The sequence below is a fragment of the Chrysemys picta genome, chromosome 21, assembly GCF_011386835.1.
Source record: "Chrysemys picta bellii isolate R12L10 chromosome 21, ASM1138683v2, whole genome shotgun sequence".
NCBI lineage: Eukaryota > Metazoa > Chordata > Testudines > Emydidae > Chrysemys > Chrysemys picta.
Window position 1 is genome coordinate 17,216,470 of NC_088811.1, and position 516,657 is coordinate 17,733,126.

Here is a 516,657-nt window from a genome sequence, read left to right on the forward strand (position 1 = left end):
TTTGCACACACTGATTCCGTATTTCCACCCATCTGCGACTTAGAGAGACGGTGGGTGCGGTGGTATCTTTTATTGGACCAGCTTCAGATGGAGGTTACACAGAGCTGGTCTTCAGGCCTGGGAAAGGTACTGCAAATACCCACTAGAGGGCGATGTGAGACTTGCGCTTGAGGCTATGGAGGCGAAGCCGTAGCCTCCGAGTCAGTTTCCTTATGGATCTACTTTCAATGCCACAACATGCCTCTTCTGCAGATCTGAGCAAGATTAGAAGAGAGAAGACAAAGCTTTGGGGCCTGTACTGTTTGTAAATTCCTTTGGGGGCAGGAAACTGGTTTTTAGCTGTAAAGAAGCGTCAGTGGTTTCTGGAGCCTGTCTCCAAACACAGCTGCTGCCCAGTTCCAGAGTTTGTTTGCACTTTTTACTGGCCATATGACCTCGTCCACACTAGAGCTTGTAAAACTTGTTTGGAAACCATTTCCAAACACGGTGACCGCCAAACTGGGCCTGTGTCCACACGCAAACCGTTACAGCGGCGTTAAGAGGCTGTGTTAAGAGCCTGATCCACTCAATGGCAATCAGCGTTGTTAAACACGTTCGATCTAGATACTTTTATGTCGTTCTAATACAGATATTAAATATAAGCACACACAATAGCCAAAGTGGATCGAAGCAATGTTGTGCTTTGGTTATTGGAATGAATTATTCATTCATTAATTCAACATCACTGAAATGAGAGAGAATCGTTCTGATTTTGTCCCCATCACGTTTTGTCGAAATCGACACATTCCTGGGAAACGGTTTGATTTCGATAGTTGCATTTTCCAACGGACAACTGGTCCATCTCAAGCTTTTCAACCCGGCTCCGCCCTGGAATTATGATCCCCATCCTTGAGTGCCATCTACTGGCCTGTTAGCCATAAACTCTTGACGTATATACAGACATAAGCACTCTTGTCACAAAGGCCCCCTGACCTATGATGTTTCCTCTTCTGATTTGTCTCTTCCTCCTTCATCCCCACAACCAAAGTCTCTTGGTAGCAGAGCAGCCAGACTCCTGCGAGGTGGAAAACTTTCAAGCCAGTAACGGTCCCAACTTCCACTGACTAAGGAAGTGCTAAGCAGCTGTAGGGAGGTGCAATGCCCCACAGCCAGCTCAGGTGAGTCTCATTAGCTCCCATGGAGCAGAGTGCACCTCTCTGAAGAGGGCAGCGGTAAGAGAGGGACAGGGCAGCTTGCAAGCAGGTAGTTTTGTTCCAACGGGAATGGTTGGACGCATGGCTCCTGCGTACGTCCCTCAGGAAGCTGGATAAATGCAATGATCACGAAAGGGGTAAGAACCTGCCGTGCGTCGGTGCATTATGGCGCATGGCCATGGGGAGTGACGGGTATTTCCCTTCAGAACCCCGGCTGTGTTAGTGAGGGTTAGCGAGAACCCCGGGTCGGTCGGTCTGTCTGGCAGCCTCAGAACAGGCTCCCTTTAACGGCAGCCACTGCACAACCGCTGACGGGCGGGAGTTGGGAGTGTCTCCGCGGTGGCTTGCCCTGCCGCTGTCCCTTGGGGTGGGGGAGGTGGCCCTCACCATCAGCTGGAGGCCAGCGGGACAGAGCCAGGATGGGACTTTGGGAGGGGGGGAAGTGACCTGTGGGTGGAGCCAGTGCTGACAGGCAGGAGGGAATTGGGGAGGGGGATATGGGTTGCTGGGGTGGTGGGTGTGGAGGAGGGTGTTACTTTGGGTGATGGTTCTGAGGCAGGTTGTAGTTGTGGACGGGGAAGCCCAGCGGGGGGAGGGAGGGGTCTTCCCATTCACTCACTCACTGCCCTAGGGTAGGATTTTCAAAGGGTCTAAAGGACTTAACCCCTCAACTCACCCTGAAACTCAGTGGCTGCTCTAAGCTCCTTTTGTGAGGAAATGTCTCGTTTTGCTCATTCGATCCTTCAGGTTTGGAGCAAGCTGCCGGTGCCCGTTGGGCAATGCAAAATCCTGGGCAGAAGGCAAACCAAAGTCTTCTGTGCTAGAGTTTCCACCGGCATCTTGTCTCCTTGGAGCGCTGGGTTCAAATCCTCATTCGGGTTCCAATTAAAAAGACCCATGCTTATAAAGTCTGGCTCTGGAGTTGGGACCACCCCAACGTTCTAGGGAGCTCAGACCCACGTTCGATCGGGATGAGATGCTCATTTCTGCTTCCCTCGTCTCCAGCCTCGGTGCAGGGAACTTGCGTGAGGTTTAGGTCTGGCGGGTTAGTGGCCACTTGCCGTATCCTGCTGTCAAGTTCAAAGTCGGCCTTGTGGGTCTGGCAGCAGCCAGCCGGCCAGGCTCCGGCTCTGGTTGTGCACCCAGTAGTTTAATGTGCTTGCTCGCATCTTTTGTCAGACGATCACATGGAACGTCTAGACAAAGGCGGCAGCCGCCATTGCTAACATCAACGCCAAGGCCAGGCAAAATAAACAGCGAATGTTCCCAGGCCAGAGGGCCTGTCTGTCTCTCCCACAGGGATCTGTGGCGCTCTTTGTTCGTAGTTCGTTATCTGAGTGCTCAGCTGAGATTCAGTATCTGGATTTACTAGGTACGGGGAAGGTCCTGTTGTTTAAAGCCCAAAAGTGCAGACTCCTACATTCTTCTACTCCCAGCTCTGCCATTGACTTGCTTGGTGACCTGGGGCAAATTGTTTAGTTTTCTCAGTCTGTTACCCCGTTTTTTACAGATGAGGTTAGTCCTCGGCTTCCTCCTAAGGGTGGGGTTGTGAGGTTCATTAATGGCTGTAAAGCGCTTTGAGTGGCTTGGGCAGAAGGTGCTGCATAAGGGCAAAGGGTAGTGGTGGTGGACTTCAGGCAAGGGACTGCTTTGCTTAGAACCACAGCCCAGGCCGAATGGCTGAAGCCTCGCGTTCTCCACCAGGTCCAAATCTCTCTCCAGTCCCTCCCACCCTGTCTCCCGATAGACCCGCATTCTTCCCTCGTCCAAGGAGAGGAGGGGCCTGGCATGCTTCCTGCCAGCCGGCTGTGGGTGTCTGCTGTCCCCCACTACGTCTACACAACGAGCCGGGGTGTGACTCCTCTGCCCCATCGAGGCAGCACAAGGAGAAATAGCAGCAGCATCAGTGGTGGCACAGCTGATCTCGGCCAAAAAAATCCCACCCTGAAGCCGGTGGGTCTGTATTTTCTGCTGCACTACTACGGCTACCCTGCCATTTATACTCACTCTAGGTCAATTCGCATGGAGTATGTGTGTGCAAACAGGTGACTCTCGCCTCTAACCTGGGCCTCATCAGAATGGTTTGTATGTTAGCCCTGTACACACCACCTGTCCCCTCCTGTTGAGATGGTGATGGTTTGGAGGCCCTAGGGCTAGGTGGAAATGGTTTTCCTACACCATGCATATTTTCAAGAGTTCAAAACTTTTTGGGGATGAAAAGCCAGCCTCAAAACTATTCACAATCCGAATAAAACCAAAAAATGTTTACAGGTCAATTGAAACATTTTCATTTCGATTGTCACCCTTTTCTTCACCGTTTTTTTACATCCTAATTAGCTGAAATTTCCCAACAAAAGGCAGTTTCGGAGAGGAGAACTGGGATTTTTTATTTCAACAACGTCAAACCTTTGTTTTCTCAACGTCGTTTCAAGTCGGGAAGTTCGTTGAACCCCGTCCTGTTTCACAAATGGGTTTTGTTTTTGACGTTTGTTTTTTTTCCAATCAAAATTAAAAAACACCCCAAATTGTCAGAAAATTCTCACCCAGCTGTAATCCTGACTGGGACCCCATCACACCATGAGCCGTGCAAACACAGAATGATGGTGTCATAACTATAAAGGGAAGGGTAACAGCCCTCCTGTGTACAATACTATAAAATCCCTCCTGGCCAGAGACTCCACAATCCTTTTACCTGTAAAGGGTTAAGAAGCTCAGGTCTGGCTGACCCCTGACCCAAAGGACCAATAAGGAGACAAGATACTTTCAAATCTTGGTGGGGGGAAGGCTTTTGTTCGTGCTCTTTGTTTTGGGGGTTGTTCGCTCTTGGGACTAAGAGGGACCAGACATCAATCCATGCTCTCCAAATCTTTCTGAACAAGTCTCTCATATTTCAAACTTGTAAGTAACAGCCAGGCAAGGCATGTTAGGTTTATCTTTGTTTTCTCAACTTGTAAATGTTCCTTTTGCTAGAGGGTTTACCTCTGTTTGCTGTAACTTTGAACCTAAGGCTAGAGGGGGTTCCTCTGGGCTCTTTGAATCTGATTACCCTGTAAAGTTATTTTCCATCCTGATTTTACAGAGATGATTTTTACCTTTCTTTCTTTAATTAAAAGACTTCTTTTTAAGAACCTGATTGATTTTTCCTTGTTTTAAGATCCAAGGGTTTGGATTGGTGTTCACCAGGAAATTGGTGAAGTCTTTCAAGGCTACCCAGGAAAGAGTTATAGTACTTGGGAGGGAGATATTCTGGGGGGGAGGTAGACAGAGTTTCCCAAATAACTCATAAATAATTTGGGTGGTGGCAGCAAAACCAGATCTAAGCTGGTAGTTAAACTTAGAGGTTCTCATGCAGGTCCCCACATCTGTACCCTAGAGTTCAGAGTGGGGAAGGAACCTTGACAGAAGAGTGGCCTCTTCCTGAAAAGCTTGCAATCTCAAGACAAAATGCAAAGAGTGGGTTACCGATTATAACAAGGTTGGGAGGGAAACGGGAATCAAAACCAAGTTGTGGAGGAAGCTGGATGGTTGAGTCAGTTACCTTCTTTAGATGACAAACATCCGAAGTCCCTACTGGCACCTACCTGGCCGTGATCAGCTGGCAATTTTCCATAGGCATCCTGATATAAATGGTTTTTGTGGTGGTGATCTTGCAGCACAGAGCACTTGTGTTTAACAATTCAGCGATTGCATTGGCCAAACGTTGCATGGCCTTGCAGCGAGCCAGCTGTAATGGCAGCGGGCAGCAGCTCGTCCCCTCACCCTGTAGTCCAGGGACCCGCCTTTGACCTCTGCAGCCACATCCTTAAATAGCTGTTCCACAAAGGGCTTAAGGAGGGAATCAGAGGGCTGGTTTGGAGAGGATGTTCCATGCTCTTGGGTAAGAGAGTAGGCATCACTGGTGATGTGCAGAGGATGCTGATACAACAAGGTCCATGTGCAGACGTTATAGAACGTATTTGCTTTCTGTAGCTATGTAAGAGAAACATCAGTGTCATTGCAGTAGTGCCAAGGAGCAACGGTCATGGCCCAGACTCCCGTGGTGCTAGGCGCTGTACAAACACAGAACAAAACGACCGTCCCTGCCCCAAAGAGCTTGACAATCCAAGCAGATAGCAGCAGAACCAGGTGTGGGCTAGTTTATACTTTCTTTGGGTTCACAGTTCCAGGCATCTGAAGGTCTCTCAAAGGAATGCCCCATGGAACATTCCTACAGAACTTAATAGGAATGAAACCCTCAGGGTTCTACAGAAGTAACTTCAGAAGCCTAGAGAATGGTACCTTCTCACTAGCATTTTTAAAACAACTTACAGACTTGGATAGAGAGCTCCATCCCTGTTACAGAGCTCTACAAGGTGGAAAAGTTACCATTCTCTGTTAATTTCTTTCCCCTGGATGCATTCTGTGGTTTCCTTTCACCTTCCTCTAAAGCATCCCAGCTTAGCAAAAGCTGGAGATAGGAAACAGGACAGGGTGGACCAATTTTCTGAAACGATACAGAGAACCTTCTTTCTTAGATGCGTGGCTGATGTCTTGCTCATGTGTTTTGGGTGTTCCTCATGGCCAGATTTGAGATTGGGAAAGAATTCTCCCCCAGGTCAGATTGGCAGGGACTTTGGGTGGATTTCACCTTCCTCTGCAGCATGAAGCATGGGTCACCTGTTAGGATCATCAACCTTATCAATTCCAGCTTCCAGCATTGGTGGCACTTTGGTCTCTCCTGGTCTCTGCCTGTGGCACGCAACAGTCAGTCTCCTGAGGGCTGAAATGGTTTCATCTAACCCAAGTTAACACAGTGGTAACTAGGCGAAATTTAGTTGGGTGTGATATACAGGAGATGACCTAATGGTCCCCTTCTGGCCTTAAACTCTCTGAAATTCCATAGGGCTTCTTGAGCAAATGTGAGGTTAACTAGACTTTAAATTGTTGACATTAAATCTTAAGCTTTAATTTAAACATGTGCCTTTACCTGCTTATGTCTGTGATGTCCCCTGTTTTGCACATACCTTTCAGCTGTATGTATAATTTTCTCTGGCAACTCGCATCTTTCATTTTAGTATGCAGTGTGGTTGTAGCTGTGTCGGTCCCAGGATACTAGAGACAAGGTGGGTGAAGTGATATCTTCTATTGGACCAACTTCTGTTGGTGAGATAGACAAGCTTGCGAGCTTACACAGAGGTTGAAAACTTGTCTATCTCACCAACAGAAGTTGGTCCAGTAAAAAATATTACCTCCCCCACCTTACCTTTCATTGTGCACAGTTTTAAAACTTTTGTGTCGTTTGTTTTGAAGTCTTTATTTTTTCCAGTGAGAATAAAGCTCTCCTCCCTCACTCATCTTGGATTTTTCATCTTTATTACCGTCTGATGGCTGCTCTCTCGGGGTGCATGTGTCAATACATGTATGTCCAGAAAAAATAACCTTCCAAAATCAAAGTTATCACACTTCCTATTAGGGCTGTCAAGCGATTAAACAATCATGGAATACCATTTATTTAAATATTTTTGGATGTTTTCTGCATTGTCAAATATTGATTTCAATTACAACACAGAATATAAAGTGGACAGTGCTCACTTAATTATTATTATTTTTTCTTACAAATATTTGCACTGTAAAAAACAAAAGTAATGGTATTTTTCAATTCACCTCATACAAGTACTGTAGTGCAGTCTCTTTATCATGAAAGTTGAACTTACAAATGGAGAATTATGTACACAAAATAACTGCATTGAAAAATAAAACAATATAAAACTTTAGAGCCTACAAGTCCACTCAGTCCTACTTCTTGTTCAGCCAATCGCTCAGACAACCACATTTGGTTACAATTTACAGGAGATAATGCTGCCTGCTTCTTGTTTACATTGTCACCTGAAAATGAGAACAGGCGTTCGCCTGGCACTGTTGTAGCCGGCGTCGCAAGATATTTACGTGCCTTATGTGCTAAAGAGTCATATATCCCTTCATCTTCGACCACCATTCCAGAGGACATGAGTCTATGCTGATAATGGGTTCTGCTCGATAATGATCCAAATCAGAGCAGACCGATGCATGTTCATTTTCATCATCTGAGTCAGATGCCACCAGCAGAAGGTGGATTTTCTTTTTTGGTGGTTCGGGTTCTATAGTTTCCGCATCGGAATGTTGCTCTTTTAAGACATCTGAAAGCAAGCGCCACACCTCGTCCCTCTCCGATTTTGGAAGGCACTTCAGCTTCTTAAACCTTGGGTCTAGTGCTGTAGCTATCTTTAGAAATCTCACATTGGTACCTTCTTTGTGTTTTGTCAAATCTGTTGTGAAAGTGTTCTTAAAACAAACATGTGCTGGGTCATCATCCGAGACTGTTATAACATGAAATATGTGACAGAATGCGGGTAAAACAGAGCTGAAAACATACAGTTCTCCTCCAAGGAGTTCAGTCACAAATTTAATTAACACATTATTTTTTAACGAGTATCATCAACATGGAAGCATGTCCTCCGGAATGGTGGCTGAAGCATAAAGGGGCATACGAATGTTTAGCAGCTCTGGCATGTAAATACCTTGCAACGCCGGCTACAAAAGTGCCATGCGAACGCCTGTTCTCACTTTCAGGTGACATTGTAAATAAGAAGTGGGCAGCATTATCTCCCGTCAATGTAAACAAACTTGTTTGTCTTAGCAATTGGCTGAACAAGAAGTGGGACTGAGTGGACTTGTAGGCTCTAAAGTTTTACATTGTTTTGCATTTGTAAATTACACTTTCAGGATAAATAGATTGCACTACCGTACTTGGATGAGGTTAATTGAAATATACTATTTCTTTTGTTTATCAGTTTTACAGTGCAAATATTTGTAATCAAAAATGATAATATAAAGTGAGCACTGTACACTTTGTATTCTGTGTTGTAATAGAAATCAATATATTTGAAAATATAGGAAAAAATATTTAATACATTTCAATTGGTATTCTATTGTTTACCAGTACGATTAATCGTGATTACTTTTTTTGAGTTAACTGCGATTACTTGACAGCCCAAAGCCTGGAAGAAAAGATAACACAAACAGATCCTCCACTTCTGTGTTACTGAGGTAGGTCCTGTTTGTACAACCAATGTAGTATCAATTTAACACTAATGCAACCTCTATTGAGAGGCGATATGGATTATATTCTGCCTAGAGCTTGGCAGAAAATGGTTTTCCTCTCCAGTGAATATTTTCAAGCGTTCAATTTATTTTCCCCATCTCAAATCAGGATCAAAAGTCAAAATTTCAGATATTTGCAAAATCCAATTTTTCCCCCATTTCAGGTCCATTGAAATATTGGAATTTTGACTTTTTTTTCTTTTCAATCATTTTTTCAGTCTAATGGCTTACATTTCTAAATGAAAAGTCATTTCAAACTAGAAAATTGGAATTTTTTGCGTGGAGGACATCTTGACATTTTTTTTAAAACTTCTTTCCTCGTCGTTTTTCAAGGCAGGAAATGTGTCAAACCCAGCGTTGTTTCATGAACACGTCGGGGTTTCAGAAAATGGGCATTTTTTTAACCAAAAAAAAAAGATTTGTCAAAAAAAATCTCAGCAAAAAATATTCCTGCCTTTGCAGGGGGGTTAATTTAGTCTTGTGTTTTCTATTTTTAGGGGAGCTGCAGGGCCAAGTGGTTTGAGAAATGGAGTTGGGGGGGTTCTGTTCCCAGTTTTTCCTTGATTTTCGGTGCGACCACAGACAAATCGCTCCCCCTTTCTGTGCCTCAGTTCTCCCATCTGTAGAATGGGGATCGTATCCAGTTTTGTAAAGTACTTTGCACTGCTATAGTGCAGCAGATCTTGAAGGTCTGGGAACAGTCTTCGCCTTCTTACTGCAATGTAGTGCTGCTAGTCTGTGCACTGCCATCCTCTAACCACAAAATGGAGGAGCAGAGGCCCCAATAGTGCAAGCTCCCCCATGCTGCTCTGCCAGCAGGGCCTAGGAGGAGTGACTGGGAGGGATGCCTCTAGGCACTGAGGAGCGCTCTAGCATGGAAAGAGGAATTCCCTTCTGTCCTTGGCCTCTTTGCTCTCACGGCCAAACACTGAGAACCAAAGCCGACTTAGATCAGCCATTCTTTGGGGCAGGGTTGGATGGTGGTTTGGGTCGGTTTGTCCAGCACCTTGCGCAGTGGGGGTGTGGTCCATGGCTACCGTCCTAGGTGCTACCACGCTACAACTCATCAGTAAGAGTGTATTCGGGTGACAGTCTCTGGGGCAAGGTGCACACTGCACTGCCAGCCCAGACCTGTGGGAGCCACGCTCGTGGACTCGCGGTTTCCAGGCCTGAGCTCTGGACCCAGGCCTCACAGCTGTCTTCCCGCATCCCTACTGCGCTACACGCACCGCCTGACTCGGCTCTGCGGCTTGTCCCGCGTCCATGCTGCGAAGTGACAGGGCTTGGCTCCGAGTTTCAGTGGGACTCGGACGCTCACCCGCCCACCCGCAGCAGGGGCCGGGGACCTGAGCCTAGGGGCTCCTGGCCCGAGTTGGACTGAGATCTGTGTGGATGGAAGGGGAATTTGGGCCCAAAGCCAGGGTTTACGGTGCAGTGTAGACATACCTTAATTGACCTGAGCGGGACTTTGGAGGAATTATCATGGGGCCTTTGCTAGGTGCCTACTAGTCTGCTGAGGCCTGGGCTAAAACCACCAGTGTGGTGTTCCCACTGAAAAGCCAGTGAAGGGGAATGACTCCTGACCACCACTGTCCTGGGCTGTGTTGGCACCAGTGAGCCAAGGTGGGCGTGCTCTGCATCCCATTCCCATCTCTTGAGCGTCTGTTGTCAGTATTGCTATTATCTGCATTGCAGAAGTGCCTGAGAGCCCCCAATCCTGGATCAGGACCCCATTGTGCTTGGCCCTGGACAAACAAAACATCCAGCCCCTCTCTTCTTTCCTTGATCTCACAGCCACTAGGGTTTGAGGAGTTTAAAAAAATAACCCTGCAATTCAGTGACGGGCAGTAACTTCCATTTCTATTTTCCCTTTAAAGGCAGCAGGACTGAGAACGCGCTGGGTGTAGCATTAGGACCCAGTGGTGCCAGCATGTTGGAGGTAGGAGCTATTTGTCCCATTTTGGAGGTTTTAGACCAGACAGAAGAGATCAAGGCATTTGGAAAGGACCAAACCGGCACATCGATCCCAAACTGGTAAGAAAATGAGACGCGGCGAGAGGACCCCTTGGGACATGCAGAGCAATTCTTATAGGTTTCCTTTGATTTGGGGAGCTGAACACTTCCCAGCTGGAGAGGAACATCTTTGGGTTCTCCTTGGAGGGATGATTGTAGGGCATAGTTAGCGCAAAGTGAGGAAATGCAGAATTTCTCGGTTGAATAGAGGAAAAGGGGGAAAATCCCTTAATTGCATTTTTTCTTCTTGCCAAATGTGTTTGTGTTTCTCCACCCTAAGGTGAAGCTCAATTTGGAAAGCTGTTCTCTGGGCATTAAGCAAAAAGCAATTGTTCTGAGCGGCCAAAGTTTGATTGGAAAAAAGAGGCGGGGGGGTTGGGGGGGCATTTTTTAAATCTAGAACTAGACAATTGTAGAATTACAGATGTTTAGCCAAGAAATAAATTTAAAAATATCCTAACTTCTGAAGGAAGCTCAAACTTTTTTTTTCGCCCTGGAAACTAACTGTACAAAAGATTGTTAATGTCTCCCCCCAACCCCCAAAAAGTGTCTGCGGGGTGGGGGGAATTAAGCCCACTTCAGTGAGTTTTACCTTTGGTCAGTGGCCAAAAAACCCCTGAAACCTCTCTCATTCTCTTTGTTCTCTCCCTCTGGCAGCTGGATTGCTGTGTAAAAAGTTGGGGGAGGGGGGAAGCCTTTTGGAAGGTGGGGTTTAACTGAATGAAAGAGGGCGACTGTGTTGTTCTTTCTCCGAGATTGATTGTTCCCAGATGTGCATTACAAAAACATCTGGTTTCTTGGAGCGCTAGACCCCTGCACAGAGCAGAAAGGAAAGTTCCTCCATAAACTTGAGCAGACTTTCCCAGTGCATGCAACAGCCACATCTTTCATGGCAAAACCACTGTGCCTGGGTGCGGGGGTAGATTTAATGGGGTTCTTCCGCTAGGTGAGTTGAAGCCTGGAGAGCGGGGGCGGGGGTGTATTTCTTGGCGCCTGTTGACTGATGATATTCCATTGATCTGCTCCGAATGAGGCACTGGGATGCATATGGCTAGTGCCCATCTCTTGGGACCCTTCTACCACTCGCTCTTCGTGGGCAGCAGCGGGCGTGCCCAACGTGAATGTAGCAGCATGCCCCTGGGTGAGCTTCCCAAAGGGGGAAGGGGCTGTCAGCTGAAAGGATGAATTGGGGACTCGGGGCAGGGGCAGAGGGAGCTGGTGGCTCGAATGCAGCTTTGTGGAGAGTCAGAGCTCGTCTACACTTGGACGTTTTCCGGACTAAGAGTGATTTCAGTAACTTGCCAAGTGGAGACCGGTCCCAGCAGCTTGTGGAGATAAGAGGAAAAGCTGTGACGTTAACTAACCAGCGGTGGCCACCGTGACCAGTCTAAAGGCGCAAAGGGCCATCCTTTGTAATGGCCCTTTGTATCAGTAAACAGATCGTGCAGCCCAGGGACCAACTCCATGGAGCAATATTGTTTATTTTTGGACAGCAGTGCCTAGAGGTACCGACCAGATTAGGGCCCCGTTGTGCCAGGTGGTGGACAGACCCCGATAAGAAACAGTCCTAGCCCTGAAGAGCTTAGAGTAGAAACAGACAAGACAAAGGGTGGGAGAGGAAACAGTTACAGGGAGGTCAAGTGACTTGCCCGGGGTCACACAGCAGATCAGTGGCAGAGCTGGGAATGGAATGCCCTTGCCCATGCTGCCTCTCCTAGGCAGGTTGGCTCTGAATTTTGACTCCATTCCAGTTCGTCGCCAATCTTGGATGGCAGGGATGAAAACAGAACTAACAGAGTTGATCCGCGCTCGCTGCATGGGGAAGCGCATTGAGATAAATGCTGGCTTTTGAGGTGTAAGCGCATCTCAAAGAATTGATTAGAAAAAGCTGAACTGACCGGGCGTTGCCACCTGCTGTTTAGGGATACGAATGTTCAGACGAAAGACGTGAGCTCTGCCCCCGTCCGCAGTCTCCATCGCGCACACAGCCTCCCCACCTGAGACTGATTGATCCCTTTGCCAGCAGTCTTGGCCGAGAGGCTAAGGCCTGAATGGGCCATGGAGCCTGTACTTCCCTCTCGCTCCTGGCTGTGTGGATAGAGGACTTGGTGTGGCGGGTTGCCATTCTCCCCATACCCTATGCCCACCACACTCGCACACGCTAACAACCCAACCAATTAACATATTTCAACCCCGTAACTTAAAGAAAAAAATAGAATAACGTGACTTTCAAAGTCTGGCAAGTAGCAATAACTGGGGCCTGGATTCGATCAGTCAGGGGGGCCCTTCCAGGCCTGTGTGAATGGGCCCAGTTCTCCCATCGCCTTGTGAGAACTCCAAGTCCAGTAGGGTGGAATAGAAGCACTGCGCGGCTCAGGACAATGCAACCAGGGAGGCAGAAGTCAGAGGTGGGAGTTAGATGCACCCCCTTGGATCCACCCGTACGAGCGGTTGGGTTCTGGGGTAGAGGAGATACAAGTGCCAGGCTTGAGCCGTGGTCAAAAGCGAGGATGAGTCCACGTGTTTCTCTCGTCGTGGCAGGTCGGGCTAAAGGATGGGGCTCCAGGAAATGCAGTGACTCTTGGGACGCCAAAGGAAGGGGCACTGGGTCTATCTGGCAGTGGTGGGGAGCTGGGCAGGGAGGTGGCCCCGTTTTCCTTCTCAGCACCCCCAGTTCCGGCAGCTGAATTCCAACGTACCCAGCATGTGAGCTGACAACAGGGTTGTCTTCCTCTTCCTCACCTCACTTGCTAGAAAAGATGGGATTGGCCTTTTCCTTTCCCATGTGGACTCTGAATCTGTTGCCCTCTCCTTTATAGCCTGGGCGGGGTGGGAACTGACTTGGAATCAGACTCCAGATGCAGCCCGTGGGGGAAGGAGGTTTTTGAAACAGTGACCAGCTCCAGCAGGTCCCCCCTCCTGTGGATGTTTCCACCCCCCTAACCCAAGGCGGTTGCCCCTTCCTGTGATGCCACCCATGTGCCTGTTCTCTGGGCTGCCAGCTGTGGAGTCCACGTGCATGTGCAGAGACGTGTCGCATCCTGGGTGCGGAAGGCTCGGCCCCAGCACGTTGACTCTGGGCTCTTCAAGTCACAGCGTCCTCGTTGATTGTAGACGTCAACGGGAGACAAAAGCAAAGCTCCGAGATGCTGCAGGACCCGTGCTCCAGCGACAGTGCGGCGGCATTGCTGCATAGCTAGGGCACGGGCATTTTATCCACCAGCGCATGCTTTTGTGACGTGGTGGTAAAAACCTACGCAGGCGTCCTTCTATGGCCAGCACCAGTGCAGCTCTGCCATTGCTGGAAAATGGGCAAGAATCTTTCCTAGTATAGATAAGGCCTGAAGGAGCAAGGATTGGCCAACTGAGGGCTTCAAAGACTAGCACTGAAACTTTGGAGCTGGTCCACCACTGGCTGGAACGGTGTGTGCTCTCATCAGTGTGTGCTGTCTGCTGGGCTAGCTGAACCCCCTGTGAACCCCACATTAAGAGGCAAATGAGCCTCATTCACTCGACTCTCTGCATGATCTTGGGCAACTCTTTCCCCCGGACTGTGCCTCAGTTTCCCCATCTGTATAATGGGGACCATTATCCTTTCCTATCTCACAGGGGCCTTTGGAAGAGTGTGTGTCTGTAAAGCGATTGGAGCCCTTCAGACACGAGAGGCAGGAAAAGAGTTAAGTGTTTTATTAGGGACGGGCAAGCTCATTTGGCCTGGTTTCAAAGGCACTGGAACATGATGGGCTTGGAAGTTTTGACTTGGATTTATTGGCTTCATATGCCGCTCAGAGGCGAGACTGAGACAAGAAAGGGAGGAGGGACAGTGTAATTGGGAGGGGTGAGAACAGAGCCTACAGACCACAGGTAAGTCACCCAGACGTGCCAGTTGAGCTTTAGGATAATGGCCTGTCCCTAGCCAACAGCACAAGCTGCCGGTCCTGGAGCTAGGCCAGTGGTTCTCAACCCATTGTGGGCTGCATCCACTACTACCTGTATAGCCCTGAGGATGTCACATGGGCCGCAGCTCTGTGCTGACTGGGCCGCGGGTTGAGAATCAGTGAGCTAGGGAAATCGTGAATTTAAAATGTGAATGGGGCATGGAAAGTACCCAGGGCTTCCAGAACAAGACAAAAGAGGGTTTGCAAAAACCCCGGTGACTAGATGTTGGAGGATTTTGTAGTCCTTGCCATTCATTCGCCAGTGCACAAGACGCAAAATACCCCTTGACACAAGGACCATACGGGGAGCAGTCGAACTCTGTCTGTTTCGCCCCAGAGAGGGAGAAATCTTGCAATAATCTCTAGGTAATGTTGTGTATTTCACTGCCAGCCACAGGGGCTGCAAGTGTGGAGACAAAGCGGTGGGAGAGCCTAGGGTTGGAATAGCAGGAGGTGCTGGATATCTGGATTGAGGTGTAGTGGCAATGCTGTGGGTGGTGGAGGGCAGGACTGGAGTGCCGGGGGAAGTGGGAGGTTGCAGGACAGGATGGAGGTACGTGGGCAAACTGGAGGGGGAAAGAGGCAAGAGTGGACCAGCAGGAGGCGCTGTGTGGGGGGACTGAGGGGCATTGGCAGAGCTGATATGGAAGCTTCTGCAGCACCTTCCGCCTTTCCACAGTTGCCTACAATTAACCATCAGTTGTTTGTCTCTTAAATGCAATTCTCGAATCTCGCTTCCCAAAGCTATCGCGGCATTGCTTGTGCTTTGATGGGAGCCTGGCGTGACTTCTCCTAGGAAGGGACACACAGAGCCTTCCAAGGAATCCTTCCCAAATGAGCTCACGTCTCTGCAAACCACTGAAAGCCAAGCACGTGCAAATACCGAAAAACCCAGTGCCCAGACCCTCCTGCCTGGGGGCAAAGGCCCCACTCCCAGCCACTCCTTTGCTCAGACTGGGTCTCCCGGCACCCAAAGAGCAACCTTGTTGCAAAGTGCTTTTCTGGATCATTGACCTCATTCCTTTTCAAGCTGGTTGCATGAAGGGGGCGTTTGGCTCTGGATTAATTGATTGGAGGCTGGGGAGGGGCGGGGGATGAGGGGGAGAAGAGCATCAGCATGGGTAGAAATGGCCTCCTTCGATGCTCTGCACACGCAAGCAGAGTTCCGCAGCATTTCTTCAAAGGGGAGGAAATACCAGGGAACTTTCCTAAAGAACCAAGCGTGTTACGTCCAGGCCTGTTTAAGGACACTGTGCCCAGAGCATCCAGCAAGTATTTCCTTTCCAGTGAAGGACCTTGGCGGTGGGTAAAGTGGGGGGCGGGGAGCATTCCAAGGAAAACCGGTATGGTCAGAGGGGGGAGAAAGAGAAGAAATTCTCCCCGTCCCTCAGGAGAGCAAGTCTCTATTCATGCATGGAGAAATCAAAGGACGCTCGGAAAGAGCGGCTGGACGCATTAGAAGTGGGACTGTCAACCTGTACGCTGGCCCCTTAAATAGGAGGCTTTTGACCACAGTCTGTGCCAATTGCAGGGTTTGGCTGTGTGATCTAACTCTACACCCGCCCGCCACCCCTGTACCTCTGCTATTTCTTAAAGGGACACACACCAAAGCAGCCGTCTATGCCAGTGTATTTTTCAGTTCACATCAGTTTGGAAAAGATTCTTTTAAAACAGATCTTTCCCCCTTCCCTCCCCGTGTGATTTGCAGTTCCTGCAGCTCCCATTCTGCAAACACCCACACCGCACTTGACTCATACAGTGGCTACTCCCATGGGTTAAATTAAGCGTGTGGGTAAGTGCGTGGGGGAGCCGGGCCTTTGTTTTCAGGGTGGGGAGTTGATAAGGGGGAAATCCCCCTTTTTTAAAAAAAAAAAGTGTTTAGTAAAGATTGTGCAGAGGTGCTTGTTACGAAGGAGTTTTGGGAAATAAGCATCATACACTGATAACGGGGATGACTTAGAATAGAATCATAGAATATCAGGGTTGGAAGGGACCGCTGAAGGTCACCTAGTTCAACCCCCTGCTCAAAGCAGGGTCAATCCCCTGCTAAATCCGCAAATGGCCCCCTCTAGGATTGAACTCACAACCCTGGGTTTAGCAGGCCAATGCTCAAACCACTGAACTATCCCTTGGAGGAGGAAAGCAGTGTTTCACCTTGCACTGGCACTATCGCGACGCCGGCAGCAGTCCAAGCGGTGGATAAGCCGTCGCAACTGAATCTTTGCAAGAGAAGCCGGTAAACACATGGGCAAAATATACGGGAAGGGAGAAAAAAGACGTGTTTTTTGTTGGCACGTTACCACCCTCCCTTTACAAATTGCACCAGCAAGTCTTTTGGCTGGCAGCTGTTCAACCTGCAGGGTGTATTCGTGTCCGAGGAAAAGCTCTGTGTAGCGCAAAAGCTTGTCTTTCACCAGCAGAAGTTGGTCCAATAAAAGATGTGACCTCCCCCCACCTTGTCTCTCTAATATCCTGGGACCGACATGGGCTACAACATCACTGCGCACAACACTTAAACGTAAGCAGCGTCTGCTCTGATCCGTACTGAGGTGCGAGTTCTCCAGCAAGCAAGAGGCAGCGTCCTGCCGTCTGCATGAACCCGCTGCCCCAGCAGGACGCCAGGGGGCGCAACGCTGCTGGAGTTGCTTTGTCAGGTGACCCATCGCCGCGAGGTCCCTGCCGCTTGTAGCAGGGGAAGATTCCACAGCACTATTTCTGTTTGTTTCTTTATAACCTTTTCAAAGGAGTATTTGCAGATCCGCCTAAAACCAAGAAATTGCGAGGGGGCCACCCATTAATAATACCTAGTAATTATCTAGCACGCTTCATCTGGAGGTCTCAAAGCACTTTACAAAAGAATGAAAGAATCGTCCCTTTTTAACAAATGGTGAAACTGAGGCACAGGGCAGAGAAGTGACTTGCCAAGGACCCAGGAATACAACCCAGGCCACTTTTTCCTTAAAAAATAATAATAAATAAATAAAAAACCACCCAATTCACGTCATTAAATTGATCTGGACTCCAAAATGAAAGCCACTTAAGCTACGGTGTATTTAATGAATCGGTAGGAATTATGCTAGCTGTCCTTTCTTTATAGAATCTCATGTCCAAGACTGATTTCTCCAACCTGGGATTCACTCACTTAGTAACTAAGGGCACGTCTACACAGCAAAACAAAACCTAGCGGCTTCAAGTTTCAGAGCCCAGGTCTACAGACTTGGGATCGGTGGGCTCGCACTCCAATTCTAAAAATAGCCATGTGGACAGTCTGGCTCCAGCTGGGGCTTGTGCTCTGAAGCCTGGAAAGGGGGAGAGGTTTCAGAGCCCAAGCCGAAATGTCTACATGGCTGTGAACCCAAGTCTGTAGACAGAGGCTCGAAGACTCACTGCCACATGGTTTTTTGCTGGGCAGACGTATCCTAACACCTTGGCTTTCAGTTTTCTATGGGAAAAACCCAGGCTACGTCTTTGGTTTCGTGCCCAAATCTGAAGTTGTTTTGGTGTATTTGTTTGTTCTGCAAGGGATAGAGAACATCCATGGTTGGTCCTGGCTTCCCAGATTTTACTGGAGAGCTTGTTAGTTGTGGGAAACAGGGCTTTGCAGCGGAGCCCGGAGCTGGAGCGCGGAGCAGTGGAGCTGCAGGTTTTTGCCTGGAGCCGGAGTGGAGCCGGAGCACAGCTCCAAAGCCCTGGTGGGAAACGTTCGCTTCATTGCTAGAGCGTTCTGTACACCCATTGTAATACTGGTAGGTAGTTTAACATGCTGCAGTACTGGGGACCCTTCAGGAAATTTTTCCAACAAAACTTTGTCAAAAGTGAAATATCCAACTAAGTTATTTCTCTTATATCAGGATTTCCCCTTGGGCATTGGGGAATGACCCCGTAGCAAGCACTCCTTTTCCACTGCTTCATGGGAATTTTAGTTCGGTGGTCTCATGCCTCCATTTTATTCTATGGGCTAGCTCCCTGGTCAGACTACATCTCCCATGATACACCACTGTGGCCCTTCTTGTTGAGACATCGTGGTGTATCATAGCAGATGTAGTTGGAACCTGCCTGTAGAGGAGACTGGGGCCATGAGCCACCTGAACAGCGGCTCCCAGAAGGCACCACAGCAGCATTCCTGAATCAAATTTTTTCAGGTATTCGGTTTTTCGACTAAAAGTTGAGATTTGCAGTGGGAAGCAGACACTTTCCACGAAAAACCTTCTTTAATCTATGCCCCCATTTTCCATCAAATAAACCGTTTCCACCAGGCCTCGTGCTGCTGCACTCTATCGCACAGCCATGACGTTCCACCCCAGAGGTGGCTGCGTTTCAGTGGGCGGGGAAGAGAACGCTGAAGCGTGGGGTTAGTCAAGCTCTGCTAATGAACATGTGAGGATTGTGATGAGATAGCTACCATGTTTAAGCAATTCCCTGTGTGTTGAGAGAGGAGAACAGGGCGTTAAGATGAACATTGGGAAGCCAGGGCAGCTATTCAGCACAGTTGCGTGTCAGTGCTGACCATCGCGTGAGGTTTTGGATTGAGTCAGAGACCATCTTTGGAGGTGACCCAAGATTAGGGTTACCATATTTCAGCAAGCAAAAAAGAGGACGGGAGGAGCCCCGCCCTAGCCCCGCCCCTGCCCCTCCCACTTCCCGCCCCCCCAGAACTCCCAACCCTCCCCCCGTTCCTTGTCCCCTGACTGCCCCCTCCTGGGACCCCTGCCCCTAACTGCCCCCCAGGACTCCACTCCCTATCTAAGCCTCCCTGCCTCTTGTCCCCTGACTGCCCCAACCCTTATCCACACCCCCACCCCCAGACAGACCCCTGGGACTCCCACGCCCCATCCAACCACTCCCCACCCCCTGGCAGCCCCTCCCCCCCAGAACTCCCAACCCATCTAAACCCCTCTGCTCCCTGTCCCCTGACTGCTCCGATCCCTCTCCCCACTCCTGCCCCCTGACAGCCCCCCCCAGAACTCCCAACCCATCTAAACCCCTCTGCTCCCTGTCCCCTGACTGCTCCGATCCCTCTCCCCACTCCTGCCCCCTGACAGCTCCCCCCCAGAACTCTCAGCCCCCCACCCCACTCCTTGTCCCCTGACTGCCCCCTCCTGGGACCCCTGTTCCTAACTGCCCTCCAGAACCCCACCCCCTACCTAAGACTCCCTGTTCCTTGTCCCCTAACTGCCCCCTCCTAAGACCCCCCCCCAACTGCCCCCCAGGACCCTACCCCCTACCTGTACCCTGACTGCCCAAAACTTTCTCCACTCCCCCCAAAAAGCCCCCCCCCCGTTTCTTGACTGCCACCTCCAGAACCTTCCTGCCCCCTGGCCCCCTTACCCTGCTGCTCAGAACAGGGTGTTGGGCTCTGTGCCAGCCGGACAGGTGGCTGCGCTCCCCAGCACAACAAAACCCGGTCCCTGGCCCTGCACAACAAAACCCGGTCCCTGGCCCGGATCGGGCTGCAGGGGAGAGCTGCCCTTGTATCAGCACAAAGTGCTCTCGCTCCCGTTTGCTACGCTGCATGGCAGAAACCACTCCCAGTTGCAAAAGGGGAGGGCTGCACTTTGTGCTGATACACTTGCTCAGAATGCAGGGCAGATCCGGCTCCTCTACAGCTGCTCCGGAGTCCAGCCCGGGACTTCCCTGCAGCCCTCCCAGCCGCTCGGTCTGCTCTGCCTGGGGGGGGAAATCCCGGACATTGTGAGTGCTTTACAAATTCCCCCTGGACGCTATTTTTAGTACAAAAAGGAGGACATGTCCGGGTAAATCCGGACGAATGGTAACCCTACCCAAGATGCACCCAGGGGTACTACTTCGTTCTGCCTTCCTTTGAGGCTGATGCTACCTGGAGTCACTTCTCTGACTGCCCTCCACGTAGGGCACCATCCGTGATGCCTCCAGCTGCTTCCCCTTTGGACGTCTCCTGGCTTCAGATGATCCTGGTGTTAAAAACAGCGAAAAAACAAACAGCTGAGTAAAGTCAGGCTAAGCATTCATTGCTAACCATGGACAACCCTGGTCCTGTTTTCCCCACGTGATGGGAGGGGGATTGATGTTGTCTGGGCTGGTGTAGATCAAGAGAAATCACATTCTTGCCACTTGGACGACATTTTTCTGAACCCGAGTGGCTGAGATGAGATCCTTGCAGATGAGTTTGTTCCGCTCCAAGATCAGGTCACCATGCCTCTCCCGGGGAGGTGGAGGAGGAAGATGGAGCGAGGTTGCCTGCGTTGGCTTGGATTGAAAGCCATTTCTTTACTGAGTCATTGAAAGACTTTCCGTTTCATGTGAACTTAGGGGGAAGGAAGGGTGGACCTGTTTTTAATGCACTGGACTGGGACTCTGGAGATCTGGGTCCAGTTCCTCCCTGTGCGACCTTGGGTAAGTCACCTCATCTCTCTGTGCTTCAGCGCCTCGTCTCTACAGTGGGGATCGTAATTCTCCTACCTTTTCTGGCTTGGATGGAAAGTTCACTGGAGCAAGGACTCGCTCTTGCTGGGTGTATGTACCGCCCTGAGCACAATGGGACTCTGATCTCAGCTGGGGCCTCTTAGGAGTAGCAGGAAGTGAACGGTGCTGGATTGACAGGACTGAAGGCCTCTGTTTAGCCACAGGGTAGAGATCACACGTTGGCGGCAGTACAGGCTTTCTCCAGGTCCCTGCTCCAGCAGCGTGCCTCCATCCATCCCCAGAGGGACCCTCCCTAGGGGTCAGGGGAGAATTCAGTCTCCAGTGGTCCTTCACCTTGCTGCTGAAGCTGCTGGTAGGAGATGGAGAAGTAAGGGCCTGTCCCCACGGTGGTGGCTTTGTGATATAGACATCCCAGATCCTCCTCTCTCCAATCCAGCCTCCATGATGGGCTCTTGCCAGGGGATGTATTAGCTTGCTTCCCCCGCAGCGCTGTGACTCAGACAGACCTCTTGTTTGGGGAAGAAGGGTGCTCTCGCTCCCCTCCCATCAGCAGGACATGCTTGGGGAGATGTTAAGATCCGCAGGCCACTTGGCTCAGCATCAGCCAGCTGTTACCCTGTGGGGATACAGTAAGAACAAGGAGAGAATGTGCTTATGGCAAGTGACCTTTGGAAAAGGAGCCCAGTATGTGTTCTCACTTAGCCGGGCTGGGCTTGCCCTCCAGAAATTTCCATCACCCCAGTGGAAAGAGGCTGCCTGTGTGGATTTTAATTGGGAGCAGCCGGCATTCTGCACTGGGGTTACCAGTGAGCACGGGCCGCTGAGCGCGCCAAGGAGAGTGGCCGATGGCATTGCCTGTTTCTGGCTGGAGAACTCGGGTTCAAATCCAGCCCCGGTCACTTGTGCAGGGAGTTTGGCAGCATTGCTTCTTGGCGCGCTTTGGGTACGGCATTGCACAGTTCCCTCGGCCTGGCAGCCTCTGTTCCTCAGGCCCTGTGTAGGAGAAACCAGGGTATTGCAGGCCAGGGCTGAGCGCAGTGTCGGATGGGGAGCTTGGAACTGGGTTACTATGGGTCTTGCAGAGTGGGGCAGTGGCAGAAATATGTATAGGACCCAGGATGGGGATGGTGGATGGGTGGGGTTTGGGGTTTTTTTGCAAGTCAAGAACAGTCCCTCCCAACAGGCCTGGATAGGGTTGCCAACCCTGCCGGTTTCACCGGGAGTCTCCTGGAATCCAGCCCTATCTCCCAGAGGCTGCTGAAGCCAAACTGGGAGATTTTAGGTGGTTAAAAGTCCAGCGGGGCTAAGGCAGGCTCCCTGCCCCTGGCTCCACGCAGCTCCCAGAAGCGGCCAGCATGTCCCTCCGGCTCCTAGTTGTAGGGGCGGCCATGGGGGCTCCGTGTGCTGCCCCCACCCCAAGTGCCAGCTCCGCAGCTCCCATTGGCCGGGAGCTACAGAGGCGGTGCCTGCAAGCGGGGGCAGCGCGCACATTCCCATGGCCGCCCCGCCCCTAGGAGCCGGAGGGACATGCTGGCTGCTTCCTGGAAGCCACCTGAGGTAAGCATCACCCGGAGCCCTCACCCCCTCCTGCACCCCAGCCTGGAGCCCCCTCCTGCACCCAAACTCCCTCCCAGAACTTGCACCCCACACCCCTTTCTGCACCCCAACCCCAGGCTCAGCCCGGAGCCCCCTTCCACACTGCAAACCCCTCGGCCCCAGCCCAGAGCCCGCACCCCTGCCCCAGCCCGGTGAAAGTGAGTGAGGGTGGGGGAGAGCAAGCGACGGAGGGAGGGGGGAATGGAGGGAGTGGGGCAAGGCCTCGGAGAAGATGGGTGACAAGGGTGTTTGGGTTTGTGTGATTAGACAGTTGGCAACCTTAGTCCTGGGTTTCATGGGCCTGCCCTGCTTTGACCCCCAAAACCCCTGTCCTGGTTGAAGGGCAGTTTGCTCAGGGCCCCCAAACTGAGTGGGATACGGACCTAGTGCACAGGAGCAAATGGGGCAATAGAAATCCGAATTAAGGTGCATTGGCTGGTCAGTGATAGATGCTGTCTGCAGTGTTGTCTCAGAGCAATGAAATGCATCATGTTCCCCTACACGCCGTCTAAAAAAGAAATGGTGAAATATCGTCAGTTAGCTCTTACGGAGATCTCTAATGCTTTACAAAGGAACATTAGCTTCACTTTACTGACGGGGAAACTGAGGCATGGGGGGTGTCCGAGGTCATGCAGCATGTCAGCATCAGAGCTGGAAACAGAACCTGTCTCTTTTGGCTCCCAGCCCGGCGCCCTAGACATCTAGCAACAGGCACTGGGGACGCTCCTGGTAGAACTGTAGTCAGTGCAATCCTATGGGTGCTAGATCTCTTGTTAGAGCTTGGCGAAGTGCTTTCCGATGAGGCTTTCTGCCATGTGCACGGAGGACATGCTCTGTTTCCATCAGGAAGGGAAGGAATGCTGCAGGTTCCGGCGACCCACCAGCGTCAGTGGGCTTGGGTGGGGGCTTAGGCCCATTATAGGACAGCCCGGAAGACACCTTTAAAAAATAAGCTGGTCTTGGCAGGGACGCACACCGAGGGGCTGCTGATGGATTCCTGATGGGGAGGAAGGGATGGTCTTGTGGTTAAGGGGTGCGGGAGTCAGGACACATGCGTTCCACTCTCTACTCTGCCACTGACGTACTGGGGGGCCTTAGTTAAGTCGCTTAAATTCTCCAAGCCTCGGTGTCTCTGTGATGGGAGGATGAGCCTCAAAGGGGGGGAAGTTCAGGCCTCATTAATGTTTTGTCCAGTGGCTTTGAGCCCCGTGGCTGGAAGATGGCACAGAAATGGCAGGTGTTAATTCTCAGTGGTTCTATGTGGGAGAGCTGAGAGGTAGGTGTGCAGGAGCCATTAACGGGTCCGACTTGGCCAGCCAGCGACCCCAGTAATTCCAGCCCCATTGGCCTGGGAGACGAGTGGGGAAGCATCAGCAAGCGGAGACTGTAGAATGCCCCTTTGGCATCTCGGCAGTACCCCCAGACGGCACCTAGGGATTGTCCCTGTCGTGACATGGTTGGGACGACGTCCAAAGCCTCCTGCTAATCCCTTCTCCCGTCTTCTTTTCCAGACTTCCCAAAGCTCATCCAACTACCTCCTGCGCTGCTTCGCTCCTCCCCGCTGCCCCCCGTGACCATGAGAGCCGTCTGTCTCATCCTGCTGTGTCTGCCAGGTGAGTGCAAGGCATCCCAGCCCGAGCCCGCTGGCATGGGCAGGCCAGCATGGCATGCGCGTACCTTGGGGAAAAGTGACCTGGTAGAGTCACTGTTAGAGATCCACCCACTTGGTCAGTGATGGACCGAACCTGGGGGGGCGGAGGCACAGTCCCTCCCCCACAAATCCTCTGATCTAAGCAGACGAATGACACCGTTCAGGTGTACGATGCGCTGACCAACCAGCTCTCCGAGTGCAGCAGAGTTTTCATCTCCTGAAGCCTGGACTCAGATGCCTCTGCCGGGCTTGGCAGTCACTGCTCGGCCTCCCGGAAGAGGGGCGTGGAGGGGGAGGAGTGTTCGGAAGCGATTCAAAGGGGAGAGGGAGTTTGAACCCTTTGGGGGCAATGTGGCAGAAAGCCAAGAGCAGGGGGAGGGTCCAGAGGAAGGGGCTAGGCAGTCTCCATCCACGGGGCTTCAGGATTAGAAAAAAAAGGAACCGAGGACAGGACAGCCTAGAGGCTACAACAGTGGATTGGCCTAAATGGGTCTGGGTTCAATTCCCTGCTCTGTCACAGATTCCCTGTTCGTCACTTAGACTCTCTGGGCCTCAGTTTCCCCACCTATGAAATGTGACGGCAGCCCTTCCCTACTCTCCGGCGGTGCTGGGGGGCTGGCTGGTGCTTTGAGATCTGGGGACACTAGGTCCAATGTAACAGCAGATTATTACATCATTAATGACCTTTTATGTACTTGTCCCTCTTGGCTTAGGGGGAATAGAGGGGTGCCAGGGAGATGGCGTCACTCTTGATCGGTGGTTTATGTGGGCAATTAACAAGGCTGTAGGATGTCTGTCCCTGGAGCAGGGCAGGAGGACGCCAGTGGCTCTGTGAGGTTAGAATGCATGTCTCCGTTCCCTAGCAGCATTTGCAGCTTCGTGCTATTACATGAGATCTAGCAAGTGAAACCAGCCAGCTTAGCTGATCCTTGAGTGAAACTGAAAGAAGTGAAGTAACGTGAACAGTGAGAAATATGCACTAAATGTTCGGAGTAACCTCACGTAGAGTTTGTGAAAGAACGTGCTTTTTAACTTGGTGTCGCTTTAAGGCTGTGTGTACATGGGAGCTGGAGAGGAAACGGATTTACCATCCCATGAACATTTTTGAGATTTAAAAAATGTTCCCATTCCACGTCGGGAAGAAACTGAGGGCTTTCACAATTCTCCATCACCCACACACTGGGATGAGGGAGTCCTATCCCAGGTGAGTGCCCTACGACGCCACTGGCTAGCCTGGATCTTTCTCTCTCTGGTTTAGACCAGAAATTCCAGCCCGGACCTGCGACATCTCAGTGAACGTTTCGTCAGAACCGTACATTCCCTAGGAATCTTTTGACAAAATTGTTTTGACCAGCTCTAGTGTGTGCTTTATCAGGGAAATCTTGTTGGGGCATCGCCCCCTGCCAGCAGGAGCACTAGTGTAGACGGCACTCGGGCATTTTCGCCATCCTGTCATCTGAACCTGACAGGTCTATAAAATACCCGTGGCCCCGGAGGCCTGTCTACACTTGGGCTCTTGCTGCCACGGGCAGAGCTGGGCCTCAGATGATCAGTGGCAGCTGTGGCGAGCAGCGTAGTGTTTGGGTTCACAAGGATGGTAGCCCCGTGAGCACCTGGGAAGGCTGAGTGCATGGGCAGCGGGTTTCATAGGCTGGGGGAGGCTAAGCCTCCCCTAACCCAGCCCTGAGCGCTGAGGCCTGGTGCCCCCTTTCCCCCCTGAAGCCAGCAGGGGCTCAGCTTGGGCTGGCAGCCTGGAGCTGGGGCTCGACTAGCCAGTTGCTTCGGGGGTCAGGCCGGCACTCAGGGGCTGGAAGGCGGCCTGGGGGTTGAGGAGGTTTGGTGAGGGCTCCTCCAGCCGGGTGGGCGAGGCCTCAGGCAGAAAGGGCAGGCCTGGGGGACTAGCCTCCCCAAAGGGGGTGTTCGCGTGCTGCCCATGGCTGGGTGTATTTTTTCAGTAGTGCAGATAGGGAAGGGGCAGTGGGTAGCGCTTTCCACTGGACGTTCAGCCTGTGTTTGAAGTGTGTGTGACAGGGAGGAGACCCCCTGTGGGAATTTCCAGACTTCATGAGGGGAGGTGCATTTTCCAACCCCACCGTGAGACTTGTCTCAATTTCCTGCTTCATTTGCCAAGCCCTCGACTTCCAGTGCATCTGCTTTCCTAGCTGCATGTGAATGCAAATGGCTGAAGAGGCTAGTGTGCACGCATCCCATAAGCACACTAGGTTCGGGGGTATGTGGCCATCTGGACGTGGGTACCCCATCGGCACTCGGGGGGCTGTGGGTGCGACACGTGCTCTGCAGATCCAGAGGAGAGGACCTTAAATGTCCACTTTGCTCCGCGTCTGGCATTGTTGGTAGCTCAGCCCAGATTGGACCCCAGGGTGCTTTTAACTTGGATCCAGCCACACATCAATCCATTGGGCTGTCGGTCTGGACAAAGAATGAGGTGATTGTCTGTGCACCTCGGCGGGGACGCCCGTTTCTAATACTCTCCCTGGACTTGTGCTTGACGAGACAGATTTACCAAGCTGCTAGCCAGCTCCAGGCACTGTGGGTGTAGGAAGGGTGGGGACCAGGCTCCGGAGCAGCTCCCTCGCTTTGCAGGCCTGCCCCACGCTTGCTGATTTCGGGACCTAGCACTTTTCGTGCTCTCAGAGGTCCCTGCAGGAGTTTGTGGCCCTCGTTTGCGCAGTCTCTGTGTAGCACGCACCCTAGTTAGGGTTGCCAACGCTCCAGGGTTGGCCTGGAGTCTCTAGGAATTAAAGATTCATCTTTAATTAAAGATTATGTCATGTGATGAAATCTCCAGGAACCCACCCAAAACTGGCGACCCTAATCCTAGTGCTTGCGTACACGGCTGGACGCATCATCCGCGAGGTGGTGGCTCACAGCTGGTTCTCAACGCTTGCGCTCTTGGCTAATTTGAGGCCTCGTAAAGTTCCCACTTGCAGCGAGCAGGAGGATGTTTCAGGCAGGACCCAGATTCAAGCACACTCTCCCAGGCCCCCCACGAGTCCCTATCCAGGGGGCGGTGATTCCTGGGGTTGGCGTGGGGGCAGTCCACAGTCCGTGCAGCTGATCCCCTCTAAATCGTGGAGACGGAGAGTACTGGCCCGTGTAGCTCACGTCACAGCACTGTGCGGCTTTCGGGGGCGCCGCTATGCGAGTTCAGGCTGCTTCAGAAGAGCCATCGTGGGACAGGTAAATGTATCAGCCTGGCCGCCTGGCTCGGGCTGGCCCTCCTGTTTGTACGGTACGGGCAGTGGCACCATGGAGCCGGGCCCAGGCTCTGCGCCCCGAGACCCCGCCGGCCCTCTGGCTCCCCCCCTCGCCACCCACCATTTGCTCCTCTCCACCTCCTGCCCTCGCTCTCCAGCTTCTCTCTGCCCCTGGCCGGACCCCAGTGCCCCTCCAGCTCCAGCCAGTCTCTGCTTCCCATCACCTGCACAGCCCCACCTGTCTCCCCGGAGCTGAGCCGTCTGGGACTGGTGCAGAAGCCTGGCTAGTCTCAGCCTGGGGGGGCGGATAGTGTTGGGGGATTGGCTGGGCCCCCTCCAGGCAAGTGGATCCTGCGGGAACCCAGCTGGGGCAGGCCCTGGCCTGGCTGATCGCGCCCCCTCCTGAGGGGCCGGAGCGATTCCCGGCCCTGGGACCGGCCCTGGCTGCGCCCGGCAAACAGTCACCTCTCAGCAGAGCCAGTGAGTGTGGCCAGGAGGCAGGGCGTGCGGAGAGGGGTCTCTGGAGGGCCTGGGCGGGGGTGCTGGGCTGTGAGGGGGCAGAGAAGATCTCTGTGTGTTGGGGCACTAGGGAGTGGGGTTTCGGTGTGGGGTGCTGGGCAGTTGTGGGGCTGTGGGCAGCGGGGCGCTGGGCAGGGGTGGTGGTGTGCAGGGCACTGTGCATTTGTGGCAGGGTCTGCGGGGGCGCTGGGCACAGTGCGTCCAGGGGGGCTCTGGCCATAGGGAATTGGGGGGGGTGTTGGGGCACTAGGGAATGGGGGATTGGGAGGGTGCTGGGCAGTTGTGGTGGGGCTATGGGCAGGGGGGCGCTGGACACAGTGCGTCCAGGGGGGCTCTGGCCATAGGGAATTGGGGGGGGGTGTTGGGGCACTAGGGAATGGGGAATTGGGGGGGTGCTGGGCAGTTGTGGTGGGGCTATGGGCAGGGGGCGCTGGACACAGTGCATCCAGGGGGGCTCTGGCCATAGGGAATTGGGGGGGGATGTGTGTGTGTGTTGGGGCACTAGGGAATGGGGGATTGGGAGGGTGCTGGGCAGTTGTGGTGGGGCTATGGGCAGGGGGGCGCTGGGCACAGTGCGTCCAGGGGGGCTCTGGCCATAGGGAATTGGGGGGGGGGGGTGTTGGGGCACTAGGGAATGGGGAATTGGGGGGGTGCTGGGCAGTTGTGGTGGGGCTATGGGCAGGGGGGCGCTGGACACAGCGCATCCAGGGGGGCTCTGGCCATAGGGAATCGGGGTTGTGGGGGGAGAGGATGTGTGGCGCAGCATGGGGCATGCTGGCAGAACAGGGCCACGGACCATTGTTCATCTGACAACTGCCAGTTTGTAACTAGTGCCCTCGCACCGGGCTGGGCAGAGAGGGCTGCCCCTGCCATGCCATGCCCTGGCCGGCCCCTTGCTCTGGGGACCAACCCCCCCGCGCCATGCTCCGGTGCCCCCATGGGGGCCCACACATATGTTTGGCGCCGGGCCCACAAAAGGTTAATCCGGCCCTGCCCGGGTCAACCCAGAGTCCTCTCCCGAGAATTCCCGCTCTGCAGGCGGCCCTGGCCACACCCTGACAAGGGGCAATCACAGCGACTGAGCCGACTTTCCCAGCTGCCAGGATCAGTGGCCAGCCATGCGGCGTGGAGACAAACGCTGGCGCTCCTCGGGCAGAGCGTCAGGTCAGCTCTCTTCACGCGGCCGAGCCCTGACAATGAAACTCTCAGCAGGGAGGCCCCTGCCTGCCGGCTTCCAGGCACTGAACCCCACCCCCTCAAAGGAGCCATTGACATTGGTCCAGTATTCCCCCCTGGGGGGCTGGTGAACCAGATGTGCCTCCCTAAGGTGTCTGGTTCAGACCACAACCACCCTCGTGTGAACATGGAGGTGGAGTCCAGTTGTTGATTTCCAAGAGCTTTGCTATGCCAGTGGATTGGTGCTCTCCGAGGGCTGCTGAGGGTGTGGCGTGGGAGGTGGGGATTGAACTCACAGATACCTGGATCTTGGCTTGTGCCTGGGATGCTGGCTCCCCTTCTACGTGTCCATCCCACAAGCATTGGGAGCAACTTTTTACGCTGAAACTGCCCATTAGTCAAGGGGCAAGCAGTGGGAGCGGCATGGGGGGGGGCAGTTCTGAAAGGGTCAAATACTTTGATCACTCAGTAAACCACAATGATTTCTCTCTCCTGTGTTCCCAGCAGCGCTCCTGGCCCAGGGACAGTACGATCTCGAAGGACCTCCTTATCTTGACCAGCTGCAGTATTCCCAGTACGACCCTCAGTTAGGTGAGTGGTCCTGGTGGCTTCACGTATATATCTCCCCCCGCTCCATCCCTCCACACACACGCCTGCTCTTTCTGTGTCTTGATGAGACGGCTTCATTGCCTAACAGATCTCACCACCTGGGAGGGTTTTTTCCTGATGTTCAGTTTGAATGTCCCCTTTCTGAATTTCATTCCAGTTTGTCCCACGCCAACCCTTTCCTCTCCCTCCCTCATAATTACACCTTTCAGGTCCTTGGAGAGAGCTCCTCCCAACCCCTGGTCCAGTCCCCGTCCACAGATGTCGCTCCATTAAACTTCCCCCTAAACCAGTCCCTGGTAACGTCTGATGTGCTTCACTGAACTCTTCTGATTTATAGGGTAGTAGGACTGGAAGGGACCTCCCTGGGTCATCTCTGTGCAGGGGACTGGACAGGCAGGATTAGTCGCTATCTCCCTGGTAACAAGGTGCCCAGAGACAAACAGAAGCACCTCCGATTCTGTGTTCCAGGATGCAGTTGCCTTTAAACTGTATTAAATGTTTCTCACTGTCACATCGCCCAACAAACTCACAACAGATATGCTGCCCACGATCACCCCTAGCTGATAGAGAAGGTTGGACAATTTAGGGTCCTCCCAAGTAAAATAATCTGCCTTTTCCCATCTGGCAAAGCTAATGTATTCCATTAACAGGCGCTTGGCTAACTCGGGTTTCTACTTCCCCTGTTCAGAGTAGTTCATGAGGTGTCAGGGAAATTATTATTTCAATGTAGCAACTGAACTCTGGTGGTTCCTGGTATTCTGTTGTGCCAGGCTGCTTCCAAGAAGCGTATTCACTGCCCAGGAATCTTGATCAGTCTAGAAGAGACTAATGGCCAAGATTTTCAAAAGCGACTCGTGCTTTGGGAGCCCCAGCTTGAAACATCTTTCAGAAAGTGCTGGACACCTGACCTCTGAAAACTAGGCCTCTGTAGGGTGTCTTCAGGGCCGGCGCTTCCACTAGGCGACCCTAGGCGGTCACCTAGGGCAGCAGGATTTGGGGGGCGGCATTTTGCCACCCTTGGCGGAAATTCGGCGGCAGGGGGTCCTTCCGCTCCGGGTCTTCGGCGGTGGGTCCTTCACTCGCTCCGGGACCCGCCGCCGAAATGCCCCGAAGATGCGGAGCGGAAGGATCCCCGCCGCCGAATGCTCAGAGGAGGAGCGCTGCCGGCTAGGGCAGCAAAAACCCTGGCGCCGCTCCTGGGTGTCTTGATCATTCCACTAGTCGCTTTAGAAAATTTTGACCTACTATCTCAAACCATGTCTTCCCATACTGCAGTGGGTGAAAGTTTATGCCTTGATTTTTTTTCCCCCCACAGATCATAGAATATCAGGGTTGGAAGGGACCTCAGAAGGTCATCTAGTCCAACCCCCTGCTCAAAGCAGGACCAATCCCCAGACAGATTTTTACCCCAGTTCCCTAAATGGCCCCCTCAAGGATTGAACTCACAACCCTGACTTGAGCAGGCTAATGCTCAAACCACTGAGCTATCCCTCCCCTTAAGACATTTGTGACGGACACAAGATTTGAACCCAGATCTAATCATTCCTAGCCCAGTTCTGTAACCATAAGACCATCCTCTAAAGGATGCTGATCACTTATCTCTCCCGTTGACTTGGGCGATCAGCAACTCCGAGCAGACTGGTAAACCCTAGAGTGGATTGTCTGTACAATGCAACCACCTGGGATTCCATTGCCCTTGGGATTAGGAAATCTGTCGGTATCCCAGGTGAGATGCAGCCACCACTGAGATGACTGGGCGAGACAGGTTTTGTGCAGAACAAGAGCTGTTTGTTTCCTTCTTCCACATGCTGTGGTGGTCTTTGCTGTTCCTAAAATGAGACCTTTCTCTGTGCTTTGTTTTTTTTAGACAATCAAGATTACTATGACTATCAAGGTAAGCGCTTGCTCTGTGGAGCACTCATCCGCTCTTCGGAGCTGCCCTGTTTGCTACAGCTGGCCAGCACTGGCTGGAGTGTAACTAACGTGCCGCAGAGAGAATATGAATTCTGCCGTTCCCAGCCTGGCTTCCCTTTTGCCTTGATCTTGCAGGGAAGGTCTAGTCCTGCGGGGTTTTATGATGCAGTCTGTTGCCCCAGTTACTATGTGGCATTGATACGTCGCTGCGGGATTAAGGAAGCAACGGAGAAGGATCCAAACTGCAAAACGGGGAAAATGACCAATAAAACAAGGCTCCTGGGGAGGGAGAGTGCTGGGGTCTCTGGCCCCGTTTGGCGGGGTGGGGTGTGGGTGGTGCCCGATTAGTCTGAGCTGAACATGCTTGTTGTCCGTTGCAGATGTCACCCAGCGCACTCCCGAGGAGCAGTTCCAGTATCAGTCCCAGCAACAGACCCAGCAAGAGATCATCCCAGCGCCAACCCCAGGTGCGTCGTGGAGCCCTATTGTAGCCAGTATGTCTGCTGCCGTACACTAGCCGAGGAGCCGATCCGCCCTGTTTAAATGTGGAACAGAGGATAAACTCTGTGTGTGTGTGTGTGTGTGTGTGTGTGTGTGTGTGTGTGTGTGTGTGTGTGTGTGTGTGTTGCTTTCCTGGACAGTAGCACCTATCCCAGAGAGGGAGGATGGCCCAGTGATTAGTGCACTGGCCTGGGACTTGGCAGACCCATGTGCTCTGCCACAGCCTACCTGTGTGACCCTGGGCAGGTCACTTGGTTTCTCAGGGCCTCGGTTCCCTATCTGCACAATGGGGATAATGGCCCTCCCTGCCTGGCGGGGCGTGGGGAGGATCAATATATCCAAGATGGTGAAGCACTCAGAGGCGGGAATAACGGGGGGCCCTTATGTACCTTATAGACAGGAGCATGAGTTGTACCAGTTTGCAGCCCATTCCCAGCCTGGTGCTGTTTTCTCAACTCCACCTATTGTCTTTCCCCTCCAGATTTTCCCGAGACCGAACCCACAGAACCTGGACCTCTTGGTAAGACCCGCAGCCCATTGGTCTCTGACCCGTAGGGTGCCCCTGGGAGCTGCAGCTGCCTGAAGTCAGCTCTAAGCGGGAGGAAGGGCCTGCAGGAGGCACGGCTGGAAAGTTTAAAGGGGGTGGAAAAAGCTGCTCACTCGAGCGCTGAGAGAGGAGTCAGGGCACTGGTTTTCCCCCCTCCACCCCCGAGCACGCAGGCAGGACAACCTGGGGTGAAAGGTGAAGGAGACACCCCAGCTGGGAGGGGGGGTTGTAGGCTCTCTCCAGCTGGCAGGAGCTGCCTGGTGGATTTCTAGCTTTGATGAATCCAGCAGCGCTTCTCCCGGAATTGCAGGATCGGGCCCTTCCAGCGGATGCTCTCGGTGACACTTGTTTTTTTAACTGATGTCGGAGAGTAGCTTAAAGACCCTGCGCGGCGCAGCCCCTCCTCTGTGGGGAGGAAATGTTCAAACCCCAGAGAAAGCACAAAGTCCCCCTTGATTTCCCCCCGCGTGGATAGATTTCCGAGCCATGGTGCCCGGTGGAGCCCTGGAGGCTACGAACGAACCTTGTTACATTTAGCAGCATTTCTCTGGCTTTCACGCCAGGGCACCTGTTTGACTTTCGCTTTAGTTGTTCCGTAATCCTGCTTCCTCCCTCTCCCCGTCGCGCTCAGCTTCGGGAGCAGTGGGGGGCTAGTCTCCTCCGCCTTCTCCCTAAACTCTGCCTGCGATGCCGTCTGCCGTGCCTGCCCCAGAGTTAGACACGAACCAGCTGAGTCTGCAAAGCCCCATGGAGTTTCCTTCTCTTGCCCACAGGCTCTAGCTGGTTACCGCTCTGCCTTTGGGTTAGGAATCGGATCTGTGCGCGTAAGGGGAACGTTCAGTGGCAGAGCTAATGAGGGTGGGAAGCAACAGCCCCCCCCCCTCGTGGCCTCTAGGTGTATGGGGGTGCCTTTTGGGGGCCCTGCAGTCACCCAGCAGTGGCCACTCCTGTCCCGCCAGGCTGCACCCAGTTCCTCACTCAGGCATTGCAACATGGTGCCCGGGGTCCCATGGCGCTGTGACCCCATGCGCCACATCGCAATGCCACTCGCTCCAAGTTGGCGCAGCCGCCTGTCCATCATGCCACCCGTATGGCACTGCAACCCCATGCGCCAGCTTGTAACGCCCGGCATGGGGAGCCGGGCCCAGGACAGGAGCCCACGCTGCTGGGTGAGTGTGGGGCAGGCTCGCTCTGCGGCCCGCCACCAATGACCCATCTGGCTCCGCCACTGGGAGCATTGAGCTGTTGGGGGTGGACACGTTACTGAGAGCAGTTGGGGTTAGAAGTCGGCCGTCTCCCGGTGACGTGGTGTGGGGCTGCTGCATGTGCAGCTGGCTAACCGCCCGGCATTGCAGGGAGGGGGTGGAGGGACGGTGCAGGCCAGCGCTAGCGATCCTGCCAAGCGTGCAGAGACCGGGGCGCTCTGCTCTGCTCCAAGCTAAACACTCTGGCACGGTGTCGTGAAATCACATTTTTCCTGCTTCCGCCCCCCTCCCTCCCCAAAGGGAAAATCGAGATCACCTTCCAGATTGGACCTACTCCTGGCGCTTGCCAGCTGGCCGAACTAAAGGAGGCGGAGAACTCCTGCTCCCGGCCTAAGGAGGCCAGCTTTCCAGGAACTGTTAGCCGTCTGTCTTCTACCAAGTGCTGACTACCCTCCAGCCCCTGCAATTCAAGGCCCTTGCAAGATGTGGCTTTTAGCTTGTTCATTCTTCGCAGCAGGGGCTTTATCTGTGAAGCCCCACCCATGGGAGCAGCCCTGTATCAGCACCTGCCCTCTCACCACTGAGATACTAGCTGCGGGCGCACCCCCCCCCGTCCCCCCCTAAAGCCGTGCCAGTAGCAGGGTTTGCAAGCTAAGCAAGGCTCCGGCGTTCATGCAGTTGAGGGGCAGTCCCCTCTGACAGCCGGGCCAATGCCCCGGCATTCTGCAGGGGGCGCTATTGTGCTATTAGGTGTCGGTTAAAGCTGATGTTCTGGCCGCGGCTCTGTGCTCATTAAAGAACTCGCCACAAGAGGAAAGGCGTTAACTCAGCTGTCCAGCTCCAGTAACTAAATTCTCCTTCCCTGAAGTCCCTCCCCCCCAATCCAGTTTTCATTGGAGATAAAGTTCTTCACTTTCTGCCCTAAGCTGTGGGGCTATTTAAACAGTTGTGCTGTTCCGCCCCAGAGGTGGCTGCATTTCACTGCTCCTTACAGCAATTCCCGGGCACGTGGGTGCAGTCGTTCGGGATCTGACAGGATGAAAGGTGCAATAGAGAGAGGACATTCCTGCTCCACTCCGCTTGTGGGGCACTTCATTAACTCGGGGAACCTGGAGGTCCAAGTCAGCACTGGCATGGCACTCCCATTGAGATGGTGACTGGGCCCACGGACGATCTCCCCCCAGCCCTCCGCTGCCCCAGACTGGTCAGAACTCCCGTTGGGCTCATGCTGCCGGTGCAGCCAGTGCAGAAGAAGCAGGAGAGGCTGCTCTCCAGGAAAGGGTTAAGGGAGATGGGCGGCTTGCTAACCATGGGCTCTTAAATGAAATTGTGGGTCCCTGTTAAACACCCATCCCTACCTCTCCGCTTCCCCCATTGGCACCAATGCCAGAGCAAGCGCAGCTGCTCTGGAGTTTGGCTGATGTCCGCGGCCGGTTTAATGGGCTAGTGCTCTGTCCCCGGGGCATGTTCTCTCGTTGGGCAGATTGCCGGGAGGAGCAGTATCCCTGCACCAGGCTCTACTCGGTCCACAAGCCCTGCAAGCAGTGCCTGAACGAGATCTGCTTCTACAGGTAAGCGGCAGGCAGGGCTGGTTGGAGGGCCAGGCCCCGGTTTTTCATAGGCCATCCCAGGAGCAGCCCCCAAGACGGCCCAGTTTTGCATTTAATAAAGGAAAACAAGAAGTTCCATCTGGGTAGGGTGACCAGCTGTCCCGGTTTTATAGAGACAGTCCCCATTTTTGGGTCTTTTTCTTATATAGGCTCCTATTACCCCCCTATCCCCGCCCCGGTTTTTCACACTTGCCGTCTGGTCACCCTACATCGGGGCTGCTCCGAGTTCGCGGTGTGACGAACCGAGTTTTGGGGCTGCCCCTTTGCACGTAGTGAATTTGAACTACACGTGGGCAGTGGCTTGTGACCCTTGTCCTCACTAGCCAGTGAACCGGAGCTTGCAGCGTGAGTGGCCCCATTCACGCGCCCCGTGGCCACACACACAACCCACTCATGGTAACACAGGGGTGTGGCGGGGGGGAGATAGGGCAGACCTGGAGTTGAGCCTCCCTTGACAGCCAGAGCTAATATGGACATAGGCTAACACCACGCGGTAACTGAGAGCCACCAACACCTTCCCATGGGCCCCCCCAGAGCCCTGGCCCTGTGGCTTGTGTTAGAGGGGAGGAGTTCTCCCCCATTTCAACTGCATCACCCCTGCACAAATGATTAAAAAGAGCCCTTGTCTGCGGAATTTCATTCCCCCCAAAACGTGGCCCAATTTGACAGTGAAAATACAGATCACTTTGGCCCAAGCACGGGCAGAGAACGAAGAGCCCTTCCCCGACTCCATCCACCAGGGTGTCTCAGGCCGTGCGTTCTGTTCTCCCTTTCAGCCTCCGCCGGGTGTACGTTATTAACAAGGAAATCTGTGTCCGTACCGTGTGCGCCCACGAGGAGCTGCTCCGAGGTAAGGAAGTGACGCGCTGGCGTGAATTGGCCCGTGAGACGGGACGCGGCCTGGTCTCTGGAGGACCCTGGGAGGGGACATTTCAGCGGGAGGCTGGCTGAATGGCACTCTCCAAAAAGGGGGGGGAGGGAGAGATTTGGCTCACACACAGTGGGGACCCTACACTTGGGCAGTGGGTGCGAATCGCTCCTCGGTCAGTACAGAGGAGGGGCTGGTGAGAGGGTCCAACCACTAACTCCTTGCTCTGCCCTCCTAGGACAGGCCGACCCCTCTGCCCCTAAGATGCTAAACTCCTGGACACGGCTGCTCCGGAACTGATTTATTTTATCCCCTGGTGTGGGGGGGGAGGAGGGGACAGGGATAAAAACAAATCTTCAGCTGTAGAAACTTTCTGGCATTCTGGTTTTCAGTTTTGACAAAACCCTGAACCTTCGTGCTCCATCCCCCCCCCCGAGCTCTGCCCTGTTCCTTCATGGTTCTTCGCCTCCCCTCCACAGCTGACCTGTGCCGGGACAAGTTCTCCAAATGCGGCGTGCTGGCAACCAGTGGCCTCTGCCAGACCGTGGCTACCTCCTGCGCCAGAAGCTGCGGCGGCTGCTAAGGCTGGACGGCGGATGCCACAGCAGACCCACGGGCCCCGACTCTGCTGTCTCAAGGCCAGGCCAAGCCGAGCCAGAGGAAAGTTCTCTCCCCGGAGCGACCTTCCGTCTGCCCCGGTAGAATAACATTGTCATTGTGCTCATGAAATCAATGGTGCTAAGGAAACACGGTGCATGAAACAGCATAGACGTCCATTTTGTGCACATAATATAGGGATTTTTATGGGGTTTTTTTATTACTTTTTATTATATTGGAAGAGTCACCGGCAGGGGCTGGACTGGGCCAGTGCAGTCTGATTGGACTCAGCCGGCGCAGGCCAGCCCAGCCGGGCTGCTGGCTCAATTTATACGTAGAGAACAAGTGTAACGACTTGTCTGAATTTCTGGTCTCTCCCACCCACCCTTTTTGCTGCTTTCTTAGACCATTGCCCTTGTCTCTCCTTCCTCCTCCTCCGACTTCCCAGTGGGTTTGATGGCTGCTGCTTTAGTCCTTCGTTTGGACCAGGGTGCAGTTTGAAGCTTGTGCTGGGTGCTGGCCCAAGGGTCTATTTTGGGGGGCCCCGTCTGGCCCCAAAGTTGTGCCGGGCTTGTTCAACTCTGTAGCTTGCCACAATGCTTCAGGAGCTGGGCTCTGCCTGCTGCGTCCCACCCCCGCTCTGCCTCACGCCCCGGTCGCCTTGTGAACGCGCCAACGGGCTGAACGGCAGCTTGGCGTATGCCCCAATTCGCCTCGGCTCAAGCGTCCGCTTGTTACCTGCCCCACGGCGATCGCAGGGAGGGGAACAGCGGCTCGGCTGAAGATGTCTGAGCTGGGCCGCAGCGGGTATGCTGTGCTGCACGGGAGGCAGCCCGGGGCGTATTTTGACAGCTGGCAGGGTACTGCTGCAGAGATGGGAGACGCCCGTTCTCTCGGTGCAGGGACTTGGGATCCCCCTGGGGAGATGACGGGCTAGAGAGGTCAGAGCAAATAACATCCGCCCACTGCAGCCAACCTTCAGAAACTCAGGCCCTAGAGTGCCAGCTGAGCTGGGATGATGCTGGTGCCTGCTCCCACCTGGTCCAGGCCGTTCCTTCCCTAGAAAGATAATGACTCTTTTGAGGTAGATGCCGCACAGGTGGGTGGATGGAGGCCACTCGTACCCTCTCCCTCTGTGCTTTGCCAACGTCAGCCCTTTTCAGCTGTGGAGTTTAACTCTTTCCCCGTGCGCTTGCTCCTTCATCTCTCCGCTTCCTCAGACGGGTGCTAGCTCACCCGTGGCACCTGCAGGAGAGCTTTGTGGTCCACTGAAAAATCACTGGCCGTCTCTGCATCAACAAGCCAGGCATCTGTCACTCTTGCAGCTCCATACCTGATCCAACCGGGGGTGCCCTCGCCTCCTGCCCTTCGAGCCAGGTATTTAGGGTTACCGAGCTCAGCATTTCTATGTGTAAATGATTTAGGAACCTAAATCCCATTGACAGTCAATGAGATTTAGGCTCCTAAATGGCCATGCTGAGTGCAGCAACCGCTAAATAGCTTGTTAAAAAAACGGGGCCATGGATGGAGATGTGACGCTGACTGTGTGCGGTGAATTGGGCCAGGCCATTTTCCAGTACCTCTGGCTTAGAGCGGCCCTGAAGCGCTGCATTCTCCTCGGCTGGTCTGGTTTGCTTGCATTCGCTGTAGCTTTGTACGGATAATTCCTTTTTTTTTTGTACAAAACGAATGTTTTAAAAAAATAAACACCCCAAAAAGGTCACGGCTGGCTGCACTGAGCCTCACGGCTTGAGCTGGGGGAGGAACAGCCAGGGCTGGGCAGCGTAGCACAGACGTCCCGCCACCCGCTCTACTATGAAAATACTTCGCATTTCGCCACCGCGGCTTCCGCAAAATCCCGCCAGCAAAGAGCATCCTGTGAACGTTGTCCCGGAGCCAAATGCCGGAGTCCTGGTCAGTGCCTTCTGCTGCAGCTCCCCCTTTCCTCTTCCAGCCGTTCAGTTTAACTCCAGTAGCACCTCAGAGATACGAACTCCAGCGTTACAGACTGGCCGGTCAACCGGACACCACGTGAAACTGGAAGTAACCAATCAGGCAGCAGCAGGGACACACAGAAAAGCAAATCCTGTGTCTGTATTGCATCTCAAAGGTAGGCACATCTAGGCTGCCTGTCCCCACCCCTTCACCCCCACGCATGGGGCAGCCACTTACAGCAAGACCCCGGGGCTTCCAGCCCAAGGCGGCTGTGATTAGGGTGACCAGCCATCCCGATAAAATTTGGACCATCCCCATATTTAGGTGTTTGTCCCGATATTTCGCTCCGCCGGCAGCACTCAGTTTTTTTTTTTTTTTGCTCCGCTGGGGGACCCCCATGTGTCCCGATATTTTCTTCCTCTCATCTGGTCACCCTAAGCTGCTCCTGCTCTGTGTCCAATGCTGGGGTCCAGGCCACTTTCACACACCCCTTCTCTGGCTGGGAAGGGCCCAGCTGCTGCTGAAACCTGGCGTGGAGTGTCGGCTGCTGGAGCTGGAGCCTAAACTCGGCTTTGTTCTGAGTTCTGAACCATTCGGAGGTTCTGCTGGATGCGTCAATCTCTGGACGGCCAAGCAGGAGCTGTGATTAAGCAGCGGAGGCTTGTCCCTGGGCTCGGACCACACTCCCTCCTTGCCAGCCTAGAGAACCTCCCCCCGTACTGAGACAGCGCTGGAGGAAGCATTAGCTTCAAGCTCTTGGCTCGAGCTTTCCCCAGCAGCGGCAGGAGGAACATGCTAAAAATGGAAGTGGAGCAGCAGGCTAGCCTAGCTGCCCCCCTATGTATCTATGGTCCCAGCTGGATTGTATTCAGGGCAGCTATCCCCTCCCACCCCTGTGGGTACACTGCTATTTTTAGCATGCTCGCTGGATCAGAGCTAGTGCCGGTATGTCTCCTGGAGCCAGATCCTCCAGCTCCAAGTGGTGACATAACCTGAAAGTGACCATCCTTGTCAGTTTCACCACTGGCCTGAGGGGATCTGGATGACAGCAGTGAAACTAGGCACTCATGTTCACTCCATCACAAATTAAGTCAGGAGGTCCTTCCTGGCTTTATAATTTATGAACATGAATCAAATAGTAATGTGCTGCCGGGTAAGGCCCAGGTTTGGCTCTTGAGTTACCCACCAGCCCTATAATTCTATTCCAATGGCAGCAACCTCTTACAGGAGAAAATGAAATCACACACACTCCGTTGGCACACTTTTTTTCTTCCTGTTTAATGCAACTCTGGACCAGGTGCCGCTCCCTGACAGCAAAGGCGGGGAGACAGGCTGAAGCAATGTCCTGTCTGTAGTGTGATTTTTATTTTTTTTGAAAATCCCTCTGTAAAACATTTATACAAACTTTGGAAATGTTTAAAACTCTGACCCAGAGACACAGAGTTCCCTGGTTGGGCTTTCCATTGCCTCAGCTTAGAGGGAAGTGACCACCAGGGATTTCAAATGCAAGGTGAGCTAGACACAGTCTGACATTCCCCCGCAGCACCAACCAAGTGTGGGGCAAGCTCTCCTTTTTCCTCCCCCAATGTCCAAATTCATCAAAAAAGTACCAATAGAATCTATTAAAAAAAAAAATAAACTCTTCCTGGCATGATTGTTACACAAGTGAGAACGAAAGAAAAGTAAGAATTTCTAGTAGAAAACTTGATCACTTTAAAAACAAACCCATCCACCCACCTGTAGAAAAATCTTGTGCTAAAGAACCAGGATTTCACTAACGCCCTCATCGCGCTGCTGCTGCTGTAGGCAGTCAGCCTCTGCCTTTTCAATTTAGTGTCACAGACCAGCTGGGAGAGGAATGTTTCTAGGCGTGAAAGGACTAAAAAACCTACAGCCTGAAAGTGTGCTTTAAAAGGGGCCTGATCTCATGAAGAGTAACAGCTGCTGCTTTTTAGTGTGTGTGTTTTTTTATTAAGTGTTGGCTCCTGCAGGGCTAATACAGTGCGAAAGAGACAGCTGCAGTCTGGCTTCCTTGGGCTGTGTCAGAGCCGTTTGCTGAATTCCAATCAGTTACACCTGCGTCAGTGAGCACAGCCAGACACGGGTGGGGGGTCCTGCCGAATCATTAGTGCTGATGCAGGCGAGGGAAAGGGCCCAGGTTGACTCAAAGCCTCGAGCAAAAGTGAGGGCAGCTGACTTGTGAATGGAGCACAGCTGAGCTGAGCGGCTCTGCTAGGAGCAGAACTGTACTTTAATCCAGTGAACAGAGCCCAGTTGCCCCATTCTCAAGTAGCCAGCGTTCGTGGGCCCCAGCTAACCTAGCGCTTGGCCAGGCTTTCTAAGTAAACAGCTTATGCTATGGCTGAGTGAGCTAGCCTCACTTCTGCCCATGGAGTTAATTTGGCTTCCTCCTTTCCAACTGCACTGTCTAGCGGGGCTGCAGAACTCTGTGCTAGTGGGGGTTACGTTACACTAGTGCTGGGGGCTAAGATCAGAACATGCCGCCTGATGCAGAGTTTCTTCCCAGCCCTCTCGGTGCCTTTCTAGTTACCTTACCAAGAAAGCCAGGCCAGTGGGTATTAGAGAAAAGTTCCCTGCAAATGCCACCTCCACTAGGTGCATTTCCTTCTCCTGCTCTAATTTTACGGCTGCCCTTCCGCAGCCGATTCTCTCATTTGACACACAACCGGAGAAGGCTGAAGAGATGCTACTGTCATTAGCCTAGACAGTGCTGCTCATCAACCGAACTGGCAGAGCCAAGGGCCACTGGAGGAGGATTTGGGTCTGGGACAAGCTGGAATCGGCTCAGTTTCGAAAACCTGAGTGATGATGTTTCAGGTGCTGCCCCTGGTTCACAGGCCTGACGTTTAACAATCACACTTTCCGATCTTAAAACCCCCCGTAAAACAACCGCCACAATGAAACTGACTAAACACACAGTGCTGTCAAATGCACAAACCAAACTAAGAGTAAAATAAATTCTGATGAGCTTGGTGTTACCTGTAATAAGTTAAAACTTTTCAGCCATCAGTGCTCAAGTGGGCAGTGGCTCTTTAACGAGACACAAAGGCCAAGGCTGGATCAAGTACAGAGTCTGCTGCTAACTCTAAGGGACACTAATGCTCAACTCGTTGCTATGGTGGAAAAGGAACTTCTTCAGGTTCAGTTTGTCCCCTAACCCAGTTATCTTGGCTCTTCTGGGTTTCAGGGCCCTTCAGCTTTCCCCTCCCTGATAACTAGCGGTGCAATAAACTAGGCTTTGGCAGGCACAAAGAATGACTCTAGCTCTGAGGGTGGAGTTTGTTCACCTACTGGTTTCAGGAAGCAGCAAGGGGCTCAGGGTGTACTTAGAGCACATATTGCTTACTACACAGTCGTCCCAGTGTAGGCACTGGGTGTGAACAGGACGCTAGGAGGAGCGGGGGCCCTGAGATGGTATTGGACATACAGCGACACTAGGGGCACGTTCTCAGCCAACATGCCCATGCAGGGCATGAGGCTGCTGGCTACTGGAAAGGAGGAGCAAACATTCAAAAATCAACAGCTGCTTAGACTAGCATTCTGTGAAACTGACCCGTCTCTGCTCGAAGGGAAACCAACAGGGAGGGCCAGCATAGAGCAGAGCACCCAACTCAAATCCTTGATAAAACACATCTTCCCATTTTCTACAAAAGGTTCTGGGTTTTCTGGGCAACACACTGGCTAAACCAGAGCTGCAGAAGCAGGTTTCATACGAAGAGTTAGGACAAAGTCTTGAAAAGTTTCCAAACCCCTAGTAAAAACTGCAGTAGAAAATGACAGGTATCAAATATACATTCTCCTCCATTAGCATCTTACGCTTAGGAAAGTGCTGTTTTTAAAAAAAATGGAATGGCAGAAGTGTCCTTGCTGGGAAGGCAAACACTGGTTTTGCAGGACCTAGTTGAGGATGGTTGTAGATTTTTTTTTTTTTTTTGGTCCCCACCTACCCCCAAAATATATTTTTGCTTAAAGGGGCCTTTCAGGGTTAATGAAATAGCCGTGGGATGACACAGATCAGCAAACCCATTTCACTGGTGCCTGAGCCCATGTTCGGACTCCAGTCACCCAGGGGCATTCAGTCGTCGGCCTGTGAATGCACTCCCCTCTTCAGCGCTGCATTTTAAATGTTAGCCCCCAGCATGACCCTCTGGACAAAGAAGCCACTGTTTCTATTAAACTTAATAATATTGCTTACGAATAACCCCACTCCAGAGCACTTTCCAGCGGAGGATCTCAAAGCGCATCATGGTAATTAGTTAAGCCTCAGAATTCCTCTATGAGGTCAGTATTATTAGCCTTGAATTAGAGGGGGAAACTGAGGCACAGAGTGAGGCAATCATACGATGCATCAGCGTCAGGAATAGAACCCAGGAGTCCTCACTCCCCTGCTCTGAAGACTAGCCACTGTTACCTTCTATCCCCGCTTCAAAAGGAAGGTGGCTGCTATCCAGTGTAACAATTCGCCCGCCGTTGGAAAGATGCTACAAAAGGATTGAAGGTGGCTTCTGAGTAAAGCCACCCGGGGCCTGATTGCCCGGCGCTGGGCACCCCCAGCGCCAATGGACTGTGCTTTGAGCGGGGGGGTGCTCAGCGTGGCTGAAAAATCAGAGCCAGGCTGCCCGTTGTCACTGATTAGTTTCCATTCGTAGCGTATCCGCAACGATACACTCGTGGAGAAGGCCAAGTAGCAGCGCTGAGACGCTCCCCGATTCCCTGTCAACCCGACTTGACGCACACTCAGGGGAACGTGGGCGCGTGCTGGTCTTTTGTAAAGGGCTGGGCACTCAGGGAATCCACAGGGCCCTATGGGGAGGGTGATGGCAGGGGCATCGCCCCTCTATACAAACCCAATGTCCCTGCCACAGGGCTGGAGCATCAAGCCGGAGGGTGCTTAGGACTGAAGGCTCCTTGGTCACAGTGGCGGTAGGGAGAGGGAGGGAGCCTAGTTCCCCGAGAGGAGGGAGGAGTGAGAGTAATGGGTCTGGCACCGCCGCAACTCCTGCTGCAGCTGATCCTTCAGCGTGGAGATCTGTGAAGGAGAGGATTAAAAAAAAGGGGGGGGGGGATCCAGTCAGCACTTTGGCTGCACAGGGGTCCCCCGAAGCCGTGGCAGAGCCAGAGGGTGCAGCAGCATTTCGGGGCTATTTCCCCGGATCGGCAAAGGAAGCCGGGAGCACGGGAGCTGTGGAACTTACAGCTGCTCCAGTCCCAGCCTCTCCCAGCAGGGGGCGCTGTAGGGACCCTGGCGGCAGGGGATCGCGCGGCTAGTCGATGTCCAGCAGCTCACCTGCTCCTCCAGCCCCTTGACGCGCTGCCTGTGCGCGCGCTCCCTGGCCTCCAGCGTGCGCTCCGCCTGCAGCTGGGAGCCGCGCAGCCGCTCGATCTCCAGCTGCAGCTCCTGCCGGTGGCGGGTGGCCGTCTCCACCAGGCTCTGGGACTGGGTCTGCTCCATCTCCGCTACCTGAGCCTGAGCAAGGGAGAGGAGGGGGTCACACATCCAGGCTTCCCCGGGCAAGGGGCCATGCTGGTCTAGTCAGTCCTCTGAGGGCTGATTTATCCCACCTTGGTATTCCCCCCCATGCAAAAAAAAGTCCCCTGCACCCCATCTGCCCAGACAACCCCCTTGTGACCACATCACTCTGCCATCATTAGCCACCACCCGCCGCATTTCCTCCCGCTCCCCAATGACGCAGCCGGCGCCATCTCGCAGCCAGCACGGCCCAGCCCCTGCATGCGTCCTCCCTTGCTTGGAGACGCCAGGGACTGCCAAGGAAATGGAGGATCCATCCTACCACGCCGCTGTGGTTGACAAAGCGCCACCCTCAGAACTCAGGTCAGTAGAAGGGCCACCAGCCACCTTGGCGAGGGGGTCACCTCCGCCCACACTCCCTCGTATGCTAGCGCCTCCTTTTCAGCTCCAAGGGCCCTGCAGCAGCATCTGACCAGTGACCCTCGCCGGGTTCGTCTCGCTGCAGCCTGGGTTCTTCCAAGTATTGGCTAACGCGCTCTGCACAGTCCCTAGGCTTCTCTGCAGCCTTGGATGCAACGGATCCTCACCCCACTAGGTCTGGTGGATCTCAGCACTGCACTGGCTTCAAATTTAACCCTAACGTCAAAGCTGGTTGTGCGGCTGCTGTGTTATACGGCTGCTATTTTAAGGCCCCCAGGCCCCGCCCAGGTTCAACCCTGGTTCCGCACGCCCACGCACAAGCATCGTTTCGCCTTCCTGCCTGCTGAATGTTTTAATGCAAGCTGGTGGCCATTTTTTGACCAAAAAAATTTTCCTGGCAGAAACATGTAGACCAAAAATTCTCCACGGGCCAATGGCAGCGTTGATTCAGTGCTCCAAGCAGGACAATAAAACTAATTGTTTCAAAACTGAGCCAGCGTCACTTCGTTTCGGGTTTTGGAAACCAAGACGTGGCCCTTTTCTGTTGGGAGTTTGGGGTCCTCGTGCCGCCCTCCCTTTTGTGAAATGATCTCCCCCCACCCCCCGTGGAAAAAGTTAGAAAACAGAGATTGTGGGGCAGGAAAACCCTTTTCACACTTTCTTACCGGCTCCCAACTGGAAGATGTTTGCTGACCAGTTGGGGCTTAACACAGCTGGGCCACAGACAGCTTCACAGCTGAGTGGTGATGGAGCAAGTGCTGTAGTGTAGACAAGGCCCCGGGACTTTATGTGCTCACACAGGCCATCGACTGCATGGGTCTCCCTCCAGCTCCATTTCATAACCACCTGCTCCTGCCCGCACCCCCCCCTTACACCCAAAAACATGGGACAAAAACTCCCTTAGGGCTCAGCAGGACTAGAACAGGAACCACAGCGCAGCCTCAGAAGCCGAAGTCCCCAGAGCTGCACGTCACAAACAACCCCCGCAGCTTCTTGTCTCAGTTGCTGTTTGTGTAACCCACCAGCTAAGGCAGAGGTGGGCAAACTATGGCCCACGGGCCAGACCGTCCTGCCCGGCCTCCAAGCTCCTGGCCCGGGAGGCTAGCCCCGGCCCAGGGCTGGCTCTAGCGTTTTTGGCACCCTAAGCAAAAAAAAAAAAGGGCGGCCGGATTGTGCCACCCAAAGACTGACCGGAATGCCGCCCCTTAGAATGTGCCACCCCACGCACGTGCTTCCTTGTCTGGTGCCTGGAGCCGGCCCTGCCCTGGCCCCTCCACTGCTGTTCCCCCTCGCCCGCAGCCTCAGGTCGCTCACTCCGCCGCCGGCGCAATGCTCTGGGTGGCGGGGCGAGCGCCTGGGGCAGCGCAGCTGCAGAGCCCGGCCTGACCTGGTCTCTGTGCTGTGCGGTGGCCCGGTGCTCCAGGCAGCGCGGTAAAGGGGCAGGGAGTGGGGGCGTTGGAAAGAGGGCAGGGGAGTTTGGGGTGGTAGTCAGGGGGCGGGGGTGTGGATAGCGGTTGGGGTGGTCGGGGGGAACGGGGTTGAATGGGGGCAGGGGTCCCAAGGGGCAGTCAGGAAGGAGCGGGGGGTTGAATGGGGTGGCAGGGGGCAGTCAGGAGCAGGGGTTCCAGGGGCAGGCAGGGGACAGGGAGAAGGGGTGGTTGAATGGGGCAGGAGTCCCGGGGGGCAGTCAGGAAGGATGGTGGGGTTGGATGGGGCTGCAGGGGTCCTGGGGCAGTCAGGGGACAGGGAGCAGGGTTGTATGGATAGGACAGGAGTCCCAGGGGGCTTGGGGGGGCAGGAGATGGGAGGTGGGGGCTGGGACACAACCCCCTCCCCTAACTGGCCCTCCATACAACTTACAAAACCCGATGCGGCCCTCAGGCCAAAAAGTTTGCCCGCCCCTGCGCTAAGGAGTCTTGGGGCTTTCGCACAAGCTGTAGCAGTGCATGAAGGGCCCCGGTTCGATCCCCAGTGCGTCTTCAAACCGTGGCTGCTTCTACCCTATTCTCGGCTCCGCCATTGAAATGCTGTGTAACCTTGGGCAAGATACTTCACTGCTCTGTGCCTCAGTTTCCCCTCCCACCCTCTGTCCATACAGATGGTCACCTGGCAAGGCGGTCTCCTGTATGGGGCCTAGCATGACAGGATCCTGATTGCATTATTGTTACTCGTATTACAGCCAAGCCCTGGCCTGCTGTAGATTGGCTCTCTGTTAAGAGGGGGCGCGTGGTACGGGAGGGGCTGGGTGAAAGGCTCGGGCGCACAGGACTAACTACAAGCACTGAGCCAGAGGCGTGACTCACCCAGGAACACGTTAGCGTCCTTCTAACCATGCTTAGGTTCTCCTGCAGGGACCAGCCGCCCGACCAAAAGAGAGAAGGCAGTAAGCACACCAGTGAGCGCCAGGGTTCAAAGGTCATCGGAGCTAGGGGAGGGGGAGAGGTGAGCGAGGCTCCCCCCTCCCAGGAGAGCCAAGGATTCCAGGTGACAGGTTGCACGTGGGTCTGATCAATGGGCGTCTTTCAATCGACCACGATGAGCTTTGGCTCAGGCCCTGGGCACGGATACAGCTGCAGGGCCCCTGGGGGCCTTGTATCCGCTCAGTGCAGCCATGCCCAGCGCCTCTGGTGGCAGCAGGGCATTCTGGGAGTCTGGAAGTGTTCAGCACCCCGGGCCGGCGCTGGGAGGAGGGCGCAGGTGTGTAACTTGGTTATGGGTCTCAGCCCATGTAGGGAGAGGCTGTGGAAGGAGGGTGGCCTTGGGACGCGCCTGGCTAGAGCTGAAGGAAGGGGGTGGGGGGTAGCTGGGAGGAGTTTGGCAGCAGGGGCAGGTCACTGGCTGTCAATCAGCACAGCACTGCTCTTCCACCTCCCCGGCTCCCCACTATCCATCGCACTAGAGGGAGTATTAACCCTTCAATGCCGCTGCCAAGTCGAGGCTGGGTCCCCCCTAAACTTCTGAGTAGTTGCACTTCCACAGCACCTTCCCTCCGGAACCCAGCGTCACACGACACACGGCGCTATCCCCATCCCCGTGTTCCTACGGAGGCACAGAGCGGGGAAGCGCCAGGCCCCAGCTCACACGGCGTCCCAGGGGCCAAGCGGAGTGAGCGAGCCCGGATCTCCTGACCTACGCTCCGCCCGGGGCTTTAACTCCCAAACCACCTTCCCCCCTTGTTTCACACCCCCTGGGCTACACCAGTCTACTGGGGAGAGATGCCGTCACGTCCACCCCGCTCGGCTCTGGGGCTAGTCCACCCTAGCCGTCCTTCACACCCGCCTTGTAGATTGACCCCTCTCAGACCCACGTCTCCACCATCTGTGTCTCTTCCCCCCAACTCCCACCCCCTTTCATCTCCCACCTACTGTTCTGTCCCCTCCTCCCCCTCACCCAATGTTTTTTCATAGGCAAGGGAGCCTATGAAGAGGCCCTGTCGACAGCACTCTGACCCAGCAGCATAATGCAGAGCTCTGCACCCCCTGGCTCTTGGCTACGTCCTAACAGCCACGGCAGCGCGTGACGGAAGCTGCGAGCAGACCCGCGGGGTGTTTCCACCCCCAGGGGTCAGCAGGAACCAGGACTGTGCCTAGCTCTTTGGAAAGCTGCCCCGCACCCCGGCTGCTCAGGACAGAGCACTCAATGGGGAGGGTTTGACGGCTGACCTCGAGCAGCTGGATCTGTCGCTGAGCCTCTGCCAACTCCTGCTCCACCGTGTTGAGGGAACGGTCCAGCCGGCCCTTCTCCGCCGACAGCCGCACCGAGTCCTCGTGCGTCTTCAGCTTCTCCCGCTCCACCTGCCGGCCAAGCAAGCCCAGGGAGAGAGGGTGGGTCGGGCCACGCTGGTTATGGCTACACTCCGCACTACGCCCCGGCCCGCGGGAGCCGGGCTAGTGGACTCGGAGGTTCCAAGCCTGCGCTTGAGCGTCCACACTGCATTGTAAACGGCTGCACCCGGGTCTCACAGCCAACACTGCACCGCGCAGCCCTTATGAGTCGGGGCTGCGGTTTGCGCTACATCCACTCTGCGAAACCACAGGGCTTGGATCCACAACCCGGGTCCTGGGTGCTGGCTGACCCACGTCAGACTGATGTGTGTGTGGACGGAAGGGGGACTTGGGCTCAAGCCCGGGCTCAGCATGCAGTGTAGACGTACCCCATGTGATCACAGAGGGTACCTGGCGTTGACGTGGTCCTGCGCCCCCACCCCCACGCACTGGGCACCAGACTCCCACAGTTCAGACCCAGCACTTGCTCCAGCCAGGCCCAGGCCCGCGCGGCGTGGCGCTGCCGGGTACTGACTGATGAAGGCTGGAGGTTGGCCTGGTCCAGGGACGGCTGCTGTGGGAGTGAATCGGTTTAGTTCAATAGGGGGCTCTGAGAAAAACGCACGCAGGAAGGAAATAAGACAACTCAGGCCAAACCACCCGTGAGCAAACACTGGTGTGTCGTTACGGGACAATGGCAGGGCCGTGGGCTCTGAGGAGCCCAGCTCAACCTCTCCCTGAGCCCACAGCTGGGTTACACACGCAGGGCCAAAGCCAGGCACTGACCCGAGCAGGGACTGGCTGGATTAGCCGGGACACCCCCCCCCCCCCCCCTTCAAGTGAAGCAGTGGTTGCTGGGGAGCCGTTCAGACGAACCAGGCCCCTGCAGGGGTATCTGAAGAAGCTAGGCCAGGCTAGACCCCCATCACACTACGGGAGGGCTGGGGGTCAGAGAGCCACGTGCAGACTGTGGTTTTTAACTCCCCTCTCCAAACGCTTTGTTCCCACTGCTGAAACGAACCCCACGTTGGCTGGAAGCAGGATGTTGCTCACTATATCTGCCTCGGTGACACACTCCCACACGAAGAGCCCACCGGCCCGGCTGGGCGAGCCCAGTCCATACACATGGCGCCGGAGCCCGGGGCCCAGTCTGAGAGCGGGAGAATTGCTGGATTCCCCTGAGGGGAGGTAAAGGCCCGAGATCTGAGGGGGGCGCTGAGAGAGACCACGAAGGGAACAGAGGTGCCGCACGCCCCGCACCCATGACCCACAGCAACTTCCAGCGGGAAGGAGCCCAGGGCACTTAGAGCAGCATTTCTCAAATGTAGCCACCAGGGGGCTTTTTTCCGGCTACAACAGCCTCCAAAGCATAGGCAGAGATTGGCGGGGGGGAGGCGTTGCCTCCCAGAAACTGTATATGTTGATGGTGAGGGGGGCAAAATTTAAAGGTTCGGCCGCCCCTAAACAGCTTGGGCGGGTCCCCCCCGACCCTCAGTCTCCCCTCCCGGAAAGCAGCAGCCCCTCCCAGCTGTTGGTCCTGAGTAGCTGGTACCAAGGGCAGCAAGACGCGCCACCTTGGTGTTTGCACCGCCAGCAGGGATCGGTGCCCTGCAGCGCGCAGACTCCTCTGGGGCTCCGGGCAGCGCCTCTGGAGACACGTGGGGCCGGTGTGCACGGTGCTGGAGGCGATTCTTGTCAGTAGAGGCGGCTACGGCATTCAGTCACCGGGGAGCTCCCCTGGGCAGCTCCCCCCGTCCCACCCAGCCAGGCCTCGGGAAGTCTGAGACACCGCAGGCGGCCCGTGAGTTCCCGACCCGCCTTCCCCAGGGCGGGCTCTCGCTGAAGGCAGGGATAGAGAGATGGGCCGGCGCTTGGACACGTATATGTGCATATTTCGTTGCTTTTCCTAAAGTTAATTAAGTATTTTAGGAAAAGTTGTCAGAGCGGCCACCAGCAAGGGTTGGCGGCGGCACTCTGAGGCCACCAAAAAATCTGTGGTGAGAAGCCCTGCTTTAGAGGATGTGTAGAGAGCGAGCATTTCCCCCACTGCTGCAATGCAGTCACTTCTGGGGAGGAATAAGGCCCCCACTCTTCACCAGAGCCCTTACACCACAGCTTTCGGGAGCGGGAAACAACTCCAGGGCTGTGTCCCCAAGCTGTGCTCTCCGGAGGATTGCAGGCAGCTGCAGAGGATCATGGGAGTCTGGCTATGGGTCTCTCTGCGCTGAGTTTGCTGGCTCAGAGCTCCGTGCCAGACACCGCTTTATGGGGCAGTGATTGAATGTGGATCACGGTTGGGTGGGTTTTCCCCATGGCAGACTGGGGCGGGGTCACTCAGGGAGGGGCTGTCTGCTACGGCCAGTCTAATTCCACGGGTTGCCCGTTGAAATCGCAGGCACAGGAGCGTAAATGCAACGACCGAAGCACCACTGAATGGACGGAGGAGATTTCAGGCCGTTCCCGAATGTAACGCCCCATGATGCCATGGATAATACCCAGTCACAGCTGACTGGAAGCCAAGCTGAGCATTCACCCCCCTTCGCTCTCAGTAGAAATGCCAGTTCGGGATTCGAACCCGGTGCCAGACCCAGGATTCTGTGGAATTTTGCATCCCCTGCTCGTCACCCCCATCCTCTGTCCGAGATCAGGCAGCCCCCTGCCAGCCGGGAAGGTGGCACGGAGCGAGCGAATTCCCATAACAGGCTAACCCTAGTGCCGTTCCTTGGAGGGACCTTGGATAAGAAGCCTACAAATCAGCTAATACCATTCCGGCTGCGTGTGCCGGGGGGAGAGCACTGGGAGTCATCAAGCCCCATCCCCTGCTCCTCACCTTGTCCAGGGTCTTCTTCAGGGCCATCTTGTCCTTCTCCAGCCGCAGGGAGGAGCGCTCCGCCTCCCGCTTCTCGCTCTCCAGCTGGGCCAGGGCCCGCTGCAGGCCGCCCAGCCGCTCCTGCAGCAGGTGCTTGTCCTCCTGCAGCTTCTGCAGGCTCCGCAGGGCCGCGCTCTCGCTCTCCTGGCACTGGCGCAGCAGCTGGGCAGCGGGGGAAGAGAGACGTGGCTGAGCACAACGTCACAGGGCAGGGAGCCGCTCTAGTGAGAGGCGCGAGGGATTGGCCCGGTAGCCTAGTGGTTAGAGATCAGCGCTTCCACGGGGGGAGACCCAAGTTCAGTGCCTGGGCCCGGGCTCTTGCTCCGTGGCTGGGAAGGGGGTGAAAGCGGCAGGACGAGCTGCTGGGATTTGGGAGGTGAGCGGGGCAGGACTGGTAGCTCAGCACAGACCCTGCCGGCAGCACTGAGGGGTTAATGCTCTGGTTCTCCACAGCTGGAAGGGCTGAGAGCCCTGAGGATAAATGGGGCTTGGTGAGGGACCCCCCTGGGGGAGCAACTTCCCTCCCAGTCTGGACCCCCCGAAGCAGACACAAGGCTGTCGGCACAAAGCAGTGCCAGGGGCAGTGGGGGTTTAACAACCGAGGGGCTCAGCCCCCTGGGAATGCTGGGTGGTGGGGCAGGAAGGGCCCAAACCCTGAGGAAAGGCAGCTTCAACTCCCAGTGCCCTGGCTGGGGCAGGCAGAGCCCACAGATCCATAGGGAGCCCTGTGTCCAAATGCTCTGTGGGGAGAGCCACAAGTGACCCCCAGGGGGTGCTCCAAGGAAAACCTCCCTCCAGCGCCCCCACACACACACTCAGGAAAACCTCCCTCCAGCCCCCCGACCCAGCGCCGCATCCTCACCTCCTGCTGCTGCCGGACCTGCCCTTCGAGCTCCTCCTTCTGCAGCTCCAGCTCCGCCTGCTCGCTTTTCAGCACCTGGACCCGGTCCGCCAGCCCACTGTTCTGCTTCTTGGCTTCCGAGACCGCCTGGCGGGCAGCGTCCAGCCGCTCCTGGGACAGGAGTGGAGACGGTGACACCCCAACGGCACAGCGGGGCCAGGCTGTGCAAAACAGATCCCGGCCAAGCTCCCCGCTTCACGAGCTCGGACCGATTAACCCAACGCTAGCAGGACAGAGCCACCCGCTCACAGCAAAGACAGTGGGGAGGGGAACCAATCCCCGTGTTGTGTGGAAGGGCAGCTGGCACGGGGAGGATGGTGTGGGACTGAAGGAGGTGTCTACAGTCAGGCTCAGTGCCAGCAGTTTCCCCTGCAGCCCCCTGGCTAGGCCAGCCCTGGCCCATCCAAGACAGATCTACCAATGCGCCCAATCCTGACTTGCTGGAAGCCTTGGGGAACTCCAGTCCTGGCCCGATTCCTCTCCCACCTCTGCCAGCGTCCCTCAAACCTGCTGGAAATCTCTGCCTGGACCCTGCCCCCGCCCCCCTCCTCCCCCACTGCCTCGCTGCACCTTGCAGCCCCGGGCGACTCCCACCTGCAGCACGCGGCGGTCATGCTCGCTGGCTGTCAGCGCCTTCTGCAGCTGGAGCACTTTCTCCTGGGTGGCGCCGGCGCTGGCGCTGCTCTCCGACAGAGACAGGGCCAGGCCCTGCACCTTGTCCTTCAGGGCGCTCTCGCCTTCCTCGGCCTTGGCCAGGGTGAGGTGCAGTCGCTCCACGGACAGCTGCAGGGCGTTGGCCTTCGTCTCGCTGTCGGTGACCTGCGGAGGGATCGGCACAGTCCGGCAATGAGCCGGGGCCCAGGGCTGCATCTCCCGCGTTACTAGCCGATGGTCACAAATGCTCTGTGGTCAAGCCCTGCCCTTAGTGGCAGGGGCCGCACCAGGACGGCTGGAGCGGTGCCAGCCCTGCGGGCGTTACACAAACCGCCCTGCCATCAGGAATCCTTCGGAGAGGAACAGCCTGTGTGGCCGACTAGTCCGGTGTGCTAGGCCACACCCACTCAGGACAGCAATGGAGCGGCCCCTTGGAGATCGAATCCACCCCCCCCCAGCTCATGGGTCGGGAGCAGCGGCCTAGGGGCTGGACCATGGTGCTCACTCACCCACTGCACCAGGATGGTGACCCCCAGGGCTACATAATCACAGACCCACTAGCCACGTCACTCCCTGCTCCCCACGCTGGGGCAGGCAGAGTTGGCACAGAGCTCCGCTCTACGACACGCAGGGGCACTGCCCGGGTGCCCTGCCGCCCGGCTGTGCTGGGAGCTGGGCAGCCCGTCAGCAGCGTGGGGCTTTGTGCCTCATCACGGCTCCTTCCCCTCCAATGCCTGGCGCGCACAGATCCTAGAGGAGGAGCGGGCGCAGCCAGCGCCAAGGGGCTGCCATGGCCTCGGTCTGCCACGGGGCACAGGCCCGGCCCAGCAGCAACGGCGGCGCTACCTGTCTCTGCAGCGTGTCACCGTGTTCCTGCAGCACCTGGATCTCCATCTCGCGGTCGCTCAGCACCAGCTTCACCCTCTGCAGCTCCCCCTCCAGCGAGCGCCGCAGCAGCTCCAGCTTGGTGCAGCGGCTCTCCGAGGCGTCCAGGATCTCCTTCAGGCGCCGCTTGTCGGTCTCCAGCTTGGCCTCGTTGGCTTTCATCTTGCCGATCTTCTCCTGGGGCCCGGGAGAGCGGGGAGCAGAGTCACCAGCCGCCTCCCCTCTCCCCCGGCTACGCGCTCCTCTGGCGCTGGGGCCGGGCAGGGTAAGTTCAGGGCTCGCGGAAGATGAATGGCACGGCCGGAGTCCTGCGCAGGCCCTGCCTCAACTTCCACACCCAGCCCTGCTGCCGTCCGGCAGGAATGATCTGCAGCCCCCTGGCTAGTCCGGCCCCAGGGTCCCTATACAGCTCTACTGACGTATCTCCATTCTCGCCGGCACCACCCCTGTGAGTCCAGTCCCAGCTCAGCTCACGCCCCTCAGTGCAACCCTGCAGCATCCCCTGCTATACCAGCCTGGGCCCCCCCCAGCTCAGCTCACGCCCCTCAGTGCCACCCTCCAGCACCCCCTGCTATACCAGCCTGGGCTAACCCCCCCCCCCCCCCAGCTCAGCTCACACCCCTCAGTGACACCCTGCAGCACCCCCTGCTATACCAGCCTGGGCTCCCCGCTGCCAGCTCAGCTCACACCCCTCAGTGCCACCCTGCAGCATCCCCTGCTATACCAGCCTGGGCTAACCCCGCCCAGCTCAGCTCACGCCCCTCAGTGCCACCCTCCAGCACCCCCTGCTATACCAGCCTGGGCTCCCCCAGCTCAGCTCACACCCCTCAGTGCCACCCTGCAGCACCCCCTGCTATACCAGCCTGGGCTCCCCCCAGCTCAGCTCACACCCCTCAGTGCCACCCTGCAGCACCCCCCGCTATACCAGCCTGGGCTCCCCCCAGCTCAGCTCACACCCCTCAGTGCCCCCTGCAGCACCCCCTGCTATACCAGCCTGGGCTCCCCGCCCCCCAGCTCAGCTCATGCCCCTCAGTGCCACCCTCCAGCATCCCCTGCTATACCAGCCTGGGCTCCCCCCAGCTCAGCTCACACCCCTCAGTGCCACCCTGCAGCACCCCCTGCTATACCAGCCTGGGCTCCCCGACCCCCAGCTCAGCTCATGCCCCTCAGTGGCACCCTCCAGTATCCCCTGCTATACCAGCCTGTGCCCCCCCATCCCCAGCTCAGCTCACGCCCCTCCGTGCCACCCTGCAGCATCCCCTGCTATACCAGCCTGGGCTCCCCGCCCCCCAGCTCAGCTCATGCCCCTCAGTGCCACCCTCCAGCATCCCCTGCTATACCAGCCTGGCCCCCCCCCCAGCTCAGCTCACGGCCCTCAGTCCCACCCTGCAGCCCCCCTGCTGCTATTCCAATCTTACATCCCCCTGCAACTCTGCCTCAATGCCCAACCCACGGTGTCCCGCCTCCCCTGTCCAGAACTTGGGCCCACCCCCAACTTTGCTGGTGCCCCTCAATCCTGACCCGCAGCCCCCCTGTTATCCCAGCCCTAGACCCCTTCTCCCCCTGTGACTGCCCATGCACATCAGCCCTGAGCACGTCCGCTGCAGTGTAACGGGGACAGAGGGGGCCAACGTGAAATGAACCGTGCACAAGGGTGCACGAAGCCGCCCGAGGGGCGAGGGGGAGAGCAACACCCAGCCCTGAATCTCCATCTGCAGAGACTGCATGGCCCATAGCGAGCCCAGCTGGGCCCCATTCCACCTCCAGGCTCTGCATCCCTTCCTCCCCCCTTCGCTCTCATTCCAGGCAGGCAGGAGGCTGGTTACAATAAGGCAGGAATTCAATACAGCTCCAGCGCCACACAGGAAGCCCTGGCTTGGCTCAGCTGCTGCTTAACGCTTGGCCAGAGAGTCTGTGGGCTCCCACGTCCCGCCGTCACCCCGCATCCCGGCAGACGGCGGGGAGCAGAGGCTAACGAACCACAGTGGGGCTGGCTTCTCCTGCTATCGTGGCGGGGATAGGAGAGAGCCAGGCGCTGCAAGCCAGGGCCGAGGGGGGCTGGCAGCCACAGCCCGGCAGGTCAGCGCTCGGCCCGGCAGGGGCCAGCAGGAATCTGCGCTGAGCGGCCAGGGCTCAGCACTGGCCTTTGTGAGCCCAAAGCCTGGAAGACGCAGCAGCCTAGGGCCAAAGGGCTCTGTCCCTGCCCCTAGGAACTAAGCTCTTTGGGGCAGGGATAGTTTGTACAGCACCTTGCACCAGGGCATCCTAGTCCGGGACTGGGGCTCCTAGATTCCACCACAATACAAATAATAACCAGCAATAGTCAGCACTCTGCTCTGCTGCCCAGCCTCCTCGCCAAGTGACTGTCCCGCTTGCGCCAGAGGCCAGGATGGGGAAGCGATGCAGCGGACAGACACCTCTCTGTCCCCAGGAGAGCCGTGCATCAGCGACAGCACCGCTGCCACCAATCCGCTGGCCTCCTCCCCAGAGTCAGCTCAGAGCTCCCCGGGGCTTGAAGATCACAGCAACCCTCTTAGCAAGACGGGGCGAGGTGAACTCTCCTTGGGCTCCAGGGTCAGGCTGGTCAGGCAGGGGTTAATTCCAGGCTCTAGAGCGGGGTGCACGAGGGGGTGGTAGACAACACAGGATCCAGCATGCACTGCAACAAGGCCGGCCAGAGCAAGCCGCATTGCATGCTGGGCGCTGTAGTCTCCCCAGACCACAGGTCCAGCCCTAACCCAGCTTTAAAGGCACAAATCAACCCCCCCTCGCTGACCGGGGAGGAAACATGCAGAAGAAATTAACGCACAAAAAAGCGAGCTTGGCAGACGGACCCCAGCAGAGGAAGGCCCCTCGCTGTGCGCTGAGCAGGGCGCTGCCAGCCCTAGCCTTGCCAGCGAGGCTCTCGGTGGTACCCATCTGCCTGGCCTTCGCCTTAAGGGGTGCCCACAGCCCTCTTCCCTTTGAGTCCCCAGCCTCGGAAAGTTCTCCTAAGAGACAAAGATGCAGCAAGTTTGCCTCCTGCTTTGCAAGGGCAGAATGCAGGGAGAGCGGCTGTGGCCGAGACCCCTGCAAGAAAGACTGTTCCTCCCCTTCCCACCCCGTTCCCAAGCTACACGCTCAGCAGAACGCGGTCTTTGGCCTCCATCTGAGCCGGCAGACCCAGGCCCTGCCAGACTCCCAGCTTTGTTCCTTAATCCAAAGGGCTGGCTGGCCTCCAAGCCCGGCAGACATAACACACACAGCCCAGACACGGGGCACCCCCTGGGACCGTGAGCAAAGAGTTCCACCAGGCAGAGCAACCCGCACGCTGCCAGGAGCCAGCCCCACAAGGCACAGTGAAGGTGCACGCCCACTGCAGGCAGGGGATGGAGCAGACTCCCCTCCGGCCCCCTGGATTTAGCCCCAGTGCCAGCCTGGGGGCAGGGAGTTACTGGAGGAGTCTCACCCATCGTGCCCTGCCTGTTGCCCAATACCCTGCTGCATCTCTCTCCCAGCGCCTGCAATGGGCACGGAGCCCCACCGCCCGACAGATCAGGGGCAGGCAGCTTTGTCTAGGGGACAGGGTACCGGACTGGGACTCGGAAAACATGGGTCTGAACCCAGCTCTGCCACTAGCCTGCTGGGGGATCTTGGTCAAGTCACGTCCCTTCTCCCCCTATGTCCGTCTGGTCTATTCTGCCTGTAAGAGATTTGGGAACAAGGAGTGAGTGTGAGTGTGCAAGTGTCCATGTGTGTGAGTGTGTCCGTATCGGTGTGTGAGTGTGTCCGTGTCTGAGTGTACACAGGTGTGTGTCCGTATCCAGGTATGTGTTTGTCCATGTGTCCGTGTCAGTATGTAAGTGTGTCCGTGTCCATGTGTGTGTACAGGTGTGTCCATGTCCATGTATGTGTGTGTGTGTGTGTGTGTGTCCGTGTCGGTGTTGTGAGTGTGTCCGTGTCAGTATGTAAGTGTGTCCGTGTCCATATGTGTGTACAGGTGTGTCCGTATCCATGTGTGTGTGTGTGTGTGTGTGTCCGTGTCGGTGTTGTGCCCATGTCCATGTCAGTATGTAAGTGTGTCCGTGTCCATGTGTGTGTTCGTGTGTGTACACGTGTGCCCATGTCCATGTCAGTATGTAAGTGTGTCCGTGTCCATGTGTGTGTCCATGTGTGTACACGTGTGCCCATGTCCATGTATGTGTGAGTGCCTATGTACAGACACACACGCCCAGTGCAATGGGGCCCTGATCTTCATGGGTGCTACGGGAAGGTAAATCAGAGGTCAGGCAGGCAGATTAGCATGCAAAATGAAGCCACTTCCGAGTGGATCTGAACCTTGAGCCACATTCTATCCCACACAAACCTCGCAGAGAAGGGGGCCCGCCCCAGCCCCGTCAAGCCTAAGGCCTGGTCTCCACTCCCCAGTTAGGTCGACGCGAAGCAACTTACCAGTGTCCACACTTCATCCGTGCCCCCGCCCTCCCCCTCCCCGGCTCTTGGCTCCCCACCGGGAGCACGGCAGTCAACTGGACTCCAGGCCTTGATCTCCCCACCGGCGGCAAGAAGCCCCGGGCAGCTTTCTCCCGCTCCCAGCTGGTGAGAAGTCCAGGGGGCAGCTGGGCTCCTGGCAGGGAGCTGCGTGGGCTCCCCACACTGCCCCTCTTCAGTGGGGGGAACGCTGTGGTGAGGACGCGCACCACCGACAGTGTGGCCATCGGCCACCGCAGTAATTGCACAGGTCAACGTAAGATTGTAGCGTAGCCCTTTCCCCCAGCCCACTGCCTGAGGGCAGGACTGGCTCCTACTCGATATCCCGAGCTCAGAACGACACTAGGACGCGAGCGGCGGCCGCCGGGGCTGGGGGGCATTCTCATTTTCAATAGATACCCACCACCCCGGCTGGCGAGAGGGGGGCAGGGCAGGTGTGGTGCTGTTCAGGGCAGGCCTGGAGGCTCAGGCAGACCACGCAAACCACCCCGTCGGTGGGTGCCCCCATCATGGCTCCTAGCAGCCCCCACTTCCCGCCTTTCCATGCACAGCGGCAGGAGTTTTCTCCTGCCGGCCCACTGTGTGGAGCAATGTCCCAGTGGAGACACTGTCTCCGAGGGGCGATCCCAACAGGGGCCCTGCAGGGAAGGCGTCCCAGCCAGGAGCTGCAGGCACCGGGCATCCCCACTGCATCGCACAGGGTGTTCGCCGCCCGCCAGGGAGACTGAGCTGGGAAAACCCAGCTCCTTGCCCACCCAGGGTGAACCTGTAAGTACTCACTCCGGGGGCGGGTGGATCAGGCTGGTATTCAGTGCCCGTTGCAGCCGGAAGAGAGGCCCAGCCTGTGGATGGGTCACTGCTTCCCGAGGGGAGAAACCTAGAGCTGCCTATGCCAAAGGGAGATCCTAACCCTCAACGCTCACTTTAACCCCCGGGTGCCCCGAATGGCCTTGACCCGCCCCCCCCCCCCCCAATTCCGACCAACGAGCGCACACAGGGGTCACTTCAACCCGTCTGAAATGCCTTGTTCCCCTGGTGTCCTCATTCACCCTCTCTACGGATTTGCCTTCGGGTTCCATTCCTATCCCTGATCCAGGAGAACCTGCCCCCGGCCCCATGTACCTGGGTGGTTCGCCGGTCGCTGTCTGCCGACTGCAGGCTCCGCTCCAGCGCCGTCACCTTGTCCATCAATGCCTTGCGCTCCCGGTCGTTGCGGCGGAGGGTCTCCTCCTGCAGCAGGAGGGCGGTCTGGGCACTGCTCAGCTTGCCGTCCGCGCTGCGCCTCCCTGGGGCAGAGAACATGGGCGCAGAGCCAGTGAGGGGGCATGCGGGCACTTTGCACCCGAAGCCAGCAGCAAATAGGAGGCACAGGGTGCCTGGGTTCTAATCCTGGCTTTGACACTGATGCACCGCGAGACCTTGAGGCGAGTTCTTTAAACCCTCTGAGACTCAGTTTCCCCATCTGTAAAAAGAGGCTAGTGCTTGCCTACCTCAGAGGGTGAGGGAGAGAAAAATCCGTTACCAATGAAGATGTGAAGCGCTCACTCTCAGAGCTATGTTTTACTATGCAGCTTGAATAAACACTTGTCCCTGAAGGGATCATCTTCAGCACCTGCGCGGGGGCTGCCTTTTGGAGTCTCAACGTCTAAACCAGGCGATAGCCAACTTCTTCACACAGCCCGCGCCACGTCTCACAGCACTGGGCTGGGATCCAGGAGAAGTGGGTTCAGTTCCCAGCCCAAAGTGGGAATTTTTTGCAATATTTTTATGAATCCTGCGTGTGCCTCAGTTTCTCCCTATACTTTGCACTGTTACCGAGTCGGGGGGAAGGATTATGTCTGCTCTCAGGGAAGACTAAGGGCATGTCTACACTTAAACCACTGCCACTGTATCGCTTCTGCTTCGGGCAGGTCTGCACTGCAGAATTACTTTGGTATGTTGCTCAGGGGGTGAAAAATCCAGTTATTCCGACCCATGCATTGGGGCAGACAGCGCTATGTTGGCGGGAGAGCTTCACCACCTCTCGCAGAGGTGGATTAACGATGCAACAGTGGCGCAACTGCACCGATGCAGCCTTTTAAGTGCAGACGTGCCCTTAGACACTATGGACGCTGATGGGAGGGGTTCTCCCATTGGTGCAGGTAATCCACCACCCTGAGAGGCAGTAGCTAGATCGACGGAAAAATTCTTCTGTCCACCTAGCACTGTCTACATTAAGGGTTAGGCTGACAACACACCGTCAACCAGTGGAACTCTTTGCCACAGGATGTAGTGAAGGGCAAGACTCTAACAGGGTTCAAAAAAGAACTAGATAAGTTCATGGAGGATAGGTCCATCAATGGCTATTAGCCAGGATGGGCAGAGATGGTGTCCCTAGCCTCTGTTTGCCAAAGGCTGGGAGTGGGCGACAGGGGATGGATCACTTGATAAGTGCCCTGTTCTGTTCATTTCCTCTGAAGCACCTGGCACTGGCCACTGTCGGAAGACAGGACACTGGGCTAGATGGACCGTTGGTCTGACCCAGTCTGGCTGCTCTTATGTTCTTAGGGGTGTGGATTTTTCACACCCTGAGAGATGTGGCTATGCCAGTGTAAGTTCCCACTTATAAACCAGCCCTAAGAGACAGACATAGCCGTACCTCCACGTCTGGATGGGATGAATAGAGTCATTAAGGAGCTGTCTGAAACTGACCCAGATCAACAATGGGTCCAGAGAGACAACGCAAGCGCCAATGACTCATGAAGTGACACTCAGTCGGCTGGACGCTCCGGCCAGCATGGGCCCGCCTGGAGACCGAGCCGTGACCGGGAGAGAAGAAAGAGCCGACACCTGGAAGCGGCTGGGAGCTCTCGGACCAGGGAAGTCAGAGAGAGACAGAGCCTGAACATGGAGTTCACTACAGCTTGGCTGGTGAACTGCGGCTTGACCAGAATGGACGATGCTTTAGTGCTAACCTAAGGACTTCCTCTGCTGTGTTCCAGCCGACTAGCCCACTGCAAAGACTGGCTGGGGTGCATTCGTCCCCAAAGAGCGCACGCGTCCCTCCCAGGAGTCTCGCTCGGTGGGACTCGCTGAGCAGAGCTCACGGCGTGAAGCAGGAGGGCTGGAGCCCCATAGCTCAGTCTAGGAGGCGGTGACGGGCACACTGGAGGGGGCCCTCCAAGAGACAAAAGCCGGGGTGTAGCCCAGAGCCTGTGGATTTGTGACAATGTGTCTTGCTCCTCTCATCCCTGGGGGGATAATACTACTGACCGCCTGCCCCCTGCTCTTTGCCTGGGCTATTTAGACTGGAAGCCCTTTGGGGAAGGGGCTGAGTCCCACTACCTCTGTACAGCTCCTAGCGCGATGGGGCCCTGATCTCAGTCGAGTCCTCTAGTCGCTACACGTAACAATAAGAAGGATCAAGCGGTTTCGAAGCCCCACGTAAAAAAGTTTTTGCCTCGCCTTGTGGTTCCCCCTCAACCAGGGAATTTATTTCGATGCTAAAATAAAGCTTGAGAACGACTCGATCTGTACAGCTGGCTTTAAAAATGGCCCCCTTCCCACTGAACCTCAGAGGAAAGGTTTGAGGGGCACCGACCCGGGGGAGGGGAAAGCATGACACCCACAGAAGGGGAGAGGGCAGGGAATAACCAAGCACCCCTGAAATGCTGCGCTGTAGGAACAGGGCTCTGGACCCTGGGCAGAGATCGCTGTCTTCTCAGCTTTCCTAGCTGATGCAACTTAGAGAAAGGAGGAAAATGGATTGTCCCTTTGGAGGGGAGCAGCCCAGCACGAGGGCAGCCGAATGCAGAACGCCAGATCCGAGACACAAAACCCCAAGGGTCTGGAAATCCGCAGTTAAGGATTAAACCTCCAGTCGCAAGCGTCGGCAGGGGGCAGCCATACCAAGCGATGCCCAGGCTCTGCTGGGCGCTAGTGGTTCAAACCAAGGGCTGGTATTTCCTAGTGTTCCTTTCATTCAAAGTGATCCCCAAAACGGTATACAGGGATCCTTTCACCCACCACTGAAATGCAGCCACCTCTGGGGGGTGGGGGGAGAGGTAACGAGCTGTTTAAAACAGCACAAAGCAGCGATGCACAACAATCTAGTGCACAGGGACACGGTGCAGCTGCATGGGAGAGACGGCACACACAGGCTTGACTGAGAGGGGACTCTATGAAAATCTCACAAGCCCTGGCCTGGAGACTCACTAACAACCGCCCCCTACCATGTTGCCCTTGTTCTCTGAGGCTGTCCTTGCATTTCCAACGAGAGAGATGAGCCAGGGCCTGCTGCATGGTGCAATGGACCGAGCCTGCGTGCCTGCCAGCTGCGTATAACCTCTGCATGGTAGCCCAGCCCACTGGGATCAGAGCATTAAAGCACCGAGTTAACAAACAAAAGGTACCACTGCAAAAAATTAAAAATCCTGGAGCACCACTGGTAACGGCACGTAAATTGCCATGAAGAGACAGGGCAAGTAGGGGCTTCGAAGAGCAGGGGCCCTCACTCTGCCACTGGCCTGGGGCAAGTCATTTCCCCACTCTGTGCCTCAGTTTCCCCCTCTTGAATATGGGGCTATTAAGACTAACCTAGGATAAGGGGTCGTGAGGCAAAATGCATCCATCTGCACACCGATGCTTTGAGAAGGCCCTAGAGATGGGGCCAGCATTGCCAGGAGCACTCACCCCTACGCACGCCCCCACACTCAGCCTCACCTTCCTCGCTTTCAGTCACTAGCTTCTGCAGCTGCTGCACTCGGGTGCTGGCGCTGTCCTGCTCTGACTCCAGCTCGGCCAGCTGGCGGGTCAGGCTGCCCAGCTGGGCCCGCAGCTCATCCTGGATTCGGAGGGGAGGGCGAGACAGGAGGGGGCGGTCAGCGGTCGGGAGACCCACCAGGCCGCTCGCCCTTCGGGCAGAGCAGCGGGGGGCAGAAGTTAACCCCTTCCTCCCCACACCGGTACCCGCTCGCGCTGCGTCTCCCGCAGCTCCTGCAGGAAGTCCCGGAGGGCGGCCCGCACCACTTCAGGGTCGATATCCGCCACCAGCTGCTCGCTGCGGCCCGGCGAGAGGGCGCGCTCCGGAGACAGAGGGCGCGAGCTGGGGCTGCCGGCCCGTGGGGTGGGGCTGCCGCGCCCGTCCGTGGTGCTGTACGCGTTGTCACCTAGGGGGAGACGGGCACAGGGGAGAGATGGTGGGCCCCGGCTGGGCTCGCGGCAGAGCGGGAGTTAGCTTGATGGGGAATCAACAGGCAGGGAACAATGGGGAATCCAGCGCTAAACCCGTTAGGGTTTTCCTAGCCCCTGGCTCTGATCCCACAAGGAGAAGGGGGACACCTACTGGCAGGAAGAGGAGCTGCAGCCTGGCCAGAGAAGACCCTCTCCAGTACTGCAGGGCAGCAAAGGGCCCCTTCACCCCACCCTGAAGGGCTCAAGGCAGCGAACAGGGAGGAGCTGAGGGAGAAGCCACCGGACAGGCATGACGAGCAGCGCAGCCGGGGTCCGGAGAGGCCAACAGTTCTACCCCACCCTCCTCCAGGCCCTTCCACCTGGGCATCCCCAAGCGCTTGGCAAGCATCAGTGATTTATCCTCCCAACCCCACTAGGGCACCAGGGGCCTACTGTCCCCATTGAAAAGATGGAGAAACAGGCAAGGGCAGTGACTTGACTAAGGCCCCATGGCAGGGCAGTGGGACGGCCGGGAATAGGACCCAGGAGTCCTGGCTCCAGTCCACCAGATGCCACTCCCACACAGCGGGGCACTGAAGACAACAAAGCCCTCAAGGCTTGGGGAAGAGAGAAAGGGGCCTCCCCGAGGGCTCTCCTGACCCGTTACCTTTGGTAGGGGAGAAGAATCTTTTGGGGGAGCTGCTACGCCCCCTGATGGCTGGGCTGGGGGCCCGGCCGCCCCGGCTGATGCCCATGGTGCGCCTCAGGGCGGAATGAAGGCTCCCCAGCTTGAACTCCACGTCCCGCTTCAAACCCTCCACTCGAGCCAGCTCGGCCTCCAGGCCGTGGGCGCGGCCCTCGGCGGCGCTCAGCCGGAGGCTCAGCTCCGCCGCCTCGGCCTGCGCGTGCTCCAACTTGATCTCCAGGTTGCGGGCGTTGTCCAGCAGCTTCTTCTCGTTGCCGCGGGCCTCCTCCAGGCTGCCCAGGAGGTCCTTCTCCCGCACCCGGAACTCGCCCTCCTGCTCCGACAGCTTCCGCTGCAGGTTGTGGAGCTGGGGAGGCAAGAGCGAGGGCTGAAAGGCATTCTGGGTAGGCAGAGCCAGCCCAGGGAGGGCACAGCCGCCTCCGCGCGCAAGCCACATCCTCCTGGCCATGTGGCTACTCCAGAAGGACATGGTCTCCACCCCTACGGGCCACTCTCCTCCACTTTACATGCTTCTTCCTTGGCCTTCTTTGCCTGTCCCACCTGGCATGATAATCTCTCGGTAGTTCGAGCTCAGCCAGAAGTTCTGGAGGCAGGAATTACTGGGGAGGTTCTCTGGCCTGGGTTACACCGGGCGCCAGACTACAGCGCCGTAATGGTCCTTTCTGGCCTGAACCTCCATGAGCCTCTGTCAAGTTGCCCTGGAGGGACGCATCTGCTCCACACGCCCGGGCCATGTGGGCAGTACACACCGTGACCGGTCCCTGGCGGCGGCATTGTGATGAGCAAGAGCTGGGCGGCTAACAGGAACGACCAGGCGAGAACTCCTGGGTGGAGGCGGGAGGAGCCCCACGCTCACCTCCTTCCTGGCGGACTCCCTGCTGGCTTCGCTCTCCACGATCTTCTGCTTGAGGCCGAAGGATTCCCGCCGATTCTCCTCCTCCCGCTGCTCGTCCAGTGCCACCCGGGCCTGCAGCTCTGCCACCTCCTTGTTCTTCTTGGTGTTCTCGCTGTCCAGCATCTTGATCTGGGGGCACCGGAAGGGGGGGCGGGGGAAGCACATGACTGCGCCCCGCGGACAGAGGAGGCGCAGCACAACAGAGAGGCACCGAGGCTGTTCCGGGCCAGCGAGGGGAACGGCAGCTCGCCCCAGCGCCGGAGAGGCAGGGTCCTACACACCCACAGCCCCTCCTGAACTACAGATGCTTGGCCCCGTTGCCCCGTCTCTGCTACTCCAACCGTGCAGGTTGCATGGCCCCTGAGAGGCCCACACCCGCCTGCCCCTCCAACAGCGACTCGTCAGCGGGGGCTCGGGGACAGCTGGGCAGAGTCTCTCCTTCCCCGACCTCGCTAGCCCCTCGCTCAAAGCCCTGCTTCGCCGCCCGCCCCCCCCCACACACACACCTGTCGCCTCAGCTCCTGCAGCTCCCTGCGGGCCTCCAGCCGCGATCGCTCCACCTCCTGCAGGCTGCTCCGCAGGTCGGCAGCTTCCTTGCCCACGGCCGCCCGCGCCTCCTCCAGGATGGACAGCTTCTGCTCCTTCTCCTCGTTGGCCCGCTTCAGGCTGGGGATCAAGGCGGCGTCAGATCCCAGTGGGACGCAGTGACATAACCCACTCCCCCCTCTCCCCCCCGCAATGGTGGCCGCCGGCCGCCCCCACCCCTCACCTGATGCGGTCGCTCTCCGTTCGCTTGATGGCAGCCCGCAGCTCCTGGTTGGATCTCTGCAGGGCCTCCTTTTCCTTGGCCTCGTCGCTCAGGCTGCGCCGCAGGTCCAGGATGTCCTTCCTCTGGATCTCGTGACCCTCCTGGCTCTCCCGCACCTTCCGGTGGGCCTCGATCACGTCCCGCCGGATGCTGTCCCGGGCATCCTCCACCATGCGCAGCTGGGTCTTCAGCTCCTCCACCTGCGAGGCAGAGGACGGGAGCGGCCGCCTCAGATCCCTGCAGCCCCAGCGCACTTGGGGACTGGGTACTCTGCAGGAGGCGGCCCTGGCACCATCTCCACGCACCCTCCTCTGTAGAGGGGACGTGCAGCCCCACCTGCTATCTGCAGCGCAACACTGTCAAGCCCCACTGAATAAGATCCATTGAGGGTCAGATCCAAGCGGCCCAACTGCACTGCATGCTGGGATTCGTAGTCTCTGGGCTGCACCTCCACACGCAGGGGACTCTGCCCCATTTTATGCAAGCTCCTGGCTCCACTTCTGCCCCCGGTGACGCTCCCCTGCCCCCGCTTCCATCCCCGACTGGAAGGGGGAGGGTGGCGGTGGGGCCCAGCCCTCTATCCCCCTCCCCATGAACGCGCTCACCTCGCGGAGGGTGCATTCCCGCTGCCTGGCCAGCTCCTTGACCTGCTCCTGCAGCCCCCGGGCCTCCCGCTCGTGGGCCGCGACGGTTTCTTCCAACTGCACCCGCAAGCTCTTCAGCTCCGAGGTCAGGGCGTTGACGGTGCTCTGTGGGCAAAGAACGGCCCAGCCCTTACTGGCCTGCACCGGCTCCCGCCTCGCTGGGGTCACCTTTACCAGGGTCACCCGGCTGCCAAGGATCCGGTAATCAGTCAGGTTGACCCAGTGACACAGGAAGGGTAGGGAGTCAGATGGCCGTCTCCCGTCCTGGAGCACCAAAGAGAAGCTGATCCCTGTTCACGGAGAATGCCCCCTCTCTGTACCTGGTGGCTGCGTAGTGCATGGGGGGTGGCTGCAGGCCGGGAGTTAGGTGCACTGGCATGGCTGCATGGGGGGTGGCTGCAGGCCGGGAGTTAGGTGCACTGGCATGGCTGCATGGGGGGTGGCTGCAGGCCGGGAGTTAGGTGCACTGGCATGGCTGCATGGGGGGTGGCTGCAGGCCGGGAGTTAGGGCGCACTGGCATTGCTGCATGGGGGGTGGCTGCAGGCCGGGAGTTAGGTGCACTGGCATTGCTGCATGGGGGGTGGCTGCAGGCCGGGAGTTAGGGCGCACTGGCATTGCTGCATGGGGGGTGGCTGCAGGCCGGGAGTTAGGGCGCACTGGCATGGCTGCATGGGGGGTAGCTGCAGGCCGGGAGTTAGGGCGCACTGGCATTGCTGCATGGGGGGTGGCTGCAGGCCGGGAGTTAGGGCGCACTGGCATTGCTGCATGGGGGGTGGCTGCAGGCCGGGAGTTAGGGCGCACTGGCATGGCTGCATGGGGGGTGGCTGCAGGCCGGGAGTTAGGGCGCACTGGCATGGCTGCATGGGGGGTGGCTGCAGGCCGGGAGTTAGGTGCACTGGCATTGCTGCATGGGGGGTGGCTGCAGGCCGGGAGTTAGGTGCACTGGCATGGCTGCATGGGGGGTGGCTGCAGGCCGGGAGTTAGGTGCACTGGCATGGCTGCATGGGGGGTGGCTGCAGGCCGGGAGTTAGGTGCACTGGCATGGCTGCATGGGGGGTGGCTGCAGGCCGGGAGTTAGGTGCACTGGCATTGCTGCATGGGGGGTGGCTGCAGGCCGGGAGTTAGGGTGCACTGGCATTGCTGCATGGGGGGGTGGCTGCAGGCCGGGAGTTAGGTGCACTGGCATTGCTGCATGGGGGGTGGCTGCAGGCCGGGAGTTAGGTGCACTGGCATTGCTGCATGGGGGGTGGCTGCAGGCCGGGAGTTAGGTGCACTGGCATTGCTGCATGGGGGGGTGGCTGCAGGCCGGGAGTTAGGGTGCACTGGCATTGCTGCATGGGGGGTGGCTGCAGGCCGGGAGTTAGGGCGCACTGGCATTGCTGCATGGGGGGTGGCTGCAGGCCGGGAGTTAGGGCGCACTGGCATGGCTGCATGGGAGGTGGCTGCAGGCCGGGAGTTAGGTGCACTGGCGTGGCTGCATGGGGGGTGGCTGCAGGCCGGGAGTTAGGGCGCACTGGCATGGCTGCATGGGGGGTGGCTGCAGGCCGGGAGTTAGGGTGCACTGGCATGGCTGCATGGGGGGTGGCTGCAGGCCGGGAGTTAGGTGCACTGGCATTGCTGCATGGGGGGTGGCTGCAGGCCGGGAGTTAGGTGCACTGGCATGGCTGCATGGGGGGTGGCTGCAGGCCGGGAGTTAGGTGCACTGGCATTGCTGCATGGGGGGTGGCTGCAGGCCGGGAGTTAGGGCGCACTGGCATGGCTGCATGGGAGGTGGCTGCAGGCCGGGAGTTAGGTGCACTGGCATTGCTGCCATTCAGGTTTGAAGTGTCTCAGCAGAGGACCTGAAACAGGTTCTGCAGATACTGATTAAGCATCTATGGAGATGTGTAGGGCAACAAGAAGCAGTGTGGCCTAGTGGACAGAGCACTGTCCTGGGACTCAGAAGACCTGGGTTCTATTCTCAGCTCTACCACTGGCCTGCCCAGTGACCTTGGGAAAGTCACTTCTCTCTGTGCCTCAGTTTCCCCATGTGTAAAATGGCGCTAACGCTGCTTTGCAAAGTGCTCTGAGATTGACTGATGGAAAGCGCTGCCTAGGAGCGAGTCGGTGGTGTTATCTGCTTCCCGAGTTATGCTTCGGTTCAGCCGCAGCAACCATCACCCCCTCCACAAACGCTGCGGTGAAAGTGCTAACCCCCAGCAGCGACCGTCTCGGATGCGTGGGTAGATCTCACGCCCTCCCGCTGCCCGCACAGCACCCACACCAACCCGGTCCTGCTCCTGCCGGCTCATGGCCTCTCGCTTCTGCCGCTCCATCTCCACGGTCACGCTGGCGAGGCTGTGCTGGGCGCTGGTCAGCTTCTCCGACAGGAGGGTCTTCTCCGACTCCTTGAGGGACAGGGCCTGCATGGCCGGGAGAGAAACTCAGAGGGCACGTGGCGCTGGTGTGACAGGGGCGAGATCCAGGGGGTAAACTCGGGGGGCAGGGAGATCCCTGGAACAGCATTAAAGCCAAATGGCGATAAAGGCAGTGGGGGCTGGAGCCCGGGTTGCTGGGGAGTGGGTGGGAGCAGCAGCGGCTGTTCTGCCTACTGGGAGCCAGCACATGTGGGGTCCGGTGTGGGGCTGAGCGCCTGCCAGGATCCGGCCCCAGCTCTCGGCTGGAGTTAATGGGAGCCTCCCCCAGGACGGGGCCGGCAGCAATGCCAACCCCCCGCGCCCCCTCCCCTACCTGCTGCTTCTCGTTCTCCGCCTGCAGGAGGCTCTCGTCCCGCTCCTGCTGCAGCGCGGTGATCTCCTCGCTCAGCTCCTCCTTCTCCGCCTCGTAGCGGGCCAGCAGCTCCTCCCGCTCGTGGCCCAGCCGGTGCAGCAGCTCCTCCCGCTCCGACTCCAACTCCAGGCGCACCGTCTCCTGCACGGACCAAGCGGCAGACGCCAGAGCTCTAGGTGAAGGCTCCAAAGCCACGGCTTGGGCGCAAGCCCATCCCCGTTACCGGAGGGGACAGCAGACCTAACACGCGGCCCGCTGGAGGCGGGAGTCCAGGGAGGTGCACGTGACCCCTAATACGGACGCAGCTGATGGTGAGTTCCAGGGCTGGAGGCCTTTGTCTTCAGAGCTGTGGGTCCCAAGGAAACTAACCAGCAAACCAAATTGAGTTGATGCCCAAACCCATGCTAACTCCTCCCTAGACCGCAGAGGGAAGGCAGGCTCTGTGGCCCTTTCCAATTCCAGAAAACGGGACACTCTTGCCCCGCCCACTGCCCCACCCCTTCCCTGAGGCCCCACCCCTTCCCTGAGGCCCCACCCCTGCTCACTCCATTCCCCCTCCCTTCGTCACTTGCTCTCCCCCACCCTCTCTCACATGCTCATTTTCACTGCAAGGCCCAAACAAGCATATTTCTTGTTTTGACAGATGTATTATGCTAAGTTCAGGTTTTATTTGTTACAGGACGCTAGAGCTGGGATGAGGGGCACGGGGGGGTTGGGACGGGAGGGATGCAAGGTCGGGGGATGGGCGCGGGGGGTGGGATAGGGAGGAATGCAGGGTCGGGGGATGCGGTGCGGGGGGGTAGGACGGGGAGGAATGCAGGGATGGGGTGCGGGGGGGGGTTGGGATGGGGAGGGATGCAGGAACGGGGGATGAGGGTGCAAGGGGGTGGGACGGGGAGGGATGCAGGAACGGGGCATGGAGGCGTGGGGGGGTGAGATGGGGAGGGATGCAGGGTCGGGGCATGGAGGCGTGGGGGGGTGAGACGGGGAGGGATGCAGGGTCGGGGGATGCGGTGCGGGGGGGTAGGACGGGGAGGAATGCAGGGATGGGCACGGGGGCGGGTTGGGACAGGAGGGATGCGGGATCGAGGGATGCAGTGCGGGGGGGTGGGACGGGGAGGGATGCAGGGATGGGGTGCGGGGGGTTTGGGACAGGAGGGATGCGGGATCGAGGGATGCAGTGGGGGGGGGTGGGATGGGGAGGGATGCAGGGACGGGGGATGGAGGCGTGGGGGGGTGAGACGGGGAGGGATGCAGGGACGGGGGATGGGGGTGCCTGAGGGCAGGGCAGCACACGGACACCCCCCCGCCCGGCAGCCCCTCAGGCTAGGAGCCAGACATGCTGGCTACTTCCGGCCCTGCTGCAGCACCACAAACTGGAGCCGTCGGGATTCCTTTTTGACTGGTCGTTCCGGCCCAACACCGGACACCTGGTCGCCTAGGCCCACCCCTGGTCCTGCAGTCACCTAGTCCGCTGCTCTTTGCAGTGCAGAGCCCACCTCCTGTTTCACCGGGGGGAGGAGTCTAAGGAGACTGGGGCGGGGCTCTGCTCTAGGGACAAACAAGCAAATTCCTCCTAGGGGCTGGATGGGAGCAGGACTGGGCATTCAGCCAAGAGACATCTCCACAGGGGGGTTATTTTCCTGCACCAGAGCAGCTGCTCCAGTGCAAACCCCCAGCACAGATGCGCTGCACTGGGGTAAACCGGGCTGACGTCAGCGAGAGTCGCACGGGGCCTGTTTCGCACCCCCTGCGCCAATGCAGCTCCCAAGCACAGAACCTCCAGACAGCGAGCACGCACCAGCCAGGAAAGCCAATGGGACGGACTTAGGTACATACCCACTAGGGCAGCCCCACCGGTATGGACCTGAGCTAACCTGGGACCTGTCCCCAGTTTGTACAAGCATCTGTGGCTCCAGAATCCGGGTGCCAGGAACTAAACCGCCACCAGCTAGACACGGGAATGGCCAGACCAGATTCTGTGGAAGCTCAACACCCCCCCAAACAGCTCTGCCGAAGCCCCTAAATCTGACTCCCAGGCCCCGGCTATTCTAGGCCTAGGCTCCTCCCCAGTTCTGCCGGTACCCCCCAGTCCTGACCCGCAGCCCCCTGCCAGTCCACCCTTGGGCGCCCCCCTCAGCTCTGCTGATGCCCTTCAAGTATAGGTGCCCCCCCACCCCGACTCCACCCTTTTCCTGCCCCTGCCCTGCCCCGCCCCCATTCCAATCCCTTCCCCAAAGTCCCCCCCCAACTCCACCCCCTCCCTGCCCCTATTGAACCCCTTCCCCAAGTCCCTGCCCCAGCCCCACCTCTTCCCCGAGCACGCCGTGTTCCCACTCCTCCCCCTCCCTCCCAGCGCTTGCCACGCAAATCAGCTGTTTTTCAAGGCGCAAGCGCTGGGAGCCAGGGGGAAAAAGCGGGAACGCGGTGCGCCCAGGGGAGGAGGCGGAGGCGAGCTGGGGTTGGGGGGCGGGGCAGGGAGCTGCCGGTGGGTGCTAAGCACCCACCAATTTTTCCCCAGGGGTGTTCCAGCCCCGGAGCACCCATGGAGTCGGCGCCTATGTCTTCAAGCATGACCTGCAGCACCCCACCACTCCTCCGCTCGCCGAGCCCCCTCCTGCTACTCCAGTCCCTGCCCGCCCCTCGCCGTAACTGCCCAATCGTCCTGAGTTCCGTGACCCATGCAGTAAAAGATCCAGCGACCCACCCAAGTCACTTCCCTAGCAGCACCTACTCAATGCCACTCGCTGGGACAGCTCCTGAGTGTATCAGAAATATAAACGGACCAGCCCGTAGCAGTGCGGGCGTTATCCACCCCATTTCGTGGCTGGGAACAGGCCCAGCTCCGTGACGTGCCCAAGGGGGCCAGCGGCAGAACCAGGATCCCTGGATTCCAGCCCTGTGCTCAGAAAAACTCACTGTCTCTACCCCTGAAACCCACAGGAAAGATCCGTGTACTCCCGCTGCAGGGTCAATCCCAAAGGGCCTGAGCCGGCGCCATAGAAGACAAGGAGACGTTGCTATGGACTCGCTGGGATCCCTTCCCCTATCGGACTGAGCCGCGGGGGTACGTAACATGGCGCAGGTCTGAGTCAGACATGGGGCCTGCCCCCTGCCGTACCTTCTCCCTCTGGAGCCGATCGACATCCTCCTCGTGAGCCGCTTGCTTGTTTCTCAGCGTGACCTGGGCCTCCTGCTCCGCCTGAGCCAACTTCTGAGCCAGCAGCTCCTTGTCCCTCTCCAGCCGGATCACGTCCACCTCCCTCTGCTTGCGGACGCTGACCAGCTCCACTGGGGGTAGAGCAAGGAGGATCCGGTCAACAGCCACAGCGTGAAGGGAGATCTGCTACCTACAGCCCTTCCCGAGGTCTGGGAGTCTCGGCAGCATGGAAGGGACGGGGACCCTGACCATCTCGCAGCCCTCACCTAGAGACTTCCAGCCACACAGCTCACAGCCCATTACAAAGGGGGAGGGTGTCATTCTCCCCAGCAGAAGCAGGACTAGAACTCAGGGCCCCCAGTCCTGTCTCCTACCCACTGGACCAGCCTCCTTCTCCCTCTCAATCCAGCCACCAGAGCCTGGCCAATGGGGAGCGGAAGGAAATGGGGGGTGGGGCAGCCAGGCTCAGGTTACCCTGCAGCATCTCCTTGGCCAGGAGCAGGTTCTGGCTGTCGGCCTCCAACTGCTCCTTCCGGGCGTCCAGCTGAGAGAGCTGCTGCTGGATGTCAAAGAGGGTGGTCTCCAAGGCATCCTTCTCCGACCTGGGAAAGAGCGAGCAGAGCGAGCAGAGTGAGTCCTCCCAATCACCAGCCCCTGCCCCTGCCCTCATGCAGAGAGAGAGAGAGAGAGAGAAAGCCACCGAGGAAGTGATGAGGAAGACCCCCCACTCATGGAGCAGGCCCCCGGTGTGCTAGGCGCTGGACAAAGCCGGAACAAAATGGCCTCACGGAGCTGACGCTCTAAGACGTGAAGCACGTTGCTTTGGGGACGGAACAGGCACGCCGTGGGTCCTGGCACATGGCAGCACCCTGGCCTCTGAATCGGAGGGCAACCAGCCCTTAAAATCCCCATTGGGTCCCTCCAAGGAGGTGTGGAAAGCCACCCCAATGCACCCTCCTGCCATGGGCACAGTGGTGCATTTCAGAGCGCCGGGAAGTCGCTCCCTCTGCAAACCTCTGCCCTGAGGTCAGGAAGATCCGGCAGCAAGGCCTCAGGGACCCCCGGAGAGGCCCACACCGCTAGGCGCTCCCTGCAGATGCGCAGGTGTGGGGTCGTCCGCAGGGCAGCGGCGAAGGTGCCCACTCGATCTCACACCTCCTGGCAGAGCAGGGGGCAGCTGCAGTATGGCCCAGGGGTGAAGGGCCAGCTCCGTCCCAGCCAGGGCGGTTGCCCCGGCACAGATCTGACCCCAGGCCTGGGAAGTGCACGGAGCAGAGACAGGGCAACGAGGAGATGGGACAGGAAAGGCCGGAGCTGGGGGGAGACACTGACCTGCCTGGGGATTGCGACATGAGAGATTCCACCTGCTCCTACAGACCCAAAGCTGCCATTCGGCACGAAGCTCCGTGCTCCCCCACTCCCTGACCTGACACAACTGTTTGCAAACACTGCTCCCTGGTAACCCTCCCACACACCCACACAGGCAGCTGCCTCAGGGAGAGCTCGCTGTGCACCTGGCCCCGGAGCTCGCCACGCCTGCATCCAGCGGCTCCAGGAGCCTCTCTCGAACCTCACAGCTGGAGCAGCAAGGATGCAGCCTCCCTGCATCCCCGCTCGCACCCCTCGGCCTTGCTCCGGGCCCGCCTATCCAAGGGGGGTTGCCGCGGTTTCTGGACTGGTGCCAAGAAGTCGGGCCTCGTCTCCACGTGCAGCTAAGCCCCGTAGGCGGTCCCAAAGGCAGGGTGCCCATCGAGGGATCCCCATTCCCAGCACCCGTGGGGAGGGAGAGGCCAGGGGCTCCATGCGCCCAGCCGCAGGAGGGACCCTGGCCAGCCCGAACCTTACCGGAGCCCAGCGATCTCCTCCGCCAGCCCCCTGTTCTCCCGCTCCGACGCCGCCAGCTGCACCACCAGGCTGGCCTTCTCCTTCATCAGCCCCTCCTTCTCCCTGGTGGCTCGCAGCAGGGCCTCGCTGTGCCGCTCCTGCTCCCGCCGCGCCTGCCCCAGCTCCTCGCCGGCCGCGTTCCTCTGGCGGGACAGCTGGCGGGGAGGGGAGAACAGGCAGAGCTGAGCCTGGAGGGGAGGCCATGCCCTGGGCACCCAGCCCCCTACCACAGGGAGCCAGGCTCCAGCCCCTCTTGGAGAGACCCATCTCAGCTGTTGTGTCCACCTGCCTCCCCGGCTCTCAGAGCCTCCCAGCCTGCTCCCCACCCAGGCCCCCACCACCCCCCAGCCTCCTCCCCCAGCACCCCCAACTTGACCCCCAAATCCTAACACCCCCACAACTGCCAGCATCTAGCAATCACACCCCCCAAGCGCATGCCCTCCTGCGCCCCACCCCCCTACCTGCCCCAGCTGCTCCTGCAGCTGCACCCTCTCCTTCTGCAGGGCCAGCAGCTCCCGCTCCAGCCTCTCCCGGCTCCGCTCCCCATCCTTCAGGGAGTGCTGCAGGCCCTGCCGCTCCGCGTCCAGCTCCACCTTCTCCTGCTCCAGCCGGACCAACTCGTCGCGGATCGAGGTCTTCTCCTGCTCCACCTCCTGCTTCTGCCCCAGCAGGGCCACCTTCTCCTCCTCCAGCTGCCAGGGGCAAGAGAGGCCGTCACCGGCCTTGGAAACAGGGGCAGCTCCTTGTTCACCCCCTGCCCATCTCCTCCTCCAGGATCCCTCCCCGTGGGAAGGAGCCACGGGCCAGGCCGACCCTCCCTCCGTCTAGGACAGACCGGGCTAGGGCACTTGTCTCCCACTGAGGCGCCCCTGGAAAAGCAGAGATTCAAGTCTCCCCTCAGGCTGCCTGCCAAGGTCAATGTCCCCAGCCCGGGGCCACCAGGAGGCGCTGGGGCGCTGAGCCCCACCGCCAAGCCCAAGGCGGCACCGACCTGGCTGACGATCCTGTTGAGTTCGATTTTATCCTGGGCCAGCCCCTCGTTCAGGGAGCTCATCTTGGACAGCGAGTCGCGCAGCGAGGCCTCCTCCGCCTTCAGCTTGCTAGCGGTCAGCTCCAGCTCGGCCCGGCCCGCCTCCGCCTGCGAACATGGGGCGGGGGGCAGAGAGATGGAACAGCCGGTCACTGCAGCAACTTGGGCAGAGGAGTTCCCGCAGAGCGCCACAGGGAGTGGAGAGCTGCCCGGCAGGGGAGGACGCGGATGGAAGCCTGGATAAGCCAGGGGTGTGAATCCCCCCTTCACCAGCCCTGGGGCAGCCCCCTACTGTCCCAGTGCTGCATGCCTAAAACAAAGCAAACGGGCTGCAAGAAACGCAGCGCCCTCCAATGGTTACAGCAGGGACGGCGTCCTGGGCGCTATTCCCGGCTCTGTCACTGACTCACTCGGTGGCCTCAGGCAAGTTCCCTTTGCCCCTCTGCGTCTCAAATTAAATTAATGGAGATATCCTATCTCCTAGAACTGGAAGGGACCTTGAAAGGTCATTGAGTCCAGCCCCCTGCCTTCACTAGCAGGACCAAGTACTGATTTTGCCCCAGATCCCTAAGTGTCCCCCTCAAGGATTGAACTCACAATCCTGCTTTTAGCAGGCCAATGCTCAAACCACTGAGCTATCCCTCCCCCCACCCCCCCAAGCACAGTCTAAATATGAATCAAGGCTACGACACCTGCGAGGCCGGGACGGGTCCTTCTCCTGCTTTGAAGGAGGAAGCAGAGAAGGTCAGTGGCCTGCCCAAGAGCAGATCCGTTGTTAGCTAATTATTTGTATTACCATAGGCTCTAGGAGCCCCATGGCCCGGGCCCTTGCTGTGCTCGGCGCTTTGCAAACCCAGAACAAGATGCTCCCTCCCCCAGATTGCTGACAAGCTAAGTGCAAGACAAGAGCGAGCAGGTGGATACAGACAGACAGGGAAGCATCATGAAACAATGAGCCAACAGCGGGCAGCGTGACAGGCAACGGAACGCAGGAATCCTGCCTTCTGGTCCTGCGCTGTAACCACTAGGCCGTGCTCCCCCTCTAGCATGGGTGCAGCACCTGCCCATCGGATCAGGTAGTTGTGAAGCACAGTTTTGTCTGCAGGCCTCAGATGAGAGGCGCTAGAGAGGGGAGCCTCCTTAGTCAAGATCTCCTGCGGGAGCTGCCTTGAAATCAGAGCTGTGGATTGGAAGTGGCAAAACGAGCGATGCTACCACAGCATTATCCATCCAGCGCATTCATAGCAGCCGGCCCGAGAGCTACTCCTGAGCCCCCATGTAACACCCGACCCCTCCCCCCAATCCCCTACTGCCTCTCGTGGTGCAAAGCCCTACCTTGGAAAGAGCCTCCGCCACCTCCACCTTCTCATTCTCAGACACCTCCTTCTCCAGGGTGGCTTTGTTCAGAGCCTCCTTAACAAGCATCAGCTCCTTTTTCAGACTGGATTTCTTCACTTCCAGCTGCTCCAGCTGTTTGTGGCTGCAGGGCACAGAGAGGCACTCACATACACCGCCATTGAACTGTTCCGGCAGCCGGGGACCTTGAACACCCTTAGTCACTGGCTATCCTCGCAGGAGCACAACACAGGGCCTCTGAATAGCTTGTGAGCTAATTAGTCCAATGGGTGGAACTCTCCAGCCTGTCTTATACACGAGGTCAGGCTAGATGATCCACTCTTGGAATCTAGGCAAGGCTTAATTTGGGCTGGGGCTTGCCAAGGCTGAGCCCCGGCGCCTCCGGGCCTGGCAGTTCAGAGCCCCGGCGACCCGGGCCTGGCGGTTCAGAGCCCCGGCGCCTCCGGGCCTGGCGGCTCAGAGCCCCCGCGCCTCCGGGCCTGGCGGCTCAGAGCCCCCGCGCCTCCGGGCCTGGCGGCTCAGAGCCCCCGCGCCTCCGGGCCTGGCGGCTCAGAGCCCCCGCGCCTGGCAGCTCAGAGCCCCGGCGCCTGGCAGCTCAGAGCCCCCGCGCCTCTTTTTGCCTGAAAACATTCAGGACAGAAGTGAGGTTTTTGGAAATTTTGAAGGAAATGAACAGAGTCATTTCTGAATCTTTATGGCTCTGAAAAAAATGACCATTTTTTCTAGGTATAGCCAGAACACACACACAAACACACACTATATATGAGATTATTTGCAGCGTTGTAGCCGTGTTAACCCCAGGATATGGAAAAGACAAGGTGGGTGAGGATATCTTTTATTGGACCAACTTCTGTTGGTGAGAGAGACCAGCTTTCGAGCTCCACAGAGCTCCTCTTCACTACTACGAAACAATCTGTCCCACCTTGTATTTAGCTGGGACGCACCAAGTACCTTTCCCAGATCTGAAGAAAAGCTCCGTGTGGTTCGAAAGCGTGTCTCTTTCGCCACCAGACGTTGGTCCAGCAAGAGAGTTGACCTCACCTGCCTTGTCTCTCTGGATGCGATCAATGAGTGGTTTGCCCTCTTGTGGTGCTTTATAGAAGAACGTCTGCTTTTACCAGCCCTGCTCATCACTCAGTGCCCTCCCTTTGCACCACCTCACCGCCTGGAGATTAAGCTTAAACCAGCCAGGCAGAGCGTTCGGCCCAGGTGTCCGCAGTAAGAGAAGGGAAAACACCACGAACGGGGGTTGTTTTTAGACCAGCTCAGCTCAAGTGACCCATGGAGAAACGCCATCTCCCCTGGAAGCCAGGCAGCCTGGGTCTGCAGGACCTCAGGGTTGGGCCCCAGGATCAGGGCTGGGATTCTGGGCATGGGCACTAGCAGGGCTTGCCTTGGGGTGCTAAGGGGAGGAAGGCCTGGCATGTCGGAGCACCGGGCTAGGGTGCTGGTCACTGGAGGGGGGTGGCTACCGAGGAGCCTCTGCGTCTAGCTCGGTCTTTCCTCCACGCCTGCCCCGCACCCCCCAAGCTGGCCACGCTCCCCACACCAACCCGCGTTCAATCTCCTTCTGCGCCCGCTCCTTGTCCTTCGCGATGTCCTCCTTCTCGTCCTCCAGGTGCTCTCGCTGCCGCTGCAGGTCGCTGTTGGCCAGCTGCAGCCTCTCGCTCTCCTGCCGCAGGGCCTCCACGTGCTGCTGCAGGGCCTGAAGGCTTCGCTCCAGGTTGCTCTTCTCACTGACAGACGGGCACAGACAGACAGAGTTCTGGGGGCTGAACAAAAATCAACCCTCCCCACGTTCCAGGGCACTTGCTCTGTGGTGCAGAGCCTCAGAGCGGCTCTGCTCCCAGGATGCCAGCAGGGCAGAAATGCCCGCGTGACGCCCATCCTATGCTGGAGCACAGGGGGACGGGACGGGGGGAGCGCCCATGGAAGTACCTGCCCAGCAGGTCAGCCGAGGAGCGGAAGCGGCTGGCATCCCGCACGGCGTCGTCCTTGGCCCGCAAGGAGCAGTCGACGTCGTCCTTCAGCTGCAAGATCTTCTGCTCCAGGGAGCGGCGCTCGTGATCTCTCTCCGCCAGCTGCTTCTTCAGGGAGCCCACCAGCTCCTGGATGGCTTCGTACTTGCTGCGGATGTCCTAGCAGAAACCCCAAGGAGTCAGCTTCTCTCCCTCTACGGCACTGCCCCCCCAGCCCGGTGCACCCCCTGCCACCGGGGCTCCCTGCATGGCTGACCACACTCCACGCCCTATGGACAACCATCTCCCATGGGAATCCCACCCTTCCCAGAATCCTATTCCCTGCCAGGCACGAAAATCTCCCCGGGGTTCCCAGCCCAGCATCTACTCCGTCAGGCTCCTTCATCAGCAGCGCAACCCTGTTCCCTTCCCCCTCCCCTGGTGGGCGCCAGCAGCCCCACAGAAATGCAACCCCAAGAGCTATAACCCCACAGATGGCCCCATCCCACGCAGCCTTGCAGAGCTGGGGAGCAGGAGTACGTCTGGGTGCCCAGCCATGAAGGAATCCCATGGCCACGTGCTCTGGGAGGCCCCGTCCCCTCACCTGCACCTGCAGCTGCCTCTTCTGCAAGGCGGAGTGCACCACGGCCAGCGTGGAGTCGGAGAAGGCCGGCGAGAGGCTGCGCCGGGGCGAGGAGCTGCGCCGGGGGGAGGAGCGCCGGAGCGGGGACGGGGTGCGAAGGCTGGAGGAGAGGCCCCGCAGGCTGAATCCCGTGGCGTCGCTGTCCGAAACGTCCGTCGTTCGCTCCGTGCCCGTGAGGTGGATGGCGCTGTCGGCGTCGGACAGGACGGCCTGCAGAGGAGAGACAACGGCGAGCCACTGGGTACAGGCACAAGATGGCCAAACCGGTCTCTAGGCTCCCATCGCCACACACACCGCTAGCCGGGGGCTAGGCCGCCAGCCTCCAGAGGGCGAAGCAGCCATCACTCAAGGCCCAACAGGAGCAGGGCACCATTGTTCCAACAAATTGGTTTTTTTATCCATAGCTTTTGGGGCCCAGAGCTCCCCACCGGCTTCGGGGTGAATTCAACCACTAGCTTCAGAAAATGTACAAAGAGTCCGAACGTTTCCTGCCGACCATTTCGAAAAGTTTGGTTTTGACTTTTTTTGTTAAACTGTCGAAACTTTGAAGTTGAAACAAGGGGAACCCCCGCCCCGAAACTGAATGTAAAAAAAAATCATTTTGAGTCGACTCAAAACGTCTTGGGTGCATTCAAAACATTTTATTTTTGTAGTTTTTCGACAAACTGCGAAGAGCTTTTTGGTTTGGTTTGAATTGAACCAGATTTTTCCTCTGGATTTTTCAGTTCAGCCCCTGATGACTCTGAGAAAACGGCTTGTTCTTGAGGGGGCTGCCCCTCCGTCCAGGTGATCCATTCGCTGCCCTCCCCATCAGCTGGGTGATAGCCCGCGCCTCTCCCTGAGCTTTCCCCCTAGGTCAGACTGGCAGTGAGTTGGGGGGGTTCACCTTCCTCTGTAGCATGTGGGTGCAGGTCACTTGCCGGGATTAGCTGAGTACATCTCACTTGATCAATTTCCTGCTATTGCAGGAGCCTCCGGCATTGGTGCACCGGGGTCCCTCCCGTTCTCTGCCTGTGGCACAGAACAGTCTAGTCTCCCGTGGGCTGTGAAACCTTGGTCTTATTTCGGCTGCTGGGCTTACTGTACGGGTGCTGGCGGCTGAGCGATACAGGAGATCAGGTTAGGTCAGGGGCGGGCAAACTTTTTGGCCTGAGGGCCCCATCGGGTTTCCAAAATTGTATGGAGGGCCGGTTAGGGGAGGCTGTGCCTCCCAAAACAGCCAGGCGTGGCCCAGCCAATGCCCCCTATCAGATCCCCCCAACGGCCCCCCCAGGACTGCTGCCCCATCCACACACACCCCACTCCCTGTCCCCTGACTGCCCCTGGACTCCCCGCCCCTGACTGCCCCCCAACACCCCATCCAACCCCTCCTATCATTCCTGACTGCCCCCCCCCCGGAACCTCTGCCCCATCCAACCACCCCTTCTCCCTGACCACCCCCGGAACCCCTGCCCCTGACTGCCACCCCATCCAAACCCCCCTCCTTCCTGACTGCCCCGCCCAGGACCCCTGCCCCCATTCAACCCCCCTGTTCCCTGCCCTCTGACCGCCCCGACCCCTATCCGCACGCCCACCCCCTGACCACCACCCCGAATTCCCCTGCCCTGTATCCAACCCCCCCTGCTCCCTGCCCCCTTACCACGCTACCTGGAGCACCGGTGGCTGGCGGCGCTACAGCCGCGCTGCCCAGAGCGCCAGGACAGGCAGCCGCGCCGCCCGGCTGGAGCCAGCAATGCCACCGCACAGCACAGAGACCGGGTCAGGCCGCGCAGTGAACTGAGGCTGCGGGGGAGGGGGAACAGTGGGGGAGGGGCTGGGGGCGAGCCTCCCGGGCCAGGAGCTCAGGGGCCGGGCAGGAGGGTCCCGTGGGCTGGATGTGGCCCGCAGGCCGTAGTTTGCCCACCTCTGGGCTAGGTGATTGGGTGATTCCTTCTGACTGTAAACTCTATGACTCTGTAACTGCTCACAAGTGAGAGAACCTGCTCTCTGGGATATCCCACCTTGCTCACGGGACCCGCGCACCCTGTACCTGAGCAAGGTCTCGCAGCGTCTGCTGGAGCATCTCCGACTCCGTCCGCAAGGCCTCGATCTCCTCGGCCTCCAGCGCTGCCTGCTCCTGTGCCCGCGCGGCCTCCTGAAAGCAGAGACGTGTCATCAGCCAGGCGGCGCGTGCCCCCCATATCCGCTCAATGGCTCGTTTCTGGCTCCAGCTCTCAGCGGTGCCCATAAGGCCCCTCGGCCGGGAAGGGCAGGCTGACTGCCGGTGAGCCCTTCCCCAGAGCACAGGCACCAGAGCGGGCGGCTCTGCCGAGGATCAATCGCTGTTTCAGGTGCTCCCGTCTCCTCCGGGAACCAGCCAAGTCACGCTGAGTCGCTCACCAGAGTTTCCAGCTTCTGGGTCAGCGTCTCGATCGTCTTCTCCTTCTCCGAGTTCTGGGCTTTCAAGCGTTCCATGGTGGCCGTCGTCTCAGCGATTCTGGAGCAAGGGAGGGGGGCCGGTCAGGGCGAGCAGAAGAACGGCCAGGGGCGCGTACTATACGGCACAGGGCCAGAGCCCAGCGGACATGGGCCAGGTCAAGCGTTCGGAGATTCCTGGTGCCCCAGCCGTGCTAGAGAGAGGGTTACCGCTCCACGTTTGGTCCAGGGACTGAGACGCTTCTCTCAGCCCTGGAGCACATGGCCATTTCCTCTCCACTGTCACACTAACATCCTCCACATACACCATGTCCCCTCCCCACGGCGCCGAGCTTGCCCAGCTGATGTCTAGTAAGAGGCGGTGGGAGACCAGGCCACACCCCATGTCCTGGGCCTGGCACCTGGGGACCCAAAGGAATGGCTCTGCGGGGAGCCTCTGATCGGCTGGAACCAGGAACCACGTTACTCTCCAGCAGTGATGCTCAGACTCCAGCTCCGGAGCCACGAGCGGCTCGTTAACGTGTCTCCTGCGGCTCTTTGCCGCCCGCACTATTAAAACACCGCGGGATGTGATTATTGACCTACGCTATTAACCAATCAGGAGGCTTTTACGATGTTATTAACCAATCGTAGTTGATAAAATCACAACACTGGGTCAGAATAACCAAGAATATATAAACAGTAAATGAAACACTGAATCCCCACGACTGGGGCTCTTTTGGGTAATGCCAAGCGCTAAATTGGCTCCTGGAAAATCCGAGGCCGCCACCCCTACCCAGGCTTGCATGAGATTTGAACTGGCCACCACCACGTTCTGAGACCACTGCACTAACCCCCTGAGCTACAGAGCCAGGCCCCAGGTTGCCTGACCCATTGAGGTCTGAGTATCGCCGCTCTACAGGATTCAGCCTGCAGGGAGGTGGAAAGTTAAGGCTCCAGGATGGTCGTAACATGGGGCAGACGGGCCCCCTCTGCCCTTCCTTCTCCCACAAGCAGGATATGCTCAGCCCAGAGCCCCAGGATCTCCAAGGTTGCTGGTGGGGCAGCGCTCCCCGATTCCCACATGGTGCCTCTACCGGCCCGACGAGCTCCAAGCTTCAGGGCCTGGGACACTGGCCCCGATCGGGGGCATCCGTACCTGGTGCCGAGCTCCGCTTTCTCCATGTCACACCTGACCTGCAGCTGGATCATGTCGCGCACCTTGTCCTTCAGCTGTTCCTCCAGCTGGGCCTGCAGCAGAGCCTGCTTCTCCAGGGCCGCGCCGGCGCTGCTCTCCGACAGACGCAGGTTGCTGCTCAGGTTCAGGCAGGCGGCGTGGATGGTGCGGCTGGACCTGGACAGCGCGTTGTTCAGCTCCGACAGGTCCCTGCACCGGAGTCCCAAAGAGAGGGGCGTTTCCGGGGGCCCGAGCACCCCGAGGAGCCCACGCTGCTGGATCTACAGAACCCCACGCCCCATCACCTGCAGGGCATCTTCTTCCAAGGGGGATCTAAACCCACGGGGGCCCGAGTGTTCAGAACCTGCACCCCCCCCAGGGAGAAGGTCATTACAGGCCCCCAGGCAGGACACGCAGAGAAGCAGATGAACGTGGCTCCCAGGGCTGGCGAACGTGTTTGTCTGGGTGGTGCAGGGGAGATTGGGAGGGCTGTTCTGTACTCAGGTTGTTCTCACAGGGATCCTGGAGGAGGCGCTGTACGCCACGTGGGGCTGGGCAGCTTTCCCAGGCCTAGTTCCTTCTGCTTTTGGGAGAAAAAGAGCCCAGCAACCGCACCCCCCCTGCCCCCACTCCCCCCCTGACCTCTCGCTCATGGTCTTCAGCTCACTGAAGTGGCGCCGGAAGCCCACCACCTGCCTCCAGAGGGTCAGCAGCCGGCTGTGCTCGTTGCTGAAGTAGGCGTTGAAAGACTGGGCGGGGAGAGGAGAGGAGAAGCAGTGACAGCCGGATCCCCCTCCCCAGGCACCACCCTCCCCCCCCCCAGCGCTGCCAAGGGCCTGGCCAGCGCACCCCGGGGGAAGCACAGGGCACAGCAACGCACTCGCTGCCTGGCTGGATACAGAGCACCTGGCTTTGATCCCCCATAACGCCCCCACAAGCCCTGCTCCGGGGGGCGCCCTGCACTGCTCTCGCTATCCCGAAGCGCCGGCGCCACTGACCTCAATGGCAGCTCCAGGCAGGACTCTTAGCAACAGCTACGTTTATACAGAGCTTTTGATGCGGCAGGACCCCCTCCCCCCACCAAAGGGCTTGACCAGCTATGCACAGGCAGCACCACTGAAATGCAGCCACCTCTGGGGCGACGCAGTGACCGCTGGCACGGAAAGGCCCGGAGCAGAAAGACTTGGCTCCCACTGAGGGTAAAAGGAAGTTGCAGGGGAGGGGACGAACCACCTCTCCAGGGACTGGAGCAAGGGAGGTGTCCTATGGCCGGCTCCCAGCAATGTGCTACGTGGCCTACAGCCAAGGCGCTGCCTCTCTGGGCCAGCGGGAGCCGCCCTGGCAGCATGTGTGCAGATCTGTCTGTGCCCAGCAGGACAGTGCCCACGGGACGGGCATGCACCAGGGAGAATGACGCATGCCAAGCAGGGCATCTCTCCGGCCCTAACCTCCTCCTCTCGCCTCCACTCCACCTCCCGCTGCTCCAGCTCGTTGCGAGCTTTGGTCCAGTCGGTCGTCAGCTTCCGGATGTCCTCGCTGAGGGCCTGGTTGGCGGAGTTGGCCTGGTCCAGCTGCTCCCGCAGCATGGCGTTGACCTGGGCCAGGCTGGCGCTCCTGGAGACGGGGACCCAGCGAGAGCATCAGCACCGACCGAGAGAGCAGGGGCTGAGAAGGAAAAGAGGGGCCCGCGCACAGGTGGGAAGGGACCAACTCTGGCATGGGGCAAAGGGCCCAACGTGGAGGATGGGACCTGATATCGCAGCTGTGAGACACCAAACAACACAGATCCAAACACTTCCTTCAGAATAAGACAATCACTGCCCAAGTCGAGCGCCTTCCAGCCAAGCGCCTCCTGGCCCTTTCCAGACCTTAACTGACCCCAACATTAACTGACCCCATTGTCAATAAGGGAGCTACAGGGATCCGTTCACCCACCACCGCCAGGCAGCCACCTCTGGGGCGTAGCGTGGCAGCTGCACACAACAGGAAGCAAAAAAAGAGCCCATCCAATCCAATTTGCAGAGGAGATTTGGGGAAGCCCAACGTAATAACCTGCGAGGGAATTTGGCCGCGAGGCTGAAGTGAACACCCTGACTCATCCAAAACACCAAGGGACCAATAGTGAGCACTAGCGCTCAGGACAGCTTCACGCCGCAAAATACACGACACTTCCAAAGCGCAGCTGCTAGGGGTTAGTAGTGCAGTACTCGGAGGGGCGGGGAACGCCAGCAACACCACTGCCTACAGTAACCAGGCGTCCTAGGAGGTCACCTGTCCAAATATGAACCCAGCCCGACCCTGGTTAGCTGGGGAACCCGGATAGGATCACAACCCCAGTGGCTCGGCTGCAGGGAAATGCTGGGCCTACGTGCAGGCGATGCCAGGAGCCCAGACTCCAATGGTAGATTCCTGGCATAGCCCAGGCTCCAAGGAAGGTGCCCTCTCGTTCTCCCGGCCCAGCATGAAGCCCAGCCAGGCAGAAGGTGCAATAGAGGCCCAGAAGCATGGGGCTCCGAGGATGCAGCTGCCCAGACCCACCTGAGCCCCAGGTGGAGCCCCGTGGACAGGACCCCTCCCACCACTGCCCGTGACACACCTTTGCTGCTCCTCCTCCAGCCGGATGAGTGCGTTCTCCAGGTCGTTGCTGTGCTCTTCGTCCTGGCGCAGGCGCGAGTCCGTCATGTCCAGCCGGCTCTGGGGGAGGGAGCGGGCAGTGGCTGCTTAGGAGGGGGCCGGGGGCCCTGGAGAACCAGGCCGTCCCTTTGGCCATGGGATGGAGAAAGGCAGCGCCCCCCAAACACCACCCCAGTCCTGCCGGGACCCCCCTCCACGAGTCGGTCAGGCCTGCTGCAGTCTGGGCTCCCATCTATCCGAGCAGGAACCGGCCTGGGCCGGGGGGACAGGCTCATTCCAGCAGGTCCAATCAAGCAGGAACACAAGAGGCTCCGCCCACCATGACGGAGTCCCTGAGCCAGCCGGCCCCCCCGCAGGTGGGCAGAAAACAACGGCAGGTGTAACCCACCCCACGCCGCCCGGTGCCGTCCCCGGTAGTGGAGGCTGGACCATAGAGAGGCTGTTACAGGCTTGGCTCGGAGCTGGACCTTTCGGCTCAGGCAGCCACTGCTCTTACTGTTAGCTCAAGAAGTCGCCGGTTCAATCCGGCTGACAAGGACCCACCCAGGGACACTGTTTCACTAGTGGGCGTGGGGTCCATCCGGCTTTTCGCTGGCGACACTCACCGTGAGTCTCTGCTGCTCCAGCTCGGTGGATTTCTCCAGCAGCTGCTGTTCCACCTCCCCGCACTTCTTCTTGTACTGGAGAACCTGCGGGAACGCCGCAGCTCAGAGCCCGCTGCCGGCCCGGCTCCGCGGACGCACGGCAGGACAAGGAAAACACAACCACAGAGCTGGCCGGCCCTGCCACACCCACAGTGCCCTGCAAGGCCCCTCACTCCCGAAATCCTAACCACCATCAGCCGACCCCGGTGGCAGGCCCCTTCCACCCCACCTAGGTCGCTAGTTTGGTAGGGCCACAGCGCCAAGTCCCTGCAAGCGGAGCGGGGGGGGGGGGGGTGGCCAGACTGGTCTCCCTACCCCATAAGCTGAGAATCTTCAGCTATGTCCAGCAGGAACCTATCTCTGCCACAGCTAACCCCTTCCCCTTCCCTAATGCCCCACCACCCTCCATCCACTGGAGAGCCCTCGGCAACAGAGCAGCTCTTTGAGGAGAGACTAGTCCAGGACTCCAGGGAGGACTGACTCGCCTCGAGGCCGCTGCACTGAGCCCCCGGCCATTTTGGGGGCCAGGGGCACCTTTCCTTCCAACCCAGGCCCTGCCCGCTCTGCATGGATGTTACAGATCCCAGAGCACTTCGCCAGTTTTGCTCAGACGTCCTTAGCCAAAATATTCCATGCCGTGCCGGGTTGGCGGCCACTCCCCCGCCCCCCAGAGGTGGCTGCACATGGGTGTCGTATATACCCAGCGAAAGCCGCAGCCTCCAAACCCCAGCTGTGCAAATTCCAGAGTGTTCGAACACCGATGCTCAGAACGACCCCGCCCCGCTCAAAGCTAGTCCCTCGAGGGGTTTATTCACAGAGTCAGAAACCGCGTTTTAAACGGCCCTCAGAGTCTGACACCCAACAGTGCTTGTGGGGGAGGGAGCTGAGTGGGCAGACGAGCTTGGCGAATGCAGATGGGGCCTTCTCTGCACCGGCCTCAGGGTTCCTTGTCCTGGGTCAAGCAACCCCTTCCTTTCCTTCAAGCCACCCTAAGAAGTAATTCCTCCCCCCGCACCCCACAAGCCTCTAGGTACCTGTCACGGCAAGAGAACAGCCCCTAGCGGCTAGTCTCAGAGATCGCGCCTCCCTGGGCACATCTACACGGCCATCAGGAGGGGTGAGGGCAGCATGTGTAGACGTGCCCGAGCTGGCTTGGATCCCACTAGATCAGTGGCTCTCGACCTATTTACCATTGTAGGTTGCATATGCAGCTCTCTCTGTTAGGTGGGCCTCATCCACACAATCTATATCAGTAGTGCTCAAACTTTTGTCCTGGTGACCCTGTTCACATGGGAAGTGTGACCCCCCCCCATACATTAAAAACACTTTTTCTATATTTAACACTATTATAAATGCTTGAGTCAAAGCGGGGTTTGGGGTGGAGACTGACAGCTCATGACCCCCCATGTAATACCCTTGTGACCCCCTGAGGGGTCCCGACCCCCAGTTTGAGAACCCCTGGTCTATCGACTCCCTGTATGGCCCGGAGGATGTCACATGAGCCGCAGCTGTGCGCTGATTGGGCGGGTTGAGAACCAATGTGCGAGATCACGGCTTGCTCAAGTAGCCGTGGCAGCGAAGCCGGGGCCACCTGGGCTAGTCCTAGGTAGATGAAAGGTAGCTCAGGTGTGCCTGCTCGAGCTGCAGCCACCCCCCCTGATGGCAGTGCTGACATCCGCCCAGAGCCTTCCCGCCAGCAGACCCCGGCCTGCCCAGCGCAGGACACGCACCTTCGCCTGCAGCTTCTGCACGAGCTGCGCCTGCCGCTGCTGGCCCTCCTGGTAGGCCTGGAGCTTGCGTTTGTAGGCGGCCTGCTCCTCCTCCAGGCGGCGCCGCAGCTCGATGTTCTGCTGGGCCAGGCCTTTGTTCTCCAGCGACTCCCGCTCTCGCTCCCCGGTCTCCAGGCGCAGGGCCTGCTCCAGCTGAGCCCGGAGAGATGGGGAAACGGGTCACTGCAGACGCGCCTTCCAACCGGCCTCCTGCGCACGCCATCTGGCCCCGCGAGCCATCCCTTTCCCAGGTCCCATTTGGCCCCCAACCGAATCCAGGGTTTCCCGTCGGAGCCACAGTGCGCAGCGTCTTTGAGTTTGTGCGCTGAAGAAACCTGCTCCCAGGCCAGGGGTTACAGGGACATTATTTGTACTTGTTGCATTGCAATAGCACCTATGGGTGCAACAGCACCATCATGGACCAGCACCCTGCACAAACCCAGCCCCTGCCCTGAAGAACTTGCAATCGAAGCAAATATCCGGCAGCTGAGGCAGAGACACAGAGCTACAAAAGAACTAATAGGAACAGAAAGGGTCGGCGATATATTTCAATGAAAACAAGCTACGTTTGCACAGAAGGGCCCCGGGACCCTTCCTTTTCGGTCGCCTCTGCACAGCCTCCCTGATCCGACTGCACAGGCAATCTGACCAAGGAGAGTTCCCGAGCTGGGAAGGAATCTCGCACTCAACAGCCTTCAGGCTAGAGCAGAAGGCCTGGAAAGTGAAACTGACCAGTCTAGCCTCACCTTCCCCAGCTAAGCGCCAAAGATCAAAGCAGCCATTCAACAACGGACGGAGCTCTTAGGACCAGAGTATTTATCCTCCGCCATGGGTGTGAGCTTTGGGGTGCCCACTGGGGTCAGGTATAAATAATGTTTCTCTGCAGCAGAGGCCTCTCCGAGTCACATCACATTCTGATGGCGCTGTAGGTGTCAGCCTTCTTGCCCCAAACCCGGCTGATCCTCACGCCACCCGGCCTGCTCCGCACAGAGGGGCGAAGACACTTTGCTGCAGCTCTGATTAGCCACCCTGACTGACGGGTCTCCACCACCTCCAGCCTCCCACATGCCTTGAAAGCAGTCCCCTGCCTGCGGCTAGGTCTGCACTTATTGCTGGAGTCTGAGATACCCGTGCCTTCTTATCTGTAGATGCTACTGTAATAGAGAACCCAGCCGAGATCAGAGTCCCATCGTGCTAAGCACCGATCACACGTTTAGTACAGTCTCTGCCCTCTTGAGCCTCAATAGATCAGACAGAAAAGGTGGGAGGGGAAACTGAGGCACAGAGCGGCAAAATGATTTGCCTAAGGTATCACAGGCAGATCAGTGGCAGCATCAGAACCCAGGTCTCCTGACTCCCAGGCAAATGCCCTATCCACTAGGCCACACAGCCTCTCTAAATCCTTGATTTCCCTTCATCTTATCTAAGAGAAGAGACTCAATGTATTACAGAGCGGGTCCACTTCTGCTCCACGGCGGCCAACAGAACAGAGGCCATCCCAGGCCAACCCGAGCTCCTTACCATTTGGTTCCTCCGCCTCAGCTCCATCTCTTCCACGCGCGTGGTGCCCAACCCCCGACAGCTCCAGCGGATGGCTTGCTCCAGCTTCCGCAGCAAAAGACATTGCGAGATCAGTGCTTGGTAGGGTGACCAGACAGCAAGTGTGAAAAATCGGGACAGAGGGTGGGGGGTAATAGGCACCCATGTAAGAAAAAGCCCCAAATATCGGGACCGTCCCTATAAAATCGGGACATCTGGTCACCCTAGTGCTTGGGGCCACTCCACATACACAGCACAGAGCCCGGGTGCCACAGGGGCTGCATGCTGCTAACCGGGCATGCTCTTCCCTGGCTGTCAACAAGAAGAGAGCCCCGCGGCATGCACAGCAAACCCTCCCACGCGCGAGAACACGGCAACGCAAACCATGCACCGAACCCCTGGCTGGGTGAGAAAAAAAGTCACCGCCCTGTGATCCCCAGCAAAAGGCGAACAGAGTTCTGAGAGCAAAGACAGCAACTCTGCGAGGACCGACATCTGCATGCAAATTTAAGATCCCAGAGGACTTGGCAATTAAATGTTGTGCTTACAAAGAAGACTGCAAAAAAGATCACCTATACATAGCCAGCCTCCCGGGCTGCCAAAGCCTGAAAGGATAAACAGCAGCAATGCTGCTTAGCTGGTGGGGGGGGACCCTTCGGGGCAGCCGTTGTGAAGGCTAGGAAAGGGGTCTGGAATCTGTAGCAAGTGGCACACAGGGCACTTCGCACCAGGGCAACATCACGTCTTGCATGATACAGGCAGGCAGATTCCTGGTCTAATATCATCTGCGTTATCACATGACCCGAGTCAGAAACCAGGCTGGAGTGAACAAGACTCCACCTGTTTGCGCTGGGCTGGGGGGGAAGTTACCGAGCTAGTGGCGAGAGAACACGCCAGTAACACCAGTTCCCACTGCTGGGCACAGACCCCCCGGGGAGCTGCGTAAGCACAAGAGGACGTGGGACTGGCCGACCACTGAGAAACGTAACTTCTGGGGACTTTATGCCACATTAACAAGCATTAAAAATACCTGTCGCACATTCTAACAAGGGCAGGAAAAACTAGATCATCTATTTGGGGGGGTTCGTTAATTTATTTGCTGCGCAAGATAAAAGTCTCTCCCGTACATGCACACAGACCTCAGGCAGGGAGCTCCCACCCAGGAGCCATCCAACCGCCAATGGGGATTCCTAGTATACAGCAACGGTGACAGGACACGTAAGCCACGGAGCTTTCCCTGGGGATGTTACACACGAGCCCGTGCTGGGTCGGGGTTTGGGTCCTTCCATGAATGTAAAAACAGGGCCAGGCTGCTCTGATGAGGCAGAGGGAGCTGGGAACCCTAAGGTGTGAGTTACGAGCTACCATGCTCAAGGCTCAGCTGTGTCTCACGAGGGGCACAGGGGCCCAGGAGACGGGGGGCTCTCGCTCCTATCCAGTCAGAGGACGGACCACCTAGGAGCAGCGTCTGTAGGAACTCAGGGCCTGATCCACGCTGAAATCAATGGAAGCCTTTCCACCGAGTTCAGCGGGGTTTGGATTAGGCCCCTCCCAGGGCCAGAGTGGGTGTTAACTTGGCACAAGTCATCCCGTTCTGTAGAACTTTGTGGTTACGGGTTTGGCTCCCGCTCCGTCATGGGGAGGAGAATCCTGCCTTTGCAGGGATGTCGAGTGGGACATTCAGCCAGGAGGCAGCTGGTCCAAGCCCCTCGTCAGTTACTCCAATCAGAGAGGGGTTCGGCAGCGTGGTGAGCCGTGCACCCCAACTGGCCAGGGGGAGTGGGGAGGTCTGGAGTATTTTGAGGCACCCAGGGTCACAGAGGTGCGCTCGCTACCCATCTGCTGTACAGGTTTCATGCCTTTCCAGCCAGCAACAGCCTTCCGCTGCAGGATACCCACGTCAGCATTGGTCACCGGGTCCGTCCCCCTCAGGCGCAAGCTCTCCTCTAGCTGCGGCGGGGAGGCAGGTGGAGAGACAGAAAACAGACAACATGAGCACAGACCCCCGGGAGGAACCAGCCCGGCCCGGTGCCCACAACCGCACACAAAGCAGGGAGGGGAAGCACCAGATCTCCCCCGGAACGGTCCAGCCGAGCTGCAGGGAGAAGGCGCGATGGAGAACCCTAGGAAAGAGGGGGAGGGAAGGAAGAGACAGGTGCAGATGGGGGCCTTAAGAAAAGCTGGGGGAGGACTTTGGCTAATTTGGATGCGCAGCAGAATTTAACCCTCCCCAGCCCAGCCCCTGCAGCCCTGGGTGAGCCCAGCGCAGACAGCTGCCATCTCCAGGAGCCCCTCAGGCCAGATGCAAAGAGCCCATCCACCGGCGTTTAGTCACCCGGGGAATCCAGCTGGATTCGTTGTTAAATGGGCAGTAGACTCATTGGGTGCGTTTTTAGGGTTCGTTTAAGTCAGGTCCCAACAGCTGATTCGACAGAGCCTGCGCCAGCTTCGCCCGTGCGGCTCTGCCAGCGCGGTGCAGTCCTGGCCCCCCCCCCCATATGGCTCTGCCAGCGCGGTGCAGTCCTGCCCCCCCCCATATGGCTCTGCCAGCGCGGTGCAGTCCTGGGCTCCCCCCATACGGCTCTGCCAGCGCGGTGCAGTCCTGCCCCCCCCATATGGCTCTGCCAGCGCGGTGCAGTCCTGGCCCCCCCCCCATACGGCTCTGGCAAGGTGCTTCAGTCGTCACCTGCAGCCCCCTCTGATATTTCCAGTCCTACACGTTCCCCCACAGCTCAGCCGGTGCCCCTCAACCCTGCTCTGCTCCCCCCCCCGGTACCCCAGCCCTGGGATCCCCCCTCAGCTCAGCCGGTGCCTCTCAACCCTGCTCTGCTCCCCCCCCGGTACCCCAGCCCTGGGATCCCCCCTCAGCTCAGCCGGTGCCCCTCAACCCTGCTCTGCTCCCCCCCCCCGGTACCCCAGCCCTGGGATCCCCTCTCAGCTCAGCCGATGCCTCTCAACCCTGCTCTGCTCCCCCCCCTGGTATCCCAGCCCTGGGATCCCCCCTCAGCTCAGCCGATGCCTCTCAACCCTGCTCTGCTCCCCCCCCCCGGTACCCCAGCCCTGGGATCCCCTCTCAGCTCAGCCGGTGCCCCTCAACCCTGCTCTGCTCCCCCCCCCCCCCGGTATCCCAGCCCTGGGATCCCCTCTCAGCTCAGCCGATGCCTCTCAACCCTGCTCTGCTCCTCCTCCCCCCTGTACCCCAGCCCTGGGATCCCCCCTCAGCTCAGCTGATGCCCCGCAACCCTGCTCTGCTGTCCCCCCTCCCCCCGGTATCCCAGCCCTGGGATCCCCCCTCAGCTCAGCCAATGCCTCTCAACCCTGCTCTGCTCCCCGCCCCCATTATCCCAGCCCTGGGATCCCCCATCAGCTCAGCTGATGCCCCGCAACCCTGCTCTGCTCCCCCCCCCCGGTACCCCAGCCCTGGGATCCCCCCTCAGCTCAGCCGGTGCCCCGCAACCCTGCTCTGCTCCCCCCCAGTACCCCAGCCCTGGGATCCCCCCACAGCTCAGCCGGTGCCCCGCAACCCTGCTCTGCTTCCCCCCCCCGGTACCCCAGCCCTGGGATCCCCTCTCAGCTCAGCCAGTGCCCCTCAACCCTGCTCTGCTCCCCCCCCCCCGGTACCCCAGCCCTGGGATCCCCTCTCAGCTCAGCCGATGCCCCTCAACCCTGCTCTGCTCCCCCCCCCCGGTACCCCAGCCCTGGGATCCCCCCTCAGCTCAGCCGGTGCCCCGCAACCCTGCTCTGCTCCCCCCCCCAGTACCCCAGCCCTGGGATCCCCTCTCAGCTCAGCCGGTGCCTCTCAACCCTGCTCTGCTGCTGGCCCCCCGCCCCCCCGCCGCTCTGCAGCACCTTTGAGGCTTCTAGAGCTAAAACTGCCAATTGTGCCCATTGGGGGGTGGGGTGGCCAAACCGCCCACTAGGGTTAAGGTGTCAACTCAGCCGGCACAAAGAGGGCTCCCAAAATCATCCCTCTGGGGCAGGAAGCGGGTCTCGAGCCGGATGCCCGACGGCGAAAAGCCAAAGCTTATTGCAACCCCCGCGGTGGCGGTCAGCGTCCAGAACAGCAAGCCAGCGGCTGCCTCTGTGGGGCTGTGCACAGAGCAAAACCCTCCCCTGAGAGCCCACCCCACTGCACAGCAACGAGCTCCCACCACCAGCGCAGCCGGGTCCCACCACCACCCCCAGCAAGGCCTATAGCCGGTGGGGTCCACAGAGAGAGGAATGGATCGGCTCTCCCGGCCAGCACACTCCAGTCCTGCCCCAAGGGGTCACCCTAAGGTAGGGGGCCCAGGGATCTGGACTGTGGGCAGCTCATTCGGCACCCTGGGTCTATCCACCGACTGTAGGGGGCTCTTCCAGGCCAGAAGGAAGAGCAGGGGAATCACAGACCCTCTGTAGCCAGGAGAGCATCAAGGCAGAGCAGGGCCCCCCCGGGAGGGGCTCTGTGAGTCTGTTCTTGCACCCAGTGATGATCAGCTGCGGCTGGTAATGGCATGCAACTCCCCAGGCAATACCCTCCCTGCCTCCCCCCCCAAGGGTTCCCTCCTAGCATCCCTCTGCAAGGGCACACGGCACCCCCCACTCCCTCCCCAGCACCCCCCGCCCCAGGCATCCACAGGCCAGCCCAGCTCAGCCCAGGCGGTAGCCACTTGCCCGCTCCACTCGCTTCTTCACGTAAAGCCCAGGGGGGTTCTCAGGGGGCCCAGAGGGGGCCGGATCCTCAGGCTCCATCCTGCAGGCAGCGTCGCCAGACATCTGCGTGCCCAGATCCTTCCCTCTCCCAGCTCCGGCGAGGCACAAAGCCCCGGCGCCTTCGAGACACAGGCTACAAAATCCAGCTGCCGGCGGGGCCCAGGTTGTGCATTGTCTCCCCTAAGCCGCCCGGAGACTCATTCACATTCTAATGGGCGGCTCGGAAACGAGACACAAAGCGAGCATAATCCGTGGCCTGCCACCGCTCCAGCCTGCCTGCACAGGCCCAACCGGGGTCGCGTGACCAAGCTGGGGTCGGCGGGGGGTCTGCGAAGCAACCCGTTCGTGCCCAGCTGTAGACTGCTGGCCGGGGAACTCCCGGGTGTCTGCACCAGACATGGACAGACAGACACTAGCGCCGGCAGCCAGAGAGCGCTGTGCAGAACTCCCCCCCTCACCCCACCCAAGCGGCGTCACTACAGAGATTCAGAGGAGTTCAGTGATATTCCCCCCAGTTCTCCATCCTCAAGGGTCTCGATCCAGGACACCTCCCCTCCCCCGAACAAATCAATGCCAGCCTGAGGGGGTGGTACATGAGCAGGGTGCTCCCCCTGCACACACACCGCACCACGTTGCCTCTGCAGGAGGGCTCAGGACACAAGGAACACGTCAAGGATCATCACTCCCTGACATGCTCATCAGCCGTGCCTCAGTTTCCCCATCTGTAAAGCAGGCGCGACAACATGCACCCACCCCATACGGCGCTTGCGTGAGTGACGTGCTTCGAGGTGTCTGATGTCTAGAGACGGGGGAAGGGTTCTTATGGCTACTCCAGGCAGAGGCGTTTCAAAGCAAGAGGCGCTCCGGAGGACAACTTGCTAACGCAGAGAAGAAGCGGCAACATCTCAACAGCCGGTGGCACCGCCCTTCCAGTGTCCACTTCTGGGCACTTACAGCACGTGGCCCCGAGAGACGACGGGAACTGGCGCTTCAGAAACTCTATAGGTTAGAGAGACAGGCCACTCAGTCCCCGGTGAAGGGGCCGCAGGGCCAATCTGAGCCTCCCGACAGAGAAGAGGGCCCATTAACGGCAGTGCCTGTCTGGAAGTTTAACGCCCCAACTTCGCCTTCTTTAAAAAATAGAAGCGTTTCTACGCTTAGAAAATGCAACGGATTTTAGCCACACAGCAGCACTTCCAGTCCCAGGGGATCAGGCCGGCTTCTTCTCCAGTCAGATCGGGGGAATCAAGCAGAGCTGGGTTCTATTCCCAGATCTCCCAGTGACCCACTGGGTGACCTAGGGATTGTCCCTTCCCTTCTCTGGGCCTCAGTTTCCCCATCAGTACAATGGGGTTAATAATATGGGTCCATATTTGCAAGACACGTTAGAAGTGGAGTACAAGAGCTAATATTAGAACTGATTCATCCATTCCTTACCCATCCTGGCTAATAGCCATTAATGGACTTAACCTCCAGGAATTTATTCGGTTCTCTTTTAAACGCTGTTATAGTCCTAGCCTTCACAACCTCCTCAGGCAAGGAGTTCCACAGGTTGACTGTGCGCTGCGTGAAGAAGAACTTCCTTGTATTTGTTTTAAACCTGCTGCCTATTAATTTCATTTGGTGACCCCTAGTTCTTGTATTATAGGAATAAGTAAATAACTTTTCCTTATCCACTTTCTCCACATCACTCATGATTTTATAGACCTCGATCATATCCCCCCTTAGTCTCCTCTTTTCCAAGCTGAAGAGTCCTAGCCTCTTTAATCTCTCCTCATATGGGACCCGTTCCAAATGTCACAGTGTTGGGCTGTTGAGATGTTCTTCCCACCACAGGGATGTTGAATGCTATTGTATTATGGACACTATTTCCAAGAGGTCCTGTTATAATTACCTCTTGGACCAGCTCCTGCGCTCCACTCAGGACTAAATCTAGAGTTGCCTCTCCCCTTGTGGGTTCCCGTACCAGCTGCTCCATGAAGCAGTCATTTAAAGTATCGAGAAATTTTATCTCTGCATTTCGTCCTGAAGTGAAATGTTCCCAGTCAATATGGGGGTAATTGAAATCCCCCATTATTATTGGGTTCTTAATTTTGATAGCCTCTCTAATTTCCCTTAGCATTTCATCATCACTATCACCGTCCTGGTCAGGTGGTCTATAATAGATCCCTAATGTTATATTCTTATTAGAGCATGAAATTTCTATCCATAGAGATTCTATGGAACATGTGGATTCACTTAAGATTTTCACTTCATTTGATTCTACATTTTCTTTCACATATAGTGCCACTCTTCCCCCTGCCCCCCGCACGACCTGTTCTGTCCTTCCGATATATTTTGTACCCCAGAATGATTGTGTCCCATTGATTGCTCTCAGTCCACCAGGTTTCTGTGATGCCTATTATATCAATATCCTCCTTTATCAGGAGGCACTCTAGTTCACCCATCTTATTATTTAGACTTCTAGCATTTGTGTACAAGCACTTCAAAAACTTGCCGCTGTTTATTTGTCTGCCCTTTTCTGATGTGTCGGATTCTTTTTTATGTGAATGTTTCTCATCTGATCTGGCCCTTACATTATCCTCCTCCATCCTCTGCTCCTGACTATAACCTGGAGATTCTCTATCATTAGACTCTCCTCTAAGAGGAGTCTCTGTCCGATCCACATGCTCCTCTGAAGCAGTCGGCTCCCCCACCCACCCACCCCCCATCTCCTAGTTTAAAAACTGCTCTACAACCTTTTTGATATCATCTCAGCTTGGTGGAGTCTGGAATAAACTGCCCAAGAGGTGAGCCCGCCCCACCTCTCTGCTCATCTCATTATTAGTATTATTACATATTCCGCCTTTTCCAAAGGCTCAGGCCCTGGAATGAACAAAGTTTACCATCTCCCCTAGCAACTGCTGCCTTAGCAACCAGGGATTCCTTCCATTCTTCTGCCCCGTTGCCACGGACACCAGGGCTGTCGCTAGCCCAAAATGCTGCCTCAAAAGAAGATGAGAAACCGTGAGGGGGCTCGCGCCTCCCTGCCACAGCTCCTGCTCCCCCCCACACACAGGGTAGGTCAGTTTCTGGGGTCCAAGTGCACAGACGCCGCCAGGCCCCATAATTTGGGGGTCTGGAATATAAAGGTGCCGGGTTATGCTGCACAATTCCCCACTGACGTGCCGGCCCCTGCTGTTGCCCTCACCCCCGGCCCTGCGGCACTCAGCTCTACTCTGCCCTTGGCCCCTGTGCTGACAGCAGGGGCTAGTTAGCGCTGGCTGTGATGGTGATTTCATGACAGGACACTAATCCACTCAGAAATGGACAGAGACCCATCACCATCCCAACTGCTGTAACACAGACCACGGCAGTAGCACCAGATGGTAGCACCTGCCCATCACCACCAACCAGGACTGCACTTGAAATAGTGACTGAGAAAGGCAACATGTTCCTCCAGGGATGGGCTGGGCTAGCAAAGAGGAAGGTTGCCACTGGAGAGGCCAAGCGGCTCAGGCACAGGACTGGGACTCAGGAGACCTGCATTCTGTTCCCGGCTCAGCCACCGGCCTGCTGGGTAATCTTGGGAAAGTCACTTTCCCCTTCGGTGCCTCAGTTTCCCCCCCTGCACAGAGGGGATAATGATCCCGACTTCATGGGTTGAGATCTACCGATGACAAGCGCTATCCCAGAGCTGTGGTTTATTATTATTATTTCCATAAGGACAGACACACAGCCACCATCACTGAAGCGAACTATGCCAAGCGCTCCCAGGCCAGCGAAGCCAGAGATAACCGCCGCTCCCATGCTTAGCCTCGAAGGAAAGAATCTGCCGTCATTCGGACCGAGCTAGGCTCATCAATCACCGCCCCATTCCCAGCTCACAGCGTGTGATGCTCAGAGTTCACAAAGAGCTCCTCGCGCGTTGATCTACAGCGCCTGGGATCAAACCTCTCTCCGGCCATCTAGCCAGGGGAGCCATCTGCTGCTTTCTCTCTCCCCAGAGCCTTGTAGGAACGCCTTTCCGCAACGATCCCAGACTAACCCAGTGTGGCTGCTGCCAGAGCATTGCCGCAGCTGCGTGGTCACAACACACAGACATTTGACCTGGTCACCCCTCCGTACAGATGGAGGGGCAGCCAGGCTACATGGTGCTGCGACCGGGCGCCTGGGGAGTCGGTTCCTGCACTGCCCTCAAAAAATATCTGAATTGGTGCCACTGCCTTGTAGTGGTTGGTATTCCACTTTCACACCATGCAGCTCTCTCCTCTCCTTCATCACCCTCTGCCGTCAACCCCCCTCCAGCCCGCCCCACGCTGCTGAGATCACTGCCCCCCTGCAGCGCTGATCATTGCTTCTCGTGGGATCCCTGGCAACTCCCCCCAGAGTCTGCGCTTCTCCTCCGCACCTTCAAAGCTCTCCAGCCTGCCCGCATCTCGGCCTTGATCTCCTCCTGCGCCTGCTAACTAAGGGTACATCTACCCTGGAGCTGGAAGGGGTCAGTTCTAGCTCAAGGAGACATACCGGTGCTAGCTCCGATCCAGCTAGTGTGCTAAATATAGACACGTAACCTCAGCGGCACAAGGGGCTAGCTGCCCCAAGTATATACCAATGGCCGCAGACAGGGTCATTCTTGGGGCGGTGAGCCAAGTCCCCTTCCCCACTCCAAACTTTCTCCCTTCTCCCGCTGCCCCTCACTTGGGAACAGCCTAATACCACCCCGGTCCCCTCCTTCAAACAACTCCCAACCTCCAGCTCCCGCGATCACCCCTCAGTTGGGGTGTATTCTGCGATCTACTCATGCAAAGTCCTCTGCACAGCGTGTTATTAGCTGGGTGCAGTTCAGCTGTCATACAGCACTACAGGTGCTGTTTACATACACGCAATCACCGCCCACCACCCTCCCTCCCCCCCCCGGGGGCCAGAGCATCCGCCCAGCACCCTCCCTCCCCTGGGGGCCGGAGCCCACCAAGGGGCTCTGACCTAAGTGCTTTTCACAGAGATTTGTTACTGCACTTGGAGAAATCCAGCAACAAAACCTCCATTCAAGCAGCCCGACGGGCCGGAGTTGGGAGTGGGAGGGTCTCTCTGGCCCAACTTCCCCCTCGGGGCCTTCGCTGCGGCCGGAGTCGCACAAAGGACGGGATTCAGAGCTTCCATTGTAGCTGCTGGTTTGAAATCAGACGCTCAGTGTCACTGGAAGGGGCTTTTCTGTGCTTTAACCCCCGCGGCCCACCCGGCTGTGTCGGGCGCAGGTCAGTACCCCACCCCCAAGGTGAGTGCCAAGGACACCGACCGGCTGCTATCCCAACCACTAGCCACCAGGCCTTTTATTTCCTCTGGGGCAAGTCCCGGCAAGCCCCGGTCACATTCCCTGCAAGAACATGCCCAGACAGGCCCCTGATCCTGGCGTGGACAAGAACACACACAACTTCCCTCAGAATCAGCCAACCTGTGTATTCCACCGGGTCACTGCCCCAGACGTGCCGCTGTGCACGGGGGCCCCCGGCAGGGAAACACGTTGCATTGTGGGCTGCCAGTTTTGGTTGACCAGGTTCCTGGAGGTTTCATCACATGACATAACCTTTCATTAAAGATTAAGCTCTAATGCCTGGAGACTCCAGGGCAATCCTGGAAGGGTGGCAACTCTCTCTCAGTCGGCCCCCGCAGCACGTTCCCATCTTGGCACATCAATGCGAGAGAGCTGGGACTTTCCGCCCAGCAGGAGGTCGAGAGCAGCCAGGCATGCAACTGCACGGGCCCCCCTAGCGAGGCAGGAGCAGCCAAGACCCCAGCAACAACGTGCACTGGTAGAGAGGCAACCACCAGGAGCCCTCTCTCCCCACAGCACTTACTGGCGAGGGCTGAGTTGAAATGCTGCACAGACGCGCTACAAGCTGGAAACTCGACCCAGCTATCAGAACATGCTTCCCGGCCCCGCTGTAGTGCTTAACGCAGTGCCAAACGAGCGCCATTGCCTGGGGACAGCCATTCCCTGGTTCCTAACCAGATCTCAGGGCTCAGCTGGTTTCAATGTGGCTATCCCTCTGTGGGGGGAGGGATAGCTCAGTGGTTTGAGCATTGGCCTGCTAAACCCAGGATTGTGAGTTCAATCCTTGAGGGGGCCATCTAGGGCAAAAAACTGTCTGGAGATTAGTCCTGCTTTGAGCAGGGGGTTGGACTAGATGACCTCCTAAGGGTCCCTTCCAACCCTGATCCCCTATGAAGGGGAAGAATCAGGTTTAAGACAAGGCGAGATGTTCTGAGCACACCGGCCAGGGAAGAGTCCCGAAGCGATGGGGGTCACCAACCCCAAGAGACCAGACGCAAAACCAAATTGAACCCAGGAGATTTGCTGCCAAGCTAGAACACACAGGGCCCCATCCCCAGTGCATGGGCCTCCTGCACACGCACCCTCACCACCGGCACTGGAGGTGGAAGAGGCTCCAAGGAGACCCCGGGGGTGGGGAGGGAGGATGTTTCTTCAGACTCAACTGCCCTACTGCACCTCATTAAGGCCTGATGACTAGAACTGGGCAAATCACAGCTGGTAAGGCCAAAAAAATGGGGGTCTCTAGTTATTTTGGGTCACCTGAAAAAAAACAAGATTTTTCTAAATTTTTGGCCAATCGAAAAGTCGTGAAAAAACAATTGTGGCTTGAACGAAGAAAGGTGGCGGCTCGATGCTGAGCATTACGCGGGGGATGTGATAGAAGTCTCTAAAGTCACAACTGGTGTGGAGAAAGTGAATAAGGCAGTGTTATTTACTCCTTCACGTAACACAAGAACCAGGGGTCACCCAATGAAATTACTAGGCAGCAGGTTTAAAACAAACCAAAGGAAGGACTTCTTCACACAACGCACAGTCAGACTGTAGATCTCCTTGCCAGAGGATGGTGTGAAGGCCAAGACTATAACGGGGTTCAAAAAAGAACTAGATAAGTTCATGGAGGACAGGTCCATCAATGGCTATTAGCCAGGATGGGCAGGGATGGTGTCCCTAGGCTCTGTTTGCCAGAAGCTGGGAATGAGCGACAGGGGATGGATCACTGGATGATTCCCTGTTCTGTTCATTCCCTCTGGGGCACCTGGCATTGGCCACTGTCAGAGGACAGGACACTGGGCTACATGGACCTTTGGTCTGACCCAGTCTAGCCGTTCTTATGTTCTTATTTTCCCTTTAATGTTTTTGTCATAAAATTCGAGGGCATATCAGTGTGTTTCCCCCCGACACACACACACACACACACACACACACACACACACACACACACACACACACACACACACACACACACACACACACACACACACGTCTGCTTCAACCAAAACACTTTGGTGAAATCGACCGGAATCTGCAGAATGTTTCAGTCGACCTCACTCTTCACTTTTTTTTGCCAAAAAAAAAAAAAAAAGTTTCAGATGAAAAGTTGTGCTCAGCTCCGATGACGACCTCCCCTCCCTCCCATGGCAGAGCCCCATTTCTGGCACAAAGGACTTCTCCCTGAGCACAGAGCTCAATGGGAGCTGCCCCAGCACATCCTATGGTGCCTGCCTGAACACAGACCCGGGGGCGGGGGGAGGATCCACCCCCATCCGGACAGGCACGGCTTCCCACACCTACCCTCTCGCTGATGGCGTTGTATTTGATGGCCAACTCATCGCGCTCGGCCCGGCTCTGCGCCAGCAGGTCCTCGACACGGGACAGCTCCTGCTGCAGGATGCGGTTCTCCTCCTGGAGGGAGAGGAGCGACGACATCTCCCCAGGGCAGGCTGCTGCGGGGACAAGAGCGAGAGCCGTAGCAGAGCAGGGCAGGACGGGCATCAGCGCCCAGCTGGGGGCGCCCACCCCAGAGCCACAGGGAGGCGGCTGCTTGGAGAAGAAGCTGGCCCTGTGGCTCTCCTAGCAGAGCTCCAGATCGCCCCAGTTTAAGGCCTTGGTAACAGGCATGACATCCACAATACTAGATGCGGCCGCATGGGTGATCACCCACGTTCCACGTGACGCACCCGTCGGTGCCACAGAGCGAGGTGGGACCAGCCCAGCCCTGTCCCCTTCCTCCCGAGCCCAGGGCAGCGTCGCAGCAGGATTTCCTGGGAGCCCTCAACACAAGCCTCCCAAGCCAGCGGCCAGTGGCAGCACGAGATGTAGAGCCCTTTGTGGGAAGACGGAGGCTGATGGATACAGCCAGACCCTGGGCTCCAAGAGATGGAGAAGAAAGTGGGGCCGGGGGTGCTGGGGAGGGGGGAATATCAACTGAGGTACAAGGCAGCCGTAGCTCCAAGCCCCTCCCTGGGCCGCATTGCTTTGCTGCCTAAATCAGCGACCACCTTTGGCAGTGGACACCCAGACTGGGCGCTCCACCAGGGCAGAGTCCCGGGGCACTGAAAGGGTTAATCTGGCTGCCGTGGGTGGCCCAGCTCTCCCCTGGTTTGGTGGGCCCCACAGCAAGGGAGGTTTTGTTTGAGGGGCCACGAGCCTTTAAAGCACCAGTTTTGCACTGCATGGAGATGGGGAATTTAGCAAGGCAGCCGGCCTGCTTGGATCCACTCCACACCATCTAGGCATGGTCCTGAGGCTCCTGGCAAGCTACCAGCTCAGCCATCAGGTGGGCACAGCCTGGCAAGGACCAGGGGCCAAGAACCCGCCGAGAAGCTGCTCCTTGGTGGCTGTGGTTTGGCGTGGCCGGGCAGAACCCACGCACTCCCCCAGCACGAGGCTCAGCCCAGTAGGGTACGGCGGTGAGCGGGTTAGACTGATGGACACGGAGAACGGCAGGGGGGCAGGACTGCCACAACCCTACCTGGGCTCTCCTGCTGCGACAGGTTCTCGGCGACGATCTCTCGGATCCGGGCGGGCAGGCGGGTGGGGGGCGCGTCCTCAGAGCTGCCCCGAATGGTAAGACTCTTCCCCTCCCCTGAGGTCAGCACGCTGCTCTCCAGCTTCTGTGGGGCGCGAACACAGCAGGCTGAGTGCGAGAGCCAGGCCCACCAACCTGGCACTGGGTTTCTTGTTCCCCCTACGGACAGGAGCTACCCCAGGAGGTCTCCATAGCCCGTACGGCCTCCTCCTGGCCCTTCGTGGCCCTGTGCACCTTGGCAAATGCCTTGAACTCGCCCTGCACCTTCCTGGCACTGCAACTCCTGCTCCCCAGACAGACATACTGGGAGGCAGCCTGGTGCTGCTCAGACACCAGTCAGCCAATCAAGACACAATGCAAAGCCCGTCCAACCCTCCTAACCAGCTGTGGCTGGGATACAGGTGACTGACTGTGGAGAGGCCAATGACAGGAAGTTGGGATGCTCAAGACTCCGTCTAGCTGGATTGGACCCAGGTAGGGTTGTGGCAAAGCCACAGGCAAAGCCAACATGGAACCGGGGGATTAGCAGCCAACCTGCTGACCTGGGTTCAAATCCTGCAGGTCTGGTGGGTTTCACCCTATCACATATCCAGCCATGCTGTAACCTCACTGCACGCACCTGCTCAGGAGAGGGACACGCCTGCAGTGGCCCAGGACGGAGGAGTAGGGCAGAGATGAGGGAGGAGCAGCAAGAACAGCGGCGGGCATGGGGGAGTTTACACAGCACCTGGCTGCTCTACAGGTCCTTTGCATTGTGCTAATACCCACATTCACCCCGAACAGCAGAGGAAAGAAATGTCAGCAGGAGCTGGGAAAAGGAAATATTGGGGAGAGGGGGAGATTTAGTGGCCCCTGGCCCCAAGATGCTAGTGTAAGAGATCAGTGCCCCAGCACCCCCATGATTGGACTCAGTCAGGGACAAATAAATAAACCGAATCCACTGGACTTTATGACATGCCACAAAAATCCTTGGCAACACCCAGGCTGCCACCACTGCGGGTTCCATTTTCCACCCTCGTTTGCTTAAACGTGGCAGCATCTTCCCCAGGGAGGACGACAGCACCTCTAGGGTCCTGGTCACCACCTGCCTGTCCTGGGTTCAGATCACGCGGGGGAAAGTCCACATCAGGGTCCTGGGTCATTTCCCCTTCACTTGTCACCAGCAAGGCCGACGGATGGTTGTTTCAGCTGCAATGGGATCAACCCCACCCTTCCCCAAGGGAGATTCATGGGGCCAGGCCAGACCCAATAGTCCCTGGGGTCAGGCTGAGAACGAGAGGAGAAGAGGATTTTTACTGTCAGCCCCAATCAATGGGGCGCCAGATCCTAGCCTCCAGCTCCTGGCCCTGGGGAGAACAATCCTCACACTCCTGGCCCTGGGGAGAACAATCCTCACACCCCATCGCTCGCTTTCTAGTGCTGGGCTGACAACCCAGGAGGCTGAAGTCCTCAGGTAGCGCCTGATCCAAAGCCCGCAGAGGTTGATGGTGGGTCCATCGCGGGCAGGGCAAGCTCCCACCGTGACACCGTCCATTCAACCCTGGGCCTCACCGCAGAGGCAAAGGGGCCGGGGGTGAGAAAGGTTTTTGTGGGGTGTGGAAATCTGGGCACGAGGGACCTGGCTGGAGACCAACCCACTCGCTTTACACAGGCCACTGAACAGCCACCAGGATGGAAGCAACTTCCCATCGCTCCTGGCAGTTCAGACCCAAACCAAGAGCTCGGAGGCAAAAGGCTCCCAGTTCCATTACCAAGCCCCAGCCCCTCTACTTATCCCACGAGGAGCCCAGATTTGGACCCAAGTTACTCAGGGGTGCAGCTCAGAGCTGTGACACCCCCAGAACCCAGGAATGGGCAAAGCACTTTGCAAACACTTTCTAGGTGCAAGCTCCCCAAGAAGCCCTTACAAACACGGACCTAATCTCTCCCTGCCTCACCACGCCCGTCCCTGCCAGGGCAATACAGACAGGCATCCTTTACCCGTTGGCTCACCTCACACCCGAGAGCTCTACGGTATCTTCCAGAGAGGCTCTCCCCCTGGCCTGGAATGGGCTTGGGAGTCAGACCCAGCCCTGCCTCCGAACCCGGTTCCTTTGCAGCTTTCATTTCAGGGGATAAAAATAGTGCCCTAATACAAAGCAATCCAATCAGGTGCCAGCGTGTGCACCCGTTTTGAGCCTGTCAAGGGGCTGACAGGCAGGGCCGGCTCCAGGCACCAACTTCTCAAGCAGGTGCTTGGGGCGGCCGCTCCGGAGAGGGGCGGCACGTCCAGGTATTCAGCGGCAATTCGGCGGATTCGGCGGACGGTCCCTCACTCCGCCTGGGAGCGAAGGACCTCCCGCCGAATTGCCGCCGCAGATCGCGATCGCGGCTTTTTTTGTTTGTTTGTTTCGGCTGCTTGGGGCGGCCAAAACCTTGGAGCCGGCCCTGCTGACAGGTGATCTGCACAGGGGGGTAGAAGAGTTGGGCTTTTCTGCTTCTTTCCCTACTGGAGGACTCTGCAGCCAGGTGGAGAACTTCGAGGATGATGCGATTACAAGCATCAAACCCGAGCAACAATGTTTTTTTAAAACCCACGCATATAACGCCAATGTCTGGCACATGCTTGGGAGACAAACACTCCAGGATGGATTAAATTACACAGGCGCCCCTTTAATAACTGGCCCAGACATCTCCCACCCTGTCTCTAGCTGTCCAAGCAACAACTGGGAAGGCAAGATATAATATTCCAGATATTGTACGGTTTAAAAAACAAGGGGGGGGGGAGGGGAAGAAAAAAAACTTTCAAGCTTCACATATATATCCTAAAAATCTTCATCAGCTTAGCAGCTCACCCTTAATCCAAGCCAGCAGCATTTTCAAGGAGGCCTTTCAGGACTGGCTCACACACTGTTGCTACCCAAACAGTCAAGACAAAGGGCAAAGAGGGGTCTTTGGAATATACCAGGGGCCTGATTCGCCTCTCGTTGGCCCCAGTGTAAATCGCGAGCAGCCCCACTGAAATCAGTGTGAAACCGGTGTGAAACCCGAATCAGGCACTGGGTCCCCCAGCAATTCTCCCGGCCCTAGGAGGTGTAAAATGGCTCAGAAGTCGGGGCTGGCTTGAGCCACAGCAGGGAGAGGGGGAGTCGGTCGGTGCCACACGTACAGGCTCCGCTTGCAAGGCGAGGAAGCGCGTGAAACCCAGGAGTTTCCGATCCGGAGTGAGACCAGAACCGGGCGCTCCCTCCTCCCCCCAGTCCCTGCCCGGGTCCTTTCAGCCTGGCGCCCCGCAACCCGAGCAGCCCCTCGGAAAAGCGAAACCACCCCACCAACCTGGATCACCGCCTCCAGCTTCAGCTCGGCGTCCGCTGCGCGCTCGGGGGCGCTCATGGGGGGGTCCCCGGGAGATCCGCGAGCCCCCCGCCAGCCGGCCCAGCCCTCCCCGCCCCTCTTCCCGGCTGCTAGCGGCTCAGGGGCGTCCCATCGCCTGGGGCCCCCCGCGGGCCCTTCCTCGGGCAGCGCCCGCTCCGCACCCAAAGCGCAGCGCCCGGGGACTCGGGATTCGGGTGAAGTCCCGCTCCCCCGTGTGACCCTCCGGGCAGGGAGACCCAGGGCGGCCCGGGAGGCGGGCAGGCGGCCCAGGGATCCCGCCCCTTCCTGGAGATTTCATTCATGGCCATCCTCTCCCTGCCCTGGGGTCCTAGCGCTCCCCAGCCGCAGAGAGGCGAGACAGGGGCCCTGGACGTGGCTACGAGTTTGGGCTGGTTATAGCCACCGCAGGAGCCCTGAGTGCTGGGGGGAGAAAGGGGGGGGGAAAGTGGGTTCTACAGTTACAGGTGCCCCCGCCCCCAAGGAGTTTGGGGAGACTAGGATCAAAGGGTGTTAAAACACGTTAATCGACACGTTTTAAAGCTGAGTGTGGACAGGGTAAAGGGTTATGCTGAGGCCAAGAATTTAGGATTCAAACAGGGAAGGGACATTTCTACAGGGATGGAGAATATGCAGTTGCCATTACTGACAAGGAAAACTGTGGGATGGATATTCAGCTTCCGGGCTTAAGGCAATCTCTAACTATTAAAGATCAGGATAAGACCCAGTGTGGAGGGCAATTTACCCCACATCGGCCCCCTGAAGGGGAGGGGTCTTGAACAATGATGGATTAGCTACTGGGCCAATGGCACCCGTGCCCAGGGGCCCCAGCCAATTGGGGGGGGGCCTGGAAAAATGGGCATCCTAACCCGCTTCACCCATCCACCCTGCCAGGGAGCAGGGTCAGGGAACAGGGACTTGCCCTACTCTGCCCACCCGACGTTATTGCTGGGGAGCGGGGGAAGCCTGACCCCATTTCCCTGCCAGCAGCGGGGGGGGGGGGGGGGATTGCAGATGGAAGGAGTGGGGCAGGGCCCCCACTTGCTCTGGTCCAGGGCCCCACAAAACTGTCATCTGCCTCTGGTCTCGAACCATCTTCTGAAGCTGTCCACTGTCAGAGCCAGGATACTGGGACAGACAGACTGATCCAGTCCAGCACCTGCCATCCCCAGCATCCGGGAATCTCTCAGGCAGCATGGGCCTTCCTTTTACTAGCTAGTAGGGAACACGGATTCATGTGATCAGACTCCTGCTAGTCAAAGGCTGATGTGACAGATTAAGCCCCCAGGAAGGGTCCAGAAGAGAAATCAACCTGCTAGAAAACCCAGCACCTCTCCCAGGCCTGAGAATTTTGCGGTAAATCACACTATGCTTGAAAACATACAGCACTCTCAAACGTGCCCCTCCCCTCTGTGCCCCCTGCCACTAACGGCCGGGGAGAATCAGACTAATACTTTGCCCTTCTCGGGAGCCTTTTGCCCAGGAAGAGCCCAAGGCGCTTTACAGACTCATGAAGCCGCACAGCACCTCTGGCAGATGGATTGTATTAGACCCATTTTACAAATGGGGAAACTGAGGCACAGAAAGACAAAAGGGACTCGCCCTCGGTCACCCTGCAAAGTTGGTGGGAGAAGCTGGAAATGGAACTCAGTGAATCCGTCTCCCTGTGTCCTGTTCTACCCACTAAGTGACACCGTCTTGAATAAAGGCAGCTTCAACCTAGCCACCTGGTCTCCTGAGAAGCCAGAGGGATGGGCAGCAGGGTTTCCAGCAACTGAAGCAAATGGCACAAAAAGGCCATTATACTGCCCCAATCAGGTTACACTGCGTCCTCTTGCCTACCAAGGTATAGTGCATCTAAGGGATGTCTACTCTGCACTGGGTAACTGCAGCTCAGGTAGGCATACCGGTGCTACCTCTAACCCTGCTAGCACAACTAAAAACAGCAGTGAGGACACAGTGGCATGGACTCTGACACAGGCTGTACCTAGGGTTCCAGATGGGCTCGCACAGGCCACGCTGAAGCCCGTGCCACCGCATCGTCACTGATTTCTTTAGCCGTATTCCTAATGGGCACGCCTCCCCGAGCTGCACTCAAACCTCCGATCGCAGGGTAGACCTACCCAAAGACACAGGATTCACACCGTCCTTCTGGGCTCACAGCTGGGACCCTAACTTTACACTTCACAGCTGTCTCTTGCACGAGCATTTTTAGGAGAATCTCCCACGGTTGCACTAGCACCGGTGCAGCTCTGCTGGTGCTAGTGATACTGCAAACCTTAATGGGGGCCAGGCGTTGGTGTTATCACCACTGCCTCAGCTAACCTGCCCTCTGGTGGACAAGGCTCAAAGGGGACATCTCTGGTGTCACCAACATCATCATCTGAAAGCAAAGCAGGGTGCACTAGGACCCAAGAGTAGCCTGGCTTTGGAGCGGGGAGGAGGGGGGATCAAGCCAATGGGGGAGAGGGATATGATGCAAGATGGTGCTTTGCCCAACCCCTAAGCAACCGTCACTATGACAACTTCAAACCTCCATTACTATGGTAATACGAATGTGGGCAAACTCCATTGCTGAAGAATCCCGCCTTTTCAGACCTTGATGGGGCTTAAGCAGAAGCGAGGCCCTTTGATTTCAGTTGTTACTTTGCTAAACTTTCCTGGTAACTTATCAGTATTTATTACAAAAATTAAACAGTGGGTGAACATCGATTATTAACATCGAAATTAACAGTTTTCAGGATAAAGATCAGAGTTACTATGGGGAGACAGGAGGACAGTAAAAAAGCAACGGATAGAAAAAAGTAAAAAGTATTGAAAGTCAAAGCAGTTTAATACTGTGGTTTACTTCACAAATTGGACACTAACCATATTTTCACCCATGCGGGCATCTTCCGCTACATTGCCTTATTTTAACAGACTGCCTCGCTTTTAACACTTCGACTGACTTATTATTAACATAAACACTTTCACCTAATGTAGTGGATTGGATTTCCTTAACACACAGCATTTTCATGTACCTGAGTAGTCCCAAATTCGGCTGTAAATCAGTAAAAATGAAACAATCATTTTTGTGAAACCTGAAAATATAGGACCTAACCACATCAGCTACAACATCACCGGCTCGTTCACCTGCACATCTACTAATGTGATATATGCCATCATGTGCCAGCAATGCCCCTCTGCCATGTACATTGGCCAAACCGGACAGTCTCTATGCAAAAGAATAAATGGACACAAATCAGATGTCAAGAATTATGACACTCAAAACCCAGTAGGAGAACACTTCAACCTCCCTGGACACTCAATAACAGACTTAAAAGTGGCAATTCTTCAACAAAAAAACTTCAAAACCAGACTCCGATGAGAAACGGCAGAACTGGAATTAATTTGTAAACTGAACACCATCAAATTAGACTGAATAAAGACTGGGAGTGGCTGGGTTACTACAAAAACTAATTTCCCCCGACTGTTACTCACACCTTCTTGTCAACTCTTTGAAATGGACCACCCTGCTTACATTGGCCTCATCACCACTACAAAAGTGACTTTTCTTCCCTTGGTATTCTACTGTTGAGAACAGGCCACTTCCATCTTAATTGAATTGGCTCGTTAGCACCGACCCCCCCCCCCACCGGCCCCCACTTGGCAAGGCAACTCCCATCTTTTCATGTGCTGTGTATATATACCGCCTATTGTATTTTCCACTCCATGCATCTGATGCAGTGGGCTTTAGCCCACAAAAGCTTATGCCCAAATAAATATGTTAGTCTCTAAGGGGCCACAAGGACTCCTCGTTGTTTTAACTGACAATGAAAGGCCTTAAGTAGAAGCAAAGGTTGGAAGAGCCCAGTGTTCCCCACGAGGCCGTCCATAGAGAGGTTAGGTTGGTAAGAATCCTTCCCAAACAACAGATATTTTCATCTTAAAATCAGCCTGTAAACGGAGAGAATCTCATACAAATAAACTGAGAATGAACGAGGCAACAATTAACAGCTGCAGCTAAGCCCAGAAGTCCTGCTGTCTCTGCTTGTAAGCATGTCTACACTAGAAACACCCTTTTGGGACGCTGTTAGCACCAGCTATGTTGCTGTGCTCTACACGTAGGTGTCCCTTTAGAAACACACGACAGACAGATTGGTTCCGGAGCTGACTGCTCAGATCTCAAACACCCCAGATTTTATTGGCAGTCACTGGATTCGAAACCCCAAATCCAAAGGCCTAAATCAGATCTCAGGGCAGAAGAACCCGGATTTCTAGGTCCAATTGGCTCCCAGTCCAAGAGGGTGGAAAGCTCATGACCCAGCAAGATTTCTGCCATCTGAGGGATGTGGACGATGGGCTTTTCCAAGCCACCGGATTTTCTCCCCGCGGAGTCCCATCCTTACACGATGAGAGGCTCAGGTGAGCCTCCAGCGGGGTCCCACTGAAAGTCCATAAGGGCAGCTGGGCTAGAACTCTGCACGAGCAGACAAAGTGGGCAGAGCCCGGCCACCTCCGCATTACAGCTATGCAGCTCCGGCGCTGCAGCTGGGCCGCTGTAGCCTCGACGCCTCCCAGGTCAATGGAAGGGGGGTTTCTGCGGATGCAGTTAACCCACCTCTCCGAGAGGCGGTAGTTAAGCCGACTGAGGAATCCTGCCATCGATCTAGCTGCATCTATAGTGGGCGTTGGGTCGACCTCACTATGGCGTGAAATTTTCCCCAGCCCTGAGCGACATAACTCGGTCGAATCGGTTTTAAGATGTAGACGGGGCCTCAGTAAATCTATGCCAGGAGGATGAAAAGGCTGATTTTCACTGGCCTCTACTCGACCATCCCTATTATTATATTAGTGGTGGCCAGATCAGGATCAGGGCCGTAGCATACAGTGTACTGAACAAACAACATAAAGTCCCTACCCCAATGAGCTTGCAGCGGAAGGCCCTGATCCAGCACTAAATATCAGGCAAGTGTGCCATGGTGGCCACGCAGAACCATTCTGCAGCACCTGGGTGGGCACATTGCAAGACCAGGGCTCAGTGTCAGACAAGATGCAGCGAGTGCGTACGGCAGAGAGAGGGGTGCTCAGTTTACAAAGGGAAAACAATATTTCCCCCTAACTGCCACCCCTGCAGAATCACCCTGGACTCACAGTCAAGCTGGCCTCTCCTTCTCCGACATCACCAGGCACAGAGCTCCATCAGGTCAGGTCCTGCCTCCCCCCACAGCTGTGCCACGCCCACTGCTTGTGCAGGTGTAACTGACCAGAACTTAGCAAACAACGCACAAGGAATGAGAGAGTCCAGCTCCCCCCTCTGCCAGCCGCCTTGGCTCCTACAGGGAAACGGGAGTTAGACCCTAAGTGAGGGTCTAACAAGTGTGATGCTGAGACGCACCCGGGGCCAATCAGATGCAGGCCACTGCCCCAGATTCCCTGTTTAGAGGAGACCCACATTGTAAACAAGGGTGGTGCTCTCAAGGAAACCAAACAAGAAGCCGGCGACTTAAAGCCCCCCACAGAACGAGTACACGTGTCACAGACCCAACCCCAACCCTTCTGCTGGCTTGACCTCACCTCCTCTTCCCGTAGGGGGCTTTGTGGACAGCCCTGGGGATTACGGACAGCCCTGCTGAAAGCCCAGCCCTGCTGAACTGAGGCGGAGGTGCTCATGATATTGTGAGCTGACCCTGCAGGGCAGCAGGGCAGGCCTGAACCAGGGTGATTCTGGATCTGGACCCTTCCCGTGCTATCAAATATAGTTTAGGGAACCCCCAAGGCCCCCCCCCATCCCTGTCTGTTCCGAGTCACTCTTTGCAGGTCCCCCTCTGCCGGTGAGAAGCAGCACAACGATTCAGCGTCACCCAGACAAAAAAACACGCCAGCAGCAGATGGCTCAGCAGTGAGATGCGTTTTACGCAGAACAGACATCATGAAAGGAGGGAGCAGGGGGATTAAGGCGGGAGGCTTGGGATCGAGGCAGCCGAGAGCATCTGACGGGAACTGGGGAGGGTGGGGGGGAGGTCATGGGAGCTGGAAGATCAATGAGTCAGTGATGGGGAAGGAGACTGGGTTTTGGTAAATCTGGACCCTTTTTAGTCTTGATCCAGATCCCAGCAGCGCTTTGGCTGGGTGATTACTGTTCAGACTGTGCACATATAATCCCTCTGTGCAGGCCTCCCCTGCTTTCCGGTAACCAGAATAGTTCACGGCAGCAGGAACGCGCCCCAAGAAGCAGCATTAAGCTGGAGTCTCACAGGCCGCAGGTGTAAAGGGCCGTAATGTGGGATAGCAGCAAGCTTTTGGGGGACTGTGTTTTTGTCTTGCACGTGTGCTCTTCAGCAGTGTAGCCTAGGGGTTAGAGCAGTGGCGTAGGGCTTAGGAGACTTGGGATCTATTCCCAGTTCTGCCACTGGTCTGCTGAGTGACCTTGAGCAAGTCATGTCCCTGCTCTGTGCCTCAGTTTCCCCTTCTGTAACATGGGGCTAACGCTACTGAATCTTTGCAAAGCGCTTAGAGATCTGCTGAGGAACCGCACTAGACAAGAGCTAGGGATCAGCACCTAGCCCAGTGGCGTGCTGATCCTTGCTTGGGATCCCGCCAGAAGACATCGCAGATAACAGCGATGCCAGGTGTGTATTGCTGATTCTAGGATTTAACCTTTCACCTGCAAGTGTCCATCAATAAATCTATCCTCCCGACCCTGTAACGGGAGGGGGAGACGGGGGAGCCAATATCTTTGATTGGACCAGCTTCTGCGGGTGAAAGAGACGAGCGTTTGAGCTACACACAGAGCTCTTTTCTGCCCGGATGTGCGAGATGCCAGGAGTGCCACCGAGACAGGCGGCGAGGTCATTAGTGCCCTGCCTGTCACACGGATCCTTGTGTTCAGAGCCAGAGCCCCCAGCCGTTGCAGAGCGTTGTATTTACGTGGTGTGGCGGGAGCGAGCTAGGGAGGGGAAGGAGGGTTACAGGGTTACCAGTGGCTGGGCAAAACGCAGCTGCCCCCAGCAAGGGTCTGGTCCTGCCCTTCCCCCTTCACAGTCAGAGCCACAGGGCCTCCCACCACAATCCCCAGAGAGGGGGAAGACCTGCCGCTGGACACCCCACACAAATGGGGTGCTCTGCCCTGCTGTCCCCACAATCCCCCTGGGGCAGGGTCTCCCCACATGCTCCATTAGTGGGGTCTCCCTCCTTCCATGTCCCACCCCATGGGGATGCCTTGGCCCCACCCCACTCCTGCATCTGCCCCCCAGTGCACTCCACATTCTCCCCTCCCAAAACTAAGGGGGTGAAGCCCCTGCCCCCAGGGTCTCCCCACCACCCCAGAATGCTCCCACTACAGGCCACTCTTGTTTTCATGGGGTCTCGTCCCATACACCCATCCTCCTGGCTCTGTGCACCAGTGGCCCCTATACATGCATGGAGGACTTGGCCCCCCGAAGCCAGTGCAGCCCTTTGGTACCACAGGGATGCATGCCCCATAAAAAAAACCTATGGTAGGACGAGGCCAGTCTGTGTACTGGAATCCTCAACCGGGTCCAATCTACATGCACGGGGACTGGGGCCACCCTCCATCCACCAGCATCCTGGTCCAGCACCGGCTCCTGGCTCATCCAGAGAGCACCGAAAGCCCAATCCGTGCCTGGGTTTAACAGCAGAAGAGCACATGCCATTATGAAACAGTTGCCGTCTAGCACGCATTTCACCATGACTACTGTTGGCTTCCTTTAGTAGCCTGCTTAGCGCCCCCATCTGCACTAGTCAGTTTCACTTATTGGCTACCAGTCCCTCAATATCTCCTGTTGTGTTCGGGATGCACATGCTTCAGATTATTATATATGATTTGTATTATCCTAATGCCTAGGAACCCCAGTCACGGACCAGAACCTCACGGTGCTAGGTGCTGTACAAAGTTTCTGCCTCAAAGAGCTGACAATCTAAGCATAAGTCAAGAGACAACAGCTGGATACAGACAGCCTGGGGGAGTACAAGGAAACAGTGAGAGACTGTGACAGGCTGTTATTTAAAGCAAAGGTTCTCAACCTTTTTCTTTTTGGCCCCCCCCCCCAGCATGCTATGAAAAGTCCACGGCCCCCCTGTGCCACAGCTACTGTTTTTCTGCATATAAAAGCCAGGGCCGGTGTTAGGGGGGTAGGAAGCAGGGCTGTTGCTTGGGGGCCCATGCAAGAGGGGGCCCTGCAAAGCTAAATTGCTCAGGCTTTGGCTTCTGCCCTGGGTGGCGGAGCTTGGAGCCCTGGGCTTCAGCCCCAGGCAGTGGGGCTTTGGCTTTCTGCCCTGGCGCCAGCAGGTCTAAGGCCAGCCCTGCTTGGCAGCCCCCCTGAAACTTGCTTGTGGCTCCCCCAGGGGCCATGGACCCCTGGTTGAAAACCACTGATCTAAATCATTGATGAAGATATTGAATAGAACTGGACCCCGCACCGATCCCTGTGGGACCCCACTTGTTATGTCCTTCCAGCATGACTGGGAACCACTGCTAACGACTCTCTGGGAACGGTTTTCCAACCAGTTATGCATCCACCTTAGAGTAGCTCCATCTAGTACTCCATGGTACTTTCTATGTACTTACTTTCCTCAGCATTAAACAAAGGCCAACCTTGCAAGTACTCTTGAAATTCAATACTTTCTCACCAGATAACTTGATCACTATAGCTTGAAAGGCCTCAGTAACTGGACTAGGCTACGGCTGGAGGTTGGGCGTGCATGTTACATTGCGGTTTTAAAGCTGTTTAATCCTCCCAAGCTTCTGTCGACATGTAAGTGAACTTCTTGTCTCCCAAGCTTGGCAAATTGCTTCGAGCATCATGCACAAGGCAGATGTTAGCAGTTGGAGGCTGCTGTTTCAAGACCCATTTGAAAAAGCACTGGGCCATTCCTACTTAACTGTATCCTTCCCCTCGAAGGAGCCCAGGAGACCTGCCAGACTTCCGGGCATTTCCCCCTGGTCGGTGAGATCACTACAGCTGGTGGAGGTGTCAGTTACAAACAATGTGTTGGAGGATAGTCGCCATTTTTTCAGCTTGTTACTTTTCTGTTCACATCAGGTTTACAAACGTGTTTGCCAGGCAAAGCTATGTAACCAATGGTTTTTACAAACACCTGGACGCTACAGATGCTTTGGAGGAACTATTTGGCTGCTCATTTGATAGACAGAATTGACTATTTGAGCTGTATGATTGGTCAGCTAAGGCACATGGTAATTTCTGTCCCTCTGATTGGATGACAACTTTCATTTATCATCTACGTTTCCCTTCCACTCCAATAGGGTGACCAGACAGCAAGTGTGAAAAATCAGGACGGGGGTGGAGGGTAATAGGAGCCTAGATAAGAAAAAGCTCCAAATATTAGGACTGTCCCTATAAAATCGGGACATCTGGTCACTCTACACTCCAAACAAGTTTAGGTTCTCGATGAAAGGCATCTCAATGACACGCCCTGAATTCAGAGCTCGCAAACAGTTTACAGCAATAAAACTCTCCAGCAAGATATTAAGATTTTGGATACAAACAATGCTTTTCATTTGTAGATCTCAAAGCACTTTACAAAGCAGGGTCAACGTAAATGTCACCTATATTATACATAGGGGGTAACGAAAGCACAGAGAGGTGCAGAAACATGCCCAGGGTTATATAGCCAGGCAGTGGCAGATTGTTATAGAAATGTAAATAGTCAGTGTTCGCCCTAAAGGATTTGAGAGAGCTTAAACAATATACAGGAATCATTTCACATGGTGCAAAAATGCAGCCACCTCTGGGGTGGAATGTGGCAGATGTTTGACAGTCCACATTAACACTATAAAACAGTATAGGAAAGGAAATTTATAATGGTTTCCTCCCTGGAGTATTTAACGACACAGAATGTATTTAAAGGGACACCAGCTTGAATTTATTTGAAATTGACTAGCTTAAAAAAATAGGAGGCTCCTTATAGAGAAAAATCTGAAGGTTTTAATCTGTTTTCAAAAAGTGCATCAGTGCCTTTTTCTACTCCTTGGCTGATTCTCTGTCCAGGAAGGGAGAGCGCCAAGGCCTGAGAATAACACTATTAACGATGCTCAGGCCCCGCCCCACTCCTATCCTCTCCCCACTTCCCCATAACTGTCTGGTGGCCTCTTCAGCATCCGCGTGGAAGAGATGCGGAGCCCAGCATTAACATGGGATCTGCAAAAGAGACCCCTAGCTCCACCACAAGCTCTCCTTGCTCCATGCCTGCCTCCTCCCTGACTGCCACTGTTTTCTAGCTCCACGCGGGGGGCTAGGAAGTAAAGAAGGAGCTTTTCTTAGCCATTGCCCCGGCTCGAGGGAGGAAAAGAAGGAACTGTCCTGCCCACAAACTCCGGCCAACACCCAGCTGGGGAAGCCCATGCCGGTGAACCCCTTTCCCTGCTCCAAACAGTTTACAGTCTAAATAAATGTGTTCTAATTTAAGCCCTGATCCTACAATCCCAGAGCCACTGGCCAGGGCCTCTTGAAAGTTCATAGGGCTAAGGTAGGGTTACCATACGTCCGGATTTTCCCGGACATGTCCGGCTTTTTGGGCTCCAAATCCCCGTCCGGGGGGAAAGCCCAAAAAGCCGGACATGTCCGGGAAAATCGGGACATGCCGGGCCGGCCGTGCGGGTGCTCGGGGGCCGGGCCGGGGACCGCAGTGCTGGGCGGGCCGGGGGTGGTCGGCTGGGGGCCGGGCCCGGGGCCGGCACCCCAGGGCCGGGGCCAGCCTGGGCCGCGCCTCCTCCCCCCACACTCCCCCTTACCTGCTTCAGGCTTCCCACGACTCAAATGTTCGAGGGAAGCAGGGGAGGGGGCGGAGACTTTGGGGAGGGGGCGGAGTTGGGGTGGTGCAGGGCTGGGGGTGGGGCCGGGGCCCCGTGGAGTGTTCTCCTTTGGGAGGCACAAAATATGGTAACCCTAGCTAAGGACCTGTGCTAGTGGCAGCAACCCCAGGATGTGGCAGCAGAAACCAAGAGTGATATAAAATAGGGTTACCATACGTCCGGATTTTCCCGGACATGTCCGGCTTTTGGGGGCTCAAATCCCCGTCCGGGGGGAAATCCCCAAAAGCCGGGCATGTCCGGGAAAATCGGGAGGTCAGCCGGGCCGGCGGGGAGCCGGGTCGGCTGGGCCGGCGGGGAGCCGGTCAGCCGGGCCGGCGGGGCCGGGAGCCGGGGGGTGCGCCGGGCCGCCGGGGGCCAGCAGTGCTGGGCGGGCCGGGGGTGGTCGGCCGGGGCCGGCACCCCAGGGCCCGAGCCGACCCAGGCTGGAAACGCCGGGGGGCCAGCCTGGGCCGCGCCTCCTCCCCCAACACCCCCCTTACCTGCTTCAGGCTTCCCGCGAATCAAATATTCACGGGAAGCAGGGGAGGGGGCGGAGACTTTGGGGAGGGGGTGGGGTTGGGCGGGGCTGGGGGCGGGGCTGGGGGCGGGGCCGTGGGCCGTGGAGTGTCCTCCATTTGGAGGCACAAAATATGGTAACCCTATATTATAAAAATGCTCGTGGCACATGAGACAGGAAGCGAAACTAACGATCAATCAAACAGTGAAACTGGCTGTGCATGAAGCACTGCCCCCAAAGAGAGAGAGATCTTGCAGCACTGGCTCTAATCTTGTTCCCTTCTAGCCATCCAGTGTTACTTGAGAGCAATACACGACCCATTCTCAGACAAAACCGAGCCCAGGTTAACCAGGTTAGAATTTGGCCAAGACACGAGCGCGAATGAGCAAAACTCTTGCCAGAAAAAGAAAATAGTGTGTCTGTTTTTCACTAGCAGCATCTCATGTGTAAATCAGCCAAGCAGCCTACGTCTGGGCCAGCGGTAACTCAGAGGGAAGAGCATCACCTAGAGAATCACCAGGTCTCTCAGCCAACGGTTGACCCAAGCCTGGCCCTGCTTCGTTTGAGAGATCGCACAGTAGCCCAGCGCAAGCTGGCATGGCTACAGACAGAGCGAGATCTATACCCAGGGCTTGCTTTGCCCGGGCTAGCAGACTGCAGAACCGTTTGCCAATAGCAGTGCAACTAACAAGTACTAGCGACGGTGAAAATGATGGTGCGTAGACTAACCTCACACAGGGGTCTTCAACCTGATAGCATGAAACTCATCCCAGTCACTGGTCTTACACAATTGCTAGTGGCAGTACGGTTTTGGCAGGGTGAAATTCTGTAGTGTCAACGCCCCCTCTTAGTGCTGAACAAAGATCCATTTTGGTTCGGGATAAAACTGTATTTTAATTCCTTTTATTTTAGAAATTGCTGGAGGGGTTCGGTCCGGGATACATTTCTGTGCAACAGCCAAAAAGATGGACTAATAAAATCCTTGCTCTTGCCGAAAAGGCCTCCCCTCTATGCCTCTTGCCTGGGCTACACCTGAACTTCCAAGAACCCCAACTGTCACATGGTCCCACTGCTGGACGTTCGTACGCACTGTTCACGCACATTGTCTCCTCTAGATTTCACAATGGGAGATTGACACCCTGGCCAGTTTCCCTTCTGCAGAGATGGGTTAGATCCACTCTCCTCCCCAGCGTTGTGGGGTGACCCAGCAGACAACAGGCCAGTTGCAGTTAGCGAGGTCTGATCCTTGAGGAGAAGTGTTAACAAGACATCAAACAGCTGCAGCAGGAAGGGCAATGGGAAGTTAAAACTCCCTAAGAAATCCCTCCACTGTCTCCAAAGCAACCACCTTCAGAGCCCTTTCCCTGAGCACCTGTTCAGGAGGTGGAGGGAAGCTGAACTGGATTTAACCCCTCATTCACCAGGCGGCCCCTGCTCCCACCACAGCCCCAGAGCGCAATCAGTGTTAAGCCTCACGTACTCCTTCCCCCTTCATGCCCGCACTCACCTGCAGTGATCTCTCTGTTAGGTTGCTCTGGGGCTTGCTGGCGTGTTGGTTACTCTCCCAGGGCTGGTTACTATAGAGCTCGGCACATGCTGAAGTGCTGTGACATTCAGGTTAGGTCTCTTTTGTTGGACAAGGTCACTGCCTGCTCCTGCATGGCCACGCTAACCCCTTGAATTCCTCCTAGTAACCAGGTACCAGGAGCCCAGCCGCCCACACCATAACTCAGCCTGTCGTCCTACGTGCTGCCCGCCTTAAGCTCATTAGCTGCTAGGGGTTATGACTCCGCAGGGCGGCTGGTAAACAAAACCTGTCTGCCCCATCAGCCGCACGTTGCTAGAGCAGTCCGGTTTTCCCAGGACTTGCCAGTTTTTGTTCATAAATTTTGACTTGGCGGGAAGGATTTCTCTCGTCGCAGATGGCTTCGGTGAACCGGCCAGTGCTGCAGATTAATCACGACTGTGGCCATGAACGCGTCAGTAACGGTGCGGGATGCGAGCTGCTGTCATTGATTTGAAGTCTCAGGACGTCTGCCCTACACCTCCACTCCTCACTCACTGTTCTTTGGCCTTGGCCCACCCAGACCCGTTCCCTGTGCCAAGGAAGGATTCAAACCCACCCTTAAGACCCACAAGTGACAATTTTTTAAATCCCAAACTTCTAGTTGGGGGGGGGAGAAGAGGGGAGGGAAATGACACTTGCCAAGTGTGACCGCTTAGTGTCAAGGACTAAAAGATAATTCTCCACCCTCCCCGCAGTGCCCCCTGACACAGATGGCAATTTCCTGCAAAACCTTTGGGAGATCTCACTGTATGTTTATGCATGACTACAGGCCAGGGATTGTCAGGAATTCCCTGGGTGACAGTAACCATGACTCCCCAGGGACTAGGAACAGTGGGGGGTGATTGTCAGGTTGTAACACCTCCAGAAAGGCACCATTTCCTGCAGATGCTCACTTGTACTCAGGCAAACTGGATTCTCCCAAGTCCAGCAGAGAGGGGGCTTGGGGATAAACAGCCTGCGTTTAAACTGACTCGGGCGCTTTTTTCTGATCCAGCCAACAGACAGGACCTTCTCTCCCAGGGGAGGGCCCCACTCCTCAGTGGAGAGGTGGAAGGACTGAAATGGACCAGAGTCCTTTTGTAGACAGGAGGTGATTTCTGGTAAGCATATGAGCATGCACATAGGTTCTTGTATTGTTTTTAGTTTTCTCTGCCATGCTTTTACCTTAAGAATAAAGGCGCTTGCTTAGAAAAAACAATTACCCTGTTCATACCCTTCAAAGAGAAAGCAAAGCAGAGACACTGGGCTCTAAGCACTCTGTCCTGCTGGGTATCAGCGTAGGCAGGGAACGGCAGAGCGCAGAAAGACCTCGCCAGGAGGGAGCTACGGGTCTCTGCTCGAGAGGTGACAGCTTAAGGAGCCCCAAACCCTTAAAGGGCCACACCATATGATGGGGAGGGATGACCAGTGGGAAGTACTGCCCTTAAAGCGCAGATTACCCTGCCACCTGGCCCACTCACAGTTCACAGGTAAGAATCTCCAGGACCAAGGCTTTGGACTGTAAGCTCTTCAGGGCAGAGACTGTGTCTATTTGTACTGTGAAGCCCTCAGCAGTCTTGAGCAAAAATTGCTTTCACTTTCGGTGCAAAAGAGGGACAAGCCTAGAGACACTGCATGTGGTCTAAGACTCACTGGTATAACATGTCTCTAATAATCCAGCTGGATATCCAGGGCTCCAGGATTCTCCCAACCCTTCTCCCTTGCTCAACATTAGAAAGTGGCCTTTCCCTTCTGGCTTTATTAGCCAATTAACACAGCAGCAGATTAGCAGCAAGACGGGGATCATGACGGGGCAAGCAGATGGGGCAGAGGATTTGCTTGTCCAGTCAGTCCAAACCAGTGTTCCTCACACACTCGCTTTTTAAAAGCCCACTGAACACAAAGGGAGACTTTCCACTGGCTTCAGCTCAGGCCCTTAGGAGGCTGTGATCTCTCCCCAGCAGGAGGCACCAGCCAGATGACACATTTTTTTCCAAAGTTCCCATCTGTGCAGGAGTTTCACTTCTGCTCTTAGCTCCTTGGCAAGAGACAGGCGGCATTGCCCTCACTCTTGGGGGGTTTGACACTTTGAGGGCAATGGAAGCAGGGTAGGGTATAAGCTAGATCTATTCTACTGGTGGTTACGTGCTGCCTCGTAAACGCTACACCCTGAATGTTCCACCCAATTCATTCTTCTCACCACCTTGCCAGCCTTCACTCCAGCTGTTCAACAGACCCCATCACCGTGTCAGGTTCTTCGTACCCTTCCGTCCACTTGGGTGCTGCGTGGTCGTGCTAGATGTTAAGGTCATTGTTATCCAGCACTTTTCTACTGTGCCTCCCCCCCATGCCCTCAGACTTTTGGCAACTGCCTTGATATTTCAGTGCATATACTTCTGGTGCCCAGCTGCGCCCTTCTCTATATCAGGAAGAAGTAAGAAGATAAATCAGGGAATCACTTCCTACAATCACAGCGGAGCCTGTCTAATCCAGGTCAGGTAACTCTGGAAAACAAACAGGAATCATACTTACCCTCAAAACACTTTATTGTTAATTCAATGTTACATTTCCCACCTGTTTTTCCTAGGTGCTCTTCCAGTGGCTCAAAGAGGCAAAATTAAACACATTCTCAGGAATTTTTTTTTTAAATATCAGAAATCAAATCCTCATCATCCAGTTTGAAATAATAATTAAAAAAAATAGACAAAAGTTGGAACACTTAAAAAAAATAGCAGGACTTCATACTGTTAAAGGCCTTCACCTCGAAATAAATAGATAAGAAAATATTTTTTTGAAAGAGAAATCTTAAGCCCAGCTCCATAAAAAAGGCAACCAAAGCTCTGTCCTTCATTGCATCTAGCTATGTCAGAGACTTAATAGCAAAGCATGAAAACTTATAAGGAATTTCAGAGTTTTGCTTAGATGCAGCTAATTAACCAGAGTCGTCCAATTAACAGCTTTTCCCCATCAGAGTTACCTATTGTAGTTAATCTAAGTGCTCAGAAGCGACCAGGCAGGCTGTGAACACCTTCCAAAGAGGCACGTCTCAGTGACAAGGTGCACTTCAGAAGACACGCAACAATTTGCTGTTGAAAAGTCTTGGCAAGGACAACACTAGAACAGTTCTTGGCGGCATTAAAGGTCTTGCTGCCTCTAGATCAATCCCACTGTCCTGCCCCCTGCCAGACGGGGAGGATTTCTTCCACCACCACCCCAACAACAAACTATTCAAGGTGAGAAGTGCCCTGGCATACAGCTGAGGTATCTCATGGCAGTACCCAGCTGCCGTGGCAGGGGTCGCTAGTTGTCAGCCCTGCAGATCCCTTGCTGCACGTGTCATTCCACATCTATTGCATTGCATAGCCCATTAGCACATCAGACAGCAGCTACTAACAAGATTTAATCCAAACTGGAGTCTTCTGATACTGCTCTTCGCTCCCTCCTCACCACCAGCTCTTTAATAAAGCACCTGTTTGTTGAAGGGGACCAGGTCGAGCTACTGTCTTTGGCTATCCTTGGTTATGTTAGTCAACAGGCTGCAAATAAGGAGAGGGAGGAAGAAGCGATACGCAAAAGCATCCTTGTTGGAAATATGTAAACACCACAGTGTGCTGGTTTGGAGAAGTGGGGGGACAATCGCTCCCCCCCTCCAGGTTTATAGTCCTCTATGGTTTGCTGTGATCTCAGAGCAGAATTAAGAGCCCCAGCCGCTGCGGCTGCTGGTTTCTGTTGAGAGTTCAGAGTTTAAGGCATCCCTCTCCCACACTCCCCAGCGCTGGGGCACTTATTTCCACACTGCAGTCACAGGGCACTTTTTGGTTTTTGCATAGCTCTCACCCCTTTCTTGTAATGCCCAAGAAAGCTACAAAGGCTGCAACCAGTCATGGACTGGGCTCTCTTGAAGTGGCCTGTTAGCTCAGAGAGTAGGGTGCAGGGGGGCTCCCCCCAGGCTTTGGTCCACAGTGAAGAGAAGAGGTTCCTTCCCCAGCATCCACACAGGAAAGCAGACAGGGTGTCTGGTTTAGAACTGAACCCAGCCCGGGCTCTGCTGGTTCTGGTTAGACGCAGACCTGGAAGGAAACAAAACCATGCTTTGAGATGCTGAAGGTGGTTTGGGCTAAGGCTGCGGGTTGCCTCTTGAAGGGCTGGTTACTTTGTGAACGTTGGCCAAGCTGCCATATATGGCAGAGATCAAAACCAAAACCCCTCTTAGGGTCGGCCTTCGATGCGGAGTTAACTTGGGCTCTTACTAAGGTGCTGCCCCATCCCCCTCCCACAAAACCCTCTCACCCAAATCTGTTGGGGCTTTACACCTGGGCTAGCTGGCCTGGCTACGGGAGAGAGTTAGAGCTTGGGTGCTGCTTTCTCTTGCGGCTGGGAACCCCCCACTCTGCAGTAAGGATGCAGGCTAAATCACGCTGATAGTCCTCCAGTGCCTTCCCATGATTCTCCTGGGTGCCCAAAAGGACAGACAAGTTTGCCCACAATTCACTGGGAAAGAATCATAGAGAAGCTCAGCAAAAAATGATGGAATGTGTCCCCAGAAGTCTTAGCAACACGCACAGGGGCGCACAGCGCTAGTGAGGACACAGAAACTCGACGGGCCGCTCACTCCTGGGCTACACTAACCCACTACCAGTCACCCAGGCTAACTGCAGTGAAAACAGACCTTTAGTTCACACTCGGGCTTTACCATCACTGCTTCGAAAGGGGGGTTGTACAGTGAGAAAGGTGCGGCAGTTAGGAAGACAAGGCACTTTTTGGGCTTCCCGGAGGTAGCTAGGCAAGATCAACACTGTACCCCACACCCGGTGTTGACCGCACCTAGTTTACCTTGCGGTGCCCTGTCTCCTGTTCTCCCAGCAGGATGGCTGTGCGGGGTAGTTATCCCAGGGTAAACCCACCTTTTCTTGTTAGTGAAGACAAGCCTGTGGTTAAGATGCCCTGGGGGCCTGCTTGAGCTTGCTAACAGTAATCATTTGAACAGGCTGCAGTGACAGACAACAGGGATGTTAGGGGACAATACAGAGCACCAACAAATACAGGGGCACTCAGTCCTGTTTGTAATGAATGTCCATATTAACTCACCCCTCACCTAGCTGGCAATTTAAACAGAGGGGTCGAGGACAGCCATCCCTTCTCACCCGAGAACGGTGCTCTTCTAGTTCAGGGGAGGCGTGCATGGGGAGCACCCCAGAGGATGCCTGCGTTGCCACTGGCAAGGCTGAACTGGCCGGTGGTGATGGGGATTTGCTCTCCAGGGCTGCCAATACAATGTAACCGCTCCCACCCAGACAGCCACCCCTGCTCACTCAGCTACACACCACACTGAACAGCAGGAATGGCCTCACCCTGACGCTTTGGCAAAGTCTCCCCAGATTTCGGCGCTGGCGGCTGTGGTGGCACCACCGGGCTGTGGCCAAGACAAAGCGGCATCTGCCGGCAACCAGGAAAATCAAAGGAAGGAAAAGAAAAAAGAAAGATCAGATTTCACCCCCATCAGTTATTTCCCACCAACCCCAGTTCCTTATGGCCCCAGGAAGGCACCACATCTTTACCAATAAAACCAATACAAGCCAGATGGAAACCTAGCAAGCCACGTCCACCTAGCTCTTCTCAATGGCTTAGCTAAATTGTTTTTTAAGCCAATTAGTTGAACTGGTGCAATTTCTGGCTTGAGAGAGGAACGCCTTGAGCTGCTTCTTCGAGATCTCTACGGCAGACCAAGCAGCAGGACTGGTGGCCTCAGAAGGTGGAGACTGATGGCATTAGCCAAAGCCAAACGTAACGCGGGCAGGTTATATTTACAGCCTGGTTCCATGCTGAAAAGTGACACTACAAATGGCACCGATGAGGGGTCACAATTTTTGCCTCTGTCTAAAGATACAATAGACATTCCCAGCCTCACAGACCTCACACAATGCATCTGCCAGGCTGAACTCTTACCATCACAGTCTCAAAGTGCGGTCAGAACGAACCAGAGTTCTCATCCCCCAGACACCTAGGGTCTATTCCCATTTCTGCTACTAGCCTGCTGGGTGACCTTGGGCAAGTCACCGCTGCGTGCCTCAGTTTCCCCGTCTGTAAAGCGGGGAGGATACTGACCTCAAAGCACTTCACAAAGATCTACCGATGAAAAAGCACCAGTTAGGCGCTAGGGATTATTAATAAAAGGTTTTCCACAGTTAAAAAAAAAAGTGATCACAAGAGCTTGGCACTGGCACAAAACTAATCCCAGGTCCAGCACAGAGTTAGTGCGCCACAGAAGAGACAGGGGAAGTGAAATTAACGTGTTGTTCAGCTTCATTGAGCTTTGTCTCACAGGCCTGCTCCGGAAACACAGCTGCATAAACCCAAGTGACCATATTGATCCGACCTGAGCAATTCCCTTGGAAGTAAGATTAACTGGCTCCTTACCTGGATGGCAGAAGGTACCATGTGGGCATAAAGAGGTGGCCTCTTAAGAGACCGGAGACATGTCTACCATCTCAAGGCATGTGCAGGAGTTCCCCAGGGAAGTGATGTTTATAATCCATGCAGATGCAAGCCAGGAGGAGGTGGTAACAATCAGAAACCACACGATATTGCCACACGTGTTTGTTATACTATGAGTGGCCAGGATAGAAACCTCCGTTAGCTCCTATGCTGATGCTTTAGCCTCCCTTTCGTCACTGTGCTAAACGAAGGCTGCAATGTCTCAGGGAAAGAGGAAGTTTTGCGTTAACTTCTGCCATGACGGGACTGGGCCTGCCTAGTCTATGTGGTTTCCATTCACCAGTTAACCACCAGTGTGATAGCTGGGTGACGACGATTCAACTAGTCTGAGCGTATCAGATCTACTACCCGAGCTAGTTAGCCATGTCAGCTCCCTTCAAGCAGCCTCTCTCGAGTCTGCTTAGATCTAGCTGCACGACTAGGCGGAGAGGGATAGCTCAGTGGTTTGAGCATTGGCCTGCTAAACCCAGGGTTGCGAGTTCAATCCTGGAGGGGGCCATTTAGGGAACTGGGGTAAAAATTTGTCTGGGGATTGGCCCTACTTGGAGTTGGACTAGATGACCTCCTGAGGTCCCTTCCAACCCTGATAGTCTATGATTCTAACTGGCCAACTTCTCAGATCCTCAGAAGGGTTTTCAGCCGCCCGTCTCTTACAACACTAAAGTGATCAACGCATTTGTCACATCAGCACTATACGACTGCAATTCACATTACATGGGGTTGGTGCAGGGAGGTATCTGGACACTGCAGCAGGCGAGCAACTCACCATTTAAACAGAGTCAAAAACTCGTGAACCCATCACACCAGCCCCTTGCGTTGGCTGTGGGTTGAATTCTAGGATTAGTTCAAGACCTTTCTTCTCATCTTCAAAGCTCTGGATGGCCCAGGGCTGAGTTACTCAAGGGGCAGTCTTCTCCCTATGTTCCCCACCAAGTGCTACACTCATTTGGGATGCTGCAGTTGACAGAGGCCAGGTTGAATCCTGTGAGGCTGGGGAAAGGTGTAGGACCAAGTGAGTTCTGCAATCACGGAACAAACTTGCCAGCCTGATCCTGAATCTTGCCATGTTCACAGCTCACCACAAGGCACCTGTCTAAACAAGCGCAGAAACAATACCCAAACTGGAAGGAATCGGCACATCAGTGAAAGGAACTGGCTTAAAGGAAAAGATCTGTCTTTCCTAGAGGTAATTTTGATGTCTCTCACATTGTGCTGAGAAGTGCCATAGACATGCTCCCAGATACCATGGTAATGGGCACCGTATAAGCAGCACTGGCAGGTATAAATAGACCTAAAGAAAACGAAGCTTGCCCATGAACACAGACCTGTGTTAGCGGCGCTTGCTGGCTGGGAGTCCGCAGGGCATGTTGGAAGCTGCTCCCCTGGAGGAGGGATCAGAGCAGGAGATCTCCCTGCAGGCGGGGGTGGGAGCAGGCTGAGGCCCCCAGGCCCCGCTGGGCGCGGTTTGCTGTTCCCTGCTGCTCCTTCTTTTTTCTTCATGTTCTAAAGGGAAATGAAAAATTCACAACTTGTAACGTCAGCTTAAACGCAGCTGTTGTGAGCATCAGACAGTGCTTTGGCACAACTGTCTCCAGTTCTTATCGCCCATGGGAAGCCTCTTGCGTCTGCTGATTCTTTTATGCTGCTGAGCACAGGGCGGGGCAGGAGAGAGGCCGGTTCCCTTTGAAGTCCCGCTGCCATCTTGGCCATCACCAGGGACCTCCAGTGCCCAACGCATGAGCCGATACAGCCTGAGCTAGGGCCCAGTTCTGTAGTGGGGAGGGGTCACGGACTCCCATCCTCTGGGGATCCGGCAGAGGGGATCCACAACACACACACCCTGACGGATGCATTACACTAACATTCCTCCAGCAACCGGATTTCCAGTGCTTCCCCCCTGCAGCCCAGGCAGAGAGTGGGGAGGGAGGGAGGAAGAAGAGCTGCAGACTTTGGCTACCTCCACTAGGTAAAGCAGGTCATATTTTGCCCCTTACTAAAACTGAATTTAGCAAAAGAGAACAGGGAGACGGTCTGGAAACATTCCCCATCTAACATGTTGGTGTGACTGGGCACAGGGTTATTGGAATTTTAGCAAAACCCCATCACACTGCTACGACCTCATCAAAGTTGCAACCAATAAACTATCTGGCTTTGGCAGAGCCAGACTGATCATTCTTAGAGGGCTGGTACCCGGTAAGTCAGCCTTACGCACCTGTAAAGGTGAGCTTCCATGTGTCTCAAACAATAGACTCTACAATCAAACTACGTATGGCAAGACGAACGCTGGGATTGCCTCTAAGGAGAGTGCCGGGGAAGTTTTACTTGGTGGAAGCAGCAGACTAACCAAGAAAAGCACCTCACCGCAATGTTCAGTTTGATGGTCTGTCCCTCCTTGAAGCCCAGGTCTAGTTTGGGTCCCTGATCTGGGTTCTGGGCTTGTTTTGCAAGCTCGCTCTGCTGTTTAACCCATCTGCACGGGGAAAATGACAGGTGTAAAACGAGGAGAGAGCACATATGAGAGCTGCTCATGGCTAAGTGCAGTGCTGCTACAAGGAATGCAGGTCATTTAAAATCCATATTGGAAACAAGTTGAGTTTCTTACATTACCAGCACAGTCTTAACAACGAATTTTAAAAACCCAATTTGGTTTTTTTTGCATTTCTCTGGGCCTGACGGTTAAAATCAATGAAGCCAGTTTCACTTTTTGAGCCGTCAATTAGAGCGGGACAAAATTTTTACTGTTTGCCAAATTATGCATTTGGGGGGCACCAAAGCTATTTGTCAAATTCAGCAAAGAGTTTCTGCCAACAAACATCCTGGAAACATCAAAACAGTTCGTTTTGAAAAAGGTCAAAACAAATGGTTTCAAAACTGTTGCTGTGAATAGATATTCGAACAGTATCGTTTCTGCCTCACAGAAACTTTCAGTTTTTTGTTCCAGTGAGAAACCACAAAAGTTAGTTTCAAACTGAAAATGAATTTAATTCCAACCCCCTGGTTTGGTCACTGAACCAAAAACATTTCAATTATTCAGTCAGCTCTGCTGTTAACACACTGCATTGGTTGGAACGCACACTCTACAGGGGAAATCTTATTTGCTCAAAACCAACCTACTTATGCTGTGTATTTTTCAGCTAAATCACCAGGTTTTATAACAACTTATTTTTATAAATTCTCAGTTGGGGCTGTGATGCTGGCAGACCAGGTGCCAGCTCTTGCCAAGACTGTAGGTCACAGCTGGAAACCAGACCAGCTCACCTGTATGTTAGTATTGTTCAAGATATGTGTTAGACTTGTAAGAATGTGTTTAGATTCTAAGGGATGCTTGTAAGTTGCTGCATGCATTAATTTAACTCGTCGTGTCTGTATCCCAGGCTATAAGAAGATATGTAAGTTTTGCTTTATAACTGTAAAAATGACTGCTCTGAACTTGTGAACCCAGCCCAGAGGAATGGTCTACCACCCATCAAGAAGGACTATCAAAACTAAATGGGCCACTATGGAACATCACGATACAGAGACTTGGTAAATGGCCCCCGTCACGCGCATGAAGATGCTACGCACAAGAAAACCCAGCCCATCAGCTTGAAAGTTGGAAGAAGGGGATAAAACAGGGACACAAGAAAATATTCTGACTCTCACAGGGCTGGAGATGGGAACCAGAAGCAGAGATTCCCAGGGTCAACCTGGTGAGCCCTAAAAGACATTCAGTACTGATAGAGTATTACAACTCTGTCACCTTTTGGAACCACAGACAAACTCATTTGTGGGGGAGGGATAGCTCAGGGGTTTGAGCTTCGGCCTGTTAAACCCAGAGTTGTGAGTTCAATCCTTGAGGAGGCCACTTAGGAATCTGGGGCAAAATCAGTACTTGGTCCTGCTAGTGAAGGCAGGGGGCTGGACTTGATGACCTTTCAGGGTCCCTTCCAGTTCTATGAGCTAGGTATATCTCCATATATTATGTGGTAAATAACTCATTTCTTTTTCCTAGTTAATAAATCCTTAGTTTACTATAAGATTGGCTACAAGTGTTGGTTTGGGTGTGAGATCTCAGGTACAAATTGACCTGGGGTAAGTGACTGTTCTCTTGGGACTGGAAGCAACCTGAATCTTTTGTGAGCTTTGGTGTATGGCAACCAGCTGTCACTAAGTCCAGCTTGCCTGGGTGGCAAGACAGACTGGAGTGCCCAAGCGGATGGTGTGAGACTCCATGGTAAGATTGTTATTGTGCGTCAGGAGTTCACAGTTGTTACTGGCTTGGTGAAATCTAATTACAGAACACACCACCAGCTTGGGCTCTCTGCCTTGTCTGCCCTGAGGTCAGCACTCTCAGCTGTGACAGGGGCCATTTTGAGTTGTCCCTTTAAACAAATCTGACTTGCGTGGATTCCTGAAAGCAGCTCAGTGGATCCCCATGGTAACTGGCAGGAAAGAAAGTGGGCCAAAAGCCAGCAGGCTGTTTTAAGGGAGTATGTTACCAAGTTCATTTTTAAAGCCTGCCTGGGTGCAGTAGTGGCTCTTTCAATACGCTTATGTGGCCTGAGGACCAGCCAGCTGCAGTAACACACAGGGAAGCAGCGCAGAGAAAGCTACTCCTGCTATTCTAAGTGACTACAGCCCAACCGAATCAGCCAGCATGTCCGATGCCTGCAAGGGGCGGTTGCTCACTCACTTTCTCACTGCTCTGCTCATCCTGACAGGCCCGCAGCACAGGAAGGAGCAAATAACCTCCTTGGACTAATGCACAGCCTCATTTTCTGCTAGCGGTTAGAACTACATTCCAGCCTCTCAGAGGTGGTCGCTCACCCATTCTTCTGGCCACGGGACGAGAACAAAAATGGCAACCAGCGCTTTGGAGGAAGGAGACAAAGGGGAAACAGCAACCAGGGAGGAACCCAAGTGGTCTGGCATGTGAGGGCCCAGCAGGGATAAGTCCTACTCCCTCGCTGGGGGACTTGGGAAATTTGGGCAAGACAAAAATGTTCCACATTTGTTTCTCTGTATAAAGAAGGGAACTGAACTGGCTCAACTCTGCCCCGTGACACTCCCCTGACCATGCTTCCCCTCCCTAGTGAATCGAGAGCTAACAGCTTACAAGTGCAGCAATTTCGGAGAACACCGACAACTGTGCGAATGCCACAGAAATGACCCAGCCCAGAGAGCAAAGGAAGAGAAGAAAACTCACTTAAAGTGGTCTTGAATGGCTACATTGAAGTCAAAAGCATCCCCTCGGTCTACAAATCCAACTCCGATAAACGCACGGCGCCCTGGGAAACAAACGAGAGTTCAATAATAAAGTAACAACCCTCCACAAGTGAAAAGGAGACACTCGCTCTCCCTGCATTGTGGTTTCACACATTTCATAGCCCTGCCATTCTCTTAGGACTCAGGAGAGCATATTTAATAGCTGAATTCAATTTCTGGTCCTAGCCTCTGCCTTTGCTCAGCCTACCAGCTGGGGGCGTTTGCTTCTCCTCTACAGGGTAGTTGGATCAAAGGGCCAATCTATCCAACAACGCTGACCAATGTTTCCAATTTATCCTAAATGAAGATGCAAAAGCTGGCTTTCAGGTTGGACCTTTCCAGCGTCAGGATTGTCCCAAGATCACATGGGCTAAAGGCTAGATTTCCCCCTCCAAGGATTAAGGAGGTTGGAGAAGGGAAGTGGAGGCAGTATTAGATATCCGACATGAACTCTCCACTAGAAGAAGACACTGTTCAGTAACATCTAGCTGCACCTCAGCATCCTCCCTGGCCTTTGCCATTGGGTTTGTTCTGTGTGCGTACAGCACCTTGCACAATGGGGGCCCAGGTCTATAACTAGCGTCTCTAGGTGCTTTGGCAATACAAGTAAATCAGAATCCCTAGTAAATGCCTTTCTTTGGGCGCCCTCTGGCACCCACAGCCACCTGCAATAGGTATTGATCATCATTTGGTTCCTTTATGGCTAAAGTGAAGCCTATCCCCTCAGCCCTGAGAATATTGTTCAGCAGTTTAAATTTACCTTTCAGGACCTTCCACTGTTTGACACCCTTCTCCCCTATATTCTCTCACTCACACACTTAAGAGAAAGCAGGCTCTCCTCCCATTGCAATAGCCAACTCTCCACCCTGCACCAGAGCCAGCCTTTATTCAGGTTATAAAAAATCTAGGCCTGGAATCTTCCAACCTTGAGATGGTTCCATGAAACTTGTTTAAACAAGTGAAGTGGATTTAATATTGGTGAAGGGTGTTAAGTTGACAGCACTGGAGACAGAGCGTTTGTTTATCCACAGAAATGATAAAGTCTAGCCAGCACTATAGGAAACAGTACCTGTTTCCCTATAGTCTCCCACTTGCTTCTCACCCATGACCTGTGGCCTATTTTAGCCTTGGCCTCTCTGCTGAGAATGCTAATCAAGAATGCTTTCTGTATTGTGGCGTCACTTCCTACTACAAACTGGACAATTGCCTGGTCTACACAAAGTTGCCCTAGTTTAATTAAAGGTGCAATTTTAAACAGATTTCATTAAACCAGCGTAACTGTGTGTGAACTCTCTTATATTGGTCTTAGATCAGTTTATCTTCTATTGGTAAATTTACATGCATAAACTAAACTGACAACCAGTTTTAAACTAATATACATTTATCCACACAGGCGTTTGCACAGCTTAACGAAATTGTTTTAATTGATTCAGTGTGTAGACTAGAGTTGTGTGAAGGATGGAAACTCCATTTCACAAAGCATTCTGAAATCTGACTTTGTTTTGAATTGGAACAAACCCCAACATTTCTGAAATTCTTTGAAAAGGAAAGTTCTGAGAAAAAATAGTTTTGGATTGATCAAAACTATTTCAATTTAGATTTGTATTATAGATTTTATATATAATGCAAACATTTAAAAAATTCAAAATGAAAAGTAATTTCTAAACAAAAAATTTAAGTGTTTGGCACCAAGGATGCGGAAATGGGACGTTTTTACACTGTCAGAACTTTTATTTTGTTTTTTCTCAAATACTAAATTTTGACAAAATTGACATGATTTCGCGAAGTGTTTCAATTTTGATGGAACTCCAATTTCCGACATAACATGGTCCTGTGGAAGTTTTTCCGATCAGCTCTAGTGTAGCCAAAGAAGTCATTTCATGCAGGAGGTTGAACCACAGTCTGACGGTAACAATTTCTGATCATTATTGACTTTAAGATGGATCTGGACTGAAAGGCTTCTGATCCTGCCAATCTCCTGTGCACTGCCCTACACTTCTAGGCTGTACTTTAGATGTAATGTATATTGATCCCTTTCAAATCAAGGACCCTTCACATCAGAATAATAATAATGGAAACCAGCTAAAGAAACGTATTCCCCAAGATTTATGTGTGTCAGTTTGCAGAAGAAAAGTGATCTGAACACTGCCCATACCACTTTCATCTTCAACCCGGATGACAAAATATCTGCTGGAATCTGTCACACCCTCTACAGCGATGCTAGGAAACTGGTCCACAGGTGCCTGGGCAAAAAGTTCACCTAGAAACAAGAGTAGGAAACACACAATAGTTCAATACCCCAGTGTTCCCCCATTCTTCATCAGAATACAATACATACAGAGACAGCACTTTACACACAATGAATTAAGCGTGACAACACTCCTGAATGGTAGGTTTTATCCCCAGGACCTAAGGAATTCTCATTCTGGGTTCTAACAATTCGACCACATTTCCTCTTTTAGACTGAGACCCCTCAATTCTTCCAGCTTTAGATAACAAGACACTTCTAGCACAGCTACTGAGACAGAATGAACACACTTACTGGCAATTGGGGGTGGGGAGGGGAGAGAGAGAACGCTGTGTCTCTTCAGTGACCAACCCCCTTCTGACCTGAACTTGGTGTGGGGAGAACAATGGGGCTCCCGAGGCAGCCACATGGAGTGAGGGCTGCAGTGATGAAGGTCCCTGCCTGGGGAGGAGGGAGAATGATAATGAACACCCCAGCCTAGCAGAAGTGTTTCCCAGGATGCACCACTCACACAGTTGTGCTTTTGTGTTCATAAGCAGATGTACGGACCACATCGTTAAGCCACCGTAGCGACACTGAACGTTCTGCTGTAACATCCACTACCCAGGACGGGCTAGCAGCCTCCCTCTGGGAAGGAGGAGAATTACTGGGCTAGGGATATAGATGGAAAGTTCTTTTCTGCGGACTTCACAGGCTAGAGCCAGATGGGTTTTCCCACTTGTTGACCTGCAGCTTTTTACCGAGAGCACAGACCTGGCTCATTTCACACCGCAGATACTTCTAAGGCTTCCTTCTCCCCAGCCTCTTTATTAGCTTCCAAGGCACCTTTCAGCACCCACGTGAAGTCATTCTGCCACATGGGGACAACAGCGGCTCCAATCCTGCTACTGACGTGAGTTTTTCTCCAAGGCACCTCTTGCGGGGACACCCACGCACTGCACAAGATGAAGGAGCGTAAAAGCCCACAGCAAAGCTGCATGGCAAGTGGCAGCCCTCGCCAAATCATTACAGGACAGGGAAAGGAAGAAGCCTACTGAGCAGGCAGCCTCTCCGGCTTTAGCACCACTCCAGTGTGTAAAAACACTCCAGTTCCCAGTTTCCAATTAACGTCACCATACATCTGGGATCTTTCAGGTTCCAGCCCTGGGCATTTCTCTTTAAGATCATTCCTGACAATAGCTAACAAGGCTGGACAGGCCTGCCTGAGGTGGGAGCCCCTTCCTGAAGGAAACGGAGGGGAGAAACCCTAGGTGTAAAGTACATGAATGCTGTATGGCTTTCCCTTTACCTGAATTCTTATCCTCCAGTTTAATGAAAGCCATCTTCCCCTTGGACGTTATCCGCAGCCTGCCACTCCATGATGGCTGATCCAGCTGCCACTCCGCCGCTCTGTGGGAGAAAACGACTGTGAACATCAGAAAAGTCACTCAAATCTTAGGCTTCAAAACTCCCTCTATCATCACTCTTTGTATTGCAGTAGTGCCTAGGGCACCATAAAGGGATTTACTAGGCTACTATTATTAATTGTGCCGTACTACTGCGTAGTAGCCTAAATCAGGGATCACTGCTCCCCTGTGCTAGGTGCTGTACACACACAGAATAAAAAGAAAGTCTCTGCCCTAGAGCAGTAAGGACTCTACAGACCTACAAGAAGAGAAAAGTCCCTGCCCAAAAAAGCTTATAATATAAGGCCCTGATCTTGCAAACTGCTCCGCCCAGGCCGACCCCTTCACCCGTCCAGAAGGCCATGGGGTTCTGCCTGCAGGGAGCAGCTTGGAGGATCAGTGACCTGGTTACGGCAGGACAGAACAGGCAAATTAAACAAACAAATGGGGAGCAGAGCTCAGAAGCAGGACATAACTATGACTCAAGCAAATTACATTACATAATCCAGGCCAGGCAGCGTCAGGTTAATATGTAGATTTGTTTTGGAAAGATCTTTCTGCTTGCTTAACCTCCCTCCTTGGATTTTCCGCCCAATTCTCTCTGTTAGCTGAAATCCCGTTTGCACAGATTTTTGCTTTGGAAGACAGATGTGGTATTCATCGCCACCTAATGCCGCCGTCCTCGGCTCAGCATGCCATGGCAAAGAATTGCGTGCCTGTCCTCCAAAGCAGGGCTGAATACAATTGAAAAGACAGGCCTTTGAAAGAAGCAGTTGCACACCAGGATACTATTTGGGGGAAGGAAGCATTGCTTAGCAGTTAGAGCCGAGATTGGCAGGCAGGATTCGAGCTCTTCTCTCGGCTTTTTATCTGACAGTGTGAAATCATTGCTGTACCTCAACTTCCCCATCTGTAAGTGGGGATCATTTTTCACAGAAGTGCTGGGAGGCTTCCTTCTAAGGAGTTTCGAGACTGTTGCATTGTATAAAAGATGCTACCGAAATACATCATGTGACCACAATGCAGGTTTTACATGACCACCACAATGTGGGAGGTGAATCCCTGATGTAGTGAGTGAACACAGCCAGTTTGATGCTATTTTAGTGCTATTGTTGGCCCCTGTTAAACCAGTATACTGATAGAGTACAATAGACCTACAAGAGCCCATACGTTTTTTTCTTCATTTTTGTGGTTTGCAATTGCTGTTGCATTCTGTAAACCAAGTCGAGACTGGATCTAAAATGATCACTTTAAAGGAACTCATTATTATTTCTAAAAAGCAACAGAGGGTCCTGTGGCACCTTTAAGACTAAACAGAAGTATTGGAGCATAAGCTTTCGTGGGTGAATGCCCACTTCATCAGATGCAAGTCCGATGAAGTGGGCATTCACCCACGAAAGCTTATACTCCCAATACTTCTGTTAGTCTTAAAGGTGCCACAGGACCCTCTGTTGCTTTTTACAGATTCAGACTAACACGGCTACCCCTCGATTATTATTTCTTTCCATCTCTAACCATTGGATTAAAAGACCTCGCATTCCACAAGCTGAGAACATGATAACCTTCTATAAAGCAAGTCAGCCCAAGACTCCCAGAAGGGCTGCAAGAAAACAGGGTGAGGGGTCAACACCCTATAATGCAGTGGTTCTCAACCAGGGGTACATAGAAGTCTTCCAGGGGGTACATCAATTCCTCTAGCTATTTGTCCAGTCTTACAACAGGCTAGAACTAAATTTTCATATAGACAATGACTTGGTTATACTGCTCTATACACTGAAATATAAGTACACAGTATTCTGTGTCAGTACTGCGATTTATTTTGTCAAGTATCAGGGGGTAGCCGTGTTAGTCTGTATCTACAAAAACAACAAGGAGTCTGGTGGCACCTTAAAGACTAACAGATTTATTTGGGCATAAGCTTTCGTGAGTAAAAACCTCACTTCTTCGGATGCTATGCTTATGCCCAAATAAATCTGTTAGTCTTTAAGGTGCCACCAGACTCCTTGTTGTTTTTGCGATTTATTTTATAATTCTATGGTAAAAAAATGAGAACGTCAGCAATTGTTCCGTAACAGTGCGCTGTGACACTTTGGTATTTTTATGTCTAACTGTCAGCAAGTAGTTTTTAAGTGAGGTGAAACTTGGGGTGCGCAAGACAAATCAGACTCCTGAAAGGGGTACAGTCGTCTTGAAAAGCTGAGAGCCACTGCTATAATGCAACAAGCTTTCACTTCACTTTTCTTTGCTCTGTATTTCAAACCCAGTTCTACACAGCGTGACAGTCAGTTGTATTAACTGAAGGTTTCCGCACTCTCCAAACTGCCTGTTTGAATCGCTATTCTCTCCCTACCTTGTTACCTATTTAAAAAAAACAATCATATTACAAAATTCTCTGATGCTGTCTTGGGTAACGATTGCTGTGGGTGTCTGAAGCAGAACACGACAGTACCACTACACTAATGATGAAAATGCAGTCTACAACCCTGGGAAAAAGGAGATCCTTAGAAATGAATGTAGTTTGTAGAATAATTTTAATACTCAAAATTATGGAGAGGCAGTGTGTCTAATTGAGAGGCACTGTGTCTAATGGATAAACCACTAGACTAGGACTAGCAAGATCCGGCTTGTACTCCTGATTCTGCCACTGCCATGCTGGCTGATCTTGGGCAAGTCCAGGGCAAACATATTTGGCTGTTATCCTTCCCTCCCTGTGTCTCCCCATGCTCAGCTGGGGTCTCAGCTACCACAGGGATCAGCTCTGCGTTTGCTTTCCCAGTGAGGGTAGGCCACGAGATTTCTCCCTCGGTCACAGCACCAGGCTTCAAGGGAAGTTAGGTCTGAGCCAGTGTAACTCACATCTCCGGTGTGAAGATGAGTGGGGGCCATTCCCCTCCTTGAGCCTCAGTTTTCACTCTCCCCTTTATCAACTGCCATCGCTAGCCCTTTGGGGCAGAGACTGTCTCACTGTGTACAGCGCCTAGCACGCTGGAAACCTGCTCTCGGCTGTGACCTCTAGGTGCCGCAGTTCAGAAACGAGCGGGGAGATAAATGCTAGTGAAGGGGGGGGGGGAGGGGAGCAGACCCCGATCCCGGAGAGCGGGAGGCTGGAAACGGGGCTGGGGAGAGAAGACCCAGCCAGGCCCCACGGAGCTTCCCAGCCGGAGCCGGGCTCGCACCCCCCGGCCAGAGACAGGCGGGTCCCCGGGGAGTCACCGGGGGGGGGGCGGTGCCGCTGGACCCGCCACGGGCGCGCGAGGCTCAGTGGATCCCCGGCCCGGGACAGGTCCTGGCCCCGCCCCCGCCGCGTTACTGCCACAGAGGCCTGGGGCCCAGGACAGTTGTCCCCGCCGGTGGGAGCCGGGGGGGGCTCAGGCCGAGCGAGGCTCGGGCCGGGGGCGCAGGGCCCGGCTCACCTGTACCCGCGGTTGGAGGCCCGCGGCGGCACCCGGTACACGTGCACCTCCGGTTTCACGCACAGCACCGACTCGTAATCGCTGTCCGCCATCTTCGGCGGGAAGAGACCCGGAAATCCGGGGCCTTCGCTGCCCCGCCCACCCGGGGGAGAACTCTATGGCAGAGCCTGCAGGCTAGAGCGTCTCGGGGGAACGCTTCCCCCTTGGACTCTATGGCAGAGACTGCAGGCTAGAGCGTCCCGCAGGGGGCGGGGCTCTTCCCCTATGGACTCTATGGTAGAGCCTGCAGGCTAGAGCGTCCCGGGGGGAACTCTTCCCCCTTGGACTCTATGGCAGAGCCTGCAGGCTAGAGCGTCCCGCAGGGGGAGGGGCTCTTCTCCCTTACACTCTATGGCAGAACCTGCAGGTTAGCGCGTCCTATCCAGAAAAAAGGTTTCTTCCCCTCCCCCTTGGTAACAGACGGCCTGAAGCTAGAGCGTCTCCCTCCCTAAGCCCCTCCCCCTTGGAGGTCTGAGGCTCTGGGGGTGCTGCTAGGCCTTGGCCCATAGAGTTGGGCAGCTCCAGTGAGAGCGGCGCACAGTAATGGGGGGGGCGTGGTGTCTCGCTCACCCTGTGAGGCCCCTGGGCATGTATCCCATGGTGCTCAGCGCTGCAGTTGGCTGAGCCACTCTGTGAGCTCTTTCCCAGTGAATTGTGGGAGAACTTGTCTGTCCCGTGTGGCCGCATGGGCGGTGGTTGAAGTAAACCAGTTCCATCCATCCCGGCACCCCCCTATTTCCAGCTGTGGCCTTCGTGATGACTGGGGGGCAAGGCCTGGCTCCTCCCCTGAACAATGGCTTGTGCCGAACATGGGCACCCGTGCTGCTCCAACCGGGGAACGGGAGGCAGGTACAGGGCGCGAGACATGGTGGAGAACATTTCAGCAGCAGCTTGGTGCCGGGGAATTACAGACCAGTCAGCTTCACTTCAGTACCAGGACAGATAATAGAGCAAATAATTAAGCAATCAATTTGCAGATATATAGACGATAATAAGGTGATAAATAACAGCATGGATTTGTCAAGGACAAATGGTGTCAAAGCAACCTAACAGTTTTCTTTGTCAGGGTAACAAACCTCGTGGATGAGGGGAAGTGGTAGATGTGGTATATCTTAGGGTTACCATATTTCAGCGAGCAAAAAAGAGGACGGGAGGAGCCCCGCCCTAGCCCCGCCCCTGCCCCTCCCACTTCCCGCCCCCCCCTGACCTCCCAACCCTCCCCCCGTTCCTTGTCCCCTGACTACCCCCTCCTGGGACCCCTGCCCCTAACTGCCCCCCAGGACTATCTAAGCCTCCCTGCCTCTTGTCCCCTGACTGCCCCAACCTTTATCCACACCCCCACCCCCAGACAGACCCCTGGGACTCCCACGCCCCATCCAACCACTCCCCACCCACTGACAGCCCCCCCCCCAGAACTCCCAACCCATCTAAACCCCTCTGCTCCCTGTCCCCTGACTGCTCCAACCCTTATCCACACCCCCACCCCCAGACAGACCCCTGGGACTCCCACGCCCCATCCAACCACTCCCCACCCCCTGACAGCCCCCCCAGAACTCCCAACCCATCTAAACCCCTCTGCTCCCTGTCCCCTGACTGCTCCGATCCCTCTCCGCACTCCTGCCCCCTGACAGCTCCCCCCCAGAACTCCCAGCCCCCTACCCCCCCCCGCTCCTTGTCCCCTAACTGCCCCCTCCTAAGACCCCCCCCCAACTGCCCCCCAGGACCCTACCCCCTACCTGTACCCTGACTGCCCAAAACTTTCTCCACTCCCCCCAAAAAGCCCCCCCCGTTTCTTGACCTCCACCTCCAGAACCTTCCTGCCCCCTGACCTCCTTACCCTGCTGCTCAGAACAGAGTGTTGGGCTCTGTGCAGCCGAGCCGGACACGTGGCTGAGCTCCCCTGCACAACAAAACCCGGTCTGGCCCTGCACAGTGCTGCTGGACTGGGCTGCAAGGGAGCTGCTGGCTCAGAATGCAGGGCGGATCCGGCTCCTCTACAGCTGCTCCTGAGTCCAGCCCGGGACTTCCCTGCAGCCCTCCCAGCCACTCTCTGCTAATCCCGGACATTGTGAGTGCTTTACAAATTCCCCCCGGACGCTATTTTTAGCACACAAAAGGAGGACATGTCCGGGGAAATCCGGACGTATGGTAACCCTAGTATATCTGGACTTTAGTAAGGCTTTTGATACTGTCTCACATGACTTTCTTATAAACAAACTAAGGAACTACAGATGGAGCTACTATAAGGTGGGTACGTAACTGGTTGGAAAATCGTTCCCAGAGAGTAGTTATCAGTGGTTCACAGTCATGCTGGAAGTGCATATCGAGTCGGGTCCCACAGGGATTAGTCCTGGGTCTGGTTCGGTTCAATATCTTCATGAATGATTTAGATAATGGCATAGACAGTACACTTATAAAGTTTGTGGACAATACCAAGCTGAGAGGAGTTGCAAGTGCTTTGGAGGATAGGATTAAAATTCAAAATGATCTGGACAAACTGGAGAAATGGTCTGACTGAAGTAAATAGGATGAAATTCAATAAGGACAAATGCAAAGTACTCCACTTAGGAAGGAACAATCAGTTGCACACATACAAAATGGGAAATGACTGCCTAGGAAGGAGTACTGCAGAAAGGGAGTTGGGGGTCATAGTGGATCACAAGCTAAATATGAGTCAACAGTGTAACATGGGTGCAAAAAAAGAAAACATCATTCTGGGATGCATTAGTTTAAAGACAACACTGCTCTGTTCTTAATTAAAGAATAAAACAAGTTTATTTAACTGCAAAGGGGAAGATTTTAAGTTAGTACAAGCATAAGGCATTAAAGTCAGAAATGGTTACAAGAGAAATAAAGATAAAATCCTTCCTAGGACTAAAACTTAACAAGCTAGACTTGGGTCAAGATAAAATTCTCACCACATGCTCCCAGCAACAGGGCTGACCAAATTTCAGGTCGGGATCTCTCCCAAAGTCAAACGGGCTTGTTTCTTTTGTTGTCTTAGGTGAAAGAACGAGAGATGGATGTGGAGAGAGAACTTGGGATGTTTTTGTCCGTCACTTTTATAGTTCAGTCACCCTTTGAAATGCATTTTCCTGAGGGTTGTGCCTAGTTAAAGTTCATTCCTGCTGTGTGGATGGAGTCAAGCAGTCTGGTGGTGGAAGAGGGTCTATGCTGTTGTTTGCTAAGATGCCGATCTGTTTGTTCCTGCCCTTGCTCCTTGCCAAAGAATGGCTCCTTGACAGGTGATCGCCCATCAATTTTGATGCCCACTTGGCTAGATGCATCAGCTTGTCCTTTGTCTTTAAGAAACAGGTTCACTCCCTCCCCAGAATTGTCTAGCAAACACACTTCAGCCATGATTTCAACTTAAGTCCATAACTGTATTACACACTTTTCATCATATTATTGACCAGTGAGTTATTAGTTTTCAGATGATACCTCATAAGGCATATTCTGTACAAAGATTGTTACAATCAGGCATAGGGTGTGAACAGAGGGGTGCATTCCGTCACAAATACCTAGAACAGATGCAATGACGCAGATCAAGCAGTTGGGCCTGGCATTAAGGTTTGTGCCCGCCCTTCATTTTGGGCACACTTCTTGCTGTACAAATTATGTAAACACTTTCTTCTTTTCCTTGCCTCCCTTCACACAAATAAATGTGTCCATTTATCAAAGGGGTTGTCTCTATATTCTCCCTGGTTGTTGCCTTCAGCTGTTGTCCAAATAAAGGGCCTTAAAACTTTGCACTATCCTTGCTGGAGATGTGGTGGAGAGAAATGGTAGCCATGGATGTATAATTTACTTTGGGTATTAGTTGAGCCCATTTAACCTGCTAAAGACTACCCCTTTATCTCACGTGAGCCAGTGTCTGCAGGGTGGTGGTGGAACGACCCTTCATTGTTTTGAAAACACATTGTACATTTGGGCTCAAGAAAAGCTAAAGGAAGTTGCTGGAGTTGCCAACAGGTTCCATCTCCCACTGCATACTTCTAGTTCCCTGAGTTGTCTATCTTCCCCCACCACCTCTAAACGGCCCTTGGCTGGATTGGAACCAGTGACCTAGAGGTGAACAGCCACCAGCTCCCACCTTCAGTTCAGGAGTGATTAAAGCAGAAGAAAGATGGCGTAGGTATTAGGGTGCTCACTGAGAAGACCCATGTTCAATTTCGTGTTCCACCACAGACTTCCTGCATGACCTTGGGCAAAGCACTCCCCCACTCTTGGCCTCAGTTCCGATCTGTACAATGGGTATAATTGCCCTGCCCTGCCTCACGAGGCAAATACTGTCTTAGGGACAGCTTTAATGTAAGTATTTTGTCAGCAGTGCCATGTCTGGGTCCTGCTTGTCTGGCATTGTACTGGCTACATTTTGTAGTGTAGTTTCCCTTTGAGTTGTTGATGGCCATATTGGGGGAAACTATTCTGTTGTCTGATTTTTTTTAAAGCAATAAACAAAACATTTAAAACAAACTTCCATTGACCTCAGTGGGAGCAGAAGCAGGCCGAATGTTAGTAATTCTCTTGTTCAGGTGCATCCCAATCATCAGTCGTTAATACACTGTCCACAGGAGATGTGAGTTGTAGGGCCAGGCAATGGAAGGTACTGAACACCCCCAACTCCTATTGACTTCAGTAGGAGCTGAGTGTTCATCAGCTCCCAGGATCTGGCCTCACAACCACTCAGGTTGAAGTTGGTGGGAGTTTTAACACTGATTTCAATGGGACCAGGATCAGAGTCTTAATTTACCCCAACAGCGATTCAGTCCATTAGAGCATCAAGGAATCCTTGCACTGCAAAGTCAAGGGGGTTAATGTAGTTTGCTAGGCACCCCAGCACAGTACACCAGCCCTCCCCAGGCATTGAGATCAGCCTAGCTAGTTCCAACGGACTTTCTTTTTTGGGTTGTTGCTGTGTCATCCAAGATGTCCCCTGAACTCCGTCCTTCTGTGAAACGTTCCTGGAGCAGGGAGCCAGGTCCCAGATACAAGCAGAGGTGGTGAGCTAATGGAAGTTGCCAAGGCTCCATCAAAGCATTCCCAAGCTCCTGCGAGCGCTGAATCATCAAGGAAGGGAGGAGATCATGAGCAATGATGAGCAATTCCAAGGACCATGCAGGTCAGAAGGCGGTGACGCTCGAAGCAAGGCCAGTAATTAAATTGGCAAAGGGACCAGCAGGGATAACTGGTAGGTTTGCTTAGATGAATGTTTAATAAATAGGACATGACAGAACACACGTTACTGTGTTCTGATCATCTCATCCATGCATCACAAGAAGCCTTAGATGGCACCTTAATATTTAGGATCAGAGTTAAGATGGTCTGGTGGTTGTTCAGGATGAAGGTAAAGCTACCTGGGATGTGGATTGTGGAAAGGAGCTGGAGGCGAGATTGCAAAGGGGAACTAGAACTTATGTGGGGTGGTGTCGAATGACTCAACTGCTCTTTCCTGGCTGCCTGTAGTTTGCGTCGGTGGGAAGTCCAGGGAAGCAATCTTAGTATGTTAAAGTTTTGTCAGAGAATTTCCCAGTTTTATAAATGGATGAACATTGATCGTTCTTCCTGTGAACGGCCATGAAGACGGTTGTGTATTATTTCTTGGATGGCTCCTATGCCATCCTGAGCTGCCTGGTATGTCCTTCTCCCACCATAGAGCCGTTTCCCCTCTACTTCACAGTAACCCCACTGCCCAACTCCAGAACGTTTGCCCCCCCCCCCCAACATTCTGCACCTAGGCATTGCTGTAATACACAGTATTCCATGTCCTGCTGTTACATGTCTCAAGTACTTTGAGATGCCCATGTACAAAGTCCCCTAAGATAGTGTAGTTGCAGTCTATGCATGAGCTATTTATTGATGCTGTAACTAAGGTCAATGCAGAAGGCCACTGGCTGGCCCCTTGGCTTCACAGACAGCTGCAAGAACAATAGGTTTGCAGCAGGAAAGGCAAGTCTGAACTCACGAGAGCCCCATCAAATCCTATTCTAAAGCTTCCACCGAGAGTTCTCACAGCAGGAAATAACAAAATATCCTACTTGCTGCACTTCTCTTGCCACTGGACCCCAGCTCAAGAGTTGGACTAAGTGAACAGAACATGGGTTACCACAGCTACAGCATATCAGATGAGAGGTAGCAATTACGTCCTCCCAACAGTACTACAAGCAATAGAGGGAGTGAAAACTGAAAGCTCCACAAAGGAGAGCGGAGTTCTGTTTTATGGTTGCTCTTAGGAATTTGGTACCGAGCAGTCTGTCCTACGGCGCTGACACCAACCCACTAATCCCCAGCTACTGAAGAAACTGGTATTAACCTGAATCTAATCTCAAACTGTGCTCATTTTCCTTGTAGTTCCAGCCTTGATGCTCTCTATAGAAATCACAACTTTTGCCTTCTCTCCAAAGATAAGAAGATGGGATTATGAAGTAAATTTAGCTCTGGAGAAATCTAAATTGTGCCACATTGTATAGAGACAGGGCACTACGTTGTAAGAGAGCTGATAGCTGTTCCGAAGCTTGAGTGCACCAGTGAAGCTGGAGGATGTGATGTAGGAGGAGATCTAAATAGATGGTGATGGACCATTCCTGCCCCTGAGGTCACGGTCCAGTGATAGAAGGAAAACTCATCTCCCTCCACTCAGGGATGTGCACGCAATGCTGTCTAGCGCTCAGTTCAGTTAAGTCTCACCTAAGACTGTTTGCGCCACCACCCCCACAGCCTGGGCCTTGCACAGAAACAGTTCGTTTCTGTGATTTAGGAGACCTCAAAAGAAAAGGGAAGTGTGTTTTGCAGAACGGAGGCAGCTTTCCACCCACCCTGCTGCCTAAATCACAAGTTGTAAAGGAGCCACTGAAGGCCCCTCTGCTTGGTGTGTAAGTGACTTGAGGGTTCAGGATCCTACAGAAATGTTTCTGATTAGTACAAGGTGCCTTAGGACTTTTGACTGCTTAGCCCATTACAGTGGCTCTCCGACTTTTCCAGTCTAGATCACATGAAGAGAGCCTGACTAAGATCCATGATAACTGCATGAACCATCCTACCTCCATCCAGTTACTTCCCATCCCAGGGACAATTGTGACCAGTTACTTTGCTGGGATTACCTGTCCAGGTAAGCAAGGTAGCAGTAGCTAGGTTCTAGTGCTTGCTTACTTCCCCCTCCTTAATAGCAGAGCCAGCCTCACAGAGCAGCCAGAGCTCTGAACACCCCCATCCCCCGCCCTCCGAAAGCACTGTTGGAGCCCCCCTTTTAATTCAAGTCATTTCACATACATGGGAGGAGATCCTATTTCAATGACCTGCCCAGTACATTAAAAGCATATTATAGAAACCCAAACGAGGAAACTACATAGGAGTCAAGTAGTTTCAATCCACTCTCAGCAGGAATAAACCCCTTCTCCTCCCCTCCTGGTGTTGTGCCTCTTGGGTGTGTTCTCACTCCAATTTAGATTGTAAACTCCCAGGGGCGGCTACTAGAGCCCAATTTAGCCCTGGGGCGCTCCAGGAAGAGGGCACACGTAGTTTGAAAAAATAAAACGGCATTTTAAAAAGTTTAACACATTTATTTAAAATACAATTTATAAAATGTTTTTCTGCATACTTAGGAGCACTTCCATGGGGAGACAGGCAGCTGTGTCCCCTGTGGCAGACGCACACAGCTTTGCACTTCTTACCACCCGAATACACACACGCACACGCATACACACACACAGAACCATAAAGTGCCCCTAAGAACACACACAAAAAACCCTATAAACATGTATTAGAACAAGAGCTCTAGCCCCTCTGCAAACAGGGCCTTTGACTTATCCCAACACTGATTTCGGGACAGGATCACTGACCTACTGTCCACCTGGAAGAGGGGGCCTAGTGGTAGGTTTCTCCAGGAACATTGCCCCCCCCCCGCCCGCAGGTTGGAAGCATCCTGACTGACCATGCTTTAAGGATGAATAAGCTGGAGGGGGGTGCTCTGGTTAGCTCCCCCCCACATAATCTTATATTAGTTATGTGAGGGTGATGCTGGAGGACCGGATTTTGTCCTATGAGCAGCTAGCTAGGACGTTAAACCCCTGACATACAGGATACCAGGTGGCAGAAAAAGGATACTGTTGTCCTAACATTGGCAAGATACCAGAAGCTACATCAGGAGGCTTTTGCCAGCAGCTGGCCATCCAAAGTAATAGCTATTTTAATTATCGATTAAGGAAAGGCGTGGTGACTACACAGTTATTGCTAATGTCTTCTCCCATCCTCTTCTCTTCTGCCCTCCCCCATCCAGCTACTCTTCCCATCAGTTTCTCCTTGCTGCCATGAGGGAAAGACGTTCCCTGTGAAGCAGCTGCTCGTGGCTTGTACAGGTGCTCCTGCAGCACATTCCAAGCCCTACCTGAGAGGAAGTTAGGTAAACATCAGATTACAGTCTTATAAAACCACAAGGACTTGAGCCCAACTGCAGGCCTATGGAACATCTGTACACCTGTGCCCACCTCTCTGATTACAGCAGAGTAAAAAAAAAAAGTAATCCTTTAACAAGCATTCCATGGGCTCACTTGATTTAGGGAATCGCAGGAGGGCAGGACAGAAAAGAAATTCAGTTAAAAGATCAATGTTCTAGTAGATTTCATCTTTTGTACACAGGTAGTTTATTTTAACCAGTTGTTTGCTGTGTTTCTGTACATGTCTTGGTTTACTGTATGGGACTCTCCCATACAACTCACTGTAGGCAGAGGTTCTGGTCAGCTGCTTCCTTTCAGGCAAAAGAGGATGGGTTCAGGTGCCCACTATTCAACCTATTAAGCACAAACAGTGGCCCGTGTCAAATTGCACCTGTACAGAATACATCCTCCAAAACACCAACTGTGTGGAAAGGCAGCTTCTGGAAACACAGTGACGCAGACTAGCCCACGGTCCTGTTAGGTGAAGGGACGATCTAAATCCTTCTTGGCCTCTGGCTGCTGTCACAGAAAGATATAGTCTGTTTCTATGCCACACAGGCTTGTCTACAGTACCAGGTCCTATCGACATGCTGAGACATCTCTACTACTGGAGCCTTTCCAGCATACAAGATACATTCTTGTTGCCCCAGCAGAAGGAAGCTTTAGTGTTCATCTAATCCCTTGAGACAGTTAATATTAAGAGTTGATCATCTTCCTTGTTGTCTAATATACAGTTAGACAATGCAACAAGACAGTATAGGGCACAGGAGAAGCAATGGAGTAGCTATATTTGACAGCTTGCGACAGCTGACTTGGTGGTACCTTAAACTTCTCTTCCATGGCCAGGAACCCTTCCTCAGACCCCTTTCTTTTTCTGGGGCTGGAGGACAGAGCTTAGCGGAAAGCCATTTGTTACCACCAATGCATGAAAACAGGGATTTTTTTTCCAAGCTTTATTGAACATGGTTTGTTCCCGATGTCTCTGATTTCTAGAAGTAAATGCATCAAGTACAGCACTGGAATTGTACCATAAGCCATCGGTCCATCACAAGCCACTTAGGGTTCAAACCTTTGGAGCAGTGGTTGCTCAGCCTCCTGCCACTCAGCTTTCCGACAAGCACATGCTGCACAGAGCCAGGCTCATTCCCATGTTTTCCATGCACTAACCGGAGTGGACCAGTACAGTATTGAACTAGTCTATTCCTAGCTTGTAAACCTAGATGCAACAGAGCCCCGTTCCTTCACCCTGCTTTCTCTGCTGGAAGCAGCAGGCAGGCAGTAGGTGTCTCCATGGGATCTGTCTACATTCCCTTCTCCCCAAATACAAGAAATGTATTACTAAGTTTTTCCTCAAGCCAGCAGAAAACTAACCAAGCTTACGACAGGTGCAGTAAGTGAACTGGGCCACTGGACTCCACTGGTTTCTGGGCCCAAGGCAATTAGAAAGCCCAGGTACCTGGAAGTCCCCTTCCATTTGCTTGGCAGCAGTGGAAATACAGAACGAGAAGCTAAGCTTGCCAAATCCTAGCCATTATGTTGTGGAAATTCCTAGAAACTCCTTTTTTAGAACACTACCAACTACCTCTCTCAATTAAAACAAACTAAACAGTTAAAACCCTTCCCATGCACTTGGTTTAAAGTTGATCTGATTTACAAACAAAAAACAAAGATCCTTTGAAACAGAACTCGCTCAGAAGTGAGAGAGAGACAACATGCACATTTGGGGAGGCTTCCCATTCTTCTTTTCAATCCCAGGTTAATGAGTATGATAAACATTATTGCTGGCGCTAGCTTCAACTGAAGTGGCACACACGACTCTCTGCACCTGTTCAGAGTCCTTAACGTACCCCCCCCTTCCTTTTACAGTGACTTGGGACAGCCCTCGTCGGTGTGCCAATCACAGTGGGTGGAGCAGGGGGTCACAGTGCATGGGGTTCAAGGTCACAGTGGGCAGAGCAAAGGGATCACAGTGCAAGTAAACCAGGTAGTTCCCTCTGCTCAAGTCCATTTGTCCACCACGGCAGTGCAACCCGTGGCAGCGGACCCTGCTTTCGACAGCATGATCGCTTGCCCACATCTATCTGCGTTGTTTGAAGCCTTGTGAACCATCAGGACCCAGTGGCTGCCGTATCACATTATTGGATGGCCTGGAATCTTCTGGCTGGGAGATCCTTGTTGGCCTGCAGGAAAGAAATCAGTCTTAAAAAGGAAGACGACTTTTACCTTACCTCATGCAATTCCAACGAAGACCGGGAAGAGTCCTTCAGTGGAAAGGCACCGCCACGGTGAAAGAGCTGTTGTCAGTGCTGCTGCACTTTGCAGGGCCTCACAGGCAATTGAGAATTGACTAGTGCTCCATTTCCCCAAGCCCTGCTCTTCAGCAGCCAAAACCCAGGTAACTTCAAAGTCCAAGTCCCAGTCCCGACCCTACCCGAGTGGAATCATCCTGCTCTGGTTTTGTTAACGCCTTTGTTCACTGATGTGCTTTAGGAACATTTATCACTGCTCTCTTTTGTAAGAGAGCCATTTCAATGATGTGCCTTTTCCCACCCCAGGCAGCACCTTTTTTTTTAAATTGCAGTCCTTTGGTCTTTGGAAAGAGTGGCTGCTGTGTCTGTTCAAACGGGACTCCAGTTTAAGTTGGTCCCCCCCCTCCAAGGTTATGTTTAGTTGGAGAATACACTGGAAAAGGACTACAGAGCCAATGTGATGTAGATCACAAGGCAGGGCAGAACATACAATATGGGGAGGGAAAGTGCCTCTGGAGCGACTGGTCCGGCCCTCTCCAATGAATGATAAAAGCAGCATGGCTGCGGGGAACGTAAATTCAGCTTGTTCCACACCACGTGAGTCAGGCTAGCCAGCTCAGCTTGATATCCACAGGCAAGACTCAACTCGGTAGCCCCCTTGCTTGGGGAAAACAGTCACATTTTGTTGAAAGGTTACGCTCCCCGAGTAGACCGTCTCGGATCTGTGCAGAATTATTTCTAATCCTTTTGTTTTACTATTAAAGATATTTGTATGAAATATGGCAAGTCCTTCCTTGCAGAGTCAACCTGCTCCTGCTACTTATTCCCCTGGTTATGTCAGAGAAGGCTTTGTCCTCGATCTGTGTCTAAACACCTTTGCTTCCGATAAGCATTTGCTTTCATTTCTATGCCTTTGAGCTATACCGGATCACATGTGCTAACAGGATGCCCCCACCTCTCAGTGGGCTTTATCCTGCATGTCATGTGAAATATTAGGTATTGGCATGGCTCCTCTTCCCTCTGGAGGACTATCTGTAGGAAATTGTTTGCTGAAGGACTTCCTACAGGGGTTAGTTCAGGGATGCAGCTAGAATTGCTATTAAGCCCAGCCACTCTCACCTGTCTAGAATGGGTTTCTCCTGTTCCTCTTCTGGGCTTGCGCTGCCCAGAATTCGTTTTCTGGCTTCTGCGTATTCTGCCTCTCTCTGTGCCAGAGACTTTACCGGAAAAGCTGGTCTGCTCGCAGAGTTGGGGTTACTAAGCACACCGTTAGTTGTGGGCCTCTTTAAGATCCTGATCTGTGGAGGAGGACCTGAGGGAAGGCTGTCATCCTGAATGACAATCGGCACTTTGGGAGGAGATTTTGATTTTCTGCTGTTTAAGAAAAAAAGACACAAATATCTAATTAGTATCTGTATCCCACTGACAAAGTGTTAACTGCTGTGAACGGGAGCCCTGCCAGACGGATACCATCTTTGTTGCAAGACACCACCTAGTCATAATTAACCTTGTTATAGTTGCAACCCTGATACTGTAGTAGAGAGCATGCTTATTTGAGATTTGCCCACTCAAGTCAAACGTGCAGGAGGAAAGAAGACAGACCTGGTGCTTTGGTTCTTCTCCTTTAAAAAAAAAAAGGGGGGGGGGAGGGAGAGGGGGAGAAAAGGAGGGGTGCTAGGACACTGACCAGAGAATCCCACTTTCAACTGGGTGGGATGATTATTAGAGTTTTTTGCTACCAGTTCCAATCTTAAAAATTAAAGCTCAAAAAGTTTCTGAGTTGGGGTGTCCCAAGCTAGCTTGTGAATTTTTGAGGCAGGGAGTATTCTATAATTTCGAGAGGCATCTGGCCCATTCCCGAGTGCTAAAAAAAATAAAATGGAGGCACCTACAATTGAAGATGTATGAAGGAAAATGTACTTAAGTCATCTCAGGATTTGTTACAGCATGCATCAGCATTTGACAATCTCTCTCCAGCCCCTTACTTTCTGGAATTATGTCCCCACAACCCCACTTCACAGATTTTTGGTACAGTCCCTCTCCCACCTAAAAATCACAACAAACAAGTGTGTTAGCTTAGGCATTAGCTTATTGAACTACCAGAAAGCTGAACCAAAGACTGACACTCATCAGGAGTTTAGAATTTTGGGGGGAGGGAAGGGAGAGGTGGGGAGGGGAGATAGAGCAAGCAGGAAGATATAAACCCAATTCACATCGCTGAGAACAGTGACAAGTGATAGGTTTGCGGCAGCACGGGATGAAGTATGAGCTTTCCCTCTGTGTGACCCTCCCAAGCCAGAATCCAGGCACAGAAGTCTCACCGACAGAGCACAGCAGGTCAAAAAAAGGGTTGGTACATGAAGGGGTTACTTGGCTTTCACCCATTTCTTCATTCTACTGCCCAGTTTGGGTTTTTTGTTTGTTTTTTAAATGGCTTCCCTATAGGTGTGGCTATATCTGCTCTTGAATACCCTACTTCAGGGATCAAATGATCGCCAATCATCTTTCAGCTACACTGCTCTGGATTAGAGGTGCCACAAAGTGACATTACATAATACAAGCTCCCCATTTCTTAGCTCAAATTGGAGGTTAGTTACCCACTAAATTTGATGCATCTAATGCAATTTACCTCCTGTGCCAACTCTCTGAACCTGCAAGTGTGCAACTCCAGGCAGGGGAGCCTAGATCAAGAGAGCAACAGAGGGTCCTGTGGCACCTTTAAGACTAACAGAAGTATTGGGAGCATAAGCTTTCGTGGGTAAGAACCTCACTTCTTCAGATGCAAGATGCAAACCTGTGTTGCTTTTTACATATTCAGACTAACACGGCTACCCCTCTGATACTAGATCAAGAGAGTGTTTCAAACCAAAAGATCACCATTACCTTACCTTTCCTTTTGTGTAATCTTCAGTTTCTTTTCCAACCGTCTATCTATTTCCTGTAAGGGATGTGAGAAACACAGTGTGAAACCTCTCTCCTTTTATAGAGAATTTACAGATTCTACTTGAGGACACTTGTAATTTCTTTAGTCTCACTTTTTCCATTACAACAATACTCTTGCTTGCTTGCATATCACACACAGAAAGACACTAATCTGAAAAATAAAAAACCCTTATGTGAAAGGGTCATGTGCATTTCACTGTATTTGTTGGTATTAGCAGTAGGAGAACAGCAAAGCATTAAAGATCATTTGGGACCCATACTAATGGCTTTTTTAAAGTTTCATGGTGATAGAATGGCAGTTCATCTAATTGGAACAGCACCTTTGATCCCAAGGATTCCCCAAGCACTTAAGCCACCACTGAAGCGTCCTCTGGGGTGAAATGTGACTAACAACCAGAGTAACACTAAACAGTTTCACATATTATACACTGTTGAGGAAGAGGAAAAGGAAAATAGTGCTGAGGGTCTCTGGTACAGTTACACACAGACCACTGGGGTAGCTGCTGCTCCTGGATTCAGTCATGAAGGTGGTAACTAGCAGGACTCAAGGAAGTTCCAGCCCTCAGCCAGAATACCACCTGCTCAGCTTCCTGTCCTCCGCCCATTTGCTAGCTTACAAAGCTATTACATGAACTCAACTCAACCAGAACCATAGTGAACACTTGCCCCTAAGGAGAGAGGCAGTCTGCACTGCCATCACCAGCCACAAAAAGGCATTATCAGGTCGGAAGCTATGTGGGCTACTGCCATCCATTCAGCTATATGGGGTCTGAGTAGCAATTCCCCACTATACCAAGAACAGGGAAGGGATACAAGTGCCAAGTCTTTGAAAACCCTATTTGGTTCTATAGAAATATGGTTTATTATTGGTTGTGTGGTTCTTGGGCCACCAGCAAGTTGCAATGCTACACAGAAGGTTGAGGGTGTATGCATAAATAAAGCATATCAGAAGCAGCCTACTTCTGACCACCTGCAAGAACAGAAAGACTGCCTGGGAACAGGAAGTGGAGATGCAGCTGTCTTGGCTGGGAGCTAGAAGTCACCTGTACTGGCTGGTGGTGAATCGGAGGATCAAATCAAGGTGAAGGTGCAGACAGATGAGGCAGCTCAAGTCCAAAAGAGGTTATTTCCTGCTATAGAAAAGAGCTTTAAAAAAGAGTTGTGAAAGCCAAGTGCTTAACTACCTCTCCCCAGAGTCTCAGGGTAGTAGATAACTGGAAGGATGCTTCCTCACACATCTCATTAACAACTCTTATTTGGGGTAGGATGGGAAAAGGACAGCATCTCAACCAGTTTACAAGTTGGATGCTTTTAATTTACAGTGCTATTTCAGTGACTTTGAACACTACACAGTGACCAAGCTTCAGAATCAGTCTTGTGTCCAGAACATCCAAGCCAATCCTCTCCCACAATTCCTTTAAACAGGAGTCGAATTTTATAATCCCCTGCTGGGAAACATGGAAGACTAGACTCCTTGTTACACTCAACATGCAGCTAGCAGTAGGGAACAGATGCCTGGCAGGACAGCACAGAGAAAGGGGGGTTACATGTTTCAAAGTAGCCCCATGGAAATGCAATTGGAAGCTACAGAAAAAGTGAAGGGCTTATTGTAAGCACATGAAGCTTTACAATGAGTCGGGTTGGAAAGCCTACTTTGGTTTCTCTGACATGTCTGACTTTAGAGCATGACCGGGCTGAACCCCTTACAGAGTACTGGCTCTTGGGGAGAAAATAAAACAAAACAAAACCTGTGTTTTGGGGAACATCACTGAATAGTTTCTCATCACAGCTCCCAAATCTCTACTTGCCAAATGACACACCAAATATTTGCCTGATGTATTTATACCTAGTGGCAACTTACAGTAGCCAGTACCAATACCATTTCACAATTTTAAATAAAAGGACTAGGCAAGAGAAAAAACTAACCCATGTTTTCTCATGCAAGTACTGTCTTTAAGCTGCATCACATCACGTCTTCAATCTGTATCTTAGAAACAAGTCCCGTTCTCCAATAAGATCACTCTCTAGATATCGAAACTTAAGGTGGGGGCACCTTTGCTTTGCATCAGCAGAGATTCATTGGCACTTTGCCAGGTGTCTAAAGGCTTCAACCAATTTGCACATGTTCCAGATAGATGAAAAAATACAAAGCCATATTATTTGCTTGAGGGTTTTGCTTCCTTGACAGGAGCAGAAATTGCTTTTCCAAATTAATCAGTAACAAGAGTCTGGGACTGTTCAGCTGTCAACACCCTGCAGTCACACAGAGGGGGCTATGGGCCACATTTTAGGACCTCATAGGCGGCTTCATGACACACAGATTAAATTCTATTTTTTATAGCAGAGAATTCAAAGTATTCTGAAATCTCATTTTGGTGATGCTGGAGGGCTCCCACCTCCACAAACTCTTATTCTCTCCCTGCCCACCCTTTACTTTCTCTATCACCATCCTCAGAGAGCTAGTGCCAGAGACTTCCCCTTTCAGTCAAGTCAATTCCAGAGTTAAAAGCCACCTCTCTTGTAAAATTATGATGGTTTTCACATCAGATTCTTTTGCACACGTAAACACCACTTCCTTGGATGCACTTGGAATGGGAGACAGTTCCTTAATGCACTCAAACTGAGTACATCAAAGCACACTAAGGAACTTTTAGGGAGCTGTAGCAGCATCCACATGGGACATTAGTGCACGTTAAATCAGTGTGCTCTAGGTTCACACTGTGGCTTGCACTATACTAACTTGCTAGGTAAGCAAACCTAATGTCACAATTCCTCTTAACTTTCTTCTGACCAAACCTCTAATTACAATAATATTAACACCTGCAAGTTGCTCCTGACAATTTCTTTCATTTCCTTGGCTAGAACAGCCTCACAATCAGAGCAGAGTTGACATGAAGCAATATGCTGGTCATGCCACAAATCACTAATTAGTATTACTGGGTACTCTTCCAAGAGGAGATACTTCCTGTAATTGGAATAGGGTGAAGATGGGAACATTTTGTGATCACACATGATCCAATATTGGTGTCACATACTAGATCCAGCCCACTCAGTGTTCTCCCTTATAGCCCATGTCAGCAGCGACCTCACACATCTTATCCTTCTTGTGCCACCTAAGTCCTCAGTCAGTTTGGTCACATGAATCCAAGTGGGAGCAATTTTTGTGTGTGGGGAAGATACCACATGAAAATTAGGAAACAATACTGCATCTCAACAATCTTCCCACTGGACAGACAAGACCCCCATTTCAAAATAATCTATCAGTTTTATCAGAATGCCCTTCCAGACTCTAAGAAGGCCTGGGTAATCCACTAAGGACGACACTGCAAAGGGGATGACTGTATTGGAGGAAAAGTGCACACACATCTATGGTCCAGCTGAGCGCTCTGGATTTTCAGCAACTGATTAGTCATGCTTAGTCAACATGGCACGCCTAGTCATTTAAGAAGCCCCTATGATTTGGAGGCATAGCTGTTGCTCTAACTCAGATTTGAAATGGTTGGTCACAGAAGTCACACGCCAAATGTCTTAATGAAATAGACTAAGAATCCAAAGTGTCCTCCCAAACAACTGGCATCGTAGCCTATCAAAAAGTCAGTCAGTGGACTCTATACATTTGTACTCTGCTTAAGTGGTTCTACCATATATTTGCATTATATCAAGATTTAGTACAACAGAACTGATACTAGAGATGAACATAGTCAAAGAACCTATATAGAGCTGCTCTCTCCCACCATCCCTCCTATTTCTGTGTTCTATTTCTTTCCTTCTCATGACTCCTTGCAGTGCAATTCCTTGGTCAATGTCAGGACCCCTCACTGGTCCACTTCTAAAGCATGATATGGCCGCATAGAATCAGCTTTTCCCTACTGTTACCACCCTCACACCCTCTTCCTCTCCTTGCACCCATGATCCAAATAATCCTCACCACCACCTGTGTTGGGGTTCTAACTCCAGTCAGACACCCACTATGAACAGCAACAGACAAGTCAGAGCTTCCAATTACCTTTAGAACTCCAGTGGCTAGTACACCACCAAGGGGGTTTACCAAGACATTTTGTAATTCATGTGTATTTATGCAGATATTGACCATATGTTTTCTCTTGAAACAAACAATATTACCTCACACTCTTGACCTCTATTTGAGATTGTTTTTTTATTAGGTGTTGCTATATTTTGCACTCATGGTAAAGAAAATTCAAGTTAGTTTGCAGAATGTTACCTATTCAAATTATGTTGCCAACTTACTGGACAGTGTCCCTTAACTGGTCAGCAAAAAAATTCAGGACATTAGTGACCTCTCTTCCACATCTAGCAGTCCATAACATTGCATGCATTTAGGGCTTGAAAAGTCGATGCACCTCACAAACTTTGGTCTCAATACTTGGAAACTGAAGATCACTTTAGGGGCTCTCAGCAGATCTGTTTTTGTAGGTTGATCCTCAACCAACTTCAACTACTATCCTCACATGCGGCACTGTGTCACTGAGCCACGCAGATAACATGTTAAAATTAGGGTCTGATTTATGGCTCTTGGGTGCCAGAAGCACTACAGCAACTGGAAGGCACATGCTTACATGAGACAATCAGACTTACTATTAGAAAAATCTCATGCAGCACACACACTCATTAGCTGGGTTGGTCACACTGCACGAGAGCTCTGTTAATCTTTTGAGATTATTGGATTCCGTTATGGAAGGATACCTCCTCTTCACGATTTCCTATATACCAGGTTTACATTAACAATAGCTAAGGAAGTCCATTTTACATTCCCCTTTTCCCCCTGCAAAGGGATCCATGAACAGATTACTAAATTTAGTAAAGAATTCCTATTATGCGGTTTTTGTCTCAGTCACTTTTTAAGACTCAAGAGAATCCAACAGAAAGCACAGTGTTTTGCATATCCTTTGACATTAAAAGTCTGTTGTGGACAGGGGCTAACAGAAGCTATATATTTATCAAAAGCAGGTCTTTAATATCAAAATCTCCATCCATCTGCATTAGAGACAAATGCTACAAATCAAGACCTAGTGAAAAGTAATCTGTCACATCCACCAAGAAGGAATAATTCAGAACAAAAGACAAATCTACCACAATCACCATCTACAGTCACTTATCTTGGTTGAGAATTCCACTAATAGAGGACTAGTGTTCTGCAGCATGCATTAGAACATGTAGATGAACGGCGTCCATCTCCAAGGCAACCCAGAGATGCACATTCCAGGCATCTTTTGGTTGGAGTCTGCATCCACAGTTCAGTACAGAGCTAGACGCCACACCAGGTAAGCACGGTTCTCCAATTTGTGGTGAAGTGGTGGAAAGGGAGAAGAGCAAGAATTAATATATCCAGAATAGCTTAATTTGAGGTTGAATCCTCACCTAGTTCTCCTGTTCCCAAGAGACTAAAATAGTGAGTGAAGGAAATTCCCTGAAGTTCCCCAGTGGCAGAATTTCTGGAAATGTGCAAATAGTGGTAATTTGCCTTATTTCTGAAGATTTTTCTACACATGTACACTTCAGATGTACTGTTATTTCTCCTATATCTCCTGCATAGGCTATACTTTTTTTAATGTTAAACTTAGTGCTTCATCAAATAGAGGAGTCTCATTTATGTCTGAAATAAAACAGAAAGTTCATACCCAAGGTTACTGGAACTGAAAGTTAGCAAACAATTATCTATTTTTTCCAGTTAGTTTACTTTGTGAATTGCGTATTACTGTTGTACTATTTCTCCTGCATAGTTAACGTCTCCCTTGCTGAGAATGAGCAAGGGACCAGAAAAATCCAGGCAATATTCTCCTAAAACTATTAACTTTCTGAAAAAGAATTTTTTTTTTAAGTTGCTCTTTAAGAATGAGCTTGGACAGCATTTTTCGTCACTTTAAGGAACAGTAAGGGAAGAAGTCTAGTGAACTGAAAACACAAGATTGGAGTTATTTTGTGGAAAATCAAGATAAAATGCCAAACTTCCATATTGGTGGAGCAGGCTGTAATGGTCACCAAGGAGAGAAGTATTATATCACCTTAAAACACTGGAACATTTTGAAGTTATGATTCTGAACAGTAGCCATGCCCCTTTCTGCGCTTTGTACAAATTCCTGCTGAACACATAACTCCCCAAATCCTGCTCACTTTACTCACTTGAGTAATCCCATTTGAGCGTGAATAAACTGAGTGGGATTGGGCTTTAGGCGTTGACTCCTTCAGCAGTGATGTTAAACAGGGTCCTTTCTACTTATTTTTAAGGATGCAGTTAAAGCTCCTATGGCATTTTATGAAGAGTGGGGGATAACTCTGAGGATCTGGCTAGTATTCCCTTATTTAGGGAGAACAGGTTTTAAAATGTTCAAGGTTGCATGAGCCATTACTGAGTGCATAATGCAGCCATTCAAGCACCAATATCCAACGCATTGCTTCATAAGGTGCTTTGGGATATCCTGGAGTATGAATGGCATTACATATGATTAATTCTAAGAGACGTCTAGTTTGTTTCCCCATTAATTTCTGAATTAAACAAACATTTCTGAGAACACGGATTCCTAAGGCTGTTGGGAATTAGACAGTTCCATTCATTAATTCTCTAGGTTACTCCCATTAAATCTTGGCTGTATTTTGTAGTCAGTGCAAGGTTCACAGTCAAGACCACTTTCAGCTTCACTGGGGCTTAGGTTTTCTGAAGGTAGCCAATTCTTAGCAGCAGCCTGTGCAGTTAGACAACTGGGAAACAGGAAGTGCCACAGTTGTTCTGCAAGACTACGTTAAATCCTAAGCAGTGACTTAGAAACGTGTGTTCTGTGGCTTCAGAACAGCTAAGAATTTTGACGGGATATAAAAGCCTTTACATGGTATTTCACAAATTCCTTTGTAATCCTTGAAATCAAAACTCATCCGTGTACCTCATACATTTTAAACCTCATCAACAGCCTCAGATGTAAACCTTACACTGAAGCCATATTTGTATGATTCTTTGTTCCCACATTAACATCCCATTGTGTTCCACCAATTTCAATGGATAATTCTTTAATGACAAGAGGACAATGCAGATTGACAGTTACAGGGTCAGACTCCACAGCTCTTTAACATTTCCCCTTAGCTGTTGTGCTTTGATCACATTTCAGGTCAATTAGAGTTTACTGCAACAGGCTGGGAAAGATTCTAAATTAAACTCCATATGAATATAGGGAGGCAGCATGATTTAATGGCTGAAGCAAGGAATTGGGAGTCAGAAGAGTTGAGCTCTGACTGCCACTTATATGCCTCTGCTAACCTATTTCACAGTCCTATGAGAACCACAAGTGAAAGGTACAATATATAGCAAATGCAAAAAAAAGTACAGATCAGAAGTACAATCAGTACTCTGCTCAATCGCTCTTATGTATCCCCTGGCTGCTAAGAATTAGAAAAACTAAACTGTCTGCTCCCCATGGTGCGCCATGTAGCAAGATGCATCCTAGCCAAGTGGCCACAGTTCAAAGTCAACTGAAACTTAGACTCTGAACCGGGCTCAGTTTTAAGCCTTCACAAAGAGTCATTAGAATTCATCTTTTAAAGCACTACTCCTCGGTAGAAGCCACAGCACCATCAGCTGACCAGTACTACTACGATAGGAAATGGTTGAGCAAATCTGAATGTATCCCTCCCACTGCTTCCCGAAGAGATGTTACCAATAAGTCAGCTTATTAAGTTGCTAAATTTGAAGCCAGAGTTTGAAAACAAAAACAAGTTTCCAAAGAACAAAACAAAACAAAAAAACTATGCTTAGGTTACTATCAGTTTTTGAGAGAACACCTTTGGAAAAGAGCAGCCCGGCAGTACTGGAAGTGGCGGTTGGTAAGACTTACCGAAAGGATTACATTCATGTTTCTGTCTTCTACATGAAGATTCAACAGCTACGGTTTTTTAAAAGGACAAATTGGAATCAGTCGCTTCACCTCAGGTCTGTACCAACTAATTGGAATTTGGCTGACAGTACAGAGTCAGTTTTACGTAAGGATCGGAATTACATCAACTGCTAAAGTTGTGAAGAATATTATTGTCACTAATATCTCCGTTTATGAACGGAAACACTCATGCCAACTCCTTCTATCCCATAAGCAATGGCAGCTTTTCCTTCCTACCAAGTTCAAGTAATGGTGGCGTGTTCTAATAAAAGATGCTAAATTGTATGTCTGGTATACCATGTTATCAGAATTAAATTTTATGCATGGATTATTTTTATAGACACGCAGGCTTTCCTTCTGCCCTGTACTTTTAAACACCTACATTGTACTGAAGAGCAAAAAATAAAAGGTTACATTCCATACAGTATCTGTCAGAGTATTTGGCTCATGAACTCTGAAGCTGGAGGAACACATTTGTTGCTGTACTGGTCTTCAAAAGAAGACAGCCAAAGAGATCATTAGGATTTTATAAATAACTATTAGTCAGACCCAATTTACAGCTGCAGTTACCTTCACTCAGACTAGTAAACGAACAGTATACTCTGGAAGACTTCTAGCTGCGTGAAAACAAGCTAACACTGTATCAATACAAACCTATTCCTGTCTTGAGGCACCGATATAGTGCCTAATTCGCAAAATACCATTGATAAACAGTTGATCAAACCAACATAAAGCAGGCAAATTAGAGCTCAGGCTGACATACCATTGGCTCCAAATGACCCCTTTTCTCCACACTCCCCGCACACTTATAAGGCGGACATTCTAGCCTTGAAGTGAAGTCTCCAGCTTGAAGTCTACTCAGTTTCAAAAAATAGATTAAAAATGGTTCCAGGTGCTACACCTACCTTTAGGCCTGCAGCCAATTTGTTGTTGTTTTACAATTACTTTTAAAAAAATGTTACTCCCTATAGGTGTACAGAGGGACGCAAACAAAACAGAAAACTTAAGTTATATTAGTGGCTAGGATGCTAGGCTTGGACTTAGGGGAAGACGTGTGTTTGATTCCCTGCTCTGCCACAGACCATGCATGGCTCAGTTTCCCCATCTGTAAAATGGGAATAAGCAGTATTTTCCCTACCTCATGAGTGTGTTGTGAGGATAAGTACATTAATGATTGTGATTGTTCAGATACTACAGGAAAGGGGGCCTTAGACAAATGCACAAAGTAAACCAACGGAAAAAAACATTTGTTTCCTCTAGTCGCTCTGTTATAGTCATCGCAGGTGTTACTTGCAACAAAATTCAGAAGTCAGATTTAAATTGATATTTCTTAATTCTCTATTTCTTGATTTTTATTAGTTTAAAGGTGACCAGCAAAGAAAGGAGTTGGATTTATGCCTGATTTGCTTAAAAGGTTTTTTATTTTATGGTTTTTTTTGTTTTAACTTTTTCTGTTTTCTTTTACGTAAGAAATTAAAGTCTTGTCTGCCCTGGAAAACTCTGGGTATATTTACACTGCAATTAGCAGTGTGATTGCAGCACATGTAGACACACCCAAGCAAGCTTTAATCTACCTAGCTCAGGTACCAATACCATGAAGCCACAGCAGCATGGGCTAGCCACCTGAGCATGTGCCCAGGTTCCCTGGCAGGCTTGTACTAGGGCAGCTAGCCCGACGCTGCTGCAGCTTCATTGTGGTTGGTGCCCAAGATTAAAGCTATTTTGGGTATGTCTACACACTGCGGTGCAGACATACCTTCTGATGACAGGACATCACAAGAATTGAGAGGGAAAGGCCATTTCCAGTCAGCGTGTTTGAAACTCTGACTCCTGGGCAACGAACAACATTTTGAAGTTTCACCAACTCATTCTTTCAGTTCAGCTGTGAGAGCACACAATACATGTTTTCAGACCTCTAATTCCTCCAGCAAAACCAGGGAAGACCAGACTTGATATTCCTGATACCTTAGAGTATCAGACAAGACTACTTTCGGGACAAGCTGCAGCAAAAGGGAATACAAGGGCCCAATTCTTTAAAAATCCTTCATAGGTGATTTCCCCCCCACATATATTTATTACTTAGGAGATAAAAATAAAATATAAATGCAAATAAATCTACAAGTTCTATATTGCCCAACTGACAGAGTACCAACTAATGAGTCAATCTTTCCTAAAGGTATAATTAACAGTTATTCATAAAATTGCCCATAGGGACACTATCAAATTAAAAGTCATGTCTGTAGTTTTTTTGCTGGTTACTAATACCTTAGACTGATCATATGTTTAAAAAGACATTTACTTTTCACAGTTTATGTTCTATTTTTTGCACCATATTCATCTTCACAAATGACTAGTATGATCAATTTAACGGTCTAGCTCTCATGCACGAAGAGCAATGCTGCACTAAGTATACTGTAGAGGCATGTATAAATTCAAGTGAAACTTTTCATATGAAGTCTTAAAACCCACAAAGAAAGGTTTCTATTATTTTTCAGGTTTTTTTTTTTTTTAAATAAAAAAGAGGGTTTGTTTTTTAAAAAACTAAGCCCAAATTTCAAGCCTAAACTATTCAGCAGTACCTATTTAAAGAACGGAGATATTTTAATATTTACACATACGTTTTTAAAGGAATACCATTTACAGAATGGCTTACACATTTTTCCAAACCCACCCCTGTCTTACATGCCATGGTAGAATATTAACTACCAATAGTTAAGTACTTAACCTGTGTTGCTTCACCTGCCCATAGTGCTTCTCCAGATGGAAATTGACAAGCAGTTGCGCTCCACTGGGTAAGCTCTGCATGTCGTAGTCATTGGGGATGCTCTACGCCGAACAAAGTATAGGTGAAGGAGAGAGAGAGGAGAAACAATGACCTATCAGCAACAGATGATCAGGTCAGTTCATGGGCTCTTGCACATAGCTGTTCCCTCATGGTTCTAGGAGCAGAGTGATTCCACTAGGGCAGTTCTCCAATGTTATAGCCTGACAGCAGTTTACATGAAGAGTAAGCATGTCTATCTAGAGATGTTTTTAGAATGGAAGCGTTTTATCCTTTATGAAGAGTCACACTGTCTGCTTTTACCATCTCATCTCCCCCACCACTCCTTGTATGTTTCTCTTTTTCTGTGGGATCTCTCTCCACCACCAGTGGCCCTGGTCTCACTGGCAGCTCCTAGAGTCTCCAGTTGGTGGCTGGCATCTCCAACCTGAGGGTAGCTGCTGTTTCCTCTCCTATGTAGCAGCAGCCTCTATAGGAGGTAGCTAGGTTTGCTCCTTCTTCCAACTGCTGTTACAGGCATCAAGCGACTGGACAACTGTAGAAGCAGCTGCAAGTATGGAAGAGTTAGCACCATGTGGTCAGTTTGCTCTCCATTGAGCAGTACGAGTACTACTGCACTGAGGATTACAGCAGTTCCCCCCCCGTTGGACCCACTGGGAAAGCAGTTTAAGGAGTACCACAACTAAAGATGAGATTTTCCTGTAAGAGAAGCTTAGAAACAACTACCAAGGGTGTAGACCGGGAGGGGGGGGGGGGGGGGGGAAGAGAACAGAGGAAAGAAGAGACAGCGGGAAAGTGGGTGGAAGCCTAGAATTCCTACATCTCTTCAAGTCATTGGTCTGGGCCAAAATCACCATCAACAGCCCTTATGTATCTTCATGGAACATTTTAACGAGAGGGGGAATTAACACCAATGTTCTAGACAAATTCTAATAGCAATGATGATCACAGCATTGACAGACTGCCTACTTGCTGCTTCACTGGCAAACAGTATCACTCCACTCCTGGCTTATTTAGCTTAATGTCTTTCAAACAAATTGTAACCCAATATTCTTTTACAGAGAAAAAAAAAAACAGTTTTACCCAAATAATGATAGGGAGAAATGAATTAATAGGTGTAAACAAGGAAGTAGAGAGACATTGTCCAAGCCCAAATTCTATCTTCTCACAATTTAAGAGCTTACTGTTATTTAGCTTGGCCACTCTCTGAAAATTGAAGATGCTAGTGTACTTCTCACAAGAATAGTAACTCCCCCCTCCACCTCCATGTCACAGACAATTCCTCTTCCCTCCCCAGGCAGCTGTGTGCACCATACTGGTTACCTGCCTACACTACCACCCAATTGATGACCGCATTTCAGTGGTGCTGCAACTTTGGGATTCTTCAGAATGAAAGGCACTATAGAAATGTAAGCTACTGCACTTTAACCTGTCTGGCCATTCAATGTCAGACCTGCGGGTGGCTATCTTACAACAGAAAAACTTCAAAAACAGACTCCGAGAGACTGCTGAGCTGGAATTGATATGCAAACTAGACACAATCAACTCAGGATTGAATAAGGACTGGGAATGGCTGAGCCATTACAAACATTGAATCTATCTCCCCTTGTAAGTATTCTCACACTTCTTATCAAACTGTCTGTACTGGGCTAGCTTGATTATCACTTCAAAAGTTTTTTTTTTCCTTCTTCTTACTTAATTGGCCTCTCAGAGTTGGTAAGACAACTCCCACCTGTTCATGCTCTCTGTATGTATATATATCTCCTCAATATTTATTCCACTCTATATGTATCCGAAGAAGTGGGTTGTAGCCCACGAAAGCTTATGCTCTAATAAATTTGTTAGTCTCTAAGGTGCCACAAGTACTCCTGTTCTTTGATCTGGCTACTGAAGATCAAACATGGGTGACTGTTTCACTTCAAATATCAAAGGGAATACTTGGTAATACTAAAACCAGGCACATTATTGTCAAGGATATAGAGAGGAATCATGCTTCTTGTCAGCCTCTGGTTAGAGATACCAGCTCTTTAGCTAAGGAATTTAATGTTGCGCATTTCAGAGAATCAAGTACCAGCTACCTGACCAGCCACATCACCTGCAACAGGTGATGAGCCAGACCCCACCCATCATCACCACACTTTGCAAGTGTCACTGCATCTCTCTCTAAAGCAAGATTTCGTTGGCATCGGTCACAAGAGCGGGCGAGTCCTCTGCAAAACTTCCAGCACCTTCCCTATGGGTCCTTGGTTTCCAGCTACCTTTGGAGGCAGGAATCCGGACTCTAAGCCACAGCCGGAACTTGTATTATTCTTTGGCATGTGATGAAGATCACGCCCAGAGGCCCCGATCCGTTGCCACAGAATCCCGACACTTCTCGGGGGGGGGGGGGGGAGGGAGGGAGTTTAAAACGCGGTCAGAGGCACGTGCGAGTCCCAGCCCGGGCCAGCCCCAAGCCCCTGACCCGACACAGCCCCCCCCGAAGAGCTGGGGCGCGGGGCGGGCCCATCGAACAGGAGACACGAGCCTGCCCCCTTGGACCCCCCCAATAGAAAGGGGGGCGCACGTGGGCCCCCAGCTGCCTGTCCCGCCGGGCCGGGCGGGGCCGAGGAGGGAGGGACCGGGAGGCCCCAGCAGGAATGAGGACACGGCCCCTTTAAGGGGCCTAGCAGGCGCTCAGGGGCCCGGGCTCTTCGCTGCCGCCCGGCTGAGCCCACCTGGGCGGGGTCCCCTGGCCAGGCCGCGCTGCCTAGCCCGCCCCCCGCGCACGCGGCCGGGCCCCGGCCCATCCTCACCCCGCTGTCAGCCGCCTCCTCCCAGCTCTCCGCGACCTCCTCATCTTCCATTTTAACTCTCCTCCGCCGCCGCCGCGCCAGCCCGCCCCCCGCGCATGCGCACTGCCCGCGCAAGCGATCGGCGCGCCCGCGGCCGCTACCTCAGCACATGCGCGCGGGGAGCTTACCTCGGCCCCCTTTCTGCACGTGCGCACCACTGCCCGCCCCGCGGACATGCGCACTGGACAGCCAGCTGCCCGCCGCATGGCTGAGTGAGGCGGGGTGTGGACTCTCTGCGGGCAGCCGGCCCATGAACACACCTGCCCCCCCCCCGGCCCAGGAACACACCTGTTACCCCCCGGCCATAGGGAGCCGGCCCATGAACACACCTGTTCCCCCCCCCCGGCCCAGGAACACACCTGTTCCCCCCCAGCCACAGGGAGCCGGCCCATGAACATACCTGTCCCCCCCGGCCCAGGAACACACCTGTTCCCCCCCCAGCCACAGGGAGCCGGCCCACGAACATACCTGCCCCCCCCGGCCCAGGAACACACCTGTTCCCCCCCCCGGCCCAGGAACACACCTGTTCCCCCCCAGCCACAGGGAGACAGCCCATGAACATACCTGTCCCCCCCCCGGCCCAGGAACACACCTGTTCCCCCCCCAGCCACAGGGAGCCGGCCCATGAACATACCTGTCCCCCCCCCCCCGGCCCAGGAACATGCCTGTTCCCCCCCAGCCACAGGGAGCCGGCCCATGAACATACCTGTCCCCCTCCCGGCCCAGGAACACACCTGTCCTCCGTCCCCACTCCCCGCAGCCTGTCCCCCGGCCCAGGAACACACCTGTCCCCCCCCCCAGCCACAAGCAGCCGGCCCAGGAACACACCCGCCCCCCCCAGCCCAGGAACACACCTGTTCCCCCCCAGCCACAGGGAGCCGGCCCAGGAACACACCCGTGTCCCCCCCCCGGCCCAGGAACACACCTGTCCTCCGTCCCCGCAGCCTGTCCCCCGGCCCATGAACACACCTGTCCCCCCGCTAGCCACAGGGAGCCGGCCCATGAACACACCTATCCCTCTCCCGGACCATTAACACACCTGTTCCCCCCGGCCTATTAACACAACGGTGCCCCCGCTAGCCACAGGCAGGCAGCCCACAAACACACCTGTCCTCCATCCCCGCTGCCACACACCTGTTGTCCCCCCCACCCCCCCGCCACAGGCAGCCGGCCCATGAACACACCTGCCTCCCTCCCCCAGCCCATGAACACACCTGTCCCCGTCCCCTGCCACAGGCAGCCGGCCCATGAACACACCTGTCCCCCCCGGCCCATGAACACACCTGTCCCCCCCATTAGCCACAGGCAGCCGGCCCATGAACACACCTGTCCCCCCCCCAAGCCACAGGGAGCCAGCCAATGAACACACTTGTCCCCCTGCTAGCCACAAGCGGCTGGTCCCATGACCACCCCTGTTCCCCCTCACCTCCCCAGTCACAGGCAACCGGCCTATGAACACACCTGTCCCCCCACAAGCCACAGGGAGCTGGCCCGAGGAACACTCCTGTCCCCAAAGTAGCCACAGGAACATACCTGTCACCATGTGGGGAGGGGAGATAAATCTGACAAGGACTTGGGGAGTGGGAGGAGAACTGGGACTGGCTGGGCAAAGAGATAGAACAAGGAACCAGTGGGGATGGAGACTTTGCGTGGGGTGGTGGGTGAAAAGAGGGCTGTAAGGGGAGGGAAATAGATTGGACAAAGAGCCAGGCAGGGGGGAACTGGGACAGGCTGGGCAAAGAGAGTGGAGACAGGGAACCGAAGGTGTGAGCAACTGGAAATGGCTGGGGAAGGAGACTGGGACTGGGAGCCGGGCATAGATGGGGGCTGGGTGTGAAGGAGATGAGGATGGGGAGTAAGACTAGGACTTTCCAGGCAAGAGGTCTGGGAATAGGATGAAAAGCCTGAGGAGTGGGGACTGGGACCAGGAACTAGGGGTGGGGAGGAGACAGGACAGGGACAGGTTGAAGGGGATGGGGCAGAAGGGGTCAAGCTTGTGGGGAATGGACAGAAGAGTCTGTGCCCACTAGAGTGCACTCCTCTCTAGAGCCTAGAATGGAACCCAAGATTCTGGAGTCTCACCCTTCCTCTGCTGTCTGCAACTACCTGAGAGACTCACTGGCAAATTGTTCTATCTCCCTCTAGTGCCGGTCCCCATAGAAGATGACAACCTACTTCTGCTAACAGTTACGCCATTAGCTCAAATGGCAAAGGAGTGTGCAGTGACCCTGCCTGCTATAGCAAACAAGAAGAACAAAACTGGATGGAGCCCACAGAGACCATTGTAAAGTCTACATGAGCAGATTATCTCCAGACTCCGTTGGTGTTAACCTTAGCCAACAAATTGCTCTTATGTGAATCATGCCTCCAGCAGCTGCTGCTTTCTTGAGAGCACTGCAACATATTGCAAAGACCTTCTTTGTCTCACTCTCTAATACAGGTGTTACCGGCGCTGGGAATGACAGAAACCTTTGGTTTACCAGTAGTCATACCACCCTATCCTGGGGTACCCGTCGCCTCTCACAATGGAGGTAGGTTTGGGCTCGGCCAATACTTGGATAAGAGGCATCCAAGAAGCACGTTGGTGCTGCAAGATGGGACTGACAATTTAATAGATGGCGGGCGCCGGTCCTGTGTGTTAATGGAGAACTAGGGCCCCAGGGTATTCCTAAGAGATACTGTGGTGCTATTGGATGAGATGTAACTCCACAGTCCTGGCTCCTTGTGGCTGTTGAATTTGCCATGGCATTTTGTAAGAGCAGAGGTGGCCAAACTCCCATCTGCCTCCCTAAATTCCCTGATTTGCACTCTCAGGCCAAACTTCAGCAATGGTAAAGCACAATAGCTTCCTAAGTGCATGCACAGTGGCACTGACGGCTGTGCTGATCTGTGGATAGAAGGGATATAAAAGCATATGAGGTCACGGTTAAGGTTTTGTGTCACAGGGAGCTGGCGGATGTGTTGCTTTTGGGTGTCTGTTGGTGATGGACGGGAAAGTCTGATGGAGCGCTGGAGTATGTTATTGATAGCATTGTACTCAATGTGAAAGTGGGCACAAGTCTTTCCTCTTCACTCACTTCCATTCTTTCAAGGTGTTGGGCCAATCCCTTGGGACTGCCCCTTGATGCGGTGGGTGGGCTTGTATGTTCCAATGACGCTCAGAACTATGCCAGCGGGAATTTGAATTCCTGGCAGGACACCCCATGCCAGAGAGGTCAAAGGACAGCGAGCAGATGAAAAGCAGCCCAGGTTGGATTTCAGTGGTGGGCTAACAACGTATCCTCACAAACCAGGGAAGTTATAGAAACATAACAAGGTCAGTACTTACATGGAGCCTGGTTCGTGGGCTAAGTGACATTTGATGGCACGGAAAGGATTCTGTTGCAGAAAGTTTTGAGTTGGAGCGTGTCCTGCTGCAACCTTGACTTCTACTAATCCCAGCATTTGTTTGCTAGTTGTAACCCTTGGAGAGGCAAGGTGGGGGCTGTCACGTCTTTTATTGGACCAGCTTTAAAAGCTGTGACTTCCCCCCACCTTATCGCTCTAATATCCTGGGACTGACTCGGCTACAACTACACTGCATACAATAGGAATCCCTGTTAGTTATCTAATTCCTTTTAGTGTCCACACAAGGACCCTGCCCTAGTCTCTAAAGACCAGATTTTGAATGGTATTAGGCATATACGAAATCTGGGCTTATGCGCCTTGGTCAACAGTTAATTAGCCATGTCAAAAAGATTGAACTGGCAGCTGCTCCTCACCTCAAACCCAAAAACTTATTAACTGAAGATTAAATCAACCCAATCAATCCTACCTGTGATGGAGCTTACCCTCCCCCCAATCACCTGCAAGGTAAGGGATACAACTCCAGTTAGTGAAGGGCTGCACCTGATTAACTAATGGCCTCCTAGCCAGAAGAGACAGATAGGCCTGAGGGAGCTCAGGTGAAGTGAGTTTGTTCCTCGTCTCTGAGGAAGGTCTGGGAGAGGTAAACTAAGCAAAGCTATAGGGCTAGGACTGGCCACAGGAAAAAAGGGGTGAGATCTAGGGGAGACTGCAGAAAGGGCAGGACTCTCCTATGGAGGGAAGCTCATAGGGGGCAAAGCAGGCCCATGTGGGAGGGAGCCCTGAGATAAGGTTTGTAAGTGGATAAGAAACAGGGCAGAACAATTATTCAGTTTTGATTGGACTTGTTTCCGGGAGGGGCCTGAACTTGGGTGAAGGTCTGGGGCCGGAGGCTGGTGGCCTGCAGGAGGTGTTGGAGCTGAAGATAGAGGCAACATCCTGCCCTGACCCATGGGGGAGGATAACCCAGGGTGCTGGAGTACCACCACACCCCTCTTGCCACAAATTGCTAGCTTCTATTCCCTCCCCAAAAGACTGGATAAAGAAGGGCCTTGCAACCTTCCCTGAAGGTTAATATAGTCTAGCTACTTCTTGCCAAGGGAGGGCTGGCTCCAGGCACCAGCCTTCCAAGCAGGTGCTTGGGGCAGCAATCTGCAAGGGGCGGCAGTCCGTGTGTTTTTGCCCCCAAGCAGCGTGCCAAATTGCCACCGCAGACGGCGGGGGCAGTCCGTGTGCCGTTAGGGCTGCATGTTCAGCTGCCCGCGGCGGCAATTCGGCGCGCTGCTTGGGGCGGCAAAAACAGTAGAGCCAGCCCTGGCCAAGGGTGAAGGCTTCTCTTGGAAAATGCCCTGCTCTCTTATAGCGAGGAGGCTGCACCTTTGCTGATCCCAACTACAGCAGTGCATGGGGAGAGATTTCACCCCCTTTAAACTGAAAGAGCCAGGTCTCAGGCCAGATGGTGTTCAGAGGGCAATATGTTTCCTATCCTCAGAGATAAATAGCCAGTCAGTACAGCCCTCTTCAAACATCAGGTGATAACTAAGCACATGGCACTCTCTCTACAGGAGCATAATTGAAGCAAATTGAGAGACTCCCAAAGCTCTCATTGACTTCCCGATCAGGTTCTTTACTGCTTATCTGCCTTGCAGGGGTGTTGTGAAGCTTAATTACATTTGTACAATACTTTGAGGCCTTTGCTTGGAAGGTGTGATTTGACTGGAGTTTGGAGGATCCGCTCTCCTTTGAGTTTGAACAACAGCCAAAATTCTGGAGCAGAAATAGGGGGCGGGGGGAGAAAGAGGCTTATATCACTTGTTGAGACACCACTTTTTAAGCCACAAGGGCCTGATTTCTGCCACTGCTATAGGATAGGCATAATTCTCATTGATTTCAGTGGCAGCTGCTGCTGTTGTTCGCTGGGAGAATATAGATTACATTACCCCAGTGCTACACAGTTATCCAGTATCTTGAAAATGGTGGTGTAACTCCCTGGCGAGTATGGGTTACAGGGATTATATGGTGAAGTTGCCTGTGATGACCCAGGAGGTCCATTTCAGCCTGATGAGCTTGGTCCTCCTCTGTGCTGATCCACACACACAATGAGAATTGTCACAATCCTCGGCTACAGAGCTTTAAATCCAGCAATCGTAGCCAGGGCTGGCTCCAGGTTTTTTGCTGCCCCAAGCAAAAAAAAACAAAAAACAACCCCCCCCCGAAGTGCCTCCCCCAAAGAGCTGGAATGCCGCCCCTTGAAAAGGGCTGCCCCAAGCACATGCTTGGAACGCTGGTGCCTAGAGCCGGCCTTGATCGTAGCTCGTGCTTTGAACTCTAGAGGTTGGTCTGCGGTTCAATCCCCCCGGGTCAGCCAAGAGGGCAGTCGTCACACTGTAACATTCTACAAACCATTAATCCTTCAGTTTCCTGGACAGATAACCTATAAAAGCCAGGGAATTTATATTTACTTTGCTTCCCTCTGACAATGCTTAGTGGTGGCCAGGTTTCAAATGAGCCCTTTGAACAGTGGTTTAAAATTAACTAATTCAAACCGTGGTAACAAACCCGAACTCTACAAGTGCTTGGGCTCCGTCACTGGGTTAGGGTGTGGGGAGTGAAGGCGTTTAGGGCCTAGCCTCATCTTGTCAAGGGGCTGAATGTCTTCAGCTCCCAGTGAAGTCGAAGGGGAATTGGTCACTCAGCCCCTCCCAGCACTGGGCTCTCATGCTCTGAGAAGGCTGGTGTAGTGGTTCCATAGAGCGTAGAGTTCATCTGCTGTAAGTGCAGGGGACAGGACCCAATTTGAAGGCCCTTCTGTGCCTCCTGCTGTTATTTCATGGGATTAACCTGAACTTCTGGTATGCAGATTAGACATAATGGGTTGAAAAAATCTCTAATGCAACTCCCCTTAAATCAGTCATGTTACACTAGGGATGAACTTGGCCCATTACCTTTCGCAGGAGCTCCCACAAGTAAATGCCATGCACTTTTCCTAGCCTTATTTGTTACTGTGGACTGTAACTGCAAAGCAACTGATTAGCTTTATTTTCATTTTATTTATTTAGATTTACATCATAAAAAGACTCCTATGCAAGGACTCTAGGGCCCCCAACACTTAAATGTACAATATAATAATGCCCCCAGCAGCATTACAAAGCAAACATTCTTACCAGAACAATACCTCAACTTGGCCATCTACAAAAAGCTCCTTTTTACCTCCATCGTTCTGGGAACATCTCCCCGGCTCTCCCCAAAACCCGATGAAAGGCGACTGAATGCAATTACTGCAATGTACCAGCAGATGGCGCCTGGCATCCTACAAACTCCACACAGAGGAGGAGTGGGATGGGTGCTCTGCAGGGGGAGCGAGGGGAACTATTGAGACTTGGCAGAGGGGGCAACAAAACAACAATAACAATTAATGGAGATATCCCATCTCCTAGAACTGGAAGGGACCTTGAAAGGTCATCAAGTCCAGCCCCCTGCCTTCACTAGCAGGACCAAGTACTGATTTTGCCCCAGATCCCCAAGTGGCCCCCTCAAGGATTGAACCCATAATGCTGGGTTTAGCAGGCCAATGCTCAAACCACTGAGCTATCCCTCCCCTCCAGCCTGATCCTGTGTGCCGTGGTGGATGATCCCAGCCCCCCTGGGTCCCCCTTTTACCACTGCCCCTGCCCCACCACCTGCACACAGCTGACAGGGAATGACACCTGGGGTGGAAACACAGATCAGCCCCACTATATTTCGATTGCAGGGCACTAGCCCCCCAGTCCCATTCTGCCACTTCTGTGCCTTACTATTGCAGAGCCCAGGGCCACAGGGTTCCTCTGAGCAACCGCCCGTAAGGGCTATGTCAGTGGGTCAAGGACAGGATCAGGTGATCTGCTGCTGTACATGTTGTTCAGTTCTTCCACCACACTAATGGCCGGAACAGTCTCAGTGGAGGGGCATCACTGTCATGTCGAGGGCTTGGGAGCAGAATTCTTTCCCCACTAGGGATCTCGTCGCTGCCCAGCTGTGATACTTGGCCTGGGTGTGGAGGAGTGGTTACATTTTCTGTAATATTTGTATGAATCCTCTGCATGCCTCAGTTCCCCACTGTGCTTTGCATTTCTACCCAGTGGATGTGAAAGGATGAACACCAGTGCTGGAATAGTGCAGGGGGGGCATGAGGTGTGTGTGTCCCCCCTATCCTAGCTGTCTGGGTGGAATGACTGGGTCACTACTGAGCTGGTTGAGAACAACGCAGATCAATAGAGGATCCAGAGATAATGAGTCCCCCCCCCCCATGACTGAATAATCGACACAAGAAACCCTAGGACGCAGGACATGTGACCTCAGCTGGAGAACAGACGGGCAAAAGTGTCAGGCAGCTGGAGTAAGGGCTGTCCTTTGGAGGCACCCAGCAGTTCACACCTGGGACTAAGGCCAAAGAGCCAGATGGAGCTAATAGCAGCCTTCATTGCACTGGCTTGGCCAGGATGGACTGTATTGAACCTTTGCCTCTCTGTGATAACCTAAGGACTGTCAGCGTCTGCAGCCAAGTCACGAATACATTCTTACCTCGTTTTGGAAAGGCTGCCACTGCCAATTCACACTGAGAGCATTGTGCCCTGAAGGGGCCCAGGACAAGCCTCAGCTGCATTCACTGCAGGGAACCAGAGGGAGAAACAGGGTTTGCTGGGACCTGAAGGCCCAGTCTTGGTGGCCAGGGGCCTGCCCCTGCAGAAACATCTGTGTCCTTGAGATCCGGCACACTAAAGGGGTCATTTGCAAGGTACTGGTTACTGACTGGGGCATAGACCAGACCCTGTGAATCCACGACACTTGGCCTGGGTGCTGGGTTTTGGCCCTTGATAATTCTGTATAATAATTCTAATTTTAAAGAAAAAGAAATTCACACACCAAGAACTTTGTGAACAATAGGTTAAGGATGCTACATAACATTGCCCATTACAGAGACTACATATCACGAAAGATGCCATTAATAAAATCTAAGGGTTAAAGTAGAGAAATGAGAAACGCTGTATATACCCTTACGGGAAACATATTGGCATTAGGAAAAAATGCATGAAGATCCACCTTCGACATTTCAAGAACAATCTTAACATTCTCCCTCCTGCCCACGCCATAGCAGATGTGGCAGTGACTGCTGTAATTTAGTGGCTTGAATGTTTCCATTCTCACCTATTTTCACTTCTCAGGATCCTGTCCAGTCTCTGGCCCTTTGGGCGGTTTCCCAGGTGTGGTCTCTACCTGAAGCGGACTCCTTGTTAGCAACGGTCCCTGGGGTGTTTGTGGGTAGAGGCGGCTGGAGCAAAGCTCACACCTTTTCTTTGTGGAAAACCCTCTTTTACCTGCTCTGCACCCGGGAGGGTGGGAGAGGGGTGATCTGGGGGGAACAGGCCGGCATGCTTCTTGGGGACAGGGTCTCTATGCAGGATGCGGCTGAGCTGGTCAAGGGCCCGGCTAAACGATGCACCCAGGGTAGGGTGCAAAGGGCTGGGGGATAGGGTTACCATTTTTTAAAATAACAAAAAGAGGACACTCCAAGGGGCCCCGCCCCTTCCCCACCCTGGACCCACCCAACTCCACCCCTTTCCCAAAGTCCCCGCCCCAACTCCACCCCTCGCCTGAACGCCCCGCCCCCCTGCTCCGCCCCCTCCCCTGCTTCCCGCGAATCAAATGTTCGCGGGAAGCCTGAAACAGGGAGGCAGGCAGCAGGTAAGCTGGGGTGGGGGGGCGCGAGGAGGAGGCGCGGCCCAGTCCGGCCCCCTGGCCGAGCGGCTCGGGGCCCGGGGGGGCCAGCCCCAGTTCCAGCCAAGTGTGCCAGCTCCGGCCCCGGCGGTTCTAGCTTGGCTCGGGCCCTGGGGCACCGGCCGAGCGTCTCTGGCCCCGGCGGCTCCGGCCCGGCTCGGGCTCTGGGGCGCCGGTTCCGGTGGAGCGCGCTGGCCCTGACCCGCCCCGGCCCCGGCGGCTCCAGCTCGGCTCAGGACATGGGCACCGGCCGAGCGGCTCCGGCCCCGGTGGCTCCAGCTCGGCTCGGGACACGGGCACCGGCCCCAGCCAAGCGGCTCCGGTCCCGGGGCACAAGCCGAGTGGCTCCGGCCCTGGCGACTCCAGCTCGGATCGGGCCCTGGGGCACCGGCTGAGCGGCGCCGGCCTGTGGCCAAGCACCGCTGGCCCCAGTGGCTCCGGCTCCGATGCGGATCCAAGCACCACGACCCCTCCCTATTTTCCCGGACATGTCCGGCTTTTTGGAATTCCCCCCCGGACGGGGATTTGATGACCAAAAAGCCAGACATGTCCGGGAAAATCCGGACGCATGGTAACCCTACTGGGGGACAGGGCCTGCAATGGCACGTTCCCGAGTCTGCAACTGACCTTCCAAACATGGCGCCCAGCATTGGCACTCTCCCTCCATAACTGCCCTTTTCAACATGGCGCCCACCCCTTCCACGCCCCGCTGCGATTGCCCTTCCCAATATGGTGGCCGCATTCGTACTCTTCAGTGACCTTTCTAATATGGCGCCCTTCCTTGCCCTCATGCTCGACCAACATTTGCCTTTCTCAACGTGACAGCAACACCCTTTCCTGTGAGAAAACTGCCCTTCCAAATATGGCGCCCAGCCTGCCCTTCTTTCGTTGACCTTCCAATCATGGCGCCTGTCCTTTTTCATTTGTGTCCCTCCTGGGACTGCCCTTTATGGCTACTCGTTTTCTCCCTGCCATTGCCCTTCCCAATACAGTGCCAGGTTTGGTTTAACCTTACTACAGGCCTGTTTCCCAGCTGTGTAACCTCCCCAATATGGCCCCCAGACTGCTCCCCTTTGCGTGACCTTCTCAGTATGGCGCCTTTCCCGTCCCTCTTCTCACGTGACCTTCTGAACCCGATTTCCGCCGCTCCCATGTCACGTGACCTGGCCGGCGCGCGCCTGCGCGCTGCGCTCCCCCTCCCGGCTGGACTGGAGCGGTGGTGGCTGCGATGCTGCCGAGCGGAGTGAAGATGGCGGCGGCCGAGGGCGGCTCGGGCTCCCGGTGCCCGCTGCTCTGAGGGCGGTTGGGCAGCGCGGCTGCGGAGCAGGGGGACGGGCCCCGGTTCCCGCCTTTACCCGGGCCCTGCAGGGAGCGAGGCGGCGGCGGCGGGGAGGTGAGTCCCGCCGGGGGGGCGGGGCGCCGGCCCGGGACGTGGGGGAGGGGGCCCGGCCGGGGGGGCGACTGGCGGGGCCCGAGAGCCAGTGCGGGAGGGAGGTGCCCCCGGGGCTGCGGATGGGAGGGGGTAGGGTCCCCACGACGGTGAACCCCCCAACTGTGTGGTGGGGGAGGGGATAGGCTCTCTGGAGCGGGGGACCCCCATGTGTGTAAGGGGGGCTGGGACGCCGCCCCTGGGGCCCTGAGCAGGGAGGTAATTCCTAAACTTGGGGTGGGGGGAAGGGAAGGAAGAGAAGCTCTGCTTGGGGGGGGGCTGGGGTGGGAAGAACCCCTAAGCTCCCGGCCCCCAAACCAGGCTTTGATTTAGGGGAGTGGAAACCTGGAGCAGACGTGTTCTCTCCGCGCCTGGGGGGTGGGGAGGGGTCTGAGGCTTTATGTGCCTCCTACTGCCCCCCGTCGGGGGGGATGGGGGGGCTTGCAGCCTCTCAGCAGGGCTCAGAGAGAGGAGGTGATTGTGGAAGCACCTGCAATGTTCTCTGGTGTTTCCCAAAGAGGAACTAGCTCTGGGGTGTGCTCAGGAAAGACCTGTTCTGCTCTGGTGTGAAGGTGCCTGCTTTTAGGGAGGGAGGTCTGGAAGGGGGGATTAAACAGCAAATCCGGGGACAAGAGTTGGAGACACTGCTCATCCCATTTGTTAGAGAAGAGTTTGAGTTCTCTGTGTCTAACGAAAGCTGTTTATTTTTGCTGTTTTTGATACAATGCTGATGAGGGAGTTAGTTACACTCCAGATTACACACCGCAGCTCCTGCCAAAACCTGGTCAGTCAAGAGTAGTCTACATATAAGGCATGATTCTTTAAGTTTCTATTTTGATTGCTATGCTGAAGGGGAGGATGGTTCTGCTCCATCATAGCATAGTGCTTGTGTGAGGAACAATTGCGCTAAAATTCCCATTTGCTTTCTTTTTATTACTCACTAAATACTAACTTCTGAGAGGATGTCGCAACTTCACCATTTTAGGAATAAGGAAAAAGCTTGTTCCTCTTCTCAGTATATTCATTGTCTGGGATATCGTTAGCGAGAGCACATTCTGAGAACAGGGATTTCTTCCAATACATTCTGTTTTTGTGAAGGGCATTAAACCCTGATTGTACTAATGTCTTGGGACAGCCAAAGCTGTCATAAAATTGGGATTTCCTTAAAAAACACAAACTTCAGCAGTGCAGCACTAAGCATGAATTTCAGGTAACACAGATCCAGACAATCAGGATTGAGAAAACTTGTGTTCACTTGTAATCTTTTTCATAACAAGGCTGGTGTTATAATGAAGCCGCCAGTAGAAATGGCATTTTATATGTATAAAAATAAAGATGAGTCCAAAGAAAATATTTCGGATCCCTGGAGAACTTGGTGTGAATTCAGAATCTAAACTAGGCTCTGCATTTTGTGCCTTGGGTCTCTGTGGTAATATATATGTTGGATTTAGGAAGCTTACATTGTGTTAATGCTAGTGGTGAACTGACACCAAGTTGGGGGGAAGAGAGGGGGGTGTAACGCAACTCCCATCTTTTCATGTACTGTGTATTTATACCTGCCTACTGTATTTTCCACTCCATGCATCTAATGAAGTGGGTTTTAGCCCACGAAAGCTTATGCCCAAATAAATTCCTTGTCTCTAAGGTGCCCCAAGGACTTTTCATTGTTTTTGCTGATACAGACTAACCCGGCAACCCCTCTGAAACCTATAACGTAAACAGCAAGAGATGGTAGCATGGGTATTACTTGACATTATCCACCTTCTCTGGCTTTCTTCTGGGAGACTGATTCGCTGGTGATATTAGTGAAGAAGGGCTTTTTGTTAGAACGATGAACTGAATATAGTATTACTTCAGTGGAATTGTCTCAAAATGCATAGCTCTTACGAGGGTTACCTTGTATTGCTGTAAGCAAGATGGAACCGAGCCTCTTTGCCTGATGTATTTTGCACAGTGGAATTTAAGTTTGAAAACCTAACATATTCCATCTCTGAGAGTAGATGTCTTTTTTTCATGGCCTCCGAGGCTGAGAGTGGAACCTTGGCACCTTGCATTCCTGATTTTGTGATCCGATCTGTGCTGTTGGAGGTGTTGGGAAAAGAATGAAAGACATAGGAAGCCTGACTGTATTGAAATGTGTGTGTCTGTAGTATATGGTATCCGTTGTAACTATTTCCTGCTTATAAACTAGACCAATTGTGGGACTTCTGTTGCGAGGCTTTCTTAATGCCTGTTGATGGGCATATCACTTGCATTAAAATGGTTTCAGTCATAGTGAGAATTGTTTACACTGCAGGCCAATAAATGGTGGAACCTTGCAAAAGAAACACTGTTTATTTGGCTAGAGAAAAAACAGATTTGATCTGGGCATGGTCCTTTCTAAAGGAGTGGTTGATTGCACTTGAGATACCAGTACTAACCTAAATTCTAAACCGAACAGTAGCAGTATTCAGCCTTTAAGAGCCGCCTTGCAATCTAATGGCACCACAGAGCTGGAAAGAATCAGTATACGATGCCCCAGTATTGTGTGCATTATGAAGTCACATCTATATGATGACATTGCATTGTCATGACAAACTAATGCAACATCACAATACAATGATTATAATCAGGGCATGAAAACCTTATCTGATGTGCTAATCAGAAGACTAAACCTGTTAGCTAGATGCCATGGTTCAGGGACAGTATTTTGATGAGAAGCGATATCCTAACCCAGCTTCTGGGGAGGGAAGGATGCTGGGATTCTTACTAGGGTTTTGTCCCTGCACCTTACTTGGGGAAGGATAGGGACCTCTTTCTTAAGAAGAGATTACGTTGTTGCATATAGTAGTGATAGTTTTCAGTGCTGTGTGCACCATTTCTCTTTCATACGCTCTAACGGCAGCAGGTATAATAGTAAAACAAACTGAGCTTTCTATCATCCGTCTTTACTGTCTCTCGATAAATAAACTCTCTTGCTAGCACTCAAATGGTCAACTTCAAGAATGGATTTTTCCATTCTCAAAATTCAAGAAAGTTGTAAAAGAACCTTTTTAAAGAATGAGGCTCATGTGCAAAGTGGACACACACATTGTAGCTGTGGTTAAAATACAATATCTCAGATCATTCATTGGTAGTAAGTATCAGGGGGTAGCCGTGTTAGTCTGTATCTACAAAAACAACAAGGAGTCTGGTGGCACCTTAAAGACTTACTTGGGCATAAGCTTTCGTGGGTAAAAACCTCACTTCTTTGGATGCATTGGTAGTAAGGAGCCTGGATTAAATTTTACTTGGAGGATTTTTGGTAATTGGTATTAGAGGATACTACTTCCACTATTTTTGTTTGAAGTGGGGCATTTGTTTCTGTTTTTTGCTGGTGAGGTGCATTTGGCAGTCCTTTCGTTAGAATATTAAAACAGTCTGGCTCTGTATTTAGTTTGAGTTTCTTTCCATATGTTTAATGGAAAGAGTGACACGAACTGTAGTTGGCAGCGGGCAAGGTACACATTTCGTGTGGAGAGAGGAGGCTTATTATCAGCTCATTCCCAGACTATGAATGTTTTTTTTTAATGTGTGTGTTCAAAACTTCAATAAATTTAAATTGTACTTTAGTCAGCTGAGATAATTGGCAATTTTTGCTGCTTCCACAGCTTGTGACCTAGGGTTGCTTACCAAGGTTACCAGTCTATATAAAAACACCTTTGTGGCAGTGTGAAGTTTTCCCCCCTGTATTTGGTTATTAGAGAAATTTGTCAGAAGATATTGATTCATGTCTCTAACAAATTTATAAAAAGAACAGGAGTACTTTTTGCGGATACAGACTAACACGGCTGCTACTCTGAAACCTAACAAATTTATGACATTAATAAACACTGATGAATTTCATAGTCCCATTGGCTTTTAAAAGACAACATCTTTCTGATATTGGACATGGGCTTAAGAAAACAAAGTTTGGCATATTGTCTCAAATAGCTGAATTTAAATTTCCTTTCCAAAATACTTACGTATAGCCCAGTGAGACATCTGTATTGTTGTTAAAGTGGCAATACTGGGCTTGGTATTGTGCAAGATGCAGAAAATATTGTCGCTGCCCATAGGAGTTTACAATCTAAAGTGCCATGAATGTCCTAGAGCTTCAGTTCATTCCCATTAGATTGTTTTGTGGTATGTCCTCTTCCCTAGTTTGCTAGAAACCATTGATATATGTGTGCTCCTCTAGCATGGAGATGGACACCACCCAAATGCCTGGTACATTCAATACAAATTTGAATTTACCTCCCATCTAATGTGAATTGAAGTATGATTTATACTCCAACAGTCTGTATTGCTTCACATGACTTGGATGCATTTTAAAATGTTTGTCTGGTTTATTTTGTCCTGTGAAGTTCCTGAGTTCCATAGTGGACTGGGCATTCATTGGTTTTAGGTGGGTTCTTAATGTTACCTGAATTAATTTTTGCTTGCTTGTGCTATGTCTGTAACTGTACCCCCTCTGGCCGTGATCTTGTCAGATCTAGTAAGATCAGTAGTGTTAATCTGGTCATTACTTTGACGAGGGGCTTCTAAGGACAGCCCAGAGTTCTGCAGGAAATGGTGTTGGACTCAGAGAGGAAGGTGTTACCTAGTGAGTCAGGACTGAACCAGTGCCATAGCATGATGTGTGGAGGTACTGTGCTGATTGTGTACTGGAAGAGATGTAAAAGCAAGGTCTTGCTGTGAAAGACAGTCATTTTTCACAGCGGTAAGGATATGCACCTTGATGTCTTGGCAAAATTCAAATTTGGTAGGTGTACATTCTGCCTAATTAAAATACCCTCTGTGGATTGAAAAAATATTAATTTTGCTGGCACAGAAGGGATATACTGTCTTAGAGGTGGATGCATTTCATTACATATGTTCACCCACCTATTAGGATTCAAAGTGATTTGGGATCCTTCAGGATAAAAGCCACTGCATAAGCATAAAGTTTCTCTATGAAAGGTAGGGACTCTTTATTCAATATGTCTGAACATGAAAAAGCAGCAAATCCATCTTTCTGTGTACTGATCCGAAAAACATGTACTGGATTCAGGTGCCAAATTTTGTAAGTGCTTAAACAGTGATATTTTGTTTGCCGGGGGACCTGGTACTGTCTATTTCTAAACTTTTATCACACTGGCATTCAAACTAGGCACCATGAAAGAGGTGTTTTATAATGTGTCCAAAGTCCTCAAACTGCTCCTGTTTTAAATCATAACAAATTCTTACACCCTTCTAGTGTACAGGGGGAACTATGATAATACAAGTGTTTCATTTGTTTTTATAAATTTTTGTGAATACCCTTGTACTGAAATTTTCAATTCTTTTCTCTGTGAACTCCCAGTCACAAAGAAAGGGGCTGTTTGCATTTGGAAGATGAACCTTCTTTGAGAGGCTTAATTCTTTAGAAATAAGCTATATTTTCGGAAGGCCATTGGTTTACTCCTCTGATGTTTTGTGTGATCAGACTCCAATTCTAATGAGGCTTTTGCTTGTGTGAATTATGGTGGTAAGATTATTTTTTTAGACACAAGTGGATGGAAAATCACCAGTCTTTAAGTGTCTCTTGGTTGCTTTGTCAGTTAAATTTCTTTTTTTAGAAAAGGAAGGTGTCTGTTACATTTGAGTAAATACATTTACAGACAAGTGGCAGTGGCTTTTTTACCCTTTTTGCATGTTCCAGTCTATGGAATCAAGTATATGAGCTAAAATTATGAAGATTAAAGGTAGCAGTTCAAGGGATAAGTGGGAAGTTAACTTTTCTGTCTTGGTGTATTTGTACTGTACCCCTTCCGCACTCTTAGACCCCCCCGATCTGCTTCACTCTGGGGTAGCTCAATGATTGTAGTAACAAACCGTTATGAATTTGTAACTGTAGAAGCCCACTTGAGTGTGATGATTCTGGGCCAAGCATTAGCCTGTTCTGGGCGTACCAGAAAGTGTAACTCCGAGACCTATAAACTGTGTAGCAGGTGTGCGGGCTGTCTCCTGTCACTGATGCCTGTTTCAGAGAACATCTTTGACTCTTGGACTACAAACTTTTTAGATCATGTGCTGTTGTGTGCTATTAGATGTCGTCCTGTTTCGTCCCAGTAGTTGATGAAATGATCCCACATATATAGGTCATTGTGATTGTAGCCACCTGATCACCCTGCCTTTCTAACAATGGGGAGTTAGGAGTCAGGAGATCTAGTTTCTAGTTCTCCGTGCACCCTGGTTTGCTTCAGTTGAGCACTCTGTAAAATGGGGATACTTTGAATTCTTGAAAGATCTTTGGATGAAAAGTGCTAAATGCAATAGAAGACCAAAAGTTAATTATTGAATTTGACAATAGCCTGAGTAATTTATTTGTAGTATTCTTAAAAAAAGTTTCTCAGTGTGTTGCCTTTATAGGATATTTTGCTAAAATGTTATAAAAATAATCTAAACAAAAACAATTCTGAAAATAGTTGAAAGACAGGAGGGAGAGAGAGAGGCAATATATACTTGTCCAACTTGTTTGTTACATCTTTCCTCTTTTGACAAATCTAATTAGAGAAAACGAGCTATTATAAAACTCAGAATCTGTAAATTACTAATGAGAACTAGTGACCTGAAGAATAGCTCTGTGTGGCTCAGAAGTTTTTCTCCCACCATCAGAAGTGGATCCAATAAAAGAGAGCTCACCCACCCTGTCTCTCTCAACAATCTAACTAGAAATTTAATCTGTGAATTGTCTCTAGTATTGTACTGAAGCTGGATGTTTGTACTTAACTTTAATTTCACATTTTTGTAGATTTGGATTGTGTTGTTCTATTAACGGGCCAGTCATCTCTTGACCTGACTTAGTCACTGGGCTGCTTGTGTTTTTCCTCATTGTCCTGTCCTCCTCCCTCTTATGTGTGTAAAGATCTGATATAAAACTTAATGTCAGATCTGTGTGCCTGATCACAGGGGAATCCAGAAAAAATTACCACCTCATAATGCGGAATAGCCATTGTATCCCCTATAACTCACCACCCTTAGGGCCAATTTGTTGTACTCTTCATCTTTGTATGATGTTTGGCTGGCTAGCGAGCTAACGGGGGTGGTACTTATCCTTCTCTTCCCCATCTGCATTACGTCCTTAAGAATCCAAATGAATCCCTTCTGACTTGCCTAAAGTATATCAGCACTCCAAATGAAACCAGTGTTCCTTCTGAATCCTGTTTACAGAGCTGCTTTTCCTCCTGCATGCATGTGTAGAAATACCATTGCTAGTCATGTCAGAAACCTCATTTTTTAGCAGTCTTAAACCTCTAGCACTAGAAGTTTTAGCTCTTCCAACTTCTATCGCTAGTGCAGAGCTTATTGATGGTTAGCATAAGGGATTCCAGACTGCCAGCTACAGAGTTAATGGTAGCTTGGCAGGATTTGGATATGTAAGTAGAAATGTTGCCTTACAAGTCAGTCCAATATTTGTTAAATCGTAGTTTCCCTGTTGTAGGGACACATGGTGCAGTCATAATTACATGCATCCAATGTCTCTGCAACAATGTACTTGCCTAGTGCATATAGACCCCAATGAAGAGATGCAAAATATCTTCCCTTCTGAATTGCAGTATACTAAATACGTGTAACTTTTTATTTACAGATTAGCGATCAAAGTATTTATTGCTTCTTTGCACTCCCTGGTCATATCATGAATGAGAATGCCAGTGACAAATGCCGACACATTTGAATTTACATGTTAAACCCCTTTGCTCAACGGGAAGGCAAACATTTGAGTTCTCTGCAGAGTTCTGTACTTACCTTTCTCATATTGGAATCCACCAACCTTTCAGATTTTGCTTATTGTGTTTTTGTTTTTAGTTTAGTCCTAACTGTTCTCAGTTAACTGTCAGAAATATCAAACGAGCTCTCACAAATAGTGGAGTATTCATTTTAATATATAGAGAGGCAGTGTCGTAGTTTATTAAGCGCAGGTTCGGGAGCCAGAAATCTCTGAAATTCTAATCCCAACTCTGTCAGCAACTTGCTGTGAGACTCTGCTTCCGCGGGTTCCTTATCTATAAAATGGAGTTAGTTACCACAGTGAAATGTACAGAGTTAGGCAGTGGAGTACCCACTGTCTGAATGCTGTTGGAATTTATAATACAAATATTATTTATGAACTTTTTTTTGTAATTGAACAGTAGGTTTATACATATAAATGCTGTCTTTGAATGCAGTGTGGTTTGTTAATAACACACTTTTGGTGTCGTGCATTTTTTTCAAATTAGAAACTGAAAATTATACATGCTAGTGGTTTGTTGCATTAGTTTTGTCAGCTAAAAGAAGTAGTGCTTTTAAAAAAAGCCTTGTGTGTAGAAACCCCCCCGAGGTGATGTTTCCCTCCTCCTTTATCCTGGTCAATATGAAATTGAATGTTAGTAGGTGGTTAACATTGTACTAACTGATTTTTGTCGTCCTTTCCTTTGTAGCATGAAAGCTGAATGTGGCTCTCAACCTTTCCAGACCTACTGTCCCCCTTTCAGGAGTCTGATTTGTCTTGCGTACTCCCAAGTTTCACCTCACTTAAAAGCCACTTGCTTACAAAATCAGACATAAATATGGCACAGCACACGATTACTGAAAAATTGCTTACTTTCTCATTTTTACCATATAATTGGCATGGTTTGGAATGGTATCCATTGGAATATAAACATTGTACTTACATTGAACAATGTAAGCAAGTCGTATGAAATGTTAGTTTGGGCTGACTTCTCTAATGCTTTTTATGTAGACTTGTAAAACTAGGCAAATATCTAAATGAGTTGATGTACTTCTGCATACTCCCAGGGGTATGGATACTCATGATTGAGAATCACTGACCTAGTTCATATAACGTGATTCATGGGATCTATGTGGTTATGATTAACCAAGTGGATGTCATGAAGCATCTTTTTAGGACAAGCTTGGTTAGTGGGTCACAGTTCTTAACGGTATATGTATAGAATAAACCATTAATCTGAGTGGATATGAATCGTATACAGAGGAGAATATCTAGTGCAGGTGCTAAAATGGTATTGTCCATGACAAACTAGCATTATCTAGATTTTTATGCCATAGCTGCTAAGCAGAAAGATCATTGCAATAGCCAACTCTTCAAAGCAGTGCGTTCAAACAGCTTTAGAGATTGATTAAATCCTGAATGCTGAACCTTTCCTTTGCTTTTGCAGCAACTGTTGCTTTTTGATGGTAAGTGACATGGCATACCAGATACTCTTCCTACCTTCAAATTAAATGTCTCAAGGCTCCTTGTCATGTGAATTTCTTAATCAACATTGCAAGCTGGGTAATGGAGCATCATGGTTCTTAAGTTTAGGATGCAGTATAATTTTGCTTTGTTGTAAGTACAGAACTTGGATCTCTACAAACATCCTTTAAGTGTACACCTGCTTATTCAGAGACTAGTAGAACTAGAATCGGAAGATTTGGATGTGGAGTGAAGCAGCATATACTGTACTGCCAGTAACCCTAACTTTGGCCTGGAGTTTGTGCTGAAAACTACTTTTATTGAGGGTTTGAACTGGTTCTCAGAGGCTAGGCATGAATCTGGTGGATACTTGTCAGAAGTCTGAACTTTATTGACGTCTCAGTCATACCACTACACTTACTTGACGCTGCAATTAATTGCTTGACTTTGAGCATTAAAAAAGTGTACCAATATTAATTACTAATTACTTTTCTTCTCTCAAACCTCCATCATCCTTCTAGACAAAGCTATATCCGCCTCCATACTCCATTTAATGTACAAAGTCAGATGACAGTTTGTCTTAATTTCTCTCTCATTTCGTTTTTATTCGAATGACTGTGTCCCTAAGGTTACTCTGTGGAACTCAGGCTCTCTCAGCTGTTACTGGAACTCCGCATTAGGCCGGTATTTATCTTTCTGAAATTAAGGTTTTGAGGCACAGGCCTTGATGGCAGGAACTGGGGGCAAATTTCCAATATACAAAAGGAAACCGTTATTTTTTTTAAAAGTATCCCTGTAAGTTTTTCATGTATATAATTCCTGACTTAATGTTCCCAACTATAAAAGTTGTTTTTGGTGTTAGGGGTGCAGTACCCAGATGGTCAGTGTTTTCCTTTTGTGTTTGTTTTGTTTCCTTGTGGCCTGTTGAAATTTCATGAAGCAGGTGCAATCTAGCAGGATCTTTCCAGTCCCAGAATGCTGCCAACTGTATGGAATTGTCACTCGGCATGGGCTGCTGCTTTACTTTCAGAACAAGTGTAATTGACACGTGGTTATCTCCCTGACCTTGTGTGACAATGCAGTCGTCTTGCACTCTTTTCACTTGGTGTTTTGCAGCATTAACCCCTTTCTTTCATTGCCATTAATTTAAACACGGATGTCCTGCTGCTGAATTAATGCTGTCATGCAAATAACTGGTCTTTTTCAACTTGGAAATTCTTGTATTACTGCTGTGACCGGACGTAATATACCAGTTGTATATTTCTTCTCCTTTGCTTCTGTCCTCATTTTTTCCTTGCATGTGGCTCTCAAAACGTACCTTCTATAATCTTTTTGTCCTGCTCCATTACATGCTTCATGATTATTTCAGTGCTTGGTTAACTTGACCCCATTATTGGCAATTCCTGTGACTGTTGTTTACTTGGTTCCCTTTAATCTGTCCCATGTGCATGATCAACTCTGTTTGGTTAATGCCATCTGATGCTCGTTGTTGTTCTGGTTTTTCACTTTGATCTATCCAAATACATAGTTCTTCAGATTTACCACCTGTCCATTTGGACTACACAGGTTCACTTTTACACCACTCATAAATATTCTTTTGGCAGTTTAAAAAAGGAGAAATTGTGTTTGCCCTCCATTTTCCAGGTCTGCGTCAGTCCTTTTAAAAAAATCTGATTTATACAGCAAATATAGTTTTCAAAATTAGGATTAAATCCAAAAACATTTATCAAAATATATAAATAATTCCCACATGGCCAATTGCCATTTTACCTGTGGTGTGTATTTGGTGGTTGGCTAGCTTAAATATAAACAGGCTTCAGATGACCATTTGAGGATCAGATAGTATTTCCACATTTAAAAAATTAGGGACGATCCTAAATTAACAGTATGGCTCATGTATTGTTACTCCTGCATGAGATCTCTCAAGTAGCACATGTGTGTGTTTGATTAGCTCCTTGAAGAAACTATCACCTTTTGCATAAAATCCCCAAATGCGTTCGTTCACCTGATTGTTAAACTCGAATTCCAAAAAGTAAACCTTGAAAATGAACGTCTTTGCTTATTGTTGAGAATTTTTACCTTCATTCCTTGCTGATGTTCATTGTGGATTAGTCTATGCTCTCCTTGATGCACAATTTGGCTTTGTGCATCTGGGGGTTGGAGGTGTGGGGGAGGGACACTGAAGAGTAATGTACTGGCTACAGGGGGTAGGACAGAAGAGTCTATCAAACCTAGGTGTCAGTCATGTGAGTACCTGTTTCATAGTTTGTATTGGAAACAATGGTTCATATTGATCATGTGGTAGTAGTACAGGAAAAAAATCCTTTATTATAGTAAAAAAAAATAAGATTAATATGTTACAAGTGACTGTCTACTGCAGTGTAGCTGGAAAAAGCAGCCTCGAACATACCTGGGTTGCTTTAAATCAACTCCACAGTTCCTGTTTTTCTTCAGCAAAAACAAATTTTCAGTGTAATTATCCCTGCAAAAAGTATATTAATTGGTCAAATATAGGGATGTTATTGTATTTTAAGACAACACTGAACCAATTAGTCTCATAAAAATCTGCAAATATAGCCTCTGTTTTATGACTCTTATTAGTACTACACACAAAGCTCTATTGGTTCTAGAAGTGTAGCATATGTCTCCCTAATGACATAACTGTAGGCTTGATTTTATGCATCTAAAACCTACACGCAAGTTGATTAGGTTTAGTGGTCTTTGTAGGTTAAAAAATTTCAGACACCACAAAGAGGAACAGTCCTGCATAGTAACCTTGAGAGTTGACCTCTAAACAGTAGATTTAATTTTCATTTACTAGTACAACTTCACATGCTCTGCAATCCAAAATCCTGAGAAAGGAGTTGAGCTCTATTTATTTAAAATATCTAACTGTGACATGTCTTGTAGCCTTTATCAAATGTGAACTGGGTTCTTGGTAATAATTCATTTTAGGCACTTTTGGAAAGACACCCACATTCTTGCTGACGTTCCACAATTTGTTCGGTACAAATTCTGTACCACCATCAAAATAAAAGCATTGTACTCTGTCCTCAACTTATATTCGGATTGGAAAAAAGTCTACTTATCTTCTTAAATCTTCCAATACATTCTGAAGACTGAAAGCCATCTCTTTGTTAACTTGTGTCCTTTCCTCCTTTTTCATTTGGTGAGCATGCACTTCCCCTTTTATTTCTAATGGAGCTGAAATCAACCAACTTTTTTTTTTTTTTTTTGCCCTAGGAAAGCACAGCTCTCAAAAAGAAGAACAGGAGGACTTGTGGCACCTTAGAGACTAACAAATTTATTAGAGCATAAGCTTTCGTGGACTACAGGCCACTTCTTCGGATGCATATAGAATGGAACATATATTGAGGAGATATATATATACACACATACAGAGAGCATAAACAGGTGGGAGTTGTCTTACCAACTCTGAGAGGCCAATTAATTAAGAGGAAAAAAAAAACTTTTGAAGTGATAATCAAGATAGCCCAGTACAGACAGTTTGATAAGAAGTGTGAGCATACTAAGTAGTTTTAGTTAACAGCTGATTCAGAGCCAGCAGAGGGAGCACGGGAGCAAAAACATTTCCTGTGTGCTTTCCACTAGAATAACAGTGTCTTCTCAGTCTCATCAAGAACAATGCATTTAAAAAACAAATCCAGATACTTAGGTCTTGTCTGCACATGGAGTTGTTCCTGATTAACTTTCAAAGTGGTTTAAGTTAAACAGGAGCAAGGCACTTATTCCAGAATAAGTGTTCACATATGGCGTTAATCTGCAGCATGTGCCCACAAAAGACTCCAGAGAATTAGTCCACTAGATTAGAACCATTTCAAAATAGGGTCAAATTTGTATCTAACTTACTTGAATGTCCTTTTTTTAATTAAATCCGATTACACAGTTTGTGCCAATTCCAAGCTTCATTTATATTTGGCTCAGTCAGCCTGGATAGAATATCTTGGAGAGGTTTAATCTGATTTGAGAGCTGGAACTGTGGAATACACGCTTGATCTCAGTCAGGGTTTTAGTCCTGTAGTTAGGTGGCCACCCAGCGGGAATCCTGCCCAGCACACAGATTACTGATCCAGCTTTGTAACTATTTGACCTGCAGGCAAATGTATTTAATGCAGAGTGTGATTGATCCAAAGCTTGTTGGGCTAACAATATGCATTGTGAACTTCAGCAATACCTAATTACATGCCACAGAACAATTCCTTTAGTGCTGTTGTTGTCTATTATGACAGCTCTTCTAGGAGAGTTTTCTCCACTTGATTTTAAATAGGTTTAAAGAATAAAACTAGCATGCAAGCAGCTTCAAGTAGTAATAAAGCTATGAAACAAAACCAAAAAATCCATCAAATTTATTTGTGAAAGATATTTTATAGTTTGCCTAGGTATTAAAGGTCTAAATTGATTTTCTGCAGCATGCTGTATATTCAAAAATAAGTGGAGAGGGGCTAGGACTGAATGTCCGCTGTGGATGTAAAAGCTTTTGTGTTTTAGCTTTTTGCCTGAGTTTTTGCAGTAATATTTTACCAGCTTTTGTTTTAAAGGTTCTGGTATCTGACTGTGTTTTCAGTTTGTCACCAGAATTTGGTGACGGAATCAATTTTAATGTGTACGGTTGGGTTATGCTCAATATCGTCAATGATTTAGATCAGCGGTTCTCAAACTTCATTGCCCCAAGGCCCCCTTCTGACAACAAATTACTACACAATCCCAGGAGGAGGAACCGAAGCCTGAGCCTATTCGAGGCCTGCTGCCCTGGGCGGGCGGCCGACGCCATAGCCCACTGGCTTCAGCTTTGGGGGGGGCTCCTGTAACCTGAGCCTCGTTGCCCAGGGTGAAGCCCTCGGTCTTCAGCATCAGCCGAGGGCGGTGAGGCTCGGGCTTCAACTTCATCCCCAGGTGCCGGGTTTGGGTTTAGGCTTTGGACCCAGGCCCCAGCAAGTCTAATGCCAGCCCTGGCAACCCCATTAAAATGGGGTCTCGACCCACTTTGGGCTCCCGACCCAACCCTGAGTTTAGCAGGCCAATGCTCAAACCACTGAGCTATCCCTCTCCCCATCCCTCTCTCATGTATGTTCAGTGCTCTTCACCTGACTCCAGTGGACTTGGCAGTCTGTACAATCTGTTTTTGTAAATAGCTTTTCTAGCATATTTTTTACTGAGGAAATAGATTTGCCCGTTTTAGCACTAAGACAGACAAGTGAAGCTTGGATACCTCCTGTGGTTTTTGGGGTATTGATGGTGCTAGTGGCACAGGGATAGAATAGGTGAGGGTTGATTATCTTGTTTTGTTTTATTCCTAGGCATTTTTCCTTCACTTCAGTGCTACAGCATTTTGTTTGCTACATAATATGAGATTATGGTGTGATCTTCCAGGGGGTTGGTTCTAAGAAAAAATAGTACTTGTAGTGCAGGGTAGACGCTCTTAACATATGACCTGTCCAGTAACTGGTCGTCATCACCTGCATTGTCCCTGCACCACAGCTTGAGCATTCCCACTCTGCTCTGTGATCGCTGGAAGGACATGGCTAAGTACAGAGAAGCCAGCCATTTTTATTTACCTACCCATTGCATTTTTTTCCATTTGGCAAACATTCATTTTCCACTCTTGCCTCTTAATGGAACTGAAATTACTCCCGTGGTTCTTGTTTCCACCAGCATCCTTGGTAGTGCAGCTGTGGGCAGATAGCATTAGCTGTTAGTGCATGAAACAATCTGCAAATCCAACAAAAAAGTCACTTGAGAATTTTCTCTTCTGTTAGAGGTGATTTCTTTAAGGGGAAATAACAAAACAAAATCAACCCTCAAGACTTAGAAGCTGAAGAACCCCTCCCGTTGGATAAGTGGTTTTAAGGTAGGTTGACAATTTTAAACTGCTTGAGTGTCTCATTAAATGCTGACTGAGGCCATGTCTACACTACTGGGATGGCAGCGGCACAGCTATGGTGCCATAGCTAGGGTGGCATAACCCCATGGTGTAGATGCAGTCTGAAGTGCTGGAAGTTTTTCCCTTCAGTGTAGGACAGTGGTCTCTCACCTTTTTACACCCAAGATCACGTTTTGAATCTAAGGGCAACCCAGGATCTACCCTGCCCCTTCCCTTCCCCAAAGGCCTGCCCCGCTCATTCCATCCCCCCTCTCTGTCGCTTGCTCTCCCCCACCCTCACTCACTTTCACCGGACAGGGGGTTGGGGTTCGGGCTCTGGGCTGTGGCTGAGGTGTTCGCAGTGTGGGAAGAGGCCCTGGGCTGAGCCTGGGGCAGGGAGTTTGAGTGCAGGAGGGGGCTCCGGGCTGGGGCAGTGTGTTGGGGTGTGGGAGGTGGTGCAGGATGTGGGGTCTGGGAGAGGGGGTGAGGGCAGGGGGTTGGGGTGCAGGAGGGGGTATGTGGTGTTGGCTCTGGGAGGTGGGTCAGGGCTGGGGCTTGGGGTGCAGGAGGTTTGGGGTGCAAAAAGGGGTATGGGGTCCTGGCTCCATCAGAGGGCTCAGGGCTGGGGGTTGGGTCCAAGAGGGTGTGTGGGGTGCTGGCTCCAGGAGGGGAATCAGGGCTGGGGGTTGGGGTGCTAGCTGTGGGAGGGGGCTCAGGGTGGGGTTTGGGGTGCAGGAGGGGGTTTGGGGTGCAGAAAGGGGTATGGGGTGCTGGCTCCAGCAGAGAGCTGGGGGTTGGGTGCAGGAGGGGGTTTGGGGTGCAGAAGGGGGTTTGGGGTGCTGGCTCCAGGAGAGGGCTCAGGGATGGGGGTTGGGGTGCGGCCTCCTGCTTGGCAGCACTTCCCTCCGGCGGCTCCCGGTGGGCGCAGTGAGGCTGAGGCAGGCTCCCTGCCTACCCCGGCCTCACACCGCTCCCAGAAGGGGCCAACGTGCTCCTGCAGCCCCTGGTGGGGGAGGGACATGTGTCTCCGCAGCGCTCCTGCCCAATGGGCGCTGCGGGGGGCAGTGCTTGCAGGCAGAAGCAGCGCACGGAGGGAGACCCCCAGGGTGGCTGGGCTTCATTGGCTGCTTCCGGAAGCAGCGTGGGGCCAGGGTAGGCAGGGAGTCTGCCTTAGCCACAGCCACAGTGCGCCGCCGGAGATCGTGGTAGACTGGGAGATCCTCTAGGATCGATTGCAATCGACTGGTTGGTACCAATGCTGTAGGAACACCACCTCCCTAGGTTGATGGAAACATTCTTCCGTGGCTCTAGCTGTGTCTATGCTAGGGAGTAGGTTGGCATAGCTATGGGTGGCTCTGTGGCGTGGATTTGTTTTACACCTCTGAGTGATATAGCTACGCTGACCTAAATTTTAAATGTAGACCAGACCTAAAGCCTGGCCTATACTACAGCGTTCGGTTGAGATAAGGGAGCTTACGTCAACTTAACTCTAAGTGTCTATGATACAATTTTGCTCCCAGTGATCTAAGTCGCCCACTACACCAACCTAATAACTCCACAGTGTTCGTGTAGATTGAGCCCCCCAGGGCTGACCGCCCAGAGCCCCACAATGCCCCACGCTGCCAGTTAAATGACTGAAGTGCTCCTGGTGAGGACGTGCACTGCCCACAGAAGGAGCGTAGTGTGGACATGAAAAAATGATTCAGTTCCTGTGGTGGTGGCTGTATGTCAGCATGACTTAAGTTGACTTAATTTTGTAATGTAGATTTGCCAGGGGGTACGTTGGGCCTGCCTTTGCTTTGAGGGAAATGCTAAGCTTTAGGTAAGACGTGTAGGCCTTTTGTCTTAACCCTCTCTCTGAATGCTGCATTCCTGTAGATCGATAAATACCTTGTTTTGAAGAAGTTGTACTGTAGTGGTTCCCAAATGTTTTGCTAAGGTGACCCACCTACTCCATTGTGTCCTTTTTTGGGTACCCACCTTGCTCCTCATCCTCTCCCTCTCCCCAGCTTCACTCCTCCCGGCTCCATTGCTTTTGCTCTCTCAGCCCTACCCCCTCAGAGTCCTGCAGCCCCAGCTGCCCCCTCTCTCCCTATGGATGGGTTGTGATTGCTGCAAGACTGCCGACTGTCTGCTTGCTGGCTCTGGTCATTTCCTCTGCACTGCTACAGCTACCCATCTCCTGCTTCCAGTTCCCATTGCGTGGGGAGTGCACGCCAGGCGGCGGCAGCGTGAAGAAAGCAGCAAGGGCCAGCGAGTGGACAGTCAGCAGCCGGTGTGTGGCTTGGAGGCACTTCCTCCCCGCAGTTGCTGCCCAGATCCTGCTCCCTGCCCAGAGTGAGTGAGTGTATGGGGAGGTGCGGGGAAGCTCTGCTGGACTGAATCACTGTATATTCACCCACTGGTCACAGCTCCTGAAGGGAAGTCTGCTGCAGGCACCAAACCCAGCTGGGCCTGCTAAGACAGCAGAGTTGGTAATCGGGCGCTGTAGCCCAGGACCCAGTCTGAGTGGAAGAATTGCAGGATGCCACCCTAGCGAGGTAAAGGCTTGAGGCCGAAGACCTGGAAGGGGGTGCTTACCAGAGAGATTGGCTAGGGATACTGGGTAACTGTGACAGGAATGCTTTAATATTTATCTATAAGCAATGTAACAGTCTATGGTGGGTCTTATCAGATTTCAAGACAAGTCTAAGATCAAAACAGTAATTTTTTTTTGCTTTCATCTACTTTCCCCGCTGTTTTTGTTACACTGCAGTGAATGGTCACTTCAGCAGATTGCTAAAACCAGCAAGTTCTATTTTAAATGTATCTGGGAAGGGAGGGGAGGAAAAAATGAAATCCTACGAGAAAAGTAGTTCTAAAATATGTTGCCAGTTGCAATGACACAGCTTTTGGCGACAATCAGATACATTTGATCAGCACTAGCCTGATTTGAATTTTATTACACGAATTTGTTCAGTATCAGGAGGTAGCCGAGTTAGTCTGTATCCACAAAAACAACAAGGAGTCCAGGGGCACCTTAAAGACTAACAGATTTATTTGGGCATAAGCTTTTGTGGGTAAAAAACCCACTTCTTCAGATGCATGGAGTGAAAATTACAGATGCAGGCATTATATATTCTAATATATATACTCATAATATTATATATTCATGTGTCACTATATAATGCCTGCATCTGTAATTTTCACTCCATGCATCTGAAGAAGTGAGGTTTTTTACCCACGAAAGCTTATGCCCAAATACACCTCTACCCCGATATAACACGACTCGATATAACACAAATGCGGATATAACGCGGTAAAGCAGTGCTCCGAGGTGGGCTGCGCACTCTGGCGGATCAAAGCAAGTTCGATATACCACGGTTTCACCTATAATGCGGTAAGATTTTTTGGCTCCCGAGGACAGCGTTCTATCGGGGTAGAGGTGTGAATCTGTTAGGCTTTAAGGTGCCACCGGACTCCTTGTTGTTTTCATGAATTTGTTCATTGATCTATTATTTTAAGTGGTTTGGATTTTCTTTTTGGTGGGGTTTTGGAGCTAGTTGGTAAATGTTTTGAAATGTTCATGCTGCTTTGGAATAAAAACACTTCTCTCAGAAAACGAAATAGGAGAATATACATCCGGTGACAAATTAAAGGATGCTTTAGAGCAGTCCTATTGATGTGATCGTAAGTTAGAGTAAAACTGGGCTCCACTCTGTCTACACGTTGGGGGTAATTGAAGACTTGTCTGTACTTTTGATGTGGTGCCATCATATGACTTCAATATAGATGCACTCTTGATCTCGAGTATTAATGCTGCACGAATTAATATTTACAGCTTACCTAAACTTTATAATGTAAATAGTGGACACTCAAAGTGCTAGATTTGCTGATCAATGATGTCTGGTAGCAAGTCCTCCATTATCCAGGAAGTCCTGCTTTTTTTTTTTTTTTTTTTTTTCTGTGTAGCTGAGTGGATTGTTGGGAAACTTAAGTTCAAAATAAAACAAGAATCGTATTGAATAATTCCATAAGGGGAAGAAGGCAAGAATGCCCTGATCTGTTCTTTATTAACTCAGTGGTAGAAATACTTCCTTACCTAATAATACTCTCGTCTGCAGATGTCAAGTGCTTTATGAAGGTAGGCATCACTATTGCATTTTAGAGATGGGGAAGTTGATGCACAGAGAGGTGATCTGACTTGCCCAAAGTCATCTAGCAATTTAGTGGCCTGGGACACTGGTGCTGTTTTCCAGAATCTTTTTTCCCTGAATAACAGGTTCTTATTTTTAGTTTTGTTTCTCTGTAATAAATCTTCTGGAGTGGGATCATGACAATTTTTTTTCTAAGGTAGGTGGAATGGACTGTAATCCTACAACAATCTTATGGTAGCCACTCCCTGCCCACTGTAAAACACTGCTTCTGTACACAGGTTTTTCTGACAGTAACAAATCAATATAGAACTATTTGTATGCAGATTTTTGTGGAGTTGGAGTGTATTACTAATTTGGGGGCGGGGGGTTATATGAGAAAAATAACAGTGGAAAGGCTTGGAGGAATATTTGTGAAACTAAAATGTTTAGAAAACCATGAACTCGCAAAGTGGAATGAATCCAACTATTTCTAACGTGTCATGACTTTATACAGCAGGCTTTAATGCATCCCTGGCTGGGGTTGTTAGGTTCATTTCTTTGATTTCTGCTTGGAGAGTAAATAGGAATTTCATTGTTTCCATGTTTGAATCCTGTTGAGTGCTGTAATACCAGTTCCCCACCAATTTCAACTTCCTTTCAGTCCACTTCCTGTGATTTTTTTTTTCCATAAAGAATTTCAAGATTACACGGATGACAATTAGTGTTAAATATAAATGTTCATGGGGTGCATTCACTGGAACTCGGTACTTAATAGCCAAACTAGTTGGAAGCACTTTCTACTGTGCGAGTCAATATCATACAGTGCATCTTTATATACTGTACACCAGGGATCGGCAACCTTTCAGAAGTGGGGTGCCGAGTCTTCATTTATTCACTCTGATTTAAGGTTTCGCGTGCCAGTCATACATTTTAGCGTTTTTAGAAGGTCTTTCTATAAGTCTATAATATAGAACTAAACTATCGTTGTATGTAAAGTAAATAAGGTTTTTAAAATGCTTAAGAAGCTTCATTTAAAATTAAATTAAAATGCAGAGCCCCCCGGACCGGTGGCCAGGACCCGGGCAGTGTGAGTGCCACTGAAAATCAGCTCATGTGCTGCCTCTGGCACACGGGCTATAGGTTGCCTACCCCAGCTGTACACTTTCTTCATACAGTATGAGGGCGCTCTTTATGTAGTCAAGTGTAAACTAAATTGTGAGGATTTTAGTATTAGACCGGATTAACTGGTTCATTTGGGGAAAAGGGGTGCAGGAAATGAGAACGGAACAAGTGGAGCTGCTGACACTTGAACAAGGCTAACCCAGATGCTGATCACTCAGGCTAACCCTGCAGTGCTGACATGCTCTAAATGTCTGGACAACTAGCTTTTAGTTTCTCCACCCTGCTATTGGCAACTATTTTTCTGTGCCAAAGCCTGAACTTGCTGACTGCGCTTGCTCCCTGTTTGGAAAGTTTTGCTAGGATGATACTTCCTGAGTTTTTAGCCTATATAGAGAGGGCACCAGAATACCTGTTTAGGGGAAATGGAGTGCCTCACTGCAGCCTGATAGACGTTCTAGGCAGACATGAGACAGATAATGGAGTGGGGGAGAACATTATTGTTGTACAGAGGACTAGAGTAGCTGGTTGTAGGTGGACAGGAAGTCAGACTGGGCACCAGATGTATTTCATATAACAGCTGAAAAGGAGAGAAAAGGATAGTGAGATACATACCGAAAGTGGACTAAGGGCTTGTCTACACCATGCAGCTTTTAGTGACAAGGTTGTATCGACGCAGTCTTGTCGCTAAAAGTCAGCATGTGTAAACAGTCTCTTTTGGTGCTTTGTCTGCACTTTTGCTGAAAAAATACTTGCAGCGCCACGAGCGGCGTAAGTTTTGTCGGCAGGCGAGCACTCCTGCCAACAAAGACACGTTCACACTGCCACTTGCGTCAGCAAAACTTTTGTCTTTCGCGGGGGGGCTTTTTTAAGTACAGTGTAGACAAGCCCTAAATAGTGAAATATATTATGTCACTTTGGGTTCATGAATTTTAAAATTCTATGCATATGAAAATGGTGACTACGTTGGGCTAATTACTGGAAACCTGGTCATCTGAAATGGATACTCTATTTGTAATCATGCCCAATGTAAAGAGAGATTCTTTGAATAGAACCTGGCTGAAAATGTGTATGGCCGAGTTTTTAAGAACTAATTGCAATGTGGGTGGGATCCTTAAATAGAGAAGCAGATTTGTGCAGAATGTTATAAATATGACACCAAGAGCTCTGTGCCCTCTGGATAGGAGGATGAGACAAGAAACTGAGAGCAGGATAAACTACATACCTTTCTCAGTGGTGCAGTGTACCTGTCCACACTAGCAATTGAGTGTCAGAAGTGCTCAGACCTTGCTACGGTTCCTGATAGGGTTTTGCTTCAAACAGTGTTAGTGCTGCTGCAGTTGGATGTTGGTCACAAAACGGCAGTTTGGATAACTTAAACTAGTGTGGAAGGGTTTTAAATGGACCAATCATATGATCTGTTACGACAAATATTGTGATAAAACATGGACTGGTATTAGCTAATGGTCTATGGGCTCCAGTGCCTTCCTCACTTCTACTAGGAGTAATTTGTGTGAACACACAGCACTTTGACTCTGTTTCTGAAGCACCCTTCATGGTATCTAGGCACTGTATATAAATAATAGATAACAGGGATCCCTCCAAACAGGACAGGAATTTCTCTGTCCTGCTCTCCCACTGGAACATTGATTGCTTTTTTTAGAACACAACGGTGGATGTTTTATATCTTTGTATTTTTGGATAATGCTTCATGAAAGGTAAATTATGCAGCTTGATGGGAATATGGCAAGGACTCTTCCTGATCGCCTTGGGCAGGTTATTCCATAGTCTTGGTCCAACTATTTAGTCTCTTCCCCTTGAGTTTAGACTTGGGTTCTGTTAGCCATAGTGCACTAGGTAACTGTTGCAGTGGGTCCTGGAAGGAGAAGTGAACCTTCATTTAGCATGGTCCTCTCTCAGCAACTAAAAATGTTTTACCATACGTCTACTAGCCAGAAATAGACACAAAGGACAAAGGTAGATATCTGAGAAACATGAATACCCATGAGTACTCCATTACTGTTAATTTCTAGGTTTGCATTTGTTAAATTTTGGAGGCGGGTTAAATGTTTTTATCTGTTCCTGTCTAAGTATTATGCAGTTTGCTGATAGTAGCAGCAGTTATGTCAAATCATTCTGGTTCCAGGCATTCTTTGTCATAACATTGGCTGTGTTAGGGAGTAAAGACGCTAGAAGATTTTGAGAGCATCAGATGATGTGATAACTGTAGCTCTTAGCAATCTGTAAATTTGATTATATCTTTTTAACTTTATTTCAAAGATTTTGACAACCCATCTAATTTAGACGAGCTCTCCTAGAATTTTACTTGGTTTTGCCTATCAGAAATTCAGGAAAGAACCTAACAAAGCAGAAAGAACAGGAGTACTTGTGGCACCTTAGAGACTAACAAATTTATTTGAGTATAAGCTTTCGTGGGCTACAGCCCACTTCTTGCTTATGCTCAAATAAATTTGTTAGTCTCTAAGGTGCCACAAGTACTCCTGTTCTTTTTGCGGATACAGACTAACACGGCTGCTACTCTGAAACCTAACAAAAGTAGAGCAGTTCTGTTTAAAATTTACAATCCGTGCATGTTCCTAAAAGTTATACAGAACTTCTCTACTTCTATTCACGGGACAAGTTCCATGGTTCCTTTGTTGATTCTGTTTCTATGCAAGTTTATTGGTAAAAATAAGCTGCTGTGTTTCATGGCTAACAATGAAAATTACTCTTATTTGATCACCTAGCAACACTCATCATGCACGTGTAGGAGAATGTGTTGTATGAAATTACTGAACTTTGAAAGGTGACATGCATGTATACAAATGATGTAAGCTAGACACACACACTGGTCACCTGCAATGATTGTATTAGTTAATTGCAGAATGGACCAGCTATCCCATTTTTCACTTCATTGATTCCAGGAGCGAATTCTGTGGGGGTTGAATTCTTCCATGCTTTGTTTCAGCAATGGATGTTTTTTTAAATATTGATCTACTTGGTTACAGTCTTTCTGAACTAAATAGGTGAAAAATACACTATTTCCGGTTCCCATCCCCAGTCGTTTTTCTCTCTCACTCACGAAATGGCTGTACTTTCCCTCTTTTTGTGAAATCGAGGAACATCAGTATTCGTCCAAAATAGTCAGTCGTTATTATTGCAAGTCACTAACTCTAAATGACATTAATATTTTATATAGGTAAGACAACAGACATCAGAATACCTGTAACTTCATTTTTAATGTAATCTAAATATATGTCAAAAGAACATAAAGGTTGCAAACAGGGCTTTGGAGCTGTGCTCCAGCTCCGCTCCAGCTCCAGGCAAAAACCTGCAGCTCCATTGCTCCAGAGCTGCTCCGCGCTCCAGCTCCGGGCTCCGCTCCAAAGCCCTGGTTGCAAAGTTGAGCACTCAGGTCAGGTAACGCCCAAATTAAAGTTGCCCAGGCAGTCTTCATTTAGTCCTCTTGTGCGTGTACATTATGATTGATTTCTACTTATGCTGATGTATCTTTAAGTTAAAACACCTTCCATACTCCTGTAATTCTGGCCTTGTTCTAAAAACAGGATTAATGTGTTCCCCAGTTTCCAGCTGTAGGAAAGTTATCATCTAACTTTTAAAGAAACAACAACCCTTTTTATTAAGTTACAATAACTTAATTACAATAAAATGTTATCATACATTACTTATTCAGGATCAGGTGACTGTTCAAAGAACTTGGCTAAGGATTCCGGCTTACTGGCGGGGGAGCCCTCCTCTTCTGAGTACATGAAAAAGGATGACCAAATTTCAAGATACCTATCCTCTTTTTGGCACTCTTCTTGTATACGTACTTGGTGTGAAAGCTTTTTCAATTACAAGGACAGTCCATATTTTATAATACCACGATTCCATAGGAGAAGGAATCACATTTTTCCAATAAGGTGCAATACAAAGTCTAGTTGTTAAAGATAAAAATAAACCTTGTCACATTGTTTAAAATGCAGATTCTTTACTGGAGCATTAAGTAAGCAGATTGGGGAATGCTAGCAACCCAGCATTTTGTCAGAAGATGTATCTCTTTAATAATTTCCTCCAAAAACTGTTTAATTCCTGGATGTAACCACCACATGTACAAGTATGTTCCTGTATCCCCGAAAACCCTCCAATGGATAGCCTCCATAGTACCACAAATATGATGGCTCTTAACTGGAGTCCAATGCCATGTACACAGTAATTTATACATTTTCTTTGAGCTACCCAAATTGAAGATGTATATCCCCTTTCCCATATAGAGACCCACTTTTCCATATAATTTATTCAGATCCCTCTCCCATCTTTTCATCTGCTTTTCTTATCAACATATTTTTCAATCAGAATTGTATGTATTTTAGAAATTTTGTTCCAACTTGTTCCTGGGTCAACTCCTCAAATGTGGTTAAAGGTCTAGATAGAGCTGCCTTGTAGCCAGATTTCACAATAAAATGTTTGATTTATCAATACTGAAAATACAAGATTTTTATCTAGTTTATATTATCACATCTCTTGGTATGATTTCAAATCAGGGCCCACGAACAGCTGTCCGAATTGCGTCATCTCAGCTCTTACCTGCAACAAATAGGCACTTTAAAAACCAGGAATTTATTTTTAGGCAAGATCAATGAAAGGGTCTTGGTTGACAATTAAAAAAAAAAAAACTGTCCAAAGCCATCAGCGTGACGTAGATGAGTGGGTGATTTTTTTTTTATCTAAATTTCTTTTTAACCTAATAATTACAAATAGCCATATTTGGGCTCCTGTCCTGTTTGAGTTTTACCCAGTGTTTGGGTGGTCTGTCGTTAACCCCGTTGATCACGTTTTAATCGTGATGCATAATAAATCAAATTAGGGAAAGCTTACTTTTGTGTTATACAGAACTTTCAAACTCACCCTGTGTCTTTTATGTTTCCGTACGAATGTTGATAGCACATCCTGCCATGTTTTTAATGTCCTGTCAGGGGTGCACTGAAACAAAAATAATAACTTTGAGAGGACACTCAGCTGTAACAAAGGCTACTCTGCCTAACCAAGAAATATCGTATTCAATTTCTCCAAGCCTTTTATTATTTATTCCACAGGGGAGGGTAATTTGCCTTAAAATTTTTGTTTCTCCACAGTGTGTATTTCTAAATATTTGAAAGATTCCTTTTCCCATTTAAATTCATGGAGCTGACAACAGTTTGTTTTGACCTTTTTGGGAATATTAGTTCCTAAAATTTCAGATTTATCATCATTTTGAAACCCGATACTTGCCCAAATTCCAAAGTCAATTGTTCTGTAATTTTTAATTGTCTTCTGGATCCTGAAAATATAAGACGACATCATCAGCAAACAGAGCTATTTTGTGTTCTAATCCAGCAGGCGATTTGATACCCTTTACCAAGGGGCTGTTTTTCACATTTATTGTGAATGGCTCTATTGCCAAAACAAAGAGGGGCAACCCTGTCTCGTACTGCCAGACAAATTAAAAGGAGGGGATTAATGACCATTAACCGTAGCAGAAACTCAAGGATGAGTATATAGGGCTGATATGTCCCTATACAACTTATTTCCAAACCAAACCGTACCAAAATCTGCCTGAGGTACTCCCATTCTAGTCACTCAAAGGCTTTCTCAGCGTCCAAAGGAAGCAGCACTCAGGGAGATTACTAGAATTAACGTTACAGATGAAATTCAGAGTTCATCTGATATTGCCAGATAAATGCCTGCCAGCAGCAAACTCAGATTGGTCAGGGTGAACACATTTGGATAAGATGATTTTCAATCTGCTTGCTAAGTTCTTGGCATAAATTTTAACATCCACGTTAATCAGAAATAGGTCTGTATGTTGCACAATTGGTAAGATCTCTTCCTTCAGGAGTGACTATGCTTTTTGCCTCTTTCTAGGAATCTGGAATCTTGTTTCCTTGCAATATACCATTGAACAATTCAGTTATAACAGGGACCAGCACTTGCTCTAGAGCTCTGTAATGCTCCCCAGAAAACCCATCGGGACCTGGTGCTTTATTGGATTTTAAATTCTCAATTACAACTTCAACTTCCTTTGCAGTAATTTACCTATCAAGACCTTCCTCTGAGAGCTAAAGTAGTTTCACACTTCTCAAATATCTATAAGCGTTTGGATGTTCTGAAGTGTACAAAGATTGGAAAAAGTTTCAGAGATCTGTTTAATGCCTTTTTATTTCTATGGCTGATTATTTGTTAATTTTCTGGCTAAAAACATCTTTATTGTCCTTTTTTCATAATTTGTTTAATATAGCTGTTTGCTCAGTCTTGCGTATTTGTAACAGGTGAATCTTCCCTCTCATCATATTTGTTTTCTATACACTCCTTTAGTACCTGTAGATTCATGTCTACCTTCCAAAAACAGAAAGTTCTTTACCAAACTCTCTTAAGAGCTCTCATCCTTTTGAGATATAATGCTTCAATTATATGCTTCCTCCTCATTACTGCCTTTCCAGCACCCCAGAGAACATTTTTATTGATCTCTTCCATACAATTTCTGAAAATCTTCCTCCAACTTTTGAATTCTGAGGGAGTCGTATAACAAAGCTATTTCAACCACCAGGCCCTCTTGTTTTTTCACTCCGTCTCAGACCATATCTACACTACAAAATTAAGTCGACCGAACTTTCATCAGCATACAGCCACCGCAGTAATTACATCGCTTATGTGTGTCTACACTTCACATCTTGTGTCAGCGGTGCACGTACTCGCCAGGAGCGCTTGTATTGATTGTACTGTCAGTGTGGGGATATTGTGGGACAGCTTCTGAAAGCCAGTAACCGTCAACATAAGCAACAGAGTCTACACTGACACATTGTAGACCTAACTACATCAACCTTGGCTTTATCCTGCTTGTGGAGATGGAGTTATACCAAGTCAGCCTAGCAGGGCAGTTATGTCAGTGGGAACAAAATTTTAGTGTAGACACATCCACAATTAGGTCAATGTAAGCTGCCTTACATCGATTTAACTGTGTGGCATAGAGCAGGCCTCAGTCTTTTAATCGGATGTATGCAGGGACTTGTCAGACCAAGTAATAACTTCCAGATCTGCTTTTTTGACCAAATTAGCCAAGGTCCTAGAAACAAAAATCACATCCATCCTGGAATAAGATCCATGAATAGAAGAATAATGTGTAGACCCTGACATCTGGATTCATTTCCCACCGGATGCCCATCAGATCCTCATGGATGCAACAAATTTGCTCTTGCCCCTCCTGATCACCTGCTGTGTCTGTTATTTGATTGATCCAGAGTGGGATTAAGCATCTCATTAAAATCCTCCCCTAGAATAATATCTCTTTCCCTAAAACTTCTTAAGACCCTAAAAAAGAGAAGCTGCCCCTGATTGTGAGCATTTACACATTGGCTAATGTGAGAAGTTTACCTTTCAAGGAGCCCTTAATTAAAATATATCTGCCCTCTGTCTCTAAGTTGTGCAGAAACAACAAAAGGGAAGTGTTTAGCAGAGAGTATTGCCACCTCTCCTCTGTTAGATTGCCCTGGAGAGAAAGACAGTGTCTGTGTCCAAGAAGTATTTATAATTTTTCTTCAAGTGTTTCCTGTAGATACTGGGGAAATCCTTTTTCAGTGAGCAGAATACCCTTTTCCTTTTTGTTGGATTGCTCACCCCTTTAATAGTAACAGTCATGACATTAATAAACTCACCCATGAATTCAAGTCTGTTCTCGCCCATTATATTACCATTGGTTAAAAGCAGTGAACTCCTTAGCCAGGCCTCCATTACATTCGTGCCTCTTTAAACATGACATTTTAGATAGTTCCCATCATACAGTAATTTTAAAACTCCAACATATATTGCTTTCCCTTTTTTACACGTTGCTGTACCTGATCCTGAGTCTGATTTACTTTAAATTTAATTGAGCCCTGACATTTTTATTAATCTTTCTATTAAAACATAACAATATTTAATGCCTGTTTGTTCTCTTATCCTGTTTCCCTCCCTATCTATGCATTTCCCATTGTCGTCTGGTCCCCTCTGGTTGTGGGAGTCTGGGTTATACTTCCTCTATGGGCATTTAAATTCCCTGCTGGAGGGGGGTTTCGCTTGAGAACCAATCTGTATCTAATCTTATCAAACATCTTTATAATATTGGGTGTTATATTATTTATACCATCTTTGAGTTCACCCTTCTCCAATTAACATAAATGTTGGAATGTTTGTGATCATTCTAACTTCAAACTTTCTTCAGTAGGGGGATCTGGGTCTCCTGCTATTTTATTAACTTTGTGAATTTTATGTTGTGATTTATATTATAAACTAAATTTTATACCTATTAAGTATATTTTACCCACAGTTAAATATCCTGTCAGTTAAAGTTTTAATCTTTAAGCTCATTGTTTAGAAAAGGTACTTTACCTGTTGATTTTACCTAAATTCAGTGCTACTCTTCCAGCCAGTGATCGCTCCCCTTCCATATTACATTCTCTATTAATCAGATATTAGGTCAAGAGTCTTTATTTGAGAAGAATGACTATGTTCTGGCAACTGGAAAATGGTTCCCTAGCCCTCAACAGAACAAATACACCTCTACCTTGATATAACGCTTTCCTCAGGAGCCAAAAAATCTTACCGCATTATAGGTGAAACCGCGTTATATCGAACTTGCTTTGATCCACCGGAGTGCGCAGCCCCCCCCCCCCAGAGCGCAGCTTTACCGCGTTATAGCCGAATTCGTGTTATATCGGGTCGCTTATATCGGGGTAGAGGTGTAGTTGTTCAAAGTTTCTCTTCTCATTGGGTCCCTTTGTTAATGCTATTCTAGGTTGTTAGCTTCCTGAGCAAGTCAAGATCACCTGACTTTGGAGTTTCTCCTTCATTGAGGGAGAAGGCTTGGAGAGGCTTGTTAGTGGGCAGCTACCAAGTGCATGCTCCCAAGTCCATCTCGCGTTGTAAATTGGACTCCTTCATGCTCTGGTCACATTACAGTCAGACTACTCCCTCGAGTGGCTACGTAAAGATAATAGTCTCCTAACTTACTGCTTGCTATGTTAACGTATGATGGAAAGGTCAGGTCTGGGGAGAAAACAAACCGCTAGTTGTTTCCCTTCAGATTCTCTTCCTATTCCCAGGGTGCGTCGTCCCATCCCAGTCTTTCTCGAATCTGTGCAAGAGGGTAGCAGTGTTCTGAATGTCTCATTCCTGGCTCTAGGAGCCATCAGATGTGCCTTGATAATCCAGCAAAGTTGTCTTAGGCTGATCAATTTGTTGGAAGCGCTGAAAAAGATTGATGCGCTTTGTATCGCCTGCAAATCAACATTTATAATTTAGCACATTGTTTAAAATATATCTTTACATAAAAGGAAATTTGTTGCTTAAATTAAAAAAAAAAAAAAAACCCTCCCCTGGGAGTCTGGAGAGATATTGCTCTTCATTATGGTATCATTGGCATGAACATTAAAAGCTGGTTTGAACTAGCAATGAGCATGTAATTATGGAGCAGCTGCAGCACAACCCATCCCACTGATGCCTTAGCCTGGCAGCTGTGTGTGTGTGTAAACTCAAATTACCACAACTCTTCCACTAAAACGGGATTAGTCATTCTCCTGGGAAATGGGGTTTGATGTTTTTAAAATGACTAGGATGGTCTTAATGAAGACAGAAACCTGTGTACCACATTGGTTGGCAGAATTGCCTGCAGCGATTGGTTTAAGACAGCAAGCACTTCCTAGTCTAGCACTATTGTCACTGTATTATCCTATTACTTTTAGTCATATCTAAATAGCTGGAGATACTGACAAAGGCATGAAGGGCCATAAACCCCTACTTTGCCTGCTGTTTTCTTCTCCGTACCTGCTGTGGATAGACAGCTGGACACGGGTGGTATTCAAATAACTTTTTACTTATTTCTTTTTGTTTAAACTATAGCGACTTACTTGTAAGCCATCTAAGTAAATTATCAAGTAAGTACTTTTCTATCTAAAACTCTGCAGTTAATGTAACGAGTAGATTAAATGATGACTCGCCTCCTATTTTACGAACTGGATCTCTATTTTTGTCAAATATGAGACTCCATTGTTCTAGCATACGCAAGAGAAAATTGTTCATGTGGCTATCGGTGTAGTAAAAGCTAACACAGTTAGAGCTATATTCAAATTAATGTTAATTCTACTGCAGGATAAGCTAATAAAATGTTCCTGAAATCTGTATCAGGAGCAAACTCCTCCTACTTCTAAACATATTTTAAAGCCAATCTTTATTTACACAACTGACCTCTAAATGAAGCTTTTGATTTGTATTTGTGATGGGAGTTAGGAACTGTACAAATTAATGATGGACAATAATGGAAATGATGAGAGGCTGAAAGACCTTCACTAATAGAAAGTTGTTTTTTTTTTTAATTTCTGGCACTATTTGGGCAAGTTGAGGATGGTATCTTCTGTCATGAAAATCAAATGGTTTATAAGGACACCATGTTCTTTATCTGATTATATAGATAAAGGGGACTATTTCATTAAAAAGGCCTTGCCGGCTAGTTTTGGCTCCAAATTTAGGTTCTATTTCATGTTTTTATTTAAAAAAGCTTTCACACTTTTATAAATATAAATAAGTTATTGATTTGGGTTTCAAACTAGGAAACATTTAAACCCAAACATTAGAGCACAGGGATAAGAAAAGTGACTTGACTGTTACTGTTTTTATTGTTCAAACTGAGTGAAGTGAAGAAAATGAGTAGGTGACAGCAAACTGGTCTTTTCGTGCTTTCAGCTTCACTAGTCTGTGGTGGCACAGGTAACCATTTGTCATTAACAATTACTTTTAAGCAGCCATGACCTCTGAATACTTTAGACTGGCTGCGTTTCATTGACATGCACAGCTTATTAAACCCTTCCCTTGGCCATAAACACAAGCAGTGGAGGTTGAGGCAATTGCTTGAGGCCTCGCTTAGCTCCATGATCCAGTCTCCTCCTTTGCTTTCAGCAGCAGGCAACTCCCAGTTCAAGTTTTAATTTCCCCTTTCTCTCCTTCTAGACCCCTGTCCCAAAGGGGGGGGCCTAGAGGAGAAGACCCTACCATTGTTGGGGCCCTGTGGTGAGTTCCTTGCTTGGGGAATTGCAAACCCATTCTTGATTACATTAACAGATGATATGGAACTGAATTTCTTCATTGTGGTAATCTCTAGATCTATACCTGGAGAGAACCATTAAAATGAACATGGGACATCTTGTCAGCCTTAAAACCTTAACTTTTAGTAGCAGTAAATTTCTTTTAAAGGCTTTTAAACATTAATGAGCCTCTCTAGTCTGAAATCACCAATTTTCTGTTTTTCCCCTTATCAATAAAACTTAAACCTGGGGTCATAGCCCCAGATAAGCTGGAACATTGTCGCTACAAGTAGTATATTGGCTGAGATCCACATTAGAAATTGATCCCACGGTCATGGTAATAGACTTTGTAATATTGTGCATAAATTAAATACACTTAAAATTACCCATAAGAAGAAACTCTGCAACAGTTTTTCACTCTGGTTTTATTAAAACTCCCCTTCCCCTTAAACAATCATTCTGTTTCTGGTGACCACTTGTGGTGATGGCCTCCAGTGTAAGTCTGGTTCCACTGATTACTTTGTGCATCTTGCTCACTTGAGCATTGGCCTGCTAAACCCAGGGTTGTGAGTTCAATCCTTGAGGGGGCCACTTAAGGATCTGGGGCAAAATCAGTACTTGGTCCTGCTAGTGAAGGCAGGGGGCTGGACTCGATGACCTTACAAGGTCCCTTCCAGTTCTAGGAGATGGGATATCTCCATTAATTTAATTTAATTTAAAGTAGGCCGCTTGTGCCATTGTCCTGCATTATCACTGCCACACTTAGCAAGGGTGTGGTGCTGACCACATGCCTAGGCAGTAGCTCCTTTAGCTTGTTTCTGTCATGTTGTGAGGTGTTTGGGAGGGCTAATCGTAACATAGCAATCCATATCCATGCTACAGCTAAACTACGGGCAGGTCTTCACTACCCGCTGGATCAGCGGGTAGGAATCGATCTATCGAGGATCGATTTATCCGCGTCTAGACAAGACACGATAAATCGATCCCCGAACGCGCTCCCCGTCGACTCTGGAACTCCAGCTCGCGAGAGGCGGAAGCAGAGTCGACGGGGGAGCAGCAGCGGTCGACTCGCCGCCGTCCTCCCGGCCAGGTAAGTCGACCTAAGATATGCTGACTTCATAGCTGAAGTTGCGTATGGTAGGTCGACCCCCCCACCCCCACCCCTCCCAGTGTAGACCAGGGCTAAGTTAAGAGAGCTTTTGTTGTAGGGTTTAAACATGATTCTTTAACGCTGTTGCGAAATCCTGTAGACACGTGTGTAGTGGTTCCAGACTGTTCACCAGTTTTAGGCAGCGTTCTCTCTATTGCTGTTACAGCATGGACAAGGCTACAGGCCTCTGAGCACAAATGAAAGAGCTGGCAGTGGAGCAGAGGGGGCTGCCAAAGGGGAGTGTTGGACAAAATCCCCTCCTAGTCTTCCACCTCTCTCACGTTCCCTGAAAAGTTATCACAGCCTGGAAGGAAAGTTGCCTGACTGGCAAAACACAGGGTTAGCAAAGAGGAGCAGTGAAAGGAATGAGAGTCAAAGGCTATCCTTTCTCTTGTTGCTTTTGAAGCTCCGAGGATCCCTGTCCACCTTGCCTTCCCGCCCGTGCTCTCCCTCTCCAACGTTCTGTGTGGCTGCCAGCCCTCCAGCCAAGAGAAACTGGATAGCCCCCTCCCTTGGGAGCCCAGCATTGAAGAACATTAAAAACCATTGAAGAAAATTGTTGATGCCCGTGAGCCAGTGGAGCTGGGGATGAGGGGTTTGGGGTGTGGGAGGGGCTCAGGGCTGGGGTAGGGGGTTGGGGTGCGGAAGGGGGTCAGGGCTCTGGGCTGGGACCAGGGATGAGGGGTTTAGAGTGCAGGAAGGGGTTCCAGGTTTGGGGAGGGCTCAGGGCTCGGGCAGGTGATTGGGGTAGCGGGTTGGGGTGCGGACTTACCGCCGGCGGCTCCCGGTCAGCACCGCGGCCGGGGTGCAGAGGCAGGATTCCCGCCTGTCCTAGCCCCGTGAACCACACTGTGCCTCAGAAGCGGCCAGCAGCAGGTCCAGCTCCTAGGCGGAGGCGCGCAAGTGGCTCCGCGCAGCTCTCGCCTGCAGGTACCACCCCTGCCTCAGCTCCGGGAACTGGCCAATGGGAGTGCTGAGCCAGTGCTCAAGGTGGGGGCAGCGCGCGGAGCCCCGTGGCCCCCTTGCCTAGAAGCAGGACCCACTGCTGGCTGTTTCCGGGGCACAGTGCGGTGTTGGAACAGGTAGGCACTAGCCTGCCTTAGCTGGGCGGCACCACTGACGGGACGTTTAACGTCCCAGTCGGCGATGCTGACCAGAGCGACCCAGTGCCTTACATGCCACGACCCAGTACTGGGTCGTGACCCGAACTTTGAAAAACCCTCACCTAGAGGAGTTACTGTAGAGCAGTGATACTCGGACCTCACTGGTTTGGGAGCCAGATTAGCAATCGTTACCCCAAAGAGCCACAGTCGTGTGAATTCATTGTTTCATTTACCAGTACTATATATTCCTATGACGGGAAATATTTTGTGTGTGCGCGCACATATATGGGTACTGCTCTTTGAGTAGTTTCTCAGGCTGCTGAGCGAGAGGAGAGTTGCATTAGGGTTTTTTTAAGTCCTATTTTCAGGTTTGCCATTTGAGCTGTAATGGGGATCTCTGGGATAGAGGGATAAAGAACGAGTCTCTAAAAGCGCTGGCCAGTAAAGGAAGGAGGTGGCTTACTCACTTTCCAAACATAGACAAACTTTTTGCTTCAATGATGGCAGCACTTAAGCATTCGTTTTGTAGGGCGAAGAGACGTTTGAACATTTGACCCTAAATATAGATGACCTTTGCCCAGAGCCAGACTTTGGGCATCACAGTTCAGAGGACTGAAATATCAAAATATTTTGCCTTGCAGTTTATTGAAGCAGAACTTGGTGTAGATCTGATGTCTAAATCCACGATTGAGGCTTTTCTAAGCACACTATTTCTATATAATGTTAATGTGAATTTTTTTTTCCCGCCCCCCTTCTTGAAGCTGTGGAGTGGAATGCCATGGCCAGTTCCTCGGACAGTGAAGATGACAGTTTCATGGCTGTGGACCCAGAAGAAGCAGTGGTGGAAGGACCAATGGAGCAAGACGAGGAGCCACGTGCTGATCTGGAGGTTGAGGAGACCAGGCATAACCGATCGATGTTGGAGCTGCCAGAAGAGGTTTTAGAATACATCCTGTCCTTCCTCTCACCATACCAGGAGCACAAAACCGCTGCCCTTGTCTGCAAACAGTGGTATCGCCTCATCAAAGGTACAAACGGCAGCAGTGAATTCTTTTTATCCTTTCACTGTAGCACCGTATTCATTCCAGGGCTCACTGTCTAATGTGGCTGCACATATTGCTGCATAACTGTGGTCCGGAATCTAAGCCTTCATGTGAAAACAGAATTAAGTCGCTGGCTTTTGTGGTTTAGAAGATAAACTTCATAATATGAACTACATGTAAACTGATGGAGTAATATCTGCCTGTGTCTGCAGATACCCTAGGGCTATGAGCTACTCCTGTTTACCTCAATGTAATACTAATTTTGAAGCATAATACGGATGTTTTAAATATCAGCCAGGGCCGCCCAGAGGATTCAGGGGGCCTGGGGTCTTCGGTGGCGGGTCCCGGAGCGAGTGAAGGACCCGCCACTGAATTGCTGCCGAAAACTCTCGTGGGGGGCCCTGAAAACTCTCGTGGGGGCCCCTGCGGGGCCTGGGACAAATTGCTCCACTTGTCCCCCCCTCCCCCCCGGGCGGCCCTGATATCAGCATTCTTTCAGTGTTGCTCATTGTAGCAGAAGCATCCAGCAAAAGTGCTTTATCGTTCTTGGATGTACAGGCAGATATTGGATAAGGTATAGTGGGAAAGCTAGATACTCTCAGGGTTTGCTGGGATGATGATAATGAGGAATCCAAATGCAGAGAATGGATGGTCTAAGGATTAGGTTGCTAACCTGGGTTCAGTCCCCTGCTCTGCCACATGCTTCCTGTGTGACCTTATGCAAGGCATTTAGTCTCTCTGGGCCTTAGCTCCCGCTCTGTAAAATGTGGATAACTGCACTGACCTGGTTGACAAGGGTGTTGGGAGGAGAAATACTCTAAAGATAGAGACATTCAGATGCTGTAGCAATAGGTGCCCTATAAAGTACAATGAATTAGGTTAGACCCTCTCCCAAATTTCAATTCACCTCTGTCTGCCCAGAACGAAGGAGAGAGGATGCTTCCCCTCCCCAGCAGCTGATGCCTCAACCAATGTCTTGTTTCCAAGAAACAAAATGCTCCCATGTCCCCGACCACTACCTGTATTTCCTGTCACAAGATGCTCAGATACTAGAATGATGAGGACTGGCCAGGAGTGGATAAAAATCAATTAGTTTAAAAATGATTTTTTTATTTAAATACAGGTTTATTATTAAAAACAAACCTATTTAAAATTAAATTTGAAATTTACAACCTAAATTAAGTCTTAATCTTACTATAATCTGATTAAAAAGTAATTTAAATAAAAAAATAGTACATATTTGCTGTACAAGTTTTAAAGACAGATTACTGAACTGGTGGAAGTCACTGACTAAGCACCTGGAACCAGAGTTTGTCAAAATGCTAAAACCGCTTTTGACAACAATAGCCTCTCTTGCTGGTGCAGAGAGAATATTTTCTTCATTTAGTTTATTCAGCCAGTTCAGTTCAATGAGCAGTTGTTTCAAAGTAAAACTAATTGGGAGCTGTAAAAGCAGGAAAACTACATATGAGGTTGAGATCCGTTAGTTCTAAAATCCCAAAGGACATGGTGACCAGAAACAATCAGTTCAGTTCACTAACTACAGATAATACTGCCTTTGTTTAATAAATTGGTTTTAAATTCAAAACATGTTCTGATAAACTTTTTTCTTATGTATCCAGCACATTGGAGGTAGTTTTTTTTACTTTTAAAAAACAAAACAAAACAAAAAAAACCCCTAAATGCTGTTTGTGCATTTTTAATTCTCAAATTTTCATCCAAACGGAGCCTGACACAAAGAAAAATATTAATCTAGTAAATAAGAAATGTAGCATTCACTTCAATTTCTAATTCAATTCATTTTCTAATATAATAAACTAAGACTCTGAATAAGTGTAGGTTAAGCTACAAATTACTTTAATACATCTCATAGATATAGCGTATCTGCCTGTTAGTGAAAAGAAGCACCAAATTTAGTGTAAAGACTATAACTGAAAAATCAAAATGTTTTAATAGTTATCAGCTAGTGAGAATCGGCCTTTCTTTAGGAAAATAACTAAAAAGTACAAATGCAAAACAAGATGAAAATCAATTATTTAGATCAAGGTTTCCTGCTTGATATTTAAATTGCCTTGATTTGCCCCAGGGTGGACTGGATAAATGCACCGAATCCTACAGGGCAGTTGTTTTCAAAACAAAAATATGCGGCATAGTAAGTTGAGGGCAGTGCAAAATACATGGGAATTAATATCAAACAGTAAATACTGTACTGATGGAATTGGATTTGATTAGGGCTGAGAGCTGTCAGGGGAGAGAGACCTGACTTATAAAAGGCAAACTTGCCTTATAGGACACAGGGTATTTTTATTTTCCTTGCATTTTTTCCCCTGGTCACACCTGTGGGATGTGTCTTAGGCCTGCAGTTGCCGTCGGTGTCCCGTTCGTTAAATGACCTGTGCTACATTCTCTGAGCAGGGAGTTCTACACCTTCTCCCACATTATCTGGCAGTTTGAAAATGTCACCTACTTGGTCTCCTGGAGGTGAGGGCCACTGAAATGCAGAGGTTTTCTCTCTCTGCCTGGAAGCTGTTGTCACCACCTGATATTTCTGTAAAATACCTAACTTGCAGGTAAAGCACAAATCCCCATCGCTCTGTTTAAAAGATTTTGAGTGGATGGGGAGGACACATTGCTGCGATTTTCCCTCAGCTTACTTCTACCCCCTTAAAGAACAACCACAACAAAAATAACTGTGCTGATTCATCCCGATAATCATTAGCTTGTTTTATCGCTGTCCCAAACCCTTCATCTGTGTTTTTTTTTTAGGCTGTGTCTACACTGCCACTTTCTGCGCTAAAACTTTAGGCGTTCAGGAATGTGAAAAACACACACACACACACACACACACACACACTCCCCCGAGCGACAAAAGTTTTAGTGCTGAAAAGTGCCAGTATAGACAGCACTTTATTGCTGGCGTTTAAAGCTACCACCGCTCGTTCGGGGTGGTTATTTTTTATCGCCGTGAGAGCTCTCCCCCGGCGATAGCGTGACTACACTGCCCATGTCACAGTGCTCCCGCGGCCGCGCTGTAACATGAACAGTGTAGACATACCCTTAGATTAAGCCCTCTGGGGCAGGGGTTTTCTGTGTCTCTGGAGCTCTGTGTGCTGGCCGTTGTAGTATGCAGATTGGAGCTTAACAGCAATGTGCAAAACTTACTGCTGGCTCTTTGCTGGCAGGAAAAGTGAAGAAGGTAGGTGTACCTGAGTTTCTAGTCTTGGCTCTGTGGGGAGCCTGGAAGTCACCTTGTGCAATCTTCTTTTGTAAAATGGGGTTGGTACTTGCCTACCTCATGGGAAGGTCGAGAATGGATGTTTGCCGAGTTCTTTGAACATGTAAAGCTCTGTATCGCTTCTGAGTATTCTCTCCCCTGCTCTGAGTTTGACAGGTCATAGTTCAGATGGAGCCCTTCTGGAAGTGAACAATGCAAAATTCTTTCAGCACATCAAGTTATGGGAGGTAACAAACCCTTCTCCAGCACTCCTAAAGCAGCACAGCATTTAGCCCCTTATCTGAAACTCTCACCCTCTGCTGCTCTGTGATGTGGAGTCACCTGCTTGTTTGTTCTTGCAGTTCCCATGGCTTAAAGGTATAAAGGAGAAGCTTGGAATGAAGTAGAAATTAGTGATTCACCCGGAAAAAGAATGTGGGAGAGGCGTACTGTGTACAACAGGGATGAGTGTCTTTAGGCAGCATGCATTTGAGTGACTAGTTAGTCTTTAACACTGGGAGTGTGATGGGGGGAGTTGTTGTTTAGCAGGCATGTCAGTTTAGCAACTACTATAGACTATAGCAGAAGCAGTTGCTCACCTGTACCCTACAGTGCAGAGAGGGTCACTTGAGGTAAATGCTTTGTTCGTTTTCTAATGCTTAATTTTTCCTGTTTGTCAGGATATCTCTGCTTTAAAATCATATAATTCAGGTTACATTTCCGATGTGGCCTCCTGGGGACCAACTGTCCAGGGACCTAGGGCTTTAGTTTGACATTTTCCTGCCACAAATCCCAGAGTATGATACTTAAGGGTTTTTTGTTTTGTTTTTTTGTTTTTCCCCAGCCCAGGGCTTTGAGTAAGAATTTTGGGGAAAATCTCTTGTCAAGTTCTAGAATCTCCACTGTCTTAGATTTCAAGGCCAGAAGGGACCATTGTCTAGTCTGACCTCCAGAGAGCTTTCCCCCAAAAATTTCTAGAGCAGATCTTTTAGAAGAATATTCAGTCTTGATTTAAAAATTCTGTGATGGAGAATCCACTACAACCCTTGGTAGATTGTTCCAGTGGTTAAAAAATTACACCTTATTTCCAATCTGAATTTGTCGAACTTCAGCTTCCAGCCATTGGATCGTGTTATACATTTCTCTGCTAGATTGAAGAGCCAGTTATCAAATATTTGTTCCCCGTTTAGGGGATTATAGATGGTAAGTCAGTCACCCCTTAACCTTCTCTTTAAGATAGATTGAGCTCCTTGAGTCTATCTATCACTAGAGGGCATGTTTTTTCCTATCCTTTAATCATTCTTGTGGCTCTTCTCTGAATTCTCCAATTTTTCAACATCTTTCTGGACACCAGAACAGGATTCAGTATTCCAGCAATGGTTGCACAAGTGTCAAATACAGAGGCAAAATAACCTCTCTGTTCCTACTCAAAGTTCCCCTGTTTGTGCATCCAAGGATCTCATTATCCCTTTTGGCCACAGTATTGCACTGGGACCTGATGTTCTGCTGATTATTTACCATGTCCATCAAATCTTTTTCAGACTCACGGCTTCCCAGGATAGAGTCCCCCATCCTGTAAATATGGCCTACGTTCTTTGTTCCTAGATGTATACGTTTAGCTGTGTTAATACTTGCATGGCTTGCTTATGATCCAGATCACATTGGATCAGTGACCTGTCCTCTTCATTATTTACCATTTCCGCCAATTCTTGTGTCATCCTCAAACTGTATCAGCAATTTTGTTTTCTTCCAGGTCATTGAGAAAAATATTAAATAGTGTAGGGCCAAGAACTGATCCCTGTGGGACCCCCCATTAGCAACCATACCCACTTATTTCCCTGTTTACGTTTACATTTTGAGACCTATCAGTTAGCCAGTTTTTAATCAATATGTGCCATGTTAATTTTATATTCTAGGTTTTTTAATCAAAATGTCATGTGGTACCAAGTCAAATGCCTTATAGAAATCTAAGTATATTACATCAATGCTACCTTTATCAACCAAACTTGTAATCAAGTTAGTTTGAGCTCTGTTTTCCATATACTTGAAAGAAATCCTTCTTCTTGTCTTTAATTCTCCTGGCTATAGATTTCTCCTAGTGTTTCTTTACTTCCGGTATCAATTTTCTACAATTCCTGTGCCATGGGCAGTATGGAAAAACGGTTCAATAAGTTGAAGAATCCTCCTGTTTTGTCTGGAGATGTGGACCCAGGACAGCTCTCAGGGGCAAGGTTCTAATATCAGGCATATCTCTAAATCGCTGCTGCCTAAATGCAGGAGATAGAGGGTTGTGACAAAGTGAAAATTTTCTGAAATATCTTTTAATCCTATGTGTGCCTCAGTTTCCACTATATTTTGCATGGCTACCTAGTAGGGGGAGAAAGGACTAAGGGCTTGTCTTCACATACAGCGCTATAGTGGCGTAGCTGCATCGGTGCAGCTGACAAGAGCGCTTCTTCCATCGGCATAATCTTCCATAGAATACCAGGGTTGGAAGGGACCTCAGGAGGTCTAGTCCAACCCCCTGCTCAAAGCAGGACCAATCCCCAGACCGATTTTTGCCCCAGATCCCTAAATGGCCCCCTCAAGGATTGAACTCACAACCTTGGGTTTAGCAGGCCAATGCTCAAACCACTGAGCTATCCCCCAAGAGGCGGTAACTGTGTTGATGGGAGAAGCTGTCCCTTCGACATAGTATTGTCTACACGGGTGGGGTGGGGTGAGGTTAGGTCGGTATAACTTCATCTCTCGGGGATGGATTTTTCACATCCCCGAGTGATGTTGTTATACCAGTATAGATCTGTAGTGTAAACCTGGCCTACACTTGCTCTCAGGGCAGGCTAAGAGATGGTGTCTGTCTGTCTGTGTGTGTCTATCGTCCCTAGCTGTCATAGCCTGAATGGGCCTTTACAAAGGACTGGCTGAGGCCGGTCCCCTATCAGTGGAAAGTCTGAGAAGACAATGGAAAACCCAGTCATCAGGACATTGACATCTAGCAACCAATGACCCAGCAGGAGATGGGCTGAACCAAGGCCCCAAACTGAGACCAAAGAGAGGTGGGGGATAAAGTGTTGGCTTTTGGAGGAAGCCCGTGGGGTTCTCACCTGGAAACCGAGCCCTGGTCTACACTACAAACTTGCGTCGGTATAACTACTGTAAAATCTACACCCCTGAGTGACACAGTTATACTGACCTAACTCCCGGTGTAGACAGCGCTATGGCAACAGGAAGGTGGAGTACCTATGCTGACGGTAGAAGCTCTCCCGTAGGCGTAGGTTGTGTCTTCGCTAAGCACTACAGTGTCGCAGCTGTGCCGTTGCAGTACCGTAAGTGTAGACAAGCCCTGGCTAAGGAGGTCAGACTGAGAGACAGAACCTGAACATTGGGTTTGCTGCGGCTTGGCTGGGCCTCTGGGCTAACCAAGATGGACTGTGCTTTAACCGTTATTTCTGTAGCCTAAGGACTTTCAGATCGTGTGCCAGGTGACTAATAAATGGTTACCTTGTTTTGAAAAGACTGCCTGTGTCACTGTAAATACTCCCTGGGCATGTCTACACTGCAGTTAAAAACCTGAGTCTGGCGTGAGCTCGTGGGGCTCAGGCTGTGGGTTTGTTTAACTGTGGTGTAGACTTCCAGGCTTGGGCTCTAGGACCCTGCAAAGTGGGAGGGGCCTCAAATCTCTGACTGCACGCCCTGCGAACCCGTCAGCGGATGTCTAATTGCAGTGTAGACCTACCCCCTGAGAGCATTGTGCCCTGAAAGGTCACAGTACAAGCCTCCAGCCGGAGTCTGGCTTGGCTGGATTTGCTGCACAGAGCCATGAAGAGAGATTGGGAATGCTGGTGCCGCCAGCCCAACCTTGGAGGCCACAGGCCTGCCCCTGTTGAACAGTGTGGGTCCTTGGGGCCTAGCAAACTGAAGGGGTCACTCTCAGGAGACAGTCTGGGGCATAGACCAGTCTCCATGACAGCAGTGCATAACTGAAGCTAGAATCCAGCTCTCAGTGAGCTATTTCCTTGGTAGGCAAATCTGGTATTTGTTTGCTAACGTTAAGATTCTCTAAGAGCTAAATCCTCTCCTCTTGTATCTGGCTTAAGTATTGTGGCTTGGTACAGGAGGTTTTGTGAATGCTGGCAGGAGCAGATGTTTCCAGGCCTTGGACCATTTGCCAGGCTGCTCTGTGACAGCTACTGCAGCCCTGAGGCTTTAGTAGACACTTCTCCTTCCACTGGGGGCAATGTCTGGTGGATCCCCAGAGCCCCATCCCAAATCCCTCAGCATAAATCCGCACCCTACATACAGAACCAGCAGCTCTGGTTCTGGTCCTGCTCTGCCTGGGGGTCTTTGTGTCCACAGGCAAAGAGGCTAAATTTCCCCTTTAGTAATGTGAGAAATGAACAGATTTTAATTAAGGTATGTTCTAATAGGAATGTTTAATTGTAAATTTATTTTAAAATCATGTTGCCAATAGCAGCCAACATGTTCGGAGAACTTCATTATAATGTATTGTGACTCCTCAAAGGTTCATTTCAACAAACAGGCAGATGCTCATCTGGCAAAGAAGCAGTTGTGCACAGACGATATGCGCGGTGATTAGGACACAACAGACTTGCATGGCAACATAGAACACAGGCATTGTCTATCTTAAAACACCTACACCTCTACCCCGATATAACACGAATTTGGATATAACACAGTAAAGCAGTGCTCCGGGGGGGCGGGGCTGCGCACTCCGGCTGATCAAAGCAAGTTCGATATAACGCGGTTTCGCCTATAACGCAGTAAGATTTTTTTGGCTCCCGAGGACAGCATTCTATCGAGGTAGAGGTGTATTTTCTAATGCCCCAAAGTGCACTAAGCCCCTATTCACCACCAATGCAAAAAGATATTTATAGACGCCAGACATCTCTGACATCCATCTCTCACCTGGTCTCTCCAGCGTCTGGCTCCTGCTGGCAGATGAAGTGGTGTTGCATTGTGCTTTGAGAGAGGTTCATTGGGCCTGCCACTGTTACACTTCGCTTCTTTGTCAATACATTTGTCTCTCACCAGCCTGTATATTCCCCCATGTTTCACCTCTGCAGAGACCCTCCTTAACTGTAGTCCAGGCGTTTAGCACACTGACCTATAATCCCCCAAAGCTCCAAATTCTCACTGTCTTCAGCTGTTGAGCCCTCTAAACTGTTTCTGACTCTAATTTAAGCACTTGCCTCTGAATCAAACTCCTCTAGAACATGGTAAGCTTACAGTGCTGGTAATTTACCCTAACTAGCTGCAGGTTTTGGACAGGAGAGGCTAACCGATACAGACACTGTGTACGTGATTAGATTGCACAAAAGGGTTATTCTGTCCTCAACCTGTTGAAGTCTTAAAAACAGAAAAATTGTGCAGATCATTTATAACCAGTTACCCCCTTTGGGCCCACTCACTGGCTTTGAATTGTCTGTCCTCTCCGCTCTTGAATCCTCTGGGGGCCTGCAGTGGAGCAGTTATAGTCCTTTTGTCAGAATGCAAGGACTTGCCTTCTGATCCCCAACCACCTCTTACACCTTCCATGCTGCTCCTCCATTACCAGCCTTATGACCTCCATTCATTAAACTGCAATTATTAACCTTTCTTCCCCGACCTGGAATTGCAAAAAGAAGTCAAGTATGCATGGCTTCTAGGAGAAATGGATACACTGTCATTTATTCCTGTTGCTCCCTTAGCATTTGCCATACTGAGTTGGACTATTTGTTCATCAAGACAAGTGACTTAACCCATGCCTAATATAGGAGTATTATGGGTTTTGTTTTCCTTTGGGAATTGTGCAATGCCGATCACGGAGGAACAACTCCTTCCTAGTCTTGTGACAATACGTTTGTGCCAGAAGCAGACTAAAGTATTGTTTTCTCCCTTTTCTAGGTGTGGCACATCAGTGTTATCACGGCTTTATCAAGGCGGTCCAAGAAGGAAATATTCAATGGGAGAGTCGCACGTATCCCTATCCTGGAACCCCAATCACACAGCGCTTCTCACACAGTAAGTACACATTTAGAAAGGAAATATGAGCTCTGCTAATCCAGTAATTCAGTGTGTTCCACCCCTAGCAGCTACTGTCATGTTTGCAGAGAATTTATAATAGTACTTTGACCCAAGATGTAGCAGTAGTGCACATCCCTATAATTGGGTAAAAGGTAAATGTATGTGTAATATGCTGTTCTGACAACACAAACAGTATACAAGTAAATAAATAGAATAAAATTTTAATTTATTAATTAAATTGTAATTAATTTTATTTATTTTTATTTTATTTTTAATTAATTTTATTTACAAGTATAGATACATGATAAACCATTTGTTGTGGTTAACACTCTGATGCGAAGTTAAGAGGAAAAGTGACTGAGTGACTTAGGAGCACAACTCCTATTGAAAGTCAGTGGGATGTGTGCTCCTAAGGCATTTGGGCACTTTTAAAAACCCCAACCTTTAGACTTAACTAATTTTCTTCTTAAATATTCAGTCCCTCTTAGCTTTCTGCAGTCAAAATGACCGAAGCTTCAGTCTAATGACTTCGGTGCAGTGACATGGGTAGAGCTAATGAATTGGAGCCTATACATGGCAGCTGGCTTGGCATCTGCGGGTTGCTGCAGTAGATAATGTTTACATATTTCTGCATTATTTGGAGGAGGCTAGGCTATATTTTACTGCATATAAAGCATGCAGGATTGCAGATTAGAGGTACTCAAGCAATCACATTTTTGATATTGATATGACTTGTTCATAGAGGCCAATGACTCAACTGATGTTGCTTAGTTTAGGAGTGAATCTTTGCTTTCTACCTCTACATTTCTCTAACAAAATTGAAAAATGTTCACATGCGGGGACGTAAATCAAATGACAATTCATTTGTATTCCCGTAGCTCCTAGAAGTTCTAGTCATATTGTGCTAGGCAATTACAAACAAATAACAAAAATTCAGTCCCTATCCGTCTACATCTCTGGTTCTGGCCCCTCTGGGAGATGGCTCTCGGGAACAGGATTTCATTTTAAAAAGGTAAATATAAAGTGAGTGGTAGGATTCTGAGCGTCGTCAGTCATAACATTTTCATATTCCCAAGTAATAATGTATTAAGCGAGTGATGCACAGAATATGGAATTTGTATGGACCCACGCACACACCCCTCAGGTTTAAGTACCAGTGCTAGTAAACCACCTGAAGATGACTTGCACACTGTTCTATTTACTAACTGCCTTTAGTAGAAAGGCTAAGAGGGCAGCCAGGGAATTAGATACAGATTTCCAGGTTTGGGTGAAACTTGCCAAACCCAATAAAACCCCCTGCCAGAGCAAAAATTTGAGAATATTTTACTAAAAATAAGCTGTGAAAATCCCCACAAGTTCCTCTTTTTCAGTGCTGAAAATTGTAGAGGTGTCTGTTCTGGTATATTTGGGGTGTAGAGACACACTGTGGCATCCTTCATCTAGGAAGTAAATGGATAGCGAGTTTGCTTCATGAAAAGGGATCTCAGCCAGGCTTGGTTAAAAACACTGGAGAGAACTTTGGGAGAGAGAAGCTTTGTTAGTCAGGAGGATAACTTGGTAGTTATGTTTAGGCTTTAGAATGCGGGTTGTGACATTTTATACATAACCAGTAGTTCCCATCTCTCTCTCTCCCTGCTTTTTATTTGAATCTCTATTCTTTCTTAAATTCCTTTGTTATGTAACTGAACTCAAGTGCTGTGCATAATACAGGAATGATGGTCTAAGGTAGAACTGGTACACTGTTCCTTTGGGAGCAGAGGATCTGGGATTTCTGTGGGTATCCAGTGATCAGGGGCTGGATACTCCAGGGGGACACTTTGTAGGGACATGGGGACTGGGGCGCATCTGTTGTCAACCTGCCAGGCAAAGAGGGCTGGTGTAGCCCAGAGGAGAATGTGTGGGTGACCGACGTGCTGGTTGTGCCTAGCTGATTAGGCAAGAGTCCCTCATGTAGGAGGCAGGTGGTAATAAAGTGACTCTCAGCCCTGGGTGCCCCAGAAGAGTCTCAGTAGTATCTGTTTAAACTCACATCCCACACACCAATCTAACCCTCAGTGAGTTCAAAGGGTTTTTTAAATGATGTTTTGTATTCAGAAAAACTGTTTCAAATTAAGTTGTTTGGTTCTGTCCTTGGTCAGATTTTTGGACAGTGTCTCAGTGTGGTGAAGAGACCTCTGGTTCTTGACTTCCAGGTAATCAATTGTTCCATATTTTTGAAGATTCCTACATTAAAGCCTGGAGGGAAAAAAATGCATGGATTTTTTTTTTTTGTTTGTTTTTAAAAAGATTGTGCAGGTCTGACTTTTGCCAGGTGTATTATAAAACTCAAGCAATCTTTAGTCATACTGCTTTTGTCTTGATCAGAATAAATAAGAACCTATTATACAAATGTAGTACAATCTAAAAATATACAATCACAATAGAGCAGTGACTCATCTAGTAAAACACAAGTGGCTGATGCGGTCTCATAGCTACATCAAAAGGTCATGGCAAACAGCAAAGGAATGTAATACGTTATGCCAGAAAAATTGATCCCTCAATGGAATACTTGGTTCTGCAGTGACTTATAAATGCCGAATCTTTTTTCTCAGTAGTAAAGCATGTTACCAGAATACTGGCTAATAGTTATATTAATCGGGAAAATTCTGAATAGCTGTCAGCAGTCCAGATGGTATGTTCATCCCTGGGTATGTTCACACCTGTACAAGGGCACGGGGAGAGAAAAACTCAGAAAAACATACCTATAGTGGTGCTTGCTTCAAGAGCGGTCAGATTGGCTTTCACCCATATGGTGACTTACTATAATAGGAACAAGACCAGCTATGTCTTTTTTCTTTGTACGTAACATTATTAAATGTTTCTGCCTGTTGGCTTTCAGTTGTGTTGAAAGCTTGGACTGAAGATAGCAGGCAAATACAGTTTTAATATATAAAGTAAAACCATGGGAATATTTTCACTGCAGACATTGGGGCTGGGGGGGGGGGGGGGGGGCAAAGCAGAGGTATGCAGGATTTAGTTTCTTACGGTCTGGAGCAGTAGTCTGTACTGGCACTGACATGATATCAGTTTAAATCTATTCCTGCTTTTGATGTAAGTAGTCCAAACAGTTATTGTAGGTCCAGTGGAACATACGGTTTAATTTGCAGTGTTACCACCCGTTGCTGTGGTGCTGTCAGCTCTCTTAAGCTAAGCAAGGTCAGGTATGGATAAGAGAGCTCTAAGAACCCCCCAGGTGTTGGAGGGAGTGGTGCTGGTTATTTAGTGGATAGCATTATTTCCTCTGAGTCAATACTGAACCACTGCTGCAGTGTGTTAGGAGTTCAGTATACTATTAGGAAGGCAGCCTTTCACGAGAGATGGAAACTGATTTTGATGACTTAGGGTCAAGGAAAAACCCAGAGATGGTTTCATAAGCGTAGGGGTTTAGGCCTGGTGACTTCACTAAATTCTAACTCTAGTAACTGTGTTTTGCTTCCCTAAATTTGTGGTGGTGGTGGTGGTGGTATTCATTTCCTGTCCTAAACTGCAATGCCATGTCTATGTACTGTTAAATAGCTGCTGTATTGCACCTCAGCAGTTGCAGCACTGCAAGGATGAGTGAAGGGATCTGTATAGATAACATATACCAGTTTGTTGTTGTGCTTTGGGACCCTTCACTAAGGAAACCATTGTATATAAAGGTCCTTACACGCCAATAGTCAGGTCCACTAAGGAGACTTCACAAAGAATTTGCAATAATATTTTCATTGGGAAGGTGGTGGGGAAATGCAAGTTGGATATAAATAGAGCCCGTTTCTTTTCCTTCCTCTTAAGGTGAGACAGAAATAAAGAAAGTTTCTGACCTTTAAGGTAACTGCTGTACGCATACTCAGAGTTTTGTTGCTCTTCGTTGTATTTAGTAAAGTTAACGAGTTGACCACTTTCCTTGCTCTGAAGGGATTTCTGTATTGAATCCAGCCTTCTCAGTTATAGTCCGCTGATCTTATGCTGGCCGTCTCAGACTACTGTATAAGAAGCTGTGATGTAGCATAGAAGTAATAGACAAAATTTAGAGAACACAAATGTGTTTAAAATAAGATAACTTTGAAATCAGTGCTGTTGATCGTCTCTCTAGGTATTCAAATATAATGGAGTGTTTTACAGTGTTTGTTTTATTTATGGTGATAGTGGTGATGGTGGATTTTAGGAGCACAAATCCTCTTGACTTTCAGTGGGACTTATGCTCCTAAATCTTAGTTGCTTTTGAAAAATCGACCCTTAATTCTCAAATTCTCATACCATCTGCCCAGCAAAAAGCTCTAAGCACAACTACTTCCAATGGACCTCATCTTCAATCCTACTTGGTGGATTGATGCTGGCCCTTTAAATATGTACAACTGGAATGTTCAGTTGTACTGTCATTTTTGCATAAATGGAGCTGCCTTCCTTTTCCAGAAGCTTTAAATGGTTTGCTAAAGAGAGGCAGGAAAGCGCAGTTTAAATTATTTTGGTCTATGATTAAAATACATACTGTGCGGACGTCATGGTGCCTGTCTGGCTAGCTTGTTTTTAAAACCAAATAGAGGAGAAGAATGCTGCCACCTCCCTTCAAAAAATAATAAATTGGCTGCACTATGATGCTGCTTGAAAGCAGCCGTTGCAAAGAGTTTGGATTGGGGTGGAGGAAAGCGTTTCAATAACTCTTAACCTGCCGCTATTAGCAAATGATTGGTTTGCAGTTTGGTGGGGAATCCTTCAGGCTGCCTCGAATGCTTTTGTATTTTCCCATTATCTCTTTGTATGTGAACAAGCTGAAGTTAAACTTGTACGTGCATCTAATTGATTGAAATCCCACAAGCTGTGGGAGGCTAGAAATTGATCTAGTGGGCTAGTACGCTGGCCTTTCACCTGTAGAGACTGGGGTTTGAATATACATTGAGCCACTATGTGAAAATGAAATGTGGTATTAGCCTAGTCCTTATCAGATATGTGCCTGCATCACAAACCACTGCAAACCTTGGCAGTCTCTGCTTAGGGAGAGGCCCAGGACTGTAGAGCAAGCAGTGCTGTAGCTTCACATCAAGGTGAACTGCCAGAGCTTGGGAAATGGTACAGACACAATATAATGCAAGGATGGTGCATCATATCACCCACCCTAAAATCTGTTCCAATACTAGTTCTGTTGTTGGTAATTTAGGTTTGCGTGGGTGTGGTAGATGTTAAGCCCTTCTGTTCTTTTTTAGAATAGGAGAAAAAGGGAAAATATTTGATTATACTCACTGCCTTTGAACACGCTGTAAGCATGTATATGCATATAGGTATGTGTGTGCCAAATGATCATGCTCTGTGTAAGATGTTGACTTGGACCATTGTCCTTCCGTGCTCTGTAGCTGCAAATCCCCAGTTCCTGCTGTGTGGTCAGCTCATGCACTGGACTTTTCTGTGAAAGCCAAGGGCATTCGAGCTATTGGCCTTTCTGTGGGCTTTGAATAGAGGAAGCAGGTGATCTGCATGACAAGTCACAGGTCAGACAATGAGGCATTTCTGAAAGGAGAAGATGGGTTTCATTGCTTCCCCTGCTGAGAGAAGTTGTCAGTGGTTGAATGTACTGTTTTATTACATCTAATTCATTCAGACCTAGTGGCTCTCTTTGGTGGGATGAATATGACTGGTGTGCCTATGGGTGGGCTGTGTTAAAAAAGGGTCATTGACACTACAAATATATCACTGAGTTAAAGAATTATGGCAGGAGCATTTGATCAGTAAAATCCAGGGACATCCTTACCCTTTTACTAGTACTGAATAAACTGACTTTGAGTTCAGAATAAACCCTGTGAACAGTGACCTTTGGTAACAGCGACCTACCCTAAAGTATTTCCCCTGGGCCACCAGAGTTTGAGCATCACTCCACTTGCTCCCTTTAGTCCACATTTCCCTTTATTTTCTGTCACTGATATTTTGACTCCAGTTACTTCCATAACTTGTGATTTAGAGGACGGGAAGGGCTGGTGCAGTTTCCAAATACACTGTGTCCTCCTTGAGTTTTACGTCAAAGGAGAGCTAATATCAGGGTTCATCAAAGCTGCGAAGACGGAGCTCTAATATTGTAAAAGGTGCAGCTCCAGTGAACTCTGACAACCTTAAATTTCCTTTTCTTTTCAGCCTTCTTTCCTTCCTGGGGAGATTACCACCCTCCTGTCCGCTATTTCTCATATAGCTTTGCTTGTCTTGCAGGTTATTTATGATGGTGCTTGGTCTTGAACTTCCACATCTGTTGCTGAGGTTTTGTTTGCATAATTAGAGCTACTCCTTCACTTCTGTGTTAGGCCATTAGCCACAGGCTGGTCTACACCATAGGCTCATTGGCTGAACGTTGACATTCTCATTTGTTGTTCTCCTGGTCTATCCCCGTCCCTGACAAGGACAGTGGTCAGTGCTCTCTGCAAACCCCAGCGGATGCCCTTTAGTTTTCCCAAGGCTTAGAACACTTCACTCTTGCTGTACATACATCTCTTTTTGTGGGGGTGCGTGATTTACAACTTGCTCTTTTCTGCTAGGTTTTATTTTCCCTTAGAGATTCCTTGAACTAAAATAAAGATACATTCCTATAAGCGCCACCTCAGGGGGACAGTTCTGTTTTATGTTTATATATTTAATATTAGTATTAGCATTGCTATCACTTTGTTCAGCGCAGTTCTGCAGAACTTTGGATTTTCTTAATGGTTGGACGTATCAGTACTAATATGTATTCAATCAGTGAATCCTGATTGAAACTTAAGTGCCAGTTCTCAATGCCCTCTGTTTTGGAGAGGGATGGTTTTGCTTTTTGAAATGGTGTGTCCAAAATGTAATCAAGCTTTGGAACAGCAGATGGGCATGCCAAGCCTTTACTGACATTACAGGCCATCTTCGTGGGCTGATGATTCAGCAGAGAACAGAACTAAAGAGAGGATACTTTATTAATCCTAGATTCCAAGGCCACAATGGACCATTGTGATCATCTAGTCCGACTACCTATATAACACAGGCCATAGAACTTCCCCAAATGAACTCCTAGAGCAGATCTTTTAGAAAAACATCCAATCTTGAGTTTAAAATGGTCAATGATGGAGAATCCACCATGACCCTTGATAAGTTGTTTCCATAGGTAATTACCCTCATTGTTAAAAATTTACAACTTATTTCCAGTCTGAATTATCTAGCTTCAACTTCTGGCCATGGGATCGTGTTATGCCTTTCTCTGCTAGATTGAAGAGCCTGTTATTAAATATTTGTTCCCCACGTAGATACTTATAGACTGTAATCAAGTCATCCCTTAACCTTCTCATTGTTAAGCTAAACTGATGGCGCTCCTTAAGTCTATCACTATAAGGCATGTTTCAGGAGTGCTGGAACAATTTATATAGTTCAGGTGCTTACAGCCATTGAATCAAACTGTAAACCCAGTATGTGATGGAAACCATTTGAAGGCAGGGGTGTGGCATGTTTACTAACCCTTTAATCATTCTCGTGGCTCTTCTCTGAACCCTCTCCAATTTATTGCAGAACTCCAACTACTTGTACAATATTAAAAATACACAATCAAATGCAGTAACCTGTCTAGCCAGGCCCTCAATCACAATATAGATTAAATATCAGGAAATAAACTTCTCCCCCACCTCCAGCCATGCCATGTGCCTCTTGCCAAAGCTCCGAGAAAATAGATGAACTTTGCAGCATACCTTGAAGGTTAAAATTTTGGAGCTATTTCAGATCAAGGCTGGATTGAATTCCTGGGTGGAGGACCATTCATGGAGGACATCCCTCCCTTTCAGACCAGGGGACTGACAGCTTGATTGCAGTTGTCAGAATTGTTCATCGTGAGATGCAGTCTCTCTCCATAGATCACAAACCACTTATAGCTTTATCGTCAAAACCAACTCCTTACATTTCACCCAGAAACTAATAGTAGCCAATGCGGATCATGGCGTGCTGGTATAACGTGCTCTCTGCTTGAAACATAACGTAAGCAGGCAGTTGAATTCTGTACTTTGTACGTTTCTGAATAGTCTTTTGGTGTAGCCCGTGTAGAGTGTATTGCAGTAGACTCATCTTTAGGGGACAAAGGCATGGGTAACTAGCACCGTTGCATCCCAGAGAAGAGAGAAACCTCACCAAGCACAGACTGGAAACAGTCTTGCAGTTTACCTGATCATCTGGAAGAGTTGTCGTGAATTTAAAATCTCTCCCCCCGCTCTTTCCTTTCGCCAGTTTGCAAGCTCAAGTTACAAACAGCAGATGCTCAACCTCAGTCAAGGAGGCTTATGAAAGCTTAGCTAATGCTTCTAGTTGCTTTCCCCAGCCTGCCTCTCCCTGACCTTTGTCTTGTCTGGGTGATCCTGTGCCAGCTGTCTGTCATTCATGTCCCGGTCGCTGACACTGGCTTAGATGAGAGACATGAAAAAGGGCATCCTTGCCACACTGAACGATGAAGTAACTGTACAGGACTCATGAACATACGAGGGAAAGCGCTCATCATAGTAAGAGATAACAAGGAAACCCAAGACTTTGAGGGGAAATACGCAAATAAGGAAGTTAATCTTGTATCATGTTGGCCTCTTTCGCTAGTCAGGATAGTTTAGTAGTCTGAACTTCAGAGAGCGTCTATCCAGAATTCCTGTAGCGTCATGTTCAAACCCTGGCAGGAACAAGTCGCTGTCATTCTTTTAGGGCAGATAGGACTATTTATAGTTTCTGTTCAATATGTTCTTGTTTACTCTTGTGGAAGGTGCTCTGATCCCATAGTGATGGTACCGTGGGATAAAAACCTAGATGGGTAAATGTAGGCATTATAGATCCATGTCTTAGTGTAAGAATCTGGGTTTTCTTCAGTCTTAGCCAAAATTTCCCCTTTTTACCCTCTTGTCACTTTTATGTAGCTTGCTGTGCATCAGCTGCTGCTAGCTCCACCCAAAAGTGAGCTGCCTTCTGGCAGCTTGCGAAGTGTTCTGTGGTGCTTCAGGACAAAAAGTTCTTTGTAGATGTAAAATATTATGTTACTTAAAATCTCCCTCTATCTGCGTAGACTTGGGCTATGTGCTGTACACCGTAGTCCTGTTAATTTGGAGGATTCTGTGCACCATAGGCTCTGACTCCGTGGGTACTCCAGGGCTGGAGCACCCATGGGGAAAAATTAGTGGGTGCTCTGCACCCGCCGGCAGCCAAGCTCTCATCCCCGCCTCCCCTCCCCATGTCACCTCGCTTCCACCTCCTCCCCTGAGCGCGCCACGTCCCCGCTCCTCCACCTACCTCTCAGCACTTGCTGCCACCAAACAGCTGTTTGGCGGCATAGCAATTCCGAGATGGAGGGGGGGAGTGCTCCTGCCGACAAAGCTGCATTCACTTGCTTCGGCAAAACTTTTGTCTTTCGGGGGAGGTGGGGGAGGGGAGTAAAGTACCCGTGAAAAACAGAAGTTTTGTCGACAGTGTTGCAGTGTAGACCAGCCCCAACTGAGCTTTGAGGTGACAGGTTTTTTAAACTTTCAGGAACAGGTCCACTTGACTGGATAATCATTTTACAAGGTTGCTGTCGGTTTACTTTGGTCCGTGATACTTCTAGACTACTCAGTGTTTATTTAAAGGACTATAACAAGTATTTTCTCTACTGTGAGAAAATTCCCTAATTTTATCAAAAATGTGGGGGAGATAATTTTAACGGATTGTGTTTTTGTTTTGTTTTTTGTCTCCTCCTTTTTAGGTGCATGTTACTATGATGCTAATCAGTCAATGTATGTGTTTGGTGGCTGCACCCAGAGCAGTTGCAATGCTGCATTCAATGACCTCTGGAGACTTGACCTCAATAGCAAAGAGTGGATCCGGCCTCTGGCATCAGGTGAGAGGTGACAGATGTTAAAGACCTTTGGTTGCTCTTATTCTTATTCCTTACAGTAAACTACCCGAAGTTGGCCCTAAGTGTCTTCCCTATAGGGAATATACAACTTAATACTTAGCTTGCCCATTCCTATCATCATTAGCTTCTCTAGCTGAATGCTTTTTAGGTTGTATCTGTTGGTAAATGCAGAGTATTTTGGTGTCCTTCCATCCAGAGAACTGTACTGTGGCGCAAGTTGAATGCCTTTTCTGTAGTCTAGCAAACTGTTTAATGCTACTTTGTGCTATGTATAATTAGTGACACTTAGGTGAAGTTGAGAGGCTGGGTTGATAGAAGTCATTGTCCCAGTGCTGAGAGCTTTGAATAACTTTGGCGGTTGCCAGTTCAGGTATTTGGAGGAGTGGATAAAACATGTCTCAGCTGGTTACCCACGGCAACCAGGAGCGTGGGAAACAGGTACACTCATGCAATCCCCATCGTGTGAGCTAGAGCAGAAAAGGGCTAAAAGTTATTTCCCACAGTGGTTTTAAACATTAAAAATCTGTTTAAACATGTTTTTTTTCCCATATAACTCCAATTTCAGTGCGAAAGTGTAACAACTGCAGGAGTAGAGGCAGTTCTTTGAAATGTGAGGTGCCCTGCTATATAACAAGGGAAGCCAATGGGAGAACAGTGCTATCACTACTTATTTGTGTTATCTTAGTGCCTAGCACTGCCCTAGTCATGGGTCAGAACTCTAGGCTCTGTACAGACACAGAAGAAAGATGGCCCCTACCCTTAGTATCTTTCATGCTCACCCTGGAGAGTTAGGTGCAGATGACATTAACTGTGTTTTTAATCAGAAAATCCAATGTCTTGTATCTAAGGGTTAAAAATAAGCAGGTAGTGAGTGTTTAGACTTGAGCTCAAAGTGAACGATATAAGTTTCACTGACAAGTGCCATGTGGACAGCTCTCCTGCCGACATAGCTACCACTGTTCATTGGGGGTGGTTTCATTATGCCGACAGAAGAGCAGCTACACAGGAGATCTTACAGCGGCACAATTCTCACAATTAAAAATGTTCACAATTAAAAAGGGGGAGCTGATGAAGATGTCAAGATTGTTTTTGAGGCTCAAATTGCTGATTTAAGAAGTTCTTGTATTTGAAGATCTGTCTGATAACTAATCCCTGCAGGTGCTCAGATGGTGATGGGCAACATAATCAAAACTCATAGTTTTTAAAATCTTCTTACAATGCAATAACTTAACATGTGTATGATCAGACTGACTTATTCTCTTCTTCCTCTCCTGTTGTTGCAATGCTGTGCCATCCCGAATGTATTTAATCTGGTGAGGGGTGGGGAAGACGATGCAGTGGTTCTTCATTGAGGCTGAATGTAGTATATGGCCTGCAGTTCGTTTTTATTTAAAAAATGTTCTTACTGTATTTAATGAATCCAGATACTAGCACCCAGATCTGCATCTAGATCCCTCTGTCCATAATGTGTACAGAAAAATTCCCACTGTCTTAACAAATAGCGCTCTTAAAGAGCAAGTCCTGTGGGAATATGTCAGAGTTAAGTCCCATGGGAAGATCCCCTGAGGAAATATTTCTGCATGCTGTCATCAGCACATGTGCCCAGATCAGATCGCAACTGAAACTTCAGACAAGGAGTCTAGCTGAACAGAGCACATTTCTCCTTCTGTCTTCAGATGAGATGACTCACCCATGCTAGTGCTTCTGGTGGTTGTTGCACATAGCAATTGCCTTTTGATGTCCTTGCCACAGCGTTCTCACTGCCTGGGAAAAAGAGTAGGAAATTAGAGGGGCAAAGACAGAAAAACCGAGTAAGGACATTAAATTCAAACAAGTCCTTGAACAAGTAAAAGGAAACGACATTTAAGGCACATGTAGAATTCACTGCACCTTGAGGCAGAGGTAAAGGAAGCAGGTGGGCTTTAAAAGGAGAGCTAATTTTATTAACACGTCGTTCTGCACAGGGAAATCAAATCTCATGCTTCAGTGTAAACTATCTGCCTATAGGGGATAGGGAGGAATCCCAACTCCCTGCCTTTCCGCTCCAGTATTACACATTTAACTCCTGACACGTTATGGGGTGAGATTTAATCTAGGGGCAGGGCCCCTGCAGGAGGCCAGATACTAGATTTGGCAAAGGCTTTGATCTGATATGGCAAATTCGTGTGCTTATTTAGAATGAATGCCTCTTGGGTAGTGAGAAACTGCTTATGTCTTGAGATTTTGGTACTGTACAATTGATGGCTAAGTGGACAATGGAATTGCTTCCAGAGGTAGTTCAAAGTACACCTTCCATTATCATATATTAAGATCCAGCTGATCCTTAAGGAAGACGCATGACAGATATTTAGTTTAGTGTCTGTGGAATCTGTTTTTCCATTTGGAGGAAGAACAAGGAGCTATTTTAATCCCATTCCGTAGGCTCAGGAATCAGTTCTTTGATCCTTCCCATATTCCATCTTATCTCTGCCTCTTGGACGGCTGGTTTGTTGAGAGAGCGAGGAAGACCTGGCTATTAAAGCAAGCTGAAGTGTGTTGACTGAGGGCCAGGCTGAATGCTTTGGCAGCTGCCCAATCTAAGGATTTTAAAATGAGCTGAGAAAGGTCTTAATGCCAGTCACATCCCTACTGCCAGAATTCCATAAATGGATCACACTGGCTGCAGGTGAAGGGCTTACTTTGTTTCAGTTCAGACCTGTTGTCTTCGTTTTGTTTTTGTCCTTTGGGGGAATTAGACTAAATGACAACACGGTTGGGTACAGCATCTCCCAACTGAGATATTGTGCTTAAGCGAGCAGTAAATATTTAGCTTTCAAAGAAAAAATTGGCTAATGCTTGCTTTCTCTGCCAAGGCAGTGGCTTTCTTTTTAAATTAACAATGTAGTTAATATTAATAGAGCTAAAAATATTAATACCCTGTAGCAGGTTTTGAAACAGAGCAAAGGGGAGCCTCTCTAACCTTTATTCCCTTGCACTCTTCTGGCCACATCCCTATCCCAGCAATCTGCAGTTTCCACTTCTCCATGCAAATCTGTGTTGGGCAGATGGGAGTGTGTATAGAGGTGATTGATAGCCAGGGTCATTGGGAGGCTTGCATGCAAGCTCACCACCAACTGGAGGGGAGAGAGCCAGGGCCATAGAGGGAGACAAATGCATGCAACAGCTGCAGTGGAAGGGAGTTCAGAAAGGACACCTGGAGGTTTGGTTTAAGGAGGAAAATCGGTCAGCCAGGCTTGGAGGATTTACCAGGATTCAGGGCTGAGGTCAGGCTGGGCTGGGCTCCCTACTTGAGGCTGTAGGCATTAATGTTGTATGTGGGATCTCTGGAATATGTAGAATGTGCCTGGCCAGTGTGAAATGCACTAAATAGGATTCTTTCCTTCCAGGTGCCTAGAAACCACGACAGAACGCAGGTGCTGGGAGCATGAATCGGCTGTTAGTACATTGGGTTGAAGTAGGCTGCAGGCCTTGTGAAATGCTCTGGTGGGCTGTCGGTTGGGCACCCCTGGTTTACATTAATCAGTCCACCCGAGTGTAGCAATAGATCATGGTTGGATAAATAGACATAAGAGTGTATCCCCAAAGAGTCATCATTCTGGTTAATCTTTGCCAAAGGAACTCCTCAATCATCTACATTTTTCTCTGGTCTCTTTTCCCATTCAGTTCATAGGTTTATATTCCGCTGGAGCCCTGCACTTGGTTCCTGTGTGCTTAGGCCTTGTGTCAAACCTGAAAATACGCTTTCTGACTGAGTAGTGGAAGCCCTACGGCACAGTTCACAGTAGATTGTCAGGAGGCCCCTGTTCACTAGTGGTGGTGGTGGGGGGGGGGGTTGAGGGAGGACAGAGGGATCAGATGTTAGAACCCAGGTGTTTATCTTAGCATCACAACCATGACAACATACCAACTGGTTCCCCAAAGTGATGAAATCCCAGGAATAACCATGACACAACAGTAGTTGAAGTCCAAATGCTGTTCAAGTATATGAGGCTCTTCAGAGCCTGCCTGCATTCCCCATTGGTTCTGCCTCATCAGATCATTCTTAGCTAAGCAGCCACCACCTCCTTCCTTGGTGCTGTCTTCCCAACAGCTACCTGGGGAGGTACAGTTCCCAAACTCCTCCCTTTCCTCAGCTTGCTTTGCCATGAAAAGTGCCCACCAGGCAATGGCCTTCCCTTCCCCCTCTGATATCAGAAGGGTTCAGTAGACTCATGGCTTACTTCTTCCTGTTTGCTGTGAACATGCATACTAAGACCCTTCCAGTCAGAGCAGAGGGTAAAACTTTCCAGAACCTGCTTCCTGGTGCTTTCCTGTCCCTATACCAGGCCATCCCAGCCTTCTATCACTGGGGAAGTGGGAGCCTTCTCTTCCTTGGCTCACAGATTCACTCTTGGGGCCCTAACAAAACATAAACAAGGGAAAACTAATTCTAGCTTTTTAAAAGCACTGACCCCTTCCTTATTCTCCAGAGACAGCTTGTCTTGTCACAGGACCCTTTTTATAGATCCAATTCCTTTGGGAAAGAACATTCCTACCCTGGTTGTAATTCTTTAGCCAAAAATGTGATGAGCAGAAAGTTTTCACTTTAAAAGCTTTATCTAGAATATTCTGGGTGGTATATATTTTTCTTAAGTAACACAGTGCTTGTATCGGATGATCGCTCCAGCAGTTGGCTTTGTTAGTCACAGACATAAGAAATAAGGTTCTCTCCTTCCCTTGATTACTCTTGGGAATTTTGTTTCACTGCGCGTGCGCAGAATTCATGGCCCCCGCAGATTTCTTTGCTTCCCCGCAGAAAAATAACTTCTGATGGGGAAGCAAAGGGAAACTGCAAGAGAGGTCATGTGCCTCTCCCCGGCAGTGCAGGCAGGTCAGTTTGGGCGCCTGGAGCAGCTGGTAGAGAGACAAATCACCGGTGGGACGGGAGGCTGGGCATTCATGTGCGTGAGAGAAAGACACTCTGTCTCTCTCGCTCGCTGTTGCGGCACACTCTGTATGGAGGGGCAGGGTTTTGCGGTGTTTCTGGGGAGACAGGCATGGGGCAGGCTCTGTCCCCTCAGGCAGAGCAGAATGTAGTCGCTTGCCTGCTTAGTGAATTGTTCCCATTGTTCTTAGCGAATTTCCCCCAGGAGTATAAAACAGGTGTAAAAATAAGGCTCCTTCACATTGCCACAGTGGTGTAAAGGACAGTGTGGCCTTATAAATGCATACGGTGCTTTAGTGATTAGAACTGGTCTAAATTTTTGGACTGAAAACATTTCCTATCAAAATGTGCTCCATGCCCTGTTTGCTACTGACCTTCCTGGAGATGGTCAGTAGCCAATATAAATTGTGAGTTTGAGTTCCCAGCCCTCACTTGCTCTTCAGTTGGCTATGATCTAACACTGAGCATATGGCTGCATATATTTTTTGACTAATAACCAGAAGTAAAGGGTCAATACCAGCTACGTTACCGAGGGGGTTGGGGATTTCCTTTGATGCCTCCCCACCCCCATCCTTCATCCATTATATTGTCGTTTAAATAAATTACCAAAATAATTGAAACCAGCGTGATTATATTGCGTTATTTTAACGAATAAAATATGCAGAGTTTTAAAATCTTGTGCGCAGAATTTTTAATTTTTGGCACAGAATTCCCCCAGGAGTCCTTGATGCATGTTTTCCCTCCCCAGCCTCGACACAGTGTCTTCTCGTGTGTGTGTGTGTCGGGGAGTGGTGATAAGAGCATAGATGTTGTCACAATGAACGCTGAATGCGCTTATTTAGGTGACTGTTCTACTGATCAGTAGGATGCTGAGTATTTTCACCCAATGGCAAACGCGGGGTTCACCAAACCTTGGCCACTTGAGTTTTAGGATCACAATTCCCCTCTTGAACTGAAGTGGGAAGATGCACTCGATGTTGCTTCAGTAAAGCTAAAAGACTGTGAATGAGCTAGGATAGATGCTCTTGTCATCTGTCCAACATTCTGCTATTAGATGCAGCCTTTCTGGTGTTGGAAGGCTGCATTGGCTGCGGCATGATAGAGCAAGAAAGTTGGCCTTCGGTCATTTTTGTACTGTCATTGGCCTTTGAATTCTGTAGTGTGACCTTGACAAAACAGCCCAAAAGACTCCGGCCGAGCAAAAGTTCCGCTTTTGTAGCGCTCATGAAACAGTGAGAGATGTTGCTAAGAGATGGTGGTGAGTTTTTGTAGCAGCAGCACCTGATTAAATCTGGCAAGATTTGAACATGAGCTTCCTTGTTCAGAGTTCTGTCACAGATGGTTGTCCCTTCTGTAGCTGGGGATGAGGCATAAACCAATTGAAAGAAATGGTCTATTCCGGAAACCTTTGGGTGCTCACAAAAATCAGTCATGGACCTGAACTGCAGTGCACTAGAGACTGCAGGCATTAAAAGCGGAAACCTGGAATCTATTAACTTTTATCCCATTATGGATATAAAGTAATGGACAACAAAACCTTCCTCAAATCATGATATACATGAGCACCACTGATGTGACCGCTATGGGCCCACTCTTGGCTTCAGAAGGGCTCTGAGGTAGCTGTAACGTTATAGCATGGCCTGTGTTGGGCAATTGCAATGATGACGGTAGTTGGCTGGTTTGATTTCAGACCCTAACACATGATGATGATTTCATAGAATAAATTTCATGGAATATCAGGGTTGGAAGGGACCTCAGGAGATCATCCAGTCCAACCCTGCTCAAAGCAGGACCAATCCCCAGACAGATCCTCCCCCCCCCCCCGATCCCTAAATGGCCCCCTCAAGGTTTGAACTCATAACCCTGGGTTTAGCAGACCAATGCTCAAACCACTGAGGTGGAAGGGGCAGTCAAATAATTATAAGTCCTTGTTTTCAGATAACCTTAAAGTACAGCCTTAGCACACTTTGAGCCCTATGGGAGAGGAACTCTGTGTGTACGTACAGTATCAAACACATGTGGGGGAGATCATTGTGGACAGCTCAGTGAAAATATCTACTTGATAGTCAGCAGCATTTAAAAAAAGCCAGCAATGCTAGAATGCATGAAGAATGGAATAGAAAATGCTGAAACTGTCATTAAATTTTTAGTATACCCTGTGCTGAACTGCCGTTTTCAGTTCTGGTCACCCTATCTCAAAAAAAAAAAATATACCAGAGGCACAAGGGATCCAGAGAAGGGCAATGAAAGTAATGGGAGGGATGGAAAAGTTTCCGTATGAGAAGAGACTAAAAACCTCAGGCTAGTTTAATTTAGTCAGGGTAGGGTAGGGGATGTGATAGAAGTATGTAAAATAACGCTGCTTAGGCAGATGCAATTTACTTTTGCTCTATCTACTTTCTCCTGATATAGAACAAGGGGCATTCACAAAGACAACAGATTAAAGGAATTACTGTTATACACAATGTATAAGGCCAAATCCACAGAGTTTTCCTGACATCGCTATGTTGGTTAGCAGTATTGAAAAAAAATCACATCTCTGACCAACTATGGCTCTCTGTGTGGGCATAACTTATACCGGCAAGAGTTCTTTTGCTAATAAGGCTCACGTCATTTGTGGAAGTGGTTTAACTATATGGGCAGAAGAATTCCTTTTGCCAATGTAGCAAAGCCTTTGTAGTGTAGACTAGCTCTAAACTTGTGGGACTTGTTGCCACGAGACAGTCCAAGAATTTAGTAAGATACAAAAAGAGAAAATGTGTATGGATAATGGAAATATTTACAGTTGCATTAGGATTAATCCCTGCTCCTCCCATGTTTCAGAGTATAAACCAGCCACTATCTGCCTGAGGTTAGTGTATTTAAAAAAAGGTTGTTCCGTAATGATCTCTTGTAAATTGCACTGAAGCGTTTGGTACTGGCCCCTGTGGAGGTGACACTAAACTAGACAGACACTTGTCTGACCTTGTATTGCAATTCCTATCTTCCTATTATGCATTAAAATAGGGAACACTGTAATATGTGCACCTGCACTGAACAGAATAGGTCCTGGTCTGGGCACACCAGTAATCAGTTGTCTAAAGCATTGGTTCTCAACCAGGGGTCCGGCCTTGAGGGCCTCCAAGCAGGGCCAGCGTTAGACACGCTGAGGCCCAGGGTAGAAAGCTGAAGCCGCACCGCATGGGGCTGAAGCCCAGGTCCCTGAACCCTGCCACCCGGGGCTGAAGCCTGAGCAATGAAGCTTTCTGGGGGTCCCTGTTGCATGGGGCCCCAGGCAATTGCCGTGATTGCTCCCCCTAACGCCGCCCTGGCTTTTATATGCAGAAAACCAGTTACTGTGGCACAGGTGGGCCGTGGAGTTTTTATAGCATGTTGGGGCGGGCCTCAGAAAGAAAAAGGTTGAGAACCTCTTGTCTGAAGTACTCTAAAGCCATGCCATAGCAGGAGGCATGCAAGGAGCACAAGGAAGTAAGCCCCGATATCTGGTGTGGAGCACACAGAAGAAGGTGACTGTGCCGGTCAAAACCTAGGAAGGATCACTGAGTAGTCATTTTAGTTTTGGCTTCAGCTGCTGGCTTTAGCCATCAAATAGTTCAGTTTAGAATGTTTTAAAATGAAACGCAGCTGGAATTTTCGGTGCTGAGTAGTATTTATTCTGGATGTAAACCTTTTACAGTGGAAAACCAGGATTAAAGTCAGACCTGAATTACAGTGCAGCTTTTAAAAAAAAAACAACTTAGCAAGAGAGAGGAGAAGACTGCTCTTAGTTTTGAGTTGGTAACACTTCCCTCATCAGACATAAAGACACTGAACATACTCTGGAAAAGGGCACTAGGACGGCAGGATCTGTTGGTATTTTTGCCCAACCTGTTTGTTCTGAGTTAGTTTTTCTGCTCTTTTCCCTCCATTTACTAGTTGTGTAGAACATGAATCATGCATTCACTATTGAGGCACTTGTAGAGCAACGTTACATAACTTCCCATTCCAGCGACTGTTTCAGCATTTGGCCCTGGGGTTACTAGATCTCATTTGAACCCATATCTGTTCTTAGTAGACTGATATACTACCAACTGTGTCACTATGGCTGAATTAATACACGTATCTGATTATTGTATGCCCGAGGTAAATCCAGTCTCTTAGTATAATTCTTTCTTATGTCTAGGTCTGGCTTTTTCTTCCCATAATAGTTCAGTGGTTCTCAACCCCTGGTGGTACACAGAAGTCGTGCAGGGGGTACATCAGCACATCTAGATATTTGCCTAGTTTTACAACAGGCTACATAAAAAGTACTAGGGAAGACGGTACAAACTAAAATTTCATACAATGACTTGTTTATAATGCTTTATAGACAATACACTGAAATGCAAGTACAACATTTATATTCCAATTGATTTATTTTAGAATTATGTGGTAAAAATGAGAGCAATTTTTCAGTAATAGTGTGCTGTGACACTTTTATATTTTTATGCCTGATTTTGTAAGGAAGTCAGATTTAAATGAGCTGAAATTTGGGGGTACGTAAGACAAATCAGACTCCTGAAAAGGGGTACAGTAGTCTGGAAAGGTTGAGAGAGACTGCTATAGTTGATCTTTCATGCTGCCGGTCTTCTGACACGTCACCACATGATAGCCTTTAATACATATTATTTCTGACATGAGTTTTGCCCTTGAAATTAAATGTATTGGACACGTCTCATTGTCTACCACTTTCAACAAACTCAAACGGATTGTAAAAAGATTCTTCAGTGGCACTGCAGTGGTCCTCTTCAGTGCCATAGTGGACTGTGCAGGAAAAAAGACCTTTAAAAATGATAGGCTGCATTGGGAAAACCATGGGAATGGGTATGAGCGAACGCATGTCTGAAGAGGGTTTCTGGTGACTAGAGAAATATGGTTATAATTTTACATTTATTAGAGCATTTCATCCCGGGAGGATCCCAAAGCAATTTTATAAATAACAGCATCACTGAAATTCCACCACATCTATGGTACAGGGCAGCAACTGACTGTCCAGCAGTAGTGGGGAGTAAAAATTTTGGCCAAGGACATGAGATCTTTGCTGTCCAAATAGAACAGACAGAAGCTTGGTCATATCTTGCAGTTTGCTACATTTGGAGGCTACTTGGGCATTTTTGAAAATTGTACCCTGAGTCCCATTTTTAGAAGGCACTTAAGAGCCTAAATCTCATTGAAAGTCTCTGGGACATAGGAGCCTAGGTCACTTGTAGATTTGACTTGAATTCCTAAGCCACTTTGCTTTTGAAAATGTAACCCTTAATTGATGTACTTCAGGAGAATAAAGGCCTGGATTGACCCTGTAAGACTCAGGTCTGTGGTTCCATGAAGTTCAGGTATTTTGAACCAGATGCACATAGACTCCCCTTGGCTAGTCCATCCTTGGCAAGTTGGCAGTTAGTTTGCTCTCTCCATTTGTGCAGTTGTGGAAAATGTCTTTAATGGAATTTTTTTGATTAAATTATGGAAAATGTCAAGGCTGAGGGATGGGAAATCAGCACTTGCAAGTTTGCTAGAACTGCTACTTTTCATGTTCCAAATGAATTCATCCATGCAGTGCCTGTGTGTGCAGGAGCAGAGGGAGAGCCCCTGGGAGGTTAATCAATCGGTATATTTGTGTTCAGAAGGGGTGAGCCATATTGGCGATTAGACACTTAATCTAAGGGCAGGTCGACACTACAGCGGGGATCGACGCTCTGAGATCGATCCACCAGCAGTCAATTTAGCGGGTCTAGTAAAGACCCATCAAATCGACTGCAGATTGCTCTCCAGTCGTCCCCTGTACTGTACCCCCGGACGAGAAGAGTAAGGTAAATCGACGGGAGATTTTCTCCCGTCAACCCCCCACGGCGTAGACCCCGTGGTAACTTGACCTGAGGTATGTCGACTCCAGCTACGGTATTCACGTAACTGGAGTTGCATAGCATAGGTCTACTTACCATGGTAGTGTAGACTTAGCCAAAGCGTTTTGATTCACAACACAGATCTGTCCTCTCTTGACTTGCAAATCCTTCTCCATTTCCCTACTATGACCTTCTCTTTGTTTGCAGTTAGCCTGTGAAAGATTGTTTTTCTCTGTCTCATGAATGAAAAGAGAGCAATTAGCGCTACTTTTCAACCCAGATGAAAGAGCTAACTACTTCGTCTGAGGATGGATTCTCCATCGTGCCTATCCAGACAAGGTCCTGGGAATACCTATATTCTGATAGAGTACCATTCCCTTTTGGAAGGCAATGAATATGGCATTCCATAAGGCCATGTTGGGAAGTGAACTGCTTCCTCTGAGGCCAACAGAGGTCATATGTGCTGCAGGCCCGAATATTATTGTGTGAATGGCCATGGTAATAAAGGGATGAACGATGGAAAAATTGTACCAAAGTAGGGAATGTGTTCCCTGCCCCCACAGGCTCACAGTTTGCAGGCATAAGCCCAGCATGAGTTCTATAACCATCTGTTTAGGGATCCAGAGACCTGTGGCAGCTCTCGGGCTTCCTGTGCTGTCGAACTGTATGATTATATCTTCACTTCAAAAACAGGTGTGTGCTTACACTGAGGCAAGCCAGGCACAGGTAGTTTTTTACCTTAATGTAGCTTGTCAATGTCAACCCCATGTCCCCAGTGTGGGGGATAGTTTTTTATCTCAGTGGAGCTAGTCAAGGTATCCCCCATGTCACATGGGGGTGACCTTGACAAGCTACATTAAGGTAAAAACTATCTGTGCCTTGTCTCCACTGGGATTTTACATAGAGCTCTCTCTCTCTCGATGTGAAAACCTGCTGCTTTTGTAATGAAGGCATAATCTTAACTCTCTTAATTTTGAATCTGATATAATTGTTTCTTTCTGACAGCAGCTTTATTTAATGCCCTGAACTGACTTTCCCGTATGAAAAGGATTGTGGTTCTTGAAGTTGCTTCCTCCATTTGGGGGACCTTAAAAACACGGACGTCTTTCAGAGAGAAATTATGACTTCTCTGCTTCTGTCACAGTGCCAGCTTCTCTCCCCACCCCCCAATCCTCCCACTCTGTTCATGCCTGAGAGCCACAGTGCCTGGCTGGAGTGTGCCCTTTGACCCAGCCTGCATTGTTCGAATTCTCCTTATCAGTGCCTCTGAGCAGGTTTCCAGAGCACTCCAAATCATTTCAGTTACAGGAATAACAGAACTGACATTTGTAGGCCCTGTGTGAGCTTGTCATAGAGTACATGAAGTCACCCTATGGTTTTCATTTTGTTCTCTCCTTGACCCTTATGACTTCAGAGTGGGGAGAGTGTTTAGAATGCTGTCCGCCTTAAAAAAGAAAATGCACCTCTGGTCCTCACTACTTTCTTCTGCTCCATCCATTGAGCTGAAGTGCACATGGTACTTCATGCCTGAAGTGCAAGATGAAGGAAGAAATCCCTTCTCTGAATAGGTTAATCTATGCAAATAAGAACAGGACAGAACAATTAACGGCTAACCGTCTTTATAGCTGGAGTGCCATTGCTGCGTGCAGAGGGCTCCCTCATCCAGCTCTTTAGCGGAGAGTTGAGCTCCCTCATTACTGGTGAAGCTGATTGGGATGAGCTCTGATCTCATTCCTGTTTTGCCACAGTGCCAAATGCTCGTTCATCTGGTGCATCTCCTTCATCAGCTGCCCGCTCTGCACTGGCTGCGTGGCGTCAGTAGAGAAACAGATCAATTTCTGCTCCCACTGCCCCTCTTTGCTGCTTTTGAGGAGATGGTCTCTTTAGTGTATGCTTTCTTGTGACCACTAGGAAGGGGTGTTGGTAAATGGAACGGGCATTCCATCTTTTATTCCTCAACATGGAGCATCGATTCCATAATGTGCTGAACTCCAACCATATACAACAGTCTCTGCTCTAAGCAGCTTAGACCTTCCTACAGATCACTACCTGCTCTTACCAACAAGCACACTGTAAGGGCATGCAACAGCACATGCTTCATATAGTGTGGACTGTGGCGTTAGGGAACTAGCGTTCACTTCACAGTTCTGATGTGTGCTAGTTCTTGGAGCTCCTTGCCACTGGCAGTGTAGCCTTATGTGGTAGGAATGTTTGTTGCTTTGTTTAGCAGGACTTGCCCAGATGAAGAGAAAATGGGACAGCAACCAGAGGAAACGAGGAGGGAAATTGTTCCAAAGCAATCAAACGTTTTAAGCAATCTTCTGTTTTTCCTGGTGGTGTTGCGGGATTTCAAGGTTTTCTCCAAACCACCAGGATGCAGAGAGGGAATCAAAGTGGTCAGTGCATTGGGACAGGTTCAAATCCTTTTCCTTTAGGATGAAAATTCCTGTGTAAATATTGTATAATATATGTTGGGAGACTTCAACCTAAACACCCCAGCGCTTTTGTGTCAATAGTCTCAATCACTGTGATAGCTTACAGATTCTATATTTTTCCATAGGGTCTTTCCACTTGTGCCCCTCACATCAGATCACCCTTTACTCTTAGCTGCTCTCCCCTCGTATCTCTTCCCTTACAGAAAGGGTGCTGAGTGCACACAGGTAACTCCTTTGGATTTTAACAAAGGAAAATGTTAGAAGCTGGAAGAAGCTTCCTACCTGATGGCAACAATTGTAAGGACCAGCAAATGTGTATGCCTGGGAATGGGGTGGCTTAGGCATGCCAAAGAATACTTTACTTTCCTGGTTAGGGACAACACTTAGCAGTTAGTCTTTCATCAGTATTTGTAATTTAATTTTTCAAAAGAAATACTTCAATGCTCAAATCAGTGCCAGCACCGCTTCAGTATCAAACAAGCATGCTCGTTCCATGGGGAAAGGCCGTTTTGATAAGGAGAAGGATTCTGGGTTACGATCTCCTGGATAAGTGTTAATGAGAATTTCAAAAATACATTTGTTTTAAGTGTTCAGCAAAATACACCTACACTGTTTATCCCTGTGGAAACTAGCAATCTTGTGCCTTTTTGCAAGAGTCCTTTCAGTTCATCCTGTGCACAGGCAGAGGCTAATTTTCATGAGAAACTGCATTCACCTACCTGCATGTCCTCAGCTAATGAAATTGTAGATGCAAAGAAACAGAACTCCTCAAACTCCTTTATTGACCGCCAGAATTATTCATGTTCCTGGGAGGTGGTTACATTACCAGAAACCCTCAGCATGCATTTTCAAGCAGCTGACCCTGTAGAGCTGCTGATTCCCTTCCCCAGCGTTCATTTAGTGCCGCAAAAGTAATTTCGGAAATCTCTCCTTGTATGCAGCATCTTATCTTTATTTCTGGAACAGTCTTTGCTTTTATTTCCTTAGAAACGTATACAAAAAACCAGACAGCCCCTCCATAAGACTTTATCAATGTGGTTGTAGTAGGAAGGAATGAAAAATAACTTGTTGCTTTAACCTTCTCAGATTTAGATTCTGACAGACAAGGTCCCTGGGCATGAATCCCTCCTGAGAATAATATAAGAATTTTTCCCACTATTCCCTTTACAGGCCTTCTTGTCAGAAAGAGAATGGCGTAAGGAATGTTTCACTACTCCTTTCTTCCCCGTTTTCTCCAAGTTAGCATGTAAAGATAGCCATGAACAGGAAAAGGAGGGTTTTTGGAGCTTTGTGTAGTACGTGCTCATTTAAAACATGACCTCAGGTTACATGAAAACATGGAAAATATTGCTGACAGGGATTTTATACCAAAATTGGGGAAAACTATTTGTGTTCATGTTAGTAAATAATAGGACCAAGCTATTCAAAAATAGGTACCTAAAGTTAGGTTCCTAAGTCCTTATTTAGACACCTAAACACATGGCCTTATTTTTAACAGTGGTGAGCACCCCGTAGCTGCTATGGATTTCCCTGGGAACTTCTACGTGCTCAGCACTTCTGAAAATCAGCCACTTGGGAGCCCACCTTTGGGCACCTGTTTTTGGAAATCATGGCCAAGGCCTCTACACTAAACTGCTACATGATGCAGCTTTCTAAGAGGCCCCTCTTGGAACACTTTGCGTTTTGTTGGTCTCAAAGTCAGTTACCTTAATCCTTCTTGATTTAGAAGAATACATGTAAAAAAGTCTTACATGCAACCCTTACATGTTTATATGTGCCATCTGTCTCTTAATTCAGTGGGCTGCTATTTGTTATGGATTGCCCTGGGAAGAAGGCAGATCAGACCAGTGTCCCACCATGATGTTAGGATCAGTATACTCAAGGAAGGTGTCTTTCAGGTGAAAAATGAAGCTCAGACCTTGACCAATGTGGCATTTTTAACTGGATTAGAAGCATTATCCCTGGATTCTTGGCCAGATTCTCACCCTGATAAACTGACTAAATTCCCCAGGCAATTTTATTTGCATACTGTGTTCGTTTCCTCTTGTAAACTGTTACATGGTGTTATTTCTAGCTACCTTTATCCCACCCCAGAGGTGGCTGTGCTTCAGTGGGGGAATGAAGTGATACCAATATGTCTCATGCCTATAGTACAGATGTTTGGCTGAGAATTAATTTGCCAACATTTGTAAAGCATATGGAGATCGTCCGGTGAAAGGGATTAAAGAATTGCAGCATGTTGTATGCAACATAGCGAGGTCCTTCTAAAATTCTATGGCCTAATGTTTACTGTGGGCTGCAGAGACACCTATTGGTAGGAGGAGAATAGCTCATTTAAAATAATCATACTGCTAAATGTGCTTTACTATTGTCTGATTTTGCTCCATGAAGTTAAAGCCCTTACCATGCCTCTGTATTAGTGACACTCCCTAATGTTGGTTGAATATGTACATTTTCTCTATTCTCATGTGTGTATTAATGCTTTTTTGAGGGGTGGTGCCCTTTGGAATGAAATTTCTTATGCCAAAGACTATTGTTTTCCCAGTGTATTATAGAAAAGTCACATTATGATCATGATGAAATTGGCAAAATTAACAAATGCTCATGGGTCACATGCAAAGAAAAATACCCTTTTTCAATAAAAGTAGTTAAGATGAATTATACTAGTATGCCTTTAACCAGTGTAAAAAATTAAATGCTAATAAGTGGTAGTGTTTTCAAATTAAAAATATATTTACAGATCAGTATTATACCTTTAAAGAAATATAAAGTACTGTTCTGTACTTTCGGTCACTAGAAGGGGTCTGTTTAAATTGTTTGAATTTTTTCATCCTTAGTTATTTTAGTTACTTTAAAGGCATTTCAGTTTTTAACTTGTCCATCATCAAACTTAGATCTGATGCATCCGCACTAGCCTAAATCAGGCCTGTTTGCAGCCCAAAAGTGAATTTTCGCATATGGAAACATTCAAAGGGCTTTATCTTCAGCAGTTTACCAGAATAGGGAGAAAAGTGCATTTCATGTTTTAAGAGAACTTAAAGCATTTAGCAATTAATTTTTTTGCTAAAAGATGCGTTGCCACGCACAACATTGTTTAGGGGGCGGGGCAATTGGTTTTAACGGTAAGGTGTACAGATGTGACCCAAATGTAAAAATTGTATCCAGGCTTGGATCCTGAAAGTCCCACACGCCAGCATGTAATATTAGTTTTTGGAGCTTTTTGCTAGGGTCTGTCTCCAGGTACATCTGACCTGTACATGCTGTGATTCCCACTTTCTTGTATCCCTCCCCCCAACACTTATTTTCATCCATTCTAATGAAAGTGCCGAGCGCCAGATCCAAAAGCACATGAGTATCTGTATATTTAGAGTCCTCCAGGTTCAAATAAACAGCGATTTGTTTCAGTGACAAGAAGTTGAAAGAACCTTAGTGTCCTCTTCTTCTTTAGCATCATGGTAACTAGTGAACAAGCTTATTTGAATATGCAGTCAAAGAGGATGTTCTTAAGGAAATACAATGTGATGGTTGAGATGCTCACACGGTACAAAGCCATGAAATTTAATTTCATTGGTTCCCACTGCAGCTATAACTCGGCTACATTGCACGTAAACGATTCCCTGTAACTTCTCTGATTTTATTGACCTGGACTGAAAGAGCCAAGAGATTTCGCTCATTGCTGTAAAATGCCCTCAAGTCAACAATCCCTGTACAGAGGGCTTTAAACGTGCTGCATCGTGCCAGGGATTGTACAGCTCTTGCAGCCTATGCAGTCATGTTTATGCAGGAAAATCCCAGAGCCATTGCTCTCCCCTGCTCAGTTTTTGGTTTAAGTATATGGACGTGTGCTGTGGAAAGGCGCTTCACTTAATGTAAAAATGTAAACCACAATATTTTGTTGACTGGTATTTTGTGTGTAATATTTCTCTTCCTCCCAAAAGGAAATGTTCCTTTTGACATGGGGAATAAAACAGAGCCGCTAACTAGCAATGCTGTTGAATGGGATGCCTGCGGAGCAGAGAACAGATTGACTGCACTCATCGGCTCAGCCGTACACACCCAACCCCCTTCCCACCAATTATTTTTATATGAGCACTTTGTAGTATAATAAAGCAATTTCCATTTTTTCCATGTGCATCCTTAAGGGAAGATGAGCAGCAGGAGCTGTTCAGCCTCCCCCCACCCCCACCCCCAGATCAGAAAGCTCTTTAATTAGCCCCGGCATTGCTTTGTGTCGTGTTTTCACTATTACTCAAACCACTTGAATTCTGTAGAGTACGATATCGGGCAGAAAAAACATGGCAATTAAGCAGAGCATTGCAGTAAAGGGTGGTTTTCTGGTTGGCTTGCTTCTACACATGAGTTAAAAGAGAGCTTAAAACGGTACTGATCTCAGGGAATTTAATTCATGCTTTTGCTATTAGCTGTCAAGTTGCTTGTGTTTATATGGAATACTTGGTGACAGCTTACCAAGGCTTATTCAGTGCTCTGTTGGAATGATATTCCTGACCGGGGCAAAGAGACAAGCGAGTTACGTTCCGGTGCTCCTCCCAGACTAGTGCTGAAAAAGACTTTTCCCCACATCATCACACGTTCTGTGTATGCTACATGTTACAGAACTACCTTACACCTGCCTTAGATGACAGATTTGGGGGGGGGGGCGGGAATCCGGGGTCCTGTTTACACTAGCACGCTCTTGCTGTCACTGCCCCAAATGATATTGCAACAGTGGGAACATTCCTGACAAATGTTAGTGTAACAAAGCTCACGAATCCAATTTTACACGGCTCGAGGGAGTCAGTCAGAACCTCTGGTAACGACTGTCAGTAGTTTTCTGTTCCCACGGGACAGTAAAATTGTGACTCTCTTGAGATCTTCCGGGACAGAAGCAAGTGCTGCCAGTCTCACTGGAAAGCTTGGGAATCTCCCCTTTCCAGTGGGATAGAACCCATGTTCCTAGTTCTGCACGTAGGGTGGCAAGATATCAGACTGTAAATCCTTCACTGGAGAAGGTCTGAATATTCCTGGGCCTTGGGCCAGGGTAACTTTTTCGCGGGGGTGGGATGGAAATGCCACACTTGAATGAGAGAGAGAGAGAGAGGAAACCTTTCTCTGAATAAACAGCTGTTTTTTAATGTTGAGAGGTGTGCTGCATATTTATTTAGTAAGATCTCTTGGGTGCCTCAGTTTGCTTTGTAGCAAATGACCATGTAGGAGCTTGGGAAAGGTTTTATCTTTCGCTTTTGTACTATACAGATACTTGGGATTTCATATACTGCTAGTTGTGTGCCAGACACATTAGACAGGGTCCCTGCCCTGAAAAGCTTATGGTTGAAATGGATTTTGACTATATTGTGAAGTCACAATTCAGGACTTTTTAAATTCTTTCTATATTAAACTAAATTCCCATGTGAGACGCTCCAAAGGGCACATCTCTCTCCTTTTATCTACAGTGGGAAGCCTGGGAGCAGGAGGAGCAAATTAATGGGTTCCCCCCTCCCCAAACCCAGATTACAAGGGGCATTGAAAGAGGGTGGCCTTACAAAGGAGAAACTGAACAATGCTTTCTTGACTCTTCCTTTAGGGTTTTTGTGTTGAGAAGGCCCAGTCTAGGCTAGTAGTAAATTCATGTCTTTTGGGACCACTCAGAATCTCAGTGTTTGCCTAGTTTTTAATGTCTCAGGACAGAAACAGGAAGGGTGATTGTCAGGCACTGGTACAAGGGAGCTGAATATTTTGTATTACAGTATTTCCCAGACCTTGTGGTTTAAGACTGAGTTGGAACTGTGGTTTATCAGTACCCTCAAGGAACATCATGGAGATTTCCTCTTGACTTTCCTTCTCCTAGCACTTGCCCCATATTATTTCCTAATTCTGATGTGTATATGTTGTGATCACCAGGAAACCTTCTTCCCTGCCAGCCACTTTGCTTTCTGACCTCTGAACTGCTGCTATGCAAGGCTAGGACACCTCATGTTGTCAGTTGTTAGAGCTGCACTCAGCAAACTGCTTGGGAAAGGCTTTTGAAGAGCAAAATGTGGGTTGGCTCACAAAGGCAAGGAATTTTCTTTTTCTTAATCCTTTGGTAGGACTTATGGATATCAAACTGCTGAAGTCCTCATGATATAGTGAATTATGTTTAATGCAGCACACCTGTCCTTGGGACCAAGTTATGCCCCATATGGCAAAGATGAATGAAGTTCCATGTGCTAGGGTCTAAGATCTCACTTATTAAGTATTGTCACTGCGAACCCAGCAGTCAGTATAATAAACATGGACTTGAACATCAGACCAGCTGTTACAGATCATTCAGAATTAGTGCAATGGATTTCTTTGTTTGACAAGTAGTATTGGAGAACAGGAGTTCTGAATTCTTTGTTTTCCAGGGAATGTGCATTATTTAAGCAGTAACTTGACAGTTGATGCTTTCTTTGGGGAATTACTTGGGGCGGTGTTTTAAGAGGTTGAAGGCAGTAATTTCAGCCATGCAAGAACAACAGTCTCCATCAATGCGCACAGCTTGTTAAATCTCATATCTGTTATAAAGTCGATTGACAGCCACTCAATTCGCAGGCTTTCCTGGGAGGAGTTGCTGTAGGGTCTGGATGTTAGTTATGAAATGAATTGCACAGAACCAGTCCTAAGAAATGAGCTTTTCAGACTTGTTGCACAGTTGTAGCAAACTTACTGTAAAAACACAGGAGAATTTTGATTAATTACATTCCATTGCAGTTGCTCATATATTGCCATTGGCTGATTTCACAGAGGGCCAAAAAGCTTGGGAAACATCTGCACCGATTAACAATGGCACAGAATATTGCTTCATGTATCTGATTAACCAGATTTCACCATCAGTCCTCATTGGTTTATATCCTTTCTTTGGGGTAGAGGGCAAGGAAGTTTAGTTAAATTTGTTCCAGTAACTTTGTGTCTGATAAGATTAAGTGCGTGCAGGATTATCGTGAAATCCATGTGGATACCCGTGCCTGTTCAGAGTTTCTCCCATGGAAATCTGGCTTCAAGACAGGAAGTTGGCCTTATTTTCTGTAATTTCACTGCTTTGCTTGTACTGTCTTTATTTTATGCTCCAGGGTTTACCAGTACTGCTCTGCTTTTACCAAAACGGCAGTGTCCACATGGATTGAAAAGTCACCACTCCTCTGGTCCTTCAATCTCTGACACTCCCAGTATCCCTGAATTTTAGGGGGTTATTTTGCTGTCTTTCTAAGGCCCAGCAGCATGTCAGTGGCTTCTCTGCAAACGCTTCTCCGCCCTTACAATTAGCTTAATAAAAGTTAGAGGTAAAATAAAGCCCATTTCTCTGCCAAGGCAGGTGTCACGTTATTGATTTGAACTGGGACCATATAGAACATGGTTGCAACCAAAGTCCTATAGTGGCACCGCAGCTTGTATAAAGGGGTTCAAATGAGGTGTCTAAGACAAGGTTATGGTTTGCTGGTTACGATTATGCTGTCTGTATGTGTGTATCAATTTTGTAGTCGAAGTTATGAATATTGGCTCTATACTGTCTGTATTTCAAACTTATGCTATGCTTCTGGGAAACATCCCAGACAAGTTGGTGTTAGCTCTGCCTAGCCTGCTTGATGGCCCATTAAGGACCATCAGCTAAACAATTGACCTATTGAGGGAAGGCAGATACGCCTTGTAACTCAGCAAAGTATGCAGGGACGTGCCCAGGTGACTGCAGACTCCATCTCGCTGTGATTTTCCACAGTAAGAACAAAGAGGTGTTCTTACACTTGGAAAAGACTAAAAAAGGCTGATGCCTGATCTCTATCTTGTCTTCAATCCTGCTTCTTACCTCTGGAGGGACTTTGCTACTAACTGAAGCTCTAAACAAAGGACTGAGGACCCATCCCAGCTGGGGATGTATTCCAGAGACTTGATTTGAACCTGCAGTTTATTCTATCGCTGCTGCAAGCCTGAACCAAGTTCTGTATGTAATTGATTCCATTTAACCAATTCTAGCTCTCATCTATATCTTTTTCCTTTTATGAATAAACCTTTAGATTTTAGAATCTAAGGATTGGCAACAGCGTGATTTGTGGGTAAGATCTGATTTGTATATTGACCTGGGTCTAGGGCTTGGTCCTGTGGGTTCAGGAGAACCTTTTTTCTTTTACTGAGGTATTGGTTTTCATAACCATTTGTCCCCATAACGAGTGGCCCTGGTGGTGATACTGGGAAACTGGAGCGTCTAAGGGAATTGCTTGTTTGACTTGTGGTTAGCCAGTGGGGTGAGACCAAAGTCCTCTTAGTCTGGCTGGTTTGGTGTGCCTTAGAGGTGAAAAAAACCCAGCCTTGGTTTGTAACTGCCCTGTTTTAGCAATTTGTCCTAAATTGGCACTTTCAGTTGGGTCCCGCCAGAACCAGCCTCGTTACAGCAGGATTGTTGCTTTTCTAGTGTCTTGTCCAGTTTTGTTTTCAATGTTCCTTTTTAAAGGCTGCTGGCAGCAAGAACTTTCCTTTCCAGAGAAGGTGAGAGTGGGTGTCTACGTCGCATCTGGGAGCAAGCCTGCCAGTGTGGGTCTGCTGACGTGTGGTAATACACCAGCACACTCAATAGAACTGGATAGACAGTGCTTTGATGTTGCAGCTTGGGCTCGGAAGGCCACCCCCCGCCCAGTTTCAGAGCCTGCACTCCAGGCCAAAAGCCACATCTACAGTTACTTTTAGAGCATCAGTGCGAGTCTGTGACCCAGACTGAGAGGCTCACTCCCACACGTGGTGTAGACATATTGGGACATGCCCGGATGTTTCTAAAGCCGTTAAATGAACTGTAGGGATTTGGGAAAGTGGGAACCTGTGAGGTCCTGCTGTTTTTCCAGAAAATTGTCAGCCTCTGCTGTGAGTTGCTGTTCTCAAACAGGTGGCATGACCAATAGCGCTGGAGAGGGGAGTTGCTAGAGCTCCAGTTGACATGCATGCTCCAACCATTAAACAAAGCTCTTTCCAAATATGAAATCGCAGTGTAGACTTGGAACCTCCACAAAGTCTCCCCTTAGAACGTTCTTATTTTCTCTTATTTCATTTGTCATCATGAAGGCCCCACTTCATGGTGATTATTCTGCGGCCTGAGGAGCTTCTCTGCTGGCCCTTCGGGAGTCATACAGGTAAAAGGACAGAGCTAGTTTTGAACTTTGCACGTCACATGCTACCATGGTGTAGCTCTGTCAGACGACTAGACTGTCCATACCCCAGATGGACTGCGGTACGTGTATTTTAAACATTTAAAATACTTGCAGGATAAGCTTCTGTCTTAAATAGATAGTTTCTGATGGGACTACGTCTTCACTAGAATCACTATAGCTGCGCTGCTGTAGCACTTCAGCATAGATGCTCACTGCAGTGACGGAAGCAGTTCTCCTATTGCTGTAGTTAATCCACCCCCTCAAGAGGCGGTAGGGAGGTCGGCAGAAGAATTCTTCCATCGACCTAGCACTGTCTACACTGGGGGTTAGGTCGGCTTAACTATGTCGCCATGGGGTGAGGATTTGTCATATCCCTGAGCAATGTAGCTGGGTTGACATCTAACTTTTCAGTGTAGACCTGGCCTGAGGGAGGCTACGGGTGTTGGGGGTGGGTGGGGGATACTTTTCAAAGCATCCCTGGAGGCTGGAGAGTGCCTCTTTGAAAGATTCATGTCTGCTTTGTGAGTTGGCAGATTCATCAGTTGAAAATTAAGTAACCAGAAGCCCGGCAGAAGCATCTCGCCTAGCAAAATGGGCACGGCCGTGAAGGTGCAGTGCCTTGTGTCCTTGAAATGTTTAGTCATTGCGAGGCCCTCTGCATGCTGAAATCTTTACCTTCAAGGAACAGGATCCAAGAATTGTGCTTCCCATAAAGACTCTTTACATCATCATCATCATCATCAGTGGTGAGCAGGGTTGAAGCGGGAAGTATCCAGAGGTCAGCATAGTCAGCTGATGCATGTAGCTAGTGTGATAGACCCAGACCAGTTGGGAACAGCAGAGTAGCAGAAGGGAGATATACTGGCCACTGGATAAGTAGTTTTCTGTTCCCTGAGTGACCAGAGCAGGAGCTGCTCCAGGCTAATAGACCACTGACTCTTATTAAGACCCCTCTGATGCTATAAAAGGGCTCACTCCAGTCAAGCCAGGGGAGAGGAAGTGTGTGTGAGAGGAGCTGGGAGCAAGAGGTCCAAGGAGCTGAGAGTGAGAGGGTGTGCTGCTGGAGGACTGAGGTGCACAAGCGTTATCAGACACCAGGAGGAAGGTCCTGTGGTGAGAATAAGGAAGGTGTTTGGAGGAGGCCATGGGAAAGTAGCCCAGGGAGTTGTAGCTGTCATGCAGCTGTTACAGGAGGCACTATAGACAGCTGCAGTCCACAGGGCCCTGGGCTGGAACCCGGAGTAGAGGGCGGGCCTGGGTTCCCCCCATACCTCCCAACTCCTGATCAAACACAGGAGGAATTGACCTGAACTATAGCTTCTACCAGAGGGGAAGGTCTCTGGACTGTTTCCTGACCCACAGGGTGAATCTGTGAAGCGAACAAATCCGCCATTAAGCGCAGGACCCACCAAGGTAGAGGAGGAACTTTGTCACACTAGTAATTTATTCTAAAACAGAGCCCACTAGATCTGAGTCTGTGGTTGACAACTTACCTTGTAGTGCAGCGTTTCTCAAACTGGGGTCCACGGACCCATGGGGGTCCATGAGAGTACTCCAGGGGGTCTGCAGGCCCCGCAGATCAACTCTTCCCCTTCCCTCCCAGTGCCTCCTGCACACCTTGGAACAGGAGGCGCTGGCAGGGAGAGGAGTGGGGATGGGGCACACTCAGGGGAGGTGGAACAGGGCCTTGGGGGAAGGGGTGGAGTGGGGACAGGGCCGGGGGCTGAGTGGAGGGCTTGGGGGTCCACAAAAAATTTGAAATCAAAATGGGGGTCCTCAGGTTGCTAAAGTTTGAGAACCGTTGAATGTCACTCTGCTTCTAACAGACAATTAGTCATAAAGAGAAATAAGCCCACCTGTGTTGAAGAACTTGCTTTTTGCCTTTGAAATGCTGTTAAGCAAATTTTATAAAGCTGTTTGAAGGAGTCATTTTGCAGCTCCAAGTAGTTGAGCCTGTCCCGGTGACGTTTTTGATGGCATACTTCATCTGTGCATTATGCACACTTTAGACTTGGGAAGTCGGGAAGGCTGCCTGTCAGTTCCCTTCTTTGGAGTGCACAGTCGGAACTCTTGTTTCACATTCTTCTCCAAGAAGCTCTTGACCTTTTCAAATGCCTGAATATGCAAAGTGACGTGGGGAGTCAGTAGACCGCCAGCCAAGGAGATTGTGTTCAGTTCATGGTGGGTTTAGCATGTTGAGATGAAGTCATTTTCAGATTGGCTCCTGTCACAGTGGTTTCTCAGTTGCAGAAGTCCCCAGCTCAGAAAAGCGTCTGCTGCTGCCACCACAAGGTGCAATGTGGTTATTCCATTGTTCAGAACAGAAACAACCTTCTGTCACTCCCTTGCTTGATCACAACTTGATCAGTGTGGTGGATGTGTATTCTTGTGTACTTGTTTTTCACAGCTATTCTGTTCGATGTTTCCATCTTCACATGAAACTATGTAGAAATGTAGAAGTGAGGTTCTTACCCACAAAAGCTTATGCTCCCAATACTTCTGTTAGTCTCAAAGGTGCCACAGGACCCTCTGTTGCTTTTCACATTTATATGGTTTCTTAAAGCTTTAACTCTTCCGAAGGTACTTTTGTGGCTTACCAAATTGTGATTTCTCCTTCCTGTCAGAAGAAAACCCCACTCCCGTAATGCACCTGTTCACCATCTGTTAGTAGACCAAACATCTCAATCAGGGCCAAATTCTGCCCCCGTGGACAGGTGAACATCTCCTGTTGACATGGTTGGGGTTGTGTGTGTATCTGAGTCAGGAATTTGACCTTCAGGTCCGAGCAGGGACAAGATTTGTCACTTTACCCGAGTGACTGTATAGTCGTGTAGTCTGTTATATTTTTGTAGTGATTTCTTCCTGGGTTCCAGCTCTTAGCACGCTTTTTTTATTTAAAACTAATTTCTGACCCATTTTAAGAACTGATCGGAATGCATCTTTAGCTTTGGAGTTGGTACCAGCATATTAATTGCAGGCTTACAAACTGATCAGCCTTTATTTAATAGAGTAATGTTCTATTTTTATCTTATTCTCCAATAGAAAAGAAAGATGCATTTGCCCTTCAAGTGGGAGATGAACTTTTGCTAAATATCTATTCTTATCACTAAGGTAGGGGATTAAGCATACACCATATTTTAAATCTTTCTGTGATGGGAATCCATCAATTCTGCATTCACCTGGCACCAGTGGTGTAAGAAGACAATCTCCTTGGCTAGTTCCTTAAGACTGGTGGGTTCTCGGAGCTCTCCATGCAAAACAGTTGCGTTGGGAAAATTTAATTTCATGCGGCCAAGTAATTAGCTATGAAAAGCGGATATTAAGAATTTGATCAGTGACATAGAGCAATCAAATCGGAACCACTTCATTTTAGTCATTAGGGAAACTAAATATTTTTGGAGCTACTGGTAAATATATTTTAGTGTGTGAATTACCAGTTGGTCTGTGTATTTTTTTTCCCCCCTTTGCCCACTAGTCACCCATCTGACAGCAACAGCAAAACGTGCTCACCCCGTGGGGCTCAGGGGACAGTCTGTCATCTTGGTTTGTGTTGGGGGATGCTTTCCTGTAGGTTTCTAACTTCCCGTCACCTGGGATTCATGCTTGGACTAATGACTTTGCACAGCTGTAGCACCTTCTATCCAAAGCTCTCAAAGTCTTTTACAGACATTGAGAGAAGTTTCACAAGTCCCCTGTAAGGCAGGAATGTTTAAATAGCTGTTTTGACGTCTCAAAAATAGAGTCTTGGTTCTGTCTCTCATTACCTACTGAAATACGCCTCTGTATAAACTGCTCTATTAGGACTTGAAACTAATTAGCTTGGGTCCGTTAGCTCAGCATTTTAGATGGTAATAGAACGTTTTCGGCCAAATGCATGGGCTTGCCTAGAACGGCACATCAGTTCCTGCAGTCAGGCTTGCTTAAGTGTACATTTCTAATTTCTTTCTCTAATTGTAGGCACAGTTGGGTTTTTATCCTTGCTTTGTGTGGTGTGTCTCTTTACAGATGATGTCATTATGACCTTGCTACAGGGTACTGTGGTGAGAAGGTGCTAGAAAGCTTCTCTGCAAAGTACAGGGAATCACTTCAGATCTGGTGATGGACGTGGGAGTATTTTGTGGGAGAAGCATCACTGTGTTGTTCTGTCTGGGAGAATTTTAATATTTGACTGGGAAGTAATCCAGAATGTCTTAATCCTCAGATTGTTTATTCAGGAAGGTCACGGTGCAGCACCTCGGCCTGTTAGCACAGGGGAGGTTTGTACTTTCTCAGTGAATTGTGGCAGGTGCCCTGATAGTTCAAAGGGATGTGATCCTTTTCTAACTGGTCTTGAGAGAGGACTTTCACTGCCCTGGAGTGAACTATCTCTGGCCAGTTCAAAAATAGTCATGTTAAGAACCAATTCTGAGTAGTATGACTAATTACAAAGACAAGGTGTTTTTAAAAAAATAAAGTCAAGATTATAAACAGTTCAGTAATATACTGGCGACACGGGAGTGTGAGGTGAGATCAGTGCTCTTTATCTGGTTTAGCAAAATAGAAAATAAAAGCCATCTGATCTTGGGTAATATATTGCAACAGATTTCAAGCCCAGGGCTACAGCCACCTTTCCCTCTGTTTATGTGCACCAGCACTACAATCCAGAATGCCTCATCTGAGCTACGTAACCAAGACTGGGACCAGTAAGCCCTTAGAACTTTAAATGGAACAAATCGAAGATAACTTACTTATTAGAGAAGGTGCTTTGTATTGTAAGAATTCTCTCTTGCCATCTGTAACCTACCACCGCTCCAGACTCTCAGATGTGACTGTTATTCCCTGCTGGGAATATGTAGGGTTAATTTTGCATCTTCCCAGTTCTGTAAAATGAGATTCAGAATATGCTGTGGCTTGAAAGTACCCAGTAGATCTTCCTGGGGGAAAAGTTACTAGTTATTTGGAGGTAATTATTGCTTTTATTCAGCACTAAAGCAATAATTTAAAGTGATCTGTTAGAAAGCTAGTATTTTCCTGTCACTGACTGACAGATGTTTTGCCATACGTGAGATGTGCTTTCAGGCTTGTACTAATTATGATGACACACATTGGCAGTAGCTTTCTTCCCATGCTCCCTTCGCTAATTTTGTCATCTTTTCCTCTCTGCCTTTTAGAGGGGAGTTTCCATCTTGTCACAGTTCAGTAAGATCTGTGCACAGCTTGGCTGCTGGTTTGAAATGCTGTTTGCTAACTTTTTCCGTTCTCTGCTCCCCTCCAGGTTCTTATCCGTCACCTAAGGCTGGGGCTACTTTAGTGGTGTATAAGGACTTGCTTGTGCTGTTTGGTGGGTGGACGCGGCCAAGCCCCTACCCTCTGCACCAGCCGGAGAGGTTCTTTGATGAAATACATACCTACTCGCCTTCCAAAAATTGGTAAGAGAACATCCTGAGAGTCCGGATTGGAAACATGCCTTTTACCTTGAAAGTGTATCCGTACACTCTGTACATTCAGAACTGCTCTTTAAAGCTTGGCTGAATCCCTCTGTGACCGACTTTGCTTATGGAGACATAGGTGGAAGGAGAAATGAACATTCTCTGATCCTGGGTGACATGTCCTGAAGCTGTTATGACCCCGGGTAAAATATCTAGCGAAGCAATGTCCAGAGACCTGAAGAGCCGAGAGTCCTACTGTCTGAGCTCCCCCGATGGCCACAGCTTATTTTCTTAGAGTAGTAACTAAAATGGAACTAATCCATTTTTTTTCTTAACTCCTTCCTGCTGGGGCTATATAGGTGCACAGTTTGAGAGTGGAAGTAGATATTTGGAACACATAGTTCATTTGGTCATTCATTTTGATTCTTTATTATGTCTTAAAAAAAAAAAAGCCAAATAGAGAGAATATTTAACACCTAGGGATTTTACTTAAAGTAAAAAATTGGAGGGGAATAAGATGAGGTAGAAATGGGACACATGGAACGGAAGAGGCGGAACAGACGAAGTCTCACATCCCAGGTGATATTTCGGATTTAGCTGGTGGAGGTGGGGGTGTCCTCTGTGTCCCTTACTCTGGCCCCGTCGGGTCAGGACATATCTCAGGATTAGGATGGAGGAGGTCTGGGGTCACAGGAGATGATGGGGGCTCCAACCATGGTGGCGAAGCTTGCTCCAATAGCCAATCCAGGCAGGCAGATCTCCTATTTCTAAATTGCCGTCTGCTCTGTCAGCCTTTAAGATTATCTAGGAACATCAGAAAAGTACATTCAAGATGGTAGCAAAACTCCTTCTAGCCACCCCCTTCCCAGAATAAGTGCTCACTTACATCAGTTCTGAATGGACATATGTTATATGTGAGCTAATGCCATAATAAATCTTACCTCTGTTTCATATGGGCATTTAATCACCAAAAGGCCCAGTTCTCTATTGCAGTTGTGGGCAGTGTCTTTAGTGTGCTGTAGTTAAACAGTTAACGATAATAGATGAGGACAGATGTTACTGAAAATACCAGTACTACCAATTTAAGATCCTCTTTCCGTGTCATGTTAAACAGTTTACAGCAGGCGAACATTTTCAAATATTAAATGTAGTCCTATTTGGGCTTTGTAGAAGTTGTTCCATGAGGTTTTCTTCTCTGTAATAAAATGTCTTTTAAGAGCCTGCCGTTTCTTGTGATATTATTTAGACTTGAGCTAATTCTTCTGAGTTGCTGATCTCTCTGCTCTTCAGATTGCATAAAGGGTCTTTCCTTTGTGTTTGCCTGTAAAGTGCTATGCCCACCTAAGGAGCTAGAAACCTGTTTCCTCCCCAAAGGGATTTATTTGGTACAGATCTAGAGCCAGCAAAGTAAATGTATTTTCTTTTCCACATCGCTAGCGTGTTCTCTGACAACTGACTTCCCCAGCTCAACTACACTCCAGTATGAGCTGACGTGTCTTGGTTGTTCTTTAGTTTGAAAACAGGACTATTATTATTAACTTCAGACCTGTTTTGGTTCCAAACTAAACTTTGTCTGCCCTCCATTCAAATCGCGGTGCTGGTTTGAAACCAGGGCATTTAGTCAAAATGCTCCATCTCAGATTTATCCTTTTTCTGTCTCTTCGTTGTTAGCGTCATCACCTTGTTTTATTTCATGTTCATTTACATTTTATAAATCCGTTTTCCACCCTTTTGGTGGCCTCTGTGGGATTGGGTATGTAACAGATGCTACAGTGCCCCCCCTTTTTCAATAACCAGCGTCTAGATCTCGGGAGCTAGAGACTGCAGCACTAGAAAGTCATGAGCCAGTGCACTTTCTCAGGAGGCCCTTTTCCATTTAAGGGTGTAAGACTGTTTCTAAAAAAAATTGCCCATCTGCCTTTTTCATCTCTGGAGGGGAAATCTGAGGGGAATTTGTAACCTCATAATTCACAAATTTTAATGTATCCTCACCTGTTTCCTTAGGTGGAACTGCATAGTGACAACGCACGGCCCCCCTCCCATGGCAGGCCATTCCTCCTGTGTAATAGACGACAAAATGATTGTCTTCGGAGGTTCCCTAGGATCTCGGCAAATGTAAGTCTGTAACTTTTTCCCCTCAGAGATGTTACTGGGAATCCTGTGAACATGAAAGTGAGGAACAAACTTTGGGTAGGGTCAGGTACGGCGTGGGCAGAATTGATGCAAGCTTTCAACCCAGAGCTGTGACGGTGCACCATGGTCCTAACCTCCCTCTCTGCTGTGCCAGTCCTGGCTCTGCTCTTGAGCGGAGCTTGTTCATTTGGCTGATTCATACCACGTTGTGAAGTTGATAAGCACCACTGAGCCCACATGGACCTCCAGTGAAGTCAGTGAGGCTGTGCGCTGTGGTCCACCCGCATGGAGCCCTAGACTTCCACCTGGGAGGATTCGAGTTCAGAATGGCTCTTAAAATGAAAGTGAATTTAGCGGTCTCAGCTAAGGGCTGTTTATCCACTTGGCGGTGCACTGAATCAGCAAGCTCCGTTCAAGAAACCCTGGACTGGAATAACGGAGGGGAAGTCAGGTTCCTGGTGCACGGCTCTGGGTGGGAAAGCTGGTATTGATGAAAATACTAAATTCCGGTGCATCTATGAAGCCTTGGGGCTGCTGCTCCCCACTTCCCCGTTGCTGCCCCATCTTGGAACAAAGCTTAATCAGTACTTGATGCACGCTCCTGATTGGCCGCTGGCCCATTATTGGTTCCCTTCTCTGTGGTAACCCGTGTGAAGCACCAATGCACACATCCCCTGCTTGTGGGAGGAGCATGCAATCCTGAATCAGTAGTTTAACTCCCCTAATGTGCCCCGTGGTTTCAGCACTGCTGTCTGTAATGAGAACAGTGCTGCAGTCTTCCTAACTGATGCTTATTTGTGATCCTCAGGGAACTGTCTCTCTGTACCTCTGGTTCCATGTTTGTTGTCTTGTCCTTGCAGGAGTAATGACGTCTGGGTTCTGGATCTCGAGCAGTGGGCTTGGTCCAAGCCAAACATCTCTGGGCCTACCCCTCACCCACGTGGCGGCCAATCTCAGGTGACTGTCTCCTGCAGTTATTCGGCAAACATTGCAGTACCTTGCGGTGAGCTCTACAAGGAGCTCTAGCCACCAGCACGAAGTGTCAAGGATAAGTTAGAGAAGCAAAATCCCATCGCTCACTTTGTGGTCAGCTTCCCACCTTCACCCGAGGGGCTTCTAAAAAGTAATTCCCCCTTTCTAAGCCATCTTTGCAGTCTCGGCATGCCAGGCCTTTGCCCCCTTTCCACCTATTTCTCCACTTTGAGAGGATGCATTTTTAAAACCTCTCGATGTTGAGCCAGTTTGTAAATATCTCCCTGTGTTTTGTGCATGCGCCAAGACTTGTGATTAACACTTCTAAAAACCAAACCTTCCCATTTTAACATTTTGAGCAAAATACTGCAGTCTGTCTCAAAATAAAGATCCATTTGTGTTTGCCCTGTGGGGGATCCCATGGATTACCAGACTCACCAGATTTCAACTGACATGGACAGTTCCCAGTAAGATCATTAGTTCTCTGGAGCCCATCTTGACCCCCTGCATAGAGCCCTACAGCATGCATGCCAGAGTGCCGCCCCAGAGTCCCCATCTCCTGTCCTGTCTGACTTTGGTACCAGCAGGGTAGTGAGCCTGTTCTCCTCACCGTAGCACTTGGATAGCACGGTAATGGGGGCCATATAAATACAGACTGTGTGCGTTTGAGTGCCAAATGAACAGAGTTCAGTTCCCCTACTAGTTCCCTCCACTTGGCAAGCTGCATTTTGACTCCACCTCCTGGATTCATTGTCCACGTATATTAGGTGGAGTCGCAAAGGGGGCAGAGTTTCCGGCAGGCTGGTGAGAGGGCTGGAGCGACCTCTCCTCTCTGTAAGGAGGTTCTACGAGTAGGCCGGGGCAGGAAGGATGTGATGGGAGCTAGATGGGGATGTTTTGCTTAGGGTCCTGAAAACCACACCGCTTCATGCCAAAGCAGTGATGGTCTTGCTCAGAATAGTGTTGTATTCTCCCAAATCTGTAATACTTTTCTTTGCCTGTTTAGATCATAATAGATGATGAAACCATTTTAATCCTTGGTGGTTGTGGCGGCCCAAATGCAGTAAGTATATAAAGTGTGCAGATACGAACCCAGAATGTGCCTCTTCCTCGTATGATACAAGCTTCTGTATACGGCCGCAGGAGCCCCCCCCCGTGGTTGTAGTTGCACATTATCACAATAGCAGCTCCATAGGTCGGCTTCTTGGTGTGCCGCAGAGCAATCTTGACTGGTGGGCTTGGCAACTGAATTGTAGACTCCACGTAGTTGTCACCCGTGCTATAGTTGCCGATAAATAACTCATAATAAAATGCATTCCAGGTCTCTAGCACCCAGGCAAGGATCTCAGAGCAGTTTACAAACATCCCCTCTGCGATAGGCCAGAATTATCCCTGATTGCATGAGAAACTTAAGGCACAGAGAGGTGACTTGCCCTTAAAATCCCATAGTGGTAGTCAGGGAGAGAACCCAGAATACCCATCCTGTGCTCTCACTTCCAGGCCAGGATTTCTTGCCATCTGTAGGAAGATGGTTTCTGGGGGAGATCTCTCTGCATTAAGCCTAAGCTTCTGGTTTTGTCCCACTTTTCTTTGCAGCTGTTTAAGGATGCCTGGCTACTGCACATGCGCACCAACCCCTGGACCTGGCAGCCATTGAGAGTGGAAAACGAAGACCATGGAGCCCCTGAACTATGGTGTCATCCCGCGTGCAGGGTAAGGGGGTCGGAAATGGGGCCGGGTGGTATTCCGAAGAGGAATTTGAGTCAGATCTCCTGGATCGTTAACATGATATGGTCTCTGCTAGGATGTTCTCCTGTGGAATATCCCGTGACTGCCGGTTCATTGCATGTTTGGTTTCCAGCATACGTTTTTCCCCAACGCACTCACACAGCCATAGGGGTTGAGGAACATCTCTGCAGCCGTTTAACAGTGCGCTCGTTTTTCATCTTTTAGGTGGGACAGTGTGTGGTGGTCTTCAGCCAGGCTCCCAGCGGGAGAGCTCCACTTAGCCCCAGCTTGAACTCTCGCCCGTCTCCTATCAGTGCCACGCCGCCAGCCCTGGTTCCTGAAACACGGGAATACCGCTCTCAGTCTCCAGTCAGGAACGCCGACGAAGCTCCTTGTGTGAATGGCCGCTGGGGCACCCTGAGACCCAGAGCACAAAGACAGACCCCATCAGGCTCCCGGGAAGGGAGCCTGTCCCCATCCAGAGGAGATGGGTCACCTGTACTGAACGGTGGGAGTTTATCCCCTGGAGCCGCAGCAGTGGGGGGTGCCTCATTGGACAGTCCTGTACAGGCCGTATCACCCAGCGCGCCTTCTGCTGCTGAAGGATCTGACCTGAAAGTTGGACTTTCCCCGGCGCCGAGACGAGGATCGCTACCGGATCAGAAAGATCTACGCTTAGGGTCTGTCGATTTGAATTGGGATCAGAAACCAGGTTCTGTTAGCTGTCAAATGGATGCTGTGGACAATAGGACAGTTGGTGGAAGCATGAGAAATCCCCCAGAGCAGACAAATGGAATCCATACCCCACCTCATGTCACTAGTTCCCTTCCAGGGGCGGTGTCGCCAGGTGCACTCCGAAGAAGCCTGGAGGCTGTCAAGGCCCTGTCTTCCAAAGGTGCATCTGGTTCAGCAGCATTAAGTCCTCCTTTGGTGTCTTCACCAGGATCCCCGGGTAGCAGTGCCGAGGTGGCACCAGCACCACGCCCAGGCTCTGCCCAAGGGGACGGCCACTCCTTACCTCCGATCGCTCGTCGCTTGGGCCACCATCCACCGCAGTCTCTGAATGTCGGCAAGCCTTTGTATCAAAGCATGAACTGCAAACCCATGCAGATGTATGTGCTGGACATTAAAGACACCAAGGAGAAAGGGCAAGTCAAATGGAAAGTGTTTAACAGCAGTTCCGTGGTGGGGCCACCAGAGACCAGCCTACACACCGTAGTGCAAGGCAGGGGGGAACTGATCATATTCGGTGGCCTAATGGACAAGAAACAGAACGTGAAGTACTATCCCAAAACAAATGCCTTGTACTTTGTGCGAGCAAAAAGATAATGTGGCAAAAGCTGTTTGACCCCTTCCCTTCCTGCCCCACCCCCTTTCCATGGCTTTCTTTTTTTAACCCTTCCTCTGTCACGCAGGCATTTAAACTGTGAACTAGGGAACGACAAACCAATAAAATCCAAACACCATTTCAGCGCTGCCCTCCAGTTTCCAGTCTATGATCCTGGCTCTGGGCTTGGTTCAGAAAGTCCTATTTTAAAAAAAAAAAAAAAGAGAGAGAAAATTCTGTTTACAAACGGGGAGAAATCTCCATTCCAATGGGATGAATTGTTGCTGTGTTCTAGCAGGAGTTTCACTGCGCCTTATTTTTTGCTGGTAACTAGACCAAGAATTTGGGGTGAGTGGGTGGGAAAACTTCTAGGATCCAATAACTTCTTTAGAATTTTTCAGGAGTATAGAGGGACCCTCCTCTCTCTCTATAATTGCAGTCCCTATAGGGATGCTGATAAGAATGGTCTTGGAAGAACATACTGAATACCTGCAGGCAGGAGGCTGTGTGCACTGATAAATACCCATGCTTATCTGTTGAATGTGGCTGCATAAGGAAAATAGCATTTTTTTACATCTACCAATACTGCAGCCACTACTGTAAATGTTTAATCAGCAAAATGACACTGATGCCTTTTTTCCTAAACGCTTTGGCCTGATAGTACCATTCTTGTCCTGTACAATGGGAGAGTTAGAAGGGAGAAAGGACAGTTTGGCATTGAAATGCCAGGATCATCCAGTATTAAATTAGTTATACAGCCCACTTTAGTGTCCCATCGAGTAAAGTCCTGCACTAGATCAAACCAACAGCTTGGATTGATGACTTTGGAACCCTTGACAGGTTGCAAGCTGCCACGATAGTGCATACGCCATTGACATTTGAAAATACTAAATAACGGAAGTTACAATTTTAGAATGAGTTGTACATGCATGGTTAGGATGTTCATAAGAATCAGTGGCTATGTGCATCCTTAAGGCTTGACTTCTAAGTTTTTCCCCCCTAAGATTTTGTTCTGGATCCCTTTGTTATCTTAAGACTGCTCCACTCTGTACTTGTATATGTGCAGACAACTGTCCTGGGAGCACTGGGATGTCTTAGGTCATCTTTGCTTATCGAACAGAAAGAACATGTGCGTAAGGCTCAGATTACTCAAAGGACTTCAGCACGTGCTGAAGTCCCGTTGACATTAAGCATGTACTTAAGTGCGTTGCTAAACTGTAGCCACACAGATCATATTGGATTCTTTCATAGCTTGTTTGAGCTAGCAATTTACGCAGTTACTGCAGTTCAGACTCCCTGGTTCATGCTTACATTAAAGTTATCCTGCTGGATAATGCATCAGAAAATAACATTAATCCAAAGTAACATTACAATTCTAATATCAACCAACCAAAGCAAGGGAAATTCAGAAGTAAAACCGCTGCTCCATCCTTTACTATAGATTACATTTTATCCGTTTGCTACTCCTTTAGTCTTACTCCAGAGTGCTTTGTATTCAATTGCTTTGAACTTTTTATAGCTTTCTTTGAGTGTACAAGACATTTTGGCAATCACTGAAATGACAAATTTTAGTCTGGAAGGGATTTTTTTTCAGCCAAGTTACAAATACCTGCAAAGTAGGGTTTGAAGTGGAATGCGGGCCCAGCATTAACTGCCTCCATGGTAATCACTGATGCTGAGAATTCACTTATCTAAATCAACAAAGACTTCAAAAGGAATCAAAATTGATTTGAACTAATGTACACTTTGGATGAATTCTCTTTCCTTCCCTCTGCAGCTTGGAAGCATTGCAATAGAGACCGGCTGAGCCACAGAGGGGCACCAGTTTGCCATAGGTTTAACTTTCACTAGCCTGTGATCCTGGCTGCTTCTGAAGCCTGCAATTTTCATGTGACCTTGTGGGTGGTTAAATCTGTTGGCCCCTGTTCTACAATAGGCTGCACCACACAGAGCCCTGTGGTAGTCGCTGGGGTTCCACACAGCGCAGGATTCAAGGTTTATTATTTTTACGTCTAGCTCTAAAGCAAAAACTACTTGTTGCTAACACCAGTAAAAGTTCAGCAGGTTTAGAAAGTTGGCGATGCTGTTTGTTTGTTTTTTTAAAGGGGGGGAGGGGGGACTGACAAGCGAGGCTGCATAGTGTCTCATTAGACAATAATGAACTAGAAAATACACTTTGAAGCCAATACCCAGACCTGCCTGACAGTGATCTGCCCCTGCGCTACACCACATTGTGGTGTTAATACTGTCATTGAAGCACAACGCTCAGCTTTCCCCCATCTCACTATATCACGATAGTCTCCAGCTTTGCCTGGGCCAGAGATGTTGAGAGCTCTTCCAGGTGCACTGTAGGCCTGTTCCAAGAGAGGAGCATTTAGTTTACTACTGTGCGCACATAGTCCTGCAGCGGTGTTTGAGCGCTGAGAAAATGTTCAGAAACTGCATTCGTTGATCAGACTAATCACAAAATACATCTTAATGCATATGTGGCATCAAAGTAGGAAATCTTTTCCTAATCACAGTGAAACCTGTCCAGTGGGCAGATCTGCGATAGTGGTCAGTGCATTGGATGTACCATGAAGTGGCTCCTTTAAGATTTCCAATATGATTTTGTTTGGACTTTTAACTGTCTCCACTGGGCCACTGAGTTTTGCTGGACCTTTGGTGGTCACTTAAGACAATTTTCTAAATCTAGACTCACAAGCCTTTTTAAAGGGAAAATCCCTTCTCTAACTCCCAATATTCTTTCCCCAGTGAGAAGGTTTTTGCTTGTTCAGCAAGCCCCAAATGGTTTATTTGAACCTGATGGTTAAAAATGAAAGAAACCCAACCACGGTCTTATATTTATTTCCAGGCCTCCAGTAAAACCTGCCTCCTTTAGACTGAAAGGCACTGAAGGTACCTCTTTGTACACTGCATTTTAGCCCACAGACTGCTTCAATTTCTGTGCTCATCTTGAATGCAAAAATCTGTTTTGTAAAATGCAAAGGTTGTGGTGGGGCGGCTTGAAATCCTTTTACAGGAAGAAACAAATTCAATCACTGTTGGTTTGTTAATGCTAGACCAGGTTTTTATTAAACCCAGTCCATCTCCCAGATCCTCCAGTGTCACTTGAACCTTGAAAAATTGATTTGAGGGTGTGGACTATATTTGAATGCACCTTTAAATGCTGGTCTATAGAACCTTTAAGTCCAGCTCTGATTATATTTAACATGTAAGCCAGTTTTGTCTTAATTAAATGAGACATCCCCTCCCCCACAGTATCTTTATCAATATTTAAAACATTCTTCTTGAAGCTTTAACCCCTTCCATGGCTGCAGAGGTGCCTTTCATGATGATGGCATTGGGTTGACTGCTATTGCTTCACATAGCAAAGGTGGGTAGCCAGTGTTTGATTTTCCTCCCCCCCCCCGTCCCCCCCCCCCGTCCCCCTCTGCCCCAGCTTGATCAGAACTCCAGTGGGATTTCCCTATATAGGATGAGATTGACATGTTTCATTTACATGTCTGTTTTTCACCCAGGGTTGTTTGAGAGCAAAAACTGAACGTTTTAAAAAGCCAACTGCTAGTGAATTTACACTGATGTCCGTCACTATAGGGTTTATACCCTTCCCCCCCACACACGTCATGCCCCAGCCTTCAAGTGCTTGAAGTTCACTGCAGAAGATAAAACTGTACAAAGTGACATAGGAAGGGTCTGGGTAATTCTATAGGCAATGGTCATGATAGCTTCATACCAGGTTGCAAGCCACATGGAAACTGTAAGGGGGTCTTCCCGGTCTTGCTTGTGGCATTTCCCAATTCATATTTCCATCTGTTCTAGTCCGTGTGGTGATCCTGGCATGATGATGTTTCACTGCTTTGCTTCATTTGTGGCCTCTTTACCAACACATTCATGTTCTGCTAAGTCAGCAGACTGGAGTGGAAGGACCCAGAAACAGAAAAATCAGCCCCGTTGCCTTTCCCTCCTCTGCCCTGTGTGTGTTGCAGAAGGCATGTTCTGCATGGTTTCAACATGGCTCCCAAAGTGGTCTCTCTGAATGACAGAAACGTGGGTCTTTATATCCTCCCCCATCCTGTCCCCAAACAAACAGGTTTCATGTAATGCGCACAAAGTGTGATCCAATGTAGCTGGTGCCGTGACTCAGGCGTACGGGATGACTTTGCCCTTCTAGTCATTTTAGGCTCATCCAAGTGTAGGAATGAAAAGTGGATTTCATTGATATTTAAATCTGTGTAAATTTCATTTTTGTTAATGTTTTTCCCCCCAATGAATTTTTAGCAATTTAACAAATAAATAATAATAAAAAGCTGGCTGGCAATTGTTTTTAAATGATTGGGTTTTAAATCTAGCTTTCATGTAAACTCTGTATATTGGTTTTCTTTCCACATATTGCTCCCTCTGCCCTTCCCCCCCCCGTCCTAAAAGCTTATTGCTACGAGTTTGACAGACCTCAAACAAGCCTTAAGGGTTAAGTTGTGAGATTTAAATTGAGCCGGGGAGGAGTTTCTCTATTGTTTCAGTTAAATGTATGTGTTTTGTTGCACCGCCTTCCCTTACAAGAGGACAATTCGATTCCTTTGAGTAAGTGTGCCAGAGTCGGGGAATTCCCACTATGAAATCCTCTTCGCCCTTTGGTTGGCTCTGTATCTTGCTCCTCTCTGATCCTATGCCTTGTGAGGCCTCTGGGGGGGCTGTGCCCTCACACCAGGAGTTCTCTTTTTAGAATTTCTCAGGTGCCCCTTAATAAAGGGCTTAACACAACTTTGAAATCACTAAAATGACAGAGGCTGGTGATTTTCAAAGGAGCCGAAGGGATTTGGGCACTCAATTCCCATTGTAATTCAGTGGGAGTTGGGGCCCCGTGATCTCCGTGGTGAAGCTCCCGTTGACTTCACTGGTGCAAGAGCAGGATCCAACTTGCTTAGCCGCTCTAAAATCTCACCTACAATCTTGCACAGGGGCACCGTGTCCAAATACAGTGAAAACTTGAGATCAAGTTTACCAAGCACCCTCACGGGGTACCAGGGGTCTGATTTTTTCCGAGGTCCTGAGCCCCCACAGTGATGTGCTGAGCCCCATTCACTTCAGGCCGTCTCAGAAACAGGCCTGGAGTGCAAATTTTTCCTCCCTTTTCAGGACCAGATAGTAACCAATTCAGAGCTTTCAGAAGGCACCATGGCAGATTTTGTGGTATATCCAAGATTGGGATCTGAAGGGAGGGGATATTATACCCCTAATATACAGTTAAATGTCTAACAAACAGTGATGCAGCAAAAATATGTAGAACATCACTCTGCAATGTGAGAAGGTTTTGTTTTTGCCTCTGAAAATTACCCCATGGGTCTTTGCTTTTTACCCACTGAAACAATTCTCTAGGGCAAGGGCTTAACTAAACTAAGATGCATGTTGATGTGGTGGGTCATGTTGTGTGGTGCGAGAGGAGCAACTGTCTGACGGGTAGTCACAGATACAGGCTTTTCTTCTGCTCTAGGGTAAGGGAAATGTTCACAAAACGGCTTTGAAGCATAAGGGTTGAGCCATTGTTTTTCTATCCGATGTGACAATGGGAAATGTTACTGTATGCAGTTTGTAATGGGAACCCCTTTACGTAAGAGGAAAAAGAGGGAATGTTATCACAAGCCTGCCTTTGAAACTCCTGCTGTTTGTGTAACTCTATCATAATCCTCTTGCTTATTGGAGTGTCGCTTTAGGGGTTCAGGGGGGAGTGGGTGGGGCTGCAGGCAGGCTTTCCAATAGGGTTGCCAACATTCGACTTTCACAAAACCGAACATGTCAGCCCTGCCCCTTCTCCAAGGCCCTGCCCCCGGCTCACTCTATCCCCTCCCTCAGTCACTCGCTTTCCCCACCCTCACTCGCTGGCTTGGGAGGGGGTGAGGGCTCTGGCTGGAGGTGTAGGCTCTGGGGTGGGGCCAGGGAAGAGGGATTTGGGGTGCAGGAGGGGGCTCTGGGCTTGGGGGATGGAGTTGAGGGGTTTGGAGTATGGGAGGAGGGTATGGGCTCTGGGCTGGGGGTGCAGGTTCCAGGGTGGGGCCAGAAATGAGGGATTCAGGATGTGGGAGGGGGCTCTGGCCTGGGGCAGGGGATTGGGGAGTGGGAGGGATGAGGGGTGTGTGTGTGGGTTCTAGTGTGGAGTTGGGAATGAGGGATTTGGGGTGCAGGAGGGGGTTCCAGGCTGAGGGGTTCAGAATGTGGGAGGGGAATCAGGGCTGGGACAGGGGGTTGGAGCATGGGGGGGTGAGGGCTCTGGCTGGGGATGAGGGATTTGGGGTGCAGGAGGGTGCTCTGGGCTTGGGTTGAGGGGTTCAGATCAGGGCTGGGGCAGGGGGTTGGGGGTGTGGGAGGGGGTTGGGGTGCAGGCTCTGGGCAGCGCTTACCTCAAGCGGTGCTGACCAGAGCCACCAGGGTCCCGTTTCAACCAGGTGTTCCGGTTGAAAACAGGACACCTGGCAATCCTACTTTTAAAACAGCTGAGATAAACAGCATGTTGTGATATTACTAATGCTAGTGCCTGCAGAGCTTTTGTTTGTCTACAGTGGGTGAGGTTCTGTGGCTTGCTGTGTGCAGGAGGTCAGAGGAGGTGACCTTAGTCTGAGTGTGAGCTCTTTGGAGATGGACTCGGTTGTACAGCACCTTCCACGCTGGGCTCTCAGTCCAGCATGGGATCCCTAGGCCCTACTGTACTACAAACAGGAAAATGTGCTGAATGTGTCAAGGAAGGGGATAGAGGCATTGGGTGGAGATAGGGTGCTAAATCACTAGTGTGCACCCTTACAGTCATAGGGTCTAAGAACAGCGAAAGGCAAAGCTCTGGCTTCCTAGGACAGTGCGTGGAGATCACCTCCATCACCCAGTCAAAAAAGCAAACACGATGTTAAGAATCATTAAAAAGGGGATAGAGAATAGGACTGAGAATATCGTATTGCCCTTATATAAATCCATGGTATGCCTACATCTTGAATACTGCGTACAGATGTGGTCTCATCTCAAAAAAGATATACTGGCATTAGAAAAGGTTCAGAGAGGGGCAACTAAAATGATGAGGGGTTTGGAATGGGTCCCATCTGCGCAGAGATTAAAGAGGCTAGGCCTTTTCAGTTTGGAAAAGAGATGGGTGCAGGGGATAGGATAGAGGTATATAAAATCATGAGTGGTGTGGAGAAAGTAAATAAGGAAAAGTTATTTACTTGTTCCCATAATACAAGAACTAGGGGCCACCACATGAAAGTAATGGGCAGCAGGTTTAAAACAAAAGGAAGTTCTTCACACAGCGCACAGTCAACCTGCGATACTCCTTACCTGAGGAGGTTGTGAAGGCTAGGACTATAACAGGGTTTAAAAGAGAACCTCCATGAATGTATCTAGTTATGTCTATTCATGGCTATTAGCCAGGACGGGTAAGGAAGGGTGGCCCTAGCCTCTGTCTGTCAGAGGGTGGAGATGGACGGCAGGAGAGAGATCACTTGATCATTACCTGTTAGGTTCACTCCCCTCTGGGGCACCTGGCATTGGCCACTGTCGGCAGGCAGGATACGGGGCTGGATAGACCTTTGCTATCAGTATGGCTGTTCTTAGGTTATGCCCAGGTGTCACGGCTGAGTAATGTTCTGTGGATGGTACAGGCAGCAGCTCCTGCCCCTTGAAATGGGCTCACTTAAACTAAGCCTGGGGAGGGCCAATGCTAATGGGGTGAGTTTCTCTGCACAGCTGTCACCTGCACCTAGCGCTAGAGGCACGTTCGCCTGCTGGGGCAGGAGCTGGGACCGCCCGGCGCCAGGCTCTGGCCGTCAATGCCCTACGGGTGCAGGCCGGTGCAGACCCCGGCAGCTTCTCGGGGGGGCGGGGCTCCCCTCGCTGCCCGGCCCCACGTGCTCCAAGCCGGGGCTGGAGCAGCCCTCGCGCATGCGCCGCGGCCGAGCTGGGGCTGGGCGTGGGGCGCGCGCTCGGGGGCGGGGCGAGTCCGTGCGCGCTGAGGTCACACGCAGGCGAGGCGGAAGTGCCTGTAGGTGAGAGCGGGGGACCGGGGTCCCCTTAAAGCGGCAGGCACCGGGCGCGCTGTGGCAGCCCCCCTCCCCCCCGGACACCAGGGGCGGGGCTGGCTCGTCAGAGTTCGCGCGGGGAACTAGGAGCCGCGGGGGGCTGCGCTTGCCGGGCCGGGGGCCCCCCGGGGTGAGGGTGGGGGCCTGTCTCACACGTCATACTTGCTCCCCTCCCCCACCGCAAGACCTGCCCCAGTTTCTCTGCCACTGACTTGCTGTGTGACCCTGGGCCCCTCCTTTCCCTGCTCCGTGACTCAGTTTCCCCATCTGCACCATGGGGCCTGGCAACGCTGACCACCCCCTCCCCTTTGCAGGCCGCCACCAGCTCCCCAGCAGAAGGCTGCTGTGTAATTGGGGGGGGGGCACTGATAAGTTGCCATGGGGGCCCTGAGCTTTCCTTTGCCCCTGAGACCGGGGGGGCGGCACTTTACATGGAGGGGAGAAACACTTCACCTACCACTGAAATGCATCCACTTCTGGGGTGCAACGTGGCAGCTGTTTAACAGCGCACAGTAACGCTGCACGGTAGTAGAGAATTGAATGTGGTGGTGGGACTAACGTGTGGTGTGAGGGGGAGGCCAGCATTCAGTCTGTGCATGAAGAAGAATAGACCCCACACATCAGCAGGTCTAGGCCTGACTGTCTGCCATCGACTCTGTTGAATGTCTAGAAAATCAGTCCAGCAGCTGGCAGAGGAATAATTTATGCAGCTAACACATCTGTTCCCAGCTTGTTAGCTTCTTTGCTTTAATCAGTTACCTTTTTCCTTAAGAAGGGGATCAAAGCTATTCAGACTTCCCCCTGCTTTTGAGAGGTGCACGTGAGGTTGGGTATACAGCCGATGTGACTGCTGTGCTAGTACCAGGAGTGCTTGCAAAACCCTAGGCAGGGCCCCCAACGAACAATCGCGTTTATTCATTGTTATGGCCTTCAGCAATACCACCTTGTGTTGTGAAATTCCATCCCCACCTCAGGCCAAGGCAGTGTCTGGGTGGGAGAGCTTCCAGGAACACCCAGGAGCAGTAGGTAGTGGTGCTAGCGATTCACTAGGTGGCATTATTCCCTCAGAATCGGTATGGAAGCAGGGCTTTGGCATAGCGTTCTGCTCCTGGAGTAGCAGTACACAGCGCGGTCCTGAGCGCTTGCCACCATGAAGGATCCCCTGGCACTTTCCAGGCGTTACTCCCATTGTCCTGGCCAGATTCCAGCTGGGCTACAAGTAACTACGTGCTGCTCATCTAAATTCCCCCAGCTTTCAACTGGGCATGGCATTTGTCTTCATTTCTTGTCGGAAGCTGTTCTCTTGAGATGTGTGCTGCTAAAGATCCAGGGGCTAGCTAGAGAACTCATCTCTTCCAAGCGGTCAGTCTAGCCCCGGACACCAATGCTAAATGCACCAAAAGAAAGATCATCTGTAAAACTGGGTGATTCCAGGATTTCCCAGCCCTTGAGTCCTGGTTGTGCTAGAGCCAGTGTTTTTATGTATCCGTATTTAAATAAACACAAACAAAAGAATGGCCTAGACCGCCTTGCGATCAGTCACAGACATATGACAAACGCCAGGCATCATCTCTCCTTTGGAAGCCTGGGGTCTGGAGTAATAATAATTATCCTGAGCTCTTACATAACACGTGGTATGAGTAGAGCTCAACGCGTGTCACAAAGGAGAGCAGTATCATTATCCCCATTTTATGGAAGGGGAAACTGAGGCACAGAACGGCAAAGGGACTCGCCCAAGGTTGTCTGGTGGGAGAGCTGGGAATACAATTCCATTCTCCTGAGTGCCAGTCCAGTGTCTGTCCACCAGGCTACTCTAACTCCCTTAGAGCTATCTGGTAGCTGCCTGTTCTCTCTTAAATTAACCCCATTATTATTATTAATTGTCTATATTCCAGTAGCCTCTAAAGGTCCCTATTGAGATCAGGGCCCCTTTCTGCTAGGAGCTGCACAGACACATAGTGAGAGACAGTCCCTGCCTCCAAAGAGCTTCTAGCCTAGACAAAGGGTGGGAGGGGAAACTGAGGCACAGAGAGAAATAATTTGCCCCGTGGTCATAAATCAGAGTAAACCTATTGTATTTTTGTTTGGTAGTAAATTTATTATCCACAGATTTAATTCCCTTCCCTTCTCTCTTTTTACACAGATTTTTTGACAATGGTCCAGTAGCAGACACTGACTCTCGCAGCCACCTGTCCAGAGATGGCAGTTTCCCCTGGAGCTGTGATCGTCCCAGACTGGCACAAGTCCCCAGAGGGCAAAGAGTACCTGGCCACCATCCTGTGGAAAAACAAGCGGAAATTCTTCGGTGAGTCCTCTCTGCCCCCGTCACCGCTGCAGGCCCTAGAGGCAGCTAGTGAGAAGAGACGACTCTATGGGACAAGGTTAAGCAGTAGTAATGGAGGAAAGTGATGGGAATCAGGCTGCTGACTGCCTTTGCCCCCCCATTGAGGCTTTTATTGGCCCCCTATTTTTGGTACCACTGGGGAAATAAAACTGCAAATTCAACAACAGATCATTTATAGACGTTATTGAATGGGCCTGGGGAGCAGGAGTTCTAGGCTGTGGGCTTCAATTTCCTCCTCGGTAAACGGGATAATAAGGGTTAATTCAGTACTGTTTGCAGTGTGCTTTGAGATCCTTAAATGGAAGAGCAAAGCATTACTTGCTGTGTGCTGGTTAAGACGCATGGCATCTGTGTCACGGGAAAGGAGGGAAGGTCCTCTCATGGATCAGTAACTGGGTAGAAGATAGGAAACAAAGGGTAGGAATAAATAGCCAGTTTTCACAATGGAGAGAGGTAAATAGTGGGGTCCCCCAGGGGTCTGTACTGGGACCGGTGCTGTTCAACATATTCACAAATGATCTGGGAAAAGGGGTAATCAGTGAGGTGGCAAAATTTGCAGATGATACAAATTTCTCAAGATAGTTAAGTCCAAAGCAAACTGCGAAGAGTTACAAAGGGACATCACTTGACTGGGTGACAAAATGGCAGATGAAATTCAATGTTGATAAATGCAAAGTAATGCACATTGGAAAACATCATTCCAACTATACATACAAAATGGTGGGGTCTAAAATAGCTGTGTGTTTTTCTCCCGGAGTGGTTGTGGCTGACCTCGGACCGATGGGTCCTCAGCACCATCTCCCGGGGCTACACTCTCCAATTTACCTCTACCCCGCCCAACCACCCTCCGCCCCCATCCCTCCTGGGAGACCCCTCACAAGGCTCTGCTCGAGCAGGAGGTGGGGCAGCTCCTGGGCCTAGGAGCGGTGGAAGTGGTGCCAGCAGAGTTCAAAGGCAAGGGGTACTACTACTGCTATTTCCTTATCCCGAAGGCCAAAGAGAGGCCTGAACCAGTACATGGTGAAGCTCAAGTTCCGCATGGTCTCCCTGGCCTCCATCATCCCCTCCCTGGATCCCAGGGACTGGTTCGCCGCCCTCGATCTGCAGGACGCGTACTTCCACATCCATATATTCGAGGGACACAGGCGCTTCCTCTGTTTCACGGTTGGACAGGAACGCTACCAATTTACGGTCCTCCCTTTTGGCCTGTCCACTGCCCCCAGGGTATTCACGAAATGTATGTCGGTGGGGGCGGCCTACCTCAGGCACCGGGGGTGGGTCCAGATCTTCCCCTGTCTGGACGACTGGCTGGTCAAGGGCAGCTCCCGGTCGCAGGTGCGGGATCACGCGGCGCTCCTCCTGTGTACGTGCGCCACCCTGGGCCTGTTGGTGAACGACACCAAGTCCACGTTAGTCCCGGTACAACGCATAGCGTTTATAGGGGTGGTCCTGGACGCCACGTCGGCCAGAGCCTCCCTCCCACCAGAGAGGTTCGAGACCCTGAAAGGGCTCATTGACACAGTCACAAGGTTTCCAGTGACAACAGCCAGAGTGTGTCTCCAGCTCTTGGGTCACATGTCGGCGTGCACATACGTGGTTCACCACGCCAGACTCAGGATGAGGCCCCTCCAGCTCGGGTTGGCCTCGGTGTTCTCCCAGGCCAGAGACAGGATGGACAAGGTCCTCACTGTGCCTGAACTGGTGATCGCCTCCCTACGATGGTGGTCCTCCCCGGGGAACATGCTCCGTGGGGTCCTGTTCCGAGGCAGGCCCCTGTCGTTGGAACTGGTGTCCGATGCGTCAGACCTGGGGTGGGGAGAACCATGTGGGAGACGTTCAGACCCAAGGTCTGTGGTCTGCACAGGATCTGGCCCTTCACATAAATGTCAAGGAGCTCAGGGCGGTCCAGCTGGCATGCGTGACCTTCTGCTCGCACCTGGAGGGCAGTGTGGTCAGGGTTCTCACGGACAACACGGACTTCTGTATAGCCCAAGACATTTGCCTACAGGCCTACCACCGACCAGGCGTCCAGAACTCGCAGGCGGATCGCTTGAGCAGGGACTTCTCCTCTGAGCACAAGTGGTCTCTTCACCCAGAGGTGGTGCACAGACTTTTCCAAGAGTGGGGACCTCCCAGATGGACCTGTTCATGACTCGACAGAACCGTCGCTGTCCCTGGTTCTGCTCTCGGGTGAGGAGGGGGGCGCGCTATCTCCGATGCCTTCCTCCTGTCCTGGTCAGGCCAGTTTCTCTATGCCTTCCCCCCGTTCCCACTGATCGGCAAGGTCCTGGAAAAGATAAAGACGGACAGGGCCCGGGTCCTCCTCATTGCCCTGGCGTGGCCCAGGTAGCATTGGTACGGGACCCGCACAGGCCTGGCGGTCGCCCCGCCGTGGCCATTACCGTCCCGCCCGGACCTGCTCTCCCAGGACCAGTGCCGCCTCCTCCACCCCAACCCTGGCGGCACTCCACCTCATGGCATGGCTGCTCAATGGTTAGGTAGGGAGGAAAAGACGTGCTTGGAAAGGGTTCAGCGCATCCTCTCGGGGAGAGCAGGCGATCCTCCACAAGTCGAGCCTAGGTGGCAAAGTGCTCTCGGTTTTCCCGATGGGCGGCTAAGCGGGGCGTTTCCCCGGTGGCTGCCCCGATCCAGCTTATCCTGGACTACCTCCTTCACCTTAGAGCCCAGGGCCTGGAGCCCTCGTCCGTCAGGGTGCACTTGGCGGCCATATCGGCCTTCCACCCGCCAGTGCAGGGCCACACGGCGTTCTCCCATGCTATGACTGGCCGATTCCTTAGGAGGTTGGATCGTCTCTTCCCGTAGGTTAGGTCCCCAGTCCTGCAGTGGGACCTGAACTTGGGCTGGCCCGGCTGACGGGCCCCCTGTTTGAGCCACTAGCCACGTGCTCCTGGTCGCACCTCTCGTGGAAGGCAGCCTTCCTGGTGGCAATCACGTCACCTAGGCGGGTCTCGGAACTCAGGGCCCTGACCTCCGAGCCCCCGTACATGGTGTTCCATAAGGATAAGGTCCAGTTCCGCCCACATCCTTCGTTCCTCCCGAAGGTGGTCTCCGCCTATCACGTGGGTCAGGACATTTTCCTGCTGGTTCTCTGCCCCAAGCCCCATGTGTCCAGTGAGGAGCACTGCCTCCACACGCTGGATGTGAGACGGGCTCTGGCTTTTAGCTGGAGCGGACTAAGCCTTGGCCAAACGCATGAGGGCTCGGCTGATCTCCACTCAGCGGCTTTCCAACTGGATCACCTCGTGCATCCGTACCTGTTATGGCCTGGCGGGAATCCCTCCGCCGTCAATTGTGAGGGCACTCGACTCGGGCGCAGGCCTCGTCGGCTGCCTTTTTAGCCCATGTCCCCATTCAGGACATTTGCAGGGCTGTCACATGGTCGTCAGTTCACACGTTCACCTCGCCTTATGCGATCATCTGGTTCAGCAGGGCTGTGCTCCCTCCCGAGAGTTTGTGAACTCCTTCCCACCTCCAACAGATATAGCTTGGGAATCACCTACTGTGGAATACACATGAGCAATCACTCGAAGGAGAAAAGACAGTGACCTTTTCCATAACTGGCGTTCTTCGAGATGTGTTGCTCATGTCCATTCCACATCCCGCCCTCCTTCCCCGCTGTCGGAGTTGTCTGGCAAGAAGGAACTGAGGGTGGGGGGAGCGCGCAGCGCCCTTATACCGCACCATGGAGGGTGTTAGGGGCGCTCCACTACGGGTACTGCTAGGGGGAAAAACTTCCAATACCGGTGCATGTGGCGAGCACGCACACCTATTGTAAAACAGACATGAGCAACACATCTCAAAGAACACCAGTTACGGAAAAGGTAACTGTCTTTTCCTGGAGGATAGGTCCATCAATGGCTATTAGCCAGGATGGACAGGGATGGTGTCCCTAGCCTCTGTTTGCCAGAAGCTGGGAATGGGCAACAGGGGATGGATCACTGGATGATTTCCTGTTCTGTTCGTTCCCTCTGGGGCACCTGGCATTGGCCGCTGATGGAAGACAGGATACTGGGCTAGATGGACCATTGGTGTGATCCAGTAGGGCCGTTCTTATGTTGTGCTCTTATATGTGAGGACATCATTATCCTTATCCCCACTTAACAGACGGCGACAGTGAGGCCCAGGGAGGGGAAGTGACCTGTTGAAGCCCAGTCAGTAGGTCAATAGCAGAGCCAGGGATAGAGCCCACCATTGGGACTCACAGTTTCCAGCTCCCGCTACTAGACCTCGTTCCCTCCATGCCCGCTGTGTCCCCTGACGCTTTACGTAGTTACATACGAGACGGGGTGTGGTATATCCAGGGGCTGGAAGCTAACTAAAAATACGGTGCAGTTTTGTAACAGAGAGGAGGGTCCCTAACCGTTGGCAGAACATACATAGGGACGGGGTGCAGTCTCCATCCCTTGGTAGGCCTGTAAATTCCACCTGGGTGTCTTTCGGAAAGATACGCTCCAGCTCAAGCAAAAGTTCAGGGCTTGATGCAGGACTCGCTGGGTGAAATTCTCCAGCCTACGTCGTATAGGAGCTCAGACTAGATGATCATAATGGGCCCTTCTGGACTTTACTTCTGTGGATCTATAAAGGACAGAAAACGGGACATTCTGAGATAAATGAGTTAAAACCCGGCCAACTTGGGGTGCATGGAGAGATTGATCCCTTAACTGGGGACTGGGAGAGCCGGGATCTCAAAACAAAACTGCTTCCTGTCCAAGTTGGGTGGGGAATGTAGGGCCGAGGGACACTGATGAGTTCTGTTGTTTCATTCCAGGGCTGATTGAAAGGCCGGTGCTCCCCCCGCAGATGGCCGCCGACACTGCCAGCTATAAGATTTTTGTCTCTGGGAAAAGCGGCGTGGGTAAAACCGCAATGGTGGCCAAGCTGGCTGGCCTGGAGGTGCCCAGTGCGCATCATGAAACAACAGGTGATTGATTGGAGGGCGGCAACGGGCCACTGACAGGGAGTGAGACTGTCCCTCAACCTTCCCATCACAGGCGAGAAGCAAGACAGGATGGGGGGTTGTTTCTTTGGGAGGCGGCACTTTCCTGGGAACGGCTGGTGAGATCACTAGCAGCAGGACATCTTGCTCTAAGCCAAGAGATGACTTAGAGGCAGCCATAGAGGAGAGAGAGCCAGAAGGGAGTTCCTTATCCATGCTGGGTCAGCCCCATGCTGGTCTGCTATGGGCCACGGCCCCGCTGTCAATGACCTGCCTGTCTACTGCATTGCAGTGTATGGGTGTATTGGGTGGTGTCCTTTAACTTGCTTGGGAGCCCTTCCTGTCGTCTATTGCAGAAGCCACCAGAACCTAACAGAGCCCCAGTGAATCTATGGAGCTCGGGTTGTGTGTGTATCTAGCTCCTTAACACGGTTTTTTGAAACCCAGCTGGTTTCCTCCTGTTTCTGCTATTGTGTCCAGCGCACAGACACAACGGGGGTGGGTGAGGAGGATGGGTCTCCCTCCCTCTTAGCAGGTGGCTGGAACCAAGCAGCGACTTGGAGCTCAGGAAAGAAAACCTTCAAGCAAGGGAGCAGGAAGGCGTTCTTCCCAGTGCAAGGGACTAGCTCGTGGGATAACCCCACTGCAAGTGAGAAGTCGGGGCAGCGGTACTGCAGGGAGCCTGGAACTGGCTGCAAGTGGTAATAGGACTAACTTCAGGGGTCAGGCCGGATGTCCAGATGCTCTTTTCTGGCCTCATCGTCCTCTCCCTCCTATTGCCCAGTACAGACGCAATGCGTCCTGTTAAGCATCCAGGCCTATGTGCAGTGGTTTCCCCCAGAAGCTCACAGCACACTGGTACTATGTGGACAGGGCAACTTCTGTAGAATAACATCACAAGCCAGACCCGGGGGTTGGTGTTTTGTGGCTAGAGGAGAGTTGGGGCTTCAAGACTCTGGCTTCTGTTCACCTGCGTGAACTCTGGACTCTGCCACCACGTGACATTGGACAAATGGTCTTATTTGTCCTGAGCCTTCATTTCCCCGTGTGTAAAACAGAAATCCTAATCCTTTCCTGGCGGGAAGGTGAGGGCCGCGATGAGGTGTTATTCTTTGGGCGTCTGTGTGAGCAGTGTCGTTATTCATTGCACTGTGTTGTTCTCCTGTCTCAGCCGCGGACTCTCTCCCTGGAAACTTTGTTCTTAAACATCCTTTAAAGGCCGGTGACTTTGGCCAGTGGTGGGATGTTCCCCGTGTTACAGGTGGGGAAATTGAGGCACGGGACGAGGCTGGGACTTGCCCAAGGACACGCAGCAAACTAATGGCATGGAGAGGAATAGAACCCAGGTCTCGTGATTCCCAGCTCAGAGTTCTGTCCATGGCCTACGGGGCTGCCTTAGCATGGCTGGCGTGCCCGCTGTTCAAAGAGCGTAGCAGGCATCACTTGATAAAACCTCAAAATGTCCCTGGGAGGTTGGTACGTGTCAGATACATTTCACAGATGGGGAGACAGCCTAGATACTATGAAGCCCAAGGTCACAAGGGGTCATTGGCAGAGTCCGGATTAGATGCCACGTCTCCTGTGCACTGGCCGCTGAATACGTGATTCCCTCCAAGGCCCGAGAAAGGGCTCTGGCAGCCCTCCGGGAGCTCGGAAGCTAAAAGCAGCGGACGATCTCGTTGCAGGGATCCAGACGACGACGGTATATTGGCCGGCCAAGCTGAGGGACAGCGGCAGGGCGCTCATCTTCAGGTTCCACTTCTGGGACTGCGGAGAAGCAGCTCTGAAGAAATTTGATCACATCCTGCCGGTGAGTCAGCCCCGAGGTTGGGGAAGCTGCTGTCTCCCCGGGAACTGACAAAACACAGTCTGGATTTCAGCCCCCCGAAGCTTGGGGGATGTTCAGAACTGGGCCGGAGGGGTAAGCCTGTCTCTAACAGCAGGTGTTAAACATCCTTCTGGGTGCTATAAACTGCACCCCACTTACATCACAGCAAAACCACTGGGGAGGACTGGGTCTCTTAAAGGAATAAACGTCCGCTGTCAGGAGCGAGAGCATGGGCGGGCGGCACAGCCTGCGTGGGAAGGGGTAAAGCTGAGGGTTCACAGCAGGACCAGATGCCCCCTCCCCTCCCCTTTGTCTCCCTGAGGGGTGGGCCTGTATGACACACAGCCTGCCAGCTTGGCTCCAGAAGGAAATGCCTCTAAAACTCCTTGGGCCTGATTCTCATTTACATTTTATGCCCCTCTGGCCTCGCTGCTCATGTCAGGCACACCTTGGTGGGCCAGTGCTAGCCACGACTGATGCTGGTTGGCCTTTCCCACTTGGGGGAACTGCAGCCCGGCAGGAGGAAATGACTCGTTTCAGATCACACAGGTGTCAGTGGCCGTCAGGAATGCAACACGGATGTGTCTGCCAATCCAGGGGTAAGGCTGCTAACCAGTCCCTCTCTGCACCCCGTCTGATATGCAGTGTCGCTCCCTTCTAGGCCTGCAAGGAGAAGGCAGACGGCATCCTCTTCCTCTTTTCTTTCACTGACCGCTCGTCCTTCGATGACCTCCCCAGCCAGATCTCCCGCGTCACGGAGGGATCCGAAAACCTTGTCAAAATAGTGATTGGCTCCAAGTATCCTTGACTCGCTGGCTCCACTCCACCCTGTCGATTGCTTCTAGTGACACCGACCGCTGGGGTTTCCTAGTGTGGCTCCCTCATGCGCCTCACCCAGCAGTGGAAGGTCCTGCCCTGCTTGGGGGGGGGGGGGGGGGTTAGCTAGACACAGGCAGGGCTGTTTGCTTCCTGCGATGCTGCAGAGGAAGCTGGGAATTTTTAGTCCGTACACAATAGTTACGCCTTCAAATCCCTGTGCAGACAGGAACTGGTCCTAACAGGCCCCTGTCAGGAGGTCAATATCATTAGCTCTGCTTCACAGGTGGGGAAACTGAGGCACGGAGCAGGGCAGGGACTGGCCCAAAGCTACACAGGGAGCCAGTGGCAGATCTGGGAATAGAAGCCAGGAGTTCCTGGTTTCCCTCCTTATCCGAGATTGGTTGGAGGGCACTCACTGACCTATCTCCTTCATTCTCACTGCACTAGTCAGGCCAGGGCTCAGAAACAGGCAGTACGTACCCGCACCTCTCTGAAGCTGCTGTCTTGTTCTGCAGAATCTCTGCTTCCATTTTGGGGCGGGGGAAGTGACATCACTGGGTTGTGATTAAAGCCTCAAAAACATGAGCGGAGCGTCACCGCTGCAGGTCTGAGTCTGCAGAGAGCCTGGGGCGGTCGCTCGGAGAGGTGTGAACTGTGCCGTTCATCTCACCAGTGCTAACGGGGGTAGATTCTGCTTGTTGGCAGCCCCTCGGTTGCCGGCGAGAAGTTGCTGTTGTCCAGCAGTGCTGACACGTGGAAGGCAGGTTTGCGAGGCTGCAGCCAGGGAAGGAAGAACTGGGAGGTGTCTGCTCTGGCAGCAGTAGGGAGCAGGAGGCTGCGGCCCAGGTGCTGGGCGTTTCTGCGGGAGCGGGGACGCGGGGCCCATGGAGCTGCATGCCCGTACCTCTCCCTGAGCTCTCCAGGGGTTGGGGCTCAGCACGTCCCCTTCCCGGGAGCTGCCTGAGGTAAGCGTTACCCGGAGCCTGCACCCCTCCCACACCCCAACCCTCTGCCCCAGCCCTGAGCCCCCTCCTGCACTCCGTACCCCTTGGCCCCAGCTCGGAGCCCCCTCCTGCACCCCAAACCCCACATCTCTGGCCCCACCCCAGAGCCCACACCCCAGCCGGAGCCCTCACCCCTTCCTGCACCCCAACTCCCTGCCCCAGCCCAGTGAAAATGAGTGAGTGAGCGATGGAGGGAGCGGGAGGCGGGGCCTTGGAGAAGGGGCGGGGCAAGGATGTTCAGGTTTCTGCGATTAGAAAGTTGGCAGCCCTGTGCATAGCCCATGGGCGTAGTCAGATCTCCCAAGGGGGAGACAAGCTCCAGGAGCCCAGCGGTGCCGGGGAACATGCATGATCCCGTGTGGAGCAACTGCCCCATCTTCTGTGGGTGGCATCTCATCGGAGCCACCTGTGGGTGGAGCTTGGAAGAGCACCGCCATCTTTTCCCCCCCTCGATGGGACCCCGCAGTCAGGCTGTTGGAGGATGACAGGGGTGGGTGTGACTGGGGTCCCGTGGGGAACAGTCCCTGGTTCTGTCTCAGGTTTCCTGTAGCACTCATCATGCCAATCGCAGACCTGTAGAGCCCCACGCAGCTCTTGTGCACTGCCTGGGCTTGAGCGGCACTCGGGTCGCTCTGCCCTGTGGCAAGCAGAGAGCTGGGCAAATGGGCCAGTGCTGCTAGGGGCCCTTTCCCTTGTCCAAGCAGCCAGCGGGAAGGATGGCGAGAGAGGAAGGACTCATGTGCCACCTCCTCCCATCAGGACTTGGTGGTGACCCCAGGCCGGAACGCAGCCCATCTGGGTGGAGCCGTGCGGTGGTTGTGGTGCGATGCCCCGGTGGTGCACCGTGCTGGTGCCCTGCTGCCATCCACCTGCCATGCTGAGTGCTGCCTCCTTGACGGCGCCCGCCCAGGTTCGATCAGTTCATGCACGCCGACGTCACAGAGCGGGACCTGGCCGAGTTCCGGCGAGCCTGGCGCCTGCCCGTGCTGCGGATGAAAAGCGTGAACGGGCCCCGGCTGGCCGACGGGCGGACCCTGGACGGCCGCGCTGGGCTGGCGCATGTGGCGCACGTGCTGAACGGGCTGGCGGAGCACCTCTGGTACCAGGACCAAGTGACAGCCGGCCTCGTCCCAGCACCGCAGCCTGGTACAGAGGAGACATCCCGGTGCTGAAAATCATCTTGCCTAAAACTCCGGGTGCTGCCGGCAGGTGGAGCCAGAGGCCTTTCAAAGGCTGCAGCCACGTAAGGACTAGCTCTAGCCTCCAGATCCGGGAGCCCCCTGCCCCCACTGGTGCTGGCATCACACAGACGGGCCCTGCTCGGCACTGGCATCACGCAAACCTGCGGCCAAATTGATCGGGGGAGGGGGGGGCGATTTCCAGAGGAGCTAAACACCCCCAGCTGACACTGGCGTGACTCGGGCTCAGAGCACTTCAGCCCCAAGCCTGTCTCGCTGGGTACCCCAAATCCCTGACCCCTCCTGGCTTTAGCTTTGATCTGAGCCAGTCCAGAAAAGCTCCAGCCTGCATACTCCTTCCTGCGTCCCTGTAGCTAACCAGGACGGCAGCAGCAGCCCGGGCGGCCGGGCGCGGGAGCCATTGGAGGCTGGCACTAGAGGAAGCACTTTGCAGCGTTGTTTGGGGCTGGGGAGTTTTGCGGCCCTGGGGCAGCGAGTGCCAAGGCAACAAGCCCAGCTAGGTGGATCGTAGCCCACTGTGCATTCGGACGTGGCATTGCTGACGTATCGTTTGGCTGCAGGCACTTCTGAAGCTCCCGTTACCTTAGTACCTGGGCTGGCTAAGGGCTCAGAGGAGCATGTTGCTAGCGCCTGTCTGTGGATTGAATTGAATTTTATCCTCCGGGGGGAGGACCGCGTGGAGGTTTAGCCTGCGCGGGCTCTGCCTGCGGCATGGAGGCGTCGGGTTGCAGTCCAGGTCCCGTGTGGGACTTGAAGTGACTCTCTGCCCCCTGCTTGTGCTGATCACAGGAGAGCTGGCATCGTCGGGTGCCGTGGCCTGGCCACAAGACACTCTGCTTTAGGGGGCAAAATGGAGCCCTGCCCTCCGTGGAGCTGTGGGTAACTGTCAGGCCCTGAAAACGGAGGTTCACAAAATTAGTGGCTGGGTTTGACAACATGGGCCCATGTGCTAGCCAGGAGCCCGGCTCCCAGCAAAGCCAGGGCTGGTTGTGTTGTCCTGCAGGAATATCCCACCCTGTCCCCAGCAGCACCTCTCCGCCCTGCAACAGGGGGCGCGGGTTGGGTTCCACGAACCAACGATCGTATCCTAAAGGCACTTCAGGGGCAGCCGCTCGAGATCGACTCTTTCCTTGTCGCTCTGCCCCCCCGTGCCTGAGCTGATGGAGGAGGAGGATTTTTATATTTGTATTTTGTATCATTTAAAATGAAGGATAAAGAATAATAATGGAGCATGTATTAAATGTATTGCTGTATGATTTGACCATATGCTGCCAGCCGCCCTTTCTGAAAGCAGGAAGGAACGGCCTAATGGGCCATTGGTAAAGATGCATCAGCCAGAATCTGTATCTGGGCTGATTTCAAGGCAGTAACAGACCTTTTAGGGTCACCACTTGTTCTAGGTTTAGTATTTTAAAATAAGTAAAAGGACGCCGTGATTGTTTGCTCTTGCATTGTAATGTGCTGTTCCTGTTCAAATGCTCCGTGTAAATCAGTTCTGTGTTGGGTGTGAATGAGGAATGGGGGTGTTAAGAGATGAGTGTGAAGGCCATCAGCGGATCAGATGTTCTAGGGAGGAACTGAAGAGGTTGCAACACGCCCCTATTGAGATGTCAGAGGAAGGCAGATTGACGACTCTAAAGGTGAGTCAGGCACCTATCAATGAGGACAGGATAGCTGGGATCAGAACCAGCCTGGGGTTACTCCCTGAGAGACTTGATGAAAGAACAAGATAAAGGATGAGAAAAACAATTTAAGGAAACAAGCACTCGTCAAGCAACAATTGATTACAGCAGAACGGTGCAAAACTCATTGGTGCCAGTGAAGGAAAATCACTATGTAAACAGGGTGTCTTGCCATGAAACGTTGGGTTTGTCCTGCCGAGACTTCCGCGGAGCATCATGTCGCAACCGACAGAACCCGGCACTTCCCTGCCCGTGATCGACCTCTGAACTGGTAACTATAAGATCGACGTGTGTGTGTGTGTGCTTATTGTTGTATCTCCAATAAATGCGGCGTATCGTCTTTTCCCCTGAGAAAGATCCTGTGTGCTGCTTATAAGCAGAACACCAATACCTCAGTTTACAGGGCACCTTCTACACACCTCGTGGCTGTGCAGTCAGACAGTGCACACCGCGGCCAGCCAAGGAGGCAGCCTGCATCTCTCTCGTGTGGCACCTGACGGGTTCCTCCCATTGGTGAGGAGAGGCCTGTGAGGGAGGAGAGGTGACATTAAGGGGGCAGAGTTAAGGTGGCATCTGCTGCTCTTGCAACAACGCCGTTTGGCTGCAGAGTTCACCAACACTGTGAGCGCTTGGGCAAAGGTGGTAAAGTCCCCCAGGCTCTGAGCGAGGGCTCGGAAATAGCAGATAAGGCTGGGGGAAGCATTTGGAAGTTACCGGAAATTGTTCAAAGCCCTAGACGTCACCTGAGGCTAGGGAATAAAAGAGACTCTGCCTCTACCCCAAGCTACTTTAGAGAGACGGCTTCCCAGCTGAAGAGAGATGGCTTTTTAGAGAGGGAAATGCACACTGGTTTCCAGTCCCAAATCTTAGAAACCTCATGTGATTAACCTCAAAATATTCACCCACCCCACCCCTCCGGCTAAGGATCATGCGTGTGGCACTCCAGAGAAGAATGATTGTGGGGGAGGAGGGCCACAAAAATCTGGCTTGGAATGGAAAGCAAGTTACAACTTTAACTGTGGAATTGCATGTGTGTGTGTGTCTCCAGACGCCTGTGGGGGAGGGAATGAGAGTGGTGTGGAATTGGGTTTAAATGCTCCCTTGAATTGGCCCCAGAGTTCCCGTCCAGGATTGCTCCAAATACAGACACCAGATGGCCCGAGAAGCGGGGGCGGCTTTCGCAGAATATGTTGGGGATCACGATCTGCCGACTGTCACCCAAACTCGCAGATATGAGGCTGGCTCATGCCAGGAAACATGCACTGTTCATTTCAGCTCCTGGCATCGGTGATATCCAGGGGAACTGGAACAGTGTGTGTGGGGGGGGGGGGGGGGGAGGGTGAGAGCCACTGAACCAAACTGTAAACCCTGCATGTGATGGAGACCACTTCACGCCGGGGGGTGCGGCAGCTCCCCCAGTTCCAGTACCTATGGCGGTGTCTCGTGTATGCCTGCCCCTGCCTCGCCCCTCCGATCACGTCCCTCTCCCGGGCGCAGACTTTCTAGCTCCCGGCGGAGGGTTCCAACAGCCAGGGGGCACTTCCGGGGGCGCTTTCTTCAGAAAAGAGGATTTTAGGAGGTGAAGTGAGCTTGACAACCAACCCATCGGAGTCATGTCTAGACGGTCTCGTCTACAGGGAGTGAGGGGAAAAGCCACTTAGCTTAGATCTACTGAATCCGCTGCATGGCTCCCCGGGGTTTTTATTTTAATATCCCTTGGAGGGCCCCATTGAACCCAGGTCTCCCGTGTGCTGGGCGCTGCACGGACACATGGCGAGACAGTCCCTGCCCCAAGGACCTTACAGGCTAAATAGACAAGACAGACAAAGAGTGGGAGGGGAAACTGAGGCATGGAGCAGTGAAGTGATGTGGCCACGCATTCAATTCCTGCTCTGTAGGACTTCAGGCAAATCACTTCGGCCCTGACCCTCAAAGGTATTTAGGTTCCTAACTCCCTTTGGAATCCCTTTGTGGCTCTGCCCTTAGCTTCCCTGGGCCTCAGCTCCCCGTCTGTATAGTGGGGATAACAGCCCTGCCCTGCCGCATGGGGGTGTGTGTGATATCCAGTTAAGGTTGTGGGGGCTCAGATGCTCCGGTGCTGGGGGGCTGCTAAGGACCTACAGAATGGTCCTAATTGTACGGATGGGCCCAGGGAGATTAAGTCTCACAGGAAATTGAGCACTTACCACTAGGCCATCTTCCCTCTCCTTGGACTAGGGGGTTTGATTCCCCCTCTTGTTCCTTCAGCTTGGCTGTGGGGGGAAGGGGGCGCTCCACCCAGGGGGGATGAGGCAGAGCAGAGGAGTGGGGAGGCAGGTGTGACAATGCGGTTCTGGCGGAACCCAACTGAGAGTGCCAACTCAGGACAAATTGCTCAAATAGGGCAGTTACAGCCCAAGGCTGGGGTTTTTTCCACCTCTAAGGCAAACCAAACCAGCCAGACTAAGAGGACTTCAGTCTCACCCCACTGGCTAACTGCAAGTCTCACAAGCAATCTCCTTAGACACTCCAGTTTCCCAGTATTACCACCAGTACCACTCGTTATGGGGACAAATGGTTATGAAAACCAATACCCCAGTAAAAGAAAAAGGTTCTCCTGATCCCAAAGGACCAAGCCCCAGACCCAGGTCAATATACAAATCAGATCTTACCCACAAATCACGCTGTTGCCAATCCTTTAGAATCTAAAATCTAAAGGTTTATTCATAAAAGGAAAAAGATAGAGATGAGAGTTAGAATTGGTTAAATGGAATCAATTACATACAGTAATGGCAAAGTTCTTGGTTCAGGCTTGCAGCAGCGATGGAATAAACTGCAGGTTCAAATCAAGTCTCTGGAATACATCCCCCGCTGGGATGGGTCCTCAGTCCTTTGTTCAAAGCTTCAGCTTGTAGCAAAGTTCCTCCAGAGGTATGAAGCAGGATTGAAGACAAGATGGAGATGAGGCATCGGCCTTATATAGTCTTTTCCAGGTGTAAGAACACCTCTTTGTTCTTACTGTGGAAAATTACAGCAACATGGAGTCTGGAGTCACATGGGCCAGTCCCTGCATACTTTGCTGAGTTACAAGGCGTATCTGCCTTCTCTCAATGGGTCCATTGTATAGCTGATGGTCCTTAATGGGCCATCAAGCAGGCTAGGCAGAGCTAACACCAGTTTGTCTGGGATGTCACCCAGCAGCATAGCATAAGTTTGAAATACAGACAGTATAGAGCCAATATTCATAACTTCAACTACAAAAGTGATACACACATATAGACAGCATAATCATAACCAGTAAACCGTAACCTTGTTTTAGACACCCCATTTGACCCCCTTTATACAAGATTTGCGTGCCACTACAGGACCTTGGTTGCAACAATGATCTATATGGTCCCAGATTATATCAATAACGTCACACCCCCAACGCAAAATTGATGCTGGAAGGGATGACACAAACATCACTGACTGCATCCCAAGAGCTCCCCATCCTTGGGTTTATCTCACTATGGCTTAGCTGGCTAAAGAACAACCGAAATGGTTTATCAAAATTGTGTTCAACAACATGATTGAACCTCTTTACAAACAAGGTAAAACTTGGTTAGAACAATAGTGGATTGGATCTGCTCTTGCAGCATGGTTCCTGTATGTCTCATGTGACCTTGCCAAGAGCTAAAGAAAACAGCTACTTTATTCATACAAGCTCGGGCAAATGTTTGGAACCCAATTAACATCAAATAAATGCAGATATTGATGATGTTCATAGTACAGGAATCTTGGCATTTAGCCATGAAGGCAATATGGTAGTGTGCCTTAGTTTCCCTTCTCATACAGTACATTAGGTCTGGAATGTCTTTTCTCCTGTGAAAAGTTCCAATACTGTTTACAGGCATCAACTGTGAAACATTAGTATAGCAAGGCCTTTTAACATAAAGTGTGTTCTCATGTATTCCTTTTAACATGTTCAAGGGATTTTCCAACAGATTAGGAACATTGTACATTCTTACAGTTCTTGGTAATAGCAACACATCAGTTACAAAATTACCATTAGCATTAACAACAAATCCATTGCAAGTGTCCATCTACAATCATGGTTGTCATGCCACACCTTTGGCTCAATACCATTGGAGTTTGGGCATTTTAGGGTTAACCTGTGGCTTTCCTTTGCAAAATTCAGTTTTCTCTTTCCTCCTTGTCCTGCAGGATCACACCCTGATTTTTCTTGCTTAACAGAATTTACTGGCTGATGGGGTGGGCTCTCTGTGCTAACAGCTATTAGCAACTGAAGAATTGCATCTGCAACTTGCATCTGAAGAAGTGAGGTTCTCACCCACGAAAGCTTATGCTCCCAGTACTTCTGTTAGTCTCAAAGGTGCCACAGGACCCTCTGTAGCTATTAGCAAGTCCTTCCCCTCCCAGCCAGACAAGTAATTTGCATTACCACAGACAGAAGCCAGTCCACCAGTTTTCATATCCTTAACTGTTATCATTTCCAAGGCTGGACTCTGTCTTAAAGAGATACCACACAAATCCAAAGAGTCTGAGGGTGAGAGTTTGCTTGCTCTCCCCTGCATCCTCAAGCATTTAGCCATAAAACTGTTCTGCTTTGAAACACCAGTAACCAAATCTGTCCTCAGACCCTGAAGCACAGACTGCTCACTTAAAGAATTAGAATGGAGACATTCCTGTTCCAACACCATTGTCTTCCCAACAAGCTGGCCACACACAGCCACTGGGTTATAGGGCTGCTCAACTTTCTTAACAGCTCTTACTCCATCTGAGACCTTCTCAAAGCTACCCACACTGGATCTTTCGAAAGGAAAGTCAGTGGATCCATTCACAACAGAAAATTTCTGGCTGTTAGGAACTGAAACTTCCTTGATTAAATTACTCTCACACCCTTCATTTGCAGGGAACTGCTTGCACAAATTACCATGAGGATTCCTTTCCCCAGGAGCTTTTTTAAGCAGCAAATCACCCCTCACAGAAATTCTGCCCTTACCCTCTTCACCTAGGGCTTGCTCTAAAGGAACACTTTCCTGAGCAACAACAGACTTTTTCTGGGTCTTACTTACATCCAGGATCTCCTTTGGCCCATCAGGCAGATTTCTACACAATCCCCTTTCAGGCAAACCCATAGACTTCCTAGATGAAAGGTTAGAAACATTTCCCTTCCCTTTGCCACACACAAGTTTAGGAATCCTTTCCTTCTTGCTACAAGTTTCCACACCATCAGTAGGTAACACAACCAAATCACCTGCATGCTCTCCGTGTGCCCCGGCTAGGGTATTACCCTGATTAGACCGTGTTGCTACACCCTTTACCAACCACACACTAGCAATAGGCAAAATACAAGCACCAAAATTGTCTGGTCTCTGGGATTTTGCTAAGACACTTAGGCCTTGTCTACACTACGAGAGTAGTTCGATTTTACTTGCATCGAATTTTTGTAATCGATATTGCAAATTCGAACGTGTGTGTCCACACTAAGGACAGTAATTCGACTTTGTGCGTCCACACTAATGGTGAAAGCGTCGACATTCGAAGCGGTGCACTGTGGTCAGCTATCCCACAGTTCCCGCAGTCCCCTCTGCCCATTGGAATTCTGGGTGTAGCCGGCAATGCCTTCTGGGTAACAAAATGTGTCGAGGGTGCTTTTGGGTAACTGTCGTCATCCGTCCATCACTCCTGCCCTCCCTCCCTGAAAGCGCCGGCGGGAAATCATTTCGCGCACTTTTCCAGTCATTGACAGCGCGGACGCCACAGCACTGCGAGCATGGAGCACGCTGCGACCATCGCTGCAGTTGTGGCCGCTCTCAACGCCTCGCAGCTTATCATACAGGTTTCCCTGAGGCAGATGCAGAAAAGTCAGGCAAGGAGGCTACGGCACCGCGGTGATGGCCTGAAGTCTGAGAGTAGCACGGACCTGTCAGAAAGCAGGGGACCCAGCGCCGAGGACATCGCGGTGGCAATGGGTCATGTTGATGCCGTGGAACGGCGATTCTGGGCACGGGAAACAAGCACTGAGTGGTGGGACCGCATAGTGCTGCAGGTCTGGGATGAATCCCAGTGGCTGCGAAACTTTCGCATGCGGAAGGGAACTTTCCTTGAACTTTGTGAGTTGCTGTCCCCTGCCCTGAAGCGCAGTGACACCCGGTTGCGAGCTGCACTGAGTGTACAGAAGCGAGTGGCCATAGCCCTCTGGAAGCTTGCAACGCCAGACAGCTACCGGTCAGTCGCGAACCAGTTTGGGGTGGGCAAATCTACCGTGGGGGTTGTTGTGATGCAAGTAGCCAAGGCAATCGTTGATGTACTGCTGCCAAAGGTAGTGACCCTGGGAAACGTGGAGGCGATCATAGATGGCTTCGCAGCGATGGGATTCCCAAACTGCGGTGGGGCCATAGATGGAACTCACATCCCTATCCTGGCACCGGACCACCAGGCCACCCAGTACATTAACCGAAAGGGCTACTTTTCCATGGTGCTGCAAGCACTGGTGGACCACAGGGGACGTTTTACCAACATCTACGTGGGATGGCCGGGCAAGGTTCATGACGCTCGTGTTTTCAGGAACTCTGGTCTGTTTAGACGGCTGCAACAAGGTATTTACTTCCCGGACCACAAAATAACTGTTGGGGATGTGGAGATGCCTATAGTCATCCTCGGGGACCCAGCCTACCCGCTAATGCCCTGGCTCATGAAGCCCTATACTGGCGCCCTGGACACTGAAAAAGAACTCTTCAACTACCGGCTGAGCAAGTGCAGAATGGTGGTGGAGTGTGCTTTTGGCCGTCTCAAGGGGAGATGGAGAAGCTTACTGACTCGCTGTGATCTCAGCGAAACCAATATCCCCATTGTTATAGCAGCTTGCTGTGTGCTCCACAATCTCTGTGAGAGCAAGGGGGAGACCTTTATGGCGGGGTGGGAGGTTGAGGAAAATAGCCTGGCTGCTGATTACTCACAGCCAGACAGCCGGGCGATTAGAAGAGACCAGCGGGACGCGCTGTGCATCCGGGAGGCTTTGAAAGCAAAGTTCCTCAGTGAGCAGGGTAACCTGTGACTTTAAAGTTTGTGTACTGAGAAGCTAAACCTGCCCCCGTTTCTTTACCCAGGTAATGTTGACTATCCTATCCAGTTACATACCCCCTTCACCCCCCTTCCAACACACGTTGCGAAATAAAAATAGTTCAACTTTGTTAAAGCACACCGTTTTCTTTAATACTGTTTTCGCGGGAATTTTTTAAAACTGGGACGCAGACTGTGGTGCGGAGCGGGTGTAGTGTAGTGACGCGAATGCAGCTTCTAAACTCAAGGATTGACAGGCTCCGCTGCAGTGGGATGGTTGTTTCAACGGAGCCTGTCACCCCTCCTGATCGGGACTGTGTGTATGGGGGGGTCTATGTGACTTTGTGGCAGGGGGAGGACGGTTACAGATCCCCTGCTGTGTGGCTCTGTGATCCTGCCTAAGGACCGCCGCTTAAGATCTGTAACTGCCCTCCCCTGCCACAAAGTCACAGAGCAACCCACCCCCCACCACATAACATGAAAACAACCTCCCAGACTAACCAGGGTAACTAGTCACTGCATCACTGCACTGTGTATGTGCCCTGCTGCTGTGCCTGCCCCCGACTATGTACCCTGCCAAAGGTGACTGTCCTGTCCAATTACCAACCCCCTTTCCCATCCTCCTCCAAAAGAACATGATTGAAACAGTAGTTTACAGAAACATATTTTTTATTATCAACTACACATGGCATTGGGAGGTGAAACTTGGACGGGGGCTTGTGTCAGGTGGGAAGGAAAGAACTGTTCAAATTTTGGGAAATGAGAGCCTTCTGCTACTAGAGCTCTCTGCAGGGGTGGAGTGAGAGTTAGCAGGGACTCTGCCGCCTCTCCTTCTTTGCACTTTGGGTGAGGTGGGTATGGGACTTGGTGGCAGGGGAGGGCGGTTATAGATGGACTGCAGCGGGGCTCTGTCCTCCTGCCTCCGTTCCTGCAGAACATCCACAAGGCGCCGGAGCGTGTCCGTTTGCTCCCTCAGTAGTCCAAGCAGCGTTTGAGTCGCCTGCTGGTCTTCCTGCCGCCACCTCTCCTCCCGATCCATGTTGGCTTGGTGCATTCGGGTCAAGTTCTCCCGCCACTGGGTCTGCTGTGCTGCCTGGGCTTGGGAACAGGCCATAAGCTCAGACAACATGTCCTCCCGTGTCCTCCTCTTCCTACGCCTAATCTGCGCTAGCCTCTGGGAGTGTGATTCCAGGCTAGGTTGTGAGACAGTCACAGATGGGGCTGTGGAAATGGGAAAAAGGGAGTGAATTCCTCAGAAAGAAAAATGTAGTTGTGAACAAAGAACATAGTCTTTCTCTGTGAACAAGACCATGCACAGCACCTATCACATGCGCACTCAGCACAAGGTCGAATTTTCGGCCTTCGCATTCAGTGCCTGGGGTCTTGCACAGCACATTTGAGAAGCGGGGCAGCACAACGGAATTTCTGTTGCAGGCAGACATGGTAAGCCGTACACTTGTGGCAGTTTAAAACTTTTAGATTACCACTGGCCTCATTTCACATTTAAAGCTATGTCAGTTCCTGCAGCCAGCAATCCGGCAAGCGGGAACTCTGCCCCTGTCCCACCCCCTCGCGGCTGTCCCCGGGAACGATCCCTTTCGGCTGCCCCTCTCCCGCCTCCACCGCGTGGCTAAAAACCAGCGGTTACAGTTCTGTCAAGGAACGGGAAAGCAGTCCCAACACTAACATTCCCCTACCTAATTAAAAGCAGGTCACCATGGGCGACATCACCCTGATGAGGATCTCTGAGAGCGACAGACAGAGAATGCTCCGGGAAAGCCTCCAAAGACCAGGGCCGTATGCCGCCCTGCTATGCAGAGCAATGATTCCCGAGTACGTGATAGTCTCGTGGCGCGGCAACGTCTCGTACTTCGGAGGACCCAATAAGGCCGCTCTCCCCAGGAACCTCATGGAACGGCTTTCAAGTTACCTCCAGGAGAGCTTCGTGGAGATATCCCAGGAGGACTACTGCTCTATCCCCGGACATATAGACCGCATTTTACTGTAGCTGCAGTAGCAGGGAATAAACAGTAGAGCGGCTTGTGCAGGACAATCACTGAAAACCGGACATTGCTAGATTTTTTTTCAAAACTTGCACTGCCCATGACTAAACCGTTAAGCGCATAGGGCACACTAATCATGAACAACCCATTCTTTAAATTGTTAATATTCCTGTTTTGTTAAAAATAAATGTTTAGATGTTTACAACACTTACTGGCTGATCCTTCACCAGATTCTGTGTCCGGGGTAACGGCTGGGGACGGTTGGTAGGGGATCTCTGTAAGGGTGATGAAGAGATCCTGGCTGTCGGGGAAATCAGCGTTGTGAGCGCTGCCGACTGCCTCGCCCTCCTCATCTCCTTCCTCATCTTCCACGTCCCCTAACATGTCCGAGGAACCGGCCGTGGACACTACCCCATCCTCAGAGTCCACGGTCACTGGTGGGGTAGTGGTGGCGGCCGCACCGAGGATGGAATGCAGTGCCTCATAGAAACGGGATGTCTGGGGATGGGATCCGGAGCGTCCGTTTGCCTCTTTGGTCTTCTGGTAGCCTTGTCTCAGCTCCTTGATTTTCACGCGGCACTGCGTTGCATCCCGGCTGTATCCTCTCTCTGCCATGTCTTTAGAGATCTTCTCGTAGATCTTTGCATTCCGTCTTTTGGATCGCAGCTCGGAAAGCACGGACTCATCGCCCCACACAGCGATGAGATCCAAGACTTCCCGATCAGTCCATGCTGGGGCCCTCTTTCTATTCACAGACTGCACGGCCATCACTGCTGGAGAGCTCTGCATCGTTGCCAGTGCTGCTGTGCTCGCCACGATGTCCAGACAGGAAATGAGATTCAAACTGGCCAGACAGGAAAAGGAATTCCAATTCAAATTTTCCCGGGGCTTTTCCTGTGTGGCTGGTCAGAGCATACGAGCTCGCACTGCTGTCCAGAGCGTCAACAGAGTGGTGCACTGTGGGATAGCTCCCGGAGCTATTAGCGTCGATTTCCATCCACACCTAGCCTAATTCGACATGGCCATGTCGAATTTGGCGCTACTCCCCTCGTCGGGGAGGAGTACAGAAGTCGAATTAAAGAGACCTCTATGTCGAACTAAATAGCATCGCAGTGTGGACGGGTGCAGGGTTAATTCGATGTAACGGCGCTAACTTCGACATAAACGCCTAGTGTAGACCAGGCCTAACTGTATGCAACTTAGTTCCAGTGCCATTCTCCCCAGCAGACACAGACTTAGGACCATTCCCTTCCTGGGCTTTAGTTGAATTCAGAACCAACTTTGAGACAACTGCACTATTCTCAACCATCACAGGCTGAAAGGCACCTTCTGTCTGCTCCACAGACAAAGAAGAGCTGGAGACACCTTTTTTACCAGACACACAGCTCGGGATTTCATTTCCCTTGTCCCAGCACACAGGGCTGTTCACAGACAACTGCTTGGAGACTGAGGTAGCTTCCTCCATAGGCAAGTCAATACCCCTGACAGACACAGGCACATTTCCTTCACTGTCACTATTCTCCACACAGATAACAGGTAAGGGATAGGGACATTCATCTTCCACTATCCCTGCCTTCCCAAACTGCTGACTAGACAAAGCCATCAGCTCACAAGGCTGCCTTGGCTCCTCCAAACTTTTCCTGCCTTCCTCTCCTTTGTCCCAGCACACAGGGCTGATTACAGACAAAGACTGGGAGAGTGGGGCAGCTTCCTTACCAGGCACCTTGCCACTCCCAGCAGATAAACTGCTCTTTTTACTACACTGAGCCACTGCCAGCAAATCACAGTTACCCTTTTCAGATTCACTTTTACAAGCTGTACTAGCCACCAAAGCATCACCCATCAAAAATCCACCCTTTCCTTCCTCAGTTAGGGCTTCCACCTGACCATCCTCTTTAGTCTGCTCCAGAGAAACATTTTCCTGCCCAATAAGATTTTGCTGCTCTTGATTCAACTCCAGATTCACTTCTGAGACACTAGACCGACATTCAGAAACTTCATTTACCGACAAATAGCTCTTCTCAGACAAACCTTTGGAGCAACCCTCCCCAGGCAAATCATTGCCCACAATAGACACAGGTTTAAGATCATTCCTGTCCTGTGACTGACCACCTGGACTGAACAAAGCTTTAACATTTTCCCCAATCAAAAGATCCTTAGGCAATAACTTCCTTACCCCAGCTATAACTTCATGCTTAGCCCCATTCCATTCAAGGTGGATTCTGGCTAAAGGCACACGGACAGTAAACTCATAGAGGACTACAACATTCACACTCTGATTTGGTAAATAATCTTCCTCTTTGACAAGATCTGCTTTAACAAGAGTGATGTTAGAAGCCATAATTTGCCCTACACAGCTTTTACCATTGACTTTTACATTCTCTGTGAATTTTTCATTACCACTCCCATACAGAGCATTGGCACCAGTTATGGAGCCACCCGTTACTGAACACACAGTAAAAGCATTTACATAAAAGGTGGCAGAATTGGGGTACATTTGGTTACACCCAGACAACTGCTCAGAGTTATACAACATACCAACATTGTTATAAACCGGACTTTCAAGAGGATACAATTTCTGCTTTTCTTCCCTTGCTTTTCTGACTTGGAGCTGAAATCTTTGCACTTTTGCCTCAGCTTCTAGTTCCTGCAATCGAATTTCTGCCAGTCTTTGTTCATGTTCAAGTTGAAGTTTACTTGCTGCCTTTTGCTTTTCAATTGCTTCTGCCTTCTGATCACTGGCCATTAACAGCTCTCTCAGTTCTTGATTTGTAGCTTTCTTTCTAAAGCTTATCCCCTTTTCTGAACACAAATCTTTCAGGGCTTTTTTGTCAAGGCCCTCATATGCTCTTTGCTCACCAATTGCAACTGCTCTTTAACCAACCAAACTCTCAATCCCAAAATTCAAATTTGGATAACGTGGGGTTCTGATCCAAAGCTTAATTGACCTGGTTCTGTGGATCCAAGCACGACTACGCCACTGTGACAATGCGGTTCTGGCGGAACCCAACTGAGAGTGCCAACTCAGGACAAATTGCTCAAATAGGGCAGTTACAGCCCAAGGCTGGGGTTTTTTCCACCTCTAAGGCAAACCAAACCAGCCAGACTAAGAGGACTTCAGTCTCACCCCACTGGCTAACTGCAAGTCTCACAAGCAATCTCCTTAGACACTCCAGTTTCCCAGTATTACCACCAGTACCACTCGTTATGGGGACAAATGGTTATGAAAACCAATACCCCAGTAAAAGAAAAAGGTTCTCCTGATCCCAAAGGACCAAGCCCCAGACCCAGGTCAATATACAAATCAGATCTTACCCACAAATCACGCTGTTGCCAATCCTTTAGAATCTAAAATCTAAAGGTTTATTCATAAAAGGAAAAAGATAGAGATGAGAGTTAGAATTGGTTAAATGGAATCAATTACATACAGTAATGGCAAAGTTCTTGGTTCAGGCTTGCAGCAGCGATGGAATAAACTGCAGGTTCAAATCAAGTCTCTGGAATACATCCCCCCGCTGGGATGGGTCCTCAGTCCTTTGTTCAAAGCTTCAGCTTGTAGCAAAGTTCCTCCAGAGGTATGAAGCAGGATTGAAGACAAGATGGAGATGAGGCATCGGCCTTATATAGTCTTTTCCAGGTGTAAGAACACCTCTTTGTTCTTACTGTGGAAAATTACAGCAACATGGAGTCTAGAGTCACATGGGCCAGTCCCTGCATACTTTGCTGAGTTACAAGGCGTATCTGCCTTCTCTCAATGGGTCCATTGTATAGCTGATGGTCCTTAATGGGCCATCAAGCAGGCTAGGCAGAGCTAACACCAGTTTGTCTGGGATGTCACCCAGCAGCATAGCATAAGTTTGAAATACAGACAGTATAGAGCCAATATTCATAACTTCAACTACAAAAGTGATACACACATATAGACAGCATAATCATAACCAGTAAACCGTAACCTTGTCTTAGACACCCCATTTGACCCCCTTTATACAAGATTTGCGTGCCACTACAGGACCTTGGTTGCAACAATGATCTATATGGTCCCAGATTATATCAATAACGTCACAGCAGGTCGAACAGGCCAGTTTGAGGGGATGGGGAAAGCCCCAGAATGACCTTGCTGGGGAGTTTTTGCTCTGACGTCTGCCCCTCAGCCCCACCTCTGTACTCTGGGGTCACAGCCGCAGCCCCTTGGCGTGCAGCACGGCGCTAGGATCCGCAGAGACAGACGCACCCTATGGAAACTGCACGGGCAATAACGCCCCCTGCCCCTCCACCCTCCGCGCCAGCCCTCCACTCCCCACAGCAGCTGGCAGGAGAGAATCAGTGCAGGCCCAGGGCCTCTATCTAAGAGAGAAACATGAGCATCTTTCTCTGCGTGTCTCCACTGGCCTGGAGATCTCCGCCGTCCTGTATTGGAGACGGGCTGGGGCCTGTCACAGCATGGAGAGCGGAGAATGGAGGCCGAGACCTTCATTCTGTCCTGGTTTTCTGGGACCATGATGAGAGGCAGACAAGGAAGATCCCTCGACCCAGGAGTCTTTGCTGGGAGGTGGAGCCAAGCTCAAGCCAACCTCTCTCTAGAGGTTGGGAGCACTCAAATCAGTGGCCACCATCAAGTAGGTCTTTCATCTAAAGACCATCACAAGCCTGGTTAAAGCCGACGTGTGCACTAAATACCCTTCTCTCAGACAAAATAGGAGGAGCAATTAAATGCCCTGTTATGGAGTGATAGTTAGAAGTAATAGGAGGCTACTGTCCAAGGCACTGGTCTGCGTGGCAAAGCCTGAGCAGGGTTAAGCCATGTGATCTGAGGGGCTTCCCTGAGCCTGGTAAGAACGCAGTTGCTGGGGTATTGCTTGGCATGCTGTGTGCACGAGTAAGGTGAGAAATCTGGCAGACAGTAAGGGAAGCAGTCCTGAATGTGGCCTGGAGAAGGAGCAGAGAGACAGCGCTCCTTGAGCACGGAACTGATTGAGGGCTCAGACTTGGGGCTTTCCGAGCAAAAGTCCTGCCTGTGTCCAAGGGAGCAGGACTGTGTAAATAAACAGGATTTCACCAAAGCAATACCTGACCGGTATCGTCCATTTCTCCTGCTAACAGAAACAGCAAGGCCCTGGATGTTCGCTACCGTCCCCAGACTCCTGTTTTCTCAGACCCCTCTGTCCTGCCAGGTTGTGGCCAGCGCTGGTCGTAGCAGCCCTCTGGGCCCCCATTCCTCAAGAAAGACTCTTGGAGGAGGATTTCCAGCCCACGGAGCACACTGGAGAGATTTGGACGAGACACGTGGGGCCAGGCTGGCTTTGTAGTGAGACAGGGAGCCGGGGGCTCCTGGTTCTGTTCCCAGCTCTGCCACTGACTGGCTGTCTGAACGTGGACGAGCCACTTCCCCTCTCCGTGCCTCAGTTTCCCCATCTGTGAGCAGGGGCTGATGCTCTGTGCTTCCCAGGGGGGCGGGCGGCTCTGGCCAATCGTGTGTAAAGGGCTTTCTCTGAGCACTGGCGGGGCTGATCCGTGGGCAGCAGGATCCGAACTGAACCCACGCTCAGGATCCGCCACGCTCCGGATCCATCCCTCCCCATTACTCTGTCTCTCCCTAGTCAGGCCTGGCTCTGCAGCGCTTTCCCTTGCAGCCACGCTTCCTCTGCCCCCAGTCTCAATAGAGGGGAAGCTGGACTGGCACAGGGCCACCCTCCTCCAGCCTTGGTGGCCTCTGCCAGGCTGGGATGCTCCGGAGCTGAATTTGGATCCTGCCCATGTGCTGGCACCTGCCTGCCAGCTTGGCCCACCCACCACTCCTGCGGATCCTTCCCAGGTGTTGGGGCACCCCAGGGATCATTCCCAGGGGGAGGACTGGGCGTGCATCACAGGTGCTTTGCCCGCTGCGTGGCATCGGTGGGGAGCAGAGTAGCAGGAGGTGGCAGCTCGGGGGGTAGGTTGTTCACTGGTCCCATATCCAAGGGGCTCGGCAGCTAGGGAAGCAGCAGCGAGGAATACGGGCGACAGATCTGTCGGGTGTTGGACAGAGACGCAGGATGTGTCCCCAATTAGCCGGCTGTGTGCGATCCCACCGAGGCCTGCAGCCCTGGAGACGCGACGTGCGCGGGAACAGCTGGCCCAGAGCTGCCGTGGCTTTGACTGGGACCTTTGTGATCACAGCGATCAAAATCAGAGCCCTGCCCCTCGCCTTGGGATGATGGAGCCCAGACACTGCCGATGCACCCAACCTGCAGCCACCCCCAGTGCCGTGCCAGTCCTGACCCCCGCCCCCCACACCCCACCCCTGCTCTTCCAGTCCTGGACCCCTCGCCAGCTGTGCCAATGCACCTGAATCACAACCCAGAGCTCCACCAGCTGGTCCAGCCCGGGATCCCCCCGCACAGCTCTGCCGATGCCCCTCAATCTCGGCCTACTCCCGAGGCCGAGCCAGACCATGTGGAGGAGCCTTTTATCCAGACACTGCAGGGTGCGGCCCGAGCGCGGCCACCTCATTCTTTAGTTGGGCCCAAAGCCAGCTCAACCTGGCCACCAAACTGAGATCGTCAGCCTGGGTCGCTGCAGATCTCTGCGTCTCCCGGCCGTGTGCCGCCCCGGAGCCTTCCATTGCCTCCCCGTCACGTGAGCACGTCAGCTCCTTTGCTGTCGAGCAGAGCCCGGGCCGGGTGCAAAGCCTCGTGCGTGGTGCCAGGGCCCAGAAGCGAACCCTGGTTCATGTCTTCTCCTCAAGGTGCAGGAGAGCGTCGGCACAGGGGACCAAGAGCGCGGGAAGGGGAATAGATTCATTCATCCACTGTTGGGAGGCTAAAATTCCTCTGCTTCTCCCTCCCTGGGTTTAGAAGCGGCTGCTTCTGCTGTTGGTTTCAGAGGCTTCTCTCTCTCTCTCTCTGTGTTTTTCATGGAGGCGTCTTTAATATTTAATGTCTCTTTCCACTGGGGACTAGGACTTTGCGCAGACTTGAGAGGCCAGAGATGCTTGCAAGAACTGTAACTGACGTCATTCCACTAATAGCATCCTCTGCAGAGCGCCCCATTCCACGCTGCCGTCTGACCGGGCTGGGCCCAAGCCTTGTAAGGGCCTGAGGATTACGGCTGCTGAGCCCCAAGGCGCATGGACCGGGATTCCCATGGAGGCTGCGTTTCTAAAACACCCGGCTCACAGACGGCAGCTCTGACCTGCCGCAGGAGAGCCTGGAAGCGCCAGTGATGTGGCTACGGCCGAAACCGAAACCGACGCGTCTCTTTTCCTTGCACAAAATGGCCAAAACCGTCAAGAAAGGGCAGAAACGCAGCAAAGTGAACTGGGGGGTTAAAATTCATTCCCTTGCTGCGGGGGAGGAGGGAATCTTACTTTTGGCTTCCCCTGGGCTTGTAGCTTCGTGGCTTTTCGGGCTAGTAATCAGCCCCCGGCTAGAGCGAGAGACACGTAGCCGTGCAGTTAGAGCACTGGCCTGGGAATCAGGAGGTCAGAGTTCAATTCCTGCCATGAATGTGGGTGCCTGCTCTGTGCCTCGGTTTCCCCATCTGTGAAGCGGGGAGGATTCTGCCTCCCGGGGAGAGGGATTGTGCGGCTTGATTCATCAAGCGTGTGCAGCGCTTTGGGATCCTGTGTGGACAGGGGGGACGACGCTGTTCCAAGCTGGTGCTGTTGTGGCACCAGGTAGTTGAGCGCAGCTCTAACCACTAGGTGCTGCTGCCTCCCACACGTAGAAGGGGGACAAGCCCTTAATCCTTTGGCTGTGTAATTCTCTCTTACATCAGCCCTTCCCGCCCTGCCGTGCAATTCACTGCCATTGACCCGCTGTGTCATGTGGGGCCCAGAGACACCTCAGCCCCACACCGGAGCGGGTCTGCATCCGCTGCTCTCTGCCTGGCATAGAAAAGCTGCATCCATCTCCCCTCTCTCCTGCACACATCTCCCAGGACTCCAGTCTCCTCCTCCAGCAGCAGCGCCTACATCCTGCACTGATTGGAGCTCTATAATTACCAGCTACCGCCAGGCTGCTGCTGGACCCAGTTCCCCTGGCAGCTCCGTCGCGGGGGCGTGCACAGAGGGCGGGGGGGGGAATCCCATCGCAGCTGCTGGTTCACTAGGAATTACGATGCTGCCATCACCTCTCACCCACCTCCAGGCGCAGGGATGCTTTGAACAGGGGCTCCTGGAGTAGAGTCTGCACGGCCCCCCCACGCTGCTCAGTGCAGCCCTGGGGCTGGAGCCCAGGCCCCCGATGGCTCCCCTTTAGGGGTAGCAATCGCTGCTGGGTCCTATTGCTCTGGTCCCCTGGGGGGGCCATGGCAGCAGGGTCCTGAGGGTGGCATCGCAGACTCAGCACCATGTTCCGGAAGAAGGGGTCGGAGGGAGGCGCTCAGGACACCAGCCTGCTCATCGCCCTGGACAAGAGCCGCTCCCGCCTGTCCAGCGGCTCCTCCGGCACCGTCTACAACGGGGTGCCCTACGCCGGCTTCGTGAGTACGAGGGGGCACACGGGGGAGCGGCTACCAGGGGCCGGCCGGGCTGCTGCAGAGAGAGGGGTCTGGGGTCTGTTCTTCCTGAGGCCCAGCGAATGCCGCTGACGTCAAGGGCGGGAGAGCAGAATCGGGCCCGGGCATTCCTGGAGCTCAGCCACCCCGGCCTTGCCCTGGCAGTGTGGCTAGTGGTGGGGATTGGGGGTGTTTGCCAGGCTAGGGGGCTGGTTGTGATTGGGGGAGGGGTATTCTCAGGTGTTCCACGGCAGGGGGAGGTGGGGAGTGCAGTTGGTTTCGTCCGTGTTTTAAAAAAATCTTGCCTGCGCTCGTGAGAAAAACACCTGGTATCCGATGCCCACGCAGCCCAGCCCCCACGCCCCCCGGCAGAACACGGTCAGGTGTGGAGAAAACCAGGTGGATTTGCTTTGTGAAAATCCCCTGCTACTCCGGCTCTGTGCCCCCAACTCACCGCTCTGCCAACATCCCACCGTCCCAGTCTGCAGCCCCGCCCCGCCCGCTCCACCCACCCCGAGCTCTCCCAGTGCCAGGCGCCTCTGGCCAAAGTGTGTATCGTTTCCTGGCCGGTGCCCAACACTGGCGAAAGACTAAGCTGAGACCGACAAACTCATTTCACTTGTGGCCCTTGCAGGATTGCTGCCTTGCAGTTACTAGAGCCGACGGGTCACCCTGAGCGGTGCGTGCAATAGATGAGAGACCCCCTAGATCGCTATTTGGAAGCCAGCAGCTCTGATTCCCACGAGGGCCCCCAGCCCAGGATGTGGGGGGGCATTGCCAGCTCCCCCCTTGTCCCCAAAGGCCTCTGTGGGCCTGGGGTCTGAGCTGGGAGCGGTGAGCCCCCCGTGCACATTCGGTTTGCAGACTCTACTCTTTTCACAGCGGATGGACAGACAGACAGGCGTGTGCGGGGCTGGAGCAGGGATCCCTCTGTCCTCCCTGGCTCAGGGCACCCCTGGCCCCAAGGAGCCTCTGCTCCAGCTAAAGACTGGGAGCTCCAACAGAAACAGTTCGCGCCCCGCAGTGCCCCTCTGGAGGGCAGCGAAACGGCCCCGCCCGTGTTCCAGCCTAGCCCGGCTGGGACTTCCCATGTCCCCGACCTCTGGGACCCGCCTTCATGAGCGAATCCCGTCAGGAGTTCGGGGGGGCAGAGGGGAGCTGCCCAACCCCCTGTAATCCAACCCTCCCCTTCCCCTCCGTCATTCCAGACACAGAGGCCCAGCCCAGCCGCTGGCCTGGTGCAGGTGGGTTTCTAGTCCCAGCTCGGGCCCCTCTCTAGGCCAGCGGTTCTCAGCCCATCAGCACCAGCTGCAGCCCGGATCCCATCCTCAGGGCGTACAGGTCGTGACTGTGTTGGGTGGCTGCAGCCCACAATGGTTAATAGGCCGAGAACCGCGGCTCTGAGTCTAGGCCGAGTCTGCTGCTGCTCTGGGCGAGGCCTGTGCAAAGCTCCCGCGGTCAGTTACCGGGGCCGTTTCAGCCACTGGCCTGGCTTAACGGGCAGGAGTGGGGGTTCGAGGAGGAGAGATCTGGGGGGTCCTTGCAGCTCAGGGGCTGCCCGAGTTGAGCCCAACCCTGGGTGGCAGTCCCCGGCAGAGCCTGGTTTCTGGCTCGTTCTGGGTGCTGGTTTCTCCTGGAGCTAATGGAGTCGGGCGGGGGGGGCCTCCGAACAGGCCCAGAGCGGTAAGTGAGGCGAAGGTTTGGCCTTGAGGATAGCTGGTGTTCTGTAGCGCATCTGCAGAACCGTGGCCGCGGGGAGTCTGGGGCTGGGATAGCAGGGGGCTGCAGGTCAGGACTGAGGGGCACCAGCAGGGCTGGAGGGGAGTGAGCCCAGGGCTGGGATAGCGGGGGGCTGTGTGGGGGGGGTGAGGGGTGAGCCCAGGGCTGGGATAGCTGAGGGCTGCAGGTCGGGATTGAGGGGCACCAGCAGGGCTGTGTGTGTGTGAGCCCAGGGCTGGGATAGTGGGGGGCTGCAGGTCAGGATTGAGGGGCGCCGCCAGGGCCGTGGGGTGAAGCAGCCTAGCTGGCTCTAGGTTCCTCTTCTCGGTTTCCCGAGCACTGACACATTCCTCAGCTCCCCCACACGGACACAACGAATCTGAGCTTGGGCACGGGGCCGAGGCTGGCCCGGGGCGTGGGAGCCACGTGGTTCTTCTCTGATCCCATCACGCCTCCCCTGCCCCTCTGTCTCGTTTGTTTCCTGGCCACAGGATGAAGAGGAAGAGGACGATCCCATCGACGTGCACAGTGACGAAGGCTACAGCCCCAACCTCAGGGGCAACTACTTCCGAGATGGGCAAACCAAGATCGGTGAGCGCCCCCTTGCCCTGCCCTGTGCCTCGGCAGCTTCCCAGGCCCCCTGTCTGGGAGGAGCGCTCGCTGCCAGCCCAGGCTCTTTGAATAGCCCCGCAGGCATGGACCCAGGCAGGGCCTTCTCTGGCTGTGTGAGCCGGGCCCGGTGCAGCCCAGGACGGGGACCCGGGTGTCTCTAAGCCACCCTACGTCATTGCCCTCTGCGGTCTGCCCTAGAGCAGCCTTGGAGCTCTTTTGCATTGTGCCAACTGCCAATGGGCCTCCCGGGCTGTTCTGGGGGCTGGGCACAGAGATGCTCGTTGCCCCAGACAGAGGCACAAAGAGCAAGTGACTCTCCCAAGGACACCCAGGGGGTCAGTAGCGGAGCCAAGAAGTGGCCCTCCATCTCCTGCGTCCCAGCCCCATGACCCTCCTTGCTCTGCGAACATATGCTCCCTAAATCTCTTTTCCTCGGCAGCATCATGTGGCAGAGGGTTCCATTGGCTAACGGACATTGTCCAGAGCAGTCATGAAATGACCCAAAGCCCCTTGCTTGGCTCCGTTAATGATGCTCCCTCCCTCCCCGGTGCCCTGCTCACACCTGTGGGCTGCAGGGGCTTCCCGTTCGCCAGCTCAGACAGCCTGCGGGCGTCCTGCTGCAGGGCCCGAGGCCACGCCCGCTGCAGTGCCCAGGGAATCTCTGCTGAGGCTAGCGGTGAGGCGCCCCAGCTGGTGGGCTGCATGTGCCAGAGCGGGGCTGATGTTCCCTCCAGCAGGGGGCGGTGGTGGCGTGTGTGGCCCACCACCCACACTCTAGGGGCCTAGGGCTGCTGTCCCCCCGTCTCCCTGTGCGTGGTCTGGGTGCTTTATTATCTCGGTGAGTTTCTCTGCTGCTCCCTGGCCCTGCGAGAGGCTCCCAGCCCCTGGACCGCTGCAGGGCCGGACCGCAGCCCCCTCCCCTTTGCCCCTGCAGACTTCGTGCTGGTCTGGGAGGAGAAGAGGCGCCCCCCGAAGAAGAGGAGGGGGAAGTTGGCTTCCCACGAGGGCAGCAGGGAGGCAGCCCCTGAGGCCAGAGACGACCGGCCACGCGGGCACCACGAGCATTGGAAGAGGAAGTTCCTCAACAACCTGAGAAATGCCGGGCTGCTGATGGAGAAGGTGAGAGGGGAGACTTATATCGTGGGCCCCTGCCATGTGCCTCCCCTCTCTGGTCCCGCCGCATCCCTCCTCCCTCCTGGGCCCCGGGCCCCAGGTCCCCGTCATGTCCCTCCCCCACCCCCCAGGTCCCTGCCACGTCGGGTTGCCAACTTTCTAATCACACAAACCCAACATCCTCGCCCCTTCTCCGAGGCCCCACCCATGCCCCACCCTTTCTCCAAGGCCCCGCCCCCACTCGCTCCATCCCCCCTCCCTCCATCACTTGCTCTCTCCCATCGTCATTCACTTTCACTGGGCTGGGGCAGGGGGTTGGGGTGCGGGGGAGGGGAGTTGAGGACTCTGGCTGGGGGTGCAGGCTTTGGGCTGGGGATGAGGGGTTTGGGGTGCAGGAGGGGGCTCTGGGCTGGGGTAGGGGGTTGGGGTGCGGGCTGTGGGAGGGCGTTTGGGTGCGGGAAGGGGCTGCAGGGTTCATCGTGGTTCCCAGCCAATGGGAGCTGCAGAACCAGCACTAGGGGCGGGGACAGCGCGCGGAGCCTCCCTGGCCGCCCATGCGCCTAGGAGCCGCAGGGACCTGGCGGCCGTGTGAATTCTGGGCAGGCAGGGAGCCTGCCTTAGCCCCGGGCCCCTGCTGCGCCGCCGACCGGAGTCACCAGGGTCCCTTTGTGGCTGGGTGTTCCGCCTGGCAACTCAAGGCCCCTGGCATGTCCCTCCACCTCCGGGCCCCAGGCCCCCGCCGTGGCCCTCCCCTCTCCAGGCCTGATCCCCCGCAGTGTCCCCCCCTCCGAGCCCCAGCCCCCCACTCCATCCCTCCCCCACTGGGTCCAGGCCCCTGCTGCATCCCATCGCCCCCAGACCCCCCACCACGTCCCTCCCGGCTCCAGCCAGGCCTGGCTGCGGCTGATTGGGGTGACGGTGCATTGGGAGGATCTCGAGGCCTTGCTGGCCCCAGGACGCGGCAGTCAGGGAGAAGGCGGCTGTCCCCTGCCTGACCCCAGGGCTGTGTCTCCCATCCCTGCTCTACAGGCCCTGGCCTGGAGCTGCCCCTGGACACTGGCACATGGCAGCTCTGCCCCCCTGGGGGCTCCGTGTTCAGCCCCCTCCTGCTTCCCCCCCAGGAGGAGACGCTGAGCGAGCGGAAGACCATCCACTACCTGAAGCTGAGCGCCCCGTGGGACGTGCTGGTGTACTATGCCGAGGAGCTGTGCATGCGAGCACCCCTGCAGGTCTGTGTGCCCTGGCGGGGCGGGGTCTCTCCTACCAGCCCCCCCATTGCCCTTTGCTGGGGGAGGGTGCCTCCCACCCAGCTCTGCCAGCCCCCCTCAATCCCAACCCGCAGCCCCCTGCTAGCCCAGCTCTGGGCTCTCCCCAGCTCTGCCAGCGCCCCTCAACCCTGACCCGCAGACCCCTGTTATCCCAGCCCCCCCAGCTCTGCCAGCGCCCCTCAACCCTGACCCGCAGCCCCCTGCTATCTCAGGCCTGGGCTCCCCCCAGCTCTGCCAGCGCCCCTCAATCCTGATCCGCAACCCCCTGTTATCCCAGCCCCCCCAGCTCTGCCAGCGCCCCTCAACCCCGACCTGCAGCCCCCTGCTATCCCAGCCCCCCCAGCTCTGCTAGGCCTCCCTGTGTGTAGGAAGTAGTGGGGGGACTGGCCCCATCTCCGCCCGGAGGCGACTGTCGGTCTGGGAGGTTCCCCTGACCACCCCCTGCCCTGACGCTCTCTCTGCCGACCGCAGGCCCAGCCCAACCCGGACCGGAACAGCTCCGCCGAGGTCCTGCGGAGGCTCTGCATCCCCAACGCCCTGCAGCAGCACGTCCCCAACAAGCCGGCCGACTATTACACCTGCGCCTTCCGCAGGTCCAAGCTGGACAAGTGAGTCTGGGCTGGGGAGGGGCAGCTGCTCCCAATGGGCTAGGGCTGAGGGACTCTCCCCCCGCCGGTGCCCGCGAGTTCCTGTCCAGCAATGCTGTGCGGGAAACTCGCCAGGCACCTGCTGGTGGGTGAATGTGGTGTTCATACAATTGATAGCTTCCCCCACAATTGCTCTGCCGGTGCCCCTCAATCCCGACCCGCGGCCCCCCTGCGCCAGACCGATACCATTGTATAGTTATGTGCCGAGCCACATGGGCTCTGTCCTGCCCATCGGCCCCACCCCCGGTGCTGCCCCCCAGCTCTGCTGATGCGCCTGAGCCCTGACCCCCAGGCCTGCTCCGAGCGCTGACTGTCCGTCGTGCCGCAGTGGGATGGCGAGAACAATCGATCTCTGGTGCCCATCTCAGTGGAAGAGATTTTCCAGCCCTCGATGCAGCTGGGTTTGGAGTCAAGTAACCCGGGGGGTGGGCAGATCCCAGCCTGAATTTCAATGGGTGGGGGGAGCGGGAAGCATTGCCAGGAAATTAACTCCAGCTCTCACCTCCTGGGCTGATTGTGCAGGGAAGCCGCCAGAGAGGCTTTGAACCAGCTGACGATGCCACTCGCGAAGGCGACTGGAAGGGCTTTCAGAGGCAGCGGCTGCCCCGTGCAGCCGTTTCCCACCTCTCAGCACGTGCTGGCCTGGTCATGCCGTCTCATGCCCAGCTGCTCCCCTTGAGGCTCCATTCCCTGCTGTGTGTCACCCTCCGGGCTACCTGGGAGGGGCAGGAGTGGACCGTCCCGTCGGGGGTTGGGTGACTCACAGGTTCTTGGCCCCGGGTCCATTACCACAGTATCTGAGCAGTTCCCTGTCTTGACTGGGTTCAGCCTCGTCCCCTGGGAGCCTGGCCGGAGTTGGCAGCCCTGTCGGGCCAGGAGCCCAGAGACACTGAGGGACATGCCCAGGGTCACACAGGGAGTCTGTGGCAGAGCAGGGATTTGAACCCAGGCCTCCCGAGTCCCGGGCTGCCGCCCTGACCCCTGGGCCACCCTTCCTGCTACTCATGGCACCTCCCGCCCTCGGGAACGCGCTCAGATACCCGGTGACAGGCCCGGAATAAACCCTGCACGGATGAGACCAGGCATTGCCGTGTGACCCTCTCGAGGGCGCTGGAGCAAGGCCAACACCTCGCAGAGCCCCCTGAGTTCATGGCTCCCAGCTCGGCCCTGGCGCTGCTAGAGGCGTTGCTAATTTCGAATCCCTGAAAACCGAACACCCTGCCCCGCCCCTTCCCCGAGGCCCTGCCCCTGCCCCACCTCTTCCTTTGAGCCCCCCCCCGTAGTGTGCCCCCCCCGTCACTCGCTCTGCACCCCTGCCCCCATTGATCGCTCCCCCCTCCCCTAGGACTCAACTGCTGTCCGCAGAGCCGGGCCAGGAGGAGGCTGCCCAATCGAGGCACAGCGGGGCGGGGAGGGGGGTCCCTGGAGTGAAGGGCTGTGGAAATGGGGGCACAGTGGGGTGGGGAGGGGGGTCCCTGGAGTGAGGGGCTGGGGAAATGGGGGCACAGCGGGGCGGGGAGGGGGGTCCCTGGAGTGAGGGGCTGGGGAAATGGGGGCACAGCAGGGCGGGGAGGGGGGTCCCTGGAGTGAGGGGCTGGGGAAATGGGGGCACAGCGGGGTGGAGAGGGGGGTCCTGGAGTGAGGGGCTGTGGAAATGGGGGCACAGCAGGGCGGGGAGGGGGGTCCTGGAGTGAAGGGCTGTGGAAATGGGGGCACAGTGGGGCAGGGAGGGGGGTCCTGGAGTGAGGGTCTGGGGAAATGGGGGCAGAGCGGGGCGGGGAGGGGGGTCCCTGGAGTGAGGGGCTGGGGAAATCGGGGCACGGCAGGGGTCAGTCCCCAGGGCAAGGGGCTGGAGTAGGGAAATGGGGGCACAGCGGGGCGGGGAGGGAGGTCCCTGGAGTGAGGGGCTGGGGAAATCGGGGCACGGCAGGGGTCAGTCCCCAGGGCAAGGGGCTGGAGTAGGGAAATGGGGGCACAGTGGGGCGGGGAAGGGGGTCCTGGAGTGAGGGTCTGGGGAAATGGGGGCACAGTGGGGCGGGGAGGAGGGTCCTGGAGTGAGGGGCTGGGGAAATGGGGGCACAGCAGGGCTGGGAGGGGGGTCCCTGGAGTGAAGGGCTGGGGAAATCGGGGCACAGCGGGGCAGGGAGGGGGGTCCCTGGAGTGAGGGGCTGGGGAAATCGGGGCACGGCAGGGGTCAGTCCCCAGGGCAAGGGGCTGGAGTAGGGAAATGGGGGCACAGCGGGGCGGGGAGGGGGGTCCCTGGAGTGAGGGGCTGGGGAAATTGGGGCACGGCAGGGGTCAGTCCCCAGGGCAAGGGGCTGGAGTAGGGAAATGGGGGCAGTGGGGCGGGGAGGGGGGTCCTGGAGTGAGGGGCTGGGGAAATCGGGGCACAGCGGGGCGGGGAGGGGGGTCCTGGAGTGAGGGGCTGTGGAAATAGGGGCACAGCGGGGCGGGGAGGGGGGTCCTGGAGTGAGGGGCTGTGGAAATGGGGGCACAGCGGGGCGGGGAGGGGGGTCCTGGAGTGAGGGTCTGGGGAAATGGGGGCACAGCGGGGTGTGTGGGGCAGAGAGGTTAACAGCCCCCCACCCCACGGCGCTGGTACCTGCTTTGGAGCCTGGTCCGGGAGCAGCCGGTTCTCGCTCCTCCAGGCTCCAGCAGCAGCTGCTCTTCCCGCCCCCCAGTGGCAGAGGCCGGTTACTGCAGGGAACTGGACTGTGAGTGCCCAGTCAGCTGTGCTGACCGGACGCTGCCAGTTTCCCTTTTCAACTGGACGTTCCCGTCGAAAACCGGACGCCTAGGCCTGCCAGGTGGCGGGGACCCCAGGCCCAGGGACCAAGCCCGCCAGGCAGCACCATCCTTGCTCTCTCCTCCCCTGGCCCGACCGCAGCGGGGCTGTTTGTTGTTTATCCCCCACAGGTTCCTGGGCAGCGACTCCCGGGACTCCTACTTCAGCAACACCCAGAGACATCGCATCGTAAGTAGGGTGGGGGGAGCCTGGGGACCTCAGGGGCCTGGCCCCCTCCCAGCACTGCTCTGCCCCAGCCATGCTCTGCCCGCGTCCGTAATTAACCCCGTTGCCCTAGAGGCAGCTCCACGGACCCATCACGTGGCGGGAGGCCAGATCGAAATCCCCCAGCTCTCTAATGGGCTGATTTAACCCCCCAGATCCAGCCTCCCTGTGTGGAAACCCCAACTCAGATTCCCCCTTCATGGTTTCGGGCCCAGCTCTGTGCTTCAGCCTCCGCGGGCCCCACAGCTGGTGGGAAACGCTAGAACCAGCGATGTGTGTTCGAATCCAATCTCAGGCTTCAGGGCACGGCTGATTGCCTGGGGAAGGGTCAGGAAGGCTCCCTCTGCCCTGCATCTAGCACGGGCCAAGGGGAATGTGGGGGCATCAGAGCCGTGGGCAGCTCCTGCCCTGGGGGCTGGGCCAGATAGGTCAATGCAAAGGCTCTCGTTAGTGTCCCAAGGCTCTGGTGCAAGGTCCAGGGGTGTGAGCTCCACAGGGCTGCGCCCAGCCGGGGCTTGCTGGGTTCCTGCTCCGCACAAGCCCCGGCGAGGGTGGACTTTGCTGACGGTGCCGCGCCCCTTGGGTCGGCAGGTCTATGAGATCCTGGCTCGCACCGTCTACGGGAAGCGGAAACGCGCCGAGATCGGGATCAACCGGCTGCTGAACGAGCGGGTGTACACCGCTGCCTTCCCGCTGCACGAGGTAGGGGCCGTCGGATGGGCTGCTGTCCCTCCGGAGCTGGGATGGGCTGGGGGGCCTGGGAGAGAGATGTCCCTCCGGAGCTGGGATGGGGCAGGGGGCCTGGGAGAGAGATGTCCCTCCGGAGCTGGGATGGGGGGAGGACCTGGGAGAGAGACATCTCTCCAAACTGGGATATGGGGGGCCTGGGAGAGAAACATCCCACCGGAGTTGGGATATGGGAGGTACTGGGGGGGCAGCTGCTGGCTCTGCAGGTCCTGGTTGGTCACAGCAGCCATTCAGCTGGCACTAGGCGGGGGTCCCAGACAGCCGTTGGCAGCCCTGCCCCTGGGCACCACAGAGACCCTGCCCCATCCGCGGTCGCCCCTTGCTGTGCAGGTGGCCGACCCGTCTCCCTCTCTGTTGCCTTGACCCAGGGCCCCTTCGAGACGCCTGAGTCTGAGGTCCCCGATGAAGCCCTGAACCCTCGCCAAGTCCTCTACCGCTTCTGGGCCCAGTGGGGCTGCTGGTACCGGTACCAGCCACTGGATCACATCCGCCAGTACTTCGGGGAGAAGATTGCCATCTACTTCGCCTGGCTGGGTGAGAGCCCACCTCCTCCCTTCTGTCCGCCTCTGCCCAACCGTCCCCTGGCGCCCCTGGTGCAGTGTCCCGGGAATCCAGGGGATTCTTCCTGGAGCCTGCTGGACACACAGAGCCCCAGGGGCTCCCCCATCCTGTGCTGCCTGGTGGCACCGCCCAGGGCTCTCCGTGTCCTGGCCGGCAGAGGCAGACTCCCAGCACCCTGACTGGTATGGAAAGGGCCGTGGGGCAGAACCACGTGGGCAGGTCTCCTGGTTCTTTCCCTTGGTGCTGCCGCTAAGTGCCAGTAGTGCCACGTGGATGCTGCCCTGGTGCCCTGTGCTCCTGCTTCACAGGGGCGTGGGCGGGCGTGGGGTGAAAGAGAGCGAGCGAGGTGCCATGGGAAGGTCTGCGAGTGCCTTAGTCCTGCCCCCAGCCTGCCAGGTGGGGCGGGATCATTGTCCGCATTTTACAGCTGAGGAAACTGAGGCACAGATGAGGGAGGGACTTGCCCCAAGCCACACGGGGCATCAGCCCCAGGGGTAGAACCCAGGAGTCTTGGTGCCCCACCCTTGATGGAGAGGGGAGGGAGGGGGTCTCCTGTGCCCGGTGTCGCCCTGTGGGGGCTGGTCTCATGTGCCTGTCCCTTCTGCAGGCTTCTACACAGCCTGGCTCCTCCCTGCTGCGGCCGTGGGCACCGTGGTCTTCCTCGCAGGCCTGGTTGCCATGGGAACCAACACGCCAGCGTGAGTCTGTGGGGCTGGGGTTGGGAGCGTGTGGGGGGGGGACACATGGTGTGTGTGAGGAAGACAGCTGCCTTCCTACCCTTCCCCCTATCCCCAGATGCCCCCCCCCCCCCCCCGACATCCAGCCCTCAGACGCAGGAATTCACAGGCTGCCTCCAGCCGCCCTCACTGCAGTGTGTGGCCCGGAAGCTGCGAAGGCCCCGTGCTGCCTTCTTGCAGGGCCTGTGGGGGAGGGCGGGCTATAGGGGCTACTCCAGCAGCTCCCATCACTCTCCATTCCCAGGCCTAGCAAAAGCCCCAGGGTCACCACTGCCAGAAGAAAGGAGGGAGGGGGTGACACAGGGAGGTGCTTTGATATGTGGTGACTAGATAGAAGGGTGGGTGGGTGGGTGGGAGAGGGGATTATAGGTTGTTGGATGGCGGGTGGGGAGATGATAGGTAGTTGGGCAGATGGATGACTGGATGGGTGGGTGTGTGGAGAGATGGACAGGTGGGTGGATGGAGGGATGGACGGGTGTGGGTGTGTGAATGGCTGGAGGGGTGGGTGGATAGATGGATAGAGGGGTGGGTGGATGGAGGGATGGATGGGTGGATGGACGGGTGTGTGTGTGAATGGCTGACTGGATGGATAGATAGATGGATGGGTGGACGGATGGATGGATGGGTGTGGGTGTGTGAATGGCTGGAGGGGTGGGTGGATAGATAGATGGATGGATGGACGGGTGGGTGGGTGGATGGCTGGATGGATAGATGGATGGATGGACAGATGGATGGACAGGTGCTCTCTGGGATGAAGCAGACACATGCATGTGCTGGTATGTGTACGTGCGTGCACATGTGACGGTGCGTGTGAGGACCTGTGCATGCGTGTGCATGTATGCAGTGGGTGTGGGGTTGGTGAAGTGCTAGCCCTGTGTTTCTCCTGAGGAGCCGTACCCTGCTAACCCAGCCCTGTGCTCGCTCCCCCCAGGCAGGAGATCTGTGAGAGCGGAGGCCAGTTCCTCATGTGTCCGCTCTGCGACACGTGTGAGACCTGGAACATCTCGGAGATCTGCCCCATGGCTAAGGTAAGGGAAGGCTGCTTGGGGGCTAATGCAGACAGGGTCCAGACCCTGCTGCCCAAGGGGCCCAGCTCGATGCAGTGAGAAATCCCCACTTTTGGGGTTTTCCCTGCACAGATGCCCACAAAGCCTTGGAGCTCCCCCTGCTCACGCTGCTCAGAGCTGTGCTGGGGGGGGGAGTGGGGGAGCTCTGACTGTAGGGGAGCCCCTGGCTACTCCAGTCCCAGCATCTCTCAGCAGGAGGCGCTGTAGGGAGCAATGCTAGAGATGTGAGATGGAGGCGGTGAAGATGTAAATGCATGTGCAGGGGAAAAGGGCTTCTGTGTCTGGTGAAGAGGCCGTGTGGCCCCTCTGCTCTGTGCCCCTGCAGGTCGGGTACCTGTTTGATCACCCCGGGACCGTTTTCTTCAGCGTCTTCATGTCCTTCTGGGCCGTGACCTTCCTGGAGTACTGGAAGAGGAAAAGCGCCACGCTGGCTCACCACTGGGACTGCATGGACTTCCAAGAGGAGGAGGTGGGTTCCCACAACCATCCATCCACCGCAGCTGGCTCTGCCCATCTGCTGTAGGCCACCTCGCTGGCCAGGATGGGTGCGGGCGGGTGTGTCGGGGATCCTTCCCTCTCCTCCCTGAGGCCAGATACATGCCTCCCCCTGCAGGGAACGAGACCTCCTGCCCCAAAGCACAGGCACAGACCAGAGGAGTTTAAGGAGACTTTCTCTTCAGGACTCCAACCACTAACTGGTGCCAGTCCTGGACACGGGAGCAGGGCCGGGCGCAGCGATGCACCGACTCCCCCAGCGGTGGCACTGGGTTGGCAGGTGGCACCATTCGTGGCACCTGAACCTGTATCCCCCTCAATAGCCCACCAAGGGCCCCCACCCTTCTCCTTCCCAGCTGTCCCCCCTCTTGGGTGGAGACCCGCGTCTCTCTCCCTGCTGCCCGGGGTATTTCCGGGCTGTGCAGCCCCCTGCTTATGCTGTGCTATTGCCCAGAAAAGCAGGCTGGCGGGTGGCCAGCGTTGGCACTTTGCTTTCTCTCCAGAGGCTGCAAACGGCGCATTGCCGGCAGTTATACGGCGCCACCCAGCTCTCCCTCAGCAAGCACATGGATTCGTGCGGCAAAAGCATTGCCGAGAAAATCGATTAACCAATAAAGGAACCTGCACACGTGCTAAACAGCTGAGCAGAGCTCACCCCACTTGAACCAGGGCTCTGGCTGGTGATCAGTCCTTCAGCCCCACCTAGGGGGTTCTCCTGGGCTCCCAATTTCCACGCCGCTTGTGCTCAGATCTAGCACCCCCCGAGTGTGAGTCCCCCCTTTAGCCTCTCTGGGTCTCTGCGATGCGCAGGACAATGCACCGAAAGGAGAGCTTGCAGAGTAGGTGTCGCCCCCTAGAGATTTCTGCCCAATGGCCTGTGATGGGATGTTAGATGGGGTGAGATCTGAGTTACTACAGAGCGTTCTTTCCTGGGTGTCTGGCTGGTGAGGCTTGCCCACATGCTCGGGGTTCAGCTGATCGCCATATTTGGGGTCAGGAAGGAATTTTCCTCCAGTGCAGATTGGAAACTACTTCAGCGTGTCTGGCCCCTTGTTTTTACAGTGTCCTCTGAAGCACGGGACCTTCCCAGCATTTGCATCAGCCCCGTTTCCCCCGAAAAGCAGTCACTTGCCCTCCCACAATAGGACACAAACACCGGCGGTCGTAACGCTGGGAACTCCCACGATACCTACACTTAATTCAGCAAAGTTTGTCCAGGGGGTTGCAGGGTCTGGGCATGCCTGCGGATGCCCAGCTGTCCAGCAGAGCCTGTTCTCTCCCCAGCGGGGATGCCCTGGGAGGGGGAACCACACCAGTCCCCCTCTGGCTCTGTTTCCCTTCCTGCAGGAGCGGCCCAGGCCCGAGTTCGCTGCCATGGCCCCGCGGATGGAGCAGAACCCCATCACGGGGCTGAAGGAGCCGTACTTCCCCAAGCGGGACCGCCTCTCTCGCATCCTGACGGGCTCCATGGCCATTGTCATCATGGTAAGGAGGAGGGCGTGGCCTGGGCTGACATCCCCTGCCCGGGAGAGGTGGAGACGTGCCCGGGGGGGACACTGCCCTGTTCTTTGAACCATCTGGCTGGGGATCAAACTCGAAGGCCCCGGAGCAGGGCAAGGAAAGTGCCGATGGCAATTCCCGTCCCCAGGCCTTTTCCCTCCTCTCCTGCTAGCAGGAGCTCAGACTTCTGGCTCTGAACATGCTCTGCTGCCTCCTAGCCGGGCCTTGTCCCAGGCCAGCCTTCCTCTCTGGTTGGGACGGAGACCTAGCAAACTCATCTCATGCCAGCCAGCACAATGGCCACCACGTGGTGGTAGTGAATTTAAGCCCCACTGGCCTGGGGCAGCTTAGGCGCGCAGGGCTCCCTATCCCGCCCCGATCCCCCCCAGCGTAGCGTGCAGGGACCCCGGCGGAGCTGGGAAGCATGGGCGCGTTGCGAGGGAGGCCCCACAGTTTGGACTTTGATCGTTAACAGGCGTGGCAAAGAGAATGGCGGTGATTAGAATGGACAGCGCCTGGGTCTGGTGTCACTTCCAGCTTCCCCCAGCAGGGGTCACTCTCCGGATGCCCTGCGTTAAAGGAGCCCCTGGCGCAGGTGGGAAGGATGGACTGCCTGTCTCCACGGGACGTCTGTCCTCCTTCAGTTGCCTCGGATGGGCTCCTTCCGCCAGGAGTGTGGCAAAGGGGCCTGGCGGAGTGTCAGGGTGTCCCCCAAAGCTGGGCCGAGACCCACATGGGGATGCTAACACCTCCCCCGTGTTTGACACCAGCCCCGGGCCCCCAAGACTCCTCACTTCTCCCAGCCCCACGAGAGAATCGAGCCCAGGGCAGGCCGGGGCTGGGCGTTGGCAGTTCGGGACGCTCGGAGCCTGCGCCTCGCTGGCACGGTGGAGCAGTCCAGCTGGGGGCGCTCCCTGCTCCGCCTGCCGTCCGCTCCCCAAGTTCAGCGCCGGGCCACCCCCCTCCCGCTGCTTATGCCTGGGCTTCCCCTTGCCCCCTTCCAGCTGTGCGTGGTGATGATCTTCCTGGTCTCCGTGATCATGTACCGGGGCATCGTCAGCGTGGTGATGTATCACACGGGCAACGCCATTCTCATGACCCAGGTGAGTCCTGTGCCCTGCGGGGACTCAGAGCTCCCCCCTCCCGGACAGCCCTGGGGTCCGGCTGTGCTTGGGGTGACGGACCCTGCTTGGACCCCTGGCTAGGGAGGGCATGTTGGCTGATGGCAGCTCCTACGGCTGCGAATGGTGGGGCTCTGGCCAGCTCTGTGCAGCCGCTGGAGAGGAGCCCACCCAGAAGGTCTACGCCAGGGCTCAGCTGGGCTATGGGGCTGGTGCACTGCACTGGGACTCAGGAGACCCGGTTCTATTCCCGGCTCTGCCTTGGGGCAGGTGACTGCCCCGCTCTTTGCCTCAGTTTCCCCATCTATAAAATGGGACTCGTGACCCTGACCTGCTTTGGGAGCTGGCGCTGGCTAGGAGCCAGGGGTGAGACTCAGGAAGCTCCCAGCGGAAGGGAAGCCCGTTGTGACGAACTGGGACTGTTCTTACTGTGGTCTGTGAATGCTGACAGGGGAGTGTGGCTGGGATGGTCTGCATTGGGGGATGGGAGACTGCCCGAAGGAGAATACCTGAGCATGTAACATGAGAACCCAGGGAGGGGTTAGAGGCCAGATGACACCTTGGCCTGGGAAACTGAACAAAGGCTGGAGAGAGAGTTCAGAACTGGCTGGTGCCATGGCTGGGAGGCAGACGGGGCTCTGACCTCCCATGGGGCCTGTGGTGCCCTGGGACCCCAAGATGGACCTAACTGGGGGTCCTGTTGTCTGTGCCTGTATTCCTGTCGTCTAAAGAAACCTTCTGCTTTGCTGGCTGGCTGAGAGTCGTGGTGAATCGCGGGACGCCGGGGGGGCAGGGCCCTGAGTCCCCCACACTCCGTGACACCCGTTCCTTGCCTCGCTGTTTTACAGGCTGGGAACATAGCGAACATCAGCAGCAGCCTGGTGAACCTGGCACTGATCCTCCTTATGAGCCAGGTCTACACCTCCCTGGCGGAGAAGCTCACCAGGTGGGGTGAGTGGGAGAAGCCATTGGCAGTGCCGCCCGGCTGGAACGTCCCCCGGGCTGCTCCCACTGTCCTGCAGAGCCCTCAGCCTCGGCCCAGCCCCGGAGGAGCATGGCTACTCTGGCTTCTGGGGCTGGATGGTGCCACCTCAAGCGAGCTCTGGGGGGCCACCCTGCACCTCTGCAAAGGTCTGGCACGTCCTGGCCTTGGCCACCTTCTGGGTGCTGTGCAGACGCGGTGGTGGGGGCAGCGGCGGGGCTCGGGGAAGGGCAAGTATCACAGATCCGAGCTCTGGTGAAATAAATATGGTTTCTCCATCCCAGGCCAATTCAGCTACAGAGCCCTCGGCCCGTCCCCTGTGTGGGAGGAGGGGGCTGGCTCTGCGGGACCCAGGTAGGCACTCCTACCGGGATAAGCCCCGCACCGAGGTCACTAGTGGGCGTGTGGAATTTGTGATTGGCTGATGCACTTTCCACTGGTCTGTGCAGGGCTTTGCTTGGGACCGAACGTTCCTGCGACTGCCTGTACAGCCAGGCCAGCTGAGAGCCCCTGTCATTACGGGCCCTGCTGGAGAGAGAACCTCATGCAATAGGCCTTCGAGTCCCCCAGCCACCGACTGTGTAACAGCCCTTCCACCATCGGTCGCCAAGGGGGATTGAACCTGCGGCATTCAGCGCCAAACGCGCCTTTCCCACTTGAGCTAAAGGAGCAACTCCATAAGCTAGCAGCAGTAGTAGACGCATACCCTCTTACACGGACCAGTCACTACAGTGGGACAAACACCCTGGCTCCTGAACTGTGGGTTCCATGTGGACGTGTATTGGTCCTGTGCCCGTCTCAGCCCTGATGGCAGAACTGTGACCAGAAACCGTTGCAAAAATCCTGAAAGGGTCTGGGCCCGGGTCTATCAGCAGGAGGCGCTGATGTGAGCTGGGGATGGCTCAGATGTGAAGCGAGGGGAGGGGGTGTCCTCAGTGGCAGAGAAAGTGACGCTCCCTCCCGTAGCCTCATGCCTGCTGGCCTGGGGAGCTGACTGGCTACCGAGGCCGCTGGGCAGTGTCCGTGTGTGACTTGCTGACGCTGTTCCCTTGTGTCCCCTCCGCAGAGATGCACCGGACCCAGACCCTGCACGAGGACGCCTTCACCTTCAAAGTCTTCATCTTCCAGTTTGTCAACTTCTACTCCTCCCCCTTCTACGTGGCCTTCTTCAAAGGCAGGTGCGAGACGGCGTGCTGCTCCCGGCTCTGTGTGCGAGGGGTCCGGGTGACGGGGGATCACATGAGGCAGGCTGGCCCGGGGCCTCCCTGAGGCAGGGAGGGAGGGGAACGGTGTAGAAGGGAACCGGCTCCGTGGGCAGAGCTGGAGGCTACAGCCACTCGAGAGACGTTCTGTCCCTGGGCCATGCTGCGTTCCACTGCACTGCCACGAATGACGCCAGTAAACGTGCCCAGCGTGTGTGGCACAGTGCACACGGTGCATGCACACTTGCGTGAGCTGTAAGCATATCACATGATGGCACATGCGCCTGTGCACGGCACATGCATGACCTATAGGGCAGCGTGTGCTATGCATGGCACACGTTAGCATGCTGGGTGGCTGTATGGTATGTTGTTCTACCCCTAATTCTGTGTCTTCCAAACACCATTATGACCTGGCCATGGAGATAGGTCCTGGGGAGGGGTGGCTGACTCTTGACACCCCTTCCTAGGGAGGGGAACCCCCTCCCTTGGAGCCACCTGCCATCCCCCAGTTCAATCACATCCTGTGTAGGGAGGGACTGGAGCCAAGGTGCTCAGTGATCAGTCAGGGAGGAATGATGTGGTTGCTCTGGGAGGACCAAAAAGGCAGATGTGACTCATCTGTGGAACATCTGGCTGCTCCAGTCATGCCCGGGATCCCTGTGCCATGTGTCTGGCGATGCCCCTGCACAATGGATGCACTGTTCAGCTGTGGGCTTGGAGATTCCCCCCCAAAAACCACAGGCGGGCAAGGTTTATGAATACACCATTGAATCTATCGCCCCCTCTCGCCCCACGTGAAACGGCTCTGCCCTCTTCCGGTGGGTCCTCGCTGTGGTTGCCAGGATCCTCTGTTATTATTAACACATCATAGATTACATTAGAAGCCCCCCCACACCTGAAAGAGGGTCAGATCCCCGAGGGGCTTTGCACAACCAGCCGGCTGGCTGGCTCAGAGATGCTGCCTCCCTGCTCTCCCAGACGCAGCTGAAATTCTTCCGAGCAGATGACTTAACGCCAAATTTATGTGGAAAAAATCCCAAACCTCCTGGGTGTCCTGATTTCCGTCTCCTGTCGCTGGAGCGCAAGTGAGATCGTTTTGGAGCTGGGAACTGGCAAACCAGAACCCTGACCCACCCTGGATTCAAACCCCTGACCTTGAGCCTGGCCCTCACAAACAGGGGGAGGAGTGCAGGGATTAAATCTACCACCAGGGGGAGCCCTTAGAGCCCCACCGGGGCTGAAGAACAGTCATGAATGACCCCCACAGGGAAAGCACGTGTGGCATGAGAGAGGGTCCGGGTGAGGTTCCTTCTCCCTTCACTGGCAGGACCGTCCTGCAGGGAAGGGGTTGGGCTGCTGCAATTGCTGCTTCCGAGGGGAGACTGGGACGGGCACCCACCCAGAGCTGGGGGCTCCATGATGCTTGTTGGCATGCTGGGGGCGGGGGAGTCTGTGCTGGAAGTGAAGAGTTGCTGCTGCATGACCCCCTTTATGGAGCCCCCACGTGCTATCTCACTGCCTGGCAGGGTCAGATCCCTGCACCCAGCGCACATCCCTCCAGTGCCCCTTCTCCTTTCCGGGGAGGGGCAGCCGGCGCTGGGGGGGCTCTGTCTTTGGGACAGCCTGGGTGAGAGCAAGGAGATGTGGAGCCAGAAAGGGCCGTTGGGTCGCCCGAGGATGTCACCCTGTGCTGGGCATGCAGTTGTGCTTGGCTAACGACCGGGCTGGCTCTGAAGCCCTGAGGAGACGGAGAGCCCGCCCCCCTCGGCAGTCTGTCCCAGTGGTTAGGCACTGTGAGAAATGAGCCAGTCCATGCCTGCCCTGCCGCAGATCAGAGAAACAACCGACCAGGCGTCTCCTGTCCCCGCAGGTTTGTGGGGTACCCCGGGCAGTACGGTACGCTGCTCGGCCTGAGGAACGAGGAGGTGAGTCTCCGGGGTGGGGGACACCACGGGGAGCCTCTTGGAGCCCCAGCTACGGCCCAGAACCCCAGGGCGCTTGATGCTGTACAAACCCAGAACAAAGAGCCAGTCCCCCCTCCAAAGAGCTTTGATGGTTTGTCCTTTACCAGCCACACTCCCTGCTCCCTTGGGGTCCCATCACCCCATCCTCAGCATGCCCAGCCCTTAGGAGACACTCCTGTTATGTCCCACCGCAACAGCCTTAGGGACCCTGCGGGGCTTCTCTGATGCTGCCAGGCAGACAGTTCTGCCCGGGGCAGATAATTGCACCTGGCAGTGGCCGCTCTCAGGGTTGGGATCCAGGCCGAGATGGACCCCGGGGTGGGGGCTCCCATGCTAGGAGTCTGCTGGGGCTGCCAGGGGAGAGGCCATGCGATCCCAGCGCGGAGCTGGTCTGGCCTGTGCTGGGAGCGTGTGGGGCTGGACCTCCCGAGGCTCAGGTCTCTCTCCCCCAAGGCTGGGGCTGGCTGGGTCGTTCTGCACCGGGGAAGTGCAGGCCAAGCCGGCTGCTGAGCTAAGCCAGGCCAGGCCCGAGTGACCGTGTGCTCCTGGCTCCCGCAGTGCGGCCCCGGGGGGTGCCTGATCGAACTGGCGCAGCAGCTGTTCATCATCATGGTGGGGAAACAGATCATCAGCAACGTCCAGGAGTTCGTCATCCCGTGAGTGCCCGGCGGAGCCTGGCGATGGGGGCAGCTTGGTGTTAGGAGGCCAGGAGCTACCGGGGTTGTGTCGGGGTACACCCCATCCCCTAGGGCTGGGAACCATCCGGGCCACCCAGGCAGGAGCCAGAAGGCAGGGGCAGGCCATGGCATTCGGTTACAGTCAGGTGGGAAAGGAGGGTCTAGGGACTGAGCCGGACGGCTCAGAAATCCAGTGCCGGTTTCTCCTCTTGCCAAGCCCGAGGCAGGCTGGGGGGCTCTTGGCACTGACCCATTGCTCTAGCAGATGGCAGGTCCCACCTGTGGTGGTTGCAGGGAAACCCTGGACAGCACCTGTGTGATACAAGACGTGGCTCTGTGCCTCGCTCCCTCTGGCTGGTATAAAAGCAGCCCCCATCCTCCACGCGCACACTCCACGAACCAGCCCACGGATTCTCCCCTGTCCCCCTTCCCCTCTGCAGCAAGCTGAAGGCCTGGCGGCAGAAGCGCAAACTGGCCAGGGTGCGGGGCGCGCAGATCAGCCAGGAGCCCCCGCGCTGGGAGGAGGACTACGAGCTGATCGAGTGCGAGGGGCTCTTTGAAGAGTACCTGGAGATGGGTGAGCGAGGGGCGCAGCCGGCCGGGTGAGGAGACAGGCTGGCAGCTGGTGCCCAGCGACTCTGGCTCAGCCTGTGTGGAAATCCCAGCCCGCAGGTCGCTGGAGCTTCAGCCTTAATGCAGGGAGCTGTATACCCAGCCCCGCCGCTGGAGGGAGAGCCGCGGCCAGGCCTGGGAGGTGTTTGATTTGTAACTAAAAGCTATTAATCCTATAGAGAGCGCTGGCTGGGGGAGCGCCCAGCCGTTTGCAGCAGGGGGCGCTGCAGGGCACGGGGCAGAAGAGCTGGCTGTGGAGGGGAGCGCCCAGGTACTCCAGTCCCAGCCTGTCCCAGCAGGGGGCGCTTCATGGGATCCTGCTGGCGATGGGGGAGCAGACGCTGGCTGAGCGGCCGCCTCACTCCTTGCTCCCTTGGGCTCGCAGTGCTGCAGTTCGGGTTCATCACGATCTTCGTGGCTGCCTTCCCGCTGGCCCCGCTCTTCGCCCTGCTCAATAACTGGGTGGAGATCCGCCTGGACGCCCAGAAGTTCGTGTGCGAGTACCGGCGCCCGGTGGCCTACCGCGCCCAGGACATCGGGGTCTGGTTCCTCATCCTGGACGTCCTGGCTCAGATCTCTGTCGTCGTCAACGTGAGTGCAGAGCCGGCTCCTCGGAGGCCGTTCCCAGGCCAGGCACTGAGCAGCCCCCGTGGCCTGGAACAATCCAATGCCCCGTCCTCTCTCGACTCACCCTGCCCCTCCCGTGCCCTGCTGGGTCCCTGCCTCCCTTCCTGCTGCCCCCCTGCTTGGAGCAGTCTCCTGCTGCTTCCCTGGCACCCTCCTTCCTCCCTCTGCTGGCTGCCTGTCCCTGGGCTGCCCCCGGCCTGTCCCTGGCATAGCTGCGTGGGGTGGGCGCCATGCACACAGGGCCCTAAAGGAGCCATGCCCGGGTGAAGGTGAGGGTGGATTGTGCCCTGTCTGCCTTGGGGATGGGCTTTGAAGACAGGAGGTTGCCAGAGCAGGGTACCATGTGCCCCAGTTTTCCCTGCACCTGGTGCTTCTCCAGGGGCTGGGAGTTGGTGGTGCGCCCTGTGGCACCCATCCAAGCTCCCACATGTATCCCTATGGTGCCCAATCCCCCTCTCCGATCTCTGCCACCTGACACCCTCCATCTGGTCTTAGGTGACTTGAGAGAAACGTTCTTTGACAGGGTGACAAGCTGTGTGGATGGGGGAAGTGGTAGATGTGGTGTAGTTCGACTTTAGTTAGGTTTTTGATACTGTCTCATGTGACCTTCTCTTAAACAAACTAGAGTAATATCGCCTACTATAAGGTGGGTACAGAACTGGTTGGAAAATCGTTCCCAGAGAGTCGTTATCAGTGGTTCACAGTCATGCTGGAAGGGCGTAATGAGTGGGGACCCGCAGGGTTCGGTTCTGTGTCCGGTTCTGTTCAATATCTTCATCAATGATTTAGATAATGGCACAGAGAGTACACTTATAAAGTTTGTGGATGATACCAAGCTGGGAGGGGTTGCAAGTGCTTTGGAGGACAGGATTAAAATTCAAAATGATCTGGATAAACTGGAGAAATGGTCTGAAGTAAATAGGATGAAATTCAATAAGGACAAATGCAAAGTACTCCACTTAGGAAGGAACAATCATTGCACACATACACAATGGGAAATGACTGCCTAGGAAGGAGTCCTGCAGAAAGGGATCTGGGGGTCAGAGTGGACCACAAGCTAAATATGAGTCAACAGTGTAACATGGGTGCAAGAAAAGCAAACATCATTCTGGGATGTATTAGCAGGAATACTGTACATAAGACACGAGAAGTAATTCTTCTGCTCTACTCTGCGTTTATACGGCCTCAGCTGGAGTATTGTGTCCAATTCTGGGTGCCACGTTTCAGGAAAGGTGTGGACAAATTGGAGAAAGTCCAGAGAAGAGCAACAAAAATGATTAAAGGTCTAGAAAACATGACCTAGGAGGGAAGATTGAAAAAACTGGGTTTGTTTAGTGTGGAGAAGAGAAGACTGAGAGGGGACATGACAGTTTTCAAGCACGTAAAAGGTTGTGACAAGAAGGCGGGTGATAAATTGTTCTCGTTAACCTCTGAGGATAGGACAAGAAGCAAGGGGCTGAAATTGCAGCAAGGGCGGTTTAGATCGGACATTAGGAAAACTCCCTGGCTCTCAGGGCAGTCACGCACGGGCCCCTATGTGGTCCCTGAAACCCTGCACTGACTTGGCCGCTCTCCTCCCCCTGCCAGCCACATTCCTCTCCTCCATCGCTCCCAGCAGGGCAGCCCGTGGCCCGAGCCTCCAGCCCCCCTGCGGCAGCCCCGTGCACCCCACGGCGGGGAACCCTGGCTCAGCAGGGTGGCGCTGTTCTCACCCCCGGGGAGGCGGGATCGGGGGACGTCCCGGATGACTTGCCCTTGACCCTCGTCCTTGCGCACTCAGGCCTTCCTCATCGCCTTCACCTCCGACTTCCTGCCCCGGCTCCTCTACCAGTACGAGCACGACAGCCAGCTGCAGGGCTACGTCAACTTCACCCTGGCCTACTCCCCCCCGCGCTACCTGGTCACCGGCAACCACACCCTGTGCAGGTGCCAGGCACGGGGAGGTGGTGGGAGGGGCGACGGGGGAGGTGGTGGGAGGGGGGATGGGTCAATGGAGAAAGGGGAGGGACTGCACAGGGGGCTGGGGAGAAGGCAAGGGGGAGGATGATGGGGAGTTGCAGTTAAGACCCTTCTCTCCCCAGCTGAGCAGAACCAAGCCCATTTTCCGAGACTTCCCTGGGGTTGGGTCTGGAGCTGTTTGCCACGGGGTCACGGTGGGGGCTTGTGTGAGATGAGGTTGGTGGGTCTCAGTCCAGTTCCCAAAGGGCAGCTACCAGGAAGGCTCCGCCCCCCTTGGCACCAGCTGGCCACTCACTGGCAGGTCAGCAGGGACCCAGGGCTGACCGGGCCGTGGGGCCTGACCTCCCAACTTGTCCCCCGGGGGGATCTAGTTTGGGGGGGTTGGAGTGTGGGAGCTGCCAGGGCTGTCAGTCAAGCACCTCTCCTCGCCCCACCCACCAAGGTGAGGCCCACGAGTGGGGGACTGAGCCAGCCCCCCCTAAGCTGCTGCCCCTCTGCCCAGGTACAAAGCCTTCCGGGATGCCAATGGGAACTACACCCTCTTCTACTGGAAGCTGCTGGCCGTCCGCCTGGGCTTCATCATCGCTTTTGAGGTGAGCCTCGGTCGGCACCGTGCAGTTGTGGGCTCGGCGATCCTCCCACCGGCCCCCCTGTGCCGCGCGGAGCCTCTGCCAGCCGGGCTGGACCCAGGCCAGGCCGGGGAGCCGAGAGCGAGGGGGGAGGCTGGGCTGCCCCTTCTTCTCTGCTGTGTCCCTTTAGGGTCCTGGACCAAGCCCATCCCCCTGGTTTATTTCTTTCCAAGTGGATCAGAAACCTCCGGGGGGGGAGGGGGGTGGGATTTGCATTGACGGGCAGAGGAGCCAGTCTGGACACACAAACCTCACCCCGAGACCCCGGCTCGAACCAGACCTGAGCTGTGGACCCTTTCCAAGGACCTGCCCCATCCCAACCATTTGGCATCGTCACCTGACTTTCCGCCCTCCCCGGCTCCCTCCAGAGGCGCAGGGACCATGCCAGGGAGGCCGGCTGTACAGCCCTTTCCTGACTGTCCATGACGCACTCGGGCGATGAATCGGTGCTGCGTATCCAAGCCCAGCTGGAGCAGAGGCTCCAGGACTCTGGCGAGAGGCCCCGTTATTGTCGTGTGTGTGACCGGAGCATTAGGAGCCCGACAGAGGCTCTCTGCCCCCGACGGTTTGGGATGAAGCTCCCAACCTCTGGGAATGCAGAGGTTCGGGTGGAGGGCAAATCTGGAGGGGTTGATGGCGGCCAGACGTCGACTGGGGGTGATTCTGACCTGGGCTGGGCCAGGAGCTTGGGAATCAAAGGGAGGGGGTGGGCGGTACCCAGTGTGGCCTGAAAGGCAGGGCTGGGTCCAGGCCACATTCAGCACCCTGCCTACTGCTTAAAACAGTCTCAGTGACTAGGCGAGTGGCTCGCAGCGGCTGCCCTCTGTGGGGCTGGGTGGACAGCTCTGCAGGGCTGGGATCTGCGCAGTAGTACCCGAGCCCCACACGGTTGTCAGTGTGTCTGTCCTCACGACTCCCTGACGCCCCACAAGGCTAAGTGCCAAGTTCGGGCCCTAACCACTGGGCCAGCCTTCCCCTCTGGCCATGACTAACAGGGTAGAGACAGCTGGGCCATTTCGAATGGAGCCTCTCTGAACCTCGTCCTTTCTTCTTGTTTTCCACGTGCCTTTATCCTCCCTGCCACTCTCTTCGCTCGTTTGTCCTTGCCTCTCCTCGCCACTTTCCCCTCCGCTCTCCCCGCCCCATCAGCACGTCATCTTTTTCTTCCTGCGCCTCATCGACTGGCTGGTGCCCGATGTCCCGGGGTCGCTGGAGCTGAAGATCAAGCGAGAGCGCTACTTAGCCAAGCAGGCGCTGGCCGATAACCGGGAGGTGCTGCTGACGGTGAGTCACGACTCAGCTTCGCCAGGTCAGTGTGCGAGGAGCCGGTGGGCACGGGTCTGTCCTTGTCCCTCTGTGAAACAGACGCGGGCTAGCGAGCGACTGACAGGAGCCCCACGGAGTGGGAGGCCCTGGGCTGGAGAGGCTGGAGGGAAGACAGTTGAGGTCTGGCCCCATGGGTGGAATCGTTCTGCTTCTCGCTATGTCCTCGCCCTCTGCCAGCTGTTCGCCACAGGCTCTCCGCGCTGGCGCATCAGGAGAGACTCATTTTTGTTCTGCGGTGACTTAGCTAAGTGAGGAACTCGGAGCGTAGCGCGGACAAGTGTGTGAGATTCCGCACGCACAGCTCTGCCGGTGCACTTCAGTGCCCATCTGTCCAGTCCGATCCCCCCCCAACTCTGCTGTTACCCCGCAGTCCTCACCTGCATCCAGCCTAGGCCTCGCTGTGGGCAGGGGTTTGGGATACGGACAAACGTCTGTCAGAGTCAAGCAGAAGCCACCAAGCCCGTATCACCTTTGGGACACCAGATCTCTGAGTGAAGTGGGCTCCTGCACTAGCCCGCTGACCCCTGGGATAGAGCCACTTCCTGTCACAAAGCGGGTGGGAGCTGACAGGTCGCTTCAGGACTCGGCAGTCCGGAATGGGTGGCCTCAGTGCGAGATCCTGCAAAGCGGGGACCTGCTGGGGGTGCGCACTAGGCCTGCTGGTACCTCGAGGTCTGCGGGCCAGATACCTACCAGTGAACTTCAATTCATGGGTCACACCCATTCTTAAAGGGAAACGCCGCCATCCCGGTGCGCCCCTGTCGGCTGCCCCAGGAGAGAGGCCAAGGATCCAATGGGCCATGGAGACTCAGCTCCCCTCTCAGCCCGAGCGAGGGCTGGAGTAGATCAGCTCTGGGGCATATCAGCAGGTCAAGTGTGGGGGGCTTCTGCTCTCAGCAGGGAGCAAGGGTGAGGGCAGCCCAGCACCCAGGCCTGTGCTCTGAGGGCCGAACTGAGCGTGCTGTTCTGACCCGCAGGGCTCAAGTCCTGTCGTTCTCAGCCCGTCCACGCCTGCTGCAATGGGCTCCTGGTTTCTCTGCCCTTCTCTGCCATTAGGTTCTGCCGGCTGGCTCATTTCCATCACTCCCCCCCCCCCCCCCCCGACTCCAGAATCCTCTTCCGGCAACACGAACTCTGGTCCTGGATTTCCCTGCACCTGTAGCGGGGTGGGGGGCTTAGCCAGTGGGATCTGCAGTTAGGTCAGGCCAGGTGACTAACCCGGACTGGATCTCTCTGCTCACCTGGAATGGGCTCTGGGGGCAGACCGGGCTAGGACCAGCACCCTGTAAGACAGACTCTGGGAACAGCTCCTGCCGCTGTTTCTCGATAGTTGTTGCTTGCTGTGGTGTGTTGTGTTGTGTTGTTTGTGCAATGCACACCCAGGGCGCTCGCCTTTCCCTGGCCCATCCCCACACGCTCCTGGTGGGCCCCTGCTGGGTCACTGTGGGCAGAGCGGGCGTGGCAATGTTGCCATCTGACTCCTAAAGGGGGCTGTGTGCCAGGGTGGGGAACTGCCCCCCTCCCTGCTCCCAGGCCCCCCACAGGGGGTTGCTCCTCTCTCTTCATTCCCATTTCGGTCTGGGGTATTGTGGCTGCCCCCGAACGAACAGGACGGGACGTGAGAAATGCGGAGAAACGGGTCCGTCCCCGGGAGGCCGCTTGAGACGCATGGGGTGGGAGTTTCCAGAGCGCTTCGCATTGCAGTGGCCGTGCCGAGGGCTGCTGACCGTTGCACCCACGTTCTGCTCTCCCCTGGGGTCAGCGGGCGCAGCCCATCGAGCCGAGGGCACGAGCTGTCTCCATGGGGCTGGGGAAGGCTGGTGGAGTTACACTGGGGCCGAATTTGGCTCACATGGCAACCTCAGCTAGCAACTGGGGGCAAGAAATCACCCTGGGAAAGGAGGCTCCTGCAGGAGGGACTGAAAGCAGGACAGGCGGCTCCTTGGTGTAGGCCAGGGGGTCTCAATCTTTTTCTTTCTGAGCCCCTCCCCCCCCCCCCCCCACATGTTATAAAACTCCAGGGCCCAGTGAGGGAGGGGGGAGGGAGACTCGGGCATAGGTGTAGTTTGATTTCTATTTTGGGTGGGCAGGCGCCAGTGGGGGTCGAGCCAGCTCCACACAGCGGGGCCCAGGGAGGGAGCGACACCTCCACCCCCTGGCTCACCTCAGCAGGCCGCCCGCCTGTCTGGGCTGTGGGGGGACAGCCAAAAAATGTAACTCAATGGGGGGACTCGGCTCAAAAAGTTTGAAAACAGCTCAGGGTGCAGGGAGGGGGTAGCTAGGGGTTGGGTGCGGGCAGGGGGTAGCTCAGGGTGCAGGGAGGGGGTAGCTAGGGGTTGGGTGCGGGCAGGGGGTAGCTCAGGGTGCAGGGAGGGGGTAGCTAGGGGCTGTGCGGGCAGGTGGTAGCTCAGGGTGCAGGGAGGGGGTAGCTCAGGGTGCAGGGAGGGGGTAGCTAGGGGCTGTGTGGGCAGGGGGTAGCTCAGGGTGAGGGAGGGGGTAGCACAGGGGGTAGCTAGGGCTGTGTGCCCAGAGGGCTCCCCTGTGGTCCCTGTTCCCCGAGGGCTCTGCCAGCCATGGAGTCAGGTCCCCCACACAGGCAGCTCTGACCAGCTGCGGGAGCAAAGTGGGCTGGGAGATGAGGAGCAGCTTCACCCCCCTGCAGCAGCCGCAGCAGCCGAGGGACGCCGCACACCCGCCTGCCCCGTGGCACTGCCAGTGCAGCAGCTTCCCGCACTGCCCAACTCCGGCTTCCCACCTCCGACCGGGCCAGTGGGCGGGAAGAGGAGGAGGTTGGGGTGGGGGTGGAGCTGTCCGGGGGTTGCCCTGCTCTTGCACTGTAGTTTCGGGGGGGGCAACACCCCTATGTACCCTCAACTCTGCCCATGGGCTCAGGGCTTCAGCCCCATGGGGGGCACTGGGGATCGGGGCTTCAACCCCACAGCTCCTGGCTTCAGCCCCATAGGAGGTGCTGGGGCTTGAGCTCTGTGTTTTATCCGTGGGGCCCTGCGGCCCCCTGAAAGGGTTCATGGGCCCCGTGTTGAGAACCGCTGGTGTCTGAGACGCTTTCATAGAGCTGAGCTCTTCGTGTGTGAGCTGTGGAACTCACTGCCACAGGGGAGCTGGAGGCCAGAGAGAAACGGGCGCTTGGGTGTATCCCTGCAGCACTCGCGGTTTCACATCAGCTGGAGGAAGAGTGCAGCGCTGCAGTGGGGAAATGCCACCCCCACCCAGACACAGCCCCGGTTAGCGCCTTCAGACCACCCTGGTCTGTCCCCCCCTGCGGAGCTGGAACGAGGCACCCGCACCGTTTTACCCTCTCCCCCACTTGCAGGATTTGATTACCCCCTTCCCCCCGCTCTAGCCACCCCCTATAGTTACAGTGCTACTGTGTGGGCCCAATCCTGCAACACAAGGGGCCTCCCCACCCCTCGCTTGCAGGATCGGGCCTGGAGCCGATACCGTTGGTTGAATTCTAACCCTGCCGTTCCCTCTCCGCCCTGCGCAGCAAGCAGCCTTTCATCCAGCAGCATGAGCCAGTGGCGCCGGCTGGGAGCAGCCCCCGGAGGCGTGGCAGATGGGAAGGCAGAGCTGGCTGGGGCCGGGCCCCGTCCACACTCCATCAGGTGACTTGCCACTGGCAGGGCGGGAAGGGGCCGAACCGGAGCTGTCCAGGGGGGCCAGGAAAGCAGCAATGCCCCACAGACGACCTTCGACCTCCAGCGTGCCAGGGCGAGGCTCGTCGGACCCGGAGCCGTGTGCCCGGCCTGGATGTAGGTAATGAGGCAGCTGGCGTGTGAGGAGTATCCCGAGCCCAGAGGAGATGAATGGGAAACGGAGCACCTCAGAAGCCGTGAATCAGGAGCCCAAAGAACCTGAAATATGGTGACTTCAATCAGATGTTTTAGACCCATCCTTTCCGTAACGACTGGGCTGCATATCCGTATTCAGTCCCTTTCTGGGGCCAGCTAAGGTTTGTCCCTGTCCATTATCCGTGCCCGGTGTCCACAACCAAACTGCCGCTCGTTAACATTGATCATTTGCATGGATCATTTCTTAACAATCCCTATACATCCGTACAGCCGAACTATCTAGGTACCGCCTGGTTACCAAGCTGCCAGACTCCAGGACCCCCTGATTGCAAAAGGGGGCCTTGCAGAAACCAGAACTCACCACCTGGGGTTACGTTCTCAGGCTGGAAGCACATTAGCTAAAAGCCTGGCTTTAGCATGACTAAAATCCATTCTTTCCCACGGAGACAGGCAAAGCCTAAAGCCCCCAATTATTTGTGTTTGCCAACCATGTTTCAATCTAATAGCCTGACAAAGCTACTACCACTCTACCCCATGTCTCGACACTTAGAATAAGTTACGGTTGTGCATGGGACGGGGTGATAGGTCAACGCAGGGCTGCGCGGGGGGGAGCCAGGGCCACGCACTCCGCTGCCCGTTAAGCCAATTGCAGCTGGCTCTAAGCTGCAGCCACCAGTGACATGCAGCTGTTCCAGACCAGCCCCGCAGAGGGGCACGGAGGGGATCATTTCGAGGCTATAGAAAAGCTTCTACCATGGTTTGAATGTCCTCCATGTGCATGCTCATTCCCAAGGGGAGCCATTGAAGGAGGACGTTCCCTGCCCCGCTCACCTGCAGTCCCACTAAGCACCAATGGGGGGTGCTGCAGGGTCAAGTCAGATGATGCGATCGGTGGCGTGCCAAGCTCTGCGGCCTCTTCCAAGTCCTTCGTACGTAACGCTAGCGACTCCGCTGAGCCTGGCCGGCCTGGAGCGTGCGCCCCAGGCCACGTAGAGCTCCTTGTCACGCTGTATGTGCAGGGGCGGGAATAAAACCTGGAATGACCTGACGGCAGCTGGCGTGGTTGTGTGGTGGGGGGGTGGGTGAGCCGTTTGCTTGGCCAGGGGGCCCGGATCTCCAGCTTTTACTGAGTGGAGCCAGCCCTGCTCTCCTGCTGGAAGATGCTTAAGTCAAACACCAGTGACTGGGCGAGGGTTGCCAACTTTCTAATGGCAGAAAACTGCACACCCCTTCCTCGAGGCCCCGCCCTTGCTCATGCCATCCCCTGCTCGCTCTCCCCCAACCTCACTCACTCGCTCATTTTCACCTGGCTGGGGCAGGGGGTTGGGGTGCAGGAGGGGGTGAGGGCTCTGGCTGGTGGTGCAGGCTCTGGGGTGGGGCCGGGGATGAGGGGGTTGGGGTGCAGGAGGGGGCTAGGGGATGGGGCTGAGGAGTTCGGAGTATGGGATGGGGCCAGAAATGAGGGGTTCAGGATGTGGGCTGGGGGAAGGGGTTGGGGTGTGGGCTCTGGTAGGGAGTTTGCATGCAGGAGGGGGCTCAGGGCTGAGGCAGGGGGTTGGGGTGCAGTCTCCAGAAAGTGCTGACCTCAGGTGGCTCCTGGGAAACGGCGACATGTTCCTCCGGCTCCTAGGTGGAGGGGTGGCCAGGGGCCTCTGCGCGCCGCCCCTGCAGCTTCCATTGGCCATGGTTCCTAGCCAATGGGAGCTGCGGAGCCAGTGCTCGGGCAGCGTGATGCAGTCCCAGTCAGGAACCCCCGTGGCCCAGAAGGTGCCGGCCTGGCATGGTGCTATCCCGTAACCAGTTCAGCACACTGGCATTGCACAGTGTGGACGGTTTCTCGAAGCCCACCCTTGTTTAGCCAATCCGCCCTCCCCCCGGCACTCTGGGTGCGAGGCCCTCCTGGCGGGCATTGCTCCATGGGCTGCTCTGGGCGGCTGTGCCCTCTCCCCTGCTGAGGCGGGATGGGCCATCGGCCTGGATTTCCCTACGATTGCCGGGTTCTGGAAAAGAAAGACAAACCCACTGCTCCATCACTGAGCTCGTCTGTTGGGGTTCGAGCTGGACCCAGGCAAAAGCATTGCAGCATGCACCAGCCCTGTGGGCCCCGTCTGCAGAGTTACACGCCCAGCCCTGTTTGCCAAACGGGAGGGAAGCGAGCCTGGCGAGGGGGCGGATGAATGTCCTTTGCAAGAGGCTGTTTGAGCCAACACGGGCCCATGTACATCGTCACCTAGGGGAGTGTGGTGTTGAAGACGTGCCAATCAGAGTATTTATAACTAACGTCGTTAAACATTCGGGTACAAAGTCCACTCCCCAGAGTCATCCCCAGGTTTCACAAATAACGTCTTCAAAGTCTGTTCTTAGGCTTAGAAAAATCACATCCTAAGCTTGGGGCCGGCAAAGTGTTTCAACAGAGGGGTTGTCCCATTGACTTCAATGGCACCACAGGCATACTGCAGTGATTCACTGGATCAGGACCTAAGCAGTGGATATTGACCACTCAGTCAGTCCCAAAAAACAGTGCCAGGCCCCCCGCTGGCCCCCCAGGCCGCCCGAGACCCCACGTCCCCCTGAAGCACGCCCCCCCCCCCTCAAAGCATGGGGCCCACGGTGATTGTCCTGGTCCCTCCGATGGACCCGACGGCTCTGCTTGGACCCCTTCTGGACACCACCAAAAATGAGACAAACCTGGCGCCCAGGGGTGGCACGTGCGGATTGCAGTCACCGCTGGGGGCGGCGCTGGGGGCCCTGGCGTTAGGAAACACCTGAGCGCGGTTTCCCTGCGGCAGGAGAAGCTGAGCCCCGAGGCCAGACTCCGGCGCGATCACCGGGAGGTGGCGGACCTGAGCCCCGCGGTTCGGACTCTAGACGCAGCCCGGGGGGGGGGGGGGGCTGTCCCAGTGCCCCCCTGTGCTGCTGCCACCGCAACACCTGTGCGGTCTGGAGTCCCCCCTCCTCCCCCTCCCGCCGACTGGGAGAGAAACTGAGCGATGGGGGGGGGGGTTAGCGACAGACAAGGGGGAGCGTGGTGCTAAGGGGGCCGCCTGACGCTCTGCCGTGGCCCCTTCGTGCTCCAGCCCTGCGTGGCCGGGCCCTGACTCCGGCCCGTGGGCGGCACCGGCCTCCCTGCGGCTCCCAGCCCAGCAGGCCGCTTCCCAGGGGCATCCCCGCTGCCCGGAGCGGCTCCGATCGCCACCACGTAGGGTCCTGGTGGCTGCTCCCTTCCACCTCCTTGAGCCGGGACAGGCCCCTCCGTCCATCGGCCCCTGGCTTCGGACAGGCCCGGGGGACGCTGCGTGGGCAGAGGGGCACCCGCGTCAGGAGCACCGTGCGGCGGGGCACCCAGCAGGGCCCACCCGGGACATGTCTTAGCTCAGTGTCCCGCACGAACCACCCGCGCTAGGCAGAGCTGGGCAGCAGCGGGGCGGGTGCGCGGACTCGCGTGGAGCCGACGCGGGGGACTTTGGTGCCGGGGAGGGGCTGGTGGAGCGGCTCGGAGCCCTCGCTGGGAAGGGTCGGGCTCGGGCTTGCGGGGAAAGTGGCCCCTGCGGGAACCTGAACAAACCCGCGATCAGGGAGACAGCGGCCGCCCCCTGACATTTACGGCCCCACGGGGAAGCAGGCGGCGAAGGGTGGAAGTTCGCTGGCTCGTCAGAGCTGAAACGACCCACTGCGGCCGGCAGCGCAGCTCTGAGCCGGGACCTGCGGGGACGGGGCTGGCAGGACGCCCAGAGCCTCGGCAAACCGGCCCCCGCTGAGCATCGTCCGGGGGCTGCGGGATGTGACCGGCCACGCAGCGCCATCGATGGGCTCATGTTTGCGCGGCGCTGTGCTGATCCCGCAGGGCGGCTGCCCCCTTCTCCCCCCATGGCTCGGCAGCGAGGGAGCAGGACCCAAAGGGACATGAGCCCTGGAGTCCCCCTCCCGCCCCCCATGGCTCTGGCCTTGCTGCTCCCAGGTCACCCCTGCAGGGCTCCAGGAGCGCCCCCCGGGGCCCGGTGGGCCCCACATGTGCTGGCTGGGAGCCCGGGGCCCAGCCTGCTGCTCCCCCTGTTTCATGTTCTGAAAATATCCTGATGCCACTGGATAAATCCCTGGCACGCCCCCCCGGGGAACACTAACGGGGAGCTAGGATAGAAGGCTATACAATCATGACTGGTTTGGAGAAAGTGGGGGTCACTCAATGAAATGACTAGACAGCAGGTATAAATCAAACACAGGGCAGTATTTGTTCACACAACACCCAGACAACTGGTGGAACTCCTTGCCGGGGGATGTTGTGAAGGCCAAAAGTATAACTGGGTTCAAAAAAGAACTAGAGAAATTCCTGGAGGATAGGTCCATCAATGGCTATTAGCCAAGGGGGGTCGCAACTCCATGCTCTGGGTGTCCCTAAGCTTCTGACTGCCAGAAGTTGGGCCTGGACAACAGGGGATGGATCACTCAATAATTGTCCTGTTCTGTTCGTTCCCTCTGAAGCACCTGGCATTGGCCACTGTCGGAAGCCAGATACTGGGCTAGATGGACCATTGGTCTGACCCAGCCTGGCCATTCTTATGTGCCCCGCGCAATGGCGGTGGCCACCCAGCTGTCCCCACAGTGAGATCCCGGTCTCTGCAGTGTCTCACCTCGCCGTACCCTGCTGGACGAGGGCCATTCCCTGTCCAAAGTCCAGTGACTGATCACAGCAGACCCACCTACCCCAGCACAAGAGACCATCCCAGCTGAGCCTGCCAGACCCAGCTCACCCACCACCCCGGTCTGAATTCAGAGATCCCGGCCTGGAGCTCCCCTGGAAGCCCAGGGCCAGAAATCTCCTTTGTAGCAGCACCCCACCCCCACTCCCGGCCCAATCACGGTGGAGCGCCTCTCCCTCTCCCCAGTGCCCGGGCCGGTGCTGCCTTCATCTCTGTCCTGGGGCCCATGTTAACCCTGCCCGGCTATTCCAGAGTGGGCGGCAGGGAGGCGCTTTCAGGAGCAGGTCCGTGTTCTGGCTTGGGGGCAGGACCTCGCCTCTTGGCTCACCAGCCAGGCCCGAGCAAGCCCTGGAAGCAGAGGGGCCTTTACCTCTCTGCGCTCCAGGAATAACAGTCGGGTGGCAACTTGAACCACAAGGAGGCCACGCCCCTCTTTGGCATTTGCCATGATGATGACAAATACCTCCCTTAGCTGGCACTAATAGGCTGGTATCAGAAATAGCTTGTTAGCCTGCAGAACCTGGCTGAGATCCAGGGCCCTGATGTGCCAGCTGCTGCACAGGTAACCCACACACCTCCTGGGTGTGGTGTCTGTCCCAGCTAGTGGTACCCAGACCACTTAGAGAGATTAATGAGTCTGTTCTACACCCTTAGCTAACAGCCCGTTGGCTATTCCACGTTATAGAAGCTCATGCACTGAGGACCCAGGTTTGATTCCGCCCAACGACTGGGGTCTGCGGGCGTTACACACAGACAGAGTGAGAGCCAGTCCCTGCCCCAGAGCCCTTACAATCTAACTAGCCACGGCAGATGTGGGCAGGAATATCACTGCCATTAAATAGCTGGAACTAAGGCCGGCCCAGATCCACAGAGAGACTTAGGCACCTATCTCTCATTGATTCATAGACTCTAGGACTGGAAGGGACCTCGAGAGGTCATCGAGTCCAGGCCCCTGCCCGCATGGCAGGACCAAATACTGTCTAGACCATCCCTGATAGACATTTATCTAACCTACTCTGAAATATCTCCAGAGATGGAGATTCCACAACCTTCCTAGGCAATTTATTGACTTCAATGGGAGTTAGGCCCCTAAATACCTTTGAGGATCTGGGCCCAGGGAATAGAATAGAAGGAAGATCTCCTGAGTCCCAATCCAGTGCTTTATCCACAGCCTCTCGCAAGCCTCTCCTGTGAACTAGCCACTAGCGAGAGGGCCGTCAGACTCCGAACCAGCGGGGAATAGACAGGCTGCCCCCCAATGGGCCTCATACACAGCTGACAGGGGAGTTGAGCCTCTCTGCCCAGATCTACCCCCAGCAGTTGGTGCCAGGTGTGGGGTTTTGTGGCCTGGGAACTCATTTCATGGCCAGTCTGTCACAGAAGGCTGTGGGACCACGCAGTGCCCTGCCAGGGGAGCCGTGGCACCGTCAGGGGGCACAGTGACCCGCTTTGCAGGGCACAGGGCCACGTCTCCGTGCCACACAGGGCAGGTTGTGGGCTGCGCCTATGGGGACGTGGCCCCGGGGATGCCAGTTGCGCACACCCAGCCCGGTTTGTTGGCAGGCTCTTGTATTCCCTGGCTGGGCTCTGGGAGGGGCTGGCTAACTCCAGTGCGGCCAAGCTGTAAGAAATTGGTGGGCTGGGATTTTGGCGGGGGGGAAACCGCAATCTTAACACGCCACAGCGGGTGCTGCAAACTTGAGCGGTGCGGCAACCCTGCGCGTGACCAGGTCTCACCACCACACACTCAAATTCGGCCCGGTCACCCTTGCCTTGGGAAGCCAACTGGGCCACACAGCGTCTCTTCTGCCTCTGGGGGTGGGGGTCACCAGCTGCAGCTCAGGCGTTCTCATACCAGCCGATGAAAGGCGGGAGAGTGAAACGACCAAGAAAAGACGGCTGACTTTGTAAGTAGTGACTGTTCAGTTTGGACACCGATCTTTTACGCCCCTTTTGCGTGTTCTGCATTAAAAGTGGTGCAGTTATTTTTCACTGCATTTTGTGACACGTAAGGCAAGGTGTGGAAAACGCTCCGTTGCAAGCGATGACTTGCCAGACAGCGATAGAGGGACTCATTTGAATCCCACAAATGCGCTAGGAAATTATTTGCATGGTTTCCCACCCCCTCTGTGTGTTTGAACAGATGCTGGGAATCCATCTGGAAAGCAGAGATCCAGTAGCAAGCCCTTGCGAGTTTGTTTGTGTGTTTGTGTCTGGTATGTGAACTGACCCACAACCCACAACTTAAACAAACCCCGGCCACAACGTCTGAACCCCCCAAATCGCTACTTCCTCACAGCGTTCCCCTGGGGAATCCTAGAGGGCCTCTTCACTCAGTTACTCTGTGATTTCAAGGGCATCTATTAAAGAGAACAAAGGCTTTCCCGAGGTTCCCATTGTGGTGTATTGAAAAGGGTGTCAAAATGACAGGCTGTCACTTTAAATCCTATGTTTTTTTCCTACCCCGCCGTGCAGGCGAGGGGGCTCTGCAGGGAGGCCTGAATCTGGTTTTAGAAGTCAGTCTGCAGAGAGCCACCCTAAAGGAAGGTGGGGTGAATTGTGCCTCTCTTAGGGAGCAGCCTGCTTTGTCTCTCTCTGGTTTGGGGTTCTTGTGCGTTAGCAATCTGGATTCTAGGCAATAAAGAGAAGTGACATCGAACCCTTCCAGCTAGAGTGTTTTAATGTTTTTATCTAACTTCTCTGTGTGCTGTGAATGTAAGACCATGGCCCACTGGAGAGCCGCAGAGCTCCAGAGTGAGTACCCAGCCGGTCAGGGTTGTTTGATGAGGGGCTCACACACCTCCCCTCCAGTCCAGGTGCTGTGCTGGGAACCTGTCCCTGCTACTGCCCACAGAGCTCACCCGGGCTTGGGCTTAAACACCCCTCTCTGTGTCTGCACCAGGTGCTGTGAGGGGAGGGGTTTCAATGACGTGTTAATTACAACGTGTCAGTGCACACAGCTCATGTTCCTGGTGCAGCCGCAGCGCTGGGGAGATGGGAAAGGCCTGGTTTCCAGGCGCTTGGGGGGGGAAGGGGTTGGCACAGGTAGTGGTGGGGATTGCAGGAGTGGTATCTGGCGGGTGGGTGTTTAATTCGCACTCCCACGTGTAAACACAAGAAGGACTCTGGAGTCAGACTCCGTTCAGTGCACGAGGGGCAGGGAAGAGACCAGGGGCCTGGCTCTGAGTCAGTCCCGCTCCGGATTCGGAAGGGCCCATCACCACGGGATCGGGGCTGTCTGTTGCGCCCGCTCCATAACGTTGTTGCGGGTGACACCCCACACTTTGCGCAGTGGAATGTTTTTTTTCTCAGGGAACCAACCTGCCCGGCTAAAGCACCTCCACTCCGACGGGCAGCGCTGTGGTGGCCCTGTTGGCCCCAGGATATTCGAGAGACCAGGCGGATGAGGCAGGATCGTTTCTATTCGCCTGCTCCCCAGGCAGTGAACTAGTTAACCCTGGTGCCGTTCACGCTGGCAGCAGTAGGGCGCGAGTTACCACCCAGAGTCAGTTCACACCTCTCGGATGTGGCTGGCTTCCAGGACCGGCACTTGCATATTTCGGAAGTTTTCTTTGCCCCCAGCAGGGCTCCAAAGTTATTTCTCCCAACGGCAACCCCCGGTTCTTATCTAGCACTTTGCCAAGGCGGGCGGGAGCATCACCCCCCTATTGCAGGAGGGGGGAAACCGAGGCACGGGAGGGAAGTGACCTGTCTAAGGTCACCCAGCAGGCTAATGACAGAGCCGGGATCGACCCCCGGCCCTGGGGACTGCCCGACTGTCTGCTGCCCGCTCTGCCTACCCGGGGGCAGGCTGTCGGCTCCCCCCTCCCGCCTTGCCGGGCCCTCTCCAGAGCCTGCCCGGAGCACAGGGCAGCTATTGTGCCGCTCGCCCGCACCCGCCCCACCGCTGGCACCGTTCCCGGCTTCGTCTGCCTCCTCCCTCGCTACCGGCCAAACCTGTTTGCTTTGCTGCGAAGACATGTCCCCCGGGCAGCGGGGAGGGCGCGGCGGGGAGTGGGGAAGCCAGCGGGCAAGTCAGCGCAGCCCCGCGCTCCGCCGGTCCCTCCTCCTCCGCCGGGCTCCAGCGCCCGCGCAGCGAGGGACTCCGACGCACACGCCAGCGGCGGCCCCAGGCTACCCAGAGCCAGCCCCGGCGCAGGCGGCCCCAGCAGGTGCCGGAGATGAAGCGAACAAATCTCTCGGCGCAGGGGGAGATGCGGGGCGGCTCCAGGCTGGCGCAGGGCCGCTGAGGAGCCCGCTGCTCCCGGCGTCTCTTGTGGGCCGGGGCCGCTCGGGGGAACAGCGGCGGTGGGCTGAGATGGACCCCGGGGCTGCGGGGAGCTGCGGGGACAGCTGAGGCCGGGAGCCGGCGCGCAGATGAGGTACCGCTTCGGGCCGGTCCCTTCTCCTCCCCCCGCGGCCCCAGCCGAGAGATGTGACCCCGGGTGGGGCGGGCGCCGGGACCGGGGGGCAGGTCTCCGTCCTGTGCTTCGGATGCCACGTGCGGCCAGTGGGCGGGTGGCGAGCGCTAGCCCCACCGAGCGGGGCCGTGGGGCTGGACCGCGGGCTCCTAACAGCGCAGGGCAGCAGGAGGGGAGAGGTCCCGGGCTGGGGGCACAGACGGGAAAGGGCAGGGGCAGCCCGCCCGGGACCCGGGCCAGGCTGAGCGCTTGGCAGCCGCGCGGGGAGGGGACAATGTGGCTCCTGTAGCTAAGGGGACATCTAGCCTGCAATTAATGCCCCGTGGCTGGCTCGTGTCAGCTGCCTCGGGCTGCAGGGGAGACGCTGGGCCCAGGCCGGAGCCAGAGCTCTGGGTCCCCGCCAGGTTCCACCCTCCAAATGAGGCGATCTGGGGCAGCCCCCCAGGGAGAGTCGGGAGCCCCCTCGCCAGCGTATAGACATGAGGCATCCAGGTCAGTGGAGGAGCTGGTGGGACCCAGGAGTTCTAGCCCTGGGCCAGTGGTTGGCATCGAACCCCTCTAAGAACCCGGCCATGCTGGGCCAGATCTCTGTATGCCCAGGGGGCTGCTGGATCTTCCCCCCAGCCCCAGCGCGGGGGCAGAACTTGGCAGGTCGGAAGCGCAGTGTTGCTCCCTGATTCCACTTCAGGGGAACCCGCAACTCCATTCCAGGATTTCCCTGTGTCCCACATGCTGCTGCCTGCACTAAAGCCAGCTCGGGAGGGGAACCCGTGCCCAGCTGGAATATATTTTACTTCCCATCCCCTCCCGGGAGAGAAGAAGAACCCGGGCTGGAGTTGTGTGGCCGATGGAAGAACAGGAATAGGTTGAGAGCCTTAATTCCAAGACTGGGCCCCGTGGGCACCTTAGTTCTGGGGAAGTCGCCCACTATGCCCCTCTCCTCTGTTAAATAACAGGGATCTCAGGTTGCCCAGCGCTGCCTCGTGCCCTTCTGAAACAGGGAGAACTGCTAAACTTAGCTCTCTGAAAACTGGGAAATACGGAGTTAAGGACACCCCACTCCCTCATTCACCTTAACTCTGCCCCCTGGAGCTGGCAACAGCGGCAGGGAATAGCTCAATAGGGGTGGTGCCATCAGAAGCCCTGAGGAAGGACTGGGAGAAGGCGGTTGTGTTGGGTTCCACTGATTTGAATCCCAGCATTTATTTGCATCCAACTGCCCTGCACAGTTTGCTGCAGCGGAACAGGGGAGGGATTGGCTGGCAGGGAGCGCACATACCGGCACAGTTCCCCTAGAGATGCAACAGTAGAACCGAGCCCATGAGCCCTGCAGGACAACGCAGAGCTCCTTCCGCTTGCTGCTGCAAAACCCTGCTTCAGGTCAGAAACCCTCAAAGGCCAGGCTGACGGGCCGGGAACCTTCTGCAAGTCTGTCCCAAGCCCCAGGGCAGGGCGCACCACGGTTTCCATTTTAACAGGGTGGAAAAGGTCTTCGGAAATGCTGCCTGTGAGGCTAGAGGATTGTTTTTAAATGCTTAGTTTGTGCCCTGCTTAATTCAAGCAGTTCTGTAGTCCTATTGGTTTATGTTCAATAGCTTGGGGGCGAGTGAGGTTTGCTAGGATTGTTTTAATAAGGGCTGGGTAAGGAACATTTTCCCAGTGTCTGACATTTCCTTTAGACCCCCTTTCCCAAGGAACAGCCCTTTGAGGGGTGTAACTGACAGGGGGCATCCCTTGGTTTGTGTAGATTGGTGTCAAAAGTTGGATTTTTGCTTTCTGCATTGATTTCTCATGGGAAAAATAACTTGCTGTTGGACTGAAGCCAGAATCCTGGCACCACATTAGTCAAGGTAGGCACTGTGCCAGTCTTGACAACAGGGCTTTCTGTGACGGGTGCATTTCCTGGTGCACGGCGACCCCTTTGATCAGGCTGCCGCCGAGAGTTGCAGCGACTTGCTTTTCTTTGATCACACTCAGTCCCATTGTTCAGGAAACCCAGGATTACATTATGGGAATGATGCTGCAAGCTACTGTCTTTCATCTTCCCTTGAGTTTAATGCTCTGCTCCTTGACAATGCTGCTGCCATAAAACTGGAGTCTGTCTATGGATTTTTGGAGCATTTTGGAACATCAGCTCTTAACCTGGAAGCTTTGCTCTGAGGGCAAAACTCTGAACAGGAGCCTCTGCAGAATGCAGCCAATGTGCCCGACACCCATTCGCGAAAAGCTGGACGTCAGCTAACAAAGCGTGGATGGGTCTCAGGTTTAATGACCCCAGCACGGCAGCGTGCTCTGACAGCTGGCTTTCTGCAAGTCCCCTGCCTTGCATCAGATCAGAGCCCTGGTCTTTGCTCTGTTTGGTGCCATAGTTCCACACTTTACCCCGATTCACTTCTTCAATATCGCTTCTCCAAAGGGGCAGGAAGTGCCAGCACCGGCCGAGATCAGCCCTGAGCAGGCCTCAGAGTGGGGCGGGTCAGAGCCAGGGTTGGAGCCCACGTGTTAGAAGAGCTGTCACATTTGGGGAATGTGTGGTCTTTGTAGGGGGCTTGGATCTCAGGAACGCCTTACTCAGACAACATCAAATTTGGACTACCCTCCCCTGAGCCCTGATGACGCAAACTGAGTCACCCCCTCCTTTCTGCAGCACAGCGCCCCCTACCATGGTGTTGGGACACTGGCTTCGAGTCCTCGCTACTGAGTAACTTCCCGCAGCGCCCTGACTTTTGGGTGGGGGACTCACCTTCAGGTACCGATCGCTGCCGAGTCTGGTGAGATCTGCCCCTGAGGATGATGGGAGCTGGATAAAAAGCCTTTGCAAACTTCTGCCGTGTCGCTTGGCTCAGTCTCCCCTTCCCACCCCCTCGCTGTGCCCAGCTCCGGCTTCTCTGGTGCTCCCTGAACTGCCTTCCTGATCCCTCTCTCCCCTCCTTTTCCCATCCCTCCCTCTCCTTCCCTGGGCTTTTCCCTCCTCTTCATTCTCCCCTGCTGCCTGTCCCCTTTTCACCTTCCCCTCTGACTCTCCCTCCTCTTCCAGCCCTGGCACAATCTGCCTGGCATTACATTTGGACCACACACCTGCCTCTGGGGCGGGCTCTGGCTGTGTGCCTGGGCCCAGCGCCGCCACGAGAGTCCTGGGGAAGCAGGTGGCGTTCCACTGCCAAGGTGTTTACTGTTCAGCGCTTTGATCCGCACCTGGCCTCCGTTCCTGGCTGGGCAGTAAACTCTACTCCAGCCTTTACCTATGACGGTGGCAGGTGAAAAGTGCTCCAGCCAGCCAAGCCTGGCCCGGGGGCAGACAGGCAGCCGAGGCAGGGTTCTGGGATGAACTTTTTGGTCTTAGCCCCGAGGCTGCACCAGTCCTGGCCTCCCCAGCCTCCTCATCCGCATCTTTTACGTTTCTCTAGCACCTTTCGTCACAGTGCCGCGGAAATGCAGCCAGGTCTGGGGTAGGGCACAGACAGCATGGTGCACAGCTTGGGGAAGGAGTCATTTTGGCCAAGGACATCTCGGCAAACCCCATGGCCTGTCCACTGCAGGGAGAGAGGACCTCGGTCTGGGGGTCTCTCCTGAAAGTTCCCCACACAGCAAACTGCCGTGAACTCCCTGTATCTCCAGGGCAGGTGGAAGGGCTGGGTCAGACATGCAGGTGTTGAAGGTCCGGGGCCAGGCACTGGTGAGTCCTAGCGAGTCACTCGCTACATCCTTGTGACCCCGTTGAAATGGGCGCTTGATCTTTGGGAGGGTTTGAAGCACTGGGCTCTGTGCATGCTCCAGCGTTAACTGAATATGGGACCAGGTAGTGAAGGGGCTGGAGCTAAACATGGCTGGTTTCCACCTGTGGGCCATACTCTGCAGAGGCTTTGGCTGGCTCAGGGCTGTCCCCGGCAGATGGGATCCCCTGGGTCACTGGACTGGCACGTCCTCCTTCGTCCTGGCTCTCTGTGTGATGGGATATACCCGAGTGCATTGTGCCAGGGTCTCAGCTGCCTCCGGGCTCGGTTCCTAGTGAGCTTGGCTGGGACAGTAAACCCTCGCTAAGTCCCTGTGCTCCTGGACTGGGCGGCAGAGCCAAGGGATCCCCACTGGAGCTGTCAGGGTTCCCTCCCACTCTGAACTCTGGGGTATAGATGTGGGGACCTGCATGAAAGACCCCCTAAGATTATTTCTACCAGCTTCAGTTAAAAACTTCCTCAAGGCACAAATCCCTTCCTTGTCCTTGGACCGTCTTGCTGCCACCACCAAGTGAGTTAGACACTTGGAGTTCCTATTTCCCCCAAATATGCCCCCAAGCCTCTTCACCCCCTTTCCTGGGGAGGCTTGAGAATAACCAAGGTGAGCACAGACCAGACCCTTGGGTTTGTAGGACACTGAAAACCAATCAGATTTTTAAAAACAGAACTTTATTATAAAGAAAAAGTAAAAGAAGCACCTCTGTCAAATCAGGATGGAAGGTAATTTACAGGGTAATCAGATTCAAAACACAGAGGATTTCTCCGTTAGGCAAAACTTTAAAGGTACAAAAATCAGGGATAAACCTCCCTCTTAGCATAGGGACAATTCACAAGCTAAAACAAAAGATAATCTAACGCATTTCCTTCCCATCACTTACAATTTGTAATCTTAGAGGCTTAGTTCAGGTCTGGCTTTCGGAGATGTATTTTCCCTGCCCTGATTCCTCGCTGACCCGGAGAGAACAAAGGAACACAAAACAAAAACCTTCCCCCACAGATTGGAAAGTATCTTCTCCCCTTATTGGTCTTTTTGGTCAGGTGCCAACCAGGTTATCTGAGCTTCCTAACCCTTTACAGGGAAAGGAGGGATTTTATGCTACCCTTAGCTGTATGTTTATGACAGGAGCCCTGTAGCAACAGCTGCCTGCTTCCCGCCCAGCCCTTCCTCCACCCTGCCCTAGCAAGGTACAAAGCCGATTAGCCAGCACGATTGTGTGTGGACACAGCTCACCGCATTGGCAGTAACAGAGCCAGGAGTGGCCAGTTGTACTGACCGTGTGAACAGACCTCATGCTGAATTCTCTGCCGCCCACTCCCCGACTCCCACGCAGTCCCCAGGGTCATGGGGCAAGGGTTCTCAGCCAGTCCGTGACGGGTGTGACCTGGGCAGCCATGCATCGGTTTCACCGTCTGAGCAGGGGGGAAGGTGACAAATCAAACAGCCGCCACGGGGAGCAGCCCTTTAGGTTTTCCAAGGTCCTTCGGTGTCGCCGAACGCAGGGCAAACGCTGGTACCGTGAGCTCGCCCGGAGCAGTGTCCCTTCGTTCGTGCAGAGGAGTCACCGCTTCCCTCCTGAAAGTACCAGTGTCCTGTGTGAAGTGAGCCAGGGCGTGGCATTGGCCCCCGGGACACCTGGAATCTGGCCCTGGGGCTGCCCAGGACCTGCTTGGTCCCCTGGGGCAAATCGCGTCCCCTCTCCAGGCCTCAGTTTACCTGGCCCCGGTTGTCCCGTCAGACTGTAAGTTCTTCGGGGTCTGTATTTGTACAGTCACAATGGGGGCCTGGTTTCGGCTGGGGGCCCCAGGTTCTACTGTTGTACAAAGAATAAATCACGGCATCTTGCTCACTGAAAGTGCTAATGCCAGGGGGACCTGCCCCATTGACCGTAGTGAACTCAGACCCTGGCTGCTTTCAGAGCCCTAGGAAACGGGATCTAGTCTTAACCCGCCCAGGGGCCATTCCCGACAGAGCACAGCAGGGCAGCTCTGCCCCTCGGCTTGTTACTGCACCAGGCACATCCTGCAGGATCCTTCATCAGTAGCTTGCAAGGCTCCCAGGCCAGCAGCGAGGTCGAGAACCCAGAGCTGGGAGCCCCGGTTGGTGCCATTGGCTCTAACCCGACTCTGTGGCCCCTGGTGCCATCAGGAACTGGGGGCCTGGCAAGCCTGGAAGGGGGCGGATGTTTCCTCGGGCTCCTGTTCCTCTGGGCCTTGCGGGGGGCTGGCACCACCATGGAGGGACGCTCCAGCTCTTAATGACAGGTTGCCCCCCAGGAGTTTCCAGGGTTGGCTGGCCAGGGCTGGGGGGCCTGGCTGGGATTGGCAGCACCCATGGACCCCCCCCACCTCCGGAGGCCCTCAGCAAAGCCCCGAGGCACTATGCCGGCTCCAGCAGGAGTGGGAGGGTGCCTGGGCCCCGGGGAAGGCCCGCTGGCTTGGTTCCAGCTCCAGAAGCCTGCCCTGTTCCCTTACCCCCAAGCCCCCGGGGACAGTGGAGATCCAAGGGAGCACCCAGCCGCTAAGGGGCGCTGTGTGGATTAAAGCGAGCCCCTGGAATCGCACTGGGAAGCAACCAGGGCAGCACCTGGCGCGCAGGGGCCCTGTGCCAACAGGGGGCACCTCACGGCCCTCCGGGGTCTGGTGCATTCTGCACTGGCTGCCCCCCCCCCCCCCTCGGAGAACGGCCCAGCAGTAGCGATGGCGAGGTCCATGTCCCTAGCCAGCACACTGAGGGAGGGGATTAGGACGGCCACCAGCTGGGTTGTGACTGGGACAGCCGGGCGCTGCAAGAGATGCCTACTTCCTGTGGCTCAGGCACATACCGGAGAGCGGGTTACACTGGCCCTTGGCCACCTGGGGACCTAGAAGCCCCTGGGGCTCCTTACAGACCCCTTAGACTGCAACCCCCCTTGGCAAAGTGTGGGTGCCCCCCTCACCCCCACCAATTCCTCTGGGCACTCCCTGCTACCCACCAGCACCACGTCCACCTCACCTGGGTGGAGGGTGTGACAATGCGGTTCTGGCGGAACCCAACTGAGAGTGTCAACTCAGGACAAATTGCTCAAATAGGGCAGTTACAGCCCAAGGCTGGGGTTTTTTCCACCTCTAAGGCAAACCACCAGCCAGACTAAGAGGACTCCAGTCTCACCCCACTGGCTAACTGCAAGTCTCACAAGCAATCTCCTTAGATACTCCAGTTTCCCAGTATTACCACCAGTACCACTCGTTATGGGGACAAATGGTTATGAAAACCAATACCCCAGTAAAAGAAAAAGGTTCTCCTGATCCCAAAGGACCAAGCCCCAGACCCAGGTCAATATACAAATCAGATCTTACCCACAAATCACGCTGTTGCCAATCCTTTAGAATCTAAAATCTAAAGGTTTATTCATAAAAGGAAAAAGATAGAGATGAGAGTTAGAATTGGTTAAATGGAATCAATTACATACAGTAATGGCAAAGTTCTTGGTTCAGGCTTGCAGCAGCGATGGAATAAACTGCAGGTTCAAATCAAGTCTCTGGAATACATCCCCCGCTGGGATGGGTCCTCAGTCCTTTGTTCAAAGCTTCAGCTTGTAGCAAAGTTCCTCCAGAGGTAAGAAGCAGGATTGAAGACAAGATGGAGATCAGGCATCAGCCTTATATAGTCTTTTCCAGGTGTAAGATCACCTCTTTGTTCTTACTGTGGAAGATTACAGCAACATGGAGTCTGGAGTCACATGGGCCAGTCCCTGCATACTTTGCTGAGGTACAAGGCGTATCTGCCTTCTCTCAATGGGTCCATTGTATAGCTGATGGTCCTTAATGGGCCATCAAGCAGGCTAGGCAGAGCTAATCTCAGCTTGTCTGGGATGTCACCCAGAAGCATAGCATAAGTTTGCCATACAGACAGTATAGAGCCAATATTCATAACTTCAACTACAAAACTGATACACACATCTAGACAGCATAATCATAACCAGTAAACCATAACCTTGTCCTGGACACCCCATTTGACCCCCTTTATACAAGATTTGGGTGCCACTACAGGACCTTGGTTGCAACAATGATCTATACGGTCCCAGTTTATGTCAATAACGTCACACCCCCAACGCAAAATTGATGCAGGAAGGGATGACACAAACATCACTGACTGCATCCCAAGAGCTCCCCATCCTGGGTTCTGTCTCACTACAGCTAGTATTGGGTTAGAAGCCATACCAGTGTATAACAGAAATGGTTCATCAAAGTCATGTTCAATAACATGATTGAACCTCTTTACAAACTCAAGGTAACACTTAGTTAGAACAATAGTGGATTGGATCTGCTCTGGCAGCATGGTTCCTGTATGTGCCATGTGATCTTGCCAAGAGCTAAAGAAAACTGCTACTTTATCCATACAAGCTCGGGCCAATGTTTGGAACCCAATTAACATCGAATAAATGCAGATATTAATGTTCTTCATAGTCCAGGAATCTTGGCATTTAGCCATGAAAGCAATATGGTAGTGTGCCTCAGTCTTCCTTTTCATACAGCACATTAGGTCTGGAATGTCCTCTCCCCTGTGAAAAGTTCCCATATTGTTTATATGCATTGCCTGTGAAACCCCAGTGTAACAAGGCCTTTTAACATAACGTGTGTTCTCATGTATTCCTTTTAACATGTTCAAGGAATTTTCCAAAAGATTAGGCACATTGTATATTTTTACAGTTTGTGGCAATAGCAACACATTAATTACAAAATTTAGCAATAACAACAAGTTCATTGCAAGTGTCCATCTACAGTCATGTTTGTCATGCCACCCCTTTGGCTCAATACCATTGGAGTTTGGGCATTTTAGGGTTAACCTGTGGCTTCCCTTTGCAAAATTCAGTTTTCTCTTTCCTCCTTGTCCTGCAGGATCAAACCCTGATTTCTCTTGCTTAACAGAATTCACTGGCTGATGGGGTGGGCCCTCTGTGCTAACAGCTATTAGCAAGTCCTTCCTTTCCCAGCCAGGCAAGTAATTTGCACTACCCCAGACCAGAGCCAGTCCACCAGTTTTCATATTCGTAACTGCTATCATCTCCAAGGCTGGACTCTGTCTTAAAGAGATACCACACAAATCCAAAAAGTCTGCGGGTGAGAGTTTGCTTCCTCTCCCCCGCATCCTCAAGCATTTAGCCATAAAACTGCTCTGCTCTGACACATCAGTAACCAAATCTGTCCTCAAACCCTGAAGCACAAACTGCTCATTTAAAGAATCAGAAAGGAGACATTCCTGTTCCAACACCATTGTCTCCCCAACAAGTTGGCCCCACACAGCCACTTGGTTATAGGGATGCCTCAATCCCTTAACAACTTTTACTTCCTCTGAGACCTTCTCAAAGCTACCCACACTGGATCTTTTACAAGGAAAGTTAGTGGATCCCTTCACAACAGACAATTTTTGGCTGCTAGGAACTGAAACTTCCCTGATTAAATCACTCTCACACCCTTCAATTGCAGGGAACTGCTTGCACCGAGTACCATGAGGATTCCTTTCTCCAGGAGCTTTTCTAAGCAGCAATTCACCCCTCACAGAAATTCTGCCCTTACCCTCTTCACCTAGGGCTTGCTCTAAAGGCACACTTTCCTGAGCAACAACAGACTCTGTCTGGGTCTTACTTACATTCAGGATCACCTTTGGCCCATCAGGCAGATCTCTACACAATCCCCTTTCAGGCAAACCCATAGACTTCCTAGATAAAAGGTTAGAAATACTTCCCTTCTCTTTGCCACACACAAGCTTAGGAATTTTTTCCTTTTTGCTACAAGTTGTTAAACTGTCCGTAGGTAACACAACCAAATTACCTTTCTGCTCTCCTTGTGCCCTGGCTAGGGTATCACCCTGATCAGACAGAGTTGTTACACCCTTCTCCAACCACACATGAGCAACAGGCAAAATACAAGCACCAGAACTGTTTGGTCTCTGGGATTTTGCTAAGCCACTAACTGGATGCAACCTAGTTACGGGGCCATTCTCCCCAGCAGATGCAAACTTAGGACCATTCCCTTCCTGGGCTTTGGTTGAATCCAGAACCAACTCTGAGACAACTAAATTACTCTCAACCATCACAGGCCGAAAGGCACCTTCTGTCTGCTCCACAGACAAAAAAGAGTTGGAGACGCATTTTCCTTTACTAGACATACTATCTGGGATCTCATTTCCCTTGTCCCAGCACACCGGGCTGTTCACAGACAACTGCTTGGAGACTGGGGTAGCTTCCTCCATAGGCAAGTCAACACCCCTGACAGACACAGGCACATTTCCTTCATTGTCACTGTTCTTTGCACAGGAAACAGATAAGGTATAGGGACACTCATCTTCCACTCTCCTTGCCTTCCCAAACTGCTGACTAGATAAAGCCATCAGCTCACAAGACTGCCTAGGCTCATCCAAAATCTCCTTGTTCTCCTCTCCCTTCGCTTGATCTAATTCCAGATTTACTTCTGAGACATTAGATAGACATTCAGAAACTTCATTCACAGCCAAACAGCTACTTTCCAAAGACAAACTTTTGGAGAAACCCTCCATAGGCACAACCTTAGGATCAATCCTCTCTTGTGCCTGGTTTGTATTGACTTGACTGACCATAGCTTTAATATCATTTCCAATCATAATATCCTTAGGGATTATGTCTTTTACTCCCACAACCATGGTGCCCGCCAATCCCTTCCATTTCAGGTGGATTTTAGCCAAAGGCACCCTGACAAAATACTTAGATAAGGCTACAACAGTTACATCTTCGCCTGGCAAATAATCTTCCTTCCTGACAAGACTTGCTTTAACCAGAGTAATATCTGCTGCGGTGTCCCTCCATGCCATACACCTCACTCCATTCACTTCTGCACTGCTAATAAACTCTGCATTATTTCCCCCATATTTAGCTTTAATGTGAGTTTTAAGGTCAAATCCTTCAGAGACAACAGAAACAGCATTTGCACACAGGGCACCAATGCTGGGCTCTGTGTGGCTTGCCTGTGAGTTTACAACAACAGGGTTAGCATTGGCCGTGGCATTTGGGGTTGCTGGTTTTGGGCTGCCCTTCAGTGTCGGGCAGTCTGGTCTCATGTGGCCCAGCATACCACAGCGATAGCATGTAACCTGCTGGGGATGCGAGTTCCTACCCTCCGGGCCCCCTTGAACTCCTTTAGAAGAGTCAGGTTTATTTTTAAATCCTTCCCTCCTCTTGAACTGGGGAGACTGGTGATCAGTTTTCCCCGGGGTTTTACACCCTTCTCGAGCCCTGTTTTGGGTATGGGCATCGGCAATCTCTGCTGCCCGTAGGACTGACTCAGGGTCCCTGTCACACACAGCTGCTCTCACATTGTCAGGCACAATGTCTAAGAACTGTTCCAAAGTTATTAAATCCAGCAGTTTTTCAAAACTCCCATGAACCTTGGCTCCCATAACCCACTTTTTAACAAAACCCATCAGCTTATGAGCACATTCTACAAAAGTACAATCCTTAGGCATTTTAAACTCTCTAAACTTAACTCTGTAAGATTCAGGAGTAACCTTGAATCGCCTTAACACAGAATCCTTAAACCGCTCATAATTTAACGCTTCTTGTTCCCCCAAGTCATTAAACACCTCCCTGGCTTTTCCAGTCAGTCTGGTTAGCAGGACAGGCATTCGCTGACCCTCAGGGATCTGGTACAGATTGCAGAGGCGTTCAAAGGTAGACAAAAACTCCTCTATATCCTCAGTATCATTGTAAATGGGACACATCCTTTCCCAGTTTTTCTCATGGCGGGGGGGAAGTGGAGTACCAGGTGGGGATGACTTTCTCCGCTCTTCCATTACTTGGAGCTGAAGTCTGGCCGTCTCCTGTTCCATCTTGTGAGTCTCCTGTTCCATCCTGTGAGTCTCCTGCTCAGCAGCGAGCAGCTCTAAACGCCCCTTACGGGCTCTCTCTTCAGCCTCCTTCTTTCTTTGATCAGCCTCTTTCTCTCTCTCAGCAGCCTCTTTCTCTCTCTCAGCAGCCTCTTTCTCTCTCTCAGCAGCCTCTTTCTCTCTCTCTCTTTCTAACTCTGCTATTTTGTGCTTCTCCAGCAATCGAAGATCTGCCAGCTTCTGTTCATGCTCAAATTGCAGTTGACTTGTCACCCTTTGCATCCTTATTTTTTCTGCATCTTCTGCAGCCTCAGGTAAGGGCTGTGCTCTTGCCCCCTGATCACTGGCTATTAGCAGATTTCTCAATTCTTCCTTTGTAGCTTTCTTTCTAAAGCTTATCCTCTTTTCTGAACACAAATTTTCCAGGGCTTTTTTCCCAAGTCCCTCATATGCTCTTTGCTCAGCCATTGCAGCAGCTCTTTAACCAACAAAACTCTCAATCCCAAAATTCAAATTTGGATAGCGTGGGGTTCTGACCCAAAGCTTAATTGACCTGGTTCTGTGGATCCAAGCACGACTACGCCACTGTGACAATGCGGTTCTGGCGGAACCCAACTGAGAGTGTCAACTCAGGACAAATTGCTCAAATAGGGCAGTTACAGCCCAAGGCTGGGGTTTTTTCCACCTCTAAGGCAAACCACCAGCCAGACTAAGAGGACTCCAGTCTCACCCCACTGGCTAACTGCAAGTCTCACAAGCAATCTCCTTAGATACTCCAGTTTCCCAGTATTACCACCAGTACCACTCGTTATGGGGACAAATGGTTATGAAAACCAATACCCCAGTAAAAGAAAAAGGTTCTCCTGATCCCAAAGGACCAAGCCCCAGACCCAGGTCAATATACAAATCAGATCTTACCCACAAATCACGCTGTTGCCAATCCTTTAGAATCTAAAATCTAAAGGTTTATTCATAAAAGGAAAAAGATAGAGATGAGAGTTAGAATTGGTTAAATGGAATCAATTACATACAGTAATGGCAAAGTTCTTGGTTCAGGCTTGCAGCAGCGATGGAATAAACTGCAGGTTCAAATCAAGTCTCTGGAATACATCCCCCGCTGGGATGGGTCCTCAGTCCTTTGTTCAAAGCTTCAGCTTGTAGCAAAGTTCCTCCAGAGGTAAGAAGCAGGATTGAAGACAAGATGGAGATCAGGCATCAGCCTTATATAGTCTTTTCCAGGTGTAAGATCACCTCTTTGTTCTTACTGTGGAAGATTACAGCAACATGGAGTCTGGAGTCACATGGGCCAGTCCCTGCATACTTTGCTGAGGTACAAGGCGTATCTGCCTTCTCTCAATGGGTCCATTGTATAGCTGATGGTCCTTAATGGGCCATCAAGCAGGCTAGGCAGAGCTAATCTCAGCTTGTCTGGGATGTCACCCAGAAGCATAGCATAAGTTTGCCATACAGACAGTATAGAGCCAATATTCATAACTTCAACTACAAAACTGATACACACATCTAGACAGCATAATCATAACCAGTAAACCATAACCTTGTCCTGGACACCCCATTTGACCCCCTTTATACAAGATTTGGGTGCCACTACAGGACCTTGGTTGCAACAATGATCTATACGGTCCCAGTTTATGTCAATAACGTCACAGAGGGTCAGTCAGCTCCTCCTCTCCCCGGCTCCTGGCATGGCCAAGCAATGGGAGAGCAGGGCAGGGATGATTGAGGAGTGACCAGGGCTGCTGGCACTGCCCCCCCTACAGCTTCATGACCACGAGGGGGCCCTGCGAACACAGGAGAGACCTTGGGGAGGGGGAGACTTGGTCTGACGCTGCCCTCTGGGCCTGGCAGGAAAGGACCCGTGTGGGCAGCCCTGCCATAGAGTGCTGCACCCCAGCATTTCAAGGGAAGGTCGGGTCATTAGCCCCATTTTATGGATGGGAGAAACTGAGGCCCAGAGAAGGAAGGTGCCTGGCTCAGGAAGCGACTCCGGCTCTTCCATCCCTGAGCCCCACGCACAGCTGTGTCCTGTCCTGCCCCGGGACTATGATCACAGCTGGGGAACGCCACTGGCTTCCATGGAGCTACCGTGAATGACACCCGGTGGGATCTGGCCCGTTGGCTGAGTTACACCAGCTGAGGATCTGGCCTTATCCTTCAGCCCCTCCTAGGGAGCAGCTCACGGGGAGACACGTCCGTGTTCCCTGAGTTTGGCCCCTGAGCCAGCTGATCCGCTGCCGCCCCCCTCCTCCCCCCGCACACAGCAGGAGAGCCCCAAACCAACTGCAGGAGTTTGTGGCTTGGGAGCCCCCCCGGGGGCCAGCGCAGGGCTTGGAGCTGGCAGGGAGCGGGAGGCTCTCAGGTTCTCTGGGGGTGGAGGCGGAGTTTGGCAGAGGGGAGCCGGGCAGCTGCAAATGCTGGCAGGCGGTTTTGTTCCATAGCTGTTCGCCGGTTGGCAGGGCTCAGAGCCCCGCTCTGCCGGGCAGGGGTCTGTCTGGGCGGCAGTGAGGGTGTGACAGGATGAGGGGTGTGTCACGGACTCACAGATCGTGCCCATTCTTGGCCCCATGCAGTCCATGGGGGGTGCCCCTTTCAGTGCGACAGTCCTTCTCGGGGGTCCATTCTCTCTCGGGGTCAGGCCCCTCCACCTCCTGGAGCCGCACCTCTCTGAGCCTTAGCACGTCTGTCTCTGCTGTGGGCCCCCTCAGGGAGTCCCCTCGCTCTGGACCCCCCGGGCCTCCACCCCCGAAGGGGTTGATGCAACCCTGTTCTCTAGACTGGAGTGACTCTCAGCCAGCATAAAACAGGAGGATTTGTTGAGAGTTGAACACAGCACAGGAAACTCTCAGGGCCTCAGGCCTGGCCTCCCTCAGCCCAGCACATCCCAGTCTCTCTGCATCCAGGTGGGCTCTGCCTGCTCCCCCTCTCCAGCCCAGAGCCCCCCTGCTTCCCAGCGGGGCATCTGAGATCACCGGCCCCAAGCCCCGCTCGGTCCATTGTCTTCTCTCCAGGTAAACAGGGTCGTAAACCGGGGCCTCCTCTCCTCGCTTCTGTCCTCTGGCTGGAACCGGCTGGTTCGGTCACTGGCTCCTCACTCTGCAGCCCATTGTCCGCCCACTGGCCAGAACCGGCTGCGATTCCTGAGCTGGGTCTCCGGGTCCGGCTGCTGGGGTATCCATCCTCCAGGCCATTGGCTGGGGTCCCACGTTCCCTCTCCGGTCCTCTGTAACAACAAACTCCCTCTCCCCTCACTTCGTTAAACCAGTAACACCCAGAGAAACTGAGTCCCACCCCCTCCGCATGCAAACCATTGAAACCCCACTGAAAACAAGAAAACAAACAAGAAAATCCCCCACTTCATCACAGGGTGCAGCGGGGGAGAGGGGAGTCTCTGTACCGATTGCAGCCCGTGCCCCTGGGTCCCCCGTTCTGGGCCCAGGCTCTCCCGAGAGAGGTCACCGTGATGGGGAACAGTGCCGGGGCACAGGCGGTGGGGGAGCGCGGACACGCCAGTCCCAGCCTCTCCCAGCAGGAGGCGCTGTGGGAAATGGGGCAGGAGCACTGGCTGTGCCGGCATTCCCAGCTCCTCCAGCCCCAGCCTCTCCCAGCAGGAGGCGCTGCAGGGAAATGGGGCAAGAGCAGCAGGTCTCATGGGGGACCCAAGGGTCCTGCTCAAGCCCACATGGCCGAGGAGGGTCTCGAACCCAAGTCTGCTGCCTTGCAGGGCTACCGGGCACGTGCTGATACGTGCAGCGGACAGGCCGGGTCTTGGGCGCAGACAGGGAGTGGGGATGAAGGGTGACATCTGGAGACGGGTTCTGAGATCCACTTGCAGGACAGGCAGGCGGGTGCCCTGTTCCCCTTCCCCTCGGGCTGGCCAGGCCCAGGCCAGCTGGGAGAACTGGGCGGTTTAATGGTTGGTGCAGATGCTACCCTCTAATGGGGGTGGGAGACTGATCCCATTTGGAGACACCCCTCCCCCCACTGACCCGGTTAGCTCCCCTCCCGCTCCCAGCCAGACTTCGGGGGACATTTCAGGCCCTGGCATCACCTCCGCCACGAAGGGGGAACTGGCCCGTGGCCTGCCCATGCCTGACGCGGTCCCGTTGTTTCTCCCCTACAGGTCTAGGGCAGGCCGGCCCTCGGTGATGGAATACCGCCCCCGGCCGGACTTCCAGCCACACCTGACGTCGCTGCCCTACCGAGCAGGGAGCCAGCAGATGGGGATCCTCACCGTGGGTGGGCCCCAGGCCCTGGGGGACAGGCCTTGCCGAGCGAGGCACCACGTGGCCGTCTGCAAGCAGGAGAGTTTGTCCTTCGTGGAGCTCCCCAACCTCCAGCCTCCTGGTCAGGGGGACTTTAGTCTCGTCCCGTGCTCCTCGGAGGGCCGGGGGCTCCTCAGCTCCCACAGCAGCCCCATGGACGGGTGGGGAAGCCTGCAGCTGAGCCCCGAAGGCTGGCCCCCCCGCCATCATAGCTACCCAGACTTCCACCCCAGCCTGGGCTGGATCCCGGACTCCGGGGTCCCCTTTGGAGGCGATGCTGCGGGCGGGGGCTCCGGGACTCACCCAGAGGCGGCGGGGATCGCTGCCCCCCAGGGACAGCAGGTGGTGGGGAAGGCGGACAGCTGGCTTCACGGCACCACCTTCGAGCCGCCCTCGTCTCACAGCGACTCCTCTTTCCACGACGTCGTCGGGGGGCCCACGAGCCCCCCGCTGCTGCCCGAGTCCCAGGGGCAAGGATCCCATGGGGTGGAGAAGGAGAAGCTGGCCTGTGAGTATTGCGTGCCGGGAAAAGGCTGGTCTCACAGGGGAGGCTGGACAGGAAGGGCAGGCAGAGGGGGTCTGGCCACATCTGGGGGGTGGGAGCCCTGCCCACCCTGGATGTCCCTTTGCGGGTACCACACAAGCTGGGGGTCTCTGAGAGGGGGCGTCTGGCAGGGCATGCTAGAGAGGAGGCATAGAGCTGAAGGCCAGAAGGGAACGTTTATGATCTTCCACTCTCCCCTCCGGCCATGCTCCTCCAGCGCAGGGGTGGGGCCTGTGGGGTTCGAACAGGAGCAGGGGTCTGGTCCCAGCTGCAGGTGGTCCCAGCTGTCCTGCAGTGGCGTACGAGCATGAGTGCCAACCTCAGGGTGTAGTATTAGGGCAGAACCCCCGATTGGTTGGGAGTTCAATACGTTGATTTCACCAACGAAGGATCAAGGGCAAACCCCTGTCACAGCCCTAACCATGGAGGCCCAGCCAGTCCCCGTGGGCGCTCTGATCTGTCTCGCCACCCAGTGAGTCTGCCTTTGTGACAGATGGTCCCTTACACCAAGGATTACAGCAATATTCAGATTACTTCCTGTCCCAAAGGACTGGTCGCTTACCCCAGGTCAACAGCACGTTAGAGCCGTTTGTAGCCAATCCTGTAATAAACGATCTGAAGATTTATTCGAGAGCAGCAGTTTTCCCATTTGCGGACCCCTAACACGTTTCGAATGGAGGTGCGGCCCCCTTTGGGAATCGTAGACACGGTCCGCGGCCCCCTTTGGTCTGCGGCCCACAGGCTGAAAAGCAAAGAAGTGTGTCCCTCAGGGCTAACCCAGGTGAAGCACTGGGGATCTTTTGCTTCTGCCTAGTAAACCTTGCCCTCCTCCCCCCAAGTCCAGGCAGCATAAAGATGCAGTTCCTTCCATTTAGGGCTTCTCATTCCCTTCTCCTCTTCTGCTCTGAGCTGCAAACTCAGCTAATGGGAGGAATTCACCCGCATGCCTCATCTTCATGGGAGGGAGAGTAAACAACAAAGTCTTTTGTCTTCTTTAATGTTCCAGGCTAGTGCGCCTGGTGCGATGGGCCTTCCTTGCTGGGCAGACAACCCCTGCCGTGAGGGCCCAGCATTTCACACGACTCAGTGTCTCAGGGGGACCATGGCATGAGCTGGCACCCAGTCTGCCAGCGTCACACCAGCGCTGGAATTTACCTCCCACCAGAGCCTGGATTTGGGACCCCGCCAGGGATGCCAGTTTTGGTTGGAAGTTTCATTGCATGACATAATCTTGAATTCCTGGGGACTCCAGGAGGGAACTGTAGCCCCTACGGGGCACGTCATGTCAGTGATGGCAGGTGCTGAGGGGGTTTCTGGGAGGCTCCTGTGCTGAACCAGTCTCCAAATCTTTGGGCTGAGCTTAGAGTGGCCCCTGTCCAGTTTCCCAGGGTCGTCCCTGGTTTGAGGTAGCTGCCCCAGTAAATCTGTCAGGGTGCTCAGTCCCCACGGCCAGGCCAGTTTTACGGGCTCAGGATCACCCCAAAAGTGGCAACCCCAGCTCCTGTGTTCCATGCCACACCCGTGCCAGGAGAGCGCCGCAGCGTGGGCACGGCAGCCCCCGGTCAGGAAACGACGGACCACGGAGCCCATCAGCCCCAAGAGAGCAGCAATTCACTGCGCCGGATGCTGCAAAGCCTTCTGGGATAGCATTTCTGCAAAAATAGCAAGCCCTCCAAGGGGCCCCGGAGGCATCGTCCAGGCCATGTTTGCAGGGACCGGACAAGAGGAGCTCAGTGAGCCGCAGTCCGAGCACTAGCCGGCAATAGGTCATTTGGGGGGCACCAGCTCGCATATCCCCTTGTCCCGGGTCACACGTGGCACTCTGCAATAGCCTCCCTTGGTAGCGCCCTCTGGGATCATAGGAAGGCAGCCGATCCTGGAAAATGCTGTTTGGTTATTTACTGTGCAGCGTCTGGTTTCTGACAGGCAGGCCGGCCCAGTGGTTTTAGGGCCCTCGCCTGGGAGCCCCGGGGTTCAGCTGGAACCCAGTTAGCAGTGCCATTGACGATGCAGGAACCGGAATGAAATCCAGCTCCCTGGCCTGGCGCAGGGCTGCGCCGGGAGCAGCCTCCAGTGCCCTCTCCCCAGGCTGAGCCGGCGCCTGCGCGTGTGACAGGAGCAGAGGGCAGCACGCACCTCTCGGGAGGCAGCACCTGTGACAAACGGCTGGGCAGACGCCACTGTCTGCCATCTGCTCCCGCTGCCCAGGGGGAACGAGGCTGCAGGCGAAATCCAGCCGGCTAAGTGCACATCACATGCCCGGGTGCCCCAGTGGGGACACAGTCCTGCCGTGCCAGGGTCCGAGGTCCGGCTCCTCAAAGGGCTTAGGTGCCTAACTCCCATGGGCCCAACTAATTCCATCTGGAAACACGGCTGCAAACAGTACCGTGCAGACACGAGCCCACAGCTTTGTTTGCTGGTGCAACCGCATGTTGCCTGCTCACGCTGCACCCAGAGGGAGGACGGCCTGGTGGCTGGGAGTCAGGAGGCCCAGATTCTATTTCAGGATCAGCCATTGGCTTCCTCTGTGCCTCAGTTTCCCCCTCTGGAGAACAGGGAATATCCCGTCTCACAATGGGGGGGGGGCAGCTGTGGGGCTTGATTCGCTGCGACCCCCTGGCCAGAAGCTGCTGTAAAGGTCAGATGTTGTTGTGAAAACAGGTAGAGGCAGGCAGAGACGGGCTCAGCATTCTGGGGTCTCGGGGGTGGAAGGTTACGCACACGCCTCGTGTGTGTCGTGTCCCCTTCTGGTGATTAATCCACAGAGAGGATAATAGCCTTCTGCTGCTGCCAGCAGGTGGAGCTCCTCCTTCAGCTCGAGTGGCAGAGGTCTGTGCTAGCACTGCTGGGCTTAAGCCCTACTGATGCCCCGTGTGGCGGTAGCACCGTGAGGCTGGAAAAGCTCCCAGGGTGGCAGGCCCTGAGTTCCAGGGCATGGAGCAGCACCATGAGCTGTCTTCCCGGGGCAGCTCTGCTCTGTTGGGCCCAAGCAGCCCTGCTCCCACGTGCCCCACTTCCCTGCTAGCTGGGGCCTAATCATCACCGAGGCTCCTCTCTCCTTCCAGGGAGGAAGATCAGGGTCTACTCCCCCGAGACTCTCAGCGACACGACCCCCAGCCTGGATGGAGACGCCGTTTTCCCAGGGTCCCCAGTCCACGAGGATGGCAGGTGTGCGGGGGAGCTCGCGCTGCGGGGGATGGAGCCGCTGGACCTGAGGCCGGCTCCTGAGGGGCCTCCCCACGCGGTGCCCGAGACCCTGGACCTGGCGCTGCCCCCGTGCTCGGCTGGCCGGAGCGCCAAGGGCTCGGCGGAGCAGGAGAGGCGGCGCTTCTCGGCCTCGGAGCTCATGAACAAGCTGCAGCTGTCTCAGCGCAGGGCGACCTTCTCCCTCAAGCTGGGCAAGTCTTTCTCCGCCAGGAGCGCTTCCAAGGAGAAAGGGGCGAGCCAGGAAGGTATTGGGATTCTCACACTGGGCTTACTGGTCAAACTGGTATGGTCGGCTTGGGGCCTCTTTCTTTCTTTCTTTCTTTCTTTCTTTCCGTTGGCTCCAACGCCCTTTGCATCAGATGCTCAGTCCCGCTAGAGCGGCAGGTTAGCGGCTTTCACGCTATGGTATACAGGCCGGTGGTCCTTGGTGCCCGTCCTGGGGGACCTCCCTCCCAGTCCGCATTCAGTGGCGAGGTCTGGGAGTGGTGATGGTGGTCCACAAGGTCTCTTTGGTCGAGTGGTCCCCCGAATGAAGATGGTGGAGAACCACGTTCCTGGGAGGAGACGTGGGCGGAAGCGGCACATCTCCCTCCCCCCGCCCATGTGCTTCCTCTCGGACTGGCAGGGAAAGCGTGAGAAGAGGGTGGAGTCACCATGGCCGTGGTGAAGAGACGGGGTGGAATCCTGGCTCGCTTTCCCTCTCTGCCCCCATCATCGTGCAGGTGCATGATGGGATTTTCCCTCTTCCCCTGAGCTGTTAGGCCTGTTCGAGGCAGGTTAGCGATGGACCAATGGAGGCAGGGGAGGAAGGGCGCCCTGACACAGACGCCAGCCCAGCTCCTCCCTGATCGGCTGTGAAGCTGCCATCCATCCTTGCAGGTAAACCGAATGGAAGGGAGCGGAGCCGCAGCAGCACGGGCAGCGATGGCCTCCCGTCCCCAGAGTCGCCCAGTGAGGCAGGGAACGTCTGTCTCAGGTAAGGCCAGTGGGCAGCGCCCACGACCCTACGGGGGTGTTCCCAGCCCACCAGAAGGCACAGGCGAGTGGGCAGGCCGCAGGGATCGGGACCGTCGAGAGAGGGGAGATGGAGGAAGGTGACGCCGAGTTCCTCGGAGCAGCTGGATTTCCCAGGGCATGGGCTGGCGGGGTCTGGGCTGCAAACCCAGTGATCGGTGAGTGCTGTGAACTAGACCCCAGAAACCCAGCGCCGCGAACTAAACTCAGCATCCCAATGGAGAAGGGGGTGAGCCCCCCTGACATCCGCCCCATGGGCCCGAGCCCGGCCCCACAGTGTGGGGAGTGTGTCCCCCATTTCACCCACTGCAGCCCCGAGGCACGTCTGAGCCAGGCTGGACGCCCAGGGGAGAGGCACACAAGAGGCATTTCTCAGCCCCTCTGTTTTCTAATCGTCTTTGCTCTCTCCTTTTTATTGATTTTTGATTTTTTTTTAAGATCCTAAAATAACCAGTAAATGATCCGCTCCGTGTTCACCTGGCGCGAACACCTGGCCAGACAGGCAGGCTCTGGTGGCCCCACCCTCCTCACAGCACGCTGCTGGCCTTGCAAGGTGCAGGTCACCCCCCTGGGGCTGGTGTGAGGCCTGTCCCAGGCGCAGACAATGGAGGGGCAGGGCCGTGTCCATAGGGCCGGGCGCCCGGCTGGGGCAGTGAATGTAGTGACGGCAGAGAGGCCCTGGTCCCGCTGCCACTCCTGATTGGCGCTGGGGTGAGCGAGCTCAGGATCAGGCCCCATGGAGCGACTCAGCCCCCAGGCCCTGATCCTCCACCCTACAAGTCAGTGTGTGGGGGGGTGCAGACTCCAGCCCTCACCCCCCGCCCGGTGTGTTCCCCTCTGTAGGAGCGAGGCGGAGCCGGGTGGGTGCCCGAGCGCTTTGGTCCAGCACGAGAGGCGGCAGTCGAGGTTCCTGCTGAACTGTAAGATTTCCCCTCCGCCTTTAGGAGCCCACGTCCCAGCCGTGCTGAGCCCTTTAACGCCGGGACAGGGGTCGCGTGGCCCCCCCCACAGCCAGCCAGTGCGCCCCTATCCTGGGTGTCTGCTGCCTGGTCCAGAGCCAGCCGGCAGCACAGGGCACAGATGCCGGAGAGATGTGCCTGCCTGAAATGGGCACAGAGGGAAGGAGCTGTTGGCCTGTGCCCCTGGCCTGGCTAGTTGGCAGAGGGCAAAGCTGGCGCGGACCCTCCCCTCTGCCAGTCCCCTTCTCCCCACCCCGGCCCTTAGACCCAGGCCAGTGCCCCTGCTCCTAGCCATAGTGCCAGCCACTGCCCCACCCAGGCCATGCCCGCCTGGGGTTACCCTAGGGCCCCATGAGGGGTGCCCCTTCGCCCTGGGGATGGCGTCTCGTTCCCTGCTGAAGGGCCCCCTCGGCCCAGTGCCCGGACGCTGACCCCCCCCCGACCCCCGTAGCCGTCCTGTACCAGGAATACAGCGACGCCGCCATCGCCCGGGAGATCCAGCGGCAGCAGCGGGAGGACGCCCTGGTGGAGGAGGAGGAGGCCGCCCTGGCGCCGCCCAAGACCAACCTGTCGCCCAGCAGCTCGTTCCGCTCGCAGCGCTCATCCCGCGGCTCCACCTTCTCGCTGTGGCAGGACATCCCGGACGTGCGGGGCAGCGGGCTGCTCGGCACCATCAGCCTCCAGGAGTGCAAGCTGCAGGAGGTGAGGGGCCGGCGCCCTGCTCGGAGCCTGGGCACCGGGACGCAAAGCGTTTCCCAGCGCTTGGCCAGCCATCGCCCACACAGAGCCAGGCCTGGCAGTTACTGGGCATCGGCCCCGGCCCGGGACCCCAGGGCTGGCAGGACCCTCCTGGGCCGGCGGGTTCCTGCCATTGATTCCATTGTTCTTGGGCCCACATTGTCCGTTAGCTTCAGTCGCTCTTCCCCCTCCCTGCCCTCCCCGATGCATTCACAGGGCCATCACCAGCACTGGGCTAGCGGGGGGCTGCGGGTCAGGGCTGAGGGGCACCGGCAGAGCTCGGAGAGGGGGGAGCCCAGGGCTGGGATAGCAGGGGGCTGCGGTCAGGGCTGAGGGGCACTGGGCGCTGGGGGATGGAGGAGCCCAGGGCTGGGATAGCAGGGGGCTGTGGGTCAGGGCTGAGGGGCACTGGGCGCTGGGAGATGGGGGAGCCCAGGGCTGGGATAGCAGGGGGCTGCGGTCAGGGCTGAGGGGCACTGGGCGCTGGGGGATGGGGGAGCCCAGGGCTGGGATAGCAGGGGGCTGCGGTCAGGGCTGAGGGGCACCGGGAGCTGGGGAACGGGTGAGGGTGGCAGACACAGCAAAGCAGTAGAAAAACTGATGGGACTCATGCCCCTTGGCAGAGCTGCAGGCCCAGGAGGTCGAGCTGCAGTGGGGAAGCACGGGGCTCCGGCAGGGAGGCTGCTGGTCAGATCACGGGGATCACCAGGTTTGGGTTGGGAAGCGTGGGCAGCACCTGCCAGTGCTGGGCCCGGCCCTTGCCAGGGCTGCCAGGCCAGGCCTTTGGGGAGCCCCCCCAGTGCTGTGATTCAGGAAAGGCTGAGACGCCCCCAAGAGGGCGAGGGGGCAGGGGAGGGGCTCAGCCTCTGCCTCCTAACAGCTGATCTCCGCAGTGCCTGTTGCTCACACTGCCGCTGCTGCTGCATGCCCCCGTCACATTACCTGCACCCCCTCTGCGGTGGCCAACTTTCTCCCCCGCCCACTGCTCCACCTCTTCCCCGAGGCCCCGCCCCTTGCTCCACCTCTTTCTCTTGAGACCCCCCCGCTCCTCTTTCTGCCCCCCACTGTGGCTTGCTGCTCTCTCCACCACCCTCCCCCTGCCAGCTGAGCATGGCGCTAGGGGTGATTGGGGCAGGGTGGGGGAGGGAGAGCCGGGATCCGTGATTGGGGGGGGTGAGTGGGGCAGGACGGGGAAGCCGCTGGTACCCCTCTCCACCAGAGCCATTCCTGAGCGCTCCGCTGCTCCTCCAGGCTCCAGCAGCTGCTGCTCTTCCCACCCCCCAGTGGCGGAGGCCGGTTACTGCAGGTAACCGGACTTTTAGTGACCGGTCAGCACTGCTGACTGGACACTGCCAGGTTCCTTTTTCGAGCAGACTTTCTGGTCAAAAACCAGACACCTGGCAACCCGCGCCCCCTCGCTCTCGCCCCGGCAGGCCAAGTTTGAGCTGATCACCTCGGAGGCCTCCTACATCCACAGCCTCTCCATCGCGGTGGAGCACTTCATGAACTCGCGGGAGCTGAACGAGTGCCTGGGAGCCCAGGAGAAGCAGTGGCTCTTCTCCAAGCTGCCTGAAGTGAAGGACGTCAGCGAAAGGTCAGCTCCTCCCAGGGGACGGGGCCTTTTGACCTGCAAGGTGCTGCTGGGGAGCAGGGCGGGGCGTGAGACAGGAGCGAGCCGAGGGGCCATTTCAGGTGACCTGGGAACCTGTCTCAGGCGCTTCTCCCTGCAGCTCTGCCCAGCGCCCTGGTCCAGGTGGGCCCAGGTTCTGGAGATGTTGCTGCTCAGTGCACCATGGGGTTGTGGTGCAAGACTTGTGTTGCTCTTGGGTGTTCTCTTGTGGGTCTAACACCTTAATCCAGGGCTGGGGGGAGCGGAAGACCCTTCTCCAGACAGGAGGGAGACCATTCCCAGCGGTGCCGCGAGCGTCCCCAGGCATGACCAGGGCAGCGGCATAGTGCCCCCGCCCAGCGCTGGGAAAGGCCGGTGGTTTCCTCGGGGCCGGCTGGGCCGGGGTTCGCCTGCCCACTAAGGCCCCGTCTCGCCCCCTGGCTCCCCGGCAGGTTCCTGCTGGAGCTGGAGGAGCGGCTGGAGGAGAACATCCTGCGCTTCGACATCTGCGACATCGTGCTGCGCCACTGCCCGGCCTTCCGCCGCGTCTACCTGCCCTACGTCACCAACCAGGCCTACCAGGAGCAGACCTACCAGCGCCTGCTGTGCGTGAGCCCTCCCCCCGCCCGCTTCACAGCGCCACCCCTGGGGGGCCACACACAGATGGGAGAGCTGAGCGGGGAGCTCTGGGCTGGGGGGCGGTGCGCAGGTGTGTGTGGGGGGCTCTGGACTGGGGTCTGGTGAGCAAGCGGGGGGTGCGGAGCTCTGGGCTGGTGAGCAGGCAGGGGGGAGCTCTGGGCTGGGGGGGCTGGTGAGCAGGTGGGGGGAGCTCTGGGCTGGGGGGCTGGTGAACAGTCACAGGGGGAGCTCTGGGTGGGGGTGGTGGTGAGCAGGCCAGGGGAGCTCTGGGTTTGGGGGGCTGGTGAACAGGCACGGCGGGAGCTCAGGATAGGGGCCGGTGAGTAGGTTGGGGGAGCTCTGGGGGTCCCCTGTGTTCCCCACAGCCTCCTTCACCCCTTCCCCCATCTCTATGTGTCCATCCCTGTCTCCTCTTAGCTCCTCAGGGATTTGGTCCATCAGGGATGCTGGGCGGTTCTCACCAGCTTCCCCTTGCCACCACCTCCCTCCCTGGCCTGTTTGAAGGCTCCTGTCACGCCCTGTCCGGGATCCTGCTGGTTCCTGCGGGGATGTCTCCTGGGGCGGGGGTGACAGCTCCTGGAGAAGGCCCCCGGGTGCTGCAATGGAGATCTCTGGGTGCCTCAGTGCTTGCGTGTGGCCGGATCCAACAGCCCACTCATGTCAGTGGAAAGTCTCCGCCGACTCCGGTGGGCTTTGGGGACCCGGCTGTGTGTGCTGCCCGTGGCACCCCGGGAGCCTCTGCCCCTAGCCCCCCAGCTCTGGGGACTTGTTAACATTCCTGGCCACGTTTCTCCAGGCAGGACAATCCTAAATTCCCAGGGATCCTGGCAAAGCTGGAAGAGGGGCCAATGTGTCAGCGCTTACCTCTCACCTCCTTTCTCATCCTGCCCTTCCAGAGGGTCATGCGTTTGCAGATGCTGGTGGAGGTGAGCCCCGGTGGGGAGGGAGGGCAGAGGTGTAACTGGAGAGTATCAGTCCGGCCAGAGCCGGCCTGGCATTAAAGGGAAGTGCCCTGATTTATAGGGCACCACATGAAATCTAAGACCTATCTCTGCCACTGACTCACTGTTCGTCCCTGGGCATGTCGCTTCCCCTCCCCGTGCCTCAGTTTTCCCCGTCCCATGCGGATACCCCAGCTTTGTGAAGTGCTTGGAGAGCTGCAGCTGAGGGGGGCTCAGTGTTACTACACGGTCCATTGTTTGGATTCTGTTTGTTTTGTTATTATTCGGGCCAAATTCCCGATGGGCTCCCTGGGGGCTGCACCCGAGTGACAAGCAGAGCGAAGCCATTGTCAAAACGGCAGGATGTCCCCCGGAGATTGTTAAAACCCATGTCACCTTTCACCACCCACCAACGCCCTTTCTCTCGGTGGCACTACATTGGTCATTCTTAGGCGGTTTCACTTTCCATCTCTCATGCCGAGCCCAGTCCTGTGGTGTTCGCAACCCAACAAGGCAGGGCTTGCTTCAAACCTGTTTGCAGGGCATTTCTGCCGGCTAGCTCTCTAGGTAGATCAGAGATCAGGTCCCGCCAAACTGCCAGGTAGGAGTGTTTTAAGTGCCTTACAAGGGCAGCAATTGTCATTTTATGGATGGGGAAACCGAGGCATGGAGGGGGTGACGTGGCTTGTCCAAGGCTGGGAAACTCAGGCTGAATCTGCCTGATTCAGAGCAGGGTCTCTGGCAACCGTGCTGAGTGCTCTAACCACCCGGCTTCGGGCTCTTCTGGGGTGGGTCTCTCCCTCTCTCTCCGAACGATTTCGGCTGTGTCCCAGTAAGGAACAGGAAATGGTTTTGAACCTCAAAAATTGTCACAGGACGGGAACACCATGTCCTGCCCGGCTGTTATTAAATTTTCTCCCAGCTATTGGCAAACATAACGCGATTGCGAACTGTCGGGTGACAATGGAGCAGAATAGCAGAGGGAGCCACTTTCTTCCAACACTGCACAAGGAACTCTCTCTGCTTCCCTGGAGAGAGTCTGCCATGGGCTTCCCCCGCATGGCCCCTGCCTGACGGCCTGATCCAGATGTAAAGAAACAGCTCCCAAACTGTCCAACGAGCCGCTTCCCACAGGCTGGAGATATCTGAGCCACAGACCTGGGCAGCCGCCGCCTCTGGGCTTCACAGTTAGAGCGGTGGCTTTCAGAGGCCCGGGATGTAGGGCACCGGTGACCTCAAGTGGCAGCCTGGAGTCAGTGTACGCTACCACCCTCCCTCTCCCTTATACCCACCTCGATCCACACCCCTGCTGGGCCATCCCTTCCTTTGGCACCAGGCGCCTAACTCTGCGTCCGGAAGCGAACTCCCTGCGCTGGCTGCTGCCGCGGTGCTCAGGGGAACCAAGGGAGGCAGCGTGGCCTGGTGGATAGAGCCAGACCCGAGTGTTATTCCCAGCTCTGCTACTGGCGACCTCGGGCAAGTCGCAGCCCCTTCGTGCCTCAGTTTCCCAGCTGTGAAATGGGGGTGAAGATACTGATCTCCTTTGGGCTGTGCTTTGAGATTGACTGATACCAGAGGCGTCTGAGAGTTAGCTATGATGGTTATTTAATGTGCAGGAGAGACCAAAGCCTCCATGGAAAGCTACCGATTTGCACTGACCCCTGATCAGACACTAGATTGCCCTGAGATTTCCCCCGCTGCCTGGAGCTCCCAGTACAGGGGTGGGGGGCCCAATATAAGCCCCCCCAATACTGTAAGTGTTACCCCCATGGCCAGGTACCGTGCCCGGGACCAGGACTGTTATTAAATAGCTCAAGTGTCCTAAGTTGCTTTTTAGAACACACGGGACCCCGTTCCTCGTGGCTCTGGCCGGGGGACAGTCACCGGCACCAGAGAGAGCGGACTGGATTTGGCCGGTTTTGCCATCACGTTGCCCTGGTCTGTGTTAGCCAGGAGGCCAGAGTAGAGCACGAAGGGCCCTGTAAAGGTTTGCCCCAGGGGCAGGGTCACAGTGCATCGGGCTCAGCCTACACCAGCCACGTCCCCTGCTACGGAGAGCTCACAATCGTTGGGCTACCGAGCGCCTGTGCTGAGATCAGCAAAGTCCCCCTGGCTTCACCGGGCGCCAGCCGAATTCGACCGCGAACACGCTACAGGTCTGAGTCTGTAGCTCGGGCATCCGCTGGTGCCATCGACCCGTTCTGCTCCTGGGACACTTCGCGTTGGATTCATGCTACTGATCGGTGAGCCCGGTACCGGTCAGGGCTGCTGATCTCTGGTGCTGAGGGGTTTGGCTAGGGACTGACACCCAGGGCGTCTGAAGCTTCTTAAGTCGATATGTTTTCTGCCTCCTGCTTGCAGAACATCCTGAAACGCACGTTGCAGGGCTCCCGGGACGAGGCCACAGCCACCAAGGCCTTCAACCAGCTCCAGAAGGTAACTGGCGAAGGCCAAGAATGGGATCAAATCTTTCCTGTGGTTCTCACCACGTGAGCTGGCCAGTGGAACAGCAGGGTGGGCACTGCTTCGTCTCTGTGACTGGAGCTGTGTGGGGAGAGGGGAGGGTGTAGCTTGGGACCTTCCTGATTCGGGTGTGTGTGTGACTGGGGCACGTGTCCTTGCAGGGAGAATTGTGGGTCCTCTCTGTGGTCTTGGCCCAGATTCTCCATGGCACTGAGTAGCAATGCGGTGCGGCACAGAGGGGACTGTCAGGGAATTGCTTACACCTTGGCAAAACCCTGGGTCTTGGCATAGGTTAGAGCAGCCTTGGGGCAGCTCTAACTTCCACCAGCTGGCAACAACGCTCCCCGTGTCCCCAGAGGGCTGTATGCCAGCCGGGACTGTCTGGAGCACAGGGCTCTCTGGGGATGACACCGGGGCCAGTTCTGCTGGCTCTGCGCCATCTGGGGGAGATTCTCAGCTGGCCGGCCCTGCGGGCTTTCTGGCCCCTCTGCACTGGCTGAGCGGAGATTCGGCGTGGCGGCGGCTAACGGCTCCCTCGCCTCCCCAGCTCGTGAAGGAATGCAACGCCAGCGTCCAGTCCATGAAGAGAACCGAGGAGCTCATTCATCTGAACAAGAAAATCCATTTTGAAAGTAAGGTGAGCGTGGGGACTCGTGTAGGGGGAAGGGGGGGGAGGGCAGAGTCCTTGCAAAGTCGGTTTCCCCTGGAAAGCAGTGAACCCAGAGAACACAGACCGAGACTGGATCTCCCCGAGAAAACACAGCCAGAGGGTGTGCGTCTTGGGCCAACTCCAGGGACTGCAGGAGATGCCACAGGGGCGAAACAGCCAGATTCTCAGCTGGTGCCAATCTGTGTCCAGTGGAGAGAGACAGACGTACGCCCCTTGGGGATCTGAACAGGGTGTGTCCCCCCCCAAAGGTGTTCTAGACACAGACACATCTGGGTTCGACACAGTGTGCGTTCGACAGGGTGACGCTCGGTCGGCCCTGCCTAGGAACCCAGGCTCCAGTGGGGTTTGAAGTCCAGTCTCGTAGCATGCAGGTGATGGGCTCTGAGTTCACACACTGACCTGGGTGGAGACGTGGAGTCTATGGGCGCTGGATGCCACATGGTCACATATTCCTTCGCGCTCTGTATCTTTTACTGATCCCCCAGCCACCCCCACCCCAACCACAGCCAGAATGAAATGTAAAGAGCTCCCCATCCTTACCGAGCCCCAGGGCTCCAGCAGCCAAGCCCCTGGTGCAGCTACATCATGGGAGGTTCACACCATGGCCAGGCCGTTGGGCCATTGATGTGTCCTGGTCTGGTGATCCTCGTGTCTCCGGGATGGAGCCTTGCACACCCTCCCGGCTCTGACGTCTCCTTCTCCTTTCTGGGCCGGGGCCCTGGGCAGATCTTCCCGCTGATCTCGCAGTCGCGCTGGCTCGTGAAGCACGGGGAGCTGGTGGAAGTGGACCTGCAGCTCGTCAGCACCCTCGCCGCCAAGTTCAAGCTCTCCACCAAGATGGTGTATCTCCACCTCTTCAACGACTGCCTCTTGCTCTCTAGGAGGAAGGAGTGAGTGGCGGGGCGGGGCAAGGTGGGGCGAGCTGCATGGGATGGATGGGATAGTCCTGCAGAGCGTGGGTCCAGACGGCCTGGCTCTCCTCGGCTGGAGTTCACGCGCTGGCCCCCTCGCACTCACAGGGCCGGAGGAGCAGGAGGGGGCGGTGCGGTGCGCTGTCCTCCCAGCAGTGGGATGAGAACCTGGGCTAACAGGCTGTAGACAGCTCTCCTGCCAGGTCTCCACTGCGCCCACTCACAGTTGCCCCTGTGCCGGGAGGAGAAAGTGGGTCACAGCTTGGGAGCAGACGCTTGGGGCTCCTCAGTCACCCGGCGCTCTGAGCCCAGACACGTTCATCGTGGTTTCTGGCCCGCAGGGGAGAAGTCCCGGCGGAGCCTGGGGGATGCGCAGCCTGGGCCCGTCTGTCATGCGGGGCAGGCCCCAGAGCGAAAGCCGATCCTGCCCGTGCCTCGTTTCCCGGTTCCCTCCTGCACAGGAGCTGCGTGTCCCGCTCCCCAGGCGTCGGTGCTGAGCACCGGGAGCTGCTGCCCCTCGGTCACCGTCTCTCTCCCTTTGCCCGTCTTGCCCAGGACGGGGAAATTCGCCGTCTTTGTTCACGCCAAGATGCCGGAGCTGAAAGTGACCGACCTGAGCAGGAAGCTTCACGGGGTCCCGGGACAAATCTTCCACCTCCAGCTCTTCGACAGCCAGCGGCTGAAGCACCAGGTCTTGCTGCGGGCACAGACCGAGTGAGTGGCCAGTGGGGCAGGGCTGTCTCCACGGGACACCCCAGCCCAGCTCCCCAGGGGAGGGGGAGGGGAGGCTTCTGCTGAGCAATGGCCGGGGAGCTGTCTCTGACTTCACCAGCAGGGGGCCTGCTTAGCCCTTGAGCAGCGCCAGTGTCCCAGCAGTGGGCACAGCTGACACGGGGACCCAGCTGGCCCTGGAGGTGGGCTCACCAGAGTGCCCGTCAGGGTGGCTCCACAAGGCTCCAGCAAGGACCAGAGCTGGGCCACAGGCTGCCAAGTTTGGCCCTGCCCCCGGGGCTGGATCAGAACCATCCCGGAGTTGTGGGGCATCAGGATCTGGGATTTGGGCTTGGCCTGTGTGGAGCTCGGTGACCCTCTCCCCAGTTCTGAGCCTGTTCAGATCAGGGGGTCGGTCTGGGGAGCTCTCTGGGAGCCTCGCCTATCATGGCAGGTCTGTGCTGACCAGCTCCGTCTGGCCCCACAGGAGTGAGAAGCAGCGGTGGATCTCGGCAATGGTCCCCTCCAGCCCCCAGACGGACAGGGAGCATGTCACTGAGAACGCAGGTACCCCGAGAATGCGCCCGCCCCCCTCCTGGAACCCAGCAAGGGACCAACCGGGCCGCAGCAGGATGAAGTCTGCCAAGGTCTCGGGTCCCAGGGGCATGACCCTGCTTCAGACACGGCAGCTCTGCTGTGACTTTGGGCTTCTGTCCCTCGTCCCTGGGTACTCCCCTGCCCCCAGCACCTAGCGTCCAGGTGCCCCAATCACACACAGGTAACATAGTGCCATGGAGCAGTCACTCCTCTGTCAGGCCGTTTCTGGAGTCACGTGCCCCTCACTGCTCCCAGCCGAGCTCAGACAGGGCTGGACTGGCTCCAGGGGATGTGTCCAGCCACATCACTAGGGAGATTTTGTCCCCGGTGGAACCTTGAGGGTCCCAGACTGGGTAGAAGCAGCCGGACACTGGCTCCGTGCTCTTCCCCCTGCTGGCGCTCCGAAAACAGCACCTCCATTTCCCTCTGCCGAGGGCTGCAGGTGTGGGCCGATCCTCGCTCGGCACGTGGCCCAGTCAGGTCCAGATCGGCTCCGAACGGCAAAAGGCAGCAGCAGAACACCAGCCGCGGAGGCTTCTGCTCCTGCTGCAGCCCAGGCCGCGCCCTAGCGAAGGGGATAAGAACCGGAGCATGACAATCGCTGCGTTTCCCTCAGCACTTTCCCTCGGATCCCAAACCCCGCTTACAAGGGCCCTGTCTGGGGTCCCGGACGGCGCGTGACCCTCTGTGTCTTGCTGCTGCTTCCAGATACCGCCCAGGTCCAGTGCATCAAGGCCTACAAGGCCCAGGAGCACGACGAGCTGAGCTTGGAGAAGGCGGACATCCTGGGGGTCAAGACAAGGACCAGCGACGGTGAGGGGCCCTGGCTTCATCGCTCTTCTCCCTCTCCAGCCCCGAAGCCGCAGCGGCTGGCAGGCCAGGCAGTGCCACACCCCCTCCCTAATGTTTCCTTCTCTCCCGCCCAGGCTGGCTCGAGGGGATCCGCCTGTCGGACGGGGAGAGGGGCTGGGTCCCTCAGGGGCACGTGGAGGAGATCGCCAGCCGGGGTGCCCGGCTGCGCAACCTGCGTGAGAACGACCGGCTCAAGCATGCCACGCGCAAGCTGGAGGAGGAGCAGGCATGAGCCAGCCCGGGCGCCGGCCGGGAGAGACTCTGGGAACACAGCCGGAGCCCTGCGGCGGGGGCAGGACCATGTACACAATGCTGGGGGCAGGGCTGCCGAGCCAGCGTCTTGGGCACACCCACTGAACTACACTGGGCGACGGTAGCAACAGGTGGCCGATCTCCCACGGTCTCCATGCTCCCCACCGCTGACTCAGGCTCCAGGGAGGGAACAAGGCCCCGGGAACCCTCTCCACAAACAGGCCTGCTGTTCCGTGCTCTCTACGTGGTCTCCTGGCTGCTCTGGGTGGGATCCTGGCCTGGTCCCCACGGGACGGCCAGCCGGGGGTAAACATCTGGCAATGTATCAGGGGGTAGCCGTGTTAGTCTGTATCTACAAAAACAACAAGGAGTCTGGTGGCACCTTAAAGACTAACAGATTTATTTGGGCATAATGAATTTTCTGCCCTGGCCCCTGTCTGAAACAGGATACTGGGCGAGGGGGACCCTTGGCCTGACCCAGTGCGGCTGTTCGTGTGTTCAGGCTTCCCCCACTCAGAGCATCATCTGCCTGGAGCGCAGGGACCAGTCAGGCAAGCGTCTCCCCAGCTGGGATGGGCACCTCGGTGGGGGAAGCAGCGCGCCACCTCCACGGCCCCCAGGCTTCTCAGGGGTAGGGTGGAGGCACATTCCCACCGCTGCCAGCCTGGGCCAGCATCACACCAGGGAAGAGGGACCCCATTAGTGATCCCCGGAGCTGCCCATTCTTTGAGGGGGGCTGCAAGGCAGGGAGTTGCCCCCCAAACAGCATCGTCAAAGCCGGGCTTCGGGCCCCTCTCCTTCCCTGGAAGTTGTACTGCTCTGCCAACCTGGGCACCGCTGGCCCGGCACGCTGGCCCTGGCGCTCCCCTGCGATGGCCTGGGGGGCTGGATCTGCCTTGTTGTCACGGCAGGGGCCAGCCATGGCTCCCTCCACCACCGCCCGGCCCAGCTCCTGCCACAGCCCGGACGGGGCGGGGGGCCAGGATCCTCTGCCCATGGCTGGGGGTTCCGCAAAGGAGCCAGGGCGGGAACAGCCCCCGCTGCTGTCTCACCCGCTGTTCCAGCCTGAGCCGAAGGAGGAGGGAGAGGCCAGAGAGCCGGGGCAGGGGCTGAGTTTGCACGGGCCGCGCGTCAGTAAAGGCCTTAATTTACTGCTGGGGGAAGGGTGTTTCTTTCACTGTTCCATTGGGCCGTGCCCACTGCTGGGCTATTCCCCTCCTGAGCTGCCCCCCTCCCCCAGCTCCACTGGTGCCCCTCAATCCCGACCCACAGCCCCCTGTTATTCCACTCCTGAGCGCCCCTCCTGCCCTGCTGGTGCCCCTCAATCCCGACCCGCAGCCCCCTGCTATTCCACTCCTGAGCGCCCCTCCCCCGCCCTTCTGGTGCCCCTCAATCCCGACCCACAGCCCCCTGCTATTCCACTCCTGAGCGCCCCCCCCCCGCCCTGCTGGTGTCCCTCAATCCCGATCCACAGCCCCCTGCTATTCCACTCCTGAGCGCCCCCCTGCCCTGCTGGTGCCCCTCAATCCCGACCCGCAACCCCCTGCTATTCCACTCCTGAGCGCCCCCCCGCCCTGCTGGTGTCCCTCAATCCCGATCCACAGCCCCCTGCTATTCTCCTCCTGAGCGCCCCCCCGCCTTGCTGGTGCCCCTCAATCCCAACCCGCAACCCCCTGCTATTCCACTCCTGAGCGCCCCCCCGCCCTGCTGGTGCCCCTCAATCCCGACCCGCAACCCCCTGCTATTCCACTCCTGAGCGCCCCCCCCCGCCCTGCTGGTGTCCCTCAATCCCGATCCACAGCCCCCTGCTATTCCACTCCTGAGCGCCCCCCTGCCCTGCTGGTGTCCCTCAATCCCGATCCACAGCCCCCTGCTATTCCACTCCTGAGTGCCCCCCCCCGCCCTGCTGGTGCCCCTCAATCCCGACCCACAGCCCCCTGCTATTCCACTCCTGAGCGCCCCCCCCCCAGCTCTGCTGGTGCCCCTCAGTGGACAGGGATTCTCCATTGCTATGGCAACGCACCTCAGTCCTGTCCTTCTGCTACCTCATCCCAGGGTTCCCCCGAGGTCTGCCAGCGCCCCTCAGTCTTTCTCCCCTGCATCCGCCGTTGTCCCAGCTGTGGCTGGGCTGTTCCCAACTGGTGCCCTGCGCAGCTTGCAGGTCACTCGCTTCTGCCCACATGACCATGGCCTGCTTGGTTATTTAGCACATACTTAGCCCAGGCCTGGCAATCACCCACTGCCGAGGGGAACCAGGGAAGGTGAGTTGTTGGGAAAAAGAAGAATATCAGGGTTGGAAGGGACCTCAGGAGGTCATCTAGTCCAACCCCCTGCTCAAAGCAGGACCCAATCCCAACTAAATCATCCCAGCCAGGGCTTTGTCAAGCCGGGCCTTAAACCTCTAAGGAAGGAGATTCCACCACCTCCCTTGGTAACCCATTCCAGTGCTTCACCACCCTCCCAGTGAAATAGTGTTTCCTAATATCCAACCTAAACCTCCCCCACTGCAACTTGAGACCATTACTCCTTGTTTTGTCATCTGGTACCACTGAGAACAGTCTAGATCCAACCTCTTTGGAACCCCCCTTCAGGTAGTTGAAAGCAGCTATCAAATCCCCCTTCACTCTTCTCTTCTACAGACTAAATAAACTCAGTTCCCTCAGCCTCTCCTCGTAAGTCATGAGCTCCAGCCCCCGAATCATTTTCATTACCTCCACCGGACTCTCTCCAATTTGTCCACATTCTTTTTGTAGTGGGGGCCCCAAAACTGGACACAATACTCCAGGTGTGGCCTCACCAGTGCTGAATAGAGGGGAATAATTACTTCCCTTGATCTGCTGGCAATGCTCCTACTAATGTAGTCCAATATGCCGTTGGCCTTCTTGGCAACAAGGGCACACTGCTGACGCCTATCCAGCTTCCACTGTAATCCCCAGGTCCTTTTCTGCAGAACTGCTGCTTAGCCAGTCGGTCCCCAGCCTGTGGCAGTGCATGGGATTCTTCCATCCTGAGTGCAGGACTCTGCACTTGTCCTTGTTGAACCTCATCAGGTTTCTTTTGGCCCAATCCTCCAATTTCTCTAGGTCACTCTGGATCCTATCCCTACCTTCCAGAGTATCTACCTCTCCCCCCAGCTTAGTGTCCTCTGTGAACATGCTGAGGGTGCAATTCATCCCATCATCCAGATCATTGATAAAGATGTTGAACAAAACCGGCCCCAGGACTGACCCTTGGGGCACTCCACTTGATACCGGCTGCCAACTAGACATCAAGCCGTTGATCAGTACTCGTTGAGCCCGACGAGCTAGCCAGCTTTCTATCCACCTTATAGTCCATTCAGCCAATCCTAGGGTTACCATATCTATTAAATAAAAAAAGAGGACCCTCCACGGGCCCTGGCCCCGCCCATTTCCCCACCCCAGCTCCGCCCCAACTCCGCCCCCTCCCCGCCCTAACTCCGCCCTCTCCTCCATCCCACTCCCAGCCACGGGGAAAGGGCTGCCCGAGCGCTACCGGCTTCACGGTTTGCCGGGCAGCCCCCAGACCCTGCGCCCCCGGCTGGCGCTTCCCCAGCGCAGCTGGAGCCCGGGAGGGGAAGCTCCCAGCCGGGGGCGCAGGGTCTGGAGGCTGCCCGGCAAACCGTGAAGCCGGAAGCGCTTTGGCTTCGGGCAGCCCCCTTGCCTCCGGACCCTGCGCCCCCAGCCGGGCACTTCCCCTCCCGGGCTCCGGCGGCGCAGGGTCCGGAGGCATGGGGGCTGCCCGAAACCGGTAGCGCTCGGGCAGCCTGGCTCTGTTTAAGAGCTGAAGAGTCGGGGAGGAGTAGAGCCGCCGCGGCTGGAGGCTCTGCTCCTCCCCTGACTCTTCAGCTCTGTTTAAGAGTCGAGCTGCCCCAGCGCTACCGGCTTCGGGCAGCCCCCATGCCTCCGGACCCTGCGTCGCCAGAGCCCGGGAGGGGAAGTGCCCGGCCGGCAGCTGGGGTCCGGAGGCAAGGGGGCTGCCTGAAGCCCATAGCGCTTGGGCAGCTCGGCTCTTAAACAGAGCCGAAGAGTCAGGGGAGGAGCAGAGCCGCCATTTTCCCAGACATGTTCGGCTTTTTGGCAATTCCCCCCGGACGGGGGTTTGAGTGCCGAAAAGCCGGACATGTCCGGGAAAAAGAGGACGTATGGTAACCCTAGCCAATCCATACTTTTTTAACTTGCTGGCAAGACTACCGTGGGAGACCGTATCAAAAGCTTTGCTAAAGTGAAGATAAAGTCAACGACCCCCCCGACTCTGGGGGTGGGGCGAGGGTCTGGATCCAAACCTAGACCCAGATCCAAACTTTGCCAGAGGCCCCCGATGAACGGCAGAACCAACCAGCTGGACGTGACCAACCCAGACCTTTGGATCGGGCCCGTCTCCAGCCCAGCACAGGCCTGGCTGCTGCGTTGCTGGGGGGAAGCACTGGACGGCAGCGCGGTGCACAAGCCCCGACCCCAGGGCAGGTGCCATCGGGGCTGGGCTGGGGGAGGTGAATGGCAGGGAGGTGCACCCCAGGGCTCTACGTGGCACAGGATTAGCAGGAAGGAGCCAGGTGTCCTGGGGGAACGGGTACCGTGTTACAGGGCTGTCCAAGGCCCTCAGTGGAGCTCCCCCGTTCCCAGCGCCTGGGCCAAGAGGTTCTGTGACTTTGCTCTGTTGGCTGCCCTGGGCCCTACTGCAGACTGTGGAGTGCCCTCTCCGTCCTGGGGCAGCAGGGCCAGGGCCAGAGGTTGGCGCTGGAGACAGCCCTGGGCTCGGGCCAGGGTGGTAGCGAAAGAATCAGACAGGCCCTCTCGTGTTCTGCAAAAGAGGAGGCTCTGGAGGCCCAGGCCGGGACCAGCCCTGCCCCCAGAGCAGAGTGTAGGTGCGGAGAGCATCAGACATAAACACAAGGGCCAGACTCACGTGCCGGAGTCAGTCGGGGTGTCTCCTTGCTGCCAGTGGGTTACACTGGTGTAAGCGATGGGAATCTGGCCCCAGTAAGCATCTGAGCTCAGGGGGGCCCATGGGACTGGGCCACTCCTGGCCACTGCGGCCTCCCTCTCCGGCACCGGGACCAGGGGAGGAGGCACCTCGCAGCCCAGCCCCCCAACCTCGCCCAGCGACTCCCTGCCCGGTGCCAAGCCCAGGCTGGGTCCCACCTGGGTCCTGCAGAGAGAAAGGCCTGGCCGGGGCAGGCCAAAGTCAAAGCAAGGGAAGGTCCCTGCCAGCCCTGAGCCAGCCCCGCAGGGTTGCCAACTCCACATAGCAGGAAGTCACCAAACCCTGAAAAGTTCCTAGATGCAGCTGTTTAAGCTCTCAAAAGGAGTCAACAATGTCACCAAACAAATTGCTAGAGAATTCAGCAGAGAATTACACACACACACACACACACACACACAACCCCCCCCCCCCCCCAGGCGAGTATAGTCACAAAATCATTCACAAGCAGATCAACAGTGTTAATAAAATCCATTCCATGCTCTTCTTACTACGTTCTGCTCCACACCAGAAGCAACTGCACCAGGATGCTGTCATCATCAGAAGGGTGCCCCCTGCTCTTTGGGAAGGGCGCTCGGTACAGGGCAGCCCAGCCTGGCTGGGGTTGGTTAATTTCAGCAGAGCATCCCTTTCTTGCCACCCCGGATTTGAGCCGATGGGTGAGTGAAAGGCAGAGCCCAGAGCCGGGGGGCAGGGGGCATTCACCTGAGCGTGGCGCTGCAGAGAGCCAAGAAAGTAGATTTAAAAACAAAAATCTGCTAGCCGGACCCCTTCCAGGGGTTCATTTCTGAAAAGAGCTGGGCAGCGACCCCCAGGCCAAGCCAGGGGAAGGAGTAAAGGGGAACTGAAGTCAAACCAGCTCCATCTTTGATCTGTAGTAAGTGCTTCATCCCTGGGGGCTCTGTGCCCCTGCTCCATTGGGGCACATGGCCCTGTCTCATCCCCCCTCCACCTTCCATCCGTGTGGCTCTCCTCGCTGGCTAACCTGCCTCCCCCCACCCAGCCCGCTTCATTAGCCGGCTTCCCCTGCATCACAGGTTGTGCTGCCTACTACGGAGCAGCGAGAAAGAGCATCTGGGTAAAAACAAGCCCTGGCACATGTGCTGTTCTCTCCAAAGCACGCCTGGCTCTAGCACCGTATTTAATTAGCCCCCACCAACTTCTTTTCCTCGCCTGCAGATTAGTGAGCTCGGCCCAAGCAGCCCAGGAATGCGACTCCGTCCGAGGACACGCTCAGCTGAGACGTAATGACACGGCCTTGGGGTGCAACAGACCGTAGTAAGAGCACGGACTGGGTTTTAGGAACACTATTTAGCCGCGTGGGACCGATCTGGTGACCACACATATTGGTGACGTCTGTCTCTGAACATCACTCTCGTTGGCAGCGAAAGTCGCTAGATTTGTCACTGGTCACTTGGACACTTATTTTCTCGCTAGGGAACCAAAAAGTCACTAAATCTGGTGACAAAGTCGCTAAGCAACACGGCCGGCGGCACCTGCGCGCTCCGCGCCCTCCTGGGGCCGTGCCCACCGCAACCTGCAGCACGAGCCTAAGGCAAGGGGCGAGACCCAGAGGAGCCCGGGAGGCTGGGAAAGCCCTCGTTCGCATGGGGCAGTCAGCCAGAGGCCAGGGTCATGGTGGGGAGGCAGGGGAGCACTGACTGAGGGGCCTGGCCTATCCCCTCCCTAGCGGAGGCAGCCAGTCCCGGAGATCCCACCTGGGGTCAGTGTCCAGATCCCTGGGGCTCACTCACACAAGGGAGGGATCTCTGCTCCCCTGCTCCATTCTCTCACTCAGCCATTGCCGACTTCCTCCCCCGGGCAGTTCTGCAGGGACAGACGGCAGCGCGAGCCGTGGGGTATCCCCATCATCCTCGGCCCCTCTCCTGCCCCTTCCTCCCACCGATCTCGGAGGGCTTCCCACCCGGGGCTCAGCCCACCCCTGAACAGCCCAGTCTAGGAGGCAAAGCAATTCGTGCAGGCAGCCGGAACAGGGCAGAGCTGGGATGGAGGCCAGCCTCCAGGGTTAATCCCCCAGGGGCTCGGGGCCTCCTGTTTGCAGACCGGCCCTAAGGGAAAGCCTCCACCAGCTCCCCTCCCAAGCTTACAAACCGGGAATGGGCTCGTGCTGGGAGATCTCCCCACGTCCCACCCTTGCCCTAGTGAGGATGGTAAATAGCCCCCACCTGGGGGAGCCAAGGAACCCCCCCGTACTGACCTCATTGCCCCGCTGCCATCTGCTCCATTGGGTGCCAACCAAGGGCAGCCCACGCTTGCTGCCCTTGGCTAATGATGCCCCGGCGCGCTGCCCCTTTAAGGAGCCGCTAACGAGGGAGCCCTGGAGGTTATTTATTTGCAGGTGGGAGGAACGATAGCTTCTTGCTCTCCCTGGCTAGGGGGGGATCCTCCAGGTAAGAGGCTGCTTTAGCCCTAGGAGCTCTGGCCCTGGCCAGGAGCTATTGCCAAGGGCAACATGATGCACCCAGGGCTGAGCAGGTGGGCAGTGGCGTGGCCCTTGCATTGAATCTCCCTGGCCATGGGCGGGAGGGGGCCAGTCCAGCCCAGCCCAGCCCGGAGCAGAGTTCCCCTTGAGTGCTTTGCCCTCGTTTTAGCTGTTTGGCTGGTCCTGATCACAGAGCACCGAGGGGCTTCCTGCCCACGGCCTCCCAGAGGTGAGCTCAGGGTGGGGCATCTACCCCCTAGCTGGATGCTGGCCCGTGGGCCGAGCACAGACCGGTGGCTAGGGCTGCAGAGAGGGCCTGGGCTAGCAGCCTCTGAGCCAGGGAGCCAATGGAGCTGGGGGGCTGAGGCCACCCTGGCCCTCCCAGTGCCACCCAGGGACCTGCCCGGCGAGCCACGGGCCAGCTTATGTGCTTGGTGTTTGGAGTGTGGCGCCTGGTGAGCATGGCACGAGGGCACTTGACCTCTTCGGTGTCCCCAGGAGTCTTTCCGAGTGCCTAGCTGCCGAGAAAGGCCAGCCCCCGAAGTGGGAGCCAGCCGCCCGGCCAGGACTGATCCCCCTTCTCCTCCCTCTGCCAGGCCGCTCGTCGCCCCCATGGATTTCTTCTGCCGGAAGCGCGCGCGGTCAGACTCGCCGCCCAGGGCCGCAGCGCCGGTGAAGAGACACGGCTCCTGCCCGGTGGCCCAGAGACCCCAGCCGGCCAGGCCGGAGAGCCGCCCGGAGCTCTGCCCCTTCCTGGCCGGTCTCTTCCGCCCCAGGAGCGCCAAGGAGGGCCTTTCCGCAGCCCGCAGGGGCAGCTCCCGGGAGCCAGCCTCGACAGCGGAGGAGAAGGTCCCGCTTCTGGGGGACAACCCCAAAGGTCTGTGCACCCGTCTGCCATGGGTGTTCTCCCTCCTTCCCCCGCCCCAGATCAATGCCTCGAGCTCTGCCTCCCTCCGGGCCCGTTTCCAAAATCGTTCCGCTCCCATTGCAGACCAGCGACTCCCACCCATCCCACCCCCGCCTTGGGACCTGTGGGCGGGTGGGGGTGCTGAGCCCCCTTGAAAATCTGACCCGCCTTGTTTGGGTGCTTAAATGGGGGCTGGGCTTGGTTGCTGGCTGCTGTCAGGACCCCGATGCCACCTGGCCTGGATCCCGAGGACCCAGGTGTCCTGCCTCCGTCCACTCTGGCATGGCCCACTCGCCAATAGTTTTCACTGAGATCTGATTGGCAGCAGCCAGGGCCCAGCGCGTGACGGGGGGGGGGGGCTGTGGAGAGACTGGCCCGAGAGTGCTTTGGGGCAGGGGGCTCTGATCCGAGCCCCAGCCCCTTTTCTTGGAGGGCGGGAGTGCCCTGGAGGGGGTGAGTTTCTGTGCCCATAACCGGGACCAGGCAGAGTCCTGGGCCTGATTCCTGCTAACTCTGGAAATTCATCTCAGGCCTGACCCACAGCACCCGCTATTCCACCCTGTCCCCAGCTCTGCCAGTGCCCCTCAGTCCTGTCCCACAGCACCTGCTATTCCAGCTCTGCCAGTGCCCCTCAGGCCTGTCCCACAGCACCCGCTATTCCAGCCCTGCCCCCAGCTCTGCCAGTGCCCCTCAGGCCTGTCCCACAGCCCCACACTGTTGCAGGCGAGTGCTCTCCTGTTATCCAGGTGACGGGTAGGTGGCGTCAGGCTCACCATGCAGAGGCAATTGCCAGGATCTCCAGCTTGCTCTGCCGGCGTCTGGCTCTGATTGGGCCCCGCGAGGCTGGCAGCTCCCTGGGGGTGCCGGTGAGCCCAGCCCAGCGACGATGGGGAGCAGAGGCGGGCACTGGTTTTGTTTTGACGACGTGGCTCTGGTGCAGCGCAGTGCCAGGCCGACCCCTCTGGCCCTGCAGCATCCTCATCCCCTCGCTCCTGCTCTTCCTAGGGGCTGACCTGCCAGGCAGCGCTGTCCCTGCCCCCCTCCGCTGCCAGCCCTCTCCTCCCACCGCCGAGCTGGCGGCCCCCGAGAGCATGGGCCCAGAGGAGCCGGTGGAGGAGCCCCCTAGCTCTGCAGGGCCAACAGGCCCCTCTGGCCTGCTGGAAATGGGGACAAAGCTGCCCATCCCGGTCCCTGGGAGGAAGGTCCTGCATGGCTCCCTGGAAGATCTCTCCAAAGCCACAGCTACACAGATGCCAAGTCTGGAGCGCAGGTAACCCGCCTCCCCCCGGGGAGCTCCCCGCATCACTGCCCTGGGGCTGGGAGGCTGTCTCTTAGTTGCAATGTAACCTGTGCATAGAGAGGGATTCTTGCTTCCTTTTCCTTGAAGCTTCTGGCATATCCATGGCAATACCCAGTAATCATTCCGGGAGGGGTGCAGGGGTTGAATGGGAGGGTACCCAGCGATGCCCTCTAGTTCCCACCACAAACCAAACTCTGCCCATGAAGTGCCTATCTTTGGGCAAATATTTGTAATATGATTTCTAAGTTCTTTGGTGCTTTGAGCATTGATGCTTTATGTGCCATCATTAGGTTTCAGAGTGAATAGCTCCTTGGATTAAGCAGAGGGCTGTTCCTGTCTGGTCTCCTATAGCTGTGGTTCCAGGCTGCCTGCAGGCTTAGTGTGTTGTGCCCCCCTCAGTTCCCATTTTTATAGTTATTGTTGCAGCCAAGGGGCTAGCAGCTTCATTTGGGTTGTAACGAAAGATTTTTCGAGCACAAGAGGCCAGTGACGAGAAAATGGCCTGGCTCTCTGAGCCTCTGCAGACTGGTTCAATTCAACCCCTGCCCAGATCCTTACACTTCCCAGACCCTGAAGCTGGCCTTTCCGGCTGGGACCTATTGCTATAATGGGATGATCCAAACATCTGGAACTCTGGGGACATTTGGGGCAGAGTTGGGGTTTATAATTCAGGCCCGGCTCTGATGATGACCTTATTTCTCTGGTATCTTTCAGAGCAGAAGGATAGCCCGGTGGGTAGACCACTAGCCCAGTACAGGGGAGAGCTGGATTCAAAGCCCTGTCTTGCCACAGGTTTTGTGTGTGACCTTGGGCGAGTCACGTGGCTTCTCTGGGCCTCAGTTTCCCATCTATAAAATGGCCATAAGAGCACTTTCCTTCCTCACAGGGGTGTTGTGAGGATAGATACAATGCAAAGATTGAGGCATGGTCTTACACACCTCCTGTGTGAGAGATAATTAACACTATACATCACCCAATGTGCAGTAACTGTGGAACTCTCTGCCACATGATGTCATCGGGCCCAGAACTTGGCAAGATCCAAAAATGGATTGAATGCTAATATGGATAATGAGAATACCCAGAGTTTCCGTGGTTCAAGGTAACCGTTCTGGAGGGATGTCAAACCTCCCACTTCAGAGTTTTAAGCCAATCTCTAGCTATAAGAAATCAGGAAGAGACCTGATCTGAGGAGCGGACTATTCCACACTGGTTCTCACACCTCCTCTGAAGCAGCTGGTGCTGGCCACTGCCAGAGACAGGACACTGGGCTAAGTGGGCCTTATTTCTGATCCACCTGGCATATTCCTACATACCCATTTTACACCTGTGTACATTGAGGCACAGAGAGGTTTTGATTTGCACAAGGACACAAATGAGTGACAAAGGCCAGCAGGTGGCGCTGTAGGGCATGAGGCAAATCCACCAGCAGGTGGCGCTGTAGGGCATGAGGAAAGAGCCAGAGTTTTGGGGAAAGTTCATGTTTGCTGTAGTATGGGGCTGTCCCGGTGGGACCTGGTTTAAAAGGTTCTTGCTGCCTTTTAGACTGTTCCGCCGAGCACTGGGGAAAGGAGCAAAGGACACGGACAAGTGGAAGAGGGAATCTAAATACGTGCAAACCCGTGAGTACTGACCCGCTCCTTGTGCGATGGCCGCACGGTCCCGGGCATGGCGGGACGGAGGGAAATTTCTAGAAGGGCTTCTGGAGGCTGCTGCCATGAACAAGCCCTAATGCGGGCCACACAATGCTACTTCCACCAGCCCGGCCCTAGCCAGGAAGGGGAAACCGAGTCACTAAACCTTACAAGCCTGTCCCGGAGCAGGCTGTCCCTTTAAGAGCCTACTGAATTGTGCTGTTGCAAAACTGTGATGTCTTTGTCTGTTGTGTGCTGGGCCTCAAATGTCTAAGACCTCTCCTGGGCAGCAGAGGGGAAGCCCACACCCTGCGCTCTCTCCTGGGGACTCCGCTCTTGTTCTTTCTAGTCGGGTTGTTTCCCTTCAGGTAAAATAAGCTGCCGTTGGAGTTACACGCGTCACGCTGAAATCGGAGCCACGAGACACTTTGACACAGCTCTCTATGCACTAAATTCACTCTGAAGAGAGCGAGCTTTTCCTTGCGTGTAGATTGTTTAATGGTCTCTGGCAGTGGGGGGAGAAATGAGAGAACCACGGGGTTAGAAGGGACCGCGAGGGTCAGCTCGTGTAACCCCCTGCCGAGATGCAGGTTTTCTTGTGTCTAAAGCATGACACACAACACACAAACACCTGCAATCTGGTCAGGACTGGTTTGAATTTGCTGAGGGCGTCTCCAAGACCCAAGGGAACAGAGCTGGCTACTCCTTCGACGTCCTTCAGTTCTCCAGCCGTTAAAGGTGAAGGCGGCATGCAGTGACTTCCGTCTGAGTGGGGTACAGGCGCGCATTGGCCAGCCGTGCTTGTGGGGATGCTGTGCCGGGGCCCAGAAATGGCTAAGGCCACCCCGAAGTGCAGGAGAGGGTTTCCCAGTGTCCAGGGCCCTGTGCGGAGCCGGTGGGTTGTGTCACCAGACCTGGGGTTAGATGACTCGTTAAAGGGCGGCAGTTATTCATGACGCGCTCTGGGAAGCCCCTGAGGCTAATGTCACGCTCGTTTCGCTCCCTCCCAGAGCCTCTCTACCAAGACTACTGGCTGAAGCGCCTCAAGGCGGCGGAGCGCAAGCCCAAGGAGCCGGCCTTCCGGGTGGACGCCAGCCTGTCCATCGCTGGCCTCCTCTCCTCCTCCTCCCTGCTCGGCGCCGCCTCACAGCTCTCGTCCCGCGACTACAGCTTCTGCTTCTGGCAGGAGATCCCAGAGGTGAAGAGCAAGCGGCTCCTGGAGGGTCTCACGCCCCAGCAGCACCGCCTGCAGGAGGTAGCGGAGGGCGGCCGCCTCTCGGACTGGGAGGGAGGGAGGGGCTGATGGTTTGATTGCGCGGCTGGCTGGCAAGTAGGGGGCGGACGTTCCCACCCGCCAGAGGCGGGTTCAGTCCAAGCAGAAGCTGCCCCAGCAGAGGTGCCCCCCACGAGGCGAGGGGAGGGACAATGTTCTGCAGAGAGCTGCCATCTGCTGCAGCCAGTCTGATCACTCTGGGGCACCTGCTGCAGTGTGGGGATGGTACCGCAGAGTGGGCAGCGCTGGGGCGGGGGAGGGAGGAGCAGGGTGCCCCCCCGGCCCCAGAGCCAGCAGTTCTGGTCCCTGCCCTGGTGGAAGCAGAAGGGGGGCATGGGACAGTGCTGTGACTGGGCAGTGCCACCTCAGACAAAACGCTGCCCACTTGGGGGTCAGCCAGTAACATGCAACCTTGAAAACGTGCCAGGAGACTGATGGTCTCTATCAGCCTTTGGGACAGAAGCTGGCCTGCGGCTTGCTCTGGGATGTGCGGCTCCCTCTGGTCTCCGGGGCTGGCAGCCTGGCACCCACCCTGCTCTCCTACTCCAAAGGGGGCATTTGCCCCACCTCTGCCTCCAGGACCTTAGGTGTTCCCAGTGCTGTTGCTCTAATAGAAATAGAGCATTGGAGAGCCTGGATTTCAGTGCATTCCCAGCAGGGCTGGCTGCTGACGCCTGGTCTCCTAGCACACGGTGCCACCCTCGCCAGCGGATGGTGCGAAGGCCAAGACTCTAACAGGGTTCGAAAAGGAACTAGATAAGTTCATGGAGGACAGGTCCATCAATGGCTCTTAGCCAGGATGAGCTGGGAATGGGCGACGGGATGGATCACTCGATAATTGCCCTGTTCTGTTCATTCCCTCTGGGGCACCTGGCATTGGCCACTGTCAGAAGACAAGACACTGGGCTAGATGGACCATTGGTCTGAGCCAGTCTGGCCGCTCTTATGTGTCTGCATCAGTTGATTAAGCCGCAGGCCTGGAACCTGGACTCCTGGGTTGTATTCCCGGCTCTGCCCTGGCGCAGCCCTGTGCCGGTGCCCAGTGGGGATGCCAGCTTTGGTTGGATGGATTCCTGGAGACTCCAGGACAATCCATACTGCAGGAGTCCCCAGAGCAAGAGGCCTGTAATGGAAGGGAAGCGCTTCCTGTAGGCGGACCGGGGAAGGGGCATGGCTGAGACGTTCCTCTGTGCCAGCGCACTCTGGCTGCGGGAGCAGCCTACAGGGCTGGCACGGAGCTGCCCAGGCAGCTGTGTCCCTTCCCTGGTGGCTGTGCGCCAGCCTGACTTGGGTACTCATTTGCAAAGTGATTTAGATGCCTGGCTCCCACTGAGTTCAGGGAGGTGTCTAAGTTCCTTTAACCAGCTGGCCGGAGCCCCTTAGTGTGTCCCATGGCGCGGGGGGTTCCCAGGCCCTGCCGGGCTGGCTCTCTCACCCCTGTCTCTTGACGCACGGTCTCCGCTCCAGGCCATGTTTGAGATGATCACGTCGGAGGCCTCCTACCTGCGCAGCCTCTCGGTGGCCACGAGCCACTTTAAGGGATCGCTGGCGCTGCGGGAGACGCTGACCAGGGCCGAGGTGCACCGGCTCTTCTCCAACCTGCAGCAGGTGAAGGACGTCAGTGAAAGGTAACTGCGGCCGGTGGGGAACGCCCAGCGACGCCAGTCCCGGCCTCGCCCAGCGGGGGGTGCTGCAGGGAGGGGGCAGGAGCGCTGGTGTGGAGGGAGTCCCCAGCTACTCCTGCCCGAACCTCGCTCAGTGGCAGGATTCTTTCCCTCGACTCCTGGTCTCTGCAGGTTTCTCCTGGAGCTCGAGGAGCACATGGACAAGGACGTCTTCCTGGCGGGGCTGGGGGCCGTGGTTCTGAAGCACTGCCCCGCCTTCCACAGGGTCTACATCCCCTACGTCACCAACCAGATGTACCAGGAACAGCTCATGCAGCAGCTGATGTGAGGAGCCGCGGGGGCTCAGGGGGTGCGGTGGGGGGGAATAACCGGGGGCTGCTCATGCCTCAATTGCTCCTCCCCACTGTCTGTGCCCCTTGGAACAGCCCATCTGCCCCTTCCTATGGGGTCACTGAGGCTGAGCCTCAGGAAAACCTTCATGCCAGTGAGAGCTGAGCGTCTGCGGGGCGTCCCCGGGGGATGCTTGGGCTGTTTGGAGCTAGACTGGGGCACTGCCCAGGGGAGTGGCCTGTAGGGGAAACCCCAGTAATGTCCCTTGGGGAGGATTCCATAACTCACTAAGTCTCTCTCTGTTCTCTCCAACTGCTCCATCGTGGAAAGGTGTTTCTGCTGAAAACGGTCACCAATTGTTACACTAAGTGGTTGTCATTAAGTTCCAGAGTTAACACGTTATTTTGATGCCTTAGGGCAGCTGACCCCATTCCCCTGCTTGCATACAGATTTGGGAAGGGACATGCTCCCAGCTGCAGGGTCTCTTTGGGGCTGGAATGGCTAGCAGCTTGCTGGCTCCTGGCCTAGGTGGTGCACAAGGGGTTAATGGGGAGGTCAGGTCCCTCCTGGGCTCAGGCAGGAGAGGTGAGCTGGGGCAGGAATTGATATGGGTCTGCATTTCAGTTTTGCACCTTCCCAGCTTGGGGGAGGATATCCTTCATCTCCACCCCCCACCACCACACCCCACTGCTCGGGAAATCCCAGCATCAGGCCTTGCCCGCACTCAGCCTCTGGCTCTAGTGTAGACACAGCCGGGCCTATCCCACCGGGGTCTCTGGGCAGCGTTTGCCCTGGCGCCTGTAGCCCAGTGAGCGAGGGAAGTCAGGGCCACTCTCCCGGGGTGGTTCTGGCCTCAGGGAAGTCTGGAAATCTACCGGGGTGGTTCTGGCCTCAGGGCCTCTCACCCGCCCCCTTTCCCCCGCACGCTGCAGGCGAGAGAACTGGCGCTTCCGGCAGGTCCTGAGGAAGCTGGAGGAGCAGCCGGTGTGCCAGCGGCAGCCCCTGAAATCCTTCCTGGTGCTGCCCTTCCAGAGGATCACCCGCCTGAAGATCCTGCTGGAGGTGAGGGGCCGGAGCCAGGAGCTGGGATCTCACTCGGGGGTTGGCTGGGGCTGGCCTCCCAAGGATCCTGCCTCAGAGGGGCACAGGCTGCCCCGGCCAGCGTCCTCTAAGCTGCAGCCAGAGCAAAACGCTGGGGTGACGAGGGGGCTTGTGTGCAGGAGGAGAGGGGTAGGGACGGGCAGGGAGAGAGGGGAAGGCTCTGTCCGGGTATGGGGGCTGGGAGGGAGGGGGAAGGGGCTGTAGGGAGTCGGTGGGGGTGGGTGGGAGAGTCTGTAGGGAGTCGGTGGGGGTGGGTGGGAGGGGGAAGGGTCTGTAGGGAGTCGGTGGGGGGGGTGGGAGGGGGAAGGGTCTGTAGGGAGATGGTGGGGGTGGGTGGGAGAGTCTGTAGGGAGATGATTGGGGTGGGAGGGGGAAGGGTCTGTAGGGAGATGGTGGGAGGGCAGGCAGGAGGGAGGGAGGGGAAAGGGTCTGTAGGGAGATGATGCGGGGTGGGAGGGGGAAGGGTCTGTAGGGAGATGGTGGGGGGGGCAGGCGGGAGGGAGGGAGGGGGAAGGGTCTGTAGGGAGATGATGGGGTGGGATGGAGACGCCCTCCCATGACAGATCCTCCTTCTCTCCCCTCTGCCCCACAGAACATCCTGAAGCTGGCCCCGACGGGCTCCGAGCTGGCCAGCTCCATCGGCGCGGCCCTGACGGCAGTGGGAGAGGTAAGGGCACCATTGGGTGCTTGTGGGAGGCAGCCCCAGGCTGGCTGTGTCGGTCCCCGCGCCGTAGCAGTCCCCACGCCGCCTGCCTTGACCCGCCGTTGGCGCCCCAGCAGCCCTGCGAGGCAGCATGCGGAGATGGGCTACGCTCGGGGGCCCTCGTTCCTCGGCTCCCTGGCGGAGCTGGGCGAAGCGGCAGGAGAAGGTTCTGGTCGGAGTCTGTTCCTGGTTCTCTGCTCGTCCCGGCCCACGAGCTCGCTCCGCCCGGTGCGGACTCAGCCCCCGACCGCTTCCCACACGTGCTGCGTCCTGCTGGCCTCTGCTCAGCCACCCGCTGCCTTTCGTGCTTTGAAAACCTCTGGCATCGGGCGCCTGTCTCTCGGCGTTCCCGCCCCCCAGACCTGAGCCATCTGGCCAGCATGCTCCGGCCGAACGGTTTCCTTCCCCAAGGGAGGCCAGAATGCAGAACGTCCAGGGTCTCACGTTCCCAGGCTCTGGGGAGCCCAAAAGGTGACTGGATGGGGGCAATAAAACAGGTGTGGGCCATTTTATGCCGCTGGGAATGCCTGGAAGGTGTGTTTAAATAGGGATTTTTCCTGCTTTGCTAGTGTGGTAATAGTCCATCTTCTCTTCCCTGACTTCCCCGGAGCCCTCCAGCGAGGGGGTGAGCTGGAGCATCCTCCTCTATTAATTGGGGGCCTGGGTTGAATCTTTAACAAGTGCTTTTCTCCCAACTGTTTCTCGGGCCTTTGAATTAATTGTGTTCACAAACAGCCAGAGTTTAAAAACAAAAGTCCCTTCCCGTCTGAATGAATCAGGCTTCGCTTCCTTGTCCTCAGACTCGCGCCGGTTCTCCCCGGAGTCTTCCCCAGGAGTAACGGGGAAGGCAGGAGTTGGGATTTCTTACCTAGAACCCGCAGAAGCACTAGGATGAAAAGAATCCTCCGTCCCCACTCCAGATGTTCTAGCCGAGGTCTGCTCCCCGGTCAGAACATCACCTGTGCCAGGGCCCTGGGGTGACAGCATCCCAGGGGGTCTCTGCAGGGTGGGACACCTGAATGTCTGAGCCTCTGTCCCCGGCACCCAGGGACCTAATGCAACACCCCACAGCCCATCCCGAACCTGGCTGGTGGCACCCTGGGGCGAGTGAGAACTAGGGCAAAGCCTGGGCACCCGCAGCAGAGCCTGGGCCAGGAGGTGCCGTGTGCACCTGACTCTCCAATCTTCGGCGGGAGCAGGGAAATGTCCCATAATGCCCCAGACCAGCAGTGTCTTTCCCGTCCCCTGGGGTGCGCCGAGTGTCCTGGATTCCCTGGTCTCTGCCCCCTCCGGTAGGTGGCAGGGGGTGGGGGGAGCCCTGGCCAGACAGCCCAGCTCCCCCCCTGCAGGCCCTGCAGCTTCCCTTGCCCTTCCTCAGATCGTGTCGGCCTGCAACGAGAACGTGCGGCACATGAAGCAGACGGAGGAGCTGGTGCTGCTGGAGAAGCAAGTCGAGTTCGTAAAGACGAAGGTGAGGCCTGGCTCTGCGCTGGGGTGGCTCTTGGTGATCCAGCCCCACAGCGGGGGCATGTGGGGGGAGGGCTGTGGGGCTGGGTTGGGACATGGGGGAGGATGCTGGAGTGGGTGGGGCGGGACATGGGGGGCTAGAGGGCTGGGACATGGGGGAGGATGCTGGAGTGGGTGGGGCGGGACATGGGGGGCTAGAGGGCTGGGACATGGGGGAGGATGCTGGAGTGGGTGGGGCGGGACATGGGGGGCTAGAGGGCTGGGACATGGGGGAGGATGCTGGAGTGGGTGGGGCAGGACATGGGGGGCTAGAGAGCTGGGACACCGAGGGTGTGGGGGGGCTGGATTGGGCCATGGGGGAGGATGCTGAAGTGGGTGGGACATGGGGGGCTAGGGGGATGGGACACCGGGGGGGCTGGGTTGGGACATGGAGGAGGATGCTGGAGTGGGTGGGGCGGGAGATGGGGTGTGTGTGTGGGGGGGGCTAGAGTGATGCGTGCAATCCAGTGAATTGCAGTGCCATGATCACACCTCTCGGAGCTGAGCGCCCCGTGGGATCTCCTGCCTCCCAGGCTGGACCTGGGTCCGTTGCAGGCGGTGCCCTGCAGGGATCCAATAGGGGGCGCTGGTGCGTGGCTCAGGCCGGCACCGATCCTGCCCCTCAAGGCAGCGCGGTGACTGTCTCTGCGCAAGGTGATCTGTGTCTCTCTCTCCCCCCCAGTCCATCCCGCTCATCAGCCGGGGCCGCTGGCTGGTCAGGGCGGGGGAGTTCTCCCAGGTCCTCATCCAGGAGGTGGGCGTGGGGTACAGACCCCGCCTGAGCACCAAGCCCATCCACCTGCACCTCCTCAGCGACCTGCTGCTTTTGTCCCGCCGGAGGGAGTAAGTCTGTGGGGCGCCCGGGCTCTCCCCTCTGCACCCTGGGGGCCAAGGCACTAAAACCTCCCGGGTGGGGGGTGCATCAACCTGCTGCTCCCGTGCCCACCGCGTGTCAGGGTGCCCGCCTGCCATTCCCCTCCAGTGTCCTGCTGGATCCAGCTGGCAGGGAGAGCCATCGGGGGGGTGCATTGTCTCCAGCCCTAGGAGAAGGAGTGGGTAGTGGGGCAGGGTGGGATGGGTACGGTGGCAGTGCCCATATCCTAGAATCATAGAATATCAGGGTTGGAAGGGACCTCAGGAGGGATATAGTCCAACCCCCTGCTCAAAGCGCTCTCTCGAGGGGGAAAGCTGGAGGTCCCAGGTGGGGATGCCCCGTCTGTGGGTACGGGATCTCGTGGCCTATTGCGGGAAGCCAGGAGCTGGGCGTTCGGGGTGGGGGGGGGGCTCCGTCACCCAGCTCCACCCCACGAACCCCACCCTTCATGCTTCACCCTCAGCGACGGCAGGTTTTCCGTCAAGGATTACGCCCAGACCTGCCACGTCAGAGTGGAGCTCCTCAGAGCCAAGCCACTGGGGCTCCCTGACACGGCCTTCCTCCTGTGCCTCTCCCACAACCACCGCGGGGTCAGCGCCGAATTCATCATCAAAGCAGCCAGCGAGTGAGTGCGGCGCTCCCACTCAGGGAGACTGGCTGCGGGTGGCGGGCTGGGAGGTGGGTTCCTTGGCTGGCTGTGGGTGACCGTGTGGGGCTGCTGCAAACCCAAAGCCGTGCTGGCTGTGGAGGGGGCGTTGGGCTTGCCAAGATGGCACCATTGGGTGGAAGGGGGTTCTGCAGGAGATGTGCCAAGCCGTAAGTTGCTAGCAACTGAACATCTGGGGAGTGTCGTAGCCTGGTTTCTCCGCATGCCGCTTTGGGGATCTTGGTGGAGGCCTCGAGGGGAAGGTGCAAGGGCTCGCAGACCCTCTCCCTGGCGAGACGGCTCTGGGTGTGGGGGGGGGCTGGGAGCAGCCGGCTTGGTGGGGAGGAAGGTACGTACCTGCTGCCCTAGGTGCAGCGTGAGGGGAACACGCAGCCAGAGTGCACAGGTGGGGACCGTGGCAAGGACCTGCCAACCCAGGCCCTCCATCCCCTGGGGGTACCTGGGAAAACAGGAGCCCTGCAGTGTGTCCTGAGGCCAGTGTATCCAGCTCTGACAGACCCCACAAATGTCCTGCTCCCAGCCCCCTCCTGTGAGATCTCAGGGGCCATGAATTGGTGGGAGGTGTGGTGGGGTCTGAGTGGGCCACAGGGGGGAGGAAGAGGAGGATGGCGCTAGGGGAGGGAGACAGTAGGAATGCCCAGCCCTAGGGGGTGTGGATTACAGGGGCTTGGCGTGTGACCCTTCTTCTGTCCGACCTCTCCTAGGGCCCAGAGGCAGGAGTGGATCTCGCTGATAACCAGCCAGGCGTCCCCTCGGCCTGCGGGTGTGATCAAAGCCCTGAGAGATGCCTGCGCTGGTCTCTGACTCACCGGGGCCCAGGCCAGCTGGACTCCATGCTTGGCCTTTCCTCTTCCCATCCCTGGCTGCTCTCCCAGAGGACGACCTCCCGCGAGCTGCACAAGGGGGCCTGCAGCCCCTCGTCTCTTTGGAGCCCTGTCCGGGGCCATCTGTTCTTCACGGGCCTGGGAGCTCGGCTGGGGGACCTGCTGCACCAGACTCAGCTGTGGGGCGGGGAGAGGCGGTGCACAGGGTGGCAAGCTGCTCTCTATGAAAGCCATACGCTCCTAGAAGCAAGGCAGGGCTGGGGTCGGGAGCCGATCTGTGTGTGTTTCTGGGGGATCTGCCCAAGTGGGGTCCCCCGACAGGCCCCAGTGAGAGGGGTACTGATTCCCAGCTAGGTGCCCAAGGAGCGCCAAGCCTTGACGTGCGTCAGGCCAGTAGAGTGTTCTGGGGGGCAGGGGGCGGGGGGCAAGGCCCTTTGCCAAGAAACCCTTTGGAAACCAGCCTGGGGTCTGAGCCAGAAGCCGGGCTCTGGCCCTCGCCCTGTGGGGGAGCCAGTGGGAAACACGAGATGGTAGCAAGTACTAAGTGCTTGTGTCTGTCAAGTGAGATCCCGGCTTCTCCATGAAATCTCCGGTTCTTGTGTTAGGCGGGCTCTTTGATCTGACTGTAACAGCCCTTGAGAAGCCAAAAGCTCCCCAAATCGCCCAGCCAAGGGGAGGATGCTGCCCACTGCCTCTTTGGGGGGAGGGTGTCCCCTCCATGTGCCTATTGCAGAGGACACGATCCTGCGGAGGGCGCTCTGGGGGAGCTGGTCTCTCCATTGCTATAGCTGCCTGGCAGGATATTCGCGCTTCGGTCACTGAACGTCCCCTTTCCCTTTGGTTTATTTTTGCAAACAGCGCTTGTAGGTTCCCCCTGACTCAGGCTCATTTGGAATTGCGCAGGGGGTGGGGGGTGATTCCCACGGAGGCCGTGCTGGCTGACCCAAGCAGTGTCTTGGGTCCTGGTCTGGATGGGGCCATGGCGTGGGTTGGTGCTATTGGCACTAACCCCAGAGGCAGCTATGCAAATAGCCCCGGCCATGTTCCCGGCCTGGATTGATCCAGGACAGGGGGCTCGCTCCAGAAGCACCGAGACCTGGCGCGTGGGTCCAGCTCTCTGCACTTGGGGGTGGTTGATGGGGGATTTTCATTAGCTGTGGTTCTAAATAGGGCTCCCGGGAGAGGCAGCTGAGGGTACGAGCCACCTGTCTGGTGTCTCCTGCCCGGCCTCAGACCTGCTGGCCTTAGTGGGGGCTGGTTCTCCAAGCTGATCTCTCCCCAGCTCGGCCGGGTGTCGGTGCCCCTCAGCCCCCGCAGGGCCGGGAAGCGAGAGGTGTCGTCTGCATCTCCCCACCAGCTGGGCAATTAGCAGATCCTGGGGGATGTTTGTTGGCCCAGCTGGGCAGGACGTGCCTGGCTGGAGAGCTGCAGGGGGCCACTGCTCAGAGATGGGTCGGGAGGGCTGGTGGCTGGGGATGGAAGACTGAAGGAGGCTGGGGTGCTGTCCCCCTGCAAAGCCCCACAAATCACAGCTATGCTGAGTGGTCGATCTGGGCGCCGCTGACGGAAGAGAAGGTGCTTGGCTGGGGGGTGTTAGCTGGGGAGGGGTCTTGATCCAGACCTTGGGGCCTGCTGCCCAGCCTCAGGTGGAGGGGTTGAGGTCTCAACCCCTCCGAGTCCAGCTGTGCCCTGCGTGTGGGGCAGCTCTCCTGGGATCGCTAGGGAGGCAAGGGGCGCTGTGTCTGATCCTGGCATAGGGGAGAGGGCCCAGCTGGGCTCTAGCCACACGCGATGTCTGAAGGGCTCACGCTTGTCAAAGTCTCTTGTTCTGAAATAAATCTTGACCTTGTCTTAAGGACTCGCCCTGCTCTTGTGTCTGCGGCAGCGTCCTTCTGGGGGGGACACGGCCCCTTAACCTGCAGGCTGCCAGGCCACACGTTTCCAGCAAAACTTGATTTAAAACGAGGCACCAAGGGCCAAGCTTTGGCCATGGGCTGGTCTGTAGCTGCTGATTCTCTCCCCCTGCTGGGACCAGCAACGGCATCTGCATGAAAAATGAGATTCTGGCAGGTGGAGGGTTAGCTACTCCAACAGCTCATCCCTGGGGACTGGCGAGTGACTGAGGCTTTCTCCGCGGCGCATTATCTGCTCCTCCAGGTAAGGACTAAGCCAGGGATCGGCAACCTTAGGCACACGCTGGAAGCGGCGGCCATCGCATCCCTCGGCCAGCGCCGCTTCTCACAGCCCCCATTGGCTTGGAGCCGTGAACCGCGGCCAGTGGGAGCCGCGATCAGCCGAACCTGCGGACGCGGCAGGTAAACAAACTGGCCCGGCCCCCAGGGTGCTTACCCTGGCGAGCCATGTGCCAAAGGGTGCCAACCCCTGGACTAAGCTGAGCTCCCAGAACCTAGGGTCTGAGTGCATCTCTTCCCCGTTCCTCGTCCCTCCCCAAATGCCTTGGCTTAGAGGAAGTGCCCCTCTCTTGAGGGGCGAGGCTGGGACTGGAGATGGGGACATCCTGACTCCGCCACAGCCTCTCGGAGCCCTTGGGCAAGTCACTTAGTCACTCTGGGCCTCACTGTCCCTCAGCTGGAAGTGACCATCCCTGTGTGGTTAGACTGTAAGCGCCTTGGGGCAGGGATTCTTAAGCCAGCGCGTCTCTCGCTCTGTATGTACAGCGCCAAGCAGGGCCGGTACAAGGAAGTTTTGCCCCCTAGGCGAAACTTCCACCTTGTGTCCCCCTCCAGCACTGCAGCTGCGCACGTGCCCCACCCCCAGCAGCTGTGCGGCAGCTCCCCACCCCAGCTCACCTCTACTATGCCCCCTCCCCGAGCATGCCACTGCTCCACTTTTCCCACCTCCCAGGCTTGTGGTGCCAATCAGCTGTTTGGTGCTGCAAGCCTGGGAGGGGGGAGAATTAGAGCAGGTGCGGTGTGCTAGGGGAGGAGGCGGAGCAGAGGTGAGCTGGGGTGGGGAGCTGCCACGGGAGGGGGGAAATTGGGGGCACAACTTTTTGGCGCCCCCAAATCTTGGCGCCCTAGGCAACCGCCTAGTTCGCCTTAATGCTAGCACCGGCCCTGACGTCAAGCACAGCGGGGCCCTGATCTTGGGTGCGGCCCCAGGGCATCACCCGAATACAATCAATAACTGGTTAAAAAGAACTATGGGCCTAAGCGCTGGGGGCAGGGAATCCAGTTTTCTAAACGGGCAGTCTGGAGGAGGGCTGAGCCATCCTAGCAATAGCGAAGTGGAAAGTTTTTCAAGGGCTGAACAATTTGATGCTGGCACCGGATTCCAAGTTGTGAGATGGGCCCTTGAACTTCGTCCCCTCTGGGCCCTACACCTGTAGGCGGGGTTGCCTCATGCACCCTGTCAATTGATGTTGGCAAGCAAAGCTCTGGCAAAGAGCCCTGCCCCTGGCACGTGCCCACTCTGTGTGGGGCAGAGATCCCTCTCGGAGTCACCAGTCTGTGCCCGGCAGGCTGGGATGGATGGAGCTGTGGCTGGGGGTGGGGAGGGAATGCACTCTCCATTCAGTGCATGCTGTTTCCTGTGAGTTTGTATCTTTTGGGTGGGTGTGTGTGTGGGGGGGAGAGGGGGGAGGGGGGAGGAGTTGGAAGATCCTTGATCTCCCTCCACCCAGCACCTCCTATTTCTGTGACTAGGAGCCCAGCTGTCAGGACTGCCAGGCACTAGACCCCTCGTTCCGGACACCAGGGGGCAGCAGAGCTCTGAGTCTGGCTCCCTGGCCTTAGGCCGGCCCTGTGCCCGTCTTCTCACCCCACAGCAGCCTCTGGGCAGGGAAACTGAGTCACGGGGCCAGGCCTAGCACATCGCTCCCTCGGGGCTGCTTCCCAGGCCCGGCTGGGGTCCCAGACTGCAGTGTGGGATGGGCCATGACAGGCGTTGTTTTAGGGGTACGTACCTTCCCACGGAGGGGGGTAGTGACTGGAGGACGTGGCCCCCATGCTCAGTGTCTATTAACTTGCATTGCAGTGGTGTCCCAGCTGCAGCCCTGGCCCAAGCCCTCATTGCGCTAGGGGCTGTACGAACCCACAGCAGAAAGGACATCGCTGCTGCGGGAGCTGACAGCCCACGAGCCCAGCGGCACGAGGCGAGAATGAGCAGGCAGTGCTCTCGGCACACCAGCTGTCTGAGCATTGGCACGTTTTCTGTCACCCAGCCCCAGGGGGGTTGGCTGGAGGGACAGCACACCCTGGGGTGGTGCGGCCGTTCCCAGGGGGCCTCCAGTGCATGGGGGTCAGCTCAGGTGCCTCCCTGCAGCCCTGGGAGCCTGTTCAGCGGGGATGATTTTAAAACCAGTTCTGGGGGGACTGGTGGGTGGCTCCAGCCTGCCCCCTCGACTGCGAGATGCATTGGGGAGAGGGCTTCTTTCCCCTGAGACCTTAAAGCAAAACTCCCTTTGATGCCACCGGGAACAGGATCAGGCCTTCACAGCACAGTCCTGGGTGGGCTTCAGCCCTTATGGCCCATGTCATTCTCCTTCCAGAGATTTCTCCCCTGTTGGGCTGAGCCCTGTGTGCTGGGTGGGTAACTGTGCTCCACCCCAGAGATGGCTGCAGAGAAGTGAAATAGCAGCTCCCATGAGTGGTTGGTTAATGAACAGGGTCCTTCTCATGCCATTTAAAATGGTGATCCTGGCTTTTTCACCCCCTGCCAACCACAGGCAGGGGGCAAAACTGCCCTGGAGGTGTGGTGGGCGCGTGTTGTCTAATTCTAGCGGCCTGCTGTTTTCCCTGGACGGTCAGGTGCTGCAACCTCTGCTCTTCATCTTCCTTGTCCTCGATGTACCTTGGCCTGGGCTATGGCCCCTCTTCCCCACCCTCTAAAATGTGATTCCAGCCCAAATTTTCAGGAGTCAGGCCCCTCAAAACACACAGGAATGGCAAAACGACCCCAGCAGATGTTGAAAAGCTCAGTGGGGGATGGTGGTTCTTATTCTTTGTATAACACGTGACTCACCGTTAAACCAGGAGCATTGGCCAGGGCTGCCCTGTTTCTGTGTCACTCCCCGTTCTGCTTCCGGGCCAGCTAGCCTTTGATTTCAGATCAAGGGAAAAAACCGCGGAAGAGTTCCCAGGCGTGAGAGCATGGGGTTTGCAGGGTCTTGGCCGCTCCAGTCTGTGCTGCACTAAACACACAGCGGCTGCTGTCTCGCCACAGGCCGAGGAGTTAGAGGCGGGAAGGCGTGGTACCCAGAGAGCAAAGGCAGCGTTGTTTCCTGGCTCCATCCACCCCACTTCAGCGTCAGCACCACCTCCCAGGAATAAGGGACGCTATAGGACCATCAGTCCCTAGGAGTCCCATAGGCAGGTACTACTCATTCATCCTGGAAGCAGGACTCCATGCCCAGGGTGATGCTCTGCCCATCTCTCTCCTCCATCCCCAGTGCGGTTTAGCAGGAAGAAGCATGTAATGCTGAGAGAATAGCTCGCTCGCTCTTATGATCAGTAGCATTATCCCCATATTACAGGTGGGGAAACTGAGGCAGGGGGTGGTGAAATGCCTTGCCCAAAGGTCAGTGGCAAAGCAGGGCTAGAAGCCAGCTCTCCCCTCCATGTACTATCCACTAGGCCCCTGCAAGCTCCTCAGAACCGAGGCCCTTGGCTTGTGCTTGGTGCTGTACACACATCTCTCCTGACACCCCGTGGTTTCCATCGCAGCAGAGACCCCCCTCGGTTCCCACCCAGAGGCTGGGCTGCAGTGGGCCAGTCTTGTCTGTGGGTCGCGGTTCAAGCCCAGGTGTTGCTGGAGCCCAGGGCTGCGTGTGCTGGCTGGCTCGGGAACTGCGGCTCCGGAATCCAACCTCCCCTCCTGCCCGTCCCCCTAGCAAGCTGCATGCTGGGCTCTAGCGCTCCTTCACTGCCTGGGCCGGGCCGGGCCGCCTGCCTGCTGGGGCTGCCGGTTTTGACCTGCGAGTTGCCCTCAGCTGATCCATCAGTGCAGCCTCTGATAGGTCGATTCCAGGAGCCTGTGCAAGAAACCCCCTAGTGGGCAGTTCTGGAATAACCGGCTCCTAGGGCAAGCTCCTTCCTGACCCCCATTAGCAGAGGGCCCGGCTGCTGCCCTGAAGGCATTTGTACAGCCCTTGGGGGTGATTTAATTCTTACTATTAAAACCCTCAAACCTCTTGTTCTCCATAGAAATATCCCACCCTGCTAAGCTCTTGGCCTCCAGCCTGCCTTGTGGCAGTGAGTTCCACAAGCTAAATGGGTCCCCACCCATCTTCGGAGAGGGCAGGGGATATTTTTGCTCTCCGGGAGCCAGGAATCTGATCCAGAATCCTATGGGGAATGGCTGGTCTGCCTGCAGCCTGGTGGCCTTTTAGCAAAGCCTCCCTGAGGAAACTGCCTTTCTTTCCCACAAGGGAGGGGGAGCCTACGTAAGGAGACCTGGGCAGGCCTGCTCTGGAATTACCCTTGCAGGCAGGGGGGTCTCTGGTGCAGCCGATAGATCGTATGGCTGCTCCCACCAAGTGGGCAGTGGGTGTTTCCATCGGGCTGGTTCCTGAGATCTCGGCAGTGACGCTTCGAGCCCCGTACAGGCGGGTGGGTTTATGCTCTCAGCAGGCAGAGCTGAGTTAGTCCCATTTCACAGATGGGGAAGTGAGGCCCGGGCTAGTTTAAATGACTCACCCGAGGTCACAGAGTCGGTAGCAGAGCCGGGAATTGACCCCTTCACCCTGCCATCCTTTGAAGTAGTGTCATACACTGTCGTCATCTCCCATCCTGCCCCATTCCCACCTTACGTAACCTTGCCGTTCCCACACCCACAGCTCTCTCCCTCTGCTAATTACCTGGCGTTTGCAGGCTGCTGTGTGACTAACTGAGGCAGCAAGGGGGTGGAGCCTGGTGCTTGTCTGGCTCCTGAGAGTGGCGGTCCTCTATGGCCCCTGTAGGTGGCGCTCTCGTGCACGATCATTTATACGGGGCCATGGGACTTCACGGCATCCCTGTCTGGAATGATGCTCAGGGGGATGCGGGGAGAGGCACGATCCTGGTGACTGGAGCGTCGTGGTCCCTTGGAAAAGCAAAGCTGTAAAACGGGCCTGGTGCAAGACGGCGGCGTATGGCTTGGCCGGGACCTGGCTGATGTGAGGTTCTAGGGTGGGGCGAGGGCTGTGACCTTTGGGGACCTTGCCCTGCAACAGCAAGGCCGCCGGGCAGCTTTGCCCATGTGATGGTGGGGAGGAGCGGAGAGCGTGACATTCACAGGGGAGGCGAGGCGGTCATTTGGCTTTGGTGTACTGTGCCTTTAAATATGGAGGCTTCATCCTGCCTGCTGCCATTTTTGCAAATTCTTTCACATGCCACATGGCAGAGTGAGGTGCACACGCTGCGCTCGCCCCGGCTGGCAGCTCGGCTGAGGCACAAAGCTTAGCTTTGAACGCCCACTCCGCTGGGCTCTGGGCCTCACCCGTCCCTGTCAGCCGGCCACCTGCATTGGTGTCCCGTGCGCAGCATTACTGACACACAGTGTTCCAAAAGTCAGGAGTCAGGCCCCGACGTGCTCATGAGATTTGTGGAGCTATGTTTGTAGAAGATTATAAGTTAGAGACACTACCTCATAAGGGACAGTATTATGAACATAGGAATTTGATGATGTGCCCTGGAGGCAGGGGTTGGGAACACCGCCTGGCTGTGTGCAGCGGCTCACTCCAGAGGCCCACCAGTTTGTTTTATTAAAGTTTTATTCCTTTCTCGTTCACTGGTTTATTATTGAATTAACCCCAAGATCGTTACATGGTGTCAGCAGTGGGATTTGACCCCACGCCTCCATACGAAGACCACAACTTGAGTCTGTCATGCACCCCGAGATTGGCTCTGGAAATGATGGGATTTTTAAAAGTGAGCGGTTCTTATTTGTCTTCTGTTTTTTTGAGCTTTTAAGGTTCAGCTTTCCAAGTTTTCCTTTGCAGACACCAGGGCTTAAAAAGGAAAGCTGAGTGGCTCGGCTGATCACGTGACTCCGGGAGCTGCGGCTGTACGAAAACCCCTGAATTAGTGCAAGACTCCTGAGAAAATGGTGAGAGTCGCCCAGGCTGACTTTCTGCAGGCTGCCCCTGCTACTGTAACTCACTGGTGTTAGCCACCCCCAGGCTCAGTCCATAGAGGATATGAGTCAGTTACAGCCCCACGTAAGGATTCTTGGCGTCTTAGCTCATGCTTTTGGCTCTGGGGACCCCTGCGTCAGTTCCCGCTATAGGGGCCGTCACACCATTGTTATTCATGGAGCACCTGGGCCCTGCTGGGTGTGGATAGAAGGAGGAGGAGAAAGCAATCAGCGCCACGCTCCAGGAGTTGATCATCTAGCAGCCGACCCAGGGCTGGTTCGGCAAAGGCCAGCTGCTGCAGGTGGGTGGGGCAGGGCTCCGTGCCGCTGATGGGCAGCTGGGCTCCCGGCTCGGGGCTGGGAGCAGAAAGCATCTTTCTCGCGCGGCAAGTCCTGTCCCCCACTGATTATCGGACCAAGCGTCTCCCTGGCTGTGGGGGCTGGAATGCAGACAGCCCCCCCACCCCGTGTGCCAGGGCTGGGGGGAAGGGCAGCTGGGGGGCTGCTTTTGATTAGCAGGAGGTAGCTTCCCTAGGCGTGTGTCCGTCCCCTGCGCCTGGCTTATCCCTCGGTGACACATGATGGGGGGCCTGGCCTCTCCTCGCAGCCCTGGACTCTGCAGAAAGGCCAGGTCCGTGCCAGACCTCGGGATCAGAACCTTCCAGGCTTGGAGCTAGGGAGCCCCCTGGATCCATAATTTCCATGCCCCCTTTCTGTGGGGCAATGCCGGCGGTCCGGGCGGGTGCCCGCTCCGGGGCTCAGACAGCAGACAGGCTGCACACCTCTCCAACGGGTGAGTGTAACAGTCCGGCTGCAGGGATGATATTGGCAAGGGGCTTCCCACATGCTCATCTTCAAGCCACAGGCAGCTGCAGGGGGCAAGTTAATAACTAGCCCACTGTGTTGCCCTTTCCAGCTGCCCATCTCCGAGTGTTTTACTGACCAGTCCAGCGATCCCACCTGTCTCTTCTTGTCAGGCAGGGTGGAAGTAGTATTACTAAAATGCATGATTGGCAATTGCAGGCCCCAACCAACATTAGGGCCCTCTTGCGCTAGGCGCTGTACATATCATAGCGAGAGACAGCCCCTGCCTTCATGTGCTTATAATTATTATCCCCATTTTACAGATGAGGAAACTAAGGAACAGAGACATTAGGCCCAGGTCCTCGAAGGTAGTTAGGCTCCGAACTCCCACTGATTCCAATGGAAATTGAGCCTAAATACTATGAGGCTCTGGCCCTTTAATGACTTGCCTAGAGTGAGTGGTATTGCCGGGAGTAGCAGCCAAGAGCCCTGCATTGTAGCCACTTGGTTCTAACTGCTTGACGGAGCGCGTTGGGCGTGGGGCTGCTATTTGCTGATTGATTAGCTGGGCCGAGGGCTGGGAGTTTTAGTACAACGTGGTACCAGTAGCACACGGCTAACTGATCTGTGCTGGCGGTGAGTTGATCTGTGAAACTCCCTTCCCTCCTAAGAGCCTGGCCGTCCCCTTCAGCTTAGGGAGAAGAATTCCTTTGATGTAAAGGTTCTGCGACTGGCGTGTTAGTGCTCACCCAGTGGGTTATGTACACAGCTGCGCATTTTCATCGCAAACAATTACCCTTGCCCGTCCCCTTGGGGAGATATCTGTCCGTCGGAGCCGACGACTCCTGACCCTCTCATCCGTCTTCTTGTACGTTTCATCAGAAGTTGATTAGAACAGTGGCTTCTGCTGACAAGCGGAGCGAATGCAACTGACAGCAGCGGGGTAACGTGGATTGATACATCCTCCCTGGCCGCCTTTGATCTTCGGTGGCTGCTTGGCCACAGGCCAGGAACACGACGCAATTGCAGAGGAAGCGTGGTGCGTTTGGCTGGTGCAAGGGTCTCGTTAGCCGGGCCGTATTTCAGGAGAGAAGCATGTCCTCGTTAGCTCTGGTATGTTTTCCCACAGGGAACGCGGCCATGACTGTGGTATTTCTAACTCCCAGCAAGCTCATCAGGGAGGGTATATTTCACTCAGGCAGTGTGCTGCTTAGGTCTGGCTAATTTCACTCTGGGAACGCAGGCCTGGGTGGCATACTTCGTAGCGGTGGTAAATTTCGCCATGGGGTTCTCATGCATCCATGCCACGTGCATGCTGTTCTCTAGCCAGTAAAAATACAGTTCCCTTCCCCAGGAAGCTCCCTCCAACTCTTCGAGTTCAGATCCTTCCCTAAGACGCACTTCTCAGGGTTAACGCTCCAAGGAAGCAAGCACATGGCCATGTGTGATCCGTCGCTCTTAAGATGGTCAGGTCCTTGAGGCAGGGTCTGTCTATTCTACGTCTGTACAGCCCCGAGCACAATGGGGTCCTGCTCCAGAACTTGGTTTCCTTACTTTGACCACAATATGGACTTGTCTTATCTCCAAATAAATTCTCATTTTCTGCTGATAATCCAAACAGATTCTTTTTAAAAGGCAGATTTTAGTAAATAAATAAAACCAATCCAATGACACTTGGTACGAATTTAACTGGCCCAGCTTGAAATCAGATCTGCTGCTTCCCAGAATTCAGGGGAGGTCCGAGAAGGGCTTTTGATTCAACTACAACTCTTTATCATCAATACAGCCAACTTTGTTTGGCACACAGATTTCCTCCCCACTGTATTCAGGGCTGGGAGAGCGGTGCTGTGTGAAGATTAGCCCAGTATTAGCTAATTCAGTAGAGCTGGTTGGGAAGTAGGGTTTTTTTTCCCTGCAAAAAATGTTGAATTTTAGTCTAAAACCTCAAAACTGAAAATTTTGCCCAAAAGGTGACATATTTTGGCTGAAAGTTTGTGGGGGGGGAGTTGGTTTTTCCAAGGAAACATGGAAAATGTTGGAGGAAAGCCGATGCTTTCTCAGAAATGTCCATTTAATTGACAGTCCAAGTTTTCCGTTTAAAAAAAAAAAAAAAGTTTCAGCAGAACATTTTCGAGCAGCCCTGTCCTGTGCGTGCTGTGGTGAAGCTGTTTAGCACATACCATGTGGACAACCCCAAACTGCTGGGAGAGAGCTTAAAACAACAGCTCAGAGATGAGTGAACTGTCCTAGTCGTGTATGCCTTGCCTCATTGAACCTACGTACCTGATCCGTAGGACTGTTCTCCCCGTCCCTTGTGCCATGCACATGCACTTGGATGCGTCTTGTCTAGCTGCGGTAAGGTGTGCCTGTGTTCACTCTGAAGTCTAATGATGACATTTAAATGTGAGCATTGTTAACCGTTTCATTGCTGCTCATTTTTGCAGAAACATCCAACTACTGCAGAGCTGTGGGTGGAGCTGGGGTCACCTTTCCCCTCTGCACCCCAATCTGACTTGCTCACTTTAGAGCGCTGAGGCTGCAGGAGACTTGGGGAGCTCTGTGGTGTCATAGCAGAGGGAGCAGTGCCATCCGAGGTGAATACAGAGGGATGCGGTGCCGATGTAGGTCACAAGACACTAACAGCGAGTATTTGGAGCCAGAGCATTTTATTAAATGAGCTAAATGGGGGGCTTTGGTTGTGGGGGCTGACTTGTTCTCATGGAGTTGCATCAGATCATGTGACACGCCCGCCCTCACCTGGCCACTGCTCTGTGCATTCTGCCCCCTAACCAGTAGAAACAGGGTCCATTGACAATAGTGTGAACAGTTCTGTCCCAGGACAGTGAAGAGGCTCAGAAAACAAACCAGAGCCTGCCCAAGGGGAGGCAATTAAGAACTGTCTCACTCCTCAGACAAGGAAACAGAACAATCTGCTATTGGGATGGCAGGACACTACCGGAGATGTGTCCCTCGCTGTACCACTCTGCCTGCCTCCATCACTGAGCTATGTAAAAAGCAGAAGCCAGACAAGCTCATCTGGTCCAGACAGCGTCAACAGGCCTTCGGCAAGCGGAAGGAAGCCCGGAGCACCAGCCCAGTTCTGGTAAGCCCAGACTTTGACGAGCCTTTCCTGGTGTTTGCAGGCACAGGGCTTGGGGCGGGGCTGATGCAAATGGATGAAAAGGGGCGGAGACACCCCACACTGCACCTGAGCAAGAAATTACGCAACAATACAGAAAGGTTTGGCCGTGGCGTGGGCCGTCCGCAAACTACAGCCTTACCGGGTTGGGCCACGTTGCCCGGTGTACAAGCACCACTCACCTGGCTGCACCAGATTAAAGGGACTAGGGCCAAGTTGCTACGCTGGAGCTTGGTGTTCCCAGATGATGCCATGGAAGTGATTCATAAAGGGAATGCCAGGTTTGTGGCTGAAGCTCTATCCAGGAAATCAATGAGTGGCACCTTTGTCGTACCCACTTCTTTAGAGGAGAGACGTGGCAGACCTATAATATCCTGGCCAAACCGTATTGAATTGAGTTTAACATCTTTGGAGGCCATTTAATAAAGTGCCATTGTCTGTGTGTTACTGAGGGCGTGTCTGTACTTCCATGGGAAGGGCCAATAGGAGATCAGCAGGACGTGATCAAGCAAATCCCTCAGGTTGTAACATCCCCAGAGGAACACGGCCCCATGGGTCAGACTGGGTCCTCCAGGGACAATGGACAAAGAACAGGGGGTTGGATAAATAGCTCGGTTTTAACCTGGCTCGGGGCCTCGGTTCTGATCCGGCAAACGGCCAGCACCTCTGCTCCAAGGCAAGCCCCGACCCTTAGGGGAGGGTTGGAAGGAGGGTCCTAGACTGAGTGCTTGCTCTGAGCTGAAGCTGTGATGAACTTCTGACCACAGGGCTCACCCCCGGGTGGGTTTGAAGAGCTAATCACCAATCAGAGCCCTCGTCGGAGTGAGGGGGTGATCTCTGCTAGGCTCATTAGCATGCATGTAGGTTCTTCGGTTGCTGGAATATGTTTTCTCTGCAATGCTTTTACCTTAAGAATAAGGGTGATTGCTTTAGCAAGAGCTGGGTGGTACTTTCTCACTGGCACTTGCAGCATCTCGGAGGAGAGACGTGAAGCAGCCGGTCTTTGGCTGGGAAAATCACAATACAGTCAGGGAGCTGCTCAGCCTGGCCATACCCCGGTCAGGCAGGAGAGAGACGTGGGGTCTCCGCCCACGAGAGGCACACGTGGGGCAGTGGAGGGGTGAGAGTGGTCGGGGTGGAACTACTGGCTTTAGTGAACCCGTCCCGCCTGGAGCCAGGTTGACCCCAAGCCGATCGCTTGCCTCCCAAGTGCCTTGGCCCAGCATGCACTGGGTCTTGTGTTCAATCTGGGGAGGGGCTGTCTCTGCATCAGTTGTTCTGGAGTCCGTGGTGGCAGCATGGGGGGGCCGGGCCGGGATGTGACAAGTACGTGCCTCAGACCACTCGGACGTTCCATGCACACCTGGCTGGATGGGAAGAAAGGGGGCTCGAGAGGGAGAACCGGGGGTCTCCCAGCCACCCCAACTACTCTAGCATGGGAAGCAGAGCCTGTGAGTTAACTGTACCATCCCTCTTTGGTATCATGGTGACATTAGTCCCTTCCCCCTCCGCTAGCTCACCCAGAACATGGCGCGGGCTGCCCTTGCCGCCTTTCTGCCGCTGATCTCAAAGGCAGGGCCAGGCCTCAGTGTCTTGCCACCCAGGCCAGAAAACTTTTTTTGGTGCCCCCCCATGTCCCCGAGTGGCTGAGAAAAAAAATGGCCGAGTGGAGCAGCTGAACCATGTGGGGGCCCTGCCTGTGGACTTGGCACCTTCAGAAGTTGGCACCCAGGCGCCCGCCCTGATCTCCTACCCGCCCCGCTCAAAGCACTTGACAAACTTTCATGAAGTCTCGGGACAGGTCAGTATCACCCCTATTATGAAGGGGGGGGAAACTGAGGCACAGAGCAGGGAAGTGACTTGCAGCCAGTCACCATCAGGTCAGGAGGAGACAGAGGAAAGGGTCCCGGCTACAAAGGATTAGCACCCGGCTCCCAAACCCTGTGACACTAAAAACCTGATGGAAGATTCAAAGCAGGCTTCATTGCCCTGCCTACAGGAAAAAAGAACCAGGAACATCCATTGTGCAACGGCAGCTCTGGCATGACCCCGAGCCCTGCTGTAACATTAATTGGCGCATATTAATTACTGCAAACACTGTGATCTAATTGCGCTGGCTTGTGAAATCACTCAGCCAGCAGGTGCTGCTTATTTGTATTAGGACTTGACACAGGCATGTGAGGCGGGTGTTGCAATCGTCGGATTGCTGCAGCGCCGGAGGCCCGAGGGCTAACACGCAGGGCCCTGTGTCTCCGGAGCCGCCCTGCTGCAATGGGGCTGCTGAGAAGTTGACGCTGATGGATGGAGAGAAGATCACGCACGGGGAAACTCAGCTGGATGGAGGAGGCCGCCCGGGGATGAGAGAGAGGCCAAATCCGCCCTCCCTTTCCCAGTGATAGTCTAACCAGAGGTAGGACAAAGTCACACCTAGCCGAACGCTCTTGCGAGGGTTGGACTCAGCCCTTTGTAAGGGTAGAGCTGAAGGGCCTGATCTCGCCCAGGCTCCAGCCGCGTTTGGAGCTGGGCGTTCAGCCCCCAATCTGAGCAGGGTGGGTTTGGGGCTGGTGCGGTTTGAACCGGTGACGCCGTCCCTCTGTGACAGCGGCTTAGAAAGGCGGCTCGGCTGGATTCCACCCACCACTTTCGGGCGAGGGCCGCACCTGCTGGCAGCTGCAGTGGGGAAGCTGGCCTCCCCAGCCCTGCTCCCTTCCCCCTCCGCCCTCCTGCAGGCGTCACGCCCTGCCGGTGACTCGGCAGGCCCCAGGTGCCCCGAATGTGTCGAAAGGTGCCAGGGTTAGGCCTGAGCCATGCACACGGCGTCTTAGCTGCTACTTCCGCTTTCCCAGGCCAGGTCAGAGGGAGGGTTCGCCACCTTCGGCCTCTTCCTTTGGCTCGTAAAAGGCCTGGTTCATTGCAACGCTGGAGGCCTGTCCCATCCCTGCCTGGGAGCTGCCCATGCATGACTCGCGCATGGGCCCAGCGCCTGGCTAGGGAGAGGGATCCAGGCAGCACCCGCCCCTTCCCTCCAGGCCCCCAGCTTGTCTGTTGGAAACAGCAGGTGGCGCTCTGCTGTGCCCCGTAGGGGACCGATCCCCTGGGCAGGCTGGGGCTGGGGATAACCCAGGGAGGGCCCTGCTTGGCCTGCTGCTTCGGACTCTGTTCTGCCCAGCTCAGCAGCGCCCCCTTTGCTTTGGCCAGAAGGGCTCCGGCTGGGCACGTGGCTCTCTGGGTTGCAGGGGAGGACGGAGGGTGTCCGCCGGGGTTAGGCTGGGAAGATTTCAGGGAGAAGCTCGCAGCTGGCTCCGTTGGGGCCGGTTTCCCCTCCGCCCCACTGCAGTGTTCAGCCCTTCAGCCTCCCAGCCCCTGGTCCGGGTCAGGCTGCACCCTCGGCTTGGGTCTGGGCCCGAACCTGGGCCTGGTCTGGATCCAGCCGTGGGGTCGAGCTTCACGCTGACCCCTGCCCGTATAATGGGCAGAACCAGGCCTCCGGGTCAGAACGGCCCTGATAGGTTCCCCCACCTGGCAACGTCTGTTCTCCCAGGCTAATTTACAGCCCCTCTCTACCCTCACAGGGACTCAGTCTCAGCTCACAGACACCGGTGGGAATCACTGATGTCAATGGCGTCACACTCATGTCATGCTGGCCTCAGCGAGCTCCGGCCCTGGCGGTTCATATGCCTCTGAGGAGCCGGTCGGCCCGGCCTGGCTAGGGCCTCACCCAAACAGGGCTCTGTTTTCCACGGGTTTGCATTTTGCACCCCAAACGATCTCGTTCCACCCAGGCTCGAAGGTGCAGTGGAAAGGGCAAGCCACAAAAATGCTAGCTGGAATCCAGCGCGGTGAAGGAATTCAGTCCTCTCCGATTAGCAGAGGGCGGCGCTGCGGGTGGGACCAGGGAAAGACAGAGGCAAGGAGCAGACAGGATGCTGCAGGGCAGGTTTGATGGGGAAGGTGAAGTGCAGGGTGTGCTGGGAGAACTTCTGCAATGCCTTGGTGCCAGTCTGCCCTGGGAGCAGACCCAGGGTGGGGACGGGCCCCTTAGGACATGTCTGATCAGCCTCTCCAGTCGTCTCTCCTCTTTCCTTCCTCCTGAGCCCCTGCTCCCAATGACTCCCACCCCGGGGCTCCGCTCCCATGTGACTCCCCAGCTCCCCTCCGCCCTAGATACTCCCATCCTCGCTCCCCCCTGGGACCTCTCCTCGGGGCAGCTGCTGTCAGTGGAGGGGGTTTATGTCAATGCACCGCATCAGTTCCCAGGCCCCGGCGGGTGCTGGAGGAGGGATTTCCCTGCCGAGCCAGGAATGTGAATGAGCGCAGGGCGGAATCTGAACTTGGGGCCTTGCTCCTGGGACCGCCCGGGGAGCCCCTTTCTGCCCAGCCAGGTTCAGGGTGTAACGATGCTCCCGTACTAATTACCGGGGACTGCTCCAGCCCGGAAAGACTAGCTTAGCGCCGGGAGCCACCATATTCTCCTCTCCTCGGCTCCCAAACTCACAGTTTAGCTCCTGCCACTGTCTCAAAGGCAGGAATTCCCCGGCCCGCTTGGCACAGCACTTATGCAGGAGGGCGGGGGGGGAGGAGAGGGGAGCACAGCCACTAACACCCGAGCCCCCCCATCCTAGCCCACCAGGGGAAAACATCAGCCGCCGTTCATCCCAGGCTGAGTCGTGTGCACCTGGGGAGAGCAGCTGGGCCAAATGGCCTGGCGGGTGCGAAGGGGGAATCCGGGGCTGGCTCTGTCAGGCTCATCACCGGCCGCTGAGTGCCGGGCGTCCTGATTCAACAGCACCCCTTGACCGGGATGCGGTGCCCCCGCTCGCTGCCCCTCCCCTGCTCCGGTTGATTCCTGGCTGTGGGGTGGTCGGAAAGGAAGCAGCTGCTTCCCCTGCCCCCAGGGGTAACTGTACGATGGTTGGTAATGTCTGCAGCTCTGCGGGCTGATGGACCATGGGGTCCTGGGCACTTGAGAGTCTGGTAAGATGAGGCCCCAAGGGCCCTGCGATTTGGGCTAAGCCCAGGGCAGTGCAATGGCAGAAGTGCTGCAGGGGTTAGAGGGATCCCCCCCCCCCCCGCTGTGCCCCAGATGGCACCTCACAATTGCCTCTGGGCATTAGGGCGTGTTGGCCTTCCTCAGAAGCCTGGGGTGCTGGCACTGCTGGAGGCGGGGTCTCAGACCAGCTGGGCCAAAGGGGTGGAAGGAGGCTGGACTGAAAGGGTGAGGGCTCTGGTCTGTCCACAAACCCAGCGCTGCTAAGCTTACCCATGGCAGGCTGGAGAAGGCACCACGTGCTCTAGGCATCTCCGGGAGCACAGCCCACCCCGTGCGTCAGGCACGCGGGCAGCCTGGCCCTGGACGGTCTGCGCTGAGATTGGGGGAACTCAGCTCACTTGTGACACAGACCCCTGCTGCCAGCGGCAGTTCCAGCAACGGGGGGCCTGGGCGGGAATCGCTGCAGCACCAGGGTGTGCCAGGCGAGGAAAGAGCAGCAGGGCGGAGGCAGAGGCCTCCCCTCTCCAGCACGGGATGGTGGAGGCAGGCACCCCCCTCCCCCTCCCCAGCACAGGACGGGGGCAGACAGCTGGAGACACATTCCTGTCCCTGGGACCGGCTATTGCCTCTTCTCCCATGGATCCAGGCTCTTCTCTGCAGGCCAAATCCATCCCTGCCCCAGACCAGAGCTAAGGGTGGAGGGTTAACTTGAACCCCTGATTCTGGGCCTGCCCTAACTGGGGTCTGGCTGCCCATGGCCCCTGTGGGTCTTGTGGCCCCCAGGAAATAGCTGGGGTGCAGGACTGCCCCAGCCAGGCCCCCTCCAATGCCCCAATGCCCCTGCCCAGCAGGGGTCTGTCTGCCCTGGGGGAGGATGGGGGTCGCAGGGGTGGGGGAAGGGCTGTGCCCCTGCTTTGGGACCCTTTAGCCCCAGTTCCGTCAGTGCAAAGGAAGGGAAATGTCTGTGACTGGGGCCCTGTGTCTGAGCCTTGGGGCTCTCCCCTCCCTCCCGTCTCCTTTCTGGGCAGTGGGGGCTGGGGTGCATTCTTCCCTGGGTTCTCGCCACCCACCACATTCCTTAGCCGGGCTTCGTAGCCGGGAGCCAGGCGGTGTCTCCGAGGCGCGCAGCCTGCAAGCCACAGCAGGAGCTGGAATGCTGCTCGCTGGGCTGTGCTGCCGGTGGCATAGGGGTCACCCTCCACCCCGGGGACGAGCGCCCCAAGCCAGATGGCACCCAGGCCCCGTGTGCTGATCTGGACGCCGGCTCAGCGCAAAACTGGGCTAACATGCGCTGCGTGTCTGGAGCAGCGGGGCGTCTGTGGAGCTGGGCCGGGCGCCTCGTGTCTAGTTAGCACACACGGTTATGTCGATCCCACTGGGGTTATGTTTGTTGTGTAAAGAGCAAAAAAAGCCAACACCTGGCTTCCCAAGCAGCTGTTGGGTGCTGGCCTGGGGGAGAGCTGGGACGGTTCCCCAAGAGAGGAGACTGGGCACCGGTTTTGTGCAATGCCCTCTTGATCAGCTGCCCCCGTGGTTATGAGATCACAGAGCCGACGGCGAAGGTCTGTACGGTGCGACCGCCTCTGGGGCATGGTGCTCAGATCTGGGCACCTCCCGGCCTGCACCACGTTGGAGAGAGCGGAGGGGAGGGCAACGGAAAATGAGCGGTGGGCTGGAGGGAGGGACTCAGGCCTTGTCTGCATGGGGAAATTTACCAGCATTACTATAGCGGGATAGTTACGCCGGATTCATTAAACCGGAGCTTGTAACTCTCCTTTGGAATAAAAGTGGCCTTAATCCAGTTTAGAATTATGGCTGCTTTCATTCCGAAGGAGAGCGTCCCAACAGGATCTGCTTTAACGTCACACCTTTAACTAATCCCGATTAATAGTCATGTGTCGACAAGGCCCTAGAAGGAAGCACAGGGCCGGTGCTACCATTTAGGCAAACTAGGCGGTTGCCTAGGGCGCCAAGATTTGGGGGCACCGCCTCAGGGCGGGGGGGGGGGGAGCTGCCGCAGGGCTGGGGGGGGCGCAAGGTGGAAGTTTCGCCTAGGGCGCGAAACTTCCTTGCACCGGCCCTGGAAGGAAGGCTCACAACAGCTGCATATGCGGCGCTTGGCTAAGGGGATGGGGGAGGAGGGGGGCAGGAAATAGGGTGACCGCCTGCAGACCCCCGAAGGGTTGAAGCAGGAAGGTGGGTGACGAATGACTCGGCGCAAGAAGAGGGGCATGACGCGGAGCTATTGGAGGCGGGTGGAGGGCCAGGGGAAAGCCGGGGGGAGTATCAGAGAAGGCTTCTGGGCCATGAGTTGTGTCAGGCTTTGGAACCAAAGATCTTTGCAAGGGAAGGGTGGGAGCCCGGTGCTTGGCCCGTTCCCAGCTAGACAGGGGGAAACACTAGAAAAGGGACTGGAGGGAACGATCGTGAACCTGCTCCCGGCAAAAGGACCGGGTGGGTGGGCCCTTCCCTTCGCTCGAGTCTATGGTGGTTCCTGGTGGCTGGAAGCCTCGAAGAGAGAGGGCAAATGGCCGGAGCGTGTGGGGGACATGCCAGACGCGCCAGCAGGCGCTGGACAAGTTCCGCACTCGCCTCCCACTGAGTGGAGGCGCTTTGAACACGCCGTCTGGACCACAAAGGGCACCGCTCGCCCTGGTCTCCAGCCCCAGAGCTCACAGCTGTAGGATGAGCCAGGACTGGACCCTTTAGAGTTAACTCATAAAATCCCCCCCCCAGCCCGTGTGCTAGGAATCCCTACAGCAGAGAGGTGTGGATTGTCACATGGGGCCATGCTCCTTAGCTAGGACCCATTCCCGGGAGATCCCCCTATGAGGCCAAATATTACAAAGGGGCCGTGATATAGCCGGTCGGCCAAAAACCCCACAGTACCCGCCCCTTGAGTTGGTCTGTAACCCAGAGCCAGGTGCCCTGGTCCTTGGTCCAGGGCCTCAGCAGGACACTCCCCTCCCCCCCCCACTCCTTTCTCAGCCTGCGGCATTGCCAAGCCAGCTCGCGAGGGAGCCCCTAGGTGGCCAGCATTCTGCGCGGCTCCCGGGAAGGTGGGCCGCCGTGCCATGTGCTCTGGGCTTGGGGCCGCTCTACCCGGTGCTGCTCTCACAAGCCAACCAATTCTAGACAGGAACGACAGACTGCCTGGGAGGGGGAATAAAGAGAGCTACACAATCATTGCAAATAGTGATTAGCACTATTAAGCGTGTGTTTTGATCACTAGTGGCCATGCCGGCAAGCACTTGAGCTCACGTGCCCACCCATCCCCTGGGTTCCTGCCCAGGTGTCTCCCCTCACGTCTGTCCCAGGGAGACCCACTGCAGGCCTGTGTGGCGCGGCTGTTACAACCACTTGATCACACCTGGACGTGGCAGCACGGGCCGTGGTGATCCCAGGAGACGACCACCCTGGTGCACATGCAATGAGCCTCATGGTGCAAGGTTAAACCCTGGCTGGAGGGGGCGCCCTGAGGACCTTCTGTGGCTGAGCGGGCAGGAGACTGATTCAGGCCAGTGGGTGCCCCTGGGGGTCGCTGGAGACGGACTAACCAGCCGCTGTGGGTGCGGAGTTGGGGGAAAGACCCGTTTGTTCATCTCGTCCATCGCCCGCCGGCCAGGTGGGCTTTGTTCCCTCCTGCGATTGGCTCGTCCAGTTCCAATGACCAAGCTACCGGGTTCCCACCCTTCCCCCACGCTCAAACAGCTCTCCCTGCTAGCAGGGCTTTCCAGCCCACAGTCTGCTTTTCTGGGGGGGGGGGGGAATTCATCCCACGACACCTCCTTGTATCCCGTAGGACCACTCAGCACCGTCCTCTTCCTCCTCGCTGGCTCCTTCCGCTATTTCTAGACTCAGAGCATTGTCGGGCCAGAGGACCTGGCTAGGGAGTGACCTTCCAGAGGAGACCAGGAGACTCCAGAGTCCGCTGTAAAACCTTCCTCTTTGAAAAGCTCATTCGCCAATGCCATGACACCCCCTCGCTCCCTACACCACAACATTGACCCCACCTACACCCCAGCACTTGCTCCCTAAACCCCAGCACTGACCCCCTCCCACCGCAGCATTGACCTCCTCCTGCTCCTAAACCCCAGCACTGACCCCCTCCCCCCCACGCCCCAGCACTGACCCCCATCCCCACACACCCCAGCACTGACCCCCTCCCCCCCACGCCCCAGCACTGACCCCCACCCCCACACACCCCAGCACTGAGCATGGGCTTGTGTCTCTGACCATCTTGGCTAATAGCCATTGATGTACCATCCTCCATGAATGTATTTCATTATTTTTTTAACCCAGTTATACTTTTGGCCTTCACAACGTCCCCTGGCAATGAGTTCCACAGGTTGACTGTGCGTTGTGTGAAGAAATACTTCCCTTTGTTTGTTTTAACCTGCTGCCTATTTGTTTCATTGAGGGACCCCTGCTTCTTGTGTTCTGTGAAGGGGGAAATAACACTTCCCAGTTCACTTTCTCCACACCAGTCATGATTTTACAGCCCTCTGTCATATCCCCTCTTAGTCGTCTCTTTTCCAAGCTGAACAGTCCCAGTCTTTTTAATCTCTCCTCCTATGGAAGCTGTTCCAAACCCCTAATAGTTTTTGTTGCCTTTCTCTGTACCTTTTCCAATTCTAATATCTCTTTTTTGAGATGAGATGAGATGACCAGAACTGCAGACAGTATTCAAGGTGTCGTCGCACTATGGATTTATAAAGTGGGATTATGATATTTTCTGTTTTATTATCTATCTTTTTCCTAGTGGTTCCAAACATCCTGTTAGCTTTTTAACTGCCACTGTACATTGAACAGATGTTTTTGAAGAACTATCCACAATGACTCCAGATCCCTTTTGTGACAGGTAACAGCTAATTTAGACCCCATCATTGTGTATGTATAGTTGGGATCATGTTTTCCAATGTGCATTACTTAACACCGAGTTTCATTTGCCATGTTGTTGCCCAGTCACCTAGTTTTGTGAGATCCCTTTGTAACTCTTTGCAGTCAACTTTGGTCTTAACTATCATGAATAATTTCGTATCGTCTGCAAATTTTGCCAACTCACTATTCATCCCCTTTTCCAGATCATTTATCAGTATGTTGAGGAAACACCGGTCCCAGTACAGACCCCTGGGGGACCCCACTATTTACCTCTCTCCATTGTGAAAACTGACCATTTTTTCCTACCCGGTTTCCTATCTATTAACCAGTTACTGATCCATGAGAGGTCCTTCCCTTGTATCCCATGACTGCTTACTTTGCTTAAGAGCCTTTGGTGAGGGACATTGTCAAAGGCTTTCTGAAAGTCCAAGTACACTATATCCACTGGATCACCCTTGTCCACATGTTTGTTAACACCCTCAGAGAATTCTAATAGAGTGGTGAGGCATGATTTCCCTTTACAAAAGCCATGCTGACTCTTCCCCAACATATCGCGTTCCTCTGTGTCTGATAATTCTATTCTTTGTTCTAGTTTCAACCAGTTTGTCTGGTAGTGAAGTCAGGGTTACTGGCCTGTAATTGCCAGGATCGCCTCTGGAACCTTTTTTAAAAACAGGCATTACATTAGCTATCCTCCAGCCATCTGGTCCAGCGGCTGATTTAAGCAATAGGTTACATACCACAGTTAGTGGTTGTGCAATTTCAGAACTCTTGGGTGAATCCCATCTGGGCCTGGTGACTTGTTACTGTTTAATTTACCAGTTTGTCCCAAAACCTCCTCTAATGACACCTCAATCTGGGACAGTTCCTCAGCTTTGTCACTGTAGCGGGGAAGTAACCCCGCTCCTGCCCTGAAAGCCTTAAAACAGCCCTGGGAGCCGGCTGTGGCAGGGAACCAGTAAGCATAGGCTGATTGGGGGAAGTAGCCACAGGTGGGGCCACGCCCCAGTCAGGCCTCAGCTGGCCCTATAAAAGGGCTGTTAGGCAGGCGTTAAAGCTCTCTCTCCTTAGCTTATGAGAGACAAGGGCCCGGCTGCCTGAGCGCAATAGGGTGCCTGAGTGGAGCAGCGCTGGGGAGCTTCAGCTGGGCAACTCCCCAGGCTGCAGGCCTTGAGAAGGGCCTAGAGAAGACACTGGGGCTGCAGAGGTGCAGTCTGGGGGTTAGGCAAGGGCAGCAGGTCCAAACCCCTCTTGCCTATGATGAGTGGCGTTTACACTGCAGTCTGCTCCAGGGAACGGGGGCTAGTTGATGACTGGCAGTGGCCATAGAGTGAGGTGAGGGTAGAGGGTTGGGGGTTCCCTGGGGAGGGGAGACCCAGACATCTGTGGGGGTACTGCTGGGGCAGAACCCCTAGGCAAAGGGGCCCTATGGTCTGGGAGGGATATGGGGCCAGCGAAAGGCGAGACACCGGCCTGCAGAGGGTGCTCCAAGGCTGCAAAAAGAGCTAATTCCCAGGGCGACAGCAGGAGGCGCCGCGCCCGTGAGTCGTCACTCCGCTACAGTCCTCTACACAGAATGGCTCCTGTGTGGGAATCTCCCTCACATCCTCTGCAATGAAGATCGATGCAAAGAATTCCTTTAGCTTCTCTGCAACAACCGTATCTTCCTAGCGTGCTCCTTTAGCAGCTTGATTGTCCAGTGGCCCTACTGACTGTTCATTCCTGCTTCGGCTGGACTTGAAATGTTTATTGCTGTGAGGTTTTTTTGTCTTTTGCTAGTTGCTCTTCAAATTCATTTTGGCCTCCCTAGTGATAGTTTTACACTTGCCTTGCCAACAGCCACCCCTCCTGCTCCCAAACCCTCACACTGACCCCCTAATCCCCAGCATTGACCAGCTTCTGTCCAATTAAACCCCAAGGACCACTGTGATCATCTAGTCTGACCTCCGGTATAACACATGCCAGAAAACTTCCCCAATGTAATTCCTAGGGCAGATCTTCTAGAAAACCATCCAGTCTTGAGTAAAAAATTATCCGCAATGGAGAATCCACCATGACCCTGGGTACATTGTTCCAATGGCGAATTACTCTCACTGTTAAAAATGTACACCTTATTTTCAATCTGAATTTGTCTGGCTTCCACTTCCAGCCATGGGATTCTGTTAGACCTTTCTCTGCTAGACTGAAGAGCCCGTTATTAAATATTTGTTCCCCATGTAGATACTGACAGACTGTGATCAAGTCACCGCTTTGCCTTCTCTTTGTTAAGTTAAATAAACTGAGTTCCTTGAGTCTCTCACTCTAAGGCAGGTTTTCTAATTCTTCCGTCATGTTTCTGGCTCTTCTCTGAACCCTCTGCAGTGTATCAACATCCTTCCTGACTTGTGGGCACCAGAACCGGGCGCAGGATTCCAGCAACCGTCACACCAGTGTCAAATCAGAGGTGAAATAACCTCTCTGCTCCAACTCGACATTCTCTTTCTGCCTCCTAGGCTGGCATTAACTCTTTTGGCCCAGCATTGCCCTGGGAGTTCATGTTCAGCTGATTATCCACCACAACCCCCAAATCTCTTTTAGTGTCACTGCTTCCCAGGATCGAGTCCCCCATCCTGTAAGTATGGCCGACATTCTGCCCCCTTCCTGCCCCTAAACCCCAACACTGATGCCCCCTCCTATCCCTACCCTCATACCAACCAACCAACCAACCAACCAGAAACTCACTCCCAACCGAAGACCGCCCCCACCAAAGGGAGAAGTGTCAGAGACTCCAGGAATCCCACTAGGCACTCTGCTATTGCTATCAATTTTTCATAGAAGATGCCCAGATACTGCGGTGATGGGCAGCAAGATAAAACCCTTAGCTAGATTAGATGGATGGGCACATATAGGGCTAGATAGCTCATCCCGTGTCTCCCCTAGGTCATTGCTTGGATCCTTAGTTCCTTCCATTGTAAGTAAATCCATGGCCGGGGTGATGGGGAAGCCGAGTCTTTGATGGAATCTCACACTCAGCAGAGGGAAACCAGTGCTCGTTTTCTATTGCTCCTTCTACAAATCCTTGGACCATAACCCCCCCGCCACACTGTACCTTGTGTCCTCATTCCCAGTCCCTCGGTGCTACGTGAGTGTAACACGCGGCCCATCAGACCGGGAATGTTTTACGCCTCTTTGCACCGGTGTCAATGGAGCCACAAGGTGCACAGCCTGAGAGAGTCGGGCCCCGGCACTGTCAGGGGTGCAGTGGGATACTGGTGCTGTAGGGCGGATGCAGGGTGGCCCCCGGCACTGTCAGGGGTGCAGTGGGATACTGGTGCTGCAGGGCGGATGCAGGGTGGGCCCTGGCACTGTTAGGGGTGCAGTAGGATACTGGTGCTGCAGGGCGGATGCAGGGTGGGCCCCGGCACTGTTGGGGTGCAGTGGGATACTGGTGCTGCAGGGCGGATGCAGGGTGGGCTCCGGCACTGTTGGGGGTGCAGTGGGATACTGGTGCTGCAGGGCGGATGCAGCGTGGCCCCCGGCACTGTTGGGGTGCAGTGGGATACTGGTGCTGCAGGGCGGATGCAGGGTGGGCCCCGGCACTGCTAGGGGTGCAGTGGGATACTGGTGCTGTAGGGCGGATGCAGGGTGGGCCCCGGCACTTTTGGGGTGCAGTGGGATACTGGTGCTGTAGGGCGGATGCAGGGTGGGCCCCGGCACTTTTGGGGTGCAGTGGGATACTGGTGCTGCAGGGCGAATGCAGGGTGGGCCCCGGCACTGCTAGGGGTGCAGTGCAGTGGGATACTGGTGCTGCAGGGCGAATGCAGGGTGGCCCCCGGCACTGTTGGGGGTGCAGTAGGATACTGGTGCTGCAGGGCGGATGCAGGGTGGCCCCCGGCACTGTTAGGGGTGCAGTAGGATACTGGTGCTGCAGGGTGGGCCCCGGCACTGTTGGGGTGCAGTGGGATACTGGTGCTGTAGGGTGGATGCAGGGTGGGCCCTGCGACTGTTAGGGGTGCAGTGGGATACTGGTGCTGTAGGGCGGATGCAGGGTGGGCCCTGGCACTGTTAGGGGTGCAGTGGGATACTGGTGCTGTAGGGCGGATGCAGGGTGGGCCCTGGCACTGTTAGGGGTGCAGTGGGATACTGGTGCTGCAGGGCGGATGCAGGGTGGGCCCCGGCACTGTTGGGGTGCAGTGGGATACTGGTGCTGTAGGGTGGATGCAGGGTGGGCCCTGCGACTGTTGGGGGTGCAGTAGGATACTGGTGCTGTAGGGCGGATGCAGCGTGGGCCCCGGCACTGCTAGGAGTGCAGTGCAGTGGGATACTGGTGCTGCAGGGCGGATGCAGCGTGGGCCCCAGCACTGTTAGGTATGCAGTGGGATACTGGTGCTGCAGGGCGGATGCAGCGTGGGCCCCGGCACTGTTATGGGTGCAGTGGGATACTGGTGCTGCAGGCGGATGCAGGGTGGGCCCCGGCACTGTTAGGGATGCAGTGGGATACTGGTGCTGCAGGGCAGATGCAGCGTGGGCCCTGGCACTGCTAGGGGTGCAGTGCAGTGGGATACTGGTGCTGCAGGGCGGATGCAGGGTGGGCCCCGGCACTGCTAGGGGTGCAGTGCAGTGGGATACTGGTGCTGCAGGGCGGATGCAGCGTGGCCCCTGGCACTGTTGGGGGTGCAGTGGGATACTGGTGCTGCAGGGCGGATGCAGCGTGCCCCCGGCACTGTTGGGGGTGCAGTGGGATACTGGTGCTGCAGGGCGGATGCAGCGTGGGCCCCGGCACTGCTGGGAGTGCAGTGCAGTGGGATACTGGTGCTGCAGGGCGGATGCAGCGTGGGCCCTGGCACTGTTAGAGGTGCAGTGGGATACTGGTGCTGTAGGGCGGATGCAGCGTGGGCCCCGGCACTGCTAGGGGTGCAGTGCAGTGGGATACTGGTGCTGCAGGGCGGATGCAGCGTGGGCCCCGGCACTGCTAGGGGTGCAGTGCAGTGGGATACTGGTGCTGCAGGGTGGATGCAGGGCTGGTGGCACAGAGCACCGTCATGGCCTCCTTCCATCCCAGCCTTCCCCAGCTGGAATGGCTTGAGCCAAAGGCTGTGCCCACTCCTGACCGGGGATACGGTGCCACTGACGACCCCCTGGAGCCTCATCATTCCCCGGAGGCTTTGAGATCTCCTGCTCCTCCTGCTGCGTGGGACATTTCCATTGCTGCTTTGGTGTCCTCCGGCGGCTCAGTGGCCGTGGTTAGGGGCCTTCAGCCACTAGTCCTGCTGGTCCGAGCAGCCCGGATATGAGCCCCTTCCATTTGCAGGTGGTTTCTTTTGCTAATTGCTCACTGAGAAATTTACTCACGGAGTAAATGGAGCAATTGCTCACTGAGTAAGGAGCCTCCGGGAATGTTCCTTATGCAACAGCCTCCATGGGGAGAGGAGGAGGAGGTGAGAAAGGAGCTCATTGCACTTAAGGCCTATTGACCTCCTTTGGCGCCGAGGAGCAGGGCGTTGCTGGGGTGTGGACAGCGCATGGGGCAGCCAGTCCCAGGCTGCAGGGAGGGCACATGAGGACACCTGGCAGCACCTAGAGCTTCGTATGCATCTCCCCTTTGGGCCCAAACACCCCGTGATGCTGCACCCCAGCCACAGAGCAGTGGGTGCCTGCGGGCTGCAGCCTGGCTTTCTCTGGCCTGGGCATTCACCCCGCTCCGGAGTGTGCCGGCCGCCAACGGGCAGGGGCTGGGAGCAGCAGGAAGGCCGTGAGTTTGGGGGTTAAATAGGAAGGAGCTGCACGGGGGAAGAGCAGCGGGGACATTAGAGCTGGCCTGGGCTTGGCAGGATTCAATTTGTATTGTTTATAATTCTGATCAGTACCGGCCGGGTTTACAATGGCGCCAGGGGCCCCGGCATCCGGACCATGGCCCCGCCCCCACTCTGTCTGTGCTCTGCCCGAGGCCCCGCCCACTGCTTGTTCCTCTCCGCCCCCTTCCTCCCTCCTCTCTGCCCCTCCCCTCCCATGTAAACGGCGGGGGGGGGGGAAGAGGCCGAGTGCGGGTGGGGCCTCAGGGCGGAGTGTGGGCAGAGTGTGGGCGGGGCCACGGCCCAGGGGGCGTGGCCCACAAAAGATTAATCCGGCCCTGATTCCGACAGAGAATATCAGTGTCAATTTGAAAGCATTTTTAATGATTTATAATCTGTGTCAGTGATTATTTAATGACAGTGGCTGTTGAGATTCAAAAAGTCAAAGCTTTCTAACACAACTTCTCCTCTCACAGGCCACCAGATACACGGGAAAATATCCTTACACCAAACGCTGCCGAGCTCTGGGGCAGACCGTCTCTTACTTTGCCGAGCGGTACGTTGCCATTAGCCATGGCAGTATGGGTCCTGGGTTTGGGAGTGTGTGGTGAAATTGACGTTTACGGCTAAAAATCGAATCCCGCCCCGCCTAATTATAAAGCGGTGAGGAGGAAATGGCGCCACCTAGAGGAGAGTCTTGCCTCGCTCCTGAAACGACACAGGACTAGCGTTCCGCTGCGGCCGTACCAGCAGGAAGGGGAGCTGAGCAGAGAAAGTATCTCCAGGCTGGGACGGTGGAAATATTCCAGCAGCCCTGGGTCCAATCCCTGCTCAGTGCAGCCAGAAAGAGGGCACCGGATGGCCGCAAGAAATGGGGCATTTCATGGTAATTTTGCCCCGAAAGCATTTCAGGGAGTGAAAATCTTTCTAACCCCCCCACCCCCGCTGCCCAGCGTGCGCGTCCTTCTGGGGCTGACCCATTACAAGGCCTCTGTTTGGCCTGGTGGTGACGCGAGGTGCCAGGGTGGTGGCACCCCCCACCCGGCTGTGCTTGGCAGCTGTCTGAACTCAGGGCCAACTCCTGGGCTATATTTAACCTGCAGCTGGCATGATCCTGGCCTCTTGCTGCAGTTTCACCTGCTCGGGCTTCCCTGGGTGTTTAATTAGCTGGGCCGATCTGGCTGCCTGTCTCGTACTGTCTCTTCCCGTCCACTGGCGATGCTCCCGTTGTGCCTCTGGGCATCCCGAGTGAGGAATCCCTCTGGATCCCTTCCTGCCAGCTGCTTCCCCGTCCTGCTCCCCATCTCAGCAGCTCCAGGAGAGAGCAGCCCCCGCGCAAAAACCCAGACACCGCAGCGAATCACCAGCTCGGCCCCCTTCCTGGGAATGGATCTGCCCCGTGCCCCAGCCTCCTCCCATGAGCTCTCAGGGAATGTTCCCCTGGCTCCCTCTTTGCCAAGGTTTGGATTTGAGCTCCCCCTTTATTCCAGCAGTGTTGCTCAGCCCCAAAATGTTTCTTGGCTTGGTGCTCACATCTGTGGTCGCTTTCTGAGCAGGTCCTGCCAGGCAACATTCATGGTGTTGGCGTCGTGGCTGGCGGGGCCTGCGCAGCTCTTCTGGGTACCTGAACCTGTACCCTCCTGCCAGCACCACTTGGCTGTGGGTGTCACTGATACAGAAGGGAAGTGGGTCTGGGGCCAGAGGCTGCCACACCAGCACCAACCTCCCTGGCTTCATAGAATATCAGGGGTGGAAAGGACCCGGAAGGTCATCTAGTCCAACCCCCTGCTCTAAGCAGGACCAACCCCCAGACAGATTTTTACCCCAGTTCCCTAAATGGCTCCCTCAAGGATTGAGTTCACAACCCTGGGTTTAGCAGGCCAGTGCTCAAACCACTGAGCTATCCCTCCCCCACATGCCACCAGGGGTCATGCCTGCCCCATGGGCACTGGCCCAGGACAGTCTAGGTAGCAGGGGTGTGCCCGACTTGCAATCTGCTCTGTGCCACTTGGGTCTGCAGCATCGAAGTGAGAGTGTAAAGGGAACAGGCTCCCTTCCCCTCCAGGGTGTTCATGTCCAGGGCCAGGTGGGGATTTCTTCCTTTTGCCAAGCTGGGTCACCACCCTAGGGAGAACCAGGGGGCATGCCCTGCCTGAGGTTAGAGCAGGAAGACAGGAGGCAGGACCAGTCTCCCCTGGTTCAGTCCCTCCCGCTGCGTGACCTTGGGCCTCGGCGGGCTCTTTTCGCGGAAAGCTCCGTGTAGATGTGGTGGCCAGAGCTGGGGGCTGCGCCCACTCACGTTCCCTGCAGAGCAGCGTGGAGAGGGCCCCACAGCACACAGTCCTCAGTGGGTTACATAGACCTGCCTTGGTTCTGGGCCAGTTCGAGTGGGTCTGGCCCAGGGAAGAGCACCCGCCCGGGCCTCGGTCCATCAGCTTGCCAAGGTCCAAAGAGCCCACGTAGCGGCCCTCCAGCTGCAGAGCCCGGGGCCCAGCTTAGCTGGTTCCTGGCCCAGTTCATGGCAGGGGGGCCTGGCGTGGAGATGGTAGAGCGGAGCAGCAAAAGCCAGGCATGGACGGGGCAATAATCCGAGAAGCAAGTGGGAGTCAGAACGGTTGGTTCCCAGAGGAAAAATCAGGGGTGTCCCCTACCCTCTCCGGAGGCTGCTCATATCCGCGTGTGCCCAAGCCACGCAGCCTGCCTGATGCCCCCGTGACCTCTCTCTCCCCCATGCCCCGGGGAAGAGTGTTGAGTTGACACCTTCGGTTATTGCCATAGGCTGAGGCTGGATGAACTCAGCCCCTGCACGGCTGCCTGGGGCTCGCTCCTCATTTAAAGGCAGGCGTGCACCTGGCCGGGATCTGGCAGGGCTGGGGGCACTGGGCTGGGGGGGGTTCAGTTGGGAGCTGGCTGGGAACGGGGTTTATGTGCCTGTAGCTGGGATCCAGTGGGACCCGCCTGGATGCCGCTGCAAAGGTGTAGAGTGCTACTGACAGGTAAGCGGCCGCCCTGCGCATCCTGTGCATCCTCTGTGCCTCCCCCAGCAACCTCTGAACTTCCTGTTTGTGTTGCTAAGGCTGTCGCCAGGGCCGGTTGAAAAGGAAGTGTCGACCTCATCAGGTCTGGGGGATAATGCGGCCTGGCTACAGACTGCCGGCGTTGGCCCGGGGCCGCGCTGGGAACCAGCTCCCCTATTCAGCGCCTGAGCCCTGGGGCTTTGCGCGCTTTGTCAGCCTAACAAAACACAGGAGATCAGCTCATCCCAGGATGCTTTATGCTGCCGGCCCCTCTCTCTGCGTGCGGGTGGCTCACAGGGCAGATCTCGCTCCCCCGGAATGGACACCCCCCCACCCCCCCGGTTCCGCTGCGCTCAGCCCTCGGCCGCCCCTGGGGCGCTGCTCTCCCTGCAAAGGGCCCTGCAGAGGTGGGCGCAGCACGGACACACAAAACCAGGCCCCCACCCCCCGGCATGGCGGTCCCGTGCGGCGCAACGCTCGGTTCCTCACGGCGACGTCCTCAGCACTGCTCCCGCTGGTTGCAGGTCTAGCAGTGTCTCCTGTGGAGCTCCGGGCCCCTGGTTTGAGGCTGTGCAAAGGGGCCACGCTCTGCAGTTAGCTCTGCTCTTGGGGCCTCCTAGGATTGTCACGGAGTCCCCGGGCGATGCTCTGGAACTGCTCCCCACAAAGCCGGGCAGGACTTTGGGGAGCCTCCTCTCCCTTGGAGCAGACTGTCTTCAGGGCAAGAAGCTCACACAACTTCACCTTCCTGGGTCTCTCCTTGAAGCATTCAGCATCTGCCCTTCCGTGCGCTTCCCACAGCGAATCCGCCCAGGTGGGGTCCTGGGGAAACCAGAGAGTCCTGCACCCCCACTTCGCAGTCAGATGTGACTCTCAGCCAGCCAGTAAAACAGAGGTTTATTCGATGACAGGAACACGGTCTAAAACAGAGCTTGTAGGTACAGCGAACGAGACCCCTCAGCCGGGTCCATTCTGGGGCCCAGTGAGCCAGACAACCCCGTCTGCACTCGCTCCCCGTCCCCAGCCAGCTCCCAACTGAAAACCCCCTCCAGCCCCTCCTTTCTGGCCTTTGTCTCTTTCCTGGGCCAGGAGGTCACCTGATCTCTTTGTTCACCTTTAGCTATCCCCTTGCAGGGGGGAAGGGCCCCAGCCATTTGTTGCCAGGACACAGAGTGTTGGCCATTTATGCACACTGGAGACTTAAGAAATGCATAGGGGAAACTGAGGCACCCACACAGTATTCAGAGGAAACATTAAGAGCAGCCCCACTTTGTCACAAGGATTGTAACAGATGTGTGGGTACCTAGGACCACCCCCCCCCCAGCTATCACGGCTAGAATTCAGTCCCTCCTGTGCCAACAGCACCCACCCCTGCCTCTTGAGCTAAAGGAGACTCCCCACGAGCGGTTAGCAGTAGAAGGCTAGGACAGGCACTGGAGCAGTTCTGATCCCATGCAGCAGAGGGCAGTGGTGCACCGCAGCCGATTGCAATATTGCTAGGTGACCGGAGACCCCCATTGCTCGGCTGCCCCTCTTCTCCCTTTCTCTTGCAGTGGCCACATCTCCTCCTGCCCGCTGGGCTGAAGCTGCCCCCCCTTTAAGGAAGTGACACCTCTTCCCCTGTACTCCACATGCTGGATTCAGCTGAGGGGCCGAACAGGGGCGCCAGTGGCATGTACCTCCCCAGACCCCAAAGGGGAAAACGTCCCCCCGCCCAGCCAGAGCTTCCACAGATCCTGTGGCACCTTTCCCAGCCTGTGCCGACAGCCCCGTCCGTGCCAACGCGGGCGGAGAAACAGCAGAGCCGGGGCCAGGGTGAGGCGTGCAGGCAGCAAGGGGTTAAAGATGACCGGCGAGAGAACCTTTCCCGTTACTCATTGAGAGCCCTGCGAGCAGATTCCTGAAGTGTGATGAGCTGAGCTGGGCTCTGCTGGGTCATGCTCGGGAATGGGGCAGTGCAGTGCCAGGCAGACAGCTGGGTGAGCTGCCCCAGTGCATGATGGGCAGAGAGGGGGCCCAACTGTAGGGTTCATTCACCCCCCCCCCCCAGTGTTTGGCTCTGGGGCTCTGGCCCATCTCTAACAGCGAGAGAAGGTTTCGGGTGTTGGAGGCAGATACCAGGCTGGAGGGACTAACGGGGCAAGCCAGCTCCCCGCTTCCCCCACCGGGAGAGAGATGCATGGGGTGCTGGCACTGCCCCCACACAGCAAGGGCTCGCCTCACCAAGCCCGGTGCACTGAACAGAGGCTGTGCTGTGAAGGGGATTGTACCAGAGCCGTGCTGTCAGGGGCGGACTAGACGTCGGCCCTTTGGGGTCTCTCATCCCCCTCCCCGGGTTTCCCCTTCCAACTCTGCACTGCGATCGCCCGTCCTTCCTCCCTCCAGGAATGCCGGCTGCATTTCTCCCGGGAGCGTCCCGCTGCGGCTCCTCTGGGGTGGCAAGGCGGGCCGTGTTTGCAGAGGCCGGTTACTAAGCAGAGCGTGGCCCGGTGCAGTGGGCTCCTTGGGTTGGCGTGAGTCAGCGGGAGGAGCCGCTCTCTCATCTGCAGGAAATCCTGAGGGCTCAGCTGGGACTGGGGAGGAATTTCAGGCCATATAAGGAGCTAGGCTGGGCTCTTGGCCCGCAGGGGGGTAAATCCGGCGCAGCGGTGCTGAAATCAGGGCAGCAGCTCTGTGTTTACACCACTGGGACCCCGGCAGGTGCCGCCACCTTGTCGGCACTTGGCCTTGGCATCAGAGTTGCCCCCATTGCTGCACCCACGGGAGCCCTAGTGGAGCCAGAGGGCAGAGAGGAAGCCGGGCTGCCTCTCCTGCCCAGGCGCTGTGGGAGCCCCTGGCACAGGGGCTGCCCTATGTTGAACCCCCGCTGTAATGACCCCTATGGGTGCTGCATGGGTGCAGACTCACCCACACTGGCCAGGACTTAGTCTACCTGTGATCCACCCCATCCTGCCTCCAGCCCTGCCCCTGCCCTGCCCAGAGCCTGCCCTAGAACCGCCCTGAGCCAGGGAGGTGGCATCCAGAGGGCAGCGCTGGCTCTGTGCCTGGACATTCCCTGCGCTGTGGCCCCCTTGCCCCCACCTGGCTGGCGCAGAGGTGCCGTGGCACATCGATGAAGCAGGCGCGTGCCGGGAACAGCTCCCGCAGCCCCCCGGAGCGCTGGTGCAGTTGCCCCATTACGGGCCGGCTGTGCTGTGTGGCTGGCGTGGCGCCTTCCTCCGTAGGCTGGCAGGGAAATTCCTCGCTCGCCTTGTGTACTGGCCCATGGCACCCTTCCCCCCACATCCCTGCCGCTCGCCCTCCTGCCGCCGGGACACGTATTTGCTTTCGATGGGCCTTGCCCCCGTTTCTTTTATCTTCCCCCAGCTTTGATCTTCCCGTCAGCGGCTTCCCTCCCTCTTCATATTTCCTTTATCTTTATTGTTCCCCTCCCAGCTCCGCCCTCCCGGGTTCCTGGGTTCACAGGCCCCTCTCCTCTGGACGGTGCATCAGGAGGGGTCCCCAGATCAGGGGTGTGTGGCTGTGCCAGGCTCAGCCCTCCCCCAAGGCTTGCGTGAAGACCCCATTCCAGTGGTGGGGACAGAGGGGAGCGTCCCTGCGGTGAGGTGATAGGAGGGGCCAGTACCCACGGGGGGTGTGTGTGCAGCAGCAGCAGAGTATAAGTGGCACAAATCTGGTGTAAAAGGGCTGTAATGCGCGTGCAGAGGGGAACAGGGAAGGGGAGCAATTGAGGCTTCTGGATTAATATGCACCCCGGTACACCACCCTGCCAGCCCCCAGTGCCTGTCCCCCTCCCTTTGCAGCCCCCCGCCTGCCAGATCCCCTCCATTTCAACGCTTCAGCCACCGCACCCCTCTTCTGATCAACCCACCCCCAGGGCCCAATTCATCATTGGCCGGCGGCTCAACTGCCTCATGGGCCAATGTAAACCCCCTAGCCTGGAGGGCAGCAGCAGGGGCAGATTGGGGGGTGCAGGCAGGGCAGAGCGGCCCGGGTTCCCCGCATCTGTGGCATCAGGTGCCAAGCTAAGGTCACCGTCAGGGCTTCCCACACCACGCGGCTGCCTCCCAGCTGTCCTGCAGGCCCCGGCTGTGTAACTTCCCCCCAGGGAAGGGGGCTCCCCCATCCGGCAGATTCCGGGGGGCTGCTCCCCTGCCTGAGAGCCCCAGGGTCCCCTGCCAGAGCAGGAGCAATTGCTCTGCCCTCACCCCATGGCACGCTCCATTGTCGCCAGCCCGGAGCTCACACCGACACCTGGAGATCCACCTCTGCCCTCGCTGGTGCCAGGGCTCATGCCAGCGCAGTGACTCCAGATTTACCCCAGTGTAACCGAGATCAGAATCTGCCTCTCAGGGGCTTTAATTTACTCCGGAAAGCCACAGACCAGGGGTCAGTTCCCAGCGCTCCCGCAGCCCCCCACTGTGGCTTTGGGCAAGTCCCCTCCCGTCTCGGGGCCCAGCTCCCCATCGGGGCAGTGGGGCTAACAGCCCGGCCCGGCTGCACAGGGGTGTCCGAGCGAGCTCCGTGACGGGGTGTGAGGTGCTCAGAGCCTCCAGTCCGGGGGGATGCATGCACCCCTCAACAGACAGAACTGGCCTCAGCGCTGAGTTGGGGGGGGCGGGCAGAGTGAGTCACCATGACAAAGCCCAAGGGGGGGGCTGATTTTCCATTTGTGGCCCCCCCCAGCCCCTCTGCAAAGCTGGAGGGGGTCCCTGCAGCCCCTTCGCTCTGGCACTTCCCTGCCTCGGTCCCTTCCTTGTGTTCATTTCCCCCCCCGGGGCTCTTTGTTGGAATGATCCAGGTGGTTCAAAGCTCGGCTGCCTCGGCTCTAAGCTCCTCTAATCCCCCTGTGTGATTCTCGGGGCCCTGCCCCGTCGGTCACCCCGCTGGGCTGCCGAGCACACACGGGAACGCAGCGGGTGAGCGACGTGCTGCTCGGCCTGGCTCCAGGACCTTGCCCGTTTCCACAGTGGCTCTAACCCTAGTCACGGGCTACCCCATGGCAGGGGGCTGTCCGCAGAGCACCGTTTCTTAATGCTCCCTGACCCGCTCTCCAAGTCGGGAGCTCTCTGGGGCCTCTGTCCTCCTCCAGCATCGCTCCTCCGCCCCTACATCTGTGATCGCAGGCAGAGTGGGGACGGGCCCAGATCCCCAGAGCCCGACACCCTGGGAATTTCCGGGGAGCCCCGTTTCACGCTTCGGCCCTCTCTGAACTCCCCTCCCGTGGGCACTGGCAGCGGCGGGCGAGGAGCCGTGAAGCCCTGGCCATGCAGCCTGCCCAGATGTGCCTGGGACCGGCCTGCCTCTGGGATCCTGCCCGGGGAATCCAGGCGACCAGACGGAAGCACCTGTTTCTCTCCCTGGGTGACAGCTGGCGAGCGGCAGGCTCTGCTCCTGCCCCCGGGCTATTGTGTATTGTGCTGCTCAGTGGCTTCCTCCCCCCCCACCCCCCACAGCTCACACAGGAACTGCTGGGGAAAGCTCCCTCCCGCCCCATTCTCCCTCCCTGGGCCCCTCCCGGGCTGTGGGGTTTCACATTGGCTAGGCCTGAGTCCTCCCCCCACCCAATCCCTTTGCCCTCCCGGCTCTTGGCTGCAAATCTGATCAGGGCTGAATTCCAGCCAGGGAAGGGTCAGACGCTGCCACTCGCGGGGACAGAGAGAGGATTTGGGGGAGTCAGGGAAGCGCTTAGAGCCCCTGGGCTGGGCTACGCCCATTGAAGACCGGCAGGTTCTTCTATGCCATGAGAGGAGCTCCTGGCACTGCCCATGGGCCAGTCCCAGAGCAAGAGCTACAGGGCCTTATCGCACGCCCATCACCGCAGCATCTGAGCGCCTCCCCGTCAGCCGTTCAGCGACACGGTTGACATCCATCACGCAGGGTTTGGTCGCCCCCCAGGGGTGACGTGTGTGCCGCGGAGCGGTTTGTTTTGGTAGGGTTTTAGGTTTTACTATACACATTGCTCTGTGTGTACGTTAGGGAAGGACGTGAAAGAACTGCACCGAGCATTGGGCGGGGAAGTTGGGGCCAGTCCCTAGGCCCTGGGGGCGTTTGCTCCAGCCTGGGATCGGGGCCGTTTGGTTCAGCCCCCTTAAAGCACTGGGAGCGTTGTTTGGCCCCGGGGGCTGTGGCTTAACCCGAGCAGCCACATGGAGCTCGGCGTCATGGTGGCAGCATTGCGGAACTCACGCCTCAGGCCCCAAAGTTCGAGGGTTTTTTAAATAATTGTGAGGTTTTTTTCTGGCTTTGGAGCCTTTAAGTCCCACTCAGGTCCCATTTTCAAGCTTTTCGCCCCAACCACGAGGGCTGGAAACCTGCTTTTTTACCCAATGGAAGCTGAGAGTCTCGCCTCATCCCGTGACTCCGGGAGCTGGGGCTTGATGGAAAGCCACCAAATGCCGTGAGACTCGTGCCGACATTGCAGCAGCTGGTGACGCGGCCGTTGCCCTGCAAAGCACACGGGACATGGCCGCAACGTCTGTGAGTTCAGAACAGCAGCACTTTTCACGCCTCTTGCACTGGTGGAAGACACTGTGCCGGGGCAGACCCAAGACACACGGCAAGGATGAACTGGGCCCTTGTTCCTGCCGGCAGGGAAGCCCAGTTGGGACTCAGAGCAGATCCAATGGGCCAGATTCTCCTCCCGTTTCCCCTGGATTTACCCCATTCACTCCAGTGGGGTAACTCCTGACTTACACCCGTGTGGAGCAAAATCAGGCCTTTTGCATACCGAAAAGCTGATTGAAGGCTGGAGCCAAACCCTGGCCCTGAATATCCCCAGCCCCAAAGGGATCTGGATCCTCATATGGGCCCAAATCCGGATTTTGTGGCCGGAGCCCTGCATCTCCCTTTGCTGCTTATCCTGGCGCGGGGGGAACCTGCCAGCGGCAATGACTTTCCCAGCCTCCTGTCGGCGGAGGTTAAGATAACAGGAGGAGACAGAAGCTCACCGCGGCCGAGCACCTGCCCCATCCGGGGAGCCAGCGGCTCAGTTCCGCTTGTCCAGACAGAGCGGAGCCGCTCGCTAAACTGTTCCAGAGCCCAGCGAGAGCCTTAAAGGCACAGTGCCCCAATTCGGGAGCCTCTCTGCTCCCTGGGCATGTGCCAATGCAGACCCTGGAGCAGCCGGGCAGAGAACGGGTCCTTGCTCTGGTGTGTAACTGGCCAAGGGAACTCCTGTGAGATTGGGCCCAAGAACCCCCGCTGCCCCAAAGCGCTGGGGTGTTTGGCTTGTGGAGCCGGAGCTCGCCGGGAGGATCTGGGCTGGAGCCTGGCACCAATGGTCCAGGCTGTCCAGATCCAGGCTGGTCCCCGTTCCTGACAGCTGCCCGGGGAGGTGCCAGCCGATGGGAACCTCGAGGCCAGCTGGATACAGGCCGCATGGCCCGAGGCAAGGTCAGCGCCCTGTCGAAACACCTTCTGCAGCCCAGAGACTCTCCTGCCGCCCCACACCTCTGCCTTGCTACAAACCGGTCTCCCCACACTTATGGGATCCAAGCTGCAGCCCACAGCCAGGGGCCCTTAGTGAATCTCTCGGGAGGAGAGTGCAACGTTGACCTTAAACCTCCTTTGTGCTTCCCCCGTGGACTTCGGGCCAACCGGGGCCGGGCCGGCGCCCCCAGCATTATGTGGAGCAGCCCAGAGGCTGCTGTTAGCTACACTGGCTGGCTGGCCTGCAACGGCTGTGCTACCAGCCAGAGAGAGCCAAGGTGCAGGGGGACACACCCAGCCACTGCTCCTTCCCCACGGCCAGGTCCCATGTAAAGCAGCGGCACCAGACAGGGAAATGGGGTGCTTTGCCTCCCCCCGCCTGGCACCTGGTGCCCTCACTGACGGCCATGCAAGGTGAGTGGCAGATGCTACCCAGGCCAGGACAGCCCCCACTGGGCACCAGTGTAAATCTCTCTTCTGGCAGCAGGGTCATGAGTTGCATTGGACCTCTGGATCCTGAAGACTCCAGGTCTCCTGCCCCTCTAGCTCTCCCGGCTCTGGGGAGGCCTGGAGGTTTTCTCTCCCTCGCCCCACAAGCTGGCTCTGTTCGGCCCCAACGGGAGAGGTGGGCGCCAGCGAAGGTGCTGGGGGTGTGTGTGCTGCTGTCAATACAGCCGAGCACAGGGGTGAGGGTGGAGTGGCCCCAGGGCATTGAGGAACATTCTTGCAGCTCATCTTCCCAGCACATCACACGAGCCCTGCGGGACTGGGAGCGGGGAGTCCTCAGGTGCACTCAGCCCTAGACATTTGGGCTCCCCACCCATCTCCAGGCCAGACCATAAGAGCAGACGAATAACACTCTGCCTTCGATCTCAGGGGCATCCTCATCCCCACTTTGCGGATGGGGAAACTGAGGCACATGGCAGGGCAGCGACTCGCCCCCGGGCACAGCATGAGTCGGGGATAGGACCCGCCCCCGTGCGATGGACCGCGTGGCGTGGACGGGAGGCTGCATCGATTGTGTGGGGCTGGGTGGGGAGCCTGCTCTGGCACTGCCAGGAAGGGGGGGGAGATGGCAACCATGGCAGGATTTGCCAGGTCGCCCCCAGCAGCCTGCGTGCCCAGAACCTGCCGCCTGGTCTCTACCCAAACCCTCTCTACAGCTGTCCTGTGCTTCCAAAGCGTGGGAGGGCTCCTGCCAGCCCTCGGTAATTCCCGAGCAGTTTCCTGGTACAGGCCCAGCTCCAGGGGAGAAAAGGTTTGGGCTCCTGTGTGTGCACCTGCCTCCTTTTTCATCCTGCCCGCCCCTGAGTCAGGCACGCCCTGCCCGACAATGGATGCCAGTGTCAGCGGGAGGGCGGCCTGCCAGGCCTGTGAAAGGGGCTCTCCGGCTGCAGGCATCGGCTGGGCAGGCACAAGGGCCGGGCTGGACCAGGCACTCAGGCAGCTGGGAAGGTCCCGTCTCCTTGGCATGGCCATTTCGGGACGGCGGCTCCCCTGCGCTCCGGGGCAGTGGGCAGGCCAAGAACCTCGGGGAGAGCCGCTTTCTTCTGACACTGAACAAGGAACTCTGGTGGCAGGAGGGAAGCCGCCTTATCCCCAAAGCTTCACTGTAGAACTTCTGCCTCAGGTCTCCCCTGCCCCTCCGGCCGCCTGGCTCCTTGCTACACATTTAAAGAAGCAGGACAGCCAGACTCACACCCTGCCGGCCCTGCGGTGCTACCACTGGGGAAGGGAAGGCCCGGTTCTTGTTGGCCCCTGTGGTGAACAGAGGGTTAATAAAGGGGGCTGAGGTCTGGTGGGCAGAGGACTGGGAGCTAGGACGCCTGGGTTCTGTTCTCAGCTCTGGGACGGAGTGTGGCCTAGTGGCTAGAGTACGGGATTCGCAGGCTGGGCTCTAGTCCTTGCCGCCTGGGTGCCAGAGAAGGGGAGAGGGGATCTGGATGCTGGGCTCTAGTTCTGGTGTTTCCCCTCCCGTGCAGCGTGATCTCTGGGCCCCAGCGTCCCCAGCAGGACACCGGGGCCAGCCGTTCCCGGCTGCCCCGTCAGGGAGAAGGGGTTAGGCGTCCAAGTGCTGTGCTCAGGGATGGAAGATGCTGGGGTCGCACGAAATCCTGCTCCCAAGTCCCACCCCCCCAATAGCGATGGCGGGAGCAGCCATTCCATCGGCCGTTTGGCTGCTGCCCATTCGGCTTTCGCCAAGCGCCAGGAGCAGCGTCCGGAAGCTGCAGGAATCGCAGAAACTCCCACGGCCAAGTGCCGAGCCACCCCGCCCCCTGGCTGGCCTTCGGGGCAGGAAGGAAGGGCTTCTGCAGCTCCGGGGGCAGGAAGCGCCATCTGGGCCGGATCCGCATTCCAGCACACCCGCTGGCTAGCACCCGTCCTGCTGTGGGCTGGCGTCCCCGAGAGACCTGCGCCCTGGATGTGCCACCGGCCCCCCGCTGGGCCTGAGGAGCGGGCGCCCCGGCACGCAGGCGTGGGGCCGGGCTCTGGACTCAGCTACTGGGTGGGCTCAGTGGGGTGTCTCTGCTTTACACCGGGGTAACTGGGATCCCAATCTGGCCCTGAGTCGGGGCCCACTCCCTGAGCCCTCTGCCCCAGCTTTCACCCCACAGAACTTGCCCTCCTCTCTTGGGCTTCCCCAGGAGTGACCCCGACGCTGCCAGTCCCAGTGGTGGAGAGGGGGTGACTGGGAGAGTGGCTGGCTTGCTGCTGCAGGGAGACTCGCCGAGAGCGGGGGGACTCTAGCAGCAGAAACTCCTCCCCTGCTCTGGGGTCTCCCCCCAGCAGACCCACCGGCGGGTTTCAGAGCACGTCTCTAGGACGCTTAGACTATCGAGGGGGCCCTGGAGCCCAAGGGCAGCTTGTGTAAGTTTGTGCACGTGTGCGTGCCGGGGTCTGCCCCGATCGCCTGGGACAACATCTTCCTTGCTCCCTCCCCTCTCTGTGATGCAGCGTGCGAGGTTGCTTCCCACCCCAGAGGTGGCTGCATCTCACCGCAGTCACGAACCATGAGGACGATGCCCCTCACTGAACCAATGCAGAGAATGACGCGAACTGCTCCTTCTCGGCTGCGCACGAGGTGGGACCGGCGATGGGCCGGCCTCCGGAGCTTGGGGGTCGGTGCTTTCCAAAGGCGTTTCGCATCTTGTGTCGATAGCACTGGGCTGGAGAGCTCAGGAGGGAGCCAGTCCCTCTTGTGGGGCTGGAGCCCCTCCCAAAGAGCAGGGTTTTCTGAGAGGCAGCCCAGCCCCATGGAGAAGGCCTGGCCTAAGACCTGAGAGACCACGTTGTATTCCCAGCCTGCTGTGTGACCTTGGGCAAGTCACAGCACTGCCCCGTGCCTCGGTTTCCCCTCCCACTCTTTGTCAGCTTAGTTTACGTTCTTTCGGGCAGGGACTGTCTCGCACAGAAGACTGGTAGATGAGAAGACTGGGTGCCCTGGAGGCTTGTGGGCAAGGACTGGCACCCAATCATGTGTCACTCGTGGGAGCAGCTGGGGGGTAACCTCACGCTCTGCCCTACACCCAGAGCCGGGCAGCTGGGGGGTAACCTCACGCTCTGCCCTACACCCAGAGCCGGGCAGCTGGGAGGTAACCTCACGCTCTGCCCTACACCCAGAGCCGGGCGGTTGGGGTAACCTCACGCTCTGCCCTACACCCGGAGCCGGGTGGTTGGGGGGTAACCTCACGCTCTGCCCTACACCCAGAGCCGGGTGGTTGGGGTAACCTCACGCTCTGCCCTACACCCAGAGCCGGGCGGCTGGGGGGTAACCTCACGCTCTGCCCTACACCCAGAGACGGGCGGCTGGGGGGTAACCTCACGCTCTGCCCTACACCCAGAGCCGGGCGGCTGGGGGGTAACCTCACGCTCTGCCCTACACCCAGAGCCGGGCGGCTGGGGCGTAACCTCACGCTCTGCCCTACACCCAGAGCCGGGCGGCTGGGGGGTAACCTCACGCTCTGCTCTACACCCAGAGCCGGGCGGTTGGGGTAACCTCACGCTCTGCCCTACACCCAGAGCCGGGCGGCTGGGGGGTAACCTCACGCTCTGCCCTACACCCAGAGCCGGGTGGTTGGGGTAACCTCACGCTCTGCCCTACACCCAGAGCCGGGCGGCTGGGGGGTAACCTCACGCTCTGCCCTACACCCAGAGACGGGCGGCTGGGGGGTAACCTCACGCTCTGCCCTACACCCAGAGCCGGGCGGCTGGGGGGTAACCTCACGCTCTGCCCTACACCCAGAGCCGGGCGGCTGGGGGGTAACCTCACGCTCTGCCCTACACCCCGAGCCGGGCGGCTGGGGGGTAACCTCACGCTCTGCCCTACACCCAGAGCCGGGCGGCTGGGGGGTAACCTCACGCTCTGCCCTACACCCCAGACCCTGACAGCTGGGGGGTAACATCACGCTCTGCCCTACACCCAGAGCCGGGCAGCTGGGGGGTAACATCACGCTCTGCCCTGCACCCAGACCCTGACAGCTGGGGGGTAACATCACACTCTGCCCTACACCCAGAGCCGGGCAGCTGGGGGGTAACATCACACTCTGCCCTACACCCAGAGCCGGGCGGCTGGGGGGTAACCTCACGCTCTGCCCTACACCCAGAGCCGGGCGGTTGGGGTAACCTCACGCTCTGCCCTACACCCAGAGCCGGGCGGCTGGGGGGTAACCTCACGCTCTGCCCTACACCCCAGAGTGGGCAGCTGCCCGGTGGTGGGACCGACTGGCACTGCTGCGGGATGCTGATGCCTGACCAGGGACAGTGTTACTCTCGATTCACAGGGCATTAAATATGTGCTTGCTCAGCGCCTCGCGCGATGGGCCCCTGACCTCAGCCGCTGCCGTGAGGGAGCCGTTAATCTGTCCTGGGGCCTCGGTTCCTGGCTGGGGCGCACGGACGCTGCAGCGAACATGGAAAATGACGCTAACCGCAGCTTCTTTCCAAATCGCAGGAAACGTTTCGTTTGTGTCGGCTCCTGCTGGATCCAGCCCAGCTTCCCGCTGCCCCCCTCCCCCCTCGGTGGGACACAGAAACGGGGGAGGGGCCGGGCACGCTTTCCACCCCGTCTGGGTACCGCGTTTCCCTGAGCCAGCGTTCGGGAGGCAGCTCGGGAGGGAGCAGCGGGCTGGCACGGGACCGAGGGACATCTGGGTCCAAGAGGGGAAACGAGTGAGTTACGGGAGGAAGAGCCGTGGTGTGGCTGAGACGCAGGCCTGGCAGCACAGAGCCATGGCTCTGACGGTGACGAAGCTGCTGCTGCTATGTTTGTATTGGGGCAGCGCTCGGGAATCCCATTCGTGGCTCCGGGCCCCGTTCTGCTCAGCAATAGACAAGTAACGGAGGAGACAGGCCCTGCCCTGGAGAATTTTCTGCCACTGTCTTCTTGGGTGAGCTTGGGCAAGCTCGCTGTGCCTCAGTTTCCCCATCCGTTAGGTGAGGATAACAATGCTGCCCTGCCTGCCGGGGAGTCAATCCTTCCTTGCTAGGACTCCAGTAACCCCCAGGGACCTGCAACAGGGGAGAAATCGGCCCAGTGTGACCAGGAAACTACAGCAGCCCCCTTCAGGCTCCCCTGGGAATTGTGGCCCGCTGGCTGCCGGGGATAGAAATGCCTTCCCAGCCCCACCTGGCCGCTGCACCAGCAGGGGTGGAAATTCCCCACCTCCCTTCTGACCTCTGTTCCCGCCTCCAAACATCCTGCAGCTTCCCAGCTCCAGGAGGGTCTTTGCCCCCCTCCCTAGGGCCCAGGCCTGTCCACTGACATCGGTGATGCGCTCGGCCATTTGTAACAACGGCGGCGGGATCCGACAGACCCTCCATTTCCTTGTGCCTTGTTTGCTAAATTCCTGAGGCTGGACTGTGCCCATTGCCTGTGGCGTCAGGGCTTTCCCCTTGGCAAGCTGGCATAAATCACTGGCTGCGCTCCAGGGGCAAAGGGATTGATTGTTGGTTGCTTGGTTAAGGGGGCTGGTGCCCGTCACTCCCAGTGGTGGCAGATGACAGAACAAGGAGTAATGGTCTCAAGTTGCAGTGGGGGAGGTCCAGGTTGGATATTAGGAAACCTATTTCACTAGGAGGGTGGTGAAGCACTGGAATGGGTTACCTAGGGAGGTGGTGGAATCTCCTTCCTTAGAGGTTTTTAAGGCCCAGGTTGACAAAGCCTTGGCTGGGATGATTTAGTTGGGGATTGGTCCTGCTTTGAGCAGGGGGTTGGACTAGATACCTCCTGAGGTCCCTTCCAACCCTGATATTCTATGATTCTACGGTGTGCAGAACCGGAATCACACTGGATCTGACACTGGGGGCAGAGGTGAACTCATCTGGAGCCAGACGCCTGGAGCCAGCCACCTGCATCCAGAACCAGATGGTACCAGTCGCCCCAATCCCACTAGGGCATCTGTTACTGAATCCAGACACCCCGAAATCACAGCACAGCTGGGAGCTGGATCCTGATTTGGCAGCCTGGCCTCATCTCGGTGTATCTGAAGCATAGGCCTTATCCACACACACAGCCTGAAACCGGTTCAGCTTAAATCGGTGCCTAAACTGCTTTAGCGAAGCCGCTGTCGGCCCCTTTGTGGGCACTCGCATTTCAATTCCAGAGGGGCTGATTTTAGCTTAGCTTTAACCTCGTCCCGAGCATTGATCCATACCGGGGTTGTACGGCTTCAAGACGAGCCGCGCGGCCTCGCAAGTCATAGGGAAGCCTGGGCCGGGGTAGGGGGATGCCCTGACCTGTCTGAGTCGGCGCTGGGGAGCCCCTGCTCGGTGTTGCCCCGGGGAGGGGGAGGGTGTGGCTGGCTGGTGGTGGGGGGGATGGCAGGATGGTGGATAGTGACCCCCCTCCTCCTGCCACCACCTCCAAGGCTTTATGGAGATTTAACGACAGAGGAAGCAGCCCTGTGTGACACCAGAGCCCTATTCAGACTGTGCGCCCTCCTCCCGCAGCGATACACAGACGGCTTCCTCCCCCTCCCCCTGTTAACAGCTTTACGAGGGGGGCTGGGGTTTTCTCCCTTTGAATGAGCCGAGGCCCATAAAACGCAGGCCGCCCATGGCAGGGGCTGTGAGGAGCAGCACCTGGTTTACAAGGCGGATGCAGGAAGGCGATTTAGCAGGCCGGATGGTTGCAAGGAGGAGGCCCTCGGACTGCAGACGGGGATAGGAAGAGAAGGACTGGCTCGGGGTAGGCATGGGTGCCCCACCTCGTTGGCACCTTATGGACCCGATTGCACCCATCTTTAATAGAGGTGTGGCCCACAAGACTACCGGCTCCAACATGCCACGTTCCATCTTGCACAGAGCAGCCGGCCACGTTGCATGCTGGGCGCCCATGGGCGTAGATGGGAGGGGGGCACCCCCCCCTCCTGCAAAATGCAGGGGTTGCATAAATGACTACAGTGATTTCCTTTTTGCACCTTGAAAACAGACGCTTTGGTTTTGGGCTCCCCTCAGTGAGCATGGTGCAGGCTTGCAGACCTAAAACCCCACACCCCATGAGTGGAATGCACAAAGCAACCTCACTTCTACTGAAGCTCCTAACCCCCACGGTTATAGCTGTGTTCGTCCCAGGAGATGAGGGAGACAGGGTGGGCAAGGGAGTATCTTTTATTGGACCAGCGTCTGTTGGTGGGAGAGACGCACTTTGGAGCCACACCGCGCTCTTCTCCAGCTCTGGGAACCGTACTCAGCTTTCCAGGGCAGTTAGGAGCCTACGGGCTGCTCTGTCACTCAGAGCTGTGAAAAATGTTGCCCCTTGAGGACTAGAGTTAGGTGGACCTGACCCCTGGTATAGCTGCAGCGAGGTGGATGGAAGGAGTCTTCCATCGACTTTGCTACGCCTCTCGGAGAGACAGAAAAACCCCGTCCGGCGACGTAGGACGGGTCCACACAGCAGGACTACAGCAGCACAGCTGCTGCGCCATAGTGTAGACAGACCCGAATGGACTTTGCGGCTTGCACCTGGTGACCCATTGAGCTGCCCTCTTGCTTGGGACCTATAGTCCTAGTAGATCTGTCTGGAACGGGGCTGTGGGGAGAAAGGGGGCAGCCAACAGCTGATCTATCAATGCCGCTGGAAAACAATTGCTTTTCTGGTCTCCGTTCCTCGCCTGGTGATTCTTTGCTCTCTCCCTGCTCTGCTTCCCGGTCCCCGGAGGTCCCCATAGCCTGGAGGGGAAGCCTTCCCCTGGTATTCACACACTGAAATGCTCTTCCAGGGGACCAGATAGACTAGGGTGACCAGATAGTAAGTGGAATAGGAAACAAGTAATCGGAAAAAAAGCCCCATATAAAAAAAAGCCCCAAATATCGGGACTGTCCTTATAAAATCGGGACATCTGGTCACCCTAAGCTAGACGGGCCAGTGACCAATATATGCTAAGGAACATGTGTGCCCGGAGACCCAGTAATGGACAACATGGGACCCAGTGGGCTTTGAGGAGATGGAGGCCCCACAGAGGGTCATTAAAAATGGTGCTGGGCAAAGCACTGGGGCGCCATGGTAACGGTGACGGGGGGCCGCTGTGCTAGGAGGCAGGAGGTGGCCTCAGGAGCCCGCTGGACCTTTCCCATCTCTAATGGCTCTGCTCCCACGTGGGGCCCTTCCCCCGTGTCACCCAGTAGCTGGTGGTCCCTGCCCTGCTTTGCTGGATGGGAGCAAGGAGGGGCCTTACCCTGCCTCAGAACATGGTGAAGCAAAGACCCTGGAGCTAAAGGAGGAAACCGTCCTCCTAGACTGTCAGAGGAAGGCTGGCCTAATGGGCCAGGCACCAGCCTAGGGCTTGGCCATCCTGGGATCTATGCCCTGCTCTGCCACAGGCTCCTTGCATGACCTAGGGCGTGTCCCTTAATAAGAGATTCAGCATGGTCCTGGCGCTGGGGGGCGCAGGACTGGAGCGGTCCAGCCAGCGCCTCCTGAGATGTGACTAATCCACCATAGCGCAGCCAAGGCAAAGCCTCGCAGCCACTATGGGCCCTGCTCCACCGCTCGCTGAACTCGGGGGGAAAAGCTCCCACTGACTCCCCCTCGCCCCTACCCCACTCACGTGCCCAGACCCGGCTTTGGAAACCGGCCAGTTAGATTTGCCTGGCGACCATCTCTCCAGGCTCCTCAAGGGACCTTGTTCTGGGGCTGCGAGCAGGGGAGGGGGCAGGGATGAAAGGTTAACAAGCCGTTTAATTGCTGATTGCTGTGAAATGGCTTGACACAGGCCTGAAACGGCTTCCTATCTCCTGATGCGCCGGCTATCTCCAGCTGTGCTGCTTGCTGGCCTCCAAGCAGGGCAGGGGAGCTAAGTCCCTGTTATTTATCTCTGGTATTTGCATTCCGGGCTGGGAACTGCTGCACTCCACACCCCTACCTGTAGCTTTCCATTCCCCTCCGGCCCCTGCAGTCTGCAGCCCCTCGGTGAGGAGCAGGCTGGGAGCCAGAGACCCCGTTTATTTCATTCGGCCTTCTTTCACGCTGGCAAAGGTGCTGGTGTGAGCGGGAATGGTGGACATCTCACAGCCCTGGAGCATGGCGTTGTCCGTCTATCTACAGACCTGGCACCGAATTCCCCCTGGAGTGCTTCAGCATTGGACCAAATCCTACATTTTCAGCGAGACTAGTGCAGGGGTTCTCAAACTGGGGGTCGCAAGGTTACTGCATGGGGGGTTGCAAGCTGTCAACCTCCACCCCAAATCCTGCTTTGCCTCCAGCATGTACAATGGTGTTAAATATATTATATATTAAAAAGTGTTTTTAATTTCTAAGGGGGCGTCACAATCAGAGGCTTGCTATGTGAAAGAGGTCACCAGTACAACAGGTTGAGAGCCACTGGACTCGTGATTTTGAGTGCCCCACTCAGATTTTCAGAGGTGCTGAAGATCAAGCCCTTTTCAGGTGTCTCAAGTTGCCCCCCAAGCAGAGGCACCCAAAATCAATAGTCACTCTGGAAAACTGAGCCCACTTTAGGGTGACCAGACACCAAGTGTGAAAAATTGGGACAGGGGGTGGGGGGTAATAGGAGCCTATATAAGAAAAAGACCCAAAAATCGGGACTGTCCCTATAAAATCGGGACATCTGGTCACCCTACCCCACTTAAACTCCTAATTCTGTCTCCTCGTCTGTCCAGCCCTAAGCGTCTCTGCTGAAACTGCCAGCGCAGGGGCCAGTTAGCACCAAGAGCGCTAGTGGGTTTGGATTCCCACTAGGCAAAATGTTGAGTCCCATCAAACTCATTTCACAGAGGCCGGTGAATAGCTTAGTAGATGGGAACAGCCCCCACCCGATCTTGAGCTTGCAGGCATGCAAACCAGTGAGCTGTAGGGGAAGCCTGCTGCATCTCTTTGCCAATTCTCTGAGCCACCCGGGGCCTCTTGGGAAGACGGGTCCAAGCCCTAAATATTTCTGGAGGACTTGTGGCACCTTGGAGACGAACACATTTATTTGAGCATAAGCTTTCATGCTCAAATAAATGTGTTCGTCTCTAAGGTGCCACAAGTCCGCCTGTTCTTTTTGCGGATACAGACTAACACGGCTGCTAGTCTGAAACCTAAATATTTCTGAGCTTCTCTGGCTCCATTGAAGCCTCATTTCCTTTGCACTAAGCCCCGTTAATGCGCAGCTTCTGGATGAAGAACCGCAGATGATAATGAAAGGAGCTAACTGGCAGCTTTGTTTTTTAGTCTTTTAAGATCTTTTCTCTGCAGGCTGGGGCCTTCGCTGTCTCCGGTGGGTTGTTTGGCTCTTGACCAGACATCGGCCATCTTTTCGCTCCTGGCTCGTGGCTCAGGGCACACGGTTCTGGCCCAGCTCTGGGATAAATAGCGATGAGGAGCGAGATTAAGACGAGGGCTGGATAAACGAGGGCAATCAGTTCCTGGCTGCTCTGGGGTAAACGGTGGGGGAAGGGATTATGGTAGAAGAGGAGAATGAATGAATGGTCTCGGCAGAGATTCGGAGAAACCAGGAGTCCTCAGGGCACGTTATGGAAGGGAGGAGAACTTTCCTGTGGAAGCCCCATAGAACCGACCTCAGCCCCACACTTGCAGCCTTGGTGGCACCCGCATCGACCTGGCGGATGAAAGTTGTCCCAGATGATGTGGTTGCTCAGCCAGATGGGGCGCTGCTGAGTGAGTGACAGGAGGGACTCACTTCGCCCATCTCAGGGATCCACGGAGACCGAGACTTGACCCCAGGTTTCTGTTGGGAGCAGTAGAGAGGAGAGCAGTGCGGAGCTGCTGGGCTGAAGGTTCAAGCTCTACCTTGCCCCCCACCATCAGCACATCCTGTTGTTCCACCCTAGGTCCAATGCAGAAGCACTGGGTTTGCTGTCCTGCCTGATCCCTGCCCGAGAACCTCACAGATGTTGCCACCTCCCAGCTGCGTTCATCTGGATGGTGTGGGGTGGGGTCTCCTTTGATGATAGGACTGAGGGTGATGCTTTGGTCCCTACCCATGTGCTGTACTTCCCCCGGGATCCCCTGTGGGCCCTAGACTTTCCCACACACTAGGTTTCCTACATGCTCCCGGCCCAGCTCCAGGCAGGCACCAGAGGCCTTGGGAAAATTGATTGTGAAAAAGCAAGAAAAATTGTCCGGTTGCTAGAAGGATGAAAGGCGAAGGGGAGGGAGAATGGGTGCGTCAGTGCGCCGAGATAAGTTGCCACTTAGCAGGGTCACGAGTCCATGGCCTGTGTTTACCCACCGGCCTCTCAGGGTGTGAAAGGCTGGAGAGGGCGTCCCCATGAATGGCCCCTTGTGTGCAGTGATAACCCCGGTGAAATGGGGCTGTTTCCAGGGCCCCCAGGGCTCAGCCCCTCCCTGCGTCCAGGGCTTGGAAAACACACTCCAAGGCTGCCAGGTGGGTGCCAAGTACCTGCCTGGCCACGCCCCTCTGTGGCCACGCCCCCTGCCATTGAAAGGAAACGGAGCAACACAATTGGATACTCTCTCGGCTGTAACACTGTCAATCAACCTTTTGCTGAATGAATAAAATGTAACTGACTCAGTGGCCCGGGTCCTGTTTAACTCTTTCCTCTCTGCACTCTTTTTACAATGAAAGCTGTCAAATGAACGCAGGAGGGAGATATAGGTTTATATATATATGGAGCTATACCTATCTCATAGAACTGGAAGGGACCCTGTAGGGTCATCAAGTCCAGCCCCCTGCCTTCACTAGCAGGGCCAAGTACTGATTTTGCCACAGATCCCTAAGTGACCCCCTCAAGGATCGAACTCACAACCCTGGGTTTAGCAGGCTAATGCTCAAACCACTGGGGTTTTAAAAAAAGCATCAAATACCACAAGACTTGCACTAAAAACTTTGGAGCGGGCAACCCTGGCATAGGTCCAGAGCCCAGGGTGGGACTAGCACAGGGAGAAGCAGGTTACGATCAAAGGCCGCAGCAGCGCGGTTAGGACTTGAGGATGTGCGTGGGTGGGAAGGCAGGACTGGACCATCAAGGCATGTTGCAGAGAAGGACTGAGTACAGCAGAGAAGCTGTTGGGACCAGCAAAGCGGAGGACGCTGCCGGTCAGAAATAGAGAGAGGCATTGGCAGGGTTAGGATGAGGCAAGCTCGACTAGCCGGGCAATGGCAGAGGTGTGTGGGGGGGAAGCTTCCATGGCACCTGGCTCTAACTTGGTCCCGTCCTCACTTGCCGGGCAAGAGAAATCAACCCTGGAATGCCAAACCAAAAATAGCAGGAGACCCGGCAAACAGCAGAGGCGCCTCTGGCACCGAACCCGGAGAGCAAGGTGTGGCTGGCAAACCCCAGGCAGGCGGGAGTTACAGTTATACTTGCTTGCTAATGGGTAGGATTTTGCAGGAATCTACTTCAAAGGCTACCGTGAAACGTGATGGATCCGGGCAGGAAGTCACGGCTGCGATGCTCACCTTGAAAGCAAGCGGAGCCGGCAGCAGATTGCATGAGGGGAGAGAAAGAGCAGCACTCAATTACCGCCCAGGGACTTTCTGCACAGGGACTTCAAACGCAGCTCACAGTGCAATGAACTGCTGCACCCACTGAGATGTTAGCAGAGCCAGCCGTGCCCACTTGTTACGCCCCATCCCAGCACTAGCGGGGGGAGCAAGGGAATCATGCTCCATTTGGGCCCAATAACCCTGGAGCCAGGGATACCGCAGGTACTATCCTGGTGTCTTACCATCCTACTCATCCGGCAGAGGATCTCTTGCCCTGCAGGGTGAATTCCATTGAATGACACCGAGTTCCTGTAAAAAATGACACTCCCTCCCTCGAGGACTGGAAGCTTTCTGAACCCTAGGACTCTTGCAGCTCTGCAAGCTGCCCCACAACCCTGGGACTGCACCTCAGTGCTGTTCGGCAGCCCCTCTATGATTCCAGTCCTGGGGTCCCCAAACACATCTCTGTTGACGCCCCTCCATCCTGACCTCCAGCCTCTGCTAGTCCCGTCCGGAGTTTCCTCCTCCCAGCAGCTGTCAGTGCCCCTCAGTCCTGATCTGAATCACACTCTGCAAGTCCAGTTCCTGAACCTCATTGATCGTTGTGGTCGCTTAGCACTTTGCAGGGACAAGTCTGGTCCCCATTGAAGTCCATGGAGCAGCATCTCATGTCTAACCAAGGGCAGAATTCTCCCCATACAGTGCTTAGTTTTGTACCACTGCTCTAGGTCAGCTTTGGAAAGGAGATAAGAGGGGCCGCAACATTTTTTACCCTGCACAATGTTGCTGAAAAAATGTTGCCATTTCATGTTAGACGATTACGTGACGCAAGATGAAACCACCTGGTTCCCACTGAAAACATGGGACATCTGAACCTCCCCATGGTCCTGACATTTTTGAGCAGTTTGTGGGTATTGCTTGAAAACAGGATCAGTTCAGAATGCAGGGCAGCCTCATTCCTCGGCGCAGCCCCCCACTCCTGGCTACATTTCAAAACTTTTCTTCTTGTCAGCTTGAACCCTTGGGGCGATCCCTCAAATAAACATGAAAACCTGGATTTCCCCCCCAGGATTTTCCATGTTATTCCAGCTAGAGCCTCGCCCCCAAATTATTACTAGTATATTGCATCTAGGGCCCTCAGACAGGGCTCAAGGCCCCGTTGTGCTACCAATAACACAAAGACGGTTCCTGCCCTCGAGCGCTCGCAGTGCAGGAGCGAGACAAAACGTGACTGGGGAATGAACAGAGAAATGGTGGGAGGACGAGGTAACAGCAGGGAACGGGGCGAGTGTGCAGTGGAAAAGTCACGGTGGTCTCTGCAGTCACAGGTTAGTTTCCAGGTCTGGACGTCACGTCCTTCAGTGATTGCTTTGGGCTGCCCAGCCTGCGAACCCTGCATGCATGGAACCCTGTGGAAGCCAGCTGGGCCCCAATCCTGGCGCTTGTTGCATGCAGGCTGCCACACACTGCCTCTCGGGACGTCAAAGGGAAGGCATCAAGCGGTGGGATCAGGGCCTTTCCTGCAGGAACCAAGCTGGCAGGATCAGGCCCAGCCGTAGTATGCGTTCCACTTGAATAAACCCCACAGTCCTTGCAGTGGCCAGGAACTCAAGGCAACCCCTCAGAGGCTTCTAGCCCGTGATAAGGGATCATGGGACGTTATCATAATTCACGCCTCCCGGAAAGGTGTTGCCATCACATTACACTTCCCAATACACTATACATGAGGTTAAGGCTGGAGTTTTACGAGCGCTTTGTCGGCTCGGAATGGCATTCAGCACCTCGGGCCCTTCCCTGGACTTTATGGGAGAGTTCCTTCTTCATTAGGGTTTACGGTGGCAGCATAAATACCACCCTCGATTATTTTTTATAAGGCTCACCTATAATCTTTCATTTGTAACGGCTGTTCGGAAGGGCCCCCTGGGGGGCTGTTCTCAGCTGGTCAGAGTATAGGACTGGGGGCTACATCGGCTCGATAGAAAATCACAAATACATACAGTAGTAGGGAATGATCTCACAGCGCCAGGCGTTGGTAGGATGGGTCCTAGTGCTAGGGGAACAGCACTGATCTCACGTCACCTGCTGGGCCCAGTGCTCGAGAACAGGGCTAAGCATGTGAACAGCCCCCGGGATCTTTGCACAACTAATTCTGGGCTTAAAGCTGACACCAGGACTAACTCCACCGTAGCCAGCACCTTGTGTGAAGCCAGCCAAAGTAGGAACCCCAGCTGGCCCAATGTCTTGAGTGTCCTCAAGCCCCCCCGTCAGCCATCACTGCAGTGAAGTCAGTGGAGTCACACCAGTGGAACCACTGGCATCGAAAGCAGAATCAAACACACAAAAATCTGGGAAGCCAGGGCTTGCTTGCCCTCTGGCTTGACTCCAGTGTTGCTTCACTGCCTGCCATGGAGTGACTCCTCCCGGTTTACTGGGGTGAGACACTGATGACCAGGGCAAATAGAATTCCAGTGGAATTTTCAGAATGCTTTGGAGGGTTCGCATGACACGTGGCGTTCAGAGAGCGGCATGTGGAGGGATCTTTCGAAAGCGCTTGGGGCCAGCGTTTCAAGTGCTCCGCACCCAGAACCGGAGCTAGATTTTAAAAACCGCTCTGCCCCCAGCGTGCTGAGCGCGTCTACAGATGGGGTTCTGACTCTGAGTACTGGGCCAGGCAGGTTTGAAAATCCAGGCCTTAGTGCAAGTTCTACCGTGGGCATTTTTTAAAAAAAATCTTACCCAGCTGAGGACATGAAAAAAAAAATGCTAAGCAGGTGAAAAGAAAGTCAATATCTCAGTGTATCAGTGTGAATTACATTGTGGAACATTTGCTGAAGGATTAGAATATTACAAGGACGTTTCCTCCCAATTATTTGTCTCCTTTGAACTAAAGTGTGTGTGTGTGTGTGTGTGGTCCGGCGGTAGTGGGAGGACAGGGAGGATATTTCTGTGTTTGTACCAGGAGTCCAGCTGCACAAGGGTGCAAGATCTCTTAAATACATTCTACTTTAACACCCAAATGTGTCCTTGTCCCTAAGGAGGAGGCGGGAGGGGCAGCATTTCTCAGCTTGCTCTGTTCCCAGGGATTTACCATATGCCCCCGCGGGAAGCTTTGCTGCCCAGTAGGAGAACACCCCCCCACACACACACACACCCCCCATGGGGTGAACAGGATGGCACCGAGATGAAAGGTGATAAAAGATCAAAGCGCCTAGGTCTGATGAGTCCCCCTTTGCTACCCATTTTGGTGCTCTGTCTCTTTAAGGCATTCCACAGGGCGTGGCTTGGGTGACATCAGCTCAGGGCATGAATGAACAGGACTGAAGTTTCCCACAAACTCCCATTAAGTTGTTCATGGCAGGAGGGCGCAGATAAGGGCCCCAGCGGGAGAGAGACTCGGATCATTTCAGCTTCTCCGGAGGGGCCCAGGCCGGAGCCATGGAACGCGGATGGGGACAAGCGCCCTTCTACTTCGCCCTCCTGCTGCTCCCCGGCGCCCTGCTCAGCTCCCGGGCCAAAGAAGGTAAAAACGAAGCTTTGCCCGGGGTTTGGAGCCAGAGCCCGGGCCACCCCGCCGGCCGCCCCCGTGGGAACTCGGCGCCCCTTTCTGGGGGGAGCGGGGAGGAGTGAGGGTCTTCCCCTGCCTTTATTTCGGGCTGATCCGCCGCCGGTCTCCTCGCGTGGGGCCCGCGACACGTGTGTGGGAGGAGAGGGGCTGAGAACCGAGGCCGTAGCGACCAAAGGGGGCTGCGCCCCCAGGGGCGAGTGGGGGGCAGGAGCTGGCTTGGCCGGGGCGGAATCCAGAGGTGCCCGAAAGAAAAAAAAGATTTGCAGGACACCGGGCAAGTTTGATAAACTCCCGTCGGCACGTCGCTGTCTCACAGACAGGTTGGTTTAGCGGCGCGTGGGATTGGGTGTGACTCCGGATCGAGAGGCGCACTCATCCCCGCGCGGATTTGTGACTCCGGATCGAGAGGCGCACTCATCCCCGCGCGGATTTGGCTGAGTGGCTAGGAGCGGGGATTGGCGAGCAGGCACCTTTTGGCCAGGAAGTGTCACGCGTGGGGGGTTGTTCGGTGGAGGAACCTGCTGCCGTGGGTAGGTGGGAGAAAATCGCCCCGGGTGAATGGATTTCCCCCGGCTTCAAATACCCGGGGGAAGGCGAGGGGCCCCTTCCGCCTGCTCCGAGTCTGTGGAAGTCGCTTGGCCCCCGGGAGAAGTCGCTATTGCCCCACTTCGGCCCCGGGGTGGCTGATTCAGGGCGATGTCTCGCTTGGCCTGGAAGTGCGAGCAGTGACACCTCGGTTACACAACCGCCTGGCTCGCCCCGGTTGGGACAGGGCCCCACAAGCCCACGGTAGGGCCAGGCAGGAGGGGAGGGGGCTGACTCACTGGTCGGAAGGTGCATGAGGTGTTGCGTTGCGTGGTGTGAACCATTAAAGGGTGTGTATGTGGGGGTGTCTTTCCTCATTTTATTCAGAGGATTCCTTCTTTACATGCAGTTCTGCCCATTGTTAATTGAGAGACATTATTAATGTGTTGCCTGAATGCTGCTTTTGTAAAAATGTAAATTGCACGAGTGGTCTTTCTCCTGCCTTAGAAACCTCCCAGACACACCCAGGATATAGCAGAGAGAGGGCCAGATTCTGCTTTCAGTGACACCAGCCTAAATCTGAATTTACCGCCGCTGTTTTCTAGTAAAGTTGCTCCAGATTGACTCTGGCCTTTAGCATTCCGAAGACAGAATTGTTAAATTCAATTTGGGGGGGGGGGGGGGCGAGGAAAATTGGCCCCAAATTCCAAGCCGTACTTTTACCATGTAATGCTTCCAGACAGGTGGGGCCGAGGTCCGACTCAAAGCTTTTCCAGAGTTTGGATCTAGGCTTTTTGGGTTTGGGCCCATGTCAGAAACATTCCCAGCGTTCTAGGGTTTCACCTACACTCCTGGGGATTGCCGCCCTGGGAGAAAAATCAACGCATTTGAAGCAGAATTCCTGCCTGGAATATTTAGGACAATATCAGGACAGCATTAAGAGTTGTTTAAAAATCAAATAAACTTTTCCCCATCCTTCACTCACCCCTTCGTGGTGAGTGATTACAATTACCAGGACAAGGGTGTTTCTAGGGGTTAAGTATCAGGGGGTAGCCGTGTTAGACTGTATCTACAAAAACAACAAGGAGTCTGGTGGCACCTTAAAGACTAACAGATTTATTTGGGCATAAGCTTTCGTGGGTAAAAACCTCACTTCTTCAGATGCATAGCATCTAGGGGTTGTCTTCTGTCTGTGTCCTGAGTAAGCAGACCTTTATACTGGTATAACTGTGCATCCATGTGCTGCTTTAACAAGATCTGTTTCTAAACTGATATAGTCATCAGATTGCTACAAAAACCGGTGTGCAGACAAGCTCGCAGGGGTCAGTAACTGATCTGTGCAATGGTCAGAGTCGCACTGGCTTTGAGCCTTGGCTTAGGTCCAGAGAGCAACTCAGGCATGCTGCTTGGAGGCTGCCGGGATGGCTCCCAAATTTTGATCGGCTCCAGCTTCAGCTCAGAACTTTCCCAAAGCATGGGGCTGTTCCGATCTGGCGTCTGCGTTCTCTCCGTGATCGAGATCCGGGGCTATTTGCAAAATTCCCACCTAGAACTGAATGGTGGGACTGAGGATGTTTGTCTGGACCCGTCTTTCATTCAAAGGAGCCATTAGAAAAAGCCATTGGATCTAACTCTGAAATTTTGTGTGTGTGTCTCTTTTTAAAAAAAAAAAAAGTATTGTAAAGAAATCCAAACCCTAGGTGTTGGCACATGACACCAGGATGGTTTTGGTCCGATGCTGAGTTATTGGATTTCTTTTAAAAAACCAAGCCGAATGTGGTTTGGGCATGGAGGAATTTGGAATAATACGCACGCTTGGGCAGATGGGCTGTAATTGCTCAGAAAGATGCACAAGAATCTATTGCGTAAATAGTGATTTAAGGCAATCCCCTCCCTCCCCCCCAAACCCCAACAATTTAACAGCAGCACTAATTTGGGGCGCTTGGATTTTTAAGTACTCAGCACGGGAGCTCGTTTTGTGGGTGCCCGAGATTTGATATTGCTGCCTCTCAGGTTGGCCGCCCGCAACTAGGAGAACAGGAGTACTTGTGGCACCTTAGAGACTAACAAATTTATTAGAGCATAAGCTTTCGTGGACTACAGCCCACTTCTTCGGATGCATATAGAATGGAACATATATTGAGGAGATATATATACACCCATACAGAGAGCATAAACAGGCCGCTCTTGGATATTAGACCATCCTTAGCTTCCCCGCGCCGCCTGATTAGCTCCCACGAGAAGGAGCCGCTGGAAGGTTGTGGCAGTTTTTCAGATTAAGTTTGCGTTTGTAGTTTTCCAAGTGCCAAATGTAATTGGTGTCTAATGTAGACTAATCTCGGGCCAAATTGCAGTTTCCAATTAACGTTGCTGTGGAATGAGAAGAGGGCTCGGTACTTGGTGAACTCCCCGGGTCTATTTTTATGCTTTTTATGCTGCAATATACCAGCAGAATCAGTTGCTTTAAGAAAACGTGCTTTAAATCAGTCCTTGGGCTATAACCTTAGAAGTATATTCAAGGGTGAAATTCTCCTTTCCGATCTGCATGACCAAGCTTGACATTACGATGCTACCCCTAGGAGTAACGATTCTGCATTAGGGAAAAAACCCGGAGTTCCTCCAGATGTAAAGAGAGCAAACCATGCTAGATGCGGGGCCAGAGGAGATCTTTGCCATTAGTCCAGAGCCCTATTATTACAGTTAATATGCTCTGAGGGTCTGAATGCAGAGCTACAACTGGAGATCTAATCCCTGCTCTGACAACCGGCTCCCTCTCTGGGCTGGTCTGCATTGGCTACAATAGGCTAGGGAATTCTCCACCAAAGATAGACGCTATAGTGTAGACAAGTCTCAGGTGTTCTTGGTGGGGCAACGCATGCGGTGGCGGGCGGGTCCCATTTTATCAGCCTTTGTGGCCTTGAGCAAATCACTTCACTTCTCAAATAAGATTTTTCCTTTGTTGATTTAATGTTTTTAATAGCCAGTTAAAACAGATTAAACCCGGCACTGAAAAGGGAAGGGAGAAAAGGATTAAAATGGGGTGGGGACACGGGGGGTGGGGGGGGAGGGGAATCTCTTCCAGCCTGGGAAAGCTTTGCCTGGATGACAGAACAAGCAGAGAGACAGACAGGCAGACTGTGATTGGGGTTTCCCCCCCTCTTGCGTAAAACACTTAAATAAAACCTCGGAGTTGGGGCTGCTTTGGTGACCAGGCCCCACGCGTGCAGGCCAAGGCCCGCTGAGATGTTTGTGTTGTTCACATCGCCTTCCGAGTAGGTTGGCAGGGGAGATAGTTAACGTTACAGAGCACGCCTGGCAGACGCGGGAGCTTTGCTCACCGAGGCCCCGATCCGGCACAGCCTTAAGCACATGTTGAAGTCCAGGAAAGCACTAAGCTCAGATCCTCGAAGGAATTTAGGTTCCTGACTCGCACTGGAAGTTAGGAACCTAAATCCTTTTGGGGATCGGGGCCTAAATGCCCCCAAAGTCAAATGGGATTGAAACTGGGCCTGAAACCGGCACTTGCAAAGGCTGGGGTGGTGAGTCAAGAGATCCGGGTTCCACGCTCTGCCACAGAGTCACTGTGCAGCGTCACTGCCTCGCTCTGTGCCTCGGTTTCCCCAGCAGAGGAGTGGTCAGCCCTGCAGCTGCCCTGTCAGCTACAAAAGCGGGAGATTCAGATGAATCTTTGCAAAGCGCCAGGGGCGGCGGGGGGGGGGGGGGGGGATAAATGGGTGAAGAAAGCGGAGGAAGCAGAACCACCAGGTGCCCTGGAATGACGGGGATGGAAACCAGCTGAGCCCACCTTGGCGTATAACTAAGCCAGTGGCGTTAGCTGGGCAGTGGCAGAGACGGGTCGCTGCTGGCAGCCGGCCTGTAGCCACGAGAGAGGAAGTGAAGGGCTGAGTGAGCTCCCTGGTGAGATCCCGACTCCCTGCACAGCCCGGTTTCTGAGCTGCTCCGGGCTGGGAGTTCCTGCCGAGCCAGGAGCCCTGGCACCACACCCGGTTTGCCTGCGGATTGCAGCCACCTCCTCTCTCATGTGGAGGCGCGGCTGGTGGAGGGGCAGGTCCCAGCACGCGATGTAGCAATGCTGGGAAACAGGGCGCTAGGATGGGTCGCCTCCAAGGGGAGGGTGGTAGCACCCAGGTACCTTGTTGGGTTAAGCGATAGCCAGCCCCTTCCAGGAGTGCAGCTCGGGACGCAGGGAGCCACTGGGTGGTGACGTTAGGCGGCACGGGCTGGGTTAATTAGCGTGGGGGCCAGAGGGAACCCCAGGGTCTGTCTGCAGCCGGCAGCCTCGAGGATGGATCCTCCTTGTGTTTATCACAGGCCCTCCTGTGCCCGCTCTGCTAAACTCTCCTCCCAACAGCCGCCTGGCTCAGGGGTCTAGCTCACGAGACCGGCCCCGTCCCAGGCGCACGGGAGCTCGGAGAAAGCCCCTGTATAAGACCAGTCATCAGCGAGGCTTTAACTCCTTGGCTGCTCTTTCAAAACCTGCTGTGACTTGTCAGGTGCAACCTGCTGATGGAGCAGGAGGGAGCGCCCTCTCCCTGCGTGGGCCAGGGGCTCGCCCCTGCTGCTAGCCAGTAGGCAGAGGGGTGGGACTGGTGCTCGGGCTGAGAACTCTCAAACTCGGCTCGCTGCCGCTGTGCGAGATCCCGGCTGTGCTTTGCCTCGCTGCCACGGGGAGGAGGGATACGGGGGTGCAGGAGAACCGGGAAGAGACCTCCTGTGTTAGGGAGCGTATTCGGATCGGACCCGCAGAACTAGCCTCCCACATCCTTTATCCCTGCACAGAGAGGGGATGCTGGCTCCTGGATCAAAGAGATGGGGGGGGGGGGGAAGCCTGTGGAGCTGGGCTGTCCCATGTTAGCTGGGCGGGCCTGAACCCCACCCCCTGCTGGGGCTCTTCTTAGGCACGGGTTCATTCGCCCCTGGATTAAAGGCATTTCCAGCCCTATCACTGGGCTGGGCCCGAAGGCAGGTAGCAAAAGATGGATCCACAGAACCAAAGGGGCTTCGCTGCCCAGGTCCAGTCTGCCCCACGGATCCACCCTGTACTTGAGCCGATCCAGGAACCCGCCCGTAGCCGCGCCACCGCAGGCAGCGCAGAGGGGGTGCTTGGCTGGGTATAAGCGGGGAACTGTGAAGGCAAAATGGGGTCTGGAGCAACCTTCGGCAACTGCCCTGGGTGGGAGTGGAAATGCAGGGGCTCGTCGGAAAAGCGGGGCCCAAGCTGGGTCACGTGTGGGGGGTGCGACGGGGCTTAGGGCCCCTCTGGGGTGCAGGGCGTGGATTGCCTGATCTGTTTGGTCCTCCTGCAGTCCAGCCCCACCAAGGCGCCGTCCGGTCAGCTCTGAGGGTGCGTCTACACGGCGATAAAATGCAGCCACCAGTCTCGCGGCCCGGGGCAACTGCCTTAGGCTGCAGGGCTATAAAACTGCAGTGTAGACGTTCCGGCTCGGCCTGGTGCCTGGCCTCAGAGACCCTTGCGCCTGGGCGTCTACACTGCAACTGGACAGCCCTGCGAGCCCGAGTCAGCTGACCCGGGCCAGCCGCTGGACTAGTGCCACGTAGCCCTACCCTGAGACGTGGCGGCAGGGAGCACCCCCATGCAGCAGGCAGAGCCCAGGTCTTTCCTCCCCAGCAGCCGGCTGGTGGGTAGCAGGAGCTGCAGGTCCTTTGGGAGGCGCAGAGGCCCTGCTGTTTCTCATGCCCACCTGGTGGGGCTGGCAAGGGGGGCATGTTTCTTTAAGGGAAGCTGGCGGGCTGGAGCAGGGGGATCTGGCCAGTGCTGCTTTATAGAGGGAGGGCGGGTGTGGCGCCAGCTCTGCTGCCCTGGGAGAATCACCATGAAGAGATTCCCCCTCTCCCGCTCCCCAGCAATGAGTTAGAACAGAGCGGGGGGAGCCTGGGGACTGCAGCCCGTCCCACGCGGCCCGGGGTCCCTCGGTGTCCAGGCTGCAGCGTTCCTCCCCCTGACTCCATCCAGGCTGCCCCTGGCTCGCACAGATGTGAGGGGGGAGAGTCGGGCCCCTTCCCCAGCCTGAACCCTGGGCTCCGTAACAGCCCGAGCCAGGAGCCCATGGGGTTCGTGCGCCTCTGGCCTGGCCGATGCCCTCCACCGCTCGCTCAGAGATCCCTGATGCTATCACATTCCTGGCTGGCTGATTCACCGGGGCTTGGCAGGGCCCTGATGGGCTGGGTAATTGCTTCCGCTCAGGCCTGGGCCGCTTGCCCTTTGATTTCACTGCCCCTGTCATGCGGCTGCTGGGTTATTTGTTTTTCTTTCCTTCTTTCCTTCCTCTTTTCAAACCCATCTGATCCCTTGGCAAGTCCCAGCCTCCGCCCCTGTGCTGATGGGGACAGGAGGCTCCGGCCCCGGCATGTCTGAACATGTCTTGTGAGGGTTTGGCTGGCTGAGGACAGGGGCTAGCCATGGCAGATCCGATCACTGGCCAGTCAAGGCCAACAGTGGCCAGTGTCTGAGGCTTCCTGTTTGTTATGTGCCTGTGCAATGGTACAGTGCTCCAGCTGGTGGGGCTAGGGGTGTATTTCTTTCCTGCCCCCTGTGCCATGATCTGCCTTGTTGTCATTACCTTCACTTTGCATGGCTCCAGTTTTCGCTTGTGGTTGCAAAATAGACTCGTCCTCTCAAAGACTCCCAACCGCAACGTTTGCCTTGATGAGGAAAGATGGCCTTGTGGTGAAAGCCCTGGGCTGAGACTCGGGCCGGCTGGCTTCTGCTCCCAGCTTTTCCACAGGCTCCCTGGGTGATCTTCGGCAAGTCGCTTACTCCTTCTGAGCCTCAGTTTCCCCACTTTAGAATGAGGCTAATCACACTCCCCTAATCACACTCTGTGGGTTATGGGGTTAAATCTCTCGGTAATGAATTAGGAGGTACTTGGAGTGAGGAGGCTGGGGAAATGCTGAGAAATCCTGCAGCGGTGAGTTACACAGATTGGCAGTACGGCGTGTGAAGACGGGAAGGGTCTTGTGGTTACAGCAGTGGTTTTTGGGAGCCAGAGCTAGGAGAATGAGGGTTACCCCCTCCCCACCCCAGCCCTTCTTCCAGGCACAGATAGCACCAAGCAAGGCCTAGCTCCTGGGACTGATTCTGCTCTCACTCCCAACGGTGTAAAGCAGGAAGGCAATGGGGTTACAGCGCTGCAAGTCAGGGAATAAGCGAGAGCAGAAAGAGTGGGGTGAGGCTTCCTCCAGCAATCCTAGCCCAGCCCATGTGCTGAGACCCAGAGAATGGAGACAGACACCCCCCCTCACCCCCGGCCTCCCCACCCCGTTCCAAGCCCCCTTGGAGGCAGAAGGGTTGGTTTGCAAGCTGCAGCGTTACGGTAATGAACGGTTTGCAGCCTTGGCAGCTGCGAGCAGCCGCTGGATCCAAACCGGCGTCTGGAAGAGATTTTGTTCCCCCAGCGCCGCAGCTCCTTCTCACACAGTGGAAAAAACTCTGGAGAATGGGAGCGCTAAAGAGGAAAACCCCGGAGGTGACAGGGATCATGCCTGTTTGGGGTGAAGGACCAGCGAGTCGGGGGGGGGGGGGGCATGCAGCAGGAAGGACTGAATCGGATGCTGCCAGCACAGGAGTTAGCAGAGCAAAGGGGCATCCTGCTTAGTATCCTGTCTCCGAAGCCGCATGCTTCCGAGAAAGGCATTAGATCTGCTACTGCAGTGATAGGGGGAGGGAATTCCTGCCTGACCTCTGTTGAGCTGGTGCCCTGAAGCATGAGGGCTGATAACCTCATAATCCTTATCCCAGCTAGCGCAGATTCATCTCTGGCATAATGCCATTGACTTCATTGGGGTTACGCCAGGGATGATTTGGCCCTATTGACTAACCCGACCTGGCTTCCTCTTAGCCATGAGCAAAGCTAGGCAGGCCTGATCTTTGCTGGAACCTCCCTCCTGCACCTTTGGATCCTCTGCCCTTTCCTCTCGGGCTGCCGCCCTCTTCTCTAGCTCATTAGTCAGCTGCTCAAATACGGGGAATGAGGGCAAATAAAAAAGCAGCCCGGAGATAAGCGTGAGATAAGGGTGCTGGTGTCTCCACCCCTGATGGTGACTGCCCAGCCCCGGGGGTATGATGCTGCTGCGGCTTTGGGGACCCGGCACAAAGGGGTAGGGGAGAGTGGAGACCAAGGCCATAGGAAGCGAGTGCCTGCGTTGAGAGGTTACTCCTGGGCAGAGCTGTCCTGCTCTGGCTCTGTGCTGAGCTGCAGGGCCACCCGGATTTCGTATTGCCCCGCTCTGGGGAACAGCCACCATCGGCCCCTCGTGCCAGCGTGCGAGAGCGGAGGGTTCTGATCTGGGCCAGGCATCGGGTTGTCTGTCAGCGGGATGAGGTGCCTGCCTCTGGGTTGTATATTCCCCCTCCTCTGGTCTAACGGTGTTCGTTTGCTTTCCCTTTCAGTCGTCCTGCTGGATTTTGCCACGGCCCATGGGGAGCTCGGCTGGCTGACCCATCCCTATGGGAAGGGGGTAAGTCTGAATCGCTAGGTGGAAGCTCTCGGGGGGGGGAGAGGCTTACTCTGTAGATCCTGATTCACTCTGGGGTTAGCGAGAGGAGAATCCGCTTCGACGTCCGTTGGGAGGCGGAGGACACAGGAGGTGCCCATGCCTTGATTGGTGATCAGACCCTCTGGGAGTAGCAGCCAGGACCTAGGGAACTCTTTGCCTTTCCTTTCTGGATCCTGCCCACCCTCAACTCCGTTTAAATCCAGAGTAACCGCTCTAGTGTAAATGACAGCGGAATCTGGCCCAGCAATGCTGGCTAGTGATGGGTGGGGAGCTTTTCAAACTCAGCCCTCCCCTTGAGAGGGCGTGCCCAGCTCTGACACGTGATGTGAATTGGGTGGGCTGTACAGGGTACGTTTGCTTTAAACATAACATAGGCCCAGGGCCAAAGCTCAGGGTGGGGAGGGGGCGGTTTGTCCTTCCATAAGCAGGTTCGGTTTATTGTCCAGAGATGGGGGTTGTGATCTTGTCCGTGATCTCATGTGGGCTGGGGAGAAGGCTGGGCAGCCCCGGGGCTTTGGGTGGTGGCTTTAAGGGCTCACTGCAGTCACTGCTTTTCCACAGCCAGTTTTTAAAGTTGATCAGGTCAGTTCAAACCAATCCATGACTCCAGCCCTTTGAGAGCCCCTTTGGTGTGATGATCTCAAAGCACTTTTCAGTCTGGATTAATCTCCCTGCCCCCAGGCCCCTTATGCTGGTGAGGTAGGTCACTGTGATTGTCCCCTTGTACAGATTGGGAAACTGAGGCACGGGGCGGGGAAGAGATGTGCTCACATTCCAAGCCAGTGGCAGAGTCAGGAATTAAATCCAGGTACCCTGGCTCCTGGTCCCCCCGGCTCTAACCAGACCCAGGTCCCCTGGCTTCCGTTCCCCGACTCTAACCAGCCTCAGGACCCCTGACTCCTGGTCCCCCTGCTCTAACCGCTAGACTTTCCCCTTGAACGCTGTGGCTGGAGGCGGTAATAGTGCTGGGCTCTATTGGTGCATTTGGAGAAAATCGGCTCATCGCTGCCGGGCTGGGAGAGGCCAGGTCTGGATTCCTCCCCCTCCCCACTGAGACTTTCAGGAACTGCCCCCTCCCTGTTTTCCAGCGCCTGGCTCAGGGTCTGAACTGCCCCTGCGGGAGGCAGTGGAGAGCCCCAATGGGAAGGAACCTGAATTCTTGGGCATTTTCCCTGGCCCTAGAGGGGGGTAGAGCCGTGCTGGGGGCCTCAGGACAGAGCTGGGCCCTGCCCGCCGGGAGCTGTCCTGTGGGGCGGCGCACGTCCTGATGCAGGGAAGGGCACGGGGGGCATTTTCCCCAGCAAGGAGCCGAAGATCCGGCTCTGGAAGGAAGGCAGGGCCTTGCTTGGCAGGCCTCTGTGGTGGGGTCTTTGGAAGGGATGTAGGCTAGAGATCAGGCAGGGTCCTATTGCTGCTCTGGATTTCCCTGCGGTCACTGAGATCAGAGCCTGCCCCCCTGTTTCCTTGGTCAGGGGGCAGAGCTCGAGGTGGGGGGGTTATACTCCGGTCGGCCGATTGCAGGGGGGACGCAGTGCGTGAGGGGCTAAGCGCCAGTCGGGGGCATCAGCAGAGCTGTGCGAGGAGGCCCAAGGGTGGAATAGCAGGGGCAGGTCTGCAGTGGGGCTGCAGGAGCGAGCGGCTTCGGCCCAAGGGGGCCAGCATAGCAGGTTGGTGCATTGGGGATGGCCGGAGGGCGGCTGGAGCTCTCAACACACGCTGTGGGGGAATCTCTTCTCCGGCCCTGCCAGACTGCCGGGAAATGTTCCAGCCCCTGGGGGAGTCGCATGGGGTTGGTGGGGAGGCCAGGGGGCTGCCGGGTGGGATCAGATGTCCCTTGTTTGCAGCAGTGCGGAGACCCCCAGGCTGGCTGCCCCTTCCTCTTCCTCTCCCTGCCCCAACCCGAGTGGTTATTTGTTTTGGTCTCTCCTGGCAGGTTTCCTATCTCCTGCCCTCCTGTGGGCCATGTCAGGAGGTTAATTGGCCGGTGTGTTCTGCCCTCCGCCCGCAGGACTGTGCTGACAAGTTAATCCCCTGGGTTTGCTAAACCTCGGCTATTTCCAAGGGCCAGGTGGAATCCGGCTGGCTCCAGCCTCAGCCCCAGCCCTGCCTGCATCTCCCAGCCCCAGCCAGGCTGTCAGCCCCATCTGGCTCCCAGTGGAAAGATACCCATTGATGTCCAGGAGCGCAGTGGGTCAGAGTGTCGTTGGCTGGCCAGGCTTCCCAGGAATGGGATGAAATTGAATTTAATTTCCAGCATGGGGAATAATTTGGAAGCAGGGCCCCCCCCTGTGGCTGAGGTGAGACCCGGTCGACAGTCCTGGCTCCAGCAGGGAGTGGGCAGCTTGGTCCGAGCTCTGTGTTTGCACTTTGCAGGCTTGTGCAGGGCACCCAGAATCCGAGGCCCCTTAATAATGTAGGGCCTGAACCGCCACATGCCTCAGTTCCTCCATCTGTAAAATCAAGGTTGGTCTCTTGACCTGACGAGCTCACCGGAGGGTCGAGGATCAATATCCGTCCCTGGACAATGTCTGTAGGAGGCCAGGCTGTAGGCAGCGGAGGGGGCGGGCGTGGGGCAACTGGTTTTGGGTATTGGGATCAAACCGCCCGTGGCTGCCTTCGGTTGCAGGGCGGAGCCGAGGTAGCTGCTGGGTTCGGCAGTTCCCAGCTCCCTGCTTCAGGGCGTGAGCCAACCTCCAGCTGAGGGGGTCAGGAAGAAACGTAACCAGGGGCCCTGCAGGGTTTCTTGCACCGTCTTCTGACCATCCGAGAGAGGAGCCGGGCTGGCAGTGCCTAGGCTCCAGCCCCAGCAGCCCATTTTGCTCTCATTTAACCCCTCGTCTCCCCCGGGCAGTGGGATCTCCTCCAGAACGTCATGAACGAATCCCTCATCTACATCTACTCGGTCTGCAACGTGATGGAAGGTGACCAGGACAACTGGCTGCGGACCAACTGGATCTACCGCAGCGAGGCTGAGCGCATCTTCATCGAGCTGAAGTTCACGGTGCGGGACTGCAACAGCTTCCCGGGCGGGGCCAGCTCCTGCAAGGAGACCTTCAACCTGTACTACGCCGAGTCGGACGTGGACTACGGCACCAACTTCCAGAAGCGCCAGTTCACGAAGATCGACACCATTGCGCCCGACGAGATCACCGTGCGCGAAGACTTCGCCTCCCGCAACGTCAAGCTCAACATGGAGGTGCGCACGGTGGGGCCCCTGAGCCGCAAGGGTTTCTACCTGGCCTTCCAGGATATCGGGGCCTGCGTGGCCCTGCTCTCCGTCCGCATCTACTACAAGAAGTGCCCCGGCGTGCTGCAGAACATGGCGCTCTTCCCCGAGACCATCGCCGGCGCTGACTCGCAGGCGCTGGCTAAGGTCAGAGGCGCGTGCGTGGAGGATGCGGTGGCCAGCGAGGAGCCCAGCATGCATTGCAACTCGGACGGGGAATGGCTGGTGCCCATCGGGCAGTGCCTGTGCCGGGCGGGATACGAGAAGGTGGAGGAGAGCTGCAAAGGTAAAGGCATCCGGACTGGGGTGCGCTTGGGGGGGCGGGAAGATCTCGTGTGTACGAGGCTGCTGGGTACTGTGGTATCGCAGGGCCTTGGAGCCCAGCGCCTCGTGCCCTAGGTACAGACACTCACCCCCTGCCAGGCCTGGCCTCCAGCACCCTCCACTCCTGCTCTAGGCTGCCCCGTGCACAGCCCTGCCAGCGGCCCTCAGTCCTGATCCGTAGCATCCACTTCTGTTCCCAGCCGTGGGCTCCCACACTCAGCTGTGGTGGTGCCCCTCAATCCCGACCTGCACACCCCCGCTTACTATTCCCAACCCGGCTATTCCAGCCCTGAGCGCTCCCCTAACCCCCCAGATCTAGTGATGCCTCTCAGTCCTGACCCAGCCCCGGGCCTGTGGCCACATGGTATCTCAGCCCTGGGCTCCCCAACCAGCTCTACTGATGGCCCTGAACCCTGCCCCGCACCCCACCCCGCTCTCCCAGCCTTGGGCAAATGCATCTATTTCCATTCATGCTCTTCTCTGCCCCACTCCCCCTTGGGGGCGCCCCGCTGGGCCGGGTCTCGAGGCTGTTTCCCTGCTCCGGGAGGGCACCAGGGAACCCGAGAGCAGAGATCTGAGCCTCCCTGATAAAACCCTCCTAAACAATAGGCATCAGTGTTGGGAGCGGTGGGGGAGGGGGCAGGGGGTCCGGCCATGGAGCAGATGCCTGTGCCGGCCTGGCAGCTCCCTCATGACATGAGTGGTGAGGAATGCAGTGGGAGAGGGGCCGGCGGGATAAACCCCGGCAATGCGGAAAGTGGTGCCGGGGGGTGGGGGGAACTCAGAGTTTGGCAGGGTGGAATTGACCCCCCTCCACACACACACACATACCTGCTGTTGACCCTCGACAGCTCGGGGGAGTCTGGGGTCCCCCAGGTCAAGGAGCAGGGAAGGGTTTGATTTATGGGGATGCAGGCAGTGGGGTGGGGGTGAGGGAGGGGGCTGAACACCCAGGCCATATCCTGCCAGGTGCTGGGGCTGTTCTTCCCAGCCCAGTGCTTCCCCCAGAGACACCCCAGTGCAGTGCTGGCTTGATGGCCCTGGGGGTCTATTTGCTGCCCCCCCTCCCCTCCCCAGACAAGCCCAGCACGGGCAGCAGCCTGGCATGCCACTGCACCCAGAGGGATCCCCTTAGGGGAGACCCCACGGCCCGTTCAGTCCTCAGCCGCCCAGCTGCTGTCAGCTCCTTGCCTTGGGCCTGAGAAATATCTTCCGCCAGGTGGGAGAGAGGAGAGGAGCATGGAGCCCTGCGGGGGCCTGAGCCGCATCTGGGCTCTGGATTGGCCCTGTCCCTCAATCAGGGCCTCGCCGGCCCCACAGGAGGGGGGTTACGGTGCCATGGGTGAGCCCTGCCCTCGCGGGGAGCTCTCGCGCGTCAGCGGCTGGCGCGGTGGGATCCCCCGGCCGGGTGTTGTGCGCGTGGGGCAGCCTGCAGGAGCGCTTGTGGTTATGCCACGACTGAGAGCTGCTTTGATCCAGCCGTTTCCCCTCCCCTTGGGCTGCCGGTGCCCTCGCTCCAGCACCTGCGGCTCAGCCCCCCGTCTGGTGGGGCTCATGGGCCGTGCAGGGCCTACGCCCTCTCCGCCTGCCGTGGCCGCCCGGCTCCCTCCAGCCCAGCTGGGTGAGGGTGGTGCTGAGCCCCCACATGGCCCAAGAGCCCCCTGGCCAGGCAGAGGGGGCCGGGATGGGGGGGAAGGGAGCTGCCCCCTCCCACCCCAAATTGCTGAGCCCGGGGGGCTGCTAAAGGCCCTCCCGTCTTTGTATGGCCTCGGCCAGCTCTGCAGCCGGCAGGAGCCTCCTGACCTCAAACCGCAGGTTCCTGGGGCTCCATGTCCTCCCCAGCTTCCCTTGTGCGGAGCGGGAGCTTGACAGGTCAATGCATCAGCCTCCCCCCGACGGCTGTACTGGCATCTGCCTTGGGTCACAAGTGACTCGAGTTTGTTGGTCTCAGCCCTACTCTTGAAGGGGAAGGTGTGCTCGGGGACCTTCAGGGACGGGCCCAGGGCTGTTGAACCAGGGGTGGGGCGGTGTCCTTACAGTGCCTGAGCAGCAATACATTAGGAAGTGCCTTCCCCCAGCTTCTGGTTCGGGGACTGCAAGGGGCATCAGCTCCCATCCCAGATGCACTGTCTCCTGGCCGGGTTCCCCGGCTGCTGGGAGCAGGTGGGCTGGGATCAAGGCCTTGGGGTACTGGGGCTGGCATCTCTCTGGAGATGCAGCTCTTTCAGCTGTGTGCCCCCGAGTTGGGAACAGAGAGTTTGTACACAGGAGAATCCTGGGGCTACAATAGCAGTGTGGGGGGGAGCTCAGTGTGATTGAGGGGGGCTGGCAGAGCTGTGGATGGGGAGCTCAGGGCTGGGATAGCTGGGGGCTGCAGGTTGGGACTGAGGGGCGCTGGAAAAGCTGCCCCCATGGGGCCCAGATGTGGAATGGCAGAGCTGTGTGGGGAAGCTTGTCCCACCCCTGCCTGGGCCATGCCTGGCTTAGTCCAGGGTTGTCACAAACCCAGTCCAACCATGTCACAGGCTGGTCAGCTGCCCCTGAGTTGTGGGGACCTTGCCCTGGAGCAGGGCACGGCAGGTCAGACCCTGCGCTGGCCACCTGGCAGGGCCTGGGACGTAGACCCCTGAAGTTAAAGGGAGCTTTGTGCCAACTCAGACCCCGCCCGGTGCTGAGCCAGCCATGGCTGCTGTCAGTGGGAGTGGAGGGCGCTGGGCACCAGTATTACCCTGGGATCCTAGCGATGGCCTTGGGCACCCCCACAGCCAGCCTTGGACCTGCGAGTCCAGGGGGGAAAGCAGCCGGGTAAGAGGTGATGGGAAAGCAGTAAGCTGGGGTGCACCCCCCCCTCAAGTTTGCCTGGGGGGTGCTGTGAGCAGAGGGGCCTTCACAGAACATGCCATGACGGGGGGCACATCTGCGGCCAGCCCCCATTCCTTGCAGAGCTCAGCCTTCCCGGGGGCGGAGAGGAAGGGAATGAAACAAACGGGGAGATAAAGGGTTGGGGGAGGGGCCCCCTCCATTTTGTTGGGGTCAGGAATGTGAGGGGAGATAATCCAGGGGATTGCCTAAAGCGGCCGCTCAGTGCCGGATCTCCGGCCCTCGCCCACGTGCGCTCCGGGGAGAGCCAGATAAGGAGCCTTCCAGCACCGCAGGCGCTCTGTCCCCCCCTTCCCAAGCCAACAACCAAAGGGAAAGGGTTGTTCATACAGACGCCTCTCCCTCTCCCCGGCCCGTAGAGGGCTCTCTGGCCCCTCCCTGGCTGCGGAGGTCACCCCAGAACTGCAGACCTGGTACCCCCTTCCCTCCAGGCCAGGCTTGACGTGGTGTAGGCCCAGCGGGTCGCCATGGTGACAGCATGCTTGCTGCCCTCCTGTCCCCTCTGCCTCCAGCTGGTACATGAGGGGAGCGAGCGGCAGCTCCCGGGTGGGCTCCCTGCAGTGGGATGGGGCGGGCCAGGGGAGCTGTCCTCAGCCAAGACCGAAACCGCCCCATGCTGACATCGGGCGGGGCTCTGCTCCTTTCCACTCCTCCTCATTCTTTCTTCATCAGCTGCGCAAAGGGATATGCATAGTGCCCCCTTTCTGTTCCCCGGCCTGCTGAGAGAAGCTTTAGGGCAGGGCCCTGCCGTGCTCTCCCTGGCATTCATCCTGCCCCCCACGCCCCGAGTCTGCGTGCCCCAGTGCCCTGGTAGCCAGGTGCCAGCTGCACAGCGAGGCCCAGCGGAGAGTGCCCGGGCGCCAAAGCACATGTGCAGAGTGTAGTTGCACTAGCATTCCCCAGAGCATGTCCCGTGCCAGGCCGGTGCCACCCGCTCGAGCCCCCGACCCTTTGGCATTGACAGATGTCTCCCCTCATCTCCTGGGCAGCACGGTGCCTGCTTCCCCCTCCCCCACGTTCTTGTTTGTCAGCCACACTCCATCCGTCTTCCTCTCATGCCTTGCTTGTGTTTTCCCCTTCCTCCCGCCAGCCCATCCACCACCCCCCATCGTCCTGGGAAAACAAGACTTGCTAAGGGTTTGCACCCCCTCCCCAGTGCAGACACTAGCTCTCTATGCTGGCTGAATGGAGGCATTGTGTCTGCAGAAGTGTGTGTGTGTGTGTGGTGAGGCGGGGGGGGACAGGGACCCCGCCTGCTGATGGTGTCCCTCATTAAGTCAGACGGCCCTTTGGGACTGGGACCCGTGCGGGCTGACGCCTCCCTTTGTCCCAGGCAGGCCCCGCTCTTCCCGCTGTCTCTGGCGGTGAGTCAGACGTGCTTAATTGACAGGCCCTGCAGTGGGTGTCCTTGGCCTTTTGGGGGTCCCCTGCTGCCTGGGGCAGAGGGAGTCCTGACCGTGAGGCCCAGGTGTGGCTCACAGAAATCCAGCACCCAGAGCGCGGCTGCCCCTTCGTTTGAGCCCAGTGGCGCAGCCTGCAGACACTCCAGGCCCCAGCATGCAGTACAGGATGGCTGCCCACTGGTGCAGTCCGCCGGTATCACGGTGGAGCACTGCACGATAGAAGCTGGCATCCCCCTGGGCTGCCCCTTTGTTTGGCGGTGGGTGGAGCATTGCATGCTGGGACCTGTAATCTCTATGGGCCACACACACCCCTGTAGGAACGATGGCAGCTGGGTTCACTAGTGCTTTGCCTGGGAGCCCAGGAGGCTTTCAGATGGGCAGAGCCTGGGTGACCAGGAAGTAACAGTTCCACACAAATCCCACCCACCCCCCTAACCAACTCACAGCAGTTGCCTGGGGCTCTGGGTCCTGAGGAAGGACACAATGTTATGGGGGCTACCCCAAAGGTTGGGTAGGACGGGCCCCAGCTGCTGTGGGACCACGAACCCTCAAGGAGCCTCAGTTCCTGGATGCCCTCCATGGAAGCTGGACTTAAAATGGGGCGTCGTTTCTGGCATTGCGTGGCGAGTGTGAGGACGGTCTGTGTGCTTTGCACCCATCACTGTCTGTCTGATTCTGCCCCCAGGCCCGTAGGGGCTGAGTGCCTGCGGCGTGCCCTGGGGGCAGGGAGGGAGGGACCGGCCAGTCGGTGCCACTGGCAGGGCCGCACATCCCGGCAGTGGCTCCCAACCTGACTGACTTCCTCGCCCTCCGGGCAGGCCAGCAAGCACCTTGCTCCCCTGGCCACTTGCCACGTGCCTGTGAGCTGCCCCTGTGATCTCTCCCTGGTCGGATGGAGGCGCTTCCTGCCAAAGATGCGGGGCGGGGATGGAGAATGGAATTTGCCCTTTGTGCAGAGCGATTCTCTGACCTCTGGGAGCAGGGCTGGAGCCTGCTGGCCTCTGTGAAAGGGAGCCCAGCGAGCAGGAAATAAAGGAGTTTATCTCTAGGAATAAACACAGATATTCTTAGCCTCTCCTCCTGCTGCCAGAGTCCTCACCCCCCCTCCATGAAAGCTTCACCCCCTCCTTCCGTCCAGGGAACACAAGGAGGAGTCCGTACCCTGGCCAACTCAGGGGTCTGAGCGAGTCAGACCCTGCATTCTGCATCTATCTATCTATCTATCTATCTATCTATCTATCTATCTATCTATCTATCTATCTATCTATCTATCTATCTATCTATCTATCTATCTATCTATCAGTGTTTAATAGTTGGAAGTTAATTCCTATAAGTCTAATTGCTCCAGAGAGGGCTAGGGTCCCTCCTGCCCCCTCCCACTCCTCCCCTGTTCGGGGGAAGGAAGCCAGCCTCTGGGCACCAGTGAAATCCTGACAGGTTTACTGCCCTATTGTTTCAAGGTGCAGCCAAAGCCACCAAGCAGGGCAAGTGGAGACCACACATGAAATCGGGGCAGCCTCGCTTTGGGAGAAGTGTTGTTTTTTTTCTTTAACAGCCCAGGAAAAGAGGCAATAAGGAGGGGAAACTTTCCTAACATTAGGGCTGGAGGGGTACTTAGCTGCTGTGGGGGAAGGGGCTTGTGAACATCTACAACACCCCTTCCCCATAACCCTCCACCACTGTGGGCACAGCACCGCTGGGCAGGCCCGCAGGCCCCTTGTTTGCTTAGCTGCCTGCAGATGGGCGCTGGGGCCAGGGCCGTCTGACCATTTGGTCGAGATCTTTGTGTTTTTATTAAAGAAACACAACAATCGAGAGGGGGAATCAGTGCCCAGCGTCACTGCCCCGGGCAGAGCGGAGGAAAGGGCCTTCCTGAAAAGCCACGCCGCTGTGTGGCTTCTGAAACCGCTTCCTCTTCGGAACAGTGGAGGAAGCAACCCCCACAGCCTAGGGTGGGATGAGGAGGCGGAAATTGGGTTCCTGTGGAAAACCCAGATCAGATGGGGAATGAGTCAGGCTCCCCCCCACCCCTGCTACTCTCTTTGTTTAAAGATACCAAAGAAAAAAAACTAATTGAATCTGCAAACAATCCCGGAGGGGGGGGGGGCTTAGCCCTTTGTTGTCGGATGGGGCCCCATCACCTTGAGATAAGGCCTTGTCTACACAGTTCTTGTGACACTTTAACTGTATCCGTTTGAAACTGGTCTAGTTACAGCGGTACCACCCCCTTGTGTGCGTGGCCATAATGGTAGAAAGATGCCGTAGCCTGGTTTAGCTGTAGGGAAGGGGGGAAAGGCACACCAGTACAAGACACCTCTGTGCTGGTACAACTGTGTTCACACGGGGGGTTGTACTGGTATAACCATATTGGTAAAAAGTCGCCCCTCTAACTGGCAGGGTTAAAGCAGGATAAAATCAGTGTGTGGACGAGGACTGTGTTACCTCCCAAAACCGAGTGAAAATTAATTTGAGGCTCCGTATCTGCCCCGATTCCCCCTGGCCAATTTCTGTGATTTGTCAGCCACATTCTCCTGCATTTAGATAAAGTTTTCTCATCCCTGTGGGAGGAAGGACTCTGAAGGGGAGTTCAGACAGACTGAGCCATAGGCTTGTTCGCTGTAGCGTGATGATGATTGGTTGGCATTACGGTCAAGACCCCAAGCAGACAGTGGGGGCCCATCATGCTAGATTCTGTGCAAATGTGAAGATACTGCCCCTCCCCGAAGAGCTGACGGCCTAAGCGCTGTCCTCTCGCTGCATGTTTCTGGGATCCATTCCTACGCTGGGGGCTGCAGAGGGAGCGAGCTAAGCTCCTCGGGAGAGCGGGATGCTCACGTCAGTCAGCGGCTGCTCATTCAGGTGGGCGCCCTGAGCAGTCCCCCGTCCCGGGCTTGGCTGCAGGACTGGAGGAGAGAAGTTTGAAGTGCCAGGTTGGGGGAGGAAGGTGCTGGTCTTGGATTGGAAACGTCTGTCGGCCTGTCCCTTTAATAATACCGGAGGGGAGGCTGGGCAGGCACAGAGGGGGGATCTCCCCCGTCTGCCTTGTGGGAGCCGGAGCCGGGACTGAGGGGAGCAGGAGTTGAGGCTGCAGAGCTGCAGACCCACTGGTCACCATCTCCTCTCGCAGTCCCTCCTGTGTTTCCTCCATCACTTTGCATCTCCTGCTTTCTCCTGGGTCACAGGGGGTCAGGCCAGGCTCTGGGGAGGCTCCGCGGGAGTAGGATGCGTTGGCAGCTGCACGTTCAGGGCCGTGAATGGGTGTTACCCCCATGAGTGCCCCTATTGCCTAACCTGTGCCCTGCTCTCCCCTCGCAGCCTGCCCTGCTGGGTCCTTCAAGCCGGACATCTCCGGTGACGCCTGCTCCAAGTGTCCCCCCCACACGCTCTCCTCCCCTGAAGGCTCCACCTCGTGCCCATGTGAGGAAGGCTATTTCCGGGCGGCAGAGGATCCAGTGTCTTTTCCCTGCACCCGTAAGTATGAGACCCTGCTGTGGTGACAAACCTCCGCTGTTCTCACCCACGTTCCCACCCCAGCTGCCCCCAGGACAGGTCAGAGCCTGCTCCATTTTCCTGACCTGTAATAGTAACTCTCTGCTCATCTAGAATAGTACTGACCCCTGAGGATCTCAGAGCGCTTTGTGAGCATTAGTGCTTTCAGCGTGGGTAAGGGCTCCCCGGTGTTTTATAAGTGGGGAAACTGAGGCACAGAGCGGTCGAGTGACTTGCCCATTGTCACACAGTGAGCGAATGGCAGAGTTGGGACTAGAACCCAGGAGTCCTGCCTCCCAGTCCCCAGCTCTAAGAGCCAGACCGCCCGCCCCTCAACTCTCTCACGTGGCCCACATAATGCTCCTCCCACTCATCCTCGTGAGGCTGTGAATCGGCAAGCTGGGGATGAGACAGCCCAGTCTCAACCCCGGGTCACACCAGCCCAGTGAGCGCCACCCCTGAGAGCTGGGATGAACTCAGTCTCATCGCCCACCGGGGAACACCCCAAATGACAGGAAGTCCCGCCCCGTCCCGCGCTTTTGAGGGCGGCACTTCCTGTAGTGACGTCATTCAAACAGCGAATATATTGGCGGGGGCAGCCACGGGGGATGGATCTGGCTGGGGATGGGGCATGTCGGCTGGGTCTCCCTCCTCCAGTTCCAGAAGCTCCAAGCTCGTCACTCCAGCGCCTCTCTGCTCTGGGATCCATGTGCTCTCTTTACCCTGCCCCCAAAAGGAAATGCCCTTGGCACCATGACCCATGACCTTTCCCCTCCCCCATCCAGGTCCCCCTTCTGCCCCCCACAACGTCATGGCTGTCGGCTTGGGCGCCAAGGTGCAGCTGCGCTGGTCCCCGCCCCGCGACACGGGGGGCCGTAAGGACATCACCTACAGCATCACGTGTGAGCAGTGCTGGCCGGAGTCGGGGGAGTGTCGGCCCTGTGACAGCAGCATCCGCTACTCGGACCAGCCCCAGGGGCTGACCAGGACGTCTCTGACCGTCAGCGACCTGGAGCCGCATGTTAATTACACCTTCACCGTGGAGGCCAGGAACGGGGTGTCCGCCTACGGCCCCAGCCGCAGCTATGGCACTGCGAGCATCAGCGTCAACCAGACAGGTAAGGGGTGGTCGGTATATATAACCGGTGGGCTTGTATCAACATGCCTGTTACATTCGGTTTGTGGGGGGCGGGGGGTGATTTATATACAGAGGAGGGGTTAATATACTGGTTAATATGGGAAAGCCGTGAATGTCAGGTATGGGGTTTGATGGGGCTCGGCAGGCATCAGAGACGGGGTTAGATGGGGTGTGGTAAAGCAGCTGAAGTCACCTGTGCAGCAGAGGAGACCATCCACTGGTGAGTACGGCAAAGCAGACGCACTGGTGTGTAGTTAGATGTTTGGACCGGCCATGCTGGTGTATGGGCAGCTCTGTCTGGGCCCGGCATCCTTGCACCCGATGATTAGGGTGATGGCTTCACGCCTCCTAGCACCCACCTGACCGTCGCCTTCTTCTCCATTGGCTAGAGCCTCCCCGGGTGACATCGGTGAATTTGGACAGCCAGACTGAAACCAGCCTGAGCATCTCCTGGACCGTCCAGCCCCGGCAGCAGAGCCGCGTCTGGAAGTACGAGGTCACCTACAGCAAGAAGGTAGCGCTGGCCATTCACTTTCCGAGCTAGTCACGCCGTCTGGGCTTGGAGGGAAGGGAGGGAAGGGAGAGGGGACCACAGCTTCCTAGTGGTTCTGCCCATGGAGCCAGTTGGAAGGGGAGGGCCTGGCTCGGATGCACAAGCCACAGCATGAATCAAGCTGTTGGAGTGGCCTCCAGGAATACTCAGAGGGACATCAGGTCACTGCGGGGGCCTGGTAGTGAAGCCAGATTGTCCTCACTGGCTTGGCCTCAGCCACTGATCCTTGAGCCAGGCTGATGCTGTCACTGGCTTGCCCTCTCCCGTCCCCGGCTGGGCTCTGGGGCGCTGCCTGGTCCCACGAGGCTGCTGATCTTTGTGGTGGGGGTTGTGTGTTTTGCTTTCTGAAGATGGATGAGAACAGCTACTCGGTCCTGCGCTCCGAAGGGAACTCGGTGACCCTCTCCAAGCTCACACCGGGCACCAAGTACTTGGTGCGGGTCCAGGCCCTGACACAAGAAGGCCAGGGGGCCTACAGCATGGAATATGAGTTTGAGACGCGTGCTGAGGGTGAGTATGTGAGGGAGGGGCAGTTCCCGCTGTTACTACCACCATTTCCCAGCTGGGGAAACTGAGGCACGGGGCGGCGACATGACTTGCCCCTGGCCACGTAGCGAGTCAATAGCAGAGACTAAGGGAATAGAACTCAAGTATCCTGTCTCTGAGTCCCCAGCTCTGATCACTTGCCACCCGCGGCTTCCAACTCTGCCTCTCCTTGCACCCCACCTTCGAAACTTACCAACCCTCAGTGCAGGGCAGAGATCAGAATGAAGGGAGCCGAGAGCGACAGAGGGAGCGAGCACTCTCTCTGCCTGGACATTGCTAAATCTCAGGTGCCAGGGGACTCCCCACTACCGCCCACCACCCTTGGAGAGGCCTGGGCAGAGCCCGGCCAGTAAGAAGCCGTGCTGGGAATGTGTGGTTAGTTTCCCCGTGGCTTCCTTCACCGTCTTTCCTTCCTCCTGCAGGCTCCCAGAGCATGAACACGGCAGCCGCGGTCGGCGGCTCTATCACTGGGATCATTTTGATACTGGTCGTGGTAGCTGTCGCCCTCTACCTTCACCGAAGGTATTTGGATTCCCCCCCCCCCTTTGTCATTAGGCGTCCATAGCCCAGGAGCAGCTGCCTGTCCCTTCCCCATTGGACCTCCCTTCCCCCACAGCCAATGCGCCCACTTGCCTGGAGGTGTGGAGGGGGCAGTATTGCAGGCAGCTAACCTGTGCCTTGCTGCCAGCCCAGGCGTCTGTTACCATGTGATTCCTGCTGCTGACCTGGCATTGGCTGCTGAGATGTACATGGGCCGGCTTGGGTCCAGCTTAGGCTGTGTAAGAGGAACCGAAATGTTTGCTTGAGGAACCGACCTCTTGCAACCCAGACACCATGGCAGGAGAGCCCGGATGTGAAACTGACCAGAGACAGAAATGAAACAGACTAGTCAGTTTCCACTAGGCCCTCAGGCCCTTACTCGCTGGTTACCCAGACTGGGCGTCACTGGGGGCTTTGCCAAAGGAAGGACTGAGTGCAGGACCCACAGGGATCTGTTCCCCCATATTAAGAGGCAGGGCAGGGGGCTGGATCGATCTGGGGTCTCTTCAGGACAGCAAAGAAGGATGTGGGGGAGATGAGCTTGTCTGGCATGTTCTCTCATCGGGGGGCTGCTGGCCATGTGATTCGGGATGCAGTGGGGAGCGTCTCCAGGCCTAACCCTCCTTGTTGTTGTAGGAGAAGGCGCTCACGGGCCCGTCAGTCGTCTGAGGACGTTTACTTCTCCAAGTCTGGTGAGTGAGAGACTCCAGTGGGAGCTGGGTCGGACAGGCGCCAGGGAGTGTGGCAGGGAGCATGTGCCCCTTAGAGACAAGTGTGGCAGATCCCAGCTCTGTGCTCAGCTGGGCCGGGAGCATGAAGACAGGGCCCCTGTACCCCTGGAGGCAGGGACAGCGCTTCCCCCGCAAGGTGGTGGGCAGACCCAGCACAGTCCGTGTGTCTTTCCTCACCTGACCATGCAGGGGCTGGGGAGAATGTGACCCTACAAGCCCCGGCCCCCTGTGAGCGGCCTGCTGGCCCCACAGCCCGCTGCTGAAGAGCGTGGGTCCCCGGTGGTGGTTGTGCAGGGTGTAGCTCGGCTGCGGGGCCCTTGGAGCCCTGGGGCTACAGCCAAGCCCAGTGAGTGAACAGGAACCCGGAGTGTGACCCATAAATGTCTGTGCGGGCTCAAGGGAGACCCCGCCCCCCGCTGCCAGCCTGACGTCGGCGGAGTCCCTGCCTGCAGCAGGGGGAGGAAACGGGTGTTGGGCTGAGCACACCGGGGCGGCTGGGCTACAAACTGCCATGAGTGGAACTGTACTTTCAGTAGCATGAGATCTCACTGGGGTCTGGAGTCCCAACCTCATGCCTGCTTCCATGTGTCCCCTCCCTCCCTCCGCCCCACAGAACAGCTGAAGCCCCTGAAGACCTACGTGGACCCCCACACCTACGAAGACCCCAACCAGGCGGTGCTGAAATTTACAACTGAGATTCACCCCTCGTGCATCACCCGGCAGAAGGTGATCGGTGCAGGTAGGTCGCTCCCTCTTCCTGCTGCCAGTGGCTGGTGCAGGTGGGGCCCGCCTTCCTCAAGCAGGCTGTGATTGGGGTAGGAGGGACACGGCCTCCTGGTGCAGCCAGTAGTTGAAGGGGTTTTCCCTCCAGAGAAGAGGCAGACGGGCCTTTGGATCGCACAGCGGTGGACATGCCCAGGTCTCCAGTACCCTCAGGTCACCCTCTTCCTCCTTTCCTCCTGCCAGGCGAGTTCGGGGAAGTTTACAAGGGGACACTGAAACACGGGAAGAAGGACATCCCGGTGGCAATCAAGACCCTGAAGGTTGGCTACACGGAGAAGCAGCGCATCGACTTCCTGAGCGAGGCCAGTATCATGGGCCAATTCTGCCACCACAACATCATCCGGCTGGAGGGCGTCGTCTCCAAGTGTAAGCATCCCCCCCCCCATGCCATACGCCCCCCCATGTTCCCTTCTCACCTGACAACCAGTTGTTTTTCCTGCCAAGAGCGCTGTTTCAGCTGCAAAAATGGCAAGGTTTGTGCTGGGGGCGACTCAGGGAAAGTCACTGTTCAAAAAATCCCCTCGCCCCTCACTGCAGGACTTTGACCAGGATCATTCCTACCGAAAGGTACCCGAATCCTGGGGTTACACCAGAACAACTGCCGGAAGCAGAATGTGGCGGCTGGCTTGGCAGGGCTTGGCTATAGACACACTGGAGTAGACCCCTCCCGCAAGCATGACCCTTTCCCAGTCATGTTCCCTGCCAGGTGCCCATCAGCGCAGATGACGTCCATGCTGGGCGGAATCTTGATCACCTTATCTGGGCTTGTTCTCCTGGGAGGCTGTTCCAGCCACCTCTCCGCCCCATGACCAGCACCCAGCTCCCCTTCCTGCTTTGCGTGCACAAACATCCGTGGGCTGTCGCCAGGCGGTGCTGGGGCCTGGGGGAGGGAGCTCTCCCAGGATGTCTCGTGATTTACCCTTCTCTTTTCAGACAAACCGTTCATGATCATCACTGAGTACATGGAGAACGGAGCCCTGGACAAGTTCCTGCGGGTAGGTGCTGTGGTTCCTCGCTCATGAACAGAACGAGGAGAAGCACAATTCAGTCCTAGCCAGGCCCACCCATTTTTAAAGGGACGTTGTCGAGAACTGCAGGCCACGCCCTCGGATTTAGGTTTTGTCCAATACCAAGGAAGGGAATCACCAAGATTTAACATTCAGGGTGAACGTTATTTGCTTTTTCAGTTCAGCTGAAATAGTCGTAAGCGGGTGGGAGGATGAGAGTCTACGGAACTCTCCCCTACAGCCTTTGCATCCCTGGCATCTCCGCCCTGGGCTAGTGCATCCCAGATGGGAAGTGAAACCGACGAAACGGGCCATGTCTGGATCTGAGCAAAATGCAAAGTAAACGAGCTGCATCCGTGATGCAAAGTCCGTTGGGTTGTCAGAATGCCCCTGATCCGAACCATGTGAGCTGGAATACGAGGAAGGGAATTGGCTCTTTAAACGTCTCATTTTTTTACCACGACTTTAATAAGAAAAAGAGCCGGACTGTCTAACCCAGTGTTCTTCAATATTTTTTGCTCAGCAACCCACAAACCACCATATCCCACAATCCTTTGCAGGTGCAGCGAGGGGACAGTCAAGACCATAGATTTACATGCAGTGTCCTGTAGGGGAGTCAAACCAGTAACTCCTGGGGTTCTACATGGGTGTTAAAGATCTCCCAGCCCTTTCTTTGAGTTTGGATTTGTGCCATGATTCACCCCCTCTGCCTCCACTGTTGTGCTGTGCACTGATGGGCAGCCACCCTCCACCCCAGAGGTGGCTGCATTTTGGCTGCATGGCATCGCTATAGCTTGTGGCCTGCTCTGGGTTCAAGGAGCCATGTAACCTGTGAGATGGTGATAGGAGCACAGTGCATGCGGGGTAGGCGGTCGGCTTAACCCCTTACCATCCTGAGCACCTCTCTTCTCGTCACGCAGGAGAAGGACGGTGAGTTCTGCATGATCCAGCTCGTGGGCATGCTGCGGGGCATCGCCGCGGGCATGAAGTACCTGGCCAACATGAACTACGTGCACCGGGACCTGGCTGCCCGCAACATCCTCGTCAACAGCCAGCTGGTCTGCAAGGTGTCCGACTTCGGCCTGTCCCGCGTCCTGGAAGACGATCCCGAGGCCACATACACCACCAGCGTAAGTGCTCCGTCCGCCACAGTGGGCGGACACACCCCTGGGCTGGGGGCAGCTGAGCTCTTTCCGGCAGGGAGGGGCTGCAGCCGTGCCCTGTGCCTGCCCCCCGTTGTTGGCGTAGGACCTACACTAAGTGGGCATGGTGGTTGGGGCTGATGGGATGTCAGAGAAATTCTCCCCCACACACACACCCAGCAAGGAGCGTGGCCATGCTGAGAGCCCGCCCTGCTTCTCGAGCCTGAGCCCGGCTTGGTCTGGGCCCTGCCGGTGCCGCCCCCTGCGTAGCCCCCTCTGGGTCCAGCGAGCTCCGGCATGGCCAATCGTGGGCGCAGGAGGAAGCCCTGGGGTCGCAGCCTCCCTCGGCATCAGCCAGGGATGGGGCAGGCAGGCAGCAGTGTCAATCCCTGGGCTGTGTGATTCTTGCAGGGCGGCAAGATCCCCATCCGCTGGACAGCCCCGGAAGCCATCTCCTACCGGAAGTTCACCTCGGCCAGTGACGTGTGGAGCTACGGCATCGTCATGTGGGAGGTGATGTCCTACGGCGAGCGGCCCTACTGGGAGCTCTCCAACCACGAGGTGAGCGCAGCCGGCAGAGCCCGGCCTGCCTGTGTCTGAACGGCCCTGATGGGGACGGACTGCCGGGCTCCCCCGGGAATGGGCGCTGCATGTCCCTAGAGTGGGGATCCGGCCCCACGCGCCGGCTATTCGCTGTGCCCGCTGCCCCGGCACTGACAACGCAACAGGCGCGTCTCAAAGGGGTCTGGGGGAAGGATAAAACAGGGTCTGTCTGTTCATGTCTCTCCACCATCCATCACCCTTCTGGAAGGGCTTGGACATCTGAGAGGCCTAGGACGGGCTAGGCATCAGACTCCAGCCTGGCTTGGTTGTGAAACGCTGCTCCGTCTGATGGCCCTTTGTGGCCCATGTGAAATGCACTGGGGGGAACACGTGTCCACAGGACAAAGCCTACCGCCGTGGCCGGCAATCTCAGCTGCGGGGCCAAGGAGCGAATTGGCCGTGAAGACCGAGCTCCTCTTTAGGGCCGGGGGGGAACAGGTCGCGGGGCAGCGCGGGGGAAGCCCGCACTGCTGTGAGCCTGGCAGTGCCACAGTGCTGCCTCCTTGGGCATCTGGAGTGGGTGTGGTTAACAAGGCAAGGGGCTGTCCTGAGCCCCCACGATGGGCAGCACTTACAGAGCAGAGCCCCCAGGCTGTACCATTGCAGCCAGCCTGGTGTGCGCTCCGGGCACAGCCTGGGTTGCTCGGCGGGCGATGAACGAGGCACTCTGAGCCCCCGTGGGGCTCTCAGGGATGGTCTGACCCGCGTGTCCGTTCTCAGAGCAGGAGACAAGGAGACGCTCCCTGTCCAGCCAGGGATTTATGGGAGAGCTCCCCGCCCGCCTGCCCCACACGGCGTGGGTGGGGTCCGGGCAGCTCTCCGCAGCACCAGGCACGCGCCGAGCTGGGAGGCCACCCCCTTGACTGCAAGGAAGGGCCCAGAGCGAGCGGCGTTTGCCTTGCCAGCGCGTGGGAGGCGGGTGCCTCTGATCCGCAGGCCACGTCCCTCACCCTCCGGTCGCCTTCCCTCGGCAGGTCATGAAAGCCATCAACGAAGGCTTCCGGCTGCCCGCTCCCATGGACTGCCCCTCCGCCATCTACCAGCTGATGATGCAGTGCTGGCAACAGGAGCGGAGCCGCCGGCCCAAGTTCAACGACATCGTCAGCATCCTCGACAAGCTCATCCGGGCCCCCGAGTCGCTCAAGACCTTGGCAGACTTCGACCCCCGGTAGGCAGCTGGTCACCAGCCTTCTCCGCCTGCCCCTGGTCCGGAGCCCACCCGCCGGGCCCCGGCCCCGGCTCAGCCAGGGATTCCTCTGGGTGGAGGGGGGGTTCGCAAACCAGGACAGCAGGAGGCAGTTGGTCCAAGCCACTTCTGCTTCCTGATGACAAGACACTGAGTCGTGTACATCTGGTACCATCGAAGACGGGCTGACCAGGGAGCGCTGGCTATCGGGGAGGGTGTTTCTGCAGGGCCGTGGCCTGCAGAGGGTGGGCACCACAACAGGAGCTGGGAAAGCAAGAGCGGGCTGGGTGCAGCGCGCCGGCGTCCCCGAGTGCTTTGTGGCACCAGTAGGAGGCTGCTGCAGGGAGGTGAAGCCCTGGGCTCCTTGGGGTCTGGGCATCCTCGCTGGGCATTCCAGGTGGTGCTAACGGGAGGGGCTGCCACCTGGCTGGTGCCCAGGGGCAGGGCTCGGACCAAGCGTCGGGGATGCAGGGCCGAACCCAGCCCTCGAGCCAACAGGCCCGCGCCAAGGCTGGACTTGGGGCAGGCCCATGGGGCAGCAGAAGTGGTCGCGGGGAGCACAGACTGGCAGGGGCTGGAACCCTCCCACTGTAGCATGCAAGCAGGCAGCCAGGGCTCCCCCATGGCATCTCTCCCCCATCGCTCCCGCAGGGATCCCCTCGAAGCTGAGCCCCTGGGAAAGCTGTGAAGCGGCTGGGCCCAGCGAGCCCCCACCAGACTAACAATGAACAATCATGAAAAAGCATTTTGCACTGACCCAGCCCTTTACAGACACGATGCAATTAACCCTCCCAGCCGCCGGGGATTTGTTACCCCCACCTTCCTCTGACAGATGGGGAAACTGAGGCACGTCTCAAGCTCTTTATCCAAGGTCACCCAGCGAGCTGGTGGTGGTGCTGGGTTAGAACGCCGGGGATCCTGGCTCCCGGCCCTGTGCTCAGTCCAGTAGAGCGTGCCATCCGCTCATCAGCCCTGGGATTTGACGCCTTTGATATGAAAGGGAGGTGTGGCGGGGGGGGGGGGGGGGGGGGTGGAAGCATGCCCCTACCTTGGGGATGGGAGGTGTGACTCTCCCTGCAGAGGGGGTGCCGGGGGAAGGGATGTGCTTTACCCGTGTGGCTCGTGGAGGAAGGAGAAGTGACCTGTCAGGTACCTGCCCTCATGTCTTGGTCTAACTGCCCAGGGTGTTGGGCAGAGGAATCCATCCCCGCCCAGCTGCTGCCCTGCCCAGGGGAGACAGGACACTAACGTCTGGGGGCTTTGTGTCATCGCAGGGTGTCCATCCGCCTGCCCAGCACCAGCGGCTCGGAGGGCCTTCCCTTCAGGACCGTCTCCGAGTGGCTGGACTCCATCAAGATGAACCAGTACACGGAGAACTTCCTGTCGGGCGGCTACAACGCCATCGAGAAAGTGGTGCAGATGAGCAACGAGTGAGTCACACTCCTCCCTCCGCTGCCTTTGCCGCTCGCTGGCAGGCCCCGCCTCTGAGAGCTTCCAGGGCAGGGCCCGGGGCTGATCCGGGCACCCGCGGGCGGATGCATGCACCAGCTTCCCAAATTGGCTGCTTAGTGTCTTGCCAGGGCAGAGCGGGTCCTGGGCATTCCAGCGCTGGTCAGGTTAGCTGGGCTGCAGCGGGCACCTACCGCGAGCTGGATTGTCTCTGCCTGTGGCACTCGGAAAGGAGTCAGATCACTTCCTGGCTCTCAAAGCCCCGTCAGGCTGATCCTTGCCAGCCAGTGGGACTGGCCTGAGTCCTGGGTGTGGGGAAGAGAGCTCTGACCCGGGGGCAGCACTGGGCCTGGCCCCGGAGTCCCCCTTGGGCTGGTACGTAGGGCCTGATGCCCACTGAGCTGCTCTTCTTATCTCCAGGGCCGAGCTGTCCCTTTTCCCCTGGTGGAACCTCTGGTTCCCTGCCAGCGTCGTTCTCCTGCCCTCGTCAACGACTGGCATTACCTCCCCCCGAGCCCTACCTGCTTTCTGCCCAAGGAGGGCAGGATCCCGTCAGCTGTCCCTGATCAGGCAGCGGGGGCACGTGCTAGGTCCCCGCCCCCGGAGTTTCATCTTTTGCCAGCGCTCCCAGCTCCGGCTGGCCCCAGAAGTGGGAGGCCGGGCCCGGAGAGCTGAGCCCAGAGCTGCTGTGTGGCACTGCATGGTGCTAACCGCTGCCCCCTCCCCGCTCTGCGTCGCCCCCGTCCCGGCTGGGCCAGGCGCGGGTGAGGTGCCAGGGGCCGAGGTGGGGGAATGGAGCCCCCCTTCGGGCTCTCTCTTTCCTTGGAGTTGGTGGTTTGGGCTCAGTTTTGCCCCTCCGCCTTCCCTGCTCCCAACCCCACAGCCTGAGGGCCTGAGTTCCTGGCAGAACCGCGGGAAGCCGCGTCCCTCTCCACGCTGGGACCCCGCTCAGAGTCACCCAGAAGGGAGAAGCGCTGTAATCTCCCCCCTTGTTCCCCTCCAGCCACTCTTGGAAGGAGGGGGGGCCCTCTTTTCCTTTCCTCCCCCCTCCAAATCCTCATCCCCCAGGAAATAACAGCCCAAGCCCTGTAGGATAAATATAGCCTGTGTAAACAGCAGAGCTGGCTGGCTGCTGGACCAGGCTGGGAATGTTTTCTGTACGCCCCAGGGACGGGGATGGGGGGGGCATCCGGGGATAGCTGCAGAACATCACGTTCCCGAAACAAAGCTGGCTCAGCTAGGCCCAAGGGGCTTCTCCTCAGCCACCCGGCCCGGGGAGCCTTTGCCTGCAGCGTGCCTGCTCTAAATGCGGAGAAGGCAGGGTGGCCTAGTGGCCAGGGCACTAGAGTGGCACTCAGAAGACCTGGGCTCTATTACCAGTTCTGCCACCAGCCTGCTGGGCAAGCCCCTCCCCCCCTCCTGCCCCTGGTGCCTTAGTTTCCATGTCTATCCTAAGCTGTTCAGGACAAGGGCTGAGTCTGGCGCTGGATTTCTGTTGGGGCCTCTCGGTGTTCCTGGGCTGCCAGCAAGGCCGGCGGAGTTTGGCTATTTCCAAGGCTGGAAGGCAGACTAGCTGGCCTGTCCCTCTATGTCTGTAGGGAGGCAGCATTGTCTAGTGGCTAGAGCATAGCACTGGGCAGGGTGGGGGTTGGATCCGGTTCCTGGCTCCACCGTGCCTGTGACCATTGGCAAAGCCACGCCCGCCCACCTGGGTTCCCCAATGAGGACAAAGCTCCCTTTGTGAAGGGCCTGGAGACATGCTGCAGAGCCGAACGAGACTAATTACCCTTGTTAATTCCCTGTGGAGGTGTGTGGAGCTGCCTGTTTTCTCCACTGGCCTTGCCCTAGCCCACAAGGTGGCTCAGCGATGTCTCAAGAGGTGCTGCCGATCCGAACACGCACCCTGTAATTAACTGGCTTTACAGGGAAACAAGGGAGAGGCTCATTAACAGACAGGCTGGCCTGCCCTCCCCTTATTGTTCAAGCACTGGGGCTGCCAACAGGAAGCAGTGTCAGGACAGGGCATGAGAAAGATTCTCCAAGCTCCAGCCGGGAACATGGGGCCTCCCCCAGAGCTCACTGGAGCCTGGGAGTCTTTCCCTTGGCTTCACTAGCTTTGGAGCGGGCCATCGACAGTTGTCCTAAGGGAAGGATCAGGCTGGGTCGGGGGGGGAAGGAGAAGACAAGAGAGGGACGGGGAAGAAGAAAGGGCAGGGGGAGATCGTGACGACGCAGGGTGGGTGCCAGTCCTCAGTGGTGGTCCCAAGAGGTGCAGTTGGCTCCTTGGGCCTGAAGCCAGTTCAACACCGTCTGCTGCGTAGTTCAGGGCAGCCTCAAGGCTGCTCTCAGCTCTGCCAGGAGTGTAATGCACCAGGCAGGGATGGCAGGGGCACAGCCGCACTCCAGCCCCGCCCCCTTTCCTTGGCCACGCCCCACACGCTCGGGCTGCTAGGCCAGCTTTCATGGCCGCTTGGTAAATGCGGGCTGAGTCCTTCTCCCCTTGTGGATAGCCGCTCAAACCAGCTCGGACCGAAAGGGCCCGCACCTGGCATTCGCGCATCGTGGTAGCGGCTGGGCCCTGCTGACATTCCCCTTTGCCTTTTTGTTCCCCAGCGACATTAAGAAAATCGGGGTGCGCCTGCCGGGTCACCAGAAACGCATCGCCTATAGCCTGCTGGGGCTGAAGGAGCAGGTGAGCATGGTTGGCATCCCGATCTGAGCAGGAGCCGGCCCCAGCCCAGGCAGCCTCGCCACCCGCGTGGAGAAGGAATCGCTGCAGGAGAGAAAGCGACACTCAGCGGCTGTGCAAACCGGGAAATACTTGAAGTGGAGAATTGAAGTGTGCTTGGCATCGTCCCCAACCAAGAGCCTGTGAGGACACCGACCGACTGGATGGCAGTGCCCAGAGCGGAGTCAGCCAGTCGCTCGTGCCATCTTGTACCAATTATACCTCCGCAGCAGTTAGTTTTATTTATTGCTGATATGATGATGATTAGTATTGGGTGGTCTCTTGCGTGCAACCGCTGCTGTGCGATGGTAGCTGGCTCCAGGGGGAGGCGCTAGACTGCAGCCTGTTCGGAAGGACCGCCCTCCTTGGCTTTGGCCAGGGCACCAGCTGCCATCCTTAGAAAGCGCTCCAGCTGCCTTGCGTGCAGCCTCGTGGCCGGATGTCAGGCAGGTTCTGTGCTTGCAGAGGAGGCCCGTGGCGAACTCTTCCTCCGCCTGCTGCTTGCACAGGGCCGGCCAAAGCAGAGCGGGGCTCCTTCCGCTTGTCTTTCGTTCCCTGCTGTGCTGACCCTCTCCTGACTGGCAGGAGTATGTGGATTTTCCAGAACGGCCTCCATTTCTAAGCAGAGGGTAGGCCGGGACTTTGCTGTGACAAAGCAACATTGATTTTTCCTTTGCTCTTTATAAGAGGATGAAGATTTATAGTAAATAAAGTGATTCAGTTTAAACTGCAAAACAACCAAGTTTCCAGGTGCAGGGAAACCCGCATCTTGACCAGGGTGACCCGAAGCCTGGCTCGATCGATTTCCTTTTGCCGGGCACTGAGATGCCGCTCCAGTGCGTTTGCTTTTTAAGCAACTGGCTGTATCAAAAACCTTCTGCTAAGTAGGTTTTTTTTCTCCTGTCGGTGCCACAGGAGAAGGGCAGATGCCAGTGCCTTAAATTTGACATTCCTCTGGTAGCAAGCGGAGCGGATTTGCAGATGACGGTTGATAGCTGTGCCCAAGGTCATGTAACCATTTTCCTTCTCTCTATTTATTCTTCCACTCCGCTCCCACCCTGTGCGCCTTTGCGTTTCGCTAGACGCCCTTTGCTAGTCTGTCAGTGTTCACTTTTTTTTTAATGTAATTTATTATATTTTTTTATATTTATTGATGGAATCAAAGGCCTTTTGCCTTCTCTCAAAATTGCTGTTAAGATTAAAACCGCCGACAGTCCAATGGAATTGAGTTTGCTCCTGGGTTCCAGGAAAATTTGTTCTGCGATTTTAATAAAATGTGCGGGTTTTTTTAAAATACTTTCCGTTGAACGTAAACTCTTGTGTGGAGCAGGGAACACGCAGGTTCACTTTATCGTTTGCACGACATTTGGAGAATCGACACGGTAATACATAGCTGAGATTGACCCCACAGCCTCTAGATGCAATGCAGAGACCGTCACTGGAAGACAAGCCGCGCTCGAGTGGAGCTAACCTGCGTCCACATTACAGAGCGTCCCGTTAGCAGCTGATGGGTTGTGCTCACTCCGATATGGCCCTATACTCCTGCTCTGGCCGGCCACCTCAAATTAACAGCAGCCTCCGGCTTGAGTGCCAACTCAGGTAACGCTGCTGTGCAGACAAGCTGCCCTGCCCGGAGTGCGTTGGGCATTGGAACCCAAGCTGGAAGCAGTCGCTGGGGGCTGCCCACTCTGGAAGGGAGACGGGAGGCACACACCACAGACTTGGGGCTTGTCGACACCCAAAATCTGTATCCCTTCGATTGAACCTGGCTCGTTAAAGCAGTACAACCCCCCCACTGGTGTGGATGCAGCTAGTCCCCGCTGGGGAGGGGTATAAGCTATCCTGGTATAAAGCACTTTTATACTAGTTTAACTGCATCCACACAAGGCGTTGTACTGGTAGAACTCTGAGTAAAAATCACCCCACCCCCGGCCCACGGGGTTCTACTAGGACAAAATCTCTGCCTTGTCCACACGGGGTGATTCGCTTTATGGGGTGTGATTTCTAAAGCACACGGAGGGGTTGCACATTAATTGGTCCGTGGAGCCCCTGCTGGTGTGCGCTAAAGGTTGCCTGGTGCGCTTTAATGCAGCGCTGTTTCAAACGGCACTACGTTACAGCGCGTCAGCAGGGTCTACACTGCCCAGTTCATGCCCAGCGCGTTGGCGTGCTTTGGAAACCACACCTGCGGAGCGCATTACCCCACCATGTAAACAAGTGCTAGCAGGTGCCAGATTCAGTTGGTGCTGCCAGCTTAGCCAGGGGTCATTGCATGTGTATTGAGGGCTCCGGGGGCTTCACTCAGCCCAGCCGGGTGGTCAGACACCTCCGAGGTGCGACTCCCATTGGCGATTCGCTCTTCGGACCAAACGAGAAAAGGCCAAGACAGTTTGGGTTCTGGACAGAGGCCCGGTGGCACGGAGAATCCATTGCCCACCCTTCTGCACGGCTCGGCTGAGGCCCCCCATGCAGCCGTGTGCCCACAGCAGAGTTGCACCAGTGCCGGATTTTGCGGAGCCATGCACCTTGCGTGTCCGGCGCCGTGCAGAGAGGTGTCTGTGGGTTGCTTGCTGTGTGGGAACGTGTCTGTGCTCGCAAATCAGTGCTACTAGCCGCCCGAGCCAGTTCTTAGGCCGTTAGTCGGGATTTTGCAGAGGCGGGCGAAGGAGATTTATTTGCATGGCCGAGCCCGGCTTAGTCAGCAGCGTCCTCCTGAGATTGCAAAACTGCCTTGGAAGGATTGCGTTAGAGCCTCTGCTTACGAATCGCTCCAGCCCAGCTCTGAAGCTGAATGCTCCGGAAGGAACAAGCCCGGCTTTGCGCATGAGGACCCAGCTGAAGGCCTGTTCCCATAAGGACGGGCTCCCAAACGACAGGAACGAGATAAAACTGGAAGGGCAAAGGGCAGGGCTGGGGTCAGCCCATGGGAAAGAGTTTCCTCCGCACAGAGGCACATGCAGCCTGCCGGAGAGAGACCGTTTCTTCGCAGAGTTCTGGCAGCGATCTGTGGCAAAGGCTGACTAAGATGGCGGTAGTTTAATGGCAAATTAAACAGCACAAAGGGACCAATCAATTAACTTACAAGCTTCCAGGGCCAATAAACAGGAAGCAGTGTTTGCCTCTGGGCTAAGAGAGGGACTGGCACCTTGAGGCTGTGGGGTCCTAGTCCTAATTCAGGCCCCGATCCTCAAAGGGATTGAAGTCCATGGGAGTTAGGCACTTCGTTTGAGGCTCAAGCCCTCTGCCACTGACCGTGGGCGAGTCGGTTAATGGCTCTGCGCGTCTGCCGTCCTTTCAAAGGGGCCACGCTGTGGTTCTGCCCGACGCTGAGGCAGCCGAACTGAGGCAAGCACAGTGGTTGTAGGCGGATGTGCTCTCTCCAAACCAATGTCTGCATGGAAGCGAGCAGGAATGTAACCTCGGCGCGCTTGCCAACAGCTCTCAAGCGAGTGTCCCTGGGCCCAGAGGAGCTGCATATTTCACAAAGTCTCGGCCCTGATTGTTAACCATAAGCGATTCAATTAGGCTCGGATTCCACCTTTAAATTGAAGCCCGGTTCGGAGATGGAAACCGAGCAGCGTTGGCCTTGGCACATCGTTCCCTAGCGGCGGCGTGTCGCACGTGCTGGCATCACCCCGAGCATCTTCCCTCTGCGTCGTGTCCTGTTTTAAAACCCAACCGTCTCATCGAATCATGGGCAGCAAAGCGCCCCAAGGATTTGCTCGGGATAAACGCTGGGTTCAGAATTCAATGATTGTTCTGATCTCTGGCTTCTGGGAGGCTGGGCCTCTCCGCAAACAGGGAGGGAGGTTAACGACAGATCAACACTGCTCTTTTTTGCTCCTTCAATGACAAGAAGAAATAAATCCATCAACCGTCCCAGTCCTCCCAATAATGCAGGGAGAGGGGAGAAAACCCTTAAAGAAAGATGTTTATATTGAAAAAAGAACCCAACGCACAGGCTGTTTTATAGATCCGCGGATGGTCAGATCAGAAGGGACTAGGGTGACCAGGCTGCAAGCGTGAAAAATCGGGACAGGGAGTGGGGGGTAATAGGAGCCTATACAAGAAAAAGACCCAAATATCAGGACTGTCCCTATAAAATTGGGACATCTGGTCACCCTAGAAGGGACCCTCATGGTCATCTAGCCAGCCTCCTGCACACAGAAAGACCCTCAGCCGGCGATTCCTGCAGGAATCGGTTGAGTTGGAGTGGATCTGGTGCTGATTTAAAGACGCCCCGTGGCAGAGCTGCCACGGCCCGCCTCGGGCAATTGGCCCAGTGGTGACTTACGCTCACTGGAGATGTGCACATTAGCGTGAGTCTGAATTCAACTCCCTGGCGCTGGATCTCGTTTTCTTTGTACCCGCAATGCCCCCTTGCCAGCCGAGTCTCCTGGGGTTTTAGCAACGACGGGGGAGGCAGAAGAGACCAGCAAGCCATCAAACGAGGAAGTGCCGTAATCACTCTGGGCCTCTTACTCTCCTGCCCACCCTTCACAGGGGGGATCACCCGTCACGCCGCCCGCTCCAGCGGCCCCGCTCCCTGCTGGCTGAGTTAGAGGAGTGTCCGGTGTCTCTGTTCGTAATACAGGGCCGAGGACACAGCTCTGCTCCAAGCTTCATCTGATGCCACTGCCAGAGGACGGGGCATTGGCCTTCTTCTGCCTTCCTGGCTGTTGCTAAACCCACAGGAGGAGTAATTTGCCAGTGGCTCTGGGCTATTCGGGTTCTTCTCCTGGGCCGAACTCAGTGGGCGTGTCGGTGCCAGCCCAGGCTGTCGCTGGGGCCCCAGGCAGGCGTTCCCGCCACGGGGGGTTAATGTCTTCATTGACGGGCCCTTTTCGGGCTGCTCCAGTGAGGCCCCTGCTCCTCTGAGCCCAGCCCTCAGCGCGGCTTTTGCACAGCCATTCCCTGGGGCATTGTCCAAACGCCCCTGCGCTTGGCGGGGAGCTCCCAGCATGAGGCTAGCCGCCTTTGTCCAGAGGAGCTTTTCTTTAAGAAGCCCCCTTTGTCCTGGCCTTGGAAACGCAGCTTGTTTGCGTTTTAACACACTTCCCCCAATGACCCAGGCGGCCCCCACTGGCTGTGTCATTCAGGCCTGGCTGGCGAAGCGCTAGGCATTCCAGCCACTCTGGGCTGGGGGCTTGCTTTGGTGGGCCCCACCGTAAACCGTGCCCGGCCCAGCCAAGTGCCGCACGCCATTTAACGAGGAGCCCTTAGCCTATTGTGGGCCGTCCGTGTAAACGCAGCCCGTGGCTGCAGCGAGCACAACCGAACCCGGCGCCCGGGCCAAGAGCAAGGTTTGGCTTGTCGTTTACGAGGAGGATTCATCCAGGACGCGCAGCCTGGCGAAAGACACTGAACTCTGCAGACACCGTCCCAGCTGGGCCCCGCCCCCGGAGCGTGCCCTCCCCCCCCCCCCCCCAGTGTCTGCCTGCCTTCTGCACTTTGCCAACAGACGTGGTGGAGTTACATGGGCACCACGCAGGGCCCGCATCTTTGACCCCCACTGCCTCTCAAGCATTAGGCAGTGTCGCCTAGTGGTTAGAACAGACGGGATTGGGGTCACGACACTGGGGCTTGTCTATTCCCCTTTTTATCGACGTGACCCAGGGCAAGTCACTCGCCTGCCTTGTGCCTCAGTTTCCCCACCTGTAAAGGGGGGTTGGTAAGCCCGGCCTACATCCCGGGGGTTTAATGAGGTTCGATCACTGTGGAACTCTTGGGTGAAGGGCATTGCTATTGCTGCAGTTGCCGAGTGGTTCTCTGGCCACTGGGTTTTAGAGGCGGCCCCATGAGGCAAACACTAGCCCAGGGCTACCAGGTTTCCAATCAGGCCAGTAAGTTCCTGTGATTTCCCTTCCCATCAGCTCTAGAAGAGAAAGAGGCGAAAACGGCCTGACCCGCTGGGGTCACTTAGCATGAAAAGAGGCTTGGCCGAGCGATGACCCGGCCCTCCCAGAGCTTGAGAAAAAGGAGACAGGGCCGAGCAGGCGCGTGGGCCGCACTGCTGCAGTCTCGGAGAAACAAACGGCGCCTCCCCCAGCAGGCCGCCCCGCGGGCCCTGCACCAGCCCAGCGCTGCCCACGGCAGCCCCCGCTCTGCCCCCCCCCGGGCACGGGAAGGGCAGCCTTTGCTGGCCATGTCAGGCCTCACGCTCTGGGCCTGGGAAAACAGAAACGCTTTCTTTTTAAAGTAGGGCCATGTTGTTCCCCATGCTGTGACGCTGATCCAGGGGTGGTGGGGGCGGCACAGCTGGCGAGGATGGTGTCCAGTAGACTGGCCCCACTTCCTCCGGTAGCTGGTCAACCTCAGGGGGCATGAGGGGCTCTGGGGTGTTTGCTGGAGCGCCCCCGTTCCCCCACCTGACTCTGGGTTTGTTCCCATGACCCTATTTCCCCACGCCCTATTGGGCTGTTGTGTTAGCTTCCAGCCTGCAGGCTCCTTGGGGCAGGGACTGGTGCTCTCAATCCAGGGTCTGAGTCTCTGGGTGTGGTTCACTAGGGGGCTGCTTTTCATAGGTTGCAGGTTGAGCGCCTGCAATGCCCATGGACTACGTGTGCGGGGATGCTCGGCACTCATAGCAAGTGGGCCCTATATGTCTGTACAGCACCTGGCGCAACGGGGCACTGGCCCGGCTCCTACGTGTTTGTACAGCACCTGGCACAACAGGGCGCTGGCCCGGTTCCTGCGTGTTTGTACAGCGCCTGGCGCAACGGGCACTGGCCCGGCTCCTACGTGTTTGTACAGCACCTGGCGCAACGGGGCGCTGACCCAGCTTCCCTCCAGAAGCCACAGCAATATAAACATGACTGGCTAAGTAAGCCAGACCAGGCCAGTGCAGGCTTCTGTGCCACCCTCCAGCCTGTCAGTGGGGCTTTCCCACAGCACATCCTGTCCAAGGGCTTGCCGGGAAGCTGTGCAGAGAGCTCTGCTCATGGGTGAGCTCCAACCCTCAATTCCCTTTGGGATGTCCCTAGCCAGGCTGTGGGCTTTCCCCAGGGAATGGCCAGCCGACCCTGCTGCATACAGCATGTTATGGGGCTACCCCTCCTGCCCCCCACGCTGCGCACAGCTGCCCTAGGCTGGTTCCCGGGCTGGCGGAGGGGCTTGCCCAGCCCCACACAGCGGGAGGCTGATTCCCAGCCACAGCACCTCGCCGTTAAGCCGAGTTAACCCTTCCAGGCGTGGATCAGGCGGGTGGGCCAGTACCATGACCCCCCGGGCACGCCGGTGTATCAAAGTGTTCGTTCAAGCCCAGCACTGAACACAGATTGCTGGATTCTTGCGTTAGGAGTCCCTGGCCCTCGGTTCTCCCCACGACCTTGTCCCACCGGGGCCACCTCCCTGCTCGGCTTGCGGTATCTTGGCTCCCTCCCTGCCCCTGCCCCAGAGCCTGGATCGCTGCCAGGGAGGTGAAATTAACACCCTGCCCAAAAGGGGATTAGTGGGGGGAGGAGGCTGCCCCTCCCCCCCTGCAGGGGCCAGGCCAGGACACCCCAGCCAGAGGGGAAAGAGGAGAGCAAAGACAGGCCTTCCGGAGCCGCCTTCCCCTTGCCGGGCAGCTGCTCTGGGGCCCTCACCCGCTCCCTGCACACAGTCATTTTTCCCCTTTGTAACCACTCGCTTCGCAGGCCCTTGAGGAAGGCTGGCATGGCGGGGGTGGGGGGCAGGACACCTGGGCTCTAGTCCCGGCTTCTGCGCTCTGTGGCTCAGTTTCCCCAGCTGTACGATGCGGGTGTTACTTGTTACCACCCTCCCAGCAAGGGCGTGAGGCTGAGGTCATTAATAGTGCTGCGGTGCTAGCACACCACAGCTACAGGCAGGGTGAGACCTCAGCTCCTCCTGCTCCAAAAGCCTGGGCCCCTGCTCCTTGAGCTAAAGGAGAATCACCATCATCTATGAGCAGTATGAGGGCTATGACACACAGACCGGCACTTCCGATTCCACCCAATAGTCGCCAGCAGTGACATACGCCAGCCACACTCGATAACTGCTGCAGGGAATCTAAACCTGTCCCGGGCCAGACGCAAACCCAGGGATCTCTGCTAGGCCCGGGGTCAGACCTGTGTGTGGTGCTGCATGGCCCGGGGGACGTGTGCCTGCCGGCCCAGCCACTCACTGGGGACCCCACCTCGCAGGTCCTGCTGCACATTCACAGCGTGGGGCTCTGGTGTGGGGCCCAAGGCAGCTGGCTGGGTGAGGGCCATGGACTGGGCCACGTCCCGGCTGAGGCCGGGTTATCACCTGGCTGTTCCCCACTGTGCCAGGCGGGCTGCTATAACCCGTCTCCCCCATCCCCCGGCCTGCTGTGGCACCCTGCCTGCTGAGACTGGTGCCCTGCATGGCTACCTCCACCAAGCCCTGGCCTCCTCCCCAGCCTCAGCTGGGATGAGGCTGCCTGGCTGGAGCCACGTTCCGTGACCCTCTATGCCTGCCACTGGGCCCGGCTCTCCCTGGGCAGCCGCGTGCTGTTGTGTGGGGCTGGCTCCCACCGGCTCCTCCACTCCTGGCAGCACCAGGTGCTGGTCAGTGATCTGCCCAGCCAGCAGCTGCAGGAGGCTCAGGGTCCGGGGGCGGATGCCAGGGGGAGCAGGAGCCCTGGGCAGTGGCTCTGGCGTCCAGGCTGGGGCATACACCACAGGCTGGCAGCACCTGGCCCTGGTGGGACTGGGCCCCAGAAGCCTGGCACAGATGCCATGCTGGATGTCACCCTGCAGGAGGAGGCTCTCGGAGGGGGTGCGGGTACCACAACACGTGGCCATCAGCCATTGTCCTGCTGTGAGGCCTCTGGTGACCCATCAATTGCCCCTGGAGGAGACGCTGCAGGCCCTGGGCAGGGGGTGGGCCTGACGGTCATGGTGAAGTGTGCCCCGATAGCCCTGGAGGGGGGTGGAGTGATCCCAATGCTGGGCCCTGACACGCCGGGGCAGCCTGCGGGGGGTGCGTTGGGTGAACTAACAGTCCTGGCCCAGCTGTGCTCGACACTGCGCTGGAGGGCAGGGGCTGAGCTGTGACAAGCCGGGGGGCCCACCCGGGTGGCGGTGGAGGGCTCACCAGGGCCTTGGAGCCATGGACGGAAGGGAAGGGAAAATACAGGGCAGGGGAACGACGTCTCCAGTGGGGTGAGACAGGGAACAGGTGGGATGGGGGGGGGAGGGTAACCCCCCCGACTGCCTGCTCCTAGGAGTAATTCCCTGGGGCTGTGGGGTGATGGTGAATGGGGCAGCGGGGAGGGAATGGCTGACATCGAGGCATTAGTCCAGGGATGGGTTTGGCCCCTAAAGGCTAGGGCACTGGACTGGGACTTAGGAGCCAGGGATTTGATTCCCAGCTTTGCCACTGACTTGCTGACCTTCGGCAAGTCGCTTTCCGTGCCTCAGTTTCCCCATTTGTAACGCAGGGATGGTGGTACTACTGACCTTCCTTCGAGCTCTGTAGATGATATGGGTTTACAATTGTTAATGCTGCAGACAGTACCGCGTAGGGCACAGCCCGGGACACCGGCCCTGGGGCCTCTCCTCCCATGGCCTCCCCCAAAGTGCCCGGGTCACCAACAAACAGCCTCGGAGAGGGCCCACCCCTGCACGCCTTCCGTGCACAACGCCCACCGGTCAGTGGACGGTCACAGACTCCAGGGATGTTTATTTCAGGCCACCCAACCGCCCTCCCTTGAGCCCACTGGCGACCCAGGTGGAGCTGGTATTTTAAAGAGCCTCCCATTCTCTGCCCGCATTTCATCCCAACCGCAGCTGTGCCCAGGCGCATTCCACAGGGACCTAGCCACAATTGCAGCCTAACCCTCCAGCCACTTCATCATCCACCGGCCTTGGCCAGCCAGCCGGCCAGAGCAAAGAAAACAACAGTTAGCGGGTGGCCCGGCCCATGTGCTGAGCTTGCATGTTGGGACAGTGGCTTGATTTTAGGATTTTGGCTTGAGAAACAGAGACCAACATTTTACTTCATGGGCTAGAACTATTCTCTAAGAGATACTGGAATTGCCGCTGCCCGGCCTTCATAGCATCAGCGTGAGTCACCCGGCTAGAACGGCTCCCGTGCCGTGATCTCAAAGCGCTTCACCTTCTTGATTTAGCCTCAGTGTCTGCGCGGTGAAGTGGCAGGCGACTCTGTGATCTAGTCAATGGCACCTCTGGCCTTTGTCTGAAGGAAATCCTTATCGTGTTGGGTACGGGCATCATTTGCCACATGACGGCCGGCTCGTGACATGGATGGGGAATGCTCGGTGTTGGAAATAGGGTGACCCGGTAGCAAGTGTGAAAAATCAGGACAGGAGGTGGAGGGTAATAGGCGCCTAGATAAGACAAAGCCCTAAATATCAGCACTGTCCCTATAAAATTGGGACATCTGGTCACCCTAGTTGGAAACACAAGCTGTTTTGATTGGACGCCGAGCTCACATGGTGTGTTGTTGTCCTCTGATTGGACAAGTGCCTCTCTTTGGGTGTGATTCTCCTCTTGCTCACCCCACGTTTACACTGGGGTCATGTAACCCCAGTGACGGCAGTGCAGGAACCAGCCCGATTTCTGGGCCTACACTCGCCACTAGGAACTCTCGACTCGGTTTCCCACGGAGGCTGCAATTGTTATTTGTATTCCCATGGCGCCTAGAGGTGCCAGCCAAGCCTGGGGCCCCGTTGTGCCCATGTGCTGCACAAACAGAGCACAGGGGACAGTCCTTGCACCAAAGAGCTCCCAGTCTAACCTGATGTCCCCATAGACGATACTTTTCATAGCGTCATTGAGTTTAAGGCCAGAAGGGACAAGTAGATCTGACCACCTGTATTTCACATTTCACCCCTGTATTGACCCCAATAACTTGTGCTTGGCTAAAGCGTCCCCTCCAGCAGATCCAGACTGGCTGCATCAAGAGACGGAGAATCCACTGCTGCCCTTGGGAGTTGCAGCTACGTTCCCTGTTCACCATGCGAGCCTGACTTCGTATTTCTACGTTGCTGCCTTCGGCTTCCAGCCATTGCTTCTTGTATCCTGCAAACACGCCCAGCCAATGCATTTACTAGAGCAGTGGTGCGCAAACTGGGGTGTGTGAAGAAACTGGAAACATAGTAGTGGAAGAGGGATAAAAACAGAGTGGGTATTATGGGGTGGGTGGGGGCGGGGGAATTAAAAACCATAGTACCTGTATTCCAGCCCCACAAACAACATGAACACCCTGGCCAGCAGCCACTGCTCTCCGGCCGCCCAGCTCTGAAGGCAGCGTCACTGCCAGCAGCAGCACAGAAGTAGGGGGAGGGGCGCCAAATCCCATGAATGGGAAGGGGGGGTTCTGACTGGAAAAGTTTGCGCACCCCTGTACTAGAATACTCAGGGGAAGGGGAAAGGCAGATGAAGCAAGTTTTTTTTAAATATTGGGATCAATGGCCACTTAACTTTTTGTAACACTATTCACCCAGTTCTATAGCTTATCCCCGTATTACCAGTGGGGAAACTGAGGCACACAGACATGCTCAAGGTTGCACAGCAAGTCAGAACCAGGGTTAGAGGACACCTCTCCCTGGCCCGTGCTCGAAACACGAGCCAACAATTCCTCCCTTTGATTTGTCATTAATTACCTGCTTTTGTCTCTGTTACTCTATACCCTGCTGTGATCAGTGCAACCTCACTTCCCTCAGTAAAAATATTTACTACCAAAACCAAACAGCCCCCTGAGATTATGTGATCCTTACGAACTGTCTCCTGCCTCTGGTTCCCATTCCCTTTGGTCTACTTCTCCTCTACTGTGGTGGTTGGTTTTGTGGTTAGTACAATATCGGTGACAGATGTTTTCTTCTTCTGGGACCCTGCTTTCAAGCTACAGGCTGACCCTTGCCTTTGTCCCCTTGTTGGTTGTTTATTCCTGTCCGTGGCTATTTTAGATCTTTGAGAGATCTGTGTTCCCAGCCGGTCGCAAAGGGAACGCAGGCATTGAGCAATCTCATCCGGCCCGTGCCAAGGAGGGAGATGTTAATGGCCAGGGCGCTGTACTTGTGACCCGAGGAAGCGCAGCCCATGACCACAGCGATCCTGCTACAGAGCATTGCTGAGCAGTGATCCAACAACAACGGGCTTCTTTTGATTTCTGGAGGTGGGAGAACGGGTCAGGCTGCAAAGGAATACATCCGGGACCCCAAAGTTAACTGCCTGTGCTTAATTTTCTTTTGACATGGCTTCAAGAGACAGACCGCGGCAGACGCTGTCTCCTAACAGGTCTGTGAATTTCAGGTCGGTGAAATTCCCCCTCTTCAGAGGCCTGGCACACATTACTATGTGGGTGTAATGAGGGCTGGTCGAAAAGTTTCCAATGGAATGTTTTACCGTTTCCATGGGAAAGCACCAATTTCAACAACATTTTGTTTAGGGGGAAAAATGGGGGGCAAAGCATTGGGGTTAGGTCAGAATGTTCCATACCGGAAGGGAATGTGTCCATTTTTCATTTCACAATCACTTTTCATTTTGCAATGTACATTGTACTTGTGGCAAGACCCAATTCAAAGGAATTTTTAAAAAGTACCAAGATTTATTTTAATTCAGAAAGAGAGAGAAAAAACAAACAAACAAGGAGCATTTGCCATGCCAGAACTTCAGCCAATCCAGGATCTTCCAAGTAACCCTTCCTACTGGAACTCTGATGCACAGTTGGAAGCCAGGGAGTTTTATAGATGGCTTCCTTACCCAGAACCCTTTGTGGGGAAGGAAAGTCCCACCCCTGTCTCTCTGGGTGATTGACAGCTCATCCAGCTAATCAGCTCTCTTTCCCTCACTCCTAGTTCTATAAGAACTTCATCCCATCATAATATTCTGTTATTATTTATATAGACTATAAATGTAAAAAGCTGAAATCAGAATGAAACGGTTCGATTTGATCCAAGCAGCACGTTTCGATTGATTCGGACTGAAATTTATTCAAAACCGTTGTTTTGCTGGAAATTTTGCCTTAGGGATGGGGGATGAGGGGGGAGGGCTTGTTCCGATTCAGAACAAAAACGAACGTCAGAAGCTTGGACATTCCAGGTTTCAACAGCCCTGGGGAGTGGGCATTAGGGGAGCCCTGCTGGGGGGATCCACAGAGGATCCGAGGCTGTGACCGCCCCACTGACAGAGGGTTGCCCGTCTAGCTCCAGCTGTCGCAGTTTTAGCCGTGGAGTGTCCATGGTAAAAACTTTAAGGTCGGTGGTAATTTTTCAAAAAATGGAATGACTTACCACCCCTACCCCCCACCCCCAATGTCCGTTATAAAGTACGGTCATTTTGTTGGGTGTTTGTCACGCAACAAGGTCCCCGGTTCAATCCCTGCCCTGTCGGACAAGATGGCCGCCAAAATACCATGCACCATGGGTGGCCGTCTGCGACAGGGGTAACGTGGGACTTCCACGGGGCTAGGCCTGGTGCCGAGCCTCTGCCGTGGGGCGATTTCACTGTTCTGGCTGTTGCTTGAGATGGGAAATGTGAAGGCTCTGACCTCTCCGGACTCACTGGCCTGTCCCTATGTGGGTGATTCCATCCCGCCTGCCTGGCCCCCCACTGCCTGTAATTGCCGGTGGAGGCAGTGTTCGAGAATTGCCACCTCCTGCCTGCGTCTCAGGGCCACAGCTGATGGGACTCATTTTCACTGGCTGTGGCGCTGACCCGCCCCGGGGTGGAAAGGCACTGAACCCTGCTGAGACGTGAAGTCAGCATCATCACCGTGGCGAATGGGCGGGGAGTGCGTGGCTAGCTCAGGGCGGCCATCTCTCCTCTGGGCCTGACCCGGGCTGGGTATGAGTCTATCACAGCGCCAGGCCTCATTGAGCATCGAACACAGCAGCACCCCCTGGGCCAGGCGATCAGAGCCACGTCATCCAGCCTGCGTGCCTGGTCCCTGTTTAGCCACCTGGCTATGGGGCCGGAAGCTCAGCGGGGCCGAGCGTCGGCAGCTCCCCTGGGACTTAGGGGCCTGGCTTTAGGCACCGTGAGGCAGAGCAGATGGGCCCAAGCGGCATGGGAATGGCGGCTACACCTGACGCTCTGCTGGGCCTTGCTCCACATCCTGAAATAAACCGTCCCAAGGGAAGCGTTAAGCGTTTTCATCTCTGATTTCTGGCAGTATAAAGGGATGAGGGAGTTTAAAGAGCTCGGGAAATGGCTGTCGTTTAAGGTTCTAATAAATCACATCGCGGGCAGGGAGATGGGTTGGGGGGAGGGATCCGGCTGAACTGGTTAATTACCCTTTGGCAGGACAGGCAACTGGATGAATGATCAGACTCTGGGATCAGCCAGGCCAGGGCTTCTCACCACAAATGTTTTGGTGGCCTCAGAGTGTGGCCACCAACTCTTGCTGGTGGCCGTTCTGACACTTTTTCCTAAAATAGTTCATTAACTTTAGGAAAAATAAATGAATATGCGAGTCTAGACATCCAAATCATTGTAATTTATTTATGTAGGGCTTTTTTTTGCAGACTCAATAATAAAAATAATGCTGTGAAAAGTGATATTTGCATGTTTGTTAATATCGCTTTTTGAAGCAAGCCCCAGTTAGGGTGACCAGATGTCCCAATTTTATAGGGACAGTCCCAATTTTGGGGTCTTTTTCTTATATAGTCTCCTATTACCCCCCACCCCAGTCCTATTTTTCACACTTGCTGTCTGGTCACCCTAGAACAAATTAAGCCCTGGATGTGGGGTTTGGAGGGGGCCAGGGGCGATGGGGGGCTGGATGCAGGGCCAGGAAGGCAACAGGGGCCAGGGGCAATGTGGGGGGACGGATGCAGGGCCGGGGGAGGCAGCGGGGAACAGAAGTGATGGGGGTGGGTGGTGAGCCCTGTGGCTGGAGTTGGGGGTCAGTGACCTTGCGGCTGGGGATCAGTGCCCATTGCCAGAGCCCGGGGCAGGAGATGCGGAGCTGAGGCCAGGAGCTACGGAGCCTGGGTCGGCACCCACAGCCGGGGCTGGGGGCCGGCACCTGGGGCCAGTGGCCGCTGCCACATGGCCGGAGCTAGGGGTCGGCAGCTCGGGGTTGGAGCCCGCCAGCAGGGATCTGCACCGGGGCCGGCGCTTGCTGGAGCCCGGGGTCGGCGCCCACTGCCACTCAGCTGGGGCTACGGGTCGACAGCCAGGGCCAGCACCTGGGGTCAGCAGCCAGGGCCGGGGGTCTGCGCCCGCCACCAGAAATCTGCACCCCGGGCCAACGCCCATTGGAGCCCAGGGTCAGTGGCCGGGCCAGTGCGCCCGTGGTCAGCGGCCAGGGCTGGGGATCCACAGGTGGGGCCAGCGCCCAGGGTTGGCAGCCGCTGCCTGGGATTGGCGCCTGGGACCAGCACCCACTGGAGCACAGGGTCAGTGCCCGCTGCCGCACAGCCAGGGCTGGGGGTTGGCGTCCAGGGCTAGTGCCCGGGGTCAGCGGCCGGGGCTGGGGGTTGGCGTCCAGGGCTAGTGCCCGGGGTCAGCGGCCGGGGCTGGGGCTTGGCATCCAGGGCTAGTACCCGAGGTCAGCGGCCGGGGCTGGGGCTTGGCGTCCAGGGCTAGTGCCCGGGGTCAGCGGCCGGGGCTAGGGCTTGGCGTTCAGGGCTAGTGCCCAGGGTCAGCGGCTGGGGCTGGGGTTCAGAACGCAGAGAGCCGAAGCCCCACCACCTGGGGCAGAAGCTGAAGCCTGACAACGTAGCTTGGCAGGGCCCCCCTGTGGCGTGGGGCCCAGGCAATTGCCCTGCTCGCTACCCCCTAACGCCGCTCTGGCTTTTATATGCAGAAAACCAGTTGTTGGGGCACAGGGGGGCTGTGGAGTTTTATAGCATGTTGGTGGGGGGGCGTCAGAGGGAAAAAGGTTGAGAACCCTGTCCTAGATCACTGCACTCACATGGCCTATTGTGCTGTACACGCTGGGATTGGTACTAGTTAATACGGCCAATTAAACATTAATTTGTCAAAACACTTCTCCACTGGAAAATGCCATGTTGCTTAAGCCAAATTTTTCCACATTCTTGTGTTGCTTTTGCTGAAATTTCAAGTTAAAAAATGGGAAAAGCCTGTTTTACCCGGGTCAAAATCTCCCGGGTTTGTTCCTTTTGGATTTTTCATTTCAAAACAGTTTTTTGTTGCGACGCTGACTGTATTATACAGCCAGATATTTCAACTGGCCAAAAGCAAAAGGAAACGTTTCTATTGACCCCAAATGAATCTTTTTTTCAGAATTTTATTTAGCAAAAAATGGCTCAATTTTGGATTTTGGCCTCAGGTCAGGACAATATTCCTGAAATCTCGACCTATTTTGTGGGACGGAAGATCCATTTTCCAGCCAGCTCTTGTACCGTATATTCAGTTCCTCCTTTCCCTGGGCGCTCTACTAATCAACAAAAAGAAGAACAGGAGTACTTGTGGCACCTTAGAGACTAACAAATTTATTAGAGCATAAGCTTTCGTGGACTACAGCCCACTTCTTCGGATGCATCCGAAGAAGTGGGCTGTAGTCCACGAAAGCTTATGCTCTAATAAATTTGTTAGTCTCTAAGGTGCCACAAGTACTCCTGTTCTTCTTTTTGCGGATACAGACTAACACGGCTGTTACTCTGAAACCTACTAATCAACGTTCTTATGGAGCAAGCTTCACCGGTCTTCATCTGATCCCCTTGCTAGCGTATCAAGTGCACAGAAAGCTTTAGGCCAGGTTGTTAAATGTGCCTCAGGCAGATGGGTGTTTAGATCCCTTAGCACTCTGAAATGCCAGCCAGAGTTCTCGCTCCCCCATCTGTCAGCAGGGACTGGACTGAGTGTTGTCCTGGGCGGCTGGCGGGCGGAGAGAGCTTTCCATTGTGCTCTGAGGATGCTGTGGTTCCTGGTTATCCTGGGATGGAGCTGCCGGTTGGAAGAACGGGTGGTGAGAAAGCTTCGTCTCACGCACACAGACGGGCCGGCTCCGTTGTGCCAGCTGCTCGTAGCCAGGGTAAGACATCATCCTTGTGGGGGTGAGGCCTTTAGCAGATAGGATAGTCCTGCCTTGGAGGGGATCAAGGAGCCAGGACTTCTGGTTTCCATTGACAGTTCTGCTGCTGACTCACCATATGACCTTGGGCACATCACGTATTCACCTCCCTGGGACTCAGTTAAGTTTAGTCATGGTTAAAATGGGCCGAATTGTATTTCCCCATCTCCCAGGGTGTTGGGCACTTTAAGTAATCATCTGCAAAGTGCTGTGAGCTCTGGCTTGAAGGCCATTGCATAAGCACAAGTTATTATTATAATTAACCATAATTAATTACGACAATGATGTCATAAATGCTAGATTTAGGAAGCACTGAGTGGCTGAGGGAGGCGTCCGGTTAGAAAGGAAAGAGTTTGTCTTTGCATACAACCCACTCCCTGAGCAGTGCCGGGGAGAGAGGAGGTGCAGGGAAAGCAGGGACGAATTACGAGGCACACCCTTGGATTTACGTAACAAAACGCTGGATTCTCTGCGGCCGGGAAAAGGTTTCCAAGGAGCATTGGAGATTGAACCATTTTCGAAAGCAGGCGCTCTGCACTCCCAGCTCTCCCCACACGCAGCAACAGCTCCACATTGGAACATTAGTTGCAACAATATTTTGAGTGCTCCCACGTACTCGGCATGAGTAGGACCAGAGTGACAATTTAACAGGGACCTGAGCAAGTACCCAATTAAAAAACCTGCTGGGCTGAGACCGCGCGTCCTTAGCACTAGCCGTCTTTATGGGCTTTGGTATGGCAGGTCAGTGTTATCCCCATTGTACAGCCAGGCCCAGAGAGATTAAGTGACGTGCCCAGGGTGATGCAACGAGGTTGTGGCAGAGTCAGGAACTGAATGCAGGTCTGTGCTCTAACCACAAGGCAGGCCTTCCTCCCTGGCTCCGTGACGAGGCAGAGATTCAGAACATGCCTGTCTTCTCATGTCAATTTAGTGCTGGCTCAGCAACCGCAAACACCGATGCCCTGCATAGGACAGGCTCAGCGCAGCTTCCCCCACGTTCTGCCCTCTGCCAACCTGCCTCGGCCCTGCCTCTAGATCAGAGGCACTCAGGCTCCGGAGCCCCGGCCCGCTCCGTGCCAGCAAGGAGGCCAGTGGCGTTAGCTGCCCGGCTGGCTTTGTGTGGGATCTGGGCTGAGCTCGTCCACTCGTTTCACACAGGGGATAGCTGACGGCAGAGACGCCCTATCTCGCTACCAGCCTGGGCTGACGTTGACCCAGTGGCAAAAGCCCAAGTGTTGCCCACTAAACTACTCACACTCCAAGAAGCTCCTCCCTGGCTGCGACAACAGGGCCAAATTCCTCCCTGGCTCCAGTGGAGTTACCCTAGGGAGGAAAATGGCCCAATTGCTTTTAATTACCAAGGAATTTGGTTGTGTTGGCTGTTGTGACCAGGGAATGCCCCAGCCTTGCACCTCTGGAGACCTGGGACCGAAGCAGCCTCAGGTCAGGAGTGAATGAAGCCAGGTGGTCTGTAGGGTATCAGAATTGGGGCGTGTCCCTCTAGGAAGCCTCTCTCTTCCATTGCAGAGCCCCCAGGTCCTACTGTGCACGTCCCAGGCCTGGTGGGTTGTAGCTAGTCAGTTAACCCGGGTACTCGGAACCCAGCCGTGGCATCACAATGCCGTGCCCAGAGCACACCCACAGCAGTGCCCGGCCCCAGAGCCCAGACTGTTCAGGACTGGATTCCCCGGGGTTGCGGTTGCAGGATCAGAGCAAGGTGCACTGGGTGAGCAACGAGGGAGGACCAGCGAGTTCATGTAGCGGAAAGGGATCCACGTCCCAGCGAGGGGCCACCTTGCCTGGTTCTGTGGGGTCAGGATGAGTGACGGGGGCAGCTGGAGACGAGGCGAGGGCTGCTAGGCTGCGGGCGAGTCTCCCATGGAGCTTAGGCCTGACAGGGCCCTCCCAAGTGACCAGTTCCTGCGAGTGCAGGCGGCAACCCCGCCATTCCAGCCAGAAACCTAGCAAGTGCCTTTCTCCCGCTGGAGTGTCACTCCTCCTCCTCCTAACGTCCTGCCGAAATTTGCTCCTGGCCAGTTCTTGTGCCGACAGCGTCGCTAGCTCTGCTCTCGCTCTGGGCAGGGGTGGAAGCCACATTTGCTTGGGCCACTTCGAAACCTGCAATGGACCTAGCCCGTGTCCCACCCTGGTGGTGCTGAGAGAGCCCGGGGGGAATGCCGGAAAGCCCTCCTCTTCTGGTTAGGGGAGGGAAATGGACTCGCCAGGTGTCGCTCAACTGGTGGGTCCTGCCCCCTAAAGCCCTTTCAAGGCTGTGATTGGGGTCCTGTGCACAGCAATGGTCCTAATAAATAACAATGAAGAATAACAAAAAGAAACGACAATTTCCAGGAGGACTTGGGAGCGGCCGTAGACAAGGGCCCAAGCCCAACTGCAGGGAGGTGTGTGCGCCATGCTCAGAATATCTGCTCCCGCTTAAGAGACGTGGGGGGAACCTGACAGTGTCCGAGCTCAGAGCGGATCTCACTGTGCCCCCAGTCCAGACGGCACCCAGGTGAGGTCTCTGGATCAGCCCCGAAACCAAAGTGCTCCCCTCCCCCACATCTAGTGCTCCCCCAGCGGTGTCTTGGCGAGTCCGGCAGATTCCTTTCCAGAGGCAGCGGCTCGGCCGTCCCCCTGGGGCGCAGGGGATATGGGCCGTGCTCACTCTGGAAGGGGTTTGTTTGGCTTGGGTCGTTGCCCACTGGAAAAAACCCAACCCCCCGTTCGGTCCCTAGAGGAACTTGCTTCCCTGAGCTGCTAGGAACGGACTGATCTACAGCCTGGCCTACCGAGAGGCAACGGAGCGGGGCTGTGCCCCTGCAGATGGGAGCTGTTGGCCCAATTCCCTTTGCTTCTAGAAAGTGTGGGGGCTGTGTTAACCACCCCTCTGCCAGCTGCAGAGTTACTTCCTTGTGGTCACTCATGAGCCCCACTTGGCACTGCTGTGTGCCCACTGCGTCGTCCCCATGAGCCGGGCTCCCAGGAGCTTGGTGCCGAGATGGTGCAATTCTTTTTTCGTTAGCAAATTTCATTCTGGAGCCGGACGGGCCGCCCTGGAGCCCGGCAGGAGGGGGTGGCATGGGCAGGGGTAGCACAGGTGTGACGAAGTGGGACTGTTCTTAATGTTTCCTCTGAATACTGTGTGGCTGCCTCAGTTTCCCCTATGCATTTCTTAAGTCTCCAATGTGCATAAATGGCCAACACTCTGTATCCTGGCAACAAATGGCTGGGGCCTTTCCCCCCTGCAAGGGAATAGCTAAAGGTGAACAAAGAGATTAGGTGACCTCCTGGCCCGGGAAAGAGACAAAGGCCAGAGGAGGGGGGGCTGAAGGGGGTTTCAGTTTGGAGCTGGCTGGGGACGGGGAGTGATGGCAGATGGGATTGTCTGGCTCGCTGGGCCCCAGAATGGACCCGGCTGAGAGGTCCCGTTCACTGTACCTACAAGCTCTGTTTTAGACCGTGTTCCTGTCATCTAATAAACCTCTGTTTTACTGGGTGGCTGAGAGTCACGTCTGACTGCAAAGTGGGGGTGTGTGCAGGACCCTCTGGCTTCCCCAGGACCCCGCCTGGGCGGACTCGCTGTGGGAAGCGCACAGAGGGGCAGATGCTGAATGCTCCAAGGTCAGACCCAGGAAGGTGAAGCCGTGTGAGCTTCGTGCCCTGAAGACAGTCTGCTCCGAGGGAGAGGCGGTTCCCCAAAGTCCTGACTGGCTTTGTGGGGAGCAGTTCCAGAGCATCGCCCGGGGACTCCGTGACAACAGGTTTCCAGCGAAGGTGGCATTTCTAGAGAGCCTAATGCAGCCACCTCTGGGGTGGAGAGCAGTGACCAGCCAGCGCACAGTGTGCTGCACAGCAGAAGGGGGAGAACATCGGGGACTGGTCCAGAGCCGTAGAACAGCAAACCTACGTACGCAAGTACCCTGGAGTTCTTAGGGCCATATTTTCAGATGTAGCCTCTGATGGGTGCCAGCGCCGTGGGACATCTAAATTAGAGGCTGGTAGAGATCTATTCAGTCGTTGAGACCATCCATGCCAATGGACACAGGGGCCCCCAGCTTTTCTTCCCATGAGCCCCCACAATGCTCTCTGCCCGCTGTGGCACTGCGGGCCACTCAGCTGAGCGAGGCGAACAGGGCCAATCCCTTCACCCCCTGTAGAAATGCCGTAGCCTCAGTGCAGAGTGCAGCGGGCTCTGGGACGTGGGGGGGAGGCTGCTCAGTGTCTTGCCCGCACAGTGGCCAAGCTGCTGCCCCCACGCCGCCCAGATGCAGCCGGGACTCCCCCACCTGCAGGGCCTGGAGGAGGAGAGGACTTGCTGCCTGTGGCGCAGAGAGCTGGAGAAACACAAAACCTTCTGCTTCTCCTCCCGCTCTGCTGCTCCCCACCCTCCCCGTGCCCTTGGCCTGGCAGGGGCCTCCCCTGCAGCATTCGCTCCCTCGCCCTCAGGAATGTACTTGGCGCAATGCCGTTTATGGGCAGAGATTTACGAGGGCCACAGGCCGGGAAGGTGGGGGTGGCTCTTCTTGCTGGGACTCCACAGAGAGAGGCAGCGTTTGGGGATGGAGACACAAAGGGCGGAGGGGTACAGCCAGCCAGCGGCACCTCTGCCTCTCCCCGCCCTCCAAGAGGTTTCTCCTTGCTGCCCCACCAGCAGGGGGTGCTGCAAAGATAGGACATTCCCTGTGCCATGCCAGGCAGTGGGGCAAGGAGCGAACACCCTGCCTTTCCGGCAGGGAACTCTGCAGGGGTCTCACCCACCCCGCCACTCCAGCGGGAAGGATTTCTCCAGTGGGCACCTCGGGCGGAGCCAGTACCCGCTCCCGTCGGTGCTAGAGCACCGAGCTGCTTGGACAAGCCCCACAGTTTGGAGCAGCCACCCAAGTCACGTCCAGCCGGTGGGACAGGCCCGGCAGCTTGGCTCCAGCTCTGCACTCGTGCTGCCGTGAGCCATTGTGGGTGCGATGCCCGCTGGGCGGCCGCCCCCAGCTGCTGTCACTCGCAGCTCCCCGAAGCAGCACCCTGGGAAATTTCAAAAGCCACCTGCGCATTGTGGGACAGGGTTGGGGGGGACGAGAGGAACCGACCCAGCTGGGCTGCAGCCAGGCGGGCACCGAGCCCGTTCAGAAAAGCTCCCGCCGCCATTACATGCCCACCCCTTTGCTGCGCGGTCCCAGGGGTGAAAGCTGGCAGAAGACCGGTCTGTGTCTCTAGGGCAGATGGTGCCCGTGGGTATCACTGAGGGCAGAGCGGGACCGGAGCCGCTCCTGGGCCGGCCGGGAGTGGGAAGCCAGTCGGGGGGGGGGGGGGGGGGGGGGGCTGGCTGTGGTCTCCCCCAGGCTGGCGGGTATTTTGTGGGCTCGGTGATTATGAGTCTCCCTTGAACAGGGAGCCAGCGCTGCCTCCCAAAGCGCCGCGTTCTTTAGTTAATTACAGCGGTGCGCTTCCTGCCATGAAAGCCAGGCATCTAAATGAGAAGGCGGGCGAAAGGCCAGCCCCATGTGGCTCTTCGGCTGGGGGGGGGGGGCAGGAGCGGAGAACGCTCTGCCACCAGCGGCTGGGGCTGTGTCCCGAGCCCGGGGCTGCCTTGCAGAGCCCGTTCCCAGCCGGGGGGTGCAATGCACAGTCGCTGCCCCGCTCCACGCCACGGATGGCCCCTTATTTTCCAGGCTGGATTACAGGGCTCAGGTGCCAGCTTGACGGGAGGGTATTGAGGGGCCTGACTCCCCCTGCAAGGCCGGGGCCGAGAGCAACGTCAGAGCCAGAGAACAAAACAGTTGCCCTCTGGGGGGTGGGAGGGGAGAAGGACCGTGCCTTGCCTGCGGCCTGCTCCTGCCTGTCTTCCCCGGAGCCCTGCCCGGGTGCAGATCTCCCCAGGGGGTGTACCTCCCTGGGCCCTACCCACCCCCGTCGGACTCACAATCCCAGTCACAGAAGAGACCCCTGGGTCCTCGCGCCTGACCCCCCAGTTAATGAGCGGTGCGTTCTCCAAGAACAGATTCCTTGGCGACCCTGCCAGTGGTGACCTTCTGTAAGGACAGGCTGTGGGTCCCAAGCCCCGGCACTGGCAGCCGCTCCTGGGCAGCAGGGCCCACAACCGCTGGGCTCGGAGCACGTCACAGCACCCTCAGCTAGCGCGGTCTGGCTCTCCTCCTAACCCGCCTTGGAGCCCATTCTCTACCAGCTCGGAGGAATCACATTCCATTCTTGCTCCCTCACTGGTTTCTCCCGGACCTCGCTCTCAGCCGTTCACACGCTCCCGGCATTCCTCGCAGCGCATGCCGGGGCTTGTGGCCGTAACGAGGCCAGACGCCTGCCTTGGCACGGGGCCGTGGGCGGAGGTTAGAGAGCAGGAATGCCCCCCTGATGTAGAAATCCCTGCAGTCCTTTGCGCTGGGGACTGGCGGGGGGTTCCCCCCCCCCGGGCAATGTTATAACACCCAGCGAGGTCTGTAACTGCAACCCAGCGCTACCGATCGGACGTGCTCTGCACGTGGGCTGCCGAGAAGGTCCCGACGGGTGGTGCAAAAGGACTGGCTGTCCGGTGCTCGCACTGCATTTGCTCACGACCCTCCAGGAGCACTGCAACCTGGATCTGTCCTACTTGTACCTCAGTGGCCATAAACCCCTGTGCTCCCCCGGGCAGTGCCACAGAGTCAGTGGCAAAGGCAGCGTGCGAAGGCAGTGAAGCTTACAGTGCAAACACCCCTTTCCAGTCCCAACCCTGTCCCCACCCACCCCCAAAAAACCCACCTTCCCCCGAGCCACAAAGGAAAAAGCACCAGAAACGCCCAGAAATCCACTGGGGATTCATCACTGCTGTTGATTGCAGCGGAAGACACCCACATACTACGGTGATGGGCAGCAGGATAAAACTGCTAGCTAGCTAGAGACAGACAGATGGGGCGCATGGAGACACTGATCTCTGTAAGACGGAGGGGGGCAGCGTGGGATTTTTAAAATTAGCGTGTACATTAGATATTCAGGGTCAGGCTCCCCTGTTTTCCCGAGAAGGCTTGCTGGAGAGCCAGAGGGGGGGTGATTTTTGCACAGTCTGGTTCAAACCCTTTGGCCCGGATCCTCGGCTGGTATAAACAGGCGTCGCTCCATTGCCAGCCCACGGAGCCGTGCTGAGTTATGAGCCGGTCCTTTGCCTTTAGCTTGGTTTTGTTAACACCTGCTTGGCTCGAATGCCTGTTTGGGATTCAGAGAGCCAAGGCAGGTGAGGTGAGATCTTTCCCGGGCGGTGACAGAGACGAGCTCCGCAGAGCTCTTCTCCAGGGCTGGGAATTCACACAGCTCTGCCGTGCTCCAGTCCTGCTCGGCTGCAACTCCTGGGGTTCCCCCGACCGCCCTGCTGGTGACCCCCGGGCCCCTCCCAGTCCAGTCTGGGGCTCGCTGGACAAAGCTCTGTTTGTATGTTCAGGCCCTTTGCCCTGCCCCTTGGCTGTTTAGACCGTAAGCTCGTGGGGGCAGGGACTGTCTCTTATCCAACGTCCAGCACCTCATGCAGTGGGGCCCAATTCTGGGTTGGCTCCAGCCCTGCATGGCACAGCCACCTACCACGGCTAGCACGGAGCCCCGTGCCCATCTGCCCTCTCTTTGCTTGGCTCACCTCCGGCTGGTTCCTCCACAGAGGGAGGGTGGACCGTGGATCTAAGCTGCTCATTGAAGTGGGAGGGGACCCTGCTCTGCTCTGGCGGGGGGGGGGGGGGACGGGGGCTATCCCACATGCTGGGGAGGAGGCTCCTAGAGGCAGACTGGCCCCTGCCCTGGCTGGCTGGCTGCTGGCACGGCGCCCGGGTGAATGAGGAGAAACCCCAGCAGATGCCATGTGAATAAGTGCAAAGGAATGTGAGGGGGGAGCTGTGCAAACCAGCCAGGCAGGTGATTAACCCTTCGAGAGCCGGTTTCCGTGCTGGGCAGGGGCCGAGGCCTGCGCCATACTGAGGGGCTGGGGAAGGCAGCTCCCAGGTGCACCTTGGTAACCCAGCGCATGCTGCACTGCTGGGGGCGACCTCGGGGGTGATGGGACGGGGGGGCCTGAGGCTGTTCCATCCCCAGTCCAGGGAGAGGAATCTGGAGGCTGGGCCAGGCCCTGCAGTAATTTGGAAACCAGGCCCAGGGCCGCCCCGGTCTCGCTGCTGCTGCCGTTTCACTGAGATGCCAAAGCCGAACACACACGGGCTGGGTGAGCAGATTAGATAGCACACGGGAGCACATGGCAATGAGCAATCGCTTCCCATGGGGGAGGGGCACGGTGCCAGGGCCCACACCAGGGCTCGGGGCACCCTCCGGCTGGGTCACGCCCTGAGCCGAGCTAACAGGCCTGGGACTGGCTGGGGGTCCTCGCCCTGCTGCTGAGGTGTGCTATTGAGTGTTAACCCTCTGGATGTGCCCACCATGGGCACCGCGTGAACCGCCAACTGGGGGAGGCTAGCCCCCCGCCCCGCCCCTTCCACCCAAGGCCTCGCCCCTTCCGTCCCCCCACCAGATTCCCCCCTCGGCCGCCAGCCCCTGCCCCAGCCTAGCCCCTCTCAGCCCCGGGGCACTGGGAGGGCAAGCTGCGCGGCCCCATCGCCTCCCCCCAGCCCCGGGGCACCGGGAGGGCGAGCAGAATGGCCCCAGCCCTAGCCAGGGCCACCACACACGGGGAGCTGCAGAGGGGGACCTGGAGGCGGAGCGTGGGTGGGGCCACACCTGGCTGTTTGGGGAGGCACAGCCTTCCCCTGCCTATGATACCCGCCGCCCATGGTGCCCACGGCCGACAGGCTCACGGAGCCCCGCAGAGCCCTCTGCTGCAGAACCCACACAGTAGCAGATTGTCAGAGGTGCTGCCCCTCCCCACCCCAGCTCCAGCCGCAGCAGCGGCCCCCTCCCAGCAAGCAGCTGACGAGCTCCACGGGCGATGTGCCCCTCGTGCCAGTGCGGGCTCAGAAGCAGCCAATCAGAGGAGCTTGAACATTCTCTGCAGGGGACAAACTGGCCCGGGGCCTGCTTGGTTCCTCCTTGGGCTGGGGCCGAAGCGCTGTGAAAGCCGCCAGAGCGGTCGTAGGCCCCAGGGGAGAAGCTAATGCTCCAGTGCGTTCTGCAAATACCTGGCGGGGACGAGGCTTAGGAGGAGAGAGGGACCAGTGCCCGTCGCAGGTGTAATGCCCTCCGCGTGCCAAGGGTGGGGACCGCTCGGGAGACAGGCAGGCAGCCAGGTCCCTGTGTCAGGGCTCCAGCAGGCGCTGCATCGAGGTGGGAAAGCCCCTGCCAGAGGCTCCTTCTCCTGGAAGCCGGATCAACCATTTACAGGGGCCTTGGCTTCTTTTTTGAAGGTTTCCATCCCCCCCCCCCCCGAGACAAACTAGTTCCCCTCCGCCATGTAGTCACCAGGCTGACCCAGTCCAAGCCGGAGGGCAGTGTGGTGTAGTGGTGAGTGCACTGCGCTGCAACTGGCCTGCTGGGTGAGCTTGAGCGAGTCACGTCCCCGTTCCGTGCCTCAGTTTCCCCATCTGTGAAATGGGAGTAATTATCCCAGGTACGGTTGAGATCGACTGAGGAAAAGAGCTCAGGAGTGTTCTTGTTTGTGGTGCCATCTGGCAGCCCTGGCCGGGAGCGCTGGAGAGATAGAGCCTCACATCTGTCCGTACCCAGCCACCCTCCCTTCTGTTCATTGCAGCCCAGTCCGGATACACCAGCAATGGCTGCATTACGGGTCACAGAACAATCGGAGGCTCTTAAGCACCTCATCAAGCTGGGCCTGGTGCGTAAACCTCACGGTACAGATGGGGAAGTTGAGGCACGGAGAGGGGACGTGCCCTCCTTAGGTCGCACGGCAAGTCAGCAGAGAGTCCGGACTTTCCCCAGTGTCCTATCCACTAGGCCGCACTGCCTGCCTGGACCCCCCAGCTCCCCTGGGGCTAGCAGCCACCCGCTGGGGAATCCTCTGCAGAGCGAGGCAGCTCGGGCCGGGCCCGGCCAAGGTCCATAGCTGGGGTTACAGCTGGCAGAACTGAGTCAGATCCTGCACCTTATCTGGCCTGTGTTTGCAGAGTGGGGCTGTGCAGACGGAGCGCTGGCGCGCCTGTCCTTGCATTCCTGGGAGGGGCCCCCGGCGCTCTCAGATAGCAAAGTGCTGGGGTGGGGGGGGCCCCTCAGCCGCTCACCTCTTCTGCCAGGTGAGGAGGCCGCTTGCAGGAAGTGCCTCCTGGGACAACGCTGATAAGGAAGAGGAAGGAAACTCCCCAGAGATTAGTCAAGGGGAGAAGCCAGCGGTGCCCACGGTGGAGTTCAAAGGGGCTGGTGCCAGCCATGTGTGACAGGAAGCTCCCCGTATGGGAGGCTGGGCAGGTCCCCTGTGGTTAGATCACCTCACCCCTGGCTGAGTTAGTCCCAGGCTTTAATCACCACCACACCTGGGTGTCTTTGCCCATCGCTCAGTCGTTTGTCATTGAGAAAAATCCATGGCCCTGTGATCCACAATCGCATCGAGGGGGAAGGTGTGCCCGCTCTTGGTGTTATCTGGGCCCTGGGGCGGGCAAGGCCATGGGCTGGCGCAGAGCGCGGGGTCTGGCCTTGGGAGGAGACAAACGGCGCATTGAACATGGGTGCAAGACCCTCCTGCCAGGGAGCTTCGACACAGCACGAGGTTCCCCAAGTGCTTCACAACGGCTAATAGTGCCTCACAGCTCGCCTTCCCGGGATGGGTCACTGTCATGACCCCCACCTTAAAAATGGGGAAACCAAGGCACGGGACTTGCCCCCAGTGAGTCGTTGGGGGTTTCCTCTCTGGCTCAGTCCCTACGCAGCACCCTCCCCACTGTATCCGGGCGCCTCATGCTAGATGATTTATCCTCATGCCATGTGAGGCAGGGCAGGGTGCTCCGGCACAGACCCAAAGGGATTCAGATCCCTAGCTCACTGCAGGAGCCCTTTGAACGTCTGGGCCGAAGTGACTTGCCCAATGGAGCAGAGATTAGAACTCAGGTCTTCTGGGCTGGTGCCAGAACCAGTGGCATAGCCTTCCTCATGCTACATGTTACCACCATGCTTTGCAGGTCATGCCTGGGCTTCTGGTGGCATGAGGCCCTGCTGCAGGCTCCCATAGGTCCGTGGTACCCGGCCACGCATAGCCAGTCTCCACAGGGAGCACGGCAGGGAGGTGCTGGTCCTCTCTCTGGCAGGGAGGGGACCCGACATCCTCACCTGGCCTGGTGGCCACGGCTGTGGAAGGACACCAAGAAGAGAGGGGATGAGTGAGCGCCTAGGCAGTAATCCTGTAATTGATATTCTGAGCCTTTAACAAGCCCTGGGGAAGAGGGGAACTTGCCAGAACAAGCCTGGCGCCTCCCTCCCCCTTCTGCTGTTTGCATGTGTGTATAGTACATGATCTGTGTGTGTGTTGTGTAGTACATGATCTCCTTGGCTGTGTGTATTTAATCCCTTGTCATACGCGCATGTGTATGTCTGCCATGAGTGCCCAGGGCAGGCTGTGCAGGGCGCGGGAGCATACAGAGGGTTTGACTAACGTGATGATGCATTTTAATGGGTCTCTCGGTCTTGTCAGAACTTCAGAAACGTCCTTTAGGGGCAAGTTATCACATGATTGTCCACGGGGGTCTGGCACCTTCCTCTGATGCATCCAGTGCTGACCAGTGTTGGAGCTGGCCCCTGGCTTTGATCCATTCTGGCGATTCCCACGTTCTCCGTGTGAGGATACTGGCTGTACGCCGCCCAGAGTCCCGGCTGTCTTACACTACAATCCCCGGTGGAGAACGGCAGAACCAGATCAATGGCTGGAAATTAAAGCCAGACACCTTCACATTAGACGTTTGGCACAAATGTCTAAGTGGGAGGGCGATTAACTACCGGAACAAGCCACCCACGGGAGTGGGGGTTCTCCGTGTCTTCAGACTAGACCAGATAATGCGTTAGCCAAACACAAGTGCTGGGTGGAATTCTCTGGCCTCTGCGACCAGGGAGGTCCGACTAGATGAGTTAATGGTTCTGTTTGGCCTTAAACTCTAGAACTCTATGCAGGGCTGGCTTTAAGCCGATTCACCCGATTCCCCGGAATCGGGCCCCGCTCCGGGGGTCTGCGGCGGCATTTCGGCGGCATTTTGGTGGCGGGGGGGTCCTTCGGTGCCGCGGAAGACCTGGAGCGGACCCCCTGCCGCGAAGTGCCGCTGAAGCCCCGGATTGCCGCCAGGTATTGGAATCGGGCCCCACAGGTCATAAAGCCGGCCCTGACTCTATGGGCCAGGGGATGGAATAATGCACTGGAAAGGTTCCATCAAAAACAATGCAGGTGAGGCCTTTTGCAATGCAGGGTCAGAGAGCAGAGACGCGCCTGCAATCTGCAGCTCTCAGTGGCCGTTTCTGCACCACGAGGCGTTTAAAAGCAGCCACATGGATTTGGGTGGGTTTGGGGGTTATTGTTCTTTTTTTGGCTAATTTCTTTTTTGTTTGTTTGTTTTCCTGGCAGCTCCTGAGCTGGGCTGCATGTTATCGAGCGAGCCCGATGAGGAATAGACCCTGAGCAGGGAGCGTGGGTTGGTAGTTAAAGCAGGGGCTGGGAGTCCAGATTCCTGGGTTCTGTTTCTAAGGGCTTGTCTACAGGGAGACCTGCCCTGGTTTAAATTGACTGGGAAAAGGTTTAAGATAAACCAATATGAGAATAATCTCTAGAGCTCAAAGCACTTTATGCCCATTTTACAGATGGGAAAACTGAGACACAGAGAGGCAGTCATCCAGCAGCAAAAAGCTGGGACTAGTACCCAGGTCTCCTGAGTATCAGTGCAGTACTTTGTTCAACCACACTGCAGTTGGTTAAACCAGAATAAGAATACCCACCCACGCAGGGGGTTGCACCAGTGAAACGATATCAGTTTCAGGCTTGGTCTACACACAGCAGTTGCACAGATGCAGTCTTCCCACGCAGACCAGACCTTGTTCTGCTGCTGAGTCCGTGAGTGACCAAGGCCAAGCCACCAGGGCCAGCAGTTTCAAAAGTGATTCTGGGGACGTGCACCCGATGGGCTCGCTGCGCTCCTTTGAACATCTGGTCCCACTTGCGGGTGCTACTGAGTCTTTCTGAACATCTGGTTCCCAGAGATGCTGAGCCCCCCCCACATTTCAGGTGGGAGCAGGTCAGAAAATCGGGTCCCAGATGTCTGGGCACCTAGAAGTCGTGGCCACTTTGGCAAATGTTGGCTTAACTGCTCCGTGCCTCAGTTTCCCCATCTGGAAAGTGGGGACAACAATACTGCTCTAACTGCTGGGGCAGCAAGACCTCCACACGGTGGGAGGCGGTGGAGAATCCAGCTGAGTGGGTGTATATTTTTATTAAAACTTCCCCCCCTCCCTGTTCCCCCCACCTCTGTACATGGGTTTCTCTCTGCTCCTTATTTTCCACTGGATTTCCACAGCTACACCACTCTGCTCCCTTTTCTTTTCCTAAATGCTGCCCAAATCTAGCAAATGGCAAGTGGGACATTTCCCCCCACCCCACCCCCAATGCCGGAGGTCAGTGCTCTATCTCGGTAGCTGTTTCCACGGTATCGATGAAACACCCCTCCCAAGGTAACAGACAGTCTTAATCCATACCAGGAACCTGCCCTCGCCCTGCATAGCAACAGGTATTAAGCACCCGCTGTAAATCTGTCGCAATCGGACTGTGCTATCTAGAGTTTGTTTAGGAGCTTTGGAAATAATCCCCTGAACAGCATCAGGTTCCACTAGGTGATGACACAGGATTTATGTAACAGGGTTTCAGACTGGCCCATAATCGGCTGTAAAAATGTTACTCCTGGCTCTGTTTGCTTTTCTGTTTTCTGTCTCTTTCTCTCTGCCTGTAACTTTCAATCCCTTCAGATTTATTTCTCCCCTTTAATGGTTCTTTGTCTTTCACTCCTTCCTGCTCTTGCTCTTAGATCTAGTTTTAATTGGAACCAGGAGGTAGCAGCTCTGGAGTGGAGGGGGGAAAGGGACATTTGCCTTTTATTATCGACCCGTTGCCTTTCCCCAGTCTCTCTCATAGAAAGCTCTCAACACACCTTAATTGGTGAATTAAGATTGCAATGCACCCTGTGAGACGGGTCAGGGAAAAACATTTCTCTCTTTCACTGACATGCAGCCACCTCTGAGGTGGAACCCAGCGGCTGTTTAAGCAGCTACACATCAAGTTAGAGGAGGCGGCGAAAAAGAATAATACGTCTGACTGAAACTGCAGCAGGAAGTAATTAACCAGCTCAGGGACACTGGTTCACTTTCTGAAAAGTGCGATCGGATTTGCAGTGATCACAAACTTGGCTTTCTGCCTTGTGTGACAGATGGCTCAGTTCCCCCTACTCCCATGTCTCAGAAGGAAGAGAGCAGATAACTGACTTACCAACTCCCTTTCTTGCATCACCTGGGTGTTCCTTGGAGCGCTCCCATCTGAGTATTAACCTGGCTTGCTTCAACCCATTTAGCGTGGGCTTGCTAGGGGCAAGTTACCCAGCACAAGGCAGTAGGGGCTGGAGAGACACTCACTAGCTGCCAGTCACTGGTTAGTCATTAGTGTGTTGTTCCCCTGGAGCTGGGAGCTACAGGTGCTTTGAGAACAAGATGGAAACATTTGCCTGGAGCTTGTCTACATGCGAAAGTTTTACCAGTTAGACCTGTATAGCCCCCTCCCAGCCCCGTGGACACTATTACGCTGCTCTGACTGGCGCTTTTTTTCCTATTTAGCTCAAACTCCTTTCCAAGTGACGTAAGCTAATCCGAAAAAAGGCTCTCTCAGACCTTGGTTTAAATTCACCCCTTAGCTTATCCCAGACAGAGAAGCCCCTACCCTCACTGCAGTCTGCAGTGACTCTCTGACACTGGAACGCCGCTTGAAATCCAAGTGACTGACATTTGGTAATGACAAATTTCAGCCTGTTTGTAATTGCCGTTTTTATTAAAACTTGACTGAAATGGGGGCTGACACTTTCCACTGATTGAAAATTGTGGTTTTGTTTTTTTCAGGAAACAGCCACCATTTCAGAACCGGTTTTGATCAGAAACATCCAGGAGAGAATTTCATCAAAAAAAAAAACCCCAACTGGAATAAGGGAAACCAAACCAACTTTGAAGTGTCAGAGAGTCTCACAAAATGATTTCCCGACAGGCTGCTTCGACATTTTCGGAAGCACTTTGGGGTTGGGACTGTTCTTCTGTCTCTGTTTGTACAGCGCCTAGCACAGTGGGGGTCTGGTCCGCGGCTGGGGCTCAAATCATGAGCCCGCTCCGTGGATCTCAGCTGGTGTCCCCTGCGTGTCTGGCAGATCCGGAGCATGAAGGGAGATCTGCACTAAACGTGAAGAAGGCCTGGAAGGGGTTGGTTGGTTGGTTTCTCTGCTTGTTTTTTACTTTAAAAAAATGCAGGTCTCCCGTGTTTCCCTTGGCCGGCTCTGTGGATGACTAGCGAGCTCGTCGGCCTGCGATCTCACCAGTTCTGGAGCCCTGCAGCCCCTGTACGCTAGACACCAGCTCTGCCAGCCTATAGCCACGGGGGGAAGTTCTGCCTTCTCTGCTAAGGGCCAAAGGGAGCTCAGCGTCTCCCCCTGGGAGAGGGAAGCAGCCCCTCGCCTGGCTCCAGCTCCCCGTCCTCCTGGGACGCTGAGAGCCTCCCCTCTTGTTTCAGTCTATTTAGCCATTGCATAAATGGGCTGCAGTGTGACAGATCCCCCCCCCCACCCCATTCCTGGGGAAGCCCCTGGTGCCTGGACAGTCCTCCCCCCCCATCTGGGCAGATCCTGGTGTACAGGCATGGCTGGGGATGGTAGGCAGGTGGGGAGCACACGGGCCCCCATCTAGTCCAGGCTGCTGCAACGGCCCATCCGAGGCTCCCTCTCACCTTCCAGGCTTTCCTCAGCCAGCACAAGGGAGTGGACAGGGCACAGGCTGCCAAAGCCTCCACCAAGCCACGGCGTGACCCTGCTCCTCCCCGGGCCTGCACTGAAAGTCCAGCCCTGTGATGGGAACAGGTGCTGCCGCAGCAGCGGCTCCAAAGGTGTGCACACCGAGACAGCTGCTAATCCGGTTCCAAACACGCTCCCTAGTCTGAGAGCCAGAAAACTGCCCCTTCACCCTGGACTTAAAGGAGTTTCCTTCTCTCTCTTCACCACGTCCCATGGGCTCTGCTCACAACATACCCGCGAGGACCTCGCTAGAGCCATCAGAATTCTGGCTGTATTTCGCAGCATGCAGAACGATAACGCACAGTAACCCAAACCAGGGTGAGACAAAGCAGGCTGCTCTCTAAGGCAGCAAGGCTTCGCACACTTGCGCTAGGCTTGCAGTCTGCAGACTGACTCCGATTGCAGCAACCTTTGCTACAGAGCCCCCCGCCCCCCCTCACAAGCAGGACCAGCCACCCCCCCTCCCATTCTTAAAGTGACAGCTTGTGATTCCAACCCAGTCCTCAATACACCACGCCTTGCCCCACAGAAATGTTACTAGTGCCGCGGAATGAGCCTGTGCTTCTTATTTTGGAGAACTGATCCCTTTGGGCTCCAGCCAGATGGGATTTTCCAGCTTCTCCGACACAACCCTCCACCCCTAACTAATGACCTGGGGCCCACAATCCTCTGCCTAACTCTAACTCCTCCTCCCCAAGGATCTCCAAGCACTATACACACACTAGTAAGTTAAGCCTCACAACCCACTCACGAGGCAGGTCAATATTAATACTAATCCCTAGCGCGCTCCCTCATCAGATTTGACAGCGCTTTACAAAGGAGGTCAGGGTCATTATCCCCATGTCACAGATGGGGAAACTGAGGCACGGGAAAGGGAAGTCTCTTGCCATAAAGTCACACAGCAGAGCAGATCCAGGGGTAGAACCCAGGTGTCCTGGCTCCTCCTCCTATCCTGTAGCTACACGACCATGCAGAAATCAGGCGGCCGTTTGTCAGCGGTGACCAGTCAGACACAGAGCGGCTGCCTGATGTGACGGTGGATGGTTGGCCCCTGGCAATGACCAGCCAGTCCCCCCGCTGGAGGCCCCTGACTGTCCTAGCCAGACTTTGCTGAACCTCCGTGGCTCAGCGCCTGTGTTTGATCTGACTGGGAGTGGCTATGTGATGAGTTGGCCATTTTCCCACCGAGATATCCCAGCATGCCTGGGGTGTCGCTGACAAGGCCGCCTCTGTGCCGGGGAGCTGTTCTCAGAGCCCCAGGTAAAGTGAGCTCTCCCCATGGCCTGTGAAATCCCCACGTCGCCCACGCCCTGGCCCAGGATAACCCAGCAAAGCCTGTGTCGGGGTTAACCCCTTCATTCCCACCTCCTAGCGCTGACACTGCCATCGAATTTGGTTCATGCACATGGATTTTTTAACTGGCCTCTTGGGTGCCTGAGGGCTAGTGATCCGGTTGTTATCAGCCTCTTAATTAGTGTAATTAATTAGGGCTGTGGGTAGCACCAGTCAAAGATCAGGGCCCCATGGTGCTGGGCGCTGTGCAGATGTGTGATGCATAAGGGGTCAGTCTTGTTTAGATGAACAGCTCTTCAAGGCAGGGACAGTCCGTGCAGGGAGCTGTACAGAGCGGAGCACAGTGCCAACGCTTTACAGGGACTGGATCTGTGGAAACGAAAGTCCTACACTTTTTTATCCTGGACTCAGGGCCCAGCTCACCACACTGTCTGGCTGATAACACTTACTGCTTCTCTGGCATCTCCCAAGGATCTCCAAGCGCGTCACAAATAGTAATCCTTGCACCGTGCCCCTGGGAAGGGAGGGCAGTCCCATCAGCCCCATTGTACAGATGGGGAAACCGAGGCACGGAAGAGCTCTGTGATTGGTTTGAGGCCACACAATGCATCAGTGTCACTGCCAGCATTAGAACACAGCTCTCCTGGTCCTGTCCTTTCATCACCCTGGTGCTTCCCGCCAGGCTGCCCCTCATGCTTGGGAGGAGTTCCTCATGGACGTCCACACAGCCCTTCATTGTCCTCCTGCAGATCACTCCTCAGGCTCCTTCTCTGCCCTGACGCCTACAGCAAACTGGACAACAGTTGGGCTGCTGGCGTGTTGAGACCACAGCCTGTCCCGCTGACCGGGGCTGGTTCATTCCTTGGTCTCCCGCATCTGTCTGCAGCCTGTTGTCTCTTGTCTCATACCTACCTTGTAAGCAAATTGCGCATGGACTACCTTTGTGTTCTGAGATTGTACAGGGCCTGGCACAATGGGGTCCTGGGCCATAACTCGGCATCATAGACCCTACACTAATAATAAGAATTATTATTATTATTGTTACTAACAACACGGCCTCCTTAATAACCTTCCCCATGACCATCCCCTTGGAGGGGACACAGCTGTGAAAATCCTACAAGACCAGCTCAGGTCTGGGCACGTCCTGAGTCCGGCTTGCCAGTTGTGGTTGGTGACATAGGCGCCGACGCCGTGGGCGCTCCAGGGCTGGAGCACCCATGGAGAAAAATCGGTGGGTGCTCTGCACCCACCGGCAGCCAAGCTCCCCGCCCCACCCCAGCTCGCCTCCGCCTCCTCCCCTCAGCACGCCGCATCCCCCCTTCTCCTCCCAGCACTTGCCACCGCAAAACAGCTGTTTCACGGCGTAACAAGCTCAGGGGAGGAGGTGGGGAAGAGGCGGGGCCAGGGCGGGAATTTGGGGAAGGGGTCCAATAGGGGCAGGGAGGGGGCGGCGTTGGGGCGGGGACCTTGGGGAAGGGGTTGGAATGGGCAGCACACTACATACTGGCTGAGGCTCAGTGGGTTAGAACAGTGGTTTTCAACCAGGGGTACGTGTACCCTGGGGGGACGCAGATGTCTTCCAGGGGGACATCAACTCATCTAGAGATTTGCCTAGTTTTACAACAGGCTACATAAAGAGTTCTAGCAAAGGCAGCACAACTAAAATTTCATGCGGACAATGACTTGTTTATGCTGCTCTTTATACTATGACTGAAATGTAAGTGCAACATTTCTAGTCCAACTGATTTCTAATTAGATGGTAAAAATGAGAACAGAAGCAATTTTTCAGTAGCAGTCCGTTGTGCCACTTTTGTATTGTCATGTCTGACTTTGTAAGCAAGCAGTTTGTAAGTGAGGTGTAACTTGGGGGTACGCCGGACAAACCAGACTCCGGAAGGGGTACAGTCGTCTGGAAAGGCTGAGAACCGTGGGGTTAGGGAGTCCCTTTTCCCCTTCTTGGTCCAGGGTGCAAGTCCATCATGGAATGAGTTTGGTGGACCTCAGCTCAGCTCCCGATGGCTCGACATCCAACGTGACTGACTCACCAACCATAGGCGCCAACTTCTCCTGGCGCTGGTGGGTGCTCGACCCTGCCCTGACTCCACCCCTGCCCCGCCCTCTCCCACCCCTCCCCTGGGCCCTATTCATAAAGAATTACTCGAGTTCCTGCTAGAAATGGCTGGGTGCAGCGAGCTGAAATGGCCATTCCAGATGTGATGGGCTTCCACAGCACGTGGTGAACTGTCTTGCAATGCTATAGCGCTTTTCGCCCATAGATCTCAAAGCACTTTGGCCCAGGACGGTAAGAGCCTGGGTACCTTTGAAGATCTGGGCCTGGATGTCTGGGAAACCGAGGCAGAGAGCAGTAGCTTCACCAAGGCCACCCGGCAAATCTGTGACAGAGTGGGGAGGAAAAGCCTGCTCTCCTGACCGGCTCCACCCGGCAGCAGGGATCCCCAGCTCTGATGCACTGCAGCAGTGCAGGCCTGCAGCGAGAGGAATTCTGGGAGGCGGGGAAGGAGTTTGTTTTGGCCTTGGTGTGGGAGACACAGCTGGGAAAGCCAGCCAGATGTTTTCAAAGGTGTTTTATGAATGTGGCAGATGTTTCATTCCCCCCTGATTTGCGCTGGGAGCGGCGCAGCTGATGTTTGGCATTTGTATTTCAGAGAGACGTCCTTGGGCTGCTGCTCGGGAGTAACCCGCCGTCCCCCTCACTGCTGCTGCCGCACCGGGGTCTGGGACCCCTGTCTAGATACAAGGGGGTGGGGGGAGTTGCCTGAATCCTGCCCTGGTGGGACACAACACTCTGTTAGGAGCACTTTGCACACTCGACCGTGCT

At 54.4% G+C, this 516,657-nt stretch overlaps 10 protein-coding genes and 2 long non-coding RNA genes across 39 annotated transcripts; 9 read left to right on the plus strand and 3 right to left on the minus strand.

Annotated features, from left to right (window-relative positions):
- Positions 1-10,180: 10,180 nt before the first annotated feature.
- On the plus strand, positions 10,181-38,399 carry MFAP2 (microfibril associated protein 2). Of its 2 annotated transcripts, none has more exons than XM_065575030.1 (9): positions 10,181-10,346; positions 23,773-23,874; positions 29,330-29,416; positions 31,302-31,328; positions 31,729-31,815; positions 32,331-32,369; positions 35,085-35,172; positions 35,988-36,061; positions 36,559-38,399. In XM_065575030.1, the coding sequence occupies exons 2-9, from the start codon at positions 23,838-23,840 to the stop codon at positions 36,660-36,662; spliced, it is 543 nt and encodes a 180-aa protein (XP_065431102.1). In that variant the 5' UTR covers positions 10,181-10,346; positions 23,773-23,837; the 3' UTR covers positions 36,663-38,399. The 2 variants fall into 2 exon arrangements, with proteins under 2 accessions (XP_065431102.1, XP_065431103.1); XM_065575031.1 differs by having other exon boundaries at positions 10,190-10,346; positions 29,333-29,416.
- A 1,471-nt stretch (positions 38,400-39,870) lies between these two features.
- Positions 39,871-121,363, minus strand: CROCC (ciliary rootlet coiled-coil, rootletin). Of its 7 annotated transcripts, none has more exons than XM_042852972.2 (38): positions 118,951-121,363; positions 102,706-102,847; positions 101,526-101,677; positions 87,650-87,841; positions 85,881-85,964; positions 85,238-85,335; positions 84,090-84,255; positions 83,284-83,390; positions 82,624-82,851; positions 81,450-81,546; positions 81,100-81,204; positions 79,032-79,280; positions 78,408-78,607; positions 78,023-78,205; positions 76,449-76,593; positions 75,075-75,221; positions 74,545-74,775; positions 74,045-74,238; positions 72,674-72,801; positions 72,161-72,330; positions 69,001-69,180; positions 68,538-68,672; positions 66,231-66,374; positions 65,587-65,825; positions 65,324-65,483; positions 64,779-64,946; positions 63,884-64,268; positions 63,013-63,212; positions 62,767-62,887; positions 59,188-59,351; positions 53,557-53,772; positions 52,651-52,875; positions 52,018-52,167; positions 51,117-51,317; positions 48,185-48,316; positions 46,826-46,867; positions 43,828-44,099; positions 39,871-43,661 (listed from the first exon to the last, which is right to left on the minus strand). In XM_042852972.2, the coding sequence occupies exons 3-38, from the start codon at positions 101,658-101,660 to the stop codon at positions 43,649-43,651; spliced, it is 6,006 nt and encodes a 2,001-aa protein (XP_042708906.2). In that variant the 5' UTR covers positions 101,661-101,677; positions 102,706-102,847; positions 118,951-121,363; the 3' UTR covers positions 39,871-43,648. The 7 variants fall into 7 exon arrangements, with proteins under 7 accessions (XP_042708906.2, XP_065431088.1, XP_065431089.1 ...); XM_065575016.1 differs by lacking the exon at positions 118,951-121,363 and adding an exon at positions 106,078-106,402 and having other exon boundaries at positions 101,526-101,674; XM_065575017.1 differs by lacking the exon at positions 118,951-121,363 and adding an exon at positions 106,078-106,402 and having other exon boundaries at positions 43,920-44,099.
- Positions 121,364-121,517: 154 nt separating this feature from the next.
- Positions 121,518-137,986, minus strand: NECAP2 (NECAP endocytosis associated 2). 2 transcript variants are annotated; one of them, XM_008169824.4, is made up of 8 exons: positions 137,775-137,986; positions 134,265-134,365; positions 132,884-132,988; positions 130,670-130,751; positions 127,846-127,954; positions 126,810-126,987; positions 124,341-124,425; positions 121,518-123,059 (listed from the first exon to the last, which is right to left on the minus strand). In XM_008169824.4, exons 1-8 carry the CDS (start codon positions 137,864-137,866, stop codon positions 123,011-123,013), a joined length of 801 nt encoding a protein of 266 aa, XP_008168046.4. In that variant the 5' UTR covers positions 137,867-137,986; the 3' UTR covers positions 121,518-123,010. The 2 variants fall into 2 exon arrangements, with proteins under 2 accessions (XP_008168046.4, XP_065431093.1); XM_065575021.1 differs by having other exon boundaries at positions 124,314-124,425; positions 137,775-137,959.
- Positions 137,987-145,351: 7,365 nt separating this feature from the next.
- On the minus strand, positions 145,352-168,402 carry SZRD1 (SUZ RNA binding domain containing 1). 11 transcript variants are annotated; one of them, XM_065575023.1, is made up of 5 exons: positions 164,892-165,035; positions 162,057-162,143; positions 151,383-151,432; positions 149,614-149,865; positions 145,352-148,425 (listed from the first exon to the last, which is right to left on the minus strand). In XM_065575023.1, the coding sequence occupies exons 1-5, from the start codon at positions 164,940-164,942 to the stop codon at positions 148,323-148,325; spliced, it is 543 nt and encodes a 180-aa protein (XP_065431095.1). In that variant the 5' UTR covers positions 164,943-165,035; the 3' UTR covers positions 145,352-148,322. The 11 variants fall into 11 exon arrangements, with proteins under 11 accessions (XP_065431095.1, XP_023962327.1, XP_065431094.1 ...); XM_024106559.3 differs by having other exon boundaries at positions 149,614-149,868; positions 164,892-165,033; XM_065575022.1 differs by lacking the exon at positions 164,892-165,035 and adding an exon at positions 164,358-164,432.
- LOC135976952 (uncharacterized) lies at positions 162,071-163,951 on the plus strand. The gene is made up of 2 exons (XR_010594228.1): positions 162,071-162,214; positions 163,397-163,951. It is a non-coding gene; the product is annotated as an uncharacterized LOC135976952 (long non-coding RNA).
- Positions 168,403-175,203: 6,801 nt separating the features above from the next.
- On the plus strand, positions 175,204-263,336 carry FBXO42 (F-box protein 42). Of its 2 annotated transcripts, XM_005281776.4 has the most exons (10): positions 175,204-175,422; positions 209,871-210,137; positions 219,271-219,387; positions 229,106-229,240; positions 256,879-257,032; positions 259,037-259,147; positions 260,026-260,122; positions 261,144-261,200; positions 261,734-261,850; positions 262,091-263,336. In XM_005281776.4, exons 2-10 carry the CDS (start codon positions 209,888-209,890, stop codon positions 263,192-263,194), a joined length of 2,142 nt encoding a protein of 713 aa, XP_005281833.1. In that variant the 5' UTR covers positions 175,204-175,422; positions 209,871-209,887; the 3' UTR covers positions 263,195-263,336. The 2 variants fall into 2 exon arrangements, with proteins under 2 accessions (XP_005281833.1, XP_042708911.1); XM_042852977.2 differs by lacking the exon at positions 229,106-229,240 and having other exon boundaries at positions 175,232-175,422.
- A 7,799-nt stretch (positions 263,337-271,135) lies between these two features.
- CPLANE2 (ciliogenesis and planar polarity effector complex subunit 2) lies at positions 271,136-285,440 on the plus strand. The gene is made up of 6 exons (XM_005313922.4): positions 271,136-271,219; positions 273,396-273,557; positions 278,386-278,538; positions 280,239-280,363; positions 281,043-281,179; positions 283,115-285,440. The coding sequence occupies exons 2-6, from the start codon at positions 273,452-273,454 to the stop codon at positions 283,374-283,376; spliced, it is 783 nt and encodes a 260-aa protein (XP_005313979.2). The 5' UTR covers positions 271,136-271,219; positions 273,396-273,451; the 3' UTR covers positions 283,377-285,440.
- Positions 285,441-302,179: 16,739 nt separating this feature from the next.
- On the plus strand, positions 302,180-332,039 carry LOC101936876 (anoctamin-7-like). Of its 2 annotated transcripts, none has more exons than XM_042847321.2 (23): positions 302,180-302,592; positions 304,818-304,917; positions 305,873-306,057; positions 307,173-307,280; positions 307,791-307,927; positions 310,883-310,940; positions 311,568-311,678; positions 312,092-312,257; positions 312,892-312,982; positions 313,953-314,049; positions 314,414-314,557; positions 315,931-316,068; positions 317,088-317,186; positions 318,053-318,155; positions 319,253-319,364; positions 321,259-321,313; positions 321,911-322,008; positions 322,470-322,606; positions 323,027-323,232; positions 325,049-325,194; positions 325,730-325,820; positions 327,006-327,140; positions 330,688-332,039. In XM_042847321.2, the coding sequence occupies exons 1-23, from the start codon at positions 302,461-302,463 to the stop codon at positions 330,712-330,714; spliced, it is 2,676 nt and encodes an 891-aa protein (XP_042703255.2). In that variant the 5' UTR covers positions 302,180-302,460; the 3' UTR covers positions 330,715-332,039. The 2 variants fall into 2 exon arrangements, with proteins under 2 accessions (XP_042703255.2, XP_008175684.2); XM_008177462.4 differs by having other exon boundaries at positions 327,006-327,165; positions 330,688-330,952.
- Positions 332,040-339,656: 7,617 nt separating this feature from the next.
- Positions 339,657-373,219, plus strand: ARHGEF19 (Rho guanine nucleotide exchange factor 19). 3 transcript variants are annotated; one of them, XM_065575462.1, is made up of 16 exons: positions 339,657-340,070; positions 355,819-356,468; positions 359,570-359,956; positions 360,591-360,687; positions 361,569-361,645; positions 362,136-362,386; positions 363,856-364,016; positions 364,484-364,636; positions 365,467-365,596; positions 367,973-368,047; positions 368,622-368,711; positions 369,471-369,634; positions 370,211-370,369; positions 370,854-370,933; positions 371,672-371,776; positions 371,890-373,219. In XM_065575462.1, exons 1-16 carry the CDS (start codon positions 340,066-340,068, stop codon positions 372,045-372,047), a joined length of 2,742 nt encoding a protein of 913 aa, XP_065431534.1. In that variant the 5' UTR covers positions 339,657-340,065; the 3' UTR covers positions 372,048-373,219. The 3 variants fall into 3 exon arrangements, with proteins under 3 accessions (XP_065431534.1, XP_065431536.1, XP_065431535.1); XM_065575464.1 differs by lacking the exon at positions 339,657-340,070 and adding an exon at positions 341,467-341,489; XM_065575463.1 differs by lacking the exon at positions 339,657-340,070 and adding an exon at positions 343,523-343,785.
- A 6,137-nt stretch (positions 373,220-379,356) lies between these two features.
- On the plus strand, positions 379,357-394,410 carry LOC103306213 (rho guanine nucleotide exchange factor 19-like). 4 transcript variants are annotated; one of them, XM_008169879.4, is made up of 13 exons: positions 379,357-379,479; positions 380,108-380,388; positions 381,424-381,688; positions 383,261-383,337; positions 384,360-384,604; positions 386,090-386,250; positions 386,419-386,571; positions 387,510-387,639; positions 388,271-388,345; positions 389,760-389,852; positions 390,570-390,730; positions 391,225-391,386; positions 392,133-394,408. In XM_008169879.4, exons 2-13 carry the CDS (start codon positions 380,124-380,126, stop codon positions 392,230-392,232), a joined length of 1,887 nt encoding a protein of 628 aa, XP_008168101.4. In that variant the 5' UTR covers positions 379,357-379,479; positions 380,108-380,123; the 3' UTR covers positions 392,233-394,408. The 4 variants fall into 4 exon arrangements, with proteins under 4 accessions (XP_008168101.4, XP_065431246.1, XP_065431243.1 ...); XM_065575174.1 differs by having other exon boundaries at positions 379,472-379,564; positions 384,360-384,547; positions 392,133-394,410; XM_065575171.1 differs by having other exon boundaries at positions 379,474-379,564.
- Positions 394,411-401,560: 7,150 nt separating this feature from the next.
- LOC135976978 (uncharacterized) lies at positions 401,561-404,710 on the plus strand. 3 transcript variants are annotated; one of them, XR_010594268.1, is made up of 2 exons: positions 401,561-403,484; positions 403,574-404,710. It is a non-coding gene; the product is annotated as an uncharacterized LOC135976978 (long non-coding RNA). The 3 variants fall into 3 exon arrangements; XR_010594270.1 differs by having other exon boundaries at positions 401,561-402,242; positions 403,253-404,710; XR_010594269.1 differs by having other exon boundaries at positions 401,561-402,242.
- A 41,871-nt stretch (positions 404,711-446,581) lies between these two features.
- EPHA2 (EPH receptor A2) lies at positions 446,582-480,921 on the plus strand. Its single transcript, XM_005281775.4, has 17 exons — positions 446,582-446,789; positions 455,791-455,858; positions 458,749-459,409; positions 467,046-467,201; positions 468,005-468,337; positions 468,747-468,871; positions 469,261-469,420; positions 469,879-469,978; positions 470,633-470,688; positions 471,341-471,466; positions 471,694-471,876; positions 472,444-472,505; positions 473,438-473,647; positions 474,071-474,220; positions 475,237-475,430; positions 476,723-476,878; positions 479,511-480,921. The coding sequence occupies exons 1-17, from the start codon at positions 446,705-446,707 to the stop codon at positions 479,614-479,616; spliced, it is 2,931 nt and encodes a 976-aa protein (XP_005281832.1). The 5' UTR covers positions 446,582-446,704; the 3' UTR covers positions 479,617-480,921.
- Positions 480,922-516,657: the final 35,736 nt, after the last annotated feature.

Coding starts and splice junctions, on each gene's coding strand:
- MFAP2 (XM_065575030.1), top strand. CDS start 23,838: ATGAGAGCCGTCTGTCTCATCCTGCTGTGTCTGCCAG. Junction 29,417..31,301: donor CCAGTACGACCCTCAGTTAG/GTGAGTGGTCCT, acceptor TGTTTTTTTTAG/ACAATCAAGATTACTATGAC. Junction 35,173..35,987: donor AACGAGATCTGCTTCTACAG/GTAAGCGGCAGG, acceptor TCTCCCTTTCAG/CCTCCGCCGGGTGTACGTTA.
- CROCC (XM_065575015.1), bottom strand. CDS start 106,134: ATGAGCGCCCCCGAGCGCGCAGCGGACGCCGAGCTGAAGCTGGAGGCG. Junction 75,222..76,448: donor TGGCGGAGGCTCTTTCCAAG/GTAGGGCTTTGC, acceptor CCATGTTCGCAG/GCGGAGGCGGGCCGGGCCGA. Junction 59,352..62,766: donor AGTGACTGAAAGCGAGGAAG/GTGAGGCTGAGT, acceptor TCTCTGCCCCAG/GGAGGCGCAGCGCGGACGGC.
- NECAP2 (XM_008169824.4), bottom strand. CDS start 137,866: ATGGCGGACAGCGATTACGAGTCGGTGCTGTGCGTGAAACCGGAGGTG. Junction 132,989..134,264: donor ACTGGAGGATAAGAATTCAG/GTAAAGGGAAAG, acceptor TCTTGTTTCTAG/GTGAACTTTTTGCCCAGGCA. Junction 127,955..130,669: donor GCCATTCAAGACCACTTTAA/GTGAGTTTTCTT, acceptor TTCCCCGTGCAG/ATGGGTTAAACAGCAGAGCG.
- SZRD1 (XM_042852975.2), bottom strand. CDS start 164,417: ATGCCAAAGAATAATACAAGTTCCGGCTGTGGCTTAGAGTCCGGATTC. Junction 162,144..164,357: donor CCGGATTCCTGCCTCCAAAG/GTAGCTGGAAAC, acceptor TGTTCGGCGTAG/AGCATCCCCAATGACTACGA. Junction 149,869..151,382: donor AAGATTACACAAAAGGAAAG/GTAAGGTAATGG, acceptor TTTCTTAAACAG/CAGAAAATCAAAATCTCCTC.
- FBXO42 (XM_005281776.4), top strand. CDS start 209,888: ATGGCCAGTTCCTCGGACAGTGAAGATGACAGTTTCATGGCTGTGGAC. Junction 259,148..260,025: donor TCCCTAGGATCTCGGCAAAT/GTAAGTCTGTAA, acceptor TTGTCCTTGCAG/GAGTAATGACGTCTGGGTTC. Junction 261,851..262,090: donor GGTGTCATCCCGCGTGCAGG/GTAAGGGGGTCG, acceptor TTCATCTTTTAG/GTGGGACAGTGTGTGGTGGT.
- CPLANE2 (XM_005313922.4), top strand. CDS start 273,452: ATGGCAGTTTCCCCTGGAGCTGTGATCGTCCCAGACTGGCACAAGTCC. Junction 278,539..280,238: donor TGCGCATCATGAAACAACAG/GTGATTGATTGG, acceptor ATCTCGTTGCAG/GGATCCAGACGACGACGGTA. Junction 281,180..283,114: donor AAAATAGTGATTGGCTCCAA/GTATCCTTGACT, acceptor GCGCCCGCCCAG/GTTCGATCAGTTCATGCACG.
- LOC101936876 (XM_008177462.4), top strand. CDS start 302,461: ATGTTCCGGAAGAAGGGGTCGGAGGGAGGCGCTCAGGACACCAGCCTG. Junction 304,918..305,872: donor AGATGGGCAAACCAAGATCG/GTGAGCGCCCCC, acceptor TTGCCCCTGCAG/ACTTCGTGCTGGTCTGGGAG. Junction 306,058..307,172: donor CCGGGCTGCTGATGGAGAAG/GTGAGAGGGGAG, acceptor CTTCCCCCCCAG/GAGGAGACGCTGAGCGAGCG.
- ARHGEF19 (XM_065575462.1), top strand. Junction 362,387..363,855: donor AGGAGTGCAAGCTGCAGGAG/GTGAGGGGCCGG, acceptor TCGCCCCGGCAG/GCCAAGTTTGAGCTGATCAC. Junction 371,777..371,889: donor CAAGACAAGGACCAGCGACG/GTGAGGGGCCCT, acceptor TCTCCCGCCCAG/GCTGGCTCGAGGGGATCCGC.
- LOC103306213 (XM_065575171.1), top strand. CDS start 379,542: ATGATGCACCCAGGGCTGAGCAG. Junction 380,389..381,423: donor TCTGGGGGACAACCCCAAAG/GTCTGTGCACCC, acceptor TGCTCTTCCTAG/GGGCTGACCTGCCAGGCAGC. Junction 386,251..386,418: donor GTGAAGGACGTCAGTGAAAG/GTAACTGCGGCC, acceptor TGGTCTCTGCAG/GTTTCTCCTGGAGCTCGAGG.
- EPHA2 (XM_005281775.4), top strand. CDS start 446,705: ATGGAACGCGGATGGGGACAAGCGCCCTTCTACTTCGCCCTCCTGCTG. Junction 470,689..471,340: donor CGTTTACTTCTCCAAGTCTG/GTGAGTGAGAGA, acceptor TCCGCCCCACAG/AACAGCTGAAGCCCCTGAAG. Junction 471,877..472,443: donor GGAGGGCGTCGTCTCCAAGT/GTAAGCATCCCC, acceptor TTCTCTTTTCAG/ACAAACCGTTCATGATCATC.